This window comes from Elgaria multicarinata, chromosome 9, assembly GCF_023053635.1.
Source record: "Elgaria multicarinata webbii isolate HBS135686 ecotype San Diego chromosome 9, rElgMul1.1.pri, whole genome shotgun sequence".
NCBI lineage: Eukaryota > Metazoa > Chordata > Lepidosauria > Squamata > Anguidae > Elgaria > Elgaria multicarinata.
Window position 1 is genome coordinate 22,501,463 of NC_086179.1, and position 542,908 is coordinate 23,044,370.

General features: G+C 41.5%; 7 protein-coding genes across 16 annotated transcripts in view; 4 read left to right on the forward strand and 3 right to left on the reverse strand.

Moving 5' to 3' along the window:
* The window catches only part of AMN1 (antagonist of mitotic exit network 1 homolog), a 15,677-nt gene extending 13,695 nt beyond the window's left edge, over positions 1–1,982 (reverse strand). The window contains exon 1 of the mRNA XM_063134949.1: positions 1,863–1,982. Coding sequence (XP_062991019.1) covers positions 1,863–1,906 — 44 coding nt within the window. The 5' untranslated portion in view covers positions 1,907–1,982. The remainder of the gene's footprint in view (positions 1–1,862) is intronic.
* A 74,907-nt stretch (positions 1,983–76,889) lies between these two features.
* Positions 76,890–102,976, forward strand: RESF1 (retroelement silencing factor 1). The gene is made up of 6 exons (XM_063134954.1): positions 76,890–76,989; positions 77,663–77,839; positions 91,598–91,668; positions 92,842–98,275; positions 100,152–100,229; positions 101,928–102,976. Exons 4-6 carry the CDS (start codon positions 92,863–92,865, stop codon positions 102,077–102,079), a joined length of 5,643 nt encoding a protein of 1,880 aa, XP_062991024.1. The 5' UTR covers positions 76,890–76,989; positions 77,663–77,839; positions 91,598–91,668; positions 92,842–92,862; the 3' UTR covers positions 102,080–102,976.
* A 40,486-nt stretch (positions 102,977–143,462) lies between these two features.
* On the forward strand, positions 143,463–291,761 carry BICD1 (BICD cargo adaptor 1). Of its 3 annotated transcripts, XM_063134962.1 has the most exons (11): positions 143,463–143,703; positions 215,038–215,250; positions 235,387–235,539; positions 239,738–240,175; positions 242,919–244,013; positions 253,935–254,086; positions 257,918–258,235; positions 259,411–259,601; positions 263,329–263,439; positions 283,641–283,716; positions 290,549–291,761. In XM_063134962.1, exons 1-11 carry the CDS (start codon positions 143,491–143,493, stop codon positions 290,631–290,633), a joined length of 3,045 nt encoding a protein of 1,014 aa, XP_062991032.1. In that variant the 5' UTR covers positions 143,463–143,490; the 3' UTR covers positions 290,634–291,761. The 3 variants fall into 3 exon arrangements, with proteins under 3 accessions (XP_062991032.1, XP_062991030.1, XP_062991031.1); XM_063134960.1 differs by lacking the exons at positions 259,411–259,601; positions 263,329–263,439 and having other exon boundaries at positions 257,918–258,125; XM_063134961.1 differs by lacking the exons at positions 259,411–259,601; positions 263,329–263,439; positions 283,641–283,716 and having other exon boundaries at positions 257,918–258,125.
* Positions 291,762–301,123: 9,362 nt separating this feature from the next.
* FGD4 (FYVE, RhoGEF and PH domain containing 4) lies at positions 301,124–419,609 on the forward strand. Of its 2 annotated transcripts, none has more exons than XM_063134957.1 (17): positions 301,124–301,508; positions 372,179–372,340; positions 380,717–380,897; positions 386,097–386,577; positions 392,278–392,367; positions 394,737–394,882; positions 397,833–397,989; positions 399,231–399,369; positions 400,849–400,907; positions 402,253–402,399; positions 404,890–405,062; positions 407,565–407,595; positions 407,908–408,003; positions 413,922–414,047; positions 415,198–415,338; positions 416,449–416,589; positions 417,275–419,609. In XM_063134957.1, exons 1-17 carry the CDS (start codon positions 301,337–301,339, stop codon positions 417,536–417,538), a joined length of 2,706 nt encoding a protein of 901 aa, XP_062991027.1. In that variant the 5' UTR covers positions 301,124–301,336; the 3' UTR covers positions 417,539–419,609. The 2 variants fall into 2 exon arrangements, with proteins under 2 accessions (XP_062991027.1, XP_062991028.1); XM_063134958.1 differs by lacking the exon at positions 301,124–301,508 and adding an exon at positions 361,601–361,627.
* Positions 419,610–425,982: 6,373 nt separating this feature from the next.
* On the reverse strand, positions 425,983–452,672 carry DHX58 (DExH-box helicase 58). Of its 2 annotated transcripts, XM_063134971.1 has the most exons (14): positions 452,506–452,672; positions 450,782–450,898; positions 445,482–445,703; positions 445,179–445,380; positions 444,073–444,263; positions 442,698–442,814; positions 442,391–442,517; positions 440,238–440,429; positions 439,335–439,591; positions 432,680–432,829; positions 432,268–432,429; positions 430,428–430,618; positions 429,029–429,125; positions 425,983–427,016 (listed from the first exon to the last, which is right to left on the reverse strand). In XM_063134971.1, exons 3-14 carry the CDS (start codon positions 445,647–445,649, stop codon positions 426,837–426,839), a joined length of 2,034 nt encoding a protein of 677 aa, XP_062991041.1. In that variant the 5' UTR covers positions 445,650–445,703; positions 450,782–450,898; positions 452,506–452,672; the 3' UTR covers positions 425,983–426,836. The 2 variants fall into 2 exon arrangements, with proteins under 2 accessions (XP_062991041.1, XP_062991042.1); XM_063134972.1 differs by lacking the exon at positions 450,782–450,898.
* A 5,063-nt stretch (positions 452,673–457,735) lies between these two features.
* DNM1L (dynamin 1 like) lies at positions 457,736–509,777 on the forward strand. Of its 4 annotated transcripts, XM_063134966.1 has the most exons (20): positions 457,736–457,979; positions 471,927–472,074; positions 480,694–480,732; positions 483,383–483,429; positions 485,186–485,257; positions 485,752–485,838; positions 486,644–486,806; positions 488,074–488,194; positions 488,919–489,050; positions 490,016–490,222; positions 490,722–490,842; positions 491,026–491,181; positions 492,676–492,765; positions 494,599–494,691; positions 496,548–496,604; positions 496,881–496,958; positions 500,061–500,228; positions 506,547–506,656; positions 508,178–508,337; positions 509,635–509,777. In XM_063134966.1, exons 1-20 carry the CDS (start codon positions 457,878–457,880, stop codon positions 509,689–509,691), a joined length of 2,208 nt encoding a protein of 735 aa, XP_062991036.1. In that variant the 5' UTR covers positions 457,736–457,877; the 3' UTR covers positions 509,692–509,777. The 4 variants fall into 4 exon arrangements, with proteins under 4 accessions (XP_062991036.1, XP_062991038.1, XP_062991037.1 ...); XM_063134968.1 differs by lacking the exon at positions 496,881–496,958; XM_063134967.1 differs by lacking the exon at positions 480,694–480,732.
* On the reverse strand, positions 497,390–521,030 carry YARS2 (tyrosyl-tRNA synthetase 2). 3 transcript variants are annotated; one of them, XM_063134975.1, is made up of 6 exons: positions 520,211–521,030; positions 518,475–518,642; positions 517,163–517,318; positions 516,236–516,406; positions 514,511–514,701; positions 497,390–497,407 (listed from the first exon to the last, which is right to left on the reverse strand). In XM_063134975.1, the coding sequence occupies exons 1-5, from the start codon at positions 521,023–521,025 to the stop codon at positions 514,521–514,523; spliced, it is 1,491 nt and encodes a 496-aa protein (XP_062991045.1). In that variant the 5' UTR covers positions 521,026–521,030; the 3' UTR covers positions 497,390–497,407; positions 514,511–514,520. The 3 variants fall into 3 exon arrangements, with proteins under 3 accessions (XP_062991045.1, XP_062991044.1, XP_062991043.1); XM_063134974.1 differs by lacking the exon at positions 497,390–497,407 and adding an exon at positions 498,754–498,914; XM_063134973.1 differs by lacking the exon at positions 497,390–497,407 and having other exon boundaries at positions 513,187–514,701.
* Between the last annotated feature and the right edge of the window lie 21,878 nt (positions 521,031–542,908).

The following is a 542,908-nucleotide window of genomic DNA, read 5'->3' on the forward strand; positions in this document are numbered from 1 at the left end:
TTTTGGTACCAGATGAAGACTTTTTTATTATTATTCTTGCAGGGGTTTTAGTCCTTTAGTTGTTTGTTTAAAAGTGTTACTGTGTTTTTAGAACTTTACACTACTGGCTTTTACTCTGGTTTTTACTTTGATTTGTTTCTGTTATTTTAAACTTTGAAAGGTTTTTATATGATGTTTTATTATGCGGTTGCATTTTATGGTTTTAAGTTTTATGAAAAGCCCAGAGCGCGTTGGCTATCAGTAAAGAAATGTAGTGAAAAAATAAAGTGATTAGGAATGACAGGTTCTATGATCGCATGCAGCAATGGAAAACAGTAAGTCATCTGTGAGAAAGAATATTAGTAGCCAAAACATGTACATCTGTCTCCCATAACCTTGTGCCCTCCAGACTTCAACTCCCATCAACCCCAGCCAGCATGGGCAAACATCAGGAAGTCTGGAGGGCACCAGGTTACAGAAGGCTACTCTGGATGTTTTGGACTACATCTCCCAAGGATGATGGAAGCCAAGTGCAACCGTCTCAAGGGCATCAGATGGGGGAAGGCTGCTCTACATGATTATTCAGAAATAAGCTCTGTAGGATTCAATTAAAGTTACTACCCAGTAAGTGTGCACAGCATGAAACACTAAGAGCAATAACTTCAGAGGTAAGCACTGGGACAATATGGACAGCAGTTAATTTCTAACAAAACACCTCAAAAGACCTCTGAGCTTAATCCTGCCTGATTATGAAAGCCAAACCTTTGCACCTGTGTGCTTCTCTTAGCGGGGTGCTTTCTGTACTTAACTCATGGGTGCCATTGCCAACTGAGAGGAATGGGGAAGAGACCCAGCATAGTCAATGCTTGTAGCTTGAGAGAAAGACGCCTGCAGGTGAAAAGGCCAACTAAAATGATCAAGGGGCTGGAGCATCTCCCCTTTGAGGGAAGGTTACAATAGCTGGGGGGTTTTAGTTTGGAAAAGAAAGTAAGGGGAGACCTGATAGAGGTGTACAAAATTATGCATGGTGTGAAGAAAATGGATAGTGAGACACCCCCACACACACATACCCCTTATCCCATGAAACTGATTGATGGGAGATTCGGGACAGATGAAAAGGACTTCTTCGCACAGTGCATTGAGCAGGGGGTTGGACTTGATGGCCTTATAATCCCCTTCCAACTGTACTATTCTATGATTCAGCTATGGAATTCACTACCATAAGATATAGTGATGGCCAGCAAATGAATGGCTTTAAAAGGGGGATGGATAAATTCCTGGAGGAGAAGGCTGTCAATGGCTACTAGTCCTGATGGTTATGTGCTACCTCCAGTATCAGTATATAAGCCTATATACACTAATTGCAGGGGGAACATGGGTGGGAGGGTGCAGTTGCACCCATATCCTACTTGCGGGTCCCTGGTCGACAGTTGACTGGCCACTGCGTGAACAGAGTGCTGGGCTAGATGAACCCTTGGTCTGATCCAGCCAGGCTCTTCTTATGTACTTGTGAATCTTTTGAGAGATAAAAGCATGACTCCCAAAGAATGTCTTGATATTGTTTTAAAGATACAGATACCGTGGCAGGCCGACTCGGGGGTGAAGGGGAACGTTCTCTGTACATGCGCAGAGGCACTCTATTATTGCTTTGTTTGAGGGGCTGGACAGTGGCTCCGATTAAATCCTAACCGGGGGTCATGGCACGGGAGGGGGGGGTGGCTTAATGGGCGGCAATGGAAAAAGGCACCGGGCTGAGGGGGCATAATAATGAGTAGAGAGGATCAAGGAGGGATGAAATGGGGGGCTGTGGCATGTGGGAGGCAAATCTGTGGGGCGAGGGGAGCTATCCTGCGAGGATCCCGTTCACACCACGGGCCACTTACATGTCTAGGAGGGACCTAACAGAACCTCCGCTGAGGTAACTCATCGCCCGGCCTGGACAGCTTCGCTCTTTTCCTTTCAGGCCGTGAATTTGGTGGGTCAGGGAGCGTCCTTCAATTCGTCAGCATACACGAACACAGCTTATCCTATTTGCCTTGTTCTTCGCGCTCAACTCCGCTGGTGTTAGCGAAGGGGTTCGGAATTTTCACAGAGTCCCTAGGCGAGAGCAGAGCATTTTGGGAAATGTAGTTTTTCCCAAATTCGGTGGGCTCAGGTTGTTTACTGCTTCTCGCTGAGAGTAGGAAGCCCTGCTGGAGGCTATATAAATAGGGCAGAGGAGTAAGGTGGTGGGCGTTTAAATAAGTTCTCCCGTTCTCAAGCTAACGTCAAAATAAGCTCCTCAAGTTGCAATCCTAATTAGAGGGAAAGACCAGCTGCAGGAAATGGGCGCTTCCTTCTAAATAAGCGTCCTTAATGGCTGCTGAAGATGTTTGAGCTAGCGGGGATGGCGAAACTCACGGCAATAATGAGAGAAAAATCGACTTTAAGATTTATAACTGAATGGGAACCTTTTGTAAACTTTATGAAGGGACAAGAAAAAGATGACTTGTATATCTGTGGATCCAATCAATAATGTAGAACATGTTAAGAGAGAAATTAGAGATTTGGATTTGACAGTGATAGAGTAAGAAAAAAATAACATTGTTACATATTTTTTGCTGGGGAAAATATTGGAAGAACATTTTATTCTTGTGTTTTTTGTTTTTGCTTTGTTTGATTTTTGTGGGTGTGTTTGTCTATATGTATTATATTTTGCTCTGTAGTGTCTTTTATTTATTGGTGTTTGGAAACAATAAAAAAGATTAAATTTAAATAAGCGTCCTTAGGGCAGCTCTCTAAAGTGGATCCAGTGGGAATTCATGCGGCTTTTGGTTCAAGGCGCAGAATATTAAGTGCGTTGCGCAAAGCCATGTTCTTTACCAAGTTTGAATTTCATCTGCAACTGTTTAAAAAGCAGCCCTCAATTTTAAATAATAATAATAATAAAAAACTATCAACTACAAATATGCCTGGAATATTATTGGGTCCTGACGTGACGTTAGCAAGATACACAGAAATGTAGTTAGGTAGGACGTTCTGTAGCATGGTGGTATGTCGTGGAAGAAGCTTGGGTACCTGGAGCTCAGCAGAAGTGAGGCATCCACAAATCAAAATGTGGGAAAGGAGAGGTCAGTCAAAGCAGCCCATAGGGCAAAACAGGAGGGGCCAGAGGCCTTTTTCTCAAAGTTCCACATCATGGGTGATGAAGGGTCATCCTTAGAGCAAAACTCTCACGACCGTCATAGAATCATAGAATAGTAGGGTTGGCAAGGGCCTATAAGGCCATCAAGTCCAACCCCCCACTCAGTGCAGGAATCCACCCTAAAGCATACCTGACACATTGTTGTCTAGCTGCTTCTTGAATGCCTCTAGCGTGGGAGAGCCCACAACCTCCCAAGATAACTGCTTCCATTGTCGTACTGCTCTAACAGTCAGGAAGCTTTTCCTGTTGTCCAGCCAGAATCTGCCTTCCTGTAACTTGAGCCCATTATTTCGTGTCCTGAACTCTGGGAGGATCGAGAAGAGATCCTGCCTCTCCTCTGTGTGACAACCTTTCAAGTATTTGAAGAGTGCTATCATGTCTCCCCTCAACCTTCTCTTCTCCAGGCTAAACATGCCCAGTTCTCTCAGTCTCTCTTCATAGGGCTTTTTTCCCAGACCCCTGATGATCCTGGTTGCTGTCCTCTGAACACGCTCCAGCTTGTCTGCGTCCTTCTTGAATTGTGGAGCCCAGAACTGGATGCAATACTCTAGATGAGGCCTAACCAGGGCCGAATAGAGAGGAACCAGTACCTCACGCGATTTGGAAGCTATACTTCTATTACCGTATTTCTTCGATTCTAAGATGCACTTTTCCCCCCATATAAACATCTCTAAAAATGGGGTGCGTCTTAGAATCGCAGATGTGTTTATTATTTCTTAGAATCAAAGCTTTTTTTCTGTTGGTGGTACTGAAATTAGTGTGCAATCGATGGCGTCTTAGAATCGAAGAAATATGGTAATGCAGCCCAAAATAACATTTGCTTTCTTTGCAGCCACATCACAGTTGGCTCATATTCAGCTTGTGATCTACAACAATTCCAAGATCTTCTTGTTTGTAGTATTGCTGAGCCAGGTATCCCCCATCTTGTAACTGTGCATTTGGTTTCTATTTCCTAGATGTAGAACTTGGCATTTATCCCTATTAAATTTCATTCTGTTGTTTTCAGCCCAGCACTCCAGCTTATCAAGATCACTTTGAAGTTTGTTTCTGTCTTCCAGGGTATTAGCTATCCCACCCAATTTTGTGTCATCTGCAAATCTGATCAGTGTTCCCTGCACCTCCTCGTCCAAATCATTAATAAAAATGTTGAAAAGCACTGGGCCCAGGACTGAGCCCTGTGATACCCCACTCGTTACCTCCCTGCAGTTTGAGAAGTTTCCGTTGATAAGCACTCTTTGAGTCTGATTCTGTAGCCAACCATGAATCCACGTAACCTAGCCCACTTTTAGCTAGTTCAGAATATCATGGGGCACTTTATCAAAAGCTTTGCTGAAGTCAAGATATATTACATCTACAGCATTCCCACAGTCCACAAGGGAGGTTATCCTATCAAAAAATGAGATCAAATTAGTCTGACAGGATTTGTTCTTGACAAATCCATGTTGGCTTCTAGTAATCACAGCATTGATTTCAAGGTGTTTACAGATTGACTTCTTTATAACCTGCTCCAAATTTTTCCCAGGAATGGATATCAGATGGACTGGTCTGTAGTTCCCAGGTTCCTCCTTTTTGCCCCTTTTGAAGATAGGGACGTTAGCCCTCCTCACCTGTCCATGATTTTGCAAAGATAATAGACAGTGGTTCTGAGAGTTCTTCTGCTAGCTCCTTTATTACTCTAGGATGCAGTTCATTGGGCCCTGGAGATTTGAATTCATTCAAATAAATTAGGTGTTCCTTGACCATTTGTTTATCAATCTCAGACTGCAATCCTGCTCCCTCAACTTGTGCTTCACTGTTTCCAGGGGGGTCATGGACCCACTTTTGGGAGAAGTCTGAGCCAAAGTAGGAATTGAGCACTTCTCCTTTTCTTTGTCATCTGTTATCAATTTGCCATCCTTATTAAGCAGTTGAACCACCATTTCTTTCCTCTGTCTTTTACTACTCACGTATCTGAAGAAAGCCTTTTTTATTGCTTTTAGCATCCTTTGCTAATCTCAACTCATTCTCAGCTTTAGCCTTCCTGACGCCATTTCAGCACTTCTGTGATACCTGTCTGTATTCTTCTTTTGTAGCCTGGCCTTCCTTCCACTTCCTATACGTATACTTTTTTGTTTTCAGGTCATCTCTAAGCTTTTTGTGGAGCCACATTGGTTTCTTCTGTTGTCTTCTATCTTTTTTCCTTGTTGTAATTGTTTGTAATTGTGCCTTTAAAATTTCCTTTTTTAAATACTCCCACCCATCCTGCACTCCTTTTCTTTTTAGGCTCCCTTGCCACGGGACCTTACTTATGATAGTTCTGAGTTTATTAAATCAGCTTTCCTAAAATCCAGAGTACGTGTTTGGCTACACTCAGCTTTTGCTTCCTTTATAATCAAGAATGCAAGTATGACGTGGTCACTTTCTCCCAGAGTTCCCATAACTGCCACTTTATCCACTAAGTCATCCCTATTGGTCAATATCAAGTCAAGGATTGCTGAGCCTCTAGTTCCTTCCTCCACTTTCTGTAGGAGAAAGTTATCACCCACACATGTCAGGAATTTCTTGGAAGGGCCGCTTTTGGCAGTATTTGTCTCCCAACAGATATTGGGGTAATTGAAGTCCCCCATCACTACTACATCACACTTCCTTGAAACACTGGCAATTTGTTTCTCAAAAGTTTCATCCTCATCTTCTCCTTGATTGGGTGGTCGGTAGTAGACTCCGATTATCACATTCTTTTTATTCCTTGCCTCATTTATTTTAATCCAGATGCTCTCGATGGGGCTCCCAGTCTCATCCACCTGTATTTCTGTGCAGAGATAGGTATTTTTAACGTATAGTGCAACTCCACCTCCCTTTCTATTTCTGACAACAATCAATCAGCAATCAGGCCACGTCCCCTTCAGGCCCCTCAGGCACAATCAGCAATCAGGCCAATGATTGCTGACAACAATCAGCAATCAGGCCACATCCCCTTCAGGCCCTGCAGCAACTCTCACCACACACCCCTTGCCTCAGCACTCAGGAGCACATGGCAAGCACACGGCCTCTTTGAATTACTGTATTTCTTCGATTCTAAGACGCACTTTTCCCCCCATATAAACATCTCTAAAAATGGGGTGCGTCTTAGAATCGCGGGTGCGATTATTATTCTTAGAATCAAAGCTTTTTTTCTGTTGGTGGTACTGAAATTAGTGTGCGTCTTACAATCGATGGCATCTTACAATTGAAGAAATACGGTAGCAGCCTCCTGGATTTACTTGAGGCCTCTTTCCTCCTTGCCTTGGTCTCCCCTTCCCCTATGCTCCCCCTGTCAAACTCCTGCTTGCTCTCTCTCTCTCTCTCTCTCTCTGGGAGCTGGCGTCCTTTTCTAGCTTCTAGTTCAGCTGAGCCTACTGCTTTTCTCTGCTGCTGCTCTGCTTGGAGTCAGAAATCAGTGAGGTGCTAGTTGAGAGATAGGCTCTCATCTTTACGGATGCCCTGTTGCTGCAGATGTTGGAACCTGGCATGTCATTGCTTCGCTACCCCTTCCCTTCCACTTTGTTCACTTGTGAGCTAGACTCTGTGTGCACTGCTAGCATTCAATGCAGAGCATTTGAAGTGCATGTCAGAGAAAAATAGATAGATTTGTGGCTTTGGCTGGCTGGCATATCTCTTAGAGACAGAGCTAGACTGAACACACAACTCAGAGATGACTAGTTGAGCCCTGAGAGCCTGGTCTCAGAATCCAGTGTTGGTGCAGGTAGAGGCGGCTGGCGGTGGAGTTTTTTTTTTTAAACCAAGAGTCACCAGATTCAACCAAGCTATAAGCTGGCACCCTAACCCTGGCCACAGGGTACAAGTGCACAGGCTGGCTAGACTGTTGGGAGACTTTGGCAGAGAGAGGGGTGGGGGATTGTTTGAGGTAGGAGTTGTTGGCTGGCTGGCATAAGGCAGAGAGAGGTTGAACGCAACCCAGATGCACCTGTAGCTTGGACCTGAGAGGCTTGCCTGCCACCCAGAGTGTTTTACGAGTGCATCAGAGTTGAGCGGTTGTGCGGTCAGAGAGGAGGTGGAGGAGGCTGGTGGCAGAGATTTTTAAAGTAAGAGTCACTGGACATGACCAGGCAATAAGCTACAATAAGCAATATCCCAAGCCACAAGTGCGCAGCCTGGCTGGACCCTCAGGATACTTTGGCAGAGAGAGAGAAACTAGAGGCCTTCAAGAGGCAGCTGGACAACCATCTGTCAGGGATACTTTAGGGTGGATTCCTGCATTGAGCAGGGGGTTGGACTCGATGGCCTTGTAGGCCCCTTCCAACTCTGCTATTCTATGATTCTATGATTCTATGAAATTGTTTGAGGCTGGAAGCTTTGGTTTGGCTGCAATGACTTAGAGAGACAACAGAGGCTGCACAGACAACCAAGAGACACCTGTTGTAACTTAGTCCCACTGTGCTGGCATGCAACTCAAGGCATTAGAAAGAGGGTTTCAGAGTTGCATGTTTATGCAGGAAGTAGACAGGAGTTCTAATAATAGGACCCCAGAATAGCTTTTTTTATAAGGATATTGTTTTTATGCTTTTTATGTTTTTAAACTTTGTATATTTGTTTTTAATGTTTACTGTTTTTAACATTTGTAAACCACCCAGAAAGCTTCGGCTATGGGGTGGTATATAAATGCAATAAATAAATTAAATAAATAAGTCTGGATGTGCGAAGTGGTGCCAACGCACAAGCCTTGAGAAGCTAATGTATATAAGTGAGAAGTGTGAATGGGCCAAGTAGTGTCCACCGCCCACAACATACACTCTAATGTTAAGAGTAGAGAAACTTGTGACAATCGTACAAGTTTAAAAATAATTGAAATTTAAAATTAAAAAAGCTGGCCGGCCGGCAGCAAGCCCTGTTAACAACAGCATCAGCTTGCAATGAGTGAAAATATATTGCAGTCAGAAAATATATTTGAGGAAAGGGTATCACACAGAGTACAGCAAAAGCTTCAAAGTACAGCAAAAGCTACAAAAGTAGGAGTGAGTGAAGTTATTCTTGTGGTTGTACCCTCCTTGATTTCCCTTTTGTAACTTCCCAAGATCACATTGCACATGCAATAAACTATGTCAAACTAACTTCTGCTTATTACTATGCTGTGCCTAAAGGCAGGGCTATGAACTATGCCTTACATTTATATCCAAGTAAGTTTTTTGCTGCTATTATATAGTTGATATATATTTGTGTATATACGTATAAGCTTTATATACCTTCATACTTTTACAACTGATATTTTTATACTGGAGTTTGTTTTACTGATTTTTTTTTACTCTTTATTGCTGTGTGATTAATTATTTTAATGTTTTGCTGTTTGTAAGCAGCACACAATCATTGGGTGATATATAAATGCTGTTATTACATAAATGCATACATAAACACCCATTTCTCTTTTCTTTCCTGGCTGCAAAACATGATTTTCTTTCCTATCCTTCATTCAGTTTCATTAATTTAATATATTATATTTCTGTACCTTCCCATAGCCTAAGCTCTCTGGACGATTCACAAAAATTAAAAATCATTAAAATATATTATTTATTTACTGCATTTTTATACCACCCAATAGCTGAAGCTCCCTGGGTGGTTCACAAAAATTAAAACCATTCAAAGTATAAAACAAACAGTATAAAAACATGATATAAAATGCAATATAAAAGCACATCCAGGGGGGAGTCTACACGTCGTTGTGAAGTCGCTTGTGTGCGTCTCGAGTGCGCCCTGAAGCTCATCGAGACACACAGGCTTACTTTCAAATCGCAGTTTCCCGGCTTTTGAGCGCTGTTATTTACTCCGTCTTAAGTCAATTCAATGCTTTCCTTCTTCCAACGTGTGTAACATTTATTTGCTGTTTCCTCCCCACCCCGCCCAGACTTATTTTGTTGCCTTTCGACTTCCGATACCATTTCCAGTGGGAACAGCAGCATCCATCTTTAATCATCATCTTTCCCACATGCGAGGACAGGTGTGGTGGGTTCAGTTTTCCTCATTCCTTTCCTCTTTTGCCTTTCCCATTTATAATTTTGTTTTTAGTTGATGATAGGGATGTGCATATGTGCTCGTTAGGTTAGTGTAAATCTGCTGTTTACATAGCGGCGTCTATTGTGCTTAAAGTCTATAGCCAACCCACAAATCCGCCGCGAAAAGCAGCATCCATCTTTACTCTTTACCTTTCCCGCGCTCGAGGAGTGGGGAGGTGGGTGGGTTCAATTTTCCTCCTTTTAAAGCTTTTGCATGCCTTTCTTTAAAGTAGAACTGCTTGTGTACACTGCGGTCAATTTCAATTTTATTTCTTAAAGTAAGAACAGATACTTTCGTCAGTCCCCCCCCTTTTCAAAAACTGCACTTTTGCATGGAAATTTTCTTAGCAGAACTGCTTTTGCTGCCTAGTCAAGCTCATTTCATTTCTGCATGTTGGAATGTAAATAATGTTAAGTTTCTCCCCTCCACATGCAAACCCACCCCACCCCTCCTTAGATTACCCTTTAATTTCAATGTTTTTATGTCTACTGATGAATGCATGTTCTCTTTTTAATGTATTCTTCCCCCTGCCTCATGGCATAATTTATTTAACTCTAATGTGGAATGCATGCCTCTCTTCTAAGTAGAACTGCTTGTGTACACTGCGGTCATTTTCAATTTCAAAGGAACAAACAACTTTGTGTTTTTGTTTGAAAAATATGGTCTTTCGTTTCAAGTAATAAAACATTTTTAAACAAGAAGTGCTATTTTTTATTTATGTACATTACTAATTTAAATAAAGTTATTTTTTAAACAAAACTTCATTTTTTGGAGGCTACTGGTTGAAAAGGGAAGTACAGATGCCAATACAAAAGGTTTTTATTCCATATGAAACAACGTAACACAAAACAAAGTTGCAAAGAGAGTGAAGGAATATGCAGCAACAGCATTGCAATTATAGTACACTTTAATTTTACCTATGCAACTCCCTATTGCGCCACAGGTATGTACAAATAGCATCCCTAACTTTGATTCCCTCAGCTCCACGCTCGTTTTCATTATTAACATAGGGTTGTCCTAGGGTCGCAAGTGTTACACGGTTTTGTGCACCGTCACTGTTAATGATTGCGTAACCTCTGGCTTCACAGATGTTGTGCAGAATTAAGCAGTAATAACTAAGGGAACATTTTCCTCCGCCACTTCCAGCCGATCACTGAGGCACCTCCATCTGCTCTTCAGTCTCCCAAAGGCACGTTCGACAACGTTCCGGGCACGGCTAAGGCAGTAATTGAAGTGAGCTTGCGGTGGCTCAAGGTTACCCCCATAGGGCTTCATAAGCCATTTCTGCAATGGATAAGCCCCATCAGCTACAATGAAAGGTGGCACTTCGACGTCCCCAATTCTCCAGACCTCATTGGAGGGGCAAAAAACTCCAGCATCCATTGCCTCAAAGATGGATGAATTTCGGAATACATGTGCATCATGGTTCCTGCCACTCCAGCCCACCTCAATATGGGTGAAGCGGCCAGTGTGGTCCGTATTCCCCTGCAGTATCATAGAATAATAGTTTTTCCGATTTATGAAATCGTTGCCTTGCCTAACGGGAGATACAATTTCAATATGTGTTCCATCTGTGGCTCCACAGGAGCCCCGAAATCCCAAAGCTGCAAAGCCATCCATTACCTATAGTAAAAAGTAAAAGACAATGTTTAAACCAACAGGAATATTAACATTGAAACACATAGCAGTTCGTCACACATGCGCACGTGTGCATCCAACTATGGGCCAAAGAAAAGAAAACCTTCCTATACAAAACACTCGTTCGTTCGTCTCACATGTGCACGTGTACCGGCAACTTTGGGCCAAAGGGAGACAAAACTTTCCTATACATAGCACTAGTGCGTTTGTCACACATGCACACGTGTGCATCCAACTACGGGCCAAAGGAAAAAAAATCCTATATACATAACACTCGTTCGTTCGTCACACATGCGCACGTGTGCATCAAACTACGGGCCAAAGAAAAAAAATCCTATATACATAACACTCGTTCGTTCGTCACACATGCGCACATGTGCATCCAATTTAGCTTAGAAGAAAAAAAATTACCTTCCGAAAATCGCCAAGATAGACTGTGCGACGAAGAACTAGCTCCTTTGCCAAGCACACTTCAATGAAGACTTCGCCAACTGTCGAGCGGCCAACCCCAAACTGCTCTGTTGCATTTCACAACGACCCAAACAGAGAATTCTGGGATTTGAGGAATTTTTTTAAAAAGGGGGGTGAGCAAGGGAGAACGTCACAAGCATCCACCAAAGCCAGCCTATAAGAAACGCCCACTTGCGACGGAAGGGACAGGAATTTAGAAAAGTGTGAACCGCTCCAACGAAACGAAACGAAAGAAAAAGCACCAGAGACAGTAAAGAAAGACGCGCTTCATTTAGGTACATATTAAAAAAACATGCACGGAAGCGCCTTCACAACGACGTGTAGATCCCCCCAGGATAAAATCAGCAGCAGTGCAGAAATACAAATTTAAAACAGAAATTTAAAACAGCAAAGTTAAAACTGAATTTATAGACTGTTAAAATGCTGAGAAAATAAAAAGTTCTTCACCTGGCATCTAAAAGAATATAGTGTAGATGCCAGATGAACCTCCTTAGGGAGCTCATTCCACAGCCAGGGTGCCACAGCAGAAAAGGCCCTTCTCCTGGTAGCCACCTGCCTCACTTCCTTTGGCAGGGTCTCATGACCTTAGGGTCCAGGCAGGTACATATGAGAGGAGGCAAAATACAAAAACCATTTATATAAAAACATAGTTACAGATAGCATACACACAGACAACATATATATAAAAACAGTTTTTAAACAATCAGCCAAAGACAATCCAGGACCTGATTATGTGGTAAGAGCGGGAATGCCGCTTCTCCCTAGGGAGGGAATTCATTGTCCAGCCAAGTGTCAATGTGAGATAGACAAGAGGGTAAGATTCAAACAGCAAGCTGTTTATTGAGGCAATGCATCAAGCTCCCACAAGCAAAGGAGTGAGAGAGTGTTCTGCGGTTACAGCAGTTATTTATACGCATTATAGGCACAGAACTTTCAAAGTCCACATCCTGTTGCTACATCGCAGTACGTGCTAGGCTGCAAAGCTTCTTAGTTTTGTGTGCAAAGCTTTCTTAGGGTTGTGTGCAGATATCCAGGTACCATTAAGAGGTGCCGTTTGCTTCTGCGAAGCAAGCAACTGGAAAATTCCACTCACCTCGGGGGGGGGGGGGCTGTGGTTTTCTTGTCACATTGTACTTTGCACTTCTATCTAAACAATAACAAGAATTGGTTACTGGTGGTTTTAGATGATTGAGAGGGTTTGCAGACATATCCTGGTGACCTTTCAGGGTCCTAGTAAATTTTCCTTAAAGCATACCTGACAGATGGTTGTCCAGCTGCCTCTTGATGGTCTCTAGTGTGGGAGAGCCCACAACCTCCCCAGGTCATTGGTTCCATTGTCGTACTGCTCTAACCTGGTGCTGAAAAGATAACAATGTTGGTGTTTGGTGGGCCTCTTTGGGGAGAACGTTCCATAATTCGGGGGAGGGTAGGCACCATCAAGAAGACCCTCTTCCTTGTTGCCACCCTCCAAGGCTCCCTTGGAAGAGGAACCTGGAGGAGGGCTATAGATGCAGAACGTAATGTACATTGACATTCATGGCGGGAGAGTTTGCCAACATTTTACCAGCCCCTGCTCCTGCGGCTTTAACTGTACCTTGAGTTACAGCCGTTTAATGTGATTAAACTTTTCAAGAGAAGTAAAGTGAACCAGTCTATTAACTGCTGGTTTCTGCAAGTCAAGCTGATGTTAAAGGCACAGAAGCAAGCTATTCTAAACATTTGGCAATCCAAATCCCCATTTTCAGGGTTCCTATGTGAGGCATCGTTGGTTGTTGTTTTTATTGCCCCTGGTTGCTGGGACCTTGTGGTGCTCAAGAAATGTTCTGCAGACCTTTTACTCCTCAGCAATGTGATAAAATATGCATAGGAATATTGACACAATAGGATTCGTCCTGTTTATGAGCCCTCCATTGTAAGCAAAAATATGCCTGACAAGAAAACAGACATCCCACTATTAGTCATCCATTTGCATATGTTCATCCATCTGCATATGTTCATCCATTTGCATATGTTCCAGACAAGGCCCCTTTTAGACCCATGAGTAAGAAAAGATGCAACATGTGCAAGTCAAGATGCTTAATCAGCAGTTTAATTGCAAGGAACGATGCTTTGATCAGTAAACCAAGCTAAAAAAAATTAACAAGCTATAAAAGAATCACCACTGGCCTTGGTGAATGCTGGATCTTAGACAACACATACTGATTTAGAAGACACAGGGCCTGTTCAGTTGCGCACGGAAGGTGTGTGGGTGGGTAAGGGAGGAGTAACAGTACCACAACAAGTAGGCCCGCCACACAAATGGGAACCACCCTGCACCCCAAGATTCCGCTACCCACCCACCCTCTGTGGTTAGAGCACTTATCTCTGCACAGTTTAACCATGCATCCTGCTATATTGGGTTAGCGTGTCATCTGAACAGGCCCACAGTTAGTATAAAAAGACCTTGAACCTAATCCCATTTTGGTCTCTACATCCTGAAGATAAGGGTTTGTTGTGCACAGGATTCAAAGAGACTGAGGATTCAAAGAGATCATTCTAATCTAGAGCTTATGACCAGGGCCAGGCCAGATGGAAAATGTAGGCCCTGTTTCAAACTCCTCATTAAGCATTTTTTAGTCAGTACATATGAACTAGAACGATTTATAAAAAGGTAATAGCAAGCACTTTTATTCAAGATGTACATATATAATACATCTTTGCCTCTACCAGGGGGACTCAGAGTAGTGTTAGAAAAACTCTGTATTAGCCTTGTATTAGCTGAACCTAAGTTCTTCTGTTTTGAACTTTTGCACATTCTGCTTGCTCAGTGACTGAACTTTGCAACTGTCCCACCGTGTACTAGGAACTTGAGACATAAACATCTTGTGTAGACGAATTTCTGCAGAAACTGTAACTGTCTAACCACAATGTCTGGGGCAAAACCTAGCTGATTGTATAATCTGCACATCTGTAACCACAAGTGTGGGTGCACAGCCAAAAAAATATGCTTATAACTAGGGCTGTGCTCCGCTCTGTTTTGGGTCGTAGAAGCGGGAGCGGAGTGACCCGATCTGCCTCCGCCAAAGGTGGATCCAAATCGGGTTGCCTGGTCAGCAGAGCGACGCAGAGTGGTTCTTTCATTTGTGGAATGCTCCGTGTGTTTTCGGGACTTCGCCCGCCATTTTGGAATTTCCCCCCATAGGATTGCATTGGGTGAAAAATTGCCTATAACTTCTTTGTTTTTAAAGCTAGATTTCTGAAAATTACTGTGCTTAGACATTGATGACTGGGGGTCATTTGTCTCAATTTTCAGAATTTTTCGTTATGTGGTTTGCTTGCAATTAATTTTTATTGAAATGGTAAAGCGGGAGGGGGGAACCTATTTTTTTTAACATTGATTGACAGGTTCATCTCCCAATCGTGATAAGTGATCAACCTATGTGAAGCATCCTCCAATCCCAATGTTGGAGGGGGGGGCGGAATAAGCAAAACAGGATACTTAGTAACTTTTCTTTCTTTGTCTTTGGATTGGACTTTTTTCAGTTTGCAGTGGATTGTTGAAGCAGTAGCCCCAGCAAACTCTCACACACAACCTTAAATAATATACAAAGTAAAATAACAGATAGGCAGCACAGCACTGCAAGGTACCCACCATAACCTTGGTGGCTACCTTGGTGAACAACTGAATAGATGTGGTGCAAGTGGATGATGTGCTGTTCAGCATGTGGACGTGCCCAGTGCCCACTGCCCTTGAGGCTAATCAGAACCCTCCAAAGGGGAACCAGTGGAAGGAAACAAATGATTTGCAGGGGTTAATGTGTGATGTGGCTTCTCAAAGGCAGGCACCTAGACAGGATTGGTTGAATGACTGATGGCACAGTCCACTGTCCCACTGGGCATATCCACTTTCCCCTTACTGATAATAAAGTCAGATAGCGTTTTTGTTCTAATTCTTGTTGTTGTTGTGATTATTAGTATTTTTATTGTTGTTGTTATTACAGTTATTGGCTGGGCATACCCTGGAGTGTGTGAACTGTGACGGAGGTGTGTGTGTGTGGGTGCATCTTGAAAAACCAAGACATTATAGCACTTTGAAATGAGTGGATGGCATGAAAGAAATTAAGTTTTTAGAAGTATTGCGACCCAAGCGTGGCAACGCAAGGTCTGAGTTGTTTATCCCATGAACAGCTACGTGCTGTACGTTCACCCAGTTTAATAATTTTCTATCTTGAAGTTCCCTGTGTTCATTTTTGATGTGGTTACCTGAGAGGAAGATTCTGATTTAGGTTTACTTTAAAAATTCCCCCAAAATCAGGGCATGATCTGATTTCCTTCAAAATGGGCTTGAATAAGGATCTATGTGGAAGCTCTCCTGGTGCCCTGTTGCATGTGTGTATCTGGAAAAATGATGGAGATACATGCATTTCTGTAAAATGGGGAAAATCTTTTAAAAATTCACCAAAAATCAGGGCATGATCCGATTTCCTTCAAAGTGGCCATGCCTAAGGATGTATTTAGAAACTCTCCTGGTGCCCATTTTCATGTTTCTAACTTGAACACTAAAAAAGTTATAGGTGTTTGACATTTGTGGGTTTCCCATGGGCAGCTGTATGGCCACCGTGTGTACAGAACGCTTGATTAGATGCACCCTTGGTCTGAGCCAGCATGGCTCTTCTTACAATGCTTTCGTGTCCCATCAGTCCCTGGGAACTCCTCAGAGAATGACAACTAATGGACTCCTGCAAATGGACATACAAGATAGCACCTTCCATGGTCCAGATCTACGTTGAGGTTCTCCGTTGGGAGTGTTCCAGGGACTTATATACCATTATGCTCACATTAATCGCACCCATGTTATACTTCAACAGCTTTGACAATGTTTATACATTTCTTGCAAAGTCAGATGATTAGCCTTAGCACCCGGCAGTTGGCCAGCATAACTATGTGATGATCCCATATACTCCCTTTTAACAGATGGTCAACCTTGAGATCCCGCCAAGGGCTAGCTAAAGGTAAACAATAAATTCCCAAGTTGTACCATATCAGACAGATTGTTAACTTTGAAAAATAGTAAAAAGCAACAGCATAGCTTGCGACTTAAAGAACCCAGGCTCCAGAAGAGATCTAGGCACAAAAGGAGCTGTGGTGATACCCACCTTTCTGTTTGTATGTCTAGTGAGTGCGAAATGTTTGACTGAGTGGGTGTGGCTAGTGATGCGGTGAGAGAGGGGGAGGGAGGAGTATAAATAGGTTGGCTGAGGGGATTGTGAGTTTAGTGTGATTTAGTGTTGAGGTTTGGTTTTAGTCTGGGAGTTTTAGTCTGGCTTGTGCTTCATGAAAGTGTTTGGTGTGAGGAGTTAGAAGAGATAGAATTTTAAGGGACTTGGGATTGTTGTTTTAAATATAAAAATATGCAGGTTTGATCTAAATTGAAATACTAAAGATCTATTCAATTTCAATAAACTTTACTTTGTGTTATTGATAGCCAGAATATAGCCGTCTTTGCTTTATTGCATGAGTATCTTTGCTGTAATTGCTTTGCCTTTCAGGAATGTTGACATAGTCAGTGAAGTTTTTTGAGCTTAGGTTCAGTAAGAGTTCGTCCTGAGATGCGCTTATGTGTGCCAAAGGAATGCTATGTAGCCTGGTACGGTATCTGGAGATGCTAACGAGCTGACATTCTAGTGTTGCCCTATCAAGGACCACATCCTATTTATTTATTTATTTATTTATTTATTACATTTCTATAGCCGGAGCTCTCTGGGCGGTTCACAACAGCTAATCCGTCCAATTACTAAGTACACCTTGCTCAAACCCACTCCAGCCAGTCTGTCTCCTACCTAGGGCATCTGGGTTCACTCAGTTAGGGCATCGCTTAGTTAGAGATGTCAGGGAATGTTCTTTGTTTGCTTATGCTATATAATGGAAGAGCCTGTATCTTTTAGGTGTGACTCTCCTTGGCACGAGCCTTGAGAGAACTCACCCGCTCAGCTGACTGTGTAACCAAATAAAACTGCGTTGGACTGATCTGAAGTCTCTGTGTCTCTTAGTGGGACGATTGGTCTGTCCTCCTAGAAGAATGACCCTGTTTTTTGGGCAACATTATGTTACCATAAACCACGCGTCAGCTCGGATTTATTACCTGCTATACACCTGCAGTTCAGTAATAGAACCTATTTTCCAAAACCCTTTACCTTGTTCCCTAACATACAGGGCAGAGGTTGTGTTATTTTTATCCTTTCCTCAGGCTTTTCAAGAGGTGGCACTTGGCTTGAGAAGGGTGTGCTAGGCAAGGCCTTCTGTGTGAGGTCGGTGCCATCGCAGGAGCAATTGTTGCTCACCATGGGAAGAGCAATCCTATGGTCCCTAGACAGCATCAGGGGTATCATAGGATGTTTTGGATTCCAGGATCCAAGGCTGGAAAAAGTGGTCCAACCTTGGACCCAGGAGTCCGAGCTCCCCCCACCCCCACAGCAAGCGCAGAGAGAACTGTGCCGACTGCCACTACAAGATTTCAAATGTGAGTTCGGACAGGAGGGAAAGGGGACGATGTTGTGGGCAGGGAAAGAAGGAGACCGCGATAAGTTGTGGTGGCCAACTTATCAAGAATCCTCCATTTGCCTAGGCTCCTTCCCTCCTGCTCAGCAGACCCCAACTAGATGGGCAAAATTGCCCACCTAGCTAAAATTCAAAGCGGGGGGAGTGAAGAGGCAAATATCCACTTCATACTCCTCCTACTCAGCATAGGATTTAGAGGCTGATGGGAATCCCAATAGGATTGCACCCTAACCCCTTGAGATTACAGAACTCTTGAGTTCTTGTCTGAGCTACCAACTTACACTGAAACACATCCACCTGGGGTCAATTCTCTCTGTTCTCAGAAAAGTGCAATCACCCTTCCCCTTTGCTCTTCTACAAATCCCCTCTTTCAGGTATTTTCAGGTATATTTCTAACTATTCTTCCTTGTTCTTTGCTTGAAATAGTCCTTCTGGCTTCCACATTGTCCACAGTTCTCCCTTTTACCTTGAAGATCCCAGTCAAGCTGCCCACTGCACCCCCTTTTTCTGGACCTTTGCTTGCTTCCCAAGAGTGGTCCAGCGGGTACCCAATCTGCCCAACTCATCTTGAAAGCCTTGGTTTGGATGCCTGATTATACTGTCACCTCTTGCCTTGCCATGTCCCCCGAAAGCCAGCTTTCATTCCTACTTTGGATTTACCATGATGTGCTTCTGACAGATTGTAAAAGAAAGGATATTTTTTTAAAAAAATATTTATTAAATTACTGTATCACCCAAAAGCCGAAGCTCTCTGGGAGGTTCACATATATCTCCATCTTTCATCTCTCTCTCTCTCTCTCTCTCTCTCTCTCTTCAACTTTAGGGTGATCATATGAAAAAGAACATAGGGCCCCTAAGTCTTTAACAGTTGCCTAGAAAAGGGAATTTCAGCAGGTGTAATTTGAATGCATGCAACACCTGGTGAAATTCCCTCTTCATCACAACAATTAAAGCTGCAGGAGCCCTGTCCTCCTTTTCATGTGGTCACCCCCAGCAGGCTTTTAACGACATTCTTTCCTCGTGTATGCTGTATGGTTGTGATTCCTTTAAAAGTCTCTTCTTCTTTTTTAACACACACACACACACACAGTGTACCACACTTGTTTTGGCTGCACAATCTCTGAACACCTACTTTCCTGTGTTCAGAGAAAAATACTCTCTAGAAGGATTTTTACTCTAGTAGAACTAAAGGAATCTTTTCCCTCCAGTCTGCTGAGATAGGCTACTGCCAGTTGGTCGAACTGCATAGAAACTAGCAGGTTTTACCAAACGCACAGAAGCACAGCATGTGTAACGTTAAGAACTTTGGCCTAGGTAATGAAATGTCCTTTTAAGGTACCCTGGGGGGAGTAACAAACTTTTCTGGAAAAAGGAAATTGTATTTATAAACTAAGGATGTCCCTACGTTAATGAAAGAACTATCACTATTACTGCTCCTTCTTCTTCTGGAGTCTTTCTGGGTTTACGATGGGCTCCTTTAGATGGCGACTGGGTGATCTGGAATTGAAAACTTTCCTTTTCGGCAATACTCTATATTGCTGAATGTTCATTGAAACAGTGCCATCTAGTGGCTTATTATAACGCAATGCTGGATTTACACACTGCAGATATCCCATAATAATTTTAATTACTGCATTATCTCCGATCTTTTTAAAAATTAGATTACTTGGGGAGGGGGGAGTCCAGGAGATATCCTAGAGGTTGGCAATGTTGCAAAGTTCCTTGTGTAAGCCAATCATGAGCATGCCATAAATCATTCATGTAGAGAAGCTCTAAAAGCCAAATTGCAAGGTAAATTATTGAAGGCTTGCCGTGGGAGTGACAGGAGGGAGACAGATGGAGTCAGTAGTGAGCTAAAAACAACTGAAGAATGATGATTTAGCATTGAGGGTGGGGAGGAGCTGAGAAACCGTTTTATGCCCCCAAAGCTTTTCCCCCTATGCTATGCTAACTCTTATAACCCATATTCCGTAAAATTGCAAATGAATTTAAAAAATCCTTCACAATCCCTAGCAGACATGGCTGTGCAACGTCAAGCATAAAACAACCAATGAGAGACACTGAAGTCACTCTGAAGGGTCTCTGCTCCTCTTGCAAAAGAAGGGAAATCTAAATTAAATGCTAATTTGTGTTGAGTGGGTAATTATAAACTCAGGAAAGAACTAGTGATGCCTCACAATCCAAGTCATGGGACAGCAATTAGTAAACTCTTCTCAATCACTTAGAGGCCACTCAAGTTTATGTTAGTAGCACTTAAATTACAAGTTGAGACAAACTCTCCAAGCCCATGTCAGGAGTTACAGCGGAACTTTGCCTGCAGGTTCTTTGTTTCTGTTCTGTGTGCCTGGACTGCCATCCTGCAAAGGGGGTCATGATTGTGTGGGCTAGGGTTGCAGTGTGAAAGTGGAGTTATGGCTGAGCTGAAACATCTGAGAAAACAAGACCAAAAGCCTTGATATACCTGCTCTGTATCTAGGCCTCCGTATGTAGTTTGGTTCTTGCAAGTGAACTTCATGACGGGATTGGAATAATGTGTGCTTTATTGCTAAAACTGCTATATAAGCAAGGAAATACTTAATTGGAATTCCTGACTGTCAAGATCTCTTGATAACAGAAGACAAATAAGCCAGTGTTGATAAGGAGGGGTGACCATTCAGGTCAATCCGACATTCCCAGAAGAGTTATGGGCCAGCTGTTGATAAGGTTAAATGAAGAAGTTTTCTTTGATGTCTTCGTTTTCCTTTAGAATTTTGCTGACTGCTAATCGGTTAAGATGCTACTATGTATAAATATACCTGCTTTTCACAGTGCCATGAGAGAAGTTCTTTGTAGGACTCTCTCCATACAGCTGTGTTACGCTCAATAAACAGAGCTGCCTTACAACCTTAGTGGATTTTATCTTTGACACATCTAACCAAAGCCAAATTTCTCTGTATTTGGGTAGGGTGGGGTCAACCCCCTTCCAAACACTGGGAGCAGGGTAGACATCGCTGTAGTATAGCACAATTGTGCAATCACACCAGGATTTATTACATCAAACACAAATAATATCAGACTTTTTTTGTTAGAAAAAACCACAATCCACTAAAATGGTTGGAAAACATGGGAGAGCCACTGGAGGTTGATGACGTTGTGTAAAGGACCCACAAACTACCATAGGTAAGGAATCACTAGCGCACAATAAAGGCCTCGTGTAGAAAGGCTCATAGTGAGTTGTAACGGGGTTTGTTCCTATACTAAGGTAGTTGTAGCTTCTCTTGTTGCTTGTCCTAATGTCTGCTCCTACTGCTTTTCTTTCCCAGATAAAAAGTCCTTCTCCTCACATAAGTATTGTTGGTGGGAGATTCAGGACAGATAAAGGAAGGACTTCTTCACACAGTGCAAAATTAAACTATGGAATTCATTTCCACAAGATGTAGTTATGGCCACCAATTTGGATGGCTTTAAAATGGGATTGGACAAATTCATGGAGGAGAAGGCTATCAATGGCTACTACTCCTGATGGCTATATACTATCTTCAGTATCAGAGGCAGTATGTTTATGTACACCAGTTGCAGGGGAACATGGATGGAGGGTGATGTTGCACTCATATTGTGCTTGTCGGTTTCCCATGGGCAGCTGGTGAGCCACCGTTTCAATAGAATGCTGGACAAGATGAATCCTTGGTCTGATCCACCATGGCTCTTCTTATGTCCCCCCAATAGGGCTTGAACACCTTATGCTAGGGAGCCAATGCGTTGACCATACTTGCCTTCTCCCAGGTGAGCTCTCTGGGTGTTATACTGAGCTGTCCTTCGCTATGTATCAAAGGATAGTCGTATCGAAAGGATCGTCATTTGCAGGCTGCCAGGCTGCCTGGCTGGGTGATGTAAGGGGATTCAAAGTCCTGTGTGCATTGATTCCTGTAAAATGTCAGTGACTGGTCTTATATCAGATGCGTCATAGTGGCTTCCACTACTTAGGGCAGTGCCATATGTTTGTATTTTCCAGGTTGTATCTTTCGACGGGGGAAGAGCAAGGTGACATCACGGATGTGTTAGCATGTGTTTGAGTCCTTCTATGCATGGCTACCATGACGGAATCGTCGGCATGCTGTTCTGTGATTGGTGGCTGTCGCTGGTGTTGCAATGGATGCTGGGGTCATGCCCGGTGGAGCTGCTGTGTTCTCTGCTGTTTAAAGTAATACAGCTTTGCTGCTGAGAGCACATAGGATGGTAACAATCCTATGCTGATGTTACCTTGATGTTAGTGACCCTTGGTGCATATGGGATCAGAGAACTGGACTATAAAGTTTACACTCCTGAATGATTTATTTAATGCTCCCACTCACAGTTCGAACCAATTGCCAATAAAAAGAAAACATTCACCATATTCTTGGAACATTTTAGATGGGGTGGCACATGGCTCATATTGACAATTTTCTTTATCTTATCTCTGATCAAAGCAAGGTACAAGATGTTCTCTGCTTCCTCTCTTAACTTGGGTGCCCTAGGCCATTGCTAGTCTGCAACCATCTTGTTTCAAAACAGTGCTAGAACACTTTTTGAAAGCTGTTTTTCTCCCCAGCAGGAAATTGCTGAATTGGAACTAATCAAGAAGCTTTATTCTTTTAACTGGCTTCCTGTTCACCACAGGTGTTAATCATCATAACAAAACTGGGCTGATTGTATCTCCATTTTCAGCTGTTTTGAAGGGTCAGTTGGCTTAATTTAAGCTTTACATAGAATTGTCAAGGGCTGCACTTTTTGCATGTCATTGTCATTTGGCCCATCCCCCCTGTGTGTGTGTGTGTGTGTGTGTGTTTGCAAAATTTAGCTCAGTTTACTTCCCCCTCCCCCACTCCCCTGCAGACCAAATACACTAGTCTGGTATCTGTGGGTGGCATATCTCTTATCTGTAGCCTGGTATCTGTGGGTGGTCTGACTCTTATTGGAGATAGCCAGTAACCACCCTGTTCATACTTATTATCAGCTAATACAGGACTTCCAGGATCAGATATGTTGCAACTCTGATTCATGGACCAAATCTGAATCATCTGGGGTCCCCATCTGGTCCTCCAGCGTTCCGGAGGTGGCCTTGTCCCCTTTCCTCCCACCCGATAGTTTGGTGGTTTCCTGGCTTTTGCACATGTGTTTTTTCCCATTCAAAAAATTTGAAATGCCTCTCCTAGGGATTAGTTACTGGCAGTAAGAACTTTAAGGTACAATATGGTAGTATTTCTGCCCCTTTTGCCTTCTGCCTCAGCCACCACTGGAATGCAGCCCCGGAGAACTTCTTTGTTCTTAGGGTGCTGGGCCAATGAAAGGACAAGCACTGAACATTGTGAAAGGGACTGAAGAAAAGTGATTGTTAGAAAAAGAGGAAGTGAAGTTGAGAAAGAGCTGAAGGGAAACCTGTACAAGAGGGACAAAAGTCTTATAATCACTTGGGTTTTTTACCTCAAACTTTAATTAATACTTAAAAAACATAATGGAATAGCTACTGCAGGAAGGGGAGAACACAAGCAGAATCAGCACCATGTCAGATATGGAGGGGGAGTTTAACCTTCCCTGTCACGATCTTGAAGAAAATCACCCCTTGCTATTTGTATTACTTATTTATTGTAATAATTAAATACTTGTAATGGGAGGAAAACTACATGACCAAGGAGTCAAATGAACCTGTTCGGAAGGAAGTTGATGAGCTCAGAGGCTGGGTCCACTCCTGTCTCTATTTACTCAGGCCTCTGTACTATGAGTGGGCCGGCCTCTGAGGCGGCACCGGTGGGATATGTGAACCGCCCAGAGAGTTTCGGCTATTGGGCGGTATAAAAAGGAAATAAACAAATAAATAAATAAATAAATAAAGGAAGCTGCTATCAGAGATGATGACGATGATTTACATTTTTGTAAATTTTTCAATGGGGAGCGGTATATAAATATTCTAAATAAATAAATTTGTATACCGCTCCATAGCCGAGGCTCTCTGGGCGGTTTACATAGGATAAAAACACTTAAAACAATATAAAAAACTTAAAATCACAAAAACATACAATTTAAAACCACAAAAACTTACAAAAACAAACCCAGGCTAATTACATATTGTATTATTATGAGGCAGTCAGTTGGCTTGGGGTAGCGGAGGAGATGTGAATGAGGAAGGAATGATGAGGCCTGCCCAGATGATACCAGACAAGTTTAGTCTATGAGGAAAATTTAATTTTTTTAAAAAGCAGGGGATAGTTTGGACACATGGGTTGCTAGGGGGAGGCCGCTTGGCCCATGCTGAAGCCAGGTGATTGGCTCATGTCATGCAGCATTCCTCTTGAGTGGCTAATTTGTTCAGGGTGTGTGAGGAGTCTTCCTAATCTTTCCTAGTGTGGCAGATTCAAAATCTAAACAGAATTTCTAGAACACCTTTTTTTAGATACATGCAGCTAAATTCAATCCAGTCACACTTTCTACCTTCACTCAGATAGTTACCAACGTTGGAGCAGCAGAACCTGGTGGCCACCCCAGGTTGTATTCTCTGAATCAGAAGATGTGCTGTCACGCTACTTGCTTCTTTTTGGTGTTTGGTTTTCCCTCAGAGTTCTGCTGATTTTTGTGGATCTTAAATACTCTCCCAGGTCTTTGCACAATGTGGAAAAACATGTCCTTTGACTAGGCGTCCTGGTTGTACATTAATTTGGCTCATCTTATCTCTTTTGGAAATTCCTATTTCCGATGTTAAAAGACATCACCTTTCCCTCAGAAACTTGGACTGTCATTTCACCTGCTGGCAACCCTCCTGAATTATACGACGACTGCCTTAAGTTTTGGGCTTATCTTGAAAGTTTCTGTGTCCAGCGTTTTCCCAAACTTATCTTGTTGCACATAGTTACACTTGTTTTTCTAATCCTTCAGGCTTTTCTTTTTAGTGACTCTGCACGTTCTTTCTAGTAACTTCCCTCCATCCAAACCTTGGGAACCCTTTTACCTAAAAGGGGAACATTATATTATTTTATGTGACAGGGTTGTGTCCTGATTCAAACCAGGGCCATTTAAAACATGAGTTGTTCTACTGAATCAGGGCTCATCCTGCAGCTCCTTTGGTCCTGGAGTTTCTGAGGTTCATCACACAAGCATTTTATCGCACACTCACTACACCTGCTCCTTCTGCCTGTTTTTCCGTCGCAAAATAGACCCCCAAAATCCTGACTTTTTTTTTTTAAAAAAAGGGATGTGCCACGATCTCCTGCTGTGTGCCAGAAAAGCAGTGCGATAGAAACAGCCCCTGAATGGGCCACGTGGTCTTTGTTTACTTTCTCTTTCCTGTCGGGGAAGAAGAGGAAGTAATGAGGGACAGAAGTGAGGGTATTATTATTATTATTATTATTATTATTATTATTATTATTATTACGACGGTAAAGTTGAACTTTTCCCCACCTAAACACAGGGGAAAAAACAGCATGTGATTCAGATAAGGAGAATGCTGATGCTTACGCCAAAGGAAGGAAATGTGACAATGAACTAAAAGTCAAATGTTTTGTTTTGAAATGGACAGGAAATGTATTGTTTTAATATGCCAGGAATTAAAATACTATTCCCAGGAAGGGTGCTGCCGTTGCCTTCCTTTCATTGTTGGTCATCCTGTACTAGCCTATCAAAAATTATATAAACAGACAGAGAATTTAGGCAGAAGGTGGATTTTCTCACTAGAATCTCCCTGGACTTTCTGAACAGCGTTGGTAAGAAACAAAGAATGTTCTTATAACTTTTTTTTCAGAGCTCTCTAACCTCTGTTGCCACATGTCGTTGTTCACATGAACACATAACTTCCATGTATACATGTGTAACAACCAATGTGGGTCTAAGGGGATGTTTAACCAGAGATGTGGTGCACACACAGCAGATTTATGCATTATGTGCTCTTACTAAAACAGAAAATAGCTACTTCTAAACTGGAGAAGTTAGTGCAAACACTTGTTATTGTTCTCAAAACATGCATGCACATTCACTACAGAAAAGAAAATTGGTTTGATCCACCCCATAGCTCATGAGCCAGTATATCAGTTCTAAAAGGCCTAACTAGAAAAAAAATTGAGAAAGAAAAGGCCCGTAATGAGAAGCCACCATGGATGAATTTCTTCATGGTGGTTATCATTGTGGCAGTGGACGCCATTTTTAGTATTCATGGCATGGCAGGGGCATGCCATAGCCTTTCTTTACATGTGAACCTGGTGAAGGTGGGGTTGTTGGGAGTGCTTGACAAGCCTCCTGCAACCTTAAAACAGCCCATGGTTTCTGGGTGGCTTTGTCAACTGTCGAGGAAATGTGTGAATGGGCTGTTTTGTCTGTGCCCACCCTGTTTTGATGTAAGCCCTTTCTATTAGAAATTAAGTTCTATAGCAATTTGATCCAAACTGTAGCTGAAAATATATTGAGCAACACTTGCTCAACCAACAAGAAGTGTTGACATATTAACCAGAGTGTGAACCTCCCAGTGAGGACAGGAAGAGTAGTAACCACAAAGGAACAGATGTTCCAGGATTGCAATACCCATCTATGTATTGTTTTTCTAGCCTTAGAATTATCTGCACTCTACACATGAATAAATGCCTTGTCTATCATTGGTTACTGTATTGCAAAACTGTATTATGATTGGTTTATTATATGAGGTAGTTCTGTTGTTGCTTCTGAGGATGTTACCCTATCTTAGCTTTGCCTACAACTAGTGGGCAGTCCTTCAGATCCTCTAGGGTTTGCCACCTTGCAGCGCTGCAGGCTGCTCATAATAAAACTTTTCCAAGATGAGGGAAATTGTGTCTTGAGAGTCTTTGACCGCCACTCAGCGAACCAAGGGAACCTGCCCTTTCACGTTCCTCCACACAACCAGCCCAACAACCTACCCTTGCTGAGTTTGCATGTAACAAGAAGTTACGGCATGGCCCTGCCAAATCCCGAATATTCAAAAGGTGGCCACTGTTGTGATGAGAAGCCCCACAGGGAAATGAAGAACATAAGAAGAGTCCTACTGAATCAGACCCAAGATCCATTTAGTCCAGCATTCTGTTCACACAGTGACCAACCAGATGCCCTAGAATGGGAAACCCACAAGCAGGACATTAGTTCCACAGCACCATTTTCCCCCAACTACTTGTGTACATAGCCGTACTACCTCTGTTGCAGGAGGTAGCATATAGCTATCAGGATTAGTAGACGTTGATAGCATGGTGGCTTCTTGTTACATGTGAACCAGGTCAAAGACTTGGGAGATTAATCTTTGCCAAATAAGGAGGGAAAAGTGATGCTATGGAAATGGCAGAGCAGAGCATTAAAGGGAGCTTGGGTGCTGGTGGCAATGGTGGGCTGGAGGGGTGGAAATGGATAGATTTCCAATTAGTGGATAGAGGAAAGGAAAAGAAGTAGAGCAGGAGTGGCTATAATTACCTGACTTCAGGGGAAAGGGGAACATTAAAAAAAAACCCTTCCTAGTCAGTTGCCAAAAACTAGAAAAGTGCTATGGGCATAGGCTGTCCTTGGCTTTCTCAGTTTTAATCTCTTTTTTAAAAAACAGCAGGGCAATAGCCCCAAGCTGTTCTGTACTGTTGACAATGGGCTGCACCAAATTGCTCACATGCATTTTTTCTTTAAAAAGGCTTGTGGGGGGGAGGGGACATGATGGGAGAGACCGAACAAAGGCTAAGCCATTATTTAGATGAAGAGTCTTGCCAATAGGGCTTCTCTTTAGAGTTTCCAATAAGGTTAAAACAAAGGGAACAATAGTTTGGTTCTTGCAATTGAATAGAAGGTTCAGGGAGCTTCCTTGCCTCTTGATCCATTTTACATCTAGTTGGCTATACAAAGTAGTTTAGGAATAATCTGCAAAGCAAAAGGTATCATCAAGGATACTCAGGTAGTGCTTGACCTGGCTGAATTATGCAGGGGAGGGGGCGAGGGACGGTCCAGAATTGGACTATTTATCCCACCAGGGATTTTGACTGGCCAGTTCATAAGTACTATCAGTGGGTTAGTTGGCAGAGCAATGACATGTCAACCAGGCAGGTATTTGCATATTTCAACAACCTTCTTTAAATCAAGGAGGAAGCAAGTCCATTTTATGGCTCCTGTGCTCTGCAGGAGGTTCCAGAGCCTTAACAATGCTCCTGGCAGCTTTTCAGGGTGTATCCTCTGGAAATAAAATAGATTCTGGAGCCAAGGTTTCAAGGTAATGATAATTAAATCCATAGTCAGCACATCTGAAGCTCTTCTGTAACAGATCACTTCGTTGTTTGTGTGTTTTGCTCTGACTGTCTCTTTGGAAATTTTTGTGGGATGGGTGGAAGAAATGCTCTTTTGGAAACTAGTAATTTTTGTGAACCGCCCAGAGAGCTTCGGTGGTATAAAAATGCAATAAATAAATAAATAAAACTACATTTTGTGATTGTATGCTGTTTCTCATAAAAAGTAAAGGGTACGCATAAGAAAATACAAAAACCCATATTATGGTAATGCCTTTGTAAGAGCTTAAAAGCTGTATTTTCCCATTGAACCATATCGCTCCTCTGACCTGTATCCCCCCCTCTGGAATGTTGTTGGAATGTTGCCAAACAGGAAATACCACACAGGCAGAGATAAGGCACGTACACTGAATGTATAGGCCCTCCTAAAACTATATGACCACCGTCATCAAGTCAGGTGGGCTAGAACTGTATATAAGCTTCTGTTCTCTGCCATTTTAGGGTCCGACCTCAGTCGCACCCAGCTGCAGCTGAAATAAACGTGTTTGCCTCCTACTTGGTTTGGACGCCATTTTGTCTTGGGTGGTTCTGAACGCCAAGAATACAGGGACAAGGACCTATTCCCTAACACCTTTATTAGGCCAACTCAAGATCACAAAGTAATGTACAAGCTTTTGAGTTCTCTAGAACTCTTCATCAGATGAATATTGTAAACAAAATGGGTGGGGGGGGAGAGGAAAAAGGTGGGTAAAGTTTAAGCCACAAAATCTACATTTTCTTACACTCTAAAAAGGAAATGGGGGGGGATGCTATAGATATTCAAATTGAGCTATATCCATTGCTGTGATTGCTTGAGGTTGTACCTAAAACTCCCAAGGGCTGCTGAAATAAATGGTTGATTTTTGAATATAAATGTATCTACATTTGAAAGTAAAATAGTTTTGAAAGCAAACTTCATTTCTACTGTATGCACAGAAGTGGAAAAATGAAGCAACTCCAACAATGGAAGAACAGCTATTAAAGATATTGGAGTTGGCAGAGATGGCAAAATTTACAGTGGTAATGAGAGATAAATCAACAGCTACATTCATATCTGAATGGAAACCTCTGATAGAATTTTTGCAGGAAACAGAGAAAAATGATGTATCTGTCTGTGGATTCAGTGTATGAGATATAGTTAACTTAGAAGAAAGAAAATAACTTGATTATTGTGTTAAATGTATCAAACAAGGAGGGAATATAATTCACATCTGTGATATGATGAGAGCTGAAAATATAACTTAACCTTTGTGTGTATTTTTTCTCTTTTTCCTCTCCCCTTTTTTTCTTTTTTGTCTTTCCCCTTGGATGTAATGTTGTTATGTGATGCTTTTATGTTATGTATGTTTGCAAAACAATAAAAAATTGGACACTGAAAGCAAACTTTATTTCTTCAGATTCTTGATTTTAAATGTTAATTCCATTTAATATTAAAACCCCAGTCGCGATAGCTCCATAAGCGTGTTCAGCTGACTATGTTTACAGGCCCCTGTTCTGATCTTCACAAGTAACCAAGGGCATGAGGATGTTTGGGGTGGGGCCGGCATGCTTGCACATGTCCTGCCCCCTCTTTAGCTGTATCTGGATTACAAGCAAACACCTGCATGGGGATAAAGTATTTATTTATTTATTGCATTTTTATACTGTGCAATAGTCAAAGCTCTCTGGGCGATTCACAAAAGTAAAAGTACAAAAAGGGTGAATTAAGCCACAGTGTCCATAATTACCCAGATCTCTGGGTCCAATGGTCCAGTGAAGATCAGAGCTGAGGAAGTTAGGATGAAGACTTTGTGAAGACAAGAGACAGAAGGAGAGCGAGAGAAAGAAAGATCCCTGGCAGCAAGAACTTTTATGTCGATCAAAGATGGGACCACTACGGCAATAGTCCCAAAAATCCAGTCAGAGCAAAACATACATACAACAAAGTGAGCAGTTACAGAGGAGCTATGTCTTCTTGCATTATCCCTTGAAACTTCCCTGAAACTCCTCTTTCTGCATATCTTATCTGGTTGACATCCCCTCCCTCTCTACCGGTACATTACTATAAATTCAAGGCTACTTATTCCCTTTTGCAAGCATTCTTTGTAACTTCTCAAACCATTAAGCTGCACACTGTTCCCTCCCCCTCAATACAAGTTCTCCTTCAGCTTTCACAGCTGAAATCAGAGATGTTATGTGGCAATAACATCAAATGTTACAAAGTCACAAATCCAGGGTCTTCTTGCACACGGGTCTGGGTGTCTTCTTAAACACAGGTCTGGGGTCTTTGTGAGGGTCACCTCAATACTCTTTATGAAGCCATTGGGCTATTTCAGGGCCAGGCTAGCAGTGGGCAGCTTCTTCAGGATACTCTCAACAATATCATTCAATCCTTTCAGTACTGGATTGACTGTGGTAGTGAATTCCATAGTTTCACTATGGCAGGATCTACACTACTGCTTTAAAACAGCTTATAACAGTAGTGACAATTGTTGAGGCCTAGGACACACTACATAAACAGTTTTCAAACCATTTTCAAAGTGTCGTATCCTGCTTGGTGTAGATCTGGCTTATGTCTGAAGATGTCCTGATTCTCCCATTACTCAGCCTCATTGGGTTACCTGAAGTTCTAGTATTTTGGGAGAGGGAGAAAAACCTCTCTTTATCCACTTTCACCTCAACATGTATAATTTTATACACCTCTATCATCTCTCCCCTTACTCTCTTTAAACTAAAAAGCCCCAAATATTATAACCCTTCCAGATGTAGGAATTGTTCCAGCCCCTGGATCATTTTGGTTAATCCTTTCCTGCACCTTTTCCAGCTCTACATTCTCTTTTTTGAGGTGCAGTGACAGTATCCCACGTGTGGTTGCACCATAGATTTGCATCAATCAATTATGATATTGGCAGTTCTGCTTCTGATGCCTTTTCTAACAATCCCCAACATGGAATTTGCCTTTTTCACAGCAGCCACACACCAAATGGATGTCCTTATCTAGTTATCACCTCAGTCACAAGATCCTTTTCCTGGTCAGTCACCAGTAGCTCAGATTCCATCAGTGTATATGTGAAGTTAAGATTTTTAGCCCCAATGTGCTTCTTTTTACACTTGCTTACATTGAACCACATTTACAATTTTAATGCCCATTCCCCCATTTATTGAAATCCCTTTGGAGCTCTGCACTGCGCCTTTTTGTTTTAACCACCTTGAATAATTTGCTGTCATCAGCAAACTTTCTGCACCTTTTCGAGCACCCTATGATGCTTTCAGCAAGGATAGCTAATCTGGTGGCCTCCTGATATTTTGGACTACAACTCCCATGATCCCTGATCACTGTCTGGGGCTTATGGGAGTTGTAGATAAAAACATCTGGATGGTACTAGGTTGAGTACTCTATGCCGAAACTTTGCTTTTTGTGTTTTGTTTTGTCTCTGTCTGACTCAAACTATATCTTTACATGCAGACGCCTAGTTTAGGGATGAGCAGGCATTAGATCAGGATGTATCGGCAGATCTTTGGGTGATTTACAGTGAATTGGTATGGTCAGGGGTTTTGACTCCCAGTTTTTTTTAATAGTAGGGACAATAAAATAACTTTCAAGGAAATGAAGAAATCTTAGAAGAATTAGAAGAATTTAGAGTAGATTGTTGTTATGGAAATTCCTTGATCCAGTAGGGAAGGGAACGGAGTCCAGGCAGGTCCAGATTCAAAGGCTTTTATTCAGAACTACACATGTAGGAGAAAGCTCGCCTCCAGCGAGCCGAAGGCGGAACTCTCTGCCCCCACGTCCCATAGAACAAACTTTGATAACATTCCATGTCCCTCCAATGTCCTTCCTCCCATCCCTTATTGATTACAACTCTTATATATGTTCCGTAAACAAAACTATTCTACTTAAACAATGCCCTATACTGTGACAACTATGACCAGTGTGATTGTTACTTCTTGTTCTTGATAAGACCCGTCCCAAGGGCGCGTGGAAAGTTTCTCGAACCTGCTCTGAGTACTTTCAGTACCCATTCAGGGGAATTAAGGTGATAAACAAAGAAGCGATGCGCCTTCATGTCTGTGTGATACAGAGCCTGGTTCCTGAATTCAAGGCTTTCAGATGCGTTATAGGAAAAAGCAACATTTGACCGTGGCAGATAGGGAGTTAGACAGCCTTGAACAGCTGGCCAAGAGGGTTTTTTGTGTCTCTTTTATTCAAGAGCACCTTTTACCAGCTTAGGCTGATATACCAACTGCGCCCTTATCTGGACAGAGATAGCCTAGCTACAGTTATCCATGCTCTGCTAACCTCTCGTTTGGATTACTGCAATGCGTTATATGTGGGGCTGCCTTTGAAAACGGTCCGGAAACTTCAACTGGTACAACACAGGGCAGCACAGTTACTAACAGGGACTGGCCAACGAGACCACATCACGCCAGTCCTTTTCCAGCTTCATTGGCTGCCGGTCCAGGTCCGGGCCCGATTCAAAGTGCTGGTATTAACATTTAAAGCCCTAAACGGCTTGGGGCCAGGCTATCTGAAGGAACGCCTCCTCCCATATGTACCTGCCCGGACCCTAAGGTCATCCTCAGGGGTCCTTCTCCGTGAGCCCCTGCCAAAGGAAGTGAGGCAGGTGGCTACCAGGAGGAGGGCCTTCTCTGCTGTTTTTATTAGATTTTATTAGATTGTAAGCCTATGCGGCAGGGTCTTGCTATTTACTGTTTTACTCTGTACAGCACCATGTACACTGATGGTGCTATATAAATAAATAATAATAATAATGCTGTGGCACCCTGGCTGTGGAATGAGCTCCCTAAGGAGGTTCGCTTGGCACCTACATTATATGCTTTTAGATGCCAGGTGAAGAGCTTTTTATTCTCCCAACATTTTAACAATCTATAAATACATTTTAACATGGTGTTTTAAATTTGTAATTTTGCATTGCTGCTGTTTTTATCTGGTTGAGCTTTTATATTGTATTTTATATTATGGTTTTATACTGTTGTTTTATACTTTGAATGTTTTTAATTTTTGTGAACCGCCCAGAGAGCTCCGGCTATTGGGCGGTATAGAAATGTAATAAATAAATAAATAAATAAATAAGAGCAAGGAAGCGGGGGAGTGTAAGAGATTCTGGGTGCTTGTGTACTTTTTTCCACATCAGACAGAAGGTTCTTCAGATTTCCGTGTCATTGTGATACTGGCTAGCAGACAGGATAGACACCATAGTAGGTATACACTAGCTGATTGGATTGCTGGCGGGGGTCTGGTCTGGATCACAGCCACAACAGTTCAGATAAGGCACATTCTTCTTTTACAGAAATAGAACCTTAGATAAGCTAAACAAAGGAAATGTGACTGCACTTGCGCAACTATGCAATGAGGTAAGGCTTGAAGCTGAACATGCCCAGATTGGAAACCCATGACTGGTGCAGTATTGGCTGTAGGCAAGTAGTAACAGAGCTGTAATTGGATAATAGCAACTGTGATGTAAAGTTTGTTATGATCAAGAGTATAAATTACTGTGCCTTGCTATGTAAGTCAGTTCACTCCTGAGCTTGGCTTGGAGTGCACTCCCTGCAATTGTTTGAATAAACGTGTTTCCTGAGAGAGTCTGCATCTTGAGAATTTCTTGAGAGACCCCCCGAGCATCGAACAAATAGGATTTACTCTTTCGCGATTTCCACAACAGCAAGAAGCAACTTCTGGGCCTCTAAAGTTGGAATTCCCTCATCTAGAGATGTGTAGCCAATATTGAAAGATGATGATAATAATAATAATAATAATAGTAATGATTTATTTCTTACCCACCTCTCCAATTGGATCGAGGCGGGGAACAACAGCAAGCATAAAATACATAAAATACTGATTAAAAACATAGTATACACTGTTAAAAACATACTAAAAGCATACTAAAAGCAAACTAAAAGTATCCTAAAATTCCTCTGGATGGCATGAGTTGCTGTCCAACAAAATCTGCAGGTCCACAGATTACTTTCCCATTTTACTATAATCATTATTTATTGCATTTATATCCCACCCAAGGTGGCATACATAATTCTCCTCCTCTACACTTTATCCTCCCAACAAGAACTCTGTGAGGTAGGTTGGGCTGAGAAACTGGCCCAAAGTCCCCCAGTGAGCTCCCATGGCTGAGTGGGGACTTGAATCCGGATCTCCCAACTCCTAGTCCAACAGTCTAACTACTACATCATACTGTCTTTCATGGCTTTGGATAACCAGAAGTGCCCTTTTATATGAAAAGACAGTGAGTTTAATTCAGTTCTGGTACTGAAAACAAATTCCTGTGTTCAGAATGTGTTCAGAGACAGCCTGTTCTCAGTGAGACAGCCTATGGCCCAGTGAGTCATAGACAGACACGTGGATGCTTGCAAAAGGAAAACCCCTTACCTGTAACCTGTGGAAATGACCCCTCCCCCCTCTCTCTGTCTCTCCCCTTGCTATGTCCCCTCCCCCTGTTTCCACTGACTATGGCCACAGCTAGACCTAACATTTATCCTGGGATCACCCAGAGTTCGCCCCTGCCTGAGCACTGGATCCCATGTGTATCACCTAGATGAACAGGTTTGACCCCTGGACAATCCAGGGATAAACCTTAGGTCTAGCTATGGCCTATGTGAAAAATGCAGATTTTCTGGTGGAGAAAGAGTAAAAGTTTGAATAGCCCACGTGTGTGAGTCATGACCAATGAAATGTGACTCCTTAGCTCATCAGTGACTCTGACCAATGGAAATACTAGCTCACTTTTTGAAAGCAAAGGCTACGTGTATATACACGTGTGTATAACAGTTGGAAAGGGTGCTTGCTGCAGCTTGGGAAATAAAATTAAGATGTTTCCTCCATCCTTGTGTGATCAATGGGATATACAGCACGCCAGGCACGGATCCTCTAGTCAATTTGGGGGACAACATCAGGAAAATCAAGAAATCCAATGGAAACATTAGCCACATACATTAAGACCTATTTGAAGTTCTGCAGCTTGACAGATCAGGAATGCTCTCTAAAAAAGATTTCAGCAGACTAAGAAATTGTATCTAAATCCAATTATTAAATTAAAAAAGAATATTAAAATAGAATTTTAATTTAGAATGTACTTCTAAGCAAAGCCCACATCCTTGGAATTAAATCCCATGGAAATTCCCTAATTGCCTCAAAATTCTCAGTGTTAAATTACTCTGGTTATATTCCTAGAGAAACAGGAAACAGAAGAAGGTAAAAGTCAGTCTTCATCAAGGAATAACAGCAAACAAGAGTCTTCATATTATACCAGGTCAGACTAGCCCAGTCCGGTGTTCATTTAGCCCGGTCTTGTCTACTTTGTCTGTGGTTGTGTAACATAAGTTACCCCATCTTTGTATAATAAGAGCCATTTTGGTGGCCTCTAGCCGTTGTAGCTCAAGTAACCCCAATTTAAGATGAATAGATGTCATCTCAACCCTTTTATAGTGGAGGATATTTTATTGCTTGATCTGCTTAGCTTGTGCTGCTGAACAGATTCCTCTCGTTTTAAAAGTCTCTTTGCTTTAACATTAAGCGATTTAATTGCCCATTAAAAAAAACCCCAGGATTCTGGCTGCAGTGTGCTGTAAAGTTTTATAGCTCCTTGTTGTTGTTGTTGTTGTTGTTGTTGATTTGCTGTCAAGTTACTGCAGCTGCTCTAGCTGTGGGTTGGTTGCTTATTTGCAGCAGCCAATTTCTCTGGTGGAAACCAAGGCCTAATCTACACCAAGCAGGATATTGCACTATGGAAGCGGTATGAAAGGGGGATATAAAAGGCAGGAGCCACACTACTGCTTTATAGTGGTATTGAAGTGAACTGACAACTGTTGGGGCCCATTGACACATACCATAGACCACTTTCATATCGCTATATCCTGCTTGGTGTGGCTCCTGCCCTTTATATACCACTTTCATTGTGCAATATCCTGCTTGGTGTAGATGAGCCCCAAGACCAGTACACGTGGACAGGATCTACACTATTGCTTTAAAGCGCTTTGTAAACCACCCAGAGAGCTTCGGCTATGGGGTGGTATATAAATTTAATCTATATAAATAAAAATGTAAATGTTCGTTCGAAACAGACATTATATCTCCGAAAGTTCTTCACCGATTGCTTTGAAATTTTGACACAACGTTGCATTCGAATACGCGAGCGTTGTTATGTAACTATGTTCTATATGGGGTCAAAAGTTTGTCTTAAAATCAAAGAAATAGGCCTCCTCAAAACCAGTCCTGTTGATCATTGTGACATCGCCAACCAGTAGGCCAATCCACTGCCTCTGCCTCCTCTCCTATTTGCATGTTCTCTCCTATTTGCTCTTAAAGGTCATTGTGACATTGCCAACCAGTAGGCCAATCCACTGCCTCTGCCTTCTCTCCTATTTGCATGTTCTCTCCTATTTGCTCTTATAGGTCATTGTGACATCGCCAACCAGTAGGCCAATCCACTGCCTCTGCCTCCTCCCCTATTTGCATGTTCTCTCACAATTGGCTGAGTGAATATAGATGTCACACCTGTGACAGTTACACGTTCTGAAGAAAGGTAACTGCCAGGAGTTTCCACTAACCTCCTCACCGTAAAAACATCCTTTTTAAAAAAACCAAACAGTAGGCCAATCCACTGCCTCTGCCTCCTCTCCTATTTGCATGTTCTCTCACAAAACTTTGCAATGGCACGCGGCTTGCAGTAAAAAAATTACTGAGCAACGTCATAGAAGGAACAATCTTGACAAGACCTTTCAAAGGTGAAGATGTCCTCATTCCTCGCATTCCTATGATTCCAACAGATATGCCATTTCAATTTAAGAGATTGCAATTCCCAATTCGATTGGCGTTTGCAATCACCATCAACAAAGCTCAGGGCCAATCTTTAGAATTGTGCGGTTACACAGATTGCTTCTCACATGGACAATTATATGTTGCGTGTTCTAGAGTCGGCAAATCAGACAATCTCTATATCTACACAGACAATGGAACAACTAAAAATATTGTATATCCACAAGCATTGTGAAATTAAACATATTAGAAACATCCGCTTTGTCTTTTCTTTCTTTTCAATTTAACCAGACTGAGCCACAGCAACGCGTGGCAGGGTACAGCTAGTAAATAAATAAATTTGTAACAGTTTTGACAACTGTTGGGGCCCAGGGCACAACATATACAGTTTCTAAAACGTTTTCAAAGTGTTTTATCTTGCTTGGTGTAGATCTGGCCCTGGTTTCTCTTGATCTCTCATCTCTTTGTTCTTCATTCCCAGAGAGTCCATGACATCCTCTCCCTCTTTGCTTTGATTCACCCCATCAGCATCCTAATCTACTCCCTGCAAGCATGTCCAAAAAACATTCTTCAAAATACGGCGGCAAGCCTTTATCTTTGCAGCTCGTTTTCTCAAAGCCTCCAGTAAACTTGTGAAATTATCCCCTTGTGCCATTCTTCTTCTGTTTTTATCTGCTGTATTTGCTAGCAAAGGAAAAAATGATGACAACAGGAAGAATTGCTGTCATAAGCTTCCATTTCACTCCCCTCCAAAGGAAATCAACATTTGGGTATTGCTACTCCTCAGATTACGCACCGCCTGAGGATGTTTATATTATTATAAATTATCATTATTTATATTATTTCTATACCACCCAACAGCCAGAGCTCTCTGGGCAGTTCAGAACAATTACTAGGGAACATGTACTCCGGATGAACGACTGGCTACGAAGGTGGTACTGACGTGAGAGTTTTGGATTCTGGAACCACGGGCTACGCTACTTGGAAGATGGACTGCTGGCAAGGGATGGGTTGCACCTCACAAGGGCTGGAAAGAATGTGTTCGGTCACAGCATGAAGAACTTGATCAGGAGGGCTTTAAACTGAATCTTACGGGGGCGGGAGATGTAAACTTTGAGGCAACAATGGTTGAAGGCCAATGCACCACAATACAGAGAACAGCTCCAATAGTGCCCCAAAATAGTGTCCGCAACAATGTAGGATGACTTAGTGGATAAAGTGGCAGTTACGGGAACTCTGGGGGAAAGTGACCACGTCACTTTATATTGCGGCAGCTGGACAACCATCTGTTAGGGATGCTTTAGGGTGCATTCCTGCATTGAGCAGGCGGTTGGACTCATTGGCCTTGTAGGCCCCTTCCAACTCTGCTATTCTATGATTCTATGTAAAAAATAAAATAGAATAATTGATTCTGTCAATAGTTTTATTTATTTTATTACATATTTGTGATTTTGGAGCAGGGGTGGGCAACATGTGTCATTCCAGATGTTTTGGCCTTTGCTGCTGAATTACAAGAACACCCTGACCTGAGTAATTTTTTTCATTTGCTCTATTTTATTTTGTTTTTTGGCTGTAATTTCAAAACCATTTTTATACCTTATGTTTCATCCCATCAGTTTATATTGCGATTTTGGGGGATTTTTTTTTACCCCAACGTACATCATTTTACATTTGCTTACATTGAACTTCATTTGCCACTTCGTTGTCCCTTCTCCCAGTTTGGAGGAGATCCATTTGGATCTCTCTGCAGTCCCTTTTTGTGTCAACCACCCTAAATAATTTGGTGCCATCAGCTATCTTGGTCACTTGACTTCTCACTCCCAATTCCAGATCATTAATGAATAAGCTCAAAAGCTTTGGTTCCACTACAGATCCCTCTAGGACCCCACTGTTTACATCCCTCCATTAGGAGAAGTTACCATTTATTCCTACTCTCTGCTTCTGTTCTTTATTTAGTTATTGATCTGTAAGGGAACCTCTCCTCTTATTCCAGGACTGCTAAGTTTGTTCAGGTGTGGGACTTTGCCAAAAACCTCTTAGAAGTCAAACTAAACAATGTCTACTGGATCACCCTTGTTCACTGAACCCTAAAACATTAGTGAGACACTATTTAACTTTCCAGAAGCCATGCTGATTCTTTTCCAGCAAGGCTTGTTTTTCTGTTTGTTTATTAGTTTTATCTTAATCATGCTTTCAACCAATATACCCAGAACAGACTTTAAGCTAACTGGCCTGTAATTTTCTGGATCCCCCTGGATCCCTTTGGGAAAAAAATGGCATTATATAAACATGTGCCTTCATGCTGGGGAAGTCAGAAACACATGCTGCAGCAGGTTCTCTAGCATGCCGGAAAGACAACTGGCCTCTGCCCGAGGCTCATTACTTATATAGGTTTCTATATGTAACAATATTCCACCTTATTGCAGGGGTCTTTTTCCCAATACATAGTTCTCCTATTATGCGCCCAATCAACTTGACACACCATGGAATTCTTCCAAGCCCATGCATAGTTTGCAGAAATGGCTATATGGGAAGTAGCTGACCTATTGGGTCCCATCCACCACATCCTTGGCCATGAGAAGTAGCTGACCCTACACATTCTTCATTCCCCTTTACCCTAGCAAGACAGTGTAAATTTGCAAAGCAAGCTTCCTCATAGATAAAGGTGAATTTCTATAACAAAAGTTAAGCAGCTTCACTGTCCTGAATACTGACATGCACCACACAGGGGCTGAAGGGCACTTTAATTCTGTTTGGGGGAAATAATCCAGACTTCACCCACTCTAGGAAAACACGAAAAAAGGAGGGGAAGAGGTGGGGTGTCTGCAGTACAGGCACGACTTCATCTGAGTGTGTGTTGCAAAACCACAAACCAGGCATGATGAGAGTGCGATAAAATGCTGGTGTGATGGAACCCATGATGTGGTTAAATGTTTGTGTTCTTGGTGGTGTGTATATGTCTGAATTTCAGCCAAAAGGTTAATGGTTTAGAGGTCAAATGTTTAGTTAGATTATAGGAGTCAGGATGTCTGCTGAGTCTGCAGGAGATTTAACAGAAGGACAGAGAAACAGGAGGAGAGAGAGTGAGGGGAAGAAAAGAATCCAACTAAAGTCCTACTTAGAGTTGTTAGACAAATATCTGGTTCTTTTTTCCTAAGGGCGGATCCCGTAGAAAGGCACAGACCACGTTTGAGGATTTTGTTGTTGTTTATTCGTTCAGTCGTTTCCGACTCTTCGTGACTTCATGGACCAGCCCACGCCAGAGCTTTCTGTCGGCCGTTGCCACCCCTAGCTCCCCCAAGGTCAAGTCTGTCACCTCCAGAATATCATCCATCCATCTTGCCCTTGGTCGGCCCCTCTTCCTTTTGCCTTCCACTTTCCCTAGCATCAGCCGCTTCTCCAGGGTATCCTGTCTTCTCATTATGTGGCCAAAGTACTTCAGTTTTGCCTTTAATACCATTCCCTCAAGTGAGCAGTCTGGCTTTATTTCCTGGAGTATGGACTGGTTTGATCTTCTTGCAGTCCAAGGCACTCTCAGCATTTTCCTCCAACACCACAGTTCAAAAGCATCTATCTTCCTTCGCTCAGCTTTCCTTATGGTCCAGCTCTCGCAGCCATAGGTTACTACGGGGAATACCATTGCTTTAACTATGCGGACCTTTGTTGTCAGTGTGGTGTCTCTGCTCTTAACTATTTTATCAAGATTTGTCATTGCTCTCCTCCCAAGGAGTAAACGTCTTCTGATTTCCTGGCTGCAGTCAGCGTCTGCAGTAATCTTTGCGCCCAGAAATACAAAGTCTGTCATTGCCTCCACGTTTTCTCCCTCTATTTGCCAGTTATCAATCAAGCTAGTTGCCATAATCTTGGTTTTTTTGAGGTTTAACTGCAACCCAGCTTTTGCACTTTCTTCTTTCACCTTTGTCATAAGGCTCCTCAGCTCCTCCTCGCTTTCAGCCATCAAAGTGGTGTCATCTGCATATCTGAGATTGTTAATGTTTCTTCCTGCGATTTTAACTCCAGCCATGGATTCGTCAAGCCCAGCACGTCGCATGATGTGTTCTGCATACAAGTTGAATAGATAAGGTGAGAGTATACAGCCCTGCCGTACTCCTTTCCCAATCTTAAACCAGTCTGTTGTTCCGTGGTCTGTCCTTACCGTTGCTACTTGTTCGTTATACAGATTCCTCAGGAGGCAGACAAGATGACTTGGTATCCCCATACCACCAAGAACTTGCCACAGTTTGTTATGATCCACATAGTCAAAGGCTTTAGAATAGTCAATAAAACAGAAATAGATGTTTTTCTGGAACTCCCTGGCTTTCTCCATTATCCAGCGGATATTGGCAATTTGGTCTCTAGTTCCTCTGCCTTTTCTAAACCCAGCTTGTACATCTGGCAATTCTCGCTCCATGAATTGCTGGAGTCTACCTTGCAGGATCTTGAGCATTACCTTGCTGGCATGTGAAATAAGTGCCAGTGTCCGATAGTTGGAACATTCTTTAGTGCTTCCCTTTTTTGGTATGGGGATATAAGTTGATTTTTTCCAGTCTGATGGCCATTCTTGTGTTTTCCAAATTTGCTGGCATATGGCATGCATCACCTTGACAGCATCATCTTGCAAACAGGTTTATTCAGGCTGCAGCTCTGTGTACGAAAAGCTCAAAGGCAATTCGGACCCTGAATACAAGAAACTACAATTATTTATACAGTTAACATTACATATGCCTCTTTTTCTGCTATTGTTCTAAAAATGTGTACGTGGTGTAGTTGACATTACATATGCCTCTTTTCCTGCTATTGTTCTAAAAATGTGTACATTGTGCTGGTTCCGACTAAATGTCAGCAGGCATCCGGGTTTGGTTCAAACCGGTTCCTTAACTGCTGATTCTGAACAACAACTTACATAGCACTGTGTGTGTGTGTGTGTGAAGCAGAGTTCACTCCCAAGCCACACAGCAAGATTTTTCTAAAATGAAGTTACTTTTGCTAACATATTAGGTCCATTGAAATGAATGAGTCTTAAGATAGTCTTGACTAGTAGATCCATTGGAATGAATGGGACTTAAGTTAGCCAGGACTAAGTTGAGACCCATTCATTTCAATGGGCCTACACTAAGTAGGACTTTAGTTGGATTCTACCCCCAGAGAAAAGAAAGAGGCAGAGCTGTTGGAACTGGTTGGACCTATGGAGGTAAGATATTACTCGGATAAGATATCTGTATAAAATAGGGACACAGTCTTGCTTTGTTAGCCAGATGTGTTTATCTTGGGTTGTTTTGTTACCTGGTTCACACATTTGTAAACTGCCCAGAGAGCTTCGGCTACGGGGAGGTATATAAACGTAATAAATAAATAAATAAATAAATAAATAAAATCACCATGATGGCAGATTGTTTAAACCATGGGTTATTTGTGACTGCACAGGAGTGAGCAGGCAAGCAAGTGTGCTGCCTCCCAATTGCTCACTGCTTCCACTTTGTTTTCACTTTGTTAAACAACTAAAAATTGCCACGTTACTGGGTTGTTTGCCATGATGTCCAGATCCAGCACTTTGAATTGTTGTCGGGAGAAACAACCCAGAGTTTTGGTAAAAGCCATCCCCAAAAGCTTACTGTTTTTGCTGGGAAACAAGGGACGCTGTATACGCCTTTCCCCCAAAGCAGGATCACTGGGATTTGGGGGATGTAGGGCAGATGTTGCCCAAATGTATGTTGTCTTTGTATGCTGTCTGTTTTATGTTTTTATGGTTTTAAATTTTGTATATTGATTTTTAATGTTTTAATAATTTGGAAACCTTCCAGAGAACTTTGGCTATGGGATGGTATAGAAATAATAATAATAATAATAATAATAATAATAATAATAATCCTGTGCTATAGTTTTTTCCATCTCCCCTTTTATCCTCACAAACAAACCTGTGAAGAAGGTTAGCCTGAGAGATAACATTTGGCCCAAGGTCATCCCAGTGAACTTCAGGGATGATTAGGGAATTAAAAACAGATGCCCCAGACAGTAGTCTTATATTCTATTCACCAGTACTCAAGTTATGGGAGAATATGTAAGAGGGGCCATAATGAAACCCACAAGCCTTTATCCCTCATAATTTTAGCCAAATTGCATAAGGCAAGAGACTCGACCTCCTGTTCTTGCTCCTGGATTTAGGCCCAGAGATCTACCCAACAGCTCCTACTTTTTGTAGGCATGGCGTGTGAAATAGATAACACCATAGAATGTATGAAGGCCATTTGCGAAATAAGATATCACTGGTGTGTGTCTGAGAAGAAAACAGGAAGATTTTCTACTGCCTCCTTAGTGAATCCCTTTTTTTTCTGATTATGATAGCATAAATTCTTCAGTTAATATGCGACAAGGAAATCAAACGTAGCATAGATTCAAGAAAGCTCCTATTGAGCTAATACTGCTTGCAACTTAATTTTCCACCTGCTAAAGAACATCTAGTTTCATGGGGAGAATTCTTGGGCAACTTCCATCCAAGAACTGGAGGGCAATTAGCACAATATCTAGAACAGATAGAGCCACTATGCCATTATGGAAAGGGAAAACAGAAAAACAAAACATTGCAACGGCTGAGCCAATTCTCAGCAAGAATCACAACTGTCTCTGAACCATGTCTTCCCTCCCACAGCTATTGATAAAGGATGTGCAGCACCTGTAAAACCAAGGCAGCTAGGGAGGAGAAGAAAGGTAGAACGACATATATACCCCAGTCCATTCCTAAGTACTTTGGTTTAATCAGGCCATGCCTAGGATAAATACCACCATGGGAGAGGAATACCTAGTGTGGAATACAAATACTGTTGTTGTTATTATTATTATTATTATTATTATTATTAATGTAGCACCATCAATGTACATGGTGCTGTACAGAGTAAAACAATAAATAGCAAGACCCTGCCGCATATTGAGAGGGGCAAGAATGAGCAAGAAGGCCTCTAAAAATAGTTGACATCTGTTAGGTATATTTCCTGAAACCATCCTGGAAAAGTTCATTGGTTAAGACATGCACAGTATGAACAATCCTGTAACCATGACGGAGTATATAAGAGGTTTGTCTTTTTGCCTTTAATTTGAAGTCCATCTTGGAGCAGTAAGGAGCATTTCATGGAGGACAGGCAGGGTTTTATATATCTATATCTTTTTCAAGTCTTTTTCAAATGGCTAAACATAACAGTGAAACCAAAGGAATTAAGCATTAAGTATTCTGTACAGCACCAATATAAATAAATAAATAAATAAATAAATAGCATATATAAACAAGGTTTGAGAGAGTCCATCTGAGTGTTAGGCTTATTTAGTCTTTCTATATAGCACTATGCACAAAAATGTCTCTCTTGACTTTCTCAAGAGTGGAATCATCATAGAATCATCGTTTGTAGTATTGCTGAGCCAAGTATCCCCGATCTTGTAACTGTGCCTTTGGTTTCTATTCCCTAAATGTAGAACTTGGCATTTATCCCTATTAAATTTCATCCATTGTTTTCAGCCCAGCACTCCAGCCTATCAAGATCACTTTGAAGTTTGTTTCTGTCTTCCAGGGTATTAGCTATCCCACCCAATTTTGTGTCATCTGCAAATTTGATAAGTGTTCCCTGCACCTCCTCGTCCAAATCATTAATAAAAATGTTGAAGAGCACTGGGCCCAGGACTGATCCCTGTGGTACCCCACTCATTGCCTCTCCCCAGTTTGAGAAGGTTCCATTGATAAGTACTCTTTGAGTCCTATTCTGTAGCCAACTGTGAATCCACCTAATAGTTGTTCCATCTAACCCACTTTTAGCTAGTTTGTTAATCAGAATATCATGGGGCACTTTGTCAAAAGCTTTGCTGACAAATCCATGTTGGCTTCTAGTGATCACCGCATTGATTTCAAGGTGTTTACAGATTGACTTCTTTATAATCTGCTCCAGAATTTTCCCAGGGATGGATGTCAGACTGACTGGTCTGTAGTTCCCAGTTCCTCCTTTTTGCCCTTTTTGAAGATAGGGACAACGTTAGCCCTCCTCCAGTCGTCTGGCACCTCACCCGTCTTCCATGATTTTGCAAATAGACAAAGGTTCTGAGAGTTCTTCCGCTAGCTCCTTCATTACTCTAGGATGCAGTTCATTGGAGATTTGAACCCATTCAAGGAAATTAGGTGTTCTTTGACCATTTGTTTATCAATCTCAAATTGCAATCCTGCCCCCTCAACTTCTGCTTCACTTTCACCAGGGGGGTCATAGACCCGCTTTTGGGAGAAGAATGAGGCAAAGTAGGAATCGAGCACTTCAGCCTTTTCTTTGTCATCTGTTATCAATTTGCCATCCTCATTAAGCAGTTGAACCACCATTTCTTTCCTCTGTCTTTTACTACTCATGTATCTGAAGAAAGCCTTTTTATTTCTTTTAGCATCCCTCGCTAATCTCAGCTCATTCTCAGCTTTAGCCTTCCTAACGCCATTTCAGCACTTCTGCACCACCTGTCTGTACTCTTCTTTTGTAGCCTGGCCTTCCTTCCACTGCCTGTATGTATCCTTTTTTTGTTTTCAGGTCATCTCTAAGCTTTTTGTGCAGTCACATTGGTTTCCTCTGTTGTCTTCTATCTTTTCTCTTTGTTGGAATTGTTTGTAACTGTGCCTTTAAAATTTCCTTTTTTAAATACTCCCACCTATCCTGCACTCCTTTTCTCATTAGGCTCACTTGCCACTGGACCTTACTTATCATAGTTCTGAGTTTATTAAAATCAGCTTTCCTAAAATCCAGAGTACGTGTATGGTTACACTCCACTTTTGTCTCCTTCATAATCAAGAATTCAAGTATGACGTGGTCACTTTCCCCCAGAGTTCCTGTAACTGCCACTTTGTCCACTATTGGTCAATATCAAGTCAAGGATTGCCGATCCTCCAGTTCCTTCCTCCACTTTCTGTAGGAGAAAGTTATCACCCATACATGTCAGGAATTTCTTGGAAGGGACGCTTTTGGCAGTATTGGTCTCCCAACAGATATCAGGGTAATTGAAGTCCCCCATCACTACTACATTTATTTATTTATTTATTTATTTATTACATTTTTATACCGCCCAATAGCCGAAGCTCTCTGGGCGGTTCACAAAAATTAAAATCATCATAAAACAACCAACAAGTTAAAAATACAAATACAAAATACAATATAAAAAGCACAACCAGGATAAAACCACGCAGCAAAATTGATATAAGGTTAAAATACAGAGTTAAAACAGTATAATTTAAATTTAAGTTAAAATTAAGTGTTAAAATACTGAGTGAATAAAAAGGTCTTCAGCTGGCGACGAAAGGAGTACAGTGTAGGCGCCAGGCGGACCTCTCTGGGGAGCTCATTCCACAACCGGGGTGCCACAGCGGAGAAAGCCCTCCTCCTAGTAGCCACCTGCCTCACTTCCTTTGGCAGGGGCTCACGGAGAAGGGCCCCTGTAGATGATCTTAAGGTCCGGGTAGGTACATATGGGAGGAGGCGTTCCTTCAAATAACCTGGCCCCAAACCGTTTAGGGCTTTAAATGTCAATACCAGCACTTTGAATCGGGCCCGGACCTGGACTGGCAGCCAATGAAGTTGTAAAAGGACTGGCGTAATGTGATCTCGCCAGCCAGTCCCTGTTAGTAAACGGGCTGCCCTGTTTTGTACCAGCTGAAGCTTCCGGACCGTTTTCAAAGGCAGCCCCACATATAACGCATTGCAGTAATCCAAACGAGAGGTTATCAGAGCATGGATAACTGTAGCTAGGCTATCACTGTCCAGATAAGGGCGCAGTTGGTATATCAGCCTAAGCTGATAAAAGGTGCTCTTTGCCACTGAGTTCACCTGTGCCTCAAGTGACAGTTCTGGATCGAAGAGCACCCCCAAACTACGGACCCGATCCTTTAGGGAGAGTGCAACCCCGTCCAGGACAGGGCAAACATCACCTCGCCGGACAAATGAACCACCCGCTAACAGTACCTCCGTCTTGTCTGGATTGAGTCTCAGTTTGTTAGCCCTCATCCAGTCCATTACCGTGCCCAGGCACTGGTTCAGAACAGTCACTGCCTCACCTGGGTTTGATGAAAAGGAAAGGTAGAGCTGGGTGTCATCCGCATATTGATGACACCTCAGTCCACATCTCCGGATAACCTCCCCCAGCGGCTTCATGTATATGTTAAACAGCATAGGGGATAAAATAGAGCCCTGCGGAACCCCATGGCTTAGGAGCCACGGCACAGAGCAATAATCCCCCAGCACCACCTTCTGGAATCGGCCATCCAAGTAGGAGCGGAACCACTGCAACGCAGTACCTCTAACTCCCAGTTCAGACAACCTATCCAGAAGGATACCATGGTCGATGGTATCGAAGGCCGCTGAGAGGTCCAGGAGAACCAACAGGGTCGCACTCCCCCTGTCTCTCTCCCGACAGAGGTCATCCCACAGGGCGACCAAGGCAGTTTCCATTCCAAAACCAGGCCTGAAACCCGATTGAAATGGATCTAGATAATCCGTTTCATTCAAGAGTGCCTGGAGTTGTCCTGCAACCACCCGCTCAAGCACCTTGCCCAGGAAAGGGATATTAGCCACCGGCCTGTAGTTGTTAACATCTTCCGGGTCCAGATTAGGCTTCTTCAGGAGTGGTCTAATTACCGCCTCTTTTAAAGAGGCCGGCACCACTCCCTCTCTCAAGGAGGCATTTACAACCTCCTGGACCCAGCCGGCGATCCCCTCCTTATTTGATGTAATGAGCCACGAGGGGCAAGGGTCAAGCACACAGGTGGTCGACCGGACTTGGCCAAGCACCTTGTCCACATCCTCGGGCCTCAATAACTGAAACTCATCCAATAAAACTGAGCCGGACGGCGCTCTGAACGCCTCTACTAGTGGTGCTGCATTAAGTGTGGTGTCCAATTCATGACGAATCTGAGCGACTTTATCTTCAAAGTGCCATGCAAACTCGTCACAGCGTGCTACATCACACTTCCTTGAAACACTGGCAATTTGTTTCTCAAAAGTTTGATCCTCATCTTCTCCTTGATTGGGTGGTCGGTAGTAGACTCCGATTATCATGTTCTTTTTATTCCTTGCCCCATTTATTTTAATCCAGATGCTCTCGATGGGGCTCCCAGTCTGATCCGCCTGTATTTCTGTGCAGGGATAGGTATTTTTAACATATAGTGCAACTCCACCTCCCTTTCTATTTCTTCTGTTCTTTTTGAACAAGTTATATCCTTCAATTGCTATATTCCAGTCATGGGAGTCATCCCACCAAGTTTCAGTTATACCTATCAAGTCGTATTTGCCTTCATGTAATAAGAGTTCAAGTTCATTCTGTTTGTTTCCCATGCTCTGGGCATTAGTATATAGATATCGAAGACCATGTGTTTTATAGTTTGGCTTTGTTCCTACATTGTTGTGGACACTATTTTGGGGCACTATTGGAGCTGTTCTCTGTACTGTGGTGCATTGGCCTTCATCCATTGTTGCCTTGAAGTTTACGTCTCCTGCCCCCGTAAGATTCAGTTTAAAGCCCTCCTGATCAAGTTCTTCATGCTGTGGCCGAACACATTCTTTCCAGCCCTTGTGAGGTGCAACCCATCCCTTGCCAGCAGTCCATGTTCCAAGTAGCGTAGCCTGTGGTCCCAGAATCCAAAACTCTCATGTTGGCACCACCTTCATAGCCAGTTGTTCATCCGGAGTATTTTTCTTTCCCTTTCTAATCCTCTTCCAAGAACCGGGAGTATGGATGAGAAAACTACCTGGGCTCCGAAGCTCTTCAGTTTCCTTCCCAGAGCTTCAAAGTCTGAAATGATTTCTTCGTAGCTCTGCTTGGTGACATCATTTGTTCCCACATGGATGAGAAGAAAGGGGTATGTGTCCGTGGGCTTTATGAGCTTCGGTAACCCTTCAGTCACATCTCTAATCTGTGCTCCAGGGAGACAGAACACCTGGTGAGTCCATGGGTCTTCACGACATACTTGGGGTTCAATCCTACGCAGCAGGGAGTCTCCCACAACAACTACTCTTCTCTTCTTCTTGGTTGACCTACCTTCTGCCTCTTGTTCACTGTTGCACGGTGTCTCCTGTACTTCTTCCTCTGCAAACTGTCCTTCAGTCTCATCCTCCAGAAGCTGAAAGTGGTTGCTTAACTCTAATGGTTCCACTGGTGCAGAATGCCTTCTAGTTCTTCTGCTCCTAACTGTCACTCTTTTCCAGAGAGTTTCCTCTTCATTGGCTTTCCTCCCCTCAGCATTTGCCCAAGGGCCCTCCAAAACCTGGAGCCAGCTCTGTACCTAAGTACGCAACCACTCATACTGCTGGCACCTTGGATAGCTCCTTTAGAATTTTGACTGGTTCTGGCTGAAACCCAGAACAGGATTCACTGCCCCACTGACATCACAGCCTCCACCGAGAAGCTCCATGTGCAGACCCACTTCAAAGTCCCTGCATAGAGGTTATCTTATAGATTGGCCTGCAGTAGCATGAAGGAGGGACTTCCACAGAAGCTGGCTGTCCATATCCCTTAGCTTTGGGGAAAGTAAGGGGCATACAGAGCCAGCCTCCTCAGGAGCCACCACTTCGAAGTACCTGCAATGCCCTGAAGGGGTGGCTCCTGCTTTGTCCCTGCAGCAGCAGCATCAAAGGTGAAGCTGCTCAGGCTCTATGTAAATGAGGTGTACATGTATATGAGAAGCAGAGTGGGGTGGCCTTGTACACTTTGAGTTCTGGCTATGCCCAATGCTGGCATCTGTCGTTCCCCCCCCCCAATCGATCCCCCAAGCCAGAAAAGGTGCTCAATGTTCTGATGTTGTGTACTTTTCAAGCTGCACTTTGCATGAGAAAATATGACCAAGTAACTGACGAAATAACTGACCGTAAGGCATCAAGCACAAGCCATAAAATATAATGGGCTGTCAGCAGTGAATTTCAACCTGAATATATATAATTGGTTATTACATTATTATGTGAGTGCTCCATTTTTCAATAAATGTGAATGGATTCCATTAAGGGGAGGTCTCCTTGTTATAGTAGCATTACCTTCCAGGTCTCCAGCCAGGTGAACAAGTTGATGAAGAGATCTGCCGAAGCTAGATAAATGAGACTCCACAAAGTAATTACACTTCAGTTTAATTTATTATATCAGGTTAAAAGAAGCCATAGTCAAGTTTCCAGTATCTAACCAAGCTTATTTACAGGCATGTATATATTCTAAATACTAGTCAGAATAGTAGATGTTAAGAGACTGAGATCTGACTGTGTGCAGTTGCCTCTTTGAACTTCTGCTGATCGCTGGCATTTGTGACAACAATAACCCTTCTTCTTTTGGCCTCAGACCATTTATACCTTCTTGTCTTTTGGTGTCAGGTGGCAAATGCTGATTATAGTTACATAAATCCCTTACAACTGTGAATAATCCATAGAAGACAAATAGGCTAGCTTGATGAGGAGGACTGACCATCCAGGTCAATCTGACATTGCCAGAAGAGTTATGGGCCATCTGTTGATAAGGTATAATGAAGAAATTTTCTTTGATCTGTCTTTGTTTTGCTTTAGAACTTTGCTGCTAATTGGTTAAGATGCTACTATGTATAAATATACCTGCTTTTCACACTGCCAGTTGAGAAGTTCTTTGTTTGTAAAACTTTCTCCATACAACTGTGTTACACTCAATAAAACAGAGTTGCCTTACAACCAAGTAGATTTTTATCTTTGACACAACTCAAAGTCCAAAAAACAAGGTAGATCAGAGGACATCTGGATTTCCTGATACCCAACTTCAAATTGGCTTGTGGTGAGCCAATATTGGTCATGCCTTTGTACGGCCTGTTCACATTACAATACAGATAACAAGGGCCTCTGCCTCATATCTGCAAGCCAGCTTTTGCAGCATGACATTTGACTTCTGATCGGTTTGTTTTATTTATTTATTTTATTGCATTCGTATACCGCCCCATAGCCGAAGCTCTCTGGGCAGTTCACATAAGATAAAAACACTTAAAAACAATATACAAATATTAAAAACCACAAAAACATGCAAAATGCACATACATTTAAAACCATTATAACAACTTTACAAATGATCAGTTTAAAACCATTATAACAACTTTACAATGATCAGTTCATCTCCCCCCGCCCCCCAAAGATGTCCTGGCTCATTATCAGCTCTCTGTACCCATGGAACATGTTCAGTCGGTTACCTCCTTAATCAGCATATTGTCATTTGCTAACCTTGATGTTTTCTTTTCTTGCTCACACACTCTCTCATACACTTTCTCCCTCCCTCCCTCCCTCTCTCTCTCTCTCTCACTCTCTCTCTCTCTCTCACACACACACACACACACACTTCCTGCAATGGAGGCATGGTCACAATGGGGACATCTCAGTCTGTCAATAATAATAAAATCCAAGATCATCCCATGAAGCTAATTTGTGAGAGTTTCAGGACCCAAGACATAGTTAAATTTTATGGAATTTGGTTCTACAAGATATAGTGATGGCATCAATTTGGACACCTTTAAAAGGAGATTAGAGAAATTCCTGGAGGATAAGCAGTCAGTTAGCTTCTAGTATTATAAGAGAGGTAGATGGATGCACATTCTCCATACCATGCATTTTTTTATACACCCCTATCATATTTCCTCTCACTTGTCTTTTCTCTAAGCTGCAGTCCCAGAAGTTGTAACTTTTCCTCATAAGGGAGTTGCAACCCCTTGATCATTTTCTTGCCCCTTTTTGAATTCTACAATATCCTTTTTTTAGGTGCGATGACCAAAATTGTACACACTACTCCACGTGTGGTCACACCATAGGTTTGTATAAAGACAGAATGATATCAGCAGTTTTATTTTTTATTGGTTTCCTAATTATAGGTCTGCTACAGGCATAGCATAAGCAGAGGTTTAAGTTGGCATAGTTTAGTATACATGCAATGGGAGCTTGAAGTTACAAAAGAGGAACTCAGGAGGGTACAGTCCCAAGGGAAGTGTCTCTCTTCTGGTTATGACATTTGCTACAAAGTGCAAATGTATCCAGGCTGTGATCCTGCATGGCAAAAATGTTCATGTGTGTTTGCCCTGCCATTGCATTTGCTGGAGTGGAATGCCTGCCAACAGAGTGCCTTCCGCACGGGTGTGAGACACTAATGTGGGGCAGGAAAGAGTATTACAGTAATACAGTTCAAACAAGACAAGACACACTAATCATATATGGCAAAGTGGAGTGGTGGTGCAGCACTTTGCAGCAAAAGTTCCCCCTGTAGCATTTTGAAATAGGACAGGAACAATTCCTGGGATCATGGAGATGACTTAATGCAAGCTTCTTCAACCCGGCCCTCGTCTTGACGACATTGGGAATGCAGCGTGGGATGGGGCAAGGCACCGCAGCACCACATTGATGCTCCTTCCGACCATCTACATCGGAAGGTGCGCAGCTGCGGGCTTTCCGGGCACCGTCATCGTCATGGCTGCGCCCAGCCACCTGAGCACACATGCGGCAGGTCCGGGGCGTCTGGGAGCATCTGTGCCCCCTCTTCTAAGGTTAGGGTTTTTTTTTAAAAAAAAAATGGACTGATTTGTTCTTTTTAAAAAAAATTAAGCTGTAAATGCGAAGGATCACATTTACAGCAAAATGCGGGAGACAAGGGGGGAGGAACGGGGTGCTCCCTCCCTGGCAGAATATCCAATCCCCCCTTTAATTTTTTTTGTCTTAACAAGGTCTGCAGAGGTGCAGAACCTCACTCCAAGCGAAAAAAAGTCAGTGCTCGACTTTTTTAGAGTGGAGCTTTGAGGCTTTGCCCCGGATCGCTTCAGAATGGCGGCTGCGTCATGTAGATCACCTGCTGCCACTCTGAAGCTACCATGGGGAAAAGCACCTGTCTAGACAAGCCCCTGGTGTACTCCAGATATTTTGGAACAATTTCCAGCAGCCCTCAGGCAGCACAATCAACAGTCAGAAATGCTGGGAATTACAGTCAAAAATAACTAGAGGGCACCAGGCTGGGGAAAGCTGAACTAGTATTTATAAAAACCCCAAGTTTGGGATCGTGGAGAAGGATGGCTATCCAAAGAGAGGTGTTTTGCCCTAACCATCACTGAACTGTTGGGATAATCAGCAACTTCTGCAGGGGCATAAACTAAGGACAGGCAAGAGCTTTTGTTCTGTGGTGCTAAGCAGATTTGAGAAACCGAGTTAGAAAAAGATTTTAGATTTGGTTTGGCTTCCTTTATTGAGTAAGTGTGGTAGGAAGTGGTTTTTATGTTGAAAACAATGAATGTCTAAGCAAGGTGGCTTCTGCGATTACAAATAAGAGTAGATATATTATACCAGACTCTTGTTTCTACACCAAAATAAGATATCTGTGGCTGTCAGTTCTTATTGATATACTGACAGAATCACTTAGTGGGGAAAATCCAAAGGAAAGCCTAACACTCTCTTTCCTTGCATACCTGTGTGGGGTGTTTTGTCCTGGCACCCCCAGTTGTTGGAATGGATTGGAGTTTGGTGTTGGGTATTTGTGCTTAGAGTCCCACGGCAAGTGCATTGTGAGACCCAGCTATTTTGTGTGAAGTGTGCATTCAACAGTTATTTTATTTATTTATTATTACAGTTACCCATCACCAGAGCTCCTTCTGTGTAGCTCTAAGTGTGCATGACATGGGGCCAGAGAGGTGAAGCCCTTTGCTGCATGCCTTATCATCTGAATTAGTTGGGTGTTTATATTGTTGTTACGAAGTATGCTTTAATTTACATGAACATGTGTCCCACTTACATGTAAACCAAATACAAATCTGAGGAATCTTTTGGTGTTGAACACTGAACCATTAGGAAAACTTGATACCCCAAAAGTTAAGAGAGTCAGAGGCCATGGCTGGACCAGGCCTATATCCCGGGATCGTCCCGGGATCATCCCTTTACATCCAAATGACACACGGGGATACTGGGAGCAGGCAGGGATGATTTGCCTGGGATAATCCATTTGCCTGGGATAATCCTTAAGTCTAGCTAAGGCCAGATACCACAACAAGGTCTTTGATAGCAATTCTTTGGGCTATTACAGAAGAATTTAAAACAAATTATAATCATACATCAGAGGAATTAGAATCATACATATATTTAAGGAATTAGAATCATACATATATTTGGGGAAATAGAATCATACATTAACACGGAGAAAGTTAATCTAAGGCCACCACTAGACCTAAGGTTTATCCTGGGATCATCCAGGGTTCGCCCCTGCCTGAGCACTGGATCCTCTGTGTGTCACCTAGATGAACAGGTTTGACCCCTGGACGATTCAGGGATAAACCTTAGGTCTAGCTATGGCCCAAGTGTTTAAAGTCAATAGTGAAGTTACACTGGAATGCATAGAAAATTGTGTGTGTTGTGTGTGTGTTTAGAAGAGGTTTGATAGAAGTGCAACATCTCAAAGAACAGTTTTAACCCTTAGCAAGGTGTGTGTGTGTGTGTGTGTGTGTGTGTGTGTGTGTATGGGTGGGTGCGTGGGTGTGGGTGTAGCTGATTCTGGGGGGAGGGAGAGAAAGTGGAGGGAAAGAAAGAAGTTTCAGCTTGGGATAATATGAATGAGGGAGAGACAGAATGATTTAGGGGATTGTGTGAGACTTTTGGAGGAGGGGTTAGAGCAAATGTTAGAGTATTGGAAGAAAATGGATGGATGGAGAGGCGTAAAAGAACAACAAGGGTTTCGGAATGGGATGGAATATTAGGAAAAAGGATGGAAAAGAGAGTAATTGGAGTATGGGTCACTTACAGTAGAAGGAAAACAGAAGATAAGGCAAAAGATTTACCTCTCCTTATCTGCTGACTTGTGAAGCGATGGGAAGCTCTGTTGAACTTCTCTGGGAAAGAAGGGGAGAAAGAGGAGAGGAAAGAGGGCTGCTGTTCTGAGCAAAAAGAATGGAAATTCTTCTTTCATTCTCTCCCTGCCTGCGCCAGTTCTATGAATCTGGGTTGCTGTTTTTATCCCTCTTCTCTCAGGATTTAGTAATCAAAACAAAACAAAACATGTCTTTCTTCTAAGATTGCTCATGGATGTTGGGAAATGGATTTTTAGGTGTCAAAAATCAAGAGAAGAAAGAAGGCAAAGGGCACCTCTTCCTTACTTGATGTGAGGAAAAGATTAGAGTTGATAGGTGCATATTGTTAGCTTTAAGGACAGATCTCTCTTAACATGAGACGCCTGCTTTATATCTTCTGTATTGTTTGTGCCAGGTTGACTGAAGTGTGAATGAAACCAGCCAAAGGCAAAGAAAATATGGGTAGTTTCCAAGAACTGGCACAGATGCATTTTCCAAAAATTTACAGCTTTGAAGAGATAAACAAGTGTGCCTGCTAATAATGAGGAAAAACTCCCTAAAAGTCTCTTCACTCAGTTGGAAAATTTAAAAAAAGAGTTGGGAAAAAGTTTAAAAGAAGGAAAGGTAATGAAGTTAAAAGATTGGTTAGAAAGGATGAAAACTAGGGAAGAAATAAAGGAGAGATTAAAAGAGGGAAATATATCGTGGTTAAATTATATTCAACTAGAACAGTGGACGAAGTGTGGTAAGAGCCCTCAAATTGAACTCTCTCTCTCTCTAGGAACGTGTCTAGCTGCCGGAACCAAATAACAAATAGACACGGGGTAAGATCAAAGCCTTGACTTTATTTCCACAGTGAAAAGACTGCCTGCTTCAAATTCAGGAGCAGCAGCAGCCCCGAATGCTTCTCATCCAGGACTTTTATACTGTGTGGCAAACAAGTTACATATTTGGTTATACAGTGTGCATGCTTGGGAAAATTTCCACAAGAAGCCCATAGACTAACATTGCAGCCACTTCCCTTAGCAGAAACCCATTGTGTATTGTCTGTTGACTGAGCAAGCTGGGTCTTTCCAGATAACGCGCTTACCTCTTGACCCCAACTGTATATGTGGTCTCTTCGCTTAGGCTGCATGTTTGCCTTACTGCATGTCTTCTGATAGAGAACAGTTAACTGTTAGTTAACTATTATTTATATCAGAAGAAATGGTTAAATGATAATGGAGAGTGTAGAGGAATTACGAAGTTTGAGGAGCTGATTTAAAAAAAAGAAAATGAGAAAAGAGAAAACAAATCAATAAAAGGTTTAACGAGTGAAATATATAGAATATTAGTGGGAAAGGGAGAGATGGAAAGTAGGTAAGATGGTATGGGAAACTGACTTGAAGGAACAAATAGGGCAACAGAGTTGGAAAGGGATATGGAAACAACGAGTGTTGAGAAATATGTCCGTGAGGATAAAAGAAAATTATTACAAGCTTGTCTGGAGGTGGTACCTAACCCCTGTGAAATAAAATAAAATAAATAAGATGAATTCAGCAATATTTTGGAGAGGTTGTCAAGAGAAAGGAACGTATTTACATATGTGGTGGGAATGTGAATATGTACACAAATTATGGGAAATGGTGTTTAAAGAGATAAAAGAAATTTTAGGAATGGAGATTGAAGAGACACCTATTGTGGCATTATTATCAGTATATGGAGAACTGAATTGTAATCAAGAGATAAAAGAAGTGATAACGAATTTGTTAACAACAGCAAGACTAATGATGCCTAGGAACTGGAAGGTTCAAGGGGATTATCATATAGAAGATTGGTATAAAGAAATATGGGATATTGCTATTAATGATAAATTAACATGTAACATGAAAGTTAGAAGAGGAATGATAAAAATGAATGATTTTGAAGGAATATGGAAAACACCTCCAGAGGAAGTAATGAGATTTTGGAAATATGAATAAGTTCCCGGGGTTGGAGGGAGCACACTTATGTTAATTATGTTATGTTAAACGGAATTAAATTAGAACATATGTTTATTAAATTGTTTACTTTATATTATTGTGTATTATGGGGCATTGTTTCATATTGTATTGTATTGTTTGGATGTGTTTTTTAAAAATATAATTAATTTTTTAAAAAAGTCTCTTCACTCAGTGAAAGAGAATGAAGGCAAAGTGACCTGGCTGCTGGCCCGCCTGTTCGTGGCCAATAAGATTGCTAACCATTAGGACAGATGGGTGGAGCCGAAAGAAGGAGGTTGTGCAAAGGCTGAAGAAGGGTTGGACTCATGGACCAAAAGCCTTATGAAAGACCAGTCAGCCCTGGGAGAAGCTGAGAAGGCTGCACCATCATAAAAGAAGGGACTCCTTTGCAGGCCTGCACATTCTCCTCCATCCCAATCCACCACCCACAGTTTGAGTTTGGCAAATTCATTCTATGTCTGTAAGTACGAATGCAGCTTGCTATAAAGTAGGGATTAATAATGTGCTTCTAAATGCTTTACTTTAGAATGTATAACTATGCTTCCATCAATAAATGTTACCTGAATAATGTATAAAAACTTAAAACTTTTGTGTCAGTTCTCATTTTCATCCATAAAGGACCTGAAGTCTTGGGGTTAATAATTTGTCTAATCTCCTAGCAAGGCTGGAACCAGAAAGTTAGGTGTCTGGTAACAATAACCTAAATTCGTACTTTAAGGGTGAAAGGAGGAATGAAAACGAGTGTGAGAGAGTCTAGATACAAAACCACAATTGAGATGCCCGGACCTGAACTGCATGCTAGTTCAGTACTCAAATGCCAGTGGGTGTGGCAGAGTTCTAGGGAGAGTGATAGAGTGTGTGTGTTGTGCTAATAAGGCGAGCAGAGCTTTTCTACATCTTGTAACATAAGCGAAGACATTTTTGTCAGTAGATGAAGCAGCTCTGGACAATGAACTACTCACTCCATATATAAGGAGAGGTGATGAATAACACCTGCAGCACCCCTGACAGATCCCCAAGATTTTAAAGTTAACAATATCACAGATCCAAGTGAGCAAGACAGCCAGGGGGTCTTTGCTGATTTTACAAAGCTTCCTAGATCCATCTTTGTCACTGGAGGCCCAGGTGGACTCCGTGGCACAGAGTACTTGGGGTCAGCTTCGGCTGAACTGCCAGCTACTGCCTTTCCTGGACAGGGACAACCTAGCCACAGTAGTACATGCACTGGTAACTTCCCGATTAGACTACTGCAATGCACTCTGTGTGGGGCTGCCCTTGAAGACGACTCAGAAGTTGCAGCTAGTGCAAAATGCAGCAGCTAGACTGCTGGCGGGTACATCTTACAGAGACCACATAACACCGGTCTTAAAGGAATTGCACTAGCTGTCTATACACTTCCGGTCGGAATTCAAGGTGTTGGTAATGACGTTTAAAGCCCTAAATGGCTTGGGACCTTGATACTTGAGGGATCGCCTCTCCTTATATATGCTCACCTGAGACTTGAGATCTGTTGGAGGAGCCCTTCTCCGCATCCCACCAGCACAACACATTCATTGTGATGGGACAAGGGAGAGGGCTTTCTCTGTTGTGGCACCCCGACTGTGGAATGCCCTCCCCTTGGAGGCCCGACTTGTGCCAACGCTGATTTTATTTTGGCGCCAAGTGAAAACATGGCTTTTTAACAAAGCTTTTAATGGCTGAATTCACTAGGCACATTGTTTTAACTGTTTTAATAGTTTTACTGCTTTTAAATTATATATTGTTTTAACTTGGTTTATGGTTTAATTTGGTTTTAGCTGTGTATATTTACTGTTTTTCTACTGTATGCTTTTATCTGTATGCTGCCCTGAGATCTTATTGATATAGGGTGGGATATAAATGTTTTAAATAAATAAATAATTAAAAGGCATTGAATTATTTATTTTTTCCCTTCCGTTTGGCTTAGACAAGAAGGTTTAGAAATTAGCATAAAATATTTCATGGCTGAGGCTTCTGTGGTTGATGTCTTGAGGCAACAATATGAATTTTGCAAGTGTTAATTGAGGAATTAAGGCAATCAGAGCACAATGTATGCAAGAGACATCTGCAGCTGCACTTGGCTTGTGCAAGGCCTCAATATCCTGTTTTTCTGCTCTTCTCCAAGACCAAAAAAACTTTAGCCCCCTCCAAAAACACACTGTGCCTACCCATAACAGCAGAATTTAGGGATGCTTCATAACATAGTGGTGGTGGTATGCTGAGATTGGGTGCTGAGTTACACCAAATCCCATGCTCTGTCATAGCGACAAGGGTTAGGCAGTTGTTGACATGTGGACAGTTCTAAAACAATGGGAAATAAATTATTTCCACCAAGTCTGGGGCTTGAAAAATGGGATTCTTCCCTTAACTTTAATTTGCTCTGGGAAGTATATGGACAGTAACTATTAAGCCAGAAGTACACTAAAAATAAAGCCAATTTAAAATTTATTGAAATAACAGACAAAATGGTGAAAAGCTATAGATATTGTTGTGGGACCCAAAAGGGTGGGTCCCCGTGGTTCGCTGAGTGGTGGTCACAGACTCTCAAGACACAATTTCTCTCTTTTTAGAAGGTTTATTACAAGCAGCGCACTGCAAGAAGACCTGAGGAACTGCCCAACAATTTCAGTAAAGGTTAACATATTTATCGGGTCAGTTCCCCTCAGACACAATGGCACAACTTTCACACCAATCATAATACAGCTCTGCAATACAATAACCAATGAGAAGCAAAGCATTTATGCATGTGCAAAGTGCAGATAATTCTAAGACTAGAAAAACAATACATAGATGGGTATTGCAATCCTGGAACATCTGTTCCTTTGTAGTTACTACTCTTCCTGTCCTTACTGGGAGGCTCACACTCTGACTAGAATACCATAAATGGGTATTGCAATAGTTACAGGAAATATATCTCCATCTGTTTCCTTTTTTTCGTTAGCTTGCCTTAAAAATATCTCACTCTACCCTCTATCTATCTAACCGTCTGTCTTGTGACATGGTTTCAGCATCAGCTTAATTGTGAAAGCAATTGCAGCCTAAAAAATATGTTTTAATTAAGCAGGAAGCCATGAACTTTATGATGTATAGAGCTAATGATTTATAGCTAATGAGTTATAGTGGCATTTTCCTATACCTGTGGGCATGGGTAAAAGAACCACCCAGCTTGATTTCCTCGACAATATTCATGAAAAACAAAGAAGATATGGTATAAAATAAGCAATACATTGCATAGTAAATGAAATGAAATCATACAATGTGACTACTATAAAGGCCATAATAATTGCAGCCTGCTATATCCCACACTTCTTTATTAGAAAGCAAGAGTAATAAATATTTGTACCCAATATTCCTTCCTTGTACCATGTGAAGAACATAGACCTTATTAGTCACCATAAATCTGTCTTCCAACTCTTAATTGAAACAGGGAATGTGAACAGCCTTTAGTTTCAAAAACTAAGATGATGCTGATGATAATAATATAGGGTGACCATATGAAAAGGAGGACAGGGCTCCTGTATCTTTAACAGTTGTATTGAAAAGGAAATTTCAGCAGGTGTCATTTGTATATATGGGGAACCTGGGGAAATTTCCTCTTCATCACAGCAGTTAAAGCTGCAGGCGCTATACTAGAGTGACCAGATTTAAAAGAGGGCAGGGCCCCTGCAGCTTTAACTGTTGTGATGGAGAGGGAGTTTCACCAGGTTCTCCATATATACAAATGACCCCTGCTGAAATTCCCTTTTCTATGCAACTGTTAAAGATACAGGAGCTCTGTCCTCCTTTTCATATGGTCACCCTAAATAATAATGTTAGAAATGCGATTTGAAATAAAGATTCAAGGACAATGGTGAAAGCACTCTGTTTCTTTTATTGATACAGAATTGCAAGTCTGGGTGTCCAGCAAAGTAGGCACACCCTCCAAGCACATGTCAAGACATCTTATACCCTACACCCGGCCGAAGAGGTCCCTCCCCGTCTCGTGATTGGTTAGAGACTTGAGGGGTTACAGCCTATCCCGGCACGCAGCTTTGTCCCGCCTTTGATTACTTGCTTTTTCATTTCATTTAATATTCCACCCATCTCTATTTACTTATGCCCAAATATAGGTTTGATTTATCTGGGCCTACCTACTTTATTGCTCTTTATCATCCCTCCACCCATCAGGTAACCACAAAAGTCATAAGTTCAAAAACAACAGATGTATGTTTCAGTTTTGTCACTTCTTCTGACCACTAGTCTAACCACAAGTTCCGTATTATTCTCTTTTACTTCAACTGAATAGTCTAACGGCGCTTTGCACCTGTTTGGGCCCTTCCCTGTCCATTAATTATGCCTCAGCGAAGATCAGTGTTTCCAGGCTGAAGCTATTTTCAACCATATATTCTCAGTAGCAAGACCCTGCCCCATTGGCCCACACTCTAACAAAATCATAATATACATTTTGGCATTAGCTTTATTGAATATATATTGGCATTAGCTTTATTGAATATATATTGGCATTAACTTTATTGAAAAAGTAACATATCTCTTTATTTCTCACAAATCCCTCCTCTTTATTCACCCTGTGTTATCTTTTTCACCACAGTATATAAAGATGTATTCTTGACTGGACCACATGTTCTTAGACCATTTCTTATCTCTATGCACACACTCTCACTGTTAAAGAATGCCATGGCGTTGTCCTAAGTCGTTTTACTTTTCGTTGCGAGGATTTTTATGCCTCGTTATCTCAGGAATATCTCTGATCTGAGTTTACAAAGACAGCTATGCTGATTGACCAGATGTCGTTCCATGGAGGGGGCTCTTCAGCAATCTCCTTCCACTGGACACCTGTCTTTAGTGCTCACAGGGGGCTTTCCAACTTCCTCCTGGCAGCTTGCTTCGTCTTTTAACTTCTCGATCAGATTTGGACAACTCTCAGTCTCTGGTACAAATGGGTCATCTGGATCACTTCCATGGCATCCAAGGTTCAGCTTTTCACATATGTTGCTTGGACTTTTTAGATTTGGGCTATCAGTCTGTGTAGGCTTAGAACACAACAGATTATTTCTTCCTTGATAGAGACAGTCTTACAGCTATAGATTCTCCAAACATTTCTATATGTGTTGGACAGTCAAATACTTGCCAGTTGTTCAAGTGCTTTGAACAATTACAGTGGTCAGTCAGGAACAAGGGTTCAAACTCTCTTGCTTCCAGCTCATAACTTCTGTTGTTTTAATTTGGTATCAGGCAGCAGACCTGTGGCTTCTAGGTCTGGTGCTGTGAAAACCTGTGAAGAAATCTTCTTGCACACTCATTAGTTTGGGATTTCTCATCAAACAATCTTATGGTTCTAATTATAAATCACTCTGTCTTCTATTCAGTCTATTTTAAGACAGGAAAGAATTAAAACTAGTTTCTTAGATTCAAGGTGGTACTAAAAAAATCACTTTATACAAAGGTCTCTCTCCCCCCTTGGCAATGTAAGGGAAAAGGCTCAGAACAGTGCTTGTTTAGATCGTCACAACTGATCCTTCTTCCCTGCCCTCCCAACATGCCCAGATGGGTGAGTGAACCCATCAACCTTGCAAACTTCACTATTATATGATTCTCCTAGCAATGAATCTTGAGACCTTCTTGTCACATACTCTACCATCCTCAACCAATACCTGTTAACCACTCCCTCCCCGGTTTCCCCTTTTGGCGCTTGACATTCTTTCTAATGGGCAAGCTTCTTACCTCTTATTTCTCTTCCTGGTTTCCCACTGAGCTGTGGGGAAGGAGAAACAAGAGGTGTGTGTGTGTGTGTCAAGCGCCTGGTTTTTTTTAACCAGCAGCTAGGGCCTGTCCCCAACCCTGAGCAACCGACCCCACCCAAATAGGCAAATGCCTCTCCCACCTGGGAGTAGGGGGTCTATTTTATTCATTTTAAATCACTTAGAAATCACCCAAGGGTGTCATTTTGGGAAAGGAAAATGAGGAATCTTGGAAGAAGGATGGGAGAGAAGACATTGGGCGAAGGGGGTAAGGGGAAATCAGTTATTTTACAATAACAAAGGTAGTTAAGGTAACTGAACATTCAAGTCTCTCTACAGCATTGGTAAATTCAATTACCTTTAAAAACTCTATACATATTACATAATTCTTAATTAAGTCTCAGGATGCAATTGGCTTAACACCATAAGATATCCACACACTATTTTTCTTTCTTTGACAACTATATTTTTGAAATTAAGATTCTTTCAAGCAATTTCTCAATGAGAGGGCCATTTGGCTATTGGGCCTCCCACAGCTGTCTTGAAATTCTTAGGTTTATAAATTAGTCTAGCTATGTAGCAAATTGAACATTGAACATTAGTGTGGATATTTATAGATAAGCCCTTTGCTTTATCAAAAATAATCTATTTTATGCTTCATACCTGGGACAGAACAAACACAACTTCTATTAGGGAGGTTGTGGGCTCTCCCACACTAGAGGCCTTCAAGAGGCAGCTGGACAACCATCCGTCAGGGATGCTTTAGGGTGGATCCCTGCATTGAGCAGGGGGTTGAGCTGGATGGCCTTAAACGCCCCTTCCAACTCTGCTATTCTATGATTCTCTATTACAAGTATCTACTTCCTCTTTTCTGTCAGCTTGACGAAACTACAACACTTCCTGTTTGTAATCTGGTGTTATCAAGGCAACCTCACTCTTGCCTGGGAGTGGTTTTTAAATTTCAACTTTTCAATCATGTGGATCTCAGATATGTTGCTCTCAACAAAGAAAACAAGATACCTGGATTCAAGGTAATAGATTTATCTGGATTCTCCATGCAATATCTATTCATATCAAGTCAATCTCTGATTTGATAAAAAAAACTTTCTATACACAAAGCAGATGCAGCACCTGCTCCCAGACAAGGCGGAAACTTGCCACTGGCTGTTGCTGAACAATCACACCGCAGCCATTTCAATAAATCATTCTCTACAAGTTGGTAAGCTCATTGTAGGGGTTTGGGTTGTTTTATTTCAACTTCAATTTCACTTTAACCCCGTTAAATGCTAACACTCCAAACTGGAGGGTGTAGTTTTTGGGGTTCGGGATTACTCATCTCTAGGCTCTGGGGCTTGTGTCTCAGGACAGTATTTACTTTGACCCCACTTCTCTGCCCCAGCCACCACTGGTTTTGGAAATGGCTTTTCTTTTTACACTAATAACATTTAGGTCCATCTCCTTGGCTTCTTTGAGGCCCCTCTTTCCTCGCATATCTTCCCAGCACCTGGGCAGGATCTACACCACTGCTCTAAAGCGCCCTAAGGTGCCCCCCCCATAGTTCTGACAACTGCTGGGGTCCAGAACACGCTGCATATACAGTTTTCAAATGAACGTTTTCAAAGCGCTTCAAAACGCCCTAAAAGCAGCAGTGCAGATTTTTCTAAAATTTCACTGAAAGGCTCATTCAGGAGCAAATCAGTTATTTGCTTGATAGTACATTTCATCTAGATCTGTTCTTAGAAGTACTTTCATTTTTAAACTATTTTGTATCTAGTCAGGGCTGGTGCCAGACTAATTTGCGCCTTAGGCAAAGAGAGCTACTGGCACACACACCCCCAATTGGTAACTTTGATTTTTTTAAGAACAGATGTTTTATAGAGAAAAAAAAATAAAAAGCACAAAATTTAAAACATAAGAACATAAGAAGAGCCATGCTAGATCAGACCAAGGGTCCATCCAGCAGCACTTCTGTTCACACAGTGGCCAACCAGCCATCAGCCAGGGATGAACAAGCAGGACACAGTGCAACAGCACCCTCCTACCCATGTTCCCCAGCAACTGGTGCACACAGGCTCATTGTCTTGAATATTAGAGATAGCACACAACCATCAGGGTTAGTAGCTATTGATATATTATTATTATTATTATTATTATTATTATTATTATTATTATTATTATTATCTTCCAGGAATTTATTCAACCTGCTTTTGAAACTATCCAAATTGGTGGCTATCAATACATCTTGTGGTAGTGAGTTCTATCTTGGATCTCCCACCACTCAGCTTCATGGGATGACTCCACTGGGTTCTAATATTTTTAGAGAGAGAGAAATGTCTCTCTATCCATATTTTCCATACCATGCGTCATTTTATACACCTCTATCCTATCTCTCCTCAGCCTCCCCTTTCCCATTTCCCTTTTCTAAACTAAACAATCCCAGTTGATGCAACCTTCCCTCGTAAGGGAGATGCTCCAGACCCTTCATCATTTTAGTTGCCCTTCTCTGCATTTTTGGCAGGAAACATATCAGGGGAGCAGGCATTTCCTTAGTGGTGTCTGCTTCTCTTTGAACACTTTAGAAGGGAAAAAGGGGTGGCTCTGCATTTTCCTCCTACTCCATTTCCCTCCCTAAAAACAAAAAGAGTCACGGTGACTTTCCCTCACTTCCAAGAAAAGAATCTAACTCCTCAAAGTCTTGCTCTTAGGGAGACCGACAAGGGCAGGGGTGTCAGGCAGCACCAGCCCTCTTGCTTTCGATCTGCGAAGGGGATGTCTCCTCGGGAGCTAGTCCCCCAGACCTGGACAGACCCTGCTCCCAAGGAGACCAGCCCAGGCGCAGAGGGTAAGCGTCCCCCGCCATCCTGCTTCTTGCGCACGCACACGCGGTGTTTTAAGCGTTTCTCCTCTTCCTCTTCTTTCTCCTCAGATCTGGTCTAGTGAGCTCCCCTCCCCTTCCAAGGAGGCAGAGCCGTGCAGCCAGCCAGCCAGCGTCTGCCTTGCGAGCTCCCCCCCCCCTGCTGCATGAGAAGGGGGGGCCAGGCTGGCGAGATCTGCCGCTCCAGGTGGCTGCTTTAGATCATTCTATCCTTCAACTTTCTGTAATTTCTTAGCCACGTCTTGCCAATTCTTGGTGACAAAATTAATTTTTAAAAAAAGAATATTGTCTCATTCTTTCTCTCGAACGCTGGAGAAATTTTGGGTTTTAGGTGTGGCTTTTTTATTCTTCTTTTCACAAATCTGACAACTGGAGGTCTGCTTCTGTTAAAACAAGTTCTCCAGTGGGAGAACTTTTTCTCTTTAAAAGCAAATCACCCATTGGTTCCTCCCAAAGGAAAACTTTCTGAGCCGGAATTTTACATTTCACCATAGCTCTGAAATGAGTGCCATAAAACAATAACCTAAAGCATTTTAGATTATTTTAACCTACAGCATTTTAAGATCCTTTCTTAATTCTGCTCTGCTTTCTCCTTTACTAAGCACCATCTTAATTATTTCTCTATTATGCCATAGCCAGAAAAGTGTAGCCCAGATAGGCTCTCGTGTTTGATGTTTATTTTACTTGGAGAGACGTTCCAGAGGCTGGGTTACCTTGGGAAAGAATCATTAGCCTAAACAGTCTTCATGGCGCCCAGCTGAAATGAGTATCCATGCTTTATTATACCCTTCACACTTTCATGTTTATGGCATCAAAGCCTTTTTCATGAGGTTTCCTACATACCCCCCTCGAAGACAAATTGCCTCGCAGGAAGTATAGGCGTTGTGGGCCTTTTTTCCTTCGCAATGTCCCAGAACCAAGAAAATAAATCCAAAAATGTCCCAATTAACAGGCACATCAACCGTGTGGCCATGGATTAAAGGGGTACAGTATATGGCATAAATCTACTTTTCCTCTGTGCCACTCACATCTCTATCCTATCTTAGCTGTTCGGCTGATGCATATTTGCCAGTATATATGGAATATTTATTTATTTATTGCATTTCTATACTGCCCAATAGACAAAGCTCTCTGAGCGGTTCATAAAAATCCACTGGTGCATTTTTTGTGGTAGCAGCATATCTTCATTCCACCAAATTATATAACCCCTCAGCTCATTTATGTTTAGGATAGAATTGTGCCCTTTAAAAAATTTACAAGTATTTTTTTAATCCAAAGTAAAACTTTAAATTTATTTTAATATGAAATTTAAAGCTCATTAAGATTACTTTTTTTCTAATCAAATATTTCATTTCAGGTACCTTACACTATTGAAAAAACTTTGGAAAGGTTTATGTAGCATATGTATTCACTTGTTTCATGCTGCATTTGTCGTATACATCCGAAAGGGACGCCCTAGATATGTGTTTAGTCGCCAAGATTCAATAAGCAATAGACACGCGGGTAAGATCCAGCCTAGGCTTTTATTTCATTGCAGTGAAAGACTGTATCGAAAAAAGTCAGAAGCAGCCCTGAACGCTCATTGCTCAGGGTTTTATACACTGGTATTATTATTATTATTATTATTATTATTATTATTATTAATAATAATAATAATAATAATTTAATGCATTTATATACCACCCCATAGCTGAAGCTCTCTGGGCAGTTCACACGAGATAAAAACACTTAAAAACAATATACAAAGATTAAAAAAATCACAAAAACAATCAAAATACACATACATTTAAAACCACTATTACAACTTTAAAAACAATGACCCCCCTGCTTCCTTTCTTATCACATTCCTTTCTTATCGCACGGCACGTCTTGTTTACCTCTCTTGTTTACCTCCAGTCTCACACAGGAGCAAGGTGATAATGAAGTTGGCTCCGCATGAGGGGAGGAGGGAAAGAAAGGGTGTGTGTGTGTGGGGAAGAAATATATAACTATGCTGCCTGTACACAAAAAAGGAACTTCTGCCCTCACATCGGAGTACACGTTTCCTTCACATATTGCTAAATGCCTGGGAGAAGAGAAAAGTCTTGACCTGGCGCTGAAAAGATGTCGGTGCCAGGCGGGCCTTGTCAGGGAGATTGTTCCACAGTTGGGGGGCCACCACAGAGAAAGCCCTCTCTCTTGTCACCACCCTGCGAGCTTCCCTTGGAGTAGGCACCCGGAGGAGGACCTTAGATGTTGAATGTAGTGTTCGGGTAGGTTCATGTCAGGAAAGGCGTTCCGTCAGGTATTGTGGTCCCAAGCCATGTAAGGCTTTATAGGTTAAACCAGCTCCTTGAATTGGGCTCGGAAACATACAGGCAGCCAATGCAAGCGGGCCAGAGTGGGTCTTATATGCTCGAACTTTCTGGTCCCAGTTATCAATCTGGCTGCTACATTTTGCACAATCTGCAGCTTCCGAACTGTCTTCAAAGGCAGTCCCACATAGAGTGCATTGCAGTAATCCAATTTGGAGGTTACCAGAGTGTAGACAACTGCAGCCCGGTTATCCCTGTCCAGATAGGGGCGTAGCTGGGCCACCAACCGAAGCTGGTAAAAGGCACTCGGTGCCACCGAAGCCACCTGGGCACAATCCAGAAAGATTCCATCTCTTATGCAACTCTGGCTGGGAGTTGGTACAAACATCACATGTCATTTGGTTATAGTGCACATCTGCAAGTTATATTCAATGTAAGTCAATGAGAGCCACCGCCTTTTGGCACGATGCCAGATACTTTTTACATTACATAAGGTGATACTGTTAGGGTGGTCAAGAGACCCCCACCAAAAGACCCCCTTTCTGGGGGAAAAGTGTACACCAAGCCCTCAGGGCTCTGCCACCATACCCCTTCCTTCCCCCTGTTCATTAATGAAGAGTCATCGGAATGCAGTTGGCAAGTTGCTCAAGGTTGCTCTGCACTTTCTACCCCCGCAGAGCATGTCTTTAATCTGCCTGGTCAAATGTAGCCACTTCCTCTACCACAGCTGCCAGGGTCTTGGACCCCGGATCCAAGCTCCATTCTTCCAGACACCTTGGCACACTTGCTCCTTGTTCTCACGAAAACCACCCCAATGGTCAGCAAAGTTAGCTTCACCCGCCATTGCACGGGGGGCTTATCTGGTACAGTAAGTTACATAAACAGGGCATAGTTGTCACAATATTATGTATTGTTAGCTGTTAGAAATAGTTTAATTTATGGAAAATGTATAACTCTGCAATCAATAAGGGATGGGAGATGGGAGGAGCCATGAGCTCATCAGGAGGGGCATGGAATGTTATAAAAGATGTTGGTTGTGGGTAGAAAAGCTCATCTTTGACCCGTCGAGGGTGAGTTTCCTTCTACACGTGTAGTTCAATAAAGAAATGGTCACTGCATCTGGACTTGTCTGGTTTTCCTGTTCCCTCCCTTTTGGTTGGGTTTATTACCCTAACAATACTACTGCGCATGCTTATTATTATTATTATTATTATTATTATTATTATTATTATTTATTTATTTATATAGCACCATCAATGTACATGGTGCTGTACAGAGTAAAACAGTAAATAGCAAGGCCCTGCCGCATAGGCTTACAATCTAATAAAATCATAGTAAAACAATAAGGAGGGGAAGAGAATGCCAACAGGCACAGCGTAGGGTAAGCAGGTACAGGGTAGGGTAAAACTAGGGTGACCAACTGTCAGGATTTCCCTGGATTTGTCCTGGTTTTTGTTCTTTCCATGGTGTCAGGGGGGATTTTCTATAATTTTCAATAATGTCCTGGAATGACACACCTTCCCCTTTAAGGCTGCCATTAGCATGGCAGGAGGGAATGACATGCTTTCTTGAGGCACGTCATTCCCCCACCCTGAGCTCCAATTGAGGTCTTAAAGGGGAAAGTGGGTCATTCGTGGACATTATAGAAAAGGCCCCAATTGGAGTGGATGGTGGTGGTGCAGAATGAAATTCTTTCCCCTCCTCCACTCCAATCGGGTTCTTTAAGGTGGCGGGGGAATAATATACTTTCTGCAGGACTCAGAAAGCTGCTTCCCCCCACACACACTAGGTGTCCTCTTTTTTGGTTTCCCAAATATGGTCACCCTAGGTAAAACTAACAGTATAAAGTCCGCACAACATCAAGTTTTAAAAGCTTTAGGAAAAAGAAAAGTTTTTAGTTGAGCTTTAAAAGCTGCGATTGAACTTGTAGTTCTCAAATGTTCTGGAAGAGCGTTCCAGGCATAAGGGGCAGCAGAAGAAAATGGACGAAGCCGAGCAAGGGAAGTAGAGGCCCTTGGGCAGGCGAGAAACATGGCATCAGAGGAGCGAAGAGCACGAGCGGGGCAATAGTGTGAGATGAGAGAGGAGAGATAGGAAGGAGCTAGACCGTGAAAAGCTTTGAAGGTTAACAGGAGAAGTTTATAGTGGATTCTGAAGTGAATTGGAAGCCAATGAAGAGATTTCAGAAGCGGAGTAACATGGTCAGAGCGGCGAGCCAAGAAGATGATCTTTGCGGCAGAGTGGTGAACAGAAACCAACGGACTGATGTGAGAAGAAGGAAGGCCAGAGAGAAGAAGGTTGCAGTAGTCCAACCGTTAAATAACCAGCGCATGAACAAGCGTCTTGGCAGAAGAGACAGACAAAAATGATCGAATCCTGGCAATATTATACAGGAAAAAACGACAAGATTTAGCTACTGCCTCAATATGAGGAATAAAGGAAAGCGAGGAGTCAAACAGCTTAAGCTGTTACTGGGCAGATTGCTGCTGTAGTTAACAGGACGTGCCTGGCTACACGACTTGGACTGAGCTCAGCTTGCAAACTAATCTAGTTAGGACACACAGACATTCAGCATCAAACTTCATTTGAGAAAGACATGCAAAAATTATGCTGTGAGTGAGAGGCTATGCTGACATAAAAAGGGCCATGCTGGATCAGATCAAGAGTCCATCTAGTCCAGCAATCTGTTCATATAGTGGCCAACCAGGTGCCCACGGAAAACCCACAAGCAGGACAGTGTACATAGGCATACTGCCTGCGATACTGGAGGTAGCATATAGCTTTCAGGTCTAGTAGCTGTTGATAGCCTTCTCCTCCAGGAATTTGTCTGACCCCCACTTACAGTCATCCAAATTGGTTGCCATCACTGTCTTGTGGTAGTAAATTCCAAGGTTTAACTATGCATTACTGTGTAAAGGACAATCTTCATGACAGGGATGTATGATTAGGGATGGGCCAAAGCTTCTTTTTAGTTGCAAATTTCAGGATGCTGTAAATGAATTTATCGCTGAAAAGCTCAACCTCTGGAGTTTCACCACACCCCAGCACTGTCTGCAGGAAGGATCTAAGGAGCTCCCAGGAAAGGTATCTTTCAAGCACTCTCCTATCTTCTAGTAGTCTTGCTTCATGGCAAGAATGATGGTTCAGTGAGTGGAGAATCTGCTGATCTGCAATCCCCCTGAAAGACCACCTGTGCAGCTTGGGGGCCCTCCTAGACTCAGTGTTGTCTATGCAGACAGGTGGCACTAGTTACCAAGAGTGCCTTCTTTGGCTGATTCACTAGTTGCAACCCTATCTAGAGAAGGTGGCCCTGGCCACAATTATTAATGACCTGTTTACAGTCATATTAGACTACTGTAATGTGCTCTATGTGGGGCTGCCTTTATTGATGGTTGAGAAGTTTCAGCTGGTACAGAACGCTGCTGCTCAGGTTAAATGTGGGGGCAAAGTGATTAGAAAAAATAGTACCCATTCTGTACCTGCCAGTGTGTTTCTGGGCCCAGTTCAAAGTGCTTGCTGTTACCTTCAAAGCAGACGTGTTGAATAGAGTGACCATATGAAAAACAGGACAGGACTCTTGTATCTTTAACACTTGTGAAGAAAAGGGAATTTCAGCAGGTGTCATTTGTATGCATACCACACCTGGTGAAATTCCCTCTTCATCACAATAGTTAAAGCTGCAGGAGTCCTGTCTTCTTTTGTATCTGGTCTCTCTAGTAAAGCTCCTGCAGCTTAAATTGTTGTGATGAAGAGGAAATTTCACCAGGTGCTGCATGCATACAAATGACCCCTGCTGAAATTCCCTTTTCTACACAATTGTTAAAGATATAAGAGCCCTGTTCTCTTTTCCATATGGTCACCCTAGGCTTGAAACTCAGGCTTGGGGTCCCTATCCTGTCCTCCTGGGATCCGCCCAGATGGCCACATCACAAAGCGGTTCCTCCTTCCACCCTCCCTGATTGTTTGGTGGTTTCCCAGCTTTTATGTGGCTTCCTCCCTGTTCTAAAAGGTTGAAATGCCTCTCTTACATCTTAGTTAATGGCAGCAAGAGCTTTAAACTAAAACATGCCTGTATTTTGGGAACACTCCCTTGATTTCAGCCTTACTCACCATTGTAACGCAGTTTCTGAGAGTATCTCCAAAACTTGAGTTTGGCCCTCCGGCTGAAAGAGCTTCTGCACCCATGCTTTAAAATAGGGTGACCATATGAAAAGGAGGACAGGGCTCCTGTAGCTTTAACAGTTGTAGAGAAAAAGGATTTTCAGCAGGTGTCATTTGTATGCAGACAGCATCTGGTGAAATTCCCTTTTCATAGCAATAGTTAAAGGTGCAGGTGCCCTCCCCTCTTTTGTATCTGGTCAAGAGGGCAGGACTCCTGCAGCTTTAACTCTTCTGATGAAGACAAAATTTCACCAGCTGCTACATGCATTCAAATGACACTTGCTGAAATTCCCTTTTCTATACAACTTTAAAAATACAGGAGCCCTGTCCTCCTTTTCATATGGTCACCCTATTTAAAACCATAAACAGACAGATTATTTGAAGGTCTACCTGCCCTTATAGCAGTTATTGGCCGGCTGTCCTGAGGCACTTTGCTCAGAACATTCTGTAATATTGCTTTAAACTCAGCCAGGCACCATGTGTAAAGACAAGCCTGGAGAGCTTGCATCCCCAGTTTGAATGGGCAAGACTCAGCAAATGCTTTCCACATAGGCCATAATTCCTGGTCATGTACACAAGACAGGATTCAGCAATATAACATAATAAACCATGCTAAAATGGGATTAGGGCACATTAATCAGGAATTAGGCATGAATACACCCAAAGCAAAACATAGCATACACCTAAAGTGTGCATAAATGTTGGTCAGATGGAGATCCCTGCCTCTGGGTGCAGCACTACAAGAAGACCCCATTCTTTTGCCCATGTTGATGAAGATGCACACACACACACACACAGTGTGGGTTGTGAATTCCACTTGTAGCTTACAGTCCACTTGTGAACCGCCCAGAGAGCTTCGGCTATTGGGCAGTATAAAAATGTAATAAATAAATAAATAAATACAGCAGAGGCAATGATTTTGTAGGGCTGGAGGCAGCTCTGCATGAGCTGACTGAACCTCCTCTGACCTTTTGAACTTGCTGGCCTTTTTGAGCCTACTTCTAAATATCCCAATGTCTAAACAGAAACCAACTACTTTATAACTCAGAGCAAACACGACTGGACAGTTTCATTCCGTCACAGTGTCATAATACGTTGAGATTATTTTAACATAGTATTTCTAGATGCAGCCTCTAGGGTTGGCATCTTGGTATCCTCCAGATGTTGTGAACTACAACTCTTGGTCACTGGCTATACTGGCTGAGATTGATGAAATTTGAAGTCCCAAACATCCATTAAGCACCAGCTTAAGAAAGGCTGGTCCGGATGGAGGGAAGTGTATGAAGATAAAAAGACACTGAAGCCAAAACATGGAAGCATATGTGTGAAAAATAACAGAGAGTGGCCAAGCATTTTGTCATCCTTGGTTGATAAAACAGAACTACTTTTCTTCTCAAATTCGATCCCTGCCCTTACTCTCTCAGGGATAATTGTTATACCTGCTGGAATAGGTCACCAAGCTACATAACAGTATTCTACTCTCCCTAAGGCATCGTGAAAAATCTTAATAGGCTAGTAGTTTTGTTTAAAAGAAATGGGATAAAAACAAATGCTGATGCCATACTAACAACAAAATCTTACACAAACCTACTTAAAAGTAAATACCATTTGGGATCTATGGGACTTGCTCCCAGATTTCTATTGGATTCCATTGGACACTCTAATCCTATACCCAGAAGTAACCCCATTATGTTAAAGGGGACTGACTCCCAGGCAAGCATGGATAGGATTGCAGCCTGAATAGGTTAGGTTTTAAAAGTGGTACAGGACTTACTTTTGGTTTTGTTGGGTTTGTTTTGCCCTTGCTTGTTTCTTATTTAGCTGTTTAAATTGTTTTGTAAATGTTACTATATTTAAATCTCTATCCTGTATTTTATCTTGTTAATTGTCATGAACTGCCCAGAAGGCTTCTGCTATTGGGCAGTATAACAATGAATTAAATTAAACATTTTCCTGGAAGGGCAAGCAGTCCTGTTAAACCTGTTGCAGCGAAACAACAACAGAGTCTTGTGACATTTTAAAAGATAAACAAAATGTATTCTGGCATAAACTTTGGCGGACACTGTCGCATGAACCATTTATTTATTTATTTATTTATTTATCATATTTATACCCCGCTCCTCAGCCAAAAAAGGCTCTCGGAGCGGCTTACACTTAGAAAAAAAGACAGTCCCTGCCCTCAGGCTTACAGTCTAATAAAGACATGACACACAAGGAAAAGGAGTTCAGGAGGGAAGAGGTAAAGAGAGAGAGAAATTAAGTGGACTGGAAAAAGGGCTGATGGGATTGTCCTGCTCCCGAAGGAGGGGAGTCCAACTGGAGCAGGCCCCGATGTTTCCTCGGCCTGCTCCTGTCCCCTCGGTCCTCCTTCTTCCCCACAGGGCCAAGATGGCAGTTTGCCCTGTGGGGGTGGGGGAAGAGTCCAACTGGAGCAGGCCCCGATGTTTCCTCGGCCTGCTCCTGTCCCCTTGGTCTTTCTTCTTCCCCACAGGGCCAAGATGGCAGTTTGCCCTGTGGAGGTGGGGGGAGAGTCCAACAGGAGCAGGCCCCGATGTTTCCTCGGCCTGCTCCTGTCCCCTCGGTCCTTCTTCTTCCCCACCATGTTCGCCTTGGTGCAGTAAGTCAGACTGTTATGATTTTTTTTATAATAGTTTTTATTTTTCCAATACTTAAACATACATCAATACAATAAAAAGAAACAACATAATACATAAATGTTGAATAACCTTAATAGCATATTTTCTAGTTTAATCTGTTAACATGATCATACTTAACATAAAAGTGCACCCCCACCCCGGGATCTATTCCTGTTTCCAAAATCTCATTGTTTCTTCTGGAGGTGGTTTCCCACTCCCCTTAGATAAAACAAATTCTAGGAACTGTTTCCATATTCCCTCGAAATCATTCGTTTTTGTTATCCCTCTTCTCGCTTTTATATTACATGTTAATTTATCATTAATAGCAATGTCCCATATCTCTTTAAACCAATCTTCTATATGGTAATCCCCTTAAACCTTCCAGTTCCTAGATATCATTAACCTTGCTGCCCTCAGCAAATTCGTTATCAATTCTTTTGTCTCTTTATTACAATTTAATTCTCCATAAACTGATAATAATGCTACAATAAGTGTCTCTTCAATCTCCATTCCTACAATTTCTTTTACGGTATCTCATTAAACACCATTTCCCACAATTTTTGAACCAATTCACATTCCCACCACCTATGTAAATACGTCATACTGTTATGATTATTACATGAACTAGCTGTACCCTGCCACACGTTGCTGTGGCTCAGTCTGGTTAAATTGAAAAGAAAGAAAAGACAAAGCGGATGTTTCTAATATGTTTAATTTCACAATGCTTGTGGATATACAATATTTTTAGTTGTTCCATTGTCTGTGTAGATATAGAGATTGTCTGGTTTGCCGACTCTAGAACACGCAACATATAATTGCCCATGTGAGAAGCAATCTGTGTCTAGATCTAATCTGCACAATTCTAAAGATTGGCCCTGAGCTTTGTTGATGGTGATTGCAAATGCCAATCGAATTGGGAATTGCAATCTCTTAAATTGAAATGGCATATCTGTTGGAATCATAGGAATGCGAGGAATGAGGACATCTTCACCTTTGAAAGGTCCTGTCAAGATTGATCTCCGACTATAACAATTGCCACTTCGTCTATAGTTGGAGCATTGAATCTTCGCACATGTTCTCCAGCAGGCATTTTGTCAGCATGAATAACAATCTTGTGTGTATCAGATGGCATCATGTCAATTGCTGTTTTGAACAAATGTACTAAATTGTTTTTTTCGTGAAGTAGCTGTTGCAGTTTTGAAATGATGGACCTTTTTATGCCGGTATAAATTCCGCAGTGTGCACTCAATTCATCATTGCCATCACCAATGAAATACATTTGTAGGAATTTATGTTGACTATCTTGAAACGGAAGGAAGGAGCCGGCTTTATGATAAATTTGTCCTTTGACTTTTAAAGTTGGCATAAATGGAGCTGTGATGATTTCTGCGCCGAATGACGTCATTTGGAAGCATGAGTTGTATTTCCTGATGTTAGACAGAAATGCTTTGATTCTGCGGTATATCCAGCAAGCAAAGTTTGTAATGGCTCTGGTGGTTCTCCAAGTTGAGGCAGTTTAATTTTTCCAGCAGCGCAACACATTCCTTTTGTTTCTCCATTAAATTTAAGAGCCTTGCATCTTCCTCAGTCTGATTTGCAATTTCTCGTCGCAGTGCTTCCACTCCGCGAGTACGACGACCTAAGTGTGATCTTCTGCGAGGCATTATTTGGATGAAGTAAAGCAGATTGTTTGATTTTTTAAAAAGGATGTTTTTAAGGTGAGTGGGTTAGTGGAAACTCCTGGCAGTTACCTTTCTTCAGAACGTGTAACTGTCACAGGTGTGACATCTATATTCACTCAGCCAATTGTGAGAAAACATGCAAATAGGAGAGGAGTCAGAGGCAGCGGATTGGCCTACTGGTTGGCGATGTCACAATGATCAGCAGGACTGGTTTTGAGGAGGCCTATTTCTTCGATTTTAAGACAAACTTTTGTCCCCATATAGAACATAGTTACATAACAACGCTCGCGTATTCGAATGCAACGTTGTGTCAAAATTTCAAAGCAATCGGTGAAGAACTTTCGGAGATATAACGTCTGTTTCGAACGGACATTTACATTTTTATTTATATAGATTAATACAGATGCAAAAAGTGTTAGCTTCACATGGGCAGATTTTAACGGTGTGCATTTGCCACTTGCGGGCGCTTCTCTGTAAGGGCAGAATTGCGGTTATAGCCGTGGCTGCGGCAGGGAGCGCTGCGAGAGCATTTGTTTTTACCGCGCGGGGGTGGCGTAGACCTGAGCACAGCTGCTTCGCCTCCTCAGGGAGGTGAGTTATTTCTCTCTCTCTCCCCCACCCCCCTCGCCATGTTATTCTCCCCTCTCCCTCCTCGTGGGCGGTTCCAGGTGAAATATGGTGGGTGGGGAAGAGAGTGAAGGGGAGCGACGGTAAGGGAAGGCGAGGGAAGGCACGAATGGCTCAGTCCTCTTCTTCACGCCGCGGAAGTAAAGCGGGGAGTTTATCACAGAGCAGCGGGAAGACCGACGCGCCTCTCTTTTCCCTTATCGGCAACGCACTCGGCTCTTCGCCGGCTGCTCTTCCGCCCGCCTTGGCCTACCCGACTCCCAAGACGACGCGAAGAGCCGACTGCCTTTAAAAGCAGCCGCCCTTCAGAGGGTGGCTTGTTTGTCTTCAAAGTTAGTGCCGTTCTTCGCTTCTTTCCCAAGGAGGGGCGGGAAGAGAGCTCAAGCCGGTGCGCGGAGAAACTCGGCGCCTGAGGCGACCAGCGCCGCCTTCTGCGCCTTTTCTCTCGCCTTGTGAGCGGCGCGGGGCAGAGGGAGGAGGGTGCCTCGACGGGGTTGGGTGAGAGGAGAAGAGAAGGAAAACTAAAAGTGTGTGAGTTCAAAATGGCGAGCGGAGAAAACACCCTCTTGCTCCCTGATTGCAGCGCGGAAAGGGGCGGCCTGAGGAGGTTTTTGAGTCATCTTTTTCTCCTGACGCTGCTGCAGCCAATTCCTCAAAGTCCTCGCTGTGAACCTCCCACTGAGGAGCGGCTGTCCCTCGCGTGGGGCGGGTGACAGAGAAGGCGCCACCCGCGTGGAGGAGGCAAAAAGCTGTTTTTCAGCTGCTCCGCTTTCTCTTCCTTTCTGCCTGTGCTTTTTATTCCTTCCGGATGGCTCCTTCTTACGAGGAAGCGTCGCCGCTGCCCGCTTCTTCCTCGCGGGATGGGACCCGGAGGCGCCTTCTCCCGCCCAGCCGCCGGGTCCGCCGACTGCTTCGCGTTCTCTCCGGTGCTTCGTTCAATGGAAGGGAATCGCCCTAACTGGAGCTGTCTGTCTTTTTCTCTCCCCGTCTCTCTCCTGCACGTAGCCGTGGAGGGACGCCGCGTGGAGGGGCATCGCGACCCTGGGCGAGGAGCCCACCGCTATCTCCGTTTGGTGAGAGGGAGTAAAATTCGGCATTGATCTGATCTAGAGGACCACTGCTGCCTAATGGAAGGAGACGACGTGGCGACGGGATTTTACTTCTGGCTAGGATAGTGGGCCCGTGAGTATCTTTTTTATTTAGTTCTTAAAACGCTGACATCCTCCTTTTCTCTTCCTGCCTAGCCCTTCCTCGTTTAAAGAAGCCTCCTCTCCAGATGTGTTGAACCCACAACATCTTCCCCGCTAGAACCCTAGCATAAAATCCTGTTCGAAGATAGCTATTGCTCTCATGGGGACTGTCCAAAAATATACTGTTGGCTGCTGTGGGAAACTGAATGCTGGACTACATAAGCTTTGGGTGTGATCCAGCACTTATGCATCTACAGTCATTAATATCTAGTCTTTTACTATATAAATAAATATATGCATACATATGAGAGATTAGCCTTTGCAATTCCGTTTGGGCTCTCTTGAGGTCTAACATGGCTATCCTTCTAAGTTCTTCTCAACTCTTTTCTCTGTTTGCAAAAATAAGTTGCCTTTGAAGTTCAGAGGCTTCCAGGGTGGGGGAAACATACTTTAGCAAAAAAAAAATCCTATCTTCTGTTGAGTTAACTCTTGGTATTACCCTGGTGAATTTGATTGTATTGTTCCTCACTGATGTGACCTTTGGACCATCTTTATGAGGCCTTATTTCTTGATAAAAGCATTTATGAATTGAAAGCAAGTGAATAGTAGTCTGACATAGCCTTTAGTTACAAAAAAAGGGCGTGTGTATGTTTTAAATTTTTTAATGTCAGCGTTATGTCTTGCTGTTACCTTCTAAAAGAGATTACTCTTATTTGGATCTTCATACTCCGTAACAAGCTCCTCTTGAGTGATTCTTCTCATTCTCATATGAACTAGATAAACTAGGTTATAGGAAAGAAATGGGCTACAGGAGGAGAGAAACTATTCGTCCTGTTCGAAGAGCTAAAGACAGATTTTTAGATTATAAATCTAATCTATATATATTTTTCTTATATTCAACCCAATCCTACGCATGCTTGTTTGGAAGTAAATACCACTGTGTTTAGTGGAGTTAACAACCAACATAGTGTGCATACAATTGCAGATGTGCAGCATGTTTACTTGGAAGTATGTCCTAGTGATTTCACTGGTACTTACTCCCTAGTGTGCATATGATTGCAGCTTTCAAAAGGCTGTATTCTTAGACCAGGGATAATCTAAAAAGTTGAAATGTCTTTCCTGAGGCTTAGTTATTGGAGGTAACAACTTTAGGGTAAAATACCCTACTATTTTTAGTCCCACCCCTTTTGCTTGTAGCTCTACCCACCACTGAAATGCGGGCCCCTGAGAGTTTTTGCAAAATAGAATTTGGCCCTTGGGCTGAAAGGTTCTGTTCCTTTGTCTTAGATCCATCTTCTCTATTTAATACATTATTAAGTGCCTGAACAGCTAGGTGCTATACAGTTATTTGTCTGAAATTGCTCTCTTGAGTTGAGGAATGTTACCTTTTATATAGACTAATATGAAGAATGTTTAGTGCTTGTTATCTGCTTTCCTGGATAAGAACTGTCCTGAAATTTACAAACTATTTAACAGTGTTTGAACGATCTTCGAACTTTGTGATTCCACTGTAGGCTTAAAAGAGGTGCATTGGAGAGCAAGTAATAGCAATCATGGCTTTACAGTTTAGGTTATTCATATATTTATGTCAACATTTCTAGAAGACTTTTTCCAAGGTGATTCACAACCTACATTTCAGAGTATAAAAACAATTTAATATTTATTTACAATATTTTTACTTTCATCCAAAAAAAAAGGCTTCCAGAGTAGCTTATGAAGGTTAGTAACAAGACAGTCCCTCCTTCAGGTTTACAGTCTAAAAGATACGATATAAAAGGGATTAGGAAGGATGAATAAAGCAAAATTCGGGCACAGTTTCAAACTCTTATAGGTGTTCTTCCTGGCAGGGGAAGAGTGAAACAAGCTCCCTGCAGCTGTTCCATCTCTGGCTTATGGACCAGATTGGATTCCCCCTTGCCATGATGCTCTTCCTGGGAGCCAGACTCCCGGCGCAAAACATAGTTCATTGGTAGATTTCTATAGGGAGATATGTAGTGCCCAGGCAGCATAAGTCTCAGTAGGTTGTGTGCAAGAAATTAGATTGTGAGCCTAACCTGTCCCTTTTTCTTTTATAGGACAGCTGACTGTGAGCTTGACCTTTAGGATGGCCAAGACAGAGGGCATGTCTACACCAGCCATTTATCCCAGGATCGTCCTGGGATCATCCCTCTGCACACAGAGGATTCTGGAAGCAGGCTGGGATGATCCCTCCATTTTCCTGGGATAAGCCTTAGGTGTGGAAAGGGCCCAGAGGGTGATATTAACTGTACTCCAAGTGCTTTGCTTCAGGACTTTACATTAAATGTGCTTCAACTGATTAACTGTACTTCAACTGTCACCATGGCTGTTTCTGCACCTAACTTTTTTCTCAGGATTGTCCCGGGATCATCCCTGTGCATGCAGATGATACACAGGGGATCTTGGGAGCAGGCAGGGACAATCCCTCCATTTTCCTGGGATAATCCTTAGGTGTAGAAAGGGCCCATGACTTTATTATTATTATTATTATTATTATTTATTTATATAGCACCATCAATGTACATGGTGCTGTACAGAGAAAAACAATAAAATAGTAAATAGCAAGACCCTGCCGCTTAGGCTTAGAGTAGAAGATGTTTGTTAGCATATGCCTTTTACCCCACCCCGCTAGAGCTGTGTGTATAAATAACATAGATAAGAAGTTGTATGAGGTGTTTACGCTCTATATCAGTGGTTCCCAAAGTGGGCGGTACTTCCCCCTTGGGGCGGTGGGATTGCATACGGGGTGTTAAGAGACAAGGGGGCAGCAGGGGGGTGCTCGAGGTGGTCTTTTCTGTACCAGGAGTTTTGGTTACAGAAGGAAATTTCTGATTGCTATCCTGCACTATGGAGAGTGGTTCAGAAGCTCCTGGTTGCATTTCCAACATCATATTTGGTGGAATGTGGTTTTAGTGTGGTCTGCCTACTTCTCTCCAGGCAAAGAAATCGACTCCAGATTACTAAACAGGGTGATTTAAGACTCATGTTAAGTGACTTTAAACTAGACATTGGGAAACTGGTATCATTTCATCAAGCCCATCCATCACATTAAGAATTCATAGAATAGTGAGGTACTCTACCCTAGTTACTAAATGTGATATCTAATATTCTTGCTAAATGACTATCAGACTTTGAAAAGATGATATCACTGGATCAAGTTCATCAATTATGTTTAATTGAATAAACTAAAAACATGTAATTGGATTTTGAATAAATATTCAATTAATTGTTACTGTTTTGAATTTTATTGTTATTATCTTCCTTCTGAATAATGATTTTTATAGTGTAGGGTAGGGGGCGCTGGGCATGAGTTTGTGGAACGAAGGGGGCGGTTACCTGAAAGTTTGGGAACCACTGCTCTATATGAAGGCATAAATAACATGTTGCATCTATTTATATTGGATTGGATAATCTGAGTGTATGTGTGCTGTGATTGGATATGTATTTTCATAATCTGAGTGTAATGATTGGTGCCTTTTTGTATCCACGTAATGATTGGTCCTTTCTAGGATCCACTACAAACCTATAAATTTGTGGGCCATTGTACCAAACACCAGTCTCACTTTGGGCTTGTCCTATGGTACAGACTCCTTGAAATTGCTCGCAATAAACTTTCATTACAGAGAAGGAGACGCTGTCTTGAGATTCCAAGAAGTCACAGACCTCAGAAGTAGTAATTGTGTCTTTGAGAGGTGTAGTTCCTGCTGTCCTTAAAGATGCAGTAGTGCAATCCTTCCTAAAGGAACCAACTTTAGACCTCAGAACTTGAACTATCATCTGGTCTCCAACTTGTCCTTTTTGAGTAAGTTGTTGGAGAGGGTTGTGGCCTCTTGGTTTCAGATGATTTTGGAGGAAACTGATTATCTAGATCTGTTGCAGACCAAGTTCTGTCTTTAGTTTGGACAGAAACAATTTTGGTTGCTCTGGTGGATGACCTCTTAGTGAATTCATACCATTAACCATGGTATTGGCCTGTCTTGACTATCTAGCCTATGCTTACAAAACACATTACTACAGTGGTTGTGGTTCTTCCTAGACGATTGGTTTCAGAAAGCAGTATTGCCTGATTTCTGTTCCATGGCCTTTGGCTTGTGGAGTGCTGCATGGTTCCATCTCCTCCCTAATAGTATCCAACAGATAAAATAACTTTTAATGTAAGTTCTATTCCATGTTGTATCAGCCATTCTTTATGGCCTCAAGGACCACCAACAGCGTGTTCTGGACCAATAACAAGATTTGTATTACCTACCCAGGTAGTCTGAGGTCTGCCAACTCTCTTACAAACAACTTGTAAGGCAGCAACATACCTGCTATTGTGAGTCAAAATTTACATCCTTAAAATTACATAGAAATTGTCCTAAAGCTGCATGTTGAAATTAAATTAAGAGCTCTTCCATGTATCTATATATTTTAACCTCCCCTACCCAACATTTCAAATTAGATCTGCTCTTTAAAAAATATACTACATGTATATATTGCCTTTTTGCCAAAGCACTCAATGTGGTTTATAGTTTTAAAATAATGGCTTACAGGAAAATGGTTTAATTACTGGTTTACATTAGTTTCCAGTGAGTCAAAGTCTAGGTTATTTGAGTCCCTTTGAAATGGAGATGTCGAGTTGGGGAGAGGACAATAGCCAATCAATAGTTGGAGGGGACAATAAACAATGGGTAAGTGATTAAGGAAATGATGTGATTTGAACTCCCATGGGATTGGCTTATTCTCTTTTTATTTATTTTTGTTTTTGTTAGTTTTAAACTAAAAGTTGAATTCTCAAATTGGAATGAGTTCTATTCCTAAACTTTAGTTTAAGAGCTGCCCTTTAGGACCTAAAACCTAAGCATTAAAATGTACCATAAGTATTTTTGTGAACCTGTCAGAGAGCTTTGGCTATTGGGAGGTATAGCAATGAAATAAATAAAATAAATTAAGTGTGCTTAGAAAAGATAGCAGCTGACTGCATAAGAGACAATAATAACATGATATACAGCAATATGGTTGCAATTATCACAGTGCGGAGAGAAATAGAAAACTAGACTGGCGTCTCATACATGAACGTTGGTGTTGTTAAATAAGAATTGGGACACAGCAGCTGCAAACTATTGTAGCGTTTGGCTATCATGATTACTGTATTTTATCTTGAGGCTTATGTAAAGGAGAACAGATAGACTGCTCTTGTTGCCCAAGGGAGTTCGTTCCCCTGGAGGACCGTGCTCAATTTGTCCTTCAGAGTAGAATCAGACTCTAGCAAGACACCAACAAGCTAATGCCCAGCAGGGTCTGGCCCAGAACAGTCTAAATGTATTTCCTTATATTAACATACAAACAAAGGAGATGAGTCACAATCATGTGAGGTTACACGAGTTTAAGTGCCACATCGCTGTTGCTGGGCAGAGTTTGCACTCAGCACTCAAAGTTTGCGCCCTGCCCGCTGTTTTTGCACTCCTTACTCTGGAACCGACAGTCCTTATATGGTCATTCTTTGCACTCAGAACTCAAGGCTATGCTCCCGGCCCACTACCTTAGGCTCGGCTGTGACACGTATACAGGGTCTTGTGATTAGCTGATTCAAGCAGGCATTTTGCAATATATCCAACGCTCTGGGCAGAGGACAAATGGGTGATGCAGTTGGCTTGATATTAATATGTAGAAATTCTAAAGGACAAAGAATGGAGGCCAAGGGAGGGGTGAAATGGAGGTCAGAAGGGTAGTTCTATTTTAGTATTATTATGCACCAAGTCTGAATGACAAAGAGTCCTGGCCGGAACACCTAGCAGGGAAAGGTCAGACAATGGTCAGCCATCTCCGAGGGCAAAGGAGGTGTGAAACAAAGGTAATGGGCCTTGGCACCAGAAAGGAGAGGGGAGGGCGAAAGGTATATAGTTGAGAACCCGCCCCAAAACTCCTGTTCTGGTGTTTGGAAAAGGATGTGGAAAGAACCATGACGGAAGGGGCAAGGCCTTACCTGCAAGTAGGTAGTGACAGTTAAGATTTTATTGTTTTATACATTACTGGGTTTTTATGCTATGTATGTTTTTCAAGTTACTTTTAATTATTCTTCCCATGTATTTACCCTACCCTTAGTCTTAATAAAGTCTTCTACTTCACAATCTGTGAGCCCTCTTTGTCTTGGGTCTCTGCTGCTGCTTCTTCTTCTTATTATTATTATTATTGTTGTTATTATTTGTATCCCGCCTTTTGCCCAATACTGGGCCTCAAATCCAGTGTTAACAGGTCACAGGAAAAATCTTGCTTTTAACATCACAGAACAAAAATGCTAGGCAGATGTTATAGTTATTGACTATGCTATTGAACTATCGCTTGCTTAAATAGAAGATATAGAATCTAAAATTAGAAATTGGGTGAGGACATGAGAATGGGTGGTGAAAATGGATAGTTTTTAAACTAATAAGATCATTTGTGACTATACATCTAGGGAGATGTTAAAGGCGAAAAGCCTAGGTCCTAGGTAACAAATCTGTTAGCACCGAAAATGTAACTACTCTCTAATGGGAATGTATTGCTTTTAAAAACCTTTAGTATTGACACTAAATTCTATCATCCAGTGCTGTGTGATAATATATATTCATGTTTTTACAAGATTGCCACTTGGGAAACAACATTGGCTTCTTAGACATATTATACATAATATATCCATAATCTGAGTTGATTTCATTTGGAAATGCATTTAATTATATGGGTATATTTTGAGTTTCTCTGGATTATAATTTGTTAATTGAAATTCTGTAGTACTTGTTTATAACCTTTTAGTTAATAGTTTGTGATATATAGTTTTTATGTGTCTGTATGCTTTTATATCTATGTATGGGTTTTTTTATGAAATGAGATGTGGTGTAATGTCTCTTTAAGATAAACTGTTTTTGAGCACAGCTGAAAAGTAACTAATCAAGGTTTGGGGGTTACCGATTCTAAGATGAACTTCCCCCCCCCATATAAACATCTCTAAAAACTGTGTGTGTCTTAGAATCGCAGTTTTTTTAAAAAAAAATTCCACGCTTTGCAGACGGCACCACACGTTTTATTTTTACGCGGAAACCCCGCCTCCAAGTATGACCGTTATCCCTCCACCCCGCTCTCGCTATTCCATTGTTGAATAAAGTGGCGCGCTTTGCAAGTGTGGAGCCACTGTTATTACATTATAGTGGAGCTCATTCCGCGACAGCTAGGAAGTTTTGGTTGTATCTTGAAACCACCTACTATGTAAAAAGTTGAGTTACTGTATTTCATTCATTTTGGTCCCATATTGCACATCAAAATGTTGTCAAAAAAATTGCACTACGAAGCTGCATTGAAACGAAAAGTTATTGTGTATGAAGAAGAACATGGCAATAGAGCTGCGAGTTGACACTTTGACATTAGTGAGGTAAATGTTCGTCATTGGAGAAATGATCGCAAGTCCATATTTTCATGCAAAGCAACAACCAAGTGCTTTACAGGGCCTAAGAAAGGAAGATTTCCACAAGTCGATGAAGCTGTGATACGTTTTGTAACGCAGACATGCGGATTGCCCATCACTCGACAAGCCATGCAATTGAAAGCCGTAGAAATCGCCAAGACCCTTGGAATAGAGGAAATATTTTTTAAAGGCAGTTGAGGCTGGTGTGACAGACTCATGCGTTGTAGCGGGTTATTGTTGAGATGCCTAACATCTATCTGTCAAAAAATCCCTGCAGACTTTCAACAGAAGCTGATTAACTTTCAGCAACACGTGATCAAATTAAAGAAAAAAAGAAAATATGAATTCAGTCAAATAGGAAATGCTGATGAAATGCTTCTTTGATATGCCTTGAAATTACACCGTCAATGCTAAAGGTGCTGAAGAAGTCAAGATTATAAGCACTGGCTATGAAAAGCAGCGTATCACTGGGTTGCTATCGCCGCTGATGGTGGAAAGTTGCCACCATATTTAATTGTAAATCGAAAAACCATACTGAAGAATGAAATTTTCCCCAAAGATGTTATTGTGCATGCACAGAAAAATGGATGGATGACGGCAGAGCTTATGGAAGACTGGTTAAGTGTTGTGTGGAATAGACGTCCTGGAAGTCTTCGTAACCCACCTAGCATGCTAGTACTTGATGCGTTTCGTGGACATTTGTCCGACCAAGTCAAAAATAAAATTGTGCAAAAATGTTGTGACTTGGTTGTGTTTCCTGGTGGCATGACTAGCCAATTGCAGCCACTCGACATTTCAGTCAACAAACCATTTAAGGATTACTTGAGAAAGGAATATGAATCCTGGCTGTTGACTGACAACCTTCCGCTGACACCTGGAAAAATTAAGAAAGCATCGGCATCAAAATTGGCAGAATGGGTATCAACAGCTTGGAAGCTAATCCCAAGTAGAATAGTGCAGCAGTCATTTAAAAAATGTTGCATCACCAACGCTCTAGATGGCTCAAGACGATATATGATGGAACAATAAAGATAAAGACGGCTCAGAAGAATCAGACTCTGATGAATCAGAATCTGATACTGATTCAGAAGGAAGAGATGAATAAAATACCTGTGGTGAAATTTTGTATTATTTTGTGTACATTGTTTACATTTAGTGTGTTTCCCTATTGTTGTTGTTAGTAAATTGAATTCTATTACCTATAAGAAAAATATTTGTTCAATATATTTTAGAGTTTTATTTTATTCTTAGAATTCATTCTTAGAAATTTCTTTCTAAGATATTCTAAGAAATTCTACTCATAAAAGATATTCTAAGAAATTTATTTTTTCTTAGAATTAAAGCTTTTTTTCTGTTGGTGGTACTGAAATTAGTGTGTGTCTTACAATCGATGGTGTCTTATAATCGAAGAAATACGGTAGTTAGATCCTAGTATGGAGAGTATGCTGGTACCTGTTTGGACTTGGATTTGGATTGAAGAAGTAAACTGTTTGTTTGCTATATGGGAGCCTTGATTATTTTGAACCTATCTCCACGAAACTCTTGAAGAGCCCAACATTATAATAACCCATGATCTGTAGAGTGGTTTATTTAACTTATCGTGGGTTATTGTATTGTGTGGCTGTCACTGTGGGTTATTTTGGCTAGCTATAGAGCTGTGTGTCAAGAACAGTCAAAACAGCTGCCTCTCCGGTCTTCAGTGGTTTACTGATTAGGAATATGTTAAAGGACCCAAACCAGCAGTGTAGAGAATCATAGAATAGCAGAGTTGGAAGGGGCCTACAAGGCCATTGAGACCAAACCCCTGCTCAATGCAGGAATCCACCCTAAAGCATCCCTGACAGATGGTTGTCCAGCTGCCTCTTGAATGCCTCTAGTGTGGTGCCCCTGGGATTTTTTGCTGCTTTCAGAGTTAGGGCACTGGGTTTTCATAGTGCATCAAATGTCTCCTTAGTAGAGGAGGCTGGCTATGAGGTTTAATCCCAATCCTGCAAACTGTTAGGCCTAGACAAGCATTACAGGCTTATCTTGACCAAGGTTAGTGTGCTCAATGTGCTTTAAGGCATGGTCTGTGAGGTAGCATGAATGTAAAAGCAATAGACAAGCTGAAGGCCTGAAAACACATCTGGTGGTTTCCGAGAAGCATAACCAACTTCAAAACAACATCTGTGTGCTGTAATAAGGAAGGAAACTGCCTCTCTGCTCTTAGCTGGCTTACTGATTAGGAATACGTTAAAGGGCCCAAGCCAGCTCTGTAGAGGAGGCTGGCTATGAGGTTTGATCCCAATCCTGCAACCCCCCAAGGTTTTCTAGGCATCTCCCCCTTTTTGATGCACTTAGGATTTCTGTTCCTCTGGAGTAAATGTGCAGGGGTTTGATGGTGGATTGGGTGCTTCCAGACTAGGAGAGCCTGTGTGTGGATTTTGGTCCCAGTCCTGCAAGCACGCATGGTTTTTTAGCCACTTCCCCCTTTTGGATCAGTTGCCTCCTGACTAGGAAAACCTGTGTGTGGAGTTTGATCCCGATCCTGCCACACACACCCCCAAGGTTTTGTAGCCATTTGCCCCTTTTTGGTGCACTTGGGATTTCCCCTTCTTGGTGAATTACTGTGCAGGGGTTTAATGGTGGATCGGGTGTGGGGAGGTTGTGTATGATGTTTTGTCTCGATGAAATACGGAGATGAAGCAGCACCACTGCTCAGGTGGGAAGACTGCAGCAGGATGTGGGGCGGGTTAGTCAAATTACACACAGTAGCTTAATAAGCTACTCACACTAGCTTCTTAGACTGCTCATGTAGTAGGGGAGCATGGGCTATTGAAAAATATGCTACTGTGAGTAGCTTGTTAACCCATCAAGGGCTATGGTGACATCCAAACGCAGCCCTTGAATGCGCCGATCAGACAAAACACTAAATCATAATTTAGCATTCTGAGACTAAGCCTTGGGCTTGCACACCCTTTCCTCCATTGCAGCCATGAGGCAGCTTCACTTCTATTTTATATTAATCATAGCTTGCTGTGTCATCCAAACCCAGATGGACAGTTGTTAATAATTGTTACTGGAAAAAAGCTGACTTCATAGCAAAGAGTTACTACAATTTAGGGTTTGAACAGCACATTGTTAATAATAGAAAATGAAAGCAAAACCTTTGAATTTCTTAATTGAAACTGTGCGAGGGAAGCCTGAGGCTTACCTAGGCACATTCTTGTAACAATAAACTATGATTAGCACAGGCAACTGGGTACCTTCCAATGATGATGGACTACAACTCTCATAATCCCTGACTATTTGCCATGTTGGCTGGAGTTGTAGTCCCAGGACTTCTGGAGGGCACCAGGTCACCTGCCCTAATTTAGCATTGCATATCAACATACCCATTGGCAATGTTCAGAAGACACCTTAAACCACGGCTTTAACCATGGTGAATAAAGCAAAAAACCTTATTCACCATGGTTAAAGCTGTGGTTTAAGGTGTCTTCTGAACACGGTCATTGTGCCTTTCCAACAGTATGTAACCACTTGTGCCATAAGTTGAAGTCCTTGAAAGATGGTAGTGGGATGCTTTTTACACAATAAAATAACTATAGCCTAGATATGAAGAGCCTAGCGAAGTTTTTGACTTATTTTCTTTGAGCAGTGGGCCCTGATGCCATACCCTCAGTTTCAAAAGTGTTTTGCAATGTGGCATGCTTGCGTGTATATATATATTCAAGGAACAATAGCCCCAATCTTTCCTGGGTATGTGGAACATGTTGTGCAGTTGTTTAGCTCCTTGAATAAGTACTTTAGTAATGTAAATAGATTTTATCAATTGAACTCCTTGTTGGCATTTCTAGTATTTCAATCTTAATTTTGTTTCAGCTACATTATTTTCGGTGTTAGTTCCAAGCTTTCACTGAGTGGCAAACTTAAATCTAGATTTAATGGAGGTTAATTTTGCCTGTACCATCTAGTAATGCAGCCTTCACTTTGCAAATGGATCACAAGGTTATAGGGGAATTTTAATTGAGATGTGTGAAATAAACAATGCTGACTTTTAACTGCTTCATTTATAATAGTTGTGGAACATTGTATGTTCGGGCATCATAGAGACAAGCATATGAAGTCTGGAGGAAAGACTTATAAACAAGAATTAGAAAAGGGTTTTAAAGTTCTAAGTCTTAGTACCAGTCCTCTAGGGGATCAGACTTTTAGGATTTTTTTCATAATATATCCAGAGCTAGGCCCATAAGCCATTTGATAGCTGAAAAAAATTCAGGAACATTTGAGTCATGGTTCTTATATTCTATAAACCTACCCCTAAATTTTAATTGCATTTTACTTCAATGACTTGTTCCTTCTAAATGTCCTGTGACTTGGTCCAGCTGTCTGGTTCCATTTAAGGGATGAAGTGACTCATAAAAGGTTATAGTAGGACAGGATTCTGGTTTGGAAATCCTGGAGAAAGACATGGACAAAGGAGAAGAAAGCATTTTTCTATTACAAAAATAAGAAACTAGCACCCTTTTTGCAGTAAACAAGTAACGGCCAAAGGGAGGGAGCTTTCCAAAGGAGAAGTGGGAAAAGGATGATCTTGGAAGTGATGTGAGCCAATATATTCGAAAGTTTTAGAGCATGGCTGTGTTCAGATGTCACGATAGCCCATGATAGGTTAATAAGCACCGCACAGTAGCTTGTTTTTGAAATAGTTCACGATCCCACGCCACTGGCTAATAAGCTGCTATGTGGAATGTGACTCTCCGCCCGTCCCCTGTCCTACTGCCATCCTACTGCCTGAGCAGAAGTGCTGTTTCACCTCTAAAGCATTGGAAATTTGCAGTCAGACGGCATCCGATTCAACAACAAAATCCTGTGCGACTACTCACCAAAGAATGAAAATCCCAGGGGCACCAAAAAGAGGGAGTTGGCTATAAAACCCTGGATTTGCAGGGTTGGAACAACACTTCATATGCAGCTTCTCCTAATAGGGAGGCACCTGATCCAACATCAAAACCCTGCACAATTATCCCAGACAAGTGAATATTTTGAGTGCACCAAAAAGGGGGAGGTGGCTATAAAACCTTGAGGCTTTGCAGGATTGGGACAGCATTTCAAACACAGCATCTCATAATCGGGAGCAAACTCGGAGTTTCCATTAATCAGAGAACTGTCCTGATGAACAGAGTGATGGCAGTGATCTGAATTGCTGTTGCCGCATGACTCTGTAGACAAGTAAAACAACTGTTGGAGGAACTAGAAGACTGTTCTCCCTGATTTGGGATTGTTCAGTTCAAAGAATCTCAAGACCGCGTCTCCTTCTCTGTAATGAAAGTTAATTACGAGCAATTGCAAGGAGTCTGCACTCAAGGACGAGCCCGAAGTAAGACTAAATTTGGTACAACATCACAAACATTTATAGACATCTCATATTGATGTAAATACTACAGCCAGCTTATCTATGTTACACACATGGCTATGGGCTATGGGAACACAGGATGTACATATTACCGGATGTTACGTGTTGGAGGAAATAATTTCTTATCTTTGTTATGCATTGCTCTAGCAGGGTGGAGGTACAGGATGTAAGCATGAAAAACATCTAAATTAATCATTATGTTTGACAGTTAGGGTACAGTTATTATCCCTCTCAGTTTTGGCCAAAAGGTCAAGCTTCACATTCTACTCAGCTGTCCTAGATCTGAACAAGATAGAGGTAGCCAGGTTCAGGCTCACATTCTGATTTCTTCCACCCAACCAACAGTGACCGCCAGACAACATGATAACCCACAATAGGTTCAATAACTCACTCTGTAGAGTGTGGCTTATTAGAGTGGGTTGTTTTGGCCAAAAAAGCCATCATGGGTTTAAAAAAATCCCACCCGGTGACACAACAATATTTCTAAAAAATGCATTTAGCCTAAAAAGGTTGTTTTAGTAATTAATGTAAAATGACAGTAATTTCATTACACTTCTTCAAAAGAACCTCACTTTTGGGTCAAACAGGAGGTGTCAGACTCTCTTGTTCCAGGCAACCTATGTCCTTTTCCTCATGATTCTCCCCCCACCCCCAATATGCTTATAGAAATCTTGTTTTCTCTCCTTTATTCCCCAGCCCCTCAAGTCCAGTTTTCTCATGTGATCTTTTCTTTTGAGATGACAAAAGCATTGAGGCAAATCAGGCTTGTATTGAGGCATATCAGGCTTAACCAAAAGTAGTGTAATAACTTCTGTGTGGATATCTAGTATTCTCTTTCTGTATAGCAATTCTACAAATGTGTGTGGAAAAGTGCATTGTGCTCTGGGAACCATATATTCTTTCTTGTTGATTTTTTTTAGAAAACCTTACCATGTGATACTGATGACACTGAAGATTAAACAAGCTTGGATAAAATTTAAATTAACAAATTGTAAGTATTGTTTTGCTGTTTTAATTTAGTTAGTTTCTGTATGCTGCAAAGGAACTAATGGAATATATGTATCTTAACATGTTATATAGCAATGCTATATTGTTGGCTTGTTTAGTAATTAACTAGAATTCCGTTTAAACCACAACAATATGCCAAGAATTTGTTTTATTCCTTCTCTTGTCCTGGTCATGCGGGAGGAGGGCATATGTGCAACAGTCCTAAGCTTCATGCAGGATTGTAAGCCTATGCGGCAGGGTCTTGCTATTTACTGTGTTATCTGTACAGCACCATGTACATCGATGGTGCTATATAAATAAATAATAATAAATAATAATGGTTCTGTGTAGCTTAGTGTTATGTGTGTATATTCCCATAGGCTAGCTCTGTGTAATACATTAAGAGAGCAATGTATCTGGCAGAGCATCCAAAGAATCATAGCATTGCTTGGAAACCCCCCTCCAATGTTGGAGACAACATTCTAGCCTCGGAAAAGGGAGTTGGAGATTTGCATTGCCACCCTCTGGTAGCCAGCATGGAAAGAACTGCTCCAGCTGCCTTCTGAGGTTGGAAAAGCAACCTCGGAGGAGAAGGGGAACATGGGTGGGAGGACGTTGTTGCACCATGTCCTGCTTTTGGGTTCCTGGTCGACAGCTGGTTGGACACTGTGTGAACAAAGTGCTGGATTAGATGGACTCTTGGTCTGAACCAGCGTGACTTTTCTTATGTTCTTAGGAGGAAGAGGAGGAAAGGGGGGGTGTTCCAGTGGGCGGGGAGGGATGGAGAGCAGAGAGGGCAGGATATGAGATAGTTTGAGCCTCCAGCCTCTTTTGCTCCCCTTCCTAAGTCTAATGAAAATCACCAAAGACAGGAGGGGGAGGCAAGGATCATGTCTGCTGTTCCTCCCATCCTGCTGGCTTTAGCCTGACAGGGCATAAGAATCTTGAAAGCCTCCAAGTTTGGAGGCTTCCAAGCAACTTGCTTATAGCTGTTGGCATATATATCTCCTTAAAATCTGTTAATACTGTATGGGCCAGAATGATAGCAGAATTCTTCAAAATCTCCTCATTTATACAGCTAATAAAGCAGCAATTTCATTCTTGGGGGGGGAAATAAATTCCTGCACAACTGAAATTATGTTGGTATAAACATCTTTCTTTTTCCCTCCACATTTAGATTCCTGAAAATATCATCGCAATGGATTGGAACATAAGACCACCCCCCACCTCCAGCTTTCAGACTACGACCTTTCAGATCCAAGGACCATATCCATCACAACAATTTACTGCTGCAGGTTCCTTTTCTCAAGCAAATGCATCCACACAGAATTCTTGTACTTATCTTGGAAATAACCAAGCCATAAACTTTCAGTCTAGTACAAACAACATTGGTACAAATAAAATGCCATTTCAAACTGTGGAAGCCTCCAAAAACACACAGACTGTTTCCCCTAAAACATCAGTATCTAATAATGGCTCTGTTCCAACTCAGCATGTACTCAGTGTACCTCCAGCTTCACTTTCCAGTATGGTGGTCCAGATGGCCCCAGGCGTGCCTCAGAATTCAAGTTTGACAAGGAATATGCATGTTTCTCGATCTGTAGTGTTACAAGGTAATATTGTAAATCCTATGGAAAATATACCTCAAACAGTAAATCCATATATTGCTATGAACAGTTACAGTAATAACCCCCCACAGAATTGTTCTAATTCTACAAGAACCAAAATATATCAGCAGGCTAACAAAAATAATTTATCTCCCAAAAGGCTGCGAACACTGATGCCCTACTATTATGTGAATGGGCCTGCTACCTCCCAGGCAGGTGCTACAGTGCCTCTTAAGTCGGCATCAGGTCATTACTTGAATTCTCAGCAGAGTTTTTCATGCTTTGTTTTCCCCTTAGGGAACAATATTCAGAACCAAATAAATGGTCCAAATTCAAGCCTAGCAGCAGCTATGCAATCACAGAACTATGCCTCTGAACATGTAAATACTTCACAGTACACTATCCCTACTCCTAATGACTCGAGAAATGCAACCGAAATCTTCCCTCAAGTTACTAATACAAACTGTCCACCACCATATTCAGTGCATCCTGTACAAGCAAACCATGGTCATTTTGTATTACCACAGCCAGTTGCAAATATATCTAATGAAAATGTTCAAATCTATCAAAGTACTGTGTCAGATCAAACTAGTAATTCATACTTTGCTCAGCATGGCCAGAAACCTCAACCTGTACAAATTGCTAGAGAAAGCAATGAAGTAGGCAGCTCTGTATATAGTGTAAGTGGACAAAGGGCTGAAAATCAGCTTTCTAATGAGTCAGCGAAGTCTTCTGTTGAAGTTGGAGAGAGCCTGGTTAACAGTGAACAAGTAGCTAGAACAGTTCTTCCTGATGAAGCTTCAACACCCCAGTCAAATAGAACTTTGGAACAAGAAAAAATTCTGGATAATAGCTCAGGAACTCATCCTGAGAACCCCCTCAAGGCTAAACCTAAAATAACAAGGGAGAGTCTACAACTGGATTTACAAAAACTGCGTAAAGTGAGATCTGCGTTCTTAAAACTTGAAGCACACTACGCCATGAAACATAAACTATATCTATCTGAAGTACTGAACAAGAAGACCTCTGATGTTTCCATTCACAATCCCAATCCTAACCCCACACCACCTTCTTGCAATACTAATCAAAACCAGCCTTTACCACTGCCACATGCCAATCAAGTTCCTTCATATGATGCCATTCCAAATCAATCATTTTCATCTGTTCCCTCTGGTTCTAGTCAGAACAAAGGTGTTCCCTTATTACCACAGATGACTGATCATCACTTATTACCAATTCTAAGAAGTATGCTTCAAGGTACTGTTGATGAAAATATGTTATCTAACACTTTCTTTGAAAAAGGAAACAGACAGCAAAACAGACATTTGGATGTTCAAGAGAATTCATCAAGCACGCCTTTGGTTTCCAGTGGTGGTATATCTCAAAACCATGTGAATAATATTGACAGAATGTCTAGGCAGAATCCCAAAGCCTCTACAATTGATCCGACCCAAGAATCTTTGTCACGCATAAAAAATGATCAAGGCTTTCAACAAACTTTTAGTTCTGCTAATAATCAATTGGAGAAGAATTCACCTGCATCTGGGGAATACTTGTTTCATCACTTTAGATTGAACAAGGACACAATCAAACGTTCCAATAAAATAGTGACTAACAATCTTCCAAGTTCAGTTCAAAACCCACCTGCCTCGCATGGATCTTTCTTTTCCGTGAAAAAAGCATTAAATGTTGGAATGAACCACTCTGCATTGATTCAGCAGAGTGACAATTCTTGTCTTCAAAAATCTGAGAATCATGTTACTACTGGAGGCAGTGAAAGTGTTTCGGATAAAACAGGTTATATTCTTTCTAAAACAGCTTCTATTCTTTCTAAAACAGCCATAGCTGTTAAAGAAGCAGGCACAGTTCAGAAGACCCCACTTACTGGAAACTCTTGTAAAGTGGAAAGAACTTGTTCTTTGGAGGAGTTGGAAACAAGTCTTGCTTTATGGGGGAAGTGCCTCCCAGCGTCTCTAAATGGACAGTTAAGTGAAAGTACAAAATCAACTGTGAGTTTGTCCTCAGATGATGGAGTAGATAGCAAAAAAGCACAGCAGACTTTGGAAAACATCCCCAATCTCTTATCTCAAAATGACCAAAATAAAGTTACAATTGGATCAAATGAAACAACCCAGTCTTATGCTCCTTCATCTCTTGGAAAAAACGTTGATGCAGTAAGTTCCAATTTGTTAAAGGGTTCTGAACCTCAAGTAGCTATTGTTACACCCTTAAGACTGGCAAAAGAGAGTACTCAAGATGAAGTACAGAAAAATAGTCCATCTTTGAAAATAACTTATCCAATTATTGAAGAAGGCAGTGTACATAGTTTAGGAGAAATTAATTCCACTGTACCAGATACTGATAAAGGGGCTGATGAAACTGTTTGTTCGCCATCAGAGTCCTCTAAATACTGTAAAGATTTAGATAAACACCAGAAAGCAGCCAAATCCATGGAAGAAAATGGAATACTGAAAGCTGAAAGTGAGACAAACTACTCTTATAACCTAAATCAGGGAAAAGGTAGTCGCTCTTCTTTAGAATTAAAAGAGCTTAAATCCCAGCTCAGTTCAGAAGGCAATTTCCCACCTGACTTCTCAAGTCCAGTTATTCAAAAAGGTGTAAATTTTCAAACTGATCCAGATATGCTAGAACCAGGAGGTACAGCTGAAGTTATACATAATGACACTGAGTTTCAGATATCCAGTGTGTGCACTCTTGTACAAGGTGATGCATTTTATAATTCACAAATAGCTAGTATCTTCAGTACTAGTCCTTTGACATCTAGTCTGGAAAATGGCACGTCTTCAGAAAAACATCTGCAACATAATAAACAGCCTGATATTTTGAGAAGTGAATCTTGTAATCACAGTTCAGACTTAATCAATGACAACCAGGAGATATCTGCGGAGAAAGACCTAAACAATTCCAGTGCTGCAGATAGCACATGCACTATTAAAAAAGAGAGTGCCCTAGAGCACATACCAACTGAAGAGAATCCAGAGACTGAAAGCAATTTTGAAACTCCTGTTACATTACTGGATGATCAGCTGACTGAACTTTCAAAAGAATTTCCTTTTGGAATTGGTGATTTGAACGCATTGAAAGAATTGGAAAGTCAAGATTCTATTGCTAAACCGACTGAAAGGGAAGATAAACGAAATACTAAAACCTGTGGAAAAAATCCTGATTCTAGTGATGCAGGAGACCAACTTAAAATAATAATACTAAATCCTCAGCAAATGAAAGAAGTGTTTCCTGAGCATGATCAACGACCCCCTAACAAACCAGAAAATCATGAAGACAACCAGCTCATAACAGATTCATTAGATAACTTGACAAGAGAGTTCATAAGCCATATTAAAATTGAACAGGCCACAGATGTTGACAGAAACATCCCAGCAGAAACACCTGTAAAAAAAAGAACTAATGAATACTGTTGCTTAGATGGCTGGTTAGCTTTATCTTATCCAGTGGAGCCTTGTTCATGTATGCCGGCTAAAGAAGACACTTCCAAGCAGAAAGTAGATCTGTGTTCAGAATCTCAAACTATGTTTAAAGACAGACCAGAACCCTGCAACAATTTTAAAGCTAACTGTGTACTCAATAGTCAACTACAAATGCCTACATTACATCCATTTAGCAATAATTCTTCAGGAGACGAAAGCACAAAAAAATTCAATAAAAACAAAGAAACTAACCTTCAAGTAAATAAAAATAAACCATCTAAAGTTGATAAAGAAGCTGTTCCACTTCCATTCTTGGAAAAACAAGACTCTAGGAAAGCTGAAAGAACTAATGAGGTGATTAAAGAATTGCCATCCCATGGAGGTTCTATAATTTTGAAGACAGAACCAGTGGAAATTATTGAAATACATGACCATGCACATACAAGAGAGTATTTCTCCACAGATCAAACACATTGTCCTTCAAGCACAGAAGATTTAAAAATGGTGGTTGCGAGAAATCTTGACAAGATGGAATCCTCTAACAAACTGGGAACTCCAAGACTTGTAAAGTCAAAGACAGATGCTCTTCGACACAGAAGAATAGAAATCAAACACAATACAAACTGTGAAAGATATAAAATTAAACGGGACTCTAGTGAAACGCACATGATTAAGGGACCCACTTCAAGAAAGTATTTTAAGAAACAAAAGACAATGGGAAGGAAACTTAAAACCTTGGGAATCCAGCATAGTGATGCCACAAACGCTTCAAACATAAGCAGTGTTGGTTTAGTTTCTGGAAGGTATGAGAACTCTCCGCATACCTCTGCTTTGCATTCACAAGGGCATTTAAATGGGAAGAAATGGGGGGAAATCAAAGACTTGGAGAAAAAATATGCATACAGAAAACGAGAGCATAATGAATCGACTTGTTCTGAGCGTACCCAACTCAACTCTGAGCATACCCAACTCAACTCTGAGCGTACCCAACACAGTATTAAAAGGATAAATCTAGAGAAATATGCCTATTCAAAAGAGAGGAAAAATGCATGGAAACCGAGAACTTATTTAGATAATAACAAAACACTTACACCACAAAAACAAAGGCGACATCCTAATATATCTAAAACTTTCTCTCCAGGCAAGGAGGCTGTATTGGATGCTCATAACAGAGACAAGTGGTCAGAAAGATCTCTTTCTGATAAAAAAGCATGTTTTAATAGAAAAACAAATAAACTGTCAATTTCTCTTCAAAGGGAACAAAAGAAAAACTATTTGAATAGAGTTGCATTCAAACGGACTGCGCAAAAAACCATATGTCTGACAAGCATAGACTCATCACATTCCAAATCAGTTTGGCATGTGAAATCAAGTAGTGTTTCTGGATTGCCTGAAGACCAAAAAAAGAGCAACACACTTTCCCAGCAACCTAATGCAGAGAAACCACAAATGCTTGAATTCAAAATGTGCCCAGAGATACTATTTAGAAATTCAGACTCTGAAGAACAAATTTTGGATACAAAGGAGCTTCCTGAAAAAAACAGAACCCCTATCACAGGTACAGTATATATTTTTAATAGGTCAAGCTAACCTGTAACATTAATGTCTGGTTAAATATATGAGGACAGAATTTGCAGATGCAGAGGAGTATTGGTTGCAGTACAAATTATTTGAAGTTGTTACATTAAAAAAAATACTTTGTGTGCATGTTGGTGAACAAAGTTATATAAAGAAATTGATTTTTCACACTATTCCTAAGCATTGCCTAGGAGGTAAACCACTAAAGGTAATGTTAGTAGCACTAAGGTGATTTAAATGAATATGACTTGAGTGATCTATTTAGCCCACAGTCTAGTGAGACTGGAATACATTCCTTTAAAGTCCAGTGTGATTAATACGGATTTATAAAAAAATCTGGATTCTGAATGTCAGTCAAATACAAATATTGGGAGTCAGGTGTTTCTTGGTTGACTTACCCATGTCTGCATCCCATTTCTCTCCAAAAGAGCACAGTGCAATACATGGGGATTATCCCATTTTTGTATTGTCATCACAGCTTTGTGAGGCAGGTTAGGCAGAGAGACAGGCCCCAGATCACCAAAGAGAATTTCATGGCCCAGTAATAGTTTGATCCCAAGTCTCCCTGTTCCAAGCTCATCCTATCCATTTGTAACACACTAACTCTCCTTTTTTATTATTTTATTCTATTTATCACATTTTTATTTTCTCTTTATTCCAAGGAGGTCAAGGCGGCATAGATAGTAAAATTAACTCCCAGTGTCAGTTTATGTTAAACTGTATAGCTTCCCAGATTCTGCCAAAACCAGGTTCTGGAATCTGTTGTGGATTCCTGTGCATTTGTCCTGAAAAGTGTTGTGTCTAGAACTGGATACAGAATTCGCCATGGGGTCTGACCAATGCAGAATAGCGTGTTTCCCATGATTTTGAAATTATACTTCTAGCAATGCAATGTAAAATTGGATTTGCCTTTTTTGCAGCCACATCACACTGCTGACTCATATTCAGCTTGTGATAGACTGCAACCCAAATATCCTTTTTACACATACTATTACCAAGCCAGGTATCCCCTGTCTTATTCAAGTGCATTTTATTTTTTTTCCTAAGTGAAGAACTTTGCAGTTGTCTCTGCTAAATTGTATTCTGTTATTTTCTGCTCAGTATTCTAAAGTATCAAGTTCATTTTGAATTTTTTTCCTGTTTTCTAAGGTATTAGCTGTCCCACCCAATGATGTGTTCTCTGCAAATTTGATACGCATTCTCCCTACCTCTTCTTCCATGTTACTAATAAAAATTATAGAAGAGTCCAGGACTCAAGACCAAGCCTTGTGGCGCCCCATTCAATGCCTCCATCCATTCTGATGAGGAACCATTGTTAAGCACTCTTTGAGTATGGTTCTCTGGCTAGCTGTAGATCCCATCAAGCTGACATTTAACTTGCTTGCTGATCAGGATATCATGGGGCTCTTCGTCAAATATCTTGCTGAAGTCAAAATATATTATGTTTCCAGTATTTCTATTATTTAAGGAAAAACGAAATAAGATTAGTCTGTCAGGACTTGTTTTTGACAAATCCATGCTGGCTTCCAGTGATCACTGCATTCATGTCAAGCTGCTTACAGATTGAGCGCCTTATTATTTTGCTTGTTATTATTTCTCTGTGTATTAGCAAGCAAAATGTGTAGTGTTGTTTAAAGATGCTGATGCTCAAGCTTTAGAGAGTTTACAAACAAACGGGTTGTAGTTATGAAACAGGAATGACTGCATATTTTGTGTATACCTAATACATGTGTGGCTTTGGTTCATCAGACTATATAGAAGGTATAGTGATATAGGTAGCCGTGGCCCAAGCATATTAGACTGAATTTCATTGACAACTGACTGCTACTATGGTCACTTGTAATTCTTACTTACAGCTGTCAAAAGTAAAAGAGAAGACTGGTTAAATTACATGCCTGAAAAAAGAAGAAAAACAGAGGAAACTGAAGGCCAAGGTAACTTTGTTTTCCACGTTACAGAAGGCTTGATTTGGGAGGGTTGGAGGATAACTTGGAACTGATTTAGCAGATTGAGTTCAGGCTGCTGAATTATGAGTTGCCCTCTCCCCCACCCCCACCCACCCCAACTTGTATTTGTGCTTTTTGTACCTCATATACTTACAGATTGGTATGTTTTGAAATAATGGTATGTTTTGAAATAAGTATATCAATGAGAGCAATCCTATGGTCCCTGGGAAACATCTGGGGGGCAATAGGATAGTTGGGATTCTTGGAACTGAGGTCGGAGACAGCACTGCAAACTCAGATCCAAGAGTTAAGGCTTTGTGCCACCTCCCCGTCATAGCCAGTGCAGAGAGAACCACAAAGTGATGTCAGATGGAGGGTAAAGGGAGCATTCCCATGGACGAGGAGGGGACTGGGAAGGCCAGCTTACGAAGAAGCCTCTGGCCTCACCAGGCTTCTTCCCTCCCTCTCGTTGATGCTTCAGCTAGATGGGCGAAAATGTCCGTCTAGCTGAAATACAGACTGGGAGGAACATGCAGGCAAAGATCGCCTCTTCTGTTCCTGCTCTGCATTGGTTGGCCGTAAGTCTTTGAGTAAGTCCATTCTGATAACATTTTGGTATGTTACCAGTTCTACTTTTGCAATGTCTGTGTGTTTTGTTTTTGATGGCTTAGGGTGCAGTCCTATGTGGATAGTTGGCACCTTCCAAACTAGGACGCTGCTGAGTATCCAATGCAGGGTGGGAGGTGAGTGGTGGCTGAAGAGTGCTCCAGCTGCCCTACACTTCTGCTCAACAGGTGATTCGCCCGTTTAGCTACAGCACCTCGGAGGGGGAGGGAAGGAGACTGAGGCAGCCATAGAAAATGGTGTAATGCAGCCACCCCCAGTCTTCTCTCCTTCCCTGGGAACCCATTCTTTCCCCCACCTCCATACTTTGTTTTTCATGTGTGGAGAGGTAGCCTTCACAGTTCTTTCTGCACTGGCTACAAGGGGGAAGGGAATAGGGTGGGGTGCATGGTTTTCTGCCTCTTAGCACAAAGTGTTGTCTTTGGGCTCAGAGCCAGGAAACCAAGCAGTCCTGTGCCTTAGGATTGCTCTCTAAATAAGTTTTTACTTTTGTATGGCTTTGTCTTTGGTGGGTTTTTTTTGCATGTTTTTAGTCTTCCTGCAGCTGTACATTTTGATACTTGTTTTTTCCTTGTCAAACCTTGAATGCTTTTTTGCAGAAAGGAAGCACATTTTTTAAAAATAAATTTAGATATTTGTAGCATTTGTTCCAGGCAACCCTATGGTTTTAGTTGCTTAAAGGGATCCTGGTGTTAACAGCTTAGACTATTCACTTGATTGTATAATGTACTGAAATATAAGGAATCATCTTGTTGTTCTTAAGCTGGCTTCCAGTGATCAAGCAAATGGGAGCAGCATGTAGCAAAGTTCATGCCTCATACAAGTAAGAAATGTGCTGTGCCTGGGACAGAGATAAGGAAAGTCCAAGGAACAACTCTCTCTAGTTCTAGTTATGTTATGTATATCATTATTTAATGAGTGACGCTGCAATTCTATACAGTGTTAAATGGGTTTAGGGCTGCAGTCTCACTGGAAAAACTTGAATGATTTAAATCAATGCTTTCAAATCATATAAGAACTCCAAATTAAACCAGTGGAATGGTGTTGTCATTATTCTTGCAGTTGATTATGACATTCCACTTGATACTGCAATAAAATTATTGGATGGAAATGACGCTTTACATAAACCTGTGAAGGATTCCACATTTCAGACCTACCGGAAATTGCATCTGGAAAAAAGAAGTCGAAGCCTGGATAGCAGTCCCTTAAACTAGATGCCCGTTAGCATGAGCGATCTCGTGGGCAAGTTTGTGAATGATACATGATTTGACTGTGTTTATATTAATATTCTGATGGCTTTAGTGATACAATAAAACTTGACTGACAGATCTGGACACTGTAGAAAATATTGAATATCCTGTTCGTGTGTGGTCTGTGTTTTGTTAAGGAAAACATTCAAAATTTGTTTCCCTACATCTATTTAAATTATTTTGTAAATTCTTCAGCGCTTGAATGTGTCACAGTTTCAACTGATACATTTCTGTGGGTGTTTTTTTTTAATTCCAACATCTGATGTAATTTATCAGGATAATACTGCTGCCAGTCCAAAAAGAAGCCAAGGTCTCTGGCCTGTCTTTTTACCTAGGCATTTTTAAGGGATAGAATGGTATTTTTTTTAACTTTGGGGGGAATAGTCGAAACATGAACAAAGCTGGTAAGCCTTCTACTAAACTATATATGCTGCTATCCAGTTTAGCTGGATCATTACAAACTTATTAGAAAGTCACCTTTTATTTTATATGTAATTTCAGTTATTTGGGAGATGCCTTGTGTGAGTTTTTTTATGCTTAAAAGAAGCAAAGGCTATTGTTTAATATTACTACTCTCGTTGAAATGTCTATGCATTTAACCCAGTTTGCATTCTGACCAAAACTTTAGTGAGGGTCAAGATTTCATTTGGATTCATCAGCCACTTATCTTAACTAGGCAAATCCTGTGTAAGCTATATTAGCTAAATGTTTCCAGGTGCATGCCCTTAAAAATGATGTAATGTTGAATATTCATTTTAAGTGCCTTTTATATTGTTTTGTATTTTTGTTGATATTTTGTAGCGTTCTGGGATTTATAGATTTTTTTTGTTAATGAAATTAAAAGCACATTTATTTTGAAAATGGTGTGTTTGGTATACTAGTAAAACTTGCTTGAATTTTTAAATCGAATGGCTAAGATTATCCATGACCTGAGACTTGATCCAGATTTTCTTTAAAGCAGAAAGACATGAATACTTCTATAAGATACCCACCCCCAAATCCCACCAATATTTTCTCCATCTGTTGCAGCAGAACTTTTCCTTTCTTCAGATCCAATTCATGATGATAAATGAATTTGGAATCTTATATTACTTTTAAGTGGGGTAGACAGCATTACTAATGGAATTGTTTCAGAATTTTGTATTAAAAATGATGCATATCCCTGATTTGGCTCTTGGCAAATTTATGCACACACTGATTTGGGAGGAAGGAGGAATAAAAAGAACAGATATGAAGCAAGGGGGAGCTGGATGTTTTATGCTTACAGAAAGATTAGACAGGACATGGCAAAGATGTCATGCATAAGCAGCCTATCAGACCAAAGACTTGCATTAATTTAGAGACTATGGCACAAGACATGGGTATTTTACTACTGCACTTAACAGTTTCTTGTAGCGTTTCCTTTGTCCTTCTCTAAACGAGGTGCTTAAGGAGATTCAGCTATGCAAATTACAGTCCTGAGATTTTTCTGCAGCCATCTACTAAGACTGGCTTCTGTATTGCTGCACCAGGGAGATAAGTTGTATATAGAACAAAAGGGCTGCTCAGATGACCTTTAACCAGCTGATCTAGTTAAAGATCAGGATTCATTCATGTTTTCTAACAAGGCTCTGCATTAACTGGTCTTGAGAAAACCTTCTCTAAGAGATAACCGTCACAATCTTTTCCTGGGATGATAATCAGGTAGCAATTTGCATGTATCGAGTTCCATGGGAGCTAAGGTGCCAGGGTGATGCCAACCAAAAATATAGAATACCAACAACACATTTATCAGGTATTGAGTGGGGTGCTACAGGGCTTTGTTTTGGCCCCTGTACTCTTCAACGTTTTTATGGATGACTTGCAGGAAGAGGTGGGGGATGTTTATGAGATTTGCAGATAACACAAACTTAGGTGGGATAGCTAATACCTTAGAAAACAAACAAAATTCAAGTTGATCTAGATGGTTTAGAAAACAGCTGAAAACAGAATGAAATTTAGCAGAGACTTTATTTAGGAAAAAGAAATCAAAGGACAAGTAAAAGATGGGGGATACCTGACTTCGCAATAGAATCATAGAATAATAGAGTTGGAAGGGGCTATAAGGCTCAATGCAGGAATCCACCCTAAAGCATACCTGACTGATGGTTGTCCAGCTACCTCTTGAATGCCTCTAGTGTGGGAGAGCCCACAACCAATACTATGGCCTTGTTCAAACAACATACCAAGCCATGATGGTTAAGCCTTTTGAGCTAACCACGATGGCTTAACGTGTCACGTGAACGGCTTTTTTCCTGCAAAGGGTTAGTGGCCCTGACCCCAAGGCTTAGTGCGTTGTCTGAACAGGCTGCCCTTTATCATCCAAGACTGTAGGACATGAAATAATGGGCTTAAGTTACAGGAAGGCAGATTTTGGATGACCATCAGAAAAAACTTCCTAATAGAGCAGTCAGAAATTGGTATCAACAGCTTTGGAATTGGTGGGCTCTCCGTCACCAGACATATTCAAGCAGAAGCTGGAAAACCATCTGTCAGGGAGGTTTAAACTGGATTCTTGCATTTATTATGCCCCTGCTAAAGGAATCCTCAAAGGAGGAGCTAGAGGTCCCAGAAACACAGTGAACATCGAGAGCAGCCTATGTCAGGAGACCAAGGAGAGCTTGGGCCCTTAGGGGAGATGGCTGTAGGTTCATCCCCATAAGTGGAGGAAACTCTGCCTCTGAGACAGAGGGTGAGAGATCACCTTCCTAAGAGAAGGAGTGCTTGGCTGTGAAGAAGAGGTAATCATGAGTAAAAGACTTCTCATGAGTAGGGCCTTTTTGAGGAGATTTTATTCCAGAAACCTTTGATGTAGTGGGGTGGGGAGCTTTAGAGACTCCAGAGTATTAACTTTCAGTTTAGACCTGTTAGCTGCTGGAACAACATCTTACATAAGTTCCTTCTATCTTGAAATCTTGCTTTCTTTGACCCTGCTATTCCTTAGATGGCTATCTCATGCTGCTGACTCTTGGACTCCTGTAAGTAACTCTGGATTGTCTTTGATGACTGTTTTTACTAAATCCTTGTCTAACACTTCACTTTGTGAACTTGCTAGCTTTGACCTTGGACTGATTTGACTTGTTTAATTGCTCCCATGACTGGACTGTGGCCTTTTGGGAGTTCAACTTTTGATCCTTGTTCCCTATCCAACCCTCACCCCCTATAAAACAGGGCAGCATTGAGCGAGGGCATGTACTCAGTGGCCTAAATGGCTCCGACAAACACTATGATTCTATGATCATGACTGAGCTAATGAAGTCGCAATCATGAATTATATGGAAATTCCTTTAAAGAAGACATTAGTGACCCCTAATCTTGGATACCAAGAATATAATGGGTTCAGATACACATAGGGTACAATATGATCTCTTTGTTAAAGAGATTTTTCAAGTGATCCAAACCAACTACAGAATCAATACATAACAAGCTGCCATTGTTTTCCAGTAATAAGGCCCTTCCAGTGCAGAAGATGCCTATTGCAACCTAGAAGGATGATCTTTCCTTTATTTTCCTGATTGTACGTGGTCCCAAGATGGCAATATTGAATATCTTTTGGAAAATAAAGTGAATGGGGGGCGTGGCCAGGATGCTGAAATACAGCTGCATTAAATCAGAGCTCCATTCCGGAATGCCGAAAAAAACCCTTGTAAACTTTTAACTTGCTAGCAAGTTAAAAATCTGTGAATAACGCTAATTTGTACTAAAAGACAACAGAATAATGTTGGAGGTTCCGATGTGAGTTAAAACAGATCTCTCTCCCTCTAATCACCATAGCTTTAAGACAACACTTGACGAGAAGAAATAAACTGGCAAGGGTCGAGGGAAATGTTAGACTCCTGATAACATCTTTAGTGGTAATAAATCAATTTGAATCTTGGAGTGGGGGAATGCACATGGATCCTACTAAGAAGGGAATCTGGAGCAGTACTGCATTTTTTAAACCAGTTAAAAACAACAGCGGAAGATTTCTAAAAATAGCTACGGAGAAGGGTATGAGTAAAATAAAAATGGCCCCTGTCCCTGCTTCAGGAACACACACCACAGCCTGCTACACAGGCAGAATCTCTCCAGCAGGGTAGTTTGGATTTGAAGGCAGAATTTGAGAAGCAGCTAACATCCATTACTGCTGTGCTTCAGAAAACATGCAAGGATTTTTAGTTCCTTTTCAAACAGAACTTAAATGGAGTGAAACCACAGGTCAGTCAGGTGTCAGAAACTGCCTCAAATGCAATGGATTTAGGAATTGCTCACTCTAAAGCTATCGGAGAACTCCAGAGAGAAAATACAGAACTAAAAAATACGATTGAACCAGATTCAAAATCAAGATCGTAGATTTAATCTTCGCTTGAGAGGCTTTTTTTTAATAGGTGGAAAGAGGTTATATAAACAGCTTTCTTGTCTCCTGGTTTAAATCCTTGATCCCAAATTTGGAACTTACTGTAAATGATTTTGAGCGTGCTCACCGAGTAACAAGGATCAGGTCTAAAGAGGGGGTTCCCCTCCCCCCCAGAGACATTATAATACGTTTTGCATGCTATACCAAGAAAAAGCAAATATGGCAACAACTAAGTTCCTTGGGAAACCTAACATATAAAGATCAAAAGATAATGGTGATGCAAGCTCTCTCTCCAATAACTCTGAATAAGCGTAGAATCCTCCATCCCTATACATTGCAACTCCAAGAGGCTGGCGTTAAATATAGGTGGGACTTTCTCTTCAAATTGATAGTTACAATGCTTTTAGTTCGAAATGTGGAAGAGGCTGCTTGTCTGCTACCTATCTTGGGAGTTAAGTTGCCAGAGGGGGCTACAAACGTTGAAGAAACATCTGAAGACGATTCTGGAAAAGAAAGCTGCCCCCCCCCAGAAGAAGGTGGGAGTGCAGCCCAAGACCTTGGCAGACAGCACAAGAAACAGCTTGAAATTCTGAAATCAGATATACCATCAACTTCAGGGAGAGCCTTATGATTAACAACCACAAGGAAAAAAATGAAGATGGACCAGCTGAACATTGGAGGGGGTCTCTATGTATTCCTTCATTACTGTAACTTCTTTTTCCCCATGGTATCATACAATGAATCAAGATTTTTTTTTTAAAAAAAAAAATCACTTTTGAGTGCTTGCAGATGAATAACTGCTCCTCTGCTCCTCATTTAATTATTTATATATGTGTATGTATGTTTATGTATGTAATGTGTGTAGGTATACATACGGATATACAGTATATAGTTAGTACAACTGATATGAGAAGCAGAGGGTTAATATTTTAAAATGTGTATATGCAGGTAAATAATGTTAATAATTTTTTGCCAATTGGGCAGAACCAAGTAATTTTGATTATGTGGTTTATCAGGTTTTTACTTGATATAATACAGTTGTTCAACTGGCTCCCATAATTTTTGAGCCACAGAGGGGTGGGAACAGATACATCCTGTATCGCAAGCTGTAAATTCTTTTTTACAGCTATTACAGGAATTTTCTTTTGTTGGGGAGAATAATTTGAAACACATTATTTTGTGCTGAGTACTTCAATTGTATACTTCTTGTTATAAGAATTGTGTTAACATTGTTCCATATTGTCATGTTAGAGAATTCTAGGTTTAAAAACTCAACCGGTTATAAACACGACTGATTTACATTTATTTACTCTCAACGTTCGAGGGTTGGGGGATGTGATCAAAACACGGAGCGCTTCAGATCATCTTCGGGTTCGTAAGCCCTCTATTGTTTTCTTACAAGAAACATTTAAAGCAGGAGAGACAAGGAAACATCTTTTGCCTCATCCATATTTCGGTTCTTAGTATGTGGCGATTGGGACTAATCATGCTAGAGGAGTAGCTATTATTATAGCAAAGCATGTGAACTTGCAAGTGGACAAGATAAAAAGGGACCCATATTTATTTCTAGCAGGAAAGCTTGATAGACAAATTATTACATTAGCCTCAATATATGCACCTAATGTACATCAATATTCGTTAGTTATAGCAGGAGATCTGAATGTAGTATGCAATCTAGACCTGGATAGGAAACCTGGTTCTCAGTCAGACAAATTTAGAGGAGAGAAGACTTTGGCTCCTTTGTTTTGGCATAACGAGGATCCTTTAGAAAACATCCAGGATAATAGTAATACAAAAACCTGGAAAAGATAATACCAAGGCAGGCTCCTATCGCGCAATTACATACTTAATCAGGATCAAAAACTTTTTTCATCTATTCTTGTCCAAAGGTTAAATAAGGTGGTGGGTAACCTCATTCGTACTGATCAGACTGGATTTATTCCTCAAAGACATATATCGGACCCGATAAGACGGGTCTTAAATATTATTTATGATGCAACTAAAACAGGTCATTCGTTGTCATTAATATCACTTGATATATTCAAGGCCTTTGATTGCCTGGAATGGCAATATTTATTAAGAGTTCTAAACTACTATCAACTGGGAACTAAATTTGTATCTGCAGTCTCCAAACGATATGATGCTAACACTGCAACGGTACGAACTAATCATGTAGATTCTGCACCTATTGGTTTGGAACGGGGAACAAAACAAGGCTGTGCCTTGTCACCTTTGCTTTTTGCCCTTCGTTTGGAACCACTGGCTAATATAATACATCAACACCCAGGTATTGTTGGATACAGAAGAGGCGGGGGGGGGGCGCGGGAAGAGCATGTGCTAAAGAAAAAATTGTATATGATCCAGAGTTATTTTTATTATCAATATACAAAGGACTTAATACTGGATTGAAATGTAAAGACCTAATAATATTCCTGTTGACGGCTGTTTGTCAGACAATTTTGAAGGAAATTGTGGAAAAAATTGGGACAATTTGAATTTAACTGCATGGTATCGAAATATATGGCCTGTGGCAATATCAGAAAAAATAACTTGCGACTTGCTTCAAATTCAAGGAAAATCAGAATCAACATTGTTTGATGCCATATGGGGGAGATATGCTTCACAACCGGATGTATAACAATGTATGCCTGCTTCAGCTCTGAGTATATGGACGTTGTAACAACAAATGAAGGATTGCACCACATGTATATATATATTTATTTTAATTTTTCCTTTCCTTTTTTCTTTTTATTTTTTCTTTCTATTTCAATTAAGCTTCCTTCCTCTAGTAATTATATCAATCAACCTTTTTTCCCCTTTGTATATTATACATATCTATATAATTTTTGGTTTGATATTAAGTGTTAGGGGATTGTTTGTACTCATTTTCTTTTCTGTAACACTTTAAATATTTTTTAAAAAAATCTTTTGAAGCATGAGAATCAGCACAACGACCATCCGAGTTTGGTGAGATTATACCTGTGACAAATCAAACCACCTTGTGGAGCTTGTAGAAGATTTGAGCTGCCTCAAGCTTAAATACACAGATGCCTATCAACAGTTAAGAGAGGTGAAAGATCGTAGGGCTTATGTGTGGTTTCAGAGAGTGAAATAGATAATAGCCCAACAAATTTATAGTAGTTTAATTACAGCTTTGCATAAGGTCTCATAAAAAGCTCTGCATTTTAGGACAAGTTAGCATAAGTAACAAGGGTCAGTAAGGCCACGCAAGAGGAACTAGGGAAGTACATGCTGAGGAACAATTCTGGTTTGGAATGAAAACAACCACAATGACACAACAGTTGATGGGACTTTTGAAAGAATAACAGGCACTGGTAACCACAATAATGTAACAAATGGTGTGGAAACTATGGTGGAGGGTGGTTTGTTCAACAAAACGGTCTCACTGAGTACAAAAGTGAAAAGCAGAAGTTGGACACTTTGCAAGAAGCAAAAACCTAGCTGGATATAAATTATGACTAGAAGTAAAATTGAAAGACTTGTAATTCTTTTCTATTTTTGTTGGAGAATGGGTGTGAGCTATACTTTGTAATCAAAGTAAAAAAAAAATCCTTTGAGATGGATCTGTAGGGACTTATCTGTGCTGTCTACTTCTGGCTTCTATTTATTTATTTTGGCCAAAATTAAACTCCTACAAGTTTGAAGCATGAACATGACCTCTATATGCAACCTGTGTTGGCAGCCATACTGGCTGATGCTGATGGGAGTCATGGCAAAATGAAGTAGAAGGTTTCTCCTATTTCAGGGGTGCCAAGTCACTAGCACCTTCTGGCAGAACATTACCTCATTTTTTTCCTAAAAGTTCAAAAAGTATTTAACACCTATGGGTTCAAGTATTCTGCTCACCCGGCACGGAGGACAGAAGTTACATTAAGGCATGCTCACACAAAGATGCTGCTGTCAAAATAAAATTGCCGTCCAGGTTTCTGGGCCAGATGATCAAGCTGACTCTGATTTGCAGGACCTTATGAGAAGGTGGATGAATGAGACTCCACGAAGTAGCTAGAATTTAATTTAGTTTATTGAGCAGGTAAATCTCATAGGAAGTTTCTAATCCCTAAGCAAGCATACTTAACATACACGTGTATTCTGATGGCATGACAGAATAGTAACGGGTGATGGAGGCTGAGATTTGACAGCCCAGTTGCCACTCTTGACTTCTGCTGATTGCCTGCATGGATGGATGACGCCGGTCCCTTCTCTCCTAAGCAAATCGATTGATACCTTCTCATCTTCTGCCAAACACTTGGTCAGTTATTGGAACTTCATAGAACAGATGATGTGGCATTTGGAATTATCATCATCATCATCAACAACAACAACAACATTTCTATACTGCCCTGTAGCTGAATCTTTCAGTGACCAGCCACGAGTCAAGGCGTTCTGCTGAATGCTTTATTGCTTTAGTGTTTTATTGCCAATTACCCAGCCATAAATCTCTGGCCAAGAATGCAGGAGGGAACTGCTGCGTTTTAAGAAGAACACAGTCCTTTAAGTAAAGTACAATAGTTCTAGCCAGAGACAAGTTCTGAAGTGCAAGCCTACCGATCCGGGTCCCAGGACCAAACAGAGGGTGCTGGTGTCAAGGAGCCAAGAGCAAGTGAAGGTCAGGTCCAGTCTGATATCAAGAGCCAAGTCAGTCGTCCAAAATGCCAGGGATAAACGTCAAGCAGAGTCAATCAAGCCAGTCCAGGTCAGGAAACCAAAGTCGCAGTCGAACGGTAAGGCGTAGGGCACAGTAGCAACCGGAGGAACGAAAGGTGTTTGCTACACCAGACCAGCGGTCAGGTTCTCCCTTTTCAAACCCTGCCAGCATGACCCCACCCAGATCCCAGCTGTGCCTCATTCCTTCACCTTTTGACTCAACCCCCTCCTACAGTTCAGCGTCTTTTCCCTGCCTGTTTTGCAGGCGCATACTTCGCCTCACCACCTGCATTTGTTCTGCCCTTCTCCTTCGTCTCCTTTCGCGGGGGCTGGGTGGTTGAACCACCTCCGTCTCTGACTCAGCCTCAGGAGCGACAGGCAGAGGAAGCAACTGACTGGCCCGTGGCTCCTCCACAGGACCTGCATTCTCTTCCATGGAATGACTCCCTACCAACTGTGCACTGGTCTCTGGTCCGGCTGTGGGGGAGGAAACACCCTCTACTTCTTGTAAGTTTGCCTCTTCCTCATCTGAGGAGGCTTCCTCGGGTGCAACTCTAACAGAATCTCTCTGGGTAGTTTACATAAGATTAAAACATTAAAATATACATAATTTAAAAACCATACCACAGACAGCATACACAAGAACATTTAAAAATGTTTAGTTTCAGCTATCAGCTGAATCTAAAAACAGATCCAGGATATCCTGTGAACAAGTTACGATTAGGTCATGCTTTGGTACAAATTAGAGATGCCCCTATTCCACACCTGCAAATTAGTAGCTGCCTTGGATGATTTCTATTACGTAATGCTTGGTTTCAACTTGACTTACCTTTCTGTCCTTTATTAGGTAGAATCATAGAATAGTTGAGTTGGAAGGGGCCTATAAGGCGATCAAGTCTAAACCCCTACTCAATGCAGGGATCCACCTAAAAGCATCCCTGACATGTTTTTTCAGCTGCCTCTTGAATGCCTCTAGTGTGGGAGAGCCCACAACCTCCCTAGGAAATTTATTTATTTATTGCATTTTTATGCTGCCCAATAGCTGAAGCTCTCTGGGTGGTTTACAAAAATTAAAACCACATTGTCGTAGTGCTCTAACAGGAAGCTTTTCCTGATGCCCAGCTGGCTTCTGGCTTCCTGTAACTTGAGCCCATTACTCCATGCCCTGCACTCTGCGATGACCAAGAAGAGATCCTGGCCTTCCTCTTGTGTGACAACCTTTCAAGTACTTGAAGAGTGTTATCATGTCTCCCCTCAGCCTTCTCCAGGCTAAATATGCCCAGTTCTTTCAGTCTCTCCTTATAGGGCTTTTTTTCCAGACCCCTGATCATCCTCATTGCCCTCCTCTGAACCCCCTTCAGCTTGCCTGCATCCTTGAAATGTGGTGCCCAGAACAATGGAAGTACTGTCCTGAGGATGAAGGGGAATGGCAGGTTGCAGACCCAGGTGAAAGGACCAGCACAGAAGCAGCTTGAGATTACTCACTACCTGACAAATGATCAATGCTCTACAGCCGTCTTCTGTTGGATTCAGAGGATGAAGTTCCACTGATTCCAGCATAGCAAAGGAGGCTTCATGTGAAAGAACAACAGAGGTGAGTGTCTGAACGTTTAAGACATAGAGTAACCCAGAAGACAGAGGAGTAATTGCTAGCAACTGCTCCAGGACACTGAGGTTAAAAGCAGGAAGGAGGCACGGGAAAATTGCTGGGGAAACAACGTTGTACCTATACACTGGAACTCAGCCTTGTCTAGACCATGAGCCTTGCCCTCATCTTACACCTGGAATTCTTCAGATTCCTCTGCCTCGCTGAATTGACTTCACTGAACCAGTAAAATTCCCACCTCTGTGTACAGCTTCACCTCACTTCACCCTCCCTCCTTTTCCAACCTCAATGGGTTTTATTACCCAGCTTATCTGCAAGTAACTTATCACAGTCATTGTATACCAGCTTCGGTCAGCCAGCAAAGATTGACACTCTTAACTCATATTAAAACAACAATATGTGTTTTGCATACAATTATTACAGAATAAATAACATGGTAGTAAATGAAATACCAATACATCAGTATTGCCTTAACAGTGCAACTCCTGATGCAGGACATAAAACACAAATCTGGTTATCATTGTGTCCAACTTGCAACAGATTCCAGCAGCTGAGGTGTAGGTATCCTTTGTAGGTATCTCAATATACAAAGCAGATATATTGAAACAATTAAAATTGCAGCAACTTTGGACCCAACTGTATTTCATGCATTTGCGGGGTGTGATGTAACCTCATTCTTTACTGAGGAAAATAAAAAGTCAGTTTGCGATATGTGAAACATATTTTCCAGTTTAACAAATGCATTTGTGACACTTGCAGAAGCCCTTGCAATGAATTTTAAAACATATTCATTATATTGAAATATAGTGTTGATCTACACTTCTGCTTATATCGATTTTTTGAGCCTTTGTAACGTAACTTGTATCGCTACCTATATACCATTGCTCAGTAGCGTTACTTACCTTTTCTTGTAACGTTGCTGCGGAGCACACTGTTCGTTGCCCCGTTGTCTGTGTTGTTTCTTCTTCTTGTTTCTGTGATCCTTGTAATTCCCAGACTGACCTTTCTCTGCGCCTCCCACTTCCTTGTTTTTGTATTTTCCGCGCCTCTCTAGCTAACATTTCTTTATGCGCATGCTCTTAATTTCAAATCTTTGTGGCGGGAGTTCTTCAGAGAGAGTAGTTTGTGGATTGTCGGAGTTGTCTGTCTCTTGAGGAAAGTGTAGGGATGCCTGGTGAACGGAATGTGTTAAATCTTTCTCATTTTTTAAACATTATTTCTGAGGCATTACATGCAACCTACCTCGGGTAAAAACCTTTTAAAAAAATTATTAAAGGATGAGCATATGCGCGTAGCCAATTTCTAATTTAATTTATTTTTAAAAATAAATAAATTAAGGATGCGCATATGCGCATAGTATAGTTCTAACAAAGAAACAGTTACTGAAGGCGCATAGAGGAAGTTACATCAGACAGGAAGCCCGGTGAGAGATCATGTGACATTAGTTTTGCAATGTGACACAGAAGACATTGTAACAACGGAGCACATTGAAAAGTCTAACGATGCATAAGTGTTACAACGAAAGGTAAAACGGTACAAAACCTTTCCGTATAACGTTATAAGGAATACATCACGTGATCACTGACGTCATCCAGAGCTATCTATAACGTTACAGCAATAGTAATGTAGATTCGGTCATAGACTTACAAAGTGTTATAATTCATAATATTGTAGAAAGAACAGGACAAATGTATTTGTATCTAATAGGCTGAAAATTGCTGTGATGAAAGAACCACATACAAAGAGAAAAATCTCTGCAGCAGTGTACAAAAACATAAAAAGCCTAAATCCAAGGTATCATTAATGGAAAAAATTGCTAACAGAGAGCTCTGCTGCCTTTTCCCATTGCACAAGTGCTAGTGGAGCACTTTGTGAATCTAAGATCTGTAATCGGTTGCACAAGCAGAATTTCAGTTGGATCCTCCCCTTGTGTTTTCTTTGGAGGCAGGTTTCCACTAGCGCAGGTCATGTGCACTAGCAAAATGACATCACTGAATACAACCTAAATAGTCCAGTGTTACATGTGCAAAGTCAATGGGGGCAAGGCAACATCTGTTTTGGAGGATATTCCACTAACAGAAACGGCTCACAAGCAAAATATTATCCCTTCAGTCTGTCAGGGAGGGCATGCATGGGAAAAGAAATTTCAAAAAGATGCAAAAGTAACCAGCCCTGAAGAACTGGGTTGCAAGAAAAAAGGTAGATCTCCGTAGTAAACAAAGTGGACAACTCTTGGTCAAACTCGGGAGAGGGGGGATGTTATAGATGGATACACTGCAGCTGTAAAGCATGTAGGTGCTACAAAGCCAGATTTAATTGCATTGCTGAAGACAACTGTTTTCAGAAATAACTTCACTTGAATAGTTGTAGCGACATCACATACTTCATAAAGTGAATATATGCCATAAACCGAATGGCTAGGTTTCCAGCTGAATTTATCCATGATGTTGGTACATAACCATGACCATATTTATGTCTCTATCAGTTTGAGCATGTAACCAAGAAGTCTGCAAGTTTTGAATGTTTGCTGTTGTTTGGTTAATATTCCTGGCTTCACTGCACCGCCAGAATTAGCACATGATCAGGAAGGACGGAGGAGGAAGTGTGTGAGCTTGTAAACCCTTCCTGCTCTTTTAGCCACAGATTGAGATCAGGAATCTAACATTTGCACTAGTTCTATTTCCTCATAATTGTTTCTTCTGATGGGACACAGCCACTCATAAAACTGCCTCATACGTCTTTCTTGAAGAATCATGCCAATTAATCTGTAGTTGTAGTTCGTATTTGGTAAAGAAACCATACAGAGTGTGACAGAGATACAGATTAATGATATGAAAAGAACATAAGTTCATTTATTAGAATTTAAATGTTTTGGATGAGAACCAGGTACGTTCTTTACTCAGACACAAACCTTGTTTTCCTCTTCCTTATGGCTGAATTACAAACTGGCTTCATTACAAACCATATTTTGAAGCAAGGATATTTCAAAATGGCTGATGACACGGTACAGGAAACAGCTGTTTTGTGCATGCAACACGGCTTTTTGTCTTATTTTTTTGGCTGTTCCTCTGAATTGCAAGCTACGCCCAAAGCTATGTGTACTCTATGAGGATGATCATGAGGATTATTTTTAATTCTATGCCTGCACGATCCAATCTTAGTTTCTACTATTGCATCTGTTGCAGCTAGTGCAGAATGTAGCAGCTATACTGCTGACCCGTTGTGGAAGAAATCAGATTGTGAGCCTAACCTGACTCCCTCCATCTTGCTCAGGTCTAGGACAGGGGAATAGAATGTGAAGCTTGACCTTTTTGGCCAAGACTGAGAAGGATAATAAAGTTGTTTACGCCAACAAAAGTTAATATTAAACTATGTAAAGAAGTTCATTGCTTAATATATAACCAAAGCAAATGTTTAATAAATCAGTACAAATTACTTATAATTGAACTTTACTTACGAAGCTGTATGCAGTATTTTCGTCAATATGAAGTGCCTATAAATATTTACTGTTGTATCAAATGTCAGTCTCACTTGGGGCTCGCTCTGAATGCTGACTCTATTGCTTGCTTATAGAGAGGGAGATGCTGTCTTGAGACTTCTTGACCCCCACTTGAAGATCCTAACAAAGCGGGGTACGGGGTTCTGAATCCCCCACACCTGTACATCCCACAAAGACCATATGTCACCAGTCTTAAAGGAATTGCACTGGCTGTCTATACGTTTCCGGTTTTAATTCAAGGTGTTGGTAATGACGTTTAAAGCCCTAAACAGCTTGGGACCTCGATACTTGAGGGAGTGCCTCTCCCTATATCTGCCTGCCCGAGACTGGAGATCGGCTGGAGGTGACCTCTTCCACCTCCCTCCAACACAAGACATACGCTATGGTGGGACATGGGAGACGGCTTTCTCTGTTGTGGCACCCTAACTGTGGGATGCCCTCCCCTTGGAGGCCCGACTGGCACCAGTGCTGGCTTCATTTCAGCACCAAGTAAAGACATGGCTTTTAAACAAAACTGTTGATGGCTATATTTACCAAGCTTGCACATTGTTTTAACTGTTGTAATTGGTTTTACTGCTTTTAAATTCTATACTGGTTTTAGCCTGATAATAATTTAATTTGTTTTTAGCTGAGTATATTTATTGTATTATATTGTTTGTATAATTTTATCTGTATGCCGCCCTGAGATCTTAGTGATATAGGGAAGGATACAAATGTTTTAATAACTAAATAAATAAATCTGCTCAATGTCATCCAATGGAGATTTTCTGGATGCTTAAAAGCCTCCTGGGCATAGGCTCTAGAATATAACCCTTGGAGGCCTACTGTGATCAACTTGCTGGATATTTTGTAGATGAAATTGCTGCCTTGGATACCATAATTTTGATAGAATCAGAAATTGACTGGGTTAGTAAACCATCTAGTCATGTTATGGATAACTAACTAATAACTAATCCTATAATCCAGGAGTTTGGCCATTCAATTGACCTCCAAATAAGATTATAAAATCACCCATCAATTTTAAACACTCTCTAAGCAAATGCTCTCACATTTCATAACTCAGGCCATCCTCATCCCATACAGAACATTCTGCATTCAATCCATCCTCATTTCCCAAATTCCAATCATCCAATAACACACCATGCAAATCAAGACAATTATACTGATTTTACCTAAAATCTTCGGTCTGGTTCTCCTTGTTCCCAACCCTTTAAAATACTTCTGCCAAAGGCTCAGCTTTATCCACACTTGTAGTACGGATGTCAAAAACATCAAACACCAAAGTTGATATACCCCTCTAATGATAAGATCCTCACAAAACTTCCTCCAAGTCCTCTGCAGGGCTTCAAAAAGGAGCATTTTATAGCATGGTCATAACTGGCCACTCACGGATGTTCATGGGTCATTTTTTTAATAATTGCATTTATATCCTGCCTTTTTCCCCTCCAAGGAACCCAAGGGGATGTGCATAATCCTCCTCCTCTCCATTTTATCCTCACAACAGCAACCCTGTGAGGTAAGTTGGGCTGAGAGCCTGTGACTAGCCCAAAGTTACCCAGTGGGTTTCCATGGCCGAGTGGGGACTAGAACCCAGATCACCTAGTCCAACACTTTAGCCACTACACCACACTTGCTCTTTTGATGATGCCTCCTGAACATGTCCCAAAACTCCAGTTCTTTTATTTATTTATTTATTTAGAATATTTATATACCGCTCCCCATTGAAAAATTTCAGATTAAGATAAAATGAAAACAAAAACAGGATAAAACAGTTAAAACAAAATTTAAAAGAAGCAAAAACAGATATTCAAGGCTGCATATTAAGGAAAGGCTTCTTGGAATAAAGATGTTTTCAGGAGGCGCCGAAAGGAGTACAAGGTTGGCACCTGCCTGACCTCCAGAGGCATGGAATTCCACAGGAGGGGCGCCGCCACACTGAAGGCTCTTCCCCTGATGGACTCCAATCGGAGGATGGATCTATGTGGAACCACCAGGAGCAGGCCCTCGGATGACCTCAGTGACTGGGCAGCTTGGTAAGGGAGAAGGCGCTCTCTCAGGTATCCTGGTCCCAAGTTGTTTAGGGCTTTGTACACAAGTACAAGAACCTTAAACTTGGCCTGGTAGCGAATAGGCAGCCAGTGCAGTTCCCTCAGCAGAGGAGTTCCATGCTGGAAAGGGGCAGCTCCAGACAACAGCCGAGCTGCAGCATTCTGCACTAGCTCCAGCTTCCGGAGCAGCTTCAAGGGCAGCCCCACATAGAGCGCGTTGCAGTAATCCAATCTTGAGGTTACCAATGCCTGTACCACTGTGGCCAAGCTATCCCTGTTCAGGAGAGGCCGTAGTTGGCGAACCAACCGAAGATGGTAAAAGGCACTCCGAGCCGTGGCAGCTACTTGAGCCTCCAACGACAGAAACAGGTCTAAGAGTACCCCCAAACTACGAACCTGTTCTTTCAGAGGCAGTGCAACCTCATCCAGAACAGGCAATGAGCCTGTCTCCCAGACTCGGGAACCACTCACCCACAGGGCTTCCGTCTTGCCAGGATTCAGTCTCAGTTTCTTGGCCCTCATCCAGCCCGTTACTGAGTCTAGGCACTGGTCCAGGACCTGCACAGCCTCACCTGATTCAGTTGTCACAGGGAGATAGAGCTGCGTGTCATCAGCGTATTGATGGCATTTAGCTCCAAATCCCCTAATGACCGCTCCCAACGGCTTCATATAGATGTTAAATAACATTGGGGACAAGATGGTGCCTTGCGGCACTCCATAGCTCAATTGCCAAGAGGCCGAGGACTGGTCACCCAATGCTACTCTCTGAAAACGACCCCGTAGGTAGGACCGGAACCACTGTAAAACAGTGCCTCTGATGCCCATCCCACAGAGTCGATCCAGGAGGATACCATGGTCGATGGTATCAAAAGCCAGCAAGAGATCGAGCAGGATTAACAGGGTTGCATTCCCCCTGTCCCTCTCTCAATAAAGGTCATCCATCAGAGCGACCAAGGCTGATTCAGTCCCGTAACCAGATCTGAATCCAGACTGGAATGGGTCTAGATAATCAGTATCCTCCAAGACTGCCTGCAGTTGCTCCGCCACAACCTTTTGAAATTTGTCAGGATTTCCTGCCGTGTGCAGTCAAAGTTGCGCTATGAAACACCCACTACAGGGCGCTGTCCCATTAATCCTTGCTGGCTTTTAAGATAGCCTCCAAAACATTTTATCTTACTGTAGCTTTCCCATGATTATTGCTGCTATTGTTGTTCCTTCTGGTTTTATTGTTGCTTTTATTGTGATCATGTTTTTTATTGCTTTTAATATTTTAACTTTTTAAATGTATTTTATTGTTGTAAGTAGCCTTGTGAAGGCTTCTGCCCTGAAAGGCAGCCAAGAAATATTTTAAATAAATTAAAATAAATAAACTGTATGCAAAACCTGTAATGTAAAACCTCTCTGTAATGAGAGGTTTTACATTACAGGCCACATGGTTTCTGCTCTCTTCCCATGCAATTCAGCTCGTTTCAAATCCGGAAGAGAAGCTGGAAGCAGAGCAATAGTAAGAAAAGGTGATTTCCCCCTGTCTGAAAGTCTTCAGCCTATTTGTGAATTTATCCTTGCCAGGAAAAGGCATATAACTAGTGTTCATATTTGGAATGTTTACTATTTCCCTACCTCGTCACTGATGTAAGTTTCTTTTTTGCATGGGAATGAGACAAGGTCTAACCAATGGGAAATATTTACACATTCTCACCTGTGGAGAGGAGAACTCCCAAGCAGCTCTTGAAGGTGGGCTGCTTGGTGGACAGTCAGAAACATGATTGTGCTGGGGCGTGGGGACGACTCTCCTCATGCACGGTCTTTCGCAGCAGTGTCATGCTCCTGAGAGCCACAATATATGTGGGAATTCATGGGGTGTTTTTTTTTTTAGCAACTTCAGCGGCAGCCCGGGCACCCACAACAGGCCTCATAGGAAGCTTTTGAGGGCCACTTGCAGGATGTAGGTTGTCCATATGTGCTACGAAGAATGGATAATTCCACAGCTGTGGTCAGGATGAAAAAACTCCACAGGCTAGCAGCACCTGCCCAACAGTGGTGAGGTGGAAGAGAACAAGGCAAAGAGCTGAGCAAGTAAGTTAAGAGTTATGCTTATGAGTTTCTGAAAATGATTTCAGATTATTACTGCCAGTTCCACTAGATGCCAGTATGGCGATTACATTCTGTGCTTGGGAGATGCCTGCAAGGCTATTTTTAAAACTACTCTGTGTGTTGAATTCAGATTTTCAAATGGGTCACAACTGAACCAATCCTGGCATTGTAAAGGTTTAAGAATATAGGTTACTGCTAAATTCAACATGGGATTTTAACAAAATTGGCTTTCTCAGTTCAAGGACAAATTAGTGTGAGACAAGCCTTATAATGAGTATCCTGGCTAACTGCAGCACAACCTAAATTAACAGCAATCTCCAATGTTCTTATGGGCATGCACCCTTGCTTATATTGCAACAGAGTTTGAGGACTTAAACCCTTAATGTGGTTGAGTCTGAAGTACCCCCAAAGAATAATATTTATTCAAAATGTGCTGGGCTCAGTAAAACATACCTTTGTGCTCCTGGGAAGTTTCTTCCCTGCTTTCCCTGTGTTTCGTAGCCTCCTGCTTATCCGTTCACTTGCTTCCAAAAATATTAACAGTAACAGGGTGACCACATGAAAAGGAGGACAGGGCTCCTGTATCTTTAATAGCTGAATAGAAAAGGGAATCTGAGCAGCTGTCATTGTATGCATGCAGCATCTAGTGAAATCCCCTCTTCATCACTACAGTTAAAGCTGCAGGAGCTATGCTAGAGTGACCAGATACAAAAGAGGGCAGGGCTCCTGCACTTTTAACTGTTGTGATGAAGAGGAAATTTCACTAGGTGTGGCATGTGTACAAATGACACCTGCTGAAATTCCCCTTTCTATCCAACTGTTAAAGATAAAGGAGCCTTGTCCTCCTTTTCACATGGTCACCCTAAACAGTAAGGGCTTGTTCAGAGAGATTTCCTACATGGCTGCCAGTTTGGTGAGTATCAAGTTAAGATGATGGGACCATACATGTTCTCTAGATTAAGATTGTTCACACACAAGTGCACCCCTGCCTGGCTCCTCTGGTTGATAGATTGATACAGCAGACTCAGCACTCCAATGTTCAGCCTTCTGCAACCTTGTGTCTTCCAGAAGTGTTGGACTACAACTCCCTTCATCCCCAGCCAACATGGCCATTCTACGTGGGTCATGCTGTTTTGGCTACATAAGCAATGGTACTCAGCACCTGAACATCAGAAATAACAGGAACAATAAAACCTGAGCATTCTACATGTCAACACAAGAAATAATAACCATCAGTGAAGACTTGTCTATTCTTTGCCTGTTCTATGTATGCTTTATATGGGTTATGCCTGTTTCTGGGGTATGTTTGAAATAAGCATAGCATGATGATTTTTAATTTTTTTTTAGAGTAAGTGTGCACATGGCGCTTAGAGTCAAGATTTTTAAGTCACCTTTGTTTATCATTTGTGTGCAATGGAGCTTCTTTACCCTGGATTCATAGAGTTTTTCATTTGCTGAAATGTCTGCATCATTAAACATTTCAGGCTATGCCATAAGGCTCAACTGTTTATAATGCATACACTTTGGCAATTTACCCATTTAGACCCTGGTTTTGTTTTTAAACGTTTTTGTACCTTTTTAATGTACCAGAACTCCATATCTTCCCTACATTATCTGGAACTTATTATAAACTTCACAGTTGACATTTTAGTGGTGATGGATGAACGTACCCGGAGTGAATTCATTATTTACTTGGAAAGTAACAAATTTGTCAATGTGAGCTTGGACGAGAGCTCCTTTAATACTAATAGCTTCATCCCACGTACCTGTTTCCCTTGAATTATCCCCTACAGCATTCCCTCAAATTATCCCGTGTCATGGTTGTTGTTGTTAGCTAAATCACTCCCCGGGCGGCAGTGCTCCTAAGATCCTTTGCATACCAGGAAATGGGTTTAAGGGGTGAAATGAAAAAAATCATTAAAAAATCAATGGATGACCCAATCTGATTCAAATTTGGAATGCTTAAAGCTCTCCTTAATATCTATTACTGTGCCAATTTTGATGTCTCTATCTTTAAAGCTTACACAGATGTAAGCATTTGTTTAAATTTTCTTTAAACATATCAAGTCCTGCTCCTGCACCCCAGTGGCTGCTCAGGAAACAACAAATGATTCGTTCGAAAACTACTAGCAAAATACCTCGATTCTTTCCCCTTTATAGCACAATTAAAGCAGGAACCATGGAAGTACTTCACAATGAAAGCAGATTATAAACTGGAAACCTTCAGAGTACTTCACAATGAAAGCAGCTTATAAACTGGAAAACCTCTGAGTCCTTTGCACGCAATTCGCAGTGATTGCACAGTATTACGCTGGTGTGATAAAGCTGAATATCAAGGGGCATCTTGGAAGCTGTATTTTGGAATCACACAATGCAGCATGGTGTCATGTGTCACCACATTATGCCTCCTTTATGATGGGTTGTTTTCATGTGGGCTGCTTGTGTGATATCATGTGATGTCCACTCACCATTGCCAATCACCAGTATGAACATGAATCAAGAGTCTTCCTCCTTGTGCAAACAGAGTAGTGGTGGTGGTGGTGGTGGGAACGAAGCAAGCAGTTAAAGAGATGGCTTCAAGTATGGTATTTGGGGTGGGGCTAGGTGGTAGGAGGATTGAAAATTTGGGGAGTGGAATCTGTGTACTATATTACTGCGCATGCTCTGAAGCTAGCTGTCAATTCCAAACTTAATATTGAATTCATAATACACCAAGGCTCGCTACAAAAGTGAGTATTACAAATAGACAAGTGGCCTAATTATGAAATTCACCTAATTATGAAATTCAGCAGCATCTCTACTTTTAAGGGGTCTATTTTGGCATGGTTGAGATAAGTCACATGTAACACAAGATTAATTTTACTTTAAAAGCATGCCCAAAAATCTCGTAGATGTCAGTGCCTTTCATTTGGCAGGTTAGTGTAAGAGATTTTCAATTTTATAATGGGCTTTTAGCATTATGTTTCCCCCCCCCCCCCAAAAAAAAAGATTAATAATGCTTGTCAGCTGAGAAATTCAGGGAAAAAATCAGACATTCCATATATATATATATATATATATATATATATATATATACATGCATGCTGTACCCTGCCACGCGTTGCTGTAGCTCAGTCTGGTTAAATTGAAAAGAAAGAAAAGACAAAGCGGATGTTTCTAATATGTTTAATTTCACAATGCTTGTGGATATACAATATTTTTAGTTGTTCCATTGTCTGTGTAGATATAGAGATTGTCTGATTTGCCGACTCTAGAACACGCAACATATAATTGTCCATGTGAGAAGCAATCTGTGTCTAGATCTAAACCGTACAATTCTAAAGATTGGCCCTGAGCTTTGTTGATGGTGATTGCAAACGCCAATCGAATTGGGAATTGCAATCTCTTAAATTGAAATGGCGTATCTGTTGGAATCATAGGAATGCGAGGAATGAGGACATCTTCACCTTTGAAAGGTCCTGTCAAGATTGATCTCCGACTATAACAATTGCCACTTCGTCTATAGTTGGAGCATTGAATCTTCGCACATGTTCTCCAGCAGGCGTTTTGTCAGCATGAATAACAATCTTGTGTGTATCAGATGGCATCATGTCAATTGCTGTTTTGAACAAATGTACTAAATTGTTTTTTTCGTGAAGTAGCTGTTGCAGTTTTGAAACGACGGACCTTTTTATGCCGGTATAAATTCCGCAGCGTGCACTCAATTCATCATTGCCATCACCAATGAAATACATTTGTAGGAATTTATGTTGACTATCTTGAAACGGAAGGAAGGAGCCGGCTTTATGATAAATTTGTCCTTTGACTTTGAAAGTTGGCATAAATGGAGCTGTGATGATTTCTGCGCCGAACGACGTCATTTGGAAGCATGAGTTGTATTTCCTGATGTTAGATAGGAAATGCTTTGATTCTGCGGTATATCCGGCAAGCAAAGTTTGTAATGGCTCTGGTGGTTCTCCAAGTTGAGGCAGTTTAATTTTTCCAGCAGCGCAACATATTCCTTTTGTTTCTCCATTAAATTGAAGAGCCTTGCAATAAGGACACACTTCAGTCATAGTGCCGATGAGAACATGCCGCCTCAAACTATAATCATCAGCTGGGTTGTACCGGAATGCAAGGCGATTGTAATCGTGTGATTATTTACCACGGAGTCGTGTTTGACGCTGATGTGCTGTTTCTCGTTGACGTCTTTCAGCCACTCTCAGCCTGTCGCGTTCATTCTGTTGAGAACAAAGCAGATCTGAAGCTGTAGAACGCAATTGCTGTGCTCGCAATCGTGCATCCTCAAGTCTGGCTGAACGTTGCTTGGCTGGTTCCTTGGCACGTATTTGAGGCATTCTTTTTCTTTTTTTCTCGTTTGCTGATGCCCGTTCTTCCTCAGTCTGATTTGCAATTTCTCGTCGCAGTGCTTCCGCTCTGCGAGTACGACGACCTAAGTGTGATCTTCTGTGAGGCATTATTTGGCTGAAGTAAAGCAAATTGTTTGGTTTTTTAAAAAGGATGTTTTTACGGTGAGGAGGTTAGTGGAAACTCCTGGCAGTTACCTTTCTTCAGAATGTGTAACTGTCACAGGTGTGACATCTATATTCACTCAGCCAATTGTGAGAAAACATGCAAATAGGAGAGGAGTCAGAGGCAGCGGATTGGCCTAATGGTTGGCGATGTCACAATGATCAGCAGGACTGGTTTTGAGGAGGCCTATTTCTTTGATTTTAAGACAAACTTTTGTCCCCATATAGAACATAGTTACATAACAACGCTCGCATATTCGAATGCAATGTTGTGTCAAAATTTCAAAGCAATCGGTGAAGAACTTTCGGAGATATAACGTCTGTTTCGAACGAACATTTACATTTTTATTTATATAGATATATGTATATATGTATGTATGTTAGGGTAGGTATGGGATCATAATTTGACAGATATGTTTGAATCAAAATTCCATAATTTGATTTGATTTTTGGAACCTAAGATTTTGAATCGTTCCTAGCAGATAATGTCTCTGCTGTAGACTGCACAGATAATCTGATGAGATAATTGCAAGTTCATAGTTGTGGGTAGTCACTTTTTCAGTGTTAAAGTAAAATGCCATAACATATCTATGTCAGACTGGTAATGGTATTTTTACAAGAGTTTGCCATTGCATTAATGATGAAAGAATGAACACATGCAGAGTGATTTGTGATACATTGACACTTAAAGCAATGAATTTATTTCAGCATATACTTATCATTTGCTGTTAGCGTACAAGCAAATTTCAAAAGAACAGAGGAAAACGGCACATTCAAATGAAGAATAAATCTATAAAAAAAGAAGGAGCATATCTGTCCATCCGTTTGTCTGTCGGCAGCATAACATCAAAACTGTGGGCACCTGAAACTTGACATATATACTAAAGGAAGCCTAGGGGGGTCTGCCTCAGGGTTATTTTGTGATTTAAATGCATTAATTAATTTAAATTAGTTCATGTGTTTGAAACCTGCAATAACATCTTCAGTCACTAGGCAGCAGAATTTCCCAACCAGCACCTAGCGTTGCAGATCATACAGTTTGAAGCCACAGGAAATTAGTAAACTGTGGGGTTTAGTTATACAACTGCTGTAGGGCAGCCCCCATCAGAGGAATGGAAGGGACAGAACCCTCCTTTAAGGTGATATTGGGGTGCGTCACAGCAGGGGCCATGCCTAGGAGAGGCAGTGGGCATGGGTTCACATGGATGCTATGGGCCCAATGTGCTTGAAGAGTTTGCTGTGTAAGCCAGGGTCTGTTCACTAGTTGTTAATAAAATAAATCCTGAAGTAGTAGAGAGACAAAGAGAAAAGGGGCTATAAGTGAATACGTTTTTAAAGCATTATAAATTACACCACTCTTGTTTGCCAACTGAGTAATTTAAGCTCAGTTTAAAAATAATCAGATCTTGTATAAATTCCATGCATGTTTTTTTATAACTTTGATTTGACTTCCCTGGTGGCTTTCTTATCTGTATCATTGCTCAGAAATTAAAACATGCAGCAACAGCAAGCTGCAGCTGACAGACAGATTGGCTGTAGCTAGCATTTTAATGGTTTGCTTGCTCTGTGTGCTGACAGATTTCCCCCCTTATCTGCAAGTCAGAAAGGTTTGGCATTAATACGGAGCTGGCATCAAGGGTAGGCATGTGGGGCACCTGTTGAGGGCCCACATCTTAGCAGGGACCTGCTGGCAAGAGCCCCCTGGAGTTGCTCCTCTTCCGAACCATTGCAAGCTGCTTGTTCTCCTGCCTCTCAGGCCTCAGCTAGACCTACGGGTCTCACGCGACAGATGGGTGAGGATCTTGCGATATATTTATCGCGAGATCTCCCCTTCTGTTTACACATGGTGCGCGATGGCCTCAGACAAATAGGATGTTGCACCCTGCAATTTGTGTTTTTTAAAGAAACAGAAGGAGTGCACAAGCGCTCGTGCGCTCAAAGGTAAGTAGTTGTTGTTTTAAAAAATTATTTCCCCACTCCCCCCACCCCACCCCTGATGGGTGCAGAGCTCCTGAGGAGCTCTGCGCCCCGTGCATGGTTTGCAGCTCCTTGCGAGTAACCCTGAGGAGCCAGGACAAACTGCGATGCCCACCAACATGTTCTGCGGTCTTGGGATCATCCCGAGACTGCGGAAAAAGCAGGCTGAAGGGTAGGGCCATATCCCAGGGAAAGGGAGAGATCATCCCTCCCTGCTCCCGGGATCCCCCGTACGTCATGTGGACGCACAGGGACAATCCCGGGGATCGACCTGGGACATTGCCCCGTCTAGCTATGGCCTCACTCTGATCCAGACAGCAATGCTGGTGAGAAGGAAGAGCAGAAGGTGCCCCGGCCTTCTTACTCACTTGCTTTGTGCCTTTCAAGCAAGCAAGTGGTAGCAATGATCAAAAAGAGGACGTGGAGCAATAGCACGTGACATTGCTGGTGTGACATTGGTGCCTTGCCCAAGGGCCCTCCAAAACCTGGTACTGCATCAATATAATTACAATACAATTATAATTGATAAGTCACCATTCACAAGGGACCATACGAAGGAATACTCTATTGCATACAATACCATCACCTTTCAATTTGTCAATAAGGACTAGAACAAGGATGAACCATGTGTGCCCCATGGGTTGCATGCAGCTCCTGCCACACCTCACGGCACTCCAATATTTTTTTTAAAAAAAAGTTTTTCAAAATAAAACAGCATCCATTGAGGCTATGGAGCACCAAAACAACCAAATTTAGCTTGTTTATAAACAAACTTAATTTAACCATAGTAGCGCTTTGTAGCACTATGGAGTGGTTTGCTACCACATTTTGCGTCAAACCAACAATGTCACTTTTTCCTTCTTTTTTTCAAGATGGCCTTTCATGGGCTGCACAGCTCCCCACAGCCGGTAACCTGAGGGAGGGTGCCCTGGGGGTGAAAATGGCCTGCAGATCTCCTGAACTTGTTCACCCAGGTCTAGAATATCTCTTGTCCCCACTATTTGTCTTAATTCCTCAGGCACTCTTTTCTGCAATCTCGTTATCCTTCTTTAGTTCTCCTTTAAATCTGTAGTCATTCAATGGTCCCCTTGTCTCAATAGCTGGCTTTCTGTTTCTGGTGTCAAGAATTCTTTACTGTTGTCTATGCTGTTATCCTCCCATAAAGAAGGCTATTGAGGGCCAATACTTCAGCACATACCTTGTTGGTCAGGAAAAGATGTTAAAAAGCCTTCCTTTCTGGACTAGGCTCTTGCCCATCATCATCATCATCATCATCATCATCATCATCATCATCATCATCATCATCAAAGCTTCCTGGCTCCAATGTGCTACTACATGCTCTTTGACCCTGTATCCTGGCTTCACCCTTTGGTCCTGATATCGGGCCTTGTCCCCAGCTTTGTTGTCTCACCTGCTCTTTGGTTCTGATTTCTGCTTCTTCCTTCACTGATGGCTGATCGGTTCCTTGGTGTTGACTGATGGGATTATTTAGTAATTATACCTCCTGTTAGAAAGACAATTAACAGAGAAAAACAAATGGGCAAAACAGAATGAGTGATAGGGAGACATTTCTCTCTCTCTCTCAAATACTAGAACCCGGGGTCATCCCATGAAGCTGATTGGTGGGAAATTCAGGACGAATAAAAGGAAGTACTTCTTCACACAATGCATAGTTAAATTGTGGAATTCACTACCACAAGATGTAGTGATGGCCACTAATTTGGAGGGCTTTAAAAGGGGGATGGATAAATTCCTGAAGGAGAAGGCTATTGATGGCTACTAGCCCTGATGGTTGTGTGCTATCTCCAGTATTCAAGGCAGTAAGCCTATGTGCACCAGTTGCTGGGGAACATGGGCGGGAGGGTGCTGTTGCAGAATGTCCTACTTTTTTGGTCCCTGGTCGACAACAGGTTGGCCACTGTGTGAACAGAATGCTGGACTAAATGGACCTTTGGTCTGATCCAGCATGACACTTCTTATGTTCTTAATTTGTGGCAGTGGGGGGAACAAATTCTAAGGGGCTAGCTATATTGGTCTGTTGTATTAAAAACAACCAAGAGTCTTCTGCCATTTCAATGGCCAACAGATTTTTCATGGCATATCTTTTCATTGACAAGAGCTCAGTTCCCTGGATGCATGAATCTGATTCTGGAGTCCCTTCCAGAAGTGGTTTAGCATTAACCCCACTATCTAGTCAGGTTTCTCTTTTCCGTTTGCCCCATATTCCTAATACAGATATACTAAAATGCAGAAGGAGTTGTGTTTTCATTCCACTTTATCACTATTTGCCCGGAAAAGGCTTTGACATTTTCTTTTTTTAATAGACTGTATTTGTGGACATGCAGACTTGAAATCACAGACCACATTAGGTGTTAGATTTTTAGAATAGGTGGTCCTGTTTTGTTTGTTACCCATGAGGCAGCCGAACAGAGCTGAATGCAAATTCTGGTATTTAAATAAATACACCACAAATCTCTTCTGCTGCAGAGTACCTGTGTATTTCATCTTACTGAGCATTGACCTTAAAGGAGATCAAATAGCTGCCATGGAACATCAGCAATCCGACATGCCTTCTCTGGCTATTTCCAATTCTGAACAAGTCTCTTCTCAAACTCATTGGGTTTCAAGACATGTACCTGCTCTGACAGGCTTCTCAATGTGACTGTGTGACATGCTTGCAAATCAGCCCGACCTCAGACTCTTGCAGTGTGTCAGTTAATAGACTAATCTCTGGATGTACCATCTTACCTTGCCATTTTGCTTCCTGATTAGATCTTAAGCCAAGAGCTGCACAAATTTTATATTGTCTATTTGGGGAGCCTTGAATGCTCTTGACAGAGATATTCTATACATTAATGAAAGGGTGGTAGTAGCTGTTCTGGGGAGCTTTTTGACAAAAGGGCTGGGTATAAATGCTATAAATAAATAAAATAAAGCTGCTCTGACAAAGTATCAGATAGTTGTAGGTTGTTTTTCTGTGCATCCTGTCGGAAAAAGAAGTATTATCAGGTGCAGGAACTGAACTGAACTCAAATGGCCCAAGAGAGAATTCCAATAGGCAGCTTCTTCCTGGCTGTTTCAGGGACTGAGCATCATCAGGGAGTGTTTTATCACACTCTCGTTACTCCCACTTACGGAAGTTCAACAGTCCTTTTGACGACAATTTCTGCTTCCCATGCGTCTCCCACTCCTTCTTGCCTTCTTTCCGTCACAAAATAGACCCTTTAAATCCGTTTTTTTAATTTTTGAAATGGAATGTGCTGCCATTTCCTGCTGTGTTCGGGAAAAGCAGTGCGGTAAAAATGGCCATGTAGTCATTGTTTACTTCCTCTTCCTTCCCCTGTGTGAAGAAAGAGGAAGTATTGTGGGACAGAAGCGGAGGAAAAGTGATGGCAAGGAAACACAATTCCCCCCTGTCTGATAACACTCTATTTAAAATCATGCTTGGCCTGGAGAGAAGGCAGGCCAGGGAGCTGATGCCATGGGCTTCTGAAGGCATCCCACAGCCTAAACGCCAGGAGTGTAAGTATGTGTATTGGAGTTTTTTTAAAGGATAAATTGTCTTTCATCTTTGAATTGCTTTTGGTCTGAAACTCAGCCACTTTTGTGCAGACTGCCTTGGTGGTACGGACCACAGCTCAAGGCCCTACTTGTTGGTGTATCTTTGGTATCCCCTTATTGAACCCTTTGTGAGGAAGTGTCATGGGCCTGATCCTTCTAGCACATTCTGACATAGGAAACCCAAGCTGATAAGATTACTTACTGCTACTGTCAGCTCACTGAAGCTATGCTGGAAGCAGTGTAAACTCCCACTTCCATTATCTATTTATACAATGTATGTTTGTACATGAAGCATTTATCATGGTCTCGTGATTGGCTACTCACAGAAGTTTGTGGGTCCTGTATATGATATTGCTGTCCTTCAGGACATATCACACTCTTTACAACTTTTATTGCATTGTTTCTCATGACAACAAAAGTCTGGCATTTTCCAGATCCACATTTCCCAAAAGCCACATTTTCCAGAGGTGTGCTGTTCATATTGAGGGTTTTTGGGTGGTTTTTGCAAATAATGATACAGCAACATCTAGTGGCTTTATAATGAAACATATAGAACTTTCCAACAAAGAAAAAAAAAGCCACATCAAAAGGAGCTTATTGTAGTCCCCGAAAAGAATCTGGAAGCAGAAGCCCTAGTAAACTGAGGGATTTTAGCCTAGTATAGAAATGCTCAATTTCTAAGGCCTGATGAATTAACTGCATGTTTGTTGATACAAATAGTCTAGCTAACAAAGAAAACATTTAGTTAAACAGCACTATTGTTTACATAGGGACACATGGAAAATATTCCATTGCTATTCATAATATGCAACTTTCTTCAAGGTGTTGTAAAATCAATCATAGTTGTTTACTGATGTGCACCAAAATGACTTCTATCATGCAACACTTTAAGAAAATTCTAAATACCAGTTGCATCCAGCAAAAGAAGGTTTGTGGAAGTAAGAAACAGTGGAGACAGATGGATGAATTAATTATAAGGAATGACCAGCTGCTTTCCCAGCTCCTAACCAACAAAGAGAATAGATCATGCATTGATTCTATACAGATTAAGAACACCTGAACAGGGCTATCATCCTAAATACATTCTGGATCCAAATCTTAATCTTCTATCTATTATCTAGCTTCGTTCTTTGTGCTGGATCAAAATACATGTCATGACAACCCATATGGCCTCTCTGCAAGTCTGCATTTTTTGTAACGTGTTTAAGCAAACACCAGATGTACAGTTCAGGATGTGTTGACAAATCTAATGGGCACCAAGTATATATGAGATCATCATAAATCTGACATTTTCTCCAAACGTGAAACGTATATAATATTATTTTTAAAAATGTCTTTGTGATGTTATCCTCCCCTTTTTTATTTGCTTACATCAAGTATCCTTTAGTTGTTGACCCACTTCATCCTGCTCAATGTCTTTATGGGAAAAGAGGATTTGATGCCAGGCTATTCTGTTGACTAACCATGAAAGGTAACAATGGGAAAAACTCTATAGAAAGAGACCCTGATGCGTCGTTTTATTCACCGTGACTCATCAAAAGGGGTTCAATGCTTTCCCCATGGACAGAAGCATCTCATATATCAAAGAGCTTCCTGCGTACAGGTACTATCTCATGCATGCATAAGGTGATAGCTGAACTGGGTTTTCATAACCTTGGATAACTTACTCTCATTGAATCCCACTAAAGCCCTATGCAGGCATTCACCCGCAATTCAAGAAGGGCTAAACCAGGGAGGGGATGTGGGCATGCACACAACTCCCACTTCCACTGTGCAACCATGTTCAACTGTAGCCATATTCAACTGAAATGGGGATACGATAAGGAAGAAAAGGCAAGCATGGATTCTGTAGCAGTGATGGCTCAGCTCAGATGGTATGATGGTTCTTCAAGAGTGATGCAGTGATTAATTTCTTTCACTATGGTTCCTCTAAGCTTTAGTTTTGCTTCTTGTGATTGGGACATTATGCTTGTGTTAATGCAGTCTGATTGCATTAGCTTATTTAGCAGCCACATCACACTGCTGGCTCATGGTCAGCTTGTGACTGACTAAGAAACATAGATCCTTATCACAACTACTGCTGCCAAGCTGGGTCAATCCCATTTTATACTTGTGAATTTGATTTTTCCTATTTAAATGCAGGACTTTATATTTATCTCCTTTGAATTTAATCCTGTTGGTGTGGGACCAGCATTCCAAGTTGTTAAGATCACTTTGAATTTTGAGTCTGCCTTCTATGGTGTCATCTTCATATCATCTGCAAATTTGATAGAGCATTCCCTTTATGCACTCATCCAAGACATTAATAAAAATGTTGAGCAGTGCAAGATTCCCAAAGATTACAGCTGGCAGCTCTGAAATAATGTCCACAATTTCCTTCAGAGCCCTTGGATGTAATTCACCAGGACCTGGAGACAAACCTATTTAGGGAACAATCCTAGGCCCTTTGAAGGAGTGCTCCGATGTTGGAGTGCTCTGAATATTCTATGTTCTGCAGGGAGACACCCAGTAGAGCAGAAGGAGTGACAGAGTTGATTTTCCTCCTCTTCCTCCTTCTTGTTGTTTTTCCTCTACACAGGCTTCTGAGCCTGCCTAGACAGGTAACACTGCTGGGGGGTGGGCAGGATCAGGGCTAGAGAGACCAAAGGATACAGCAAATCTGAGTCCCAGAGATGAGGAACCCCCAAGCTCCCAGGAGCGTCGTTGCCTCAAGCAACAGGCCAGTAGGGCTCCAGTGAGAAGGTGTGCTATGCTAGCGTATGAAGAAAGGCTACTCAGGAGAAAGTAACTTCTCATGAGTAGGGCTCTAGCAAGAGAGCTCTAATGTACTGCAGCTGAATCATGGGTGGGACTCAGCAGGCTTTAGTGTTAAAAGCCTTCAGTGTCTGCCTAGCTGTGCTGAAAACAATGTCTTTATCGTTGGGCTTGGATATTCCAGCTCATGGCTCACCTCAGCCTTACCCCTGACAAACCAAGCCCAATCTGTTGTTCTTTGACTGGGTATCCTTGACTTGGGCTGTGTACAGACTGTCTCTTTTCAGATAACATAAAGATGATATGATAGAATTGTTGCCTGTTGTAAACTTACTGTCCATCCTCCCTCTCTATCCCTCTGTGATCTCTGGTGAAACTGGTGTTGTGGGTTTTTTTCAGCCACTATAAAATCATTACAAATATTTGTAATTATGTTAACTATCTCCAAGGCATCTAATTGTATGAGAGCCAGTGTGCTGTAGTGGCTAAAGTGTTGGACTGGGAGTCAGGAGATCTGGGTTCTAGTCCCCACTTGGCCATGGAAACCCACTGGGTGGCTTTGGGCCAGTCACGGACTCTCAGCCCAACCTACCTCATAGGGTTGTTGTTGTGGGGATAAAATAGAAAGGAGGAGGATTATGTACGCTGCCTTGGGTTTCTTGGAGGAAAAAGGGCAGGATATCAATGCAATAATAAATAAAATAAATAAAATAATTGTATGCACACCAGTCCCATGATTTGAAAACAACCCAAGAGAAATAGCTGTGGTGCTTCTATCTCATTACTTAGTAGTGTTTGCTTTTCCACAAGACCAACCTGAAGTAGACTTCAGATAGGAGGTTTTATCTGACAAGGTTTCCCATTATATTCTTGTTGACAAGATGGTAAAATGTAGGTTGGACAATACAATTTTTCAGTTAGGTAGATCCACATCTGGTTGAGCAATGATACTGAACAAGTGCTACTTAGTGGCTCAGCATCCTCTTGGAGGAAAGTCTCAGGTAGAGTGCCACAGGGCTCTGTCCTAGGTCCTGTGCTATTCCACATTCATATAAATGGCTTAGATGAGTGTATACAGGGGTTGCTTATAAAATTTGCAAATGACCCAAAGTTAAGAGGGATATTCAACATCACAGAAGGCAATCAAGATCAGAATAGAATAAAAGATGATGCATTATAAGAAGAAGAAAAAAACCATGCCATTGTGAGCTGACCACCTTATTACTGCAAATAGGTTTATGCCAATATATTACTATAGATTTGACAAGAGAATGTTAATATTTCTTAACAGCTACCAGAGTTTGGGGAACTCCTAACGCATCCCATCCTGGCCAGGTAAAGGGAAGAAGCAGACAGGTATGCGTTTGCAAAGAAAAAAACTCAGCAGCAGTAGTTTGGGGACAAAAATAACAAGCCTCTTGTGGCACCTTAAAAACTAACAGATTTATCATAGTGTAGGGCTGGCGTGGCAGATCTGGGTTTCCTTATGGCAGCACACTGCCCCTGGGATCACGGGTCTGACCCCCCTGCTTCCTTTCTTATCGGATTCCTTTCTTATTGCACGGCACGTCTTGTTTACCTCTAGTCTCACACAGGGGCAAGGTGATAATGAAGTTGGCTCCGCATGAGAGGAGGAGGGAAAGAAGGGGTGGGGGGAGAACTATTTAACTACGCTACATGTACACAATAAAGGAACTTCTACCCTCACATCCTGGTACGCGTTTCCTTCATCACAGCATAAGCTTTTGTGGGCTAGAGTCCACTTCTTCAGATACACAAAGTGTTGTCATCAGTTGACACATATGTGGAGGGGGGATTGCAAACTGCAGTGAAATGCAAAACATACAGTCTGACAATTTTACGTGAAGTTATAGATAAGCAAAGTGACCAGAGTAGTTACATAATACAATAATCCCAGTTTTACTATTTTCACCTGTAGTGGCAAGGCAGGAAGCCATTGTCTTTATTCAACCCTAAACTGATAGAATAAAACTTCTTGACTAGGTATAACTCAGCAGTTTCACACTTGAACCCTCTTTTGAAATTTCTTTTTTGAGAATAACTTCTTTCAGGTGAGCAGTGGAATGTTTTGGAGAATTGAAATGTTGTCCCACTGGTTTCTGAATGTTGCTGTTTCTGATATAAAATACATTTCTGTTTTCTTGTTTGTGTCGAGACAGACCTGTTTGTCCTATGTAGAATGGTGAAGGGCATTGTTAGCAGATGATAGCATAGATTGCATTGGAAGATGAGCAAGTGAACGACCTCTTGATGTTACAGCTGATATTATTGGGTCCTGTAATAGTGTTGCCTGAGTGGTTCTGGTGACAGAATTAGCGCCTGGATTTATTGCAGGAGCTGATCCATAAGTTTGCATCTCTATTGTGTGCCTGGCTTAGGGGGCTGTATGTAAGCAAGTATAGGCCTGCTATCCAAGGCATGTGAAAAAGAAAAAAATCATTCTTCAAGATGGGCTGTAGTTCACTGATGATCCGCATATTTCCAGAGGGGCAGCCATGTTTGTTTATTACAGCAAAAACAATAAAGAGTCCTTAAAGACCCTTAAAGACTAACAAATTTATTATAGCACATGTTTCCATGTGCTACAGCTAGGGTGACCATATAGAAACGAGGACAGGGCTCCTGTATCTTTAACAGTAGTACAGAAAAGGGAATTTCAGCAGGTGTCATTTGTATGCCCACAGCACCTGGTGAAATTCCCTCTTTATCACAACTGTTAAATATACAGGACACCTGTGTGGGTGTGTTTGACTGCATGCAGGATTAGGGTGACCATATGGAAAGGAGGACAGAGCTCCTGTATATTTAAAAATTCTGATAAAGAGGGAATTTCACCAGGTGCTGTGGGCATACAAATGACACCTGCTGAAATTCCCTTTTCTGTACAACTGTTAAAGATACAGGAGCCCTGTCCTCATTTCCATATGGTCACCCTACTACAGCCCACTTCATCAGATGCACAAAGGATTATTATGATATGCACACACAGTTGGGGGGGAGTACGTGTGAGGGAAAACAAACAGTGAGGGAACACAAATGCAGCAAGTACAGACAGCGATAATTACCTTATTTACAGTGGCCATTTATAAAGTTCTTGAGTGATTATACAGACTTCCTTGCCTTGCCAAGATGATTATGTGTTATTCAAGGTGAAGTCTGTAGTGTGACAAATGAATAAATAAAAACCTTTGTCTCTATTTAAGCCATAGGAGATAGTCGAATCTCTTGATGAATGGTAGTTCAAATATTTTGTATAGAAAAGTGTCTCTAAAGTTTCTTTGTTTAAGAATGGGCACTTTAACTGTCCTGAGAGGTTGAAGTGTTCCCACTAGTTTTTTAATATTGCTGGGGTTTTATAGATAGGTGTCCAGTTATTCTTTTCTATGAGCTGGCCTGTTTGTCTTGTTTGTAGTAGCACGTTACTGGCAAATGATGGCATCCAATACACTGGAAGATGAGCAGATGTATGAACACCTAATATTTTGAATGACTTTATTAGGTCATAGTAATAGTGATCCTATGCTGAACACTTTTTTCATATGAAGCAAGCCTATGTAAGATTATTTCTTCATTTGAAATTTTACTAAATATGTGTAAGATTGGGGTTATAAAAGTTTGTTGGCATAGCATAGAGAAAGAAGTTTGCGGGGGCATAGAGTGGGTTTAAATGAGTGTACAAGTGATAGGGTAGTGCTTTAATATTATAAGGGGCAAGTAGGCATACACACATAGAACACTGTATCAAGGGTTAGATGATTTAGTTTAGATAAGACCTGATAGAAAATGATTTGGAAATATGATTTGAGGTTGCTCAAAGACGTTACTCATGAGGACTTGCAACTTGGTATTGCTCAAATTATATTTGTCATAAGAACTTGTGACATGTACTAACTGTAACTTGGTGAAGGGTCCAGGGTAAAGGACAGGTGAGGTTGTACATAAGAACAGAGAAGTAACCCAGACAGGTTAACCACAAGAACAGGGAACTTGACCTTTCATTGTCATAAACAACTAACTGAGAAAGGAGAGGTTTTCAGGAGAGGATGGTCTAAATTATGAGGTGGTCCAATGGGTTTAGGAGTTTAGAAGAGGTCAATAGGAGGAACTGATGATGTCAAATTGGGTATTTAAGATTGAGCAAAGGGGGGAGGGAATTGTCTTGCCTGGGAGAGATGGGAGTCCCTCTGTGAAAAAGAGCTCCTTCACAGAGTCTGTGTTTATCTATGTCTTGTTCTCTAGAAATCTGCTAGACTTGAGAGTATACTCTTTTAATTTGCTTTGCTGATTGGAGGTTTATGTGTCTGTTTGTCTTTAACTTTCTTAAATTGTTTTAATGTTTTAAAGTTACAACAGTTTCATTGAGTTTGTGAGTCTGAACGAAGTTGATCATTCCGGATGTCTATCTCTGGATCTTCCTTACACCTACTATAGTGGGGAATTTAAGGAGTACTGTTGCAAGGTATTGCAGGAACCTCACGCTTCCCAGCAGCTTGTGTTCAGTGTGCCTTAAAATTAAAAAAAAAAAAAACATCCAAAAATCCCCCTACACCTAATATTCTGAGACATGTGTTGTTTATCTTTAGCAAGTAAGGCTCAAATCAGTCAAAATACAAGATACTTGTGTCAGTGGCAAAACCTACATTTTTTTTCCAGCTGAGTGATGCTTCTTACTTTCCAAACCTGACTTACAAGAATTATAGCTGGTAACATGTCTCTTCTGTGATTGGGCCAGACTATTATTCCATGGCAACAAGCTTGTAAAATAGCAGGTGAATTCTATAGGCTGGGTTCTTGTCCATGCTGCTGAACAAACTGATGGAATGAATCTCAGCTTCTATTTATAACAGTACAGCCAGTACTCTAGTCATTGCTAAAACATTCCTGAAAAACAAAAGGGTTAAAGAAGCATTGTAATTTTCCAGCTTTATTTCATTGTCAAGGGAGAAAGTGAGTATGAACCAGAGACACAATGAAGCAACAAAATTAATGGTTTATGTTGAGTTTGTTTTCTCCCCCCCTTTTCTTCTTCTTAACAAAACCAATTTTAAGACATGCACATAAACAGTGGCTTTTGGACAAGATAACACCCTCAAGAAGAAGGATTAGATGTAATATGCCTATGAGAGGAGCTATCATAAGGATACTGTTGTTTTTATGCTTTTTATGTTTTTAAACTTTGTATATTTGTTTTTAATGTTTACTGTTTTTAACTTTTGTAAACTGCCCAGAGAGTTTCGGCTGTGGGGGTGGTATATAAATGCAATAAATAAATAAATAAATAAATAAATATTGGAACACAGATGGAAGTAATAAAAAGCTGGAGATTATCATTGTTGTTTTTCTTTCTTTATTTCTAGAACTGAAGACAATTTGAGAAAGTGGGATTGCTGTCTATGGCTCACTTTTGCCTTGGGTAAACAGTTTTGCAGGTTTTGATGTTGTGTTAAAAATCGGCAAAATCTGTATGACCAAAGGCAACAGTGAGCCTAAAGAAACATGTAAATCCATGTGTTACTGTTAGTTCTGCTGGAACTCTTGCCAGTTTTTGATTCCTTTGACAATGGTATCCATCTGAGGCATCTGTCTGGGCTGGGACTTAGAGGCACTGTTCTACAGTGACTCCAGTCCTTCTTGAATGGGCAATTTCAGAAGGTGCTGGACTCCTATTGAATGCCATGAGTGTTAGCCTATCATGTCGCTCAGGGTTCCCTCTTGTTCCACATGCTATTCAACATTTACATGAAACTGATGGGAGATGTTGTTGTCTGGAGTTTTGGGGTTCAGTCCCACCAGTATGCTAATGAAACCCAACTTTATCTCTCCTTTCCATTTAAAGCCAAGGAAGCTATTCTATTTCTAAATCAGTGTCTGGCATTGGTAATGGACTGGAAGAAGACGAACAAATTTAAGCTTAATCCAGACAAGACAGATGTACTCCTCTGTCTTGTCTGGATCAGAGAATAGGGATTCAATCTGTACTAGATGGGGTTGCTTTAAGGTTTGCAGTTTGGGTGTACTCCTGGATTCAGCCCTGAACCTGGATGCTCAGGTTTCGGCGGTGGCCAGGAGTGCATTTGCACAGCTAAGCCTAGTGTGCTAACTTCACCTGATCCTAGAGGAGTCTGATCTGGCCATGGCAACACCAGCCTTTCTTACATCCCATTTGGACTACTGTAACCCAATCTACACGGAGCTGCCTTTGAATCTTCCAAACTGTTTGGAAACTTCAGCTGGCCCAGAATGCTATAACCAGGGAGCATGTGACTGCCTTATTACAAAAGCTTCACTGGCTTCCAGTCTGTTTCTGGGCACAATTCAAAGTGCTGGTTATGACTTATAAAGCCCTATATGACATGGGATCAAGCTATATGAAAGTACACATTCTTCAATACAAGCTTGCCTGGGCTTTTTCAGGGAAGGCCCTTCTCTTGGTTCCACTGACACCAGAAGCACATTTGGCAGAAATGTAAGAGAGCCTGCACCCAGGCTCTGGAACTTCCTGCCAAGGGAGGCTAGGTTGGCTTTCTCTCTGTTGCCCTTCCACTGGCAAGAGTTTTAAACACAAGATGTTTTTTTATTCAGGCAGATCTTTGGCACGTATGGTGGCCCACTGCTGAAAGGGAATTTTTTTAAAAATGTTATAATTAAGTTCGTTTCAATCTGTAGTTTATTATTGTTAGCTACCTTGAGCGCCAAATTTGGCTGAAAGGTAGGATATAAATTTAATAAATAAATAGTATACAACTGAAAGCCTTCCTAAAAAGGAAACCAAGGCTGCCCCCGTGTCATGTAAAATCCGATAAAGATGATTGATGTGAAGAAATACTTCCTTTTATCCTTCCTGAATCTCCCACAATTTAGCTTCATTGGATATCCTTAGGTTCTTGTTTGCTGTCTGTCCACTGGAGTGCTTTCTTCCTATTCACTATGCACAATTTTATTCACCTTTATCATGTCCTCCCTTATTTACTTTTCCCACCCAATCTATTTATTATATTATTCATTTGTTAATACTCATAAAGCACCCAAATGTTATAACATTTCCTCATAGGAGACTTGCTCCAGTCCCTTTAATGCTTCTTTTCTGAACCTTTTCCAGCTCTACAATATCCTTTTTGAGACTGAGTGACCAGAACTGTAGACAGTATTCTATATAATGTAAGGGTGTTATTATACTGGCAGTTTTCTTTTCAATTCTTTTTCTAATAATCCCCAACATGGAATATGCCGTTTCACAGCAGCCAAACACTGGGTTGAAATTTTAAGTGAGCTTATCCACCAAACCCAAGGTCTCTTTCTTGGCCAGTCACTGCCATCTCTGATCCCATTGACATATATGTGAAGTTAGGATTTTTTTGCCCCGGTATGTAACACTTCGCACTTGCTTGCATTGAACCATATTTGCTATTATAATGCCTGGTGCTACTGGCTCCAGGTTTTAGAGGGCCCTTGGGCAAATCACCCGCAATGGGACCACTCCCTCAGTGAGTCTACCTTCTCACTGCCATCGTCACCAGCTGCTATTGTTCCTCATGCTCTTTCTTAGCATTGCTACCACTTAGTTTGACTGGCAGAGAGCCAATGAGCAGACAGACTGCTCTTCTGTCTCACCACCATTATTGTCTGGGCCAGAGTGAGAGACAAATGAATGTGCAGGTTGCAACTTCAGGGTTTTGTGACTCCTGCACCCTGTGGCTACGTGGATCCTTGGCAGGTGCCGAACCATGCCTACCTTTCACACTGATCCTGATGCTGTTTTGCCACAGTCTGGGAGCTCTTCACAATCCTGTTTTGCTTTAACAACTGTAAATGTGGTGTTATCACCAACCTGGCCACCTCTCTTCTCACCCCTAATTCCAGATAATTTATTAACAAGTTAAAAAAAAACACCATTCCCAATATACAACCACTGTTTATATCCCTCCATTGCAAGAGCTGACCTATTCTCTGCTTTCTGTTCTTTAACTAGTTACCAAACCATAAGAGGCTGGCTTCTCTTATTCAATGATTGCTAAGTATGCTCAAGAGTCTTTGGTGAGGGACCTTGTCAAAAGCCTTTTGGAAATCCTAGTAAATAATGCCACATCACGCTCTGTGAAATTGCAGGAGATGCTAGTTGGAACTCTTAAGCCTGTCTAATGCTACAAATGTGCAACTGTAAAAAAATGGCATGCTTTCTGATTGACTTTCTTGGTACATATAGCAAAAAGTGCCCATTGGAAGAAATTATATTATAGGTGTATTAAAGTGCTGCAACTATAAGAGATCCCAGTACATGAAAGTATTTGTATACAGTGTTTAAATACTGAAATTATGAATGTCAGGCCTGCCTAGAAGCCACATTTCTGCCTGGCACCCCTACTAATTCCAGATGTGTGGGCTGACTCAGCACCAGTTGACACAAATGTAGGAAAAACTGTTCAAAACTTGTGCACTATGTGTGAAAACCATTGGATATCCATATTTGCAGGACTCAGGCTACAGGTCACTACACTGATCCTGAAGCTAAAGTCTTAATGCGTACCTGGGAGGGGATAACTAGGATGCCTGCTCTACCTTGCATGGCTCGCTGACCTCAGCCATCTTACCCTAAGATGAAAAGTTACTGTCCCTAAAGTAAACCCTTTTTTTAAAACTGCCACTTGAGTGTTTTATTATTGACATGCGTGGCTACTCACAGGAAGCTGGTTCGCACAACACTCCAAACATGATATGCCACAAAATAAGCAGTTATGGGATAAAACGTGCACTAAAGATAAAACGTGCACTAAAGCAAGTACCTCCCTCTGCCTTGCCCTGGAGTATCAGGGCAAGTACATGTGATGGTGTAAATACTTTGTACATTGTTAACCCTAACTCCGTTTTACACCTCTTTCAGAAATAATGTCACATTTGGAGTGGCTCTTTATAATGTAAGGGGGGGGGGGGAGAGAGAGAGATTTGCAGAACACTCTTCTTCATTACTATATCATGTTTTCCAGTGCTGCGTCCTCCAGATATTGAGTTAGAATGGGTGAGACTAAACCATGTGGGTGTCACATAGGTATCAATGTTTTCTTCAGGATATTTGCTACGACATGCCTATGACTAGACAAAAATATATATGCAAGATGAGGTGAGCTGCGACATGTATGTGGCCTCTTGAAATAAAGGACGCTCATTATGCTCTTTTCAAAGGTGGTGGGGAGATCTGGGACCCCTCAAGTGTTTATGGACATCTTCCTATGTGCAGCAGTTCATGTATGTGTGTGTGTGTGTGCTCCTTCCCTCCCCCCAAAACTGCTGAACCTTCCTTCTTTTCATGCAGGCTCTGAAAAGGGTGAGGAGGCCAACTGTGTGGCAGCATGAAAGAGGTGCCCAGCCTCCCGGCGGGCCTCCTCTCGCCCGTCCTCTAAGAGCGCGGGAAGAGAGACACTGTGAGGAGAAGGAGGCGGAGGCAGTGCTGTCATCTCCCCATCTGTCCTTCTCCCCAGCCGTTGGGAGGGTTGTGGAGGGAGAGGCGGGGGTGGCGAGGGAGAGGCAGGCGAGGCGGCCTGAGGAGGTGGCGGCTGCCGGTTTTGCCTTTCTGGCTGCCCTGCTATGGTAATGCTCGCCTCTTTTTCCCCTTCGTCCTCCCTCTCTCTTACCCACCCACCCTTCCTTCCTTCCTGCCTTCCTTCCTTCCTTCCTCCTGCTCTTCATTTGTTTCCTGGGGGCCAGGAGGCAGAGACTGCATCACATACAGCCAGGTCTGTTTATTTATTTATTTATTTATTTATTTATATCTCCCCCCCCCACCCCCCCACAGGCTGCACCAGTAGCGGCGGCGGCCGAGAGAGGGGGAGCAGGTGGAGAGATGAAAGACTGCAGTGAAGCTGCCCTGGAGACATGGCGGATCAGTACCTCTGAATAAGCAAAAAAAGAAAAAAGAGGACTGGGGCTGAGGCTAAATAGAGAGAGAAATCCCCTGCCTCTCTGTTCCTCCTCCTCCTCCTCCTCTTTCCTCAGCGCCAGCTATGCCGGGTTGAGCTAGCAAGAAGCAGAGCAAGCCGAAGGACAAATGGTGCAGCAGCCTTGGGGTGCTTTGAACTCCTTCCCCTTATTTCCACTTCTTCATGGTGCATCACCTCCTCTCCCCTGGCCTTAAGGCGATGTAGCTGGCTGCTTCTCAGGAGCATCCCAGGGAGAACTGCCATCCACCCGTGCCTGGATCCATTCATTCCCTCCCACTACCTTCTTTCCATCTCTCTCCATCCTACCTTCTCTCCCCACCCCACCCCCGCAACCCCTCATCCTCTCCAAGGCTATGGCTGCGGAAGAGATTTTGGAGACTGTGGATCACTACAAGTCCGAGATCGAGAGACTGACCAAAGAGCTCACAGAAACAACCCATGAAAAGATACAAGCTGCTGAATACGGGCTGGTGGTCTTGGAAGAAAAACTCACCCTCAAGCAGCAATATGATGAGCTAGAAGCTGAATATGATGTCCTTAAACAGGAGCTGGAACAACTGAGAGAGGTGAGTTAGATTCCCTTGTGATTCACTCAACCCCCCCCATTGTTTTCTCCCCCCTTTTTCCCCCTCCTTGCCTCTCAGGGCATGTCCTCTGTATTTGTTTGTTTGTTTTTATAAAGTATGGGAAAATACCACAATACCTCTTCTGCTTAGTGATGTTCTCTGAATTGCTGTATCTCATAAGGAACAGGAAATAAATGGTTTTGTGGTGTAGGCCAAATATAATTATCCTGGAGCTCTGTGTGCATGAGATTGAAACTGCAAGGTGTGATTTATCACAAGATTCAAGGATCAGTACTGACCATAAAAGATGCTTAAGAATGGATTATGGTTGTGATATCTTAAACCTATTGCTGATTAAAATCCCAGCAGTACACAGACATTGCTTAAATTCGTATAAACACAACTTCTGTCTTTCAGTTACTTAACACAGCTTTTTAATGCAGTTATAACTGGATGGCATGGGTGTTATTCAGAAAGGGATATTTAAAGAGAAACACTATGAACACTTAAGTTTTTTTTTAAAAAAGAAACTTTTTAATAACCATATAAATATTATTGAAGAGAGATGTTGAATGTCTTCAAGGTTATTTATATACATGTTTTAGTTTCACCTGCTAGTGGCATCCATCATCTTTTTATCAAAATTATTTCTGTACCAACACAGAAAATATGTTTGATTGGAGGCAACCAAGTTTGTCTGACATAGGAAGAATATTAATCATTTTTTTAAACTCACAAAGAGCTCAAATTCATATCTAATCCTTGTGTGTCATTGAGTTATCTGTATTTTTTCTATCAATATTTTTGTAGAGACACAATGGTCTATATCCTGGTAATGCATATCACCCTCTCAAGAAGTATGCATGTATGGTATATTATCCTATTAATCAAGTTCTGAATTCTGAATCACGTTCATGTTTGTATCCAGACATTATGATATTTCACATGTAAATAATAATATAAGACTAAGGGTGAACAACAGACTAAGGGTGAGCTCTAGTAGTTTACACGAAGTGGAACTTCGAAATATATGTGCCAAAATGTGACAGAAATCTCCATAGAAAACATCAGCTTGGTAAGAGAAATGTCCAGGTTTTTTCCTGAACAACAACAATATGATTTGCTATGTCAGTTCTAATGAAAGCTTGACTATGTTTCATTCCCCAAAACTTTCTGGGTCCCAGTATTTGAGACCACTGAGATTGTTATAGACAGTATTGCAAAATTTATGTCCAAACAATCAAAGGGAAATAGAACGGAGTTGCAACTAAGTGTATGTAATGTAATAGAAAGGGATGCTATTTACACAAACGATAGCAGGCCCAGACAAGAGTTATAAAACTCACAGGGTGAGTTTAAAGAGGTCTAGCCAGTGGGCAAGTAATAGCTTCAAAGAAAAGCAAAGTATTGCTGATTAGCCTGAGCTACATCAAGATCAAGAGAAATAACTAGGCAGGGCTATCCTGGAGATGGCTAACATTGGACATCAAATAGGGAGTTGAATGAGGAGCCAGTTAAGATCTTGCCCAGTTGCAATTGGAAAGTGTTTAGGAGCCTAGGATCAGAACCTGGTTGTGGTGATGCATCTGTAATAACAAGTCGTTAATAAGTTAAGTGCATGTAGGTTTCACTAAGAAGTAAAGTCATTGTGTTTCACAGAGGTTGTACCACTGGGATGTGTGACCCAAATATGCAACTGGAAATGACATTCTTAGGGCATGTCTACACTACAATCTCAACTGTCATTGCTTCCGTCCAAGGAACTCTGGGAACTGTAGTTCAGTGAGGTTCTCTCACATGTAATACTTGACATTCTCATACACCTACAATTACTAGTGTTTCTTTGGAAAATCCATGATAATTAAATCATCTAGTCTATTAATCAGATTAATCAATTCATGTTTTGATTGATGATGTGTCCTCAATTAATCAACAGCAGATTAAAAATATTAAGGATTTTTAATGCAAGTACTCAAGGAAGAGGGTGGTAGGTGGTATCTGTAAAGAGAATTTCTTTTATTTCTTTCTAAAATGGGTGCATCATCTTCTATACGTTGAATGTATCATCTAAAAACAAAACAAATCAATGCTTCTTTCTTCAAAATGGTTGTTTTAAGCACATGCCTTATATCCAGATTTAATCAATCAGCTGATTAAAGCTTATATGATTTATCAACTAAAGCTGCAATCCTATACACACTTCCCTGAGAGTAAGCCCCATTGAACTCACAGACATTACATTTCAGTAAATATGTATGGGATCATGCTGTAAATTGTGTTTAAAATCTAGTGACAATCTTATACCCAAGTATTTGGGAGTAAGTCCTAATCTACACCAAGCAGGATATAGCACCATGAAAGTGGTATATGGTATATGTCAATGGGCCCCAACAGTTGTCAGTGCACTTCAATACCGCTATAAAGCAGCAGTGTAGCTCTTGCCTCTTATATACCGCTTTCATACTGCTTTCATAGTGTGATATCCTGCTTGGTGTAGGTTAGGCCTAAATTCCATTGGGCTCAATGGAAGTTATTTCTGACTAGGCATGCATAGGGGTGTGTTATTAGTTGTGGTGTAGACTTATAACCAAGAACTGATTTTGGGCCACTGTTGGCATAACAGATCATGTGAAGAATTAGATTGGTTTGGAATGTGATCAGATTAAAACAGGACTGAATTAAGTCTTGATTATTTTCCAATTCTAATAAGTCTTATCTTGTAGTTTTTCACCTGTTGTAAGGTGTCCTGATCATTATGCCTACATTGAAGGGGCAGGGTATTAATCCTCTTAAATTAATGAAATAAATAAAATGCTATAGGCAGATCTTCCACAGCTTTTATATTGAGAAGATTTCTATAGAGTTCTATGGGAGTGCCCATATTGGCTTCCAGTATTAGGGTTGCAAACTGTTTACTGTGGTATAAATATGTATATGACAGCCAGAAATTCAAGAGACACTGCTTCAACAAGCATGGAGATGTTCTAATGGGTAAACCTTCATGTACTTAATTTCTGCCTCTTATGCAGCTATTAATAGCACAAAACATTTGCCAGAAAAATGGTGGTAACCCCATTCAGCATACAAGTGTCATGGTGAGTACAATCAATGTGGTTCATTTTCAGAGTTCTTAATATTTCTACAGAGGAGAGAATCGAGGCTTTCTCAGAATTGTTTATAGTGCTACTTAAAAAGCACATATATAGAAGTGTGAGCTATCTTAATGACTATATAAATGCTTTGGCTCTTGGATGTTCCCTGAAAATATGTCTGTCATCTAATCTAGGTGTCCCCAGTTTTAAAAAAACTTTTGCTGAGTCACTATTTTAAACTACTTGTCACCTCATCTTCTAAGTGATGGCTGGAAACCCATTTTCCCCATCTGTTCCCTGCATGTAAAGGGAAGGTGCCAGTAAGCACATACAGAATTGATATACTGATAAGCAATAAAGCATATTTGTTAAATCAATTTGCAATATAATACAATTACAAATACATTACTAAAGCGAAAGGTGTCTCAGGCCTTAGCTAGAGCTAAGGATTATCCCGGGATCGTCTCAGGGTCATCCTTGCCTGTTCCCGGGATCCCCTGTGTGTCATTTAGATGCACGGGGATGACCCCAGGACGATCCCAGGATAAACCTTAGGTTAGGCCTCAGAAAATATGATGACATTGGGTGGACAGTTTCTTTTTTTTGGAATGGAACTTCACATAAGTCTTTAACTCTAGCATAGTGATTAGAGAATTATGGCTATGTCCAGTCAGAATTAATGACTAGTTATGGGGTGACTGTAATTACCTCAAATGTTACAGTGGTCATTCTAGCTGTAGGATGGTTTTACTCCCACTTCCCAAAAAAAGGTTTTATAATTTATTTAAGTATGGAGTACATGTCACTGTGTTTATCCAGCTGTAACTTATTTATAAGAATACACTACTGTACTGTACATCCTTCTAGAAGAGCAGACTTCATGGTTTCCATCTATTGGTTCTGTTGGACATCGTATCTTATCCAAACAAACGTTGTCCCCCAAGATGCCCTGGGTTCAGATCTCTGCTACATATCTTAGTAGGGTCCTACCTGGCATGTTCTTTAAAGAAGGTAATGCTATAGGTTACACATTTCAGAATCTATTCAGTTCCCCTTCAACTCTACAACTGGCATTTTCTACTGGACTCATACATTTCAATCCAATTTTGAGGGGATGAGGATAGGTGAGGCAGCTGGACCTTGCCCTCTTACAGCTCTTCTCTAAGCTTTCTGCACCTTCATGGGAGTTCTTCTTCTTCTTCTTCTTCTTCTTCTTCTTCTTCTTCTTCTTCTTCTTCTTCTTCCCTTCTTCTTCATACCTCTGTTCTAATTTGGAATATAATATTTTCGCACATTACTTTAATAATCAGGAAATTCAAGCAAACAACTGTAGTTGTTGACATTCTATGAATCTTGATTCTTGGTGCAGTTGAACTGGATTTGGGATATTGGTTATCTGGTTGCAAGGCAGATGTCCTTGACAGTAAAAGCATTTTTAGTGTTATAGTTTTCCTCTATGTCAGCAAAGATGATCTGCACCTTTTCAACTAGCTCTCCTTTCTCTCTGCTGACTAGCTGTTTTCTTTCCCTGCCCAGGCTTCTCCCTATGGTTTCCATTCCCCCATCATGCCTCTGGAGTATTCCCTCAACCCTCCTTTCCTAGATATACCTTCTCCCCTTAGCCTGCTGTATTCTCAAGTCCCTGTCCTGTATTTTCATGTGCCCTTTACTCCTGCTATTCCTTTCCTGAGGCCCACTTACCTGGGAGTAAGCCCCATTGAACTCAATTGGGACTTCCTTTTGTGTAGATATGTATAGGGCTGTGGTTTTTTGTAAGGCTCTTTTCTCTGCCTTGATTCTCTCTAGAATTGCAGGAGCTCTATCAGTGGCAACTGGAAACTCCTAGGAGCAGAGCAGTACAGCCAATGGCAGCCCACAGATGGTTCTTCCTGTCCAGAGTCCAGTATTACCACATACCACCATAGAAGTCACATGTGTAAAAATAGAATTGAGATAGGAAAGTGAAAGTCTAACATAAATTAGAAAATAATCACCCTTTATATTTCATTCACTTGCCATTTTGTGCCATGACCTATTAAATGCAAATTGAACAACAACTTTTGAAATAGAATATATTGCTTTAGGCTAATTGTACTGAAAATTAGTAATTTGGTATTTTGTGGTACTGATGTGGTATATAGTAGAGTAAAACAAAAATGGCAATTAATTATCTACTAAACTATTTGGGTTCTAATAAGTAGGGCAAGTTAGTTTGCTGCCTTGATTTAAGAGCATTTTCCAGGAAGAAGCGAGGAATCATTCTATGTATTGCATTTATGTTTTCAAAGAACTGGACCAGTGAGTTGGAAGGTGAATGGATTTGTATTGCTGATCTTACAGTTTTCAGGGTTGTATGTACAGTAAGAAAGAGTTGTAGCTTTAGGGAGAATTGAATGAAAAGTTATTAAAATGAATGCTAGATCTTCAGGAACTGGTAATAACATGTAAAGAATTAAGCCCTTCAAAAAGAAATCTTATATAATAATGGCCCACATATCTGCCTGTCCATCTGCCTTTTCTTCTTGAAACACTTTGCTGGTGTGAGTGGGAGGGGATTAATTTGTAATAGAATGTGTTTGGGCAGCCCACAATCTTTCACCTTGAAGAGAATATCCAGTGTCCTATCCCCCTTGGGACCGCATTTTCCCTCCTCCCCTCTGCTTAAAGAAGAGGTTAGTGCCTTTATGACATCAACAGCCACAACACCAAACCAACCTTTTATATCACATGTACTTGCATGACTAGCAACCAATACACCTCATATCCACACAATGACCCAGTTCATGTGTCAAAGTGGCAGATCATGGGTTATTTAATCTATGATTTGCAGGGACTCTGAAAGCTGCTTCCATTTTCTGTAAATGGGTGTGAGAGTGATATGTGAACCTGGACTGCTGGATTGTTCAGGGACTAAACGGCCACTTCTCAAAAGTCCTCCCTGGATTCCCTGGACCTTAATAATTACAGACCTGTATCAAATTTTCTGTTTTGGGGTGAGGTGATTGAGAGGGCAGTTGCCTTCAAACTCCAGGTAGTCTTGAATGATACAAATTTTCTAGACCCATTTCAAACTGGCTTTAGGGCAAGATACAGAGTTGAGACTGCTATGTTCGCCTTAGTGGATGATCTACGCTTGAGTATTGACGGGGAGTGTGTCCCTGCTGGTACTTTTGGACCTTTCAGTGGCTCTCGATACCATTGACCGTTGTATGCTTCTGGAACGCCTTCGGAGATGGGGAATCTGGGGCACTGTGCTCCAGTGGTACTGGTCCTACCTCTTGGGTAGGTTCCAGTTGGTGATGCTTGGGGATAGCTGCTCCTCAAAGAAGGAGCAGTTGTATGGTGTACCACAAGGCGCCATCCTATCCCCAATGCTGTTCAACATCTATATGAAACCTCTGGGAGAGATCATCTGGAGGCATGGACCGGGGTGCTATCATTAAGCTGATGACAGCCAAATATATTTCTCTACACCTTTGACAACAGCATCAGCTAAGGATAGTGTGTCTCCTCTGAATGAATGCTTGGAGGCGGTAATGGACTGGATGAGGAAAAACAAACTGAAGCTGAATCCAGACAAGACAAAGGCACTTACTATCAAGGGCCCTAACCTGGGTTTGAAGGTGTGTCACCCAGTTCTGGATGGGGTTACACTTCCCCTGAAAGACTGCACTCGCAACTTGGGGTTACTTCTGGATCCATTGCTCCAAATGACAGCCCAGATAGATGCGATGGCCAGGAGTGCCTACTATCAGCTTCGGCTGATATACCAGCTGCGCCCTTTCCTAGAGTTAGAAGACTTAAAGACAGTAGTGCACGTGCTAGTAACTTCGAAGCTTGACTTCTGCAATGTGCTGTACATAGGGCTACCTTTGTACCTAGTTCAGAAACTTCAACTAATTCAAAATATGGCAGCCAGGTTGGTCACCTAGGGGTGACTGTATTACATCAACATTCAAATCACTCCACTGGCTGCCAATTAGTTTCTGGGTGAAGTAAAAAGCATTGGTTATTATCTTTAAAGCCCTACATGGTTTGGGTCCCGGTTACCTGCAGGATTGCTTTCCGCCATACAATCTGCCTCACAATCTAGGCTGGCAAGTGTTACCCAAAGGACCCTCTTTTGCCGCTCCCAGACTGTGGAATGGCCTGCCAGGAGAGATTCGTCAACTGAATACTCACTCTGAGTTTAAGGCAGCTATAAAGACTAGTCTCTTCCGGCAGGCCTATTATACTCTATCGGTTTTATATGTTTTTAATCAGTTTTATGCTTTTGATTTATATGGTATTTTTGTATTAAATGTTGTTTCCCACCTCAATCCAGAGGCAGAGGTGGGTTAGAAATATATTATTATTATTATTATTATTATTATTATTATTATTATTATTATTATTATTATTATACAACCCAGTGGTTAACTTATGGTTTGTTGTTGGGTTAACCGCTGGCTTGTTTAGCCCTAAGCAACCCAGTGGTCTTGGTTTTCAAATCACACTCAAAACCTCCAATTGGAAGTTGGATTAAGTAGTCCATGATTTGCCAGGATGTGCATGCATCCTGTCAAATCATGGGCTAATTAATCCAAGATTTGCTGCTATTACATGCGAACTGGCCCAATAAAGGAAAGTGCAAAAATACTGTCATGCTTAAAGCTATGCAATAACTATTGTCTGGAACACAACTGAGTTGCAGCGCAGGAGTTGGAGAACCCAGTCTGCATGCAGCGTCAATTCATGTTTAACACAGGTTTGCTGTTGGGTTAAAATTCTGAATGTTTCTTTTTGAACAACCCAGAGTTTGGAGTTCACATATCATGGGGAGATAGGACTGGAACCACTGTAAGATAGTGCCTCCGATGCCCATCCCATGGAGTTGATCCAGGAGGATACCATGGTTGATAGTATCAAACGTTGATTAGAGATTGAGCAGAATCAGCATGGTTGCATTTCCCCTGTCCCTCTCTCGATAAAGGTCATCCATCAGGGCGACCAAGACTGACTCAGTCCCATAACTGCGTCAAAACCCTGACTGGAATGGGACTAGATAATCAGTATCCTTCAGGAGTACCTGCAGTTGTTTCACCATGAACCTCTTCAGTAACTTCCTAAAAAAGGGTTATTTGCAAATGGACAATAGTTGTCTAATACCATTGTGTCCAGAGTGGGTTCTTCAGAGGTGGTTGCATTACAGCCTCTTAAGGACAGCAGGAATCACCCTTACCATAGAGAAGCATTCACCACACTCTAGACCCACCCAGTTCTAAGCATTCTAATTATCATTATTAAGGTGATTTTTGGAATACATTTTAGGAAATGGCATTCACCATTAATGGCTAAGCTCTGCAATGTGTACAGTAGCAGCAAGAGGCAAGGATTCTGTGGGGAATACAGAGTTAATTCCAAAATAATTTCAAAACAGAAAAGGGGGATGGGATCCCATGTCCAGATGCCCACAACACAGTCTGTGCTATAAAGCTTTTAAAAGGAAATTATTCAAGGTCATTCTAACTGTGATTCTGATGTGATTTTCTGTGTCATAGATTTTTCATGAGCTGGGTAGTACATGTTATTTATTATAACACATTTGATGTCTGGTTTTCCATTTAAAAGCCATTTTTAAAGCTAAACACATTTATTTAATAGCTAAACCTTAATTTTTGAACTCATTGGTTCATTTGAACTCATACTGTTGCATACGTACTTTCTGAACCGGAAGACTTAACTTCCACAGTTATCTGTTGTTCTTCATCGTGGTCTCTATGCATCACACATATGGGCTCTGCGCCTGCGCGGAGACCTAAACCAGAAACTTCTATAGCTTAGGGAAACGTTTTTGGCGGGAACCCCTCCCCCACGCTACTGCGCATGTCCCTGGGGTTCCCGCTCTTACCTCAGTTCTTCGTCGTCTGCCATTGTGCAAAGACCTTGTAACCGTTTCCTCTAGCGTTTTCTCTCTCAAAACTCTTCTTCATCTAATTTTCTCCTCGAATTCTGTATATATATATGTTTATCTCTTCTCTTCTGCCTTTCTCTCTCTCTCTCTCTGTCTCTCTCTATATAAATTCTATTTGCCTTTTACTATTGTATATATTCCTCTCTTCCCCTTTTCCTTAGCGATCCTCAGATCGCAGGCGCCCCAAGCGCATGGCTGTAAAGGCCCCGTTCAGAAAATGCGTCAAATGCGGCGCTAAACTTCCACCAAAAGACGGTCACTCTCTTTGCGTAGTGTGTCTGGGGGAAGGCCACAAGGTTCAGCAGTGCCATCACTGCATGGCTTTTACTAAGCAGACTTGGAAAAATAGAGCGGACAGACTTCGTTCAGTGCTCTGGGAAAAAGCTCTAAAGGCCACTGAGCCTGCACTTCAGAAGCATACTGAGAAATGCTCCTCAAGGGCAAGGAGCAAAGACCAAAGCCCTGAGATTCAATCCTTTGTGATTACTGAGGAGATGATGGCGGAAAACAGGGCCATACCCCTGACACCAGGCTGATCCCTTGTGGTGTCCGTGGCCAAGAAAATTGCTAAAAAGGCCCGGACCCCTAAATCGGCAGAACAATTGAAGAAAAAGAAAAAGAAAAGAAAGGAGGTTGATAAACATTCCTCCTCGAGGGTCGAGACTGTGACAATGGCGTCGCCCAGGCCTAGCCAGCCGAAACCAGTCTCGGTACCGACACAAACATCGGTACCAGAGCACTTGCCGATACCAACAGCCAGAAGCTCCATGTTGGAGGGCGAAATACGTGATTCGTTATCGGCTGCCTCAATACCGTGTACAACTGCTCCACAAGAATCGGGACCACAACATACAGTACTGTCGACCCATCGACAGAGACCTCCTTCTCCTAGGCCAGACTATGACCGTATCTCCCAATATTCGGGATACCACAAGCAGCATTCATATGACTGGGAGTATTACCGTCCTCAGGAATACTACCTGATTGAGTGCAGACAGGAGGATTATTACGCACACCCTCCTCCACCTATTAGAGTCATTCAAGTGCCTCCCCCGCAACGTGCTCCTACACCATTGAGTCACGGTAGCAGGAACGACACTTCGGTACCAAAAGCAGCCGCTTCCTCGTCTGTACCTCATCGCGAACAGGCTTTACAGCCAATACAGCAAACAATACAAGTTACTGCATCGAACTCACCTGATGACGATTATAGATCCGACTCAGACTCCATAGTCTCAGTAGCAGCTTCGATGCCATCGCCTGAGGACATAGTAAACACCCACGATCTAGCCTCTCCTTTGGAAGATATGGGAAGTTTCTCTTATCATGTCCTCAGGATGGCACAGTCTTTATGCCTCGACATCGAACAGCCTGCAGAAATTGAGGACGACCCAATTTACGATGTGCTAAAGACGGAGGCGAGCTCTACAGTTGCTATCCCGTTCCCTCCTACCCTGAAACGTACGGCACATATCTCATGGAAAACGCCATGCGCCACTCAACCAACATCCAAGAGGTTGGAGGCGATGTACAAAGTACAAGAAGCTAATGCGGAATTCTTATTCCAACATCCTAAGCCCAATTCGATAATTGTTGAATCGGCCCAGGGCAAATCACAGAAAATACACTCAGCCCCGGTCGACAGGGAAGGGAGAAAACTGGACTATCTGGGCAGAAGGGTGTACGCTTCTTCGTCGCTAGGAATACGGACCTCCGCCTACGAAGCAACTATGGCAAGATACCAGATTTTCCTCTTGGAAAAAATAGGCTCCCTCTGCGACCATCTACCTGAGGAAAAATGAGAATTAGCGAGGATTTTTCAATCCGAAGCTACAGCAATAGCAAGGCTACAACTTAATTCTGCCAGGCATCAAACAGATTCCCACTCCAAATCCATGATGGGATCTATAGCACTCCATCGCCATGCCTGGCTGAGATCAGCTAATCTAAGTAATGAGACAAAAACGAGAATAGAAAACCTGCCATTCGATGGAGAAGGTCTATTCAACACTAAAACGGACGAGTCCTTAGACTCCATTTATAAAGCACGCACAATGGCTAGAAAGATGGGGTTTTCGCAACCTCTGCCTCAATACAAACAGAGGCGTTGGACAAGACAGCCTTACCAGCAACTACAGCAACGGCCACAATACAATAAACAGCCTGCCAAACAACAGCAACAACTTCAGAGGAAGAGGCCTTACCAGGGTCGATACCAACAGAACAGATGTCAGCCTGACTTCTCCAAGAGGCAACGTCTTTGACTTCCCTGTCCCAGGCCTACCACCTTTTACCAACCGCCTAGCACCCCTGTACCATCTATGGGAGTCAATAACATCCGACTCCTGGGTGCTCACCATCATCAAAATGGGGTATGCCATCGAGTTCAATACCCTCCCTCCTTCTTCGGGAGTGAAAGTAACAGCGCCGTCCCCTCCTCTACTGCTCGAGGTACAAACCTTACTAGCAAAAGGAGCCATCTCACCTGTACCCGCGGAGGAGATCAACCAAGGGTTCTTTTTGCGCTACTTCACAGTCCCGAAAAAGGATGGGGGTCTTCAACCGATTATGGACTTAAGGCAATTAAACAAGTACATCACCCCGAAAAAATTCCGTATGACAATGGTTACTTCCATTCTCCAACTGTTGCATACGGGGGTGTGGTTTGCGGTGGTAGACCTGAAGGATGCATACTTCCATATTTCCATCAGGAAGTCGCATCAAACTTACCTGCGTTTCTCCATCGGCACTCAACAGTTCCAGTTTACCGTTCTTCCCTTCGGCCTCGCGACAGCACCGAGGGTCTTCACGAAGATGATGGCTGTTGTATGCGCACATCTACGACAAAAGGAGATTCACATATATCCATATATAGACGACTGGCTTCTGGTCGCGGAGAACAGCTGCACGCTCCAGAAGAACATAGTTACGACTCTCAACCTTTTAGACTCTTTAGGACTATGGGTCAACAAGGAAAAGTCCATATTGACCCCTCAACGAACAATAGACTTTATAGGAGTGACTCTATCATCTCGGGACGGAAGAGCATACCTCCCTATGACAAGAGCAAGGACTCTTCGGGATCTGATTCTCGATACCGAAACCCAAACAAGGCCCTCGGCATGGACAATCCAAAGATTGCTAGGTCTGATGGCAGCGACCACCGCTGTCATCAGATTCGCAAGACTGTGAATGAGGGTCCTTCAAGGCTGGTTTTTGAGGACGTTCGACCTTCGGCGCAACGCCCACAGAACTTACCTCTCGATACCGAGGCAAGTACGAGCGTCCTTGAAATGGTGGCTCTCGATGGAAAACCTCCTGGAGGGAGTTTCTTTTCAGCAAGAGGCGCTGTTGGTGACTATCACGACCGATGCCTCTCTGATTGGATGGGGAGCTCACTGCAACTCCTTCACCGCCCAGGGCCGATGGCTTCCTCAACAGAAAGAGGAGCATATCAATCATCTGGAGCTCCTAGCAGTGGAAAATGCGTTAAAAACTTTTGCTCAGATCATCGAAGGCAAAAATGTCCTGATCGCAACAGACAACACCACAGTAGTCTGCTACATAAACAGACAGGGTGGAACGAGATCACACTCCTTGACCCGATCTGCACTCAGAATCTGGAACTGGTGCATAAAAAGAAAAACTTACCTGACTGCGATCCACGTAGCGGGCAAGGAGAACATCGTCGCGGACTCCCTCACCAGGTCCTTCCACGTCGACCACGAATGGGAGCTCGATACCGAAGTGAGAGACGATCTCTTTCGGTACTGGGGCCGCCCTGCTGTCGATGTCTTTGCCACTGCAGAAAACGCAATCTGTACCAGATTCTGCAGCAGAGCAGGAAGAGGAAGGAACTCGCTAGGAGACGCTTTCACAAGAACGTGGACAGGGGACTTGCTCTACATCTTCCCCCCTTTCCCACTCCTGATGAAGGTCATAGCCAAGATACAAGCAGACAGAGCGGACTGCATTTTAATCGCACCCTGGTGGCCCCGACAGCCTTGGTTCCCTCACGCCCTTCGACTGTTGAGAGGGGACTACATCAAACTACCATTGGTACCGAAACTCTTGTCTCGACACCAGGGCAAGGTTCGACACACAGACCTGTCGACGCTCAAGATGACGGCGTGGAGGATAACAGCACACCCTCCCGTACCGTACAATTGACTGTGGAGAATATCTTGATAGCATCGCGAAAGCCTTCAACAAGGAAATCCTACGCGGCGAAGATTCCTTAAATTTGCCTCAGAAAGGGATCAAACAGCAGAGACTTGTTCCATTTCAACAATTCTCGAGTACCTACTCTCATTGTACCGAACTGGACTAAAACTCTCTTCAATCAGAGTGCACTAGCAGCCGCTATTGCAGCCTCTCACAGGGGTGTGGAAGGGTTTTCACCCTTCACCCACCCTACATCAAAGGCATTTTTGAAAGGACTAAAAAATACTATACCAACAATTAGGAACATCATTCCATCCTGGAGCTTATCAGTTGTTTTGCAAGCACTGATAAGAAAACCGTTTGAGCCCATGGCTACAACAGACTTGAGACTTTTGACTTTCAAGACTGCGTTCTTGGTTGCCATAACTTCGGCAAGGCGAGCAAGTGAGCTCAGGGCTCTAAGGATAGATGCTCCCTACACGACATTTCACAGTGACAAAGTCGTTTTACGTACAGACCCTGCTTTCCTACCTAAGGTGATAACACCTTTCCATCTGTCTCAGGAGATTGTGTTACCTGCATTCTTTCCAAATCCTACAACATCTGCAGATGCATCATTGCACATGTTGGACGTTAGGAGAGCTCTTGCTTTTTATAGAGCAAGAACTGACAATTTCAGGAAAACCAAACAATTATTTGTATGTTATGGAGAGCCTTATAAGGGACTCCCAGTGTCATGTCAGCGGTTGTCACGCTAGATTGTAGAGACAATTGAACTTGCCTACTCTATATCCAAGCTACAGCTACAACTGCCTGTGACAGCTCACTCTGCCAGGGCAATGGCAACATCTGTGGCTTTCAACAGGGGTGTTCCACTTCGGGACGTTTGCAGGGCCGCAACTTGGTCCACCCCATCCACATTTGTAAAGCATTACAGCTTAGACACCCGCTCCAGGCAAGACTGTTCATTTGGAAGGATGGTGCTTTCGGAAGTTCTAAAGTAATACACCAGCCCACCTCCAAGGTATGTTAGCTTGCTACTCGCCCATATGTATGATGCATAGAGACCACGATGAAGAAATGCAGGTTGCTTACCTGTAACTGTAGTTCTTCGAGTGGTCATCTATGCATTCACACAACCCACCCACCATCCCCACTTGGTGGTGTGAAACTTACAAATGACACAGTTAAATGTACAACTTTACTTTATTTAGTATACACTCATGTTTATGGGGGCACAATGTCGGACTCCTGTAAACTGAGGTAAGGGCAGGAACCCCAGGGACATGCGCAGTAGCGTGGGGGAGGGGTTCCCGCCAAAAACGTTTCCCTAAGCTATAGAAGGTTCCAGTTCAGGTCTCCGCGCAGGCGCAGAGCCCATATGTGTGAATGCATAGATGACCACTCGAAGAACTACAGTTACAGGTAAGCAACCTGCATTTATTAACAATGTTTAACATGAAGCCAGTTACTAGAGCTTGGTTATTTCATGCAGTTTTGCTTTTTATGTCCTTTTTGGAAGATTTAGTGGTGTGGTGGGGGTGGGGGGCAGGCGGGCATGTACAAATAATGTAAGTCACATTCCCATGAGGTCTAGGAAAGACCCTTGTTGCTTTGAGTGGAGCTGGATTGCAACCTGGGGCTTTAAAATATATAATTTTGGATAAATTGTCTTTTCTGTGCGGATCACTCCTCCCTGTCACTCTCTTTCTGTATTCATTTCCTCCTAAACCCCAGGGATATAGTCACATTATGCTGTAGCACAAACAGTGCTTCCAACAAGACCTGCAAGAGCATCAAAGTCATGTGAATGCATCGTAATTTCCATTGGCTCCACTATAGATCAGTTATCTAAAGAACTGCTTTTAAAGATTTGCTGTTCATAGCTTTGTACTAGCAGAGAGTCATCCATGTTTAGTAATAGCTCAGCTTCACATTGTTGTAGTTGTGGGAATCATGTCCTGTCTTTAAAATTTATTGTGAAGAAGGAAGCAACATTTTAACAGGAAGTGGACATCTTGGAGATTTTAAATAAACCTTTCATTTTGTGAAATAAGTGATTGCGGCTAGATTGGAGAGACAGGAGTGTCCTTTTCTAGGTGTTCACTATAATAATAGCAAATGACTGTGCAAAACAATAGTTTTCCTAACCTGAGTGTATTTTGACACCCATCAGTTTCTGTACATTTGCTACTGATAGAAGCATGTATTGTTCTATCAGTAAAAACTGCAACATGGCAAGGTCAAAAGGTTAGCAGCAACCCAGAGAAAACGGAAATTCTGTCTCTGCGTTTCATCTTCACTGTAATGGTATTTGCCTGATTTATGAAAGAAGGCAGTACAACATAGTGTTACAATGAACTGGGATTACATAGGAGTCAGAAAGAGAATTTTATTCAAATCACAAAATATTTGGATAACAGAAGCAAGGATAATAGTTACTATTATTATTCCATTTTTTATTATCATACTTTAATGTATATAATCAAAGTGGCTTAGAATATAAAATAACACATCAAGGCAATAAAGTACACAGATAAACTAACAATGCTCACAATTAGTGGCTGTCAATACAATTGACATTATTAACGTTAAATAATTTAGCATTGCAAAGCATTAAAACAGAAATTCAAACACTAAAAGTGAATGTTTTAAAAGTTCATTAAAAAAGTAAGGTGGCAGGAATCTTATTGGATTTCACTGGAAAGGGAATTCCATAAATGCAATGCCATCACCAAAAATGTGCCTTCCCTGGTAGGGAAGGTGTGAAAGTAGGGCCTCCAAAGGCAATTTTAGGGTTTAGGCAGGCTTATATGGCAAAGGTAGTCCTTAAGATACTACCATCCCAGGTCACAGAGTCCAGGTTCACATAGGCCTTCAGTCCATGTGCAGTAGCACGCTGGCTTGCTCATGAAAATTCAGTTGTTGTTGTTTTTTAAAAAAGCATGGGTTGCCATTACATGCAAACTTGGTCAGTATTTTACTTCTTTCTAATGAAAGTGATTCCTATTGAACTATTATTTTAAGAAGGTCATTTAGTTAGTACTTTTCAGTGTTATATTAAAAGGTTAGATTAGTATTGCCTTCACAAGACACTGAGTTTTCTTTTTCATTTCTATGCCTGCTCAGTGATGTCATAATGATCCGTATTATGCATGTTGAGACATTAACGTGTTTGCACTCTTAAAGCCCAGTCTTAGGGGTGATTGGAAAGGGCTACATCCATGCAACCAAACCAATTGGAATTCTTTTAAAAATGCAGGTACTGCTGCATTTTCATATTCAGAAATTTTAAAAATAGTGCAGTTCAGAGAAAAAAAAAGTTCTTGTATAGCTTATGAAAGTGACCTTGAGGTAATTGCAATGCAACTTGTATTGATACTTGGGGCCTAACAAGGCGTGATACTAAATGCATGAATACAATTAACATGGCACTCTTAAAAAAATGTAAATAGCAGCCTCTCAAAGGGCGAATGGGTTCCTGATGTTTAAATGGAGAGACGTTACCAGAAGAAAAGAGGTGAAGCAAGGGAAATGCTACAGGTGTGTGCATGCAAAGCTGATCATAGTATGTTGGAATATGGAATAGAATCATAGAATAGCAGGGTTGGAAGGGGCCTACAAGGCCATCGAGTCCAACCCCCTGCAGAATGCAGGAATCCACCCTAAAGCATCCCTGACAGATGGTTGTCCAGCTGCCTCTTGAAGGCCTCTAGTGTGGGAGAGCCCACAACCTCACCAGGCAACTGATTCCATTGTCATATTGCTCTAACAGTCAGGAAGTTTTTCTTGATGTCCAGCTGGAATCTGGCTTCCTTTAACTTGAGCCCGTTATTCCGTGTCCTGCACTAGAAGAAGACACTAGAAGAAGACACTAGATAAGATAGGCCCAATTAACTCGAGGCAATGGTTGTATAATTCAGTTGTATAAACAAGCTGAGAGCCCCCTCCCTCCTGCTGTCAACTGTCTGGAGAGGCCACCAGTGAGGGAGGAAGCAGCAGCCAGGCACCTCTCCACCGTGCCTGGGTCCAGCTCCAGCTGAGAGCCCCCTCCTTCCTGCTATCAACTGTCTCTGGAGAGGCCACCAGTGAGGGAGGAAGCAGCAGCCAGGCACCTCTCCACCGTGCCTGGGTCCAGCTCCAGCTGAGAGCCCCCTCCCTCCTGCTGTCAACTGTAACTGCTGAACTTTGCAACTAAGATTGTAGTGCCTGAATTTGCTTTCCTTTTCTCCCTCCTCCTCCTCCCTCCCAATCCCCTTTCCTTTTGTGTCACGTCTTTTAGATTGTAAGCCTGTGGGCAGGGACTGTCAAGAAATACTTTTGTAAGCCGCCGTGAGAGCCTTTTTTGGCTGAATGGCGGCATAAAAATCCTTAAATAAAATAATAATAAAAAAAATAATAATTCAGGAATGTTGCCAACAGGTGAAGTGAATGGTTATGCAGTCCAGGCCTTCAACCAAAAGGTGATGTATTTCAACATTAAACAAAGCACTGAGAAATATATACACTGAAACCAGCAGAACTTTGAGGGGAAAATGAACATCAAAAAGCAGTTAGCATGCTGCAAGACTTCCAGTTCTGTGTACACAAACTGGGTTGGTCAGCTGTTTGTTGCTCCAATGATGTAATTATGAGAGAATGAGGATAGAATGGTTGCAATTATAGTTAATAAATACGTTCTAAAAATGAACCAAAGGGTTTGAGGCTCAATCTCGCCCAATGATCTCAGCAGCAATAACGTCCTCCCTCCCAATGCTTCAAGGGGTAATTTTCATCAGGACCATGTGGGCAGGGTTAAACACATCCTCACTCTCCCATGCATCTTGAACCACTCTGTCTGCTTTTCACATTTTTAAAAAACAGTCATTGTATTCATACAGTTGGTGTCACATCTAGTTTGGCTAGAAAATGTGATAGTTTGTCTTCTCTTGCATATGTCAAGGTTTCTGCTACCTTTTCATTTCCACTTTGTATCAAAAATACAAAGTGATATCTGTATCCAGTTAGTATCCTTCTTCCCAAACCTGACAAATGACATTTTCACTTAAAAAGGAGAAATCTCCTTACTTTGTGTCCCTGCTGTTTCATGCAGACAGATCTGATTGTCAGGCCAAGAAATAAATATCTAGGTATGTATAGTCAGCAAGATTATTAAGTGCAGGTAGCCTGTCCCTGTGCAAACATGTGTTTCCTTGATGTCTTAAAAGATAGATTTAAACATTAGAAATATATTCTAATGGCAACTTCTCACTGGGAATTGAATATTTAAAATGTCCGCCAATATAGGCTGCAACCCACTGCGATCATGTGAACCCGATCAGTGTCAACAATACTGGGCTAGGTAGACCAATGGTCTGACTCCGTATAAGGCAGCTTCATATCTTCCTAACAAACTGGCTAAAGAACAAAGTTGTCTTTGGTTAATGGAGAAGACCCTGCTTGCATAGGAACTCCATATATATTAACAAAAGCTATTGGTTGGGAGGGAAAGGATTTAAATTTAAATTTATTTAAAATGCAACTATTTTGGCTTTGTAGTGGGAAAGTGGTTGGGATGATACAATTGATGTTTTCAGACTTTTGTCTGGCCCTGTGGGTAAAGAACATTCTATTTTAAAATAAAGGCTGTGATTTTTAGCTTTTCAGAAGAAAGTCTTCAAAAGGCACAAGACTTATGACTGACAGCAAAACTATGCAGTAATTCTGCCAGTTTCAGTCAGAAGAAATGACCCCATTGTGAACCGCCTCTGCATGATATTTTCAAAGCTATGTTCTAAAACTGAGTTGCATAAAAGGAAGCTAAAAAATAATAATACATTTTTGAAACATTTCACAAAAATCAGTACGAGAGTTCAGAACACCTTATAATAGAGGACCTTTATACATGAGATTAAATGCAGATTTGAGTCTCACTTGTGGCATTTGTTTTATGTATGAACATTCTTGATGAGAAAGAGAAAGCAAAAGAGACTTATTTTCAAATTAATCATTAATTCTTGCCAATGCGGAGTTTCTTTCACATTACAGATTTATCTAAATAAAAAGTTTATTATATTTAGGTCGCAGCCCTATGCACACTTACCTGGGCGGAAATACCATTGAACTCAATGGGAGTTATTTCTGAGTAGACATAAGAAGTTGAATTATACAGAATCAGACTATTGGTTCATTGTTGACATTGACCTGTACCAACTCTCAAAATTTCAAGCTGGAATTTCTTCAATATTTTAAAAAGGAAAAGCAGATTTGGACATTTTGAGTGGAAGAGTGGTAGGAGGGAAGGATTCCAAAGGAAAATCTCCAAAATTCACATCACTGTAACGCTTTTATTGGGACACCTCAAAGGTTGCCAAATATTGTGCAAGCTTTGGAGTTCTCCAGAACTCTTAAACCAGTCAAGATGGTAAACAAAGCAAAATGGGTGGGGGGATGTAGGAAAAAATGGCTGATGTTCAAGCCATGGAGTCTGCGGTCACAGCCTTAAAATGGAAAGTGGGAGTAGACTGTTTAGACGTGGTTTCAGGTTCTACTTGGGACCTATCTAAGGGTTACTGGAAAAAAAGGAAACAAATAATGGTTGATCCCCCATATTTGAAAATTTAAAAACTTGAAGTTGCTTTTCCTATGTGTGTTTGGAAAAATGGCCGGTGGGGAAAGAATAATCTTTTCCCTTTTGCCACTTCTCTGTACAAAATTGCAGCCTCCCATGTCTGGTTTTCTTTTAAAACAAAAATCTTCAGGGCTTCATTAGCCATACTATTTATAGTGATTTACAGTGCAAATCTATGTATGTTGGCTGAGAAGTAAGTCCCATTATTTTCTATGGGGCTTATTCCCAGGTATGTGGGTACAGGACTACAGCCTTATTTACTATATTTATTGGACCTAGAGGCTGCTGTATCTCAAAGGTCTGTGGTGGATAACAATATGTTAATTATTCTACCCTATGCTTTAGATACAAATATGTGGGCATCTAATTCTCAGTAACTGGCTAATTTATACATTGGTCCTGCATAGTCTTGTAGGGAACAACAGTGACTGCATGCTGAAGGGTTCAAATGTCAGGAGGTCTTCCTGAATAAAATTGATTTTGGGTAAAGCAAGGCAGGAACTAAGCATCTAATCATCTGTCATCTTGAGCAGAATTTATTTATGACAGTGACATCCTTGGCGAGATCAAGATATTGGAATGAAAAAAAGTATTTAAACAGATGTTTGACCAGTAAAGATGGAAATTGCCTTATAGGTAGATAACACTTATGATGTTTAAATGGGATTCTACAAATAAATTAAAAATATAGCAATAATAGAAAGGATCCATATCTATTCCTCTATGTATGACAGGAACACCATATATATGGGCGGATAGCAAGATTACAGCAAAACCAAGGAATCTTCTGGCACCTTAAAAGACTAACCCAGCATTTCTCAAACAGTGTGCCAGGGACCACCAGTGGCCTTTGGCCTACTGTCAGGTGGGCCTCAGCACTGCCAAGAGTCTCCTCACTGCCCTGTATCCTTTTGGTTCAACCACTGCCAGCGGCATCTTGCATGCACACTTACATAGGCACTAACCGGAGCAGCAGTTGGTTAGAGAGGAAGGCTGTAGCATGCAAAGTTGAAAGGGAGAGAAGGAAAGAAAGGAAATAGACCACGGACAGAGGCCGTTTTTACACCTACGGGTGTAGAGGGAGGGAGAGGACTTACCTGCTTCCGGGATCATTGCCCTCAGTTCACATGGGCTGCGTGACGTCATGGGCGCCATGCCTGTTGTGCCTGCCATTTTTTTTAAAGAGAAAGCTGGAGTGCACTCGCGCTCCAGCGAAAATTAAGGTTAAAAAAAAGCCCCTGTCTCCACCCCACCCCTGAGGGCCTTGGACTTCCCCTGTCCTGGCTCCTTCCCTCTGATGACCTCCGCTACTCACGGGGAAGAAGCCAGGCTGGGCTCCCACACTGCCCATGGTCCTTGGGATCGTCCTGGGACTGCAGATAAAACCGGGATAACTGAGGTCTCAGTTATCCTGAGGTAATGGAGGGATCATCCCTCCCTGCTCCCGGGTTCCCCTGTGCGTCATTTGGACACACAGGGATGATCCTTTGAAAAATGGATGGCGTATAAAGGGCCAGAATAGCCCCCTTAGTGTGAGGGAAGGAGGAGGAGAAAGAATGTGAAGAAGGTAGGTGCAAAGTTGAGATGAACGGAAGGAGAGGTAAAGATGACGCCCTGAAGGTTGCTGCCCCTTCTGTCCTGGTGATAACCCTCTTCTTCACCTCAGAACAACAACCTCATATTGGCCAGTAGCACTGGAAACTGGAGTGTGTGTGTGTGTGTGTCTGTCTGTCTGTCTGTCTTTGTGTGTGTGTGGTGGTGAAGTTGAACTGAGTGAAGGTGGCTGAGAGATGGAGAAGTTCAGGAGGGAATGGAAGGGAGGAGGGTCTTCATCCTCTGAGGGGAAAGGGCCAGAAATGGCTTTGAAGGAAATTAGAAAGAGAGATAAAATGTTACTATTACTTCTACTACTACTACTACTGCTACTACTACTGAAAAAGCAGAAGGAAGGGGATTAGAGGGGGAAGCTGTTATAGGAGCAAGTGAATGTAAAAGCTGCAGCAGGGAGGGATGAAATAAACTGGCAGTTTTGGAGAGGGTAGATAGGATGCAAAAGTGTGGGAAGAGAAGAAATGACCACAAATGAATAAAAATACTTTGAGAGGCAAATGAGAAGGAGAAAAATAGAAAATAAAAAGTCCTTTCTGCTTAGAGTTTCTAGATCAGTAAATTCTGCCTAAAATGGGAGGGCTGAGTGATGATATTTTCTGAGCGTACGTCTGTGCTTAATATGAGGAAAGTTGCAGTATGGAACTCCCTGCCACAAATAAGTTACTTTGGCAAAGAATTTAACCATTTTCGAAGATGGGTTAAATATCAATAGAAAGCTATATCAGTAATTGCCAACTGATTATGCTGAACTCTACCTCCATCTGCAGCCATTTCGTGAACAGTTTTGCCTTTACGCTGCCATTTTGTAGCTGGTGGTTCGAAGTGATTTTCAGTTCTTCCTAGTGGTCTTTGTGGGAGAATCCCTGGGCACTAACAGATATATTGTGGCATATGTTTTCATATGCATGGTGTAACCTCAGCTGATACATTACACACACACACATGTGCACACACACACACACACACACACACACACACACACACACACGGATATATATAGACAGAAAATACATTAGGGCCCTAAGACATGAAATGTAAGCACTAGTATCTGATATTTCTATGGAAATTTCATATGTATACAAGATAAGCACAGTATTCACAACAGCACTAATTGGGGATAGCTTAGAAACATCAGTCATGTCACCAGGGGCTCGTTCACCTGCTTGTTCTCCAGCATGATATATGCTGTTGCTTGCCAAGACTGCCCTTCTGCTATCTGTATATCTGCCAACCGATGATACACTACATGCACCTGATGAAATGAGTTCTAGTTCATAAAACATATATCACAATAAAGCTGTTAGTCTTTAAAGGTGCCCCAAGGCTCCTCTTTGTCTGTACATATTTGATCTATTAATTTTTTGCTGTCTCTGTTACATGTTTATAGTATTTCAGAAATTCAAATAGTACAGAAAAGATCATGGTCAACCCATGGTAGAAACCTGGGGATCTATGTGAAGCTGCTCTGAGATTCCTGGTAACTACACAAAAATTTTCAGGGTCCTGTGCTCTAATGAAACAAGATATTTCAATGGTGTTGCAGGGATGCGATGGCTGCTTTGAGGAAAGTTTATGCTGCCTCAGGTATTTAGGATCAGGGTAACAAACTTAAATAGCAATTGACTTTTCATCTGCAGTGTATACAGGACTCATAAACATGATAGTGTATAATGCTTTAAAGAACTGCAATTGATTCTCTTCCTCCTTCCCATCTGTAAAGAGAGGCAGTGCATCTTTGCAAGTGACAGGAAGATTATGAATTTGAGAGCATCTCAGGGAATGGGGGCAGGGAGCCGCAGCAGCAGGAGCAGAGGAGGATAAGGGAGAGCCAATGGAAGTGAGTCAGCATCACCTTGGCTGTTGCCAAAGCAATAGCTAATGCATGCTGAACAAAGGCTGACATCATTAGGGATCTCAAACAGGAAGGGCTTACGGTGATATAAAACACACTAGAGTAATCACTGATGAAAAGAGTTGCCCTGCATTTCACAGTTCCAACAGACTGAGGGAAATAGTGGTAACCATAAAGAGAAATGGTCACAGTGTGCTGCCTCTCTCCTTGAAATGACGCATTCTGTTGTGAATACTTCATTTTCTCTTTTAAGAACATAGAGTGCTGCTCCTTGACAAACAAACAACCCTCCCCTGCACATCATGCATTCTATATAAGGGCTTAGGGCACCACCCTTTTTATTAATTCATTCGTTACATTTATATTCTGCTTTTCTTCCACAGAACTCAAAAGTGGTCTACATTGAGTTCACAAGCAATGACCCTTACAGGCACTGACTTGATTCAGACCTGCTTAACTTCAAAAAGGGGGCTGTATCATGTGTGTTCAATAGGCCCTTTTACATTCATATCCTGCTTTTCCTCCAAAGAACTCAATATGGCATATATAGTGCCTCCAAGACCCAATTTATGTTCACTACAACCCTGTGAAGTAAGTTAGGTAGTGAGAAAGCAAAGCCACAGTCCCAATATACTTGCACTGTATGTAGTTTAGTTCTTGCAATAGAACTGCATGACGGGATTGGAATAATGTACATGCCTGAATGTGCTGTGTTGCTGAAACTGCTATATTGGCAAGGAAATGCTTTATTGGAATTCTTAATTGGAATTCCTACCTGTAAAGGTCTGTTGACCTAGTAGGAAAAGACAAATAGTCAAAGATTAATATGAGAAACTTGACCTCCCATTACCTGAAGAATTATGAGCCATTTCTTGTTAAAGCTATATGAAGAAGTTGTCTTTGATCTGTTTTGTTCATGTGAGAATTTCCTGTGAGAATTTGCTGATTACTAGTTGGTTTAAGTATAAATACCTCTGTCTTTTAAAATGTAAGTGGTAAGCCTTTCGACTGCAGGACTTACCATGCAGCTGCATTATGCTCAATAAAACAGAGTTGCCTTACAACTAAAGTTGGATTTTTTATCTTTGACAGTAGAAAGATGGTGATGAGCTTCATGAGTGTGTGAGGATTTGAGCCTCTCTTCTTAGTCCTAGACTATGCACCACACTACACAATGCACTAGAAGCAGGTTTATTTTATACATTGGCATGTTTTAGGTGTTTACTTGAAAATGCACTTGTTTACTTTGACTCCCGCCCCTGCATCATTATATTATTTTGTGCTTCTGTTTGTGTGTTTGTACTCTTTTGTAAACCACTGCTGTGTATAAATATTACTAATAAATATTGCATAGAAGAATGCCAGAGGGAGCTGGAAGTGAGGTGAATGGGAGGGGCTGGGAGGGGGGGCAAAGTAGAAACAGAACAGTTGGGAGGGATTTGGGTAGTGGGGGACAGCACTTTTAGCAGAACCTCTTTGGGAGAACATCTACTGCTACTGGGTTGCTAGTTTTTCAACTGGTCATTGTAACTGTAGTTTTAATACTGGGTGGTTCTCCTGACTACATGGAGGGTGCTCAACCTGTTCTGGATGGTGTTGCACTCTCCCGGGAGGAGCAGGTTCATAGCTTGGGGGTCCTCCTGGGGTCATCTTTGTCACTTGAGGCTCAAGTGGCCACGGTGGCTTGGAGTGCCTTTTACTTGCTTTGGTTGGTAGCCCAGCTACACCCTTATCTGGAGTCCTGGACAGGGATAACCTGGCTTAAGCTGTTTATGCTCTGGTAACCTCTAAGTTATGTTACTGCAATGCACTCTATGTGGGGGGTTCAGTAGCTGCAGCTTGTTCAAAATGCAGTGGTCCAACCATATAACACCGATTCTGGACCTCTTGCACTGGCTGCCTGTACGTTTCTGAGTCCAATTCCAGGTGCTGGTGGTGTCCCGTCCTCACTTCCCCCTGTTTACAGAATGATCTCCTGAATGAGGCCTGTCTGGTGCCAACTTTGTCATCTTTTCAGTGCCAGTTTAAAACTTCCCTCAGGCACTTGGTTGTATATAATGAAACTTTTTATCAGATCCTGGACTGTCTCTGGTTGATTGTTTTAATTGTTTTAGATATATGTTGTTTTATGTCCTTATGTGAATGGTTTTTATACTTTATATAATGTTTTTTTAATTTTTGTGAACCTCTCAGAGAACTTTGGCTATGGGGCAGTATAGAAATATAATAAACTAATGTAAGGCCCCTGTCGCCATGAGCATGAGTACACTTCCTTTCCCACTTTTTATGCCCCTCAGTCCCTTCACCACAGAGGGGCTCATGAATAATAATGCAAATGTGTCTCATGTATAGTGAACCCCCCTCCGAAATTTGCTTGCAGAGTGGCCCCTGTGCCTCCCCCACAATTAACTGCCCCTGTCCCCTTCCCCCTCTCTGCTGGCAGTGACAGCCAAATCAAGCGCCTGGGCCGGAGGCCTGTCTTTGCACCATACTGATTGGCTGAGCAGGGCTGTCTGTCATCCTGCTGGTGTAAAGGTTGCCCTGCCTGTTTGGAGCAGAGGAAATTAATTGCTATTAAAGCTTGAGCTACACTGCTCAAGCTTCACTTTAAAACAAAAATTAGCCAAATCAGTCTTGTAGATCTTGAGTAATAAGCATTTCACTATGGTATTCTTATATAAGATGAATGAATGAATGAATGAGTAGCTATATATGAAGAGCAGGTGCTAACATTAATCTCCATTCTGTGAAAAGCTTCATATGCTGATTTCACATGTTGATTTCTTACAGCCACAAGAGCAGGCTAAGCTGGTAATTTTCTGGTCATTTGGCAATCCTAACTACCTGTGGATATGAAGGATATGCAAATAATGCCTTAAGGTGTAGCAATCCCGTAGGATCCAGTCAGTGGTTAGACAGCTGGATTTGTCTCTGGCTATACATGATGTAGGGCAACAGAAGGGGTGGGACGTCTCCACTGCCTCTGAGTGTGACTAAGGGAGAGGGGAGCCTATACACTCTTACTGAAGGGAGTCAAAAGATGGCAGTAAGGGCAGGTGGTGTTTGGAAACAGTTGTGCAGCTGCTGACTGGCTAGGAGCAACTGGGGCTGCAGACGACAGTGATTGTGCCTATGCTGGGTGTGGGTTTTTCCTAGCCAGTCAGCAGTTCTACATCAGCACAGTACTGACTCCAGCCATCCTCTGCCTCCACTGCAGCTTCCCATCTCCCACCAGTAATGTTGTGTGGCTACATTTCTCCATGATTAGGGTGACCATAAAAAAAGGAGAACAGAGCTCTAACTATACTCTAGCAACCAGATACAAAAGAGGGCAGGGCTCCTGCAGCTTTAACTGAAGAGGGAATTTCACCAGGTGCTGCATGCATACAAATGACACCTGCTGAAATTCCCTTTTCTGTGCAGCTGTTAAAGATGAAAAGGAGCCCTGTCCTCCTTTCCACATGGTCACCCTATCCATGATAATTCAATGGCTCTTCCTACCCTTTCTTATCTATCTCACTGGCTATTACTGCTGTTGATAATTCTTTTATTACATTTGTCATATATTACTACTGGAGACAGGGGTGGTTTCTGTGAAGGACAGGGGGCCTTGCTGGTTTGCGGGCTGTACTGGCTCTTTAATTGTACTGGCTTTTTAATTGTATTATTCTTTCTGCTTTGTATCTGTTCTGTTATGTGTTGTGTAGCTATAATGGTATGTTAAGTGGAGGTGGGAGTGTGGAACACTCTGCGCCAAGACTCCAAGGTCAGATTGGGCCTCTCACCTTCAGGTTATCTCCATGGTCGTTAGGATAATTGGGTTTAGTTATGTGAGAGAGGGCGAAGCCCTCCCTAAGAGGGGAGGGTTGTTAAGAGCCAGGCCGAGCTGGGGGTTGGTTCAGTGAGGTCATGGGGCCCTAAATTCAAAAGGGTATCCTGTTTGGGATGAGAATCTTCTGTTCTGATTTTGGAGGAAGAACACCCAAGTCAGCCTGGGATGGCTGCTTGGAGTAAGCTAGGGTTGTTTGTTTATTTTTAAATGTCTGGATTTCCTGAGACAAGGCTAGCCGCTTTTATGACTAGGGATGGGTTGTGTGTTTGAAGGTTTTAGATGGAGCCGTGGCTTCTAGTACATTATCCTTTTGTGATCCCTCCTTTAACTCCCCTCCCTTCCCGTCCTCTTCTCCCCTTCTTCCCCGTTTGCTGCTACCTCTGGCCAAAACTAGGGTGACCATATGAAAAGGAGGACAGGGCTCCTGTATCTTTAACAGTTGCATAGAAAAGGGAAGTGTCATTTGTATATATGGAGATCCTGGTGAAATTCCCTCTTCATCACTGCAGTTAAAGCTGCAGGAGCTATACTAGAGTGACTAGATTTAAAAGAGGGCAGGGCACCTGCAGCTTTAACTGTTGTGATGAAGAGGAAATTTCACCAGGTTCCCCATATATACAAATGACACCTGCAGAAATTCCCTTTTCAATACAACTCTTAAAAATACAAGGGCCCTGTCCTCCTTTTCATATGGTCACACTACCAAAACCTTACGTGTTAGTTTTAGCTGAATGGTATTAAATTTGTTTTGGCCCTTAAGCTGAGTGTGTGTGTTTTATTCCAGGAATCTCTGGCTTGTCCTGGTTAGGAAGAGGACTAGGGCGAGGGGTGGCCAGGGACAACAGGATGTTTGGTCCGGGGCCTACCTTGCAGAAAGGTTGGATTGACTCCAACCTTCGTCTACAGTATCAAGAATAGGCATGTCTGGGCACTTGCCGAAGGCCCTCATCCTAGCAGGAGCCCACTGAAAAGATCCCTCCAGAGCTGATCCTTCTGTTCACCATTTCAACCTGTTTGTTCATCTGCTTTTCGCAAAAGTGGGCACAATAAGGTCTTCAGGATGAACAAAATAAAAATAATAATTCTGTTGTTCATGTAGGAATTGACACTAAGTCTGTTGAAAGATTCCAAAGCATAGGTTATACTTCTAACTAACGTACATGCTTTTTAAAAACTACAAGACTCAGTTACATCCAACAGGCACTAACAGACTTTGCAGGATAGTAATGTTAAGGCCTAGAGGAACCATCATCCATCCTAACAAGACTTTCCCTAGAAAGGTTCCAACCTTTCTCTTCCTTCCACCATAATCCCCAGACCTACACCCACACCCATACACCATTGTTCTGTTCCCTTTCTCATTGGACCAGATAAATTGATAGATGTTCTGCAGTCGTTGTCCTTTTTGGTCCTAAAACGGCTAGAAGGTGGAACATCTCTCAGATGCTCTGTCTTTCTATGCCTTCTCTCTAGTAGAATGGCCTCCTCTTGGGATAGCTGATTGGTCCTCTCATTACTGGCATTTAGATGAGACGCAAAGTTCTTTTTATTCCATTGCACCTTCAGTTAGGTTCCCCTTTCCTCTTGTTTTCTGTCTGTGCTCTATTTGTGTGAACTTTTGTTTCTGTTCTCATTTTTATTTTAATGATTACTATTGGATATGTATTGCAGGTTGTTTCAGCTTATGTTGTGAGCCTCCTTGTGGACCTTTAGAATGAAAAGTGAACTATATATTTTAAATAAATAAATCTGGAATAATACTGCTGGGGTTTGAGCTAGTTCATTTTTTGAAGCCAGTTTGGCTCTGGTGGGCTGCTGTAATAAGGATTATTCTATATTCCAGATTGGTTTAAACAACTAGGAAATACAGCCTTTCTTGTAATAATTGATAAGTAGTTATTGTTAATTATATTTTAGGTTTTGTTGTTGTTTATTCGTTCAGTCGCTTCCGACTCTTCATGACTTTATGGACCAGCCCACACCAGAGCATATGGGGTTGCATCTAATGGTAGCTTTGCTCTCGTGTAAAGTGCTTCCACTTCAGTAACGTGAGACACCAACTCTTTGACGAACCCTCTCTTACTACTGCAGTCATCTGAACCATATCTCATATAATTTCAGAGGGTCTCCCAACTCATAGGAATAGCTTTCCAGAGGGCATGGGGGGCTGCAAAAGGTAGGAAGAATAATGAAAAATCTCTATCTCTCTCTTGCATGAGCAGAAGTGCTTTCTATTACTGTAAAGCCACCCTTTTGATACAACCCATGGCCTTTCCTTCTAACAATGATAATGGCCCCTTCTTTAAAGAGCATAAAGCAGCAAGTGGGATAGCTACACATTTTAGGATCCTAAGGATCCTAAGCTTCATTTGTAAGACGAATTACTTGCAGTAATTCATAGTTTGCAGTCTTCCAGAATGTGGGGGATTTCAGAATGAATTACTGCCTGTTCTGGAATCTCTCAAACTCCCCTCCTCCTCCAGACTCATTCCTTGTTTACATTCATTTTAGACGCACACATTTCTTGTTTGGTATTTGAATTTCCTATGAGAAGTACCTTGAAATTGACCATGTCAACAGATCTTCTACCCTCTGGACTAAAAACTGTATTTGTATAAAAAAGTCAGCTTCCTGGTTCACAAAAACTAAAACCATTCAAAGTATAAAACAAACAGTATAAAAACACATTAAAAACTGATTAGAAACATACCATACATGATTAAAATCTCTTTAAAACATCCTTAAAACATCCTAAAAACATTCTAAAATTTCACTGGATAGGCCTGCCAGAATAGATCAGTCTTTATTGCTTTTTTAAATTCTAAAAGACTGTCAAGTTGACAAATCTCCTCCGGCAGGCCATTCCACAGTCTGGGAGCAGCAGAGGAGAAGGTCCTCTGGGTAACAGTTGTTAATCTAGTTTTTGCTAGCTGAAGTAGATTCTTCCCAAAGGGCCTGAGCGTGTGGGGCAGATTGTACGGGAGAAGGCGATCCCGCATACACCCAAGAATGAGGACCAATTCTGATTTATGTTTTTATGCAGATTAGCATTTCAGTCTCTTAATATGATAGGCATATTCTGCAAATTAATGTGGGCTAACCTGCCTTATTGAGAGACCATGCCAATCCAAAACTTCCATACAGAATTTATCTCACACAAGCTTGTTGGCAACTCAAATGTTGTCTAGTCACACAACTCATACTTACATACATTAAAGGGTGGCCAGATGTAAATGAGGAAAGGGTTTCTGCACCTTTTACCATTGTGTTTTGGCAACTGTTCTCTTTTCATCTGGCCTCCACCCTTTGTGTATAAAAGAATAGCTGCAATAGCTGCAAGCCGTAGTCTGAATTATTGTATTATTATTTAATAATTTCAAACTTACATATTCATATAACAATGGAATTGCCTTTATAAAAACTGTCTTTAGCCAAGTTTCTGGATATTTTCACTTTCATTTGTATGTGTACATCTATGCTTTCACATTAACTAAAGCAATTTGTTATCACTTGTCTTTGAAGTGGATGTTACTGGAAAGTGGTGATAAGATTTTATGTTCTAGCTATCTTATGATTTCCTACCACTGAGGGATGCATCAGTGAAGTGATGAGTAGTGCAGTCAACAAATACTCTCCCCGTAGCGTAACAGGTAATATATTTGACTGGTTGTTGGAATTGGAGACTTAGCTGCTGCGACTAGTACATTAGCATAGTGGCTGAAAAGAAGGGATGACCAGCATTTCATGGCCAACACACATTTACGTACATCTAATGGATGCCTTATTAATTTTTGGAGGCTGTGCTGCCACTTTTCCTTGGGTATGTGGTAAATGGTAGCGCAATGTGAGCTGTCCTTTAAGGTTTTTACTATGTAAAAGCTACAGAAATTTCAAGAGCATTGGGAATGCTTTTCTTATTTAGTATTTTTCTGGTGCTCAACCGCTGCAAGTGTATCTTCACTTGGGTGGTGGTGGTGGGTTGCCTGATTTCAGCACTGTTTGTTTCTTTTAAAGGGTTTACATGAATGTTCATGCAGTATAGTTTGGAAAGGAAGAGAGAAAACCTCCAGGTGAATGCAAAAATTGGTTTTATTAAGCCAAGTATGTTTCAAAACAAGTTCTTTCTCTGAGGCATCTTAAATGACAATTGTAAATCTGGTATCAAACCACTGTTATAATTTGTAGTTGTAAGTCATGGTTTGATACCACAGTGACAGTTGTCATTTAAGAGTGTCCCTGAGAAGAACATGTTTTTAAATATGCTCGACTTCAAATCTTGTTATCTTGTTCACCTGGAGTTTAAAACCTGAAAGTTTTCCTGCTTCCTTTCTCTGTGTTTGCTGCCTTCCTATTTGTCTTCTATGCAATAAACACTCAACCCAAATAACATTCATTCTTAATATCGAAAGGGAGGAAAAGTAAAAAAAAAAAAAATTAAAGTCGCCCCAACAGAGTATCTGTTCTTTATCAATAATGTCACAGACACTGGCAGAATCTACACTACTGCTTTAAAATGGTTCATAACAGTATTGACATCTATGGGGCCCTTGACACACTCCATATACAATTTTTAAACCGTTTTCAAAGGGTTATATCCTGCTTGGTGTAGGTCTGGCCACTGTAACTAGAAAGAAAAACACAAGAAAGAGATAAAGCAGAACCTGTATAACAATATGACTCAATCTGAAGAAATATTTTCAGGTTCACATTATTGAGCAGGTGCCTGTGGTAATTATCCAACAACATATCAATCTCAGTATCAAAGGAGGTACTCACTGGAGGGAAAATCTACATTAACTGGCAATATTTAGTGGTGAATATTAACAGTCAATATTCAGGTGCAGGGACCATTGCATTGGTAGTACAGTCTGAAGAGCACACATCTGTACCTCTTGAAACCAAAGAGTTACAGGGGCATGCTATTTTTTTCCTCTTCAAATTGAACCTTTCAGGCATTTATTTTGCTTTAGCGCAACTGTACTCCAGTTGATGACTGCACAGATGGCCAGAAGATCATAACATGCCTGCTGGAAAGTAATGATTTTCTGTTAATACAGATGGAATGTTAAGGTTTGGCCATTTGATCCAAATATTAACTTTGCTAATAAAACGGTAGAGCTCTGTATGTATGGTGGTGGTGGTGAATGTGCATTCCAGTGATTGTAGTAATTATCAGATTATTAAAATTCTGCTTTAAGAGTCCAGTAGGGCAGGAAGCAAATGCAGTACCACTTATTTTGCAAAGACTAGGATCTTTAGGCCAAGCTTGGCTGTGAAACCACAAGGAATAATAATAATGATTTCCTGAAGTTGGAAGAAATGGAGTAAAGATCTCTTTATATTCTTGAGAGAAGCAACATAGATAACAAATTCAAGATATCCTGCTCTTCACAAGAATACAGTGAGAGCAGGCTCAAAGTATTTCTCCTGATGTGCATTCTAGAGACAGAGGGCATGTCTACACCAGCCCTATAGCCCGGGATCGTCCCTGTGCATCCAAATGACACACAGCAGGCAGGGATGATCCCTCCATTTGCCTGGGATAACCCTTAGGTGTAGAAAGGGCCTATATTTTTAAAAAACCCTTTTGCTTAAAAACACAGTAGTGAAAGAAGGACCACTGCTCACTGGTACAGCACATGATTTGCATGCAGAACACCCCAGGTTCAATCCCTGCTATCTTCCATTCAAAGTATGAGATAGCAGATGATGTTAACATTTCTGCTAGAGACCCTGGAAAACTGCTGCCAATGAGAAGAGACAATACTGGGCTTGATGGACAAATATGAAGCTGCCTTATATCAAGTGAGGTGATGTCCCCGATGAGAACATGCACTTTATCCCTAACAAAACAAGCCTTTTATTCGAAAGCATTTCAGAATAACTATACAAATTGGAGGAGAAAATGTTGGGGCTAAAATTAATTGAACAAAATAAAAATAGTAATATCATGATAGGAAACATTTGCGCTGGTATATATGCCTACACTGCTAGAGTAGCTAGAATGCTGCCATGGTGTATTACCTGGAATAGTTAAAACAAAGAAGTTGCAGTAAGAAGCAGTGGATACTCTGTGCACAGTTAAAACTCTGAGGCTTGTTTACCAAATTAATTTGTAAATAATAGTTACAATTCAATATCAATTTACACCTTGATGAGTCTTTTAGGAGGCAATCACACTGGCCAGTCATAATAAGCCCCATGGATGATATTATTTGACTCTTGAAGCTTGAGATGATGCTTATGGAATTCCAAATTCAACTCTCTCAACATTTATCTCTCTTGATTATATAAAATGATTGATTATTGCACGTGTTCCTAAATTATTAATCCTGCTCCATCAAGCATAAACAAAAAGAAATGTTTCATCACATTCATGGCATGTTTTAGATGCACCCCATACATAGTGCTTTCTCTTCCACGTATAATTATGTAAAGTATTCTGTTACATGTGCTTGCCTCCACTTCATGTCTGCCTTACAGCAATGGCCAACAATGGTCTAATTCTTCTTCGTGGTCTCTGTGCATCACACCCATGGGCTCTGCGCCTGCGCGAGCTCGGCTCCGGAACTTTCAAAGCTTAAGATAATTTTAGGCGGGAACCCTCCCCCACGCTGCACTGCGCATGTCTACTGGGTTCCCGCCTACCGTTTCAGTTTCTTTTTGACCGCCATTGTGGCAGCTTGTTCTTCGGGACTTCTCCTTATTCAAACGCTTTTCACTAAAAAAATAATAATAATAATAATAATAATAATAATAATAGTTAAATAGTTTAGATAGTTGATAGCGCACGAATTGCGCGTTTTTCCGCGCCGCGTCAGGCGCGTATGGCCCTTAAGGCCCCATTTAGAAAATGTGCTAAGTGCACGGCAAAACTACCGCCAACGGATGGCCACTCCCTGTGCTTGATCTGTCTGGGAGAACAACATATTCCTGAATCCTGCCATCACTGTATGGCATTTACAAGACAAACTAGGAAACATCGTGCTGATCGTCTCCGCGCGGTTCTTTGGGAAAAAACCCTCCTCGCAGTAGACAGCGCTTTGGCTCCTACAACCGTAATGGACTCCGCACCAACTCACTCATCGACTCAGAAGAGTCAAACACGAGCACAACGCTTGGATTCTCCAACCCCGGGCCCCTCTCTATCGCTGGCTACAGCGAAAAAGATTTCGAAGAAGGCCCGTACGCCAAAACATGGCGAATCGCATAAAAAGAAGAGAAAACGCACCACAGAGGAGTCAATCACTCTTGAGCCCATTAGGATCAGTGCGATGCTACCACCTCCTCCGCCTCCAGCGTTCAATTCACCGGCTCCCCCTCGCACCGAGCCTCCGCCACCAAGTGAGGCTTCCGTGCCGGCGTCGACATCGAGACATACATTATCGATGTCGGAGGGCGAAATACGTGACCCTACTCCGCCAATATGCGGGGAGTCAGGGCAATTACCAGCTCAGAGCTCAGACTATAGATCCCCTCGATCCCGTCTGCAGACTCTATCTCCGAGGCACGCTCCTCGTTCCCATGGACGTCAACGCTCAAGAGACAGGTCTCGCTCCCCGCGATCGGTCCGATCAGACTCGGACAGGGAGTCTACCTGGTCAGCCCCCAGACCATATTATGGTTGGGGCGATTGGAATTACTTCAGACCACCGGACTACCACTACTATTATGACTGGCAGGGCTATCCCCCTCGGCATCATCGCGAGGGACAATTTATGCCGCCGCCACCAATCTCCCGGTCGATACAGAACTCGGTATCGATGACCGCCGCCCCGGCCGCTCCGAGCATAAACCCGGAAGCGCCGAACGCAGGCATACCCACAACCTCCGAACACCGCAGGCCTCAATCACATCTTCCCACCCATACCGTGGGAGCAGGGGATCGAGAGTCGTCTTGCTCTCCGGACGAGGATTACCAATCAGACACGCTGTCAATCTCGTCGATAACCCCTTCCACCCCGTCTCCCGAAGGAGCGGTAGCAACCGGGGAATCTTCATCCCCACCGGACGATAGAGGGCACTTTACCGAAAATGTCCAAAGGATGGCTCAGTCTCTAGGCTTAGAGACCCATCAGACTATAGAACATGTTAAAGACCCTGTTTTTGATGCAGTCCATTCAGAAATGCCGACCTCAGTAGCGATACCCTTTTTGCCTACCCTTCTGCAAACGGCCAAGCTATCATGGAAAAACCCGTCGTCTATGCCGCCAACAGCGAAGAGACTAGAGAATATGTACAGAGTCCAGGAACCAGGGGTGGAATTTCTTTTTTCTCATCCACCACCTAACTCTGTGATTGTGGAAGCTTCCCAGGGTAGGTCACAAAGAGTTCACTCCTCCCCTGTGGATAAGGAAGGTCGCAGGTTGGACTTGCTAGGCAGGCGTTTGTACTCTTCTACCGCCTTGGGATTAAAAGTGGCAAACTATCAAGCAGTAATGGCAAGGTACCAGCTTTTTCTTTGGGAAAAGATGGGATCCCTGGCCGACCACCTCCCAGAAGAGCACAGAGAACTTGCCCAAGTCATCCAGGCGGAAGCCGAAAGAATGGCTAGGCAACAAATAAATACTGCCCGTCACCAAACGGACTGTAATTCAAAGGCGATGGTGGGAGCAATTGCTCTGCGCCGCCACGCCTGGTTACGCTCTGCAGGTTTATCCCAGGAGGCCCGTAAAAGAATCGAGGACCTCCCCTTTGACGGGGAAGGACTCTTTAACAGCAAAACCGATGAAACCATGGACACTATCCAGAAGGCGAAAAACACAGCGCGCAAAATGGGAATCTCCCAGCCACAATCCAACTTTAGGCAGCGCAAATGGTACAGGAGCCCGCCATCTCAGCAGTTTCGCCGCTCTGCAGACCGCTCCGACAGGCAACAACCTACCAATTGGCAACAGAGACGATACACTCAACCTTTTCAAAGATTTCAGGCCCCGAGGAAAAGGGGGGAACCCAGCAAGAAGCAGCGTCTTTGACTCCCTTTTGATATTCCTCAGTTTAGACACCAACGAGCAACTCCCCCCCTTCCTATCTCCGCATTACCTTACCTGGGAGTCCATTACCACAGACAACTGGGTCCTTTCCATAGTAAGCCGAGGTTACCGTATCGAATTCGAGGATCTCCCTCCTTTTTTGGGACTCAAAACAACGACTCCTTCGCCCACCCTGTGCGAAGAAGTACTGACTCTACTTCAAAAAGGTGCCATTCGCCCACTCTCTCCACAGGAGGCTCAAGGAGGATTCTACTCCAGATATTTCGCGGTCCCAAAAAAGGACGGAGGCCTCCGCCCGATATTGGACTTAAGGGGGGTAAACATGTACATCGCGCCTCGGAAGTTCAGAATGGCAACCCTGGCATCAATCTTACCCCTGCTCCTGCGAGAAGACTGGTTCGCAACGATAGACCTCCGCGACGCCTACTTCCACGTCGCAATTCACCCCTCAAGTCAAAAATACCTCCGGTTTGCCATCGGACACCACTGCTTCCAATTCCGCGTTCTCCCCTTCGGGTTAGCTTCGGCCCCGAGAGTATTTACAAAAGTCATGGCTCCCGTCTGCGCCCACCTCAGGCTCATGGGCGTCCAGGTGCACCCATACCTGGACGATTGGCTATTGGTGGCCAAATCGGAACACCAACTTCGATCAGACCTATCACAAGCCCTGAGCCTCTTACAACGACTAGGACTCCGCGTGAATACCAAAAAATCGGTGTTGCGCCCCACAAGGACGATTCGTTTTATCGGCGCGAGACTGGATTCGATGGCAGCCAAAGCTTTCCTACCACGAGACCGAGCCAACATAATCGCAACGCTGGCATCTCGAACCGCATCACATCCCAAAGCACGAGCTTTCACCATCCAAAGACTCTTAGGGCTCATGGCATCCATCACAACAGTGGTCAAGCTAGCACGCCTCAGGATGCGAACACTGCAGAATTGGTTCATACGTCATTTCAACCTCAACGGGGACCCAAGACGCACTTGGTTACACCTTCCCCCATCGGTAATCAGATCCCTACTGTGGTGGGAAAACACCGAAAACCTCCTAGACGGCATACCATTCAACCCTCCCCAACCGTCCAGGCTGATCACGACAGACGCGTCGTTGACGGGATGGGGAGCCTACTGCCAAGCCGACCACATTCGACCCCTCGTAACACAAGGCATATGGACAGCCCAACAACGCAAACTCCACATAAACTCTCTCGAACTCCTAGCCGTGTCCAAGGCTCTAAAAGCCTTCGAAATAGTACTGTTGAACCGCTGTGTCCAGATACTGTCGGACAACATGACCACGGTGTATTATATAAACAAACAAGGGGGCACCCGGTCTCTCAGGCTCCTCAACCTAACGATCGCGACCCTCAACTGGTGTGCTTCCCGGAACATCGACATTGTAGCGATACACATCGCTGGCAAGGAAAACGTTTTCGCCGACAACCTCAGCCGCGTCTACAATCCCTCTCACGAATGGGAACTGAAGGATTCTGTCTTGCACAGCCTCTTCGAGATCTGGGGAACCCCAGAAATAGATGTGTTTGCCACTCAGGACAATACGAAATGCCGCTATTTTTGCAGCCGAGCGGGACGTGGAACGTCATCCCTCGGCGATGCCTTTGCATTTCACTGGGAGAAACCGATGCTCTACCTTTTCCCCCCATTCCCTCTACTAACGAAGGTCACGGCGAAGGTACTGTCCGACAATATGAACGGGATCATCATCACCCCCTGGTGGCCGAGACAGCAATGGTTCTCGATACTCATGCGGGAATCGAAGGGACAATACTGCCGTCTTCCTTCGATACCAGATCTGATAACCCGAGAGCGGGGAGCGATTCACCATGCAGATCTCCACACGCTGAAACTTACAGCGTGGAGGGTAACCAAAGAGGCCATTTGATTTTATCATCACCCTTGCGAAAGATAATTGAAGCAGCTCGCAAGCCGGCCACTCTAAAATCCTATGCTCCAAAGTGGAAACGCTTTGAATCTTTCGCTAAGGACCAACTATTTGATCCTTATAAACCTTCAATTCCACAGATCCTCGAGTTCCTCCTGTCTCTACACCTCAAAGGACTCAAGGCTTCGTCAATCCGAGTCTATTTAGCCGCTATTTCGGCAACTGTTACGAAGCATGACCTCTCCTATGAGAATTCTCGTTGCTCCCTCTTTTCACATGCGTTAGTTAAAGGTTTTTTCAAGGGGCTAAAAAATGTTAACCCTCCTGTTCGTAATTTGTTACCACAATGGAACTTATCTCTTGTGTTACATGATTTGACTAAGCCTCCGTTTGAGCCCCTGGCCACAGTTGATTTACGGCTGCTCACGTTCAAAGTTGTATTTTTGGTCACAATCACCTCTGCTCGTAGAGCAGGAGAGCTCTGCGCTCTTAGAGTTGATCATCCCTACTTAGTTTTTCACAGGGACAAAGTTGTTTTGCATACTGATCCTTCCTTCCTACCAAAGGTAGTGTCCGATTTTCATGTAAATCAACCCATTACTCTACCAGCCTTTTTCCCAACACCTACTTCTGCGATTGAAAGGTCTCTCCACTCACTGGATGCACGCAGAGCTCTGGCTTTTTATAAAGCCAGGACAGAAACATTCAGACAGACTGAACGCCTGTTTATATGCTATGGAGGACCTCGGCGAGGACACCCTGTTTCATCCCAGAGGCTAGCATCCTGGGTAGTTCAAACCATCCGCCTGGCATATGAAGCCTCGCATGCAGAACTACCACAGAAGATAACGGCCCACTCGACTCGAGCAATGGCCACGTCAGTTGCTTTCTCCAGAGGAGCATCTATACTTGACCTCTGCAAAGCGGCAACATGGTCGACACCATCGACGTTCGTCCGACACTACAGACTGGACGTCAGGGCCAGACAGGACTACTCGTTCGGCCGCCTCATTCTCTCCGAAGTACTACAATAGAACACCGACCCTCCACCTGGTGAGTAAGCTTGTTATTCGCCCATGGGTGTGATGCACAGAGACCACGAAGAAGAAAGGCAGGTTGCTTACCTGTAACTGGAGTTCTTCGAGTGGTCATCTGTGCATTCACACAACCCACCCACCATCCCCTCTCGGTGTTAAGTATAATTCTTTATATGTCTTTCTATTAAATAGGCCACAATGTGGTCAATGAATGTTAAAACTGAAACGGTAGGCGGGAACCCAGTAGACATGCGCAGTGCAGCGTGGGGGAGGGTTCCCGCCTAAAATTATCTTAAGCTTTGAAAGTTCCGGAGCCGAGCTCGCGTAGGCGCAGAGCCCATGGGTGTGATGCACAGATGACCACTCGAAGAACTCCAGTTACAGGTAAGCAACCTGCCTTTCTAACATATATTAGTGAAAGGGCTGCATACTTCACCGTACATATTTTATTTTGCCAATGAACTTGTCAGAGATTTCCTGACATTCTTGTTATGTTATTTTCTGGCCTTGGAAATTCATGGGAAAGTGAACACTTTGCCTGTTGTAGGGGATTGGCTATTGACTTTTTATTTAAGAGGTACCTAACATAGGCTGCCCAGAAGCATAGGTTCCTGCAGTATCTTGCATTAATACCCCTCAAATCACTCCCCACAATAGTAGGTGAAAATGAAGTTCCTGAAGATAGGTGCCCAGAATGATTTACTTCACTCAGACTCACAAACTCAACAACACTATTTTTTATTTATTTATTTATTTATTTATTTATTACATTTTTATACCGCCCAATAGCCGAAGCTCTCTGGGCGGTTCACAAAAATTAAAACCATGATAAAACAACCAACAGGTTAAAAGCACAAATACAAAATACAGTATAAAAAGCACAACCAGGATAAAAATTTATTATTTATTTAAAACATTTGTATTCCGCCCTTTATTATTAAGATCTCAGGGCGGCGTACAGATAAAAGCATACAGAGCTTTGGCTATTGGGCGGTATAAAAATGTAATAAATAAATAAATAAATAAATACAGTATAAAACAATAAATATACACAGCTAAAAACAAATTAAACCATGAACCAAGTTAAAACAATATATAATTTAAAAGCAGTAAAAACAAAACAATTAAAACAATGTGCCATCTTAGTGAATTTAACCATTAAAGGCTTTGTTAAAAAGCCATGTTTTCACTTGGCGCCGGAATAAAATCAGCGTTGGTGCCAGTTGGGCCTCCACAGGGAGGGCATTCCACAGTCGGGGTGCCACACCAGAGAAAGCCCTCTCCCTTGTCCCATCATAGTGTATATGTGTTGTGCTGGTGGGATTATTATAGTTTTAAAACCTTTATTAAAACAATTTAAGAAAAGTTAAACAGAAAAGAAGAATCACTCACACTAAATATAGTCCGCCTTCAATGCTATTTATTTCTGACATTGCTGTCAGAAGTATAAACAGTGTTCCGTACTGTCATTCTCCTCAAGGCACAGTCTGTTATTCCCAAATAAGCTTGACTGCCCTTGGAATGCATGTTATTGATATCTTATTTGTATGCACATAAAGCAACTGTTTTCCATATTGAGCTGATATCATAGGTTGAAATTTAGCTGACTTTAATTTAATAAAGTCCAAGTATAAGCTATTCAATATGTAAAAAAGAGAAATGTATGACATTTAATTTCAAAGCTTTGCTCATACCAAAATTGATACCTAATGAACTTTGTATTTTTAAACACTCATTGATATCAATGGGGGCACCAATGATTATACTTGCACATAGGATTGCTGCCTAGGAAAGCAATTCAGCATTTTAAGATCTTGAGCCTCTCCCCACCAACCCACAAAATTCAACACTATCCATATTTGGGGGTGTTAACCCCCCCTTCACTTAAATTACGATAATATGATTTGAATTTTTACGAGTAAATTGAAGATAGGAGAATTTGCTTGAGAGTTAGTTTCTCAAATTTATTTCTGTCTTACCAGTATACACCATTGCTGACATATATTTTGTTTAGGATTGCAACTGTATTCGGGGAGAACGTCAGAAGTTTATTGTAGGACATGCATTTAGAAACCCATAGCCCTGTTAAGAAGGAAGAGCATAAGAAGCCTAATGCTCTTTTAGATTGATTTAACAACAATCCATCAATTAAGTTTCCTCGTTGTTGGACAATCGATTATCTGTAATTAATAATAAATAATATCTATATGAAGCTGCTGGAAGCAGTCATCAGAGGATTTGGAGCATGATGTCATCATACTACCAGGGATAGCTGTCAGGAATCATATAACACTGATTCTGAAAGAGCTGCATTGGTTACATGTTTCCAGTGCTGATGTTGACCTACAAAGTCCTAAATGACTTGGGGCCCAGGTACCTTAAGGAACACCTCTCCCTGCACCAGCCTGTCCATGTTCTTAGATCTATGGGAGATGCTTGTTTCATCCCATCATTAGGAGAAGCACATCCAGTGGTGGCATGATGTGGAATGCCCAAAGACTCCCAAGTTTAACAACATTTCAGTGCCAGGCTAAGAACCATTTGTTCTACAGACTTTATTAGAGGCTTATTTCATGTATTTTCTTGTTGGGTGTTTTTAATATTGTACCTGCTTTTGGGTTTTTGTGAAGGGTTGGATATAAATGGAGCTAAACAATTAATTATCTAACTAAATAAAATACTTCATATGAATGGAGAGCACTGATTAATAATCATCTAATAACTTCAATGGTAAAGTTTTCATGGTGTATGCAGTTAAGATGGATACTTCATCTTGTTAATTCTAAAAAGCTTGATATACTGTATGACATGAAGTCCAAGGTATTTATTTAATGATGGGATGTTGCTTTTGAGAGCTATAATTTTAATTGGATTGTCCAAACATCAAGAACTCTTTCTCTGGATTATAAGAATGATTTACACTGTTGTATATTAGCAATTAATGTACTGTCTCCTGCTGTGGCCAGGAGGGAGTGAAATTCTTGAGAGCTAGGGTGAATCACAAAATAAGAAGACATGCACCACAAAAAATAGTGATTTGCATATTCGAATTTATACGTACGGTATATATGCAAATTTAGACTAATTATAATTTAAGTAGAAATGCACCATAATGCAGACAACTGTGACCATTGTACCCGCTTGTTCAGTCTGCTGCCTAGATGCTGACTGTTGACGTGCAGCAGTTCTTATGGTTCATTATTTTTAAACTGAAATTGGACAGAACATCCCTTCTGAATACAGGATGATTCTCTGGCAGCCCTTCAAATAGAGGTCTGGTCCAGATTTGTTTAACCTTAGTCCAGTGTGCCACTGCATCTGTTTGACTAAGAGGCCATGGACTCATGATGTGGAACTACCCAAGCCCGCCCTGCCCTGACACCTGCTTAATTGATAAAGAAAGATCTTAGAGTGTGGGTCAATAACTGAAAAATAAAACTTACTGACTGTCACATAGGAAGGCAAAAATAATTTTGTACTTTTAATATTACAGTAATAGTCAAGAAGGAAATATCCACTGTCACTCTGTACATGGGAAATCTTTTATGGGGAATCTTTTTTTGTCCCTTAGTTTGGGGCCCAGCTCTATGCCAGATAAGAGCTGAGATCTAAATAAGTTATTCTCTCTCAATATCATAGCAAAATAGGAATAATAGTGGGCTGTTTACTTCATAGGGTTGCTTTGAGGACAAGCAGTATAAATACTGTGCAAGGCATACTGGAAGTGACATAATACATTATTAATAATCTCAGTTGTTTTGATAGCTGCTGACAAAGTGTTCATAGATTATACCTTCTAGCCAGTTAGGTTTTGCTTTCCTACTGTCCAAATAAGCACTGTGTATCCAAGTTGAAAGAAGACTATAAATCCTGAATGGAAGATCTTGTGTCCAGAGGCTCAGTCGGATCCTCTCTATGAAACTCTCCTGTCACCCCTATTAACTTGGTCATATCATGCTTTCAATCTGAGTCTAGAACTGTGGCCAGAGCTTTGGAAAGGACCATGTCTGACTTGTGTTCTGTATAACTTAGGCTCTAAAAATTATTAAATAGCAGTGGTGATGCAGGTACTATTTTTTTCTGTAAAGCTTAAATCTTGAAGCAATGAATGGAATACAAGGAAGATAGCACATATACAAACTGTGGACTAGTGGTAGAAGAACAGGGTAGCAAGGATGTGACCGAGAGGCCTCCTTGACACTTGAGATGTGAGACACTTGAGGCTGTATTAGCATTTTTTTCATAGTCCCATCTCTGTAGACTGTGCAACCCAATTACAGAATTTTGAAAAGAGTGTAACAGAGCTTGTATTTTGAGTGGATTACCTTCTATACTTGTTGTTAGCTACAGAATCAAGCATTAGTGAGGGAAAACTAGCATCCCCTTTCATGCTACCCGTCTCGACAGGAAGAATAGGAGGATTGGGCCCTGCCCATTCCACCATGCATCACAGAGGATTCTTTGAGGGGACAGGGAGCAAGGGGCAATCTTCTCACTGAGGTATTCGAAACTGCCCTACCTCATTAGGATTTATGGGAAATCTGTGTCTCTTCTCACTGTTGCCCCTGCCTATCTCATTAATGCTTTTTCAGCCAGGTTTGTAGTGTTGCAGACAAACCAATAAGCTTTCTCTCAATCCCTCTGGAAAATGAATCTTGCGTAGAAAAACCTTAGTAACGTACCAATGCTCCTAATTAACTGGTGTGATGATCATGCTGCATGAAGTAATTCAGTTCTCTGGGGACTGCCCTTACTCATCCCAGTTCTTATGAGCACTGGGTGCATTTAATGTCTCTTTTCCATAGCAACGGTCCCCTGTGCGAGAGCTTTCATGGTTTAATTTTTTTAGATCAAACACTTTTCTTTATCAATATATTACATCAATGGGTTCTATAGAATTTCAGAGCCTGGCGTGATTCACAGTACAAAATCTTGGACTAAGATCTGAAAACTTTGTTTCAGTAGTCCTCACTGATGCTGTGCAAAACTTCCGCTCTCTCAGCAATAAATAGTGATCTGACTAATTGGGCTGTTGTGAGGATGGATGAATGAAATAAAGGCTCTATAAGAACTTGCACAATGTGCAGCACAGCCCCATTAATTTCAAGGAAGCTTATTCCCCAGTAGGGAAGTGGGAACTATTGGATGGCTCTTGAATTGATGCATGTATACTGGTAAAAACAAAACACCTGCAACATTTACTCATAGACAATATGTGAGCAGAAGGATTATTCCTTGATAATTGTTCTTTACAGAATATTCTGGAAGAGAAATACATGGCTGAATAATTCCACTGAAATGTTAACATGTCCATGCAATATTAGGAGGCCATTCCATTAATACAAAATATTGCATCAGAACTGGAAACACTGGCAAATAATAAAATTATTTACTACTGCTGTCTGCAATGCAAGATATGGTAGTTTTACTCAAGAATAGCTGTAGTGTAATGGTTAAGTGTTTGGATTGGAGCAAGAAAACATTTATTCAAATTCCTGCTCAACCACAAGGCTTACTAGTTGACTTTGGGCCAGTCACTATGTATAGTTACATTACTACATTAAGTGTGTGCTTTGGGTTTTTGCTTTTTACTTTAAATAGGAAGGTTTCATAAGGAAGGCTTCAGGATGTTTTGTTACCATTAGTGAGTATAATGACCTCATTCTGAATATTTACTTTTGTCTGTATACAGCATGTGCAGAAACTAGCTTAAGGCCAAACTGCCAAGTGACCACATCAGACCCTCACTTCAGGGACAAGGGACTAAGGGTGCCTATTAATATTCTGGGGAGCATTTTAATTGCACTGTAGCTCATTAGCATGTCAGTCCCGAAGTGTATTCTTTTTCTCTGCTCTCTGTCTGCTTCTTTAGTTTTGAAACCCAGTGAATCTTGAAATAATGCAACTCATTCTTACAGATGACCTTGTTAGAAATAAGAAATATGTTACTTTTTCAGTGTTATGAAGATATTGTAAAGAGATATAACCAATGGATTATATAGATGTTATAAGGAGAAATATAATAGCTAATGCATTATGAAAACATGTTTATAAGGAGTTTTTGGTTCTGAAAGGGCTAACAGCTAAAAGCAATGTTATTGAAAGACAAGGAAATACACCAGGTGAAAGGTCTTTTCAGCTGAAGATAATGAAAACAACGAAAATAGCTGAGAGAAAAACATGAGGGCATGACCTAGCAGGAGGGTTGTTTTTTTATAGCAGAGATAACATGAGTAACGGAATTAGGTGTCAGACTTACTGGAGCTCCCTTTCTTGTCAGAATTTATAACGTTGAGGTTAAATACCAATGTGAAGTGTCAGAATTTATGGCCTTGTGGTTATAAGGGAAGAGGAAAAACATCTGTTGTTTGAACTCATGACCTTATGGGAGGCAGGGAGGTAAACAAGGGAGGAGTTACAAGGCGTACTGGGATAGGCTGTAACCCTTGGAATACCTGACCAATGGGTAACCAGGGGAGGGACCACTTCGGCCGGGTTAAGGGTATAAAATAGCTTCACATCAGCTTGTGGGTGTGCCTACCTGCCTAGACACCCAAACTTGCAAGTTTGCTCAATAAAACAGAGTGTTTAAACTTTCACCATTTTTGTCCAAGCAATTTCATTTCAAATCGTGTTTCTAACAACCTGAATGCTGGAACCTCTAAAGGCTTTTTGTCAATGACACACTTGGCGTCATGGCTGTATTTGAGAAGCACAACAACATGTTGAACATAAAAGACAACAGAGTGCAATAAAGGCTGGGTGTAGAGGACATCCATGGGTAGTGTAGGGACAGTATCAAGGATAACACAATCAAGCTTCAGTTGTACCATAAGCAGAAAATGGGGGCTAGTAGTACATGTAGGCAGAAGACTCCAAATGGCAAACTCAGTGAAGCCAGCTTACAAAAGGCAAGTCATACACAAATAATATGAATATGTGTATTACAGCATTCTTCAACCTGGTGCTCCCGAAATGTTTCTGGACTCCAACTCCCATCAGCCCTAGCCAACATGAACAATGGCCAGGGATGATATATGTAGTCCGAAATTTCTGGAGGTTAGGGGAGTTGGGGAAGGCTGGTCTATTATATTGCATATATTACTTTTAAAAAGACATTGCTTCCAATTTATAATTGAGGAATAACAGACATAGCAATAAATAACTGTCCACAGATCAGCTAGTGAATCCATGGCACAGATTCTTAAACAGAAGTAACTGTTAAGTAAGAGAATGTGTCTGAATTTATGAATTTCCCCTTCACTTCTGAGGAGCTTCAACACATGCTTAAAATTAAGAAACAAGACTTACAAACTGATTGCACATCTTCCACACAGATTAAAGCCACAGCACCTCTCTTTCTGTTACCCTTCAGGCACCAATACACAGCTAGGTGTTGTTAGAAATAGAAAATATGTTACTTTTTCAATGTTAAAGGGATATTGTAAAGAGATATAACTAATGGATTATATAGATGTTATAAGGAGAAATATAATAGCTCATGCATTACTAAAACATGTTTATAAGGAGTTGTTAGTTCTGAAAGGGCTAACAGCTAAAAGCAATGTTATTGAAAGACAAAGAAATACACCAGGTGAAAGGTCTTTTCAGCTGAAGATAATGAAAACAATAAAAATAGATGAGAGGCATGACCTAGCAGGAGGGTTGTGTTTTTTTATAGCAGAGATAACATGAGTAACGGAATTGTGTGTTAGACTTACTGGAGCCCCTCAGGATTTATAGCCTTGTGGTTAAGATAAGGGGAGAGAAAACACATCTGTTGTTTGAACTCATGACCTTATGGGGGGGAATGTAATTGAGAGGAATTAAGAAGGTGTGCTTATAGAGATAAACGCCAAATATGGAAGTGTGTAAACAAGAGTGGGTGGACTATCTAATGAGAAAAGCTGAGAGGTAAACAGGGGAGGAGTTACAAGGCATACCGGGATAGGCTGTAACCCTTGGAATACCTGACCAATGGGTAACCAGGGGAGGGACCACTTTGGCCGGGTTAAGGGTATAAAATAGCTTCACATCAGCTTGTGGGTGTGCCTACCTGCCTAGACACCCAAACTTGCAAGTCTGCTCAATAAAACAGAGTGTTTAAACTTTCACCATTTTTGTCCAAGCATTTTCATTTCAAATCGTGTTTCTAACAGTGTTCACCTCCCCCCATTTCCCTTGCAGCAACTTTCCACAAAAACAGGCCTCCCCCCACCCACCCATAACTCATTGTAGTCAAGCTCTCCAGGAACCTGTTTCCAATACCAGCACAGAATGCTTTCCCCTCACCAAAGAGCTGCAGTTTGCAGCTTCTCACACATGAAGAATTCATTAGCACAGTGCTCTTCACTATTTTCAAGTGGGAGCCACTTTGGCAAGATAAATTCAGCATGAGGCAATGGGCCAGGTAGATAGGAAGGTAGGCTGGAAACACAGTGATGGCAGCAGTAAAGGAAAGTGGTGATGACAGGGTCCCCCTGGTGGTGGTGGGTGTGCAATTCACCGCTCTTCCCACACCGCCTGAACTTTTGCAAGCCACCAGCAGCCTGCAGGCTTTGCAGTGAAGACCATGACAGTAGCCGATTGCTTCTAAGCATATGCTTAGGTCAGAGTTTCAAGTACAAGGGAACAGCCTATGGTCTTTTCCCCCTCCACAAATAAATTCACTCCTGTATTCCCTCCCCTCTGCTTCCATTTTTCTATTCCTGCAGATTTTTTCCCCTTTTCTTTTCTTTCCTTCTTCCTTCTTTCTCAATAAATTAAAGAAGAACAAAAGGACATAATTATTTTTATTTAAAAGAATGAACTATTCTAGTTTCTTTGCTTGCTTCACGGAAAATGTATAATTTTGTAACAAACAATTCTTGGTTTTGGTATCCTCATAAAGTATAAAAAACATACATATATAACTTTGGCAGGCAGTTATTCTGTGATGCCTGCTCTCTGGGCTTCCGTTTTATCTAACATAGGTAGGTATCGTGCAGAAAACAAAAATATAAACAAAATCTTTGCTCTAATTTCAGAATAGTTGGAAGATGTCTTTAAAAATCCTGGCTGAATTGGGGAAATTTGAGGACAAGTGGTTCTCCCCTGCCCTCCACTGCAAATGTCCCAAGCTGTGTGGGATGGGAAATCTTTTCAAACCTTTAATGAGCAAAATAATTGTTTGTTCCAATTAAAAGACTACTTTCTTTGGCTGCCATGGATACAGAGGTATTTGTATTAAACAACATAGTTACAGCTCCAAGTTGTGCAAATGATAACAGATGGTGCCATTTTTCATTAATTGATTCATCTATACCAGTTAACATTTTAAAATGTATTTTGAAACTGTATTAACATACAGTATTCTAGTTTGCTGAAGTTTCAGAAAGTATGTTGGGCTGTTCTTAACACTTTAGAGCAAAAGTAAAACTACGTTTTACAGGTGACTTTTTACAACCTCAACTATCTTACCTTGGTGCAGAAGTGGTATCCGAAAGAAACTTAGGTTTTTCAAAATGTTGTCCATGTTCTCAGTATGAAAACAGCAGAAAGAAGCTTTCACATCGAGGTCCTTATTTGTTATGCACAATTATATTATTCTTTCTCCCAGGCCATATAAAGGAAGTACAGAATCTGTCATGTCCCATAACCACAACGTCCCCTAGAAAACCAGGCAGAATCCTAGAGCAGCTTCCCTTGCTGCAAGGGAAATGACATCTAGCCCCTACCAAGAATCCCAGAAAGAGGTCTTACCCATTTCCTGTTCTCTGATCTTTTTTAACAGGCGATGCCAGGTACTGAAACTGGGACCTCCTGTATGCAAAACATGTGGTCTACCAATGAGCCATGGACCTTCCCCTTTGCCATCACTTTGATATTCAAGGCAGCTCACAGAGTTAGGATTTCCGATGTTTTGAGCATTATGCTTGTTGCTATAGTAATACTTTGGTACTTAAAAATACTTCATTAGCTTGACTAACTAATTGCCTTGGATATGTTACTGCGAAGGTAAGATTTAAGTATTTTATTAATAAACAAACCTCCTCTCACCTCTGTTTAGTGCTGTCACCTAGTCAGATCACTGTCAAGATCACCTGTGTCATTGTACTGCCCACTCCCATATCCAGACAAAGAGAACTTATTAGAAATCTGCAAATTAAACCAACAGAACAGGGACTGTCTCAGGAGAAATAATAATAATAATAACAACAACATACTGCCCCATAGCTGCAGCTCTCTGGGTGGTTTACCAAGACTAAAACATTGAACGTTAAAAAGAAATATATAAAATGTAAAAAGCATAATACTGACAATATCCAGTTCAAATAAGACAAGACACAGAAATGCAGCTAAGTGCAGAAGACATGGAAAGCACCACCTAGTGGGTGGAGGTGTTGCTTATATAAACATTAAAATTTTCTCCCTCCAAATTAAGCTAACAACTACATTTTAAGAAAGTATCTAATCCACCAATCAGTAAGGTTTTCATGTTTGTCTGTCCACTTGAATTCTATATTCAGAGTATGAGTATCAGGGCATGGTGGCTAAGTACTCTCTGTTGTGGGCGTATTGTTTTCAGGATCATTAGAATTTCCTGGTAATTATTCCTTGAGAAGGCAAAGGCACCTGCTGCAGTACTATCTCATCCACCTTGCCTTCTTTGGTATGCTCTGAGGCCACTTCACCCCCCCCCCCACACACACACCTTTTAACCTTTTGTTGCTTTTACTAGTTCTTAGTATGTATTAAGTGGTGAGAGTGGCATTTCTGTACCAACAAGAATAGGTTGCTAAAAGCCACCTCCAAAAAGGCATTTTTTAATCGTCTCATCTGGTGTTCTACTTTTTCAAAAGCTTCCCTCAGGCCACTAGTACAGGCCTGTGCTAAGTTGCTTTCATGTGTCGTTGTGTGACAAATCCCTATATTCCAATATAGCTTAATAGTGCCCCCCAGAGCATCTGGGAAAGTACTGGCTCCAGGTTTTTGAGTGCCCTTGGACAAGATGCCCTCAATGGGCCCCTCCGTCAGTGAGTCTGCCTTCACACCACCATTGTCACCAGCTGTTATTTGCTCCTCGTCCTCTTTGTCATCATTGCTACCATTTGCTTGCTTGACAGACAGAAAACCAGGGAGCAAGCAGGCCGTGGCATCTACTCCTCCTCCTTACCACCACCACCACCGTTGTCTGGGCCAGAGTAGAGGCAGGTGAACAAGTAGATTGCAGTGGTGATGAGGAAGAGCAACTCCAGGAGGCTCTTGTCAGTGTGGTTGTGGGACCTTGGCAGGTGCCCAAGCATGCGACTTACCCTTGATGCCATCCCTGATCTGGTTAGTTGGTAAAATGCCAGAATACCAAAAAGGTGTATCTCGCTTATCTTTGTATGTGTGATTGTTGCCTTCCCTTGTTCTTCCTCATTTTTCCTTCCCCCCTTCCTTCAATAAACTTATTTTTAAAAAATATTTGGATATTTGGCTGTGTTATTTTCAAAGGTAATTTCCCACATGATCTTAGGATTTTCACAAAGTTTTTGTTTAGTTCTGTATTAGACAAGAAAATCCAAAGAACGTGTTTCTTTTACTTCCCCCCCAGAGCTAGGCTGAATCCCCAGTAAAGTTTAGAAACTTCTCAAGCAGCTAGACAGACTAGTGTGCATCAGGAGATTCAAGCTGAAGGATAGCAGCCTACCAATATTCTTTTGGGGGGAACTGTTCTAAACAAGGGTTGCATCACAGGGAAAGTCACACACACCCAGATCCATAACATAGTGGTATTGGCCTGGCCTGGCCTCTTCTTTCTGCCTGAATATCAAGTCACACGGAAGCGTAGAATTCTGAAGTCCAAAAATAATTTCATAATGAAGAACTCATTAAGGAATAAAGAAAAAGATCGTTTTATAGCACCAGAGCTTGGCTCTTTTTTTCTCTTGCTAGTATTGTATGCAAAAAACATATGGAACCTTTAAATCCCAATCCTTCTGATCTTCTCTCACCAGAACTGTAAGAACTGAACCATTTGTTTTGTGTGATATTTTTACTTTCCCATTATATGCAGGGTGGGCAACACTCATCTGGGATACTTGGCACATTTCTTGAAGCAGCTGTGATTCAAACTTTCCCTTGATCACTACATATACAGCTTGATGGGCCAAATTGCAACATGCTTCATACGTGCTTGTCTCCCAGTTTTCAGTCTTTTTATTTTTCAGGGGCTGTGCCACCGCATAATTCAAAATGCTGTCATATATTACCAGCAAATAATGGTTCTCATCTGGTGTTTCTGGAAGTGGGCCTTTCAATTTGAATACATTTCCATGGATTAGCAGGCTGTGGCATTCCCCCTGGTGGATTTTTTTCTTGTCTTGCTGGTGATTTCCTTTTTTGGCAGGTGATGCACTAATAGCTTAATTTTGCCATGCCAAGCCAATAAATCTGTCTGATACCCAAAAGTGCCTTTCCATATTGGAAATGTCCAGCTGAACCATTATTACAAATGGACTGAAGTACTGTTCTCCGTAAGGATGCTGGCATAACAACCTTGCAACACTCATAAACAAGTCAGTTTATAACAGACCCGGTGGACATTTTTCCCCCTATTGGGCCAAATCTTCCTAGTATAGGTCTTTTCAGTACATGTGTTGATATATACAGCTCAATGTCCTTATATTGTTCCTGACAAATTTCTTCCCAAGACCAGGCTATTTGTATTTTTACTGTTCCTATAGAGTTAAAAGCATTCACAACTGCATTCTGCTTTCCAGGTTTATGATGAATTCACAGAATATTTGTGAATCCATTTCCACCAGTGACCCTCTGGGTTGTGCTTCACAAATAGCCGCTGCAAATCACTGTAGTCCATGTACACTCTCAATTCTATACCCAGTAAGTAGAATTGACACAGCATAAGAACTTCCACATTAGTGAAATATTCCATTTCTGTTGCTGAATATTGCTTTCTCTCTCATTTAACTACTGAGTAACTATTAAGCTACTGATCTGGATCTTCCCTACTAACAGATTTCTTTTAACAGAAGTCCCAAGGCAACCTTTGAGGCATCACAGGTTACAATATGGATGGGAAGGATCTGAGAATTTAAAGAATGCATAATTCAGCAGATCCTCCTTCAGTGACCCAAATGCCGTCTGATGCTCTGCCTCCCACACAAAGTTGTTCTTTCTTAGCTGATATAATGATGCTGCCCTCTCTGAGAAATAGTTTACAAATTTGTAGAATCCAGAGACATCAAGGGATCTTTGTATTTCTTCCAGCCTTGGTGGCATCTTCCAGATTTCAATTGCATCCAGTTTGGGGTGGATGTGTCATTGAATGAGATGCGACTTCATGCAAACTGAGATTTGTTCGCTGCCAGTTTGAATAGTGCTAGAAGCCTTTCAAGGCCCAAACAGATGTTCCTTCTATGTTTTATGAAAACAAATGAAATAATCTAAATGGAACAATATGTCTTTAGTTTTCAGCATCATAGTGAAGTCATTAGCAACCCTCTGAAAGCTTCTTGGAGCATTCTACAAAACTGAAAGAGCCCACAGAATGTGACAAAGGCAGTCCCCCCCCCCCCACGGGTCATCTGGGATCACTTGAAATTGATATCAGATCAAAACTAATTTTTTAAAAAAACCTTTTTCCAGGTATTTTATTCAATGTGTCTACCATGGTAAGAAATGGGTAGCTATTGTGAGCAGACTGATTATTTACCTTTCTGTGGTCAGATCCTCAAATCTCCATTGGCTTCTTTATAATTACTACATGTGGAAGTCCAATGCAATGTAGAATCCTCTGTTACACCATTGTGTGTGTTAGCTTCTCCTTCACAGTAGCCTAATAGCACCACCAAGTGGTTGGAGGTATTGTTGGAGGTATCATTTATACTAGCACAAAAGTCCTAATCTTTAAGACTTTTCATGGGGCTCATCTACACCAAGGCATCTACACCAAGTGGTATATAAAAGGCAGCAGCCACACTACTGGTTTATAGTGGTATTGAAGTGCACTGACAACTGTTGGGGCCCATTGACACATACCATATACCACTTTCATACCGCTATATCCTACTTGGTGTGGCTCCTGCCTTTTATATACCACTTTCATAGTGCAGTATTTGGCTTGGTGTAGATGAGCCCATGGCCTCTTTGCTGACATATTCCAGTATATCCCTGCCCATGAGCTTTGCTCCTTTAGCTCTACCATTCTCAATTGCCTGAAGGTTTCCTTCTGTTGTATACAATACCCCCATCCTCTTTTCCTGCCTCTTATGCCTAGAATGTCTCCCAGAACCCATCTGTCTTCCTTCAAGTCTTTCATCAAAAGCTACCTATTCCATGACTGCTTTGGCTCAGCTTTTAGCTTTCATTCTTTACTGAAGCTAATTTATGGAAGTTTGTGTAAATAAACCCATATTGTTCTCTTTTACCCTTGCTCTGTTATCCTCCCTTTCTTTCTTCTCTCCCATTCTGATAAATTTTAGATTGCAATCTGCTTAGGGCAGGACGGGTTATTTTATTTATGACACTCTGTAAATTGCCATGTACATTGATGATGCAATAATAAAAAGGATAACAACAACAATAAAATCATTTCCAGCATTTAGTGAGCAGTTGTTAAGGCTAGAGATAGATTGCTTTCCCCTGCTGGGATATACATCTTTCTCAATATTAGTAAGTACTTTTGAATACAAAACTCAGAACAAATTTTCTTACTGAATTACAATGTACAGTTATGTTGAATGTTACCTTGTGTGAACTGGAGTACTGCATAACAAACAAGGATATTATACTCTCGGATGACAGCATGGAAGGACATTAGTGGAATCAATATTCCATTAGAGATGCAGACTCCATTAACAATATGTCAATATGACAGATTATTTTCCATCAATGCTGACATCACAGTTGTATATACATTTTCCTGGATCTCCATGAGATAGCTGTAGCACTCACTTAGGCCTGTTAATAATTGCCTCTTGGAGAGATGCACTACGTATGTGATCCAGACTTTCACTGTTCCTCTGTCCCACTTCCTGATATACTTTGGGCTCATCTACACCAAGCAGGATATTCCACTATGAAAGTGGTATGAAAGCAGCATATAAAAGGCAGGAGCCACACTACTGCTTTGTAGTGATATTGAAGTGCACTGACAACTGTTGGGGCCCATTCACACATAACATATACTGCTTTCATAGTGTTAAATCCTGCTTGGTGTAGATGTATCATGGGCCTCAACAGTTGTCAGTGCATTTTATTATTATTATTTATTTATTTATTTATTTATTTATTTATATAGCACCATCAATGTACATGGTGCTGTACAGATTACACAGTAAATAGCAAGACCCTGCCGCATAGGTTTACAATCTAATAAAGTTGTAGTAAACAATAAGGAGGGAAAGAGAATGCAAACAGGCACAGGGTAGGGTAAACAGGCACCGGGTAGGGTGAAGCTAACAGTATAGAGTCAGAACAAACTCAATATTTAAAATCTATAGGGAAAAGAAAAGTTTTTAGCTGAGTTTTAAAAGCTGTGATTGAGTTTGTAGTTCTCAAGTGTTCTGGAAGAGCGTTCCAGGCGTAAGGGGCAGCAGAAGAAAAAGGACGAAGCCGAGTAAGGGAAGTGGAGGTCCTTGGGCAGGCGAGAAGCATGGCATCAGAGGAGCGGAGAGCACGAGCGGGGCAATAGTGTGAGATGAGAGAGGAGAGATAGGCAGGAGCTAGACCGTGAAAAGCTTTGAAGGTCAACAGGAGAAGTTTATATTGGATTCTGGAGTGAATTGGAAGCCAATGAAGAGATTTTAGTACCACTATAAAGCAGTAGTGTAGCTCCTACCGCTTTCATACCACTTTCGTAGTTGAATATCCTGCTTGGTGTCGATGAGCCCTTTGACATCTTTCTTCCTTCCACATCTGTCCACATATTAACATTATAGACACTGAAAGTTTAGTATATTTCTAAGCTAAAAGATTTTAGAGACATGTTGGATGTGGACCATATCAGAGGAAAATTTCCTGGAGGCTGCCTATATGGTGCCGGGTTGCTGCGGCGGTATTAAACAACACTCCCGCGTTTCTCTGCTGCAGGGTGGTGGTGGCTAATCCTGACACAGAGCAAGGGTGCGGGGTGACCAGTCGGGTCGCCTTCTGACCAGGGAATGCCTCTGCTCCAACATTGGAGTGAGGATAGACAGCAGATGTGCCATATTCACCTCGTTCTGGCAAAAAAGTTGGGTTAAGCCCCCAACTTTTTAAAATCGCAGCTTTGCGGGAAAGCCCCATGATGGTTGTGAGGTGGCTGCTGCATCGTATAACCCACACAGCGCCTCCGCGCACACACACCATGGGGCTTTCAGAGCGTATAGACAACCCCCTGCTCTCTCCAGTTTCAAGCTTAGAGCTGGGTAGGAAAATTCTTCTCTGAGCTGGAAGCACAGATGTGGTAGTTTGCTTCACCTATATGTCTGATGGGTGCTCCAAGCTTGAGTACCCATCAGGCCCAGGCTCCTCCCCTCTCCCCACTCTTGAATTGAAGATGGGATGCAGAGGCTTGACCCTGCACTTGCTTCCAGGAAGCACAGAGCCAAAACCAATCCCAGGCTTTAGCGAAACAGAGGGGCTGAGTAGCAGTTCATTCTTCTGTAGCTCCACAGTTTGGAGGAAGCCTTTGGCTCATCCCACTCTCCAGAATCTGTTTCTCCCCTCACCATGGCAAGGGGGCTAAGTAAAATTGCCAGACCCTGCCTGAGATTTAAATTTGATCCTGAATATGATCTTGTTATTCAAGTTATTTAATTGCTATTCAGGCCCTTTCTACACCTAAGGATTATCCTAGGAAAATGGAGGGATCGCCTCTGCCTGCTACCGGGATCCCCTGTGTGTCATTTGGATGCACAGGGATGATCCCAGGATGATCGTGGGGGAAAAGGCAGGTGTAGAAACGGCCATAGTCTTGATTTTGAAGCTTCAGTGATCTTCCTGTCTATGCAGTGGGAATAATTGTATGCCTTATTCCGCAGCACCATTTTACATGTTTCCCCTTCTGAAATCCAAAGAATTTAAAAGCGATAATTTGAAGCTTGACATGTGAAAAAGATTACCCTAGGCCAGGGGTATAATGCAATGTGAAAGTGAAACAATGGTAGGATGTAGTAATGCAAACAATTACCCAAAATGTTGATTTCTAGGTACAATTTATAATGTGCCCTTTTGAATACAAATTTTAATGGCAACCATTGAAATATATTTTACTAGTTTTAACTTGCCTTTCCAAAAACTAGGAATTTGCTGTTTTGTAGTGTTGATGTGACATGTATTCATTCAGAGGCTTTATGTTAATTTCTCTATTCTTCTATTTATTCTTAGAAAAGCCTCAAAAGAACCTAAACATGTTGATGTCTTTACAAAAGCAGAAAGTATACTTTTTATCATTTTTGCCTACCACGCCCATTTTCTATGGACAGTAACTTCTCTTTCCTGTTTTACAAAGTACTGTACTAGGGTGACCATATGGAAAAGAGGACAGGGCTGCTGTATCTTTAACAGTTGTATTGGTTCGAAGCTGCCTTGGGAGAGCTTCTGTCTTGAAAGGCGGCTGGGAAATGTTTTAAATAAAATAAATAAATAAATATTGAAAAGAGTATTACAGTAGGTATCATTTGCATGCGTGCAGCACCTGGTGAAATTCTCTCTTCATCACAACAGTTAAATGCAGGAGCCCTGCCCTCTTTTGTATCTGGTCACACTAGGCAGGGCTCCTGCAGCTTTGTGATAAAGAGAGAATTTCACCAGGTCCTGCATGCATGCAAATGACCCCTGCTGAAATCCCCTTTTCTACATAACTGTTAAAGATACAGGATCCCTGTCCTCCTTTCCATATGGTCACCCTAACTGTACAAAACTGTATAGTAAAATTTCTTGTCCTTATTAAATAGACAAGTAAAGGGCTGGATAGAAGACTAGCAATGGCAGATGCAGTGATGAGTTATTCAAGGTCATCTAGCACTTTCTTACGACTTAATTAGAGGTGACAATTTAATGCTAGTACTAATTTCAGGAATCATGTTCAAACTTAATGTACTCTGTCCATACCAATTGTCTTTAGACTACTATAATATTATATATTATATTATATATTATAAATGCAATAAATAATATATATATATATATATATATATATATATATATATATGGCTTGCGAATGGGATGCAGATGTACAATCCATTTTTTTCTAACTGCTGAGCCTTAAGCTCTTCCCTTTTTGCTGTTTGCTTACACATGGACAGATGTCTTTTCCAACCCATTTCTGTTGATTTGCTTTGGTAATAAAACAAGCAATAAGGTCAGTTTAGACCCCTTGGTTCTGTCATGATTCTCATCAAAATCCTCCCTCAGGACTACTCTGTCTGGAGTCCAGATACTGCATGTCCCCAGAGAACAATTACCTTCTCCTTTTATGTCCCAGTGCAGTAATGTGTCACCAGTTTCAGCAATTCAGCAGAACAATCTTAACACTTTCCTAACTGAACTAGCATTTGCTTTTCCGATTCTGTGGTTCATATACATGACAAGTGCTTGTAGTGACATTTCTAGCAGAGATTCAGCTAGTCTGCTTTGGAGTTCTATTTTGTTTTAAAAACTATGACACAAAGAAATATTCATATTTATTACATCTAAAAGTAGTTGCTCCCATAGCCTTATGTGATCTTTAAAATGGTGATTGCTACTTGCAATACTCAAATGATTAGTCATATGAAGCACATTCCCTCATCAAATCCTGATGTTTCTCAGCCTCTCCAAGGCAGGAAATAAAATAATAATTGAAACCTATGTGAACAATCTATTGTTTTATACTTACATCACTACTCACCTGTCATTTCTGAACCAGGATTGACTTTTATCTACAGTACATGGGAGACACTTTCAATAATTTAAACATACATGTCTATTTCCCTGTTTTTGTCTGTAAGCTGATCAGATGACAAGAAAGACAAAGATCACGTACCTTTTAATAACTGTAGAGAATAAAGAATTTTGGTACATGCAGGTTGTCATGCCGGGGTAAAAATTACTGTACGAGCTAAAATTCCTTCTCTCACTTTCTACTAGCTTGGATTGTAATAACAGCGGACTTTTGGGTCCTAGCCATCATCCAACGTGGCTACAAAAGAGAGTTCACAGCTCACCTTCCCAGTGAGTACTGTGAAGGTATCTCCCCCTTCAGAAGTTCTACATTTAGAGACTGAGGCCACAGCTAGACCTAAGGCTTATCCTGGAATCATACAGGGTTCACCCCTGCCTGAACACTGGATCCCCTGTGCGTCACCTAGGTGAACAGGTTTGACCCCTGGATGATCCAGGGATAAACCTTAGGTCTAGCTATGGCCAGAGTCACTCTTTCAGAAGAGAGACATAACAAGAGTTCTTCTCCTGATACTTCAAATTCCCCAAACAGGATGGAGGACTTCCTGATGTAGGGAGTTCTTGTGGTATCTTTCCCATAATAATTTGTCTTTACTATCTGTATTTTTTTATCCCAAAGAAGAGAATGCAGTAGTGATTCTCAAGGGGTAATAACACTTTCTCAAATTAGCTAGCTGTTTTAGATTTAATTAAACAGCACTAACTGCTTTGCTAGTTAAGGTCAAGATGTAAGAACTCATATGATGACTCAGCCCCAAAGACACAAGGGTTTCTCAAAGCAACAGAAGCTCTCAAGCCAGTTTTTAAAAAGTACAATAGACACCAGTATCAGAGTGGGCAGGTCTACACCAGGTGATATCCCTGGGATCATCCCTGTGCATCCATATGATGCACAGGGGATCCTGGGAGCAGGGAGGGATGATCCCTCCATTTCTTCGGGATATTGCCATAACCTTTTTTTATGCAGTTTTTTACTGCATAAAAAACTGCCATAATATTTATTACCAAAGCAAAATATTGCCATAACCTTTTTACTGCAGTTTTTCCCACAGTCCCAGGACGATCCCGAGGTGGTGTGGCCGCCCATCCTGGGTTCTTCCCTCTTCCCCCGTGAGTAGCAGGGGTCATCAGAGGGAAGGATCTGGGCTTGGGAGAGTCCAGGGCCGGGGGGGGGGGGGTGAGGGGGAGCAGGGTTAGTGTTTTTTAAAAACAACAACACTTACCTTTTCGCTGGAGTGCAGGTACGTAGATCCTCCCCTGGTGTAGACATGCCCAGTGATCCTGTCAAACAGAGCTACTGTTCTCTGCAGTGTATTCTTGGTTCCATGATTAGAGCTAAGATGAGACTGAAATTTCATTTGTTCAGGGATATTAGAGGATCATGTTTTGCCTGTTTACAATGCTCTTGGAAGAGGCAGAAGGCAATGTAAAGCAATGTAGATTATCTCAGCCCATGGGATCAAAATATAATAATTCATTTCTATGGCCCAAGAAGCTGAGAGAGATAAATCCTAGGTACAAGTTCATAAAGGCTGCTGGTTGTCCATTCATATACTAATCCTGACAAATGTTTCTTGGCTGAAACAGTGAGGGAGGCTTTTTTCCTTGGGCTACAGATTAAAGTGGAAGGTTGTCTGTCAAGAAACAAAGTGTTTGAGTTTCTTCAAATAAATAACCCCATCCATGAGATGATGTAGCTCAACTCGTCCTGTTGTGCGGGAACTTTGCCCCAGCAAAGCCACACTTTTCAACGTTATACTGCTGGTATGTCCTCCCATTTCAGCCTTGACTGGCACATTTGGTACTACGGAATGGCCTCTTTTTTGAGAGTTGATAGACGGTGTGCCTTTCTGCTTCTTTGAGTAGAATCATCTGGACCTTTTTGTGCTGCTAGTTGTGCCTCTGATGGGCCAGAATTGCACTAGTCTTAGTTGAAAGGCAAAGGGTATGTGCTCTTGCACATCTCAGGGAAGAGCCATAGTTCAGTGGTGGAGCACATGCCTTGCATGCAAAAGGTCCTGTGTTCAATCCTGGGCATCTCCAGGCAGGTTTGTAAAAGACTCTTGCCTGAAACCCTGGGGAGCCAGTGCCAAGCAGCTTCTTCTGCATTTCCCAGGTACAGGATTATAGCAGCTGCTATTCAACACTTGTTGCTGCAGTTAGAAACTGCAGGTGAGTGATGGTAAGGATGCCAGATACCGGATTTGCTTAGCTGAGCACAGGTGTTTCCGCACTAGTGCACCATGGGAAGACATTGTGTTTCAAGAAATAAATTTAATAATTGATAGCCCCTATTCACACAAGAGCTGCAGCTCTGCATGATTAATTGTTCTGCCCTTGTCTGTTTTTAATCAGCTTTTCCTGTGGGCAGGTCATTCTGCCACATCTCAGCATCAAACGTGATTGAATTATTCCACAGTCAATCACTTCTGATGCGGCAGAATTATCTGCCACAGAGTTGGGGGAAGTGGTGAAGTGGTCCTTCCCTTTCAACTGTTGTTAACTCTGCCTAGGAGATTAGTACTGAAGTGATCTTACACTAATGCTTCACACATAAAAGATGTCTGTTTAGGCTGCAATGACATGTAGGGAATGCTGAGTGCATTTGTTACTTTGACAGCAGAGTTAATTAAAGGTACCAAAGCAATCTGCATTCAATGTCTTAGAAATATCGGGGGATTCCAGCTCATTAAACAATTTGGCAGAGAAAGCATTTAAGATTTAGGCTACTAGTTGGGTGCCTTAATTCTCTCCTGAAGGCATTTGCTATGCTAAGGATTTGTATATCTTTTGTATTTCCATTGGTAGTTTCAAAAGTGAGGAAACAAAGACTTTTTGAAATGCTTCACACAAGTGACAGTAGACATGTGTTGGCTACCTTGTACACACATACCAGGGAAGCAAAGCCAAACCTAGATGACTTGTACATGTATCTCTATGATATATAGGTCCAGAAATAAGAAATTGCCATGTACATACATTACAGTTTCTTGGGTTCATATAAAGTAGATTGCATCTACTTATAAAGCATGTAATATGTGACGTGCCCCTTAATGGTTTATAGCAGATTCAATCACATGAAAAGACTTATTCTTTCAAAGGTCACAGGTCATACAGGAATAAATAAATTGCTTCTCCATTTTCAGATAGGTCACATAGTAGACACTTTGATCAAAGATGGTCAGTCCACATTAGCCTTTTTCAATGAGATGTGTATTTGGATGTATATCCAAGTGTGTGTTTCATGGAAAGCAGTGCAATGTGGATAGACCAACTGCACCGGGGATGTATATATGGATGCACAGCCCTATAGAAACACTTTTTTGTTTGTGGGACTACCCTTGTACTAAATAAAGTGTGATAAATTATTCTTTGAATTGCACTAACCTAGTGCTGATTGGTGATATGTTTACATTAGGATAAATCTGGATGTTGTTTGGCAAAGCATGTATAATTGGAAATTTTAAAATATGTTTATATGGAGTGTTTAAAGTAGATGCTATCAGTTGTTCCATGTAAATATACAAGAGCAGTAAAAACAATTTAGAGTTGGGTAGAATGATTGCTTTGGCTATCCACTGTGTCTTGGATTTGTTTGCCTTCCCCCACCCACTTTGGTTTCCGGTGACTTACAATGTTATTAAAAGAGCCTAGGAGCAAAGGACTCATAAATAACCTTGTGGTAGGACTTCCTGAAGCTGGTAAAGGAAGATCACTGGCTTATAATGAGCCAGAAACAATGCTAGCGATGACATATGAGGCTATTAGATTGCATAAATAATTAAACATAGTAGGTTTCTACAAGCTGTGATTGCACTGCCCTAAATCCGCAACACATATAGGTAGGATTGTGTTATGAAGACTAAAGTGGGGGAAGGGAGGGGATCCCATTTTTGTCACCATATTGCATCTTCTTGGCTGATGCCAATTATTTTATTTTTTGTCCTAACAGAAAGTAGCTCTTGTTTAGGCATTAGAAATTAAAGATTATTAAGTAGCATAGGTATATATTGAGTAAAGCCTGTATAAAGGTTAGACCAATATCTTGTTGAGCTCTTAAAAACAGTCCATTGAGGCTGACCCACAGCCCATTCCAGTCTATAGAAGTGTTGGCCTCAATTGTTTCAAACAGTTTTGAGCTACTTTCCAAATCTTTTTGTCTATTGAGAGAGAAGGATGCACTTAAAAACAGTAAACCGGAATTGCTCAAAACATCTCAAGGAACATTAGGTTTTGGTCATAAACCTAATTGTCAGAGCTGATTATTGGAGCTGAATAACTATATTTCTTTGCATAATTATTGATTCACAACATAATTTATGTGTTCACATAGGAAGTGTGTAATCCATGGCACTGTAAGCATGTTTCCTGAATGGCATATGACAAGGTTTAAACGCAATACGTTTAAAATAAATACAAGGCTCATCTACACCAAGCAGGATATTCCACTATGAAAGTGGTATGAAAGCGGTATATAAAAGGCAAGAGCCACACTACTACTTTATAGCGGTATTGAAGCGCACTGATAACTGTTGGGGGCCATTGACATATACCATATACCGCTTTCATATCACTATCATAGTGTTATATCCTTCTTGGTGTAGATGTGTCATGGGCCCCAACAGTTGTCAGTGTACTTCAGTACCACTATAAAGCAGTAGTGTAGATCCTGCAGTGCACTTCAATACCGCTGTAAAGAAGTAGTGTGGCTCCTGCTTTTTATACACCACTTTCATAACCCTTTCATAGTGGAATATCCTGCTTGGTGTAGATGAGCCCACAGTTTAAAACAATAACAGTGCAATTCCTATGGAGACTACTCAGAACTAAGCCTAAATGTATATAGGATTGCAGCCTAAAATAACTAAAAATAGTAATCAGCATTGAACTACTTAATATATCGGTCACAGTTCAATGAAAAAATCACACAACCCAGCTGAATCCACTAAATCCTTGAAAGATAGGTAGGCTTTACATTCTATTTGTTTTTCAGAAATGGCGTTGAAAATGAAAAATAAATAATAAAATGGGTTTGATAGATATCAATAATAAAAACTCACACACAGCAAGAATTTCAAAACCAGTGCTCCATTTGTAAAATTGTCTAGAATATTGGTAACTTAGCAGTGGAGATTCTAAATTAATTGCACAGTTCTTACAGAAGCAGAAAACCAAGGTAAGCAGAAAACTGTGTTTTGTGAGTGCTCAGCATATGTTGCTATGTTATGTTAGCATTTTAGTTTTTAAGAAAGGTGCATTGCTTAGTGGACTATTTTGGTAATATAGCCTAGACAAGCAGATATGTATCTACCTCAGATGGATTCCAAAAATATAGGTGGTCTAGATACTGCTTTTACTGTCATTTACTCTTCTTTTTTATACATCTGTGGGGGCTATGGGACAGAGCTATTGGCTTTCCCAAAATTAAATACATGTATATTTTCATTTTGTCTCTTTCTTGTATTGTAATGCATATAAATGTTGTTCATTTGAATTAAGCTTCAGTTAGAACCAGCAGGCTTTGAACTGAAATTATAAGGTTAATTTGTAGCTGCCATCTGTTTTTTTTCCTCACTGCTCAGCTGTTCCCTGCTGATCAGCATGGGGACTGTTGTGTGTGGGGGTTACCCTTTTCTTCTTCCTACCCAATCCTATTGGAAATCAGTCTTACATGTGCTGCTGTAAAGCGTTAGAAACAGTTTAATAGCAGTGCAGGCAGAGAAGGTATATCTGCATCAGGATTGTGGGGGAGAAAAGAATTATACCTCCACCACCTGCCTTACCTGATCACCAGGGAACAGGTGAGCAGTGGAGGAAAGGTGAGCAGTGGAGGAAAGGGGACTGGGCTGCATATAAAATTAATATTTATCTGCAGCCCTACTAAGCCATACACATATACACACCATCCATTCGTTCACACACAGTTAGTGTATGAATGGATGGTGGTGGTGGAGTGTGGAAAAGAGATAAAAAGGTAATCTTCTCTCTGAGCTCCATCACACCAACGATTTATCACACTCTCGCCATGCCTGGTATGTATTTTTATTTATTTATTTATTTATTACATTTATATACCGCCCCACAGCTGAAGCTCTCTGGGCGGTTCAAAAAAGTTAAATCAGTAAACAGTATACAAAATTTAAAAACCATCAGAAACATAAAAACAACAGTATAAAAACAACAGTATCCATTTATAAAACAACAGTTCTGGGTCCGTTAAAAAAACAACTTAGTGTTGTTAAATGCTGTTAAATGCCTGGGAGAAGAGAAAAGTCTTGACCTGGCACCTGAAAGATAACAGTATTGTCGCCAGGCGAGCTTCATCAGGAAGATCATTCCACAGTCAGGGGGGCCATCACTGAAAAGGCCCTCTCCCTTGTTGCCATCCTCCGAGCTTCCCTTGGAGTAGGCACTTGGAGGAGGACCTTAGATGTTGAGCGCAGTGTACGGGTAGGTTCATGTCAGAAGAGGCGTTCCATCAGGTATTGCAGTCCCAAACCATGTAGGGCTTTATAGGTTAAAACCAGCACCTTGAATTGGGCTCGGAAACGTATAGGCAGCCAATGCAAATGAGCCAGAATCAGTGTTATATGCTCAAACCTCCCTGTTCCAGCTATCAATCTGGCCGCCGCATTCTGCACAAGCTGCAGCTTCCAAACCGTCTTCAAAGGCTGCCCCATGTAGAGGACATTGCAGTAATCTAATTTGGAGGTTACCAGAGTATGGACAACTGAAGCTAGGTTATCCCTGTCCTGTGCTCATCTCGCCTCTTTCCCTCCCTTTACTGTCTTATTTTAGAGCAGGGAAAGTCCGTTTCTTTTCCCTTTGTGCGCAATAAAGCTGCTCCTTCATCCCATGTATTGCTGTCCAGCAGATCCAAAGTCAGCTCCACTCTGCTCCTAGAACACACTGTTATGCTTGCTGCTGATGGTGTAAACTCTTCTAGTGGTAGCTTTCCATGGGTGCAGTGGGGCCTCCGGTGGGGGAACAAACCTCAGTATCTGAAGCACATTGGCGGAGCGATACTTCTGTCAAATCCCAACCCATTCTCCCCGCTCTCCAGTAATCTGGATCTGATGGTTAGGATTGCTTTGTTTGAGCCAGATTTCTTTCCGTCGCTATTCTGTTAACCTGATGAGAGCTTTATTATTCCTTCAGACTTACTCTTTTGCAATACATCTTCCTGTGGTACTGTATGTATCTGTCTAGTGCTAATTGGATTTTAAAAATTTGAAACGGCTCATAACATCTCTGGAATCAATTTATCCAGATCAGTTTGCAATTGTGATGTTCCTTCGCTCCAATTAGCAGGTTGATGTTATACAAGACTATTTTTGCCAGTACTTGCTGATTCTTAGCATGTGTAAAAAATATCCAAGTCATGACAGGCATCCCACTCCCATCTGGGAATAGGGAGAAAGTCTTCCATACCAGTGGGAGTGGGCTTTGAAAAGCATGCGCTGCTGTTATTGTGCACTTCCACGAAGCATAAATTCACATGCATATTTATGTCTGTTGATTGGGCTCATTATTATTTTTAAAAACCACATATACATCCTAATAGTTTTGTTTTAACTGATCCTGGCAACAAGAGAACTAAGGTAAAAGGGTAATTTAGAGCAAAAGATAACTAGGGCAAAGTTGAATCAAACACATATTTTTCATCAATATCTGTGGTACACTTACAAGCAAAGGTGGCTAAAGTGGAAAATAGTATACTATATCTATTAGCATTTTATCTTTCCATGTGTTTTACCTAGTTCTGTCCAACTATTTCCTGAGTCTTGAAATAAAATTTCTTTGGTTTTTTCCATGTAGAGTACTTAAGAAGACAGTGAATGTTTTATGTCTACTTCTCTTTCTCTCTCTTTCTCAGTAATGTTTTTAAAAACCTGGAAAGTGCAGCTAATCAACAAGAATAAGTCTATGACAGCATGTTTCATGTTTCTAGCGATACTAATTCCAAATATGCTTTTTTGAAGATAAGGGATAAAGAATATTTTAAGGTTTAATTATCTATTGCTAGTTTTGCTCCACAGTTGCTTTGAATAAATGTGGATTGCTAACTTGGGGGAAAAATAGAGGATTGTACAGATGGGTGCTACAAAAAAAGCTTGTTTAAACAGAAGTTGTGAACTAAGGTGCTGATTTTTATCTCTAGCTACTAAAATGCCCATCAAGTTCACAGGTAGAAGGAAGTCTTTGCCCCAGGGTGGCTCTAGATTCGCACTGCATCACTTACATGATGCAGCCACAGAGCATAATATGTTTCACATATTTCATGGGATAAAAAGATTTAAAAGGGCAGTTTTAATTGTATAATTTGCAGCAATCTTGTTATTTTACAGGGATCTAAATTAAAGATGCACAGCACTTGGAAACATGCTATTATTTTTAGCACTCTGGAATCAACCATTTTTAAAACAGTGAATGCATTGCAACTCCTGATATATGCTTAGGTTTTTGTGGATTACTTTATAACCAAGCTATTAATATTTTTCAGTATGACGTGAGTATGATTTCTGTGCAGGTAATTAATACAGATTCAAAAGCACTTCATATAAATTATTCCATGACAGTACAGAAAAGAGAACGTAATAGAAGTCTACATAAAAATATGCACCCGTAGATTGCTGAATGTAACCAGCGGCCTTTAAAAAATGAATGTTATTGGCTTGCCCTTGAACGTTATTACGATCAGAACTGTATAAGATCAGTGTATGATAAACCCTGTATTTCGGAGACATGGCATTAAATAGTATCTATAAATTGGTTTTGCAACATTACCACCTCAATTTTATAGATATGCGTAGCTGTGTATCTATAGATATAGCAGTTCCATCACATCAATTCTGCTCTATGGCGGCATTACTGCAGTCCCGTTATGAAAGATGTTCCCTGAATATTTGGTATATTTTGTTGTGCTGAAATCACTGTACTTGTGATGGCGTAAAACGCCCTTGAAGTGCTGTGCAGGTTATGTTCCTCCCCATTATATCCCCATCCTCCTCCTTTCTCTCCCCAATTCTCTACTTAGTGGTATTGTTTATCACCACTGTGCTGTAGTGAGCCAAAGTGGTAATTTGTCAGATTAAAATTATAGAGATCCAGTTTCAAATTCGCACTCAGCCATGAAGTTTACTGGGTGACCTTGAGTCAGTCCTAACCTAATCTATTTCACTAGGGTGGTTGTGTGGATAAAATGGGGTGGAAGAACTATGTACCTTGATCTCTTTGGCCCTGCCTTCATGGTGCTGTGTTGCTGCTGCTTTGCCTTAATCCCTGTGGTTTCACTGCTGTGGGGTGGTGGCGGGTAATCCTGAAGCAGAGATAGCATGGGCTTTCCGGTGGCCATTCAGCATGTCGGGCCCATCCTCTGCCTGGCTTCTGGCGACCAATCAGTGGTCACTATCTGCTCCGGAATCCCCCCAGCTCGATGCCAGAGCGAAGTCACATGGCGAAATGCCGTGGTGACCTCGCTTCTTCGGAAAAGTAGGGGTAAATCCCTGGTTTTTCCAACGTGCAGCTTCAGGGAAAAGCCTGAATTTCACCACATTATATCATCCTATATTACTAATAACTTGATTTTTAAATTTTAATTTTTTTTGCTACTAATCCCATTCACTCCTTGTGCCTAATAGGAATTCTCAAGAAAGGAATTCAGATCTTACTTTTTACATTTTCTATGCATACTAAAGAAAGCCAGTAGTTTAGCTGTTTGGCTAGATTCCAACTGTTTTGCATGAATGTTGCTACGCTCTCAGAATATGGAACTTTTTGATACCCTTGATATGCCTACATGCCTGAATAATCTACAGTATTGTTGAGAGATTTTTGGCAGCCACTAAGAGAAAGCCAGCAGTTCAGTGTTACTTCATACAATTGCTGCGTATTCAAAAGCAGTATGCATTAAATTTAGTATTTAAGAAGAAAAATGTTAATTTATTCAGTTTTGTTTCTCCTTAACTCTTTCTTGGCTTAATTGCTATTATGCTGTATAAAAATCAAGAGCATGAAACAGATGGTTTTTTATACATGTAACAAAAAAGTCAGTAAATTGTGACTTAACCATACCTTCTTTTGCCACATAATTAAATAATTCCAATTAAATCCACCCACTTGCTCACCCTCTGCAATTCCTGTACTCAAGATAGAATCTAGTGACTATGGCCTTAGCTAGACAGGGCTTTATCCCAGGGTGAACCCCAGGATCGTCCCTGTGCATCCATATGACGCACAGGGGATCCCGGGATCAGGGAGGGATGATCCCTCCCTTGTCTCAGGATCGTGCCCTACACTTTGGCCCCGGTTTTTCTGCAGTCTCAGGCTGAGCCCAAGACCGCGGAACGTGTGGCCCGTTGCCACGGGTTGACCCGGCTCCACGCGATTTCTCGTGCGGAGCCGGGACGCTGTGCCCATCGGGGTAGAGTGGGGGGAGCAGGAATTTATTTTTTAAAAAAGAAAAATCACTTACCTTTAGCGCATGAGCGTTCGTGCGCTCCTTCCCCTTTAAAAAATAAAAAAAATGGCGGACACGACGCCTCTCCTGCTGAGGTCGTTGCGTGTCATGTGTAGACAGAGGAGGGATCTCGCAATAAACACATTGCGGAATCTTCCCTCCTCCGTCGTGGGATAAAAGGTAGGTCTAGCTAAGGCCTATATTGCCAACACAATGTCAGATAACATGCTGCTACACCAGCATTCGAGGGACAGGGCAGCAGCCGTGGTGGGAGACATAATAGCACAAATATGTCAGCTGCTGCACCATTAAATAAATGTTATAGGCAAGATGGAGTAGTGGGGAGCTGTGTCACAAGCCAGCTTGAAACATTGCAACTGTGTTGGCACTGCAACAGAAGCAAAAGCTACCATTGCTGGATGTGGCAAAATGACATCGTACAAAGCTATAGATTGAGCTTGTCTGAAAATTTTATTTAACTGCTATACTTTTAAACCATTCAATAAGCCAAGTTCCCTGGGCAGTATACAAGTGAATGTGTCAACATCAAAGTATGCCTAACTAGTTGTTATTCAGATTGAAGAACCAAACAGTTGTGTTCTTATAATAGTTTCACTTGCATTCTTAAGTCCATGGATATTGTTATAGATATAGATATGCTTTTATGAAATTAGATGCAATTCATCAGCATTTTATGGTCCCACATTGCCTGAAGTATTGATAGAGTCACAGTTAACAGATTAATTATTTTAAATTTGACCTGTTGTTTTAAAATCAAACCCCAAATCTAGTAGCTTGCTGACTTTGTCCCTTTTAGAGTTACAGTCCTTGGACAAGGCAGCTAGATTGCTATATTATTGAGTAGGGTTTGAGACTTTTAAGTCTGAATTCACAAGATTCCAAGAAAACTATTTACACAGCACAAAGGTATGAACAAGGTTTTGAAATTAAGTTTCCTAAATGGTCCCCACTTTTGGGGCCTTGCTACACGAGGTCTTAGCGCGCTGTGAGGCCCCGTTTCCCAGATGACGCACAGGGGAATCCGGGGTCAGGCCGTGCTGAGACCTCATTTGACGCACCATAAGCGAAGTCGCTTATGGTGCGGCTTTTCCGCAGCCCCGGCCTGAGGCCGGGGCTGCGGAACGTCTAGCAGGGTCCGTGGCTTTTTTGCGGCTACTCGCTTACTCGCGAGTATCCAGGAAAAGCAACGGACTGGGCACAGCACTCATATGAGCGCTGTGCCCATCGGGCCGGTGGGGGGGAAGAGAGGCGTAGGGGGAAGGCCGGACCCACCAGGAGAGAGGGGGGGAAAGCTGGACATCGGGGATGGCACGGGGGGGAGGGACGGACATCAGGGATGGCATGGAGGGGAGGGAAGGACAGCCGGGGATGGCACAGGGGGGAGGGAAGGACAGCTGGGGATGAGATGGGGGCGAGGGAAGGACAGCCGGGGATGGCACGGGGGCGAGAGAAGGACAGCCGGGGATGGCACGGGGGGGAGGGGAGGACAGCCGGGGATGGCACGGGGGGAGGGAAGGACAGCCGGGGATGGCACGGGGGGGAGGGAAGGACAGCCGGGGATGGCACGGGGGGAGGGGAGGACAGCCGGGGACGGGATGGGGGGGAGGGAAGACAGCCGGGGACAGGATGGGGGCGAGGGAAGGACAGCCGGGGACGGGATGGGGGCAAGGGAAGGACAGCCGGGGACGGGATGGGGGCGAGGGAAGGATAATTTTTTTAAAAAAACCCACTTACCTTGTCCGGAGTCTTCGGGGCGCACGTGGCCCCTTTAACAAACAAAAAAAATGGCCGACGCTGCAGGGCTTCTAGAGTCCCTGCACGTCGTGCATGTAGGAGGCGGGGCGGCACGCGCTAAAGTTAGTGCACCGTCGCCCTGCCTCCCTGCCGGCTTATCCGGCATAGTCTAGCAAGGCCCTTGGTCTTGATGCTGGTAAACTATTACAAATTCTTGATAAATGCAAGACTGTGGATTTACTTGGACATGAGGGTTCTACTGAGAAAAAGAAAAGCCAAGGAGAACACAGTTGTATGCAAGAGACCAGAAGTGGAGACCTTTTAGTCTTTCAGACGTTGCTGAACTCCAAGTCACATCAGCCCCAGCCAGCATGGCCAATGGTCAGTGATGATGAGAGTACGGCTGTGTTTGGACAACACAATAGTCAGTGGTGGGGTAATAAACAACGCAACAGTTGTTTATCTAGGGAGTACTCCCCACATGAAATGATAATAATCAACCATGGTGTGGATTACGATCAGCATTGTGTTGACTATTAGTCCATGCTGAGCTGACTCACTTATCCCCCGACCTCTCTCCCCCCATCAGCCCTCCCACTAGTATCCCATCAGCCATTGCTGCCCAAAATCAATCCTGCTGGCTGGACTAGAGTGGTAACCACCGCTTTGACTGCTCTTACCTTGTGACTCAGTGGCCGATGAAATAACCAATGGTGGCTGACAAAATAACCAGTGCCCTCCACACAACACGATAACCAATGGTGGGTCAAATAGCCAACTCTGCACAGCATTGTTTCTTTGTGCGGGTTATTTCAGCCAAATAACCAACCGTTGGTTAAAAAACTCCCTCCACACAACACGATAACCCAAGGTGGGTTAAATAACCAACTGTTGACTATTTAAACCACTGTTGGTTATTGTGTTGTCTGAACCCAGTCGTGGTCTAAAAACACAGGTTGCTCACCCCTACTTTAGATGAACCTGTTTGAGAACTGTTGCTAATATTTGAGTTTTGCCTATATACTAATGACAGCCCTCCATTCACCAGCATTTTACCTAGGGATATTATCCTTCCCTGTGCCAAATTATTCAGCACATGCCTAAGGATATTTGGGATTATTATTATTTGTTTCATGAGTCCTTATTTTACTCTTGCAGGCATTTGGACAATCATTCTCAGTCCACCGTAAAGTAGCTGAAGATGGTGAGACACGTGAGGAGACGCTCCTTCAGGAGTCCGCATCAAAGGAAGCCTATTACCTAGGGAAGGTCTTGGAAATGCAGAATGAGCTGAAACAAAGCAGAGCTGTTGTTACCAACTTTCAGGCGGAGAATGAACGACTGACAGCGATTGTGCAGGACTTGAAAGAGGTAAACCAAGATAAGAAGAGATGTGAGATGTGAAATGGATTTTTATTGAAGTTACTTTAAAAATATAGCATTCAGAGAGCCAGAGTAGACATGACATAGGTGTTCTATAACTTGAACTCCTGTAACCGTTTTATTTGTGAAGAAATTGCCATGGGGATGTGGATTTGGACTGGGGCAGGAGTTTGTGTCTAAGAGTTTACCACTGTGCTGGTTCCCTGACTTAAATCACAACAGATACACACACACACAAACACACACACAGAACTGTTATTTCTTGCAGAGAAGAAGACATACAGCACAATACCTAATAGCTTCAAAGTGTGTAAATGTACATGTGTGAGTGATTTGAGTTGGGCTCATGATGTGGGGGGCATCTTCACTGCTCCATGGCCCAGATCCAAATCCTCCTGCCCCACACAGTTACTGCTTGAGAAATAAAAAGACACCTGGATTTCCAAACATGGAACTCTCACATCTCATCTAATTTAGCTCTCAGTCACTAATATTCCATGATTTATAAACCATCAAGAGCACGGCCATCTTTATACTGCCCTGTTTCCCAAACTTTCCCTGGTCAGAATTCTCCTGAATTGAAGGGTTTATTTTCTCTTTATTTTATTTAGTTTGGTTTTACCCCACCTTGAAATCTAGATAGGATGAAGGGCACTTCTTCTTATTGTTATTATTATTGTTATTATTATTCTCTAAACTGTCACTCTGAAAAGCCTAGTCTTCATTGCCTCCCAAAGCAAGTCTTTTCAGCAGCTCGTTAACTAATTTAAGACGCTGGGCTTTTTCCTCGAAGGTCAATTAGTTGAGCTGGAAATCTTCTAGCCTGCTTACTTTTCACTAATGAGTCTATGCTGATTAGAGAGAGTACAGATTTCCATCATGACACACAGAGGGCCCTGTGTCTTTGCAGCTTAGATGGTTTTCACGTGAAATACTTTTTGGACTATTTCTGCTGTGAGTGAATGTTAATGTTGGACACAATGAAGATAAATTGAATAAGCATTCTTACTAATTTAGGTCTTCCATTCTTATTATAGGCAAAGTTAAAAGAGTAGTTGATGTAAGTCTTATAGGAGTAAAGGCCTTTAGGATGTTCTCTTAAGAAGTATTTAAGTACACTGGGGAGTGAAATTAATTAAAATAATGGGGATCACTTCAATAGTTTCAAGCCTGTAGCCTCTTTTCCTGTAATCAAAGATTTCATTTGTTTCTTTATTATTTACATTTATACCACACTGTTCATCTTACAGTTCCGGGTGATATGTACTCACCACCATCAAGGACGCATTCGCCCTAAAGGTCCATGGAAGGGAGACTTTACTCATTTTTTCAGCAGAGCATTCCTCCAATCTTATGCAAATTAATGGGGTTCTGCCCCTCTCCGGTGGTTTCTCCTCTCCACATAGAAATGGATGGAGAAACTGCTCTTTTCAGTTTCATAGAAGGAAAAATGCTGTGTGCGTGACCTCTCATTCCACCTCTTCCCACCCTCACTCATTTTTTCCTGTCTCTGTGTGTTCCGTCCTCTTTTCCATTCCCTTTTTTCTGTTTTTCCTTTGTGTGTGTGTGTGTGTGTGTGTGTGTGTGTGTGTGTACCCCCCTCTGTTTTCCCCTCTCTGTTTTCCTAGTGCCACTTTCTCTCAATGAGCCTGTTCAGACAACACTTGAGGCTCTGTGGTTCTCTGGGGTTAGCACTAACCACAAGCCATGCTGTCACACACAACACTTTAAGCCACAGTTAGAGTTACTAACCCTGGCCATTTCTACACCTGCCTTTTCCCCTGGGATCGTCCCGGGATCATCTCTGTGCATCCAAATGACACACAGGGGATCCCGGGAGCAGGCAGGGACGATCCCTCCATTTTCCTGGGATAATCCTTAGGTGTAGAAAGGGCCCCTGTGAGTGAGCAGGGTTTGGCAAAATGCATCACTAAACTCTGCTGCTTGACCAAAAGCCTTCACTGGCAGGATTTAAGGTACCTTCTAAACAGCCCCCCTCCCTCTTTCTCTGTTTCCCTCACTCCATCTCTGTGTTTTTGTTGGTGTGTGCATGTGTGTGTGTGAGAATGAGAGAGAGAGAGGAAGTGATAGTTATGTGTGGGTGTGTGGTGACACTCCCAATATTTTGTGACTAGCCACAGGTCCTAGCAGCCATTTTATGGTTGCTCTTATTGTACTTTTTTTAAATGCCAAATGTGCCCATGGGTCCAAAATGGTTGGGGACACTTAGGCTAAATCATGATTTAGCCTTATATCCAAACTGGACCATTAAGAACACCTCAATGCATTACACTTGGATAGTCTTTGAATATACAGCTCAAACACTGGTATTCTATAACAGTTATTTTGGGAAAGATTACATTATACACTTGAATAAGTTCAATTGTCACATCCAAGGAACCTGCAAGTTGTAATTTGGCAAAGAGAATACAGACTATAGATGTTGAAGAAATCTGCAATGGAGTCAAATGACTTTGGATTTCTGTGAATCCGACCCACAGATTTCATAGTGGACTGGCTTTTAGCAATCTGGGTGAATTCTGTGGGCTTGTGGACCTTTTTTTAACTTTCTGGAATAGTATGCAAATTTAGTTGTATTGGCTGCCAGTGGCTGCTAGGGTGCGCTACGAGGTCTTGTTGACCATGTATACAGCCCTGCATTGCTTGGGTCCTGGATACCTGAGCACTCGCCTCTCTCCTGTGTCTCACCATTGGCAGACTCGCTCTCAGGAGCAGGGTGCCCTGATGGTCCCCTGCTACAAATTGGAATGTGCGGGGGGCCAGGGCTTTTTCAGTGGCTGGCCCCCAGTTATGGAATAATGTGCCACTGGAGATTAGACAGGCTCCCACTCTCAATTGCTTCAAACGCCTTTGTAAGGTGTTTTTATTTTCACAAGAGTTTGGGAAAGGAGTGGTTTAAATTGGGGTTGAGGGCTTTTAATAGTTTGAGGGTGAGGGTTTTAATGGAATTGTTTTATATGTTATTGTAAAGTGCCTCAATGCCAGAAATGGTAAGGCGGCACTTTAAAAATGCTTTAAATAAATAAATAAATAAATAATAGTTGTACGAATATAAGTTGCTGGAAAATACGCCAATATATATGCCATTTTGTTTTTTAAAAAAGCTAAGTTTTATACATCTCTGATTGCTATTCAGCTTGTGATTGCTATTCACACAGCCTCTGCTGTGTAGCAATCTTTTTTCTCTCTGCTATGTTCATTGATTGTATGTTGAGCTTAGGGAAATATGCAAAATGATATGCACCTGCAAAAATGCTGTAAATTGTGGCAGACTTCATTGAGGACTTTTCCAAGGGGAAAAATGTCTAGATCTGTCAATGGGTGGATGACAGAGTGAAAGACACATGACAGTCTGCAAAACAGAGACAAAAATCTATCCATCCCTAATACAGACCTCTAAAAGCAAATTTTCACCTCTAAAAGCAAAGTATGCCGATATAGGCATCTAAAAGCACATTATGATGGTACGATATAATTATGTTTTGGTTTTGTTTATTTGTTCCATTGTTTTCCCCATCCATTAACTATATTTCTTGACATGTATCTTTTAGTAAAACTACTCAAATCTAACGTGTGTGTTTCAAAAAAAATATTATGACAATGTAACACATCTCTGCATTCTTTTCAATTTAAAAAGCTGTTTTGTGTCTGTGACCCATATGGTTCTTACTACTCTTGTTTCTGTTTCTTCACTCATTCACTTACTTGATTTGATTTTGGTGTAAAACAACCATTCATTCGAATTACAGCCTTTGGGTTGGATCAAGACTAACTTAAGTCCCATGAACTGCTCGAAGTATTTCAATGGGCCTACCCTGAGTAAATATGGATCCAAGTACAAAGTGTCCTCTTCTCAGGGAAGCTGGTTTGGCTGTTTGAACCTAGACGTTCTTCCAAATCTAGTTGTTCACACATTTTTGACATGAGATAGAATTAGGAATCTTATTAATTAGTCACATCGGTTTGTCTGTTTTAGGTTACAATATTTTAATGTTTTGATGTATCATGTAGCACTGTTTAGATGTGAACTGCCTTTGAAGGATATTGGCCTGAAAGGTGACATATAAATATTTGAAATAAATAAATAAATATCCCAAAATTGCCTCTGAGTAAAATATAGGTAGTGAATAAGACCTTGGAGAAGGGCTGAGCACATATTGTGATCCTCTGATCTCTTTCCCTGTCAGACTTCTTTCTTAAAAATATAGGTATTGAATAAGACCTTGGAGAAGGGCTGAGCACATATTGTGATCCTCTGATCTCTTTCCCTGTCAGACTTCTTTCTTAAAAATATAGGTAGTGAATTAGACCTTGGAGAAGGGCTGAGCACATATTGTGATCCTCTGATCTCTTTCCCTATCAAACTTGTTTCTTAAAAACCAGGTGTATAGTGCTAGTTAAGCTCATTAGCATTCTTATCACGGAAGCTTTGCTGTTCATTAATTTTATCTTCCTAGCTGCAGGCAGGCCAGATCGCCAAGGGCTGTTCCTTTTTTGCAACCCCAGCTGCTGTTGTAGAGCATTCTGCCCAGATCAGATAAATTCGCCTTGACTACCCTGCTTCACAAACCTGCATTGTTTTTAATGCCACTGCTATTTCTGCTGTTTGTGCTGGGTGGGTGGGTGGTGGTATTCCCCTTTGGACTACTATGTATTTGTTACAGAGTGCCCACTTCCCTTCATTACGTGACCACTTCAGTGAATGGCAACTGTGAAAAAAGTGCTTGCGATGCTACCACCTCACACACAAGGCTTTGACACGCACAGGCCAAGCGCTACCACTTAAATACCTGAGGAAGGGGTAAAAAGAAAAGTATAACCTTTCCCTTATAGCAGAGGGGAAAGGTAAGGAGATTTGGTAAAGGCTTTTCTATGAATATAGCAGGCTGAAGGTTTAATGTAATATGTTTATTTATGAACTAATAGAGCAGGAGACACAGCCAAACTGACACGTGGTTTTATGGTAGAAAAATAAAGAAAATGTTTATTGTAGTTTACAGTTCTTCCTTTGAATTATATTCCATTCCTGCCTATTCTTAATAATTCTGGTAGTAACCAATCTAATAATAACAATCCTTAGTTCCTATGATCTTATTTTCACTCACTCCTGACAAGAAATCACTCAGCTAAACACATCTACCCTCCAAACCCAATCACCAACCAAACTTACCTCAAACTACTCAGCTCCCCCATATATATCCCCCCTTTCCACCGCATCACCAGCCAGACCCACTTAGTTCAACATTCCGCACTCTCTAGACATATTCATCCAGACATACCTAAGTGAATAGAAATGTTGGTAATGCCACAGTGCCCATTTTGGCTATCAGCTGCTTTAGCCAGAGGTGAGGCCTGATTTGTGCATCTGCTATTAAAGTGATATTTGTATCATTGAGCCAAAATGCGCATTCTGTATTTGACTACGGAAACACGCAACTGGCTTGTCACAGACAAGGGGTGAACTCACAGAGGCAGGGGATTTCCCCATGGCTATCAGACACCGAAAATGGTTGTTTTTTCTATACCAAGATACAATACTTTATTATATCTTACTCTGTATACTAGCATGAAAATAGATATATTTTAGTGATTACCCAGTAAAACTAATGAAAAAATTGCTATTGCAAACCTTGTAAAATTATGCACACCAAGGAGTATAATAAAAAAGTGTTTTACTGCAACTCTGTACAATTCTTACAATAACAACATTACTGCTTTAGGTCTCTGCTTCTTCCAGTGTCATCTAGAATAAGCCTTTTCTCACAATCATTTCTGTGTTTGGGATCCATGAGGAAAAACACACACCTTTGTCTCTATTGGTTCTCAGTAAACAACAATTCATGAACCACTTGGGGATCACATGTTAAGTTACTGTCATACAGTATCCATTTTTTTCCTATTTTTTTTTTAAAAGACCTGTTCCAATCTGGCTTTTAGTCTGGTCATGATACTGAAATAGCCTTGGTTGCCCTGGTGGATAATTTATGCTAGGGATTGGATGAAGGGGGTGGGGGTGGAGTGCAACCTGTTTGTTCTCCTGAGTCTCTCAGCAGCCTTCTTTCAACCCCCTTGACCATGGTATCCCTCTCTGTTGGTTCCCAGTCAGTAGTGCTGAGGGATTTCTGTTGTACCCTATGCTCTTTGGCTTACAGAGTACCACAAAGTTCTATTCTGACCCCTATCCTTTAGAAGTTGCTGGCGGAGTCATCTGGAGATCTGGGCTAAAGGGTCATCACATTGCTGATGAAATATTGCTCAGCTTCATATGTTCATCTACTGTTCCCAGGAAGGCTGTGGAATTCCTGAAACAGTGTCTAGAGACTGTTTGGGATGGATGAGGGTAAAGATACAAAAATGTAATCCTGACAAGATGGAAGTGATGTGAGTGGGAAAGCTTGCAGATTTGAAGCAGTAGTTAGTAGCCAGTGCTAATGACTTAATAACGTAACAAGAGCCATGCTAAATTTGGTGGCCAAGCCCACCAGTGAAACTCAGTGGCAAATCATACTACCCTTTGATAGAGGTGTTCAACAGTCTTTGATAAGGTTGCACTCACTCTGAAAGACCAAGTTCACAGTTTGGGGGTTCTCCTGGATTTGGACCTACGTATGGAGGTGCAGGTGGCTGTGGAAGCAAGAAGTATAAGAACATAAGAAAAGCCATGCTGGATCAGGCCAACGGTCCATCTAGTCCAGCACTCTGTTCACACAGTGGCCAACCATCCATCGGCCAGGGACCAACAAGGCAGGACATGGTGCAACAACACCCTCCCACCCATGTTCCCCAGCAACTGCTGCACACAGGCTTACTGCCTCGAATACTGGAGATAGTATGCAACCATCAGAGCTAGTAGCCATTGATAGCCTTCACCTCCAGGAATTTATCCAACCCCCTTTTAAAGCCATCCAAATTGGTGGCCTAACTTTGTCTGATTTTTTTGCTGCATTTATGTCGTACCAAAAGGAATATGATGTCTGACTGATATACAAATTAAAGGCAATGGTATGCATTATAATGTATAACTTTCCTTAGATAACATTTTCCCTAGAGTTTATACTTTATGTCTTAATTCCCTCTTTGACTGAAACCCCAAAACTCATTATCAGTTTGGAACTTAGGTGAAACAGAAAACAAGTTCTTGGCTCTCATCAACCAATCTAATTATTTCTGCTGTGACTTCCCCCGCTGCCCTTAAGGAAAAAGGAAAAAGTGTGAAGAAAATGGCAGGAAGGCGAATAGTGAGAAACTCAGGCACTCCACATAAATTACTTTCTATGCCAGGCAAGCTGTTTATTTTTAGTTGCTCTTGACAGACAATGCCAGTCAGCAACCAGGAAGAGGACACAGAGTCATCCAGAGGTCAGACAGTGGTATCACTCTTTCATTGTAATGGTCAAATCCACTGTTAAGCTTTAGGATTCAGCGTGTTTGTTTTTATTGGCTGACAAATGCTTCAGATATGAACATGAAGCTGCTTTTCCATAATTATAGCTTACCTATGTGGTTTTTTTTAAAAAAATGGAGGTGATCATGTTGAAACTGACATTGTTTAATGACTGTCTTTTGTTCATCTTATTATAATACAGCAAACTAGCTTCTTATTCAGATTTGTCCTTGAAGCCAACATAGTATGTACATTTTAAAAAAACAATTCAAGGTCATTTAGAAAAAAAGAAGAAGAAGCTTTGGGGCTGCATTTAAATGGTACCTTAAAATGACTGTGTCAGCATTAAAGAGTGATTCTTTTAACTTGGCCTATGTCCCATTGTGTCTAAACTATAAGAGCAAGACAGAAAATACTACACTACGGATTATATTCAGAGTTGCCTCATCAAGCACATTTTATGACTTGCCCCTTTATCACATTCACTCCCTGATGGTTAATAAATGCATCAGTTTGCATTCATGCTGTGCAATGTCCTTCAACTGTTAATCTCTTTGAAGTTTATTGCCTTATTTTCCGAGGAGAGGGGGCTACAGGTCAGGGAGATCGTAAACATAGGCCTAATCTACACTAGGTAGAATATTGCGCTATGAACATGGCATGAAAGCAGTATATAAAAGGCAGGAACCACACTATTGCTTTATAGCGATATTGAAGTGCACTGACAACCGTTTGGGCCCATTGACACGTATCAAATACCACTTTCATAGTGCAACATCCTGCTTGGTGTAGATTAGGCCACAGTTGTTGAAATGCCTAATGTTTAGAAACAAATATATGAGGAGGCTTAAATTCTTCTAATTTTGTTCATGAAATCCTTTCTTCTGATCAGGCCTCCATAACTTGTTATCTATCAGTTGCGTACAGCTCAGCTACCATCTTTTATAGCTGAGGAATCAACTGTTTTTGCAGTCCTAAATTAGTTGCAAAAATGAGAGAAGCGTGTTGAGCGGGTCAGAGCCGGCTTTACGTGAAGCAAGATGAAGCTCCCGCATGAGGTGGCAGGGAGTGTAAAGAGTGGCGAATCTGTGCTGCCTCCCTCACGCCCACGCCAGGTGGGTTCACCTGGTTATCCTGGGCAAGGCGTCCTTGGCACGGCAAGGCAAGGGTTAACAGCCCTTGCCGATGCTGTTCTTCAGCACGCCTGCGCTTGCAGTGAGCTGGTGCTGTGCTGTCGCTTTCATCGTTGGCTGGTCCTGGTCCTCATCCTCCTCCAGTTTCAGAGAAGGAGCCACATGGGAGGACTTGTTTCTGCTTTCTCGAAGGCACAGGGCCTTACCATTATGTAGAAGGAAGTGGGTGCAGCAAGCGGCGGAGCTCGCCCCCTGCAAAGGGTCAGCTGCTTCTTGCCGGCCATGCAGGCTTAAGAAGAACAAGCTGCTCGGTCGCGCTCATGCCTGGCCTCCTGACTCTGCTGGCCAGCTAGCTTGCTTTCTTTAGCGGGGACACGCATGCCCACGTCACCAACATATTGCCTCTGTAAGGCCTTTCTGCCTTCAGGAGCTGCTCCTGAAGGCGGAAAGACCTTACAGAGGCATCACGCTGGCAACGTGGGTGTGCACGATCAGAAAAGTAAGTTGCCTGGCGGCAGGCAGGGACAAGAGGCAAGGTGCACTGAGCAGCTGCTTCTTGGGCACATATGGGAGGGGGCGGAGAAGGCTGCCAGAGGGGGGTCGTGGGAGGGGAGAGGGCCATGGGGCGCAGTGGGTCCATGGCGCTTCAGGCGACAACTTGCCTTGGGCCAGGCCTGGGTGGGGTGCATTTGCCCTGATTGGTAGGGAGGGTCAGAAGATGTGCAGACCTGAGTTAAAGTGCCATTAATTGCAAAAAAAATCTATGTTAAAATGTTTGCTTGGTGTCCCAGAACAATTGATGATGGCTTTGTACTTGTGTTTTGACTTATTTTTTCTATGTGGTTGTCCTCACAATTGTCTGCAGAAGCATGTTTCTAGAAGGAGATGCGTGGTATCTCCATTCATGTGTGTGCATTTCTGCATGTTGAAGAGAAGTCCTCAGAAAAATGTAAAAGAACAAAACTATACTCTATTTAGTTGGTTTTAGAATATTATGAGGTTAAATCTTTTGTGTGTGTTCTAATCAGTTTCAGCCAAAAGGTTAATAGCTTAGAGGGCAAAAGTTTAATTAGAATATAGTGTTCAAAAAGTTGTTCTCAAGAGGCCAGGAGATTAAAAAATTCAACAAATGGTTGGAGTAAAAGAGAGGGGAAATTGAATTGGTTCAGGAGGCCATTAAAATTTAACAGAAGGTCAGAACAAGGAAGAGACCCGGTTTGCATGACATGCCAGGCTCACTGTGGGTTGTTTAACCCTCAACGAGCCGCAGTTGCATGCTTGGCACCGTTTTGAATATGCAGTCCCCAATCAGGGCAATTGGGGGCTTGTTTGTCATGTGGACCTGGCCGCGTGGGTTATTTGAGGATTAAACAATCCTTGCATAACTCTTTGTGTCATGACACACTTCATGAGCCCCATGTGTCATGAAAACCGACCCAGAGAGAAAAGTTTTAAACTCAGGAAATAGAAAGTTAAATTTGCAGAAATGAACAAGAAACGGGCCTCCTAAGAAAGAAAGAAAGAAAGAAAGAAAGAAAGAAAGAATCAGAACTGTTGGAGAACTGATTGAGAGGGCTGGACCAGTGACAGTAAGATATTGCTGGATAAAATAGGGACACAATTAATTAAGTTAGCTGGATGCAATTATCCCCGGTTGCTTTATTACTTCATTGCTCATATGGGGGTTATTTTGTGTTGTGTGTGTATGTGTTATCCATTCAGATTTTAAAACTTTTCCCCATTTAACATTTTTCTTTACTAAATTTAAATTGTGTTCTTTGAAACTTTGTTGTCTCTTTTGTTTTTGGGTTGCTTCCACTTTACTTAAAGTGTTTACCTGAGACCCAGGGGCTGTCCATAGGTGGCCAAAGCCCTGCAGTGGCTGCGAATCTGCACAGTGTCAGTTATACGATGCAGCCACAGATTCACAGCCATCATGGGGCTTTCCCACGAAGCTGCACAGAAAAAAAGTCAGGGACTTACCCCAGTTAAGTAAAACCACAGGCTTTTGGTGGAAGATTAATTTGGTGCCGTGAAGACAGCCTCCCCTGCACCCTGAGATTTAAGACTGTTTTGTTGGAGATAGTCAGAGGGGAAAAACATTTCCACTTTGTGACAATAGAAAAGGCCACAGAAACGCAAGGGCCAAAAAGGAGTGGGAGCACATTACTTTGCTTGTTTTCCCTTCCACTCATGGAACAGGGTATCAATGGTCTATGACAGAAAATAAGAGCCTTCCTACACAAAGCATTTATTGTGCACTTATGATTCCTCACTCACCTAAATAAGCACATGCAAAGCAGCTTTCAGTGGTACTATTGAAAGCCAATATGTTGGATCTGGATAGTGTTGGATTGCAAGAAGTACAGCAGTGGCCAAAATTGTGGACACTTTTTGAAATTTTCATGTTTTGCAACTTTGCATGCATATAGAAAATGTTCTGTTTCACGAAATTCAAATGTTTATATATTAATTGAGTTGAGTGGAGTTTGTTTATTTCGGTCATAGACCAGCACAGTAAAAAATATCATCACAATAATATTAAAAACCCCAACATACAATAAAATACATACATAAAATACAAAAAACACATCAGTCTCTGCCTAAGTCTAAGGTACAATAAAATTCTTCAACATCAATTTCCGTCGGCTTAAGGCAGCCGCACAAAAACTGGCCACTTTTAGAGTAACCTGAGGATTCTGATCCGATAGAAGATGTTTTATGTAATATTCATCTGATCTACCAGGAGTTTGCTGTAAGATAGAGGTTATAAATGTATGGCGCAAATCTTGATAAAAGGAACAATACAGCAGAACATGGCCTACTGTTTCCACTTTACCCATCTCACAAGGACATACCCGTTCTTGGTAGGGTATATTTCCAAACCTTCCATCCAAAAGGGCTTTCAATATTAATTGAAAGAGAATTTAATGCTGAATTCAATACAAAAAACAGAATGCAAATATCTGCAGTACAAAAAAGTTATGCTTACTTTAGTCTAAAAACAAACAGGTGTGATTGAGTGAAGAAGTGGATTGGCATTGCAAACCCTACTGGCCAATCACAGTCCTTGTTCTGGGGACCAATCACATGGCAGTAGCTGCAATACATCATGTTTCAAGTTGAGGAAAGTCAGTTTTGTTGTTTGTCCTGTAACTGAAGCGCAATTGGAGATTGTGTGAATATTTGAAGTATTTCTCAAATTAAAAGTGTCCGTACATACATCATAAACAGAGCAATGGCACCAAAGAAAAGAGTTGATTGGACACCCAGGAAAAGAAGCAGGATTGTTGTATTACGTGAATCACGTCTTTCAATTGATATATAAACATTTGAATTTTGTGAAACAGAACATTTTCTATAAGCATGCAAAGTTGCAAAACATGAAAATTTCAAAAAGTGTCCACAATTTTGGCCACCACTGTAAATGACAAGGAAATCTGAAAAAGCCCCATCATTCCTGTCTCAAGTGTAAAGAACACAAGCACCCCAGAAATCTTTAGCACTCTGCCCCCCATCTTTTCTGAATTAATAAACAGCAAAAAGCCAAACTAGAGGCAATCCAAAGCTGCCCTAGATTCTTGCCCACACGGTGACTCCTAGCCCCGGCCACTTTTCCTAGAATCCATATCTAAAAACCTTGAATTTCTGTACCCGGTTTCATATTGTGGAGACAGGAAGGCACATCCTTCCTTTGTCAAAACACCTCAAAACCCCTGACTGGCATTTTGAAGTCCTCAGAGCAGTGTCGAGGAAATCAAGCTGGGTGGTTCTTTTACCTACGCCCACAGGTATAGGAAAATGCTTAATTAAAACATTTTTAATGCTGCAATTGCTTTCACAATTGAGCTGATGCTGAAACCATATGTCACAAGACGGTTAGACAGTTAGACAGAGAGTAGAGTGAGATATTTCTAAGGCAAGCTAACCAACAAAAGGAAACAGATGGAGACGTATTTCCTGTGCCTTTTGCAATATCCGTTAATGGTATTCTAGTCAGAGAAGTACTTAAACTCTGTATATGCCTAAACGCTTTGCTTCTCATTGGTTATTGTATTGCAGAGCTGTATTATGATTGAGCTCCTGGGCTTTCTGATTGCCCTTTGAGGCTCTTATCAGGAACAAGAAGTAACATCTGTACCGGTCATAGGCTGCCATAATAGCATTGTTTTAGGTAGAATAGGTTCGCTTATGGAAACATTTATAGGACTTGTGATCAGTCCCAGGAGGGAGGAGGGAAAGTATGATTTCATCAGAGCAACTTTGAAAGTATAAAAGTATGCTGGGTGTGGATGATGGGCAAAGAGTTCAGCCTTGGGCTCGCTGGAGGTGAGCTTTCTCCTACATGTGTAGTTCTGAATAAAAGCCCTTGAGTCTGGACCTGCCTGGACCCCATTCCCTTCCCTACTGGGTCGGGGAATTTCCCTAACATAACCAAATTTCCTTGCAAACTTCCAGTTTCTCATCTAAGTTTTGTAAGAGAGCAGCTGCAAGTTAGTTAAGATTAGAATCCAAAGTTTCCACTCCACAAAGAAAGAAGTTAAAAATCTTTGGTTACATCTACAAGAAGCATAGTCGTCTTGCTCTTGTATTTAACATATAAAGAGATATATGATAGAACTGGATCCAATCTGGTTACGGGACTGAATCAGCCTTGGTCGCCCTGATGGATGACCTTTATTGAGAGAGGGACAGAGGGAATGCAACCCTGTTAATCCTGCTTGATCTCTCATCAGCTTTTGATACCATTGACCATGGTATCCTCCTGGATCAACTCCGTGGGATGGGCATTAAAGGCACTGTGCCACACTGGTTCCAGTTCTACCTACGGGGTCGTTTTCATAGAGTAGCATTGGGTGACCACTCCTCAGCCCCTTGGCAATTGAGCTATAGGGTGCCGCAGGGCACCATCTTGTCCCCAATGTTATTTAACATCTATATGAAGCCATTGGGAGCAGTCATTAGGCGATTTGGAGCTAAATGCCATCAATATGCTGATGACACGCAGCTCTATCTCCCTATAACAGCTGAATCAGGTGAGGCTGTGCAGGTCCTGGACCAGTGCCTAGACTCAATAATGGGCTGAATGAGGGCCAGTAAACTGAAACTGAATCCTGGCAAGATGGGAACGCTGTGGGTGAGTGGTTCCCGAGTCCAGGAGATAGGCTCATTGCCTGTTCTGGATGGGATTGCACTCCCTCTGAAAGATCAAGTTCGTAGTTTGGGGGTACTCTTAGATCCATCTCTGTTGCTTGAGGCTCAAGTGGCCGCGGCTGCTCAGAGTGCCTTTGACCAGCTTCGGCTGGTTCGTCAACTACGGCCTCTCCTGGACAGAGATAGCTTGGCCATGGTGGTACAGGCATTGATAACCTCAAGATTGGGTTACTGCAGTGCGCTCTATGTGGGGCTGCCCTTAAAGCTGCCCCGGAAGCTGGAACTAGTGCAGAATGTTGCAGTTCGTCTGTTGTCTGGAGCTGCCCCTTTCCAGCATGTAACTCCTTTGCTGAGGGAACTGCACTGGCTGCCCGTTTGCTACCAGGTTTAAGGTTCTTATACACTAGTACAAAGCCCTAAACAACTTGGGACCAGAGTACCTGAGAGAGCGCCTTCTCCCCTACCAACCAGCCCGGTCACTGAAGTCATCCAAGGGCCTGCTCCTGGTGGTTCCACATAGACCCATTCTCTGATTGGAGTCCACCAGGGGAAGAGCCTTCAGTGTGGTAGCCCCCCTCCTATGGAATTCCCTGCCTCTGGAGGTCATGCAGGCGCCAACTTTGTATTCCTTTCGGTGCCTCTTGAAAACGTCATTATCCTAGGAAGCCTTTCCTTAATGACTAGCCACGGATTACTGTGCATTTTGCTTCTTTTAAAATCTATTTTATTCTGTTTTTATTTTATTTTATCTTGTACACCGCTCTGAGATTTTCAATGGGGAACGTTATATAATTTTTATTTATTTATTTATTTATTTATTTAGAATATTTATATGAAAATTGAAATTTTTCATAAATAATTAAATAATAAACTAAAAATGCCTGACTTGATTTTTGTTTGGCTTAACTCTTCCTGTGGATAAGGGTGTGTGTGATTTTGATAGGAGGCAGGGAAGTTTACTTTGTGGAGAGGAACGTAACTTCTCCAGTCTCTTTCCTGAATTCTTAGTTCTTATTTTTGCTTTGTTTTTAAAGAATGAGCTATTTAGTTTTACATGCAGTTCTGGGTATTCATGATATTACAATTTATTTGGTACCTTTTCTTCAGTGAATGAAGTGTCACTGTTTTGGCAATGAAATTGTCAAATGAATTGTCAATGAATTGCCATCTAGTTGTTGCTTCGCAGGGATGGTAACATGGCTAGTGATTACACATTTCTAGCTGGGAAATTTCCTGTTTAAAAACATTCAAAAGAATTAACAAATGGGCTGGGTGGGAATGTACATCAATCTCTTTACTGAAGATAATCTATGCTTTGTGGAAACCTAAAGATGAAGAAAAGACAAAGAAGTCTGTGATGCTGATGGAAACCAGCTGGTTTATTGAGGCATCTGGTTAAGTCAGCTATTGTCTACAAAACTTCATGGAACAATAAACCAGTTTGTCTCTAAGGTACCATGGTTCCATTTGACTTTTTGCTGCTGCAGACTGGCAGGTGCCTCTTGTAATTTATGGATAACAGTTCATCAGCATAATTAATTACTTTTGCTCACACGTTCTGCTGAGGTTTCTGCACTGTAAATGAGGTATTGGAAGATAAACTCATCTGTTTTCTATGTTTGTAGCCACCTGAATTATTGAGCTGATATAAGCACAGTTTCCATCATCCATGTTTATGCAGCTGAGCAGAAATGTTAACAATCTAAAGAGTTTATGCATTAGAAATACCATTTATATAGGGTGTAATGGCTTTCTTTTTCTTTCTCTCTTTCTCTTATACGTGTGCGGTATTGTGATTCTATAATTAGAGTGATTTTCTTTGTATTGCAGATAAGCAATCTTAATGGCTAGTCTTTTGGATTGTACTTTTTCTATTTCAAGGAAATATCTGAAAAATGATCTTCAGCTATCTATTGCTTATTCATGTATGCTTTAAAATGTTATCTCATAGCTCAGATTTTAAACAGCCATTAAAAGAGGCAATATAAGTTACTGCTGTGTGTAAAATTCAGTGTTGTTGCTTTTACCTCTTCCACTCCACCTATATAAAGATGGAATGAATTTCTCAACAAAGGAAAACAATCAGAGCTTGAAGGAGGTGGGTTGTTTGCTATTTCTGTGTTCAAGATCACAGTTAAAACAATTTCCTATCCCATAGCTCAGACCATCCTTCCACAATCCGGCACACTGCAGATGTGTTTAATTGCAGCTCCCATCATCCCCAGCCAATGGCCACGCTGTCTGGAGATGGCAGGAGGGAGATACGTTCCATTCTGTTGTTGGCCCACACTAACGCCTGGGATAACATGTTACATTGGCCAAGAGAATTGACAACATGGAAGAAAGTAACTCACATCCCAATGTATCGTTTAGCATCACTTGGTTTATGAATCAGGGCCACTGCATACTGAGTTTCTCAGCCTCCACTTCTTATCAATAGTGGTTGTTGAGCTAATAAAGAACTCCTTGGTGGGTGTAATGTGTAGCCCGAGCCAAGACATTGTTTTGTAAGGGGGACGTGCTAATGCATTGCAGTTGCTAATGTGCCCATTCCTGAACTTAATTGAGCGTGCTAGTTTAATCTTTAAAGCAGGTATGGAGAAACTCCAGTCTATGGGCTGGATGTGGCCCACAGGGTCTCCCCAGCCTATTTTGGCCAGGTCCTATATATCTCATGAACCATCTCCTCCCATACTGGGTATTAAGATCTACATTGGAAGTCCTTTTGTGGATCTCTCCGCCATCTTTGGTGAAGCAGATGAGGATCTGGGATAGGATTTCCTCTGTTGCGGTGCTTCCCCCAAAAGCCTTGCCTGATGCTCTCTCTGTTATCTTTTGGACACCATTTAATTTTTAAAAAAAGAATATAATTTTGGTTTTGTTTGGTTTTATCTGGCTTTTCATAGAATCATAGAATCATAGAATAGCAGAGTTGGAAGGGGCCTACAAGGCCATTGAGTCCCACCCCCTGCTCAATGCAGGAATCCACCCTAAAGCATCCCTGACAGAAGGTTGTCCAACTGCCTCTTGAATGCCTCTAGCATGGGAGAGCCCACAACCTCCCTAGGTAACTTTTATAGAGGCTTGTTTTTTCTGTTGCTGATTTTTAATGTGTGTATATTTGTTGAATTTGTGTTTAATACTACTGGAAATAGTTTTTGAGAGGTCGCATATGTAAAGGAGAACAGATAGACTGCACTGGGCAGAGGGCAAATGGGTGATGTAGTTGGGAAAGGGTAGTTCAGTTTGGTTTCATTATTACGGTATGCACAAGTTCTAAATGACAAAGCGCCTTGCCGGCCAGAACACCTGGAAACAGAAGGTCAGACAGCAGTCAGCCATTCACCTCAGAAGAAAAAGAGGTGTGAAACAAAGGTACCACCTGGAGGGGGCGGGCAAAATGATAAAGCTGAGGACCCGCCCCAAACTTCTTGTCTTGTCTTGTCTTGTCCTAGTTACCTGCATTTGGAAAAACTATGTTGCTTTTGGAAAGGAATACGGAAATTCAGAATGCCCTGTAAAAAAGATAATACTTACTTCTTCTTCGTGGTCTCTGTGCATCACACCCGTGGGCTCTGCGCCTGCGCGAGCTCAACTTTGGAACTTTCAAAGCTTATGATAATTTTAGGCGGGAACCCTCCCCTACGCTAAACTGCGCATGTCTACTGGGTTCCCGCCTACTTTTTCAGTTTCTTTTTGACCGCCATTGTGGCAGCTCATTCTTCGGGACTTCTCGTCAAAGAAACGCTTAAATGGCATACAGTTTCACACTCCATTCCTTGATGTCAGGCAGTGTATGGGTTAAAATGAAACTAAATCCATCAAATGCTTTTATCTGTGCTCTGGAGAAAGAGGACGCACCTTATCCAATGAATGCAGCTAATTGCTTTTTTATTTTTTATTTTTTTTTAAGTGAGGATATCTAGAATGACATAGTGCTGGCTGTTGAATCTCTTCCAACACAATGCAGGTATTCTCTGTAGTCAGAATATATCCAGCAAGGGCCCACTGTTTTCTGTGACAAGAATTATACATCTTTTGCGGAAATCGTTTTGCACGGAGTGTTTTTGTTTCTGTGTCATATTAATATTTAAAGTGAAACAAAGCCCTGGGAGCAGTTATAGCTAATTTATACTTCATGGCTTAGAATTGTAAAAGGAGCAGAGATGCAGACAAATTATTGCACTTATTATTTTAGAAAGATAAGGGACATCTTATTCATTGCCTACTCCATCCTGAAAGCACAAGACAGATGATAAGAGATTAAAAATACATGTAAAATGCTACAAGTTCCTCATTTTGTATAATTCTTCTTGTTCATAACAATAATGGCATACATTTCTAAGTCCTCAGGTTTACATACTAGTGAAGGGGAGTGGAAGGAAAACATAAAGGAAAGAGAACAGTTTGGCAATGCCAGACTGAGGGCATTTAAATCCAGTTCAGACCAGACCGATGTCACACCGGTGTCCCCACTGATAAGAGGGTGCACAACGTCCAAGCAGCTCTTGCTTGGTACTCTGTCTGGGGACTGGAGCACAATTGTGCATCCCCTTGCTTGTGGGCCCCAGGGTCTCAGACAGACTTTTCTCTGATTGGATGCTTCCGGAAAGGAGTGTGATTGTGCACTCCCTTATTCATGGAGTTTTATGGAGAGCCCATGCATCGTTGTTTAAATTTGTAGCTCTCCTATGTTTCCCCACTGCTTCTTCCATCTCTTTTCTTACCAGAAAAAAATCTTATGGGGATGAAAAGATGGAATAGCCTTTTGATTATTAGTACTCCATCTAGAAGCACTCAGAATGAAGGGAAAATATAATATAAGTAATAACAACATTTTTAAATACTGCAAAGCAGTACACTGCTTTCCATACATTCTTCATCGTGGTCTCTGTGCATGACACACGTGGGCTCTGTGCCTGCGCAAAGCCATGCTTTGGGAATTTTCCATAGCTAAGAGCCATTTTGGTGGGAACCCTCCCCCCTTCCACACTGTGCATGTGCAGGAGGGTTCCCGCCCAGATCCCCCAGTTCTTCTTCGACCATCATCGCGACTGCCTCATTGGGAACATCGCTGAGAGATAATGGCTTGTCAAAGGCTATCTAAATAGTTCATAACAAAATTTGAAGCTGGGACTGGCTTTTCCCTAAGCAAAAATCCTGCAACCTTACTGCGGTTTCTTCTCCTGGAGTATTTCCAGCTTATGATGGGCTCCTTTAGATGGCAAATGCATGATTTGGAACTGAATCCTTCTCAGCAATGCTGGATATGTTCAATGAAACAGCGCCATCTAGTGTCTGAAATATAGCTTAATGCCTGCATTACACACTGCTAATATAGCACTATTAACTGTTATTACAGCTTATCTCCATTCTTTATGAAAGCGGGATAAAGGGGGGGGGGAGCGTGGGAGACTTCCTGGAGGTTGATGACGCTGTGTAAAGGTCCTGCAAATTTCCATGAGTGACCAATCACAACTGTGCAATAAATCCCTTGTGTAGAGAAACTCTCAGTCTCTAGCGTACTATATTACATGAGTTCCCCCAACAATTATTGTGGCAATTCAAATAATGAGGGACAGGGAACATGGCACAAGACAGGGCACATTGATGCCCATGGCGCTATGCCAGAGCCCCCAGCTCTATAGTGTTCCATGTCCATCAGTGTTGATGTATAAATAAATAATTGTAATCTTTGGTCACTGAAGGATAGTTTATATCCTTAACTCCTTTGGACTTCCCTTGTATTCCTTTCTGGGCATTGTCATACTTGACATGGCTGGCTATTTGTGCTACAGAATATGGAACAAGATGCCACCTTTATCCTGAAATATAAGCCCATATTATTCCTAAGCACTCTTTCCAACTTTCACATATATTTCATTACGTCACAAATGATTTTCCTCAAGTTCTTTAGCTAGTTGTTCTGTATGAGGCTTTTACATTTATGCTGAGACACAAATTCCTGTGCTTGTTTTGAGAATGTGAAGATGGAACTTGTTTCCTTTCTCAAATAGTTAATACCTTCACAGCACAGTCTCCATTACTCATTGATCTGCTTTATGCCTTTAGAGAAGCAGAATTTGTGAAAGAAGAGCACTTAGTAACTGTACTTGATACAAGCCTTTATCCACTAAATAAATGTTATAAGAGACTAAAACTCTGCAGGGATTATTTCAGTTTAAGGGTGAAATTAATTGGGAGGCTGAATTCCTTATATTTCTTCCCACAATTACTTATTTGTGGAGATGCAGTGGTATAATAAATAATAGGAATGACTTACAATCTAAATGAAAGTGGACCTGGTTTGATACATATTCTAAACCGAATTTGATTATTTATTTTTTTGTCTCCATCAGCCCTATTTCTTTTTTGCTCGAAATTAAACAGTAATTTTGTTGTTGTTGTTTTTATCTATCCTCTCCTTTCCAGAGCAATGACATGGCAGAGCTGCAGAGAATTCGGATGAAAGATGAAATAAGGGAATACAAGTTCAGAGAGGCAAGACTCCTTCAGGACTATACAGAACTTGAAGAAGAAAACATTACTTTGCAAAAGTTGGTTTCCACACTGAAACAGAATCAGGTGAGCACAGAATTGATTTTCAGAAAACGATTCAAATCATAGAATAGTAGAGTTGGAAGGGGCCTATAAGACCAGTGAGTCCATCTCCCTGCTCCACCTTAAAGCGTACCTGACAGCCATCCAGCTGTCTCTTGAATGCCTCTAGGGTGGTTAATGTTGCTGAATAATATTTCATTTTCAAATAGAATATACATCTCATTACCAGTTTAAGCAGGAGTCCATCTAGAGAATATGCTTTGTATGTAGAAAATCCCAGATTCGAATCCCGGCATCTCCAATTTTTAAAAAAGAAAGGAGCTCATTTAGTAGGGCTGGAGAGGCTACTATCTGTGACTTTTTCAGGCTGGCCACTGATGGAAGTGGAGCACTGGGCCAGATTGACCTTAAGTCCAATCACAAGGTAAACCATAGCTGCATCAGGTGAAGAATTTTAGGTGCCACTGTGGGCTACAGGTCTTAGGGCATGTCTACATCATCCATTTATCCCAGGGTCATCTCTAGGCCATCCCCTCCAAAGAGGGGATCCTAGGGTCAACTGGGGACGACCAGAGACTTTACCCGGGATAGTTGAAACTGGAGATTTCCTGGTTTTCCCACGGTCCCAGGACAACCCCAAGGACCGTGGCTGGTGTGGCCAGTGCTCCCGGGTCCTCCCTCCTCCCCATGGGTAGCAGGGCTCTTTAAAGGGGCATGGAGCTGCACAGGGTGATTCCCTGCCCGTCGGGGGTGGGGGGAAAGCAATTTCACCATCCCCAGGATTTCTGCTGGTGCTTTTGTTCAAAGTTTTTAAAAAATAATTTTTACTTACTTTTTTGGAGGATCGGGGCCACGCAATTGCACGACTGGCTCCTCCTTCCAAAGGAAACACAAGAACACGCAGCGCTGGACGTCCCTCTTTCCTTCCGGGACATCGTGCTGGTGTGTGGGTGCTGGGGAAGGATTGCGGAAGCCGGAAAGATTGAGATCCTCTCCCTCCCCGAGTCTCAGAAAGCCCATAGGTGTAGACATGCCCATTGATTGTATCCAGTGTAAATCATTAATTTCAATAGGTCTACTCTAAGTAGAACTAACATTGGACACAAACCCTTGTCTGTTTTATTAAGCAAAATTTTAAAGCATTGGGGGGTAGGGCTGGCTGGCTTGCAGAGTGTTTGGTTGGGAAAGCTCTTCCAAGAAGACACCAAGCATATATTATTATTTATTTATTTATATAGCACCATCAATGTACATGTACTTTTGCAATGTACTTTTACAGTGTACATAGTAAAAGAATAAAGCAGCCACACCCTGCCACATAGACTTACATTGTATACACTGCATACAGGTTTCCTAGAGTAGTAACTTAGGGGTAGTGACAATTACAATGTTATAATATTAACTGTATAGATATATATTTTACATATTTTAACTTGAATCAGTAATAGTGCAGCCAAGGTCAAAATTTTATTAAAACAAGAAATAATTATTTTAGAATAAAAAGATAAAGGTATCAGAAACAAGTTGCTGTTGATATTTTAAAGTGGATTAAAAGCACATCCAAGCAGTACATAGTATAATAATGCTCTCCATCACTTTTGTCATTATATCACTATCCATCTTTAGGTCAGGCTTCCTGATCCACCAGTGACTTGTGGTTGAATATGTGCTCTGGTGGATCTGAGTCTAGATGGCACCCTTGAAACACAGGGCTCAGTTTGCCAGGCCTACAAGGTGCTGGAACCTAACTGCTGGAGACCCTAGTTTGAGACACACCAAGGTTCCAGATGCACACCCTAGTGCATTACACATGCAGAATCACTTTCTATCTTGTAACATCATCATGCATTTCCCATTAGAGGCAGCTAATGATATGGCTGCAATTATGCCATTATGTCACAATGGGTCTGTTCAGACAACACACAGCCATGGTTAAGCTGCTAACCCTTTTGCAGAAAATGGTTAGTGGGCATGTTTAAAACAAGGTTAGGAATGGTTCACACAACTTACGAAGTCATGGTTCACGCAACACGCTAAGTTATATGTTTAGCTCAAAACCCACCATGGCTTATCACGTTATCTGAACAGGGTCAAGATTGGATAAATGAGGTATTCATAATGGAGGAACAGGGGACGCGGAGAATGTGAGATAGGGAGGCCATTTTGGGTGCCATCTGTAATATGTACTTCTGTCTAAAGATGTATGTGATTGTTAAATTTCTCTTAATACTATAGCTCCTATTCCTTTTCATGAAGCTGGTCCACCAAATGACTGGTGGTTGGGGGAAATGGGTTGGTGCCTTCTGGGGATCCTGAAGGGCTGGACGGGGATCTGAAGTAGACTGGATTTGGCCCTGGGGGCTGAAGTAATGCACCAGTGAATTGCAGTCTATCTTGATTGTCAGACAATGGCCATGATCTGAAGAGCCATCCTGTGTGCTCAGTAGGGATTTGGGCGTTTATTTCCCAAGCAGAAATGGCCCTAAGAGTGTGACAGAAGACATTTGAAAAACTGAAGGGAATCTCAAAAGCAATTTGTGATATTGCATCGTACTGGTTCTACTCGAAGTAATAGTCACAACCCCATTGGGATTTGCAAGCCATTATGCTTGCCCAAAATAGCTTTTGGGATTCCATGCTATATTTAGAAGTAATTGATATCCCACATCATTCTATAATGAACACAAACAGAAGATTGTAAACAAAGGCTGTGTTTGGCTTTCTGAAAAAAAAGTTTTTTAAAAGAGGCAATTTTGTGTCATTTTTGTTTTCTTGTATCCCAGAAAATTGCTCTCATTTTCAAGATAAAATTTCACTGCTAATTACATCATTTGAGAAGAGCTGATTAACTTCTGAGATTACTCATTACATAGCAGTTGTATTACTTGAATAGTATGTAAATGTACGCTGATTCCATCACACAAGAAATCATTTGTGTTTTTTCTACTGCTAGCAAAGAGCCAACCCTCTCTCATCATACAGTATATGAATATTGATAAATTTGACTAGAGAGTTTGGATGTGTATTTCCTGGGAACATTCATACGTTTCAGTGCAATCTTTCAAACTTCTCCCTTGTCATGATTAGGTTTTGCTATGTTTTTTTAAAACCACTCTTACAGCACAACCCTATGCATGTCTACTTAGAAGTAAGCCCTATTGCATCAAATGGGTTTTACTCTAACTTAAGGGTATAGGATTGCAACCTGTCATGTTTCTCAAAACCTCCTGCCTTCTTGGGAGACAATAACGAGGCCTGCTAAGTAATCGACAAAGCTTTATTCAAGCAATATACTGTACATCCCTTCCCACCTGAAGAGAGTCTAATCTCTAAGAACTTTCCCCTAGGCAAAACTATGCAAACTAAGCGAGACAATTGTCCTGTCAAGAAGAAAGGAAAGCCATTTCCCAAAATGTGTTAACTTCAGAGAGACTAGTTCTGATGCAGCTGACTTTCTCTCGCCTTCCTTTAGCTCCACCCATTTTAGTCTGCGGCATACTCTAGGATCAACTAACCACTCTAGGATCAACTAACCTCTCCGTGCTCTCCCCTTCGGAAGAATACTGGCTTCCCACAGACTGTGTTTTGTTTGCCCTTCAGAAGATAAGTTCTGGAGAGGGTTCATTCCCAGCTGGATAAGAAAGTGTGAGAGCGTTCTCCCCCACTGGTACAGGCTGGCCTGTTTCTGGCGCCGACTCCTCTACTTCAGAGTCTGATTCTGATTGATCACCTGAAACACCTTCTTCCAACCCAGGGGGAGCAGGGCTAGACATGACACAACCTAAGTGATCTTAATGTATTCAAAAAAATGACTGAAAAGAATGAATTTGCTTCTAGATGAGGCTTTTTATTATGCAATTGCTTGTTTTAAACTCAGAATTTTATGGGGGTTCCAGATGTCACTATCTTCCATTTGTTACCCTTCCATATTTTCCCAATGCTTCTTCCATCTTTTTCTTAAACTTATTTAGTTTCCAATACATAAACCTTATTAGGGATGACAGAATAGAATAATGGCAGAATAACCGTGGTTCCAGGCATCTTTTTAGTCGCCAGTTTATGCAGTCAGTAATATCTGGGTCCTTTCACCACCCAATGATTCTGTGTGTGTATAATCTCTCCTTTTTTTTTGGTGCCTTAGTTCAACAGATGAAGCAAATGGCAGGTTGTTTATAAATCCAAATTTTAGTATTATGAATGTTCTTTATCTTATCTAATTCAGGTTGAATATGAAGGTCTGAAGCATGAGATAAAACGATTTGAGGAAGAGACTGTGTTGCTTAATAGCCAGCTAGAAGATGCCATCCGGTTAAAGGAGATTGCTGAACATCAGCTAGAGGAAGCCCTGGAGACATTAAAGAATGAGAGGGAGCAAAAGAACAACCTGAGGAAGGAACTTGCCCAGTATATCAATCTAAATGATAGTATGTATAATAACCATATTAATATCTCGGTAGATGGATTAAAGTTTGGAGAGGATGGGAATGAACCTAATAATGATGAGAAAATGAATGGACACATTCATGGACCCCACATGAAAATGAATGGTGACTTTCGGACTCCCACAGTTAGGAAAGGAGAATCTCTAAACCCCGTTTCTGATCTCTTCAGTGAGCTCAACATCTCCGAAATGCAAAAACTGAAGCAGCAGCTCATGCAGGTAATATTTGAGTTTGAACACTGAAACAGAAGTTTAACATATAATACACTATACACAGGGCTTAACTACAACTTACCTGTTATTTGTTTTTTTGTTTTTTATGGTTTTAATTGTTGTGAACCACCTTGAGAACTTCGGCTATTGGGCGATATAGAAATGTAATAAAAATAAATAAATAAAGGCATTTCTTTGGGAAAAACAGGTTTAGAAGAGAAATTTGGAATGAAGAAGTAGTGGTGATGGAGAAAAGGATGCCTGCTACTTTTCCAACCTGAAAACCTTGTACCAAAGGGTTCCAAATTCATATGGGCCTCTGCTAATATTCACCCCTACATGTGCTTCTCCAAATTAATGTGAACCCCCTAGAAAACTTCGTCTATGGGGCGGAATAGAAATATAATGAATGAATGAATGAATGAATGAAATTAAATACTTGGAACTTGGTGGGAGGGACATTGCTTTGGACAACAATTTGGAGCAGACAAATAGATGGCAAAGAAAGGGTTAAATATAGCCCTTTACACTCTGATGTTTCAGTACTCCAAATTCCCTTCCCAGCAAAAACTGCCTGGCTTTTGTTACTTGGATATGCAGGTAATGTATAGTTTTGTCATATGGTGTGCTTCATACAACAAAGATGTGCTCTTAATGATGAGTTGACCATGTTCATCATTTCCCCCCCAGAATCAGATTCATTGGCTAGTTGCTTGAGCATTTCTTGCTCCTTTCAAGGTTGCTTTGAGCAGTTTTCCTTTCAACCATGTTATGTAAAGAAAATTTTGTCCTGGGAACTAAATACAAAGAACAAAGGGGGGTACAGGTGTGTGTGTGGGGGGGAGGATAATGTTGCATACTCAGCAGTATTCAAAGCTGTCTCCAGATCTTTGTATAACCTGCTTCTTTGAAAGATGAGAATTGGGCCTTTCCTTTTAGCCTCCTCTGCCTTTACCTGCCTTCTCTGCCTTTATATGGGCACAAAGATCCACACTTTATATGTTGGGTTAGTGAACAAAGCAAAACTGAGTCCCAGTGATAAAACATACCCAGAGTATTGTAATATAGCTTTAGAGGCCTAAGGGCTCTATGGGTTATTAATTAAGTCCTTTGCTTCTTGTCTTCACCTTGCCCTCCAACTGAGCTTGTGGAGATCACATGATCCAAAGGCAAAGTTACCACAGCCACAGGGGACCCAGTGCTGCCCATGTTCCAAATGCCATGTGCTTCTCCAAAGAAATGCATCTTCTCCCACACTCACTACTGGCTGGCAAGTTCAAGTAAATTTGTGGAATTTATTGGCTTCTTTGACCACACTGCTCCCTCCTCGGTCTACACCTAAGGATTTTTGCAATTCTGAGAAAAGCACAGAAGGGTGAATTTTCCCATTATGGTGCTGCAATGACAGAAAAAAGGCAGAATTTTTTATTCTGTGCTGTTCTGGCAAATCTATGCCTCCGTGATGTGCCTTCCTGCCATCAACCTCTTCTGTCTCCCAGTGCCATATGTCTTACTTTCTCCTTGTCCTCCCTTTCTTCAACTCCTCCCTTTCTTCAACGCCACCCACTGTTTCGTAATGACATACTATTTCTTGCTTCCTTTAGCCATCCTGACTCCCAGCAGCCTCCCTCACTCCTCCTCAGCATTCCTGTTCTTTCATCCCACTTCTTGCTGACCTATAACCTTGCTATAGCATTGAACTATTCTGTTCAGTGTTGCAGCTACATATATCTATGATTAAATCATTTTTTGCATAAAACATATTCCCTTTCTCAGTGTACTGATTTATAGTAGGTGATTTGTGAGAACAAGATCTCAACATAGCTTGAGCATGGCAACAGTAATACAAATGTAGAACTTAACATGATTACTGTGCTGAACGCTGCTCCTAATTAGATCTCTACCTAGTATTACCATAAATCCTTTAGGGGTTTGAAATGGTAACAGGCACCACACATCAAACTAATTAAGTTGTCTTTATTGCTTCTCATCAAACAAGTTGCACTGTACACACTTGATATGGCTCATAAGTGTGTATGTATGTTTTAATTTTTACAACACTTGGCTAAAGACATTTTTTTCAAATCTTTAATTTAAAATATGCCTAAACCATTAGGAATGACGTGTACATGTCAAATAAGTTGGGTAATGCATGGGGCGGGTGTTGTTCTTGCTGTTTAATTGTAGACCTCTTAGTCCAACATTATAAATAGGAGAAACAACAACAATAATAAAGGAGAGGTATCAGCTAAGACATTTTTATTCTCCCAGACATTTTCAATGAAACTGAATTTTTTAGATCTGATGGAAAAGCAAGCTATCTTGCTTTCTTCACACACTGTAGTGATACATCCATTCTTCTTTCTGAATTGGTTCTGAAATTGTGAATTTGGAAGGTGCTTTGGTGTTTTTACTTGTGTTTCTTGTATGTTTTTAAAAAATATGCATTTAAGTTTAATTTCTTATTGTGTACTGCCCTGGGATATATATTTTATGAAGAGCAGTATACAAATACCATAAATAAAATACATGACTTTTGCAAAACATGAGAGACTGTGAGCATTCTTAGGAGACCATGAGATTTCTTAGGAGGCAGATTGGAGGAGGAACTTGCTTCCTGACCTCTGCAGCAACCCAGCTGTCAGTTTCCAGGCTCAGTGTTTTAGTACCAAAGGCTACTGAGCACCTAGATTTTTCAACCCCTTGTTCTTTCTAGGGACAGTAATATCTTTTTTCTGGGTAATTGCAGGTAGAGCGTGAGAAAGCTATTCTCCTGGCTAATCTACAGGAGTCACAGACGCAGCTGGAGCATACGAAGGGAGCACTCACTGAGCAACACGAACGGGTCCACAGGCTGACTGAGCACGTCAATGCTATGAGGGGTCTGCAAAGCAACAAAGAGCTGAAAGAGGTGGATTTTGAGAAGGGCCGAGATTCTGAAGAAGAAACCCATGACTACGAAGTAGACATCAATGGCTTAGAGATTCTGGAATGCAAATACAAAGTAGCTGTTACAGAGGTGATTGACCTCAAGGCCGAAATAAAGGCCTTAAAAGAGAAATACAATAAATGTGTTGAAAACTACACAGAAGAAAAGGCAAAGTATGAGGGTAGGATCCAGATCTATGATGAGCAGGTGACAAACCTGGAAAAGTCGACTAAGGAAAGCCATGAGAAAATGATGCAGATGGAAAAGGAGCTGCAAAGGATCACGGGCGTTGCAAACGAGAACCATAATACTCTCAACACAGCCCAGGATGAACTGGTGACTTTCAGTGAGGAACTTGCTCAGCTCTATCACCATGTGTGTCTGTGTAACAATGAAACTCCTAATAGGGTTATGCTGGATTATTACAGGCAAAGCAGAGTTACTAGAAGTGGGAGCCTAAAGGGACCTGATGATCCAAGAGGGCTTCTGTCTCCACGGTTGGCCAGGAGAGGAATGGCGTCCCCAATAGAAGCCGCCAGGACACCGACTGAACAGATTTCAAAAGAGAGCACAGAAGCCAACAAAGAGCAAAGCCCAACAAAGACACCCACAATTTCTCCTGTCATCACAGCCCCTCCTTCCTCCCCAGTTTCCGACACCAGTGACATTCGCAAAGAGCCAATGAATATTTACAACCTGAATGCCATAATAAGGGACCAAATCAAGCACTTGCAGAAGGCTGTTGATCGGTCGCTGCAGTTGTCCCGGCAGCGTGCGGCAGCCCGTGAACTCGTACCTATGATTGATAAGGATAAGGAAGCCTTAATGGAAGAAATACTGAAACTGAAGTCCCTGCTGAGTACAAAACGAGAGCAGATAGCAACCCTCAGGGCAGTGTTGAAAGCCAACAAACAGGTGAGCTGTTATTAACTCCTAGTCTGCAATCAAATTAGGAACACATATGTTTTGGTGGACAATTTTAAGGTGAACCTATGTTTATGGTAACCTTTTGTATATTTCCCATAAAATGTGGGTTTCCCCCTTTTTTCTTTTGGCCACTCCCATAACTTAATTTGTTTTAGGTACCTTGTACCCAAATTCGCTTTGGAAGAACTGATTGAATGAGTTTGCGCCAATCGTGAATCACCTTGATTCCATTGCTTTACCTTTTGGTGTTACTCTGGAAGAAATTTGAGCATTCTGTGCAATAAATGTGGCCATTACTCAGTGTGCATGGAGTTCTAGAGGGTAGGAAATTAAATGTATTTTGCTTTTACATAGGATTAACTCAGTCATTCTCAGTCCTCCAAACAGTCCTTTCCCTCCTTCCTGAGGTTAATACTTTTACAGACATTTTGCAATGTAATGACACATGCTTCTTGGACATGATGTTTTAATTTTAGAATATGGACTAGCTAGTGGTGTAGATTATTTTAATTTTTTGAACTAGAGACAGAATAATATATTTTCAGTTTGAAAATTAAGGTTGAGTGTTAAAGCAAATAACATTGACAAGGTATGAGATTTAACCTTAGTAGAGAGGATTGGTGTTGCATCCAGGGGGCTGCCTTGACCGTGCCGCGTTGGCACCACATACCCCCCCCCAAACCACACAGTTTTACTCCTGCGTTGTGTTGCTGGGTAATCCCCACACCAGCAGGGAGCAAGGGGTTTCCGGCAGTCATCCGGGTACTGGAGCTACCCCTGCCCTCACACTGGCTCCCAGCGACCAATCAGAGGTCGCCTTCAGCCAGGGAACGCCTCTGCAGTGAAGCTGCAGCGGGGTTAGATGGCAGAAGGGCTGTATTTGCCTCGCTCCAGCCAATTAGTTGGTGTAAGTTTCCAACATTTTCCATTTGCCCTGTGGTGGCTGTGCAGTGGCTGCTGCATTGTGTAACCAACATAGCGCCACCGCACAACCACCGCAGGGCTTTTAAAGCACATAGACAGCCCCCCTGGTCTACAATTCTATGATTCAGTGGGGAAACCTACAAAATTTTTGCACTGCTGATTAGGTACTAGTAAAATCTAAGAATTAAAATAGGATAAATGGATGCTACCTAGTGGCCAGCAGAAGGAACTTACAGGGAAAGCTCTATCATTGCAAAAAGAAATAGAATGGTGTCCTGCTAGTCTTTAATCTAATTGATTTTCCTCTCAACTACTTTTGTGCTTAATTTTCTTTGCTCAAAACTATATATCTGCATAGAACTATTCCAAGAGTATGTTATTAATTATGTGCATTGGCTTCAGGAATTCATGCTATTGCATAGCAAATGGACATATAGCACATTTGTAGCTTTGTGATATGTGGCAGATTGCATTTGTTTGGGGATTTTCTGAAATGTGACTTCTGTATGTAGCTGGTCATAGACCCACACTGGATTTCCCCAGAGAAAATGTTTAGGGTATGATAGTCCTACCCTAAGATAATAGACACACAGCCATACCAATCTCTGAGACCAAATTTGGCTTTTCATCTTTTACACATGCCAAATATTATCTCATTACAGAGTAACACCTAGTAACCAAGTACAAGGCTGATACATGAATAGAGCAAAATAACAATCAAATCAAAGTTTATCAGGAGCAAACTAATATTAATTAAGACATCTTACCGATCTTCTAAAATCAGGCAAAGGGTTGTCCATGAGAGAACTGAAATGTATAGCAACTGGACTGCTTTTTTAAATACTTTTTTTAGGGAGCAATCCTGTGTCTCCTATACAGCCTCTGGGGGACATAGGATTTTTAGGTTTCCTAGGATACGACGTCGGAGAAACGGTTTCAACCTTGTAGTCAGGAAACCGCACCGCCCACCCCTTCCCCCTCCCTCTCATAGCCGGCACGGAGATAACCACACCGGCTACCTCTCCACACTCACGAAATGGAACATGGAGATGTGGAAAGGAGGCATTTCTGGGGCATGGAGGCGAGGACTCCAGGGTGGCTGGCTTCCACCTTTTCCTATCACTGCCCATGTCCCAACCTCCTTCCCGCCCCTACCCTGCAATATTGCCCTTCTAGAGCCTCCATTTTTGCATAGGATATCCGTACCTCCTTGATTTCGAGGGCTTACGAATACCCAGGCTGCAACCCCATAGAACTGCACCCTTAGGAACCTTTAGGGCTGTCCAGTTATTTATTTACATTTTTATTCATGGTTTCCCTTAATAGATAACTAGTACAGTAAAGATGCTGTCTAAATCAAAACTGCATCTAAACAGGATTATGAAATCCACACCTCTAAACAGGGCAAGTGAACCAGTCTTCTCAAAACAGTTTGTGTTTCATGCTTCCTAAACCAGGTGTCCTTTTATTTAGGATCTGGAATTCCTTGCTCATTTTCTTAACTGATCACATTTCTACATGGCCTAGTTTTATGACTCCTAAGTTTTATGATTCTTGTTGTTTATGACTAAATAGTAGTGCAGCCTTTTGGTTTACATCCTCTTGTCTTGGCATTCCTGCATGTCAGAACTTTGTGTATAACAGGTATATACAACCTTTACGGCCCTAAGGATTGCATCGGGTGGTACACATGCTCATGCATACACATATACACAGGAAGGGGTTAAGTTCTTAGTGCTAGGAAGAGAAACCCTTCCCTTATCTCTGATCTCTGCTGCTAGCACATAAGTTAACCTCTTCCGTATTTCTGATGGCTGCTGAGAGACTGGAAGGAAGGGAAGAGATTTTCTTGCTAACACTAATGCTAAGGCTTGCAAGTTAACCCTTTCCTTATCTCCGATACCACAGCCCAGGCAGTGCTGCCGCAATTTTTTCAGCAGTTGATGTTTTTCTTTTTTACATTCATCAGTATCAAGTAGTACAGCTATTCCTAGGTTCTACTATTTCAGGCTGTAAGTGGAGAGTTGCCTACTTGAATGCTGTCCTGCAGGTGGAGTACTGCAGCCTTTGACACGGTTGATCACGATCTTCTTTTAGATTCCCTTCATGACCTCGGATTTTGTGGCTCTGTCTATAACTGGTTTGCCTCCTATCTAGCGGGTCGCTCTTTCAGCGTGTTGGCTAACGGCAGCTCGTCTTCTTCTTTTCCCCTTTCAGTAGGGATTCCCCAAGGCTCGGTGCTTGGTCCGTTGTTGTTTTCTTTATACATGTTGCCCTTGAGTAATTTTATTCAATCTCATGGCCTCCAATATCATCTGTATGCCGATGATACACAATTATATCTTTCATCTCCGGATCTTTCTCCTGATGTTCACGATCGTATCTCGGCATGTCTTTCAGATATCTCAGCTTGGTTGCTTCATCGTCGTTTGAAACTTAATATGGCAAAGACTGAATTGCTTGTTTTTCCTCCTAAACCTTCTCCTCATCTCTCATTCTCTCTTACTGTCAATAATGTTACACTTACTCCAGTCAAGGAAGCTCGTAGTCTTGGCTTTATATTTGATTCCTCGCTCTCCTTTATTCCTCATATTGAGGCAGTAGCTAAATCCTGTCGTTTTTTCCTGTATAATATTGCCAGGATTCGACCATTTTTGTCTGTCTCTTCTGCCAAGACTCTTGTTCATGCATTGGTTATTTCTCGGTTGGACTACTGCAACCTTCTTCTCACTGGCCTTCCTTCTTCTCACATCAGTCCATTGGTTTCTGTTCACCACTCTGCTGCTAAGATCATCTTCTTGGCTCACCACTCTGACCATGTTACTCCACTTCTGAAATCTCTTCATTGGCTTCCAATTCACTTCAGAATCCAATATAAACTTCTCCTGTTGACCTACAAAGCTTTTCACTGTCTAGCTCCTTCCTATCTCTCCTCTCTCATCTCACACTATTGCCCCGCTCGTGCTCTTCGCTCCTCTGATGTCATGTTTCTCACCTGCCCAAGGGTCTCCACTTCCCTTGCTCGGCTTCGTCCATTTTCTTCGGCTGCCCCTTATGCCTGGAACGCTCTTCCAGAACATTTGAGAACTACAAGTTCAATCGCAGCTTTTAAAGCTAAAACCTTTCCTTTTTCCTAAAGCTTTTAAAACTTTAATTGTTCTGACTTTTATACTGCCTGTTTGGTGCATTCTCTTACCCTCCTTATTGCTTTATTATGATTTTATTAGAATGTAAGCCTATGCAGCAGGGTCTTTCTATTTATTGTTTTACTCTGTACAGCACCATGTACATTAATGGTGCTATATAAATAAATAATAATAATAAAATAATAATAGAACAGTAGAATGCCCAAGAAAATAGGCCTGCCTATTATTGGCATGCTGTTTTTCTATGTGTAGGGTAGAAAATTTTCTTATGTGTTGAGTAAACATCCCCCCCTGCAGCTGAAAATAGTATAGTCTAGGACAAGCTTTAAGAACGTAAGAAGAGCCCTGCTGAATCAGACCAAAGGTTCATCTAGTCCAGCGTTCTGTTCACATAGTGGCCAACCGGCTGCCCATGGGAAACCCACTTGTTTTTGCTGAATGTAAAAACTGGTCCCAAAACTGTGCCAGGACATACATTGGACTTAAAATGTGATATTTCAACAGCTACATAAATGCAGGGTTCAAACTACACCTGCAATGCTAGACAGCCACATGAGAACGCAGGAGAAAAGCATATCCCCTTTGGTTCCATTGAGTGTGGACCTGACGCTTAGATCCATGCTGTTGTACTGTCTTTAAAGCAACATGCTGTTCCAGTGAGGCAGACTTGTGCAAATTTACTTAGCGAGAATAATCCTCTGACTTACTTGCAATTCTAGGTATGGTGTTATGTCTCAGGGCTGCTTCAGGTGTGTGTGTGTGTGTGTGTGTGTGTGTGTGTGTGTGTGTTGGATGCTAATATTCCCATTGTACTCTTGCAAGGGGCCATATTCAGCAATGGTGTACTTGGTGTGCATATCTAGTATATGCATGTAGAGAACTGAAGACAGGTCCAAGAGATTGGAGAACAGTTGCCAATCAGAATCAGTCAGAGCTATACAGACCAATAGTCTCACTCAGTAAAAGGCAATTCCAAATTCTTAGATTATATCCAACTATTATCTTCTGCTATGCATCAGGTTCATTCATAGAGAGTGTTTCTTGAATTTTGTAACACTTTGCATGGCTATGCTTACGCTTTAAAGGTATGATTTTTTACCCTCTGTAACGATCATTTTATCTATTTTAAATTTTAATCAGACTGGCAAAGCACTTGGCACAATACTTCAGAAGGCACAGAGGTGTCATTATTCTTGCCTGGCAGATGATGCCCCTTAACTTCAAAAAATAAAAATAAAAATTGGAATGGAATGGAATTGCCCAATCCAGCACACCTGTGCACAGGGCATGGAGTGTTGGGTTTGTGCATGAATTGTGTTAGAAACACGATTTGAAATGAAATTGCTTGGACAAAAATGGTGAAAGTTAAACACTCTGTTTTATTGAGCAAACTTGCAAGTTTGGGTGTCTAGGCAGGTAGGCACATCCACAAGCTGATGTGAAGCTATTTTATACCCTTAACCCGGCCGAAGTGGTCCCTCCCCTGGTTACCCATTGGTCAGGTATTCCAAGGGTTACAGCCTATCCCGGTACGCCTTGTAACTCCTCCCTTGTTTACCTCCCTGCCTCCCATAAGGTCATGAGTTCAAACAGCAGATGTTTTTCTCTTCCCTTATCATAACCACAAGGCCATAAATTCTGACAGTTCTCAAAGGTATTTCACCTCAAAATCATAAATTCTGTCAGTTCACATAGGTATTTAACCTCAAAGTCATAAATTCTGACAAATAAGAAAGGGAGCTTCAGTAAGTCTGACACCTAATTCCGTTACTCATGTTATCTCTGCTATAAAAAAACAACCCTCCTGCTAGGTCATGCCCTCATGTTTTTCTCTCAGCTATTTTCGTTGTTTTCATTATCTTCAGCTGAAAAGACCTTTCACCTGGTGTATTTCCTTGTCTTTCAATAACATTGCTTTTAGCTGTTAGCCCTTTCAGAACCAAAAACTCCTTATAAACATGTTTTAATAATGCATTAGCTATTATATTTCTCCTTATAACATCTATATAATCCGTTGGTTATATCTCTTTACAATATCCTTATAACATTGAAAAAGTAACATATTTTCTATTTCTAACAAGTGGAAGCTGATGTGAGCCAGTGTTGGGAGGTTGAATGAGGGAACACAGATAGGTTGGAATGACATTGGCTTAGTCATGCTCCTTCTTGTCCCTTGCTGCTCAACACGATGGTGCGCTTCTCTTTTGGTCTCCTCCCAAAGCATGATGTCCTCTATGACTGGAGAAGCTCAATCATCACCTTTATTTTGAAGTTTTATATCCTTATCTCCTGGAATTAACTTTGTAGAAATATATTGTAATTTATATGTGTGCATTTTTGCATTTGATTAGGAAATGTTCCAAACTCATGCTTATAATTAAAACACCACAAATTTGGTGTCATTGAACCAAGAAAAGTAAATGGCAAAGTTGCTTTTTTAGTATTCGTGGAAAGAGGCCAAGCTTGGTAGTACAATGACTCACTCTGCCTGCATTTTGCTGATAAAGGAGCTTTCCATTCTTTTGCCCAGTTGCATTCCCTAGTTTCATGGTGTGCTTCTGTTTTGTCGCCTCTGGAACAATTTTGTTCGCTGTTGTATTGTAGGCAAAGATATCTTTGCGAAGGAACTCATAGCTTTGAGCCTCTCTATGCAGTTAAAAACCTGTTTGAAAGGAGATAACAGACTTATGAACCTTCAGTGGTGAGTGGTGGCCCCAAAATTAGGTCATGCACAAAGAATCCCATTTACAGGCTTCCCGGTTCAGTTTTCATACACTCACACCAACCCCCTTTTCACCACACCCGTCTCTTTATTCCCCAAACCTCTCTATCCTACCTCTTTAAATTATGCCTTCTTCCATTAGAAAATCTCCAAAACATATTTTTCCTCTACCTTTTAATGGAGAAGAGAAGGAAAGAGTTTTTCTAGTACTGTCTGCTTCCTATTAATGATTTGGACGAGGAGGTGCAGGGAACGCTTATGAGATTTGCAGATGACACAAAATTGGGTTGGATAGTTAATACCCTGGAAGACAGAAACAAACTTCAAAGTGATCTTGACAAAGTGCCCCATGATATTCTGATTAACAAACTAGCTAAAAGTGGGCTAGAAGGAACAATTATTAGGTGGATCCACAGTACAGAATCGGACTCAAAGAGTGCTTATCGATGGTACCTTCTCAAACTAGGGGGAGGTAACCCGTGGGGTACCGCAGGGCTCAGTCCTGGGCCCAGTGCTCTTCAACATTTTTATTAAAGTTTTGGACGAGGAGGTGCAGGGAATCCTTATCAAATTTGTAGATGACACAAAATTCAGTGGGATAGCTAATACCCTGGAAGAGAGAAACAAACTTCAAAGTGATCTTGATAGGCTGGAGTGCTGGGCTGAAAACAACAGAATGAAATTTAATAGGGATAAATGCCAAGTTCTACACCTAGGAAAAAGAAACCAAATGCACAGTTACAAGATGTGGGATACTTGGCTCAGCAATACTACAAGCGAGAAGGATTTTGGAATTGCTGTAGATCACAAGCTGAATATGAGTGATGTGGCTGCAAAAAAAGCAAATGCTATTTAGGGCTGCATTAATAGAAATATAGCTTCCAAATCATGTGAGATACTGGTTCCCCTCTATTTGACACTGGTTAGGCCTCATCTTGAGTACTGTGTCCAGTTCTGGGCACCATACTTCAAGAAGGATGCAGACAAGCTGGAGCGTGTTCAGAGGAGGGCAACAAGGATGATCAGGGGTCTGGAAACAAAGCCCTATGAAGAGAGACTGAAAGAACTGGGCATGTTTAGCCTGGAGAAGAGAAGACTGAGGGGAGACATGATAACACTCTTTAATGATAGCATTTGAAAGGTTGTCACACAGAGGAGGGCCAGGATCTCTTCTCAATCATCCCAGAGTGCAGGACACAGAATAATGGGGTTAAATTACGGGAAGCCAGATTCTGGCAGAACATCAGGAAAAACTTCCTGACTGTTAGAGCAGTACAGCAATGGAACCAGATCGTGGGCTCTCCCACACTAGAGACATTCAAGAGGCAGCTGGACAGACACCTGTCGGGTGTGCTTTAAGTGGGTTTCTGCATTGAGCAGGGGGTTGGACTTTCATCTCAACTTTTCTATGATTCTGTGTTCTTCAGTGGATTGTGCCCTACTGCAAAGCACATTCCAGCTTGGGTCCTTCCCCTTTGCAACAAGAGAGTCTCGGCTGGATGCAGGAGCCTCCTCAAAAGCTTCTCTCTAGCTAGTCCTAGTTGGGGAGAGGCTTTAAAAATAGAAAGAAGAAGGAGAGGCAACCCCCAAGGTACTGGGATGTGGGAGGCAGGCTTCCCTGTGGCTGAACCGCAGCTATTGAGCTCCCTGTTGCAGAAGATCAATTTAGCCTCCTCTTTTTTAGCTTTTTGCATTTCACTTAAGACATTTTTATTCCAGCAGGCACTTAACCCAGTGGGTTGAGTGGTTTTAATATTGATCTCTTGACTTATTGTTTTTGAGAAATTCTTTTTGTATGTTTTTGTATATTTTAAAATTGTTTCAAGCTATCCTGAGTATTGTCATGGCAATAGAGGGTGAGAGGCCTTCTAAATAACTATATATCATCTGTATTGAAGGTGGCTTTTGCCACCATGCTAGCATTGGCCCATGCTGCTGACAGCCAAATTAAATATTATACTCAAACATGTGTATTTAAACCCCAAGAGCAGTTTTTTGGAGTGGGCCGTTTTCAGCAGAGAAGCATTTGAGTTGGGGGTGGGTCGCAGCTGCTGCTTAACCCCATCCCAGCCCTCTATTTTTTCCACAGCAATTTTTCAAGCCACCTCCCCACTGCCTCCCCATGCCTCCCCATGGATTTTCAGACAAAATGTTAGCCTGCATCTGGAACTCCACAGGTGGGAAAAGCAGCTTGCCTTAGAAAAGTTGCCTCAGAAAAGTTGCCATGTCAGAAGAATTAAGGAACTTCTATCAATTATTTTCTAAAAATTGGCTCCTCCTGACAGCTTTTCCCTAAAAAGTGGGGGATTAAATATATGCATTTACTTGAAAAGTTTAGTTCTGTTATAATCAAAGTAGAACCAGATGTAACACATTCCCCTACCTGTTGCAGTGGTGGACCCCTTAGCGGCTCTTTTTAGAAGACTACAGGTTGGCATGTTTTGAGTAAAATAAGAAGGAGTGAGGGAGCGGGGCTTTGGGATTTCATTAAAGGCTGTCCTACCTTTTCTCCCATAACTCAAGCACTAAACCAATCATCCCATCTATTTGCTGCCACAGGGGCTAATAGGTTTGGGCAATAAAGCATTTAGGGCACATTCCTATATGCATGTTTAGACAGGAAAAAAAGTTACAACTCTCAGCATGCTGGCTGCTGTAGGACTTTTTCTGTCTAAACATGCAGAGGATTGCACTCCTAAAAATTTAAATATGCTAGTAGTTTTCATCTAAGGAAATTAGGCTGGAGGCAGGCAGCAGTTTGAAAGAGTGTTGCATTTGCATTCATTCCACTATTGCCTCCAGTATGCAAGGGCTTTGCAGACATTTGTATAGTTTCAAAAATCTGCAAAGCTTGTTGCTTTCTAACAAAGGGGAAAAAAATTTCCCGGCAATATGCTATTGGAAATAAAGTCTCTCTCAAACTACTTTGATCTTCTCCAGCCACGCAAAGGCTTCCCCCTCAAATATTTGATGTGCAAAATAAGCTTGGACCAGCAATACACGGTATAAATGCGAGTATATGGCCTAGGGTAAAATCTCTTTGCTGAATGAAACCTGGCATCTTAAATCGTCGTCTTAGTTTCTGTTCCTTATATAATGCCTCTGTCTTTGTTTCAGACAGCTGAAGTGGCCCTGGCTAATCTGAAGAATAAATATGAGAACGAGAAGGCCATGGTGACAGAAACCATGACTAAACTGCGCAATGAGTTAAAAGCTTTGAAAGAAGATGCAGCAACCTTCTCATCCTTGAGAGCCATGTTTGCAACCAGGTACTGAAAACAACCAACCCTTATAACTATTTATGACGGCATTTCCCCCCCCCCCCCTTCAAACACATCTGCAGGTGGATGGGAGCTGCTTCCCTGTTGTAGGGTGGCCACATGCCCTCTTTTGCAGAGGCGAGACCTCTATTTGAAGGGCTGCCAGAGGACTGTGCTCTATTTTGAAGGTATTTTCTGTATGAATGTCTGTCCAGTCCACGTTGGGTATAAAGAAAACGAACCATCAGAAGGAAGAGCGCCTGCGCAGCATCAACGACACCTGGACAGCAGATTGAGCAAGGCACACAGTTTTCTATTTAAATTAGAATAGCTATTTCTAAATGTGCATTTATACATATAAAAAGCACATGCACATTTTATGCAAATTGATGTCCTCTTTTGTCTTCTTTTTTGATGACGCATGTCCTCTTTTTTTGCCAATTCACAAGTGGCCACCCTAACCCTGGTAGTTTGGTGCCATATGTCTGTGATGTGTGGTGAACACTTAGGAACTTAAGCTGCCTTATACTGAGTCAGAACATTGGTCCATCTAGCACAGGATTGTCTACAACAGGGCTGGGGAATGACTGGCCCGCAGAAGTCCTACGGAGTTTGGAGAGGCCCTCCCAAGATTCATCCATCTCCCAGTGATAGAGAAAGGCAGGCTTTCTTTAGCATGGAGAGAGATAACTGATTGGATCACTAATTGGAGGTAATAATGGGAAGATCCTCTCCTAGTGGTAGAGAGAGATTGCCTTTCTCTGCCGCTGATAGCGACTACCTATTTCTCCATGCAAAGAAAGGGAGGCAGGGCGATCACTCAATGCCTTTCTCCGCACAGAAAAACTCCCCTTTGACATTCCAACCCCGATATCATCTTGTTATTGGAGAGCAGTTGGGCCCCTGGGGGCTAAACGGTTCCCCACCCCTCATCAATACCGACTGGCACTGGGTCTCCAGGGCTTCAAGCAGAGCTTTACTCTAGCTCTGTCTGCAGATGCTGCCGAATGAGCCTGAGACCTTTTACATGCAAAGCATGTACTCTACCACTGACCATTCAGCCATGGCCTGCCTAGCCCACAGTAGATGTAAACAGGACCTTTTGAAGAGTGGCTTCTCCAGTTGGTAGGCCTATTTGGAGGTTAAATAGTAAGAGTAAAATATTTGAGTCCAGGCCTGCCCAACTACATTGTAAAATACACCCTGCACAGTACAGATGGCAGGGACAGAACCTATGCGAATACAGCAGGGAGGGGCCACATGTGGCTCTGTAGCCCCCACTGCCCTGTTGCTGCTGCACTGCCAAATTTTCCACCAAAATTTGGTGGTGCAGCTGAGGGAAGGCGGACGACGACCACATGTTCCCCTTTAAAACAAGATGTGCCCACCAATGGCCCACGGTTTGTGCATATGTAGGTTGGGTCAGAACATTGGATACATGAGTGGAGGTCAGAGTAGGGCATGATCCCAACTCCCCTCCTCAAAGTATTCTTCTTTTTAAAAAAATAATGCATTTTTAAGGAAATGAAAAGATGCAACATTCAAACATATGATCATAAAAGGGGGGAAACAGGCTTATGAACTAGTAATATCATAAGAGAAATATATACATGTACTTTAAATTAATTTTAAAGAAGGAAAATTGATAGTTGAGAATGGAGAGTTATTAGATATAAAAATGTAATAAATAAAATAAATAAATAAATAAATAATTCATTTCCACTTCCAAAAATCTTACTTTTACTTCTGGATTTCTGGTAACTTGATAACTGTATCAAGTTAAGCAACTTCCAAATCTGGACAGATTGGACAGCTGGACAACCATCTGGACAACCATCTGTCAGGGATGCTTTAGGGTGGATTCCTGCATTGAGCAGGGGGTTGGACTCGATGGCCTTGTAGGCCCCTTCCAACTCTGCTATTCTATGATTCTATGATTCTTACTAACCAATTCTTTCTTTCTAGGTTTCATTGGTGATATACAGTCCCTGTGGTTAACATATAAAGAAGCACTTATTGTATATTAGCAAAATATTATTTCGAACACAGTTGAAAATAAATAACTGTGTGTAGATTTATTTGCAGAACAAAATTTTAATTAATAATATTGAGTACCACTTCCCAAATCTATTAGCTTTCCATGATGATTCCTAACTACCTTTCCCCAAATTACATCTGAACTGAAATTACGTCTATGTTGTATAGGCAGGGACATCATTATTGCACCTCTCTGGTTTATTTTATGATGTTTTGAACAAATTGGCCATTAATAAAACATTTACACAGTTGGGAACAAAAGTGTTTGATCTCTTAATAAGTGGTAGCATCACAGTCCACTTAAGTGCAGAACAATGTGACTTTCTGAACATTGGCTTATACTGTAATGAGAATTCCTGTAAGCCAACAGGCTCTGCTTTCAATATAATTAAATATGCTTCACTCCACTCAGTGACTAACGCAGTGACATAATGTTTTGGCTCTCTTGAAAACATTTCTGCTCAAAACTTAATTGGGTCATTTCCATTATTAATTTGTATAAGTTCTTTACATCATTTCATTAACTTAATTGCTTTAAGAAAAATGCATATCTTGCCTACAGACTAGATACAAGTAGCAGCACTGGTCAAAGTTTCAAAGCAAGTAAGATATGGGAAAATGAGAAAGTAATTTTCCTGAACATCTTGCATGGGAAGCAGTATGAACAAGCAGAAGTGAACTGCTTTGTATATGACTCTGAAATCTAATATGATAGGAGGGAGGTACATAAATGTTTTAAGTTTGAAACAAATAGTGGAGTTACACACAGTCTCTTGTCCTTGTCTCGCTTTGCCATCTCCCTTAAATAGATCTATTAATGAAAGTGATCTTAAAAGCCTCTTTCACACAGGTCACATCTAATGGTGACAGTGCACCAGCAGATCTGTTGAAATGTTCTGGTTGGCTAGCCATTTTTAACATCTTACAGGATGCTAAGCCATGGTTAGGCCGCTAACCCTTTTGCAGCAAATGGTTAGTGAGGGTGTTTAAAGCATGGTTATGTAGCCACCGTGGTTAGGTATGGTTCCCACGACATGCTATGTCATGGTTCACATGACACTCTAAGCTATAATATTGAGCTCAAAATGCTTAACCTCTGTGGCCTAGTGTGTCATCTGAACAGGGTCATTATGGGTTAGTGTCCCACAGTTCAGAGCTAGCACAAGATAGTTTGCTACCTGAGGTGAAAAACAAGATGGTGCCCCCTCCCATTCCATGTAAAAACAATGCTGACTGGACTGGCAGTTTAACCTTACTTCAGTACTGGGGATGACATCGTGTCCTTCACTGCACTTGAAGACAGCAGGCTAGTTTAGGGGACACAGGGCAGGTTGCATGGCACACACAGAGAACTCTCTCCTCCAGCTCCTTGCTGCCACCTCCCTGTGCCTGCTGCCCAAGGTGACTGCCTCATTTTGCTTAACGGCCGGGCCAGACCTGCCAAGGTTTTTCTTTTCTTTCTATTGCATTTTTTCACCTTGAGGAGAGTTCAGACAAAGTCAATGACAGTAATGACTTACGATCAGTTCACACAAGCAAATTGATTGCTTCCCACCCATGGAACAACATCAGATTGACCCAGGCTGCACTGGCTGTGACATTTGCTACTGTAGAAATACATTTTCCAATTGATATTGCTGCTGGGGTTACTCACTCCATCTGTAGCTAGTGTGGGCTGATGTTCCCGATGGGGGACCATCACGATTGTGTAGAGGAAAAGAGCAGCTGGCCAAAGGACACCGCAGTCAGTCTCACACAAACACACGCTCATCAAGTCCCTCTTTCCTTGTCCCCCCACCCCAGGTGCGATGAATATGTCACGCAGTTGGATGAGATGCAGAGGCAATTGGCAGCTGCAGAGGATGAGAAGAAGACGCTAAACTCTTTGCTGCGGATGGCTATCCAGCAAAAACTCGCCCTCACCCAGCGTCTGGAAGACTTAGAGTTTGATCACGAGCAGTCCCGGCGGAGCAAAGGCAAACTTGGGAAGAGCAAGATCGGCAGCCCTAAAGTAAGTGAGGAGGCATCAGCCACCGTGCCAACCATAGACACTTTCCTCCTGCATAGTCAGGGCCCACAGCAACCAAACACACTGGTCAGCAGTGGCACTCAGAGGAAAAGGTATGCATGCAGACGTCTTTATAGTACAGTGCAGTGGCTTGACTTGAATTAAGGTCATCCACTGGAATTGCAAATAAATTAATATATATATATTTGGTTGGGCATAATGAGAGAATGGGGAGGGCAAAAGTAGTGGCTTTGCAAAATGTAAACCTTGGCTATTAATACCACCTGTTCTTTTCGATATGGTCAGAGATCCTATCCTATCGGCATTTCAGCATATCCTGTATGTCTTGAATGTATCTGTTTTACATACAGCAAAATATACCTCTAGTTGCGGGTGGGGTGGGGGCCGGGAAGGCTTGTGTCGAAGAAGCACATCCACAACCAAAGGGAACTGATCTCTCTTATAAACTATGGTGCTGATAAACTTGTCTCTTTCTCTTCAATATTGTAATGTGGGTAGGAGTGTGTTTGCTCCGATGTGCTTCTCAATGCCTGTGTTAAGACGAAAAATAAAATGTTAAAAAGTGAATGACTTTTATTCAAAACCAAGAAGCAAATGAACTCTTGTGGTTTTGTGGCTGTCCTGCCAATAGGCAGGATGGAGGCCAGGTAGAAGAGTGTGGGCAAATGCCCCACAACTTGGGGTGGGTGGGTTTGATTTCCAAGAAATATCTAAACAAGGTTTTCCTTCTTTGAAGAGCTTTGGGGCTAACATTCACCGTCTGTATACTGCCTGTTCAGTGTAACTGAAAAATGTAAATACTACAGATGATAAAAAATAATAATGCATGGAGCCTAAATACTAAATATTGGGGGTAATCAGGATTGGAGGGATGGGTGAGAAGGAAGCAGAGGGCTTATCCCAGTCCTGCACAGTCTGTGACCCACCAAGCCAAACATAGCCATGCATGATGTCCTGCCAGATTCTTGGCAGTAGCCAAGAACAATCCCATATGGGCAGCAAAAAATGTAGCACAAACAGGCAGCAAAAATAAATGTTATGTTATATGGCAGGTGATATCTTTTTCTAAAATATACAAATAAGGCTTCCCTATGTGAGAAATATTTCCTCCAGTGCGGTGGTGGCAACATGTTGCTTTTGGGTTTTGGGGGGGAGTGGGAGGGGAAAAAACCCTAATGTAATATTGTCATTCAAGGGGTCATTGCTCGGTCATTAAAGTAAAAACTCTTTTGTTTCCGTATGTATTTTTTCTTGGATCTCCTGCAAGACTATTCTCACCTTCCCCTTGTGATCAGAGCCATCCCAGGACTTCAGGGAACTACCTACTGCCTTTATTAAGAACCCCCCCTGATCACACCTCCACAGAATCATTTCTTCTGAGGGGCCCCCCTTCCATGAATGAATTCTTCCATGGGCACCGTCTCAGCAAGGAAAAAAGGTTAACCGTGGCCATCCCAGGTAAACATTTTTTCCTTGGGTGCATGTAGTGCAAAATGATTTGCTGAGTATAGGGGGAATCCTCTGCAAACACTGCACATGCAATTTCTAATTTGGGCACATTCTTATGTCTTCTATAGATGAGCATCATTAGGCTGCTCCAAACTACCCCCCACTATAGTCTGAAAATATTCTGGAGAATGTGGTTGGAGGATTTCACCCAAAGTGTCCTCTACTTATATCAGCTTCTAATAACAAAAGATTCAGTGGGTTACATTTATCCCTAGCCCGATCTGGGTGATGGATTGGGGCTTCATAAACTATGTTTTTATGATGCTGTGAACAAGCCCTCCCTTGCCCCTCCCCTCCTTGTGTCGTACACAAAATTTGGTGTGAAGATCCTGGGTTGTATTAAACCAGAGTTCCCTGTTATGTTTGAACTAGGGAACTCTGTCTTAATGTTAGTTAACAAACAAGGAAATTAAGCCACAATGTGATCCTGGTTTATATTTCTGATTTGTTAATTGATATCCAGCCAGAGTTCCTTGGTTCAGACATAATGGGGAACTCTGGCTTGATAAAACTCATGATCATGATGTCAAATTCTGCAAGCAACAGGAGGAGCTGGGGGAGGTGACCTTAGCTTGTTCACAGCTTCATAAAGCATGGTATATCAAGCAATTATCTGAATACAGACCTATGTTATTGTAGCCAACACTGGGTTTTATCTGTTGGGTTTGGTTCAGTGGCTGAATTTGGTTCAATATTTCATTTGAAACCATTTGATTAAATAATAAATTGGTAAAATGAAAGAAAGACAATGTGAAACAGCCATGATTACTTTGTTGTACAATATATATCTTGATGGATCTTCCCACAGATAGATGTATATTTGCAGGGCTGACATGCTGCCCTTTCTCGCTATGTCCAAGTTATGCTTCCCCCACAACCCCAAGCTGATATCAAGGGTAATTGCATCTGATAGATAGGACTTTGAGATTAAACATGCAAAAACCTTCCAGGTGTAGGGGGATTTTTGAATAATGTGAAAGCTTAGGAAAAATCAGAAGGAAGAGCAAACATCCTGAGTGTTGTCTGACACAATGGGCATAATTCACAGAGTTTATTTCAATGGATTTAATTGTGCTCAACTTTGTGGATTGTGCTGGATGTGTTGGATTGAGGCCAATGACTTGAAATTTCACCCTAGATTTACCCCCAGTTTTATGTAATTGTATGTAGCATACGGAGAGTTTAAAAAAAGCAAATCACAGGGCAACTATGGAAATGTAAAGCCCATAGGGTAGTGCGTGATAAGAGGCACTTCAAATCTCCATTCGTAGTCTAGAACAGCTTTTACAAGTAGACTTGTTTTTATACAGGAAATAGTAATTGCCCTTTCCCCACATGGATCCTCTAATACAGGGGTGGGCGGAAAGTAGATATTTTGGGCTTCAACTCCTAGTATTCCTGACCATTGGCCCTACTGGCAGGGAGTTGAAGTCCCAGACATCTGCAAATATACCTTTTTCCCATCCCAGATTTAGAACCATAATACGAACATCCGTTGATGTTTAGAAAAATGTTATACAGTAATGCCATGCCTGCTATTATTAAGAAAAGGAGTCTCTTTTCTTCATCTAAAACTGGCCATTGTGGGGAAGACTTTTGCCTGCTTGTATACATTTAGGACTGTCAATAACCTTCTTAGAATATGGCTTCTGGTCATCCATGACTGCTTCTACGAAGTCAGCTCTTAAGTTCAGAGTCATGGAAGCGTAGTAGACTCCAAGTATAAGATGAGGAGGTTCAGAGAAGCAGAAGCTTTATTTTCAGAGAAGGAGTACAACAGAGCTTTGACTGTAACAAAATGACAAATTCAAACAACAGTATTTCTAGGATATCTCATTGTTTAAAAACACAGAGGTCAACTGTCTGACCCAGTGCTTGTGATGTATGCGGTAACATGCTACAAATTACAGCAAAATGTTTAAAAGTCTTGGAAGAGTTACATTTACACAGACCATTCACTAGATGGAATCTTAGAAAGATTCTTGAATAACCAATGTAAGCAAGCTTTAGTTAACAGACAATAGATTGAGATGGTATCTCCTTTTAGGGTACAGCTCACCATAAATTTTCTGCTAAAAAACCAATTGTTGGTCTTGTCTATAGCAATCAATGCCAACTAGATCAGTTCAGCTGTGCATTGGTTTTAGGAATGTCACAAAAATGGCAGACCAGCATATCAGCCTGGTTCACACATAACACTAAGCCAGTATTTGTTTAGCCTAATTGTCGTTTCTTTGAATATGTGATCTCATGCCAGGCAACAAATACCCCCCACTTTTTTTGGCAACACACCCCAATTTGAAGCCATGGTTTCAAATTGGTTTACAAATCCTGGCTTCCTTCAGCTATGGTTTGTTGTTAAGACTGAAACTGAAATCCTGGATTATTCCTGCTTTGTTTCAGTGCCCTTCCCAAACTTCTCACCACCCCAGAGCTAAATGACTATCTCTTCATTTCCCCCCAAACTCCTCATTGCTCCTCATTTTCCCTGGGAAGAATATTCTTTCCACAGCCAACTCCCTAGAGTTCTGCCCATGCCAGAACAGCTACTGTATGGGGGTTTTTTTGCTGCTGTTTGCATAGAGGGAAAAACTTTAAATGACCTATACGTACTTTTGTAACATTTACCGAGATTTGTATCTTGAAAGCACAAGTTTAGTCTAAGCAGGATACTCTGACTGTTGTACAAAATTATAATTCTCAAAGGAAACAGAGGATTGATACAAAGGACCAGTTAAATGTTTCCCCAACTCTGTTGCTGGGTAAGTCCGCAAGGCACGTAGCTGGTACCAGCTAGATGAGAAGTTCCCAAACTTTTGGGGCCTGTGGACACATTGAGAATTTTGAGAAAGTGGCATGGGCCTAATCTACACCAAGCAGGATATTGCAGTATGAAAGCGGTATATGATAAGTGTCAATGGGCCCCAACAGTTGTCAGTGCACTTCAATACAGCTATAAAGCAGTAGTGTAAACTGCCCAGAGAGCTTCGGCTATGGAGCAGTATATAAATGTAATAAATAAATAAATAGTGTGGCTCCTGCCTTTTATATACTGCTTTCATACCAGTTTCATAGTGCAATATCCTGCTTGGTGTAGATTAGGCTATGGTCTCCATCACAAAATGGTTGTTGGTGTGTATGTGTAGAAACAAGATGGAAAAGCACATCATCATCATCATCATCATCCCCATTTCACAGGAGGGAAACTGGTGATGTTCAGAAAAATACACGCAGGCCAAACACACACAGAAAACAACAACAACAACAACCAGAAATACACAGGAAAAATATACACAAACCCAGAATAAAACTTAATGCACAAACCCAGAATAAACAGAAACATTCATCTACAAATATCTAGGCAAAAGAGTCCTTTACTGCTGCTAAGGCATTTGGGATACCATCTGGGTATTGGCAGAAGAGATGGAAGGAAAACAAGCCAGGAATTGTCTGAACAAGCCATGATTTGTTAGTTTAATTGACTCTAGCTTGTTCAACAATTATGGTTAAAACAAATATTGGATTGGTGTTATGTGGGAATGCAGTCACAGTATGATTTCCATACCTAATTCTGAGGGTGTTAAAAATAAAGTCATTTCCCATGTTGCCTTGACAAAAATGTCTCCACTGTATTCTGCTCATTGCTTATAATCCCCTCTCTTCTACCTCTCAAAAGTTATGGCACCAGTGGACCGTTGCCAAATGCAAGACATCCCTCATGAGGAGCACTTGAGAGGAATTTTCATGAAGTTTGCATCTAGGCCCAGTACATGTTACCAAATACAAGGTGGGGGTATTTTTGGTCATATGCGTAATTCCACCACCACTGATAATTTCACTCTTGGAATAAGCTAAAGTTGATCCAAAAGTGACATGCCTTTGGTGGGATTGATCTGATGTATTTTTAGTTCTTCTAAATGAAAAGAGTTACTGTCCCAGCATTTCCTTTTCCACCCTCCTCCCATACATACTTTTACCCCACCTTTCAGTTTAGTTGCTGATCTATTGCAAGAAATGTTTACTATATTGGATTTTTAACTGCAACTCTTCTAAAGTACAGTGAAGCTCAGTTCAAATAGGCTTCCAGGGAGATCCTGGAAGCTGCCATTGAGAATATCTACTTCTGTGCTCTTGATGTTGGCTGACTTGGAAACCCACAAGGTACTGGCTGATTTTTCTACCTTTCCTTTTCTCAACTGCAGATAAGAACAACCAAGAGTAGACAGAGAAGGAAATGAAAGCAGCTAGAAGTGACCTTTATCCTTCCCTGCCAGAAAAAAACAAGGTGTTGCCAGAGTGAATGGGCAAGCAGCATCAGTTCTCTCCTTGTCCAGAGTGCAGATCAAGGAGAGGGCTGGATAGGGTCTCTCGTCACAGGTGCCTGTAGCAGCTGTTGGAACCAATAGCTACAACAGGCACCCAGAGACTTTTGAACACGTGGAGCCTGATTCAGAAAGCAGAACTTGTAATAACATTACAAGTTTTTTCCCCATCCATACACATCTCTCCAAAGTAAATTCCACTATGTTCGATGGTGCTTGCTCACTTGTAACTGTGTTTAGCATTGCAGCCTTAGTTATTGAAAAAATGAATTTCCAGATATTGGCAGTAACAGGGAGTGATCTGCAGCAGTCAACCAGTGTCTGAGTTAAAATGAGTTAAAACAGAATAAAACAGATTTCACATCATGCAGAACTATAGTACTAAATTATACTGACACTATTCAGTTTTAATTTCCTTTTTTTAAAATGTTCATGGTTATTATTATTATTATTATTATTATTATTATTATTATTTATTACATTTATATACCGCCCCATAGCCGAAGCTCTCTGGGCGGTTTACAAAAATTAAAAACAGTGAACATTAAAAAGAAATATACAAAATTCAAAACCACAAAAAGCATAAAATACAAACAAAAACAGACAATATCGATTTAAAAACAACTATTCTGCGGTCAGTTATAAAACTCAGCATTTGCTGTTAAATGCTGTTAAATGTCTGGGAGAAGAGAAAAGTCTTGACCTTGCGCCGAAAAGATAACAGTTTTGGCGCCAGGTGAGCCTGGTTAGATTTCAACTAAAGATTAGAATGCTATTCTACTGTCCTAAGTTTGAAAATATAACCAGAATTAATCAGTTAGGGGGGAAAAAGGAAAAGCAATAACAATAGTTTGGTATTCTCCTTTCTTTCAATTTTTTCTAAACAGTTTTTAAAGTTATGTGTAGTTTCTTAATTAAAAATGCTGCATCTTTTAGCTCTAGTGCATCAGATATTGTAGAAAAAAATACCTGGTGTCATTCCATGTTGATAACATACTGCTAAACAGCAGGTGCTAAATTGCTTGGTGCTACATTTCAAAATGCAATTTAACACCTTTAAAGAGAATGTTTAAAATGTTTGGGTACTGTATTCATTATAGATTTTTGTTTTATTTCACATGCTGTGGAAGTACAGCAACACATTAAAAAAAATGAATGAGCAAACCTATGCAATCATCATGTGGGGAAGGGGTGATGCCGCTGCTGTTGCAAAAATGGCTAAATTCTTCTCCTAAGAAGGCAGTCCAATGCCCACTAGAAGGGAAACAGACTCAGAGGAGAATTGTTTTTCCAAGTTTTATTTGCAAATAAAGGCTAGTTGCGAGGAGTCTCCCTCAAATGCGACTAGCCTCCTGTTGGTTATTCAGCTGCTTTTAAAGCTAAAATCTAAGTCATCCGGTCCACACCTGTGACGAAGTCTACATTACAGTTTGCACGCGTGGTTATATTTCCATCTATTAAGCAAAGGTCGCGGTTTCACAGTTACATGGCTGTCAAGCAAGCGAAAAGGTTACGCGTATATGGTTATCAACCACACGAAAAGTTTATGGTTACAGGTGTGAACAAGTAAAAGATCAACAGACGTCCTAGAACATTTTATGGTCAGCGTTTTCTGTTGTTGGAACTTTCTGTGGTTAAACTGTTCATGACCCAGTTCTTCATACTCTCAGCAAGCAGTCTAATACATTGTTTCTCTCAAGCGCAAAGGAGGAGGGATACAGGAAAGGAACCTCTCATGCAAGCACTTGAGTCATTGCTGACTCCTAGAGGGACGCCTGCTTTCGCTGACGTTTTCCTGGCAGACTTTGTAGCGGGGTGGTTTGCCATTGCCTTCCCCAGTCGCAGTTACCTTTCCCCCAGCTAGCTGGGTACTCAATTTTACCGACCTCGTAAGGGTGGAAGGCTGAGTCGACCTAAGCTGGCTGCCTGAGAACCAGCTTCCGCTGGGATCGAACTCAGGCCGTGGCGAGAGTTTCGGCTGCAGTAACTGCTGCTTACCACACTGCGCCACATGAGGCTATTGGGGATACAGGGGGAACAGCAAAATATGGCTACACCTTGGTTCATTCTTGCTTCAAATATGGCTGCATATTGGCTCATTCCTGCTACACTGCTACACCAATGGAATATGCCTATATGCATGCTCAGCCCAGGAGAAGAAAACACACAGGACAAAGAATAAAGCAGCATAAAATGGACCGACATGCCCCCAGTTTCCCTGCAAACACCACCAGTGTCCACCAATAAGAGACCGTACCACTGAAGATATCCAAACGCCAACCTATGCAGGTCAAGACAGGAGCATGGCTGCCGCAACATCACACTCTCAACAGAGAAGACACATAGAGAACTAGGCAGTGGCTACAGGCACGGCCAATGTAACTAAATGGTGCTGTCTGCTAAAGCTGCTACAAACCAGGCAGAAGCAAGCAAAGGAATTATGGGTGTGGTCTGTTTGCACAAACACACACACATGGACAGACACGGACAGACACGTGCATACTCCCAAGGGCACTGGTTGAAATACCTCAAAGGGAAAACATTTTACAAACAGTCTTTAAATTAGTTCCCAGAAGTTGCTTGCCTGCAAAAACATTTTACTTGCCTGCTTTTTGCTCAGAGGTGCTCATGGAGGATGGATAGAACTCTCTGCCCCCCTCTTATGAGTAAAAAGAAGGGCTCTCCCAGCCCCTCTTATGAGTAAAAAGCAGACTAGTAAAACATTTTGAAGGGAGAAACAAGCACTCCCTGCATCAACCCACTGCTGAGTTCATGGGGAAGAGGCTTTGTGGGGGAGAGGTTATTATAAATCTAATAAGGGCACGTTGACCTCCTGGTGCCCCATGTGCAAAATCTGGCAGCTATTGTTTGGATTTTTGTTTTATCAGTAAAGAATACGAATGAGCTAATCATCAGTTACTGATGACCTGGCACTTCTGCCTCCTACCTCGGAAGCCTCAGAGATAAGATGAATTTAACTACTTCGTGCCAAGAGGCCAAATTGTGTTGTATTAGTTATTGGGATCCCATGTTTTGATTCAGAATTCTCTTGGCAGCATTAATTATTGAATTTCCTAATTGGGCGGCAGAAGCAAGGTAGTGCAAGTAACAAAGGTTTGCCTGATCTGCCACAAATTGCAATTTAAAAGGTTTAATTCAATGGATTTCAAAAGAATTAAACAATGTGGCATTTCACAAAGCTTTTGAAAAATTTAGAGAACATTTGGAAATGAAATATTTAGTCAAAGCACTTTTGGTCTTATTTAATAAAATCTAAGCCTTTTCTGCATGGGCATTCATAATGGAATTTAATTCCCATTGGAAGAAGTGTTCCAAAGAAGATGACACCAAATAGTCATAGCCTGTTCCTCGCACACTGCCAAGTGCTCTTTCCGTACTTAAAATATATTTAATATGCATTATGTGGGACTGATTTATTAGTAACCATTGTGTGTGGCTGGGTTGCCAGAAAACCATCTAAAGGCAGCATTTGGGAAGGAGGTGAGAACTTAGTGCTCCTTCATTTCAAAAACAATAAATTGAAAAGTGTTCCAAAATAAATTACTTTTGCAAGTAAGTCTACAATCCTAACCTCAGCCACAAGCCAACTGAGTGGCCTCAGGAAACAGTGCAAGTGCTGTCATTGAGAGTGAAGTTCTGCCGCTCAGTGGTGTAGCTAAGTAATTTTAGACTCTGGACAGTAATGACTTTAATGAGGGACACCCTTTACATGGCCTTCCTTGGGCACTACTTTTGTTTTGAAGCTCCCAGCTAACATTTCTCTTCCCCACCCCCACCCCGAAACTGTTATTCTATTCTTTACAATTGCATTTTCCATATCTATTAGAATGTTTGCCAACCCTGCTAAAAGAAAAACTCTGAGCATGTTCTGTTATAAGCTCATTCAAATCGTAGCAACATAATGACTACAGGAAGAAAATGGAGTTTGCGTCTGCTACCCTGATACGCTCATCACGTATCACTCTCTGGTTGGTCAGGTGGGGGTGGGCTACAGGGCCCTGAACTTTGGCCCCAAGGTCTAGCCCTACCTTCACCACTGCTACTAGATGACACGTAAGCCTCCAGAAGTCTGCTGGCTGTCTTGTGGAAAGCTCCACTGGCAGCAGTGTTCCACTGGTGGTATTCCAGGGAGCCAGGGGACTTAAGGCATGTCACTGCTGCATCCTAAAGCTTGAGCATGTTCAGAGGAGCGCAACCAGGATGATCAGGGGTCTGGAAACAAAGCCCTATGAGGAGAGACTGAAAGAACTGGGCATGTTTAGCCTGGAGAAAAGATTGAGGGGAGACATGATAGCACTCTTCAAATACTGGAAAGGTTGTCACACAGAGGAGGGCCAGGATCTCTTCTCAATCCTCCCAGAGTGCAGGACACGGAATAATGGGCTCAAGTTACAGGAAGCCAGATTCCAGCTAGACATCAGGAAAAACTTCCTGACTGTTAGAGCAGTATGACAATGGAACCAGTTACCTAGGGAGGTCATGGGCTCTCCCACACTAGAGACATTCAAGAGGCAGCTGGACAGCCATCTGTCAGGGATGCTTTAATGTGGATTCCTGCATTCTGCAGGGGTTTGGACTAGATGGCTTTATAGGCCCCTTCCAACTCTACTATGATTCTAAAGCCTTTCATTTTCCTGACATGCTCCAGGCTGGGTGAATAATCCCTCTTTATCATAGCAAAGGGAGGGACAATGAAAAACCTGTCCACTCCCCCCTCCTGCCTTAGCCATGGAGCAATGGCAGGTCAATGGATTTGGTGGTAGCTTTGTCAGTGGATTCCCCCACCCCACATAGGTGCAGGTAAGATTCTTTATTAAATTTATATCCCACTTTATACTTAAGCCCAGTGACTGCAAACTTGTGCACAACTGCATCCATGAAAGGTCTGTTTTGTCTGCAACATTTTCCTTACACAGAGAAAATCTCTGTGTAAGAAAAATGTTAAATATGATGCTATAAATTTCATCTATGGGCTAATGTGGCCACAGTCAGTGCTCAGCATGGTCACCTCCTTGGAATGTCATAGTGATGCTGTTCTGGAGCGGCCACAAGTTTGATGATGTCAAGTGTGGATGCTGAAAACTCTCAAGCTGATAGAAAGATTGGCGAAGAACTGAGGAACATCTGGCTGGCATGGCAAGGAGGCAGAACTACCAAAGAGCAGCTGAAAAGGCTGGATCATTGAGAGGGAAGGAGGAAGGAAAGAAAAATGGAGGGGCTGACCGAACATGAGAGGGACAGTGACAGTCTGCAGAAGAGGGAGATTGCAGAAGCTTGGAAGCGGGAAAGAGGCAGGTGAGGTCAGAGAGGGGAGTTCCAAGAAGAAGATAGCAAGGGGACAAGAGGCTGTGTAAGAGAATGGAAAGGGAGAGATGAGATCTCACTGGAGGTGCCAGAGGAGCACGACTGAAGCCCGGGTAGGGGCAAAGTAAGGGAACATGCCTTATTGAGAGCCTAGTCAGAGCACGGTCAAGGGTGGCAGTGGATTGTGGGCGCAGCCGGGTTGGCGGAGAAGCCAGAGTATGAGGCCTCCAAAGTGATGCTAGAAACCACGAAGCAAAGACCCGCTAGAGATGGTCATCTTTTTCACATTACTCCATTTGGCAATAGGCCCAGAAAAGAGCTCTTTGCCTTGAGCTTAGGCCCAGTGTCAAGGTACTTGGGGAACTTGCAATAACATAGACTAAATAAGCCGCTGGTGATTTGAAGCACTCAGATTTCTTTGTTCCTCTAGAGGAAAGGGATGGAAGGCGTGAGGTTTGAGGTGCTGCTTTTGTGTGACTTAACGGCAGCTGATTTAGGCAGCTGAAAACTTCTCCACGTGGAAGGTCAGTTATTGCAGCCACATGACCTGGCACATCTGTACTTACAGGTCGCACTCTGGTGGTTTGTGGTGACACATTCCACAAAATGTCACTTGGAATTGAAATTGCTACCTCTAACCATGGCAATATCAGGTCAGATGTTACTTTGTCCATGCGCCTGTATCCATGGGTGTACTCCACATGGAGGAATTATATGAATTGTCCTTTTGAATTATCTTGGTGTAAAGGGAATCCAGTGTGTGTCAGAATGTTTGAGATAATTCTGTACTGTGTGATCTATGATTCTTCTTTCCTAATCACAATGTATGCAGGATATATAGGGCCTTGAGGAAACGGATGCAGTAACATGGTATAATTATTTCTTTCCAGAGCTAGGAAATCTCTCCTGCTTTGGATCACTATATCGCATGTTGTTGCTACCAATAAAAGGCAAAGACATTCTGAGCTCTTGTGAAGCATTTGCTATAGCGAGCAGTGGGAGCCCTAGGAACCATTGGGACTGTTAGATGCCTAACCTCAACTGGCACCATAGGGTTCTAAAATGATTTTTCACTCAATAATCAGCATCAAGTCCCATAAAATGAATTGAGACTGTGAAATAACACTGCTTGGTAGACTGTGTCCAAAGTTTATTAGCCCCAGTGAGGTTCTGCAAACTGTCTTCCAGATTTCTATCAAGAGTGACTTCAGTAAATTGATTAGCATGTAACGCTAAACCATGGTTTGGCCATTACAAGAATGAACCTAGGTGAGTTTCTGGCTTGTATGCCTCCCCTCCCTTCTCTTTCTCTAGCACAGCCATGAGATCCGAAGTTTCTACATTTGATTAACCGCAATTTAGTGTTACATCCAGACCATAAACTTTGATAAATCTTAACTATGGTTTTCTAAAACATAAGACAATGTTTGAAGTTGTCTTGTTTTAGTAAACCATAGTTAAGGATAAATGGATTCTGTCTAGGTTTGGATGTAATGCTAAGCTGTGCTTAATAAAAATAGAAGCGAAAGCTTATAAATTCTTTATGATCGTGTGAGATGAGGGAAGAGGGTCTCACACAGGCTCATTGTCATAATGTTAAATCATGGTTTAGCACAGTGATTCCCAGCCTTAGATGCCTATACGTTGGACTACAACGCCTATCATCATCGACCACAAGGCATCTTGGCTGGGGATGATTATTATAGTCACCAACATCTGGGGATGCAAGGTTGTGAACCATCTGTTTTGCATTATGTCCAAATAAGGACACTGCCTAAGCCTTAATAAGATTTTATCTCCTAGAATGACTGATTTTAAATACATCTTTAAAAACAACAACCCTGTTAACACCCTCTCAAACTCAAAGATGAAAAGTTTTTTTTAAAAAAAAAAGAATATTCAGGAAGAAAAAAAAGAATGAAGAGAAAATGAATTGCTCAGCTGTCAACATACATTTCAGTTCTAATCACATTTATGTGGAACCTAATGGATTTTCACAAGGAAATGTGCCTAGGGTTGCATCCATAGTTCTAAGTTAATTAAAGCAAAAGTGAGCTCTATTTAACCTCCCTGAAACAATAGTTTTTGAAACAATAGTCATGGTGCTTGACTGTTTTAATAACGTCCCAGTTATTCAAGAGGGTACAATGAGTTATGCCTTATTGAATGTGTTAGGCTTACTCAGGTCCTTCCTCGGTTTCACTTGCTGCAGTGCCCCCTATTGAGCAGCCTGGGTATCTGTCATAATAATAGCAATCTACTTTTAAAACTGAAGAAACTTTCCAAAGCAGTTTGTAACACAACATGTGACATCTGCAGAAGAAGAAAAATGTAAAAGGCCCTCCAGACTATTCAAGCCCTCTTGGGTGTTTGCCAATAAGTGAAAGGCTAGCATGAAAATGAACAAGCTTGAGGTGTTCAGAGGAGGGCAACGAGGATGATCAGGGGTCTGGAAACAAAGCCCTATGAGGAGAGACTGAAAGAACTGGGCATGTTTAGCCTGGAGAAGAGAAGATTGAGGGGAGACATGATAGCAATCTTCAGATACTTGAACGGTTGTCACACAGAGGAGGGCCAGGATCTTTTCCTGATCATCCCAGAGTGCAGGACACGGAATAATGGGCTCCAGTTACAGGAAGCCAGATTCCGGCTGGACATCAGGAAAAACATCCTGACTATTAGAGCAGTACAACAATGGAACTAATGATCTAGGGAGGCCGTAGGCTCTCCCACACTAGAGGCATTTAAGATGCAGCTGGACAACCATCTGTCAGGGATGCTTTAAGGTGGATTCCTGCATTCAGCAGAGTGTTGAACTCGATGGCCTTATAGGCCCCTTTCAACGCTACGATTCTATGATTCTCTGATCTTTGGTTATTTCATGCTGGCAAACCATAAATACCAATCATTTTTAATGTATAGATTTTTTAAAATAGTTCACACTTTTGAAAGCGAGAATACCAAGTGACAGAAAAGATACCAATCTCTATTTTCTGCAGTGTATTAAACGGCTTGATTATTTGTTGGATGCTTCTCATGGATAATTCCAACTAGTGCCAACTCCAGGTTTTTGAAGACCTTAGGCAAAGACAACCTCAACGGACCCCTCCCTTAGGTGCCTGACCATGTCTGCTCTTGATGCCAGCCCTGATCATATCACACACAGAGAATGCTGAAAGGAGTGAGGCAGCTCATACTTTCAGGGAAGCTTATTTGCATGTCGAAGCCACCAAATGTACTCCAAAGTTAATAATCAGGCAAATGGCAAGATTTTTGCATTCTTTAATTCATTATTTTTACACTGCTCTGAAAAGAAAAATGGTGCTTCTTACCAATGCTAGCATAGTTTACTCTTTTGTGTTCATTTTATTATCTGTTTTTCAGTGTAATTTTAATTTTTGTCTGCAGTTTAACTATGGTGACCATATGAAAAGGAGGACAGGGCTCCTGTATCTTTAACAGTTGTATTGAAAAGGAAATTTCAGCAGGTGTCATTTGTATATATGGAGAACCTGGTGAAATTTCCTCTTCATCACAACTGTTAAAGCTGCAGGTGCCCTGCCCTCTTTTAAATCTGGTCACTCTAGTATAGCTCCTGCAGCTTTAACTGTGGTGATGAAGAGGGAATTTCACCAGGTTCTCCATATATACAAATGACACCTGCTGAAATTCCCTTTTCTATGCAACTGTTAAAGATACAGGAGCCCTGTCCTCCTTTTCATATGGTCACCCTAGTTTAACTTACCATTATTTTGTTTGATATGCTCATTGAACTAAACTAATGAGCATTACATGTGCATTTAATCATTCCAGCTGTGGTACAAGTCCTTGTAAAATCCATTTCAAAAGTAGGGGTGGGGACACATTTTGCTATGGGCTTTACTTGGTTTTAAATGGTTCACAAACCAGCTCGCTAAACATACTTTTACCTCTTGGTGCCACTGCTGTGTGCTTTTTCCTCTGGTCTGGTTAGGTTTCGAAGTACTGCAGACAAGACTGAGACCCTACATTTCACGCTGAGCAATATGATTTAATCAGTGTGATGCTACAAAATCACCGCTATGCCTCACATATTAATTTTTCTCCAAATTTTCATCTTGAATTTTTTTATCGCAGGATTACCTTATTAAAAACATTTCGTTTACTGGCCATCAAGCAATATATACCTTCCGACAAACCTTGCTAAATCAAATAACTGCAAAGTATTGATGAACAATAAATGCCTAAAAATCTAGTATTATTTCCCCCATTAATTCTAACATTTGTAGTCTCGTTAACAGATAGAATAGTTCACAGTTTAAAAAACGCATTCATCTTGAAGTTGTCCATTACAGGTTACAGCTAAGGCCTAATTCATAAGTTTGCTAGTTGTGAAGTCACCACTTGAAAATGAACCCACATGGCTATAGCTGCATGTGGCAAACTATGCGAATAAGATCTTCATATGGCTGGAGTGGTTTCAACCATACTAGGACAAACTCTGGCACATGATTATAGAGCAAAATGGCTGTTGTACTGCATCTTCTGTCATCTAAAAAAATGCTGAAATGTTTTATGAATTCTCAGCACAAACCTTAGGTATCTTTAAATTGCCTCCCCCTCCACCCCCGGAACGGTTTGATGAGATTTTTTGTGTATGTAACCTATTTTTCCATGCCACATGAGAATACTGTATTGTGCTGCTCTTTTGAGTATGCAGGTGAATCAATCAGAAACGATGACGAATTCACATAAGGATACTTAGGGCCTTCCTAGACGAGGCCTTAGCGCGCCTTCTGACCCGGCTTCCCTGCTGTGCATCCAGATGACGCACAGGGGAATCCGGAGACAGGCCGCGCTGAGGCCTGGTCTTACGCGCCATAAGCCAATGCGCTTATGGCGCGCTTTTTCCCCAGCTCCGGCCTCAGGCCGGGGCTGGGGAAAGTGTGGAGACTTCCGCGGCTTTTCGCGGCTCCTCGCTTACCCGTGAGGAGCTGCGAAAAGCCGCGGACCTGGCACAGCGCTCATAGGAGCACTGTGCCCATCGGCGGGGGGGCGAAGGATGGCACGGTGGGTGGCAAGGGGGGAGGGCGGGTGACAGAGGGAGCGCCTCGCGCCGCCGCCGCCCGAGTAAGCAGGCGAGCGGCGCTTGCCCGGGCAATGCCGCCCGGGCATTGCCCGGGCAAGCGGCGCTCGCCTGCTTGTTCGGGCGGCGTCGGCGTGCGGCACTCCCTCTGTCACCCGCCCTCCCCCCTTGCCACCCACCGTGCCATCCTTCGCCCCCCCCCCCGTTAAAAACAAACACCTTACCTTCCCGGAGTCTTCGGGCCACACCCGGCCCCTTTAACAACAACAAAAAAAATGGCGGACGCCGCAGGGACCCGCCGTCCCTGCGCGTCGTGCGTCTGGAAGCCCGGGCGAGGCGCGCTAACGTTAGCGCGCCTCGGCCCCGCCTCCCTGCCGGCGTAAGCCAGCAGGTCTAGGAAGGCCCTCCGTGCCTGGCCTTTCTTTTGCATTTCAGATTGCAGAGTACATGTGACAAACTTGTAGCAAGAGTCAATAGAATTCAGATTATCTATGATCAGGAAACCCACCTATGTCTGCTTTGCTAACTATTAATGTTGTGGAGGATTCAGGAGTGCATTCTTGAATGCAGTCTTACTTCCTTTGGGAAACTATTCTGGACTGTGGGGCTTAATGACACCACCCACCCCTGCATGAACTCATTGTATACTGTAGAATACACCCCAAGACTTACTCACATGGTACTTTGCAGGGGAAGATCAGTAGTGACAGACAAAGCTTTGTCAATTGTTTCCAATAGCAAACTCCTCAGTAAGGTGATTACTGACAACCATTGGTTGTATCCAATATTAATCCTACTTAGTGTAAACTAATAGAAATGAATGAGACTTGGCCTGGTCATGAAGAAACCCTAATGAGGAGCACTCTTGCCAAGTCCCACATGTTTCCAATTTTCCATTACATAGAATCTCAGAGACATGCACAACAACACAGTTTGAAAATCACAGATCGGAGTTAGTTCATCATGAGCACAAATTGCAATTTGTCATGATGCTTCTTAGGAAGGTTTGTATTAGTATGTGAAATTGTGATCTGTGCTTGTGACAAAATGTTAAGATGATTTGTTTGCCATGTGTAAACTGCAATCTGTGCTAAAAAGAAAAAGCTGCCCACATGTCGAATGCTCATGTGAATCAGTCCTGCTTCTTAAAGTATCCATACTTGGTTTTTTGAACTCTGTTGCAAAATGCTGCTTATAATGTTATTGTCTGCCTAATCTGATGAGTTACTCCTACCACTGAAATTAATGCAAGTATAATATGGATATGCACTATATAATTTATTCTGGAAACAGATTCAGGCTGTGACTTTAAACTCTTGATGCAAGTTCCGTTGAAACTTTAATAAAACCTTTGAATGTGACCAGCAAATTATGCTTCTTCTCTGGCTGATGCCATGTGGAATAGTATCAACATTCATGTGCTTACAAGAACTTTTTCATAGTAAAGTCTTCACACACAAAAAGCTACATTTTAATATGACCATGTCTAGTCTTGTTGTTAAATGTTATTCTATGTATTGTATAACTAAGGGAATGCAAAATCTTTAAAACTTCTTTCTGTCTTTCTTTGTCTGCTACTTTACTAACCTATTGGCTAGACTGCCAGTCGATTTAGTGAGGAATGAGTAAAACTATCTTTCTGCATAAAATTTCATTCACCATTCTAAAAACAGGTGCTTTTGTTTTGTTCTTAAACTTAGTAATATGCTTAGTAATATGCTTATTTTTTTAATATGTGTCAACTTATTTGCTATTTTTAATTATTAGAACTTTGTATCTCTTAATTTAAGGGAAGGTCATGAATAACTAAACAATTAAGAATACTTTTAAATATAAATTGCTTGATTCCTTGCTTCTGAGCAAGTCATTCCCAGTTTGCATACTTAAACAACCCATGGTTTCTTAACTATGGGTTGTTTAGGGGTGAGCAAATAAACTGACTCCTAACCGCTCATCCACTTCAGGATGTGGTGTACTAAACAATTCAGAGATGCTCTGTCTCTGGTTTCTTCTCCGTAATGTCCAAACCTGGAACCCTGGGCTGTTGAGGGAGAAACAACCCAGGGTTATAATGATGATTTGTTCTTGGGTTATATGTATTGGTTGTTTCTCCTTCAACAACCCAGAAGTGAACCAAAAGCAAGTGAGCGGCAGGAGCGAACTAGATATCTAGATAATAACTAGTTCCTCTCTATTCAGCCCTGGTTAGGCCTCATCTAGAGTATTGCATCCAGTTCTGGGCTCCACAATTCAAGAAGGACGCAGACAAGCTGGAGTGTGTTCAGAGGAGGGCAACCAGGATGATCAGGGGTCTGGAAACAAAGCCCTATGAAGAGAGACTGAAAGAACTGGGCATGTTTAGCCTGGAGAAGAGAAGATTGAGGGGAGACATGATAGCACTCTTCAAATACTTAAAAGGTTGTCACACAGAGGAGGGCCAGGATCTCTTCTCGATCTTCCCAGAGTGCAGGACACGGAATAATGGACTCAAGTTAAAGGAAGCCGGATTCCAGCTGGACATCAGGAAAAACTTCCTGACTGTTAGAGCAGTGCAACAATGGAATCAGTTACCTAGGGAGGTTGTGGGCTCTCCCACACTAGAGGCCTTCAAGAGGCAGCTAGACAACCATCTGTCAGGGATGCTTTAGGGTGGATTCCTGCATTGAGCAGGGGGTTGGACTCGATGGCCTTGTAGGCCCCTTCCAACTCTGCTATTCTATGATTCTATGATTTTGTCAATTGTTCTGCAAAGGAGCTAGAAATCTCTAATAGAATTGTTACTATCTGTAGAATTATAAAAGTCAGGGTTCCTGAGAAGAACCCTGTGGACCAGATCAAGGGTCTGTCTAGTCAATCAACCTGTTTTGAACAGTGGTCAACTAGAAGCCTCCAGGAAATCCGCAGTTATGTCCACAAGCTGAGTGTGAATGCAAGAATCCTCCTTCATTGTTTGTCTTTGGCATCTGACGCTCAAAGACATAAAGCCTCTGAGCATTAGATATTATGGATATGACTTTGTCTAATTCCCCTTAAAGAGTCACCCAAGTCAATTAACATCTCCTATCTTGGGGCAGTGGTTTCTGTAACTTAACTATGCATTAATTAGTGATTCATGTTCTCTGTCCCAAATTTACTTGGAATGTAAGGGAGGTTATATGCTGCCCATCTCTGATCTTAACCTTCTGCATGACCTGGACTTTAAACACATTACAGCCCTTGGAAATAATATGAAACCCTTTATCCGGAGTGGTTGGTGTTGGAAGGACATGATCACACTTCTATAAAATGGCTACGTAAAGCCAAGATGGAGTTCTGTAACCTAGTTCTGTAGTCTGGCTTGGTATAGTGCGACTAGTATGTGGAATAACTGGCACACCTCTCTTTCCTAGATTTTTTCCCCAAACAAATGAATTTGTTCATTATAAAATATATTGGCTGGATAGGGTTTTTCGGGGAACCTGGATTCATCCTGTAAATTAGTTCTTTTGTTCTCTCACAGTGTGAGGCAGATGAATCATGATGGCTCCATTAAAATCTGCCTAGAGTATTATATTGGGGAACAAATATTAATGCAAGACTTATGGTCACATAGACAGCATTTAGCAGAAGCAGGTCCCAAGCATAGTGCCCCCACCCTGGGTACACTTTACCAGGGCCTGGATAAATGTAGCTGAGCTGCAACCCCACTTCAAATGGAATTTTAATATGTGTAATAGTAAACACTGTTCGCGTATTAAAGTGTTGTCGATACTGTAGCAAATACTGCCTGAACGTTAAAGTCAAGTTCAAAGGCTCTGCTTTGTGACCCTCCACTGGCAGCAGTTTGGTGGGTCAGCACGAGGAATAGAATCATCTTGGTTGTGGCACCAATGCGATAGAATGCCCTTCCAAAGTAGGTCTGCCTGGCTCCATCTCTACTAACCTTTGTGATGTAGTGGCTAAAGTGTTGGACTGGGAGTCGAGGGATCTGGGTTCTAGTCCCCACATGGCCATGGAAACCCACTGGGTGACTTTGGGCCAGTCACAGATTCTCAGCCCATCCTACCTCACAGGGCTGTTGTTGTGAGGATGAAATGGAGAGGAGGAGGATTATGTATGCCGCCTTGGGTTCCTTGGAGGAAAAAAGGTGGGATATAAATGCAATAATAAATACATACATTTCGGCAGGCAATAAAATATGTATTTTTAGCAGACTTTTTTAGATGCTACATCTTAATAACCATGTGCTGAAGCTGCTGTGTTAAATTTCTGATTAATTGTTAATGTCTTTTAAATCGATAGTTTCAAGGTTTTTTTTGTTCATTTGAACTATTGTTGATATAATTTATATTTGAGTGTTTTGTTTTGAGTATTTTTTAATAATAGAAAAGCAGGATAAATACTACTTTTAAATAAATAAATAAATGTGACAAGTGGTCAGGCATATCTTCAAATAGAGCAGGGATTTCTCCAGTCTAGCAGTGTTACACTCCGATCTATAAGATGTGGTGATTGTCAGTAAGTAGCTGAGTTAACTTTAAAAAGGGGGGGATACAACAAATTCATGAATGGTAGGATTAGCAACAGCTATTATCTATAACTTGTTAATAGAACCGCTATGTACAGAGGGAGCATATATATGACAAACAGGTGCTGGAGGCAATAGAGGAAGAACATAAATTTCATGACCTGTTTGTAACACCTAGAGGCATCTGCTGTTCAGAATGTTGCATAAGATGGGGCCTTTGGTCTAGTATCTCTGCCTCTCTAACAGTGAGCTCAGGTGGTGAGTGCCAACAGCACAGGAGCCAAAACCAGGCCACTGAAAAGCAAGAGGGAAGTGTCAGCATGCTTGGGTGAACCCTGAGGCATGCAGGAACTATGTCCCCCGTTCTGAGAGCTCCATCAGATGAGTGTTTTATTGCACTCTCATTGCTGGACACTCACAGATTTTCACAGGTCCCTCTCACGACATCTTCTGCCTCCCATGCACCTCCTGCTCCTTCTGGCCTTCCTTGCACAACAACAACAAAACTCAGAAAGTGCGGAACATTTTTAAAGACAGAAGTTGTTACTAACTCTTGCTGTGTGCAAGAGAAGCAGTGCAATTAGAAAGGCCAATTGAGAGGGCCTCGTGCACGTTGCTTACTTCCACTTTCAAAAGAGGAAGTAAAGAGCAATGAAAACGGATGGAGCAGTGACGGTAGGAAAGCGTGATTTCCCCCAACTGATGGAGCTGTGTATATATATATCAGAAGGGGGGAAATCTCCCCTCTCCCCTGTAAATAGCCCAATGAAGTCTGAGCCTACTCAATGGCTTCCAGGAGCAATGGAAACAAAGGAGGAGGTGGTGATGGGAGTGGAGGAATGTCCTGTTTGAGCCTGTAAAAGGCAGGCTGGAACCCAAAGCAGGTACACTCCATGTGCCAGGGGTGAAAAAAGGAGGAAATGTAGAAGGAGAACTATCTAAACATGTTGTCTTTGCACTTGATGTGACAGCTATCAGTGTAACCCTGCTGAGAAATAATTTAGCTAAATATTAAAGGCAGCTGAACTAACAAAATAGTCTCTTGTTTAAGTAAGAAAAGAGGAGTGATGATAAAGGACAGCAAGCCTGACCTATTGCAGGAGGCAATTCAAACACACCTACCCATTAGCCCATTTATCTACACTGCTATTCAAAACATAGCTTTGAACTGTTAGCATCAGGGCTTTCATCACAGTGCAAAGGAGAACATAGACCACATCTATTTGACTGCTTTGTTTTGAAAAGGCAGTAGCCATTCAGTATCTGAGCTCTTAAGAAAGAGACAACTGTTCAATCACCTGCTCCTGCCAAAGAGAAACCTAGTGGTTTCTCCGCTGGTTCTATTCAAGGGGTCAGTTAAAGCTGCCAGAGCCCTGTCCCCTTTTGTATCTGGTCACTCTAGCTATTCTTAAAAAACAGCTTTAGCAGCTTTAACTGTTGTGATGAAGAGGGAATTTCTCCAGCATGCATACAAATGACACCTGCTGAAATTCCCTTTTCTAAACAACTGTTAAAGATACAGAAGCCCAGTCCTCTTTTCCATATGGTCATCCTATGCTATATATTTTCATAATAATTATTCCTTAAAAACAAACAAACTAGAACTTGCTTAAGATTGCAGCCTTGGTTTTTATGGGCAATAGTTGTCCATTTACAGCTGTCATCATTTGTTCTAGTATGAAAGACCCGTGTGAACACACCCTTTGGAGTCATGTAGTCAGTTACAATAATACACTTCTTAAGGGTGCAATCCTATGCATATTTAGACAGAAAAAAAGTCCATTGCTGGCTGGGGAATGCTGGGAGTTGTAGGACGTTTTTCTGCATAGGATTGCACCGTAAGTGATCAAACATCTTTTTTATTATTTTTGGAAACATTTTTTCTCCCCTCTTTTGAGTTCATCAATTCAGCATTGAGTTCAGATTGTATTTCTGTACTGCCTTTCTAGGATCAACCAAGGCAGTTTAGAGTTCAAAACATGACAACCGTAATCAAATAAAAACATAGTGAAACATTAAAAACAACATTAAAAGCCATGATTATGTTTCAAAAAGCCAAGTAAAAAAGAGAAATGATCTTTATTTATTTCTAAACAAAATTTCTACCCTGCCTTTATGTACCATACTGAAGGTGGCCAATTATATAATTACAATATATAATTGTAATTATTTTGAATATAATTATTCATGCACAACAATTGAACATAATAGATCAACATAGTAGCTTCAAAGCTCTCTCCAGCTTTTCAGAGCATTTTGCGATTTAACTGTGTCCATAAAATACCTCTATATATTGTAGAGTGAAACTCTCCTGCTAAAGATCCTTCTCAAGGTCAGAAATATACGCTGCTATTGTCTGACCCTCAAAAAGATTTTGCCTAGACAGATATAATACACATTTGCCACTGGAGGGCAGTGCAGAACTCCACAGAAAAACGGAAAATACCAAGACAGGCAACCTGGATATGTGAACTGTGATAGCAAATAAATAAAGGCACAGTAATAATCACAGGTATAGTTGCTGGAATCTAGAATCAAAGCTAATTCTCAGGCCCATTAGGTAGGCATTGAAGTATGGTTGTGTGAAGTACTAGGCCATGTCTTCACGGTGCCGCTTTGGCTACTCGTTCCCTCAAAACCCTACAGCATCGCAGCTGCAAGGTGGGAATGTTAAATCCCCACAGCCAGGAGGGAGAGTGGGCTTTCGGTGGGGGCTTGGGGCAGTGACAGGAGCTTTAAAGGAGCCTTTTAAACAAAGGGCTGGTAAAGAAAAGGGAGGGAAATGGAGCAAAATAGAATAAAGTTAAAATAATCCTAGAGGAGCTGCTATTCAGTGAAATGTTTATGAGCCCACCACCTGCCCACTGCCCAGCCTTCCCACGAACTATCTGTGGCCTTGATCTGCCCCTGGAACTCCCCCAGCCTGAACCTGTAGTGAAGACACCACTGACAGATGGAGGAAAGGCGGTGGTGACCTTGCAGCAAAGGAAAAGGTCGTGGTAAAGTCCACGACTTTTTAAAAGTACAGTTTTGGGGGAAAGCCCCGTGGCGGCTGCGAGTTGGCGGCTGTGTCGTATAACCAACGCAGAGCCACTGCACAGCCACCATGGGGTACACTAAGCACACTAGTCATAGTACCCTGCACAAGCTGGGATTTTTGCATGTAAGTTGAGTGGCGTGCTGCGTTGCAACTTTCTGTTTTGTCCTACCTGAAATCTTATCTGAGAAAAGAAAACAATTAGACACACACTTTAAGGGTGACATCAATTAGCCATCAGTAACTTTACCAACCCCCAACCCCCACCTGAAAAACCCCAACAACTAGTTGCCTGCTGAGGCTAGGTGGTATTTTAAGCACTTCCAAAGGAATTAATTATGTAACGCAAACAATACAGCTAATTTTGAAGGTTTCTTCAGGGGAAAGATTGAGAAAGTTACTCACTTTAGCCCCCCATGAGAATTAAGAGAGATCATCTGTAATTCACATTAGCAGATCTGTGATTCTTACATCACAGATTTGTACATGGAAATTCATACATATTTAAAATAATGTAATTATGGCTATGTGCTGTATATTTTGCTCCTGTAATATACCTGGGGAAGTCACTGAACCAATTTCCTGATAGTTGTATCTAGGCCAAGATATACATATGCACAGCAATTTTTATGTTATTTTTATATTTAATTTATAATATGAAACTTCATGCTCAACAATTTAATATAATGGTCGATCCTTTCTCCCCTCATAAATGTGAAGAACTGACACTGTTTTTCAGTCATATTTATTTAAACATACTCTGGAAGCAGGCAACATTATTCCCATCATGTTTTGTAGGGACACAAGCAACCATTTACCAAGAGATAACTTTCACAATGTGGAAATCCTCATTGAACAAACCAGTCACTTACATTACCTTGCTAAGTGGTGAGGAGAATCATACGACACGTTTTCATCCCACCAGAATTCCGGGAAAGCAGGAAAGTTGTAACTTGGCAGAATGATACCGATGAGTGGCTTACCAAGTGGTCTTTTAGAATACATGTTCAATGTGCCAAAATGCTTTTTTGCGTGCAACTCAAGAGAAAGCCAGGTGTGCTTAAATACTATTAAAAGCAATGGGAGTAAGTCACTTACACATGTACATATACGCATGTCCACAGGAGATGTGTTGCTAAGTTTGTCTAAAAAAAATTTATTACACACTGTTGCTTTTCCTTACAACAACCCTAATGTAAATCACTATGGGCAATGCCCAATACCACCCATGTGGTAGTGGGACATACGCTAGTGCAATAGGAATCTCCCACTTCCCAAAGCAATCAGAAACGAGTGAAAACACCAGTTTCCAGTGTGGCGCAGGGTTCGCAGAAGGGAGTTCCACTGATCTGTCCTGTTCCAGAAATGAGAACTTTAAGTAGCACTAGTTCTAGTTGCGCTTGTGGTGGGTCCTGTGAGCACAATGGACCCAGTAGAGTAGCAGTGGCAGTATTGGATACTGCTCAGGGATTCCCGTTTTAGAGACAGGGAGCCCATGTCTAGACCATGTTGAGATTTGAGCCCATGTCTGGGCATTTTCCTAGTTGAAAACTACTTCTTTCAACGTTTGTGAAAGAACCAGTCTTGCTTTACTAGTTTATTCCTATCGGCTCATAAACAGAGCACATATTCCTCACTAAATCTCTTCCATCACCTGCCTTGTCTGTTTATTGCTTACTAACCCCTTGTGAAGTCTCTTTGTATATATGTCTAATTTATCAGTTTCTTGTAGATTGTCAGCAGCCTGCTGCCTCCATACCGCCACACGGCTCACAACTAGCCAGGAGGCGAGACTGCCAGACTGTCAGGTAATATTCTGCTAACCCTTCTTTCTTCTCCTTTGGGTCTTCACTGCATGCTGTAACCAGTCTGCCCCACCTTTCTATCACTCCCAAGCATAATCTCCACCCTATCCTTCCACTTCCCATTTTCAAAAACGGGAGGGGGGTAGTTGTTGTCAAATAATATATACAAAATGTAAACTTCTGCAGTTAGTTTGCCTTCGAATATCACAACCATATGACATCCACCATATGATGGATCCACCATATGATCCTGCCCACTTCACTGCAGTATTTACAGACTTATCGTACCCACATGGGAGATCATCAGGAACTCCCACTTACCGCTCATGGCATGTACCCCAACAATCATACAGTTGTAGGTGCGCAACAACACCATGCAGGCTGTGTCAGAATTCAAAGGCAGTATATCCCCTGCATGGTTGTGGCTAGCAGATTTGTTAAGGCACATATGCAAGAGTGTCTGAAGGAAGGGGCCAATAGGCAGGCACAGACTTGTTAGGTGGTAGGTGGAGCAGGGAAGTTCTAAGAGCCCAACTGCGTGTTGGAATAGTGGCATGTTTAAATACCATGCTTAGAATTGGGCATGCTTCTTCCTTTCCTTATGGGGAAGGGCCAAAGCCCAGTGGTAAAGCACATGTTTTGCATGCAGAAGATTCAAGGTTCAATCCTTGACATCTCCAGATAGGGCTGAAAAAAACTTCTATTTGAAACCCTGGAGAATCACTGCTGATCAGTGTGGACAATAATGAATAGGGATGCCATCCAAACTCGAAATTAGGCAATTTGTTGGTAAAATCTATTATGTCCAAAATACCTATTGGTACTGAGCTTGGACGGTTATGTAATGAACTTTAGTATTTCTGTTATTCAAATAGAGATTGATTATGGGTGAATAGCTGTGTTCTGCACCTGTATGGGTTGCATGACTAAGCATCTAAACTCTGCCATTTCTGCACACGCCCTGATGTTGGTTGGTTAAACCCTTCACTTCCTGAAGGAAAGGAAATGTATTGTTTGCATTTCTTATGCTCATGGAATGATGTCACTTAGCCCTTTACTTACGGTTTTCCAAACCAATCAGTGTAAATGTTAGATTTGAAATCTTTCAACAAACCAATCATGTTTGAAGAAACAGCCATGTAGGTTAGTATTCACCCCTTGTTCAGTGTTTTTTCCTCACTCGTGGGTTGGTTTCCTTTCTGTATGCAGCTAGTCAACCAAGGCCATTTCTTTCTAGTATCAGACAGATTATTTTTTTTCTTATTTGGTAAGTAAGAATTTTCTTTCGACCTCGGTGCTGGTGGGTGGGTACTATAAGGAATACTGGAAAGGGAATCCAAAAAGGAGGTTAGGAGGCAGGCAGCTCTTAGTTGAGTAGGAGATCTGGCCTTTGGCAGATGGAAATGCTTCTTCCGCAGCTTCAACTTGTGCTACAACCACTTCACTTGCAGCCGTTCCTTCTGGCTCCAGTGGCTCCATAACGACTATAGAGTAAACGGCAATAGCACATGAAAACAGCCAATCCGAGAAGGGAACACAATGTTTTGATGCATGATGCCATAATACAGTTCCCCAAATACACTTTCATATAAACTCAACAAGATCTCGAAATAATAGAAAACATTCATCCAAGATTGGACCAAGGAATTTGTAACTTGACACATAAGTTGGCCCATCACTAATATTGAGCTAGATCAGCCTTCCTCAACCTGGGGCGCTCCAGATGTGTTGGACTACAACTCCCAGAATGCCCCAGCCAGAGCTGACTGGGGCATTCTGGGAGTTGTAGTCCAACACATCTGGAGCGCCCCAGGTTGAGGAAGGCTGAGCTAGATGGACACATGGTCTGACTTGATATAAGGCAGCTTCTTACATCCCTATATTTCTTCACAAAGCAGCTATGTGGAGATGCAGACAACAGCATGGGGGAAGGTGTTTCCCACATGGTGGTTTCCTGTTCACTACCAAATGGCATGGTGGGAAAGATTTAGTCCTCCTACCCCTGGGTCACAGTCCTAATATGGATTGGGCTCCCAGCATTCCCCAGCTGGCTGGGGAATGCTGGGAACTGTAGGATTTTTTTCTTTCTAAACATGCATAAGATTGCGCCTGAAAAGATTTTAATCTATTAATTGAATTGAATAATCAACCTAACCTTGCAACCTTAAGAAACACCGTTTTTTTAGGGAGTACTTGCATAAGAAAAGCACATCAGGTTGGAAAGGCGTCTTTTATGCCACAAGAGCAAATATAGCATTTGGATGAGCAAACAAGAATTAACTTCATATTTTCAACGGCGTTTTTAATGTTTAACAAAGATCTAGCTGGGTGTGGTTCATTAATTCATATCTTGCTGAACAACTTTTGAAAAAGCCATAACGGAATGGAAAGCAGCCATATCACACTACTTATTTCAATATACTAATCTTCCAATCTTAATCAACGCTGCAAATGTCCAAATTAAAAAAATCCAAGAATCACAATTCTTATTGATAGTAGTAGCTTGCTTGCAATTGCATATACTTGTGCTGAAATGAAGAAGTTTCTTAAGGAACCCATGCATTAGTATGTTATTTTGCCCCTCACTCCTTTGTTTATATTACTTCCTATATAGTAAGAGAGGCTTGTGTACAGCCAGTTAGCTCATATGAGTAAGCATCAGTTCTGGGCAACCGGGCAGGGACATTTTTGTGAATGGGAAGATCCCACCCAATAATCCCACCCAGCTCCAGGATTATTTCAACACTGCCCCCTCCATTACATAGTTTAGCAACATTTTATTATCAGTGGTTAAAAACAAAAAGACTGCTATTTCCGAAGTCAGTGGAAAACATGAATCCACACCATTTATATAAACCTGTATAATAAACTGAATAGTTCACTGAAATTATCTGAGGGAACTACCTAAAATCTGCCATTTTGATGCAAAAACAGAAAATGTGAATATTGTGTCTAGGGATGTCAGAGGAATCTGAATTAGATTCAAATGAGTTGAGATTTCTATGAATCTGACCTTTGGATTCTGCAGTGGACTGCCTTTTTCCGAGGCACGTGAACTTCCAGACCATTTTTTTTTTTACTTTGGGGGAGGATTTACACAAATGCATACATGTTCTTTACACTAATGCAGATTTACAAATGAATAAAATTCTCATCCAGAAAAAATGATTCTGTCAATGAGTGGATGACAGAATGAAAGTCTCCTGGCAATCTGCAAAACACAGATGGAACAGATTTAACAAAATCCATACATCTCTAGTAGGGTCTGTAAAACAAGTTAGTACATTTTGTCGTAACACAGATACAATTATTATTATTATTATTATTATTATTATTAGTAGTAGTAGTAGTATCCCACCTTTTGCCCAATACTGGGACTCAAGGCGGTCTTACAAAGTTTAAAACATACATTTTAAAACCTAGGAATTTTTTTTTTTTTTTTTTTTAAAGTTTAAAATACACAACAAAATTAAAAGTCATTAACATAGATGGAGGACCAATATACTCTCCAAAGGCCTGCTGGAACAAACAAGTTTTAGCCTGCTTCCGAAAGCCCATCAAGGAGGGAGCCAGTCTAGCTTCCCCGGGAAGAGAGTTCCAATGCATTGGAGCAGCCTCTGAGAAGGCCCTCTCCCATGTTCCCACCAAGCGCGCCTGTGAAGATGGTGGGACTGAAAGAAAGGCTTCTCCAGAAGATCTTAAAGCATGGGCAGGAGAAAGAGAATTCAAGTGTATTCTTGTTTCTGTCATTACTTACATTTCTGAAAAATGCATCGCTATAGCTATATACACTGCATAAAAGTCTTCAAATACTTACAGTAGAGGGTTTCCCGTTTAAAAAGATCTAAAAGATTGTGAGGCAGTCAGATGCATTTAAGAAGACTATAACCCTGTGGATTTCGGTGAATCATAAGTGCTTTCACTGCTTCTTATTAGTTTACCTCATTATTATGATCATGCCTATTGTGTATTATTATTTATTTTAGATATTTATAGGCTACCCTTTCTACCAAAGAGGCACGCAAAGCGACATACAACCAAAATTTATAGCATGGTTATAGTTTTATTGCTGACTGATTATTTTATTGTATTTTTGTTACTATATTTATTATTGCTATGTTGTTGTTGTTAATCGCTTTGATAGTTTTCTGGAAAGCGTTATATAAACCTATATAATAAATAAAATAATATGCAGACTAATATGTGATAGAAATGTCAAAGGCATTTTCAAGTTCTTTGCCTCTACTCAAAAGGTGTGAGAAGGAGACAAAAAGAAAAAGACCTACACCAACAGAAAGAGCATTTCACTTATAGACAGTTGCTGCCAAAACAAACCAAGAACAATTGTATTTAACCATGTGTCAAATTGCTGTGCCTGGAACCACTAGAGCAGGAATGATTCTAAATTGCTCCAAATGCACCTGCAAAGCAAAAATCCTTATTTTAAAAATGAAACGTTCCCTAGTATTCATCGATTTTTGTGCAGATTTGGATCCAGTAACTTGCACACTGGGACCTTGGGATGGAAAGTGATGGCTGGATGCATATATGGAAGTTTGCATGGGTCTCCTATTGTAAGTTGTGGAACCCAGACCGCGGGGGTGTAGAACCTTTCTCAGCCGGAGAGCCAAATTCCATTTCAGGGAAGCTCTCCGGAGCTGCCTACTAGCAGTGGGCGGGTCTGAAAGGCAAAAGGGACAAGGCCAACACATACCTCCCCACACGCAAAATACCAGCATAGTTTAGCTTAAAGCTCTGACTGCTAGTAGTTCAGCCCTAAGGGAGGCATTTCAACCTTTTAGAATAGAGGGGGGAAATTGCACAAAGCCAGAAAACTACCAACAAATCAATAGTTGGGGTAAAGGGGGTATGGCCTCCTGGAGAAGGTTGAGACTGCAGGATGGCCAGATTTGCCCACCCTCCACCTTCTGCACCCCTGCTGTACAACCAAGGACAAGCCAGAGAAGAGAGAGCTACAGTGTGAAGCCTATACCCATTCCTACACCCACCCACACACCCACACAGAGCTCTGGCCCCATTTAGCACTGCCATGCAGCCTCTGAAAGATTAACTCCTGGGGGGATATGTCCCTCTGTGGGGGGAAAAATGGTTCCCCACCCTTGGCCTAAAGTAGTTGGAAAACAAAGTGATATTTAACATTTATTTCAAAGCTTGCACACATGCTTAGCCAATGCAAGTCTGGTGAAGATTTCTTAGCACAGTATTACCACTTATAATGTACTGACCCCACCCTTGATCTAAATGCTCAACTGGAATATTCCTGCTCTAAATGAACAGCTGGATAAGTGGTCAAAGGATAATCTTCAAGAGTAGTCAGTTGGAGTAGAAATGGCATTCCCCAAATCCCAAAACAAAAATCCCAGCCCCAAGATCAGATGTGAAGAAACTAGCCAAGGTAGTTGCAAACTTTCCTTTTTTGTAGAGCAGAGGGGAACAATGAGTTCACAAACAATTGTCTTATTATCTCCCATATAAGCTCTCTTTCTTAGGTTAATGCCTGAGTGGAACAAGAGACAACAATCTGTCAGGATAGCAGAGAGCAATTTCATAGTTTCTTATCAAATAAATAGCAAAAGGTGAATCCTGCTGAAGGTGGGAGTGGAAAACATATAACAAGATATGAAGTCCTTCCAATTATGTGCCCCCTGGGCAAATTGTAATGCCTTTTAATTGTTTATATTCTAAAGTATACAAACGATGTGTTGGTGTCCGGAATGGTAGGTCTTGATGATTATGGCATAAATACATTTTTGTGCTGAGGTTTCTATTCCCGGGGGGCAACTTTGAAAAGAGATGTACCCTAGTTCTCAAAATGTATCCCCACACACCCACAGTTCTGTGCATGCCAGTTGCACTACTGTTGCAAACCACAACATTGTCTGTGTAGCCTTGCTGCAGGCAGAAATTTAACAGATGTGTTTCCCTCTTCTATGAATAGACTTCTCTATATGAGAAAAGCGGCCTGTTAGAGGAGCACCAATCTTCTGCCAGGAAAAAAAAAATAGTGCAACCTTAAATCATTGTCAAAAAATGAAAAAGTGCATTGTGCTTATTTAAATGGGCTCTCAGTTTAGATTATAAATGTATTAATTGGTGGTGTTGCTTTTATAGGTATTTTTTGTCTTCATCTCTTTGGCTTTAAAGTCCCATAGCCCACACCTGAGCAATTGAGCAAGGGCAGAGCAACAATCATAATTATATAAATATATTCACACATTTATCTAATCCTTCAAATATGTAAAAGGTAGTGACTTGTTAATCCAAGCACCTGCTTTCTTCTCACAATTTTATTGCATTACATTTAAAGTGATGTAATCAATAATTTCAACTCCTTAAACATTCGAATTGTTGGCTTTACTGCAACTAATTTTTCTGAAATATGTTGATATCATATCCTTTCAAAGTTATATTTGATGAGCCAGGGAATCCTTTATACAAAGAAACCCCTTACCTGATTTTCAGTAATCAGACTTTGAACAATGTGGTTGGACGTCCCATCTGTCGTAGAATTTTAGGTTTATGAACTGTTTAAACTGAACTTACATAAATATCCATGTTATTTCTTTTGGCTTCATTGCAAATATTGCGTTGTTGTTTCTTCTTGTCCCTGTGAACTAATGGATCAGTGCCTGTGTTGCGTAAGCATATACTGCTTTTATGTACAGTATACGAACTAAAGGCATGTGTGTAATAATTAACATAGCAAGAGTTCACAGAGATAAGGCTGCCTCTCCTTAAAACAGAATCCTTCTCTGTGTACATTTCTTAGACTTGGCCGTGTATTTTAAATACTTTCCCCCTTTTTTATTTTCAGTCTTGATGTAGCTCTTCCAGAAGAACAGCCACATTCCAGCTCTCAGTGTGCCCCCCTCAGCTGTCTACCTAAGCCTCCTCCTTAACCCTAATCTTCATATGCAACCTAAGAGTTCGGGGAAACCCCCACAAAACACAAACTGAGTCAGAGTTCTCACAGCAAAAGTACAGTTTGCGCCGAAGGAACCAGTAGGCATTACTGCCTTGTTGGCTGCATCGATGAGTCTGGTCACATATCTACAGTCTTAACAACTGAGGATGTGTAGAAGAGCATAAAGCACAGTGCCCAAACAGTTCAAAGAAGATCTTTAAGGTTCCTCTGGATTACATTCAGATAATCATGACTGCAGTTTGGAAGTCAAAACATGTTCCTCCCAGCCACTTGGCGTGAACGGCTAATGTGCTGAGAACCTAAACTACTACTGAAGCAAAACAAAGGAAGTATGTTACAAAACCTTATTTTGACAGTTCTGCTACAACCACCAACCCGTTTTCCTTTCTATGGTTAAAGGGTGTTCTATACCTTTCTTTTCTTTTCACCATATTTGCACCATGAGTTTATGTTTATTAGAAATGCAGTCCATGTTGTGTGAGTGTTTTTATTCAACTTTTTTAAAGCAACACAGAAAAAGGTTATGGTGGGAATTATTATTTTCAGTTAATGTTTTTATTTTGTAACTGAAGATTGTTCACTTGGTCAAAATGTTTGGCCTGGTGTTGTGTTTTTCCTTAATTGCACAAAAATATTGAAAGTGAGTTGAATTGGAATGTGAACTTTGGGGGCATTCCAGAGAAAGTGGGTGTGCCTGAATCTCATTGAAATAAATAGGCACACAGTAAAACATTTAAGTCCCATTGATTTCAATAGAGTTCTGGCATGCCTAACTTTCTCTGTATTGTGCCCATTGACTTGTACTTTTCTGCTGCACTGGTATTGTTTACGCACTTGTTTTATAAACTAATATGTTAGCTGCTGGTTGTTGTTTTACTACTTCATTGGAATCTGATTAAGCCTAAGATGGTTTTATTGAACAATGTGTTGATAATTGTTTCCTTGTGGTTAACTTTAGTGTTTGTGAGTGGGGTTTTGTTTTGGGGATTCCCCCCCCCCTTTTTTTTTTTTTTTTTGCATTTCAGACAAGATGATAACTTGGTGCTCTTCTTTTTTCAGTTTGGTATCCAACAAAAAAAATATGGAAATGAACTTGAAGTAAACATGCTGTGTTTTATTATAATTGAAATGTTCAAGATGTTCTTCACTTGCTGCTCCCAAATTCAGTGTTACCAGGTTAAGGCCTTACCTTGGCAAAAGAAAAGGGAGGGGGAGAGTTAACGAAGTGTGACAAAAATTGAACATTTCCAATTACATTCAGTGGTGAATTTAGCAGTGGAGATGGGATTGAAATCTTCGACTAAAGTTCTTGCTCTAGTGCATTTTTCTCTTGCCAAAACTCCCAACAACTATAGAGATCTAGCTCATTGTCAGTTCGATGACAAATACTCAGGTGACACGCAGTACACAGATTCTGTTATCGCCATGCATGGTGTTCCTACTATAAGAACCTCTCCTGTAACAGCTGTTTTGAAGAGTTATGGGTAGAGAGGAAAATGAAGAATGATCAAATTTATTTTGCACAATGCCCAGAAGCAAGTTAGATTGCTGACTAGGTTTCAAGTCAGCACTTTGAGCCTTCTACTGGGTTCTCCAGACATCACAGCTAATTAGCAGACTTCTTGCTTTCAATCAGGTAGCCTTAATAATACATTTTAAATAAGAAAGGCCTGGGCAGATTAAGGTCTCTTTGGCCGGATATACACTATTGCTTTAAAGTGCTTTATAACAGTTTTATAGCGCTTTAAAGCAGTTAAAGCGCTTTATAACTGTTATAAACGCTTTAAAGCAGTAGTGTAGATCCGGCCTTTGTCTGTTCCACTTGAGCAGTGTTGATATGATCCAGGCAACAGAGGTGGTTAAATGACTTGAGCCATGCAATCACTTTGAAAGAAATCAAAAGCAGCTGGCATAATTTGATGTTGATAATTTGACCTAAGCCATCTGAAACTGAAAGGAAAAAAATGATAATTTTTTACCAAAATTGGAGGGAGGAAGAGTGGGAATTCAGCCAAGGACTTGGAAAGTCAAGGTGGCCAATCCTTGTGCCTAACAACCATTATCATTACAAAACCAGTAACCAAGGTGCTAAATACAGGATAATCCTAATCAGCAATTCATGTAATACAATCATAACAGAGCAGTTGAGCTTTTGTATGAGTTAGAAGTGAAATTTACTTACCAGTGGAATGCACAAGCTGCTTGAAAGCAACCTCTTTTTCCCCTTTAGGGCAAATCAGTGGTACTCTAAGGACTTAATTGAATGGAAATACACTGACTTTAAATGGCTTGTGTATGACGGTCAAAACCATATTTAGTTCTGTTGTTAAAAAAAAAACAGCCTTTTGCACTCATTCATGTGTTTCCATGTGATTTATCTTGTGCTACATTTAATGCTGTATTTTATGCTTCTGTTCTTCTGTAATAAGAGAATGTGTGCAAATCTTTTATTTTAGCAGCATTTAGGACTGCCACCTCTAGCTTCAGATGGGGCTCTTCATTAAAAAAAAGAAGAAGCTATTATGCAGGAGTATGTGGTTGAACTGACCGTCCTTGCTAGTCTGCTGAGGATTTCAGATTCACCTTACCTCTGGCTTGACATCATAGATTTTAAAGTGACAGAAACCCCATCCCGGAGTAGAGGTGGCAACTTTGGCCTACTCTACACCAAGCAAGATATTGCACTAAGAAAGCGGTGCATAAAAGGCAGGAGCCACACCAAGCAGAATATAACGGTATGAAAGCAGTATATGGTATGTGTGAATGGGCTCCAACAGTTGTCACTGTACTTCAATAGTGCTATAAAGCAGTAGTGTGGCTCCTGCCTTTTATATACAACTTTTGTACCATTTTCATAGTGCAATATCCTGCTTGGTATAGATTAGGCCCTAGTGTCGGCATGATGTTGATGAACATTGAATTGAGCCCTTTGGAGGGTTTTGTTTTGTTTCAAGTGGGTGTGATCCAGCCCAAGTTATGCATGTTGATTTCAGAGAGCAAGCAAGTGAGAGAGCGAGAGCCGCACACTAAGCATGTGCTTAAAACTCAGCCACTGAAACCAATAGGCCTTAAAAGTGCTTAGCTTTGGCTGGATCATGCCCTTTTTTAGTTTGTCTGATTATCTTTATTCTATCAAGGAGCTATTTCAACTAGGCCAAAGTACACCTCAGAATATTTCGGCTTGTTAGATTTAAATGTCTGCATTTTTCAGATATAAAGACATGAGCATTGCTGCATAAGTTGTGCTACAGCTGTTGACGCTTACCAAACATCTTTTAGAATTATAAAAAATATACTTCTCATTGAAATAATCCCAGTGAAATACATTTAAGCCTGCAATCCTATGCACATTTTACCCTGGAATAAACCCTACTGAGCACAGTGGGATGTACTTCCAAATAAAAATGCATAAGCCCACACTTCAAGCTTAACCTTCAATCTGAGGTAAGTTCCACTGAATGCTTACCTCCAAGTAAATGTGTCGAGAATGTCAGTTTCTTTTTAATATAGATTTTAATTTGAAATGTGGGGGCATGGGTCGGGGGAGATTTTATTTTGAAATGTGTATTCAACATACTGGAAATTATAGTTAGACTATATCAGTTGAACTTTTTTGGTGAGGTTTAAGGAATAATTCAAAATAAAACTTGAATGTCAAAAGTAATATGGCCCCATTCCTGAGATTGTCAAGTGTACCATGTAAAATGGTAAGGTTACAGATTCCCATCCATATCAAGAGAGAGAGATGAGAATATATATGTTCATCCATAGTATGCAGGGGCAGTGTGGGAAATCTGCTTTGGATTTCCACCAACATCCATACATGTAATTTAGCTTAACTGGGCACTGAATCATCTAGTCCCAACCTTCAGGCATGGAATGTAGAACTCTGCATTTTTCTCCTGTGTGCAACAGTGGGATCCAATGAATGTTTGTATGCACAAAACAGGCACTCCTGGATGTGAAAGCAATGGGGTGGGTGGGTCGTAATCATTACTATGCCAAGAGGCGAATTGCTAGAAACTCAAGATCAAGAAGATACCCAAATTGAATGCGAAAATTATTAAACATTACAGAGTAAGTGATGGTGCTCAGAAGACCCCTAATGCAGTCTTACATTTATACCAAAGAAGGGACCTTTTAGCCATGAGAAATTTCAAGTATATATATATATATATATATATATATATATATATATAATTAGAGTGGTTTTTAAACAAGATTTCACTTTGCCAACAAAAACTTGCTTAACTGGATTGTATTGGTGCAATCTTATTGGACAAATCTAACTGCAAAAGAGAAACGAGCCAATGTTTGACTAACTATTAGGCAATTCTGTACTACTGAAGCCAATAAGAGCTCAATCTATTATCACATTCTTATTGAGGTTATACATGATCCCTTTATCTGGTGACTGTTGTAGACATGTTTCATTTTAAGTTATTTTGTTTCCTTTAGTTATAAATGTGTTATTTATTCCAGAATTCCAGGCACTGAGGTCTGACATAAGAAGCACAGCCATTTCCTTACTTATATCTTGTTTGAAAAATAGATTTTCCCCTTCAGGATTTATCCCAGTTGTACATCTACAATACCAGAAAGGGAAATATAGTATTCAGAATTTTTCCTCCATTCATTAAAATTTTGGGGTTAATATTCTGCATATAAAATAAAAAAGAAAAGCAATTAATTGCATTTAGCCTGAAGGCAGAATGCATCTAAATATGCAATATAAAAAAGCTTGCATGACATAATTTAATGTGCCCTTTCTCATAACCCTGATGATGAAGCTAGAGAATTCTTATTTCATTAGATTATTCTTCCCCTCTCTCTCCATATTGGAAATGCACGTCTGATATATCTTTCATCAAGAGACGCACAACTTAAATCTTCACTGCATTTTAATCTCTCTCCTGCAGAGCTCTTGAAAATCTCCTCTATTAAATCTGAACACAACAGAGTAATAAATTCACAAGACATGAAGGAAAAAATAATATATTGCTGTGATTGGAGTTAATTTGCTTGTCAGACTCTGGAGGGATGAGGGCCTTGTGTTTCATTAGTGTCTTGATATGAAGGAACATTTGCTGCTCATTGTTTTATGAACTAATAAAATCATTGTGATTGTTTTGTTATTTTGCAACATAAACAGATTTTGTTTTCTTTGATAAGTTGAATTTATTATTAAATAATTGTATTGGAGATTTGTCAAAAGGGTTTAGTACAAATGTTAGGGGGGAAATCTTGCCAACTAGCTGTGGAAGAAAAAAAAGGAAATAAGAATAATCTAGCTTTTAAAAATTACTTATTCATGGGTATGGCTTTGTGCACCATATCTTTGAATAAAAGTAACTACACCTTACTAGTTATAGATCTAGTGCTTCAAACCCTATGGTTTGACTGTTAAAGGATTGATTAAATTGATCCTTTGTAAAAAAAAAAAAGAATCAATGAAGGAAAAAAACTTAAAATCCTGATGTTTTGTGACTTTTGTAATCTATGAATGTTCCCTTTTGCATGAATACCCTTATCTAATCAACCACACAGAAGGACGTGTTGTGTTATATTCCAAATGGTTTTAAATACTGGTGCAGTTTGCGTTAAAACACAATTTGTATACAGTATATTTGCCTGCTGTAAAAGCTGGCTATTCCTAAACTGAATTGAAGTTCTGTTGTAATGCCTTTTTGAGGTTGAATGGAGTATTTCTAGATGGTGGAGAATACAGATAGATGTTCTCATTAACTTAAAGGTTGAATGTTTGAAACTTTTCTTGTGTTACATCTTTTAAGGCAAGAATATTGGCTAACTCTGGATTCTAAAACCATATGTTCTGAAACTCCTGAAATAATTGCCATTAAAACCCTCTGTCATCCTGGTCTTTATACCTGTAGACAATCCTAGATGAATTGATTTGTGAGGGAATCATGTGCTTGTTCATGTGTGGTACGATCATGCAGTTCAAATGGTTGGGAAATTAAGACACTCCAGAATGGAAGAAACTAAATTAGAAGCTAATATACTGATTCTTACATCATTATGTTCCAATTAAAATTATGGTGTAATGCATAATTATCCCAGCAAATAAACTGGCAATCTTTTGTTCATTGAACTCTGTGATGTCTCTGTATGCTTTAGTCTGTCACTGTCAATTGCTTTGATGTGTATGTCTCCCTACTCCTCCATTGAAGAAAGAAAGGGAATTTTGATATCCATTCTGAAGTATATCACCCCTGGTGAGAGGACAATGAACTTCAAAGTTCTCTCTACTTTGTTCCACAGCTATTGAAGTTCTAGGTGTCCTATCTGAAAAAAGGTTGTTGAATTGCATTTTAGTTGCTGGACTTTCCAAACCCTATATTTATTGTTTTATACTGTATGATTTTATTTGTATGCCGCCCTGAGATCTTAGTGATATAGGGCGGCATATAAATATTTTAAATAAATAAATAAATGGATATGTACTAAACCAAATCATAACAAAAACAGAACAGCCCATCCCTAATCAAAAATATGTCATACTACCAAGTATCTACCAACCTGGTATATGTGCTCAGTAAATGTGAGGAGGTGTGCCAGTGACGAAGCATCTGAGCCCCAGTGACAAGGTAAAAAGAAGTGAACCACATATTCAAGTTAAGCACCCATGCAAGCTGAAGGTAAGTGCTACTCATTTATTTATTTATTTCACTTACGTCATCAATTTATTTTAATCAGCTGAACCCAAAACAAAGGCCCAGCAAAGGGAGCTAAATCCCAGGAAGGCAATCCCTTAGAAATTTGCAGTCCAGGAACTAAATCTCAGAGGAGAAAATCTTGTGGAACCTTGCAGTTGCTCAGCACAACTCTAGTAGAGTAGCTTACGTGGTTGCAAAAAAAAAAGTCAGCCAGATACTTAGACTAACCCAAGTTTGGAAAGGGTCTAAAAAAGATAACACATAACCATACATTGACAAGGGCCAATGCAGGCCTAGTTAGTGTAAACTTTTGTTTATAAATAAAAAGTGTAGGCCTAATCTAAGGTTTAGGTATAGACTTCAGCCCAAATTAGGAGTTCAGCTTTTCATTCAGAATGTAGCTGTAGAGAACGCACATTGAGCCAGACTTACACTGACACATCTTTTTGCATTCCTAGAGAAACTCAAACTACATCCTTTACCATTGACTGCTGGCTAGGGGTGATGGGAGTTGTGGGCCAAAACATTTGGAGGGCCACTAGTTGCCCACCCCTGATATAAAGCATTGATTTGAATTGGAGTTTTAAGGAATATATATATATTCTACATTTTAAGTAGGGTGAGGTCTGATAAGTACAAGAACACAGGCCTCAGCTAGACCTACTGGTCTAGCACGACAGAGGGGTGAAGATCTTGTGATATTTTTATTGAGAGCTCACCCCTTCTATTTACACGCGGTGTGTGACGACCTCAGAGGGAGAGGACGTCATGCCCGCCATTTTTTTAAAGAGGAAGGGGCGCTCGTGCGCAAATTTTAAAACTTTTTTTCCTGCCCCCCCAACCCCAATGGGCACAGAGCTCCTTGAGTTCTGCGCCCCATGCACAGGTCCCAGCTCCTCGCGAGGAGCCGGGACAAACCACGACACCTGCCCACACATTTCGCGGTCTCAGGATCAGCCAGGGAACACGGAAAAAGTGGGCCTAAAGTGTAGGGCCATATCCCGGGACAAAAGAGGGATGATCCCTCCCTGATTCTGGGATTCCCTGTGCGACATGTGAACACACAGGGACAATCCCGGGGATTGCCCCGGGCTAAAGCCCCATCTTGCTATGGCCATAGATAATGCTCTGGCACCATAGAGGAGGCTGATTATTAAAAGTACTGCATTTGGGTTTAGGAAACCCAGATTTAAATTCGCAACCTGCTAGATGCTGCTAGTTGTGTTTCATTAAAGTTTTGACAGGTCAAAACTTTGATAACTATTATAGTTGGTCTAATACTTTTTCTAAATTAAAAATCATAGAGCAGCCTTCCCTGAGAATTATGGGAGTTGTAGCTCATTAGGAATTATGGTAGTTCCAACATAACTGGAGGGCATCAGATTGGGGAAAGCAGGCAAAAGGAGAAACCGGCCAGTTCAGTAAGCAATGGTATTAGAACACACATTTCCCACTTAACAGGGCAACTCTTGTAAGCACTAATCAACAATCAAGGCTCTCTGTTCAATGCATTTACAAAATAATTTTGTTTATTATGCATCAAGACATCTAAAATTGTATGTAAAAACCCAACATCCTGACTTGTGAAACACATATAAATTAAGCATATTAAGCACATAATTGGCACATAACTTGGAATGCATAATTCTGCTCTGCTACATATAGGAGGTTCATGACACAGACACACCACTCTCTGGAAATCCCGGCTTCTGAAATGTCACCTGTCAGAGTACAGAGACTAATGCACACTCTCTGACCATCAGCCTTGGGACAGGGAAATCAGTAAGCTTGAGGCTAAATCTCAATTTACCATTCCTCCAATCATCTGCCATGGCCTTTACTCCTTGCTGTTTTTGTTGCAACATAATATCATGGCTACTATGGAAAGGGTAGGTTTATGTAGGAAATAAGTTAAGGAATTTGTTTTCTGGAAATGAAAACAAATTCCTGGACTTAGGTACCTCATTCCACAATTCTTATCTGCCTTCCTGAGCCACTATTTTTCCACCTCTTTCCAGTTGGTGGACCTTGACATTCCTGTGAAAAACAAAGTATATTCCTTGAACCTAAAGTCTGCCCACCCCTGGAATTAAATGGTTTTGGTCCATATTATTTGAAGGATCACCTACATCCTTATGAAGAGGCTCTACTCACTCGCCCAACATTAAGTTCTCTAGGATTGCCAGGCAGTAGACAGCACCTTCTCATTGGTGGCTCTCTCTGTGGAACTCTGTCTATTGCTTTTAAGTGAGTTTTTTAAACTGAATTTTCTTTGTCTTTTAATGGAAAGTTTTAATTACATGCACTGCTTTTGTTACTGGTTCATTTTAAAATGGGTTATATTATTTTTGTTTTATGAACTTGTTATACGAATAAAAAAGGTGTATGTTCTATGTTCAAAGCTTTTCACGGTCTAGCTCCTTCCTATCTCTCATCTCTCATCTCACACTATTGCCCCGCTCGTCGTTCCTCTGATGCCATGTTTCTCACCTGCCCAAGGGTCTCTACTTCCCTTGCTCAGCTTCGTCCATTTTCTTCTGCTGCCCCTTACGCCTGGAACGCTCTTCCAGAACATCTGAGATCCACAAGTTCAATCGCAGCTTTTAAAGCTCAGCTAAAAACTTTTCTTTTTCCTAAAGCCTTTAAAACCTGATGTTGTTTGGACTCTATACTGTTAGTTTTACCCTACCCTGTGCCTGTTTACCCTACCCAGTGCCTGTTTGCATTCTCTTCCCCTCCTTATTGCTTTACTATGATTTTATTAGAATGTAAGCCTATGCGGCAGGGTCTTGCTATTTACTGTTTGACTCTGTACAGCACCATGTACATTGATGGTGCTATATAAATAATAATAATAATAATAATAATAATAATAATAATTAATAATAATAATGTAAGCCATCTTGGGAAGATTGTAATGTTGAGAAGTGGCTAAAAACACATCAAATTAATAAATACATCTGGAATCAGCAGGGATGGCCCAAGACATTTTGCTGCCTAAGGTAAAGCAACAAACAGCATACACACACCCCGGTCAACCTATAGCATACCAGCAATGTTCTTTTGTTACCTGAGGCAGACCACCCCCAGTCCCCACAACCCCTCCCTAAAACTTTTGATTTCCCACTGGCCTTGCTGTTTACTCCCCTAACCCAGGGGATCCTACATCGGGTTGGACTCGATGGCCTTATAGGCCCCTTCCAACTCTATTATTTTTATTTATTTATTTATTTATTACATTTCTATACCGCCCAATAGCCGGAGCTCTCTGGGCGGTTCACGAAAATTAAAACCATTCAAAGTATAAAACAACAGTATAAAACCATAATATAAAATACAATATAAAATACATATTATCCTATGGTTCTACGAATACATTGAATCATGGAGTAGAGGTAGCCCTTCACGTCACCCAAATGGGCTGCCTGAGGCGACGGTCTCACTTTGCCTGCACAGCGCCGGGCTGGGAACTCAAGCAGAGCTTTCATGGTAACCACGCGCGCCTGAGGGAAAGGCGCTCTCGCTCGCGCTGCCTACCACCTGTGTCACCTGACAGGTGAGCAGCGTAGAACCGCCAGAGAGCGAGCGAGGGCGCGCGCCTGTGCTAAAGGCCAGGTAATATCGTTGAGGCGCGCGCGCGCACTCACTTTGGCGCAGGACCAAACCGGAGCGAGAATCTCAAGGCAATTTACAAGCGTCCTGCTTGGCGTCCCGTCCCCTCCGTCCTCCACCCTGTGGGGCGGGGTCTCGCAGTCGGGCAGAGTTGTGCTTCAAGGCCACTCGGCGGCTCGAGGCGGGGCAAAGAGGCAGGCAGAGATTTCTTTTAAACCACTTCACAGTGCAGGCGAAGGCCGGTCCAGGCGGCAGGAGCAGCCGCCGCCCCTTCGCAAAAGCTGCGGGGTGAGGTGAGGGATGAACAGCGCGGTTCCTGTCAGGGGCTGAGGGAGGGCCGGCTTCTGCCCCTTCCTCGCGTGTAGCAGAGCAGGGACGAGAAGGGACAATGAACGGCCCCGAGAGCATCAACTTCAGGCGACTGGCCATCCGGAGGAAATCCAACCCTACTCTGCACAGCGCGGCCTTGGTTTTCTTCCAGGGGACCGCGGGCGCTTCGCCTGCTTCAAGTCAGGAGCGAAGGAGAGACACTTGGAAGGAAGCGAAGCCAGCCCCGGCAGGTACACCTCCGTCGTCTCCCTTTGGCTCTGGGCCAGGACCTACCTTCCCTTTTCGCTCCTCTCATTTCCTTCCTGCGGCTTCTTGGCCGGCCTGGTGTCCCGCCCAACAACTTTGGGTCTAAGGTCGTGTGGAGGTAAAAGTGAAATGCAGCAGGGTTTGGAAAGGCGCACAGGACAAACTCCAAGCCAGCATAGCCTCTTCCCTCTTTTCCCTGTGGGTTGGAAAGAAAAAGTTGCTGCAAAGAATTATCAGGAGTTTGTTTGCTGCAAAACCGGCAACGAGGCTTGTCGTACTTCAGTACATACTATAAGTATCATTTGTACATTTATTACATTGTACTCATACTGACGCGTCCTCGTTTTCACAAACAATAATCAAAAGGATTGCTTGGACATTAAGAACCATTTTAGGGCACAATCCTATGCATGGTTAAGACAATAAAAAGTCCTACGACTTCCCGCATTGTTGAATGGGGAATGCTGAAGTTGTAGGACTTCTTTTTGTCTTAAGATACATAACATTGCAACCATAGTGACTTTTAAATCAACAGCCACATTTTATTGTAACGTCCTTTGCTGATACTACAAAAATCTGGGATGGGGGAAGCATAGGGGATTTATAAAGCATGTTCCAACATGATCAACTTGGCTTAATTATAAGTAAATTTGTTTTCAATCATAGTCTGTTTTAATTTTTTAAAAAAAGTGAAAAGGAACTCTAATTGGGGTTGGTTTTTTGGTCTGATAATTGTGCCCTTTTATACAGCTGAAATGTTTGAGCTGAAATCATGCAAATGCATATTTAAAAATAGTGAAGTAGGTCCCATTGGCTTCAGTGGAAGACTAGACATGTATACTTGAATCTCTCCTGCTGAAAGATGAAATCTCTACCACTAGTTAAGTTTAATTAAAAGTGCTTAATCTAGGCTGGTTTATGTTGAGTTTTTTCCTATTGAATATAGGGTGAAAAGGGTTCCTTGTGTACAAGATTATGTTGTGCAATCTCATCCTACCCAGGTCTAATGGGACTTAACTTTCCTGGAAAAGAAGGTCATTTAGGATTAAAAATTCTGAAGTAAATTTTAACATGTTCCTCTCACACTTCACTGAGCAAACCATAAGCAAATAAGCACCCTAGTTGACAAGGACCTTCTAATCTAAAACCCATGCATATGCTTCTGTGCCATTTCCTGCTGAATCCTTCTTAAATTAATAGTGGAATCTTTCAGTCTCAAGCTTTGTTAACAGGTTTGTTCTGTCAAATGTCATGCCTGTGCTATGAAAATGGTAGAACTGCACAGGTGTCAATCCAGGTTTGCTAATATATTGGGAGCTTTCATTACTAAAGTTGGAACATTGCCTAGATTGGTTCTGAGGTTCCCAGGTTTTATCTGAAACCAGCAATTTTAGAGAACAGGACTTGCTTATTAAAATATTGAAGCAAAGATTGAAGCAATGTAGTATTCTGTAAGACAAGTCTGGTCTTCATACTGAAGTGAGCTGTATTTAACTACTATTAATACAGTGTCGAAGCCCGTCTAGTATAGTTATCTTTTGGATGATGTAATCTTTTGCCAGGGCTTTCCCAGGAATTGGTCTTTTTCTAGCAGTTTTGAATGAAGCAGTTGAATTCCATTAGCCTAGAACTTGCACCTCTCTTTAGTTGCTGTTTAAATAACAATTTTGGCCTTTAATTACTATTGGTGTGGGCACTGGGTAATGGGTGCCTATAGGAGGAAGCCCACATATAACATCAACAGGACGTGCATCACAAGTCCTTTCACTGTCTGTATTAGCCAGGGAAAAGCAGTTTCCCTGGTTATGATTTTATTTCTCTTGAGGCTGTGCACTCAATTTGTCCCAGTAGCCTTGGGAATAAGTACTGGAAGTGGCCTTCTGCCAGTAAATGCCCTTAAAAATATTTAATCATGCAAGTTTAAACTGTGTCCAGAACATAATAAGAGCCATGCTGGATCAGGCCAAGGGACCATCTAGTCCCGCATTCTGTTCCCACACTGTGGGCATGAGTGCAACAGCACCCTTCCACCCATGTTCTCCAGCAGCTGGTGTACATGAGCATACTGCCTCTGATACTGAAAGTAGCATTTAGCTATAAGGATTAGTAGCCTTTGATAGCTTTCTCTTCCTTGAATTTGTCTAACCCCCTTTTAAAGCCATCCAAATTGGTTCAGTCCCCAGGATCTCCAGGTAGGGTTGGACAAGCTCCTCCCTGAAACCCTGGAGACTTGCCTCAAGTCAGTGTTAACAATACTGAGTTAAATGGACTGATGGTCTGACTCAGTCACTGGGTTTAGATAACATGCTGCATCTCATCATAGGTCACCAAGTTGAATATACAATCCCTGCTTACAATCGTGCAAACCCAGCAAACGTGGATTATGAAAAGGTTAAACAAAAACAGACCATGGGTTATTGTGCCTAATTTGCACAATACGACAATCCCTGACCGGGGTTTGCATATTCAAAATGGTGGCTGCACACACCCCACATAACCCATGGTGGACTCTTGTGTCGTATAAATAGCCCCAAATAAGGATTAAATAATTTTCCAGGTACTCTTCAGTACTCTGTTAGTTGTCAGGATGAAAATAAACATAGCAGTCATAACTGCAAATATTTGTTTCATGTAAGGCGTTCAGAAATATGTCAACTATTTAGGCTATTCCTAGGGGGCAGAGAATTTTCACAACTACAGCAGTTCTGCACCCAGAGTACTGTGTGGGAAAATACGCCATTATTGTATTTCCCGTTTAAATAGAAATTAGTGCTGATTTATGGCGTTTTATTTGCAGCACATATTTACTGCATCCTCTTTGTGGGCTGCTGCTCTGTGCATACTGAAGAAATTTAGAAGAATTATCACTACAATTCTACATATTGTTAGGGGAGAATTCTAACACTTCTATATAAAAAAAAATAGTTCCATTTAAACATGAGGGAAATTATAACTTCAGAGTGGGTGATCACAATGAAAATAATAATAATAGGTTACCCGTTGATAAATATGTAGACCCTGGAAATCATATGTCAAGATCAGAAAGCCAAGTTTGGGTTGCCATGGTATCTGGAAATCTGTAGGATTCTAGATAATCCACAGGATTTTGACCAGTGCCAATAAATCTGGTTCAGAATTTGAGGGGGAAGATGTATGGACAGAGATAAATCCAAGCCAGCAAGAGGAGTAGAGAAACCTCACCATATGGGCAACTTTCTTATGTCTGTCTCCTAACTGACAAGTACTCCCGGGGGCATGAGGAAAAGAAAGTTTGTCTTAGTTTCCTTTGGTTTGTCTTAGGCCTTAGCTAGACCTAAGGTTTATCCCGGGATCATCCCGGGGTCGTCCCTGCTTGCTCCCGGGATATCCTGTGTGTCATTTACATGAACAGGGATGACCCTGGGACGATCCCGGGATAAACCTTAGGTCTAGCTAAGGCCTCTGTTTCCTATTGTTTCTTGGAACTGAGTGCAGGTTGGATTAAGGGTGACTATGGGCTCATCTACACCAAGCAGGATATTCCACTATGAAAGCAGTATATAAAAGGCAGGAGCCATACCACTGCTTTATAGCAGTATTGAAGTGCACTGACAATTGTTGGGGCCCGTAAGACACATACCATATACCACTTTCATACCGCTATATCCTGCTTGGTGTGGCCCCTGTTTTTTATATACCACTTTCATAGTGGAATATCCTGCTTGGTATAGATGAGCCCTATATATCATGGTGTATGGTGTATTTCAGAGGTCTGCAGAGATCAGATTATCTAAGAACATACCCTCAAGTTGTGGAACTATGCCAGCTTGTCATCCAGCCAAGCAGTCACGTGAAGTTATCTGTAAATTATAGTCACCCTTCCAAGGAACCTTATAACCTATAAGATAATCCTCATAGTTATAGAGAACCCTCCCCACTGCCCCCAAATATGGGTAGCTTCTAGCAAAGTCTTGGAAACCAGCAGGATTTGCCTGGGGGAACCAGTTACTAGTCCTAGACTAGGATATCTTTGCTTTCTGTTTTTCCTCACATAATCTAGCTCTCCATTTTAAGTTTCGGTGACAGTGCCTTGGGGTTTGCCAACATAGAATCATAGAATAGTACAGTTGGAAGGGGCCTATAAGACCATGGAGTCCAACACCCTGCTCAATGCCCTTGTTTTCGCAGGATCTGTACATGCGTGTCCCTAACATGCTGGTTCAGGACTTCTTTTCCTATTACCTATGGTGCTGAGCAGTAGAAAAGAAAACCCCATACCAATTCAGTTTACCCCCTGTAGAATGGAAGATGACCCCCAACCATTTTCAGTTTCTTTAAATGGCCACTCATAAGCTAGAGTTCATTCTTGGACTATGACTTTGGCATGTTGAAAGATCAATAAGCCAGAGTTCCCAGTTTGAACATCATCCTAAGCCAGCCTTCCACAACCTGGTATCCTCCAAATGTTTTGAGCGACAACTCCCAGGTTTCCTGCCATTGACCATGCTGGCTGAGACTGATGGGAGTTTAAGTCCAAAATATCTGGAAGGCACCAGTTTTGGGAATACTATGTTAAACAAATCACAGATGGAGAGTCCCTGGCTTGTTTAATGGCTCCTGCTGGAAGGACTGGCTGAGTGGGAGCAAGTGAGCAAAGTGTACAGGCATGATTGCTTGTTCGTGATAAAACAGATTTTTTTTTTTTTTAAAAAATCTATTTTACTGTGACGCACAAACTGCCACAGTGTAAGCCAACGTAAAGGGGAATGGTGGAATATTCATTTATAGGAGGGGAACTCATGGGGAAATATAGCTGTGACAGTACAGCTTGTTCCTGGTGCCTAAATCACATTTATTCCTTTAATGGCCCTAGTTCAGTATCTAATCTGGCTTGAAAATATAGTAGGTGAGGAATCCTCCTGCACATGCAATAGGATAGAGGTCTCAGGACTTTAGTTAATCACTAGCGGTGTTAAAGTACAAACTTCAAATTACTCAATAATTTCTCTGTTCTCTTGTTTGCAAAAAATATATATTCAGTTTTATACAAAATTCTGAGGAGACTCAAGAATTTGTGGAAGGGCCTATGAGTTACTCTGGAATGCTGTTTTTCATGTGTTTTAGTTGAAACAAATTCTCTACATTACCTACTAAGCTGCAAGTATTGCAGCATTATCCCTCTATATAGGGAATAAAAGGCTATCTGTAGTCAGTTTAGTTTTTCTTGCAGTATGGGAAATGCTGCAAGAAAAGTTGCATTTCTCTCCCACTCCTGTTGGGTCTCTGTCCAATAGTTATATTATTGTTGCTATAGAGGTGGATCAAATAGTTTCCTCAATAATACAGTGTACGTTGTGTAGAATGTTTTATGATTTGGGAGTTGAGAACTAAATCTTTTCCCTCTTTGCAGTGAATGGAATAAAATACCTCTGGGCAAAGCTGTCCTGCTGGGAATAAATTGCTACCCACTGCAGTGTTCTTGACTGAAGTACGTTGATGAATAATTGCGCTCTTGGGTGTATTGAAGAAAACATTTGAGAATTGGTTAATGTAGACAATAATATAGTTTGAACTGAGGACTGTTTCCTTGAGGTATTTTTTTCTGTGTAAAACACATATGTCTTGGTTAATCAAATACTGATTATAAATATTATAATATAACAGAAAACATTCTACAATCAAGTGCAATATAAAACACAATAAAATTTAAAGAGTATGCGATAGTTATATAAAAATAATAAACTCCTACCCAGTCCAGTTCATATTACTGCCTGAAGTAATGAAGAAATAATGAATTAGAATATCATGGAAAGAGAGTAACAAAGGCATGGAATTGATAAACCCGAAGAAGAGCCTTTATGTTCTGATTTTCATTACAAATTTATGAAAAGAGACAAGGCTACTTCCTCTCTTACAGCTAAAATCCCTACTCTAGGTCATGTATATTTGGAAAGATTTGAGCTTTCTGCTTTTATAATTAAAGTTATCAAGAAATTCCTATGTAAGGAAATCAGTACATAAGCAGTAGGAAAATTACTGGATATTGTCTGAAAAAATGGTAACAAGTTGTACCGAGGAAGTTTGGATACTTCTTGCTAGAAAGAGCTTACCACTTGAGTTGTACACAATTCTGAAATATTCTTAAGTGTCTAAAGAAAACACAATTCCAGAATTAGCATAGGCACCAAGAAAGTTTCTCTACATCACTACTGTGTGAAGATATTCCATGGATATTATTACAGTCAAATTGCCTCATAGGTTCTAAATAACAGGAATAGGTGCTTAAGAGCTGCCACTATCAACTACATAGGAAATCTCTTTATTCCAGTGGCCGAATTGGACTTCAACATCAGTTACCATATTTCTGAGGAAATGCCAAGTCAGAGGCGATCTCCATCAGATCAATAAGAGAATCTGTTTGCCATTGGGTTATACTATCAGAATCTCCAATCTCTTGGGCCCGCTGCTGGATACAAGCATTTGACATGGGTGGCCTGGCAGATGAGGAATAGAATCCATATAAATCAGGCTAACTCTGCCGCGCCCTCTCTCACCAGCCCTCTTGTGTTCTGGAATAATAGCTGGATATATCTTTGAGACAGGATATGATCCCCTTCCTTGTCCATCCAGGTCTTCATAATGCAGTGGTTCTCAACCAGGAGGGGGTGATCTCGGAGTGCTGGGCACAGGCAGGGCATAGGAACGAGATAAGAAAACATAAGTTGTGTGCTAGACCAAAGTCTGTCTTTGTGCAGAAACCAGTTGTAAATGCATTTTAATAGTAAAACAAAATCCACTTTTTACAGGATCCTTGAATGAGAAACTTGTTAATTTTTTTCTGCTGGAGGAAAACAACAGTCAGCAGGTCATTCTCTGCAAACAGATTCTGGGGTGTATTTTTGGTGCAACTATTTACAAGAATCTCTATTTGCATACATGTGAAATTATGAAGACATTAACTTCAGTTTCAGCAATATGTTTAGGATATTCATGTCTGTGTGCCTTACAGAAATCTATTGATGGAAATAAAAACTGATGAGTTTCCTTCCTATTGTACATGTGTAGCAACCAGGCAAGCACAGCTCTCATTCAGTAGATTAGTATCCTGGCTTTTCAGAATGAGGCCACAGTCAGCCCTGAAAATAATAGAACAGTGGTTTACAAGACTTGTTAGTGATCCTAGCAGCTCATTTGTATGAGTTCAGTCCCCAGTGCACGCATGTTTTCTCTGTCCTTTGTTGCGGAGAACAGACAGAGGACAGATCTACACCTTGTATGAAATCATTACGAATGTGGAATAAAAGGCAGGAAATAACACCAGGAAAGCAGTATATGGAATGTATCCTGTGCCTCAACAGTTATCAGTGCACTTCAATACTGCTATAAAGCAATAGTGTAGGTCTAGCTTAATATAAATTTAGAATCCACTTCCAGCTGAGATGGTAAAACTGGGCTGCACCAATTCAGGCAGCAGTTTGATTAGAAATTCACATAACTGAATGCTTCTCCATGTAAAATAATTTCCTGGATATAGAACACTGGTATATCAGGGAGAACTAGACCTAAATGTCTGAGAGACAAGAGCATGTGAAAGTAGCGATTGGGGAGGGTGTACTGCTCTTGGAGAGCAGTTATGGGTAGTTTCTCTTTATGCTGCAAGCCACAGTAGCAGCTGTAGCAGAGGCTCCACTGTGGATTCCATCAGGGGCAAATTATTTTTTCTCTTCATGATGGGTTAGTTGGAGGGCTTGCCTCTTTATAAATGATATTTAGTCCTTGACCTGTTGCTATAGGAATAAGTACATTTTGGGTATGGAATTGATCTGCTAATATAAAGTATAGGTTAGGAAAAATTCTCAATATTTTTGGGTAAGCTTGAAATAATGTCCATTAAACATTATAGGTTGGTGGTATTCATGAACTACTTAATTACTTTTAACTAGTTTCCCTATTCTCTTAAGTCCCATGGTGGGAGAATTCTGGGGTAGGGGTGGAGGTTGGATCGTCTCTCCCAAACATTTGAAACTGCAGTAATGTATGAATTCTGCTATGAGCTCACTAGAGGAAGATGCTGATAAAAATGAAATAATAAAACACCGTTAAGAAATATTGAGGGAGGTGAGTATGGGGATGCCAGTTAGGCACAACAACATAGAATCCTTAAGGAAAGCCACAAGTAGCAATTATATGGAAAAACATTGGAATTGAAAGAGAAAGGTATATGCAAATAAGGAATTAAAGAAATTGCTTCAGACTTGGTTGATAGCACAAATAGCAACATGCTCCGGAAAACTGAGCATGTATAGATTACAATCATAGGTAAGTAGAGAAAAGACCAAGTTTTATTGAAAATAACCTGCAAGAGCTATGAAAAATGATGTTAATTTAAAATTTTGCTTGCAGCTTGTGTAAGGCAGAAAAGGAAAGGAAAAGTAGAAAAGTCTGCATATCTCACCACTCCAGTCGAACAAAGAACAACATTCTGAAGGAAAATGTCCAAAATCCTTACCACTGTAATACCTTTATCAGGCCAATTCAGAGGACGCAATGTACTGCGCAAGCTTTCAAGCTCTCCAGAATTGTTCAGGCAAGATGGTAAACAAAGCAAAAGGGGTGGGTGGGGGGTGGCTGGTATCTAAGCCATGGAGTCTGCATTTAGTCACAGGTTTTTTGGGATGAAAAGTAAAAGAAAGCTGCCGATATTCAAGTTAGCCTATACCAGGTACTGAGGTGGTTTCACATTGCACCCCTCCCAAGGATTGCTGGGAAGAGGAAAGAATCAAACTATGGTTGATGCCCCATTTTTTAAAATATAATATCCAGCTGTTTGTCCATCTTAATGGGAAAATAGTCTTCATCCTAATGGGAAACTCACAGGTAGGGGATCCTCTGTGCCCCCCACCTTCCAAATTTCATGTACTTTCTTAGTACATGAATCAACTTGTGTGTACTGCTTTCATGGGCACTATTATGAACTAGAAATAAATTCTGGGCGGGTAGAAGTAGTATTTCAAAACTCTTATTTACCTGTGTATTAATATGGGCTACATTTTTGGTGAAGTAATCTCAGCAGTATGTTTACTTTTGGGGCTGTGGTGAATGACAGGATGCTATTCTTTTAGGTATTAGTTATCACAGCCAAATCATGCTTGTTTTTCCTTTTAGATTTAATATTAACAGGGCTCATTAGCATTTCAGTGCTAACAGTAACCTGTCTAACCTATAATTCTTTATGCAGAAGCATGTGACATTTTCAAAAAGGCCAAAGCAAGTCAGTGTGGTGGTAGAGTACATTAAAATTTTGTTAATATGATGTAATGAAAGTAGGAGAGAAATCTTAGCAGATAATTACATCAAGATTTTACAGATGATATTTGTGGGGTGCCAACCTATTAGTGAAAATTAATGTTTAAGAGAATATTAAACATAATTGACTCTTTCCAAATTAAGAGTCACCTTGAAGTTTTATCCTTGCTTACTTCTTTGTACCTTGTCCCACATATAAGAAATGTTGATTTATGTTGAGATTTAGAAAAATAATACATCCCAAACCTAGAGAAAAAAATATTTGTGTGTGTATGTAAAAGAGGCGCTAATTTTATACTATGCTTTTATATTGTTGTTTGTTTTAAATTTTGAATGGTTTTCATGGTTTTAATTTTTGTAAACTGTCTAGAGAGCTTCGGCTATTGGGCGGAATATAAATAAATAAATAAAATAAGTATAAATATAATATTATAGGAAAAGAAACTAAACAGCATTGCAATCAAGCAATCCCTGGATCCCAAAGTTTGATAGAAATGGAAGAATATATATTCTTGTTTTGCCCATTGCTTTACTGAAAATATATGAATATAATGATCAGCAATGCTCTACCCAATATTATGGATACAGATCCACATACTTACAGAAAAATAGCAAGGTGTCACAAAATTTCTACCCAGCATTGCTAATGGACCAATAGCTGGGTATGTGTGCTGCTATTACACTGCCAGAGAGAATCCATGTCAGCAGAGATAGCATGTAGGTGCAAACCCTTGGCTGGCTGAGGGTGGACTTTTGGGTAGCTGAAGGAAAGTAAGCAGCCTCTTATATTTTCACCTGCCCAGCAGAAGTGCATGCAATGGGTAGAATCTTGCTCACACCAGTGGTACCACTAGGACATTTGAGACCCTGGACTTAGTGCCTTATGCCTCCCCTTTAGACGGGTGGTGTATATTCATTGTCCCCACCCAACTCTGCCATCCCATGCTTTGTACTTGATTCTACATTTCTGATTTGTTAAAGCAAAAAAATCCCCAAATTTCCTAATCCTGATAAAAATAAATACTTGCAGTTTTGCATTTTAAACTCAAATGAGTTTGTTCCTGCTTCCCTAATGCTAAACACTTTTAATTGGAAATAAGCACAGTTTCCTTGTAGAAAAGGATAACATATTTTAAACATAAAAATAATAAAATGATGATCTCTTACGGTACACATGGCCCTCTGCCCAGTAACCATAAAATGTTTTTTTAAAATAAAGGATGTGGCGGTGGCATGCTCATGGCTGTTTGGGTGCTGTCACGGAGGCTGCTTATGCCGCTCCCATCACCTGTCACCCTCTGGGTGGTTCTTTAGCACACACACACACACACACACACACGGGCTTCTGGGCCCTGAGGTTCAGCACCAATGGCACCATTGCTCATTTCTCTGTTTGTTCACCCTACACCCAGTGCAGCAGCTAGAGTACATTGGATTCTGGGGATGAGCCCGTGTGCTGAGTTTCTGCACTGAGCTGAAGGCAAACGCTTTACATGGTTTTGAAGCAGAATTGGGCTAGGAAGCTCACCCCCTCCTTAGATCCTAAACCAATTGTGGGCCTGAGGGAGGAGGTTTGGTGTTGTGTCCCAAGAGCTCTTAGAGTTGTCGTTTTATTATTCTGCGCATTGGTTTGTTTTCTTCTTATAACAAATATGTTTGTATGGATTTCAAGTATAACAATCCGTATGATGTTTAATATATTTACATATATTAGCAATGTCATGTTACATGTAATATACTACCTGACTCTTTAGGCAATGCAGTTGTGATCTGCACAGCTTTTCCTGTAGCATGTATCATTCTTCATAGGTCCTATGTGTTTTGCTCATGGACTAAAAGAAAGCAAACAGCTATCCATGCACTCATCCCTGACTGCTGTTCTCTACTCCTAAGGATATTCGTTGGCAGAACAAAGGCTGTGTTTGTGCAGTCCTTGCTTCTACCAGATTTTGAGGTTGAATGGAATTAGTAACTCTGACCTGTACTGTTTTTCTGAAAGCCTATGGAGGATTTCCATTTAGGCAAATGTTATAATAGAAGGAATGATTTGAAATCTAAAATTCCAAGAATCATGCAAGAGTGAATGAGGGATTCCCAAAAAATCCTAGATGTTCTAAGAACACTACTGCTCCCTCTCACATTTGTTTTTGTTAAATAGCCTTTTATAAGTTTCTTTTATTGCTTGCCATAATAAATTCAATTCATTACACACATCTGCCTGTGTTGCAACGTAATTCAAATACCATTCAGATTAGCTATCTGAGGAACATGTGATTTGTGTGTGCGTGCAGTTTTCTTTTGTTGAATATAGCAGTATACGGTGGGCAGTTACATCTCACCTTGGAATTGAGGTACCAGTATACCTCTGTTCCATTCTGGAATGAGGTTTGCAAACATAATGCCTGCTACCACATCTAGAGTCTTCTAAAGGTACGATTTCTTTAACGAAGAGAGCTAGCATGCACTACTATGTATCGTGAATAGTGGTATCTGGCTTTTTAGCATTATATGAAGATTACTTTCTTAACTCTTGAGAATTTCAGTATTGTTTGTTTTCTTAAAGGTTATGAACATTGTGACTGAAGAAAAAATTGATAAGGTGGTGTCTGGCTTTCATACTAGAGAGAGGTGAATGAAATTGTGCTCCCTGACATCTAGGGCTCCTTCCAGACTGAGGGCTGCTAGTACTATGAATCAGAAAGCACTGTCTTTTTCCGTCTTTTTCTCCTTAACAGATTTTTTTCTGTAAGAAAATATGTGAAAAACAGTGAGAAAATGTGAAAGGTTGTCAAGTGGAAGACGACGTCATCAGGACCTCCCATAAAATTCTGTGAATGAGGCATGGTGGTAGTGTAGTAAAAGTCTCTTCTTGAAGCACCTCTAGTTTTCTGTGTGGAGGATTTTTTTTTAAGCGTAGGAGCATGAAATCATGCAAGCCCATGTTCTCATCCTGAAATGGTACAGCCCAGGCACAGGTTTCCTACTTCAGTGAAAACTAGGCTTGGGCCTTCAATATGCACATATATTGTGAATACTGCCAATCTCTTGGACATTAACAGCAACTCAATAATTGGAAACCCGAGGGAATGGAGGCGTGTAGGTGCTGTAATATCCAAAGTTACTTTTAGCTTGCAGTCCTATACATACTTACCTGAAACGAAGCCACACTGAACACAGTAGGACTTACTTCTGAGTAAGCATGCTTAGGAATGTGCCATTAATGTCTTATTCATTAGGACTTTAATGAGCTGAGTGTATTTTCATGGGAAAAATGCTCTCATTACAAACATTTTTGATCTATGATTAATCTATCTATACATGAAGGTTTATATTGTTGCATTAGCAGACACTGTGGTAGCCTCTAGCAGTGAGTAAATGCAAGCGAACCCAGAACGGAAACACATGGTTGAAAACACACATGAGGGTATTGCAAGGATAATGAAGGTTGGAGAAAGTGAGCTTAAAATGTAGGTTCAGGTTGAGGACATCCTTGAAAATCACTTGGTAATATAAAGCGTATTTGGAGAATGTTTAATATTAATATATGCTCTCCTACCTACCGGCTGTATGTGCACATCTGTCTGAGAGATAACAGGTCTGCAGAAACCAGATGAGTTGCTACAATTTAATATTGTTACACAGACACAACTGGCTGCCAAAACAAATTATCTTTTTCGTATTACTTGGCACTCTGAAGTGTTACTATTGTGTTAACACAGTATACAGCTGCATTACTCTACATCTTCAGCTTCTAAAAGGACAAAGTAGATTGGATAGCTATAATCCTGTACTTTGTACTCTTATTTTTTAAAAAATATTTTACAGATTTATTTTAGGAACAGATGCTATAAAAATTTGCATATAGTGCTCTCCATGCTTTAGGCCCTAACAGGTGGGCCTTGGCAAAGAGTAGGGTACACCTATGTTTAAGTATCTAAACTAAGTCCAAAACAATTTGTGCACCTCTACAGATTCCAGTACACATAAAGGAAATTCCTGTTCAGGTCCACATAAATAGAAAAGCTCCATGAGACTTTGTTCCAGGTATTCCTGCCCGAGTATTTAATATATTCATTAGGAGTATATTATATTTTGCTACTAGAAAACTGGCAGCATTTGTCTATGCTTCTATGAACATTAAGTTAAAAGATAATTTGGAATGAAAAGCAATCTTTTAAAAGCAATGTTTTAAGCTAAGATCTAGGGTTTTAATGTTTAATGTGTACCTCACGGTACAAAACTACTCTTGATTTAAATGTTCACCATAATCTGCAACACAGAAAATCAAAAAAGAAAAAAAGAAAAAAGCAGTATTAATGTGAATCATTGGAATTCCACATATAGTTTCTCTGATAATTTAGCAGTTTTTTTTCCTTTTTTTAAAAAAAGAGTCAAGTTTTGTAGCTTTGTGTATTTAAGTAGGTAAATGGTTGGGAAATGCCGTAAGTTTTAGGTCCTTAGATAGGGTGACCATATGAAAAGGAGGACAGGGCTCCTGTAGCTTTAACAGTAATGTAGAAAAGGGAATTTCAGCAGGTGTCAATTGAAGAGGGTGAAATTCCTCTTCATCACAACAGTTAAAGCTGCAGAAGACCTGCCCTCTTTTGTATCTGGCCACTCTACTATAGCTAGTGTAGCTTTAACTGTTGTGATGAAGAGGGAATTTTACCCTCTTCAATTGACACCTGCTGAAATTCCCATTTCCACTTTACTGTTAAAGATACAGGAGCCCTGTCCTCTTCTTCTTCTTCTTCTTCTTCTTCTTCTTCTTCTTCTTCTTCTTCTTCTTCTTCTTCTTCTTCTTCTTCTTATTTATTTATTTATTTATTTATATAGCACCATGTCTCTGTCTCCCAACTCCACCCCTTCCCTAGCACCACTATTGTTTCCTTTGCCTGCCTCTGTCCTTGAAGAGCCTTTATGATTTGAGTGGATGCCTACAGCTACTCCAGAGGAGAGAGTCCAGGAAGGGCAGTAGCTTTGCTGTGAGTAGGCTCCATATCTGGGAGTGTAGGTGGACGCACATGTAAATTAATAACGTTTTCACTAAAAAAAACAAAAAACCCAACCCTGAACAGCAATCAGCAAGAAGTAATGGATCAGTTTCTATTAATTTCTAAAAAATATATAAAAATACAAAATTTGTGTTTCACTCCAAAACACACACACACACACACACACACACACTTGTAAAGTGTACTAAATGGGGGTATCTTCCATAAAGTGTCTGTCATTAGAAGTTCTTACATAATGGGAAATGTAGTACAGAAGAGAAAGGAACAAGGAATTGCAAGCTGAAATTAAAATAAAATGTTTGAAGTAACTTAAAGGTAGTCAGAATAATGCATAAACAACAGTAAATACTGAAGCTATTTATTTTGTGGTCTTTAAAAGATTAAATGCTGAATCTTGCTATTTTGGCTTCTTCCATATGGCCATTGAAATGCATTCAGTCAAGAGTATTTGGGTATTTGTGCAGTGACCAAACTTAAATTAATTAGCATCCATACATAAACAGCTTGGAAAAGTGCTATATTATTTATTTATTTCATTTCATTTCTATACCACCCAATAGCCAAAGCTCTCTGGGTGGTTCACAAAACCTATAGCTATTTGATGATGGCCCATAAACATATATTTGTTTTTCCTAGTTGTTCACATTCATCATTTCATTAGTACTTACAACAACCTTGTGAGGTAGACCAATATTTTCTCATTTTTATGGCATGAGGGCTGAAGTTGACCTAATTAGACCACTCCATGTACCTGTACTATTTGGTCATAGGAGTATGGCTTGGGATCCTGGTTCCTGGGCTGCAAACCTTGGAAGGAATTAATGAGTTCCAATGGCCATTTAGGCCCTTTCTACACCTAAGGATTATCCCAGGAAAATGGAGGGATCATCCCTGCTTGTTCCTGGGATCCCCTGTGTGTCATTTGGATACACAGGGATGATCCCGGGGGAAAAGGCAGGTGTAGAAACAGTTCAAGTAGGATATATGCCTTATAGCTCTATAAGGGCAGGATCTACACTACTGCTTATAATGGTTTATAATGGTTATGACAACTGTTCAGGCCAAGGACACATTACATATACTGTTTTCATACTGTTTTTAAAGTGTTATATCCTGCTTGGTGTAGATTGGCCCCTTGTATACAGTGTTTAATCCATAGGGATATTCCTAATCATTTTAAGCATTAAGACCAAATATTTTTTTTTATCATGGATCTTGTGTTCATATATTAACAAATGTTTATCAGTAAACAAAAAGAGGAATAACACACCTTCAGGTGATAGAAGTGACACTGAGAACATAATCCTGAAAATTTGGCTCAGTCCTAAAAAATAATTGCTTGAAAGTTACCCAATTATAAATGGTGGTAGTGTTGTTTATAGTTGTCTGCGGCACTGCCCCATGCTCCTCCAGCAAAGGAAGAAGGTAGAAACAGAGGAGAGAGACAGTAATTGTGTGAGAAGAATCAGATCCTCAATTGAGAAGCATGAGAGCCTGGCAGTAATGTAGCTCTTCCCATGTGAACCCAAACCTTTCAGGCAGCTTTTACATTCTTACATGTAGTGGAATGGGATGAAGCACTGAGTGAAATATACACAGTGCTGTTCCTGAAATATAAAAAACGTCCCTCAATTAAATGGAACTTAATTGTAAATAGGTGTGTTAAAGCTCATGCCATTCAGCTCATAGGATTTATATCCCAGAAAATGCTTAGATCTGATAAAATGCTTAAAAACAACAACAGCACCTTGCTTTTTGAAGGCAGTGCTTCTTTATGTTTATCAATAGTTTAAAAAATCCAAAACTTGGAACACAGTGTATATACAAGCTTTAAAAATAGAGTTACATGCCTTTGGATTTGTCAGAACTGATCTTATGCAACAGTGTTTTGTTGATCTCAGCAGGTAACAGCTTGTTACGATGCTGTGCTGTTCTTTTGCAATAATCTTGGAACTAAACAGTTAAAAGCCATTGTATATTGACTGCTTCTTTGCTTCTAGAATATTTTAGGCTGGTCTAGTAAAAGTTCTTGTTCGGTTTGGTTTTGCACTTTATTGAAACCATCATGCATGGGTCAATGTGCTTTGACTTGTCAGAAATCAAGCAGTCAATAGAAGTGATCTTACTCTGCCTCCTATTATTGATGCTATCACCACCAGGCGATGTGTGCAAAATGCTATTAGCTAATGCATCCTGTGGTCACAGAACAAACAATGCCACATCAGGAAAGCTACCAGGTGTTGCTACAACAGCCAGAAATAGCTGTGGCAGTAGTGACAGCAATACCCATTTCTGTTGCAGGCATCTTACTTAAAATAAGCAGTGTCTTATAATGTATCTATTGTGAGGAGTGGCATGACTTCAGATAAGTATTAACCAAGAACAGAGTATGAGGAAAATTATTGTTTTTTTAAACAGCAATAACAGATGCATGGAAATGGGAAAGTTGTACTCTGATTTTGATGGATCTCTGGAGTTGTTATTTATTTATTTATTGCTTTTCTACACCGCCCAATAGCCTTTCAAACGGCAGCAACTGTTTACAAAATTCTAAGGAATATTAGGTATATCTAAATATCACCCTTGGATTTTTATATTAAAAAGTATAGGAAAGAAAGAAGTGATAGCAGAGCTGCTAGTTGGATGTTTGAAATGTCTGAAGAAACTTTTTATTCTACTTCTTGCTGTAATAGGGGAGGATGTTCTTTATTAGTTTGTACTACAGCGTTTCAGCCAATAGAGGTCAGTGCAGGGAATATGTAAGAAGGGTCAGCTGCTATTCCTCTCCAGTGTGTGAAATTGCTATAGTCCTGTTTCTATTTTCTCCTTCCTCAATATCCCAGTATCCACTGTTGTTTAGAGTTAGTTGTATGACAATAGAATAAAAGTTATTTTTATTCTGCCCATTCTACTGATGCCTAGAAAATGGATGAATTGTGGTAGAAATCTATTACTTGAGCTATGAAATAAGAATGTATAGTCTGCAATTTAGTCATTACCTATTGTGTGTTCAAGTTGCCTGGATTTTCTATTGTGCATATTCCTGTTCCACAGCTGATTGGGCCATGTAAAACCTCCCAATCTGCTACTAGGCTGACAACCACTACCCAGAGGACCTTCTCTTCTGCCGCTCCCAGACAGTGGAATGACCTGCTAAGAGAGATTCGCCAACTTAACAGTCTTTCTGAATTTTTTTTTTTTAAAAAAAAGCTATAAAAACGGATCTCTTCCGGCAGGCCTACCCAGTCGAATTTTAAGATGTCTGGCTGTTATTTTAATAATGTATTAATTTTATATGTTTTTAATCAGTTTTATGTATTTTATAGTATTTTTGTATTTGATGTTGTTCCCTGCCTCGATCCAGAGGGAGAGGCGGGTGAGAATTATTATTATTATTATTATTGTTGTTGTTGTTGTTGAAGAAATTAACCATCTGGGGCTGTGAAGCTTCTGTTCTCATCTTACCTCTAGAATGACCTTCCATCAGAGGTTCATTAGGCCCCTTCTTTAAAGATTTTTGGGAACGCTCTAAAGACTCACCTTTTTCTATGACCTCGTAGTTTTTGGGTTGTTGGTTTTATTTGAAATGACTGTTTTTATTGCATTTTATTTTCTATTGTTTCTTTTATTTTGTACATGCTCATAGGAAGGTTCTAGCCTTATAGGCAGCCTAAAAATATGTTTAAGTGGGTTTCCCCCCCCTGTATTCCTATAAACCTGGGGTGGGCGATTTTAGGTTTGGCAGGGCCTAGAATGCCAACCCTTCCCTTGTCCGTGAACTTTTTACCATTTCTTCTCAGCCACTTTTTCTCTTGGAAGGATTTATTTGCAATCTTTGAATTGCACCTGGAAAAAAGTGGCTGGGGAAAAGTGATTAGAGGGGAGGAGAGGATGGGCAGGGGAATGTTCAGCAGCGCCAGCCTTCCTTTCATGCTACACTTTAAATAGATAACGCATCCTAGTTTTATAAGTATTCCACGATCTGATCCTGATACACAGATCTACCTCTTTTATGTTTAATTTGGACTTTGAATTATGTGGAAATAGTACTTTAAATTATACTGCAGTTACAAATGAATAATGATTTGCCATTGGCTATGCTGCTGTTCATTTCTCTTGAGCCTTAAGAACCACAAAGGAAGTGACACACTGTTAGGACTTCAATGTATAACATGCATGTCCTGCTTTAGATGTGTTAGTGTTCAAGATGTGGGCAGGAAGTGAACTCTGCTAAGAGAAAAGAAATTGAGGTTAAACATGTCAAAATGAACTCATCTGGTCCTAAGCAATTTTTCTTGTGCTGCCTTCGCTGGTGAGTTTAATCTACTGTTTTCACTAGACAATGATGTTTTGGAATCATAGCTTCCAGCTAAACTTTTCTTCATTTACTTGGGTTCTGTAAATGCTCAGTGTTAGCATAGCTCTGACAAATTAAGAAATTATAAAGTCATATATTCTAAGACTGTAATTAATCCTAAAGAAGCACTGTTAGGATGATTATACCGAGTGCTGTGGCCACCTTGGAGTATGAAATCCATATTAAAGTGCTTTAGTAACGCTCTATTCCTGAACATGTTACTTGGAAATATATTATATGTAAGTAGCTGGATTTACTTCTCATGCATTTATGTGGAGTGTAAACACCACATTATGCATGATGATTTTGCTACATGGCAATGAACTTTGTGTAAGGAAAGTAATACCCAATTACTTTTTAAGTGTAGGACAAGGTGTTTATTTTGTTGCAGGTATCTATGTTGTATAAAACCAATGTAATGCATTCCTGACTTTTGTATTTGTGGCAAAATAAATACCTGTACCATAATTATTATTTTCCTGCTACCTAGAGGTAGTCTCCATGTGTCTTCCTTTATATATTACAAAGGAAAAATCCATAAAGTGGAACTCTGCAGTAAGCTTTGGCCATTAGGAATTCCTTTTGGGCTGTATACGTATCAAACATAGATTTTGAAATGCCAGACTTTAGTGTGTACCCCACAGGTGCGTTTTAAACAGGTACATTTTAAAATGTAACTTGTAAAGCAGGCTGAGTGACTTGCTTTCCAGTTTACATTATTTCCTTTGTAATACTTAATTCATATGGCTAAGAATGTATTAGAGTGCCCTCCTCTAGACTTCAGAAAGGAGTACCATAAAAAAAAAAACACTTCCAAGCCTTGTGTAAACTTACATAGAGCAAACTAAACAGTGTGGTGCAAGAGCATGAATCCCCATTACAAACAGAGGTATGGTGGTGATTGCTTGGTTCACGTGCAGCACCTGACCACACAGATCCAGTGATTTTCTTTCATGCCACCCCAGCAGACATGGACGTGTATGGGGTTTTGTGGCGGCAAGTCAGTGCACACAAAGAACTTGAATTGAGGACCAGCCGCCATATGGTTGCATTTCAAGTGGCCACTTTGCAGCTGTTTGTGAATCTCTGCCAACTCTGAGTTTAAGAAAGCAAAATCTATCTCCGGGGCAAGTTGAAAGATACTCTGAGAAGCAGAGTTCATTAATAGACTGGGAACTAAATAGGGATAAACTGGACAAATGTTTGTGATCCTTTATCTATTTCTTTAAAGCAAAACAAAGTAAAGCTGTATTTACTGCAGTGCCCTGTTTGTTGACATATTGCAGTGCCAGCTGTCCACTCGCGAAGCTCATCCACAGAGTTACTGGCAGCCTTAATACAGCAGTAAATAATCTTGCTTTCCAAGAGTATTGGAAATAATTTGAGCAAAATTGGGAGGTCTTCTGAACATCAAGTTCAAACACTTTCTCTTTCACACTCTAGTATTTCAGACATCTATATACTGTAATAGGAATAAAATCCTGCTTTGAAGGTGCTCTCTTTTTATTCTCATCTAATCCTTTATGTGTATTACAAGAATTCAAACTTTGAAAAATAAATTTGGCTACAGAGAATCTGAAGAATGTGAGAGGAGGATGAATAATCCCAAAGCCATGTTGCTAGTGAGACAATCTTGGATTAAGGGCTGCAGCCTGTATATCTGACAGCAGTTAATATTTCTCTATGTGAATGTGTTCCTGAAGTGGCCAGGGCTGCCTGTTAAGTTAAAAAATAGTGGGACAAGACTTGTATAACATTTTTCTCTTTGAATCCCAAAAGCTACATGCTGTTTAAGGTCAAAAGCCAATTAGAGATCCCAGCTCATGCAGTATCAGTAATGAAAGTCCTGTTTATAACACAGTGGCACTTTCTTTTCCTTCAATATTCAGAGCGCTGAAGCTGGAAAGGAATCATTCCATGCTTAGTCTTCACACAACGTAGATACAGAGCATGTAATGACCTCAGTTTTCCAGCCTCAGTCATACTAGATTGATACACAGTAAGGAGGAATCTGCTGACAAAGAGAGATACAGTCTGCATCGCCCTGGCCATGGAGTGGACGTTTGACTGACTCTTCAATCTCTGATACCTTAGCCTATGCCAAAATTCCATGTGCATTTTTAAAGCACTTTAATCATCACTTGGGAATCTTTTCCTGCTTCAGTTATTTTATGCTTTCCCCATAAGTCTTTCCCTCTATGGCTAGTAGTAGGTTCAAGATCAGGACTTATATCGGGGAATTGTCTTGGGGTCAAACAGTTAGACCCCTCTCCCCATGGTCATACTGAAACCCTGATCCAATTATGGAACTACTAGGCAATGTCTAATTTGACTCTTAGGGCTCATCTACACCAAGCAGGATATTCCACTATGAAAGCGGTATATAAAAGGCTGGAGCCACACTACTGCTTTATAGTGGTTTTGAAGTGCACTGACAACTGTTGGGGCCAATTGACACATACCATATACCACTTTCATACCGCTATACCCTGCTTGGTGTGGCTCCTGCCTTTTATATACTGCTTTCATAGTGGAATATCCTGCTTGGTGTAGATGAGCCCATCGTCTCCATGAGAAGTGGAAGTACAGGATATAGGATAGCATATGAAGGAAGTAGGGCAACATATCATTTGGCAGGGGAGAACTCCAGTAGGTAGAGCAGAAGGGGTGTAACCATCTCCTTGAAATATCTTCTGTTTTTGCAATACTTATGTTGTATTTAAAAACAAAAACAAAAAATGGTGAGTCTCAAAATGGTACTAAACATGTAAGGAACCTTTTAATAAAACAATAAATTGCCCAACACATTGTGGTGGAAACATTTTCAGGTGAACAAGAACTGAGTATGTTGTTATATCTCTCAAGCCTAGTAATAAAATTTCTTCTGTTAATCCTTCCAGTGTTCCATTTAAAGGCCATAATAGGAGCAGCTACATATCTACCCCGTTCCCATATAAAGTACGTGGTTATGGAGATTAATACTTAAAATGCAAGGTGTGTGGAGTGAGTCAGTTTACTGTATTGCTGACCTGTACGACATGAGATCTACAAAGCTGAATGCAGCCCCACGACTATGTATGGTAACTCATCCAGGGCTGATAATCCTCTCGCTTTTGCTATCTGCGCAGGTTTTCAAGATCATAATACCTGGCTAGTGTTTTGCTGTTTTGTCACAAATTTTGCAGGCCTCTCTTGTGCAGCACGTATGATAGCATTTTTCTTCTTAGGGAAAGTGCTTCTGAAATATGGCCTTGGATGCCATATTGAGGAGTTGTTTTAGTTATTGTAATACAGTAAAGAAAAGAACTCATGTCGTACAAGGATACTGATTTGGCTCTCTGTTGAAGCCCTTGTCACTTAATTGAAAACATTGCTAAAGATGATTGTTACTTTTTGCATCATTTTGGCAATCATTTTTCATTTTTATGCTTAATTTTTTAAAGGGGAACATTAGTGCAGATACAAAGTAAGTTCCTGCTTTCAGTTGCCATGGTTACTACCTATTACATTTGTGTGGTCCATTTTTGTCTAGTCCCTAAAAATCACCATATGTAGCACTTCTTTACCTTGTTTGTAAGCTCACACATGCTAAAACTTTATTTAATCTCTAAATGTATATGAATAGCTGGCTATAATGTGGCCTAAGATGTTTTAGTCTCTGAAGTGGAAAACCGAAATATTGCCCTTAGCTGGCATTAAAAATAGTCAGTAATTTGCCTTTCGAAATGCCCCAAATTTGCTGGCTGAGATAACTGGCTTACAATTGGGCCAACTTGAGATGTAAAAAGAAATTAGAAGGAGGCTGTTTAAATTAGAAATAAGAGGTGAGTTCTACTACTGAAGGTTTGGGTCATGACAAAGACAGAATTCCTAAATATAATAACATGATTGTGTGTTGGAATGGTCAGCCGTGGAATCAAGAGTAGAAAAAAGACCCTTCAGTTCATCCTAGGCTCTGATATGAAATGTTGCTCAACTGCTTGGAAATGGTGTGCTGCTATCATTGCTATTGATAGAAATGCTGCTATCAAATGCAACGTATATGAGTGAAAAATTATATGAGTGAAAAATTACCTGAATAGTCCAATACAGTCACATTTTACTTCAGAAGATGAAAAGTAAAAGTAAAAAGTTCAAATTCAAATTCCTAGACGAGGGTTTAGCCCAGTGCGAGGCCCGATCTCCCCGCTATGTGTCCAGATGATGCACAGGGGATCCCGGGCTCAGACCTCCCTGGCCCTGGGGTAACCGGCACCACTTTTGGCCCAGTTTTTCCGCAGCCTCGGGCTGAGACCAGGGCCGCGGAAGATCTAGCCCCTTCCGCAGCTTTTCCCGGCTACGCCGCTTACAGGCAAGTAGCCGGGAGAAGCTGTGCACTGGGCGCAGCGGCTGTGCCCATTAGGCCGGGGGGGGGAATTGTGTGGGGGAGGGAGATCGGGGCCGGGGGAGGAAATCGTGGGGGGAGAGATAGGGGCCAGGAGGGGAAGAGCGGACCCGGCGGGAGAGATGGGAAGAGCAGAGCAGGGGACATCGGAGGGGGGGGGGAATCACGGCCCAGGGGTGATGGGGGGATTGTAGATCATGCGCGGGCAGGGGGAGAGATCAAGGGCGGGGGGGAAAGAGCAGAGCCGGCAGGAGAGATGGGGGAAAGAGCGGAGCCAGCGGGAGAGATGGGGGGGATGAGTGGAGCCTGGGGGGTAGATAGGGGGCAGGGGGGAGGGAGATTGGGGGCAGGGGGGAGCAGGGAAACTTTTTAAAACCACTTATCTGAGTGCTCCTGCTCCGGTCCCTTTAAAACATAAAAAAAAGGCAGACGCAACGGGGCTTCCTTAACTAGGAGCAACAACGTGTGCTAGCTGCAGCGCGAGCTGGCCCCTCCACACGCCCGGATTCACAGGTAGGTCTAGCAAAGCCCTAAATGTATAGCTACCTTATAAAGCAAGCAAAGAAGGAATTTGAAGAGCATATTGTTAAAAATGTGCAAACTGCTAATACTAGAAGCGTATCAGCCAGAGGGGCAGTAGATTCATAACCATTAGATGGCGACATGTCAAAATGGCATTGGAAATGTTTCAGAGAAGCTAAATAGATTCTTCACTCCCAAAAGTGTTAGAAGGAGACCTATACCTGAGCCATTGTCAGGGTGATAATACTTCAAGAAAAGATAATGGGTGGCGGGGAGACATGCAGTAAAGATGATTGGGGGAAAACACAATCTTTGTAAAGATTCCCTCTCATAACACTAGAATTTAAGTTCATACTGTGAGGTTCGGGACATATTTCATGTGATAATTAATTTGTAGCTAAAAAGAGCCCGGCAGGAATGGAACCTGCTACCCAGCTTGTTTATTTATTTTCACCCAGTAAGAAATGTAGTCTCTGGGCAGATTACATAAAGCTAAAAAAAAAAAAAATACAATACAATACAAAAACATTGCATGAGGGAAAAATGTAAAATATATAAAATTAGTCATAAAATCTGAAATATCTGGAAGAAAAAGATCTTTCATTGGGACCTAAAATGTAAGTTTAAGTGTCAGGTGAACCTCCTTGAGAGTATTACAAAAATGGAGAGCCACAGTTGAGAAGGCCCTCTCTATTGTAGCCATCTGCCTAACATTTTTCAGCAGAGGCTTCCAGAATAGGGTATGAATTTGAGCAGGTACATTTGGGAGAGACCTTCCTTCCCGGCCCAGTACAACTGACAAAGTGCTGGTGTCATGTGATGTTATTGAGTAGTCCCAGTTAGTAGATTAACATCTCTATTTTGAACTAATTGAAGTTTCTGAGCCATCTTCAAAGGTAGCTCCATGCACTGGGACCTTTCCAGAGTGTGGAAAACTGTTGCCAGGCTATCTCTGTCCAGAGAATGCTGCAGCTGATATATTAGCCTAAGCTGATAAAAAGTGCTCACAGCTACAGAGCCTCAAGTACCAATGATGGATCCAGGAGCATCCCCCAAACTGTGCAACTGATCTTTCTAGAGGAGTGCAACCACGTCCAAAATAGGTTGAGCACCACTCAACTGAGCAGATAAACCACTTGCTATCTCCATCTTGTCTGGGTTCAACTTCAGTTTATTTACCCTCATTCAGTCCATCTCTTCACTTAGGCACTGATTTTGCCTCACCTGGGTTAAATGAAAAAGAGATGGGAATTCAGCTGGTTGTCTTCTGCATGCTTATAACTCCTCAGCCCAAATGCGCAGCTAACTTCCCTCAGGCACAATGATCAGATTGCTGCTCTGTAGGCAGAAGCCTCTGATCTTGGAGACTTCTGTCTATCCAATCCCCTGTTGGGCTGCTGCCAGCAGGAAGGGAGGAGTGACAGAGGTGGTTTTTGCCTTTGTTCTTTTTTCCTCACATTTTATTTATTTATTTATTTATTGCATTTATATCCCGCCTTTTTTCTTCCAAGAAACCCAAGGCAGCGTACATAATCCTCCTCTCCATTTTATCCTCACAACAACAACAACCCTGTGAGGTAGGTTGGGCTGAGAGTCTGTGACTGGCCCAAAGTCACCCAGTGGGTTTCCATGGCCAAGTGGGAACTAAAACCTGGATCTCCTGACTCCCAATCCACACTTTAGCCACTACATCACACTGCCTTTAGATGGTCCTCTGAGCCTGTCTAGTGGAGGTGCAGGGGCGGTGTTGGGACTGGAGAGGCTATAGGAATTTTTTTGACCCTGACTTCTCTCTTCTCCTTTCTCCTCTCCCTCCGTCCTTGCCCAGGGTAACATCCCCTTTTCAACCTCTACAAGGTGCTCTGAGACTGCTTTTGTGACCTTGGAAAGCAGCGGGTACATCTCTGTAGGAGCTGTGAGGGGGAGGGATCAGATTGTGTAAGCCCCCCTCCCAAGTTGCACAAGTATCAGTGGGGACTCTGATAAATCCTATGGTTCCTCGGACATTCTCCAGGGACCATAAGATTGCTCTCTCAGCAGTTTCATGTAGATGTAAATAGCATGGGGGATAAAATGAAACCCTGTGAACAGTGATGTGTAATGGAAATTGTTCCACTGCTTTCTTTGTCTGTGGAAACGTGTCCATTTCATTTCATTAGTAAAAATGAAGGTATGCGCATTGCAAATACAACATTAGGGAAGTTTTGGAATTTCGAAGTTGTAATTAATGTTTTTCAGGTGATTATCCCTAGAAAGTATTTGAGGACACATATATGCCATTGAAATATAGATATGTCTCAGAATGAAACTGAACTAATAAGTAGCGACAGCGAAACTGGAGGTGCATCAACAATCTTAGTGGAAGAGAGTTGAACTCTGTTGAAATAGAACAAGTGGTTTTCAGCATATCATGCACAGTTCTTTGGGTTGCTGAAATAATTTTTGTGTTAAAAGTTCTCAGTACTTTTGTTTTTTCTTAAATTTAAGCAATATAAGGGAAGTAGGTGCTATTCTTTCATTTTTACAAGTATTCCAATAAAAATTTCTATAAAACATATCATATGATTGATTGATTACATTTCTATTCTGCTCAACTGCTTAAGCTTTTTTTTTTGGGGGGGTCCCCAAAATTATATAACCTTTAAATCACTATGTGTGTTTAATGTCTCCCTCCCCTCAAATATTTTAGGAGTATTGGGATAAAAAATAACTTGTTGAGCTTTTATTTTTAGCTTTGTTGTTTACTAAATACAAGTAAAATCAATAAGCAAAATTAGATCTCTCTAGGTCATCAGAAAATTTTCCAATGCAAACCGAACATTTTCCTATGCCAAAGACCCTAACCAAATCAACTTAATTTGCATTGGATTTTTTTCTAATTCAGAATTTTTGGGAAACCCCCATCACTGCCCTGTGGAATCCCCTGATGTAATTTCCTTCAAACATAACAGTAATCCTCCAGTATCACTTTCTGGAAGTGGCCACCCAAGTAGGAACAGAACCACTCCAAAATAGTGACCTCAACTCAAGACAGATGATCCAGAAGGATACAATAGTAGATGGTATTGAAAGATGCTGAGAGGTCGAAAAGGACCAACGCGATCCTCATAAGAACATAAGAAGAACCATGCTGGATCAGACCAAGGGTCCATCGAGCCCAGCACTCTGTTCACATAGTGGCCAACCAGCTGTCAATCAGGGACCCACAAGCAGGACATGATGCAACAGCAGCTCTTCCCACCCATGTTCCGCAGCAGCTGGTGTAGATAGGCTTACTTCCTCTGATACTGGAGGTAGTACCTAGCCATTAGGACTTGTAGCCTTTGATAATCTCCTCCTCCAGCATCCTTTTTCCCACAGTGGCCAGTCACATGCATCCAGGAAGCCCACTAGCAGATCATGAAGGAGTGAGTCTCTTGGGGATAGGACTATTAATATTTAGAAAAATTGCTATAAGCTCCTCTGAGCCCATGAAAGAGAGTGGGATATAAATCAAATAAATATACTCTTTCACATTTTTATTCATTGCTCTGAAAACTTTTGAAATGTCCAGTATAGCTCATTTTTAAATTATTCTAGTGACTAATATATGGTCATCAGTATTATAAAATGCTGATTACTTTTTCTCCTTCTCTTCCTTTACTCAATTATGTCTAAATGAATCAATTACGTAAGATTATTCACAAAGCTTGTTTTCCTGCTCTTACAGCTAGGGTTGTGTTTCCTCTCTTACATAGCATAATATAGAATCTGTTCAAGTTTGCTAATATTGTAGTAATAGTAGTATGATTTCCCATACTGCGACTGCAGAAGTATAAATCATAAAATTAAAAAGCTGTTAGTTCAATAAAGGAACAATGAAGTGTAATTAGTAATTTGATTATGAAACAATCTTCAATAAGTATATTGCCAAAGCATCAAATGCAAGGAAGGTGTGTGCTCACAACCACTTCTCAGGTTACTGTATTCATTCCCATCATGCTCCCATGGACAACATTGTAAAATGGAAAGGTGAACTGAACTGATGATGGAAGCTATACAAAATGTAGCCTGATATATTTTACACCTGAAATGTACTCTGCTCCTTCAACTGTAACATTGCACTTTATTTCAGAGCATATTACTGTGTTCTGGCTTTGACAGTGGTGGAGTAAACTAACAAGAAGCATTTAATGAGAGTTACTTTATATTTTGCTCCAGTGTATGTAGACAGCAGCCCTACTTTTCTTGTAAATACATGAATTAATGCAAAGGGAATTGGAGCAGTTTTGAAATTAACTTCCTGGGCATTTTTAAATGGAAAAAATAAGCCTGTAGAACTATTCTGACATAGGGGGTATAGCACCATGAGGTCTTGGATTATGTTTTTTATTGTGGGGAAGGAAGGGACAGAGAAAGTGTCTTATGAGCATTCCTGCAATAAAAACATAAGTAGCTTTAACAGAGATAACTTTTAATAGTCTAGTAAGGCTTCTAGCTGAGAGACAGTTAGAGATGTCATTACTTTATAATATGCTAAGCCCCCTGATTGTAGGAAGTGTATGAAACAGTTTCTAACATTAGCAAATGCCAAAAGTCAACACTGAAGCAACCTTTGTTCTCAGTAATATCAATGTTTGGGCTATTTGATTAGGTTGTCTGCATTGCAGCCATGTGGGAGACAAAGGATAATGCCAAGTTCCATCTTTCTAAATCTAAAGTATATTTAAAACAGTTTACATGGCCTACATTGCTTGTTGGTGTACAGATAAATGTGGTAAGGTAATTGTCAAGTTCTTTGTACACTTATGGTGTAAATCCCATGTTATAAACAATATAGGGACGGCACCAAAATTACACCCTCTTGAGTCCTCCTCCGAATAGCATCTGGTAAAACTCGGTTTTAGGTTCCCTACCTACCCTATTTTGTAAAACCATGCTGCTGACAGTGAGGGGAGGAATGCTATGGTGGGAATGGGGAGAAATATTATTTGTTTATTTATTTGCAACATTTATATACTGCTCCCCATCTAGACAGATTCCGACTCTGAACAATAAAAAAGAGTGAATATTTAAATATTATTTTAAAAATACAAAATACTGATAAAAACTGTGACTGGTCAGTCAAGGAAGGTTTCCTGAAATAAAGATGTTTCCAGGAGATGTTGAAAACAACACAGTGTTGGTGCCTGCAAAGGCAGGGAGTTCTGTAAAAAAAAAAAAAGAGGCCACCACACTGAAGGCTCTTCTCCAGGTGGGCTCCAATCTGGACATAGATTGGAACCATCCATGTGGAACCACCCATGAGCATGCCCTCTGGAGAAAAGAAGGTGAGATAAGCCTATTCAAGTGTTCCAGCATGCTGCCAACTTATCAGATGCTCTAGGGGGCATTGTTGAGCTACATCAACTATAGGAGTTTGTCACAGGAGGTAATAAATATATATGGATCCTGGATAGTATAGTGGTTAGAGTGTCGGAGAACTAGGTTCAAATTCCGACTATGCTATGAGCTTCGCTGGGTGGACTTGGGCCACTCACTGACTCTGAGGCTAATCTACCTCACAGGGTTGTTTATGATGATTAAAGGTGGAATATATGTGTTGCACTGAGTTTTTTTGGATCAAATTCAGAATGTAAATGATACACACACAAATATTTTGGAATATTGGGATGCCCCAATCATTCAGATTTTTTTTTTAAAAAAATCAAACTACTCTACCATTTGAAAGCTCTCTTTGTGCCTAGGGAAACATTCATATTTCTGTACAACACTTCTGTTTTCTGATTAGAGGAATATTTATTTCTCTAGATATATTGGTAGAACAGCATTGCGTAAAATGGGATGCAGTAATTAAATAAGAATGTAACCTGTAGAAATTAATTTTGGACACACTCCAGCCAAATTTAAAAGCCTAACGCTCTCTTGATTTCCAAGGAAGAGTGTTTAAATATCCAACCAGAACCAATAGGTCTTGCGTTTAAGTTTGGGCAGATTGTGCCTGTTGTACTGGAATTCTGTAATTTTTCAAAACTCTTTGAAAATAGGTTTCTAGCATTTCTCCTCTGAAAATGGCTGTTGCTGTGTTTTAAATTCTTGCATATTTCCTGACACACATCACAAACGACTACTATGATGAAATTTAGTACTTCCTTTTTCAAACTGCAGTGAGCTTTCCAGTGCATAGTGGAAACCTGCAACGTAGCAAGCTACTTGAAGGGAAATGTCTACAGTTTAAAAATGCAGCTGATATCTTGCAGGACGTGGATTAAGTTAAGCTATGCTCATGGGAATCTGTAAGTAAACCTAGTTGTTCCTTACTGGTGTAGATATTTGTCTCATTATCCTGGTCTTATCTGAGTGGGTGTTCCATATGTTTTGTTCTTTGTTTAGTTATTTCTAAACTGAAGTTTTGAGGTCAGAGTAGTATCGTGCAGAGGTGTATTAGGAGGTGATTGCCTGAAAGCACAACTCATGTTTATCTCACACACAATGTAAGGTTTCCTGAAGGCATGTATTTGTACTTCTAGGAGAAGCAGCTGTTTTATGCAAATTAGCATTTTTGGTTTAAAAGTTTTCACAGAATGTAGAATTTGCCAACCATCACTTCTGTCATATAGGTAGCCTGCAAAGTCTAAGTTCAGACTTATAAGCTCCAGATCTGAAACATCAACCTTTTGGTATCCTTCTTTTTGTTGTATTCACTAGGTTGTGACTGTAGTTGCTATGTTTGCTGTGAATGTGGAAATATTGTGACAAGAGGAACTCAGGTCCAGGGGGTGGGGGCATAGCTAGTTTTATTTGGCACTATCTATGTGTTCTCCTGATTTGGGAGAGGGGAGGGTGACCTTACTTGCTGGCTGTAAGATCTGTAAATTCAGTAGCCTTGGTGACTGGCAGAAGTGCTCTATGGGGATTTTGTGTGTGATGAATTCAGTATATATCCCATTTAGAAGTGATCATGAGTAAGGGAACAGTAAAAAATGAATGCATTTATTTATTTCACTACTGATTGATAGGCCAGCTTTCAAGGCACAGTTGCCCCTTCAAGGCTGTGTACAAGATTTCATAAAAAATACAGCAGAGTACTGTGCAGCTATTATGTCTTTTCTTCAACTGATTTTCTGTAGTAAGAAAAAAGATGGAAGATGTAGTGGGAAAACAAGTGTGGGTTACAAATGGAAATATTGGCTGGGCACCCTGTAAAATTCTGTGAATATATACATAATAAAAGACTTGTTGGGAAGCACCCTTAGTGTTGGTGAACCTCTTTTGTCTTTTGGATAGGCAGGTTTATCCAAACTATCCCACCTCTTTGCTTTTTCATGTATCCCATTCCCCTCTCTTCATCTGGAGAAGTGATAGCCCCCAATATCAGAGAAAGGCTATCAGAGGAAGCTGGCTGTTTAAACTGCTGAATATCTATCTATCTATCTATCTATCTATCTATCTATCTATCTATCTATCTATCATCTGCCAGTTTTCTCTGTTAGCCTTGAGCATGTAGGTCAGTATCCTCATCACTCCAATTGTGGCTTTACACATCTTTCTCGCTCTTTGCAGTAACTGTGCACTCTCAGCAAGGTCTCTCTGGCTTCATCTTGTGTGCTTTAGCGATGGTCTGTCCTACTGGAACTTGAAAGCTGTAAGGTGGGTGGTGGGAAAAGAGGTTGCAGAAGCAACCAGCCATTAACTGTGGGAGAGAGGAACCCAAGAGGCAAAGAGCGATATGATTGACTGGACTATGTGCATTGTGCAGGTGCTAAAGGTGGAGGGGAAACTGAATGAGCAGTGGGGAGAGAGTGAGAGCCTCCAGCTGAGTCTGGGGCATAGCATTGCCACTTGACCGGGCATTGGGAGTGGGGGAGAGGAGAGATGTGTGCTCTGTTACGTGACTTGGACACACTTAATTTTGCTGTGCTTACTGCATTTTTGCCCAGTGTGGGAACTATTTTTTTCTTCCTCTTTTCATAATACAATGGATGACAACCCAGAGAAAGGGAATCACCAAGATTCTGGCTTAAAACTCCAAAGCAAAGGTGGTTTTTTTAATTGACCAACATTAGTATAAATCAAAGAAAACATACCGGCTGACTCATAATTTATGTACCTGGACTTGAGAATGTTGCTGATCTTTCCCTTTTCTTCTCTCTTCCCCCCATACTTGATTCTGCTGGCCAGTCACTAAGTCACACACAGCTGTGGTCACAGATGGGCCAGACGCTGCAGTTTCATGATCAAATACCAAGATTTGGCATGTTTAAGCTGCTGAACCGCTACCTTGAACTAGCACCTGCTAGAAGAGCTTCAGGTGATGAATTGTGAGCTCAAATGGCTTTAAAAATGGAATCTTGTGCCAGCTTCTTAGAAAATCAACATGTGAGGCCTTATTTCTCAAAAGATATGCAGTAACGTGGCAGAGGAATTTTTGATTCTTCACAGTAGATAGCAAAGATTAATTCCATTAAATTCCAGCTGCAGAAAGGAGAGTAGGAGGGCTGCAGCACAATTTGCTTACAAAAATTTCATGCCCTTTAAAATGTCATTTATTATGGATAATAGCTAGGCATGCTGCAAGCCACTATAATGGGATATGAGACACTCATACATTCACCAGCTTCTTTCGTTGCTATCGTAATAACTTTGGAACAGGGTCTGTCATATTCCATGCATACTCAGCACTATAATCTCACAGTTGCTAACCTCTTAGATCCTACTGTTCCATAAATATTTAATGGCAATATGTGTGGTATAGAGCTTAAAATGCAGAGTTTCCTTATGGAAAGAAAATGAAGTAGAACAGTTTCAATATCTTAATAGCTTGAAACATTGTAGGATAGGGTACAGGATTTTGTGAAAGCAACTCAGTTTCTAGCAACTATGGGGAGCCTAAGGGTGAAGAAGTGGGTAGGAACACCTGAACCAGAGGGCTGCTCCTTCTCTCTAGTGTTAAGAGATTCCAACATTTATATATTGATCAAACTGCAATGTTGAAAAACATGAGTAGCAGCATCTGAAATGGGAATGCCTGCCAGATGGTTTAGACTACAACTCCCATCATCCCCAACCAGTATGATCAATAATACAATACCTCTGGGGAGAAGCTGGTTGGGGGAAGTTTGTGTGGACCAGTGTTTCTCAAAATGTGGGCCAGGACTGACCAGTGGATTTCAGCCAACCTCCAGGTATATTTCAGTAGTACAGAATGTCCTTTGCCAATTTGTTTGACCACCCTGCATAGGCAGGTGTGGCAGTGGAAACTAATTAGAGAGTAAGGATTCACTTCCCAGAGAGCCTTGGAGAAGAAAGAAAGTGGCAGTGTGGAGAGATAGGTTGAATTAGGACAAGAAATGAAAGAAGATGAATAGGAATCACTTGAGAGGTGTGTGGGGAGGTGGTGGAGGAAAACAGTATAAATTTAGAAGTCCTTCTCGGAGCTCCTGGGTCTGCAAATTCTGTTTGAAATAGGGGAGCTGAGTAATGATTCCTCCAGATACCTGCATAACACAACATCCCACCATTGGTTATTTAAACCATGGTAAGGCCGCAATGTGTGTGTGGTGTGTGCGGCCACCATTTTGAATATGCAACTCCCACTCAGGGTTGTCATGTTGTGCGAACCCAGCGAGTGTGGGTTATGTGGGGTTGCATATTCAGCCTGCCACTGCAGCATGTTGTCTTAACCTGGTCATTGTCTACTAAACTGAAAACTGAATTATGGAGCTCCATGCTACAATAAAATTGCTGTACGAAAGAATTTAGCCATTTTCAAAGAGAGGTTACATATCTATGTAAAATGATATGTAGTTGCCAACTGATTATGCCAAACTCTGCCTCCATCTGCCACCATTTACTGACTGGTGGGCCTCAGTCATTTTCAGAGATGAAGCAGGCCTTGGGAGTTAAAAGTTTGAGAACCCCTGGTGTAGACCATCAACATTTATATGAAACAAGACTGAGACTGTGAACTCAGTAATGTTAATCATTTTATTGAGCAGCTTGAGCCCTCTGGGTAATCCGCTTGTCAACTAACTGAGACTCTATGTGCCTCTGTTAGTCCTTACCAAACCAAGTTTAGTTCTCAGAACACAGAGAGTTGAGCCTCTAAATTGTATTCGCTCTCCACAGAGAGGTTGAAGTGAAAAAAATGCTTATTCTTAGATCAGATGTGGTTCAACTGTGTAGTAGCTTGTGTGTGTGTGTGTGTGTGTGCGCGTGTGTGTGTGTACATGCGCAATCTCTGCTGTTCTTTGGAGAAATATCATTGGCCTGGCAGATCTTGGCTTTTGTCATGTTACCTCCTTCTTGCAGCCTAGTTCTCAGCATTTTGCTTTTGCCCCTACTGCTTCCTGTCATCTACCCAAGCACGTCCAGTCAAACCTTGGAGGTTTCCCAGTACCCGCAGGGCCCAGATAGCAAAACAGTACCTCCCTGAGAGTCTCCATCCACTTTGTTAGTTGTTGTAGAATAAGTGGTACGTGTTTGCTGATGTGTGTTTTCTCCCTCCTCTTGCTGTGAAGAATGAGCATTTATTTCTCAGCAGGTAATTAGCATGTGTATGAGAAATAATTCTGCACATATTAAACTCATGGCATCTCTAATTAAAGCTAAAGACAACTGCGGGTAGCTGGAAGCTGCCTGGCTATAATATACGGGTGTCAGGTTGAGATGTATTCCATAGTGGAGTCAAACTATAAACATTTCTTCTGCCATTCATTCCCAGCAGGGGACAATCAATGCGATTTACTTTTGTAAATCCTACATCTATAACAATTGTATACAAGATGTGGGTGCCATTTACCTGGGAACATAGATTTCTCGCTTCTATGGCAAATACATTCTTCATTAGCAAAGGAGCAGTATTTTAAATTGCTGTTGTCTGATCAGTGTGACAGTGACAAGCTTGTTGCTTAGCATTAATTAGCCACTACTTTTGAGCTTTTCATGTTGGTTTAATAGTGCAGAACTATTATGTGCAGAGCACTGGCTAATATTATATATTTAAAAGACGTAAGAATGGGAAGAATTTCATTTAGAACTGGGCATGGAGTGTGAAATGACCAGGAGCCTTTTTCAGCGTATTGAGGCAGGACATTAAAAGCCAGCAGGATGTGTGTGTGCAAACAAACACGTACTTTGTTCTATGAGGTCATGTCCTCTTATTCTCCAATGTGTTGGGAAATGGTGGTCTTTTGCTGGTGGCTCTTGAGCCAAATCCTGCAGGTCACCTCTAATCATCCCATAAGTTTGCTTTGAATTTATTGGTGGCTATAAAGATCTTGTAAAGCCCCAACCAAATCGCTCACTTTGAGTTGAAGCTGCAAGGTGCACTGCCTTTGTGTTTCATGTGTGGTTGTTTTTCTTTTGCTCCCCAGAAAGAGGATGTTTATCTGCATTGGTCTGGACCTTCTGCGTCTGTGTTGACAGGTGTACTGCAGTAGTTAAGAGCATGAGTTATGGGAGGTCACTGATTCATCTATCTGCTCAGTCCTGAACTTGCTCACTACCACTCACATAGGGTGACGATATGAAAAGGAGGACAGGGCTCCTGTATCTTTAACAGTTGCATAGAAACGGGAAATTTCACCAGGTTCTTCATATATACAAATGACACCTGCTGAAATTCCCTTTTCAGTGCAACTGTTACAAGATATAGGAACCCTGTCCTCCTTTTCATATGGTCACCCTAACTCACAGCCTTCATTTCCCCCCAGGCTGAAATATGAAGAAAATAATTCAGGGCCTACCTTACAGTGCTGTTGTAAAGATTACTGAGATAAGTGCTATATGAAGTGCTTTGAGCCTTCAGTGTATATAATACTTCTTTCCTAAGTTTTACTTACTATAATAGTATTATGCAGCCAGCTGTTAGTATGTTGGAGGTTGCTACTGAGTAAGGGGACCCATGCTGACTGGGTTTGCGCAACACACTAACCTACACTCAGTGGTTGAGTGTGGGTTGTTATTGAACTATGGGTTGTTTGATGAACTGTGGATTGTGTTGTCTGAACCCAGGACATTTTCTTCAAGATGGCTTGTTAACCATGCAGTATAGCTTGTTTTTCTCAAACAAGCCATCTTGAGAACCAATGGTTTATTGTTGGGTTGTTGTGGGTGGTTAACAAGCCATCCTGCAGAAAATGCCCTGTATTCAGACAACTCTCTAACCCACAGTTCAACAAACAACTCACAGCTCAACCACTCAGTGTAGTTTAGCATGCTGTGTGGACAGCCCCACTATGTCCTAGATCAGGGATGCACAACTTAGAAGACCACTTCTACATTTTTATTTTTATTTTACTCAACATTACTACATTTATCATGGACAGGCATTTGCACTACAATTGTGTTTACTGTTAACCTTTTTCGTTTTGTTTTTTTTGCACCCAATGTCATGCTCTCTCTTGTCTTCACCACTACACACCTCCTTCTGTCAACCCTCTTTCCTTCTCTCAGTACAGTCTTCCCCAAATGGGTGCCCAGTTGCTCTGTACATGCTCTCTTTTTCTTTACACCTCATAGCACAATCTCTTTTTAACTTTTGTAAACCACCCAGAGAGCTTTGGCTATGGGGCGGTATATAAATGTAATAAATAATAAATCAATAAATCACTGCATCACATCATGCCTCCTTTCCTCACCCACTTACCTCTCTGCATCCCTATGTACCACCTTCTCTCTTTCTTCACCCCTTAGGTCTCTCTTTGCTCCATTTCTCAGCTACTCTCTTTTCTCTTTCCTAACATGTATAGATCTCTGCACCTTATGTAACCACTCCCTCTTTTTTCTCTACCCCTGTAGTGGATGTTCTTCCCTGCACCCCATTCTATCCCCCCTTTTTTCCTTCAGTGTCTCTTTTTCTCTTTCCCATTCTCCACCACCACAGTCTCAACTTGTTACGGTGTTCAGTGACAGCAGTACACTGGTCTTTTACTCTTTCAGAAATTCACACGGTGAGGGAGACACAAGTGGGTTATGCTCCATGAGTCGTTAGCTGCAACACGTTAGAAAAAACGATTCTAGTCCTCTACGTGTCCCAGAATCCAGGGAAAACAAGAGCAATGCACATTTAGTGAAACTGGCAGTCTGCCATCCCCTGTTTTGATGGGCTTTGGCCAGGCCAAAGGAGCTGCTCCTATGTGGATGCTTCGCACATTTCCAGAGTAACATGAGAAGGGCCAGTCCCTGTGCAGGACAGTTAGGTGGGTTCATCCTACAGTTCTTAGCCATGGCAGCCTTACTCTTCCTGGAAACTGGCATGCAGTGTGTGTTTTCTACCTGGCCCAGAGCTCCTTGCTGTGTGGAAAGTACCTGCACTGCAAAGGGTTCCACATTGCTAATCTGTCATAAGAAGTGTCCCTTGGATATTTTCACAGAAAGCTGAGCAAGGGTAGTGGGGATTAATGAGCAATTGGAATTTTCCCAGGTGGCTACAAATAGCCTTTTGGTTGTATAGGCCTGTACTAGACTGATCACCAGTTAATATAGTTGCCGATCACTGTTATAACTGTGTGCATGAAAGACAAGAAACTGTATTTATGCAGACTCTTCAAATGTGTGCAAGTGGTCAGTCTGTCCTTTCATTACATAGTTAAAAAAAGATATAAGCATCTCTAAATGTATTAGCATCTCTAAAAGCTTCCTTTTTCTTCTTCTTAAGAGGATGATAAAAAATAAAGTTTTCCCATCTGTCATCCCTGAAGATAATGGCAGTGCCGATTTTGCTAAGCGTGCTTCAGTGAGGTATTATGCTGTATTACTCTAAGATTTCTTCCTTTGTGAGAGATGGTTAGGTGAGATAAGTTGCTTCTGGCATTGCACCGATCCACAGAGGCTTTTCAAGACATGCCCCTTGTTCCAGGTATAAACATATGCAACAGAGGCAGCTTTTGGCTTCTCAGCTGTAGTCTTGACAGATACTGAGGCAGATAAATCTAGCAGAAGCTCTAAGACCAAAAGCAAGGAATTCTAATATCCTTGTTGAATAAATCCTTAGATTAGACTATTGCAACATTCTTCAGTAAGGTCATTTCAAAATACAGTATGCACACATAAAATACTATCAGGAATGAAGGCCACCAAGTAACGTAAAATACTTTTTTGTAATATATTGGCCTGGAAACTAGCTGCTTTGCAGAGTGGCCAGTAACTTATTTATTTATTTAAAGCATTTTTATAGCGCCGCCTCACCATTTCTGGCATCGAGGCGCTTTACAATAACATATAAAACAATTATGGGAAGAGGTGTGGTTGAGAAGAGGTGTGGGGTTTTTTCTATCTACCATTGTTTTTCCAGGACACTAATATTTTAACAGTATATTAGAAACCTAATTTTTGTTCCTACTTTTTCTATGGTAATTTATCATAGTGTTTTTGATTTGTTTATGACAGTATAAATTGCATGCATTGTAATAAATTTAATTAATTGGAAAGCAAGGTTGAATAAGCCCACTTTGAGGACATCTGGAAATATCTAACCTAAATAATAATTCCTAGACTAAGTACATATAAACAGTTGGAAGCTCATGTTTAGATAGGCTTTGGTTTGCACTTTGCTATATTTTAATTCTAATCTGATAGTAATTGGACTGCTGTATGTACTTACACTTTATTGTCAACCGCCTCAAGTCTTTGCAGTGAGGTAAGCAAAAGATTTAAAATAAATAAAATAATTGTTATATTGGAACATAAAGCCTGAGTGGAGCGTACATACATCAAGGTTAAACCCTGGATTTTTTATGCTGCAGTGTTGTTTGACATAGTAAATCACCTGCTAGCCTTGCCCAGTATGTGCTAAATGCTGTACGACCCATGGTTAGGGATTTGCAAAGCTGAAGCACAAAGAGTGATTGTTACCAAATAAGCAGTAGTCACACACTTCTACCAATAGCCTTAGGAGGGTTGGTTACCATGGAATCCACCATCTGTTCACTCCCCACTGGAATGTGATTATCCTTGCTGTGTTGGGAACTGGGAAAAGCAGGGGAGTGTGTGCTGACTGCAATTATCTGCAATGGAGTGTGTTAATGGAAGGCTTGGATTAGCTTGCTGGAGAAGCACGTAAAGGTTTTTTTTCTCAAAAAAACATCCAAAAGCATAAGCGATTTCTCAGCAAGAGGAGCAAATTCAGCTCATAAAAGGTAAGTGCTAAATGCACAATGTTTTTGTTTCATTGATGTCAACATAGCTTATGATATTGATATTTTATCAATGAGCTCTTATTGTCAGCCATTCTTTCTATAGATACTGATCAGCAAGAGGGTGGGTGTGTTTCTGTATAAGAGAGCAAGAGTATGGGGAAGGGGGAAGGGGTCTTTTGTCTTGTGTTCCGCTGCTTAATTTTGTGCCTTTTTAAATGAGAAGGTCTTGGCGAGCCCTACCTGAACTGGCTTTTAAATACCTTTTCCCAAATATATGTTACTGTGCATTTCTGTAGCAGCATTCTAAAGGATGCATGGCAGACTTCCATGCTGCATTTCATGGAATAATGACAGCGGCAAGAATCCTATTTAAATATTTATTTCTTTGTGGTGCAATGAACACAATAGATATGTGATTTTCGTGAAGTAATTTGTGCAGGAGCTGCGGATGATGCAGGAAATAGTGATGACCAGGCATGAGGCTCATTTCTTCTTAAACACCACAGACTCACCCCATTAGACATTATTGTGTAGTGACTTTTTGAACAAGTTTTCAGGGTGTGTGTGCATGGGGAATCAATGTGACATTGCTTTCTTAGCTTTGTGTGTGTGTGTGTTTGTGTGTGTGGTAAAAGCCAGAATAACATAGGAAAATATCTTTTATTTCTTTTATGAATGGTGTGTGTGTGTGTGTGTGTGTGTGTTAGTGTTATAGTGATGTAGGTGGTGGTGGTATTTTGTGCATGTTGTATATATCAAAAGCTTCCTTTAATATTTTTATGTACAGATAATATATAGTTAGGGTAAACAAGGGGGTTTGCCTTGCCTAGAACGTTATTGTACCGAAAACATTCATTAAAGAGCAGCATTGCTTGTGCAAGAGTTCTCCCTCTTTATTTGCATTCCCCTTTCCCCAGAGCTCATTTGCTGCCTTCATTTTGCGAAGACTACCATTTTTATTGTATGTGTGTGGATGAAATAGCTTAGGCACCTTTTAATTAAGCTTTACCAGTCTACTAATTCCACCAATCCAGCTGTCTGCTGGTGTACTTCACATGTTAGTAGGTCAAAGTCTGGGAGGAATAGGAAAATGGTTCATGAATCACCAGTCTGGAAAGCACAATTTTGAAGTATTAAATGTACATTATCAGATTTTTTTTTAAAAAAGTATATTAGCATTTTTAAAAAGCTCATAATGACACCAAATCCTATTCTAGTGTGAAAGTGAAATGATGTGAGCCCTGTAGACATCACAGTTTTCTCCCTTCCATAGGCCCTGTTTGAGTATCTATGGTCAGTCAAGTATGGCCTTTTTAATAGTGCTTTCTCTGTTGCCAGTATGAACGAAGAAGCTTTCTCAATGGGTGTTCCTCTGCTGTGGAAATCCCTCCCTAGAGGGGTCCAGCAGAGCTGAAGACCTTCCGGGAGCCATGCAAGACCCTGTTGCATAGTTATCATAAATGAACAGGAGTTCATGTTTGTCATGAGGGAAGAGAAAGCTATTAGGGATAAGTTGATATTTTAAAAAAGATGTATTACATTATGAAATTAGGTTGGATTTTAGATTTTAACATATGTGCAGCTTTTCCACAGAAAAGTCATGTTTTTCAACTCTCGTCTTCTGATTAAGTGATGCCTATCCCCCCTGAATCCCTACACTGGCTTCCTGTCTTGCTTCTGGATCTAATATCACAAGCTCCTTGTTCTTACCTTCAAAGTTACCCCATAGCTTTATGCACACTTATTTCTGCTCTCTTATATTCTGATACATCCACCACCCTCTGCTGCCCAATGATCTCCTGCTCCTAAAGACTCTGGTCTTTCTCCTTTGCTGTCCTGTATGTTTGGATCTGCCTCCCAGAACACCTGCATGATGCCACCAGTCTTAATTCATTCAAATACCTTATCAAAACCCAGCTTTTTCCATTATGCCTTTGGCACAACCCTCTAGTTCCCATACCATACTGTAATTCAGACTATAAACTAATCCTAAACACATTACTTCCTCTTTACCGGCTTCCATTTCCCAACTCTTTCTCTGTTTCTCCTGTATTGAAATTTATGTATTGCATTTCTATACCACCTTATAGCCAAACCTCTCTGGAGGTTTACAAAAGATAAGAACCTAAACAATGGTAGTGCAATAATAATAATAATAATAATAATTCAATGCTATATTTGTGTAAATACGATTAGTGTTATTTGGCACACTTCCACATACCTGTGCCTCTGTGCTTAGAAGCCAGTCCCAGTGGGTTTAGTGGGATTTAATCTGAAGTAAATGTATTTAGGATTGTAGTCATTTTCACATTCTAACCAATTACCACTTTTTTGCTGCCTGTTGGGAAGTGTGAGGCTAGAATAGTGTATGGGCTGTAATCAAGCATCTTGGCTTGAGCATCCTGTCTACAAGCAGTTTTGCACCTGTAATGGCCACTCTGCTGGCTGCCATCCTACTGTGTCCAGCACGGAAAGATCTCTATGATCAAAGAAGTTCAAAACTGTCTTTATGTTTATGATTATTAAAGCCTTCATGATCAAACTAATATTTCTTCCCAAAAGGGTATTAGGCTCTCACTTAACGTTTCTCTGTGTGTTTGTGTTTTGTGTGTAAACAAACTGTTTGCATTTGTCCCTCTGGGCTACTGTTTGAATGAATCTGCAATTGGGAGCTTGAAAACAGAGTTTAATATCTGGAACACTGTTAAGAAATACACATGGCAGAGGTTGGCAGAGTCAAGTGTCACAGTTAACCAATGCGAGCTTTGTGATGATTTGTCTTAAAAGAGTTGATTTCACATGTGATTGATACCTGCACAGATGTATTCAGGGTTTAATTTTTTGATGAAGTTTGATCTTTGCTGACATATGTGGGATTAATGTGTGGCAGCTGTGATTTTCACAATTGTAGTAGCCACATTTCAGGGTTCTGTGATTATATGGGTTGTAGTGATTGTGGTACAGCCCCATATGAAGGCCCCAGTTTATTCATGCTTTTTCTAGCTTTGTGCTTTTTTCTAGCTACGAGCTTGGTTCAAGATCTGCTTCCTTCCGAAATTCTCACGTTGGGATCCACCAGCTAGTGTGAACCTAGCATAAGCTCTATGTCCCCACTTAGAAAATCTAGTTCTTTAACATGTTCATGAAAGTCCAGCCTGTGTTGCTCAAAGATCTGCATACTATATTCTTGTTGGTGCTAAGTTTATATTTTATTAAGTAAATGAATTTTATTCTTATAGGCCTGATTTTGATCTTAGTGGCAATGTTTATATCTGTGATATAGAAGTCCTAGTCAGCTGGTGCTTTCTCTGACCCATCCTTTACTCATATACTTCACAAACAACTTGCTTTGGGAAATTCTCTTTCAGAACTGCCAGAGGGAAAGATGAAATGTTATTAACAATGTGCATCTAGGCTACAAAAGATGTCACAATGAATCTTGGTTTACTTTGTGTAGAGGAGGAAACCCTATCATATTTCTTTTGTCAAATCATCAGAAATGTAATGTAAGGACACACAACAGATGTTTAATGTGTATGTTTCTGTTCTCTCATGTATGGAGGGAGTGGACGGTTGAATAGGAAGTCTGGCATTGAGTAATTGAGTTTGACTCGATGTATAGGAGTCTAAATGAATGGCAAATAAACTGACCCAATTGTTTCCCACAAACAGACAAGTCTTTCTGCTTTTCCCTTTGACACATTATTCTGGAATGCTGTTGGGCATGACTTAGATTTGTCTACTGCATTCAGGCTGTTGGCCTGCAGAGCTTAATTTTTTTGTTACATTTTCAAGGTTTTCATGTAAAACATATTGCTAAAAGACTGTGGGATCTTATTCAAGGGAGCTTCTCTGCCACAAGGATAAAGCTGATAATCATTTTGAAAACACACAGTCCCTGTTTACAAGCCATGCCTTCAATTTCTTAGCAGAGATGGAGTGCCAACGGTACTGCATGTGGGCGAGCAATTTAGCTGATGTAGTGTTTGCTACTGCTGGACAACCTGAAAGTCATTGGTATCGAAATGTGCTTTTGACAGGTTTTGAGGGGAAATGTTCATGCCTGATGTATGTCCCCTTTCATGTATATTTTCCTCCAAAATTAGAAATTGCGCCTTTAGGTTTCAACAGATTGGGTTGTTCCCAAAGGTGGCTTTGCATGAACTGAAAGCGGGCCGTCCATGCTGCCTTCCCATTTAAATCATGCACCTCCTTCCTCACTGCACCCCCTCAGCAGTTCCCAATGCTGGAAAGTGTGCAGGGAGGGGAAGGTTTATTCTATCAATCATCCCTGCATGCTGAGATGGGGGGGGGGAGATTTGTGGGTGAGAAAAGGAGGTGTGTGTGTGTGTGTGTGGAGGAAAGTATGTCACAGACAGAGAGTATGTGTTTGAGAGAGGGAAGGGAGTCGGTGTGAAGTTAACATATCATATCACAGCCTCTAAACGCAAAGCACCACTGAGCTGGTTATGCATGTAGTTCAGCTTCTTGTAGTGTTGAAAGCTAGTAGCTCTTCAAAACTGAGAAATACAGTGTGCATCATGGAGTTCGCCACTTCTATGGTTGTCGGCAGGGGGAGTGGCAGGATTTTTGCTACTACTTTCAGGTGGGGTAAATTAAATGGCTGCTGTAAGATTCACTGAGAACAGAACACCCTCCTAACAGTCCCATCTGTATACAATAATACAACTGTTGGAACTTTGTAAAGATAGATTCTCAGTGGATCCACAGTTCATCCCCAAAGGGAAAGAGGAGTCCTAATTTATATTCAGGAACAAAAGTTTTGCAAAATTAGCAAGGCATAGTTCTCGCCCTTTGCTGTTTTTTTCAGGAAAATTAGTTATAAAAGTAGCATTAAATAATAGGCATGTTCATATGAATGTGACAATGTCATGTTCAATAAAAAAAATGGTTATCCTTCAGGATTGGGCAAGTGGTAAAGAGGGAGGAGGAAACACTGGAGTTTGCTTGTCAAATTAGACTTTCTAGAACTGCTTTGTTGCTGGGTAAAATGAATTTTCACACCCAATTTTAGAAATCAGCATAGCATATTTTTGTTTGGATAGAACTTGAATGCCAGTATAAAGAATTCTTGTAGAATATACGTGCTATTCATCTGTGCTGCTCTATTCAACAATATGAATATATGAAGTTATGGATGTGGATGAGGGGTATGTATGCATGTGTACACCTCCCCATCCCTGTCCCCCCCCCCCCCAGTTAAAGGCTGTTAGTATCTTCAATACCACTACATATGTTACATTTTTGGACCTAGTCTAGCAAAGTTATATATTATTTACTTATCCTGAATTCTGCAAAGCTAATTGTTTCAGTTACTTTCAGCTGTTAACCAGGAATTTGCTTATTTGATAAACAAATTTGTGCATGAAAGGATGAAAATAGTAACAGCTGCTCTTTGCTTTGTGCTTGTGTGTTCCTTTAAATGAAAATTAGACGTGGTCAGAATGTACTGAACCAAGGACTGAAAGTATTTCTTGATTTTCTTTTTGTCTTCACCAATAAAATGGAGCTACGTAACTAAGAATGAACTGGCCTGGACAAACTCCAAGTTTACATGTATCCTAATCAAGGCATAATAAACTGTGCCTTTGAATCCTATCCCAAATTGACCATGCCCACACCACACCCTTTTCCTGATTTCAGTGGAGCATGCACTCAAAATGCCTTCGCTTGCTGTCAACCAAAGAGACACAGCAGCAATTTCTGCTGTGTTCAGTGCAATGGGAGTAGTCAGGAAAGCGACTCTTCTCACACTCCCTATAATGAAAGTGGTATGAGGAAGTCTGATATGGACACAGCCTGCATATCTCCTATGAATGGGAATGGGTGAAATATCCTTGTTCACTTATTATTAAGCTGCCATTCGACAGCACAGATTAAATAAATAGTCTGAATTGGTCTTTACTTGTAGCTCCCCCCTCCTTTTTCCTTATGCTACTGAGTCACCGAATCAGTTTGCTATAATGTTTGTTTTTATCTTACTGCTTTTTTTAAAAAAAACATCTTTTATTGCTTTGGGGTTTTCTGCTGTTGCCTGAGGCTTACGGGTGGAGCTTTGGCTGCTGGGTCACCTGATCCATCCAGGTAGGAAAAAGCAGTTCAACTTTGTAGAAAGATTCTCTTTTCTAGGAGCAAGCAAACAGGGAGTTTTGCATGGGGATTTAGGGGAAGGCTGGAGTCCAGGAGACAGCAGCATCTAGAGATTCTGGCAACATGAACATTAAAGGAGCTGTTGTGATAACCTGAAGGGTATGTGCCATGTTTGTCTTCCATCTCTCCTTTGAGCAAATAGGGTTTCTGAGAGGTGGTCCACCTGAGGCTCTGAGGGGCAGATCAGCCAACCTGGTGGGCTAAATTTAGCCCATATGCTGGAGGATGCTCATCCCTTCCCTAGATGCTGGTGAGGTGGTCTAAACTGGTATCTACTTAGAAAAGAGAGTTCGGGATTATAGTATGAAGCTGGATGAAAATGCTTGTTTGGCATGCTATGGCAGTGGCAAAAGATTATTCAATATTGGAAAGAAATAGAAAAGGGATTGAAAATTAAATAAGCAGGTATCCTAATGTCATTACATAAACCTTTGATGCTGCTTCATTTAGAATACTGTCTTAAATATTGGTCACCCCATCTGAAAAGGATTCCATAGAGCTTGAGAATGCATTTTTCAGGGCATAACCCAAACTATCCACGAGCACATATTACGTGTACTCTCATTTGCATGATCATTAGACATTCTTGGGCCACTATGAATTCTCTCTGATGTGTAGTTGTTGAGTTCTTTCCTCTTCATTCTTGAGAAACAAAAGCAACATCATTTGATTTTATTGAAAAGCTTTTTCTTTGCCTCTGTCCCAAATATAGTCCTCTGTTATATATGAAGTTCTGAGCTGAATAAGTATTCAAGGAATTGGCTTGAGATAAATGATAATTTAGTTTAGTCCTCTCTTACGTGAGGCGGTATTGCACAGAGTACAGGAACTTTTCTTGGCTACTCGCTGCTATGTTGTAAAGGCTGATCTGCCTCTGAAGAGGCTTTGTGGTGGGAAGTTGTTATCTAGTTTGGACAGAGGCTTCTTTATCTTGGAAGCTAGTACAACATATAAATTGAAAAGTTTGAAAATTGTGGTCAGGATGAAGCCTTCCCTATCCCTAATGGAAGCCAGAAGCTTTATCCAGGCTTTCTGATAATAGAAGCCTCTATTTCTACATGGCCCTTAAGGGCAGTGCTTTGCTGTTGCTTACTAAATGCCCTTTTTGTTTTTGTCTGGAATAGAGCTGGTGCATGTCTTAGTCTGAAAAGGCTGGAGTGGTGCCATGAACCTTCATTATCTGCCTATACAGTATTCTGCTTGCTATATCTGTTTGCTCTGTTTTTGAAGTTGTATGTAGCCTTGAAGGGGATGAGGGGCCTTGGGGCAGAAAAGTGATTCTATAAATATTTTAATAAATTAAATATATGCATATATCTGCAAACTAGACATGTCTTGTGTTCTGTGCTGCAACTTTTCTTTATTATTCCTCTCTTCTGGCCAATTGTTCCTCCCTCCAACCCCAGAGTGAGTTAGTTGTAGTTCCCCCTCATTATACTTTTAGCAAGGAGCGTATCTTAAATCACACACACACACACACACCCAAAAGACCAAATAGAAGATAAAATCTTACTCAACATAATAAAACAGTAACATATAGAAAAATAAGGAAGCCGACTACTAGCTAGTTTGTTTATTTATTGCATTTTTATACTGCCCAATAGCCGAATTTCTCTGGGCAGTTCACAAAAATTAAAACCATTCAAAGTATAAAACAACAGTATAAAAACATGATATAAAATACAAGATAAAAGCACGACCAAGATAAAATCAGCAGCAGTTCAGAAATAGAAATTTCTAAGATTGATAAATGTTGGCCCTGTTCAGACAACACACTAAGCCATGGTGGTTAAGCATTTTGAGCTACACATTATGGCATAGTGTGTTGTGTGAACCATAACTTAGCATGTCTTGTGAACCATTCCTAACCATGATGGCTACAAAAGCATGGTTTAAACACGCTAACCATTTATTGCAAAAAAGTTAGCAGCCTAACCATGGCTTAACGTGTTGTCTGAACAGGCCCATTAAATTCGTCTATACAGTAAATGAATTTGAACAATAACAATGAAACCTTTAATACAGAGGGAAATTAAGTCTAACTACATCAAAATGGCTGTGAGCAATAAATGAAAACTAACATATTTGGATGGCTTACTTGTTGTGAAACCGGCTTATCTACATAAGGATCAAACCAGAACTAATGACTTCTGAGCACCTATCACTTACACTTGCCTAAAATCACTAACTATTGTATATCCCAAACTATATCCCAAACTCCCTAACCACTGACCCTGCTAATGGACTTTATCAGTACACTATTTGCTGACCAGGATAGCCTTGACTGCCTTTAACACATAACATTTTGTGCCTGAAACCATGATTTACTTCTGTTTTTCCTTACTAATACAGTAACTTACAAAGTTACTGGATTTCCAATGTAAGAGGGAACTATGGCTTCTTTAAAAGTAGAAGCTGGCATTTCCAATCTCCTCATATCTAGTGGTGCCCCAGATTGGGGAAGTTGATCTAGAACAAGGATGGGCAACATGTGGCCCTCCAGATGTTGCTAGACTAAAACTATCATTATCCCCCACTATTGGCCATGCTGATGGGAGTTGTAGTCCATCTGGAGGGTCACACATTCCCCATCCCTAGTCTAGAAGTAAAAGTTTCACAGTTAAGGAGCAAATATGCTTTGATATAAATATAACATGCTCTGATATACTATCATGCTTGTCTTAAAACTTCAGGGGGGGGGGGGAAACTTATAAGTAAATTTGTCAGGGAACTGACAATACCATATATGTCACCAGTGGCTAGAAAAAATGCTTTTGTCTACTGGCTGCCCAACCCTGGGCTAGAATATTCCAATTAAATATGAAAGCAAGACATAGAAAGACGTCTTTAAAAATGATATCATCTGTATTCTAGTCTGATTTGTCAGTAAAGTGTACCGAACCTGTTGGTTGGTACATACTGATGCTGTCCTCTTATCCTTTGTTGTGTACATCTTATACAATAACTGAGAACCCTCCATACAATTATTGAATCATGTTCTGTACACATGATGCTAAATGAATATGATCATTCTCAGAATTTTGGTAAACACAACTTAAAAACAATTCATGTAACAAAATACTTGAATTTTTTTTTGATTTTCATCATTTTTATTTTTCCCCAACAACATCTAAACAAACATCACACGTCATACAAACATAATACATAATACATACCAACAAAAATACAAATAACAACTACAATTACACTAAAAAAAACATTTGGGGGTGAGGTTAGAATATATATATATATATTCTTTCGCCTTCTTCATCCCAGAAATGCCCCTTAATTTCTCAATTACCCTTCCACCTAATTTACATACATTAGATTCATAAAATTGTTCCCTTTCCCTCTGATTTAAAATCCAGAAACAAATAATCATTTTCTCTGACTCTTTCAAATAGTCTATCAAAGGTTTCCATTCCAACGTAAATGTAACTGTTGACCTTTCTCTCATTATCGCTGTAAGTTTTGCCATCTCTGCCAGTTCACAAAATACTTGAATTCTTTGAATTAATTTTGAAATAGAATTATTTGTAAAAGTCAACTATTAGATGGTTTCCTGTTTTCAGAACAGTAAAATGAATAGTTGTTATATCCTTTATGTTCATGAGAAGAGTTTTAAAGCAATCTAAAATTAAGCGCTGAAAATACAATCTGAAATGAATTTTACTATTTAACTAAGAATGTAGTATTTGATTGCTGCCTAGAGCAAAAGCAGATTACATATGTCTTTTTTTTTTTAAAAAAAAAAAGTGGTTTTGGTAGGGCACGTTGCAAGACCACCAAGAAAGGTGGGGGGCATATTGGTGCCCACAGGTACCATGTTGCCTAACCCTGTACAATTGAATTAACCCATTCTGTATATTTTTCTACCTTCAGTTGTTCCATACAATTTGATACCTTTTAAACTTAATCTTGGCTTAGTGTCATTCAAGCCTTCTATGATTTGTGAATTACAGTTGACCCTGTAGACTGGTTTTTATAGAGTATTCCTCTGGTAAGCAACGTAGATCTTGAAACACATCAAGGTAATCTATATCAGCATTGTTTTGATTTTCTGTGTCTCCCTTCTATTAATTTAACACTTTGTACCAAATTTAAATTAGTCAGTGATATGATCCTTAGACCCGGTTAGGTTGTATATCAAAATCTACCATTTAGAATTCCAGTTGTGTTGTCTTTTAATTTGAATTGAGGGTATAAAGGATCTACCAATCACTTGCACTCTTTTTCTAGAGTACGTTACTAATTTGGTATTTGAAAATTGAAATGATTTAGTTTGTACTGTGTTGCAGGTTTTTAAAGACCTTCCATTAGTTTGTGTGGCTGCATCAGTTTAAAAGTCCAGTTTTGAAATAAGATCCCCATAGCGTGTCTTCTAGAGATGACTAATTCAGTGTACCAATTAATAAATTGTGTGAATTGTGTTTCTATCAATGAAAACATACTGTGGATTTGAGACTTTCTCTACGTTTTCACATTTTAGTAATAATTTAAGTTGCCACATTTTCTATGCTGTGGCTGATGCCATGCATAGGAACGTAGGAAGCAGCAGTGTACAGATTCAGACCATTGATCTATCTAAGTCAGTATTGTTTATACCAGGCTGCTGCCAAATTTTGCTGCCCCTTCCTCTGAATTCTTCTGCAAATCACTCTCCCTACAGCTCAGTTGTTTGGTGGGCTGGGGGGGAACATGATTGCGATAGGGAGGATTGTGCACAGGTTAGCCCTCTCACAAGGAGATGTCAGGGATTGGATCTGGGACTTTTGCATGTGAAGCATATAGTCTGCCACTGAACTATGGCCCTGACACAGAGCATGCCTTTTCCACTTCTATCAAAATCATATCTGTTGGACTTGTGCCATGACTGTGCAGTCTTTAAGTAATTCACAAGTTTGTCCTCATGGCTTTAAATTGGACACATAAGGGTCTATGTTTTCCTTCTTCCTGTGGTCTAGTAAAAAGTGCCTTGCAGCATGGTGTAGATTTACTAATTAAAACATTTTTTATCATTATCTGCATTATTTTCAAACGGAAAGTTATTAAATATCTTTCTTCACCTCCACATGAAGAAATAGTGCTGACAGAAGCCTCTCCTTTTTCCTGAAACTGCTCCACTTGTGATGAACTGCAACTCAAATCCTTGTTTCCACCTTCTCCAATTCTCTGCTGCATTTCCATAAAACATCAGTTTCACTAAAGTTTTAGCAATCTGGTTGTTGCTTAATTGTTTGTTTCATGCTTCTGCAAAATTTAAAACATTGCCAGAAGTGACTAAATTATAGAACAATGTGCAACTCTTACTACAACTAATCTCAAAATAGCTGCTGTCCTAAATTTCAGTTTTCTGCTGGTGTTCCCCAGAACTAGTGCCTTTTATGCCATCCACTCATGACCAGGGCCGTTGCCAGACTTTTTTGCGCCCTAGGCAAGGCGAGCTTCTTGCACCACCACCCCAAAATTTGCCAACTTCGATTCAGTTGTTCAAGAAGAGTTTCTGAACTATTATATTTTCCTTCTATTATGTTTTTTTTTCTTAAAACAGCTAATTTGTATAAAACTGTGACCCTAAAAGGGCAGTACGGCACCCCTCTGAGGTCTGTGCCCTAGGCGGCTGCCTAGTTGGCCTAATGATAGTGCTGGCCCTGCTCATGATGCTTGCATTTTTCCTATCATTACAACCTGGGAATTCTTCCCAGATTACTAGCATGATCAAGCACACCAAGGAGGGACCACTTGATCTACATTTCCAATTTACACACAGCCCCCTTACTGTAAGTAATGGCTAGGTGGGTTGTGTTGATGTGCTCAGTATTATTCATGGGCGGCAAAAGATTGGTGGGAGCAAAATAGTGCCCTCTTCTTTCCTTTACCCAACATACATAGTCTGCAAAAGAAATGGATTGTGATTCGTGCTAATACACTCCTAGAACAGATATGGCTCCTAGCACTATCAATTTAAAGGCATTGTGCAGCTATTCCGTCTTTCTGTCCTTAATGTGTTTTTTTAAAAAAAAAAAAGCAGTGAAAAACGCAGGTTTATGAATGATGTCTGGAACTCCCCCTACCCCAATTCTGTTTAAGAACATGAAAAGAGCCATGCTGGATGAGACCAAGGGTCCATCTAGTGCAGCACACTGTTCACATAATGGCCAACCAGCTGTTGACCAGGAATCCACAAGTAAGACACTGTGCAAAAGCACCCTTCTACCCATGTTCCCCAGGAACTGATGTGATACTAGAGGCACATAGCCATCAGGACTAGTAGCCATTGATAGCCTTCTCCTCCAGAAATTATGTGTCCAATTTAAATCCAACTCCCTTTTAAAGCTATCCAAATTTGTGAATTCTAAAAACCTGGGGTTGGATCTAGAGTTTTTAGTCCAGTTTTTAGTTCAGAACGCACCCACTGGTGAAAAGGGGGTCTTTTTTGCTGATTCCCTCTGTCTGCAGATCTCAGCACCTCCTCCCTGTAAGTGCCAGACTCTCCAGAGCAGAGTTTGTGGAGATGGAACACTAAAGGGGGAGGGGAAAATTGGAGAAGATTGTGTCTTCCTCCACTCAGGAGCAAAGCTTCCTTGAATCAAAAACTTCTGACTGGCAGAAGGAACTCTTCCATCCATGGGAAGCTTTTGCTGGATCCAAGCCATTGTCAGAAGGAAGCACCCATAGTTTGCATTATTGGAGAGATATAGTCTATTTACTTTAAAATAATAATTTTTCAACTTATCATAGAATCATAGAATAGTAGAGTTGGAAGGGGTCTACAAGGCTATCTAGTCAAACCCCTTGAAAACTTGAATCTGTTTGCTGTTTCTTCAGCTTCTTAAAACAGAAACTAAATATTTTATCTTGTTTGCAATGCTAGTTCAAATAAAGGGAAATTAGCAGATTAAGAAGCTAAATTTCAATTTTTGTTTGTGTTAAGCAGTCTTAGGGCATGTCTGCACCATAGGATGTAGAGGGAGGGAGGGGGGATGATCCCGGACTTACCTGCTTCCGGAATCGCCCCAGGGTGTCTACACAGAAGCACAATGTCCCAGAAGGGAAGAAGGATGTCGCACTAATTCCGCCCGCCATTTAAAAAAAACAGACAGGAGCTGGAGCGCACTTGCACTTCAGCAAAAAAGTAAGTTTTAAAAAAAAGCCCCGACCCTGCTCCCCCCCACCCCTGATGTCCCTGGACTCTCCCCAGCCTGACGCCTTCCCTCTGCTGACCCCCACTACTCACGAGGAGGAGGGAAGAAGCCGGGATGGGCGACCACACCACCTGCGGTCCTCGGGATCGTCCCAGGACCTCGAGAAAAACCGGGAAAAAGGTGTCGGCAGATATCCCAGGGAAATGGAGGGATATCCATTACCTGCTCCCAGGATCCCCTGTTCGTCATGTGGATGCACAGGGATGATCCCCGAGAAAAAAACTGGTGTAGACATGCCCTTACTCTGCATCCCAGATAGGGAAATATCTTTTGGCTTATTGGTTTGTTTATACTACTTAATATCCAAAAATCTCTAGGGGATGCACAATACATATATAATACAGTATGAAACCAATGTAAAATTGGTGTACTTCAGCAATTAAAATTCACTAATCAAGAGACTTTTTTTTATCATAATGGAAGATTATCTGAGTTTATCCATGAATGACTTTCTAAAAACAGAGTAAATAGTAAATGGAGTTTGTTTTTTGCAATTTCAGCATTTAAAAATAAGTGGGAAGGCAATTTGTAGGAGAAAGCATTTTGTGCAGTACAGTGAAAAGAATACTCAAATGCTGTAGTTGACAACACAGATAGTACTGTGTTGGCAGTTAGTAGTTTGAATATTGTTTAAATGTTGTAAAGTTATTTATATAGGAGGTTTCTAAGGGCTTTTTCTTTGTCCCACTCCCCTTCCTTTTACATTTTACCCAATAGCTGGGTTCACACAACATGACAAGTTAGAATGTGGGTTGTCATTGAACAGTGGTTAGTTGTTGAATTGTGGGTTTGTTGTTGGATTGTTTATCATTAACAAAGCAAGGTCTATTAGCACGACTGGGTTCACATAACGTAACCCACGATTCAACAATAACTGACAGTTTAAAACAACCCGCACTCAACCCATAATCTAGTTTGTTGTCTTATGTGAAACCAGGTCAATCTGGGCCTTCACTGTGCATGTGGCAGCCCAAGACAGCTATTGTACACTTTGTAAATAGGGCCACAAATGCTTCGGGGAGTAGATACTGTCGTTTGCAGACATTGTATGGAAATAAAAATTCATGGGCCCTTGGCTGCAGCCACCATTTTTTTTCTATACAGTGTCCCTGAGAATGATGGGTTAGTAGTAGTTGTAGTAATGTTTGTTTGTTTGTTTGGTTACATCATTTTTACCCTGCTCAGGGTAAGACAGTCCCTGCGCTCAAGCTTATGATCTAGAAGACTTGACACAAAAAGAAAAGGAATTGGGATTTAATTTAATAAAATCTCTAAGCAGCTTGTGTTGTTTATTCGTTCAGTCGTTTCCGACTCTTCGTGACTTCATGGACCAGCCCACGCCAGAGCTTTCTGTCGGCTGTCGCCACCCCCAGCTTCGCCAAGGTCAAGTCTGTCACCTCCAGAAAAATCACAATTAAAATTATATAATACATATGTAATACAGTATAACAGTTTGAAAAATTCAACTTACAACAACAAAGTAAAATAAAAGAAACAGTAAAAAGAGACAGTAAAACAGAGCAGCTGCATGATGATAAACAGAGGAAAAAAGTTTGTGTGAACAAGTACATTTTCAGAAAGTGTTTGAAATGCACCACATTTTCTGCCTCCCAAACCATTATTATTATTTATTTATTTATATAGCACCATCAATGTACATGGTGCTGTACAGAGTAAAACAGTAAATAGCAAGACCCTGCCGCATAGGCTTACATTCTAATAAAATCATAATAAAACAATAAGGAGGGGAAGAGAATGCAAACAGGTACAGGGTAGGGTAAACAGGTACAGGGTAGGGTAAACAGGCACTGGGTAGGGTAAAACTAACAGTATAAAGTCAGAACAAAATCAAGTTTTAAAAGCATTCCAGCTTGTGGGTGCCACTACTTAGAAGGCCTGCTTTTGAAATGTTACATGACAATATTCTGCTAGTTGCAGAATGGCCAACAAGGCTGCTTCTGAAGGTCTTAGGGGTTGGCTAGGTGTATATAGAGGACATTGGTCCACTAGGTCTCCTGGTCCCGAGTTATTTATGGCTTTGTATGTGAAAAACAGAACCTTGAATATGGCTTGGTAGCTAATAGGCAGCCTTCCAATGGCATTTGCACCTCAGTTTTCAACTGAGCTGGGTTGGCCTGTTGAACACGCAGCTAAGCCTGGGCATGATTAATAACGGAAGGGGAGGAGCCCTTGGACCGCTTCATATATTACTGTAAGTGCTAGAAACCATTGTCCAAACATCTGCCCCCTCCCAATCTTCAAGAGGGTTTTCCATCCCTCAAATGAGGTTCCCACCGTCAGTTGTTTCAAACGTCTGTGGAAAGCGTTTTTATTTACACAAGAGTTTGGGGGAGGGGTGGTTTGAATGTTAATGTGGGTGGAGGGTTTTTTAATGGTAATTGTTTTATGTGCTATTGTAAAGCACCACGATGATGGAAACAGTGAGGTGGTGCTATAAAAATGCTTTAAATAATAAATAAATAAATAAATGTGGATAAACTCAGATGGGCCAGAGCTCCAGCCTGGGCTGAATTTATTTTTAATGTATTATTTTTTTAAACAAACAAGCAAGCAAGCCAACATGTATGCCAAAACTTATTTGTCCAAGTCTAAAATGTTAAAATATTTTTAAACAGATTGTTAGTATAAGGATTTCATGATTGACTGAACTGAAAAGCATAGACTCTTGGTCAACATTTATTTGGGGCAGGCAGGCACCAGCCCTCCTTTTTACTGCTAGGTCTTCACATCTGTCAGGGATGCATTAGGATGGATTCCTGCATTGAGCAGGGGGTTGGACTCGATGGCCTTGTAGGCCCCTTCCAACTCTGCTATTCTATGATTCTATGATAACCATCCCTCCTGTGATAGAGCTGGGTTCAAGAAGAGATCTTACTACAGATGATGTAGGGAAGGAAGCTTTGCACTCACTGAATGTGGGTATTTGCCGGGGAACTTCCTTGATTGGATGGTGTATATCTTTGAAGTAATTAAAACACACAACTACAAAATCCTTCTCAAAAGGCTGCGCTGAAATGATCACTTTTCAGCAAACTGAAGTGAAAGCATTAAAGCGTGGTTTCCCCTTAGTTTTTTGAGAACCAAGGCCAGTGTAATAGGACCCTAACAAATGTTGAACTGTTAATATGGTAACAGAAATAGGGAATATGGAGCTTATTGCATTTTGATAATTTTTAAGATCCATTTAATAAAAGTGAAGTAGCTCTTAGGTAGACATAGAAAAACCAAAAATAATACAGTTACAACTATCCTTATTGCACATTTCTTTAATAAACTGAATTCCTTTGTTTGTATGAGAGGCACATGAGAATTTTTAAATGTTAAATGAAGTAATATTTGAACTGTAATGGGTAACGTTTTAAAAATCTATAGGATAGCTTGTATAGAAACAAGTGACTTTTTTGTCGATTAAATCAGTTTATTCCAATATTAATGCTTTTCTGAGAGAGTGTGAAACTTGCATTAGCTTTTCAGCTCCTATTATAATAATTCTCCCGCTCCAAAATACAAAGAAGTGCCTTATTCAACTTGCAGTTCTAGTGATTAAAATGATTCCCCACTAATTAACAAATTAAATGTTTTGTTGATTTATTGTACACTCACTTAAGTTTTAGCCATACCAAGTTATCTGCTGTCAAAAAATAATGTATAATAATAATATACAATATTTATATAACACTTTCAAGTGTTCAATGTGTTTCACATGCATATCTAGTTGTAAACTTTAGTTCTGAATAAACTTGTAAGGTAAGTCAGTATGATTCTCCCCCCACCCCCACATTGCAGATGGGATAGGGTAGAGTGACCGTGGCTGAGAGATATGAAAAATGGCATGTATTTTATATATTTGTAGAGCCTTTAAATCACATCTTTAGAAGGGAATGCAGGAGTCATCATTGCTCCACCAGCGTTGGAATATGTGAGTCCAATAGCCTCATTTTATCAGCTTTATCAGCTATCCCCTCTCTTTCATTGTATGGCACTAACAATTCCAAATCACTCCATGGGCTTGTTTATAACCCCAAAATGCTAAATTATTATTACTTTATGGAACCACAGGAATCTCTCACTTAGTTTTTGTTCTAGGAACTTGACCAGTTTTATTACAATTGTCACTGGCCTTGGTTAGAGTAAGTACTGCTAAGTACAAAATCAGTTGTAGACCTTTGGATTCAATTAATGAGATAGTCAGCACTGTATCTCCCTTAATCTCTCATGTATCCCTTTATCTTTTAAATCATCCACGGATAAAGCAGTTGATCTCTTACTTTCTTTTCAGGGAACTGAGGATTCTAGTAATGGTAGACAGGTTTTTAACAAGTGAAATTGTTTTTAACAAGTGAAATTGTTTTCACATTAGCCTGTTCCATCATTCACATTGAAGACTTTAACTCTCTTTGTAACTTTTCCATGGTTTTAAAAAGACATTCTGAAATGTATTTTTTCTTATGGTATGAAGCAGGGGCATGGTTGTGACTCTTAATTTTATGTTTTTGTTTCAATCTAGAAAAAAATGTTGATCTTTGGTTTTATTTATTTATTTATTTATTTCATTAATTACATTTATTTACCACCCCACAGCCGAAGCTCTCTGGGTGGTTTCCAAAAGCTAAAAACAGTAAACATTTATATATATATATATATATATATATATATATATTTGATTTCAAAGATATTGAATTGCTACCTTATCTCTTTAAATGGTGACAAGCTCCAGGGTGCAAGGTTTCCCGAGGTTTAGTTATTCTGTGTGGTTGCAGGGTGGTTTAGCAGGACATCTGAACATGGAGTAGTTTTTCTGTCGAGGGTTGTTTTTCACAAACAAACCACCCTGAGAACCCATGGCCTGTAATAGGGTTTTTAGGATGACTTGTTCTCAGGGTTGCTTGTTGGGAAGTCCAAACCCAGCAGGGCAGTTTTATCGTGGGTTGGCAAGAATGACTTGTAAACGGCTGTGAAGAACAGCGAAAATCACTGGTGTTCCTTGCAATCTCGCTAGTAGATCTTTCCACTTCAGCATGGATTTTAAATTTCTTTTTCCATAGAAATCTTCAAGAAAGGACACCGGAGAATGTCACGAACACATTTCGAATTATATTAAAAAAAAATGGTCCTGCACAAATGTGAATGTCAGCTGCTAAGAATTTTGCACAATTTCCCTCTCCATTTTATTGCTTTGCCATGAAATTTGTGTAGTTTTAGTGATCTCCCTTGAAATTTTTGTCTGCTTGTCTGCTTTGAAAGTTGTGTATGTTTACCCATTTGATCCCTGCTCTGCCTTGAAATTTGCATATGTTTAGCGACCCTGCTCACTACTCTGTAACCCTCATGGAGACCAGAGAAGGGAAATGGCATGCATGAAGGGGCAGGGAACCAAAAGCCATTAGTGGCTGCAGGAGAGAAGGAGCTTTTAGGGGTGGGAGTTGTTGCTGCAATAGACAGGAAGCAATCTTTTTTTTTTTTTTTTAAAGTTCACTAGGAAGGGAAACCTGAAGTGGAGGATGAAATTGACAACAACATTAATAAGAGGAGGATATTAGTATGCTTGGCTAAATAGTGGTCAGGAACACCCACCCAAAGCCATGCAAATGCATTCTTGTGGCCATACGGGCTCAGAAACTTTGGCAATTGGATGTGGGTGTATGGTTGAGATTCCCTCATTAGCCAGCAGTCCCAGTGGACTAATTGTGAAAAGGATGCTGACACAGGGAACAAGGAAATGAGGATTTCTCCTGCAAAGGCCCCTGGGATACATGCCAGCAGCAGCCAGAGGGACTGAGGGAGAAACAAACTGCAGCAAGCCAGCGTGAGAGTGATCATCTATCAGAGTAAGGGGACAAGCCACTCACTTGACATGACTCATTCTCAAGGTGGTCTAGCATAATATGAGAACTCTATGACCTTATTCGCACTTAATGAGAACCCACTGTGGGGTCCTCACAGCGCTTATCATGGTGGTGGCGGCTTATTGTTACATGCCAACCTTGCAAGGGTGGTTGACTGTTTTAGGGTTGTGGGTGGCTTGTCAACCATTCCAGCAACACAACCTCACTGGATTCACATATAATGGAAAGCTATGGCATGCCCCCACTGCACCCTAAATATTCGAAACGACAATGACAAGCCGCTGGGGGAAATTCACCCATGGGAACTGGGCTTCTGTCTCCCTCTGTTTTTTATTGGCCGTGTTCAGACAACACGCTAAACCATGCTGCTTAACCACAAAATGGTTAATGGAATGCATTAAAGTTAATGCATTCCGTTAACCATTTTGTTGCAGGTCCAACCTATACCTTGTGATTTCTGAAATGGTACTTTACTTTGATCCCAAAGGGGTGACTGTGTGGGTGTTGAGCACAGTAAAAAGAGAGGTAATTTGCAGGATATGATAGCTGAAATTGTAGAAGGCCAAGACTACTTGAAACACAACTACTGTGCCTTTTTTAATGGCAAAATTCTACTCTCTCTTGACACAACCTAACACTTGTACTGGGCAGGAAATTATTATGAAAATAAATAATATTCTAGTGTCAGCATGGTGGTGCTCTGCTTTAGAGATTGTAGACAAATAACTCATCCCCCACCCCCACCCCAATATATAGCAATAAAGTGTTCAGGTTTAGGCCTGGCAGTTTATGTGGCATGTCGGGGAAATGTTTTGGGAGGGTGGGTAAAAAAGAAAAATATATGACATAATTTCTTGCTTCTCCTGAAACTTCTTTGTAAGCAGCTCCAAACGACACTGCAAAGCTCTGGTTCCAGGTTGGCTGGAGCCATAAATTAGAACACTCCTCTTAGGATGTAAGGGTCATTACAACATTGCTAATTGTTTGCATCCAGTTTCTATATTGTTGCTACTATTGAGAGAAGTGCAATTGCCGGTATTTGTTAATGCAGATATGAACCTGTGCTTTCATTTCCAGGAAGTAATTCCTAATTTGAGGAAAAGCCACCCTTAACAAGCAGGTGCATCATGTTAGGCAGCCCAAATAACTTTGTTTTAGAGTGAAAGAAAAAAGCCCTGATGTGACTGTCAAAAGTTAGGATTTTTTTTAAGGACTAGAAAACTTTTTAAAATCGAACATGTAAAAGAAATTCCATGTACTAGTGAAAATAGAGGAACTCCATGTCCATAATTACATGCAAGATAGTGGTTTGGTTGTTTTGTAACCAGCTTTATCTTGGCAATGTATCTGTTTCATTCAACTCTAGTGTGCAAAAGATTTTTCTTTTCAGTCTCCACCACAATCACTAGTATGTAACCACAATTTTTGGTAGAAACTACAAAGAGTCTTGAACTACAAACTTGTGACAATTTCCAGAGGGTAGCTGCATTAGTCTGTTTCTGCAAAACAACAATGTTGCTGCTGTAACCTTGTGATTTTTAACATGCCCCAAGTGTTTTTGGCTTTGCTGCAGCAAACCATCACAGTTAGCCCTCTGGAAATTGTCATTATTCTTGGTTGCATTTTTATGTTCCCCTCAAATTAGCTGTGAAAATAAGATTTATTTGTTAGCTAATGTTGACAAAGGCAAAATAGAAGCTGCACTGGGAATGTAAAAGCTTAGGAGGGAAATAATAACTACTGAGTACTTTGCAGAAATAGCAATTATATCATTTAACTTTGCTTTTCTGTACTGAGGAAAACAACCTTGCAGTTGTCCACTGCGCTTTCCCCCCGCAGTTTTGAAAGTTACATAATTTGACTTCTCTCTTAACTATTTCGCTGGAATGAAATCCATGCTCCCCCCACCCCCTTGCTCATTTGCATGCTTACTGAGGAGCGGTACAAAAACAGGCATGCCTCTAGGGGGGCTGGGCAGATGGCTCCTAACGTTCTTGAAGTGTAAACTTTCAGTGTGTTCTGATTTAGAACTCCTCGGTCTGGTCTGTAAAGCTTGCAGTTGAGCACTATGTGAGCCAATCAGATGATCTTTGTCATTGCAACATCGATTCTTTGTATGCACAATAGTGCTAGATTGACGTGTATCTAAATACATGACTGCCATGTCGTCTGATGCAGGTAAATGATTCCATGTTGCTGCTGTTGCTATTATTGTTTACTTGATTTATCAAAGTTCTCCTGATCCAAAGGTTTTTTGCATGCGTGCGTGTGCTTTTCATACTTTTGAGCATCCCCAGATTAATGACAGTGTAGCATTCATAAACGTTGTGTAATACTTCTGGAATGCTGTACCTCACCCCTTTGTTTCATCTAGTTTTATTAGTTTAGAAAGCAAAATGTTTGGTTAATATAGTATAGAAAATAACTGTGTGTTGCTTTTGGCTTTCTTCTCCCATTGCTTCAAGGTGGTTGGAAGTTTTCTTGAGCAATTAAGTTAGCTGTTGTGTTAAGTGATTTCTATTTCCGGTTTGTTTTTTGAGCTGACAGCCTGGGAATTCTCTGTTCTACATTTGAATCACTTGTAGTTCCTCTTCCTATAAATCATTTGTGATAGTATGCAAGATAGCATTTCCTCTCTCATTTGTATAATAGCTGTACGCTTTGGAATCTGTTTCTGAAAAGCCTATTTTGCATTTAAAATGAGATTATATAAATGTTCAGTAACTTGAAAAAGAAACTTACATATCTGTTCCTCTGTGCCCATTTCTGCATTGTTTGTACAATGTGTGAACAATGTGTGGAGAATTTAACAGTGCAGGCGTTTATTATGTACCTTCATAATCAGTTCAGGAAAAGTTAATATGGTTTGCTACATATATTGAGTATTGGTTTATTAAATATAGCACTACATCTACTGAACCTTGAGAAAATGTTCCATGTGCAATTCACCCTCCTTTCAGGAGCATTGGATCTTATCATGAACACCTTTTATTCTGCAGCCGTCTTTGTTTCTGCATAAGTCACTGATCTGGGCATGCTGCTGTGTCTCTGCTGCATCAGGAATGATTGACCCAATTTTATCCATTAAGGGGATTTGCAGATTTTGGCTGGCTGTGTCAGCCAACTCAGTAACTTGTGGTAGTCAGGACCATGCACCAAAGAGCTGAGGTCTTTATCTGTCAACATTACTCAGTAGAGCCAAAATCCTCTGAAGCCCAGCATAAGATCAGTGATGATTTCTCCTCCTTAGTTCCACAGGGTCTCCCAAGGGCACACAAGACAGAGCTCCTTCTTTCTTTTCCCATTACCGCTCAGTGCTATGTAAGCACCCAGCATGTGCATTGCTGTTGCCCTCCACCAACACATCCCTGCCCTTTCTAGCTCAGGTTGATTGGAACATGCTGTAGGTGCACTCACCGTCCATGCTATACAGCATTGGCTCCTTTGTGTGCTGAGCACTTCCTAGAACTGACAGGTACCTGAGAAGGCAGATGATAACGTGAAACTGGAGAGGGCCCTGCATTTCAAAGAGCTCTTCCAAAACAAATTGCTATGTCAGGGATCCAAAACCTGAGGCCTGGGCCCAAATCTGGCCCATCTGGGGTCTCAGTCTTGCCTTCTGGGGTTCCTCAGATTGCTTTGCCCCCTGACCCAGCCTTCTTTCCCCTGAACATTGAATGGTTTCCCAGATTTCATGCAGTTCCCCCCCCACCCTAAAAGTTTGAAGAGTTCCTTCTAAGGCTTAGTTATTGGCAGAGCTTTAAGCTAAAATCAGCAGGTTATTTTGCCCCAGCCCCTTTTGTCTTTAGCCCCACCTTTTTTTCCCTTTAGCCACACCCAACACTGGAATGTGGCTCCTGAGAGCTTCTCCAGAAAGGAATTTGGCCCTCAAGCTGAAAGGTCAACACCTCACGCGCTATGCAGAAGATCCCCTGCTCCCCCAGACCTTAGAAGTAGTGGGGGGGGGACCTCTGCTGCTGCTTCCTTCTCTCCACCTGTCTCTGTGGCTGCCATCAAAAGCGTTTCTCTTTCCTTCCTAGTCTTCCTTCTCCATTACCTCTCATCTCTAGGAGTCACTTGGTGCATGAACAATTATCACTGGCTATTACACAGTGCTCGTGCACACAGCTCAGCCTGAGAAGGGAGAAGAAGAGGCTTGCAGTGGATAGTGGTTGTGGTTTGTGTCACGCTTGCTAGAGAGGGAATGTGTCGTGAGTGGATTTTTGAACTTCTGCACCTGATGGAGAAATCAGGTGGTGAAATTACCTCTCCTAGTGGAGGTTGATCGGAAGGCAATAAGGCCAGATCAGTGAATCATACAGAGATATAATAGGCAATGTCCACTCTACAGTGGGTGCTTTGGGCTCACAAGAGCCTTCAGTTATTCAGTTTAGCTCTCATACTGCCAGATTTTGAAGCATGGTGCTGTTTCTGTACAACTTTGGAATGACTCATTGACATGCCCACCAAGGCATGCAATCTAGAATACCCAGTCTTGCAGAAACGGCAGGAAACTGAGGCGTCATACCACCCCGACAATCTTTCAAATCCCTACGGTCATGAACTTTTTTCAATTACACTTCTTGTTCAGGAGGATCTCCATTCAAAACTAATGCAGGGTGCACACATCTGACGATTCCTTTCTGGCCTGTTCCCTAGACAAGGAATGAAAAAGAGCTTCTCATGGTTGCCTAGGAAACACATCCCCTGCACTACAAACCCCAAACAGCAGTGCGAGAAAATACATGTATGCCAGAAAGGAAGCACATGTGTGCAACAAAATTACAAGCCAATGAATAATCACCCCGACCCCCCAAGAATTGCCCGATGATACTGAACCAGATCTGAATTGAAACAAGGGACATTTGCCCATCATTAATTAAAATCTAACCTGTGTTTCTGCATAACCAAGTATGACCATTTTTCTCATTGGAGTTTAAAAATAAATTGATAAAAGAAGTAAGATTCAGTGGGGGGTAATAAGAAGGATCTTAAACCTACATAAAAGTAGTATGTGTGGATGGAAGAGGTGAACAGTATTTTGACAGTTTTCAAATGTTTGAAATGATTTCATAAGATGAGGGAGAACTTGATTTATTTAACCCAAGTATTGTGATGGCCACCAATCCTGATGGCTTCAGAGTGAGATTAGACAAATTCATGAAGGATAACACTGTCAGTGGCTACCATATATTTCTTCCAGTATCAGAAGCGGTATGAGCAGGATGGTGCTTTTGCACTTGCGTCCTACTTGTGGGATTCCCAGGCATCTGATTGGCCATTGTGTGAATAGAATGCTAGGTCTAGATGGACCCTTGTTCTGAATCAGCATGGCTGTCCAGCATGGCTCTTATGTCAAAGAAGGTAATGTTTATAATGCCACTGGGCAAATGTTGGTCATGGCATTTACATAAACATAAATATTATTTCAGTACAATCACATTCCAACAGTTTTAAAGCTTTAAAAAGAAAAAGAAAAAAAGAAAGAATGGGAAGTGGTGGAAGTAACAAAAATATTCTTGACTGTGGGGTTCATCATAGGGGACTCAAAAAGCACTTGGACAGGTGTTGCTTTTTTTAGGCTAATGTTTGAAGCAATGTCATGTGCAGAGGGGCAATTGCAGGTTATCTCCTTGGAAAGTTGCAGGTTATCTCCTTTTTTGTGTGCTAATGTTTTATTTTCAAGAATACTTTGACTGTGGGATAACCTTCCTCAGAGCACTGAGTTGACTAGATGGAAAAATTGGGTTCCTTCTAGCTCTGTGATTAAAACACACACAAACACTGGGCTTGTTCAGACAATATACTTACCCACACTCGGTGGTTGAGTGTGGGATGTTAGCGTGTTGCCTGAATGTCCGCAGGGTGGCTTGTAAAACATGCAGTATAACTTATTTTCTCGAGCAAGCCACCCATGGTTTATTGGTGGGCTGTTCAGGGTGGTAATAAGCTACCCGGCATGGTTAGCTAGCCACCCTGCAGACATTCAGGCATCAAGCTAACCCACGGTTCAACAAACAACCCACAGTTCAACAATAACCCACATTCAATCCTGAGTGTGGGTTAGCGTGTTGTCTGTCTGGCCCTACTGAGTTAACTAACTTTCAAACAACCTAGAAATCACTGATAATGAACAGAAATACATGCCTAATGAGTGCTGAACATGCTGAACTTTTCTAAAGCCAAGGGTTAGATTGGGACTGTTAAGTCAGTACAGTTGCTTCTTAACCTCTTGAAATCTCTGCATCACCATGTCACTTTCATTAAAGCTAGCTACACACAAGAGAAATCCCAGGTTTATGAGATGCAGTTTAGTAAAAGTATGGAGTTGTCATAACTTTCCAGTCAATACATAAACTTCAGTTGTCCAGAGTTCTAGTCCTGCAAGATTCGCTCAAGCTTTCATTCAGTTATATGCACAGTTGTTGTTGTTTTAAAAAATGAATTTATATTACAGAGGTGTCTTGAGTTACCATAATTCTGACGCCTATCCTGATGGGTTTAACAGACATAAAGAAATGTTTCAGAATGATTTCACAAAGAAGGACTCTCTCCTGGCTTGAACTAGGCCCATGAGCCCATTCCTAAAGAATTCCAATCAAGTCAGAAAAGGGAAGTGCCTTCCCTCACAAGGATTTTGCATTCTGAGTGTGAGTGTGTCTGTTAGTTTTTCTCTGTAAGCTAGTGGCTATTAAGCAGGACAAGTGCGTTATGAAATAAACAATACTGCCAAGGGGATTGGCACAGACAGGTGACAGAGTGAAGCACATATGTCATTTTACTGGATTATACCTGGACCTTGCTTTTAAACCAAATCAGAAAGCAAATTTGCTAATCAGCATTAGCAGTAAATTTCAAGTTATAAATTCACTGGCACCAACTAAGAATAATTCAAGACGAAGACAAGACAAGACGGGGGTGCTTACTGTCAAGGGCCCTAACCTGGGTTTGAAGGTGTGTCAGCCAGTTCTGGATGGAGTTACACTCCCCCTGAAAGACTGCACTCACAGCTTGGGGGTACTTCTGGATCTGTCGCTCCAAATGACAGCCCAGATAGATGCGACAGCCAGGAGTGCCTACTATCAGCTTCGGCTGATACACCAGCTGTGCTCTTTCCTAGAGTTAGAAGACCTAAGGAAGAGTGCTTGCACTGGTAACTTCAAGGCTCGACTTCTGCAATGTGTTGTACATAGCGCTACCTTTGTACCTAGTTCAGAAACTTCAACTAGTTCAAAGTAAGGTAGCCAGGTTGGTCACCGGCACACCGAGGGGTGACCATATTACACCAACATTAAAATCATTCCACTGGCTGCCAAGTAGTTTCTGGGCAAAGTATAAAGTGTTGGTTATTACCGTTAAAACCCTACAAGGTTTGGGTCCAGGTTAACTACAGGATCGCCTTCCCCCGTACAATCCGCCCCATACACTCAGGTCCTCTGAGAAGAATTTACTTCAGTCAGCCAAAACTAGGCTGACAACTGTTACCCAGAGGACCTTCTCTTCTGCCGCTCCCAGACTGTGGAATGGCCTGCCAGGAGAGATTCGTCAACTTAATACTCTCTCTGAGTTTAAAGCAGCTATAAAGACTAGTCTCTTCCGGCAGGCCTACCCAGATGAATTTTAAGGTGTCCGATTATTATATTGTATCGGTTTTATATGTTTTAAATAAGTTTTATGCATTTGATTTATATGGTATTTTTGTATTAAATGTTGTTTCCCGACTCGATCCAGAGAGAGATGTGGATAAGAAATAAGTTGTTGTTGTTGTTGTTGTTGTTGCTGCTGTTATTTTTATTATCTCTTTGTCGCTCATGAAGGTTTTTCTAGACGAACGTAATGGGCTTTGCCAAGTCATGCATCATTTACAGATTCAGGAATTTCCTGACAATTGAGCATGTTTTAATTATGACTGCTTTCTGGATGTTGATGTGGATGTATTTTGGTAGGCCCAGTTTCTGAAGGTTTTTTGTACAGTTTTTTGATATGATGCCGGTGACTGATGTGTCTAATGGAATAATTGTGGCCTTTTCCTCTTGCCATAGTTCTTTCACTTTCATGGCCCGTGGTATATATATTTCCTGTCTTTTCCTCTTCCTTTTCAACAAGATTTTTGTCATTCGGTATTGCTATATCAATGAGGTATGTGTGGTTTTCTTTTTTGTCTATGACTGTTATGTCTGGTTGGTTGCAAGGTATTGTTCTGTCAGTATGAATTGTTCTGTCCCAGTATATTTTATGATCTGCATTTTCCAAGATTGTTTCAGGGTGAGTATGTGTAATATGGTGTAGGTTGTTTGATAAGATTGAATTTGAAGGCCAGTTGTTGTTGAATTATTTTTGCAGCTGAATTGTGTCTGTCCATATAGTCTATTCCTGACAGAATTTTACATTCTCCTGTTACATGGTTTATTGTTTCTTGAAATTGGTGGCATTTCCTGCATAGGTCTGTTGTTACATTGTTATCTTTTATGGTGTATTTTTGGTAGTCTTGGTTGTTATTATTATTATTATTATTATTTATTTATATAGCACCATCAATGTACATGGTGCTGTACAGATTACACAGTAAATAGCAAGACCCTGCCGCATAGGCTTACAATCTAATAAAGTTGTAGTGAACAATAAGGAGGGAAAGAGAATGCAAACAGGCACAGGGAAGTGTAAACAGGCACCGGGTAGGGTGAGGCTAACAGTATAGAGTCAGAACAAACTCAATATTTAAAAGCTATAGGGAAAAGAAAAGTTTTTAGCTGAGTTTTAAAAGCTGTGATTGAGTTTGTAGTTCTCAAGTGTTCTGGAAGAGCGTTCCAGGCGTAAGGGGCAGCAGAAGAAAAAGGACGAAGCCGAGTAAAGGAAGTGGAGGTCCTTGGGCAGGCGAGAAGCATGGCATCAGAGGAGCGGAGAGCACGAGCGGGGCAATAGTGTGAGATGAGAGAGGAGAGATAGGCAGGAGCTAGACCGTGAAAAGCTTTGAAGGTCAGCAGGAGAAGTTTATATTGGATTCTGGAGTGAATTGGAAGCCAATGAAGAGATTTCAGAAGTGGAGTGACATGGTCAGAGCGGCGGGCCAAGAAGATGATCTTAGCGGCAGAGTGGTGGACAGAGACCAGCGGACTGATGTGAGACGAGGGAAGGCCAGAGAGAAGAAGGTTGCAGTAGTCCAACCGAGAGATAACCAGTGTGTGAACGAGAGTCTTGGCAGAAGAGACAGACAAAAATGGTCGAATCCTGGCAATATTATACAGGAAGAAACGACAGGAACTTGCTCCTGTATAGCTACAGTATTAGGAATCCTTCTGTTTCTGGAAATAGCTCACCCTTCCTGAGCCATTCATACGATCGTTCTTTGTTTATTTGTGGGTTCTGTATTATGTTGTGCTGCTTTCCGTGGGGTGCTTTTTGTGCCCATTATTATTATCATTCTAATTCTAGAACTGAGGTGAGGTCCTGGGACCCCTTCTTTGAAATGAAATGACAGCCCAGTGATAGGAATCAGATTCAGGATTTTTAAATCCCTTTGAATGTACACATAATATATTAAAAATCATTCCCAGCCTTCATGGCAAGATTGTGCACATAAGCAAATAATTTATAAAAACTATTATTTATAAATTATTTATAAATAATTATAAATAATTTTATTTATAAAAACACACCTGTTTTTAAAATGTATTTCAAGAATGGAGAAAGCAAATGCTCTTTTCTGAAAGGAAACTTATTAGAACCACTAAGTTAATATATTTACAAACAGGATGCCACAGAATGATGTTTCAACTCACAAAAACACTGGAAGTCTAAAAACTGACCTTCTTATTAATATTTTTTATGAACTTAAATGTATTCTTATCTTTTTAAGGGATAATAGTAAAGTCTAGTAAATTGTGGCTTTATACACTATCTCAAACATTTTCCCATAGTAATCTAAACATTTTCCCTGGAGTTAATAGGAAATCATACTTTACAGCAAAGCTGTTCTTCGTCATAGATTTAAGCAGCATTTTCGTATTTCTTCGATTGTAAGACACCATCGATTGTAAGACGCACACTAATTTCAGAAAAAAAAAAAACCTAAGACACACACGCGATTCTAAGACGCACCCCATTTTTGGAGATGTTTATATGGGGAAAAAAGTGTGTCTTAGAATCGAAGAAGTAGGGTAGTTCAGAATCCGCAAAGGTGTGTGTGTGTGTGTTCGGGGTTTTCTTAAAACTGATGAAGCTCTATAAGTTCCAGCCCCTAGCAGCTTCATCTCTGTAATTTCTCTGGGGGAAAAGAGAGAGGTGCATGTTTGTGTATAAAAATGCTTCTCCAACTGTAAATGTAGCAAGCATTGGACTTTGAATACTAGCTGTCTAACATGCCCCACCTGCTGAAGACAGATAGGCTGGAAGTTTTGATTGTAACCAGGGAAAGGCAAAAATCTGAGTTTGCCGCTGGGTTACAAGGAGACGTAGGGGTGGAGTTGTGCTTTTGGGGAATTGAGACTGCTTTAAAATGTAGCATTTTTGTTTGTTTGGTGCTTATCTGTCCACCACCATCCCCCTGCACACTATGCTCATGTTATGCATTTATAAACCAATGTCATTTTAAAAAAATGCTACAAAGAAGCTGACTTTGTTATAGCATTCCTTAGAGCTTTCTATTGTCTCAGGAAGTGGGGAGCCGTGAAACAATACTGCTGAAGTTGAGAGGTTAGATTCCTCTGCGCATAGTAAGTCCCTGTGTCTGACTGAGGCCGTACAAAAAATAGGGGTAATTGGTTGACTGAAAGTAGAACAGTTTCTCTCCCCACCCACCCACTCCTGCCCCCACCCCATCTGCACTCAACAAGACTACCAAAGTTATAGATGAAAGGATGCTACTCTGAGTGGGGGTTGGAAACCTATTTCCCACAAGAGACTGAAACGGGAATAGGGTGGTAAAATCGAAGAGCGTTTCTCTGCTCCATTATTCTCAAAGCCTTGGGTGCATTCTCAGAGCTTTGCATGCGCCATAAGCTGGCTCCTTTCTGTGGAAATTGGCCATATATCTTTTATAACACACACATGCATTGATAGACTACAAATACACAGGTGCTTGTCTTTCTAAAGTAGTAGCAGCTCAACTCCAACTTCATAGCACAGCACATTTCTTCACATTTGTAGTATTCTGATATATTCTGAGATATTTTATTTATTTATTTATTGCATTTTTACACCGCCCAATAGCCAAAGCTCTCTGGGCGGTTCATAAAAATTAAAATCATTCAAAGTATAAAACAAACAGTATAAAAACATATTTTGCTGTCATTACTTCAGTATTCTTAGAGAAATTAATGCGTTGGGAAGCAAGTTCAGAGTCCCTCACTGTTAAATGTTCTTTCTCATTTCCCCCTGGAAATGCTGTATGTTTGTTTATTTATTTTAGCATTTTTATCCCGCCTTTTAGCCAAAAAGGCTCTCAAGGCGGCTTACAAAAATATTTACTGCAAAATATGCATAGTAAATAGAGGCACTTTAATTAGAGAATCTGAGCATTAATGCAAAAGATATATATTACAGTTTTACGAGTAAAATTGACCTCCTCCCTTCCCTTCTTAAAGATCTGTTAATGATGGTGTCCTTCTGTGACTATATCAATGTTGGATTTCCATTCCCACAGTGGTTTAGTCAATGTATCAATTTGCCTTGGGCATGTCTTTTTAACATATTTAATTGAATCTAGTTCATAAATTTAAAATAACACGTCCAAACCATTAAATTGTACAAGCAACTCTCTCCTAACCTAGATCAAGGGTCCTAGCCCATGTCATTCTCTACAATAATCTGCCACATTTCTTGATGTCACTGTTAGGAAACTAGGTCTACATATTGCACTGGCCTCTAGTGAATACAGGTAGCCAAATTCTACAGCTGTTTTCTCTGTGTATCATATGACCATGCCCATCTCTGTTTTTACAGCTGTAGTGAGTGCATTGTATTTTTTCTCTCTAATATATGACAGCTGTTTGGGACACTTCTTTTAAAAAATAAAGGTCTCCTCCTTAATATTGTTCATTCAGCCAAAGACATCCCCTTAGTTGAACTGATGTCATTTTTTTGTCTTGCAATTTGAAACCATTGCAAAATTGTCATTTAGAGAAGGGGGAGAGAGTGGCTAGTTTTTGGCTTAAGTAGTCAAAATATGTATTGGATATTCTTTCAGGTATATGCATACATGGGTAAATATTTACAGAGGGAGTAGTTAGCACTAGAATTTTCCTGTAAATCCACTTGATGTTGCGTCATAGCAACATTGACTATTGGTAGTTAAAGAGAGGTAGCTACTAGTGGTGGCTTTTTAAATCTTTGACAACTGTATTGCCATAAATTCTCCTTTTTCTATTAAATCACAGGAAAATGAATGCAAATCTATTTGTCCTACACTTTTCCTGCATTTTATCATTTCAGAATTTTGATGCAGCAGAAAATTAAAATAGAATTGGACATTTTCTCTAAGACCATTTCTAGTTTCTGATTACATTGTAGTGCACCCTCCTAAAAGTCCCTGAAGAATTGAAGCTTACCCAGGTGTTTCAAGTTGGTGCTGCATACTACTGGAGAGTGTAGTAGTAATAGAATAAGCTATTCAGATTCAGCCACTTATTTGACCTGGTGCAAAGTTTCTTCCCAAATCTGTAGCATAATAATGAACTAACAAGGAAATCCATATGTTCAGTCATGTTCACATTTGCTTTCCCCCCCTTACAGGTGGCAGTTCATGTCCAAAGATCTTCATAACTCCACCTTGTTCGGCAAACAGCACAGCGAGGCTATATCAGCCAAACATCTGCAATGAAGTGGCTCAGGGAATAAATGGAAACGTGCCAGTTAAAAACTCCCCACGGCCAGCTTCAAATCCAAAGCCACAAGGTCAGTAGAAACTCAATTCTGTACCCGGCTCTAAACCTCAGGGACCTCAAACTTGAATAAATCAAATATGCAGTATTTTGTGTCGCAAATAAATAAAACTGTTCACTTGTACTAATGAATTGAGATACACACATATGATCGTAAAATTCTAAATGGACTATGTTGAAAATATGAAGGGGGGATAGATATTGTTTTGGATTCTCAGTAGTGTCCAACTGTAGGGTTTAATTGACTGCAGTCTCGCTGGAGTGTTTTTATTGTAAAAATGTAGCATATTTAGTAATCTCACTTTTCTGAGCTGTGAAATGACTTTAGACTGAGGAGACATGCGTTAGCAGCCAAGAAGAGAATGGGGCCCTTAAAATATGGGAACACTGAGATTTGAGCAGGAAGTGTTTTTAAGGTGTATGTCTTTGTGTCTCAGCTTTGTGTCTCAGTCAGTATAATTCACAGAGTTATTTACAAGCAAAGGAAGTGACATTATGCTAATTTTTGTGAACAGACCTAGTCTACTCATTACTTTATTTGTTTTCGTCTTATGCTGGTTTGGTATATCAAATTGAAATGTTCTTACATGTACACAGCAAGTCGAGACTTATGCTTTCTTGAAGCAATGGCACACAATGGGGCTGGTTCACACAATCACAAGGTGGTTAACAAGCCAGTGTGGCTTTTTAACCACCCTGCATGTGCCAGTCATGTACTGGCCAGATTTGCACAATTACGCTCACCGGCGCAGCTTCTTGTACATTTGAACCTGGCCAGGGAGTAGGAAGAGGGCTTGGTCAGGTGAGTAACAAACCACCCAGAACTGATGGGCTGTTGTAGGATTGTGGAATTGTTTGTTATCCACCCCAACAAGCCACCCTTTCCTGGTTCAGACGTCACAAGAAGCCATGCTGGCAGGGGTAATTATGCAGATGTGGCTGGCACATGCAGGATGGTTAATAAGCCACAGTGGCTTGTTAACCGCCCTGCAATCGATCGAACCAGGCCAATGTTTGTAACTCTGAATTGAACCATGGAAGACATTCATCAGGGTTTAGGTAGGTTACTAGACTCTCTACTTCCCTCTTAATCTCAAGGTTGTAGCTAACTCAGACTTATAAGGTAGACTAACACTGGATAAAACCCCTAGTGATGATCCGTTTGAGTTGGATGAGTTTCCATTGGCAATATTGTTTTTACGCTGTCAGTAGAACAGAAGTGGTTTGGGGTTACATAAGCACCAAGTCTGTTTTACCTTGACAAAACTTTGCAATCGTGCCAATGTAGGCTGGGTTTTGAGGGCTGATTCACATGCCTGCATCACTCTAACCTGTGCGTCAGAGTCCACTAGCATGTCATTGAATTCTGCAGATCAGTGGAAGGACTACTTTCCTGGATTGGCATTTTTACTATTGGGCAGCCCCCAAGTCCACCTGTAGCTCTTTCTGTTCCTTCAGTCTGAAAGGAACAGCCTGAAAAATGCAATGTCATCAGTTGACCAGTACCAGAAAATACCATATTAGACAGCCCTATGTATCAGTAATATATAGTACTGTTTTGTGGATTTTAATTGTAAATTGTTTGGGGAGTCAACCTTGGCTGAAATGAGGTATAAACTTTAAAATAAAAGGCTTCTGTGAGTTTAAAGTACTATCCACAACAGAGACTGCCTAATGCATCTATGCATTACACACTGCTCTTGGGTGGCCCTCTCCCAGCAGGTAACACTACCATGGCCGTAGCTAGATGGGGTGATATCCCTGTGATCGCTTCGGGATTGTCCCTGTGTGTCCAAATGACTTACAGGGCATCCCGGGAGCAGGGAAGGATGATCCCTCCCTTGCCCCAGGATATCACCCTACAGTTCTAGCCTGCTTTTTCCGCGGTCCTGGGATGATCCTGAGACCGCGGAACGTGTGGCCGCGCATCGCAAGGAGCCGGGAGCTGGGCACAGAGTGCCTCAGGAGTTCTGTGTCCATCAGGGGTGGGGTGGGGGAGTGGGGAAATTTAGTTATTTTAAAAAAATACTATTTGCGCACAAGTGTTCATGCGCTCCTTCTTTAAAAAACAAAATAAATGGCGGGCGTGATGTTGCGTGCCGCGTGTGAACCAGAGTGATGATCTCGCGATCATAAAATCGCGAGATCGCCTCCCTCCGACCCCCTCGTCTAGCTGAGGCCCACATTTCAGCATTGGGATGAATTTGATAATTCAATCCCTCCTGTTGTTGAGAGGCAGCAGAATTACGCTGTGTAAATCCTTTGCCCCTAGACATGGCAGCACCACACATACATACACATTCGCCCCGCCTGAGGATTGCTGGAACAATCAGCCCAGGGCAGTGACTCATGGAAAGTCACTATGGGCAACCATCTCCTGAAGGCGAGTATCTTTGCATGGATCACTACACTGAGTTGGCCCCCTTCCATTGTAAGCCATTGTGACTCATGTGGAAAGGACTCCTCTGCAATGTGGAAAGGGCTCCTTTGGCAGATTAATTCTTAAATCATATACCTCAAAAGGTTTATGTTTATGTTTAAAGTATTGAAGGGAAAAGGGCACTTCTGTTATCAGATGTTGGGGAAACCCTGCTCTGTCCCATTGCTTGTTGACTTGGAACCTGATGGGTGAATACATTTTATTCAAAATAATTATTAAAGCTTTGTTTGCTGTTCCTCTTATGGTAATGGTAGTGATTGTAGTTATTGAGTGACTACATGATAGACGTTTATAAAATTATGGATGGTATGGAAAAAGTAGTTAATGATTTCTTCCCGTGTCTCCTAACATTAGAACTTGGGATCACTCAACGAAATTGAGTTGGGAGCATATTCAGGACAGAGCAAAGGAAGTATTTCTTCACACAGTGTGCAACCCATGAATAGAATTCACTGCCACAAGATGTGGTAATAGCTTCTGGCTTAGGTGGCTTTAAAAGTGGAATTGACATTCAACAATAGCTAAATTAGATGGTAGCTAAATGGGCATTAGACAATAGCTAAGTGGGACCTTAAAGTTCAAAGACAGTATTCCACTATATCAATTGATGAAAGGCAGTGTTGTCTTTACATTCTGCTTGTGGGCTTTCTGGAAGCATCTGACTGACTGAATTGGAACTGGGGTACTAGACCGGAAAGACCCTTGGTCTGATTCAGCAGAGTTCTTAGGCTCATCTTGATAAAGCTCTGCAGAATAGTACATTAAGCACATGAGAAAATGATTGCAAGACTCCGGTCTGAATTAATGGGCTAGTTGTTTTATAATCTAGACTATTCTTGGTTAAACATCTCTCTTTCTCTCTCTGTGTCTCTGTCTCTGTCTCTCTCTCCACACACACACATAATCAAAAAATTATTTAGAATTTGTGTTCTGGTTTTGCCAATATTGGGCACAATTTGATAGGATAGGAAATGGGATCACTGAAATTTACTGTGTAGCACTTTGTAGTAAATAATATTCCTCTAACCTACTAATCAAAGACAGCTTAGAATGTTTTCTTTGGTTATTTGTATGGTTTATGTTCAAAGATCTGCCTTTAATGGAGTGGAAAATATTCAAAGTCTGTCTTTCCTCCTCAAGATTTGTGCTAGCAACTAACAATGGACTCTGACCTGGTTTTGCACAGTGCTTGGTTTCTTTCTGGAAAACAGCTTAAATCGTTGGAAACTAATTGAACTGTTATATACTATTTTTGTGCCCTCCAGATAATTGAATAAATGCCAAAGAAAAAGAAAAAAATCATGTGCAATATTTAGTCTTGCAAAATTTTGTTTTACACTATATTGCTATGATTTGAAACAACAAATTTCATAAATTTTGACTGAAAATTCAAGAGTTTTGGAGCAAGTTTCTTGGTGTTCAAGCGAAGTTAACTATATTATTATTATTATTATTATTAATAATAATAATAATAGTAATTAACTATAGCATGGATCCTATGATACATTCACTTAAGGAAGTTCATAAAAGGAAAGTTTCTTGTCCCTTCCTCTCCCTTCCAGCCTCTGCACCCCCAAAAATATTCTCTGGAGACCCTCTTGAATAGGGTGGAAGGAGATGAGGTAGGAGGAAGGAATTGCCCAAAATTAGATTGGCCTGATTTTGGGCGATTTCTCCAACCATCCACACCTCATCCCACATTGTTCAGGAAGGCCCTCAACCCTCCTGAGAGACTTTCTGAGTGGCACAGGTTGCTATGGGGGAAGGAAAGGATGAGAAACTTTCCATCTGTGAACTTCCTTAAGTTAACTTATCTTTGAATCCAAGCCTTTGTGTTTAACCTTAAAACAAGGCACAAAGTGAATGTTTACTGTGTTTGCACTGCTGAATCACATGCATATGGCTCACTATGACCTCAAAGAAAGTGGCAGGGAGTAGTATTTATGTGTTATTTTGTCCATGCTCAAAAGATTTGTCTAACCAACGTCCTGACACAAGATGTGTTTTTATAATGCATATAAACAAAGCCAGAAACAGCAAGATACGCAGTCTTCTGTTGACCTGATAAGAAGGAAGAAGTCTAATTTTTGATGTTTTTGAATAGTGTGACACTAACTCATTCATATATATTTATTTTATTTATTATTGCCTTTATATCCTGCCTTTTTTTCCACCAAGGAACCCAAGGTGGTGTACATAATCCTCCTTCTCTCCATTTTACCCTCACAACAACCACCCTGTGAGGTAGGTTGGGCTGAGAGTCTGTGACTGGCTCAAAGTCACCCAGTGGGTTTCCATGGCCAAGTGGGGACTAGAACCTGGATCTCCCGACTCCCAGTCCAACCCTTTAGCCACTACTAGATGTCAAACTTGTGGTTCTAGCCTTTCTAATACGGGGGCATGTTAAGTGTGTGTGGTGAGAAATATAAAGGCACTTGGGAGCACCCATCCACAGAGGAGGCTGCATTTCTTCATGATTAATTGCTCTAGTCCAAGGAAGGGCAGAAGGTAAATCAGGATCTACTGGTAGTTCTCTGGGTGATTTGCAAGGGGTTGGCAAGAGTTTCTGACTCCAAATTATTTAGAAATAGCAGCAGCAGAACTACTCCCAGCCCACCCAAAATTATACTGCTGAAATGAAGAAAGCTTCGGGTAACTAAGAGTGTATTTTTGTGTGGAAGGACTGGGAGCTCTGTCTAGTTTTGGACTGGAAGGACTGGGAGCTCTGTCTACTCATATAGTACAGGTAAACTATGCTCAATCCTCCAAGGCCCTCCTCCAAGGGAGGCTCAGAAGGTGGCATCAAGGGAGAGGGCTTTCTCAGTGGTGACCCCCCCCGCAATTGGAACGATCTCCCCAGTGATGCCTGGCTGACGCCAACATTGTTAGTTTTTTTGGCGCCATGTTAAAACCATCCTCTGATCTCAGGCATTTGGCAGCATATGATAAAGTTGTTAATTCTGATCCTGGATTTTTTTAATATTGATAGTTAAAATTGTTTAGAGGTGTGTGTGCTGTCTTTTTATATGTAAACAATGTTTATATTATGTACAATGTTGTATTTTTAAGGTTTTTAATCTTTGTAAAGTGCCCAGAGAGCTTTGGCTATTGGGCAGTATAGAAATATAAAACGAAAATTAAATGTATGTCTTTTGCACCAGGCCAAAGTTTGTGGATCTCAAGCTTTAGTTTGGAGCACTCAGTCTTTCCTTATACAGACACACAGCAGAGTTGCTGCCCTGAAAGAGGCTACCTGTTGCATCCTTGTGTGAGTCATTGCTCTGGACTTTCAACCAAAAGGCATCTCCAGAACAGTGACACGCATACAGCAGGTGGGCTCCATTGAGAGAAGGTGCTTTTTTCTTTTACAGTTACTTTTGAGTTATAGGTGTATTGTACCTCTTCTCTCAGAAATGTGTGAAACCAATGTTCAGCAATATTGCACTCTGATAGAGGCATGACAGCTGCAATCTGTGCTTTTCTTTGGCAAGGCAATGGATCTCTAAGCATTTACACATTTCACTCATTCAGCATAGTGTGGTTTACTCCTTCACTTCTGGCATTTTTCTGGAAAGTTGCTTTTAGTATTCTTCCTCCTGCTCAACATGCTTTCTGTGATTTTACTTTAATCATGGCCATTAACCCTGTCTAAGCTATTTCCTCCTCCATTGTCTTCTTCCCCAGGGTAATTCCATGTCCTCCTTTTTCTCAGCCAGTTGGTCTTGATTTCTCCCGCTCCCCCTCTAACGGTTTTATCATCTCTCTGTCAGCTAGCAGTTCAATTTTATGACAATTATCTGATGTTCATTGGCCTAGATCTGCCTGTCAGTTCTAAAGGAAAACACAGGGTAGGAAAAGGCTAGCATTCCTTAACAGCAAGCAGGTGGATGTTAAAGCACATGCAAAGGAACATGGAGACACAATACGGCTGTAATGAGCTATTGTGACAGTTCCAAGCAAAACATCTTGACAGTGATAGCTGTCCTTTCAATTATCCCTTCATGATGTTTTCTTTCTCTTTCATGTTTTCAGAAAGCCTCTGTTAATGTAGAGAGTAGGATGAATTGATGGCTCATTCATAGCCTAATTACCGAAAGAGCAGGATTGGTTTGGATTCTCCTGGGATGCTCTGAAAAGAATTGTGATTTTAGCATATATATATTTTTAACATCTTGTTAAAATAAGATGTTACCTCCTGGACTTAATTAGTTGTAAAGGTGTGTACACACTACATACATGCATGTGCACTCACATGTACACAACAGCTTACAGATAACTTAGTCCATGCACAAAAATTACTCACATGTTCCACACGTTTATATTTTACTCACATGTTTATATTTTAACTTCGCATAAATTACAGTGTAAGGCTTATGTGACCCCCTTTGGCTTGCCAAGGTCATCCGCCACTGTTTCACACTCCAAGACAGGCCTGGCTTCAGATGTCGTTACTGTCAGGCACCTGCTAATGGCCTGTGCCCTGAGGACAGATCGCAACTGAATATGAAGTATAAGAATGTGCACAAATATACATTCTTAACTTCTGGTTGTGTTGCAGTCAAAGGCTGTAACTGTTCAACATATGTATACAGCAGCTGCTTCACCTGCATGAGGAAGCAAGGAGGAAGCAGTGATGTCTAACAGCAATATAAGGCCTCCAGCATCCACAGTCTGGCTAGTTATGTGAAAGCAGGAGTCTATAGCAGGGGTCTTCTGCCCCTGGGGACTACCAACAATGCCTACAAAACTCTCAATTCCCTGTTACCTTAAAAAATATTTTTTTTTAAGTAAAATCCTTGGGAAACGTTAGGGTAGTCTTCTTTCTCTACCTTTCTAGCCGCTTCCCTTGCTCTTCCTCTCCCCTGTACCTGTTTGCCTTGCTATTTCCCCTTTCCTCCCAGCCTCCAGCCCCACTATCCCCCCTCTTTAGCTCACTGTTTCCCCATCCCTACCTGCCTTTTACTTCGCTATTTCCCTGTCCTGCATCACCTCTTTAACACACTTTTGATGGGCCAGGCCCTTACAGCAAACATTATGTGACTGGCCACATCCTCTATTTTGTGGTGGTGCTCACTACATTTTCTCAAATTCCCAAATGTGCCCACAGCTCTAAAAAAGTTGAGAACCCCAACTTTGAGACTGAACACTTTTCTTACAGTAATACTTGGTATTCATAGTAAAGTTCTTGACTGTTTAGAGTGCTTTGCAAGGGCATACATTATTTTAATAATCCTGACAACAGCCCTGTAAGGACTGCTGGCTGAGGAAGATGGGGATTGTAGTCTAACATATTTGGGGGGCATCAGGTTGGGGAAAGTTGAGTGCTTAGTATTACAGCCTAGAGTCTAAAAAGTGTGTTTGAAGCAGTACAGAGATGATTTAGATGAGTCAAAGAGGAAGTGAAGGTGTGGTTAAAAGAGGAAAGGTGTTGGACCAGTGGGAGGAGTCAGAAGAGGTGTGGTTGGAAGAGGAAAGTGGTGCCAAAGGCAGCCCACTGATGCTAAGTTGCCCAATACCTACAAAAAAATTAAAGCTGGTCCTGCGGTGGGATTCTTCAGAGCAGCCTTTTCAAGTGTTATTTGTAGATTATGTCTATTAGCATTATAATTGATGTATTACTGCAGTTATGGAGGGTGGTGGACACAAGGCAAGATCTGCTTGAGTGGGCTATTCATCCATCTTAAGTCGCTAAAAAGATATATGGCAGTCAGGGATGAATGAACAGAGGACAGGGTTGTTGTTTTTAATCACAGCAAAGTTCCTGCATCTGAGAGCTGCATGGAGCTGAAGATCAAAAACAAGAATCTAAGAAATCTGATGATATTGGGAAGAGCTTAAACAATCCCATATAACATTTTGTGGGGGGAGTCATGGGTTTGAACAGTGCTAATATATGAAATTTCTACAAATATGAAATGCAGTTTCGTATGTGTTCCTTTTTCTTCGCAGTGCCTCCAAAGCCATTGCACCTGCAGAATTCACAGTCATCCATTGCCCACCAAACACCTAGGCATAAAGCTTTATATACTACGAAGCCAAGAATGGAGGAAGTTACACCTACCTCTTCTTGTGTATCAAAAGAAAAATCTAGTAAAGTGTCTGATCTCATCAGTCATTTTGAAGGAGGCAGGTAAACATGTTTCATTTTTATTCAAAGGCTGCAGATTAAAAGCAACATAGATGTTAATGAATGAGAAGTGGTGTATGTTCCACTTTTACAGCAGAGTATAAATCATTGTTTGATCTAGTGAGATGCAAAATTGGGAAGATGATGACTTTTTGATGGGACTGAGCCAGGTCTTCATTGTAAAAGAATTCTCAGGTTTTTAGGACTCAGACATCTAGAATGATCCAAATCTTAATAATACCCCTTATTTTGTACTTGTAATATTTCCATGTAGACAGTCTGCTGCCTGTAATCTGGATTCATATAGAACACAAAACTATGGTTTGTTTAGCTAAACCCCATTTGTTTTTAATGGCTGCATTCAGATGTAACACTACATCATGGCTTAATGCTACATGCATGAGCCTTGGGCTCATGTGCTCCCCTCTCCTCCTCCAGTGTGGCTTTAGCATCCACTTTAGTTTTTGTTTAACTTCAATTTATTTTGTCCAAATGTGGTAAGCTGTGGTTAATTTTAAGTATGGTTTCTTTGAACAAGCCAACTTCAAGCAATTTCTTATCCTGACTTGTTCAGATAACTATAATTAATATGAACCATAATTCCCAGTTCCGATGAAACTTTACACTGTCAGTTTTACCCTACCTTGTGCCTGCTTACCCTACCCTGTGCCTGTTGGCATTCTCCTCCCCTCCTTATTGTTTTAGTATGATTTTATTAGATTGTAAGCCTATGCGGCAGGGCCTTGCTATTTACTGTTTTACTCTGTACAGCACCATGTACATTGATGGTGCTATATAAATAAATAATAATAATAATAATTAATAAATGGAAGCAGGAGGAAGAAAAGCTTATAATTCTGTCCAAACTAGGTCAACATCTGAACCTCAGCCTGCCCACAAACTGTGGGCTGACAAACCAATCTGAAACCACTATTTGATTATCATTTTCAAAACACAGTTTATAGGTTTGCAATTACTTGTGTATTCACAGACCATTGTGTTAAGGCTGATGATGTTCCACCTTGAGATACTGCTACACCATGGAGACAGGAGAGAACATTTGATATTTGTTTTATTTCAGGCCTGTTTAGACGACACTTCAGGCTCTGTGGTCAGTGAAACTGTGGTTCTCTGGGGTTAGCACTAACCACAAGCCATGCTGTCACACACAACACTTCGAGCCATGGTTAGAGCTGCTAACAGTGGTGTACACTCTGACTGTGGTTAGTGAGTGAGCAGAGTTTAGCAAAACGCATCACACAAGACACCTTCAACCCTGCTGCTTAACCAAAAGTCTTAACCAGAAGGGTTTAAGGTGTCTTCTGAACAGCCCTTAAAGTATTAAGTCATCCTTCATACAAAAAACAAAATATAACACAATTTAATTGAACCAAAAAAACCCACACAAAGTCAGAAACATAAAAACAGCAATGGAAATTAAACATAAGCCTTGTTTTGAGAAGATGGGAGACAAAAGTAGACCAGCAGTTCTAAATTATGGTTTATCTGTTGTATGTTTGAAGTTTAAACTATGGTCTGAGTTCTTAACTATGGTTAGTACAAGTTGTGGTTTTGCATTAGGTTTGAATCCACTCACATCAGTGGCTTGTCATGAGAGCTTGGATTTGAAGGTCCACTATACAGCCCACTTGAGTTGGGTCCTATTGGTTTATGAGGGCATGAACCATCTGGATTTCCCAGAGAACCACCACTTTAGAATATGAGATAAAGTAGGATATATACATCTTTTAAATAAGTACACCATTAACTGCAGTAGAGTACCAACTGTTTTGAAGGCAGTAGGGGAAAGCTCTAGGGACCTCCCCCAAACTACGATCCTGGTTTTTCAAAGGGATTCCAATCCCATCCAGAACAGGCAATGAGCCTATCTCCCTGACTCGGGAACCACTCAACCACAGGACTTCTGTCTTGCCAGGATTCAGCTTCAGTTTATTGGCACTCATCCAGCCCATCACTGAGTATAGGCATTGATTCAGGACTTGCACAGCTTCAAATGATTCAAATTCCCACATCATTAGGGGATATATATCAGGCCAACTTCATTCATTTCATTCATTTATTATATTTCTATACTGGCCCATAGCTGAAGTTCTCTGGATGGCTCACAAAGATTAAAAATAATTAAAAAGACATTATACAAAGTGAAAAACCATTTACATAAAAACATATAAAGAGACAGCACACACATAAACAACATATATATGGAAAACTAATTTTTAAACAATCAACCAGACAATCCAGGACCTGATTAAAAACTCATTTATATGCTGCCAGATGCCTGAGGGAATAGGGCAGTTTTAACCTGGCTCTGAAAAGATTATAATGTTGGCAAAAGGTGGGCCTTGGGGAGATCATTCCATAATTGTGGGGGGGGGGGCACCAATGAGAAGGCTTTCTCCTTTGTTGCCAACCTTCAAGCCTCCCTACGGAGGAGGCACCTGGAGGAGGCCTTGGATGCTGAATGTTGTGTACAGGTCAGTTCATGAAGAGAGAGGCGCTCCATCAGGTATTGTGGTCCTGAGTCATGTAAGGCTTTATAGGTCAAAACTCGCACCTTGAATTGGGCTCAGAAACATACAGGCAGCCAGTGCAAGTGGGCCAGAATCAGTGTTATATTGTCCCTTTATTTTAGCCTGGCTCCTGAATTTTGCACAAGCTGCAGCTTCTGAACCGAACTTGCTTATTCTACGTTGCAAGTGACTGCTAATCTGACAAATGTGCTTGTGTGTCTATGCATGCCAAAAGCACACAGTCCTTTCCTTTAAAAAGGATGATTGTTTATCTGGCATGGGTAACATTGCTACATTTAAGCAGTATAAACGGTATCTGTAACAAATGCTTTAAAATACATTGCTTGAATACCCAGCCTTGCTGAGAATCTGAACCCCACCACCACCACTCCACCCCTTTCGTTGTGTAATCTTCCTACTGAAATGGCATCCCTGATCAAATAAACAAACATTTCAGACACGTGTTGGCTAGATATTCCATTAAGACAAGAACTGAGAGATCAGAGGTGGAATAATCACCTATTCCACTCTGTGAGATGGGGAAAGAAGGCCTTGGAATGAGAAAGTAAGATGTTTCTTGGCTCCTGAAATAGAGGAGACACTTCAAAAGAGATAGTTATCCAGCTGAGATGGGAGATTATTTAAAAACAAACACTGCTTTGTTGTTACCTGGGAAATTGAAGGATGACATTCAAGAGGAAAAGCAGAGAGAGGTAGTGTACCACTTACTCGATTTTCAAATGTGTGTGGATACACTGAGTACTAAAAAGGACCTAGGAAGAAAGCAGAGTAAGCCTTGGAGGACTGCCAAGATACGCAGCAAAATCATGAATTTTTGCTAAGAAACCTGTGTGGGAAGGGTATTACTCAAAATGTTTGTACGTGGGGGGAATCTACAAGTCAAGCTGACCTTTTATAATTATTATGTAAAACAGGTTTACAGAGCAGTCCTGTTGTTTTCACCGTTGATGATTGCAAGCCTCCAAGCTCGGAGGCTCAGGATCATCCAATGCAGAGCGTGAAGCATGGTGGAGGCAATCTTCACTTCCCAGTCGTCCCACTATGCATTTTCACTAGACAGGCTTTTTTGTCCGTCTAGCTAGCTGGGGTGTTTTGGAGGAGGACGGGAGGAGGCTGGAGAAGACTCAGATAGCTCATATCTTAGCCTCTCCAGTCTCCTCTGCTCCCTGCTCACTGAAATGCCCCTTTTCCTCATCCTCCAAGGTTTTCCTGACCTCGGAGAGCAGCCAGCATGGTTCTTTCTGGGCTGGCTATGAGGGGAGGGATCAGAGCGCAGATTCCCTTCAGACACTGTTTAGGGGGGGCCATAGGATTGCTCCCTTCCTTACACATTTAAAGGAGAGGAGGAACAGAACCACAACAATCTACACATAATCATTTCTGAAGATGCAATAAATAAAGTAGACAGTATGGGGAGAAGAGAAGAGGAATCATGAAAACACACAGGGGGGGGGGAAACTGTAGTGACAAGTGGGCAAACATTAGGACAAAGATTGGAAGTTGGTGTAACAGACATTTACATTGCAAAATTAGAAGACCCTGGCTGCAATCCTATATACACTTACTTGGAGCTTATTTCAGAATAGATATGCATAGGATTCTGCTGTTCAGTCTGTAACAGTCTCTTGTATAGTCTGTAACAGTCTCTCTCTCTCTCTCTCTCTCTCTCTCTCTCTCTCTCTCTCACACACACACACACACACACACACACACACACACACACACACACACAGAGAGAGAGAGAGAGAGAGAGAGAGAGAGAGAGAGATATTCTTTATATGTGTTTTCGCCAGGCCTAGGTATAAACAAACAGCTCTTCCACTATCTCATGAGATTTAAGCCTTAGTAGTTTGCAAATGACACTAGCTGTAGTACATTGCCTTCAATGGGGTTTACTCACAAATTCACCAAGGCAAGTCCCAAGTAAGTGTGAATAGGATTGCACTCACTGACTAGTTTCAGACAACACAATAACCAATGATGGTTTAAATAGTCAACAATTGGTTATTTAACCCACTATTGTGTTGTGTGGAGGGAGTTTTTTAACCAGTGGTTGGTTATTTGGCCAAAATAACAAACACAAATAACCAATGTTGTGCGGAGTTGGCTATTTGAACTGCCATTGGTTATCATGTTGTGTGGAGGGTACCGTTGGTTATTTCCTCACCCTCCTTTGGTTATTTCATCAGCCTTAGAGTCTCAAGGCAAGAGCAGTCAAAGTGGCAGCTGCCGCTCTAGTCCAGCTGGCTGGATAGATTTTCAGCAGTAATGGCTGATGGGATACTAGCAGGAGGACTGGGGTTGGGGAGAGGGCAGGGGATGAGTGAGTCAAGTCAGCATAGACTAATAGTCAACTCAATGCTGATCCTAATTCAGACCACGGTTGATTGTTATTGTGTTGTGTGGGGAGTACTCCCTAGATAAACAACCGTTGAGTTGGTTATTACCCCACTGTTGATTATTATGTTGTCTGAGTGCAGCCACTATTAGCCTCTGGTAAGTAGCTTAACCTTCACTATGTATTGGCTAACCTTTATACAACATTTCTGTATTGTCATTGTTTTTGTTAAAAATAGCATTTTATATTCAGCTCACAAATGTTTATGTACTATGCAATAACTTTCAGTATCTGCATTTTAATTCTTTTTAGCCCATCCATTCCTAGTGAGCTGAAGAAAGAATCCTCTGTCCTAAATGTTGCTAAATCTCAAGGAAAGCATGGGTCAGCACCATCACTTCAGCCAAAATTCCTCACCCAACACCCACTACAGAAGCAGGGAAATAGTACAGATCAATCTCAGGATGTACAGAATCGCACAGCCAATGGAGTAGTAGCACAGAAAAAATTGGACTGCAGGGACAGCACGTTGTCATTTCTTAATGCCAGTAGGGCCATTCAGAAAGACAATGCTTCTTTCGACAGCAGCTTGGTAAATGGAGAAAGAGAGAGCACTAGTACAGAGTCACTGCAAACTGCAGAGGCCTGCAAAGGGCAAACCATCAATAACTGCTGCCGGACGCCAAGTGAGAACATGTTCCCATTTGGAAAAGAAACTGTAGAAATGATTACCAATACAGAGGATAAGCAGGTTGAGGAGCACAATAAGCAAGACTCAAGTGTGGAGACAAAGGTAAGAAAATTGGTTTATAAGGAGAACTGGAATAGAAATTACTAAAATAAAAATAAGATGCACCTTCCGCATTATTCAAACAGATACCTCTGAAAGCCGTACACACCATTTGTATTCAGGCCTGATATTTTTGTTCCAACACATTTTAGACCAATCTGCAATTTGAGGATTACATCATAGAAAACAAGTAATTTGATGGTGTACTTGAATAGACTTCTCCTTACTGCCCCGTTATTAAACTGTTTGAACTATATAGCCCCCTTTTCTCATGTAGACACGTTTTCTGTGTCTGTATGTATAACTATTTTGTAGGAGTCGCATTCTGTTTTTACAGCGCGCAAGAGCGCTGAAAGAATCAATATTTCTATGTAGGCAAGAGAGATTGTATGAGTAGTGTTGCTATTAACCTGGATTGGAAAGCAGTTCTGAGGGAGATTTCTTGGGAGAGTTTTCTACAAAGGGTGATTCTAACTCTGATCCAAAGGCTTCTTGCTTGTGTAGACATTTGAGTGCGCTCCTGTACATAAAGGGATTCTTCATTCTACATAATGTCTATGACCATTCTTCCCCCCCCCCCCTTTTGTGTGTGTCTCCACATCAGTAACATTGTGCTGAATAGCAACCTACACAGGAAGGACATCCAAATTATGAAATGGGTTTTGGCAGTAATTTACAGGAAAAGGCAGAGACAGTGTAGTGGTACAATAATATATAGGAAGGAAATTGGCAAATACCTGGAAAAGGTACCGGAAGGAAGCAGTTCAATCTGAACCTCACCTTCTGGATGATGAACTAATGTTATGTCGCATGGCCTTCTCCTGTACAGACGCTGATTTTTTGTGTATTCGTCTCAAGGCTCAGCTGTAATATGTAAATTGATGGCCTGCAGCCACACTGGCAGATCTGTTCTCATTTGTCTTTTCTCTGGAATTAGCACCCCACCCGGAATTGACACACCCTTGGAAATGTGGCTTCCATAGCGGGAAGGGAGGGACTGTAAAGTGTAAAGGGTATCTAAGATCACCTGTCAGCAAGCAGCATTGGTACATTCTGCAATACAGAGAATGAAGCAGAGGAATGATAAACACTGTGATATTAATAATTACATGCTGGGATATCCTGATATGATGGTGAAGTACAAAAACTCGCAGTAAGATAGGCCTTCTGCCACATGGAGTTCAGTGTTCAAATTGGACATGCAGCACATAGTTAAACTCTGGGATTTGCTACCACAAGATATAGGATGGCCACCAATTTGGATGGCTTTAAAAGGGGTTAGATAAATTCCTGGAGGAGAAGGCTATCAATAGCTACTAGTCTTGATTGTTATATTCTACCTCCAGTAGCAGAGCCAGCAAGCCTATGTGCATCAGTTCCTGGGGAACATGGGTGGGAGGTTTCTATTAAACTTGAGTCCTGCTTGTGGGTTCCTGGTCAACAGCTTGTTGGCCACTGTAGGAACAGAGTGCTGGACTATTTATTTATTTATTTATTTATTAAATTTATATACTGCCCCATAGCCTGAGCTCTCTGAGCGGTTTACAAAAATGGGGCTGGTCTGATCCATGGCTCCTCCCTAATCCTACCAAGCATTCTGAGTCCCTGATTAATTGTATGCCAATCAAACCCAGTTGTTCAAGGGACTAAAAGGCAAAGCAGGAGGGGCGCAGCTCTGGAAAGCACATAGTATGCATAGTACTTGTGTGCTTGGGCTATGTGGCAAATCAGCTTTGGGAAGGCTGCTCTGTAATGCAAAAGGCGTAACACTGGATTAGACCAGCCTGACTAATTTGAGGACAGCCTGCATTGGAATAAGAACAAGGAAGCAGGAGGAGGAAACATTTGCATTTGGGGACAATTCTCTCTCCCTATTTGTTTTAACTGTACATGTTTTAATTTGTAAAGCTGCTTTGAGTCCCAGTTTGGGGGGAAAGGCGGGATATAAATAAATATATATATTTCTGTAAATACTCAGGTCTGAATACCTGCAAAAAAGACTTTCCGTATAAACTTCTAAAAGAAGCAGGAGCTGGTGAATCTTGATTGCATATCTTCCCTTGCAAATGGCTTTTCTGTTCCAATGTAGCATTTCCTCATTTGCTGTCACCCACAGGAATAATTCTGAAATCCTCCCATGGAGAAAAACACTACCTAGGAATTAGTCTTCTGAGCATAAAGAAATATGGGAATTTGAGGTGTTTTATGTCCTGGTAGAAACAGATTTTTAAAAAAGTGATATGAACAAATTTTAATGTTATGTTTTCTATTCCCTTAAAGAGGGCCATTCTCACTATTATAATTATAAAGAATTAATTTTTTTTTCTTATCGTTCATCTTGCAATAAAAGTATTAAATAACTTTCATAGAAAGAGCAATGTGCAAGCATTTGAGATCTCCATGTCTTGTCATTATGCAAGATGTTACAAAAAGGCAGGTTGGGGATGGTTTGGAATATGGGTGGGGGAGTCTGATAGATGTTGTAGTCAGGATATCTACATAGTCATTGAGTCAATTTGCATGTAACACTAAGCCACTATGGGTTAATTAACCTGTGGGCCTTTACAGCAGGTGCCAGCTACCATTTTGAATATTTAAGATCAACCATGGGCTGTTCTATGGTTATCTGAGGGTTGTTTAATACTTGCATTACTCAAGCAGTCCAGATTCACATGATATAACAAGTTATGGCATGTGTCTGCCATGGGTTGGAAATTCAAAATGGTGGCCATTGTATGCAAAGCCCTGCAAGTTAATTAACACCCATTGGCTTAGCCAATGGAAACCAGCCCAGAGTCTTAGAATGATATGGAGGAGTAGGGTTTGCAGACATTCAAATTAGGCTCTGCCAACTGATATGGTTTCAAATTCAGTGCTCCCAGGACCACTGGGAAGAAGAAAAGAGCAGACAACTGTTGATCCTCTGTTTTTTAAAGCATAAAATCCAACTGTAAACTTAAAACTGTGTCCATTCTCAATGAACCAGGCAGGTTCCTTGGTAGGTAGAAAACAAAAGTGTAGAGATCAACTAGGCATTCCACCCATCTCCCCCATCACCACCAACCTGCTTTTTGTAATATATTTCCTGACAAAAAAGATCTGGAGATCTTGAAAGCTTGCACATTTTTGTGAATGTTGAGTTTGCCTGATAAAGGTATTACATGATATGGATTTTGGAATTTTGCTTAGGAAGAAAAAGGAAAATCCATGATCTGCAGATATGGAATAATACCCATACATCAGGCGTAACAGGTTTATGTTACTGCAGCCATGAGAAGTGTGGTCAAAATTTAAACCTATGTGTCCTGGAAACTCAGAATGCCATCCAGCTAGCTAGACTTATATTGCCCAATGGAATAACAGGCGTCATCCCCCTGTTAACAGAGTACAGTAATACACACGCAACATCATGCCTAATTTTGTGCATTAAAGAAAAGGTATTTAAGGAAAGTGCAGTAATTGGAAACATTTCAGGAAGTAGCAAACAGCTGAACAAAAACTTGCATACGCAGCTGTCAGATGACTCTTACTCTACAAAGTTAAAATCTTAAAGGAAACAGTTGTCACATATACACGAAATGCCCGTGTGTGTATAATATCAACTAATTTCAAATGCAAAATTGAGCAAGCCGAATCAGGACTGAGTCAGTCTGGGCAGTTTCACTTATTTAAATAGAAGAAAGTATATACGAAAGATTTTCGCTCTTACGTGTTTATTTAATTTAAAGAAATAACATGTAAGGAAGAGGCTGTATATCTTGTCTTTTAGCTGTGTATACTATGGAGATGTTGCGGAGAGTTTGGAGTGCTTGCAGTAATTCCCTGTAGCATGTTTCTGAGCTTATTAGGCAATGTAATGAGGGGAGAAAACGCTACATTACAGATTGACACTCTGGATCAGTTCACAGTTTGGTGGATAAGGACCTAGCAGTGTGCTTGCAATGTTCCCCCGCTCCATATGGCATGCAGATCCACTCCCTATTTCTTCCTTAGTGCTAACAATAGTTCTACCATAAGGTTCAAATCAGCAAATAATGAGCCCTTCATTTCATTATCAGAATCATAAACCCACTTCAAATCACAGTTTTTGATTCACAACTGGAGATAAGCCCTGCCTATAGTTTGCTGATTCAGACACCGTGGCGAACTGTGGCTAGGACTAAACAGGAAACTGATAAGGAAGCAGTGTGTGAGGGGAGGGGGTAAGAGGGCAGGCACAACCTCCAACTCATTCATGATAATCCAAAATAATATCTAAAAATGTACCATATAAAGCAATATAGGCCAGCTAGTTATAAAAAGGTAACTAAATTGATCCATCCCTCAGTTTAGTTGCAGTTCATCTCTAATCCTGGCAGAAAAGGACCCAGGCCACATGAAAAGATGGATTTCTAATTATTCCAGAAGGTGCCCATCCTAGAACTTCACCAGAGTTCCAAGAGGAAGGAATTTCATATAGAAATGGAAATAATCTATGTGTGTTTTTTTCTCATGTTGTGGAGACAGGTTCTAGTTTAGCCATATTTTATACAGAGAGGGTTTTTTTCTTTTACACACATTCAAATGTATGATTTCTGTCTATGCATTTGGAAATGGTATAATTCCAAGAGGGCTGTATAGTGTGCTTTTGGGAGGCTCATTCGGTATTAGTCCCGGGCTTGTAGTTTTTCTTTCCTAAAAATGGCTTTGTGTTCCAAAAAACAAATGAAATTTCAAATTTTGGGAGAATCCAAAATGCATGTTTTCTGGTCATGGAATGGTTCATAAGAGTAATACTAAAGAGATCGCTATTTTATACTGCACCACGAATTGTAAAACAATTTCATGCTAAAGTTCGTGGGTGTCCAGGACGTGGGACCTCTAGGAAGGTGATTTACTGGATAGTATATAATTTGAGAATCAGCACTGAGTGAATGGTAGCTATGAGGTTTGGGGTTGCGGAGATGTTGACTATACCTTCCTTTCAGAGGCCATACAAGAATACATTAGGAATATAGACAGCATGATGTGAGAATCAGAGGGCTTTCTTAGTAGGCTTGTGGATATTATGCTAACTAGTGGGGGCGGGGGACGACTGGTTTTAGTTTGTGATTTGTTTAGAATAGAAACACTACGTATTGTAGGTCTCTCCTTAGCATTCCATCTATTATTGTTGCTATGATGGAACAGGGGCTTTCCCCCCTACGTACTGTTTACTTTATTAGTCATTTGTATACCAACCTTTCATGTGGAAAGTGCTTTACTATCTTTGACTGCAAATGTGCTAATTCTTTGTCCTTTTTAGGTTTTAGTCATCTTTTAAAACACACCCTGAATTTTTGGTACACTGGGACATACTAACATCTCACAGGATGTGACTAAATACCTCTTTCTCCACCACCACCACCCCTTCATACACATCTGCTTTTCCCACCAGCCAAAATGAGAGTTGCAGTTTGCCTACTGTATTAAATAACAAGTAGTGTTTATACCTAAGCTTTTTACAACCTCTTCAGTTCACATATTCTGAATAGAAGGAGAATGGGCTTGAATGTCCCACACTCTGCTGGTCCTACACTCAGTTTTCAACGATTTTGCTTGGGTAGGAGGAAAGAACCTTTGTTTAATAAATGCAGAAAAATATTTTTAGTGCAATTGCAGCAGAAATGTAGCAACTACATTGTAATTTCTTTATTGTGAAAATAAATTTGCATGTATTTCCAGGAGACAAATGAACAGAAATGTTACAAAATTGCCAATGAACTTTTGCACACTGAAAGAGCTTATGTCAGCAGACTTGCTCTCTTGGATCAGGTAAGAGTGGGGTGTTTTCTTTCTTTAAGTAGTGTTGTTTTTAGCCAATGTAAGAGGAAACTATGGGAAACCTTGTTTTAGCACAATCTATTTTTAAATTAACATGTGGCTAGCACCAAAAGAACTTTGCATGTTTGTTCCCTTTTGCATTTTCAAGCTCCCTACATAGCATGTCAGCTTTAAACATATAAATGCTAATTCTTCTGTCCTTCTACCTTACCTTTATGAATCTTCATATATCTTTACTGCAACTTCTAGACCACTTCTGCCTTTCATTTCCTATGCAACTCCCTCTTCCTGTGTCAGACCATAGTAACTGGGTCCACATTGGTCAAGGGTATTTGCCCCACTACCCCACTTTTCCTTTCAGGGATAAGGTGCAATTTCCTCCCTCAACCTGCAATTTGGCAAACACAATTATATGGCCATTTGGTCACTTACTGATGTTAAGGCAGCCTTGAATTAAGGCAGCCTTGAATTTGCAACTTAAAATGAAAACATATTCCATCACAATTCAAAAGATGAATAATAACTTAATAAAGTGACTAGGAATTACTCATATCCTCTGCTACAATGATAGAGCCCGTTTTGATTCTACAGCCAAAAAACTGTATTTGCCATTTAAATGTCACACAACCCACAAGCTCCAATTTTGCTCTCTTGATTCAACACCCTGTTTTTTTCCTCTCATAATAAAATATTTCTGTTCCCAATGTCTGCACATTTTTCATCATTTGTTACCTTTCACTTCATGCTTAATTTGCCCTTTCCTAGGTCCTTGGATTATAAATTCAGTTTTGTTCAAAGATGTCCATTTTTCTTATTTAACAAGCCTGTGCATGTTGGTTTTGAATTTCCTCTCTCAATATGAAATATAAGAACCTCTGCATAGCTGCCTTTTTAGAGTAGAAACTTGACATCTCTTATTAGCTTTAAATTGCTTGCTGCTAAGGTTCTTTTGACTGCTAATATCTTACTACATCTGTTAGCTGTTCCAGTGCATTGAATTGCCTTCAATTTTGTGAGAAAGTACTTTGCAAGTGAGTCAAACAAGACATACCATTAAAATGGTTGTAGAAGCAAATAATTAAAATAATATTCGTACTGGGAACTTGTAGCCAAATTCCTTGGTTGGCAGGTTCAAATCGCCATATGCAATTCACCCCCACCAAGCCCTTTGCCTCCTTGGCCTTTCTTATCACTCCACTAATTTCTTGTGAGAAACATACAGTTCCTCACTGTCCCTGTGCCATGATGCAAGCCTGCTTTTTCTTTGGCTTCTCCTTTGTTCAACTCCTCTTCATCTATTTCTTTCAGGTGCCCAACAACTCTGTTCCACTTCTTTCAGCCACCTACCTCTTGGCCCCTTTCCATGGTAGCTTTCTGGCCTGCCTGGTTTTCCTGTCCCTAGGTCCTGCCTGAAGCTTCTTTCACGGGCCTTCTCATTTTTAATTCACTATTGCCTTTGAGATTTTCTTCCAACTACTCTTCTGTAGCTGTCTTTCCCATCAATCCTTGTTTAATCCTGGCTTGTTTCCATTAAACTACTATAGTTTAAACAAATAATAATTCTTCTCCTTCTGACCTCCTTGTGGCTGTGGAAGTAGGGAGGGGGGAGGATGCAAACCGGCTCATTGATTTAGCGGGAGATGATGCTTTCCTGATATGTCTAAACTGTGTCATATAGTGTCTCTAATAGAGAATAATATAAAGGTAATAGCAAATCACATTTAGAATTGGGAAGTATATGAACTGATTATTCCATTGAATTACGTTGAAATACATCTACGAAAATGTATCATCTATTAAAAAACATGGCAGAGTTTTTTCAGCTATGGCCAGGGAAACTTGTGTTCTAATAGTAGATTAGTTCTATGCCTTAGGCAGCTAGAGTCTTGTGTCCTCATCTGTATATAGGAAGAGTAATTACATATATTTAGTTTTTCATGAAGAATGAGATAATGGCTGCATTCAAACATAACACTAAGCCATGGCTTAGCATTATGAGAGCAAGCCTTGGGCTTGCACCCACACCATTCAGCACAGTCACAGGAGGAGATCAGAAGCTTCCTCTTCCATTTTAGATTAACTGCAGTTTAGAGGGAAGCTGACCAATGTGACTCTTGAGATTCATCTGATTGTTTGCTTCGTTTTCTGCAAGGAAGTGTAATTATAAGCAAGATAGAAGAAGTTATGAGGTGGTTCATAAAAGTGGAGGGAGGCCATTATAATGAAAGGAGTTTTTTAAAATTTGCTTCTGTTTAGGTGTAAACCCCTCAACTACTTCACAATTTTTTGATTGCCCTATGTTGTTTGAGGAGAGCAAGAATTTATGTTTTGTGGCTGACTCTGCTTTTCATCCATTGCAGGTATTTTATTGTAAACTGGTAGATGAAGCTAACCGGGGGTCATTTCCTGCTGAAGTTGTTAATAAAATATTTTCCAATATTTCATCCATAAATCAATTCCACAGTCAATTCTTGCTGCCAGAGCTTGAGAAAAGAATGCAAGAATGGTAAGCATTGTTGCAAATTATTGGAGGATAATAGTCTGTAAATAGTAATATGAACATCATTTGTGCCTATAGGAGGCTTAAGGTTCTGTGTTAAAGGGAAATCTGGCTTTGCGCTATTGAAATCCACAGTGTTCTTAATAATGTCACAGAAAGGTCCAGAAAGCTATAGATTAACTTTCTGCCTTAAAGCAGGTCTTTCTATACACAACTTGATTAGATAGACACTGAGCATGAAGTGAAGTCCCATCTGTTGAGTCCTCTGAAAATAAAATGTTAGAGCGCAAGTCCAGCATCCAGATGTCCTGGGTTGTATGATAGGATAGATTTTGCCATTGTATGAAACTGCGGCCTTAGCTAGACCAGGCAAAACCCCGGGGCGAACCCCAGGATCGTCCCTGTGCGTCCACATGACGCACAGGGGATCCCGGGATCAGGGAGGAATCATCCCTCCCTTGCCCTGGGATACAGCCCTACACTTTGGGCCTGCTTTTTCCGCGGTGAGCCCAAGACTGTGGAGCATGTGGCCTGTTTCCGTGGGTTTACCTGGCTCCGCGCGATTACTCGAGCGGAGCCGGGAGCTGCACACGAGGCACAGCGCTCCTTAGGAGCGCTGCACCCATCGAGGTTAGGGTGGGGGGAGCAGGGAAATGAAATGAATTTTTTTAAAAAAAACACTTATCTTTGCGCACGACCATTCATGCGCTCCTCTCCCTTTAAGAAAATTTTTAAATGGCGGGCGCGACGTCTCTCTTCCTGAGGTTGTCACGCCTTATATGTGTAAACGAGAGTGAGATCTCGCGTTAATCGCAGCGCGAGGTCTCCCCTCCTCTCCCCCAGACTTTCAGGTAGGTCTAGCTAAGGCCTGTGAATATATTTCATATTTCTATGGCTCTGCTCATTTGTAAAGCACACTATCTACAAAATAAATAGATTTGATAAAAGAAAGCCAACCTCATAATTGCAGGAAGGCTTCTGTTTTTAAAAATGCATTATCTTGAAGCTATCATCTGTGACCAGTATATTTAAAATGGCTTTGAAGTTGTTGAGCTGCCTTTGAAATTTTTATAATGCTGGGCAGAGTTCAAAGAAAATGGTTATTTTTTCAAAGGAGCAGTCTGATAGAAAAACTTGACATGATCATCAAGGAGGAGCAATGTCAACTCCCTGGGATAATTAACAAGTTGGTGGCTGCATTTTTGTTTTTGTTTTTTTGCAATGATTAAATTAGGGTTTATCATTGCAGAAGGGCTCAGTCTCATACATCCTCCTGCACACTCCCTTGGAACAAATATAAGGAGTTAGCAGGTTTTGGCTAACTGCAGTTTAGTGTTATGCCCAAACCCAGACAAACTTCGGTTAATCTTAACAGTGTTTTATTGAAAAAAGCAAGGCTCATAAACCAAGGTTTGAAGTTGGCTTTTTCAAAAAAGCATGATTAACCACTGTTTGTCTAGGTTTGGATAATACGCTAAAGTGTGGTTATTCAAAAATAACCAGGCTGTAGCCAGGCTGGTTCCTGTAATGATAAAATTTGGGCAACTTGTAGCCATCCAGATGTTTTTGGACGGCAACATCCATCAGCCCCTAACCAGTAGGGGTGTGCAAAGTGGGTCTTCTTCTCTGCCTTGAAATCCGATCTGGCGCTCCATAGAGGTGATTCTCTGCCTCAATTTCGGAGCCCCTCCCCCTCTCTCCGCCTCATCAAATTATCCTCGAAGAACTGTTCAGTATTCGGGTAACTTGTATTAACAGAAATGCTTACAGCGCCCTCATTTTTAAAGATAAAGAGATTAAACTTGGCACAGTGATAGCTCTTAAAAAGGTCTTTAGCTCCACCAAGTTTGAATTAGATTAGTTTATGCCTTGATTTTTTGGATTTTTTAGTTAAATTCCCCACTCCAGCCTTCTCCAACCTGGTGTCCTCCAGATCTATTGGACAGACACCCACCCTGCACCCAGACGCTGAAATAAAGTGCCTGCCAAGATTTCTCACTCACCAGCCAGCCCAGCAGTACTTTCACACTGTGGGAATGTGGATGATTGACTTCTATGAGTCCGAGCAGAAACGTGCTGCCTCTCTCCCTCCCCACCCAGAAAGAGCAGCCAGTTAGTATTTCCCACTTCCCTGAACACTGCGACTGGAGGAGAACACCGCTGTGGCTATTCCTATTGGTTAGCCACAGAAGTCATTATCAAAACTACTCCTCATCCCACTCAGCATCTTCCAAATATGGAGATAAACACACACACCAGGATAATTCCAAAGACTAGAAGCTCCGATTGGGCACATCTCTGCTCTGCTCTGATATTAATTGATGGGTTTGGAAGCAGCCAATCTCTGCTCTGGAAGATTGAATGCTCTGCAGATGTTTGCGGTTACCAAATAATTCCGGGGCGGAGTGCACACCCCTACTAACCAGCATAGCCAATGATGGAAATTACAGTCCATCGATATCTGGAGGGCCATAAATTGCCCATCCTTGAGATAAAATCTAGTTTATCATTCTGTCCAAACACAGCCTGATTCCACTCTATGGGAAGCATAGAGACTCCTGCTTTTTCCATCACTGCCTTAAAATTCCATGTTTTGCACAAATCATTTATAAAGAAAATATGCCATTCTTACGATATGCCTTCCAGTTGTAGAATTTGTATTTGTGGCAGTGAAAATGGAAAATGTTAGCATTTTCTTTAGAATTACTAACATCTGTAAATAAATAGGGACTCCCTTGTCTTTTTATAGATTGCTCTTCTTGTTTTAAGAAGCTGTAGCACCTGCCTTTAAAATCCTTTGTCTAGGCTATGGAATACTTTTTTCATTTTTAACATAGTATAAAAGGCATGTAGAATAAACTAAAGTATAAAAACACAACTCAGAGACCCATAATAATAGCAAATATTAACTGGCTTAAATGTATCCTTATAATATTGCTTTCTTTTTCCTGTTCAGGGACACAAACCCCAGGATCAGTGATATCCTGCAGAAATTAGCTCCTTTCCTCAAGATGTATGGAGAATATGTGAAGAATTTTGACAATGCAATGGAATTGGTTAAAACGTGGACTGAACGATCACCTCACTTCAAATCCATTATTCAAGATATTCAGGTAGTATGTGAGTGTGTGACCCGCTAAGTGTGTTACCAATCAAGACAGTGGGGTGTTCACATGTAACGGCAGCTTTCGGTGGCAGTTTGTGGGTTAATTAAGCCATGAGTTCTTGGATTAACTCAGGTTGTTTAACCCATGAACAACTGCAGGTTCAGAGGTAACGTTAAACCTTGAATGTGGCATTAAAGGGATATTGCAGGAATCAGGAAGTGGCTGTAAATAACAAATCCACAAATTGCCACTGAGAGTTGTTGTTATGTCCAAACATGATTGGTGTATGTACTACAGCACTTTATTTCATTGCTTGATGTAGTGCCTCCACTACATCACTACATTGTAACTGGTTGTTACAAACAGTATGTCTGCACTTCCAACCCAGTGAGATGTTTTATCTGGAGGTTGGGCTGCCACTTTCCATGTATTAAAACTCTTGTTTAATATTTAATAATTTATAATCTGGATGTATGGGAATCTCCTTTTCCAGAGTTTCCTTAAACTCCTTAAAACCAGGTCAGTGTGTTTGCCAAGCAGTCCAGTGCATGATAAGGCCAACCTTCCAGCTAGACCTAAATCAACTCCAGTTTACAATTGGGTATAGTTATTCAAGAATCAAGCAGAGAGAAGTTTAGAAATGTTCAGTAGATTTTAAATTCAAATGAAACCTCAAATTACCTAGCAGAGTCCAGTCTTGACTCTTTGCCAGCCATTCAAAGATAAAAAATAAATAAAAGATTTCACAACCAAAGCTATATCTGTGAGACTTGGGGAGCTTCTAAAGAGGGAAATTCAAACTGACCAGCTAGTGCCTTGATTTGGGATCCTGCTTCATTCTGCAGGGTCTTTTCCCAGCCATAGGAAAGCTACTTCCCAGACTAAGGTGCTGAGTGGAGGAATGCTTTAAGGCTTTTAATAATTTGATGAAAGCTACATGTTTCAGCTTGAGACCTTATTTAATGAACTTTTGATTATTAAATAAAGGCCCCAGCCGAAATATGTTGCTTTAATTTGGTAGTGTTCTTACAATGTATTATTTAAAAAGGCATTTCATTTTAACAGATGTAGGACGCAATCCTATGCATATTAGACAGAAGTCCTACAATTCCCAGCATGTCTGGCTGGGGGATGCTAGAAATTGTAGGACATTTTTCTGTCTAAACATGCATATGATTGCACCCATAGAATATAAGATACATGTTTATGAAGCTCTGCTATCAACAAATATTTGTCCGTTGTTTTAGAAACAGAAAGTCTGTGGAAATCTGACCCTGCAACATCATATGCTAGAACCAGTGCAACGCATTCCACGGTATGAGATGCTCCTGAAGGACTACCTAAGAAAATTGCCTCAAGACTCTCTAGACTGGAAGGATGCTGAAAGTAAATATGTTTGTGCAGGTTCTATATTCAGTATTGCAATGTAACTGTAACAGAAGAACTGCTTAACAATTCAGAATTATGTCAAGAGGAGACAGGGCAGATAGCATTTCATAGAAAATACCTTTTTAAATATTCTCTTTTGTGCAATAATTAAAAGTCTCTGTAAACGTCCCTTTTATTCAGAGTTTTCTAAGCAAAGAAAAATATGCAGAATTTTCAGCCTTTGTTTTCTGAAAAGTAGTGCAGATTCTGAGCATACAAATTACATCAAAGCTGATCAGCAAGAAATCCAGAAAAGACAAAAGGAAGCACTTCTTCACACAGCACTTAATTAATTTGTAGAATTTGCTACCACAAAATGTGGTGATGACCTCTAGCTTTCATGGCTATAAAAGGAGATTAGACAAGTTCACAGAGTACAGGTCTGTCAGTAGCTAGTTGTCTTAATGGTTATATACAAAGTCCAGTTCAGAGGCAGTGTGCCACTGATTATCGGTTGCTGGGAGCAACAACAGGAGGGGACTATTGTCCTCATGTCCTGCCTGTGGGCTTCCCAGAGGCAGCTGATTGGCCACTGTAGGAAATAGAATGCAAGACTTGATGGACCGTTGGTATGATTCACGAAACATCCCTTATTCTGAGACTATTTTCTGTTTGCAAAATATTGCAAAATGGTGAAGATTTTTGCCATTTCCTCTGCATTTTCCGCTCTAGGGTTTCCTATATACTTTTTCAAATCATTTCTTGGTCCTGTAGTTCTCTGATTATTCATAATAACTTTTAAAGAGTAATTAAATATCAGGGGCAGTTTGTATACTGCCATATTTTGAATTCTGGCTTATCATGAGTGTGCTGGTGTATGCTGCTGGGTAGCTCATGTTTGGCTTTTCTTGCCATTGGGTGTAGTTAAGCAAGCCAGGAATTCTCTGACCCGTTTCGCACAATCCTGGAGGGGAAATAAGTCACTGTGACTTATTTCTTTCCTCCGCACGTGCTGGTCATGTGTAATGGGAATTAGCGTAATTACCATCAGCAGTATAGCTTGTCATGTGGTGTGAAACCAGGCAAGATGGTTTGTTTCATGGGTTCTGGGTGGCTTGATACAACATGACAAGCACTGCTGCCGGGGTAATTATGGTATCCCCCACACCTCGGCACACAACTAGCAATTTCCAGTCCTTAAGAAGTGGTCTTTTGTCATGTTTTTTTCAATGAAAGATATATTACCTGACCCATGTCGATTTTATAATAGCCTATATCAGCTGTGCAAAGATCTTTTTATTTCGTCATGTTTCGACTTTCTCTACTTCAGTTTAAGTTCAGATAAGTCTAAGGAAAGTCATGGGAATAAATCATGAAGTTTGCTTTACCTTGGCAATAAAATAAATCATATGAAATGTGTGAGCTGGCATTTGAAATAGCAGTTTATGTATTATAGAACTAGCCATTTATCTTCTCTTGGTTATTTTTCTCCTATAGAATCCTTGGAAATAATATCCACAGCAGCAAGTCACTCCAATAGTGCCATCCGAAAAATGGTGAGTGACTCCTATGTACTTTTCGCCCTTGCATAATCTGAATTTCAAATTATTTTAATTTTAACTTTAATTGGATGGTGAAAAGGCAATTTTGTGAACACCTAGGTAGGAAATATTGCTATTGTTAAGCCATTACATTAGTGTTTACTAGATGTTCCATACTCATATTTTCAGAGTTCTAATGGAGTTACTACTTAAATTATTAAGTAGGACTGTCACCTTATCAAAGACAACTTAGTCATTGAATCATATGAGTTTGAATTGATTTAAATCTGCACAAATTTGCATATTAACAGGTATAATTTTGAAGGAGAAGCACACTTTGCTTTGAGATGATGCATATATGTATGTGTGTGTCACAGTAGCCACCATCTGATCTGAGAGAAAAGGAGGAATGCCTTTCCTCAAATGACACCTGTCACCTGTAATTTTAAGTCAGGGTTAGGCAATTTGTGGCCCTCCAGATGTTTTGACCTGCAACTCCCATTGTCTCTCGTGACTGGCTATCCTGGCTAGGGCTGATGGAATTTGTAAGTGAAACATCTGGAGGGTCATAAGTTGTCCATTGTATTAAAAGTATTTTTAAAGCGTTGCTGATTAAATGAGGCTACCTTTTTAGTCAATCAAAGTTTTTAACCTATTAATTTAATAAATTAGTTGACTAGTAGGGATTTGAACTGAGATCTCCTCAGTCTTAGTCCAGCACTCTAATCAATGCACCATGCCGGCTCTAAAGTTCTTTATGTTTTTGCTGTCTGAGCACAATAGGTCAGTATTATCTTTTGAGGCTATTTAGAACTTTTCTACACGAGGCTGTTGATGCGCTGTATCTACTTTTGGTTTTATCACATAATTGAGAGCTGAGTGCCACATGAAGAGTGTTCCCTTTCCTGCTTTTTCACTATATAACCTCTAGGTGGCACTGCGGTGTATCAGAATAGCACAACTACACAAGTGAAAATAGGTTTCTTTCACTTTTACAACTAAATATCACATTTTCCCTGCTCTGAAAAAACTCTAGAAAGTACTCTTTAGACACAGAAGCAAAACTGGAGGGTCATGATGTGATCTAAAGAACCCGTGAACAACCATGAGTAAGAGAATGGTGAATTCACAATAAATGCCTCATGTAGAAAAGCCCTTAGTGATGGCTGATTTTTCTCTTAAAGTTGTTTTATTGCAAGCGTTTCCCAACATCAAGAATCATTTTCATGGAGAACCATTGTTATTGAAACCAGTCCATGCATTAGTTCTTATAGCTATTTCATGCTGTAATCTTTTTCATAAAAACAATTTCAAGTGGCCTGCACTAATGTTGCCATTTTTTTTTATTTTAATGTAAAAGGAAAACTTGAAGAAGTTACTGGAGGTTTATGAAATGTTAGGAGAAGAAGAAGATATTGTCAATCCTTCAAATGAGCTCATAAAAGAAGGACAGATACTTAAACTTGCTGCTCGTAATACATCTGCCCAAGAAAGATACCTTTTCTTAGTAAGTATTTATTTCTGATCTCCCTTATTGTAGCCATGCATAAATTTCTCAACTTTTCTGGGAATTTCTGTTTCAGTGATCTGGTGCATACCCAATGCTGACACCATGAAAACTGTTTGCAAATTGTCACTCCCCCCTTCCCACCTGTCCCTTGTTGGCCTTGACATTTGTTTAGCATTACATCTGAAACAATTCTACATGTGTTCAATGCAAACCAGATTTCATTTTAATGAGGGCTTGTAAATGACTTCAGTCCCATATTGGAACCATGGGTAATAATAACCATGGCTAGTGACAGTGCAGATGTAATACTAAACCGTGGTTAAGACTGAAAAGGGAATGGGACTTCTCTTAAAGTTGTGTTTTATATTTACAGTACATGCATCAATGTGTGAGTGCACATACTCACTATCACCCTCCCCCCCCTCCCCACACACAAACAAACTATATTACATAGCCTTAAATCATGAGTGCTGTGCAGGGGAAATGGACCATGCCCCACATTTCAGAATTCCCTCATATTACGTGGATTAACATATAAAGCAGGTTTCAAATTAAGGCCAGAATTAAAACCACTAACATATTCAGTTATTAATGATCAAACGTACCAGCAACTCATTTAAATGTCATCTCATAGATGCATACACTAACCCAGCTGACTAAGGTAATTTAAGAACCCTGAGATTTGGTTGTTATACTGACTTGAGGCTCTGCTTCTTATCTCTGGAGTACACTATAAAATGGCTTGCAAGGAAGGAATCATTATGGATTAGGTTGAGAGCAGATTAAGTTTATACAAGGATTCTCCAGGATCGCCTTGATGGTTTAAGCCAGATATCTGTCATCTAAAGCTTAAGGCACAAGTGAACTTTTCTCATTCTGGTTCAAACATGCACATCTCTCATACCTGTTTGAATGGAAGGCACAAATATGTCCAATAAGAGGAAGGGCAGAATACCAATGTGAAAATATACTTTACTGTTTACAAGGGACAGAAAAGACTGTCATTTACTGGTTAGAAAGGTGTTGTAGGAATCAACAGGAGATATTCAAGCTTTCCTAGCGAGGATAAAAGCATGCCTTGTGCCTCTTCAGCAAAAGAAAGAATTGACTATGCTTTTCTTATTCTCATCCCATTCAGAACAAAAGGTAAAACAGTGGAAGCAGGGCCACATGTGCTGAAGAACATAACCTCTCTTATTGATCCAGTGAAAATGCCACATTGGTTCTCTGCAAGCCATAGTTCGCAAAACAGAAGCTAGCTTCGCTCCCCAGTATGAATTCCCCCTTGCAGTTGTCCAAAATAAATATCTTTGTGGGAAGTAAAAGTCAGCATAGAATATTCCCCTCCATAAAAAGAAATAGCAGTTACTACTTAATAGCTCCACTATATGGAGTCTAAGAAACATATCTAACAGCTGGCTGTAAAGCATCTGGATTTTCTTCTGAATCCCTAGAAGTAGCTACATTCCATTACGAGTTCTTTCAGTGCACAGTGAGAACTTAATTGAACTTTAGCAAGTCTGGACTTTTAAAAAAATATCAAGTCAGCATTTGTAATAAATTTTCATGGATAAGCACTGCTTACAAAAATTTGATCCTAGAGCATTTTGTTACACTGGAAAAGTACGTTACAGCATTGCCTTTACCTTTTGTCCTGCTACCCACATGCCTGCTGCCTTAGCTGTTCCTGCTGTGTTCTCTTGCTCCATTTGCAACCATGCTTATTAACGTGGATATATGCAAATGCATCCATGGTTAAGAGCTGGCTCAGTCACCACCTCCAGCTTGTTCCATATTGCTGTAATGAGCCACCTACGCCTAACAGTACAAATAGTCCTTTACAGACAATTCTGCCCACACCTGAAAGCACCATAAAGCTTAAAATGCAGCTCAGAACAATGATGATTTCAAATGAAATGATGGAACAATGTTTTACCAAATGCTAATTTGTCCATCTTTGAAATACAAGGAAGCTCAGCTTTATGGGCCTTTCAGTATGGCAGGCTCTTCGTGCAACAAATATGCATTTATTCCTTCTAGTTTGCACATTCCTCATGCCTTCATTCAAGGTTGCCCGTCTGTTGTAAGTGTGTTTGCTTTCCTTTATTCTCAGGGGCTAAGTACAAGCTGCAAGCAAATGTGTGTACTAGAGAGAGGCATCTCTGCTCCCTCCCCTTCCACCCCAGTAAAGCAGTTAAAAGAAGGGGTTATGGAGAGCAGAGAAGCACCAAAGTTTTCAAAAGCAAGCAGCTTTCCTTTAAAAAAACGAAACAAAAACATGAATATTGTGAGACTTGTGTGACATAATTAGTGATGACTGATCCAAATCCTACACCATATTGCTAAACATTTCTATTCTTACATTGTGTTTCAGTACTTAATCATCTGCCTTTTCCAAGTCACACATGCAAGTGGGTGTTTTATAGGAAGACCCAGCTTTGTCTTTGTGGCAACTAACATCTATTGGTGTGGCTTGTATTTTTTCAGTTCAACAACATGTTGCTATACTGTGTCCCCAAATTCAGCTTAGTGGGATCTAAGTTCACAGTTCGGACAAGAGTTGGTATTGATGGTATGAAGATTGTGGAAACTCACAATGAAGAATACCCATACACATTCCAAGTGTCTGGAAAAGAGCGAACTTTGGAGTTGCAGGCCAGGTAAGAGACATGCAAGTGAGATTTTAGAGTAGCAGCACTTAAAGATAAACTTGAAAGTAGTAGGGCCTTAGCATAAAGCTTGGGCTAAATCAGTTTTGCACTTGGAATGCCTAGATGCTCCTACAATTCCTTACTGAGTTCTGTATGCTTGAGGTAGAGGTAGAAATTTTATTGGACTAAATCATGAAGGACCAAACAAACCATGTATTCGCTTTAGTTCACCATCTTCTTAACTTTGGTAGACCACAGGCTGAGAGGAAGATGCACCTTTATTAAGATGTGTGCAGAGTACTAGCTCTATGATTATGTTTGCAAGTGAGCTAAAACACAAGCTGCACAAGAGAAGACGATATCTCTTTCCTGGGTGTCTTTCCAATTTAAGTGGAGGTGATGTATGTGAGGGGGGTGGTTAGGATCGTCTTGAAAGTTTCGAGTGCTGAGAAAATCACAGGCATGATGAGATCTCTTCATGCCTGTGATATCCTTTGAGAAACACCAAAGTAGCTTGGAGCATTTGACTAATAGAGTACGAAAATCTTGCCTGTAGACTGAAGGGCTGTACTGAATGTAGTTAATGTTGTTAATTGCATGTAGCTTGACATTTTAGTTATCTGTAATAATGGTTTAGCAGTCATGATTGGTTAATTGATTTTAATTTACTGGGCTGTGGGAACTTTCCCTATATTTTTGGTGAAATTCTGTAAGGTCCATTCCATGACACATTAGCTTTTTCCAGTTTTTAATGGGCAGTCATGAAAGTGCAACATGAATGTTTATCATACTAGCCAAACCTTCCCCACCCCCATCCAATATATTCTTCATATATGATAGATATTATGTTCACCTTCCCCATAAACAGTGCATTAGCAATGTTGTAAAGCTTGCCCAAAGGATTTCCTTTACCAGAAGAATTCTTATTTGTTTACTTTCTGATTCCGCTAGAGTGCACATTGATGTTTGTGGTTAGTAAGGTGCATTTAATTATATAGAAGGTTGCTTCCTGATGTGCTCATTAGTGATTACTCCAACACTGGTGAGGAATTGAGCTTAATGTTTGATTAGATCAATATGATGAACCATTTTTTTCTCATATTTACCTGAAAAAGAACCTTGGGGGTCTCAGAAGGACTATTTTGGTATTTGTGGACCATTCTTAGAATTTACACTGATAGTGTTTTTTCCTACTTAACAGTGGCTGGGTTCATACAACATGACAGCCCACACTCAAGGTTGAGTGTGGGCTGAGTGTGGGTTGTCATTGAACCGTGAGTGATTGTTGAACCCAGCAATGCTAATAAACCCTGGTTTATTAACCACAAACAACCCACAAAGAAACCCCATGGTTTGTTGTTGGGTTGTGAACAACAACCCTCACTCAACAACATACTTAATCTTGGGTGTGGGTTGTTGTGTTGTGTGAACCCAACAAGTCTCATACAAGAGTAGTAATGGTGGAGGCTATGGTATAGCTGCTGTTCACAAACAGGCCTGTTCAGCTTTCAATTTTGTATTAGCAGCCAGACTGAAATAGAAGCAAGTCTCAGACTAACTGCCTTTATCCTGCTACCTTTGATGCACTTAGAAAGTAATATAAAATAGAAGATCACCATGATTATATGAGTGTAGGATCTCTCCTAACCCTGGAAACTGGAAACCACTAGAGCAGTAATTTCCAGATTGTGCCAGGGCATGCTAATGTGTTGCAAATTAACTGCTAGTTTGACACAAGAGAGGATTTACATAATTACTAAGGAATCACATGCACCCAATTTTACCAGCTAGCAGGAAGGGGTGACAGGCAGGAATTGCTAAGCTGCCTTTGTATTTATTTAAATGAGCCGCTAATCAAAACTATTGAACTTCTTTCCTGGTGATGCTTTTAAAGGCAATGTTAATATTTCACAAACACTGAAGAGTTCTCCATTCCTATCAATCCTTTCCATCCGGTGGGCATGTTTCTATGGTTCAGTTTTAGATATGGAGTTTAATTTGTCAATAAAATGGTGTCTTCACAAATACAACTTCTCGATGTGTTTTGCTATGACTGCTAGTTTTAAATGCTATGTTCAGGAAAAGCTAAGCGGAGAGGAAAGGGAAGGAGCTGCGAGAGAGGGGAGAAATTCAGCTCTAAGTGCAAGAGAACAATTTGTGAAGACTAAAAGGAGTTTGTTTTCATACCTGCACATCTATGGTCATTGTTCCCGTTACCATTCTTTGACATTTCCTTATCTATATGTACTGGTGCAGGGGGAGCAGGGGGAACCCTAGTACTGGAAATGTCATCTTGATAACATAAATTTAATTCTGTGCAGTTGAAATGCATCAGCTTTTGAATATAGGATGCCTTTCTTTTTCAATAAGTGGACATTTTCATTATTCTCACTATAGCCTCCTCTGTTTAGAGTTATGTTGGAGTGAATTCAAAGTTCTGGGTGACTTTAGAAGTTGAAACGTAAATGCCTGTAGTTGATTTTAACTGTTATTTCCAACTGTGTTTCTTAGTTCAGAACAAGACAAAGAAGAATGGATAAAGGTAAATGTGCCTGCCTTCTTAGATAACACAATAAATATATTAGTTGTTAAGACTTTATGTTTCCTACAACTGGCTAACAAGGCTACCCTGCCTTATTTTTTGTGTGTTTCCTTCAAAATTTAACTTCTAGTGTGTGTAGCTTTCTAGAATTAACGAATGTGGTTAATTATTAGTTATCTAACAGTAATGAATTACTATTTTCTGGCATGCTTCTATTTCTCCTTGACTCTTTCAGTTCATCATTCAGTAGTTTAGACTTTGCTTCAATTAAATCTTAGGTTTGATAGCCCTAATCTATTTTATTCATTCCAGGCTCTTCAGTGTACTATAGATGCTTTCCAGCAAAGGAATGAAACATTCAGAAATGCTATTGCAAAAGAATATGACGACATGCCTATTGAAGTTTCTGTAAGTTGTAAATGTTTTGGTGGGGTACGGCTGTAGCTGCTTCATGTTAATGGAGTTTCTACTGGAACTGTTAGTACTAATTCATACAATACCTTTGTATGCACATGAGTATGACCTTTCCCCAAGTAGATTGCTCATATGGGTTTACTATTTTCAGCAGCAGCAGCAGCAGGCCTTCAGTGTACATGGCGCTTTACAGAATACAAGAGAATAATTCTCTGTCCAAAGGGCTTTCAGTCTGTAATTTGACACAGGGGGGAAAGAGGAAAGGGAGGAAAGTTAAGACGGGTGGGTGGGGGGGAAATGGAGGAAGAATCTGCAATGATTTGGTTACAGGTAGGGCGTGGGTCTAGGGTGTTGTGTATTCTAAGAAAAAGTGGGCTTTGAGGAGGAATTTATCTGTCTGCCCTCTACCTTTCCTTCTCTCATCACACTCTGCAGCCTGCATGAGCCAGTTTAGTTTGAAGTACTTCCCTGCTCTCCCCACCACCCCCGGCCCAGAAAGTCTCAATACAGAGGATCGGCTTGCACACTCTTAACTAGGAAAGTAACCTATGGTGGCTTAATTCCCCTGCCACACATGCCAGCTACATTAGCATAATTACCTTCAGCAGTGCAGCTGCTGTTGTAGGGTTCTAGGTGGCTTGTTACCCATGGCAACAAGCCACCCTGGCTGGATTTGCACGACATGACAAGCTGAGGGTAATTGTGCTAATCCCCACGACATGCGATTGGTATGTGCAGGATGGTTAACAAGCCAGCATGGCTTATTAACTAACCTGCAGTTATATGAACCAGATCAGTGTATGCATGCATATATACAACCATTACCAAGTCCTGTCCTTGAGCCAGTTTGTAGCTATGTTCTTAGCCCTCTAAGAACATAAGCTGAGCTGTGTGGATCAGACCTAGTGGACAACAAGATGCTTTTGAAAGCCCACAAGCAGGACATGACTGGAACAGCACCTTCCCACTCATGTTCCCCAACAAGTGGCATACTTCCTCTGAGATTGGAGGTGCTGTATATATAGGCATCATCATAACTAGCAGCCGTTGATAGCTTTATTGTCCATGAATTTGTCTAACCCCACTTTAAAGCGGCCCAAGCTGACTACATCTTATGGTAGCAAATTCCATAGTTTAACTATGCACTATGTGAAGAAGTCCTTTCTTTTAACTGTCTTGAATCTCCTGCCATTCAGTTTCATTCGATGACACTGGGTTCTAGTATTGTATGAGAGGGAAAGAAATATTTCTTCATCCATTTTCTCTACACTATGCATAATTTTATAGGCCTCTATCATGTCGGCCCTTACGTGTTTGTTTTCTAAGCTAAACAGTCTTAAACACTGTAACTTTTCCATATAGAGGAGTTGGTTCAGCCCCTTGATCATTTTGGCTGCCTGTTCTGCACCTTTTCCAGCTCTACAATACCTTTTTTGAGGTACGGTGTCAAGTACTCACGAGTGGTCACACCATAGTTTTGAATAAAGACATAATGATATTGGCAGTTTATTTTCAATTCCTTTTCTAATGATCCCCAACATGTATCATTGCCTTGTTCACAGCAGCTGCACACTGGGTTGACGTTTCCATTGAGCTACCGACCACAACCCCAAGATCTCTTCTTTGGTCAGTCATCACTAGCTCAGAACCCATCAACATGAAATTAGGATTTTTCTTTTGTCCTAGCGTACATCACTTTACACATGCTTACATTGAATCACATTTGCTGTTTTAATTCTCCCAGTTTGGAGAGATCCTTTCAGAGCACTTTTCAATCCCTTTTTGTTTTAACCATCCTAAATAATTTAGTATTGTCAGCGAGCTTGGCCACCTCCCTGCTCACTCCTAACTGCAGATAATTTATGAACTAATATAAAAGTCCCAACTCCCATGTGGGACCCCACTGTTTACATAACCTCCATTGTGATAAATGACCATTTATTCCTACTCTCTGCTTTCTGTTCTTTAACCAGTTACCTATCCATTAGAGGACCTCTCCTCTTATCCTATGACTGCTAAGCTTGCTCAGGAGTTTTTGGTGGGGGACTTTATCAAAGGCCTTTTGGAAGCCAAGTAAACAATATCTGCCGTCACCCCGGATCACCCCTGTCCACATGTTTATTGACACTCTCAAAGAACTCTAAAAGGTTAGTGAGATAGGACTTACCTTTGCAGAACCCATGTTGATTCTTTTTCAGCAGGACTTAACACTTTATAATTTCCTTTAATAATGCTTTCCTCCAACAAGCATTAAGGTAAACAGCCTGTCATTTCCCAGATCCCTGCTGGATCCTTTTTTAAAAATTGGTGTTACATTGGGCACTCACCAATCCTCTGGTACAGAGATTGATCATAGGGATGTGTTATATATTTTTGCTAGAAGATCAGCAATTACACATTTGTGTTTGTTTAAGAATTCTAGGATGGATATCATCTAGACCCGGTGATTGCTAGCTTTCAATACATCAATAAGGTCTAGAACTTCATTACTTGTCACCACTATTTGCCTCAGTTCCTCAGGGCCTCTTCCCAAAAATATTAATTCAGGCCCAGGTACCTGCCTTACATCTTCTGCAGTGAAGACAGATACAAAGAATTAATCAAGCCTCTCTGCAGCCTCTTCATTCTTCTTTAGAACCCCTCCAATGTTCTGACTGCCTCCCTAGCCAATTCATGCTTCTGATGTATTTAAAGAATTTTTTTTATTGTTGATCTTAATGTTATTAATTACATATTCCTCAAAGTCCTTTTTAGCATCCCTTATTGTCTGCTTGCATTTCCTTCATGCAAGTTTGTATTCCTTTTTGTTCTCCTCATCTGGGCAAGATTTCTATTTTCTGAAAAAAGCCTTATCTCTAATAGCTTCCTTGACCCTACTTGTTAGCCATGCGGTAACCTCTTATTCTTTGTGATATCTTTTCTGACACATTCTAGCTGAGCTTCTATTAGTGTGGTTTTGAAAAAACCTGAGCACTCTGGAGAAATTTGATCCTTTTTACTTTCCCTTTCAGCTTCCTTTTTATCAGTTCCCTTATTTTAGAGGTGTTTCCTCTTTTGAAGTCAAATGTTGGATTTCATTGGAAATTTTACACTTACATATAAATTAAATTTGATAGCACTGTGGTGACTGTTTCCTGTCAATTCAATAACACTCAACATCTCACATTGGGTCCTGAGCACCACTTATGATCGAGTCCAGGGTTGCCTCCCCTCTGAACAACTTTGTGACCAACTGTTGTAGGTCATTGCCGCTTAATGTATTGCGAAATTTTACCTCATTGTCATGACTGGAACATGCATTTATCCAGTCTGTGTGAGGGTGATTGAAGTCACCCATTTCTACAACACTTTTTCCTTTGAATGTTCCCCTGATTTTGTTCTCTATTGCAAGATCACTATGACCATTTTGGTCAGGGGATGGTAGCATAGCTACCATTACTTTTAGAGCTTGGTATTATCACACACAATGATTCTGTGCAGGAATCAGATCCTTCTAAGGTCTCTAGTTTGTTTGACTCTATGCCCTGCTTGATGTACAGAGAAACACCATCCCCAATATGCTCTTCCCCGACCTTCCTATAGACCCAGGGATGCAGAACATCTTTTAGCCCAAGAGCCAAATTCTATTTTAGATAAGCTCTTCGAGCCACATTCCAGTGGTGGGCACAATACTATCGGGATGGTCGTAGGCCTCCGAGTGGCGGAGGTGATCTTCAGCTTGGCATTCCTCCCACTCTGCTTTTTTCCTAGACAGGCTTTTTCATCCATCTAAAGTGGATGAAAGGAGGGAAGAAGGTTTGGGAGCTCCCCAGGCCCTCCCCTCTATGCCCACTTGCATGCCCCCTTTCCATCCTCGCCAAGGTTGCTTTTGCAAGAGTGGAGAGGCAACCTGTGAGGTTCTCTCTGCTCCAGCAGGGAGGGGGCGAGGAGCCCAGATTCCTGACTCCGAGGTCAGAGCACTGACTCTGACCTCGGATCCAAGAATCCAAACTATCCTATGGGCCCCCAGATTCTGTCTAGGGGCCATAGGATTAATTTCTTCATATGTGAATTATTGTCTAGCTTAAACTCAGGCTGCTGTTTTATGTGAAGAAGCCTTCCTTCACACAGTTTAATCATAGTTGGAGTTAGCAATTAAAGAATGTTCTTCTACAGGCTAGTGATTCCCAGTTGTTGTTGTTGTTGTTTGTTTTGCCTTATAATCTCTGATTTAGGCACACTTGGTTGAGTAATCTATGTTCTGGCTGAGTGCATGCAATTATGGATATAGGCTGGATTTCAGAAAGGCTATATTGCCATTCAAAATGCCTCTTCACATACATGGCATGGTGGGTAGAAGCTACTTCTAGAAGGAAGGATCTGAAAAGCTCCTGTGAACACAGAGAACATTGTGCATGGTGCTTTGGTTTCTAGTTATGATCAGAACTAATTCCTGTGCTCAAGGTGATAATGTTTCTTGCATCTGCACTAATTGCTGCTGAGCATACTTAAAATTCTTCAGCTTATACTGTTTTGTTTCCTACTTGTGGGCATACCGGGTGAACATCTGTACTGTATGAGAGTTAGTATCCTACCAAAAAGTGCAATTATAGAGAACAAACCTTTCATTCCATTCATTGTTTATCCTTTGTCCCTTCATTATAAGAATGAGACTCTTTTATAAGAATGGACTCTCTTTCTTTTTAAAATGGTACATATATACCTGTTTAGCAATCCTCCTTTTTCTATTTAGCATCAGCATCTCTTTCTTGCTCATGGCAGTTTTTCTAGACAAACGTGATTGGCTTTGCCAAGTCTTGCTGTCTTTTACTGATTCAGGAATTTCCTGTCAATTGAACATATTTTAATTATGACTGCTTTCTGGATGTTGGTGTGGATGTATTTTGGTAGGCCCAGTTTCTGAAGGTTTTCTGTATAGTTTTTTTGAGTAGTAGTTGTTGTTGTTGTTGTTGTTGTTGTTGTTGTTGTTATTATTATTATTATTATTATTATTATTAAAATAACTTAAGTCAAAAAACAGTGCATAATGCTAGGGAAAGGGAGCATGCAAATAGAGGAAATGCTAAGAACTGCACAGAGGTGTATACAGAGCTGCTGTAGAGGGATGCTAGTACAATTATAGCCTTTCTTTGTCTATTAACAGCAGTGGTGTATTTCTTGAGGGCAGAAAACAGATACCTAGGTTTAGAATTTATTTTTAATTACTATAATCCAGTATCAGAGTCAGTAAGCCTATATACACCAGTTGCTGGGGAAAACTGGGCAGGAGGCTGCTGTTGCACCCATGTCCTGCTTGTGGGTTCCTGATCGACAGCTGGTTGGCCACTGTGGGAACAGAGTGCTGGAATAGATGGACCCTTGGTCTGATCCAGCAGGGCTCTTATGTTCTTAATGCAAAACCATTGCTTTTTGATTAATTATTTTGTTCCTTTAACATGCTGACCTCTGCAGTAATTCCAATTGATCCTTCCTTTTGAAGAAATGAACAATGCAGTGCTCTTCTGTCTTGGATTCCACTGCAGTTGTGGGCCTAGCTAGATATACAGCTGCCACGAAAAGCAGTAGCCACGTTCTTAGCTTTTTCCTCTCTCCCCTCTGCCCCCAAACACCTCTGTAATGTCCGGGCATCATAATCTTCTACTTTCCCCCTGCTTTATTCCACATCACTTGGTTGCTTCTAGCAGAGATGGGGAAATGCTGAACATCAGGACAGATTGCTGTGTTGACAGGACATAGGTAAATTTAAGTGCTAGACATGCAATTGTCATTTTCGGTGGCATCCATACATTTTATGTAAAAACATCATATAAGTTTCAGAATAGTTTGTGTTGTGCTGCTTCTTTTCCAAAGCAAGGAAATAATTATTTTCTCTCCTAAGAATACTCCACAATTTGTCCTCCCTTCCCCTTCAGACTGCTGAACTTGGGAAGAGAGCACCAAGATGGATTCGAGACAATGAAGTGACCATGTGCATGAAATGCAAGGAGTCCTTCAACGCGCTGACAAGGAGGAGGCATCATTGCCGAGCATGTGGGCATGTAAGCATATAGCTGCATCTACTAGTTGGTTAACAGATGCTGACGCAGTCAAAAACTTGTTCAGAAGCTCCATCTGGTGGTAGTTTCTAAATGCTATTTTTTTTGCAGTTGAAGCTTGTCATAGCAAGATATCACAATCTGGCCGACAGCTCAACTATGTGAATCAAAACTGATTCCCCCTTGTGATGAACTCTGGAAAATCTTCATTAAAATGTTCCTTTCACAATGTATGATTTCGTTCATATTGAATCTCATTTTACTGCCTTGATGTTGATGATTCTAAAATAAAGAAAGATTTTACTTTGCTTTTGTACTCTCAGCTATAGTATGATCTGGTCCTCTAGCTGGTAATTTAACACACATCCAACTCATCTTGAATTTGTCTTCAACATTCTTTCCAAGTGTCATCTTCCATTTTTTTAAAAAAATATATATTCGGGATTTGTGTGCATTGTGTCTTGGGTAGTCCCCAGGTCAGATTTACAGATGTGTGTGCCTGTGTAGGTGTTGCCATGTTTCTTTAAATCAGGATGTTTGGCTTGCTTATTTGAGCCCTCTGTTCTTGAAGCACATTGATGTGACATGTCTTGTCTATACCTGGTCTTTCTGGTTATGGCAGTCTGTAACTTTATGCAAACTTCTTAATTACAATTAAAGGAGTAGGCTGTGGGATGACATGCTTCTTCTCTTCTCACATGCAAATTGCTTCCCCCTCGCGCCTTGTTCAGTGTGGCTTATAATGAATGTTAACTCTGAATAAATCTCTCTCGTGTTTTCTCTCTCTCTCTCTCTCTGAAATGAGCTTTTGGATTCCAGAATTAATTTTAGTAGGGTGAGAAAGGGATTCACATGCTAGTGAAAAAGTGGGCGAAAGAGCATATTATCTCACAGCCCCAAGTAACAGTTAAGGGCCAACTAACATTACATTTGCACCCATCTTCAGTGATCTTGGGTTATGTTGGTTTATGAGTGGCAGAGTTAATGTGTGGGGCAAGAATAGATGACTCACTGTTGGTTTCTTGCAGCCTTCTAATTCTAGAAAATACCAAAAGATACACATTTTGAAAAATCTTACCACGTAAAATGAAATGTTTCTAAATATTTCCTATCATGTTCCTAAATAATTCAGTTTTTTCCCCCTCCTCCTAAGGTGGTTTGCTGGAAATGTTCTGATTACAAAGCTCATCTTGAGTATGATAGCAATAAACTGAACAAGGTTTGTAAAGACTGCTACCACATTATAACAGGGTGCACAGACAGTGAAGAAAAGAAAAAGAGAGGAATCTTAGAGGTATGGCATTTAAATAATTATTTTAATGTATTGTGCATTATGTTCGGTCTGGTTTACATTACTGCACGTTTCTTGGAAATCTGTCTTTGTTAGATGTTTTCATAGCATTAATGTCTTTTGGACTGACCCTGAAATTGAGATTGATATCTTATATTTGTTTGTATACTGTCAGAAGCCTATTCTGTGCAGAATGGCTACTTCATGGTAGCTGCTTAACATTACACCCACATGGCAACCATTGCACGTGGCAAGTCATCATGAAAAGAGGCAAGCCGCATGCTTTTGTTGCTGTCATGTGGTTAGTTTCCATGTTGCTGCAAAACATTTTCCGTTAATTCTTTCTGGCAGCATGCAGAAAACTGGCAGGCAATCCCTGCGGCAAACCTATGATGTGAATGATCCATTGTGGGGAGGAGCCACCAAGCAGATACAATTTTTAAGTATGACAAAGTGCGTGTGGTGGCTGCTTTGTGTAAGAACAGGCCTAGCTGGCTAAGTCATGATCCCTCAGCCACAGTTACCTCTACCTGTTGATATGACCTATTTCATAGGGTTAGTAGGATCTTAAACAGACATATATTCAGATGGAGAAGCCAGGGCAGGGGGAGAAGAATGAAGAGTGGCAGTACTTAGCTGAGTTGAACAGAAGACTGGATGACAACCACTCTCTAAAACATTAACTCAGAACCAGTGTAGCAGATAAACTCCATGACTCCTGACTCAACTGAAGCTTCCAGTGTTGTTCTGTTCTCTTACTTAACTGTTCTTTTAAGCTCACCATTTTGCTCTTTATCAGAATCCGTTTCACTTAACTTGGCCCTATCTCATTATCTGGTATTTATAGAAAATATAAGAGTGTTCCATTCTTCCAGTGTTCATTCTGTGTCCAAAAATTTCATTGCTTTCACACCATGTTATTTTGACAAACCACAAACTAGTGATTCAGCAATCCAGATAGAGATTTCTCTAATACTGCATGGTCCCTTTATTGACCTGACATTTGCTATGACTTGACGCTTAACAAATCAGTAATCTCTGACAAACTATGTTCTAGCTGTATTGATCTATTAGACTTCTCTGAAAGATGATATTTCTTTTGCATTCCTACAGATTGAATCAGCAGAAGTGTCTGGCAACAGTGTGATATGTAGTTTTCTCCAATATTTGGAAAAATCCAAGACTTGGCAAAAGGCCTGGTGTGTGATTCCAAAACAGGAAGCCCTTGTGTTGTATATGTACGGTGCTCCACAGGTATGTAGGGAGGATACAGTAAAATTCCCTGCTTCCCCAGTAACTTGATAGCATACATGAAAAATTGGATTTCATGGCCCTCACTTATAGATTTATTTATTTATTTATTTATTGGACTTGTATGCCGCTCCCATAGCCAGGGCTCTCTGGGCGGTTTACAGAATACAGATGGTTTTGCAACCATCATTCATGTATCGTGTCCCATTTCCTTCCTGTCCTCCCCTCAAGTGTACAAGGACAGCTTGGCTCATAGAAATAAGAGTCTGCTGTGGAGACCATGGTATCATTCTGCTTCCCTTCTGCCCATCCTGCTTTTCTTTGAGGAGAGTCATAAAAGGGTGAGGAGGGATAAGCTTTGACCCTCCTTTTGACCTGATAGAATGAGACTTCCTCTACTTCCGCACTTTCTTTTTTTCTGTGGAGTCTGCAAAGGCTCCGTCTTGCTGGGGCCCACCATAATGCACCTTTTCCTTCCTCTGGTACCTGTCTGTTCCTCTTGGTGTGTGTTTGTGTGTTTGTGTGTGTATGTGAGGAGATTGAAATCTTGTACTCCAGTTTCCTTTAGAGTTTTATCGTTTTAAAATGTAAAGTAATGCACGCTCTGTAATCAAGTAATTAGCGTCCGTCCTCTGCCTTCCACCAAATCCAGAACTTTTTTTTTAGGATGTTATTTCTGTTTGCTTAGGATGTGAAAGCACTGGCTACTATTCCATTGTTGGGATATGCAGTCGATGACACTCCAAGAAGTGCTGACCTGCCACACAGTTTCAAATTGACTCAGTCCAAGTCTGTGCATAGCTTTGCTGCAGATAATGAGGAACTGAAGCAGAAGTGGTTGAAAGTCATCCTTTTGGCTGTCAAAGGTGAAACGCCAGACTGCCCAAATGATTTGCAGATGGGTTTGGAGGATCTGCATGAAAACTCTGCAAAATTGGAATCTGAAACTTAACACAAGTGGTCTGTAAGATATATTTTTCCCCACTCAAATGTGGGGTGACACTACTTCTGAAAAAAAACAAAGAAGAAGCCAGCCTTCCTAACTCTACCATATTTCTTAGCACTTTATGTTGGAAAAGAAAAAAATGTTCATCTTTTTAGAGAACCTTTTCTTATATTTGTTGTGTCAATAAAATTAATGTACAGAGCCATTCCACATTTTTCTTTTTATTAAATGAATGTCTTCATCAAACGTTGCCAATATTACTGTACTACTACTTTTTCTAAGAAAATAACATCATATGAAAGGTAAGCTATTGGCCAAGAAATAGCTGTTTTTCATTATGATGTCAGTACTGGTATATCTTGGTTCTTTTCTCGGATTCATAGCTATGTATTTAAAAGATATACCTCTACATTGCCAAAATAGATGTGTAGTGGAATGTAAAGACAGTTTGGCTTGTTGTATCTAAATTCTAGCACTATCTACACTGACTTGTACATAGATTCCATCAGTTTGTGTTTGAGAACAGAAGAAATACCCAGAGTGTCTAAAATTTCAAATTATAAAAAAAAAACCTCATTCTTTTCCATTTTAAAATGTATTAAACAGTAAGTACAATATATAATATTTGCAGGGTATGTTATTAGAGTGAAATTGTACAATACCTAATTTTGATTTGACTTCATGATGTTAGATTCATGCTAGCCTATAATTTATTTTAAAATAAAGCATGCATCCTCCTGAAAATTTAAGAAGGGGATTCTAAATTAAAAGCAACTAGTGACTTGTTTATATCTAATGGTATTGATATTTTTATATATTAATATAGAGCTTCAAAAGTAGCAGTAATTCAGATGGCATGTAATGGATATGTAACTTCTAGCTGTGTTTTGAAAAGCATAAAGACTCCTCTTCTCAGTCCTGTGCCTGTTACCTTTGGTAGGTGGTGCTACCTTTTTAAAATTACAAGTGCTTCAATAATTAATATACTGGTCTTAAATGATCACTTGTGATCATGTACGTTGCCTTTATAGCTGGTCACTAACACTCAGACCTTAAAATTAGGGTTCAGTTTGGACAGCATGCCAATTAATGGCTAAGAAAGAATAAATATAGCTTGTGATATCTGAATGGACAAACCATGGTTTGTGACTGCCAGCAAAAACACAATTGAGCCATGTTTTGTGCAAACTATAGCTTGACAAAATGTTTTAAATCTACAGGTCATAGTTAAAGCCCCATTTCTCTCCTTTCAGGGGCCACTGTATTGAAAAAGTAGAATGTTAAATGCCTAAAAGATGAGAGCCAACAAACTTCTCTACACCATAGTTTGTACTTTTGCAAGCTCAAACTCTGGTTTTGGTTCTAAAATTTCATTAGCAAAAACTATGATTTGACATGGTAACTGAACTAAGCCTTTATAACTCTCATTAACCATATAGATGTTGTAACAGTTAATACTACTGTATTGACTGTATTATGTGATCCATACACCCATTAAAATAGGTGACATATATGCCATTGGCATCTATGATATGTGACTGCACCCACCATCTGCATGGATTATTATACACTGTATTGTGTAATGTAATATATATGAATTCTGATTTTGCAATACTGAGGGAGTAATTTCTTTAAAACCTGTGTGCTTGAATCTTACTTTAGTAAATAAAGGATTTTTAGCTAAGTGTATCTTATGCTACAATCCTATACTCGCTTACCTAAGAGTAAGCCTGTTTGACAACAGTGGCACTTGCTCCTGAGAAGGCATGTATAGGATTGCAATGCAAATTAAATTTCACAGTATTGAGCCAATTAATCATAGTAACAACTTTATTGTAATGTACTAATTATTCAAAACAATTGTCTCACACTTTTGGGATGGTATACAATAACTTAAACCAATAATATTGGCAATTAGAAATCCAAATTAAATTTCCAGTATTTGACTGGAAAACACATACACAACTAGTTGAAGCATTCTCTGCTAAATAGCCACCATTAAGTGATACAAAATGAGAAAATCATTACTAAAAGTACATTTGGAGATGTGTCTAGACTCTGTAAATCACATTTTAAAAACTGGAAACACTTTTTTTTCATGCTTTGGGTTTAATCCTGTTCTCATTTTTGCTAAAGCTATGCCTTTTGCTAAGGCTATATACTTCATCAATAGCTAGATAAAGGAGAAAACAGAATGTTCAGGGTAACACCTTTATTTTGTCATAAGAACATAAGAAGGGCTATGCTGGGCCAGACCAAAAGCCTCTCTACTCTAGCATTTTGTTCCCATAGTGACCACCAGATGCTTCTGGGAAGCCCACAAACTGGATATGAGTGAAGTAGCATTCTCCTGGTTGTGTTCCCCAGCAACTGGTATTGAGAAGCATATTGCCTCTCATGATGGAAGTAATATATAACCATCATGACTAGTAAGCATTGATAGCCTCATCGTCCACGAATTCATCTAATCTCCTTTTAAAGATGGCCAAATTGGTGGCCATCACTACATCCTGCAGTAGTGGATTCTACAGTCTGACTATGTGCTGTTCCACTAATCTCCCACCATTCAGCTTCATTGGATGGCCCTGGGTTCTAGTATTATGAGGGAGAGAAATCTCTCTTTCTCCACACCATGCATAATTGTATGCCTCTTATCACGTTCCCCACATTACTCGCCTTTTTTTAATAAACTAAAAATCACCAAACTTGCATCTTGGATCTAACTTTAATAAGTAAAGTCTTCATTAGAGGAGTTGCTCCAGCCCCTTTTTTGCACCTTCATCAGCTCTATAATATCCTTTTTGAAGTGTGATGACCGGAACTGTACACTGTGTTCCAAGTGTGGTTGCACCGTAGATTTGTATAAAAGCATTCAGATTTGGCAGTTTTATTTTTGATTCCTAAAGATGTGAAGCCAACCAACCAGATTCTGGTCTTATGCTAGGTTCATTTAGTAATAGTCTAGTAAATTAAATCAAAATTTTGTTTACTGAGACTGGCCTCTATTTTTCTCTAAAAATTTCTAAGTCAGTCATTATTCCCCTGCATTTTTGCATGTGGCACAAAGATAAACTAGCCCAAGATGAAAGTGTTTATTTTGTGTTTTTATAAAAGACAATGCAAATTTGGAGTATAGAGAAATTGCAACTGTAGTTTGTAGCCATCTTTACTGGAGCAAGGATGAGCCTTCCATGCTCCCTATACTGAAGCTGAGATTCTTTCACAAACTCTGGAGTTTCTAAGCTTTTAGTTTCAGAGATTTTTTTAATTGTATTTTTAAATGCTTAACAAAACAAAAGGAAGAAAATATTAATTACTTTTCAGTACTTGTGATTTCTGAGCTTTGCATACCATCCAAAGCCTTGTGTTCACACGAACATCACAATTACCTCTGAAGGGAAATGCCCAGCGCCCCATCCACAAAGATGTCCCTGATTCCCTTGCCAATTGAATGGAGACAACCCTGATTTTCAGACAGAGAAATTATTTTATTATTTATTTATTTATTGCATTTTTATACCGCCCAATAGCCGAAGCTCCCTGGGTGGTTCACAAAAATTAAAACCATTCAAAGTATAAAACAAACAGTATAAAAACATGATATAAAATATATATATATCCCTGTCTTCTTACGTGATGAATGAGAACGGTTTCTATTTTTGTGTTCTGGGAACCTTTTTTGAAAGCATGTTTCTTCTATCAGGACAAATTGACCATGCAGGATTTATATTGTTCTGAATTATTCCATATATTGGTTGGAAGAGGCTACATCTTGTCCCCATGAGAGTAATTTAACAGGGGAGACTAGGTCAGGCACAGTGATATCAGATTTCCTTCATCTTGCCCCTCCCAGATGGCAGGTGTTAAGTGCAAGGCAAGGGGAATCATTTATAATGACATATAGAATCTAATTAGCACTTACTACTTAGAGAGCACTTCCTGTGACATTATGTATCCAAAGCACACTTGCATAGAAGGAAGTTCCATGGAAATCAATGAGACTTACTTCAATGTCATGTATTAATAGGGTTGGGATCCTTGGACTCCTACATAAAGCACAGCTAATGGTAACTTGAATTGAAAAGGAGGTTAGAAGTTATAGTCTGATTTCCTTACCCTATCAGGGCTCCTAATGTTTTTAAGCCATGCTTTTTTATTTTCATAAGATTGGACGATGAAAAAACCCACATTCTATTAAATTGATTCTCCCAGACCATTAGTAACACAGGCAAAACATTTGCCATTAATTTTTCCAAGCCTTACCTCATTCTAAGTAGGACTTTGTTGTCTCACTGAGGAGATACTGGGTTTTGTATTTAGTCTTTATTTTTACGTCATGTTGACCTTTTAGCTGAATACATTATTCTATTTTCACTTTACCGATTCTGTGTTGGGTTAGTTCAATCTGGAGTTAACATGCAGTGAAACTCAATAATGGGTATGTCTGTTTGTACATCTTGCAAACCAAATTAAGTGATTGCCTCGAGATACAAGGCAGCTTTTCTGAACTTAATCCCCATATCCCTTCTCTTTTTACCCAGAATGTTTGGCTTACATAACAAACGCCAGAACATCCTGTTTTTTAAAAAAAGGAAGACATCTATTCGTTGACAGAAAACTGTTCTCACCTTCTAAAGGTCTATGAACTCTCTTCATGTTTTTATACGAACATGACTTGAAGGCACATTGAACAATTCCCCTCTTTGGTGCAGTTTTTTTAAAAAAACTTTAAAGTTTTTTTAAAAACTTTTTTTATGCAGGAGCGTAATTGCGCTCCGTCTCCTTTGCAAGGAAAAAAATGGCGGCCGCAACATCCCTCCTTACCTTTGAGATGTCGCGCTGCAGTTTGGATGCTGGGGGAGGATTGCGGAGCAGGTAAGTCCATGATCCTCCCCCCTCCCTTCCTCCCTCGACACCCGTAAGGTGTAGACATGCTCAGAGTTTTGTAGGATATGCTGACAATCACTTAACTTTTAAAACTCAGTGACCCTGTTCATACAATTAAAATAGCCCACGGTGGCGTATTTAAATATTGAATATTCAACTGTATTTAAGTATTGAATATTCAAGCCCTGGCCGTGGCTTGTTGTGTTGTCTGAACCTGGGGACCATGGGTTATGAGAGGTTTAAACAACCCTCACAAAACCATGGCCTGTTGTTAAATAAGCCACTTTGGGCTGTTGGATCATGGGAATTGGCCCACGGTCTCAGCAAATCACTATCTACACTGGCCTGCTCCAACTTGGCGCCCTCCAGATTGTTGGACTACTGCTCCCATTATTCCCAGGAGCGGAGGTTGAGGCAGGCTGCTCTAAAACTCCTATGTCAGTTCAACATAACAAATCATGTTGTTTAGTCTGGTTTCCAGTGAGTGGCGCTCATTGGAGGGTGGAAGCACATTGCCATTTCATTGAATGAATTCCATAGTGGACTGTGAACCAAAGCACTGGCCGCTTGGAACAGTCACATTGCCAACATGAACCCCCCCCGCCGCCCCCAAATAATGCCATGTGTATCAAATGTGAAAATTAATCCAAATATTTCCTGCAAATATAAATTCACAAACTAGCATGAGCTAGGGTTTTGTTTCTAAATTATTTAAATGTGCTAATTGCATTCTGATACAAGTTGATTTTTAAATATAGTAATTTAATGCCCAGTTAAGAATAAATTAAAGACTTACTAATTTATGTGTTTTTCACTGCTTTTATGTTGCAATCCTGTGCTGTAATCTTCATATGGCTGTCAGATTAACTTGACATATGATAGGAGGGAATATTGGGCACAATCCTGCCAAAGAGAGGTAACTTTGGTTGTATCAGGGCCCACTGGAAATACACATTAAGAAACTGTACTATTGTTTCTACTACTCGATCGTTGCCAGATATAAATTACTTGAATGATGAAAGAAGTCTGTAGAACAGTGCTATTTTGATCGCTTTAGCTCTATTGACCTCTTAGCCCTATCCTTAAAGCTTAGTTCTGACTTCAGTGGCATTGTATTCCGTGTTTTTATGATCGAAGCTTTTGTAGGTTTGTGGTATAAAGCAATTGTGTGTGGAATGGCTTTTTCTCCCTGCAGCCTTTTGTTTTCATGACTAAAGCACAGTTCATCATACTAATGTTGAAGGCTAGAAGATGTCCCAAAGCAAGTAGCTGGTATATTTGTTGACATCCGTAAACCATTTTCTGCCTGAGGAGGCACGGAAAGAAATGCTTTGCTCCATGGTACATTCCAAATGATTACGAAGCAGTGTGCTCACAATAAGTCCAGGGATGTGTGCAAACATCCATAAAAAGAGGAGTCACAGTTTGGAAGCACAAACTTCATATATACCAGATGGGTGAAAGGAATAGTTCTCCTGGCTTGCAGGAAAAACCACCTGTGCACTATGCTGATTGGCTGGTACCTTTGAATTCATGAACCCTCCTCTTTCTTCATACCTCTTCCTAGAAACGTTTTGCAACACAGAACAAAATATTTAGCTTTGTTTTTAAAAAGTGATGAATGAAGTTTTACTTAATTATATAAGTAGCACTTAAGTAAACCTGCAAAAATGTGAATATCTTGCTTGTAACACAAAGCAGAGCAAGACTGACAATAGAATCGCTGATAGAATTGCTGCAAAGTAAGAGGTGTTGTGAAGGGAAAGAAACCCAGTGACCACTTCTGTTTATGATTGATTTTACACATCCCAGTCATCAGGATGGGCAGTACATGTGCAAAGGAATGTGTACATGGAGCTGGCTTGTCAATTGCATGGTGTGGAGATGCTTGCATACACAAGGAGCTTCATGTACGCATTGTAGTATACATGAAGCTGTTGTTCAAGCCCTCTGTGCATAAGTGTAGCTGGTCAATATTGGCAAAGAAAGGATCTTATTTGTTAGGGTTTGCAAATAAGATGGCCATGCATCTGCAGGAAACTGGTTCTTACTTATTATTTAGAAAAACATGTTAATTTTAGGACATGTTGTGGTTCATTTCTCTTTGCAGGAGAAGTATATTTAATATTTAGCAAATGAAATCTGGATCTAAATCAGGTTCCAGCTCAGCATAACCAACCTCAGCTACAATGCTAGTGTGTTATACGTGGAGATAACCCATGGTGATGTCTCTTGCTTTCATTTGTATAAGCAAGCTTTGCAAAATTAAATCGGAAAGGAGATAATCAGTTGTTTAAGCACAAGTCATGCAAATGAGGGTTGTTGTTTTTCTAATAGAAGGTTAGTTTTCTCCCTCCTTTGGTTCTAAGTACAATTTAAGAGGAACTACAAAAAGAAGAAATGTGTTATATTTTGTTCCTTTTGCTTCTTATTTCATGGTAGTGCAACTTGGCAAGGCAAACTAAAAGTTCTTAGCTAAATAAAACAACTTTTTTGGTAGAAATTTTGACTACCCATGGCTTTCTTCATTCAATTTGTATTGAAAAAGTAACGTCCACATTTATTATTTGCACAACTTATTTCTGGAATGGCTTGGTTTTGACAGTATTTTACACTAAAAATACCTTGCAATCCAATTAAAAACAAATTAGTAAGTGCCCATTGTATATATTCATAAAGGGAAATGTAAAATGTTAAGTGCTGCTTTTGGGATTGTTTGCAGTGCTTGCTTGATTTGTTCTGTTTCGCCCCCTTTCTTGCCATCAATATAGATTTCGGGTTTTTTAGTGCATTGTTGAAGTAAATGATTCTTCCTTTCTTTTTTAAATTGTCAAGTATGTGTAATACCAATCCTATTCAGTGTGGAGTTAATCCTTGCAGATGCTTAAATATTTGTGGTAAAACGATGGGAAAGGGTGGAATTTCTTAAAGTATCCTATGAAAGAACAGAACTATAAAAGGAAAACCATACCATCCCCACGCCCTTTGCTGGAGCAAATGCATCATACCTTCCAGTGTTCTACATAAGTTCTACGTAAAAGTGCACAGAAGTTCTCACCTGTTCGTAGTCTCAAGAAGTTGAAGTAGTGACAGATTATAAGAAGGCAGGACACTGGAAATAAGCAAACACGAGGTTGGATCCAGATTTAGTCAGACTTCGAGTGGACCCATTGAAATAAATTAAACTTAAATCAGTCATGACTAACATAGGGAAGTATCCAATGTTAGTTCTATATAGAATAGATTCATTGAAATGAATGGGACTTAAATAAATTGCAACTAACTTAAGTCTCATTCATTTCAATGAGTCTGCTCTACATAGAACCAACATTGGATATTACCCAATTAATTGCAGTAGATCTACTATAAGAATGACTAAATTTGGAACCATCCCAACCTGAACTACTTAATAAATTAATTCCAAATTGAAAGTTGACGGATGGTATATTTTTTGCAATTGAATGAGGGTTTTTTTGAGTTGTAAAAAGAGTGTTTTTAAGAGTATGTTTTTTGTTTTGTTTTTGCTTTTCCACAAATAGTTTCCAAAACTTTTTTTTTTAAAAAAAGAAGCATTAAAGATTGTGAAAGTGGTTAGCTTTTTCCATTTAATAATGTGTACACGAATGTAAAATACTTGCAGATATTTGTATATATTTCTGTAACATATGTATATTTAGTCCATAAAGGTGGGAACTGGAATACTGTAAAATTACGCACTTTAATTCTTGTTGAGAACTTTAAAAATTTGTATCCTGTAAAATAAAACCATAATTAAATCACTAATTGCGTGGCTTTAGTGCTCTTTGTCTATTTCTATGTCTGTTCATAATAGGTTTAAAATAAGATTTGACCATGTTGGTAAGGACAACAAATTAAGAGTGAAATGCAGGTGATGTATTGTTTCAGAAGACACACTTAAGAAATAGCTAGGTGGATAGTGTGAGTTGCCAAATGTGTTTTATTTTAAAGAATGTCACTTAACAGCAGTGTCTTACTTAAAAGCAATTACTTAAAAGGCCACAGAGTTTCATTTAAGGTGCCAAAAGCCATGATAGTAAAATTAAAAAGCTAGTAATCATCCAGGCAAGGTTCAACCTCTGCATATATTTAAAAAATAGCCAATGATTGACAGAAGAGACACTATAGGCCAGTCTGTGTGAAAGACCTGGAATGCTGTATAGCAAGGAACTAATTCCAATTTACCACTTTCTCTTAATCCAGGCTTGCCTAAAATATAATTTAATATTTTACAGACGTTTGACCCTGCTCATATAAGGTGTTTTGTGCCCAAAAGGCTACCATTTGGAGAACTACTGTAGGTTGGTGTAAGGCCTTGTTAGTAGGCAACAAAGAGTCCCATACCCATAGCGTCCTGGAGCTGCATTTAATGTTCTCTCTTCCACTTACTCTCCAGGCCTTAGACTTCTAGCAATGGATCAGTGCTACAATATTCAACATAGTCAAATTCATTGATGTCAAAAGTAACTTTGCTCCATTTCTTGAAGGTCCTTCTGCCATCTGGGGTTTCCACCACAAAATTTTTGATGGCAAGCATGGGAAGTTTGGCATTCTTGTAGATCATTTCCATTCCCCAAGCCTGTATGAGCAAAAGTGGGATGGTTAGGTTATTATCAGATTCATCCAGGTTTCATAGAATCATAGAATAGTAGAGTTGGAAGGGGCCTACAAGGTCATCGAGTCCAACCTCCTGCTCATTGCAGGAATCTACCTTCAAGCATACCTAACAGATGGGTGTCCAGCTGCCTCTTGAAGGCCTCTAGTGTGGGAGAGGCCACGACCTACCTAGTTCTGGCTTCCTTTAACTTGAGCCCGTTATTCCGTGTCCTGCACTCTGGGAGGATTGAGAAAAGATCGTGGCCCTCCTCTGTGTGACAACCTTTTAAGTATTTGAAGAGTGCTCTTATGTCTCCCCTCAATCTTCTCTTCTCCAGGCTAAACAGGCCCAGTTCTTTCAGTCTCTCTTCATAGGGCTTTGTTTCCAGACCCCTGATCATCCTGGTTGCCCTCCTCTGAACACGCTCCAGCTTGTCTGCGTCCTTCTTGAATTGTGGAGCCCAGAACTGGACGCAATACTCTATATGAGGCCTAACCAAGGTCGAATAGAGAGGAACCAGTACCTCACGTGATTTGGAAGCTATACTTCTATTAATGCAGCCCAAAATAGCACTTGCCTTTCTTGCAGCCATATCGCACTGTTGGCTCATATTCAGCTTGCGATCTACAACAATTCCAAGATCCTTCTTGTTTGTAGTATTGCTGAGCCAAGTATCCCTCATCTTGTAACTGTGCATTTGGTTTCTATTTCCTAAATGTAGAACTTGGCATTTATCCCTATTAAATTTCATTCTGTTGTTTTCAGCCCAGCACTCCAGCCTATCAAGATCACTTTGAAGTTTGTTTCTGTCTTCCAGGGTATTAGCTATCCCACCCAATTTGGTGTCCTCTGCAAATTGGATAAGCGTTCCCCGCACCTCCTCGTCCAAATCATTAATAAAAATGGTGAAGAGCACTGGGCCCAGGACTGAGCCCTGCGGTACCCCACTCATTGCCTCTCCCCAGTTTGAGAAGGTTCCATTGTTAAGCACTCTTTGAGTCCGATTCTGTAGCCAACTGTGAATCCACCTAATAGTTGTTCCATCTAGCCCACTTTTAGCTAATTCCAAAAGTCCTCTGGTCTTGGTGTGCATGCAGGTGCGTTTCTCTGAATATCATTTGTTTGCCTTCTCTAAATTGGGCATATTTTTGTGCTTTGAGGGATAATTGAGTGATTTGGCGTTTGGGACTCAGACCCACCTCTGCTTTGTACTCCATTTCTTGGTCAAGTGACATGTCTCTGAGCCTCATTACTTTGGCTTTTGTGAAATTGGTGTTTGAGGAGCAAACTGTGGGTTTAGAAGAGGGGAGGGGCTGTGGCTCGTTGTAATGTAGCACGTGCTTAGCATGTAGAAGGTCTCAGCTTCAATTTCTGGCATCTCCAGGTAGGGCTGGGGGAAAACCCTGCCTGAAACCCTGGAGAGCTTCTGACAGTCAGTGTTGACAATACTGGGCTCGATGGACTGATGGTCTGGCTCGGTATAAGGCACCTTCCTAACTTCTTATGGTTTGTGTTTGGGAGCTCAGACCCCCCGCCGCCTTGTACTGAGGTTCTTGGGCAAGTTACTTTTCATTTAGCCTCACAAATTTGTTTTTGGGGCAATGGGTATTTTATGACTGCCATGGCAGCCATTTTGTGAGATACTCTCTCAAACGTTCCCATCAGCCCCAAAAGGTTGGAAGTTGCTGTTTCAGGAGAGCTAAGAATCTTACTTGGCTGCACTTGGGAACTCAGAAACTGGTGTCTCTTGCAGAATACCAAGAGCCCCAAGTTTTCAAACTTTTGATTTGTAGAAAGAGGGGGGCAACCGTGCCATGAGAATAAATCCAGATGCTACAAGACTACTGCTAGCCACTGTCCTGCCTCCCACCCCCATTCTACCCCCAAAATGTTGTTCATTTGTCAAATAAGATAGCTAAATTTTTTTAAAAAACCTGTGTACAGTATGAACACAAGGCGTCCCATTCTAGTCCATGAGCCCTGGTTGCACTTACCTGCCCACATTTATTACAACTGATGGAGCCGCCTGGCCTCCAGTCCTTGAACTCACGAGGAACTACCACATGGTCAAGTGATACTCTGTAGTACAGTCTACATTGGGGACAAACAACAAAACCCGAGTTGTTTCTCACACCTGATTCCCATTCCCTTTGTGGCCAGCTGAGTATGCAAACCTGTTGCAACCCAAGTTGCAGTTTGAATAGCCCAACCAGAGAGGTATTTCACAGAGCTCTGTTGAATATACTACACCGCACGCCACAGACGTTACATATACACATTCCAGCCAGGCTGCCACTCCCAGCACATAACAAGATGATGATAGCAACTAGCTTAGATAGATTTTGTTTTGGGGAAATTTAGGGAGGGTAGGGGAGGTCTATCGGCAGCTGTTAACTACAATAACTAAATTGAACCTCCTTATATAATGGTAGTATACCTCTCAGAACTAGATGCCGAGGGCAAACAAAAGGGAAGGTCCTGCTTCATACCCCTTGTGAGTGTTCTAGAGGTATTGGGCAGCCTGCTCTTGGAAAGAGAATGCTGCATTAGATGGTGCCTACGTTTGTTCAAGCAAGACAACATATCTATTCTTACCTGGAGCATTTACATGGTATCCAAGAACTCTGATACTGGGCCCACATTGTCTGAGACACCTCTCTTTATTCAAAGGTAGCGAGCAGGAAGAACTGGAGCAAAGCCCCTTTCCTTCCATTCTGTGCTATACGAATTTATCCACTGGGACTCAACGTCAGTATTGGACTTCAACTCCCAGAAGCCCCTGCCAGCACAGCCAGTGGTCAAGAATGCTGGGAGTAGAAGTCTGAAACATTTGGAGATAGACTTTCTGCCCACCCCTGACATAGACCTTCACTCTAGTGAATGTATGAACATGTCACACATGTGTACATCCCAAATTCCAAGTCAGGGGAAGAAAAAGAAAGAGTACTAAGGGGTAGCATCGAATATTAGACCTAACTTAAGTCCCATCCATTTCAATGGATCTACTCTCCATAAGACTAACATTGGATACTACCCAAAGAGTGACTTGCCTGGGTCAGCCTCTGTTCCCCCAAAGGGCCCCGCCCAACTCAAACCAGAGACTCCAGAGCATGGTAGTCAACTCTCAAGCCTGCCAGATGTTTTGGCCTACAACTCCCAGCAGCCTGAGCCGGCACAGCCAATGATGAGGGTTCGTGGAAGATGTAGGGCAAAATATCTGGAGGGCCACAATTGGCCCACCCCGACTGTCAGTATAAAGATCTTGTCTGAAATTGACAGCGGAGTTGTCCTCCATGCTCCAAGCTCTGCCCTATTTGTTCCTTGTTGCGACTGGGACAAGCAGAATAGAGATTGAAGAAGCATGACGATTCTGGTCATTTCACCTTTCCTCACCTGAAGTTGGGGTTGATGTTTACATGGTGCATATTCTCTACTTTGCGCAGGTCAGTGCCATGGCAGACTGCTATGTTGCAGTTGATGCAGTAGAGGCGGACAACATCTGGATCATGGAGCCGGCGCTGCTGCTCGCGTGCAGCATCCCGCATCCTGTGATTAATGACAGCTTCATGTTGAAGCTTTGCAATCTGTAACACGAGAGAAGAAGGTGGCTTACTGGAGATTAAGAGCAGGAGGATGCCAGGTATGGTACAAGGCCGGCCTTGTACCTAGTAGGTAGATTTATTGGAAAATAGCTTGAGAATGTCCGATGTCTCTGCAAGCTTATCTCTGTAAGAAGTTCCCATGAGATCTAGCTTGCTTACTCCCTGTTGCGGCTTTGAAGCTGCTGGTTCTCTGGGAACTTAAGAGTGTTTTGATAAGGAGGGGGCCACTCTTAGAAGCTGTCACTCCCAATTGTAGCGTCACCTTGGTGGGTTGTGCCGTCCCGCCCTCTTGGTACATGGACATGGCTTACAGGTCAGAAGACCTGTCTGTCAAGTGGTTTTGAATAGGCCTGAAATGCTGGTGCAAAGCTGAAAAAGCTTTGCTAGGTTTCATCTCTCGATGCAACGCATGACCTCCTTCCTGTTTTAGATTCCGTCTCCGGCTGGGACTTTGAAAGCACTCTGCACATGGACACTTTGTTATTTGGACTTTGGATATCTAAGAACTGTGACATGAAAAGTACTGTGAGGCTTTTCATAGACTTGGACTTGCATTTGCTGTGGATTGTGTGTGTGTGTGTCCTGGACTCAGGTGGCAGGGAGTTGCCAGTCTGTAGACCCTCTGTCATGTTCGCCTTAAAAAAAATCCCTGAGTGCACACCCTAATGAAATGTGCTGCACACGCCTATGACTGCATTCACTGGTCCTTTTAGCTCTGGACAATTATACTATGGAACTAAAATATCTCACACTATTGCCCCGCTCGTGCTCTTCGCTCCTCTGATGCCATGTTTCTCGCCTGCCCAAGGGTCTCTACTTCCCTTGCTCGGCTTCGTCCATTTTCTTCTGCTGCCCCTTACGCCTGGAACGCTCTACCAGAACATTTGAGAACTACAAGTTCAACCGCAGCTTTTAAAGCTCAGCTAAAAACTTTTCTTTTTCCTAAAGCTTTTAAAACTTGATTTTGTTCTGACTTTATACTGTTAGTTTTACCCTACCCAGTGCCTGTTTACCCTACCCTGTGCCTGTTTGCTTTCTCTTCCCCTCCTTATTGTTTTATTATGATTTTATTAGAATGTAAGCCTATGCGGCAGGGTCTTGCTATTTACTGTTTTACTCTGTACAGCACCATGTACATTGATGGTGCTATATAAATAAATAAATAAATAATAATAATAATAATAGGCTAAAACTGAATGAATGATACTGGAAGTAGCAAATAGCCATCAGGACTAGAAGCCATTGTTAGCCTTCTCCTTAAGGAATTTATTCAACAACAACACCCCTTTTAAAGCCATCCAAATTGGTGGCCATCATTACATCTTATGGTAGTGAATTCCATAGATTAAGATGTACTTCCTTTTATCTGTCCTGAATCTCCCACCAATCAGCTTCATGGAGTTCTAGTATTATGAGAGAGGGAGAAAAAAATGAGCTGGAGGTTATGTCCTGCACTTGTGGTCTTTCAACAGACATCTAGTCGTCTATTTTGGCGAAAAGAATGCTGCACTAGATAGACCTTTGGTCTGATCCAGCTCATCTCTTCTTATATTGTTCTGTACCCCTATGTTTCGTGTCTCCTGCTTGCTCAGTGGACACAGACTGCCCACGTTCCAGAAGGTCCTTTTTACCTTCAGGCGGTATTCCCGCTCAGGCATCTGCTGCACCCACTGGATAGCTCTCTCCATCAGGGCCTCCAAGGTCTCATTGAGCTTCTCACGAGCCACCTCCTTGCTGCTGGCCTTGGCCAAAATAGAGTAGATGCTATCTTGGGCCCGGGCTCGGCCTCTGGCCTAAAGGGAAGGACAGGGGAACATTTGTGCCTATCCCTAGAAATCCCAGGCCAGCTACTCTTTTTCCTGTGCCCAGATACAGTCACACAGTTCACTCAACAGCCATCCAGTCATCCCCATTGCAACCATGCTGCCCTCATTGACCCAGAGTAGCAATGGCATTTCCTCCCAGGGCATAGTGAGTGCTGTCTACATGACAGAGGTGAGAGTGAATTTCAACAAGCTTTCCCAGAAAGTGTGGCCCACTGACCTGCATCATGGCAATCTCATTGGTCATCAGCCCATAGCGGACCACAGCATTACACTCAGGGATGTCCAGGCCCTCCTCAGCCACACTGGTGGAGAAGAGCAGATTGAGTATGCCCTGACGGAAACGATGGATGACCTCTCGCTGCTCTTGCTGGAGGAAACAGGGATAGCAAAATGAAACTGGTTCAGACCCTGAGGTGAAGCTGTTTCTCCCATCATCAACCACGACAAGAAAGCCAAAGGAGTCTCATTCAAGAGTTCTCCTGAGATAGCTTTTTCCACCACCAAGTTGGCTCATGGATACAATTAGCAGGGCTTTTTTTGTGGTGGCCCCTTCCTATGCTAGGGCTGGATATCCCCAAGGCTGGACACCCATTTGGCCAGGCCCTCCAGGCCCTGAGGGCTAACAAACTGAGACTCAATCCAGACAAGACGGAGGTACTGTTAGCGGGTGGTTCATCTGTCCGGCGAGGTGATGTTTGCCCTGTCCTGGATGGGGTTGCACTCTCCCTAAAGGATCGGGTCTGTAGTTTGGGGGTGCTCTTGGATCCAGAACTGTCACTTGAGGCACAGGTGAACTCAGTGGCAAAGAGCACCTTTTATCAGCTTAGGCTGATATACCAGCTGCGCCCTTATCTGGACAGAGATAGCCTAGCTACCGTTATCCATGCTCTGATAACCTCTCGTTTGGATTACTGCAATGCGTTATACGTGGGGCTGCCTTTGAAAACGGTCCGGAAGCTTTAGCTGGTACAAAACAGGGCAGCCCGTTTACTAACAGGGACTGGCTGGTGAGATCACATTACGCCAGTCCTTTTCCAGCTTCATTGGCTGCCAGTCCAGGTCCGGGCCCGATTCAAAGTGCTGGTATTGACATTTAAAGCCCTAAACGGTTTGGGTCCAGGTTATTTGAAGGAACGCCTCCTCCCATATGTACCTACCCAGACCTTAAGATCATCTACAGGGGCCCTTCTCCGTGAGCCCCTGCCAAAGGAAGTGAGGCAGGTGGCTACTAGGAGGAGGGCTTTCTCCACTGTGGCACCCCGGTTGTGGAATGAGCTCCCCAGAGAGGTCCGCCTGGCGCCTACACTGTACTCCTTTCGTCGCCAGCTGAAGACCTTTTCATTCTCTCAGTATTTTAACACTTAATTTTACTGTTTTAACTCTGTATTTTAATCTTATATCAATTTTGCTGCGTGGTTTTATCCTGGTTGTGCTTTTTATACTGTATTTTGTATTTGTGCTTTTAACCTGTTGGTTGTTTTATCATGGTTTTAATTTTTGTGAACCGCCCAGAGAGCTTCGGCTATTGGGCGGTATAAAAATGTAATAAATAAATAAATTTAAATATGGCTTTGTATTGCTGATTCTGTGAATTCTATTCTTTTTATGTGGTTATGGTGCTTCAAGTTTCACTGTTGCAGTGGCTGTATTTTGTCAAGATTTTATGCAATCTATCCTAACAATCCCTGATGGACAGAACTGCAGATCAGAAATATTAAAATGTATGAATGAATGACTACCTAACAGCCTAACTCCTACAGCCTATTGTGATATCTAAAATCAACTCAGAATACCCTCTTTAAGTGTGCATTATTAGGACTGCAAGGGGAGAGAAAAGGGATGAAGACAGTCCTAACATATTTAGAGCAGTGGGGCCATTCTGGAACGACCATCTTTGTGTTTTATCCAAATGTCTCCAAAGTGCGAATCCCTTTTACAAACCCTATATATCGTCCCAATTGTAATGTACAGCAGTCCCTTGTGTCTTGAAGCCAGTTCACCCAAGCATGTTCAGTGCTTGGCAGCTGCAACATCAAGCGATGACAAGCATGTGTGAACCAACCAGATTAATTGCTATGGATAAAACTTGGGTTTGGATTCAATTGTCTAAATGGCCCCTTCCAACTCTATATCGATTCTATATCAATCAGTGTTTTACTTCATTCATTCATTTCATTTCTATACTGCCTAATAGTCAAAGCTCCTTTGGCGGTTCACAAAAATTACAACCCAAAAATGCAACATAACAAAAACATGCTATAAAATCTATTGCATACACAATTTAAAAATAATTTAAAATGGCTAAAAAAAACCCAGTTACAATAGAGACGTGCCATTAAAAAACCCATCGTATGCCATCAAATGCCCGGAATTAGTGGAATGTCCTAATTTGGTACCAAAAATATGACAGTGTTGGTGCCAAGCAGATCTCAGTGGGGAGAACATTCCAGAATTGGGAGGCCACCACCAAGAAGGCCCTCTCTCTTGTTGCCATCCTCTGAGCCTCCCTCAGTAGGGCCTCAGATGATGAGTATGGTATATGAGTAGGTGCAAACTGGGAAAGGCGCCCCCCCCCCAATCAAGTAATGTGCTCAAGCTACGTAAGGCTTTATAAATCAAAACCTTGAATTGGGTTTGGAAACACACAGGCAGCTAGTGTAAGTGGGCCAGAATTGGTGTTATATGTTCAGACCTTCTGGTTCCCATTATCAATTTGGCTGCTGCATCTTGCACAAGTTTATTTATTTATTTATTTATTTATTTATTACATTTTTATACCGCCCAATAGCCGAAGCTCTCTGGGCGGTTCACAAAAATTAAAATCATCATAAAACAACCAACAAGTTAAAAATACAAATACAAAATACAATATAAAAAGCACAACCAGGATAAAACCACGCAGCAAAATTGATATAAGGTTAAAATACAGAGTTAAAACAGTATAATTTAAATTTAAGTTAAAATTAAGTGTTAAAATACTGAGTGAATAAAAAGGTCTTCAGCTGGCGACGAAAGGAGTACAGTGTAGGCGCCAGGCGGACCTCTCTGGGGAGCTCATTCCACAACCGGGGTGCCACAGCGGAGAAAGCCCTCCTCCTAGTAGCCACCTGCCTCACTTCCTTTGGCAGGGGCTCACGGAGAAGGGCCCCTGTAGATGATCTTAAGGTCCGGGTAGGTACATATGGGAGGAGGCGTTCCTTCAAATAACCTGGCCCCAAACCGTTTAGGGCTTTAAATGTCAATACCAGCACTTTGAATCGGGCCCGGACCTGGACTGGCAGCCAATGAAGTTGTAAAAGGACTGGCGTAATGTGATCTCGCCAGCCAGTCCCTGTTAGTAAACGGGCTGCCCTGTTTTGTACCAGCTGAAGCTTCCGGACCGTTTTCAAAGGCAGCCCCACGTATAACGCATTGCAGTAATCCAAACGAGAGGTTATCAGAGCATGGATAACTGTAGCTAGGCTATCACTGTCCAGATAAGGGCGCAGTTGGTATATCAGCCTAAGCTGATAAAAGGTGCTCTTTGCCACTGAGTTCACCTGTGCCTCAAGTGACAGTTCTGGATCCAAGAGCACCCCCAAACTACGGACCCGATCCTTTAGGGAGAGTGCAACCCCGTCCAGGACAGGGCAAACATCACCTCGCCGGACAAATGAACCACCCGCTAACAGTACCTCCGTCTTGTCTGGATTGAGTCTCAGTTTGTTAGCCCTCATCCAGTCCATTACCGTGCCCAGGCACTGGTTCAGAACAGTCACTGCCTCACCTGGGTTTGATGAAAAGGAAAGGTAGAGCTGGGTGTCATCCGCATATTGATGACACCTCAGTCCACATCTCCGGATAACCTCCCCCAGCGGCTTCATGTATATGTTAAACAGCATAGGGGATAAAATAGAGCCCTGCGGAACCCCATGGCTTAGGAGCCACGGCACAGAGCAATAATCCCCCAGCACCACCTTCTGGAATCGGCCATCCAAGTAGGAGCGGAACCACTGCAACGCAGTACCTCCAACTCCCAGCTCAGACAACCTATCCAGAAGGATACCATGGTCGATGGTATCGAAGGCCGCTGAGAGGTCTAGGAGAACCAACAGGGTCGCACTCCCCCTGTCTCTCTCCCGACAGAGGTCATCCCACAGGGCGACCAAGGCAGTTTCTGTTCCAAAACCAGGCCTGAAACCCGATTGAAATGGATCTAGATAATCCGTTTCATTCAAGAGTGCCTGGAGTTGTCCTGCAACCACCCGCTCAAGCACCTTGCCCAGGAAAGGGATATTAGCCACCGGCCTGTAGTTGTTAACATCTTCCGGGTCCAGATTAGGCTTCTTCAGGAGTGGTCTAATTACCGCCTCTTTTAAAGAGGCCGGCACCACTCCCTCTCTCAAGGAGGCATTTACAACCTCCTGGACCCAGCCGGCGATCCCCTCCTTATTTGATGTAATGAGCCACGAGGGGCAAGGGTCAAGCACACAGGTGGTCGACCGGACTTGGCCAAGCACCTTGTCCACATCCTCGGGCCTCAATAACTGAAACTCATCCAATAAAACTGAGCCGGACGGCGCTCTGAACGCCTCTACTAGTGGTGCTGCATTAAGTGTGGTGTCCAATTCATGACGAATCTGAGCGACTTTATCTTCAAAGTGCCGTGCAAACTCGTCACAGCGTGCTACCGAGGGTTCAACTATCTCACGCCCTGGCCCAGAGTGTAACAGGCCACGAACCACTCGGAAAAGCTCCGCCGGACGACACCGAGAAGACGCAATGCTGGTGGAAAAGAACTGCCTCTTTGCCACCCTCACCGCCACAGAGTAGGCTCGATAGTGAGCTCTAGCCCGTGTTCGATCGGACCCAGCACGAGTTTTCCTCCACCTGCGTTCTAGCCGTCTCCCCTCTTGCTTCATCGCCCTCAGCTCAGATGTATACCAAGGAGCTGACCGGGCTCTGCTCAGAGGGAGAGGACGCTTGGGCGCGATCGTGTCAACCGCCCGAGTCATCTCTGCATTCCACAGAGCGACCTGGGCTTCGACAGGAGCACCGGCCATATCAGCAGGAAAATCCCCCAGAGCCCTCTGGAATCCATCGGAGTCCATTAGCCTCCGGGGGCGGACCATTTTAATAGGCCCCCCACCCTTGCAGAGGGGAAAGGCCGCCGAGAGTCTAAACCTCAGTAGGAAGTGATCCGACCATGACAAGGGGGTAGATGTTAGTTCCCCCACTTCCAGATCACCATCCTCCTGTCCAGTCGAGAAAACCAGATCAAGTGTGTGTCCCTTTGCATGTGTTGGGCCGATGACATGTTGAGACAGCCCCATGGTTGTCATGGCAGCCATGAAGTCCTGAGCCGCTCCGGATACAGCAGCCTCGGCATGGAAGTTGAGATCCCCCAGAACCACCATCCTGGGGGTCCTCAACACCAGGTCCGAGACAACCTCCGTCAGCTCAGGCAGGGAGACTGTTGGGCAGCGGGGTGGACGGTACACCAGCAGAATCCCTAATCTGTCTCGAGTACCCAACACACAGTACAAACACTCCAGACTAGCACTCGACTGAACAGGAAGCCTAGAGAGGGAGATTGTATTCCTATAGACCACGGCAACCCCCCCTCCCCGGCCCTCGAGTCTGTGCTGGTGCTGCACCGAGTACCCAGGAGGGCAGAGCTGGGTGAGAGCAACCCCACCCAGTTCACCCACCCAGGTCTCAGTGATGCATACCAGGTCAGCCCCCTCATCCACAATCAAATCATGGATGAGGGAGATTTTATTCTGGACTGACCTGGCGTTCAGCAGCAGCACCACCAGACCCGAGAGCAAGCTGATATGGCCACCAGGAACTATCCGGTTGGGGTAGGAACCAGAAGAGGGAATAGCTGTAAGGAATCTATCCCCTCTTCTCCTCATCTGGCCTGTTCCTCCCCTAGCACCATACCTCCCCCTACCCGTGACCACAGTTATGTGGGCATCCCCGTATCCCCCAGAGCTCCCCAGGCACATATTAAAAAGTAATTAAAATGTATTTTACAATTTGCTGCTGGTTGGCTGGTTGGAGATCTTGCAGGTACAGTAGTATGGTATCTCCTATGTGCGCCGCAAAGTGCGGCGCCAAGTGCGCACTCGGCGCCGCACTCTGCGCGTCGCCGAGGCAGCTTCACACACCAAGTTGCAGCTTCTGAACCGTCTTCAGCGCCAACCCACATTGAGTGTACTGCGGAAATCTAACTTGGAGGTTACCAGAGTAGAGACTATTGAAGCCAGGTTATCCCTGTCGAGATAGGGGTGTAGCTGTGCCACCAACCGAAGCTGGAAGAAGGCACCCCATGCCACGGAGGCCACCTGAGCTTCAACTGACAACAATGGCTCCAGGAGAACTCCCAAGTAATGAACCTGCACCTTCAGGGGGAGTGCAACCCCATCCAGAACACCCTCCATCCAGTCAGGAGAACCACCCACTAACAGCATCTCGGTCTTGTCTGGATTGAGTTTCAATTCATTAGCCCTCAGCCAAACACCAATGTAGCACATCCAGAGCCTCACCTGATGAAGATGACAAGGAGAAATAGAGCTATGTGTCATCAGCACATGGATGGCAACACACCCACCCAACTCCTGATGACCCCTCTCAATGGTTTCATGTAGATGTTAAATAGCATGGGGGACAAAGCTGACCCCTATGAAACCCCTTGATATCAACTCACCCTCAATTTGAAATGGCTTTCAGTGGAGACAACATACACAATCCATGAGAAATCAAGTGATATATATCCATGCGTGCATGTATGAACTGACCCTCCATCTCCCTGGATTTCATTCCCCTCCCTCAATCTGCAGCAGAAGTGCAGGAATTCAAACCGAGCCTTTTCTCTGTTTTCGCCTTACCTGTGTCATGTGTTTGGCTTGGTTGCTGTAGCCAGCTCCCGTCAGGACAGCAGCCTTGATCCTGAGTCCGGATAAGGCCGGGTTATCCTGTACCCACTGCTGCAAGGAATGAGCACTCTGGCGTGTCCGGGCGAACACAATGGCCCGCGAGCTCTCCAGCTCTTGGAATTGCTTTTGCAGGACTTGCTGCAGCTTACCAAGTTTGGGATTCTCATAGCGCTTGTCTTCAGCTAGGGCCAAGAGACACGCCCTGTTCCCTGGAAGTCAAGTGCAATACACACAGATCTCAACTCTGAGTCAAGGCAGATTAGCAGTCACTCTTGAGCCTAATGAATATGAACAGTATTCATATGAGCAATATTTCTTTATCTTATAGTTTAAAAGCATGTAGCACAACCAATTAACAATTATAACAATGAATAAAGGGGGGAAGATGCTTGCATCTGTTTGACCTACCACATGCTCTGAACTCCTGCCCATCATGGCTTAGTCAAGCCAGCCACAAGTGGCTGACCAGAGGAGTGTTGAACGCATCATTGTGTGATGGGGTGGTCCCTACTGTCTTGAAGAAGGCAGCGGTGCAACCACTCCTGTAAAAAACCTCTGTTGATCCAGAGATCTATGGTAACTATCATCTGGTTGTGAACATTCTTGAATAAGGGTCTCTTTAATCCTTTCCCCTGCACCAGTTTCCCAGTCAAAATAACCCCTTCAAGGCTGCCATTTGTCCTGCTATTTCACCTATGGGGCCAGCAGAAGCCTGGGTTGTGTGGGTGGGTGGGATTTTGATCGGGAAAATTGGAGGAAAGGATTAACCAACCCCACCCACGCTGCTTCAAAGAAACTGCCAGCCCTCTCCTCTGTCGCTCCATCTCCTGCCCCATCCCCACTGCTAACACTTACTGTCAAAGATCTGGACCAGGTAGCGCTCTGCTGGGTGATCCAGGACCTTGGTAACATGTTGCAGTTGGTAAAACTCATCCAGAGTTTTGAAGGCATCAATCATGCGCACAGTGTCATTGATCAGCAGGGCGTCGTTGTATTTACGGAGATGCAAAGCGCACACTCGGGTCTTCTGGCAAAATCCTTTTGCTCCTGACGTGGTGAGGAAGACAATAATCACTGCAACTATCAGTCACGTTACCTTTTTGATGCTTTTGGTCCTTAAAAGATTCCATCTCCATCTATTAATTTCCACATTTTCATGCAAACATAACCAGAACAGACCTACTAATGGTCTTGAAGGCTACTTGAAGATAAGGTTGCCAGATTCAAAGCAGAGTAACATTCATAACTTTACATCTCCTGCTCATTCCCTGCTATCTCCTCGTTGCTATGCAGGATAGCCGGAGCCCTCATTGCAGCAGGTTGGAAAGGGGGTGAATTACATACAGGGTCAGAACCAGGGAAGTCCTGGCTGATGTATCTCCCACCATATTGGGACATTTAAAGTTGTCTCTTTCTGTCTAAGAAAGAGATCTTGGGGTTGTAGTAGCCAGCTCGATGAAAATGTCAACCCAGCGGGCAGCTGCTGTGAAAAAGGCAAACTTCACGTTAGGCATAATAAGCAATGAAATTGAAAATAAAATTGCCAAGATCGTATTGCCTTTATACTAATATCTGGTGCAATCACACTTGGAATATTGGGTACAGTTCTGGTCACCACAGCTAAAAAAAAAAGAGAGGATATTTTTGAAAAAGTGCAGAAAAGGACAAGTAAAATGATTAAGAGGCTCAAGTATCTCTCCTATGAGGGAAGGTTCCAACAGCTGGGAGCATTTAGCTTAGAAAAAAGGCAAGTGAAGGTAGTCATAATAGAGATGTAAAAAAATATGCATGGTGTGGAGAATGTGGACAGGGAAACATTTTTCTCTCATAATACCAGAACCTGGGATCATCCCACGAAGCTGATTGGTGGGAAATTCAGGACAGAAAAAAGGAAGTGCTTCTTCACATAGTGTATATTTAAGCTATGGGATTTGCTACAAGACATAGTGATGGCCACCAATTTAGATGGCTTTAAAAGGGCCTTAGACAAATTAATGGAGGATAAGGTCATCAATGGCTATTTTTATATTTTATATTTATTTATTACATTTATATACGGCCCCATAGCCGAAGCTCTCTGGGCGGTTTACAAAAGTTAAAAACAGTAAACATTAAAAATATACAAAATTTAAAACCATAAAAACAACAGTATCCATTTAAAAACAACAGTTTTGGGCTCTAAAAACAAACAAACTTAGCATTGTTAAATGCTGTTAAATGCCTGGGAGAAGAGAAAAGTCTTGACCTGGCGCTGAAAAGATAACAATGTTGGCGCCAGGCAAGCCTCATCAGGGAGATCATTCCATAATTGGGGGGCCACCGCTAAAAAGGCCCTCTCCCATGTTGCCATCCTCCGCACACCCCTCGGAGTAGGCACCCGGAGAAGGACCTTGGATGTTGAACGCAGTGTACGGGTAGGTTCATGTCGGGAGAGGCGTTCCATCAGGTATTGTGGTCCCAAGCCATGTAGGGCTTTATAGGTTAAAACCAACTACTAATCCTGATGGCATCCTCTAGTATGCCTATATACACCAGTTGCTAAAGAACAGGGGTGGGTAGGTGCTGTTGCACTCATGTCCTACTTGTGGGCTTCCCATGGGCAGTTGGCTGACCACTGTGTGAACAGAATGCTGGACTAGAACTAGATGGACCCTTGGTCTGATCCAGCAGGGCTCTTTTGATGTCCTTATTGTCTTTCAGGTTACATTTTAGGTGCAATTCAAGGGATGAAATTCAGACTTTGGGTCTTCCCTCTGTGCAACTGGCATATCTTCAGTAACGTGTCTGCAGTTTGCCCTTGAGATCCTATTTCCTGCATATGTTGCAAAAGCCTGTCATTCTAAGCAGACAAGTACTAGTGTCTAGCGGATCATTTCCAAAAGTAATACAGTCCCCAATAGCTCAGTAAAAGGATCTTCGGTTGCAGGGCCAGAAGAGACATTTCTAGCCAGGAAATGTCTAGAACTTGTCACTGGGAATGTTTTCTTTGCCATCTGAGGCACACTCACCTTCCTTCTCAAGCTCCACAATTTGCTGCTCAAAGATTTGGGTACCAAAATCTGTAGTCAAGTCAGACACATCCAGGTAACTATAGATCTGGGTCATTATCTCCCTGAGCTTTTGTCCAAAAGGATCCTGTGGATGACAGATTGGGGAATCGCTCATATTAGGAGGGTTGGGCGGGGGGGGGGGGGGAGGATATCACTTGAACATGTAGTAATTTGCTTAGAGCTCCAGCATCACCTCCTCATTCTGATGCCTCTGCTCTGCTAATCTTCTCACACATTCACCATGTAGCTCTCAGAAGTTCCTTACCTGAAGCCTTGGTTCGGACAGATCGTACTGCTTCTTGGGTGATGGGACATGAGTAGCAAGGTAGATCGTATGTTTATTGGATGACATGATTTTTTCAGCGTCTAAGTTGGCGCAGATCTGGAAAGGGTTATGTCAATCACATAAGCATTACAGGCAAAGATCAAAACCGCTATTAGACCTAGCTAACAGGAGCTCCCTTCAGGAGATGGGGGTGGTGGAAAAGGGGGGAGGGACACAAGCACACCTGTGTCACCTGCAGAGACCACCTGGCATTTGCTAGGACTCTTCTCCCTGATATCTAATTTTCTAGCTGTAGGGATGTTTTGGAGAAATATTCAGTCATGCAATTCCTCACCTGCATCCAATACAGTACAGTCTAGGAACAATATTACCATTTTATTTTGACCATGGGAAGCTACCTTATATCCAGTGGTGTAGTGGATATATGTAAATGTTGAAGTGCAGGTACTGATCATGACAGTCCCCATAGCCACGCTCCCAAAATTGCAAGCAGCTGTATGATCCCTCCCAACAAACTAGTTCTAGGAATTTTCATCTGCTAAGAGCAGATCTTTTGTAAAGTTAATGGGTATAAATTGTTCATTCATGACCAAGCCATCCCAAAATACTTTGCATTACCATAAGGACCAATGAGCTTCTCTCCATGAGCTATTTATTGCACGCTCATAACTAGCCACTCACAGAAGTTTGCGGGTCCTTTACATGATGCCATCAACCTCCAGGATGTCTCCCATGCCATCCACTGGTAATCTCACTTTAAAAATGATGAGAGATAATGTGCTATTTAAAATTATCACGTGCTATCACAGGCCACTAGATGGAGCTGTTCCATTTAACTTTATGGAGCATTGCCAAGAGGGAAAGTTTTTCAATTATGAATCACATGGTCACCATTGGTCGCTGTCTAAAGGAGCCACTGTCAACACGGAAAGACCCAAGAAGAAGAAGAAGAAATGGTAAAGGTACAGATTTTTTCCCCTTAATATACAGACACTCAATATATTGTTGCTGGGACCATTAATTTCCCCCAGCCATGGTAGGATTGCAGCTAAGCTCAGAGGAACAGGGACTGCTGAGGAGGGTGGCAGATGACAGGGTACCTGCTAATTAAAAAAGTGTCACTACTGTGTCCTCAGGAGCCCTGGCTCTACTACACCCCTGCTTATATCAGGTGAGAGTACTTGTCCATCTGGACCATTATTGTCTCCTCTGCCTGTTCCTTCTGCCAATCTGAAGTAGGTCTGCATTTGCAGCTCAGAGCAGTCTCCATGCAAGAGTGGAAAGACTAAAAAGGAAGGAGGCAGCAATGTCAATATCTCCAATACTTGAGTCAAACGTCTTTCATCGGACCCACCTGGAGGATGTGGTCCTGGGCTCCCTCCAGAGAGTTGGCACCTCCAGTACCTAGCGAGGCTGTGAGCCCCAGGATCTGTGGTAAGTTCTGTTCGCCTTTGAGCTTCCGTTGCAGGTAGTCCTCCATAATCTTGTTGTAGGTGGTTTCTTTGTGAGTGTGATGGCACTCGTCAATCACCAGCAAAGAGAAATCTGATGGAAAGCAGCGATAATATCGTTAGCTTACATCTTTCATGGAAACCCCTCACAGGCCACCTTATGAACACGCAATTAAAATAAACCAACAGCTAAAGCAGTTATTAATAGCAGTAGCTAAACTCCAAAAACTGCATAACATCAATAAAAAGCTAAATGAAACAGAAATGTTTTAAAGATCCATTTAAAAATTGCCAGTGAGAGAGCATCCCATGAAACTGATTGGTGGGAGATTCAGGACAAATAAAAGGAAGTACTGGTTGTGTGCTAACTCCAGTGTTTGAGGCAATAGGCCTGTGTGCACCAGTTGCTGGGGAACATGGGTGGGAGGGTGCTGTTGCACCATGTCCTGCTTGTTCATCCCTGGCTGATGGCTGGTTGGCCACTGTATGAACAGAGTGCTGGACTAGATGGACCCCTGGTCTGATCCAGCATGGCACTTCCTATGTTCTTACTCCCCGGGGGAGGGGGAGAGATCTAGTGGAGCCACCATTGAAAAGGCCTTATCTTTTGCACTTGTGTCCTACTTGTGGGCTTTTCACAGGCAGCTGGTTGACCACTATATGAAAAGAATACTGGTCTGTTGCAGCAGGGCTGTTCTTATGATGTTAGGTGGGCTGATACCCTCATAACCTGCTTGTGTGGCTCCCCAAAAGGATCTGTCTGGCCACTGGGGGATGTTGAACTAGATGGATCTATGGTCTAACCTTGCAGGGCTCTTCTTATATTTACTCCTAGTTTGTATGAGTGCGATCAGTAGGTGGCTAATAACGTCTATGGCAAGGAAAAGACATGTTTTGATGGTTGAAGATACTAAATCAGCAGTCTCTTTAGTTAACCAACCAAACATCTCCCAGTGGTCTAAATCAAGTTTCTCTGAATCACAAAGGAACTTTCCCACCAGATGCTCACCTGTCAGCTCCACGTGCATCTCCTCTTCTTGGCTGTTGAGGGCATTTTCTAGGATCTTTGCTGTACAGATGATCAAGTCATTGCTCTTCATCTCATCTGAGAAGAACAGCTTCTGGGTGCTGTCACCACTGATGGCAGTGACATTGAAGCGGTTCTGCAAGGTGCTGAACTCATTTTTCAGGTGTTGATCCACCAGAGGCACCTGGCAGGGAAGGATGTGGCAGTGAAACCTTTCCCAAGAGGAGGAACTGAAGTCTTGGGAAATGACTTCCAGTCATCCCACCATTATCAATTGGTTCTTACCGTGTTGACTAACACAGCCACCTTGCTCTTCTCTAGGCTCTCCAGGTGCCTCTTACAGACATAGGCAGCTGCTCGGGTCTTTCCTGCACCTGTTGGCAGCCATATTATGATATTCTTGCCCTCCAGGGCAGGCTCAATAACTTCCCACTGATAATCGCGCAGTTCCATGTGGCTGCAAATTTGAGGGATTGCTGATCTATGCGGGGGGGGGGGGAGGGGAACCTTTAGGAAGAGGAAGAGCCAAATCAGGTCAACATAACTCTTGGTCACAGTTAGTTCTTCCATAACTTGCTGACAAGGCCTTTCTGGCTTGTAAACTGTGTGGTTCTCAGGTGAACTCCACAGTGCACAGCCAATGAAGCAAAATCTGGGATGAGATTAATGGTGGGTAAGGAGAAGGGAACAGTTTAGGAAAACAGTGGAGAGCAATCTAGGACAGATGTGAAGCAACTGAAGATAAAGCAAAGAAGAAAGCCAGAGATTGCTGTGGCCATATCTGTAACCACTGGGCAATCGTTGTCTAGTATAGCCTCCCTCAACCTGGTGCTCTCTTGATCTTTTGGACTACAACTCCCAGCATTACTGACCATTGGCCATGCAGGCTGGTACTGATAGGAGCTGAAGTCCAAAACATCTAGAAGGCATCAGTTGGGGAAAGGGGGTCTGGCAGAATTGCTGGAGCCCAATTCTAAAAGATAGAAGAAGTGAAAAACAGCAGGTGTAAAAGCAGCTTAGTATTCTGAACAAAGCTAATTCTCAACATATTTCATAGAATCATAGAATCATAGAATAGCAGAGTTGGAAGGGGCCTACAAGGCCATCGAGTCCAACCCCCTGCTCAATGCAGGAATCCACCCTAAAGCATCCCTGACAGATGGTTGTCCAGCTGCCTCTTGAATGCCTCTAGTGTGGGAGAGCCCACAACCTCCCTAGGTAGCTGATTCCATTGTCGCACTGCTCTAACAGTCAGGAAGTTTTTCCTGATGTCCAGCCGGAATCTGGCTTCCTTTAACTTGAGTCCGTTATTCCGTGTCCTGCACTCTGGGAGGATCGAGAAGAGATCCTGGCCCTCCTCTGTGTGACAACCTTTTAAGTATTTGAAGAGTGCTATCATGTCTCCCCTCAATCTTCTCTTCTCCAGGCTAAACATGCCCAGTTCTTTCAGTCTCTCTTCATAGGGCTTTGTTTCTAGACCTCTGATCATCCTGGTTGCCCTCTTCTGAACACGCTCCAGCTTGTCTGCATCCTTCTTGAATTGTGGAGCCCAGAACTGGACGCAATACTCTAGATGAGGCCTAACCAGGGCCGAATAGAGAGGAACCAGTACCTCACGTGATTTGGAAGCTATACTTCTATTAATGCAGCCCAAAATAGCATTGGCCTTTCTTGCAGCCATATCACACTGTTGGCTCATATTCAGCTTGTGATCTACAACAATTCCAAGATCTTTCTCGTTTGTAGTATTGCTGAGCCAAGTGTCCCCCATCTTGTAACTGTGCATTTAGTTTCTCTTCCCTAAATGTAGAACTTGGCATTTATCCCTATTAAATTTCATTCTGTTGTTTTCAGCCCAGCACTCCAGCCTATCAAGATCACTTTGAAGTTTGTTTCTGTCTTCCAGGCTATTAGCTATCCCACACAATTTTGTGTCATCTGCAAATTTGATCAGCGTTTCCCGCACCTCCTCGTCCAAATCATTAATAAAAATGTTGAAGAGCACTGGGCCCAGGACTGAGCCCTGCGGCACCCCACTCGTTGCCTCTCCCCAGTTTGAGAAGGTTCCATTGATAAATACTCTTTGAGTCCGATTCTGTAGCCAACTGTGGATCCACCTAATAGTTGTTCCATCTAGCCCACTTTTAGCTAGTTTGTTAATCAGAATGTCATGTGGTACTTTGTCAAAAGCTTTGCTGAAGTCAAGATATATGACGTCCACAGCATTCCCACAGTCCACAAGGGAGGTTATCCTATCAAAAAATGAGATCAAATTAGTCTGACAGGATTTGTTCCTGACAAATCCATGTTGGCTTCTAGTAATCACTGCATTGATTTCAAGGTGTTTACAGATTGACTTCTTTATAATCTGCTCCAGAATTTTCCCAGGGATGGATGTCAGACTGACTGATCTGTAGTTCCCAGGTTCCTCCTTTTTGCCCTTTTTGAAGATAGGGACAACGTTAGCCCTCCTCCAGTCATCCGGCACCTCACCCGTCTTCCATGATTTTGCAAAGATAATAGACAAAGGTTCTGAGAGTTCTTCCGCTAGCTCCTTCATTACTCTTGGATGCAGTTCATCGGGCCCTGGAGATTTGAACTCATTCAAGGAAATTAGGTGTTCTTTGACCATTTGTTTATCAATCTCAAACTGCAATCCTGCCCCCTCAATTTCTGCTTCACTTTTTCCAGGGGGGTCATAGACCCGCTTTTGGGAGAAGACCGAGGCAAAGTAGGAATTGAGCACTTCAGCCTTTTCTTTGTCATCTGTTATCAATTTGCCATCCTCATTAAGCAGTTGAACCACCATTTCTTTCCTCTGCCTTTTACTACTCACGTATCTGAAGAAAGCCTTTTTATTGCTTTTAGCATCCCTCGCTAATCTCAGCTCATTCACAGCTTTAGCCTTCCTGACGCCATTTCGGCACTTCTGCGCCACTTGTCTGTACTCTTCTTTTGTAGCCTGGCCTTCCTTCCACTTCCTATATGTATCCCTTTTTGTTTTCAGTTCATCAATAAGCTTTTTGTGGAGCCACATTGGTTTCCTCTGTTGTCTTCTATCTTTTCTCCTTGTTGGAATTGTTTGTAACTGTGCCTTTAAAATTTCATTTTTTAGATACTCCCACCCATCCTGCACTCCTTTTCTCATTAGGCTCATTTTCCACGGGACCTTACTTATTATAGTTCTGAGTTTATTAAAATCAGCTTTCCTAAAATCCAGAGTACGTGTATGGCTACGCTCGACTTTTGTCTCCTTCATAATCAAGAATTCAAGTATGACGTGGTCACTTTCCCCCAGAGTTCCCATAACTGCCACTTTATCCACTAAGTCATCCCTATTGGTCAATAACAAGTCAAGGATTGCCGATCCTCTAGTTCCTTCCACCACTTTCTGTAGGAGAAAGTTATCACCCATACATGTCAGGAATTTCTTGGAAGGGCCGCTTTTGGCAGTAATGGTCTCCCAACAGATATCAGGGTAATTGAAGTCCCCCATCACTACTACATCACACTTCCTTGAAACACTGGTAATTTGTTTCTCAAAAGTTTGATCCTCGTCTTCTCCTTGATTGGGTGGTCGGTAGTAGACTCCGATTATCATATTCTTTTTATTCCTAGCCCCATTTATTTTAATCCAGACGCTCTCGACGGGGCTCCCAATCTCATCCGCCTGTATTTCTGTGCAGGGATAGGTATTTTTAACATATAGTGCAACTCCACCTCCCTTTCTATTTCTTCTGTTCTTTTTGAACAAGTTATATCCTTCAATTGCTATATTCCAGTCATGGGAGTCATCCCACCAAGTTTCAGTTATACCTATCAAGTCGTATTTGCCTTCATGTAATAAGAGTTCAAGTTCATTCTGTTTGTTTCCCATGCTCTGGGCATTAGTATATAGACATCGAAGACCATGTGTTTTATAGTCTGGCTTTGTTCCTACCTTGTTGCAGACACTATTTTGGGACACTGTTGGAGCTGTTCTCTGTACTGTGGTGCATTGGCCTTCATCCATTGTTGCCTCAAAATTTACATCTCCCACCCCCGTAAGATTCAGTTTAAAGCCCTCCTGATCAAGTTCTTCATGCTGTGGCCGAACTCATTCTTTCCAGCCCTTGTGAGGTGCAACCCATCCCTTGCCAGCAGTCCATGTTCCAAGTAGCGTAGCCCGTGGTCCCAGAATCCAAAACTCTCACGACGGCACCACCTTCGAAGCCAGTCGTTCATCCGGAGTATTTTTCTTTCCCTTTCTAATCCTCTTCCAAGAACCGGGAGGATGGATGAGAAAACTACCTGGGCCCCAAAGTTCTTCAGTTTCCTTCCCAGAACTTCAAAGTCTGAAATGATTTCTTCGTAGCTCTGCTTGGCGACATCATTTGTTCCCACATGGATGAGAAGAAAGGGGTATGTGTCCGTGGGCTTTATGAGCTTCGGTAACCCTTCAGTCACATCTCTAATCTGTGCTCCAGGGAGACAGCACACCTGGCGAGTCCATGGGTCTTCACGACATACTTGGGTTTCAATCCCACGCAGCAGGGAGTCTCCCACAACGACTACTTTTCTCTTCTTCTTGGTTGACCTACCTTCTGTCCCTTGGTCACTGTTGCATGGTGTCTCCTGTACTTCCTCCTCTGCAAACTGTCCTTCAGTCTCATTCTCCAGAAGCTGAAAGCGGTTGCTTAACTCCAATGGCCCCACCGGTGCAGAACGCCCTCTAATTCCTCCTCTCCTAACTGTCACTCTTTTCCAAGGAGTTTCCTCTTCATTGGCTTTCCTCCCCTCAGCATACTCCACTTCGGCTTCAGCTGGCTGTTGTTCTTCAATCTCATGTGCTTCTTGTTGCTGTTGCAGTTCCACCGTTCGGTCTAAGAACTCCTCGACTTCTCTTATTCCTTGGAGGGTGGACACTCGCTGCTCAAGTCCCCTCACTTTTTCTTCCAAAAGTGCCACCAGCTTGCACTTGTTGCAGGTATACGCCATGTTGAGCTCAGGCAGAAACACGAACATTGCACACCCTTTGCAGGTCACCACCTCTAGGGACTCCTTTCCATCCATATTGTCGATTTCTGCTTTGGTTTTTTTTCCTTTTTGATTATAGTAGAATTGCCTTTGCTTTGTTGTGTCCTCTCTGAAGGTACACAACTATATGAGGATGTCTTAAGGGAAAGTAATCTTTTGGTTTTTTTTTGCTTTTGTTTGGTGGTGGTTTTGTGGGGTTTTTTTCTCTTTATGTTTTTCTTTTTTTTTCCCCACCTCTTTTTTATTTTTTATTATTTTTTTTATTTTTTTTTATTTTTTAAGAGGCCTCCCCCTTGACCTCCCCTGCCGAACTCCCCCTGTCAAACTCCTGTTTGCTCTTCCTGTTCGCTCGCTCCCTGGGAATCTGGCTTACTTTTATAGCTCCTACTTGAGCTGGGCCAGCTGCTCTTCCCTGCTTCTGCTTAGCTCCAAGTCAGGAACCAGAATGAGGTCACTGAAATGCCAACAACAATCAACAACAATCAACTGCAATTAGGCACTGATTGCTGAGTCCAACTGACAATCAGGCCACTCCCCCTTCAGCTCCTGCAGCAACTATCCACACCGACCTCTCACTCAGCACTCAGGAGCACATGGCAAGCACACGGCCTCTTTGAATTGGCAGCCTCCTGGGTTTCCTTGAGGCTTCTCTTCTTCCCCTTTTCGATCAGCCAAAGTTTGTTTCTCTGGGGAAATCAAAAGTTAGACAGATACAGGAAGAGGTTCCTCATTTGATTCACTGTTCTTAAAACAGTTGGCCTGCTATTTACAGCTTTGCTTCGTTTATAGAATCAGTTTCACACATTGCTTTTTTAACCTCATGTATTGCCTTGTGTTATTGGTATGGCCCTGTTTTTCTTTTTTAAATCTGCAATAACCAATTGTGCATAAAGCTCTTGTGGCTGACAGGAGCGGTACTTGTGAGTCATTCCGCAAAGAAAGGAAAAGGCATTCTGCGCATAAGCCAAGTCATCCCCTTTCTTCATGTATCCAAGTTATTGGTAGTAGTGAAGATTCAGGATTTGTATCTGAGCCCAGCCTCAAATTAAGGTTTAGTGTGTAGAAATATGATAACACCAATTATATCAAAGGGAGATAAAGTGGTTGTAGGTGTATGAGGTTGGATGAGACGAAAAACAAGGCATTAAGGAGGATGGAGTAGCCAAGAGGTTTAAATAGATTTGGGGGCACAAATGGAGAGAAAGGTTTGTCCTCAAGATATGGATTTCTTCTGCCCCCAGAGCTAAACAGACAACACAGAAAATTTGCTCTGGGTCATGGGTGGTTCCCCATTTAAACTTTGGTCCTCAAAATAGTCATCCTCAACTGCCAGAGAGAGCTTAATTTATTTATGTGTTTATTGTTAAACATTTGCAATTGAGAGAAATGAAATAAAGCTGCATGCCTTAGATCCATCTTTGAAGCTAAACTCAGCGGCTCTGAACCAGTCAGTACCTGGATGGGAAGAATCTCATCCATGGATTGAAAAAATAGATTTTTGTAATCTTAAAGACTTACAGTGCAGAAGTAAACCCTATTGAGTTTAATGGGGTTTACCTGGGAGTAAGTCCCATTGAACTCAGTAGACTTATTTCTCAGTAGAGGTGCATAGGACTGCACAGTAACCAATTTATAGTTCCATAAGTTTATGTGGATAGAGGCTTCTTTGCCAGATGTATGAGGAAGTAGTTGTCAGATGTAATCTCTCTCTCTCTCTCAGAGATGCACACACACACAGCCTACGACATGTCAAACATAGGAGTTTGTGACATTTCTGCCGGAGGTTCAAATGCAGACAAGACAAGTTCAGTGATCATTGGGAACACCAGCAATTACAAACACAATCTTCCGAGCTTTTGTATACATTTTGTGGTAGATAAAATCTTGAAAACGATTAAGATCAAACTTACTGATAAATTCAGCCTGGAATCTCCCTGATAATTTCCTTTGCTGAGTTCTTTGGGGGTAGTGTAGGCAGTCAAGTAAAGAACATCTATTATCTTCACTCATTAGCATAGCTTGGTGGAAGTCTTCTCCCCACGCAGAATGCGCTCCAGCCTAATCTACACCAAGCAGGGTATTACACTATGAGAGCAGTATATGGTATGTGTCAATGGGCCCCAACAGTTGTCAGTGCACTTCAATGCCACTATAAAGCAGTAATGTGGCGCCTGGCTTTAATATACCACTTTCATACTGCTTTCATAGTGCAATATCCTGCTTGGTATAGATTAGGCTGCTAAAGTGAGCTTCCATCACCTCTATTTTCCCCCTTCGCAATCATATTACATACCTGTCCCTCAGTAGCCTAGGAGAACTTCTGGATCTATAATGCCAATGCTTCTGTTCTGCTCCCTTCTGTACATAGCTTGTCAAAATCCTCCACTCTACCCAAGGGTTTTCTGCAGTTTCCTTCTTGCTAGAAAACGAAACTTAAAAGTAGCATCCACTGTCTATTTTGGAGCCCCAGCCAAGGGGGTTCTTGACAGGCACAAACCAAGCCTTTTCTGAGTGCCTTAGATAGAGCCAGTCCGCTGTCTCTATGCAGACACCCAATGTCACAGATTCTGTTGGATCCCAGATGAGGAGATAATAGGTCAGTTGCCTCAGATATCCAATGAACGGCCCTCATGTAAAAAGCCCCGACTTTTAGCTGACTCATTCCAAATTTTCCACTAAACTGGCACAATTTCAGCTGAGTGCAGATTAAATGGCAAGACAGTAGCATTAGTCCCGATCCAACCATGTTAGTATGAGGAGTGTATAAAGGGAAACTATGTCAGAAAAAGTAATTTCTATTCAAAATAGCACATGCTCATGTAACTCCACATGGACCTATGGCTCAAGTGGAAGCCACCAGGAGAAGACCAGCCTTCAGTGTGGTGGCCCCCTTCCTATGGAATTCCCTGTCTTTGGAGGTCGAACAGGCTCCAAAGTTGTGGTGTTTCTGGGGCTACCCAGAACACTGTTGTTTCACATTGTTGTTTCAAGGAAGCCTTCCTTGAATGGCCAGCTGCTGTTTAATTAGAACTCTGTTTCTTTTTTAGAATAGTAATTATTTTAACATGGTGTTTGTTTGTTTTTCATCCTATCTGTATTGTTCACTGCTCCGAAATCTGTCTGGATGTGGAGGAGTATATAAATGTTGTAAATAAATAAATAAAAGCAGTAAATAAAATAAATAAATAAATAAATAAATAAAAGCATTAGCCCCATACAATTTAAAGAAGTGGTGAAATTGACCAGCATGGATTGCAATGTTTCTGGGCTAGTAAATTTCACACACACCCCAGGGATAATTTTGCTGCATAAATAAATAAATAAAATAATAATAATAAAAAATAGCCTGCCTCCTCATTTTCAAAAGTTTATTTTATTTTTTAAATAATAATCCAAGTGCTTGATCTTGAGCTTAAACAGAGCACTCTTTCAGACCATGCACAGTGTAAAACAACAACAACAATTTTTAAACATAAGAACATTTTCTTGAAATGATAGTGACATGGGCATTGGGGAATGGGTAGTCCTCCCCACATACATAGGACCAAAGCTGGTAGAGGAATGCTGGGAGTTGTAGGACTTTTTTCTGTCTAAACGTGCATAGGATTGTGTCCTTAAACTGCAATCCTAACTACGCTTACTTGGAGGTAAGTATGCACAGGAACTGGCTATTAAGGTTAGTGTGGGCACAATCCCATGTATAATCATCTCTCTGGCGCCTGAAACCTCCTTGGCTTCCCACAATTCAAGTTAAAGCCCAGGGGAAGATGAGGTAATTCCTTCTGAAGGGCTTTTTCAGCTCAGGAAGTGCAGGTAGTCTGGGAGGCCGCAGAGCAACGGAGAGATGTATAATAGAAAGCAGCACCCTCAGCCACCTCACAGAGATTAGGTAAGCTCCAAAACACTACTAACATGGATTATAAAACACCCCAAGAATGAGGCAGAATGATTGAAGTCTCTTTCATGGGGGAAGAAAACTTTCAGGAAAATGGAGGACAGATTTTGGCTCAGCACCGGCTCCAACTCTTTCCTGTCCCCTCACACCTGCATTGTGATGGGTGCAAAATGGGGCCCAGCCTGCCAACACAGCTGATGCTATTGCCACTTGTAGTGACCCCCACAAAAAAGCTTTATGAAGAAAAAAAAAAGACACTGTACTGCAACCCTTGTCAATGGTGATTATCCTCCATGATTTTGTCTCATGCCACTTTGATGCCATCTAACAACTTGTGGAAATTCCACAATTTAATCTAAGATGACGCACTTCCTTTTGTCTTTTCTGAATCTCCCACCATTCAGCTTCACTGAATGACTTAACAAGCTCCATTTTACGATGAGCATTTTATTATTGCACACTCGTTACTGGGCACTCACGGATTCCTCGGAGGTAGCTCACATTTATTTATTTATTTATTTATTTATTACATTTTTATACCGCCCAATAGCCGAAGCTCTCTGGGTGGTTCACAAAAATTAAAACCACAAAAAACATCCAACAGGTTAAAAACACAATTACAAAATACAGCATAAAAAGCGCAACCAGGATAAAACCACACTGCAAAGTTGATTATAAGATTAAAATACAGAGTTAAAACAGTAAAATTTAAATTTAAGTTAAAATTAAGTGTTAAAATACTGAGTGAATAAAAAGGTCTTCAGCTGGCGACGAAAGCAGTACAGTGTAGGCGCCAGGCGGACCTCTCTGGGGAGCTCGTTCCACAACCAGGGTGCCACAGCGGAGAAAGCCCTCCTCCTAGTAGCCACCTGCCTCACTTCCTTTGGCAGGGGCTCACGGAGAAGGGCCCCTGTAGATGATCTTAAGGTCCGGGTAGGTACATATGGGAGGAGGCATTCCTTCAGATAACCTGTCCCCAAACCGTTTAGGGCTTTAAATGTCAATACCAGCACTTTGAATTGGGCCCGGACCTGGACTGGCAGCCAATGAAGCTGGAAAAGGACTGGCGTAATGTGATCTCGTCGGCCAGTCCCTGTTAGTAAGCGTGCTGCCCTATTTTGTACCAGCTGAAGCTTCTGGACCGTTTTCAAAGGCAGCCCCACGTATAACGCATTGCAGTAATCCAAGCGAGAGGTTATCAGAGCATGGATAACTGTAGCTAGGCTATCTCTGTCCAGCTAAGGGCGTAGTTGGTATATCAACCTAAGCTGATAAAAGGTGCTCTTTGCCACTGAGTTCACCTGTGTTCACAAGTGACAGTTCTGGATCCAAGAGCACCCCCAAACTACGGACCCGATCCTTTAGGGAGAGTGCACATGACATCGTCTGCCTCTCGTGCGCCTTCCACCCCTTCTGATCTTCCTTGCGCCACAAGAAAAACCAGAAAAACTGTGAAATATTTTTTAAACCAAAGTTGCTGCTCTGTGTGGGAGAAGCAGCGTGTTCACAAGGAGGGACTGAGTGTCCATGGAGAAGCGACGGTAGCCAACCGTTTCTTCCAAGGTGTGATGGAGCTTATCATGTCTCTTTTCTCCACGCCATGCATAATTTTATAAAGCTCTCTATCATGTTCCCTGTTAATCACCCTTATCCTAAACTAAAATGCTTCAAACATTGCAATCTTTCCTCATAGGAGAGTTCTCAGCATATTGTATAATATATAATGTATATGAAGGGATACAGAATTTTGACATCATATGTTAAAGATATTTTAAACGTGTAAAGATATTTTATATTTTTTATAACGTTGTTTAAACTGTATTTGTTTTGGTTTCAAACTTTCATCCTAGATTACTACACAATTAGACTGTGGCTTGCACTTGCCACATGTGTCATCCACAAACTTGGCTACCTCACCACCCACCCCAACTTTAGGTCATTTATGATTAAGTTGAATAGCACTGGTCCCAACACAGTTTTTTTTTTAAAAAATATTACTATTATTATGAGATGGTAGTATTGAAACAGTAGCTCACGTATTATTATTTTGTACTTTTTGCAGAGACTTATTAGAATGTAAGCCTATGCGGCAGGCTCTCGCTATTTACTGTTTTACTCTGTACAGCACCATGTACATTGATGGTGCTATATAAATAAATAAATAATAATAATAATAATAATAATAATAATAATAAAGAAGTGATCACTCCACTACTGTTATCTATTTCAGGGCGGTCAGTTATTACTTCCATGTCTTTTCTTCTTGCAGACCAAAATAGGCAGGTGACAACAAAAACTGCAAAAAAAAAAAAAAAAAATTGCAGGTGCTATCAAAATAAGATCTACTATTTTATCAGTTCTAATTTCTCACAGTTCCTTTGCCTGAACAGAAGTTTGTTTTATTTACTTATTCTTATTTTATGTGTAAAGACTTGTATTAATTTTGGAATTTGTATTTAATGTATTTTAGAACGCAACTTGGGTAATTTTGGTCAAGTGCAATCTTGCTTTTATTTTTTGTACATTTCATTTCAAATGCTAAAGCCTATGGCTGATGCAAATAAAGGAATCTCTCTCTTACTGTTATTATTGCATTTATATCCTGCCTTTTTTCCTCTTGCAAGGAACCCAGGGCCCTCCTCCTCTCCATTTTATCCTCACAACAACCCCGTGAGGTAGGTTAGGCTGAGAGTAAGTGACTGGCCCAAAGTCACCCAGTAGTGTAGATCCTGCCCAGATCTCCGGAATCCCAATCCAATGCTCTAACCACTACACCACGCAGATCCTTTTTTTACAGCCCTCCATTGTGAGTACTGCCCACTTCTTCCGACTCTGTTTCCTTTTCTTTAACCAGTTACCAATCCATTAAGAAGAACCACAAGAGGAACTATAATTAGGGGCTGACTGGAAATGGTTGTCATGCTTATTATCATGAATCCATCAACACAGAATAAATCAACAGCATGACGGGTGCACATCTGCTGCTCATTGTGTAAACCGCCCAGACAGCTTTGGCTATTGGGCAGTATAGAAGTGTCACAAATACGATGAAATGTGTAAGCATCAGGATTATAGGCAGGGGTGTGTTTTTTTTTGGCAGGAGGTAAACAGAAAGTCACCTCCAACAAACGTCATGGACGTTGATGCTCCAGGCACAGAGATGTAGAAAGAGGCACATTTCTCCACGTACATTTCACTGTTTATAGATCTTCTCCTCCTTCCTATTGAAAAGCCATTTTTAAATGTCCTGCATTAGAAAGCGCACGAGACCTTTCCTTTGCTTTTTGTTTTGTTCTGCTTTTGGGGGTGGGATGAGCTGTCACCATTCACAACTATGTCAAAATCTTGGATTTCTCCATTGATTTCTCTGGACAGCTCTCACTTCCGCCCCATGTGGTGGGAGGAGGAGAAAAACAATAACCAAAACACAAAGTTCTACTGAAACCGGAATTCCGTCACTTCGGTCACCGCGTCATGACTCCCCCTCCCAGGGCCTTTCTATTTTCTCCTCAGGCGTCCTCTAGGGGGAGCTGCCGGGCACAGACAGCCGCACTACAAGTCCCGCCAGGCCTTGCGGAGCCGTCTGCCGCTATGGCGGGGGCGCGCGCGGCCTGCTGGGAGTGAGCGGGCCGGCGCCAATGGTCGCTCGGCGGCAGTAGGGAGGGAAGGTGGCGAAGTGAGCGCCCTTCCCGGCCACTGCTGCCGCTGCCTCCATTCATTGGCATCGCCGCCCTCGCCCCTCTCTCTCCTGTCAGGGCGCCGCCGCCGCCATGGAGGCGCTGATCCCGGTCATCAACAAGCTGCAGGACGTCTTCAACACGGTGGGCGCCGATGTCATCCAGCTGCCGCAGATCGTGGTGGTCGGGACGCAGGTGAGGCGGGCGGGGGGGAGAGCGGGGCCTGAGCCAGGGTGACCTCAGCCCCGGGAGGGGCGCACCAAGAGCCTGCGGGGCTGGGGGGCGGCAGCGGCAAGAGGAGATGCCCCTGGGGGCCCATGCAGGGAAGGAGGGGGTGCCGGGGTGGGGGTGGGAGTAGGAACTGGGGGTTGAAGGGTTGGGCGGGGATTGGGTTGCTTTGGTGTGACCGGGGGTGTACAACGTTAGTGTTATTACAGCCAAAAAGAGCGCCCAAGGTGGCTCCCAAGGATGTTTTCTTAAGGCAGCCCCTGCCCACAGGCTTACTATATGTGTAAAAAATCTGACACGAAAGGAACAGGGATTGGGAGGGAGGAGGGAAAAGAGGAGGAACCTAATTTAGGGCACTAGATTCTTACTTGCAATGTTGGTTTTTAATTGCAATTATTAGTATTAGTATTAGCAGTAGTAGTAATCTTTATTGCAATTATTATTATTCATAGTAGTATTGCACTTCTTATCATGCAAAGCACTTGGCTACCCTCACAACAAGCCCTGTTGGAGAACTGGGGCTGAGAGATTGTGACTTCCAGATCCTGACCCAATTTTGTAATTTACTAGTCAATTGGCAAACTTCCTTCCTTCCTTCCTTTTTTTTTTTTTTAGGAGTCCTGTGTGATACCTTGGAAATTTATCATTTTATTGCAGTGCAAGTTTTTGTGATGCCACAATAAATCTACTTCTTGTGGTTGTCAAAGGACTCCTTTTCCCCCCCTTTGAGTATTTGCTGTAACAGACTTAGGGTGTAACCCTTTGCATGTTTAGAATAATAATAAAAAATCCTACGGGGTGGGGGGAACACCCATAGGATTTTTTTTCCTAATTAAACATGCATAGATAGGGCTGTGTCCTTACCTGTCCCTCTAGGATTAGTCAAATTAAGACTTCAAAAACAAACACCTTAAACTGTTACTGGGGTCTAACACAAGCGGGGTATGGCTCTCACCATTGTGCCTTGGTTGTGAGTTTCTCAGTGACTGTTATAGGAAATGGGATGTTGGATTTTGTTCAGAGTCAGTAAGGCAATTCTGATGCTTAAAGCTAATGGGAGAAGAGCTCACTTTTATAGAGGTAAAGAAAGAAAACAGTTATCAAAAGGCCTGCTATCTTTGGAGTCTGTCAGGCCCAGTGCATGGCAATGTCAGAGATGTGTGTAATCTTGTCCTCACAATAACCCTGGCCGGATCTACACTACTGCTTTAAAGTGCTTTATAACAGTTATAAAGCGCTTTAACTGCTTTAAAGCACTATAAAACTGTTATAAAGCGCTTTAAAGCAATAGTGTAGATCCGGCCCCTGTAAAGTAGGTCTCCATGCTGTCTTTTTACAAACCCCACTGCACAGAAGCTGAAACAGTGCAGTGCTACTCAGTCAGCTCCTAGATGAGATTAGATCTGAATCCAGGCCCCCTGGGTCCAAGTTTTATTGCAGCATATGTGTTAACTGAGGGTTTGTGGGATGAAAAATTAAAGGTGAGGATAACAAGGGAATGAGTTGAAGGGGGTGAGAAATCACCCAGAGAACAGTTTGGAGGCATGTGATACAGTTTGTCCTGTCAGCTGCCTTGGCTGGCTGATAAACAGAGCTTAGTTCTTCGGAGGAAGGGCGTAGTGTCTAAACTATGGTAAATAAATAAGGGATGAAAGTCTGAAAACAATGAGAGTGATGGGCGACTGAGGGATTGGGTCTGGGTGGTAAGGATTAGGGGAAATAATTAATGTGAAGGATTAAAGAGTGGAAAAACCAGAAGTTTCAGAGCCACGTGGTTGAAATTATTAGGGGTGATAAAGTGTTAGGGTCTGGGGACTAGTGTGGCATTAGACTATTATCACGGCTCTAAGTACTTTATACTTTACAGTTTGGGCCAGCAATCTGGCTTCTATGTTGAGAGAAGCTTTTTTGCATTTTGTTTTTGCTAGATATGGGTGGGGGCAAGGCCACTGAAGTTCTACTCCCATTCGCTGAAAATGTTGTTCAGCCATTTCTCTGACTTCTGAGGCTTCAGCAGGATTTACCTACCTCAAGGGTGGGTAGACTTCAGGCTTGCGAGATCTACTTTAATTTTTACTAGAACCCTAAGACCTCCCCAGCCAACGCCTGGAGCAAAAGACATACACTTAGAATAATCATAATAAAAATTCTGAGTGCAGGAATATGTTTTGAATGTTGGTACTGAATGGAGCTCATAATCTTTCCACACACAAATCCATTCTTGATTACTCCCAAGTTTTCTTCATCTTGGCAGTATAATTGGGCAGAAGGAGATATTTTGTTGTTGTTGTTGTTGTTAAACTATTGGGAATGATAAACCCTTGCTAGTGTAGTCTACTATTTTCAATTGCCACAGAAATTAGGTCCTGAAATAATGGGTATAAATTACCTAGATTTCATTAAATATAAGGAAAAGCTTCCTGAACAACAGATCTGTACAACAATGGAGCAGTCTGCATATGCAGGTTGTGGTTATCTATCTCTGGAGGGTTTTATGAAGAGGCTGGACAGCCGCCCCTCATGGATGATTTAATTGGTTTTCCTGCTCATTGCAGAGAGTCCACAACTCTTATGATTCTACTACAAATAATCAGAACTGACAACAGTCTTTAAAGCATATATTTGCCCCCATAAGGGCAAAAACTTGATTGCTTAAAAAGAAAGCTGGGATGTTACAGGAAGTAGAATCCTGTGACTGCTACCAAATTCTGTGATTCTTCTGCGTTCTTATTAAATTACAGAATGCACACGACTATTAAACATATTCTCATGTGGAAGACCGCAATTTCCAAGGAAAAAACTGGTTATGGGCAGGACACTGGTAACAATTTTAATGAGCTTTTCCCAGGTGTTTCCTGGGACTAAATTTATTAATATGAGAATGAGAATTAATGAAACAGATCTTGTAATTTTGTAATCTTAAAAAAATAATAATGAAAAAGAAGCTCAAATAAACCAGCATGCTCATAACATGAGTGTGTTGAAGGAAAACTTAAAATCCTCTGAATTATACAAAATTGATTAGCTAAAGTGAGTAAACTATGCAGAAAGAGAAGAGGACTCTCCGATTTCAGAACCATTTCGGTTTCTGTTTGAGATAAACAATTGTTGCAATTCAGGCTCATCGCAGCATTTTGGTCTGGTTAGTTGGACTCCCAACAACTGAGCTTAGTAAGTACACTGATTGAGACAAAGGGCTTTATTTCCAGCAAGAGTAAAGATGTATTAGGCCACTTGACCCAATTTGTGGGCATTTTGAGAGAATTCATGTAAATATTAGGAGACTTAACATTACGTCTTAAGCAACATTTGTATTGGTCATCAATACCCAACGGACAAAGCACATGTATATCATGTTTGCTTACTTATGCACACATTGCTGCTTTTTCCTTTAAAAGACATGTTAGTAGCAGAGATTCCTAACCGGGCAATCTACTACTGAAAAATCCCATGCCTTTCTTGCTAGGCTGTAGCTCACCTCTGAGTAAACACACTTTAGCTGTTCGGTTTCCAAAACATGCTGTAAAACTTTACCTCGGGTTTCATGGCCTGGTGGCGCAAGGGATGGGTGTCGCACAGCTCTACTTTCTAGTGCTTTGTGCCCATCCCCTTAGGATCAGCTCCACCTTGCCCATTTCGCCCATCAAGAGGTCTGCCTTACTCCATTTTGCCCACCACATTCTGATGTTGACCCTTTGTTCCTCGCCTTCTCTTTTTCCCCATTACTTTTACTATGATAAAGCTTTATGTGGGAAGAGTGTAACGAGCAGTTCTTCACTATTATCCGTGGTATCCTCCTGTAAAGTCACTTTCCCTTCTTTTCTCGGTTTTGTGCATTTGACTTTATTTATTTATTACATTTTTATACCGCCCAATAGCTGAAGCTCTCTGGGCGGTTCACAAAAATTAAAACCATTAGGAACATAAAACATCCAACAAGCTAAAAACCCAAAAGGACTTGACTGACCTCCTAGAATCATAGAATCATAGAATAGCAGAGTTGGAAGGGGCCTACAAGGCCATCGAGTCCAACCCCCTGCTCAATGCAGGAATCCACCCTAAAGCATCCCTGACAGATGGTTGTCCAGCTGCCTCTTGAAGAATTGGTGTACCTTTCAAATACTGCAAACCCCTTGGGCTCAAAATAGCTGCACAATGATCCGAGCTGCTGTCCTGGGAATAATTGTACAGGTAGATCTGAACCTACTTAAAACTGATACTGTTTTGTCAAGGATGCTGCAGTTAGCAATATCTGCCCCCTTTTTTAACAATAGGTTTTATAATATTGAAACTATTATTATTATTATTATTATTATTATTATTATTATTATTATTATTATTTATTTGTATCCCACCTTTTGCCCAATACTGGGCCTTGTAGAACTAATATGCAGTCCTATGCATGTTTACCCATATACTCAGACATAAGCCCACTGATTGCAGTTTAAGATTGCACAAAGAAATAGTAAGACTGATTTTGCACTGCCCAGGAAATTCATCAATCAAATAAAATTGGGTTTTAAAGTCTTTACTCTAAAGATATGTTCTCCTGAGTTTGTCTTATGTAGGGTGTTCAGCACAATATTCCTTGACGCTTGGGGCCCCATTGTAACGTGGTGGAAGTGTTGTTGCACCATGGTTTGCTACAGGCAGCTCTCTGGAAATGAGGCTGGAATGTACAGGTGGTGGTTTTTATGATCAGTTTAAGGTATTTTTATGCTGCTCTTCAGTTTTGTAAAACTCCCGGGACAGGTGAAAGTGAAAACAAGTACACAATAAAATCATATATAAAATCAAATTAACAATGATGAAAGTGAAGTCGGCAGCAGAAACCGTAAAGGACTAGATCAGGTGTTTTGGCTTACATGTGGGAAAATGCTGTCCTTTTGTTTCCTGGGCTCCCAAGCCATTAAGAACTTAAAGGATAAGCATCAACACATTGAATTGTGCTCTGAAATGGAACAAGAGCCAGTGTAGCTGGCATGGCTTGTTCTCTATTGCTATATATTTGGCCAAGTAACCTAGCAGCTGTAGTTTGGACTATCTGTAGACTTCAAAGGTGGTCCCATGTACAATGTGTTGCAGTAGTCTAGCCTTGAGGTTACCCAAGCATGAAAGCGGCTCTGAAGCATGAAGGGGGGGCCTTCTATAGGCGAGGCAACAGCAAAGACTCATACTACCTTAAAGCCAAATATAATAAATTGAGGTAAGACTCTTTTAATATGCTTGCTCACAATGGATCGTGTAGAGAAGAATGAAAATAATTTTATGGTTGGGGGTCACCACAACATGAGGAACTGTATTAAAGGGTCGCGGCATTAGGAAGGTTGAGAACCACTGGTGTAGTGTGTGTGGCCCCATATATCACTGTTGGTCTATGGTCCATGAAAGAGTCCCCCCAAGGAAATGTGGCCCTCGTGGGGAAGAGGTTCCGCACCCCTGCTTTAAAAATGCATACTGGTAGGACTCATTGACAGATAATGGCATTTTCTTTCTAATCATAACAAGACATTATTTACTTTTCTCTGAATTTTAGATTACTCTCTTGCTTATGTCTTCCTTTGCGTTGATAATCTTTTTGTCCTGCACTGGGATTTCTTTATTCTCGCACATTTATAGCATGAAATCGCACATTACCCTTGGACGTGGCATAATTTTGCTTTACGTATTTTCGGTTTTCCCTGTGTGCCTTCCTCTCCCATGCTTCTCCTTGCTTCATGCTTGACTGATACTACTTTTCTATGAAAATATGCTCCGTTGAACTTCAGTGACCTAATTTGTATTCTCTGTAGACGTGGTTTAGGCCTACTTAGAAAGTGTTTCCCAGTTCGAACTGGAGCAGCATTACACAGATGGCCTTGCATTGCTTTTCTGGCTATTTTCTATGCTGATTAAACTTTAATGTTAGAATTTCTTTTTTAAAAAAAGTTTGGGGGAGTTCTAGTTAGTGATTGAGAGATTCAGTGCTCTTTTAAAGTATACATTGAGCAAATTAAATAAAGCATCTTGTTGACGTAGCTTTCTCCCTAGTAGTTGCTTTTGAGGAATTGTGCTTCGGTCCTATTATCCTGATGGAACCATGCAAGCAAGGTCTACCCTGTTTTCCTCAAGTATGGGTAGAGCGTTCCCAGCATTTGAAAAGGGCAGGTTACCTGCTCACACTGAGTTCCTTTTTTCTATTGGAGCACGGAACGTTGCATCACGGCCTTAGTTTTATTGCCTGGTCCAGTGGGTTCTTGTCCCAGTGATGTAATGTAACACAGAAAATGGGATGGACTAGATTAGATTGTTGCCCTCTATCTGCATGTGTCAGTAGAAGAGCTGGGATCACTAAATGTGCACCTTGCAAGCTGTTAAATGTGGATGTAGATGAGGTGGAATGGGTCCAGGACTCAAGAACAACTTACCCTTTGTCCGCCATGGAGCTATCTGTAGTGGGTGCAACCTATGTGCCTGCTATGGTGTTGGATAATAGCTGGGATTGTCAAAGGTGGCTTTCAGCATAGCAAGTCAAGCTTGGGCCCATCTCCATTGGGAAGAACGTTGCTGTAGTTACGCTGGCATCAGCTGGCCAGCATGCCATCAAATCGGTGACCAATCATTGTTTGCCAAATGACACTTGAAACGGTATATAACAGAATCAACATCTCTGCTCCTATTTTAGAGTACTACAATCCTTCTTCGGGATTGCTTGATCTGTGCTTTGGACTGCTTAGGGGATGATGCATTTAACTCTGTATTTTTGTTCTTGTCACTGTCATGTGTGACTCAGTACGGAACTCAGTCTCGTGAGTGTGTATGCCTTGGGGAGAGATCGCGGCTTGGAATGAACAAACTGGAACTGGAAACTTGCTAAGGAAAAGGCAGGGATGTGCAGTGGTCAGTAAATGTCGCTTTGGCTAGTAGGGTAGCCTTTCGGTAAGTCCCACACATCTGTGACTGCAATATGCATCTTGGGTAGATCCATTGATGTTATACCATGGAGTTAGGCTAGAGCAGCCTTCCCCATCCTGGTGCCCTCCAGACATTTTGGACTTCAAATTCCATCAACCCCAGCCTACATAGCCAATGGTCAGGAATCTGTCAGGATTAATTTCCTGATAGGGTCATATTGAAGTTACTTTGGAAAAATTCATCCAATTTGCTTTGTATTCATTTCATTTTGTGTAGGTCTAGTATTTATTTATTTATTTATTTATTTACATTTATATACCGCCCCACAGCCGAAGCTCTCTGGGCGGTTTACAACATTTAAAAATAGTAAACATTAAAAGTATACAATTTAAAAACACACACACACACACATAAAAACAGTATAAAAACAACAGTATCCATTTAAAAACAACAATTGTGGGGTCCATTAAAAACAAACTTAACGTTGTTAAATGCTGTTAAAATGCTGTTAAAAATGCCTGGGAGAAGAGAAAAGTCTTGACCTGGCGCCGAAAAGATAACAATGTTGGCGCCAGGTGAGCCTCATCGGGGAGATCATTCCACAGTCAGGGGGCCACCACTGAAAAGGCCCTCTCCCTTGTTGCCATCCTCCGAGCTTCCCTTGGAGTAGGCACTCGGAGGAGGACCTTAGATGTTGAGCGCAGTGTACGGGTAGGTTCATGTCGGGAGAGGCGTTCCATCAGGTATTGTGGTCCCAAGCCATGTAGGGCTTTATAGGTTAAGACCAGCACCTTGAATTGGGCTCGGAAACATATAGGCAGCCAATGCAAGCGGGCCAGAATCGGTGTTACATGCTCAAACCTCCCTGTTCCAGCTATCAATCTGGCCGCCGCATTTTGCACAAGCTGCAGCTTCCGGACCGTCTTCAAAGGCAGCCCCATGTAGAGGGCATTGCAGTAATCTAATTTGGAAGTTACCAGAGTATGGACAACTGAAGCTAGGTTATCCCTGTCCAGATAGGGGCGTAGCTGGGCCACCAACCGAAGTTGGTAGAAAGCACTCCGTGCCACCGAGGCCACCTGAGCCGCAAGTGACAAAGATGGTTCCAGGAGAACCCCCAAGCTACGAACCTGCTCCTTCAGGGGGAGTGCAACCCCATCCAGAACCAGTTGAACACCCCCCATCCGATCAGAGGAACCACCCACCAGCAGCATCTCAGTCTTGTCTGGATTGAGCTTCAGTTTATTAGCCCTCATCCAGTCCATTGTCGCAGCCAAGCACCGGTTCAGCACATCCACAGCCACACCTGATGAGGATGAAAAGGAGCAGTAGAGCTGCGTGTCGTCAGCGTACTGATGACAGCGCACTCCAAAACTCCGGATGACCGCACCCAACGGTTTCATGTACATGTTAAACAGCATGGGGGACAAGACCGATCCCTGCGGAACTCCATACTGAAGAGTCCACGGGGCCGAGCAATGTCCCCCAAGCACCACCTTCTGGAGCCGTCCTGCTAAGTAGGAGCGGAACCACTGCAATGCAGTGCCCCCCACTCCCAACTCAGCCAGACGTTCCAGAAGGATACCATGGTCGTTGGTATCGAAAGCCGCTGAGAGATCAAGGAGAATCAACAAAGTCACACTCCCCCTGTCCTTCTCCCGACATAGGTCATCATACAGGGCGACCAAGGCTGTTTCCGTGCCAAAGCCGGGCCTGAAACCGGACTGAAATGGATCCAGATAATCAGTCTCATCCAAGAGTGTCTGGAGCTGGCCCGCCACCACCCGCTCAAGGACCTTGCCCAGGAATGGAACATTTGCTACCAGCCTGTAGTTACTAAGTAGTCTCACCTAATTATTATTTTTATAACAACAGTAAAATGTCATTATTTTGAGCAAAGCAAGGCATACTGAAGACTAAATGGGAAATGTTTATTCTGTGTGTCCATAGATGACTTGGTTTGCACAGGCCAATAAAGATTTGTGTTTAAGAGAAAAATCAATCTTTCTGGACTGCTCTCTGTTCTGTTACTAGAAACGTGTTGCCTGTGTTTCTGTTTATGTGGATATGAAAGATCAGACGTAATTATTGATTTTAATCTCAAGGATAATTAGAGGAAAGGCTTGTTGGCTTCTGTGGTTTAATTTTACTTCGGTGAAGCATTCTAATCCTTTGTGTGGCTGCCAGGTATATTTTTTTAATTGACCTCAGGCTTCTTTTGCATTGTGAGGCTTCTGCCAGATTGGAGACACTTGTGGCATTAAAACCATCGTTTTCTTCCGGTAACTCCAGATGCAGAAATGCTTTGTAGGCTTTGTTTGTGTGTCTTGATAGAAAAGGAAGTGTATGTTTAGGAATAAGCCTAGAAAATCAGAAAATCTTGAAGCTAAAACGTGGAATACAGAATGGATAAAATTAAAAGGTGTTTGAAAATGGATATTTAAAGTTCAGATTTTCACATTTTAATTTATAGTAAATATCTTTAAAATAAATAAACAGGTTTAAATAAAATGCAAATTTAATACAAACATGCTAAAGTTCACAAATCTCAAACTTTAGCTGTCAGGCACACTGAGTTAAACTTTATATGAAAGGAAAAGCCATGGAGGCACTTAAGTCAAATAAGGGATTTTGTTTAGAGTCCTAATATGTACAGTGTGCCAAAAGAATTAATTTTATGACATACTCCATTAATCCCACAATACTCCACAATCTCCACAATCCCACAATACTCCAAATATAATTATTTTGTGCAAAATACATGTAGGGTGCATTTTCAGAGGGTTTGAAATGTACCGCAAACCAATGCGTGTTAATTGTTAAAGCAATGAACTGAATGTATATATTGGTTTAGAAAATATTTGAATTACGAAATTAAAAAAAAACTTGATTTAAATCAATGTTTTAAATCAGTGTGTTTCAATTGTGATTTAAATAAGTGATTTTAAATTGTCTTAAATTAGTCTACTCTAGTGGAAGATCATGGTGAGCTTCTCTGACCACCGTTTTGCTTACATTGGACAAAGTCATTCCTCAAGGATTCCACTTCCTGGATTAGTCTACAATGGGGTTTGTCTTGGTGGCAGACCTTGGTTGCTTGCCCTGAATTGGTTGTGAAAGTGTAAATCTACCTATACTGGAGATTATCATGTTGACATTAAAACCAGTTAGGATTACTGTGCTATCAATGGGGATATTCCTGGCTGCCTTCATGGTTAATCTTCTCTGTTATCAAGATCTATTGTGGTATGGTCAAACCAATATCTGATCACTTTTATGCAGAATTGGAAAGAAATCCTTGGTATACATGGTTACTTCGTGGCTCTTTCTTCTCTCACTTCTTCAGGCAGTTCTCGAGGGTGTTTTGGGTTTGTTCTCTGGTTAGTCTATGTGGTGAACCTGGAGCCCAGCAGGATTTGCTGGCTATTCTGAACTCAGAGCTCTCCCTGCCCAAAGCCTTTACTGATTTTTTTAGAGCTAACAAGATCAATGCAGCAGGCCTGGGGAATTTCCTTGAGAAGCTTTGAGTTTCTGTCTTCTTTTTGTCTCCTTGGAAGATAATGTCTTTCCTGTTCTGGTCTGCATGATGGGGGAAAGTAGCAAAGTGAAACCGACACTAATTGGCTGTTCATGCTGTAAATTCCCAACAGCTTGAAGGGATCTGATATGGATCCAGTTGAATGGCTCTTGACGGTATACTGCAGTATACGGTATACCATACTACGGTATATCATACTACGGTATACTGCAGTATGACGGTATACTGACGGTATATTGTGCTCCTCCCATTTGTCCATGCTAACTTTTGGGGCATGCTAATTTAGGGTGTATCGGGCATTTATTTATTATTAGCATTTATATACTGCCTTATCTACTGAAAAGCCATCAAGATGTTGCATTAAGAAAATGTCTGCTATTTCTCCCTTTTTTTCTGCCAACATTGCCTTGATTCAGTTTTTTCCTTCTCCCCTCTTTAACAGAGGGGAGAAAATAATCAATGTGCTTAGAATCTGTTGCACAGTTTGCATTGTGCTTCTCTTATTCAGAGGAAGAAGCCATAGAAATCTCTGCAGTGATGAGAGCCTATGGCCTTCCTTAAACACCTTTAACACACTGATAAGGGCAGGTACAGATGGATGCAAATGTAAATTCTTGTTAGTTCTAGCCTTTTAAAGCTGCTCTTTTAATAGCAATTTGAAAATAAATGTAAAATACACTCATGTAGTGTAGCTCTATGAGACTACTGGATTTTTCCCCGGGACCGGATTGTGGTGGGAGCTAAATATTAAAATGTTTACAGACTGATCCTAGGTATATCTGTTTGGAAGTTGCTCTGAGCCCAGTGGGAGTATGCTGAGATATGTGCATAGGATTGTACCCTATGTGTACGTGTGTGATTGCTGGAGAGAGAGAAATTCATGAACGGGGAAAGTTGTTGCAAGAAGTCTTGGGATACAAACAAACATTTATGTACAGTATAGGGAGGAGAAGATGGGGCTATAGGGATATATAATACATAGATTACAAGAAAAATACAAATATAAACATCAGTGAGCAATAAGATCGGAAGCTAAAAATAATTGCCTAATACAGATCAGGAAGAAAGATTAAAAGCTTTCTCAAACAGCAAGGTTTCAGTTCATTAGTAAAAAGGTTCACTGTTGGACATCTGTAGGTTTCTATGGGAAAGGGATCGCCTTTGGAATAGAGACCCTTTCTCATGACAAGACACCTCTTGGAGAAGGGATTCAGACTAGGGAAACTCAGGCAGATATAAATGCAGATTTCAAAGCCAGGCTGGGCTCAGGCCATTTAGGGCTTTAAAGGTTAAACCCAGTACTTGGAATTGAGCCCAGAAGCTAATTTGCAGTCGGTATAGATTGTGCAAGTTGTGAAAGTTGAGTTTGCATTGCAACTACATTGAATGGATTAGGATACCGAAAATCAAATTTAAGGGGTAAAAATTAAGCACTGTACCGTTTTCTTTGATACAAAATCTAACAATAACATATATAATAACACAATAAAAAAACCCCAAATAGATCAAAATGTCTAAAACCGATTACAAAATTGGCGAAGGGCATTTTGATGTTCAGACTTCATCATTGACCTTGCTTCTTCTCTATAAACAGTTCCCTTCAAACAGATTTGATGATTGGCTACTCATCAATGGCCTTGGGATTGTTTTAGGAGAGCGAAGGAGAGAGACATTTTATGTACAATGTTAGTCACAGGAATGTTTTTTGGAAAAACTCTTTTGACCCTTTGAAGAATAATGGAATTGTTTACACAACTACACACCAAAGCTTGTCTCTCAAATACATTGTTCAATGTTGCAGGTGGACACCTACACATTTTTGTATTTAAGCATACTGCACAGTATGTATATTTCCTCCCACTTAACTTTGGTTTTTCATGCCTTATTTATTTATTTGCTTTGTGCCCCACCTTTTTACCAAAAGCAATGGCTTACCATCACAAATAAAACTTAAACAATAATCAAACAAATGCATTTTGTTGGAAGGACAACAGAGAGGGAACGAATCTAGCCTCCCTCGGCAGGACATTTCCCAGCCTTGGAGCAGCCACCAAGAAGGCCCTCTTTTGCATCACCACCAAACATGCCTCTGAAGGCAGCAGTCTTGAAAGAAAGGTCTCTCATGAGAATCTTAAGACGCAGGCATGCTCATATGGGAGAAGGCAGTCTTTCAGGTAGCCTGGTCCCAAGACATTAGACCGCAGTGGCTTGAAAAACCAGGGCTTTCGTTGGGCTACACTCTGTGGGAGAGGAAGCTCAGGAGCGTTTGTGTCAACTACCCGGGGCGTGTCTCCATTCTAGAGGCCTGCCAGGGCTTCAACATTACTGCCCGCCGAAGTGACAGGAAAACCAGCAAGAGCCACCAGGAACTCCTCTGGATCCAACAGTCTCCTGGGGCAGACCATCTTAATTGCCCCCTGCGAGGGCTCCAAGTCCCAGAAGTCTTAGATTTCTGTTGAGGACAATATTTGCCTTTTTTTTTTTTTTTGCACAGATTAGAATAACTAGCCTTTCATGTTAGGAATAGATTAGATTATACATCTAAATATAGTCGGTTTTGTAATACATTGAGGTGACATTCTTAGGGCCATGCGGTCTGTGGCCTCTCTGTTGTGCAAAATTTCTAGGATTGTTTTCCACATGAGTGCTTCAGGAACAGGCAAGGAAACTTGTCACAATGATCCACCTTTAACCTATTTCTGAAATTTTGTAGCTAATAGGTTCATTAGGGTTTACAGTTTACCTCTTGTCAGGAAGGATTAATACCTTGTAATGGTGTGTTTGCATCTGTGCCCCTTATTTTTTAATGTTGGTTTCTTCCCTGCTTGTCCTGGGGGTTGTTCTGATGGTTTTTCTTTCTCCCCTCTTCGACTCACTGTATGATTGGGAGCAAGTCCTGGTATGTATCCCCCATTTCCTCTCTTGCTCCCCAACTGTGTTGAGAAGGTAACAGTAACACCTGAAGATCCTGTGAAGTGGTTCCTACATTATGGGGTCAGGGTGGGCCTACGTTCAAATAAACTTCAAACTGCTCCCCGTGTGAAATCTCCTCGCATGTTGAAAGCCAGCATGCCTGACCGAAAGCTAAGCAAAATGTTTTCTCCTTGACATGCTAGACAACCATGTGCAGGGCGTTTGACTGAAGTGAAATGTGATGAAAGCAGAATCACCAAAGTAGACCAGGCTGCCTTGATCTGTAGCAATAGACCAGCCTTTTCCAATCTGGTACCCTCCACATGTTTTGGATTTCAACTCCCATGAGCCCCAGTCCATTGTGAGGAATGCTGGGAGTTGTAGTCCGAAACATCCGGTTGGGTAAAGCTGCAGTAAACCATTCCACTTCTCTAAAAGGATGGTGTTTTGGGAAGAAGGTTATATTGACCTCTGCCTGGGTTCTGTGAGTCATCAAACTCTGCGGTTTGTTTAAGGCAACTGGAATAGTGGAATGAATATTTAGCGCATTGGTCTCTCTTCATTTTCAGAGCAGTGGCAAAAGTTCAGTGCTGGAAAGTCTGGTGGGGAGGGACTTGCTCCCGAGAGGCACTGGGATTGTCACCCGGAGACCCCTCATCCTGCAGCTGGTGCACGTTTCGGCAGAAGATCGTCGGAAAACAGCTGGAGATGAAAACGGTAAGGGCTGCCCCTAATGAGATGTGATCATTAAAAGGAAATGGCTGACCATGTGCCATTCTCATGCAGTCAAGCCAAGTGAAGATACAGCCTGGATTTATTTATTTATTGCATTTATATCCCACCTTTTTTCCTCCAAGGAACCCAAGGGGGCGTACATAATCCTCTTCCTCTCCATTTTATCCTCACAACAACAACCCTGTGAGGTAGGATGGGCTGAGAGTCTGTGACTGGCCCAAAGTCACCCAGTGGGTTTCCATGGCCGAGTAGGGCCTAGAACCCGGATCTCCCAACTCCCAGTCCAACACTTTAGCCACTACACCACACTGGCTCTCTAATTTAGTGTGTCTCTCGAGAACTGATGAGAAGTAGTGGAATTGCTCTCTGATAAGAGTGTGCATGCTGCTTAACTCCACTGCTTAACTCCACTTATGCCAGTGGTGTGGAACATGTGGTCCTCCAGATGTTGTTGAGTCTCTGCAGTTCCTTACGTTCTTTTGCCATTTCCCCCCTTGTTTATAACCTGGTGAAAATCCACAGGTGACATGAACTTGTATTGCCTGAACAACAGTCTTACATGAAAAGCTTCCTCACTCTTCATGTGGTGTAGCAGTTATCTTCACTCACTGTATTCAGCAATTATGGATCTAAAGGGATTCGCATGTGCGTATGTATGTATTACTAGACTTGCAAGCTGTTCGTTTTTATGATTTCATACGGTGGTGGTGGGTCCTTCACAGTTATACTTAGAATTTTAATAGTGCTTTAGATTTTCCAGGGCATCTCACATACAATATCTCAATCCATCTGACAACAGCTCTGTAAGGTATGGCAGTATTCTAAAAGGTGGGGAGGTAAATAGAATGCTGAAAAATTATTGGCTTTCCAAAGGCTGCTTAGTGCAGAAGCAGACAGAATGGATGAGAGTGGAATTGCTGGAGGAGACAGGGCAGGTTAGATCTATTGACTAGACAAATGCAGGTAGAGTTCTGCATTATTTGTGGTAGATTTGCAAGGGTTTCTGATCCCCAATAGCAGGAATAAAAAGCCTCCCCTCCCCATAATTCATTAGAATCCCAATCCATAGGAAATGAGAACCATTGTATTCACATCTGTCCTATCGTTTCTGTAGTGATTCTTCTATCCGTCTTGATGAAATCATAACTTTGACCTGAGAAAATTATTTTTCCAGTAACTGGGCAAATTTCCTTTGTTCAAGAGGTTCCTGTTATTAATGGCCCAGATTGACTGACAGATGTTTCTTCCTTGGAACTAAATGGTTAGGGAATGGTTTGAAATCTTGCTTGAATGTTCTGAATGGGGGAGGCTATAAGAGCATGGGGCATGCTCTCTCTGCAGCTAAGGGGACAGGGCTGATGTAAGGTATGTGTGAAGAAACAACAGCAACACGATCTGAGAACAAAGGTTGGGAACTGGCTAAAGGCACTAGTAGTGTGTCTCTGGAGAACTGATGAGTAGTAGTGGAATTGCTCTCCGACAGGAGTGTGCATGCTGCTTAACTCCACTTATGCCAGTGGTGTGGAACATGTGGTCCTCCAGATGTTGTTGGACTGTGGCTCCCATCAGCTGTAGCCTACATAGGCAATGGTGAAGGATAATTGGAGTTGCAGTCCCACAGCAACTTGGGGGGCAGGCAGAGAGCACACGTTCCCCATCCAATGTAAGCCTATGCGGCAGGGTCTTGCTATTTACTGTTTTACGCTGTACAGCACCATGCACATTGATGGTGCTATATAAATAAATAATAATAATAATAATACTTGTATATTTCTACGTAAGCCAAATATTGCAAAAACACCATAATTTTCCAGGCATCTCGTAGGAACCCAGGATGTATTTCTACAGAGCATCCTTTTCCCTCATGGAGTGAAGAAGATAATCAGCTCCATTTTCTGAGCCATCATTCACATCTGGCTCCACCTGCCCTCACAGACGCTGTTTTGCTCCCAGCTCTGATTGGTGGACCTCAGGGTTCTACTAAAAAAACAAAACAGATCTTGGGAGTCTGAAGTCTTCCCACACTTGACCTAGTGAGTTCATAACTGGGGACTTCATGGAGAGCCAGTATTGTGTCAGACCAGGCCTGGGCCTGGGGAGATCCAGGTTCAAATTTCCACTCTTTCTGAGATTACTTAATAAGCTTCATAGGAATCATGCATTACTTGCCTGAGGGGGTAACGCGTGTGGACAGGTACTATAAGACCATCTGATGTAGGGGAGCCTTTGTGCATAGACCTCTATGCATGGGGGTTTCTTTGGATCCTTAATTGTGCAGCATTTCAAGATGCATGAATGCTTCCTTGCCTCAGATGTCCATGCAAGTTTGGGGTGGGGAGGATCCGTGCATTGTTGAGGATGGGGTTACAGGTGCAGTCTCACAGCCCTTTTCTATGCACTTTACCCATTCATGCTCCTAGTTGAACAGAAGATTTCTGAAAGAATTAAGAGGCTTACCTGGAACCACTAGGAACTTTTGATGATTTGTTTCTTAAAATGTTCTTTGTTTTGGAAAAGGTGTGTGTGTGTCTACTTGATGGATCATTCTCTTTTCTTAACTCGTCTTATCTTTTCTTAACTCATCTTGATTCTGTGGTGGTGCTCTCTGCTTATTAAAGGTATAACCCACATCATCTTTCAAGATCATGACAAATTTCTTTTTCCCATTGAGGGAAAATATATGATTTTAGTGATGGTAGTGTGGGAAGGATATTGTGTTGAACCTTTTGCTAATTAAAGAAAAACACTAAAATCAAGCTCATGGGTGTTCTGTGACTAGTTTAAGTGCTTTTTCCCAGGTGCTGCTCTTGATTTAAATACCTCGAATGCCGCAGTTTAACATTAGATTCTTTGAATAATGAAAGGAGGATCCTAAATATTTACAGCCCTTGTAAAATGTAATACTTGCCTCCACTTGGAGGAGCCATTCCAGTTATGTGAATTACCTGGGGAGATTTATGTGCAAGCGTATCCCTGTGTAAATCTGGCTGAGGCCCTGAACTGAATATTGCTCTGTTTGCTGGATTTATATTGAATTATTTGAAAAGGAATTACACACAAATAATCCAGTTTCATCTGCTGACAGTAAGATGTCAGGTCATTAAACACACCCTACTAAAGCTGCCTCTTCTAACAGGTGGGATTTGGGGAATTGTCTGTTTTGATAGCAGTCAAAAGATAGTCGATTATAGTTTTTCATATTTTAGCTTCTTCCTCTTAACATCATATCAAAATATTGCTGTTGCTTTTAAGTTCTTATTGATTTCACTATTTGTTTTGAGAGCGACTTATAAATTGAATAATAATAATGATCATTATTGCCTTACTTGTGTGTGGATTCTTCCTTACTTGTGTGCGGATTCTCCACTTTGCTGCAATTACAGAGTAAAATGCAGTTGGGTGAAATGGTTGGCTAAAATAAATGGGCTTCTTTTGCATTTTCTCATGCATTGTAGAAGCCCGCCTTGTCTTGACAGTTCAGAATTTTATGATATACCTTTGTTCCTTAATGTGTGGTAAGTAGAAAGCAAAATTTGCAGTAGCATCTGCCCTTCCTTCAAGCATGACTTGAGACTTTCTGCTGTATCCGCCCCATCCTTTTAATGTAGAATGGAAACCTTCTCAGTAGGAATGTTGTCTCTTCTGTGTTTCTTCTTCTTCTTCTTCTTCTTCTTCTTCTTCTTCTTCTTCTTCTTCTTCTTCTTCTTCTTCTTCTTCTTCTTCTTCTTCTTCTTCTTCTTCTTCTTCCTGGAAAATGCATGAAATACCAGTAGTGCTACTTATTCTAGTAGCTTAAAATGTCAGGCCATTTTCTGCATAATTAATTAGCCTTTGGCTCTCTCAAATTTCACATTTCTATGGATATCACAAACCTGTTCCCAGATCTCCAGAGGGATCTTTAGTGTATTTAGCTCCTCCCCTTTGTACAGAGATGCTCTCAGCTTCTCTGTACAAATCTCCTGTCTGGAACCTTAAAACAGGGTGGGCAGATGTTTTGGCCTATAATTCCCATCATCTCTTACCAATGGCTATGTTGGCTAAGGTTGAAGTAGGTCAAAGCATCTGTGGGGCCAGAACTTGCCCACCCTGGTCCTACAGAGTCGCTGCTAGTCAATGTAGATAGACAATACTGATTGAGATGGACCAATAGTATAAGAAACCCACTCACTACATCAGGGGATACCCCAGCTAGAAAGAAACCTCTGTGGCTGGGACTTCAAGACTCCCTGGAGGCAGCTCTAAGAAGGTAGATGCTGAATACACAGCGGATTCTGTATTCAACCATGCTTAGGGCATTAGAGGGATTATATGCTTACATTAATGACTGCAAGGGGTGGATAGAGTGGCTATGTGTTCTACTTTAGCAGATGTCCTCTATTTGAAGGTGTCCTCTGTTTGAAGGACATTGCCAGTTATTTAGCCCAGGATGAGCCATGGTGCATGCTGAGTGCCTGCCATTTTGAATATCCAATCCCCAGTCAGGGGTCACACCATGTTGTGCAAACCCAGTCATTGTGGGTTAGGGTTAAACAAACCTTGCATAACCCTACTACTAATTAAGGGTTATGCAAGAGTTGATTAACCCCTGAGTAACCCATGATAGCCGGGTTGTTAGGACACGGCACACTCCTAATCACGCTGATTGGGAGTTGAGTATTCCAAATGGTGGCTGCATGTGCTATGGCTCATTGTGGATTAAATAACCCACAATGACCCTCCTGTGTTGTACGAACCAGATTGTGTTCTCAATAAGGAAGGAGATCAGGGGCCTTGAAATTGCCCATTAAAGGCTGGAGAACAGACCGGACAGTTACACCGGTCACCTAGTCAGTCTTTTCCATTACGGTGAGATCTTTTGTATTTCTGTTCAAATAATAGTTATTCTTTTTAAATTTCTACTTACACATATAAATTAGCACATGTGGATTTTATGAAACCTGTGTCTCTTGTCCTTTTTTTTAATGTTGAGTTTTCTCCTTTTTGGTAAGGTGTAAATGGCGATTGTAAGGGTGGAGTTGCAGGGGAATCACAAGCGTGACAACTTGGCTTTGCCCTTCTTGCTGTAGCGTCAGGCAGGGCTGAAATGGGTGGAGGTGGTCCTTGCAGTAATTTGGTCCCGGAAGAAGGCTGAAGGCGCAGAGGGAGAAGGAGCAAGTCACAAAGTGACTCAGAGGGGCTGATCCATTGACTTGTTAATGAAGGTAGATGAAAGAAAATAGCACTGATTCCATGGTTGCCTTCAGTAAGGAATGGCTTAGTCCCCACCTCCATGCATTCAAGGTTGCTTGTGCTCGGTTGTGTTTAGGGAAGAAAAGGGTTATGACAACAAGGACAAGAAGCACATTTAATTTTGTTAACTGTGTCCAATATGGTTTGGGCATCCTGGGTCTGGAGTGCTGGGCAGGTGGATGGTCATACAAAGGGAGCTCTATGAGCAATGGCCGTAAAAAGGAAGGATTCACTACATCGTAGACCAGCTTTCCCCAACCCTGGTGGCCTCCAGGTGTGTTGGACTACAACTCCCATCACCTGCAGCCAGCATTGCCATTGGCCACACATAGGAAGTGGCAGCTGGGAGTTGGTGGCTATGCTCAGTTCCCTCTTCTTTGGGGGTGGGTGGGAAGAGAAGATGCGGAGGAGGGTCAATATATTTCTCCTGGTCTTCCAAGTCTAAGAAAAGCACGAAAAAGGGAGAGTGATTCCAAAGTTGCTTTAAAAAGGGTTTGTCTAGGTATATTTCCTGTTTGGATCTGATCTTCCTTCCATCTTTCACCTCTATTGTTGGGGCTCTCCCAAGGAAGAAACAGGGTACACGTAGGGATGGGTGAACGTGCAGTGTTTGAGATCAGTAGGATTCTCCAAACATTGCCGCTTGTCTGGTGCCTGATTCCTGTTTGCATTTGTGATTGCTGCTTGCGCAAATTGAGCACCTCTCAAACAGGCACGTTGCGCAAATCTCCCCAAGTTTATGCACATCTCACCGAATTTGTAGAAATTTCCTCCATAGACTAAAACGGCTGATTCAGTCTACTGACGAAATCTGCACAAGTTAGGAAATTTGCGCTAATCGAACTGGGAATTGAGCACGTGTCTGTCAATTTGTGAATATTTTCGCGAGACAAGTGCTCCTGCTCACCGGAGCTTTCAATGGGGGCAGGCTTGCCTGTTTTGCGAGCAGAAATGAAATTCTCATACATCCCTAGCCACACGGTTGTATATTTCAGTCCCCGCATTTTCATTGTTCTTAGTTGTCTGCTCTTGTCATGGAGAAAAGTGATTTGTGTGGTAGCGGTTGAGTGAGAAGGAGCACTTGAGCCTGATCCAATGTGCCTGGGAGAATCCCAAGGGTGGGTGGGAAATGGCATCCAAACAGGTCCGTAACTTCCGTGACTTTAAACTCTTCCCCTGCCAGTTGAATGCTTTGGTACAGAATTTTGCCAGATGTGGCATCCCTCTTTATGTGGATATACCAGAAGAAGTAAAATAAAATAAAAAGAGGGCTAGCCTAATAAGGAATAAACATGACAGCATAGTAGTTGTCCTTTAGTAAGACACAAGTTACTTAGTGTGGTCACAAGCACTGATCTTGAGTAGCTGTAGCAAATGTGTGCAATCCAATAACTGCTTAACTTTTAGGGGTCCTTTAATATTGGTGAGAAGTGTGTAGGATTGGGGATGAGGAAGCATTAATAAGCACCCCTCTGTCAGTTTGGTTGCAGCTTGCAATTAACGGCTTTATGCCTCTGTGTGGAGCAATGAGCCCTGTGCAATGTCTAGTTTTGCTTTTTTGGGGGGGGAGAAACAAATTCCCTTCTCCTAATCCGTTTGAAATAGCTTTTGTGAAGTGTTTGTCCTTATTAATTTTTAAATTGGACTGGGAGCTAAGAATCTCTTCTCATAGCTCGTTTTCTTCCAAGTGAGGGCAGCAGCAGTAGAATGTGTTCAGGAACACATTTTCTATTCTTCCTGTGTCTTCCGCTGGACTCATAGCCAGTGGAGGATTCATAATGGAATAAAATAATTTGAAGATGTGAGATAAGAGTGATGCATTAGGAACATGAAATCAAGCAAAGCGATGGCAAGATAACTTTTCACTTTGGCTCTCGCTACATCAGCCTTCCAGAACTGGGTGCCCTCCAGATGTGTTGTACTACGATTCCCAGCATTCCTCAGTCAACCAGGGGGATGCTGGAATTGGAAGTCAAACACATCTGAAGGGCACCAGGTTTCGAAAGGCTGCATCAGATCTTGTATTTAAAGAGCTCAAATGCCATGCTTAACATTATTTTATATAAATAATGCTGTTTCTGAAAGATAAGATAAAAGCGCAAAGGTTAAGGTGGATTCCTGCATCTAGCAGGGGGTTGGACTCAATGGCCTTATAGGCCCCTTCCAACTCTACTATTCTATGATTCTATACAAAGTTTGAGATAAAACAAGTAATTGGAAACAATCTTTTCCCATCCACACCAGGATTTACAAATCCAGACTTGTTCTTTGTAAACACTCTGGCTCTTCCTCACCACGCATGGCCTCAGCACACTTTAAAGCAAGCGTGCACAACCTCCAGCCTACGGGGGCCTCCCAGTTCAGCCCGTGGAGACTCCTTTGGTTCTTCCATGAGTCAGGCTTATTATTTATTTATTTATTACATTTGTATGCCGCCCCGTAGCTGAGGCTCTCTGGGCGGTTTACATAGGATAAAAACACTAAAAAATATATACAAAACATTTAAAATCATAAAAAAACATACAATTTAAAACAACAAAAACATACAAAAACAAACCCCAACTAATTACATATTGCTAAATGCCTGGAAGAAGAGAAAATGCTTGACCTGGTGCTGAAAAGAGGCCTCGTCAGGGTGATTGTTCCACAATTTGGGGGCCACCACAGAAAAGGCCCTCTCTCTTGTTGCTGTCCTCCGAGCTTCCCTCGGAGTAGGCACCCGGAGGAGGACCTTGGATGTTGAGCGCAGTGTACGGGTAGGTTCATGTCGGGAGAGGCTTCCATCAGGCTTAGTCTCCAAGCCCCACCTCCAGAGGAATACCCTCAGATCCCAACTGGTATCTCCATCCTGAGGTTGGAAGTAATAGCGGGAGTTCCCCGGCATGCTGTGCACCAGTTGGGATATGGGGCGGTGGGACTCAGCCAGTCCCAGGAAGTTTTAAAGGCTTTCCCAATTCAGGCCGCTGTTTGATTTTTCTGTTAAACTGATGGTCCTTTTTCAAACTTTACATACTTGTGATGACTATTCCAACTTGCTCGCTTTTTCTTTTGGTTCAGGCAGATGTTTGTCACGGGTTTTGACAAATAGTGGTTCTTTACTGTGCAGTATTTAAGTTAATTTGAGGGAGCTAATTGGTAATGGCAAAGGCATCAAGCAATTTGCATACTTGTGTATTACCTACATGCCACTTAATTTTGACTGGCTGTTAGGCGGAAACTAACTGTGCATTAATGGTTTCTCAATCGGCGCGTATATCCTCATGCATGTTGTGATTCCTGCAGGATTAACAACAAAAAGGGGAAAAAAAACAAAGAACACAACCTCTGTAGAAAAATAACTAAACTTTTGATGCTGTTTCTCTTTAACTGCAGACCCTGCAACATGGAAACATTCAAGGCATCTTTCTAAAGGTTTCCTGTTCACTTCTTTCCCCCCTACACAGAATCTGCATGCTTATATATTCTAGCCACCAGCATTTCACGCCACTTTTATTGCTGCCTGCTGTCCTTATTTGCACATTTATGCACTGGCTGCTGTGCTAAATAGCTGGTTTTGGTGGGCTTGCTAGCTTAGTTTGCTGTTTTCCTTCTTTCTGCCTTTCTGTCAAATTAGAATGTAATATAGACGTGTAACTTTTTTTTTTAAAAAAAAGTGGTTTAGCGCTTTATCATAGATGTCGCTATTCTTTTCTTATCACATTGAATTTTAAATCTCTTGTAGTGTTTAGGTCTCTTGGAAACAATTTGACAGAGAGAGTGACTGATCTCAAATAAATTGTCTTTAATAATAACTGGGCCTGGAAAACTGCACAATGGTGTAACAATGCCAAGGGCTTCTCACCAGTAGGGTCAAAAAGTATTTTGCTACTTACTTGTAGCAATTTGGGGGTGGGTGGGTTAGAGGCTCTCCTGCCCTGCTTTGCTAGTGGCTGAAGTGCAGAGGTGGGCAACTTTGGGTACTCCAGATGTTGGACTGTAACTCCCATCAGCCCTAGCCAGTGTAGCCAGTGATCAGGGATGATCGGAGTTTCCCACCCCTGTTGTAGTGGAAAGGGCCCCAATTCTGCTTAAGAACCAGAGCAGGCGTACAGAACATAAGAACATAAGAAGAGCCCTGCTGGATCAGACCAAGGTACATCTAGTCCAGCACTCTGTTCACACAGTGGCCAACCAGCTGTCGACCAGGGACCAGCAAAGCAGGACATGGTGCAACAGCACCCTCCCACCTGTGTTCCCCAGCAACTGGTGCACGCAGGCTTACTGCCTCGAATACTGGAGATAGCACACAACCCTCAGGGCTAGTAGCTATTGATAGCCTTCTCCTCCAAGAATTTATCCAACCCCCTTTTAAAGCCATCCGAATTGGTGGCCATCACTACAACTTGAGGATGTAGGAGGCATTTTTCTCCAGGAAGAATGGTGCCTCCAGAGAGAGTGGTCCTACGACCCACTTTGCCAAAGGTTTCCCCTCTGCTGTTGGATGGAAGCGTCCACAGCCTGCACAGGAAAGGGGAGGCAGTTCATTGGTTGTGCACTGCAGCGCACCGCTCCCACCTACAAAAAGCTGCCTTTCATCTGACAGTGATCCTGAGAAAGGGTCTTGGTCTTGGAACGAGCCTGCAGCCACCCAACAACCAGTTAGCACCCTATACTGAAATTGCTTTGAAATAAACTTGTACATTCAGAGTCGGAGACCTTCCTCACATGTTTTCTTGCCCTTAACCAGAAATCCATCTGAGAATGAGCACAATGCATGTTCACAGTAGGCCACAACTAGTCACGATGCTTCCCATTTCTAGGAAGGAAAGATCCCTGGCCAAGGGAAAAAGAGGACAGGATTCCTGTGCCTGATCCAGTTGTGTGAAAGAGGGAATTTCAGCAGGTTTAGCTAGTTACGCTAAGCACACCAGCTGAAATTCCCTCTGCTGCACAACTTCTAAAGATGCAAGGGGCCCTGTCCTCTTTTGCAACTGGCCACCCTACCTTTATCCCAGTAAGCCAAGGGTATCGTTAATATAGTGAACAAAATTGGGCATACTGTTGAAGTTGGTCCAAATGGCACGAAGTCCCTTGGCATAAGAACTGGACCTTCTTAGATATCTACTCCCTGCTTTCAGAGTTTCTGTTTCTGTATGTTTCTCTCTTCATTTCACCTTTTCTCCCCTGGAAAGTGTACTAATGTTCCATTTTGCACATATAGAAGGAAACTGCTTAAAATCCAGTTTGTTTTCATATACAACAGATGAACTGTGCATTCTGGGTAACAGAGTGGCACAATAAAATGGGCGACTAGTTTTATAATACGCGAAGGTCCACATTCAGCTACAGTTTAGCCATGGCGAAGTCCCATTTGAAGCAATAAAAGTTATGGTCCTTCCAGGTGGAGGACTCCTAGCACTACCTGTCAAAAGGCCTTATTTATTCATTTATTTATTTGTTACATTTATATCCCGCCTTGTGCAGCTTTTCCATCTTTTCCTCAATGGATTTTTTCTGGTAAGAAAAATGACGGGAAGAAGCCGTGGGGAAATATGGGAGGGTGGCCAATTGAAGATGCCGTCTGGACTCCCTGTAAAATTCTGTGAATGGGACAGGGTGATTGTGCAATCACAAATTCGTGTGGAATCACCCTAGACGCTATTCGTTCCATTGATTTCATTAGAATTCTAGTGGGATTAGAACCATTGTAGACAATGAAGAGGGTGTGTACAGTACATACATGCAGAGACACACTCTGTAGCCACTCCTGGGACTCTGGTCAAAAGTGGGATGAAAGTATAATAAACCGTCTATGTTAGGTCCCAGTTTTAGAACCGATTATGATGTTAGTATAAACAGTGATAAATAGAACAGAATATGTTCATAATTATTGAGGCATTTAACTTCAGGGTGGAAGGAGACGCTAGGCTCATTTGACTAATGGTGCTTAAATGCTTGTTTTTAGTTTTCATCATGAAACGTTGAGGATAGAAAAATTCAATGAAGGAATAGTATTTGAAACTCAGAATATTTGATTGTGTTGCCCGACTTCTTGACTCATATCATGACTATTGCTTTCCAGGGATTGATACTGAAGAATGGGGGAAATTTCTACACACCAAAAACAAGGTACATTTTTACTGTAAAGCTATTAACATGCATAGGTACCTCTGTGTGTGTGTGTGTGTGTGAGAGAGAGAGAGTCTAATTGTTGGTTCAAATGTACTTGGAAGCCACCGATTCTGGTTTGTGACTAATTACAAACTATGCGTTGTTGAGTTGATAAATTATAGTTTAAGCTTCCTTAAACATAGTTTGGCATTGTGTCTGCACTGAGCCTGCTTGTATAGGCTCAGTGCAGGCTCAGTGCAGACACAACGCCAAACTATGTTTAAGGAAGCTTAAACTATAATTTATCAACTCAACAACGCATAGTTTGTAATCAGTCACAAACCAGAATCGGTGGCTTCCAAGTACATTTGTACCAACGATTAGACTCTCTCACTGAGCCTAACCCAGTTATTCCTCTTTGGCTTCCTGCTAGAAGCCGCCACCATTCCTACTGATATAACATTTTGATAGCAACATTTTGGAAGTAGTTTTGGTGAAGAGAGTTTCCAAATGTCCACTCCTCCCTACGAAGTTTGATGAAGGATTTGTTCATAAATTTGCATGGCTCACTGTATGAGATCTTCGTGGAGTGAAATGTTGCAGACGATGTTCCCAGATTGTTCCTCTTTGGCTTACAGAGAAGCTGGGCCCAGGAAGAATGAGGCAGGAATGCATAACCGTGTCTTTATGGAAGCCCCATATATGCCTACTGAGGCTGGCACAGCAACTGTGGCCAAAAAATTAGAGTGGGTACATTTCATGGCCCAGGCACATATAGTGGGTATATGCGTCACTCTTATGCTTAAGTTTGAAGGGCTTTGTGTATGCAAAATATTAAAAACCAGTGCTTTATGTACCCCTCCTGCTGCATAGCAACATGCAGTATCCAACCATATTCATCAACTTTATTACGGTCACTGACCAGACTTTACACATGCACGAGAGTAGGGCAAAATTACATACAGATTTGAAAAGTATGCAGCAGAATCAATTCTGGAGAGACCTTACTCTCATAGCATTCAAAAAGAATTTTGCAAAAGCCTCGATTGTGTTTCTGTCCTCTATGGCCCTGAAACAATGAAGAAGTGCATTCATTTCTAAACTGGTGTCAAGTAATAATTTCTCTCTAATCTTTGTATAAAAACAACAACAGAGTAAAACGTGGACAACCAATTCAATTTCATTGCTTCCACATGGGCACAAGCCATCATGAAAAGTAATTTTCTGAAGCCTCCCCTGCAACAGAGTAGATGGCAGGACATTAAATCTTGCCAGAGTTAGTGCGCGACAATATTTGGGTATATTAAGCATTGAAATTTTTTTTGCTTCTGCCATTCCGAATCTTGGATTACTACCTAAGAACAGAAAGGAGCAGTTTCTATCAGCTGCAGATTTTATAACTTGTGTCTCTTACGCTTTGGCAACCATATTATGACCCTAGTAGAAGGAGCAGGAACAAAACAAGCTGCCCTACAGGATCTAGCAATCTGTTTCTGCATGTGGAGCAGCCATTTTCAAACAGCTCAGACATCAAGCTGCTTCTTGAAACTGCCTGTTCTGCACTGCTGAATTATGCACAAAGCTTGCACATCTGTGCACGGAACTGTACGAGAGGGTGTACCACCACCACTCATAAAGGTGGTGGAAACAATACAATTTTTTCCTGTGTGTCTGCCTTCTTGAGCCTTGGCAGGAAAGGTGGCTCTCTCTAGATGGCTTGAACAGGTGAGGATTTCATGGTAGGTTTTCAGCATTTTTTTCTTTATCGTTTCAGCTGTACACAGACTTTGATGAAATTCGACAAGAAATAGAAAGTGAAACTGAAAGGATTTCAGGAAATAATAAGGTGGGTCTCTGTGCTTGGTAAATCCTTCAAATGGGAATTGTTTCCGCAAAAGATCTGGAGGCCATAATTACAGAATAGTCAAGTTATTGGTAGTTTTCGTTATGTCACGCTTATCTAGATTTTTTGTGCCCAAAGTTTTCCCGTCCAGAGGCAGACTCTACCGCAGGTGTTGCTGTTCATAGTATCGTAAGGCTGCAGTACGGGAAAATCTTCCAAAGTGGCTCTGCATCATCTGTGCAAGAGCATTGCCTTGTTTTATAAACACTAGCTTCAGTTAAAGAAAAGCAGTCATTTTTGCCAGACGCGTCTAGGGGGAAATAGTTGAAACATCCAAGGTAAGTAAGGCATTAGATGTGGTAACTTGAATTGAGCATGAAGCCAGGTTATAGACACATCCAAATTTCATAGCCTAGAGTCAAAAGTTATGGATTTAGTGGTTGAGCAAAAAAGTCCGCTAGAAATGATTTTTGGTTTCTTTTTCCATGACTTTCTAGGGGATCAGCCCTGAACCTATTCATCTAAAGATTTTTTCACCCAATGTTGTCAACCTGACCCTTGTGGATTTGCCTGGAATGACAAAGGTAAGAAGGAAATATAATTGAAGATTTTATGTTTTGCAAAGGGTGAAATGTACATAAGACAGCAATTGCCAAGGACGTGGTTCACACGATACGCTGGCTCACCGATGGTAGTTTAAGCCACGGTGAGTGCCAGGTGTCAATTTGAATATGCAACCCTCAGCGGGGGTTGCCGTGTCATGTGAACTTGGCCACTGAGGGATTTTTTTGAGGGTTAAACAACCCTTGAATAACCCTTGTTTTGTTATAGGCTTTGGTGAAGGTTGTTTAACTGTATTTATATGACACAGCAACTCCTGTTTAGGGTGTATATTCAGATGTCATAGAATCATAGAACGGAAGGGGCCTATAAGGTCTCAAGTCCAACACCCAGCATGCACCGTGGCTCATCCTGGGTTAAATAGCCCACAGTGAATTGGCCGTGTCGTGTGAACCGGCCAAGCGTGTAACAGAGGTTTTTTAATCTTTCTTGCCAAAGTTCCCAGCTGTCCTCCCTCCAGTCTCCCCCAACCCCCTGCAGCCACTTCCCCCTGCAGTGCCCTCTGTTAGATTATTCTCGTCTTCTTTCCTCGTTGCTAACTGGCTTCCCTTATTAAGTGCTGGTTGGAAGTAGGACAGCTGAGCAGCTACGTTTCTCCCCCAACAATTCCCATGGTTTAGGTTCCCTTGTTGGCTTCCTGCCTCCTTCCTCCTGAGACTGGCCTTAGATGCTGTACTTTAAGAAGCCTGGCTTGGGATGAATTGCTGCTAATCGGTGTGTTTTAAAGAAGGCATTTCATGCAGATTTCACTCGCTTATTTTCTCACAGGTACCTGTGGGCGATCAACCAAAGGATATTGAACTTCAGATCAAAGAACTGATCCTTAGATTCATTAGTAACCCCAATTCAATTATTCTGGCAGTCACTGCTGCCAACACAGACATGGCCACCTCCGAGGCACTTAAAATCGCACGAGAGGTGGATCCAGATGGTAAGTAGAAAGACCACCGATGCCAGGTGTCGGTCTTCTCTCACTCTCTCAAGGATACATTCTCTTATCACGGCTGATGGTGTCACTGTTATCTTGTAGTAGCACCTATTCTTAGAAATTGCAACTCTTGTATTTGAAAGAAGTGTATCTTGCAGTTGTAACTTGTATAATTAAAAAGACAAGATGCCTTAATGAATCTCCTAATTGAAGGTTTTCAGCTAAAGGCATCACTGGGCCACCAGCTGTTAAACTACTAAACAGCTGTGTAAGTAATAGACCCAATTTGGATTATTGTTCCCAGCTTTCTAAACCATAATTTGTGACGCCGGTAATGAGCATCGATCCAAGCACTCCTCTCTTTCCTCCCGTCCAGCTTATTATCCTGCCTTTTAACTGACAGTAAGATCGAGTTACAAATTGACCTGGTTTGCATGTCACGGCAGCAATTCCTGGGTTGTTTAACCCAAGAATTGCGGGGACAGTCAGAGTGCATGAGCCATGCACTTGACATTTCTCCTGTTAATTAACAATTCAGGAGCCCCCCCATTCCTGGGTAGTTTTGTGACATGCGAACCCAGAAACTCTGGGTTCTTTATGGGCTAAACAACCCAGAGTTAACCCAACAACAAATCATGGGCAATCCTAAAACACTTGGGATTTATGGGTAGCATTTATATTGCTGACAGAGACGGGAGTTTGAAATGTCCTTTGTTCGATAGAAGCAACTCTCTGTATACAGTGTAACAGAACAACTTTCAATGAACCTGAGAACAAATAAACTTTTCATGGTGAATTTCCCTTCTCCTGCATGGCCTTGTTTAGTGGGCAATTTTTCATCTTTTTCTCCTTAACTTTTTTAACTTGGGAAGCTCGGAGGATGGCAACAAGGGAGAGGGCCTTTTCAGTGGTGGGCCCCTAATTATGGAATGATCTCCCTGATGAGGCTTGCCTGGCGCCAACATTGTTATCTTTTCAGCGCCAGGTTAAGACCTTTCTCATCTCCCAGGCAGTTAACAACATGGGCTGTGTTTGTTTGTTTCTAACTGACCCAAGAATAGCTGTTTTCACAAGGATATTGTTTTTATGCTTCTTATGTTTTTAAATTTTGTGTATCTGTTTTTAATGTTGACTGTTTTTAACTTTTGTAAACCTCCCAGAGAGCTTCGTCTATGGGGTGGTATATAAATGCAATAAATAAATAAATAAATAGTCATGAAAAGTTAATACACGACAATGCAGAATGACTTTTTTCCTGCCACTCTGATAGGGCGGCGCACCCTTGCTGTTATCACAAAGCTGGATCTCATGGATGCTGGCACTGATGCAATGGATGTACTTATGGGCAGAGTGATACCTGTGAAACTTGGCATCATTGGTGTGGTGAACAGGTGAGTTTGGGGTGGCATGAGAATTTGATTATTAAAGCGTTTCTTTTATGAAAACCAGGGCTTAATTCCCATATATCTTGCCATGTAGAGGAGGTAGAATTAATGCAGTAACAGAAATGTTTGGTTCCTAAACTCTTCTGAGATCTTCCTTGGTTAACTAGGATGTTTCTAGGAAATGCCTGGGCAAATTGCAGCTTCCTTTGGTGGCAGCAACAGATGAAATTGGGGAATTCACAGAGTTGGGGGCCTGTACTTCCTGATCGAATTTGCAGATCACAGTGGTAGCTGACTGGCCAGCCAGTCTTTTGTAGGCAACCTGGTGCTCTCCATATGTTTTGGATTACAACTCCCATAATCCCTGACCACTGGCTGTGTTGGATGTCTATGGGTCACCAGGCTGCCTAACCTTGCCCTATGTTGCATCAGCTGGTTTAGAAAGAAAATTGCGATGTTTTCAAACCTATAACGACATATTGGGACTGCACTCTCCAAGCCAGAAGAACACATGAACCAGGTTTTAGCAACAAGAGAAGAATATAACGTGGAATTCAGATTAAACACCACTGCCTTGATGGCTTCTCAGCAAATAATGCAGTATATAAATGTTAATATTTAAATAAATATATAATGGCCACTGTCTGAACTCAGCCCAATGGATAAAATGTAAAGTATAAAATACTGTAATACAACATGCAGAATTGCTCATTTTCACTCTAATTTTTAGGAGTCAATTAGACATTAATAATAAGAAGAGTGTGGTTGATTCGATTCGTGATGAATACGGTTTTCTCCAGAAGAAGTATCCCTCTCTAGCCAACCGGAATGGAACAAAGTACCTTGCTAGAACACTGAACAGGTACAAGGATATGCTTTGTTTCTGAACTGCAAGTTTCTGGCCCATTCCAGTTGTATGGTGAAAATTTTGCATTTGGTGGTGGAGCTGGTATCTTAAGTGACAGATGGGTAGAAACATCTGGACACTTTAAATTCTTCTGCAGTTTTGAGTCTTGTAAGGGACCTCTACCGTGACGCCAATAGCATTAGTGTGCGTGATGGGATTCCCTAGAAAACACATTGCGCATGCTCACACTATTGATGTTGTGCTAAAGGTCACTTTGCCTTAGCGAAATGGCATTGTTGGAAGCTTCCCATTTTACAACGTTGAATGTTGGATGGTATTCTAGATTGTGCTGATTGAGTGCGATGGATAAGACAGTATGGCCCCCTTCAGAAGACACCTTAAATCACAGCTTTAACCACGGTGGGTAAGCAGGAAAGCCAGGCCGTGTTCTGAAGACACTTTAAACCGTGGCTTTAACCACTGTGAATAAGTCTTTTTGCTGAAGTCACCGTGGCTAAAGCCATGGTTTAAGGTGTCTTCTGAACACAGCCCGGCTTTCTGGCTTAACCACCATTGTTAAAGCCGTGGTTTAAGATGTCTTCTGAACACAGCCCGGCTTTCTGGCTTAACCACCATTGTTAAAGCCGTGGTTTAAGGTGTCTTCTGAACACAGCCCGGCTTTCTGGCTTAACCACCATTGTTAAAGCCGTGGTTTAAGGTGTCTTCTGAACGGGGCGTATATTTAGTTGTGTGGAGTTTTCAGCCAGTCAGCAGTAACTTAGAATCCTGATGGCTTTTAGATTGATGAAATGTTAGGCGCTCAAGTCCATGATTAGTTACTGCCGTGAGAGAATACCACTTTGTTTAGTTGAAAATAATGTTTTTTTAAAACAATCATAACATGTGACTGGAAATGAAGTAAATTCTGTGTTTAAATAGTGCTTCTAAAAATTCTCTTTGTTCCCAAACTCTCCTTTTAGGCTACTCATGCATCACATCAGGGACTGCTTACCAGAACTGAAGACCAGAATCAATGTTCTAGCTGCTCAGTACCAGTCTCTGCTAAACAGCTATGGGGAGCCTGTAGAAGACATGAGTGCTACGTTATTACAGCTTATTACCAAATTTGCCACTGAATATTGCAACACCATTGAAGGCACCGCAAAGTACATAGAAACTTCGGAACTGTAAGCACAAGTTCTGTTCAAAGGTCTAGTTGCCATTGAGATGATGGAGAAAAGGATATTTAATAGCAATGCTTCTACGAGTCAAATTGAAATGTACTACATTTTAATTAATCAAATGAACTCTATTATAGGAAATGCGATTTAGCTTCCCAGTTTGCCTCCTCTGAGGGAGGTTCAAAGAATGACAACAAGGGAAAGGGGCTTCTTGGTAGTGGCTCCTCAATTATGGAACTCTCTCCGCAGTGAGCTCTGCCTAGCACCAACATTGTCATCATTTCAGTGCCAGTCTTTCCTCTGCTCCCAGGCATTTGACAACATATGATAAGGTTTTTAATGAGTCCTGGGATTTTAATGTTGATAGTTTAAAATTGTTTTATATTTTTGAATATGAATGGGTTTATATTACGTTATTATATTGCATTTTTAGGGTTTTAATAGAACCTTGGCTGTTGGCCAGTAGAGTATAATACATGAGTGTATATTATTTTTTGTTCTCTAGGTGTGGCGGAGCTAGGATTTGCTACATTTTTCACGAAACCTTTGGGCGTACCTTAGAATCCGTTGATCCGCTTGGTGGCCTCAACACCATCGACATCTTGACGGCCATTAGAAATGCTACTGTAGGTATTATCCTTTCAACTTCCTCTTAAGATGCTGCATCCCCATTTTTTTTTTTAGCTGTGGTGGGTGGGGTTGCATTACTTGTCAAATGTACTACTTGCTGCTGCATCGTGCCATGGCGGACATGGCCATTTCCTTCACAATGAAATCAAAATGCATTTGTTCCTTTGTGGTTTGACTAGGGTCCCCGCCCTGCCTTGTTTGTGCCTGAAGTTTCATTTGAGTTGCTAGTAAAGAGGCAAATCAAGCGTTTGGAAGAGCCCAGCCTGCGATGCGTGGAGCTTGTCCATGAAGAAATGCAGCGGATTATTCAGCATTGCAGCAATTATAGTACACAGGTGAAAGGAAGAGCCAATGGGCCAAATATTTATATTTGTCGCAAGGTGCAAAATTCTCCTGGGGGGACAGGAAACATCGTCGAAGTAATGCATCATGTTTGGAGTCTCTTTATGGATAAAGGGGCTCTTCTATTTAGGAGATGACCTGGGAATGTTTAAATAGTACAACCGCCTGAACTCTGAGGTGAGTTCATGGAAGTTTGTGTGTGCACTTGCGCAGATGCACATTCTTGTATTATAGGCATGCAAGCAAATACTTTGTCCATGCAGAAACTCAGAGGCATGTATGCACCCCGGTTTGTTCAGTTCAGTTTAGGCTTTGCTGAACAGTTTCCCATACCCCTTTCTAAAGGACCCAAACAGGAAGATTCCCTGCTTGGGTCTCTTAGGAATCCCGCAGCTAGCAATGCAGAGAAGAAATTGGGGAAAAAATGGGATCAGAACTTCAGAAGGAGGACCCATGCTTCTAATGCCCCGTCGGGTGCTTCCATTTAAAAAAAAGAAGTGCTGCTATAATAAAAATCTGGGTAATGAAACGGTCTCTCTGAAAAGGGCTCCAGGTTGTTGACTTTTTGAGCCTTGGTGCTATAGTGCAGCGGTCCCCAACCTTTTTGGCACCAGGGACCGGTTTTGTGGAAGACAATTTTTCCACGGACCGGGGGGTGGGGTTGAAGGGATGGTTTTGGGATGATTCAAGCACATTACATTTATTGTGCACTTTATTTCTATTATTATTACATTGTAATATGTAATGAAATAATTATACAACTCACCATAATGCAGAATCAGTGGGAGCCCTGAGCTTGTTTTCCTGTAACTAGACGGTCCCATCTGGGGGTGACGGGAGACAGTGGCGCTATAGTGCCGGGCCTGCTGGTGAGAACGCAGCCTGGTTCCTAACAGGCCACGGACCGGGACTGGTCTGTGGCCCGGGGGTTGGAGACCCCTGCTATAGTGCATGAACAGGATTGAGGAGAGTGCCTCGAATGAAGGATGATTCCTAAAGGGCCATTTGGCTCTGTGGGAGCCATGTAGTTTGTGAAGACCTTACATAAGTCCTCAATAGCCTATGCTCTTAAGTACCATCTACAGGCATCTGGATTTGGCCACCATGCACAACAGCAGACTGAGCTTTGATGGATGATAGATCTGATGGATTAGGATTGCTCAATTTTGCAATTTCTTTTGTTCTGCCATCTAAAATTCACCCGTAGCTTTGATTTGCTGCATTCCTTTGAAACTTTGATTTGCTCCAGCAGCTCCAAACTAGGATTCCATTTGAGTAACGTGTGTTCTTAGACTGTAAATCACAGAACACTCAGATAGATCTCTGGAAACCAGTAACGCCTGAAGAGGATTTCTTGCTATTTCCATTGTTTGCCTTTTTATGTAGTTTGTTCCTATGATCTGCTATGGTTTATTCTGTTTCGGAATGTATTTCTTCTCCTTGTAGCTTCAGAAAACAAACCCTTTCCTTGTGTTTCTTGTTTTCAGGAACTGCTGAGGTTTCCTAAACTCCACGATGCCATTGTTGAGGTTGTGACCAGTCTTTTGCGCCGAAGGCTACCAGTTACAAATGACATGGTGATTATTGTGGAGGTTGTGGTGTGCAGCTGAGTGTTGCTTTGAATGCATGACGAGCTGAATGACAAGAGTACTGGTGAAAATGATCTGGCCGGTACATATAAAAATGAGCTTCGTGAGACTGAAGGTTTATACCCCGTAGTTAATCTGTGGAATTCGCTGCCACATGATGTAGTGATGGCCACCAATTTGGATGCCTTTAAAAGGGGGTTGGATAAATTCATGGAGGATAAAGTCATCAGTGGCTACTAGCCCTGATAGTTATTTGCTACCTCCAATCAATGGATGCCATTAGGGTGGTAAATCTCGGGTTCAGTCCGAACTCTAAAGGAGCACCTTGGCTAGCTCCTTTAGAGTTCTGATTGAAGTCTGCAGCAAATTCATCACCTCACTGACATCAGAGCCACCAGCCTCCACTGCCTCTAGTATCAGAAGCAGTGGGCCTATTCACACGGCCCATTAACCCATCAGGGTGGCTTATAAGCTATGCACTGTAGCTTATTTTGCAAATAGGCTACTGTGCCCTGACAGACTATCTTACAAATAAATTGCACAACGTACTTCATTCCACACACCCCGTCACATTCAGCTGTGTCTCCGATTCCAAATAAGTTCCCTTTCATACCATGCAGTTCCCAAACGGTTTCACATATGAATAAACCCTCACTTTTCCATGAAAATGCAGAGTTCTGCATTTATCCAGTAGTCCATGTGGTGGCTCCCCATAAGGGGAACCTGCACGTTAAATTTTGTTCAGTTTCTGCAAACTTTCAAGGAATTCGAGTCCCCCGCCCTGCCCCTTTTCATGGCACGCAGGCAGAGAAAGGAGATCTGGCAAAGGCTTGAAAATCCACAAAGGAAGCTGGGATACATGCTCAGCCGGGAGGGAGGAGGAGGAAGGGTGAGGATGTGTGTGAAATAGACTACTCTGTGTAGCTTGTTTGCCTGATCATCTGATGGGAGCACAGCAGGTTGTTTGCATAACCACCTCCCCAGTGTAACTTCCCACCCGCCATGGGTTAGCATGATATGTGAACCCAGCCAGTAAGCCTATGGACCCCAGTTGCTGGGGAACTTGGGTGGGAGGGTGCTGCTGCACTTGTGTCCTGCTTGTGGATTTCCCGTGGGCACTGTGGTTGGCCAGTGTGTGAACACAGTGCTGGACTAGATAGACCTTTGATCTGTTCCAGCATGGCTTTTCTTACGTTGATAGTCATTTTTGGTGATCAGCATAACAAATTTGCAGCTGAAATTGGTGTTTCATACGGGTCCTGCTCCCTCCATAGGTGAAACTTGACTGGAGTTTGGAGGAGCTTAAGCTGCAAGCCACGCTTACTTGGGCGTAAGCACCATTGGGCTTACTTCTGAGTAGAGCTTACTTCTGAGTAAACATGCATGGGATTGCACTTTCACCTTACTTTTTAATTTATTTACAAAAGCATTTCTGTACCACCTTTCGGTCCCCATAAGGGCCCCCAAGTCAGTTCTACACATATAAAAAACAATCCTGCTAACATTAAAACTTGAGTATAGTGTAAAAAAAAAAAAAGGTCAACCCTAGCCGGCACATCCAGTGATAAGGCATGATAGGAGAGTGCCACAAGTTACCCACCCCTTCCTTTAGGAGAAGGTCAGCTGTCATTGCATGGTGAATGTGTTGCCTTCAGCTGTGTTTTGTTCTGTGGCCTTTCGGGACAGTGTTGCTAAATTAGATTTTCTGGCTATCTTTCCTGTGAAAACTGATCCGTTCTAAGGGATGACTATGCCAAGCATTGGATTTAACAGGGCAAAATGTGGAAACGCTGAATGATTTTCTCTCTCTCTTTCTTGTAGGTTCACAATTTGGTAGCCATCGAGTTGGCCTACATCAACACCAAACATCCAGATTTTGCAGATGCCTGTGGGCTAATAAACAACAACATAGAGGTAAGGGAAGAAACTCATCCTCTTTAAGCATTTTCTCTCTCTCTCTGTTAATTATGAGTGGGTCTGTCAACTTGTGCATGGATATATTCTATTTTGCAGTCTTATCTTATGGAAATGATCTAACTTCCACACCAGCAGGTTAGGATGAATTAAGACTGTTAGATCTGCACTTGATGATAGTACCAGCTCAAAATGAAACTAGTTACATTATCTGGTATAGGCCAAAGGTCCATGTAGCATTGCATGCTCTCAGAGAGGCCAGCCATATAGATTAAGAAGCTCATAACAACCATAGGTTGTTCATGGGTTGTTTCACCAGGCTACTGAAGGTGGTAAAAAAACACACACCCTCCAGCCACTGTACATGCCAGTAGCACAGTGCCACAAAACATTTTGGATACAGGGAGGGAGTGGATGAAGAAGGCGGGAAACAACACAGGGATTGAGAAAATAAACCATGATTTTTTTGATGGTTTGCCAGATAAATCCTGGGTACAGCAACAAACTATGGGTTAAATAAACCATGGGCTTGCATGTGTGAACTGAGTCAAACGTTTGGTCTGTCTGGTTCAATGCTGTCTACACAATTGGCAGCAGCTTTCCGATAATCTGGGTCTTCTCTAGCCGTGCTACCTTAGATTGTTTCAAACTGGAGATGCAGGGATTGACCTGGACACCTGTTGCATACGAAGAGTGTGCTCTGCCAGTGGCTATGGTATCCCACTGGAGAGGAGGGGACATGCACCAGCACTGCTAACCGTTGGGTCCCTGGAGGCCTTCATTATCTTGGTTCTTGAATGCTGACTGCCAAAAGTCATTCTCTTCCATTATAGCTGCAATGCATCAGAGCAATGACTTTCACTTTGCAAATCAGGCATAGGTAACTTAGCCTTTCACAGAGGCTGCGTTCGGAGACACAATAGTCAATGGCGGGTTAATAGTCAATTTTAGGGTTGATTATCAAGGGGGTTCTCCCCACACGACATGATTATAACCAACCATGGAGTGGATTAACCCCAGCGTCGAGTTGACTATTAATCAACTGTGTGTTTGACACATCCCCCACCTCCTCTCCACCCCAGTCCTCCTGCTGGTATCCCATCAGCTATTGCAAATTCTGCCGGCTGAACTAGAGAGGCAGCTGCTGCTTTGGTCGCTTTTGCTGGAGGACTCTGTAGGCAGCTGACATAGTCAACTCAACAGGGTGAAATAGTCCATGGAACCCGACAGACAACACGCTAACCAACAGTTGTGTGACTAGTCAACTCATCAGAGCGTTGTTTTTTTCCGTTGGTTACTTTAGGAAAATAGTCAACCGTGGGGTGGTTTTTGCCCAACAGACAACACAATAACCAATGATTGACTATTCCACTAACGGTTGCCTACTTAAACCACCGTTGGTAATTGTGTTGTCCAAACGCAGCCAGAGAGTTATTCTCAATGACTAATCCCATATCGCTACCACAAGATGTAGTGATGACCACCAATTTGGATGGCTTTAAAAGGGTGTTGGACAAATTCTTGCAAGAGAAGGCTATCAATGGCTACTAGTCCTGATGGCTATATGCTACTTCTAGTATCAGAGGCAGTATGCCTATGTACACCAGTTGCTGGGGAACATGGGCGGGAGGGTGCAGTTGCACTCATGTCTGCATGTGGGTTTCCCTTGGGCAGCTGGTTGGCCACTGTGAACAGAATGCTGGACTAGATAGACCTTGATCTGATCCGGCATGGCTCCTTTTATGTTCTTAGGTAAAGTTTAGATCACTGTCCCTGAGGCAGTAAGACTTGAATGCTCCCGAACTGTCTGTTCCTAATAAAGGCTTTGAATTGCTTATCTTTCTTTTCTTTTTAAGGAACAAAGGCGGAACAGGTTAGCCAGAGAAATGCCTTCTGCTGGGTCACGCGACAAGGTGTGTACGCTTGGAATGATTGTTTTTAAAACAACAAAGCAGGTCTTAAAGTTACTCCCTTGCTCAGGGCCATTTGGAGGTTCTGTTGAAAAATTACATGTGCATACCCCATCCTGCATTGAGCAGGGGGATGGACTCGATGGCCTTATAGGCCCCTTCCAACTCTACTATTCTGTGATTCTGAAAGGCATCCACTGGGAGGAAACAAAGAGGTTGGGTGGAAATAAACAGAAAAGTGATGCTGATGTCATTTCCTGCCCTTCTTGCTTTCTTTAGTCCACTAAGCCTCCTGGTGCTTTGGCACCTTCTTCCCAGGAGACCTCTACTGGTGGTTCTGCTGAGGTTGATGGCAAGGTCTGTCTCTTGTTTCTCCCTCTAAGCACTGCATGCTCAATAGTGTTGTGGTGCACCTTGGTAATGGCTGAACGCTGTCCTCACCAACAGGTGGTGCATTTGTCTGGTTTGTGTGTTGCCAGATGTTGAGGTGTCCATTCCATTTCATGTTCTTAGGGTGGTGGGTTTCAAGTTGGATTCTGGGAAGCCTTTGGGTTTTTTAGCAAGGGGATGCCTCTGTGAGAAGTTCAGTAATGGTGAACAAGCTTCCTTGGAAGATAGCTTGCTTTCCATGAACATTCATTTCCTGCCATGTGCAGTTACAGGTGTGTTGGGGATGTTCTACGGCCATATATTCAGTTTGCACAAGGAAACCATGAGGCCCAGTAGGCCTGTGACCAGTGCCCTGCATGAGCTGACTTTATGCGCTAAGACATGCTGGGATTCTGTGATAGATGTTCAAGGATCCCCTACCAGGGAAGTCAAAGTGGAAACGTTCCATAAAAGAAGCATGAGGACAAGGATGTAAAAAATGCACCACTCTTGACTACTTGTTTTCAATCAACTAATTATCTGTAGCTTACACAAAGTCTCACTTCTTAATTTTCTACATGAACATAAGTATCTGTCAAACTGCATGTTTTGATATTGTATCACAGGGGTGGACAGCCTGAAAACTGCATGCGGCCTAAAAGTCTGTTCTGTGTCCATTGCAGACTTCGGATCCCGCAAAGTCTAGTCTCTTTTTTGCCCCTGAAAGTTAAAGCAGCTAGTCCCTTGCGAGAAGTTTGCAAATGTGATAGTACAAGGTCCTTGAGGCTTATTCTGCTGTAAATCAACATAAGAGAATGCACATTTCCTAGCCTGCCTGCTACCTCTGCCTGTTACTGCACAGTCTTCCAAGGAATTCTCATTCATACTGAGCAAGTGGCTAACTGAAAGGCTGGAGGTATGGGACTAATTGATGGTATGAATGTGATAAGCAAGGCAAGAATTCTGTTCTGCAAAAAAATATCCCACATTCTGAAACGAAAGCATTCAGCTTCACATTATTTATTGATCAAATTTCTGAATCATCTAATAGACCACAGGTGGGGATTGCGTGACCCTCCAGGTATTGTTGAACTACAGCTCCTATGAGCCCTGGCCAGCATAGCCATTGGTGGGCCTCATGCTACCTACCCCATCAAAGACGTATTCTCTCTAAATACTGTACAGATTAAAACACCAATTCAAGGTGCTCTTTACTGATTTCGGGGATCCCCTTCCAGCTCACTCAATTCTACAGGGGTCCCCAGCCATGTGTAGCATTTTGGGGGGATGTCGGGGCTACAGGGGAAGGGAATAGCTGCTTCCACCAGTCCAGTTGCATGCAAGGGTACGCCATAGCTCAGTGTGATAAGAGCACCTGCTTTGCATGCAGAAGATCCTAGGTTCAATCTCTGGCTTCTCCAGGTGGGGCGAGGAAAAAACTCACCGGAAACACTGGAGCGCCGCTGCCAATCAGTGTTGACAACGCTGGGCTAGATGGACTCAGTATAAGGCAGCTTCCTACGTTCCACTTAAATCTGAATCCGAGCCATTATTTAAATTCAGTCCTGCAATTTTAATTACTTGTTGGACGTATACAATATTTAGCTTTAAGAAGAGCCAAAATTGTGTATTCGTAAGTTTGGGCATTAAGGGAGGACGTGCATATACAACACAGATTTTATCTGACAATACATTATGCTAATTAATATGCATGTAGAACTTGTGTATTTTACACAGATGTTATCAGTTTGAGAATTTTATCTGAATAAAGTAGTGTAGAGAATGTTTTTATAGAACAGGATTTTTGTTTTAATTTTTCCTTTTTGCAGACAGAAGTTTAGTGTTGTTCTAAAGGGGCTGGAAGTAACGAAGACTGGAGAGATGTTCTATTCTTCGAAAACAGGAACTTTTGCCCAGCATCATTTTCAAATATGTTTCTGTAACCTGGAACAAAAATTATGTCATTTTCTGGGTTGAGTACAAAAGCGCATTTGTGAGGATGATACACACTAAGTAAACTGTATCAAGAAAGAGGAGCAAGACAGTGACCACTTTTGGACGATCATGTTCTGTTTTAAGAAGTTGAGATGTGAATGAGCCTTATGGCTGTGTCCACAGTGCCTTTGGTTGAGCACGCCAACCAACCAAGAAGTTTTCCATCTATTATAGTCTCCCCTTCCATCTGAACCAAGATGCTACGGCTAACTGCGTCAGAGCAAGCCAGGATATTGTGACAACTTCCTGGCTTGTTCTGAAGCTGATAATCATCATTTCCTAGTTTGGATGAAACCGTGGGCTTTCCATATGTGAGATTCCACTACTTCTGTGGGTAAGTTAGGATATAATTGGACTGGTGGGTGGGTGGGGGGAAGAAGCACATACCCTGAGCCCCTTGGACTTAGGAAGTGCTAAATAAGCAGTAGACAAAATAAAAGTGTTTATGTATTTATTTACAATATTTACATAATGCTCTACATCCAAAGATTTTGGAGCGCTGAACAGATAGGATAAAAGAATAAAGACACTCTATTAAAAATATAGGTGCAGGAAACAACACAACCCTGGTGCCTGCCTGACCTCCAAAGATAGGGAATCCCATAGGAAGGGGGCCACCACACAGAAGGCTCTTCTCCTGGTGGACTCCCATCAGACCATAGGTCCATGTGGAACCTTCAGGAACATGCCCTTTGATGACTTCAGTGACCAGGCAGGTTGGGAAGGAGGAAGGCGCTCTCTCAGGTATCCTGGGCCCAAGTTGCTTAGGGCTTTATACACTAGTTCCAAAACCTTTTAAGCTGGCCCAGTAGCGAACAGGCAGCCAGTGCAGTTCCCTCAGCAAAGGAGTTGCATGCTGAAAAAGGGCAGCTCCTGACAACAGCTGAGCTGCTGCGTTCTGCATTAGCTCCAGCTTCCGGATCAACCTTAAGGGCAGCCCCACATAAGGTGCAATGCAGTAATCCAGCCTTGAGGTTTTTAATAGCTATTTAGAACAAGTGGACACCGACTGAAGGACCGTTCAAGGCATTTGTCTTGCAAATTACTAATTCGAATTTGAATATTGTATTTTTGCTTCTTTTTTCTTTTTTTTAGACATCCCCTGCTATGGGAGAGGGAGCTCCAGAATCTGGAACAGGCAACTGGAGGGGAATGCTGAAAACATCAAGAGCCGAGGAGATATTAGCTGAGGAAAAATCAAAACCAGTAACAGTCCTACCTGCCAGCCCGCAGAAAGGCCATGCTGTAAATTTGCTGGATGTGGTGAGTTTCTACAGGGCCGTAGTTTCATCTGATCCAGTCAAATGCTAGGCATCCTCAGCGGCTCTTTGCGTCCTTCAATTCTCTTCTGAAGCCTAATCCGCCATCTCTCCCCGCCTCTCTGTCTGCTAACAACTTTGCCTCTTTTTTCAATGCTAAAATCCAAACTATCCGCTCTGATCTGGCCAGCTCTGCTCCTCTTCCAGTTCCTGTTCCTCATCTGTCAGCTCCTCCTGCAAATTTCTCTGCGTTTCCTTCGGTCTCTGCGGATGAACTGTCTACAATACTGCGCTCTTCGAAGCCTTCCACTTGTTCTCGTGATCCGATTCCTTCTCGCGTCTTTATTAATCTTATTCCTGCTATCCTCCCTTCCTTGCTACATATTATTAATCTTTCTCTGTCCTCTGGTTCATTTCCTTCTGCTTTTAAACATGCTACAATCTCTCCCATTCTCAAGAAACCTACTCTTGATAGGTTATCTCTGTCTAACTACCGACCTGTCTCTTTGTTGCCGTTTGTTTCAAAGATCCTGGAGCGTGCGGTCTACTCTCGCTGTCTTGACTTTCTTTCTAGTAACTCTGCTTTGGATCCATTTCAATCTGGATTCCGTCCTCTGCATTCCACCGAAACAGCCCTTACTAAGATCACCAATGATCTCCTTACTGCCAAGTCTAAAGGCCATTATTCCGTTCTTATTCTCCTTGATCTAACTGCAGCCTTTGACACGGTTGATCATGATCTTCTCTTAGATTCCCTTCATGACCTTGGATTTTGTGGCTCTGTCTATAACTGGTTTGCCTCCTATCTAGCGGGTCACTCTTTCAGCGTGTTGACTAATGGCAGCTCGTCTTCCTCCTTTCCCCTTTCAGTAGGGGTTCCGCAAGGCTCGGTGCTTGGCCCGTTGTTGTTTTCCTTATACATGTTGCCCTTGGGCAAGCTTATTCAATCTCATGGTCTCCAATATCATCTGTACGCCGATGATACACAACTATATCTGTCATCTCCGGAACTTTCTCCTGATGTTCACGATCGTATCTCGGCATGTCTTTCAGATATCTCAGCTTGGCTGCTTCATCGTCGCTTGAAGCTTAACATGGCAAAGACTGAATTGCTTGTCTTTCCTCCTAAACCTTCTCCTCATCTCTCATTCTCTCTTACTGTCAATGATGTTACGCTTACTCCGGTCAAGGAAGCTCGTAGCCTTGGCTTTATCTTCGACTCCTCGCTCTCCTTTATTCCTCATATTGAGGCAGTAGCTAAATCTTGTCGATTTTTCCTGTATAATATTGCCAGGATTCGATCATTTTTGTCTGTCTCTTCTGCCAAGACGCTTGTTCATGCACTGGTTATTTCACGGTTGGACTACTGCAACCTTCTTCTCTCTGGCCTTCCTTCTTCTCACATCAGCCCGTTGGTTTCTGTTCACCACTCTGCTGCAAAGATCATCTTCTTAGCACGCCGCTCTGACCATGTTACTCCGCTTCTGAAATCTCTTCATTGGCTTCCAATTCACTTCAGAATCCAATATAAACTTCTCCTGTTAACCTTCAAAGCTTTTCACGGTCTAGCTCCTTCCTATCTCTCCTCTCTCATCTCACACTATTGCCCCGCTCGTGCTCTTCGCTCCTCTGATGCCATGTTTCTCGCCTGCCCAAGGGCCTCTACTTCCCTTGCTCGGCTTCGTCCATTTTCGTCTGCTGCCCCTTACGCCTGGAACGCTCTTCCAGAACATTTGAGAACTACAAGTTCAACCACAGCTTTTAAAGCTCAACTAAAAACTTTTCTTTTTCCTAAAGCTTTTAAAACTTGATGTTGTGCAGACTTCTACTGTTACTTTCTACTGTTAGTTTTTCCCTACCCTGTGCCTGCTTACCCTTCCCTGTACCTGTTTGCATTCTCTTCCCCTCCTTATTGTTTTACTATAATTTTATTAGATTGTAAGCCTATGCGGCAGAGTCTTGCTATTTACTGTTTTACTCTGTACAGCACCATGTACATTGATGGTGCTATATAAATAAATAATAATAATAATAATAATAATAATCTGACTGAATAAAACTGGAATTCGATACACAAAAGAAGAGCAGACTTTGCCTCACAAGTATTCCTTAGTTATTGGAGAGGGTTTGTTCCTTTTTTACTCACTTTGCCATATCTTTGAACATGGCCATCAGCTAAAAATATAGCGTAGCTAGCAGTCAAGGCAGACAAGTCTTATTCTTTAAAAATGACTTTAGCGACCATCACAACATTCTTGGGTCATCAGTTCTAAAATATACTTTCTTCCACTTATTACTTCATTAATATATACAGATGTAGAATTATACTGGATTACGTTCCACTGGATGTGTGTTTTTCCCTTGGAGCACTTTGTACGAATGAGCACAAGATTTTATGCACTAGGAGGTAAATGACAATGGGTAGAATCCAATTGTCACATTCCACATAGGTCAGCAGAACAGGAAAGGGGATGGTTTCCCCTGCGGCTTCCCATCCATACTCAGAATGTCCTCTCAAGGGTTGGGGAACCCTGTAGAGCAGATCTCTGGATTGTGCAGAGGGCTGCAGGAGGAGAAGGGAGAAAGTCTGCTTGTGTGATGTTAGGCTCTACCTAGTAGTAGACGTAGTAGTTGTTGTTGTTATTATTATTAATATCCCGCCTTTTTCCCAGTACTGGGACTCAAGGCGGTTTACAAAATTAAAACATGTACAATTAAAACATAAATATAGATTTACGAAAGGTAAAATAAAATTAATCCTACAGTAAAATTAAAAACATGTTAATTTTTTTAAAAACAGTAACAGATCAAAAAGGGGGAGGGAATCCAATACATTAACACAGGTCCAGTATAGTTTCAAAAGCCTGCTGAAACAAAAATGTTTTTGCCTGCCTCCGAAAGTGTAGCACAGAGGGAGCCAGCCTAGCCTCCCTGGGAAGGGAGTTCCAGAGCCTTGGAGCAGCCACCGAGAAGGCCCTCTCCCACATACCCATCAGGCGTGCCTGGGGTGTTGGTGGGACTGAGAGAGAGGCCTCCCCAGAAGATCTCAGAGCACGGGCAGGCTCATATGGGAGAATACGGTCTTTCAGATAATAGCAAGGTTCTCATGGCATGAGTGTTTTGAACCATCCTACCCCTAACCTGTATGTCTTTTTCTGGTAGCATCTGCCACAGAATGGCAGTTTTGGGATGGGTTGGAATGGCAGATGGGGTGAAGGGGCAAGACCCACAGGGTGTTGGTAAGCAAGGACGGGCACTTGCAGAGGGGAGATTTGTGAAATCAAGTGATTTGACAACTCCTCCGAGTCTCTTTGTGGGCTGTCAGTAGGTGCTGTCTTCATAGCTAGAAGCTTTACGCTCTATGAAGGCCAGAAATATACTCTTAAGAGAAAAGGTGTCATTTTGAAAAGCTGCATTCCAAGATCATGATCTGTTCCTGAATGAGAGCAATGAAATTCACTCCAGCAAAGAAAAATGTTTGTGTCATCCCTTGTCAGGAACTAGAATCTATTGTGAATTGTTCATATTACTGACAACGCTAATAATGTCAAGGATGCTGTCAGCATCTTCTTCAGGAAAATTAGATTTTATCTCCTAATGCTTAAGCTTTAACGCCTCATATTGCAATGACCTGCAAAAAAAATATGCTGATATTAGGTAGTATTGATTATGTGACCCAGTTGAAACTACATCGAAATTATAGCTACAGTCGTGTGAAAAAGAAAGTACACCCTCTTGGAATTGTGTGATTTTACATATCAGGACATAATAACAATAATCTGTTCTTTAGCAGGTCTAAAAATTAGGTAAATACAACCTCAGATGAACAACAACACATGGCATATTACACCATGTCATGATTTATTTAACAGAAATAAAGCCAAAATGGAGAAGCGATGTGTGAAAAAGTAAGTACACCTTATGATTCAATAACTTGTAGAACCACCTTTAGCAGCAATAACTTGAAGTAATCGTTTTCTTTATGACTTTATCAGTCTCTCACATCGTTGTGGAGGAATTTTGGCCCACTCTTCTTTACAACGTTGCTTCAGTTCATTGAGGTTTGAGGGCATTTGTTTATGCACAGCTCTCTTTATGTCCCGCCACAGCATTTCAATCGGGTTGAGGTCTGGCCTTTGACTGGGCCATTGCAACACCTTGATTCTTTTCTTTTCTAGCCATTCTGTTGTAGATTTGCTGGTGTGCTTATTTATTTATTTATTTATTTATTTATTTATTTATTAATTACATTTCTATACTGCCCAATAGCCGGAGCTCTCTGGGCAGTTCACAAAAATTAAAACCATTCAAAGTATAAAACAACAGTATAAAACCATAATATAAAATACAATATAAAAGCTCAACCAGATAAAAACAGCAGCAATGCAAAATTACAAATTTAAAACCATGTTATTTAAAATTTATAGATTGTTAAAATGTTGGGAGAATAAAAAGGTCTTCACCTGGCGTCTAAAAGCATATAATGTAGGTGCCAAGCGAACCTCCTTAGGGAGATCTTTCCACAGCCGGGGTGCCACAGCAGAGAAGGCCCTCCTCCTGGTAGCCACTTGCCTCACTTCCTTTGGCAGGGGCTCACGGAGAAGGACCCCTGAAGATGACCTTACGGTCCGGGTAGGTACATATGGGAGGAGGCGTTCCTTCAGATAACCTGGCCCCAAGCCGTTTAGGGCTTTAAATGTTAATACCAGCACTTTGAATCGGGCCCGGACCTGGACTGGCAGCCAATGAAGCTGGAAAAGGACTGGCGTAATGTGGTCTCGTCGGCCAGTCCCTGTTAGTAAGCGTGCTGCCCTGTTTTGTACCAGTTGAAGTTTCCGGACCGTTTTCAAAGGCAGCCCCACGTATAACGCATTGCAGTAATCCAAACGAGAGGTTATCAGAGCATGGATAACTGTAGCTAAGCTATCTCTGTCCAGATAAGGGCGCAGTTGGTATATCAGCCTGAGCTGATAAAAGGTGCTCTTTGCCACTGAGTTCACCTGTGCCTCAAGTGACAGTTCTGGATCCAAGAGCACCCCCAAACTACGGACCCGATCCTTTAGGGGGAGTGCAACCCCGTCCAGGACAGGGCAAACATCACCTCGCTTGGGATCATTGTCCTGTCGCATGACCCAATTTCAGCCAAGCTTTAGCTGTCGGACAGATGGCCTCACATTTGACTCTAGAATACTTTGGTATACAGAAGAGTTCATGGTCGACTCAATGACTGCAAGGTTCCCAGGACCCGTGGCTGCAAAACAAGCCCAAATTTCCTCCCTCCACCACCATGCTTGACAGTTGGTATGGGGTGTTTGTGCTGATATGCTGTGTTTGGTTTTCGCCAAACGTGGCGCTGTGCATTATGGCCAAACATCTCCACTTTGGTCTCGTCTGTCCAAAGGACATTGTTCCAGAAGTCTTGTGGTTTGTTCAGGTGCAACTTTGCAAACCTAAGCTGTGCTGCCACGTTCTTTTTACAGAGAAGAGGCTTTCTCCTGACAACCCTTCCAAACAAACCATACTTGTTCAGTCTTTTTCTAGTTGTACTGTCATGAACTTTAACATTTAACATACTCACTGAGGCCTGTAGAGTCTGAGATGTAACTCTTGGGGTTTTTGCGATTTTTCTGAGCGTTCCACGGTCTGACCTTGGGGTGATTTTGCTGGGACGTCCTCTCCTGGGAAGATTGGCAACAGTCTTGAATGTTTTCCACTTTTGAATCATCTTTCTCACTGTAGAATGATGGACTTTAAATTGTTTGGAAATGGCCTTATAACCCTTCCCAGATTGATGGGCAGCAGCAATTGCTTCTCTAAGATCATTGCTGATGTCGTTCCTCCTTGGCATTGTGTTAACACACACCTGAATGCTCCAGACCAGCAAACTGAAAAAACTTTGACTTTTATAGAGGTGGTCATACTTGCTGATGATCATTTAATCACGGGCATTTGATTAGCAGCACCTGTCTGCTACTTAGCATCTTAATTCCTATGGAAGCAGTAAGGGTGTACTTACTTTTTCACACATGGCTTCTCCATTTTGGCTTTATTTCTGTTAAATAAATCATGACACGGTGTAATATGTCATGTGTTGTTGTTCATCTGAGGTTGTATTTACCTAATTTTTGGACCTGCTAAGGAACAGATGATTGTTATTATGTCCTGATATGTAAAATCATACAATTCCAAGAGGGTGTACTTTCTTTTTCACACAACTGTATATTCGCCACCATTCTGTACTTCCGCCTGATCATAACAATCCTATTTTTTAAAAAAGGCGTGCTTGTGAGGCTTTACTTGACATCAGCTTTCTCCATCCTAGCCTGTTCCTGTTTCACGCAAGCTTTCAGCTCGGGAGCAACGAGACTGTGAGGTGATTGAGCGCCTTATCAAATCCTACTTCCTAATTGTGAGGAAGAACATTCAGGACAGGTTAGTAATATCAAAAGGTTAGAATCTTAAGTTTTCGTCAGTGGAGGTTGCGATTTGCTTATTATCACTTGATTCAGATAGCAGTTTTTACTGTGCAAATCTAAATACAACTGAGCAGCCCTGTGTGGTTACAAATATGAGTGACAGAATGGCTTGCACAACACAAGCCAAAAATGATTTGAGCTTCGGTCTTGTATGCCCACACCCACCATTATGTTCATGAGCATGCTGGCACCCGATTGCTCTCCCAATGCACTATACAACCCAGAGGTACGCCCTGCGTTCCAAGTCTGGGTTGTTCATCCCTGAACAACGCACAATTCTGGGTTTGCACGTCATTTGTTTGATTATTTACAATATGTATATACGGCTCCGTATCTAAAATAGATTTGTCTACTTTTTAAAGTTCAGTGTTTTAACTTTTGTAAACCGCCCAGAGAGCTTCGGCTATGGGGCGGTATATAAATTTAATAAATAAATAAAATAAATAACATAGGAATAAAACAGTAAAAAGATAAAAATCAAAACAGCATATTAAAATTGTTCAGTTTAAAACAGAATACCACTAAAAACTCTGGCTGGTAAGTTGAGGAATGCTTCTTAGAAAAGAGCTGATTTCAGGAGGTGCTGGAAGCAGCTCAGTGTTGGGACCTACCTGACCTCCAGGGGCAGAGAGTTCCACAGAGAGGGGGCCACCACACTAAAGGCTCTTCTCCTGGTGGACTCCAGTCGGGCCACGGGGCAATGTTGAATGAGGAGCATGCCCTCTAATCACCTTAGTGACTGTGCAGGTTAGTAAGGGAGAAGGCGCTCTCTCAGGTCATGCTAATCACCCCAGAGAATGGAACATCCATGGGTTGTTTAGCACAGTGGTCGCAGGCAGGTGCTTGGGAGCCAGCACGCTCACTCCTGAACAAACTGGTTTGTTTAACCATGGGTTGTTGTGTTATCAGAACAGGGCCATTGGCTCTCTCCTTCAACTTCTTTGTGAAACAGTCCATTGGCTTAGAGAAATACTCTAAGCCAATGGACTGTTTCACAAAGAAGTTGGTGCTTTTTTTTTTAAAAGGCTTTAATGTCTTCACAAATGTTGCTGTGCTTGCCTCGAGAGTTTGTTATACCCTGCCCTTCTGTAATGCTACATACAAAATATAAATCCAATGCTCAGTTATAAATATTATATGACAATAAAACAGCATTAGATCTTGACCCAGTCAGATCCTCAGGTGACACACACTTGGCTGTCTTTCCTGCCCCTCCCTGCATACAGAGAAAATAATGAAAGAACTATGTTATATCTTTTATGTGGCAGAATACACGATCTGTCCCGTTTTATTCTCTCCCCTCCCCCATCCCCCCTTTCACATTGTAGTTTGTGGGGCATTTTTTTAAACTTCACATTTGTGAAGGCTTTACCAAAGATGACTGACTTCAATTTTCAACTGATAGCTATTAGAAATGCATGTAGCTGCTTCCATAGTGCTACGTAGTGTACTTGAACTACTGTTTGCTTGCTCGCAGCGTGCCAAAAGCAGTGATGCATTTTCTGGTTAACCACGTGAAAGACACTCTTCAGAGTGAGCTCGTAGGTCAGCTGTACAAAGCCTTATTGCTGGATGACCTTTTGACTGAATCGGAGGACATGGCTCAGCGCAGGAAAGAGGCAGCTGACATGTTACAGGTACTGCAGACCCTTTTGCTAGAAGTAAAATGTGAAGGGTTACAAGTTTTAAAGGTTTTATACACTGTGCTAGTGTAGATATTTTCAAACTGCTGTTGTGAGCCTGAGCCAGGAAAGAACATTCTGTTTTAAATTTTAATTTAATTAACGCATTCTCTGGCAGAGGTCTGGAGATTTCTGCCAGGCCTCTTTCAGACAGGGTGATGCAGTTTTTGTAGCAAGGTATGTTTTTGTCTCCTGGAACACTGCTTAGAATACGAGGTAGCTCCTGAAATTATAGAAGCTGGACATCTTGCACTAAATCCTGTACTGCAGAGGTGGGCAACTTGTGGTCCTCCAGATGTTTTCACCTATAACTCCCTAGCCAGCATAGTGAATGGTGAAGGATCCATGAGAGTAATAGGCCAAAATATCTGCATGTTGGCCATCACTGCGTCTATTGCAATAAAAAAATCTTGAGCTCCTTGTTATAACGATCATGCAGGATTTAGATGGATGTGACAAAATGTAAACCAAATTGGACCTCAGTATCAGCTCTTTTATATCCTTGGTTATTAGTGAAATATTAATTTAAATGCCTTACATTTATGATGAAAAATGTATATAGTCAGATAAGAACATAAGAGCCATGCTGGATCAGACCAAGAGTCCGTCTAGTCCAGCACTCTGTTCGCACAGTGACCAACCAGCTGACAACCAGGACACGGTGTAACAGCACCCTCCCATCCATGTTCCCCAGCAACTGGTGTATATAGGCTTACTGCCTTTGATACGGATACATAGCCATCAGGACTAGTAACCATTGATAGCCTTCTCCTCCAGGAATTTATCCATCCCCTTTAAAACCATCCAAATTAATGGCCGTCATTATATCTTGTGGTAGTGAATTCCATAGTTTAACTATGCGCTATGTGAAGAAGCCTTTCCTTTTATCTGTCCTGAATCTCCCACCATTCAGTTTCATTAGATGACTCCAGATTCTAGTATTATGGGAGAGGGAGAAAAATGCCTCCCTATCCATTCTCCACACCATGCATAGTTTTGTACACCTCTATCATGTCTCCCCTTAGCCTCCTTTTTTCCAAGCTAAACTATCACAGCCATTGTAACCTTCCCTCATAGGTAAAACTGGCTTTATGGACTGTAATGTTTTTCTTTTAAGCAAAAGGTTAGTGCCGAGGGAGAATTCAAATTCTAAATTGCTAAGAGTTAAATGCAAAGGTTTGTCATATGCAAGGACTCATAGGATGTTGCGCTGTCTGTGGTGTAAAACTAAACAATTTCTCTGTTTTCATAGGCATTGCAACGAGCCAGTCAGATTATTGCTGAGATTCGAGAGACACACCTTTGGTGAAGAAATGGATGACTTGAAATTGCTAGGCATTATATTCTTATGAACTCCTATGTGTACTGCTATGTATAAATCTGCTCATGTAAAGAGTTTGGTTTGGCTTTCCACGGACAGAACAGTATGCTGTACTTTACAAAACAATTCATATTTAATCAAAAAATTCCCTGCCAGTTTCCTGGTGCAAAGAACAAGTTTGTTCTAAGAGGGACTGGACTGAGCTGATTATGGGGAAAGAACCATGTAAAAATTCCAGTGCCTGGCTTGCTAAATGAGTTGCCTGTGGATAGGATGAACAGTGTGTAGTATTGTGATGTAGCTTTTTCAGCTGCTTTTGCAATATAAGTTTTTCTGCCATGAAGAAAGGACACAATATTTTCTTTATTATGAATTAAATTGCATGCACTCAAGTCTCAAGCAGATAAACGGTACAGTAAAAAATACTGCCTTATAATTTGCGTAATGTGTGGCCTCATGTTTTAGAACTTTAAAAGAAATATTTGGTTAACTTCCAAACTGCACTGGTAAATTTTACTTTTACCTAGGTAAATTGGGAATATTGTACAAGGAGAGATTCTTCTAAGAGACAGTGTCAACCAAAGAACAATACAACAGTTGTTAAGAATCTCTCAGTGCCTATGTCCCTCTGACTAGAACTGGGATTCCAGGACAATCTCCCGACTGAAAATTTGCTACATTAAAAGGTACTGTGGCCGATCAAATTTCTCTATCTTTAGAAAATACTAAAACAAAGGCAGCTGTACATCAGATTAACTTGAATGACTGTAATATATTTCTTGGTTAGGAGTTGCCACCACAACAACTACAATACAGAGTCAATTTTATTGCTTGACTATTATAACCAGCAAAATCAACAGTAATGTCATACGGGTCTCTGAGTTTTGTTTTGTTTTTAAATCATTTTAACCTTGTGTTTAAAGCACAATAGGTCAGATATGGCACTTATCCTGCATATTAGAAAAAGATGTACTGTCTGGCTTGAAACACATGTGAGTCTGTTTAGTTTGCTTTGAGCTCCATATATTGGGAAGTAGACACACTCCCTTCCTCAACCTGTGAACTTGTAGAAAAATAAACCCTTGGGCTTCACACATGGTATATGCAATTTTATCTACTCAGCCCTGACACAACAGGCTAAAAGAACAATACATTTTTTGTTTCTAAAACATTTGAAACAAAAAATCTTTTGATGTTTAATGAGAACATTCAGTAACAGTTTCTCTTCCCATTACATTGAAATATAAGTGCATTTACAGCTTTTTAATGTGTCTGCAGTTGAACTCATCCTAAAAATCCATACCCACAACTTAATCAGATATGCAAGTCAAACTATACTTAATCATTTCTGGGGGTTTGGTAAATCTGTAGGACAAGATGGGTACTGAAGTCAATGGCCTGGTTTGTATGACACAAGAATCCATCATGGGTTAATACACCCTCAAGGAATTGCGTCATGCGTTGACCATGATTATGAATATGCAATGCCAGGCAAATCTAGCAAGCATGGTTCTTTGACAGCTAAACAAGTCTCACATAACCCTACAGCAGACTGAAGGTTATGCAAGGTTGTTTAGCCCTCAAATAACCCCTGCCTGCCAGGTTTGCATGACACAGTAACCCTGTCTGGGGTTGCATATTCATAATGGTGGGTGGCACGCACTGCAGCTCCTCAATGGTAAATTATCCTATGATAGACTGCTGTGTCATGCAAACCAGGTCAGAGTATGGGTTGTCATCATGTGTAACTCTTGCAATTGGCTTTTGACCACTAACAACTTAAGAGAATGCCTGGTTTGTTGCGGAGTTGTGAACTTTGCATTGTTTTCAGTTAAAAACCCATATTTAAACCAGGGATTGTACGTAACAATAATCCATAATTCCACAACCCACACTTTGGGTTGTTATGTGTGAACTAGGTCATAAATGTTATGTGTGAACTAGGTCATAAAGAAATGCTATGTCATCTTTATGAGGGGTAAATTAACAATTCCTCCCACTGAGTTTGATGAAGCTGCACTAATGCCTGCTTACTTTTAATTCTCCTTCCTATTATTCTTCATCTTACTTGCTTCCCACCTCCCAAAAAACTATTTACCAGTGTGAATGACTAACAAAGATCACTGCCTAAACCAATTGCATCTGCCACATTCATACCCCAGTTTCTTCTACTACAACACACAGATTTGGGGTGAGACTCCAACTGCTGGTGATATACATGCAAACTGGATTGCTAATGTTTAATTACTCTTTAGACAAGCTGTCAAAAATGGAACTTTCTAAAAGCCACTGACTTTTCTGCTTTCTTTTAAACCAATACTACAAATTAACAGGTATTGAAAACTCTTCTGTAATTGTCAAAGTCTTTTTCATTACAGAAAAGCTTTGGAGTAAATACATGGATTTTTGCTGCTTAAAATTTTTAATTTAGTATATATATATAAAGGGATAAAAGGTACAGATGTCATATTTCCCTAAGTGTGAGCATTCTCACTTGTTTCACCCACTTAGAAGGGGGTGATTCTGCTAAAGACCATTGACTTGTAGAACAATGGACGCAAGTTGGTTTGAACAATTTCCTGGATTTTGGAAGTGCATCCAGATGTGTAAATACCACCTATCGGAACTCCTCTGTCTTCAAAGGAGCACATATTCAAATATACATCTGTATTCCCATATTGGTATCAATAGTCATGCATAAATACTTGAAGTAGAACTAGAGCAGAATATGGATGTGCCGGGTACCTGTCATCCTCTAGCATAGATATGTCTCTGAATCCATGAATTATGTCCCAACCATGAACTTTGAAGCATATGCTGCATCTTAAAAGGCCAAGAGTTAAAAGCATGGATTATAGTCCATCGTGCCCTAAAAAAGCTTTAACTGAATTGTGATCCTCTAGCTCTTGAAGGGAAAGCCAATCTTTATTTGAAAACCTAATACGCAGGCTAGAATCAGATCTTGGAGTTTCCAAGTAGCCAATTTCAAATTATGTAGCTGCAAACAGTTAAGTATTATCTATAGCTGTGAGTAGATTTAAAATGGCAGCTACTAATGCCACTGCTGTACAAGCACTTTCAATATTGCTTGTACAAGCGAAAAAGCACAACGTTTTTACAAGTTTAGCACATACTTTGCAGTTTGGGGTCATTTGACATCTGTTTAGAGTAATTTCTTCCTGTCATTAGTAGATTCTTCATCTAAGGTAATGGAAGCTTCATTTAACTTAGCTATATATCTTTTCTATTTCAAAAATCATTGTCTAGTACAATTAATAAGGAAAATGTATAAGGATGTGGAAGAACTTTAACTTATACAGACTGAAGAGTAGACATCTGACAGCAGTACCCTAATGTATGTAGCTGTTATTGTAAATAAAGCGGATTGCGACAGTTTTACATCAATAAACCACCTTTTGAAATATGGTCAGTTTTAAACTTCACTTGTCAAGCAGGTATGAAATGGTTACTAGGCCACAATTTCAATTCATGTACTTTCCGGACTTTCAGGAGGTGCAAAATTGGTTAACTACTCATTTGTCAAAGCAGAATCTGAATAGGCTTCCTTAAAGGTTTAAAACTTAATTCAAATAGGCAAATTCTTAATAAAACAGTGTTTCAGAATAGAAGTTTCAGCAAGTAGTACTATTTCTACATCCCCTTTAAACGGTTTAACAAGAATAAATTTATAAAGTAGCTGCAATTATTACATGCCAAAAATGAAACTTAATATCTTGACTTTGGGAGGTCCAGCACTGTTGACTTTTTCTCTTGCTGTTCTACAATCCACTTTAGCATCCAAGCTTGCAAAGTTAGTAATACTCACACTGCCAGAACACCCTTGTACTTTTAAACTCTTCCTTAATCATCATGCTACTGCTGCTATCTTTGCTATCTACCCCATGACTAGACAAAACTGATTGGCATAGAAACCTGACTGACAGTATGTGCCTATACTACCCTTAGTCAAGCTCTAGCAAATAACACTCAGTCATTTAATTTGAAGACAACTAAATTAATATGAACTAAACTAAGCTTAACACAAAAGCAACTCCATGTAAGCTGGGAAAATGATAAGAGCACAGATGTCCTAGAAGATGCAAACACTGCTATTGTACTTCCACTAGTGGGAAGAAAAATTACAATCTCATTTGCAAATCCTAATCCCAGCCATGTTGATACTGAATATGCTTAATAATAGGAACATACTCATGCCTGCTTCTCTCCTCCAATTAAGCATCAAAGCTTGAAATATACAAACCACCCTCTCATTCTTTTCTCGAAGATGTTCTGAACACAAGAGTGCAGGAAGGTCAATGGAGGTGATGTGACTAAAATATTTCTGGCACTCAAATCTACTTCCTTGTCTTTACTAAGAGCCCCATAAAATAATACTTTCATAGCAGATACCAAACAAATAATTCTCCATGTTGTTTAGGATAAAAGTCTGATTCTTGCAAGAACATTAGCATTCATATACTTAGACACCAACACAAGTAAAATAATTTTGGAAGGTTTGTTTTTATTGTAGACAAGCTTTCCATAACTAATATTTACAAAGACATATTCAACAGTTACATTCTTTGGGTAGGATCTAGATTGCAACCTTGTATTTGCATGTGTTTCATGATTGAAGTCTGAATTAAGATGCCATCCATCTTCCAAATAATACCATAGTTAAGCAAATCTCACATAGTGAGAAAAAGCAATTCACATCAAAAGTATCTCACTGAGTTAGTAATTTGATGGGTGTACTTAAGTTTGCTTTTCCGAAGTTCTTCAAGAAAAGTGCATTTTCATAACATACCTGGAAAAACTTAGTATTTTTGCTCTTCGTGTGACAATTGGAGCCATTTTACAATATAGTAGTTTCTCTTTCCAATCCTCAGGAGTGATAAGCCATTACTGAGAATGTGTTGTCCAATAACAAGAACAGCCTCAGGATTATCTACTTTAATGTGGTTGATAGAAACTCCACCGCTTGTTATGTCACGATACCTTGAAAAAGAAATTGTACAGACAAGTTATTGCTGGTAGACATCAACAATACAATTTAGAAATGATAGGCATATGTTGGGAGATCAAATAAGTTAAGTTACTAAAGTACCTGGCTTGCTCCCACAGGGAAAGGAGACCGCTAACTCTCCTGGGGTTAGGAAGATGCAACCAAGCACCACTCAGACTAGACATATTACTAAGTGTATGTTGAGCAGTAGAAAGGCAAGCCTCTCAGACCACAACCTACAGGTTGAAACTCTCAAGTACAGGAAGGTAGCCCTGGTTTCACAGTAAGACTCACTTAATAAGGTTTGTTTATTTGATTTGTACCCTGCCTTTTTACCAAGAAAACGACGCTTGAGGTGACTTGCAAATATACAAATGAAAACAAAGGAACACAACTTTGTGAACCACCCAGAGAGCTCCGGCTATTGGGTGGTATAGAAATGTAATAAATAAATAAATATATTTGTTTCTATACCAAGTAGCTACAAAACTGTCTTGGGTACATATGCTCATTCTGTATCATTACATAGATAGCACACACAAATTTGTGAACTCATGAATAAGCGCATACAGAAAGTTTGTTTTTGTGGTAAAAAAATGTAATTTAGTCAAGAAGACCAAACACGCTACTACTCTTTAAATAATTTAATGGATATCAAGCAGCAATTAAACCGTACACATTTTGACTGATAAATAGCCAGTGTAAGTTAAATGAAAATGTTAAGGTATGTTGTGAATTTTTCAAACTTGCATGAAGTGCAACATGGTATTGCATTTGCACATGCTTTTGCTGCAGGTTTTGCATTTACACAAGATCATCAGTCCTTCAAGCTTAAGTTACTTGGCTGGTCAAAAATCACTGTCCCACTTGCCAGCTGCAATCCCAGTGGAGTCAGCATATAGGAGTCATGGTCTAGCAGTAAAAAAAAAAGCTCTTTTACAGTAATTGTGTGAGCTTTTACCAGAACACTGCACAGTTCAGGTCCAGGTTTGTTCAAGGTGGTGAGACAAAGGAATATAGTGTCATCTTACCCCAGTTTGAAACTAAACCCATATCTCCGTTACACTTTGACGTTGAGTACTTATAACAGTATTGACGGAAAGTATTGAAACAGACAGATTTTAATTCAATAGCACTAGGGTGGATGTTTTGATCATTCAAAAACTCAGAACATGCAGGCTGTGGCAACAGTAATAGCAACAAAGATGCTGTATAAGGCTCAGAAAGCTACTGCACATGGAAGGGGAGAGCATCAGGACATTTTGGCTCATGACCTGATGCCATCAAGCACTTTCATTTGTAGGTGAAGCGACAACAAAACCAGTAACACCCATTCTGATTGTGGAATTGATACAATAAAATAATGATCACAAAAACAAACTTTCTCCATGTGTGAAATTTTAATCCTATATTTCTCTACTGGTTTTTTAAAAAATACTTAGACAGGGTGTATGTGTGTGTGCGCGCCATACAAGCAAAATGTAGCAGAATGATCCAAAAGCTTTGGTTCAGAAATGTAAAACTTACCCCTTTGGTCCATCTGCAATAGCGTTAGCCTTCCGACACATATCGAGTACTGTTGTTCCAGCTTCAAGCAGCAACTCAATATATGGTGCTTCGTTAAAGAGTTCCTGTAGCTCATTATCAGACATGGTCTCCAGTGCTTTCACATCGCTGTAATAAAGGGCCCTTGTACATCTGATTAAAAAAAGGAGTGATCAATATTTATATTATAATCAAGATCTGCAAAACTACTTTTTTCAATTTAAGCAGAGAAATAAACTTTCCACTTAATCATTTCCCCCCAGGGTGGATAAAAATAAATGATTTTTTAAAAAATAAATAAATAAAAATGAATTTCTTTTATTTAAATTGATTTTTTTAATAAAATGCTTTTTGAGGAAAAATCTATCTAAAGATAGTTTTTTATTTAAGATATATTATAGTCCAAAGGTTATTCATCATGAAAGAAGGATTAGTTTTTAATTATGTAGCATGAGGCTGTATATTCACGCAAAGTTTAAATTTGGGGGTAAATGAATTCCATTAATCCATTCACAATGGCATGCTTTTCCAGAGGTTACTGTAAGATTATTGGGAAATTTTTCTGTCTAGAAGATATTATCACAGATGCTTCGTTTTACCATTTTCAAAACTGAATTTGTGTTTGCAGAGATCACAATCCCATTGTTCCTTTGCAAATCTATGCAACACAGAATCAACCCCTTACCTCTTAAGTGCTAAGTTTCAAAAAAATCAATGAATAGAGTGCACTTTTTTTGGGGGGGGGGGAAGTCACATGATTAAATCGAGTCTTTCTGAGTAGTGATTTAAATCAAATCCACCCCGTTTTTGCCTGATATTTATGAAGCCGAATGCTCCTATCTACATTTCCATTAACACACTTTTGTTCTAACAACCAACATAGTCTTAACCAACTCCACCTGCCTTTACCTCTTTGCAGATTCCAGACCTTCCTTGCCATGAACAAGCTTAGTTACTTCAGCAGCAAGTCGTTTCTGTGGTCCCCACTTCTCCGGCTCTTGAGCATGCATTTGCATGATGTGATTGATTTCCGGAAGCGGGAGGAAAGTGAAAAGCTTCAGATACCTTAAAGGGAAGATAGCAAGATTTTGCTTCTGTAAACACTGTTAAAAAACCCGCTTAGAGATTTTTTAAAATAATATGATAAGCAACATAAACTTATTCAAAAAGAGTAATTTTTAAAAACAATTAAGATAAAAGTGCATTTTTACAATGTTTTGCTGAAAATACTGGATCTAAGGCTTGTTGCACTAGCAGTAAGTGGTTATGCCAATACAATGACCTTGTTCACGCATGACACTAATCCCATAGTTTATGTAACTTGCAGTTTATTTTATTTATGCCCTCTCTTTCTACCAAAAATTGGCACTCAAAGCTGCTTAAAGAACCAATTAAAATGATTAAAATTAACCAATGGTTTGTTGCCCCACCCAGGTTTGTCTGGCAAATGTTTAAACAAACTAGCATTTCTTTTCTCAATTCCTGGGTTATTTCCCTTCTTCCCTGTATCCCAAATGCCTCTGCAGCACTGTAGTACTGGAAAGTAAGGTGGTTAGTTGTTGGTTTCTTTAAATCTCTCTTGCCTGTATCCTCTTAACCTGCTGAAACAAACCTATGGGTTCAAACGTAATGACAATCCAGATTCATCACAACTCAACACCAAACCATGGGTTCTCTTTCTAGGCTGTTTATGGTTAACAAACCATGTTACACATGCTAGGGTTAGCATTATGTGTGAACCAATCCAATGTCACAAACCCTCTATGCAATAAATTCAGAAGTAGCCAGAGATGTAGCAGAACCGCAGAGCATTTGGAGACTCCTCAGAGAATACACATGCAACTTTTATGTACAAACCCGTAAAGCCTTGGACACACTTTAAGTGCTGCATTAATATATATTTTTATTTGGCTGATCAGAGGCAGCATGATGGATCGGAAAATACATTTTGAGAACACACATTAAATTCTCATTTACAACCTACCTTTCCTCCAAAGAGCTCAAGACAGGATCCATGGATCTCACCCCTATCTGATCATGACAACAACCCTGTGGGGTAGCTTAGGCTGAATATGCTTCATGGATGAGTGGAGATTTTAACCTGGACTTTCCCCAGGTTATCTAACCACTACACCATACCAGTAACAAAGTCCTTTTGTTCCTAACATACAGCAGTTTTGTACAACAACTCATATAGGGAATATTTAAGAACATAATTTACCTTTTCACAGCTTCATCTTGCTGTCTGACAAAAAACTGATATAACTCAAAGGGAGAGGTCCTATTTCTGTCAAGCCAAACTGCATTACCAGCAGACTTCCCCAATTTATTTCCAGTAGTATTTGTAATAAGAGGCACAGTTATTCCAAAAACATCTTCACCTGTCACCCTAACAGGAAAAAAATGAAAATACTAAAATTACGTTATTTGTCAATTGGCATACATTTATGTTATTTGTCATTTGGCAGTACTATGTAAGGTGCCAAGAGGCACACAACTACTCCAAACACAAAAAATGATAATTATCAAATAACCCATTTATTTACAATTTGTAAAAATACGTAGAACAAACTGATGTGTCTCAAGGTGGTTAACAATCACGATGTTGGGTACTATAATAACCAATAATATATACCAAACATATGAGAGTACAATTATAATACAGTCCAACAATATTACAGACTTTTATAACACTTAGCACTTGAGACAATACCATCAGAATAATATATATACAGAAATAGGGTTTCTTCTCATTTTCTATTCTTTTCAGCGTTGTCAATGCATTGAATATATTATATTATATAAATATACCAAATATATTTGTTATATATTATTGGTTATTATAGTACCCAACATCGTGATTGTTAACCACCTTGAGACACATCAGTTTGTTCTACATATTTTTACAAATTGTAAATAAATGGGTTATTTGGTAATTATCACTTTTTATTGGTGTTTGGAGTAGTTGTGTGCCTCTTGGCACCTTATATAGTACTACTTAATAACTACTGCCTTCTATTACTTGTGTAATTTGTCATTTGGCACACATTTAGTAGAATCTCAGAGTTATAAACACTTATATGAGAAAAATCAAAATGACAACAGAACTCAAAGCTAAATATTTCTACACTTCAGCGAACTGTCAAGTGACTCTGCTGCCTTGCAAAGCTTCTCACCATCAGTCATTTGACTGTGCCCATTTCCTTGAGAACCTCCTCATGTGCAGATTACATACCCCTTACTAAGGGGGCTGAAATGGCATGAGTATAAATCAGTGCAAAGTTATAAGCCATTTGGTTGTCAGCCCAATTCATTTAATACTTACAGGCCTTGAATGCCATATAGAGTATATTATTATTTACTGCACTTCTATAGTGGCCCATAGCTGAGGTTCTCTGGGCGGTTTACAAAGAAATAACTTTTATATTGAAGTTAATGTCTCCAAGTAGGCAATACATTAATATAAATGAATATAAATTAACACAAAACTTCATAACTCTGCCAAGCATTCTGTGCCATCTCATCCTCCCTTGTGACAGAATAGACAGATCTTTCCTCAAACCTTTCCATCGAGCTATGGCCAGATTGGGTTTATTTTAAGCTTATCATTACTGCTTTAAAACAAGATTACAAATCAGGGGTTTGTGTGTAAGCAACATAAAAAAAAAGTCATGCGGATTGGACCAAGGATCCCCCTAGTCCAGCATTCTGTTCATACAGTGGCCAGTGGGAACCCACAAGCAGGACATGAGTGCACCAGCACCCTCCCGCCCATGTTCCCCAACAGGTGTACCTAGCCACACTGCCTCTGATACTGGAGGTAGCAAATAGCGATCAGGACTAGTAGCCCTTGATAGCCTTCTCCTCCAGGAATTTGTCTACCCCCCTTTAAAAGCCATCCAAATTGGTGGCCATCACCACGTCTTGCGGTAGCACTTCACGACTCTTTTCTCTTACTTGGAGACCAGCTCGTAGCCAGACATGATGTTGCCCATCTGGTCGGCTCCGCCCAGCTGGATGAGGCAGCCGTGGTGGCGGCGCAAGTGCAGGAAGTCGTACGCCTGCAGGGCCGGGTACAGGAACTCGGCCAGGCCCATGCCTTCGGGGCTGCTGATGCGGGCCTTGCAGCTCTGCCGGCTCAGCAAGGTGCCCATGCGCAGGTGGCCCCCGACCCCGCGCAGGAAGCCCACCACGGGCTCGCGCTCCAGCCAGCTGGCGTTGTCCAAGAGGGTGGCCCGGCCCAGGCGCGCGCCTCCGGGCGGCCAGAAGAGCTCGCGGTGGTGGTCGAAGAGCCGCTGGAGCCCCTCGCGCAGGCGCAGCGCGTTCTCCCGCACGCGCTCCTCGGGGAGCGCCTCGCGCTCTTTGGTGCGGCCGCTGGGGTCGCCCAGGCGCGCGGTGGCCCCGCCCACCAGGGCGATGACGTCGTGGCCCGCGCGCTGGAAGTGCAGCAGGCCCATGACCGTTAGCAGGTGCCCGACGTGAAGCGAGTCGGCCGTTGGGTCGAAGCCGCAATACACGGTCACGGGCGGGCGTCCGGGCTCCAGCAGGTCCAGGAGCTGCTCCTCAGCGGCTTGAGGCGGGAACACCTCCTGGAACAGGCCCCGTTCGCACTGAGCCGCCAAGAGGCCCTTGGCTGCCGCCGGCTTCCCTCGCGGCTGCTGCTCGTGGAGGTGCCGCCGTCGCCGCCCCTCAGAGGCCCAGAGTCGAGGCACAGCCGCCCTCAGATCCACAAGAAGCCGGCGGTGTCCGGCTCGTAGTACGGGCGCCGCCATGTTGGCTACGGAATGACGCGTGTGCGTGGAGCGCAAAGCATACTGGGATTGGGGCGGAGTTGAAGTCGCTCTAGGAGCATCAGACGAGAATGTCTATTGAATCTCAGCTCAGTCGAGATGAAGTTTCTCTTTCCCACTCTTTAGGTGCTGGGTTAGTACAGCAAGATGATCGCCAGCGATTGCTCTTTGTTTGTTTATTTAATTATTAGAAGGCGTTTAAAAAAACCCAAAACTTGTCCATTCTATTTCCAGGCGGAAGCGGGCATATAAATAAGTAATTTGTATGTGAATAATAAATAGATGACAAACAGCAATAATAAACTTACAGAGCAAGTAGTATAATCACCAATCAGGAGTCTTAATGAACAAAATTATTTTCTCTAAATAGTGCACAAATCAAACTTTTCTTTTTTGCCAGAAAAGCAAGTGTACCTGTAATAGAATCTTTAGGGTGCCAATCCTATGCATGTTCAGGAAAAAAACTCCTTCAAAGAGGAAATTTAAAAGATGGCATATGATAGTTTAGAGACTAAGTTGGCCAAATTCCTTTTTCTAATATCCTGACACACCACAGGAAAGACACCAAGACAGGAGAAGTGCTAATGGGCTAAAGATCGTGAATACACCTGCAATTTTTACTCCTTGATGAATCTGCTAAGATGTGGGAGAAATAAAAAACACTAACATTCTTCTTGAAAGCAGCATCGAGAACATTAGGGATCAGCAACCCTTTCTGTGGCCTTAATTTTAGCAATGGCTCTTGCTGGGTACCAGGTCACTTCACAGCACAGGTAGGACCATTTTAATGGGTAATGGATTTAACACCTGGAAGGTGTATTTGGCACCATAGTCAAGTGCATTTGCTCTATGAATATGAGCTTCCGACAGAGGATCCACAGCTTGAGGTAGAAGTCCCAGTAGTCATGGAGCCACTACAGTGCTTACTTGCTAAAATACGGAACACTGAGAGGGCCATAATCCCTGCACCTAATGATACTATTGCCTAATAACCAGAATACATTCTGCTGAGACACTGGATCTGTTCAGACAACACGCTAAAACAAGGTTAGATAGCTAATCCTTTTGCAGCAAATGGTTGGTGAGCATGTTTAAACTGTAGTTATGCAGCCGCCATGGTTCGGAAGGGTTCACACAACATGCTAAGTCATGAATCATACAACATGCTATGGCGTAATATTTAGTGTCAGTGTTAGAACCAAGACACCCAGGGTGCTTTTCAGGCAAAGCTTTTACTGTGCAATCACCAGACCTTTCTAATGCAGTTTTATGGAGGTTCTGGACATTATCATGCTCCTGTGTTTTCCTACCATTGCTTCTTATCATAGGAAGTATATTAAGGAAATAAAGAGTAGAATAACAATGCAATCTTCTTGCAGGTTTGGATGGGAAAATGTGCAATTGAGGTACAGTGGGAGGAGTCCCTGGAGAAAGTGGCTGACATATTGGGGTTACTCTTCCTTTCTCTAGTGTTTGCCATGCATTTCAGGTTCAGAGCCAAGTATCAAGTGGAGATAATCAAATCAGCAAGTTTTCCAGATGGGTTGTGAAACTGACTAGATTCAGTTGTCTGATTATATGAAATTGACTAGGCTACAGATAGCATTTGCAAGTGAAATTGATGAGACTTGCAGCCCAATAAATAAATTATAATTATGAGTTTCGCTGCAATTCTCTTCCCCTGTGCTGCCTGCACTGTTTTTACAAACATTTTAAATATTTTTTGGCAACTCTTCAAAACCAGTTGCACACACAGACACAGAAGCTAAACTGGTACTCAGAAGCATCCATTAGTCATTGGTTAAGGAAAGACACTTTGCACATGCTCAGATATTTGCCTACATTGATTCAACATCAAATATAAAAAAAGGGTTTGGAAGTTAAAGTTTGTGCCAGTAGATTGCTTTTTTTGTGTGTGTGGGGGGATATACTTAATGGATCCTGTCAATAGGGAAGGCAACAGCTTTTCCTTAGCACTCCATTTTGCCAGTGACCATATTATACATACCATGTAAACTCAAATTTAATGGCAAAACATTCTTCCTTGTCCCTGTTCAAGAACACTTTGGCCTAATCTACCCCAAGCAGGATATTGCACTATGAAAGTGGTATGAAAGCAGTATATGGTATGTGTGTTAATGGACCCCAACAGTTGTCAGTGCACTTCAACTGCTATAAAGCAGTAGTGTGGCTCCAGCCTTTTAGATACCGCTTTCATAGTGGAATATCCTGCTTGATATAGTTTAGGCATTTGTTTCTACAGAAAATGACTGTGCTTACCCTAGATCTGAGACAATATATTTATCTAAAAGAACAGATTTTATATAGTAATTCTTTAGACATGGGGTGGGAGACCCATGAGTCCACAGCCAAATTTTATGTGGCCCATGGTGTCATCAGACTTCTTTGTGCTTCCCTTTCCCACTTCTGTGAATGTCTTCCAGTTATCTTCAAATCCAGTGTGTTGTACTCAAACTCAAAAAACGCATTGCTTTACCTAAATATTCCAGCTTCTGAGGCCATTGCTAGACCAGAGGCAGATCTACACTATTGCTTTAAAGCGCTTTATAACCGTTTTATAGCGCTTTAAAGCAGTTAAAGCGCTTTATAACTGTTATAAAGCGTTTTAAAGCAGTACTGTAGAAGTGCAACAGGCTATATTATCCCAGGCTGATACCCGGGATTGCCCCTGTGTGTCCAGATGATGCACAGGGGATCCCGGGCTCAGGGAAGGATCAACCCTCCCTGGCCCCGAGATATAGCCTACCCCTTCTAGCCCAATTTTTCTCGCGGTCTCGGGCTGAGCCTGTTCTGCCGCTTTTCCCAGCTCCGCACAATTACTCGCACAGAACCAGAAGAAGCCGCGCACGGGGCGCAGCGCTCCCCAGGAGTGCTGTGCCCATCAGGGGCAGGGTGGGGGAGCAGGGAGAATGATTTTTTTTTTTTAAAGAAAAAAACCCAACTTACCTAAGTGCACGAGTGTTCGTGCGCATCCGGCCCCTTTAAGAAAAGAAAAAAATGGCGGGCGTGACGGTGCTCTTCGTGAGCTCATAGCGCCTCACGTGTAAACGAGGGCGAGATCCCTTGATAGTTGCATCGTGGGCTCTCCCGTCGTCCAGCACGGATTTTAAGGTAGGTAGGTCTAGCAAAGGCCTGAATCACTGATTTTGCCATGCCATTTCAACTTTCCAGGAGATGGCAGTATTACACTTAACCTATAATAACACCTGCATTCTTTCTCTGTGCGCTATGCAATCAAAAAATTTATTACAACTGTTTGGTGAACCTTTAGGAGAAGCTACAAGTGACGTAACAGAAACCTACCAACATTCCTCTAATGACCTACTCACCTTGGAGCACACTACTGAGCCATTCACTGCACGAAGTATTGTGTACGATAAAACAGAAGTTGTGGATTAATACTTCCTTTAGGAATGGGGCTTTCAAAACAGGACTTTCCCCATCTACCTCTCTCCTATCCTTTATAGCTTATAATGGTTTGATCTTAATTCAGTTTGCCTTTGGAATCTATTTGTGATGGGTATAATTTTCATTTTTATGTGTGGAATTAGTTTAAACATAGATTTCCTTGCTTTATATTCACATGGAAAAAAAGCAAAGGACAACAGACCAATTTAATAAAACACATGTATTCCAAATCAAGAACATGCACTGCAGCATGTGATTCTATAGCAGCTCATTAAAACTCCACACTTAATTAATATAGGAAGTTCTTTTTCTGAAATGTGATCTCTGTTGCTGCAAATAGATACGCTGATAACGGAGATCATAATACAGCGCTATATTAAAGTGCTGAATGGAACCTTTGTTTTAACTCCACTTCCAGCTAATTGCAGGAAAGCTTCAGCAGCACTAAAGGGCTCTAGTGTGGAGTGGAAGAAACCAGAGGAGGGGAAGGGCATGGGTTTTAATGGCTAGCTGTGATAATTTCTGGGGGAATCAAGTTGTGGTGGAAAAGTCTGATCTTTTATTTTCCCATAATTATATATCAGCACGCATTTATCCAGCTGACATTCAGGTGACTGTTCAGTTCATGCAGTCATTTGACTCTTGAAATGGCTCCGTATGATCTCAGACCTCCCAGGCGATCAAACATCTGGGAATTTAGGATTCCTAACACAGCCTGGAGTGCAGCAGTCTTCCCAGCAGTACAGTCCTAGTGGCTTTGATAAAACCATTTCATCACGAGTGCTAAGCGCATCTGACTATATACGCAAAGAAGACAGTCATTTCACACTGATTGTATATTACCAACTGAGCTAAATTAAGAAATCATAAGATAATGTGCTTGATCTTTTACATTGGTTACGTGAAAAGTCAATTGCCTCCAATTTAACAGGATTTCAATTTAGATTAACAACAGAAAAAGACAGAGATACTAGTGGACTACAGCAAAATACCAGACCAACTCAAATAAAGCCTTTTTAGTACTTAATCTCTGCAGAAAACCATGGGTTTCCTCCCTTAAACAAGTGATGCTGCCCAGGTTCAGACAACACAGGCAGGTAAGTAGGCAAATTGTGCTAGGTATGCACCATAGCCTATGACAATCATCCAAACCAGGCCTAGTTTCTTCAAGCAGCTGTTAGGGTACACCACTCTGCTAACACCTAACCCCTCAAACTGGAGCTGGCCCTACTGCCTTAGGTTCCTCATGACAATTATTTTGAAGCCATCATTTAAACTTCCCATCAGGCTCCTCATATAGCCCTGAGGTACTGTGGAAAATTAAAATAGGGGATGCTATTTTAATTTCCCATAATTCACCAGAGTGATTCTATATATGTTCCAAATCACTGAATACCTAGGAAGATAGGAAGCTGTCTTATACTGAGTTGGACCCTTGGTCCATCTAGCCCAGTTTTGTTGACATGTCTGGCGGTGGCTCTCCAGGGTTTCCGGCAGGAGTTTTTCCAGCCCTACCTGGACATGGCAGGGATCGAACCTGGGACCTAAAGTATGTACTCTACCACAGAGCTGTTGTCCCTCCACTGAACTCCACCCCACCCCACTAATTGCCTTGATTGTGCACGTCAGCTGAATTGCCTTCAAGGACCGAGCTAGATGCAATGGTAGGAGATCTATGATGGCATCTTTGGTGGTTTTGAAGAAATCATCTAAATGCAATTGCTGCCCACCCCCAACCCCAATTTCAGTTCAGGGCTACAGTGCTGTGAGAGCAAGGTATTAATACTTCCCCTGGGTATTAATCCTTCCCCTGCACCAGTCTCCCCACACCCGCTGCTATTGGCCCAGTGGGGCAAAACAGACCCCATATAGGAAAGCAAGAAATGAAAGCTGCAATTGGAGATGTATTTAGCTGGAAGTAAATCTAATTCAAACTGAGGGGAACTTCTAAGTCAACATACTTATGGGTATTACTTAGAAGTGCAAATGGCCCAATTATCTTTTCGCACAATTTATATTTCTATTTAGTAACAGAGTTCACAGACTACATGAATGGATATGGCTCCTTGCATTTGTGGAATGAGCTAATCTCTGTTGTAACCAGTTCTCGGGTCAAAATGTCAAGGCTTTTAAAACACGGTTAAATACATTAGCTGCTTGTTTAGACAATTTAGATACTTTGTTTAAAAGATGTGTCAAAGCTGATAGCAGTTTTCCATGGAGGAAAAAGAAAGTTTCCTCGTTCACAGAGCTCCCCACCTTTTCAGTGCACATGTTACCCCCATGCAATCGTGCAAACTTCATCTTGGGCTCCTGGTAGATTTCATAAGATAAGCCTAAAGGGGCCTGGTTAGTGTGTTTGTGTTACATTTCTGCAGATGCATTCCAGAAAGATAACACAACGTGAGATGCAGCAGCAGGCAGTCAATTATTTAAGTCAGCACTCACCTATAATGGTGGGAATTGCATATCCTTACATTCACCCTAGGAAATACATTTTCAGGAGATGGTTGGCTCATCCTTTCCCTTCTCACTCCACACACATTGGCTGAGTTTGCTCCTAATGCCAACCATGGTATAGGCTGATGAATTCTCAGTTGTTGCAATGTGTGACTGCTGCGAGGCTAACAAACCACGGTTTGTTAACCACAAATAAGCCAGAAAGAGAATCCACCATTTGTTATTGGGTTGTAAACTTTGGGTTATTTAAACCATGGGTTGCCATTACATGTGAACCCAGAACTGTGGGTTGTTTGTGGGTTGTTTTGCCAGGCTACAGAGGCAATGGGCAAGACTGGTAAGAACAAAACAAAACATCAATCGCTATACATGCCAGTACTACTGTGCTGCAAAGGCATTTGGGATCCAGGGAGGGATCAGATGAAAGAGGAAGGAAGCAACCAAACCAAGGATTAAGAAAACAAACCATGGTTTGTTTGATCTTCTGCCAGACAAACCTTAGGTAGGGCAACAACCTTTGGGTTAACCATGGGTAAAATAAACCATGGGTTAGTCTTCTATGTGAATCAGATCATATCCTCTTCCTACCATAAATATATTTCTTCTCATTACAACCTTTCTGTGCTTATTTCAAGTCTTCCATCTCTATAGCATAGTGCAGTGTTGCACTATCAGAGCTGACAATCTATTAAAATTTACTGAATTTTAACCTCAGAATGAAAAGATTCCCTTCTGAATCAACATAAATGTCCAGATTCAGAACATATGCAGAAATTTAAGGAGAATGTGGCCTCCAGTGGGGAAAAGCAAAGATAAAGTATTCATGATAAATTGCAAAGGCGTTGAGTAATCCAAGGCCATGCAGAAGAGATAACCGAATAAGAGAACGTCAAGTATTTTCCCCATGGTCTCACGCTCCTCCAGAGCCATGCTCTCCCATATCTAAAGTTTAGAGTGACACATTAGGCCCTATCACATTAGAGGTTGTTTACATTTGGGTGTGACTTCCAAGACTGCCAAAATATTAGTCCAAGATATGATTCATGATCGATTCAAACTGTATTGTTCACATCAGAGGGAGTGCTAACAGGTATTTAAATACGGCGGGCATTATGTGAGAATTAAATGGAAAGAAGGGCCCTGATGAAAGGACTTTTCACATTCTAAGGCTCTTCCTTTCAAAAGAAAGCACGACAAAACAGCCCGAGGGCTGAGTAATTGGACTCCACTATTGGAGGCTTGTTTTTGTTGCATCAAAATGAACCAAGTTGATGTTGGCATCCGGTGAACTGGTCTTGTGATTACTCCTACAAGTCTAGGCTTTGCTGTGCTGATTTTTTTAAAAAAAGTATGTGAGGGAATTGGCAAAGGCCAATTGAATCAGGCAGAGGCCACCTTGTGGAAAATTCAACCAAACTTAGGGTGACCATATTTTGGAAACCAAAAAGGAGGACAACATGGCCACCCCCAAGGAGGTGTGCCCACCAACATGCCCAGCCCCCAAGGGGGCGTGCCTGTGGCGTTACACCCCACAAGTCAATTCCCAAATGTATGTCTGCAGTTTGTAAGTCTGTGGTTTTTAGAATGTTGGCCTGAGTGGGCGGAGTTAGAATGTTTTGGGAGGGGGGAGGAGTGATATATAAGGGAATGACTGAGGGGATTGAGAGTTCTTGTTCTTGTTCTTTTCAGGAAAGGCTTTTCAGGGAGACTTGTTAGGTACTCTTAGAGTCTGTAGAGCTCTCTGGATTTATGGTACTTAAGTTCTTGGAAATTTGAGAGTCAGTGTAGTGAGTGGTGTCTTTAGGGTGTGGTGTGCATGTAGTGGAAGTATATTAATCAATACTGATAATAAAGAAAGTTCAAGAGTGATTGTGTGAGAAAAAGGAAAGCGCGAATGTGAGAGTGACAGGATTGTATGGAAGGTTTCAAAAAGGTTTTTAAATGTTGTTATTTGAAACAAAGCTTATGAACTTTTAAAAATAAATTTTGATTGTTTGTTTTAAAACTACCACAAAAATCCCACGTGTCTGTTTGGCGTTTATCATCTTAAGTTTATACATTCAGCACCCACTCTGACAATCATTCACCTAAGCAGATGTAACTCACAGCGCATTATTATATATATTAAAATCCATTCTCCATTTTAAACCCCTTTCTCCACATAGTTTGGAGGAAGGTGGGCTTTATCCCTTGCCTCAGGCGTACCAAGTGGTGGTGCTTGGCTTGAGCAGGGAGTAGCCTCGGCCGGGTCTGGTGTTCAGAGCCTGTGTCGCCCCATAAGAAGTGGTGGCAGACGTAAGGTCTGTTGTTCAGAGCCTGTGTCGTGGCAGTGCCCACCCAAACAAGGCCTTGGTCATAGGGCTGATTTCACACCACACAATTAAGACACACTATTAAGAAACACACACACACACACACACACACACACACACACACACATGATCAGCCATTCCAAAGCACACTCAAACAACCAGGCACCCTTACCCATACACCCACTCTCACACACAGACACACACACACAGACACACCTTAGTCTTACCATCTCTTCCTCCTCCTCCTCCTCCTCCTCCTCCTCCTCCTCCTCCTCCTCCTTCTTTTCCAGCGCTGGGGGAGGGGGTGCTGGAGGCCAGTTTGCTGGAAGTTCCCGCACGCAGCCCCCAGCCACTCGCCTCACATCGATCCGAGGCTTTTCTTGGTCGGTGCCATTGTGCTGGCCAAGAAAAGTCCCTGATGTGCGACACAAGGCAACAGGCAGGGCTGGAGGCTGCATTCCTGCATTTCTGGGAACGCAGCCTCCAGACCCACCTGTCGCCTCGTGTCGCGTCGATCCAAGGCTTTTCTTGGCTGGCACCGTTGTGCCAGTCAAGAAAAGTCCCTGATGTGTGATGCGTTGCCCTCATGCTTGTTGGCATGAGGGTGATGTGAAGCAGGGGGTGAATACTATTTCCCATTAAAACCAACTCGGTCTGACAGATGAAAAACCGGCCAGAATAAAACATTTTCACAAACCAGCAGGAGGCAATAAAAGATGGAGCCCTGCAAACCTCATGGAGCCAGGCAAGGTGTTTCATAACAAATAGTGTGGCCACTGAGAAGCCCCCGTTTAGAGGCTAATTTCATGTTACACGTAGCCCTGATGCCATTGTCAAAGAATAAACATTAAAACAGCTTCAGAAAAGAGGTTTTTAAGTAGAGAAACAGTAGCTGGATGTTTAACTCTTTCCCCCTGTCACTTCATGGGCTTCCTCCCCAAGTTTCTGTACTTAGTAGGCATGCATTTTGAACCCTCAAAAGCACATTGCCCCCCTACTCCAGATTTCCTGTCAGGGAATGGGATACCATTGGCTCCTTGGCCAAAGTGCTAACTGGAACTCTTTACCTGAGGTGCTGCAGGCCACTGGGTAAAAGGTTCCCCATTCCTGCTGAAAGGAAAAAAAACCCATTGCGGGGACAGAGAAATGGTGGGCTGGGAAAGGAGAATGGGGAAACACAGGAACCTGCCCTATACCGAGTCAGGCCACTGGTCTGTCTTCCTCAGTATTGTTGACATGGACCAGCAATGCTCTCCAGGCTTTTGGGCAGTGGCTTCCCCCAGCCCTGCCTGAAGATGTGAGGGCTTAAACCTGTGGCCTTCTGTATGCAAAGCATGTGCTACACAGTTTAGCTACAGCCCTTCCTTTTACTTCTTCTCCATTCAAAACAACTCCTTCTCAAAGCTGTTTTTATTTTTCTAAAATGGCAACAGGACTCCATTCCATGGATTTGTGTAGTTGGTTCTTTAAGATGAGAGCACCATGGCAATGTCAGACAAGTTACTTATTCTACAGTAAAACAGCAGGAGAGTAATCTATGGTATTCCATGGACACTGTAGATTTGCAAAGAATTTGATGTGATCATGGTTCTTTTGTAATTATGACACTGGCCCCGTTCAGAAGACACCTTACACCATGGCTTTAACTATGGTGAATAAAGCAAAAAGCCTTATTCACCATGGTTAAAGCCATGGTTTAAGGTGCCTTCTGAATGGGCCCATTGCCACTCAATGTAAGAATCCCTGGATGCTTTCACAACATGAAATTTGATCACTGGGAAATGATTATGAGTGGGTGCAAAGTCGGCAAGGCTAATTATTTCTCTCTGTATGCTTGGAAACTATGAAAATATCACAGAAGAAAGTTAAACCTGTACAAATAGGCACACTTCTGGTTATTAATTCTAATCAAATAATATTACAGAGATGTTGCAGATATTTTCCATGGACCTTTCCACTCGGATGATAGCAAGCAGTATGAAAGATAGGTAACTTCTGAAATCATCTCTTGAGATTTAGTCCTAAAAGACATTAAAGTTAATGGAATGACTGCAATGCCTGATTAGATCAGCTATGGAGTTGTGCATTTCTTTAGAGGAACTTGTGTCATCTTTTGTGTTAATCATTATTTTTGCCTATTCTCAACAATGGGTGAGAATTCCTGAAAAATCGTGCTTCTCAATAGATACACTTATGTATATTAATAGCAAACTGCAGGCTTCATCACACTAGGGTTATACTGTGAAATCACTGCAAATTGCATGCAAAGGACTCCGAAGTTTTCCAGTTTATAATCTGCTTTGACTGTGAAGTGCTCCCACGCATCCTGCTTTAATTGTGCTATAAAGCCAAAAGAACTGTCCTATTTTGATACCCCTTTAAGAGCGAATCATTTGTTGTTTTCCGAGTGGCCACTGGGGGCGCGGGAAGAGGATTTGATAGGTTTAAACTACCAATTAAACAAATGCTTACATCTGCATAAGTTTTAAAGATAAAGACATCAAAATTGGCACAGTAATAGATATTAAGGAGAGCTTTAAGCATACCAAATTTGAATCGGATTAGGTCATCTGTTGATTTTTAATGATTTTTTACATTTCTCCCCCTTAACCCCTTTCCTAGTATGCAAGGGATCTTAGGAATGCTGCCGCACGGGGTGTGATTTAGCTAGCAACAAGAACAACAATGACAGCTAAACACTGTAGGGGATAATTCGAGGGAAACAGGTACGTGGGATGAAGCTATCAGTCTTTGAGCGGTGATATTTACGTAATCAAAATGGACCCATCTGTGTAGAAGAGGGATGCATCAGCAGGCTTGGGGGAAACTGAAGTTTTTCAGAAGTACATAGGGGGGGAACCCTAAGGGGGTGGAATCCCCCCAAAAGCCCATGAATAGCAACTTTCAAGTAGTCAGACCATTTAGCTGGAACTGGGAGGGACATTGATATTTTAATTAGGCAGCATTTTGACTTGTACACCCCAGTCCTAGGCATGTAAATTAATAAGTAAATCCTAATTTCAATGGGACTTGCTCCCATGTCAATGTGCATTGTACACATGTGCATTGTACATTGTAGCTTTTGATACCTACCCACCCCCAATGCTTTAATTCTGAAGATAATGCAATGCTGCCATGGAAGCCTGAATTTGGAGCAGGTCCTGAACTGAGATGCAAAGTGACTTGAGTTCCTCCTATGAGTCTTTCCTGAAGCACATGGACAGTTCCATTGAGAACCCATGCATTGCAGTGATTAAAGCATTGAACTAGGAACTGCAAGTAAGCTGTGAAGCTCATCAAGTAGTTTTGGGCCAATCACTATCTCTCAGCCAAATCCGTCTCATGGAGTTGTTGTGATAACGTGGTGGGGTTAATTTTAATCAGATTCGTAATCAATTAATTTTAATCAAATGTGAAATTTGTATGGCACCCTGATCAATTTAGTGGGAGGATGCGATCAAACATAATAACAATAAATATGGGAAGCCCTTTTTGTGTGTGAAGATGTAGAAAGAGAAGAATGTCCCACTGATAATATTTAAAAATCTAATTTTGCGGAACCTAATTCCATACCAGTTTCGAGAATTTAAAGCCATGAGTTCGGCTAGATAGTGGCATGCGTGAAGACTAATCTCAAGGAACTAATGTTTCATAAAGTGAAAAACAAGCAAACAGAGGCATGCAGTATGGATTTGGAAGGATTTCTTTTGGTGCTAGGTATGTGGATCTAGATGCAGCTGTGTAAACAGCTGCCAGTATTTAGAAAGATCAGCTCAAGGCAACTGGCTTAGTTGAAAGCTACTAGTGCTGGATTAACCCATCTTGGGAACTCTCTATATAGGAAGTGCCTTTGCACTAAATTATACTGCTTGGACTGCACTAAAAGATATTGCTTAAGTTGAACTAAAAGATAGTGCTATTTCAGCTAGCCTGTGCATATCCCAGGTTTTCTAGTGAAAAAGAATACTTGCAGAGTCTACAAGTAAAAATCAGTCACATGTGTTGGACTACATCTCCAATTATCCCCAGCGTGCATGGCCTAATTCTTTGGCTGGCCCTTGAGAATATGTTTTACCCTACAAAAGTGCTGTCTACCTAATCCCAGATTCTGAGACAGCAACTTTTTAATATTTTTTTTACTATGGTCACTAAGAAATGAAATCGGGTGTGTGATTTGAGGACAGAAAGATGACACACTGGACGTCACACATTGTTGGTTCTGTCTAGATCAGATAAGAGCCTGGATTGTGAAAAATTCTATTTTTGCACAGTCATATCCACCCCTGTCCTTACTGACCACCTCACTTCTTTGACATTCCAACTGGCTTCTCTCATTCAAGAAACTGCTCTTCAGCAGACTTCCAATGCTGTAATCTTTGGGGCAATCCCCTTTCCCGAGTAACGGGCAACAATATGAAACTCAAACATCAGGTCGCTTAGCTAACTCAGAATAGTGCAAGACCTTAAAGAAGAAAGTATTTATCAACAATGGAATTTCATAAAGAATTACACATTGCTGTATATACTTACCTCCTCTGAAGGGTCCTGGTTGGTTCTTCAAAACGAAATGAATGTAGGTCTCTTTCAATCAAATCTGTACTTGGCACTGTAACATAAGATCATAAGAAGAGCCATGGTGAATCAGACCAAGGGTCCATCTAGTCCAGCACTCTGTTCGCACAGCAGCCAACCAGCTGTTGACCAGGGACCCACAATCAGGATACGGTGCAACAGCATCCTCCTGCTCATGATATCCAGCAACTGGTAACATTTTGGACTGATAATCTGATGAGAGACACAGGCATCAGCAGCATCAGAGTGCACCCAGACAAAGGCCAGATCTACACCAAGCAGGATATGACACTTTGAAAACGGTTTGAAAACTGTCTATTGAGGTGTGTCCGGGGACCCAACAGTTGTCACTGCTGATATAAACCATTTTAAAGCAGTAGCGTAGATACTGCCAAGCTTTAACAAAACAGCCATTGATATGATCCACGTTTAGAATTGTAAAGATAAGCATACGTTTCTCAACAATTCAGGGTGGATGACAGCAAATGCAGATTCCGGCCTTAGCTAGACTTAAAATTAGCCCAGGCAAATGGAGGGGTCATCCCTGCCTGCTCCTGGGATCCCCTGTGCGTCATTTGGATGCACAGGGATGATCCTGGGATATAGGCCTGGTCTACCCATGGCCAAATACATAGGCTCCCAAGGTAACTTGATTGGATTCAGCATGCTCCCAGCTCTAAACTCTGCCCACATTCACCACTAGTGAATCACTTGGATGTTTTGTGGTGCAATGAATGGGGCTTAAGTTTCAAGCTAGCAGCATAATGAAACATCTCCACAACCCCTTCATCACAGAGTTGGCTGCCACATTGAGCCACTCAGTCCTTATTAGTCAACCTGGGCCAGATCTACACATCGTTGCGGAGGTGCTTCCGTGCGCCGTTTTTAAATATGTACCTAAATGAAGCGCCTCTTTCTTTACTGCCTCATGCGCCTTTTCTTTCGTTTCGTTTTGTTGGAGCGGTTCACACTCTTCTAAATTTCTGTCCCTTCCATCCCTTCCGTCCCAAGTGGGCGTTTCTTAGAGGCTGGCTTTGGTGGATGCTTATGACGTTCTCCCTTGCTCCCCCCCTTTAAAAAAATGCCTCAAATCCCAGAATTCCCTGTTTGGGTCATTGCACTCGTTGTGGAGAAGATGGAGTCTATGGATAGTGGTAGGTTATGGACGGTTTTTTCTCCCTTTGTCCCGAAGTTCCCTGTCCACATGCGTATGTGAGACGAACGAACGGGGGTTTTGTATATGAAGGTTTTTTCTCCCTTTGTCCCGAAGTTCCCTGTCCACGTGCGTATGTGAGACGAACGAACGGGGTTTTTGTATATGAAGGTTTTTTCTCCCTTTGTCCCGAAGTTGCCTGTATACGTGCGCATGTGAGACAATCGAACGCCTGTTATGAATATAAGAAGTTTTTTTTCTTTGGCCCATAGTTGGATGTGCACGTGCGCATGTGTGATGAACGAACTAGTGCTACATATAGGAATTATGTGTCTCCCTTTGGCCCCAAGTTGCCGGTACACGTGCGCATGTGAGACGATTGAAGGAGGGTTTTGTATAGCAAGGTTTTTCTCCCTTTGGCCCCAAGTACTAGTGCTATGTATAGGAATTATGTGTCTCCCTTTGGCCCCAAGTTGCCGGTACACGTGCGCATGTGAGATGAACTGCTATGTGTTTCAATTTAAACATTCTTGTTGGTTTAAACATTGTCTTTCAATTTTTAATACAGGTAATGGACGGCTTTGCAGCTCTGGGATTTCGGGGATCCTGCGGAGCCACAGATGGAACGCATAATTGCAATGTTGTTGCTGTATATTCCTTCACTCTCTTCGCGACTTTATGTTTTGTGTTACGTTGTTTCATATTGAATAAAAACCTTTTGTATTGGCATCTGTACTTCCCTTTTCAACCAGTAGTCTCCAAAAAATGAAGTTTTGTTTAAAAAATAACTTTATTTAAATTAATAATGTACATAAATAAAAAATAGCACTTCATTAAAAAGAGAACATGCATTCATCAACAGACATAAAAACATCAAAATTAAAGGGTAATCTAAGGAGGGGTGGGATGGGTTTGTGTGTGGAGGGGAGAAACTTAACATTATTTACATTCCAACATGCAGAAATGAAGTGAGCTTGACCAGGCAGCAAAAGCAGTTCTGCTAAGAAAAATTCTGTGCAAAAGTGCAGGTTTTGAAAAGGGGGGGGGACTGACGAAAGTATCTGTTCTTACTTTAAGAAATTATGCCATGAGGCAGGGGGAAGAATACATTAAAAAGAGAACATGCATTCATCAGCAGACATAAAATCATCGGCATTTTCTTCTAAAGAAAAAAGTTAATGAGAACACAGCTTCCCTCTCCTCGCTCGCAGGAAAGGTGAAAAGATGGATGCTGCTTTTCGCGCTGGATTTGTAGGTTGGCTATAGGCTGTAAGCACAATAGCCGCTGCTCTGTAAACAGCAGATTAACCGAACATGCACATATGCGCATCCCTATTAAGAGCTAAAAAAAATTAAAAATTGGAAAGGCAACAGAGGAAAGCAATGAGGAAAATGGAACCCTCCCACCTCCCCTCTCCTCGCTCGTGGGAAAGGTGAAGAGTAAAGATGGATGCTGCTGTTTGCGCCGGATTTGTGGGTTGGCTATAGACTATACGCACAATAGCCGCCGCTCTGTAAACAGCAGATTAACCAAACATGCACATATGCGCATCCCTATTAAGAACTAAAAAAAAATTAGAAATGGGAAAGGCAACAGAGGAAAGCAATGAGGAAAATGGAACCCACCACACCTGTCCTTGCACGCGGGAAAGGTGATGATTAAAGATGGATGTTGCTGTTCGCATCGGAAATGGTATCGGAAGTCGAAAGGCAACAAAATAAGTCTGGGCGGAGCGGGGCGGGGAGGAAAGAGTGAATAATTGTTACACACGTTGGAAGAAGGAACGCCTTAAATTGACTTAAGACGGACTAAATAACAGCGCTCAAAAGCCGGGAAAATGCGCTTTGAAAGTAAGCCTGTGTGTCTCGATGAGCTTCGGGGCGCACTCCAGACGCACGCAAGCGCCTTCGCAACGATGTGTAGATCTGGCCCTGCATCAGTTTGAGTATGTGAACTGGTCATCAAACTCATCATGGTTTCCCCCCCTTTTCCTTAGAACTATACTGTCGTTTGCTGAGTTGGCCACTGACATTTTTTTTTATCACATTTACCTTGCATGCACAGGATTTCTGTGAGTCACCAGAAGGTGTCTCACTGCACAAAGGACGGCACTTTACAAATATTAACCTGCATCAAGCTTTACAAAATGGCACCTGTTTTCTGCGGCTATGTTTGTCAGTTGCCAACTTTTTAAAACCTTGGGCACCAGTTCAAGTTTTTTAAATAGCCTAATGGTTTTTAACTGCATGGTGTTTGATCTTTCTTGCTGTATCTAATCTGTGCCTGTAACAGTTTCCTGTCATGCAGGAATGCAAGAGGTAAAGCTTTTACTGACCCTGAAATGCAACAATGGAAAGAGCTGCGCCAGTTAGATTCCCGCTTTTAAATGTGCAGTGAAAAAATGTGACACGAAAAAGATGGCAATGCCAATGAAGAGGCTGGAGACTCAGCACCGCTTCGTAGATAGATCTACAATCATTTCTAGCCCACGAAAATCTGTTCTAGCTTTCCTGTTGGTATGTACCTATGTTACTCATTTACAGTCAATTGTCATCTTGAAAGAACAAAACAAAATGTAATTCAACTCTTTTAATTTAGAAAAAAGAGATCATATCATAGAATCATAGAATAGTAGAGTCAGAAGGGGCCTATAAAACCATCAAGTCTAACTCCCTGCTCAATGCAGGAATCCACTTTAAAGTCTACCTGACAGATGGCTGTCCAGATGCCTCTTGAATGCCTCTTGTGTGGGAGAGCTCACCACCTCCCTAGGTCATTGGTTCCATTGTCGTACTGCTCTAACAATCAGGACATTTTTCCTGATGTCCAGCCGGAATCTGACTTCCTGTAACTTGATCCCTGTCCTTCTTTCCATACAGTCACCCTACTTGAACTAATCTCAGCAACAGTCAGAGTCAGACAGCAAAGTGAAGCATCTGGTGCCAGGAACAGTGAAACAACAGAGCCCACTTCAGGCTAGGGCTACATCTGCCCTCCCAAAAGTTACAACACATGTCTGCCATTTTTAATCCCGGCTTTTGTAGTTGAGTCCTTAGTTGCAGAATGGAAGGGGTTGTAGTGGCCGACAAAGCCCTGCTGGATCAGACCAAAGGCCTATTGAGCTTGTTTCCCACAGAGGCTGACCAGATGCTCCTGGAATGCCCACAAGCCGCACATGAGGACAATAGGCACCCTTCCTCCCACTTTCGTATCCCAGCAACTGGTATTCAGAGGCAGCACATGGCCATCATGACTAGCAGCCATTGATAGCCTTATCCTCCACGAATAGAGCACATGCTTTGCATGCAGAAGGTCCCAGTCTTGGTCCTTGCTACTGATACTCTGGTAGAGCTACTGCTGGTCTGAGTTGGCAATGCTGGGTTAGAGGGACAAATATTTTGGCTTGGTATAAGGTAGCGTTCTGTGTTCCCAAATAGGTATATGTCCCTTTGTCCTGGAATCTTATAGAGTTATTTTTTCAGAAGTGTAAAGACCATATTAACATGGTGTAAAGTGTACTGAAGTCAGTCTCTCCCCATATGCAACACTTAGACATTAAAATTAAGCCTGATTATGGCCTATTAACTAGGGCTGTAATCAGTGAACTCCTGTGTTGGTGCAATCTCTGCCTTATCAGAGTACAAATAGTCAAGCACAGTTAAACGGGTTCAGGTGAAATAGAATCTCAGGCTGAAGCCCTGACGCTATAGTGAAGAATGCAGATTAAATTACAATCTGTTGATGCAAGCCCGCTGTTGTTCTGATGAGGTAGTCATTTGCTGGATAAAAATTTCAGAAGGACAGGATGCTATGTAGCTCAGGAATATAATTTGTCAAGTGCTGTGCAGCATTGTTCTAAAAACATGGGGATGTTGTGAAATGAGGGCTGTCTCTTAGATTTTAGGCAGTCTCACACAGGTAAATGTGCTTTCGCCAATGGAGGCTGGTGGCTGCAATGTCAGTGGGTTGGTGAATCCGCTCCGGGTTTCAGTCAGAACTCTAAAGGAGCAATCCAAGGCACGGAAGGAGCTATCCATATTTTATTTATTTATTTATTACGTTTTTATACCGCCCAATAGCCGAAGCTCTCTGGACGGTTCACAAAAATTAAAACCATAATAAAACAACCAACAGGTTAAAAAAAGCACAAATACAAAATCCATATAAGACAAATGCTCCCACAGCACCATTCAGGACATTGTCACCCCTATGTAATTTAGTGCACAGTGCTGTTGTATAGGGATAATACAACCATTTACTGATAGCAGGTTATAGCACCACCCTAATACCATTTGCCTGAAGTGAAGGATTGTGAACCTGGGAGAAGAGAAGGCCAAAACCTTTTCTTTTGTTGCCATTTTCCCAGGCCACAGCTAGACCTAAGGTTTATCCTGGGATCATCCAGGGTTCGTCCCTGCCTGAGCACTGGATCCTCTGTGTGTCACCTAGATGAACAGGTTTGACCCCAGGATGATCCAGGGTTAAACCTTAGGTCTAGCTATGGCCCCAGTGAAAATTCTCCCAAAGCAGCGATTTGTCCCACAGTGCAAATGTACAGGTATCCAGCCCCACCTTACTAAATATACCGAGGGTTGAACTTAGGGGTGGGTGAGCTGGGCACTTGACCTGGGTGCCAAGCTGAAGGAGGCACGGAGCTGAGCTTGCTGAACCAGTGTTTGTTGAGAGTGTACTGCCTGCAGTGAATGAGGTTAAAAAAATAGTGTTCTCTGAAGTTCTTCAGCCTGTTTGGGTACTAACTACAAAAACAAACTTCCATCACTTAGCTTCTTTTTCAATTTCTAGTTTAACATTATTTATTCTGGATAAAAGTCAGTAGAGCATGGCTATACTTTGAGGCAACGTTACCAAGTACTATAAGCACTACACATTCAGTAAATAATTATATATATATATATATGTGTAGAGAGAGAGAGAGAGAGAGAGAGAGAGAAGAGGAAAGTTTTGGGTGTGTATGTGTGTTGAATCTACTCCTTGCCTAGGGTGCTATTTACCTTAGGGTCAGTCCAGAATATATGTATTTGCAAATTTGTTTGCTGAATTTATACACATTTACGTGGAAATGTGTGAAGCAGCCCTAAACCTGGGGTAGTTTACCACACGGCAAAAAGGGCATGTTTCTTCTTTCTCTTCCAATTGCTGCCACGGATTTCTTAAAATCTTTGCAATGGATTATTGCTTTGGGGCTTGAGGCATGTTCTTTCAAAGCATAACTCTACAGGGAAACCTTAAGAAATAATTGAACCTTGGAGAAGTCATATGATGCGCACACACAGAGAGAGTTTATTTGGCTTTTCTTTTCCCACAGGAAGGACAACTCTCCTATCTTATCAGGTCATTTCCACTTTCTTATTGTTCCAAGGAGTAAATAATGCCAGCAGTACATTTTATGCACACATTTCAGTGAAACCTAATTCAAAACAGCTGAATCCACTTTAAGCCCAGCCTGCGCATGGGTGCGGCTTTCCTTGTATGAAATTCAAGCAGCCAACACAACAAAATCCATCATGTAAAGGTCCACTCACTACAGGTATCAGCTATTATTCATTAAGCACAGAGCCAGTGTGGTGTAGTGGCTAAGGTGTTGGACTGGGAGTCGGGAGATCCGGGTTCTAGACCCCACTCGGCCATGAAACCCATTGGGTGACTTTGGGCCAGTCACAGACTCTCAGCCCAACCTACCTCACAGGGCTGTTGTTGTGAGGATAACATGGAGAGGTGGAGGATTATGCATGCCGCCTTGGGCTCCTTGGAGGAAAAAAGGCGGGATATAAATGTAATAAATAAATAAGCACAGACGAATTGTTCTTTACAATTGTACTTCCCAGTGCAAGGCTGCTGAGCCAACGCCCACCATGGCCAACCTTTATTTTCCCTCTTCTTTTTTATAAGCTTAGGTTCAATGCTAGGGAAGAAGGCAATATCATCTTCGAATACATTTAGGCTGCAATCTATATGCAAGCATAGGATTGTGCTGCTAAATGAATTAAGATATTTTAAAGAACATAAAATTCATGGATATATAAAGAAAATGATTTACTGGCAACTTTGGATTTTGCACAAGAAACATATAATGAGTGTAAAATGTAAAAATGAGTGTAAAAATGTATAGCCACCTTGAGGCCCAGTATTGGGGGTAAAGGTGGGATACAATTATTATTATTATTATTATTATTATTATTATTATTATTATTATTATTAATTATTATTATAATCTTATTTAAGTGATTCAGAGAAGGGATATTGCATTGATTGATGTATATAATATATATTGTATTACTCTTGTTGTATGGTGGAAAAAATGTTCAGGGTGATTGTACTAGGACAACAACTGAATAAAAAAGTGTGTGTGTGTGTGTGTGTGTGTGTGTGTATGTAATATATAAGCCTATGCGGCAGAGTCTTGCTATTTACTGTTTTACTCTGTACAGCACCATGTACATTGATGGTGCTATATAAATAATAATAATAATAATAATAATAATAATAATAATAATAATAATAATAATTACACTATGTATTTCATGAACCTGGCAATAGTTTACGAAAGCTTATACCAGTATAAATTTGTTAGTCTTTAAGGTGCCACCAGATTCGTTGCTGTTTTTAAAGAACACTGACATCTCCCCACACCCAGTCTGGGCATATGGTACATCAGTTAAAATTGCATCAGACTTGGATCTAAAAGCGCACGTCAATTTGAAAGCAGAGCCATTGAAAATAGATTATGACTGGGCGTGGGCAGATTCAGGACAGGTAAAACGAGTTGGTCTATATCTGTTGTTTACACAACAGTATTGTTAGCATGGGCAATAGGCCTTTTCTCCAACAATAAAACAACCTGTTCTTTCCATACTGATCTACCAAAGCTAGACTCAAGACAGCATCAGGGTAGCTAGTAGTGTAATACTCTGTCCTGAAGTATTGGGAGAGGGGGAAGACTTGTTGCTTGCTAGTAGTGAAAGGGGTGGGGTGCGGAAAGGATTACATTACTGTGGGACCGGATGCCAATTCTGACATGGGGATTTTCTACATGAGGCTGTTAATGCGCTGTATCTGCTTTTGGTTTCATCACAGAATTGAGATCTGAACAGTTTCCTTTCCTGCTTTTCCACTACATAGCCTCTAGGTGGCACTAAGTTATAGACGAATAGCGCAGAATAGCGCTATGGAGAGGGTTCTGGTGGTGTTACACACCTTCCTTATGTCCTAATTGGGACCCTATGTGCTGTGGTCCCATTTAGCTCCCCCCATGCCTATTTTTGGTTACCCCCCCCCAACTTCAAGGGTCATACATCTAATGGACCTCACAAGTAGCTTCATCCCACGTACCTGTTTCCCTCGAATTATCCCTACAGTGCTAAGCTGTCGGCGTTGTTGTTGTTGTTGTTGCTGTTGCTACTGGGCGGCGAGATCCTTTGCATACAAGGAAATCGGTTTAAGGGGGGAAATGTAAAAAAAAATCAACGGATGACCCAATCCGATTCAAATTAAAGCTCTCCTTAATATCTATTACTGTGCCAATGTTGATGTTTTTATATTTAAAGTTTATGCAGATGTAAGCATTTGTTTAATTTTTCTTCAAATCCTGCTCTTGCGCCCCAGTGGCTGCTCGGATGATATGCTTGAAAACTAGTATCAAAATACGGTGAGTCTTTTGCTTTTATAGCACAATTAAAGCAAGATGCATGGGAGTACTTCACAATAAAAGCAGATTATAAACTGGAAAACTTCGGAGTCCTTTGTATGCAATTCACAGTGATTGCACAGTATAACACTGGTGTGATAAAGCTCAAGGTGCACATTTTAGGGTAAGATTAGTAATGGTGCATAAATTGTCTTTCAGGGAAGCTTGTCCACAATTACTGAATGATCTTCTCATTGACAGGCCCCTGCTAATCTTCCAAGGAACTCTTTGTA

Excerpts from the sequence above, each read along its gene's own strand:
- RESF1 (XM_063134954.1), top strand. The coding sequence starts at position 92,863 with ATGGATTGGAACATAAGACCACCCCCCACCTCCAGCTTTCAGACTACG. Across the intron at positions 98,276-100,151 it reads AAACAGAACCCCTATCACAG|CTGTCAAAAGTAAAAGAGAA; the intron begins GTACAGTATATA and ends TCTTACTTACAG. Across the intron at positions 100,230-101,927 it reads AGAGGAAACTGAAGGCCAAG|TTGATTATGACATTCCACTT; the intron begins GTAACTTTGTTT and ends TTATTCTTGCAG.
- BICD1 (XM_063134962.1), top strand. The coding sequence starts at position 143,491 with ATGGCTGCGGAAGAGATTTTGGAGACTGTGGATCACTACAAGTCCGAG. Across the intron at positions 215,251-235,386 it reads TTGTGCAGGACTTGAAAGAG|AGCAATGACATGGCAGAGCT; the intron begins GTAAACCAAGAT and ends TCTCCTTTCCAG. Across the intron at positions 263,440-283,640 it reads TACATGTTACCAAATACAAG|ATTGTCAGCAGCCTGCTGCC; the intron begins GTGGGGGTATTT and ends AGTTTCTTGTAG.
- FGD4 (XM_063134957.1), top strand. The coding sequence starts at position 301,337 with ATGAACGGCCCCGAGAGCATCAACTTCAGGCGACTGGCCATCCGGAGG. Across the intron at positions 301,509-372,178 it reads AGCGAAGCCAGCCCCGGCAG|GTGGCAGTTCATGTCCAAAG; the intron begins GTACACCTCCGT and ends CCCCCCTTACAG. Across the intron at positions 400,908-402,252 it reads ATAGTGCCATCCGAAAAATG|GAAAACTTGAAGAAGTTACT; the intron begins GTGAGTGACTCC and ends TTAATGTAAAAG.
- DHX58 (XM_063134972.1), bottom strand. The coding sequence starts at position 445,649 with ATGGAACTGCGCGATTATCAGTGGGAAGTTATTGAGCCTGCCCTGGAG. Across the intron at positions 444,264-445,178 it reads GATGCACGTGGAGCTGACAG|ATTTCTCTTTGCTGGTGATT; the intron begins GTGAGCATCTGG and ends GCTTTCCATCAG. Across the intron at positions 432,830-439,334 it reads AAGCCAAACACATGACACAG|CAAGAGCAGCGAGAGGTCAT; the intron begins GTAAGGCGAAAA and ends TGTTTCCTCCAG.
- DNM1L (XM_063134966.1), top strand. The coding sequence starts at position 457,878 with ATGGAGGCGCTGATCCCGGTCATCAACAAGCTGCAGGACGTCTTCAAC. Across the intron at positions 480,733-483,382 it reads TTCAAGGCATCTTTCTAAAG|GGATTGATACTGAAGAATGG; the intron begins GTTTCCTGTTCA and ends ATTGCTTTCCAG. Across the intron at positions 491,182-492,675 it reads GCAGCAATTATAGTACACAG|GAACTGCTGAGGTTTCCTAA; the intron begins GTGAAAGGAAGA and ends TCTTGTTTTCAG.
- YARS2 (XM_063134975.1), bottom strand. The coding sequence starts at position 521,025 with ATGGCGGCGCCCGTACTACGAGCCGGACACCGCCGGCTTCTTGTGGAT. Across the intron at positions 517,319-518,474 it reads CAAGATGAAGCTGTGAAAAG|GTATCTGAAGCTTTTCACTT; the intron begins GTAAATTATGTT and ends CTTCCCTTTAAG. Across the intron at positions 514,702-516,235 it reads ATTGCAGATGGACCAAAGGG|GTATCGTGACATAACAAGCG; the intron begins GTAAGTTTTACA and ends TTCTTTTTCAAG.